The 575,122-nt window shown below is 44.9% G+C and overlaps 19 protein-coding genes across 23 annotated transcripts; 8 read left to right on the top strand and 11 right to left on the bottom strand.

The window, feature by feature from the left end:
• Nucleotides 1–14,399: 14,399 nt before the first annotated feature.
• LOC129330265 (vomeronasal type-2 receptor 26-like) lies at nucleotides 14,400–22,351 on the bottom strand. The gene is made up of 4 exons (XM_054980304.1): nucleotides 21,551–22,351; nucleotides 20,488–20,712; nucleotides 16,853–16,979; nucleotides 14,400–15,301 (listed from the first exon to the last, which is right to left on the bottom strand). Exons 1-4 carry the CDS (start codon nucleotides 22,349–22,351, stop codon nucleotides 14,400–14,402), a joined length of 2,055 nt encoding a protein of 684 aa, XP_054836279.1.
• Nucleotides 22,352–34,083: 11,732 nt separating this feature from the next.
• On the bottom strand, nucleotides 34,084–39,493 carry LOC129330264 (vomeronasal type-2 receptor 26-like). Its single transcript, XM_054980303.1, has 5 exons — nucleotides 39,353–39,493; nucleotides 39,119–39,184; nucleotides 37,622–37,840; nucleotides 36,856–36,982; nucleotides 34,084–34,991 (listed from the first exon to the last, which is right to left on the bottom strand). The coding sequence occupies exons 1-5, from the start codon at nucleotides 39,491–39,493 to the stop codon at nucleotides 34,084–34,086; spliced, it is 1,461 nt and encodes a 486-aa protein (XP_054836278.1).
• A 19,031-nt stretch (nucleotides 39,494–58,524) lies between these two features.
• LOC129330263 (vomeronasal type-2 receptor 26-like) lies at nucleotides 58,525–73,485 on the bottom strand. The gene is made up of 7 exons (XM_054980301.1): nucleotides 73,377–73,485; nucleotides 71,928–72,235; nucleotides 69,973–70,311; nucleotides 68,634–68,903; nucleotides 66,723–66,773; nucleotides 65,788–65,914; nucleotides 58,525–59,432 (listed from the first exon to the last, which is right to left on the bottom strand). The coding sequence occupies exons 1-7, from the start codon at nucleotides 73,483–73,485 to the stop codon at nucleotides 58,525–58,527; spliced, it is 2,112 nt and encodes a 703-aa protein (XP_054836276.1).
• A 3,417-nt stretch (nucleotides 73,486–76,902) lies between these two features.
• On the bottom strand, nucleotides 76,903–88,799 carry LOC129330262 (vomeronasal type-2 receptor 26-like). Its single transcript, XM_054980300.1, has 6 exons — nucleotides 88,691–88,799; nucleotides 87,490–87,797; nucleotides 85,193–86,044; nucleotides 84,180–84,398; nucleotides 82,931–83,057; nucleotides 76,903–77,810 (listed from the first exon to the last, which is right to left on the bottom strand). Exons 1-6 carry the CDS (start codon nucleotides 88,797–88,799, stop codon nucleotides 76,903–76,905), a joined length of 2,523 nt encoding a protein of 840 aa, XP_054836275.1.
• An 11,029-nt stretch (nucleotides 88,800–99,828) lies between these two features.
• On the bottom strand, nucleotides 99,829–110,607 carry LOC129330261 (vomeronasal type-2 receptor 26-like). The gene is made up of 7 exons (XM_054980299.1): nucleotides 110,522–110,607; nucleotides 109,630–109,799; nucleotides 108,455–108,762; nucleotides 105,974–106,822; nucleotides 104,806–105,051; nucleotides 102,300–102,426; nucleotides 99,829–100,736 (listed from the first exon to the last, which is right to left on the bottom strand). The coding sequence occupies exons 1-7, from the start codon at nucleotides 110,605–110,607 to the stop codon at nucleotides 99,829–99,831; spliced, it is 2,694 nt and encodes an 897-aa protein (XP_054836274.1).
• Nucleotides 110,608–135,774: 25,167 nt separating this feature from the next.
• On the top strand, nucleotides 135,775–376,209 carry KANK3 (KN motif and ankyrin repeat domains 3). 4 transcript variants are annotated; one of them, XR_008597025.1, is made up of 12 exons: nucleotides 135,775–135,880; nucleotides 160,785–160,887; nucleotides 161,075–162,880; nucleotides 164,942–165,041; nucleotides 166,516–166,758; nucleotides 170,321–170,411; nucleotides 173,272–173,491; nucleotides 174,275–174,417; nucleotides 175,618–175,818; nucleotides 176,067–176,165; nucleotides 177,444–177,561; nucleotides 376,200–376,209. XR_008597025.1 is itself a non-coding variant. In XM_054979457.1 (11 exons), the coding sequence occupies exons 2-11, from the start codon at nucleotides 160,833–160,835 to the stop codon at nucleotides 177,477–177,479; spliced, it is 2,976 nt and encodes a 991-aa protein (XP_054835432.1). In that variant the 5' UTR covers nucleotides 135,775–135,880; nucleotides 160,785–160,832; the 3' UTR covers nucleotides 177,480–178,362. The 4 variants fall into 4 exon arrangements, 3 of the variants coding, with proteins under 3 accessions (XP_054835432.1, XP_054835430.1, XP_054835431.1); XM_054979457.1 differs by lacking the exon at nucleotides 376,200–376,209 and having other exon boundaries at nucleotides 160,785–160,869; nucleotides 177,444–178,362; XM_054979455.1 differs by lacking the exon at nucleotides 376,200–376,209 and having other exon boundaries at nucleotides 177,444–178,362.
• RPS28 (ribosomal protein S28) lies at nucleotides 179,783–183,452 on the bottom strand. Its single transcript, XM_054979465.1, has 2 exons — nucleotides 183,333–183,452; nucleotides 179,783–179,937 (listed from the first exon to the last, which is right to left on the bottom strand). Exons 1-2 carry the CDS (start codon nucleotides 183,417–183,419, stop codon nucleotides 179,815–179,817), a joined length of 210 nt encoding a protein of 69 aa, XP_054835440.1. The 5' UTR covers nucleotides 183,420–183,452; the 3' UTR covers nucleotides 179,783–179,814.
• NDUFA7 (NADH:ubiquinone oxidoreductase subunit A7) lies at nucleotides 183,962–187,312 on the top strand. Its single transcript, XM_054979464.1, has 4 exons — nucleotides 183,962–184,068; nucleotides 185,285–185,334; nucleotides 186,325–186,474; nucleotides 187,072–187,312. Exons 1-4 carry the CDS (start codon nucleotides 184,018–184,020, stop codon nucleotides 187,166–187,168), a joined length of 348 nt encoding a protein of 115 aa, XP_054835439.1. The 5' UTR covers nucleotides 183,962–184,017; the 3' UTR covers nucleotides 187,169–187,312.
• On the top strand, nucleotides 195,212–204,782 carry LOC129329808 (very low-density lipoprotein receptor-like). Its single transcript, XM_054979462.1, has 5 exons — nucleotides 195,212–195,343; nucleotides 198,440–198,877; nucleotides 201,954–202,031; nucleotides 202,940–203,075; nucleotides 203,905–204,782. Exons 1-4 carry the CDS (start codon nucleotides 195,271–195,273, stop codon nucleotides 203,044–203,046), a joined length of 696 nt encoding a protein of 231 aa, XP_054835437.1. The 5' UTR covers nucleotides 195,212–195,270; the 3' UTR covers nucleotides 203,047–203,075; nucleotides 203,905–204,782.
• LOC129330260 (potassium voltage-gated channel subfamily V member 2-like) lies at nucleotides 208,159–213,286 on the top strand. The gene is made up of 2 exons (XM_054980298.1): nucleotides 208,159–209,409; nucleotides 212,726–213,286. Exons 1-2 carry the CDS (start codon nucleotides 208,159–208,161, stop codon nucleotides 213,284–213,286), a joined length of 1,812 nt encoding a protein of 603 aa, XP_054836273.1.
• Nucleotides 232,940–239,214, bottom strand: LOC129330259 (bone morphogenetic protein 2-like). Its single transcript, XM_054980297.1, has 5 exons — nucleotides 238,923–239,214; nucleotides 236,557–236,696; nucleotides 235,388–235,510; nucleotides 234,546–234,744; nucleotides 232,940–233,349 (listed from the first exon to the last, which is right to left on the bottom strand). Exons 1-5 carry the CDS (start codon nucleotides 239,212–239,214, stop codon nucleotides 232,940–232,942), a joined length of 1,164 nt encoding a protein of 387 aa, XP_054836272.1.
• On the bottom strand, nucleotides 243,114–261,982 carry LOC129330258 (uncharacterized). Its single transcript, XM_054980296.1, has 8 exons — nucleotides 261,928–261,982; nucleotides 260,304–260,333; nucleotides 254,549–254,644; nucleotides 251,421–251,563; nucleotides 250,199–250,466; nucleotides 249,417–249,598; nucleotides 246,732–246,790; nucleotides 243,114–243,264 (listed from the first exon to the last, which is right to left on the bottom strand). The coding sequence occupies exons 1-8, from the start codon at nucleotides 261,980–261,982 to the stop codon at nucleotides 243,114–243,116; spliced, it is 984 nt and encodes a 327-aa protein (XP_054836271.1).
• Nucleotides 261,843–265,786, bottom strand: POLE4 (DNA polymerase epsilon 4, accessory subunit). The gene is made up of 4 exons (XM_054979463.1): nucleotides 265,556–265,786; nucleotides 264,890–264,974; nucleotides 263,361–263,402; nucleotides 261,843–262,076 (listed from the first exon to the last, which is right to left on the bottom strand). Exons 1-4 carry the CDS (start codon nucleotides 265,784–265,786, stop codon nucleotides 262,063–262,065), a joined length of 372 nt encoding a protein of 123 aa, XP_054835438.1. The 3' UTR covers nucleotides 261,843–262,062.
• Nucleotides 276,983–327,935, top strand: LOC129329806 (excitatory amino acid transporter 5-like). The gene is made up of 11 exons (XM_054979458.1): nucleotides 276,983–277,159; nucleotides 278,315–278,394; nucleotides 291,797–292,009; nucleotides 293,097–293,139; nucleotides 296,432–296,654; nucleotides 319,119–319,218; nucleotides 322,181–322,414; nucleotides 324,327–324,521; nucleotides 325,030–325,164; nucleotides 327,592–327,691; nucleotides 327,798–327,935. Exons 1-11 carry the CDS (start codon nucleotides 276,983–276,985, stop codon nucleotides 327,933–327,935), a joined length of 1,638 nt encoding a protein of 545 aa, XP_054835433.1.
• LOC129329807 (transmembrane protein 68-like) lies at nucleotides 353,764–387,644 on the top strand. 2 transcript variants are annotated; one of them, XM_054979459.1, is made up of 7 exons: nucleotides 353,764–353,930; nucleotides 354,873–355,203; nucleotides 369,830–369,994; nucleotides 370,761–370,954; nucleotides 377,943–378,003; nucleotides 379,342–379,481; nucleotides 384,477–387,644. In XM_054979459.1, exons 2-7 carry the CDS (start codon nucleotides 354,876–354,878, stop codon nucleotides 384,579–384,581), a joined length of 993 nt encoding a protein of 330 aa, XP_054835434.1. In that variant the 5' UTR covers nucleotides 353,764–353,930; nucleotides 354,873–354,875; the 3' UTR covers nucleotides 384,582–387,644. The 2 variants fall into 2 exon arrangements, with proteins under 2 accessions (XP_054835434.1, XP_054835436.1); XM_054979461.1 differs by lacking the exon at nucleotides 353,764–353,930 and adding an exon at nucleotides 354,641–354,700.
• A 29,201-nt stretch (nucleotides 387,645–416,845) lies between these two features.
• Nucleotides 416,846–430,978, top strand: LOC129330257 (vomeronasal type-2 receptor 26-like). The gene is made up of 4 exons (XM_054980294.1): nucleotides 416,846–416,856; nucleotides 417,017–417,308; nucleotides 426,900–426,954; nucleotides 430,065–430,978. Exons 1-4 carry the CDS (start codon nucleotides 416,846–416,848, stop codon nucleotides 430,976–430,978), a joined length of 1,272 nt encoding a protein of 423 aa, XP_054836269.1.
• Nucleotides 430,979–465,995: 35,017 nt separating this feature from the next.
• On the bottom strand, nucleotides 465,996–481,261 carry NMRK2 (nicotinamide riboside kinase 2). Its single transcript, XM_054980527.1, has 8 exons — nucleotides 481,141–481,261; nucleotides 477,501–477,591; nucleotides 472,842–472,890; nucleotides 472,454–472,625; nucleotides 467,783–467,854; nucleotides 466,977–467,083; nucleotides 466,460–466,545; nucleotides 465,996–466,355 (listed from the first exon to the last, which is right to left on the bottom strand). The coding sequence occupies exons 1-7, from the start codon at nucleotides 481,164–481,166 to the stop codon at nucleotides 466,460–466,462; spliced, it is 603 nt and encodes a 200-aa protein (XP_054836502.1). The 5' UTR covers nucleotides 481,167–481,261; the 3' UTR covers nucleotides 465,996–466,355.
• A 16,238-nt stretch (nucleotides 481,262–497,499) lies between these two features.
• ATCAY (ATCAY kinesin light chain interacting caytaxin) lies at nucleotides 497,500–541,220 on the bottom strand. Its single transcript, XM_054980780.1, has 13 exons — nucleotides 540,968–541,220; nucleotides 534,833–534,968; nucleotides 525,124–525,182; nucleotides 523,615–523,839; nucleotides 515,550–515,735; nucleotides 514,706–514,808; nucleotides 513,884–514,015; nucleotides 510,597–510,683; nucleotides 508,681–508,779; nucleotides 500,055–500,090; nucleotides 499,897–499,932; nucleotides 499,091–499,123; nucleotides 497,500–497,814 (listed from the first exon to the last, which is right to left on the bottom strand). Exons 2-13 carry the CDS (start codon nucleotides 534,907–534,909, stop codon nucleotides 497,805–497,807), a joined length of 1,083 nt encoding a protein of 360 aa, XP_054836755.1. The 5' UTR covers nucleotides 534,910–534,968; nucleotides 540,968–541,220; the 3' UTR covers nucleotides 497,500–497,804.
• Nucleotides 541,221–548,186: 6,966 nt separating this feature from the next.
• On the top strand, nucleotides 548,187–567,301 carry LOC129330828 (radial spoke head protein 3 homolog B-like). The gene is made up of 9 exons (XM_054981038.1): nucleotides 548,187–548,317; nucleotides 550,200–550,287; nucleotides 551,261–551,402; nucleotides 552,950–553,095; nucleotides 555,108–555,311; nucleotides 557,496–557,658; nucleotides 559,998–560,084; nucleotides 562,686–563,090; nucleotides 565,906–567,301. Exons 1-8 carry the CDS (start codon nucleotides 548,187–548,189, stop codon nucleotides 563,072–563,074), a joined length of 1,350 nt encoding a protein of 449 aa, XP_054837013.1. The 3' UTR covers nucleotides 563,075–563,090; nucleotides 565,906–567,301.
• Nucleotides 567,302–575,122: the final 7,821 nt, after the last annotated feature.

Here is a 575,122-nt window from a genome sequence, read left to right as displayed (position 1 = left end):
ATACAACATCAAAACTGACAAGTATGTCTTGTGGATTGAGTTTCAGAGAACTGATTTTGTTGATGAAATCTGCTGAATCTTTGATGTAAGATGAGGTTTTCCCGATGTGGTCCTGCAGGAGATCTGCCAGATGTCTAGCTAATTCATATGTCGGTGAACCAATGGCACTCACGATGGGTCGGAGTGGGACTGAATCCTTATGTATTTTAGGGAGTCCATATAGTCTGGGTGGCTGTGCTTCAGTCTTGCATAGTTTTCTGTGCGTATCGGGATGTAGTGAGGAATTCTTGATCAGCGCGTTTGTTAGCCTGGTGATTTTGCAAGTAGGATCTCGTTTTAGTTTTTTGTAGGTGGAGGGGTCCAGGAGGGGTCATCTCAACAACATTTAAAAAAAGAGAGAGAGAGAGAACAGGGGGCTGCGGGAGATCTGGCACCCCACTAGCCCTCACAAACAGCGGCTCGGACAGCTCAGCTCCCTGAGCTGCGTCAGACCACCATGATCCCAAACCGGAAGTCCATAATTACAGACTCTTTCTGACAGTTTCTTACATGACCTGAAAAGAAACATAATCTCAGCTATACATGGGCACGAACAGCATTACGAACGGAAAAAAACAACAAACAGCCCATTCGTCTGTTCGTGAACAAGCCGTACGTGAAGCTCCATTCTAAACGAACAAGTGGTCGTTGCAAGCCTCATTCATTGCCTTTGTCAACCGTTCGTCAAGCCAGACAATCTGGGGCCTTTCAGTCAATTCCTCTGGCAACGGCAGGGGCTGAACTCTCTCTAAACTCCTTCTGGCTTTCCTTCTGGCTTTCACCCTTCAAAGTACTTCCAGCAGATTCCTTTTTTGCCACCGTGAAGAGAAAATGACAACAAAGGTATCATGCCTTTCCCGGGGTGCAATCTCTCTGAAACTTGGGGGGGGGGAAATCTTCAGAGGACAGTGAGGACCATGTTCCCTGCAAATTTGGTGGGTATTGGACATTGGGAAAGTCAGTTTGTGGGGTGTTTAAAGGGCCCTATCCCTTGCACGTGGCAGGAAAGGGCCCTTTAAACTATCAGCTGGCAGGCGACAGGGGGGAATTCCCCCTACCACCTGCCAGCTGATAGTTTAAAGGGATCTTTAAGGGGCCATGAACAACGAACATGTTTGTGAACAGGGTTATATTCTTACTGTTTGTTGTTCGTTGTTTGTGGATGGCAACGTACAACAAACAGCTTGTTCGGCTTTTTTCCATTCATGCCCATGTCTAATCTCAACTTGTCAATCTATCTGAACATCATGAGACATCCATTTGTTTTTTTTATATATTCTTGTAATACTCCTCGGTACTGCAAGCATCTGTTGTTTACTTGCATCATGCCTGTGTGACGGTATAAATGTAAGTGCTGCTTGTTTTTTGACATGCACCCTGCTGTGATAGTGTGTGCATCAGGCGTATCTGAGAACTTCTCATAATAAACCTTTTATGCTTCTAAGATCACCAAGTTTAAAGCCCTGATGTATTATTCAGACAAGGAGAGAAGGGGGACCTCGTAATTGGCAAACGGAGGTAATTAAAGTTTCCCTAAACAATAATCTTATCCTGATTCTGGATTTTTAGAGTCATTGTTCTTGTTTTACATATGGAATCAATAAACAGAAGCTGCTTTTCACCCCTTTCAGTTTCTTAACAACAGACAGAAGCATGTGTTTGCCTCAATAAACTCTGCACAAACTTATAGAGGGTCAGCCATGTCCACTGGTCACAAGCTGTACTGAGAAGTGTCACACCTCACACTCCTCTCCTCATACTCCCCTCTTGTCTCCCTCTTGGGAAGGGGCTGTGGCTCAGACCTAGAGCTTCTTGGCCCCAGGCTCAATCCCTGGAATCTGCCGTTATAAAGGACCAGGCAGTAGGTGATGTGAAAGACCTCTACCTGAGATCCTGGAGAGTTGATACCATTCTGAGTAGACAATGCTGACCATGATGGACCAATGGACTGATTCAGTATAAGACAACTTTCTGTTTCCCCCAGCTTATTAAGTGTTCATTTGCTACCTCAAAGGAATCCTCATCCATCCCATTCCTGCACAAGCCAATAGCAAATTGCCTTGGAAAGCGTCCCATAATCATCTTCTGCCTCAGAGCGTTTTCCAGGTATCCTTACCGATGCACACAGCCCACACTGTACTTGCTATACGAAGATATGATCTAACAAGTCCCATTGGACCAGGCCTGTTAATGCTAGAGCCCAACCTGAAGAACAACTTGAAGCAGGTGGAAAAGTCCCTTTTCAGATCCAAAATGAGTAAGTTTTTGAAAATTTCTGCTTGGTTGTAAAAGGCGTCCAGTTATTTTCACACTGGTGTGTCCTTTTTAAAAAAGAGTGGATGGGCAGCTGCCAAAAGAAAAGTCAATGGCTGAGAGTCAAAGCCAGCTTTTATAATCACTGCTGTGCCTCTCTCGATTGGCTGGGACTGGTAATGGCCCAGGCCTGCCCCTTTACAACCTCAAGTCTCATGCCCTAAAGTAGGTAGAGACAAAGGCTCAGCTGGGTATGTTTAGCCTGGAGAGGAGATGACTGAGAGGTGATATGATAACCATCTTCCAGTACCTCAAGGGCCAACATATATAGGATAGCACGGAGTTGTTTTCCGCTGCCCTAGAAGATTGGACCAGACCCAATGGGTTGAAATTAAATCAAAAGAGTTTTCAACTAAACATTAGGAAGAACTTCCTTTAAAATATATATATATATATATATTGGGTGAGTATAAATAGCAATTACAAATTTTCCATTAATACTCTTATTTCTAACACCCCCACCCTTTCCCTCCCCCTTTTTATCTAAGACTTCCAACAGTTTTCCAACCCTCTGTCTAATTCTATTACTTACATCTCTATTCTTTTACTACATATCCTAATACATTGTTATATCAGATAATATCTATTTCAGCATTCCTTAACCTCAATCTAAAAATAACAGTTGTAACTTATCTTTCTTCTTCTCTAGTAAAGATCTATATCTCTTCCAGTCTACAAAATTAATAATTTTCTAACAACCATAATTTCCCCTTTACTTCCCACTTTTTCTCTAAATATTGTTTTAGTCTCTCCCAATCTTTAAAAAATTCTTCTGGATTCTGGTCTCTCAACCGTCTCGTCATTTTATCCATTTCTGCCATGTACAGCAATTTTTGTATCCAGTTTTCAATCGATGGTACTTCTTGCGTCTTCCACTTCTGTGCATATAAAATTCTTGCCACTGTTGTCATATAAAATAATAGTGTTCTGTGTTGCATCGGGATTTCTTCCATGTTCAAGTTCAGCAGCAGCAGTTCTGGGTTCTTTTTTATTGAAAATTGTAAAATTTCATTTATAGCTTCTAAAATATCTCCCCAGAACTGTTTGACCACCTCACAAGTCCACCACATATGATACAATGATCCTTCGTGATTCTTGCACTTCCAGCATTTATCTGACATTTTAGAATTCCCATATGCTATTTTCTTCGGCGTTAAGTACCACCTATATATCATCTTATATACATTCTCTTTAATATTAGTACAAGTTGAAATCTTCAATGTATTTTCCCACAAGTATTCCCATGATTCCATTGTTATATCTCTATTGCAATTAATGGCACACTTCACCATCTGGACTTTAACAGTTTCATCTTCTATATACCACTTTAACAATATCTTGTAAACTTTGGATATCATTTTCTTGCCTTCTTGAAGTATGTTTTCTTCCAATTCTGAATTTTTCCATTTAATCCCCCATTTTAGACGGTCCGAGTCATATAAGTCTTTAATCTGTCTATATTGGAACCATCCATAATGAGAAGATAATTCTTCTTCTGTTTTAATCTTTATCATATTTTGCTCCATTTTCAGTATTTCCTTATATGGCAAACACTGTTCTTTATTATATATGGTTCTCGGATCGATAACTTCAGATGGTACCACCCACATGGGGATACCTTCACCCAAATACTTTTTATATTTTTTCCAGATCGTGAAGAGACTTCGTCTAATGTAATGATGCAAAAACATAGAAACTGGTTTTAATTTGTCCTGCCATAAATACGCATGCCAACCAAATAGTTTCTTGTAACCTTCAAGAGTTAAGAGCTTGCGATTTTCCAACAGCATCCAGTCTCTTAACCACACCAAACATACTGCTTCATGGTATAATCTGATATTTGGTAATTGCAGTCCTCCTCTATCTTTAGCGTCGCATAAAACTTTCATCTTCACTCGAGGTTTCTTGCCTGCCCATACAAAGTCTGAAATTTTCCTTTGCCATTTTTCAAATTGTTTATTATCTCTTATTATCGGTATTGTTTGCAACAAAAACATGATCCGTGGTAACACATTCATCTTGATTGCTGCTATTCTTCCCAGCCATGACAAATTTAACTTATTCCATTTAATCAAATCTCTGTCTATTCGCTGCCATAGCTTTTCATAGTTGTTCCTAAATAGATCAATATTTTTTGCAGTAATTTCTATTCCTAGATACTTTACTTTATGTGCTACTTCACAGTTAGTAATTTCCATTAATAATTTCCATTAATTCTTGTTGTCTTTGTTTCACCATGTTCTTACATAGTATCTTTGATTTCCTTTTGTTAACAAAGAATCCGGCTAAATCACCGAATTCTTTTATCTTGTCCACCAATCTCGGCATATTTTGAATTGGGTCTTCTACAATAACCATTACATCATCTGCGAAAGCTCTAACTTTATAAGTAAATTCCTTGATTTTTATACCTTTTATGGCATCGTCTTCTCGTATCTGCATCAATAAAATTTCTAGAATCATAATAAACAACAGTGGAGACAGTGGGCAACCTTGTCTTGTACCTTTCCTTATTTCTAATTTTTTAGTTAATTCATCATTTACTACAATTGCTGCACACTGGTCTTTATATATAGCTCTCACCGCTTGGATGAACTCTTTTCCCATTTGTAGCTTTTCCATTGTGGCAAACATAAAATTCCAATTTAAATTATCAAAGGCCTTCTCTGCGTCAACAAAAAAGAAACCAACTTTCTTCTCACAATGTCTATCGTAATACTCTATTGCATTTATTACAGTTCTTAAATTGTCTTTAATCTGTCTGTTTGGCAAAAATCCTGCTTGCTCTTCTGCAATGAATTCAACCAGCCATTCTTTCAGCCTCTCCGCCAGTACTTTCGCGAATATCTTATAATCATTATTTAGCAACGAAATAGGTCGATAATTTTTAACACTACATAAGTCCTGATCTTCTTTTGGAATCAATGATATATTAGCCTCATTTCAAGTTTCAGGAATCTTCTGCCCTTTTAAGATCTCATTCATCACTATTTTCAGGAAAGGCACCACTTCCTTTGCCATTATTTTATAAAATTTTGCCATTATTCCATCCGGACCTGGTGCCTTCCCTAATTTAGTCGACTGTATTGCCTCCTTTATTTCCGTCTCTGTTACTTCAGCATTCAATCTTTCCTTCCATTTCTCTGATACTTCGGGTAAATTAATTTTGCTCAAATATTGGTCAATGATGTCCAAATTTACCTCTTTACTTTGATACAATTTGGCATAAAATTTATAAAATGCTCTACTTATGGCTGGTTGGTCCATTAACATTTTTTCTTCTTCTTGGATTTTAGTTATCACCCTTTTTTCCCTTTTCTTTTTCAGTTGCCATGCTAACTACTTCCCGGGTTTGTTAGCACCTTCAAATACTTTTTGATTTAGTTTCTTCAATTCCCATTCCAGTTCTTTATTCTCCATTGCTTTTAGTTGCTCTTGCAAGATCTTTATCTCTTGGTACAATTTCTTTTTCCCTGGTCTTTTTTTCAGTTGTGTCTCTTTAACTTTTATTTTTTCCTGAATTTCTTTTCTCTTTTCTTCTTTTTTTTCTTGTCTCTTGCATTTAAATCCATTAGAACTCCTCTAATAACTGCTTTATATGTATCCCACACTTTGTATGTTGGAACAGTTTTGTTTAAATTATACTGTATAAAGAATCTGGTCTCTTTCTGTAACAACTCTATATTACCCTCTTGTTGCAGGAGATCTTCATTTATTCTCCATCTTTGTTTTTTAATACGCTTTCCATATCTCCACATAACTGGATTATGATCTGAGCCTATTTTAGGCATTATTTCCACATCCTTAGACCATATTGCCAAGTCCTTAGAGGCCCAGATCATATCAATTCTTGACAACGATGAATGTCTCGCCGAGTAATAGGTATATTGCTTTACTTTGGGATTACTTCTTCTCCAAACATCTTCCAAATTTTCCTGGTTTTGTATTTCAAAATAAGATTTTGGCAATAGTCCTCTTTTTTGGGGGGTACCCTTCGTTTCTTTATCATCCTGTATATTCACAATTCCATTAAAATCACCTGCCAAAATTATTTGCGAATAAATTACTCCATCTAATTGTTTCTGTAACGCTTTGAAAAAATTGTCTTTAGCTCCATTTGGTGCATAGATTCCTACCATTAGTATTTTTTGGGAATTCCAAATAATTTCCACCACAACATATCTAGCTTCTGAGTCACTAAATATCATTTTAGGTTGCAGCTCCTCCTTGATATACAGCACAACTCCCCTTTTTTTCTGTTTCGATGCAGCAACAAATTCTTTTCCTGATGTAATATTTTTTAAATATTTTGCATCTTGTTTCTTAACATGGGTCTCTTGTAAGCAAATTATATTGCAATGCTGCTTGGATAGCCAATGAAAAATAGTTTTACGTTTAGAGGGTGAATTTAGTCCATTTACATTCCAAGATATCACTTTGCACTCCATGATCAAATTCTGGGTCTTTTAGGTAAGTCTTTTTCATTGTCCAACAGAAACATCTCCATCTCATGTTGTGATCTAATAGTTTTCTTGACTGTTTGAAATTCAAAACTCAGGCCCTCTGGAATCTCCCATCTGTATCTTATATTTAACTCCTTCAAAATTTGCACCAATTCTCTATATTTCTTTCTCTCCAACAAAATTCTTCTGGGTAGCTCTTTCATTATTCTCACCCTTTTTCTGTCAATTACCAGTGGATTTTGGAATTGCTTGCTGACAATGTCTTCTTTCATTCTTCTTGTAATGAACTGCACAATCATATCTCTTGGTAGATTCTTTTGGGCTGCATACCTTGAATTTATTCTGTACGCCACGTCTAGATAACATGTAATCTCTTCCACCGTTTTATTCAAGAATCCTGCAAGTATTTCCGATATCTGTTCTTGGGCTGACTTCCCCTCCTCCTCCGGGATGCCTCGAAATCTAAGTTGTCTCTCCATATATTTACATTCCATCACCGCCACTCTTTCCTTTAAACCTGTGGTTTCTGTCTTAAATGAAGTAGTTAATTTGTCTGTCTTGTCTTCCACTTCATTAACTTTCTGCTGTGTCGTCTGTAACTCCTTCTTGACCTCATCAATACTTTTGGTTAGCTCCACCACTTCTGATTTAATTGTCTCTTTAAGATCCTTCACCATCTCTTGTATAATGTCCTTAATTTCCTTATTACCTTCCACCACTTTTTTATCAAGGCTGTCAAATGCCGACTGCTAGTCCTTTTTTGACATCGTGGGGCTTGATTTACCTTGCTCCCACGAGTCCGCTCTCTTCCGCAGCTCCGTGGCTTAGGTACTTTATTTCTAAGATTTAAACACTTATTTTCCAAAATTTCTTCACAGTTTAACACTTTTGCTGTTCAAAATGGTGGGCGTCTTTTCTCTATGGTTTTTAGTCCAAAATTTTGCCCTTACCCTTTTTGAAGATGGCACACTTCCACTTGCGATGAGGCCATGCCCTTATCCTCTTCCAAGATGGCACACTTCCTTTTCCGCCTCGTCTTTCAGGGCTGTTTCAGGCCCACAACTCTATCATTTTTGATGCACTTCCTGCTTCCCCTTCGCGACACAGCTGTTCTCTTGCGATGTTTCTAGTTTCCCACAGTTCACTATCTCTTTAGACCACAGGTATGTAAACAATAATCTTTTTTCCGATCTAATTCTTTTATAAAAGCTTCTTTTCTGGCACTTCTTTTGCCGGAGTACAGTTAATTAGTCTTTAAAAACTTTCCGCTTTTGTTTTCCACTTGAATTTAGCTCTTCTGATCAGTTTTTAATTTCATAAGAGAGATATCAATCTTTACCTTGCCGGGTCTTTTTATGGGTTGTAATCAGTGTTTCGGTTGCTCAAATTAGTCCAAATTAGTTACCGAGGCTTGGGTACGGTGATCCTATGCCAAATCAATGACTCCAAAGCCGCTGCAGAGATTTCTGCTACCCTTCTTAGAGCAGGACCTCAAGGCTGGGAGGGAGTTCATTGCGCAGAACCCCCCTCAGCCGAGATCTACACACTCTCGGGGTCTCGAGTGTTCTAGCCTGCTCTCCGCCTGAGAGCAGGGGGCCGCGGGTGATCTTGCACCCCACCAGCCCAGACAAACAGCAGCTTGGACAGCTCAGCTCCCTGAGCTGCGTCAGACTACCATGATCCCAAACCAGAAGTCTAGGAAGCACTTCCTGACAGAGGAGTCCCTATGTGGAACAGACTTCCTTAGGAGATAGTGAGCTCTCCTTTGGAGGTTTTTAAACAGAGGCTAGACGGCCATCTGACAGCAATGCTGATTCTGTGTACCTAGGCAGATAATGAGAGGGAAACCAGGAAGGGTTACATCAGTGTTTAGTTCTCATGGTCCCTTCTTAAATATCCAGGGTAAGGCCGCTTGCCACTTTGGGGTCCAAGTAGCAATTTTCCCCAGGTCAGTTCAGCTCGGGAACCTGACAGTGTTTTGCCCTCTTCTGGGCATGGAGCAGGGGTCACTGGGGTGTGTGTGGGGGGGTAGTTGTGAATGTCCTGCATTGTGCAGGGGGTTGGACTAGATGACCCTAGAGATCCCTTCCAACCCTATGATTCTATGGTTCTATGGGAAGAGAACAAACCTCTCAGAAGAACATAAGATGAAATAAGAGGAAAATGAAAGGGAGAGTAAAACTCCTTCTTAGAGCTTGGTAGAAATGTTCAGTAAAAGTAATTGATCAAAAGGCCAATCTTTTATTCCACAAATTTTAATGAAAATAACATCTCCTTTACATCTAACTACATGGACTATGTACTGGTTATAACATTTGGTCAAGAAAGCAACAGCAGAACTCTGTTTTGTCTTCATTTCTATTCTGTGCAAAAAAACTGCAAATCTTTTGAAGAAATCATAGATGACTCTAGCATGAAGACAAATTCTGTTCATTCCATTTTACCCAGTTTCTCCCTGAAATCCAACAATCAGTCTCATTTCCTCTGTTTAGGAATTTGGAGTCTGTTTCTAATCAATTCTATTATGAATAAATAGGAAATTTGAAGAGAGGAAGGGCAGGGAAAGAAGTTCAACCAAATTTCGGATTTTTATTAGCTGCTCAGAGGCAGGCAATGTCTTCCCAAACCTTCCTGTCCTCCTGCTAGAGCACCACCTTGTGGTGCGTAACATAAAATAACTGAAAGCACTGAGGTTAGAAAAGAGCACGACTGATTTCCCTACAAAGAGGAATTAAAGAGATACCTTGCTTTTAAAGCAGAAAAAAAGAATAAAAGGAATCAATGGATCTATCTAGAAAAGCAAATTTTGGAAAAAGAAATTCCCCTTCTCATGACAACTCTGGTTGACTCCACATAGCAATTCAATGCAAAGTTTGAACATTTCCTAGAACAAATCTGATTTGGGGTCAAAATGGTGCTGGCTTGCCTCTCTCTGAAGTCACACAAGCATGTCTTCAAACAGCTCCATGAACAAATTTTTCCTCCCGCTGAACGGCCTGACAGCAGTTAGTTCTGTGCCTGCGACTCAACACGCCACAAGATGGAGATATGTACACAAAAAGGATCCAGCCTAGGCTCTTAAGTGAGTTAGCAAGAGGGAAGCACAACGTCCTTCAAGAGGCCTCTTTTGCTGCCTGAAAAACTGTTGCTGTGCTTGTAGTGAAATTCACTTTTCAATTCAGTTCAATCCATACACACCCATATACACATTTGATGGTGCATGTGGACATCCAATATATACAGATTAGTTACCTAATTAGTTAGCCTCCAGCCATTTCATCATAACCCTAAGCATAGGGTTCGATGGGGAGATTTTCACCTGTATACAAACTCAAATTTACATTTTTATTATATTGTATTTACTTCATTTATAGCCCAACTTTCACACAAATACTCAAGATAGATTATCAAACGTAGAAAACAATTTAGCAGCTATTTATTCTCACAGTTCATCTTTATGTTGGAAAGGATGTGGGGATACAGGATCATATATACATTGCTGGTGGAAATGTCATTACATAGAAGAATTCTGGAATACAATCTTGCACCAAATCTTTTTGTTAGCTGGCTACAAAATACCAAAGAAACCTGAGCTGATATTTCTGAATCAATGGGATGATATAGAGATCCCACCAATTCGACGAGACCTCATCAATATCTTCTTAATGGCAGCAAAAAAATTAATTGCTTTAAAATGGAAATCACATACTGTACCAACAATTACCAGTTGGTATTCTAAAATATGGGACCATTTTTTATTTGAAAAAATCAATGATGGAATCTATCAAGCTGAAAATTTCCCCCAAACAAGAAATTTTATGGAAAAATGGTTCCTTTTTTTGAATACATTTCTAAAGAAAATCTATATCCTCCCAATAAAATATACCAAACAATCCTGAATCTATAATCCAAAATATATCAGATCATTCAACTTGAATTTGTCTTTCCATGTTTTACCTTTCTCTGTTATGTAGTTTTTAACAATTTACCCATGTTGTATTTCATATTGTAAACAGTTTTGTTAATAATTGAAATAAAAATATTTTTTTAAAAAACGTAGAAAACAATTCAATCAGACAGCATAAAATATCCAATAAACAAGTCAACAGGACGAGGAATACAGAATTGGAAAACGATGCAAACAAAAAACCCTCTAAGTCATGATGACATGCTGTTATGCCAATATAGATTAAAATCATATGCCAATAATCAATACTGAACAATACTAGGCCTAGCTTCTATACTCTCTAGATGAACTTTTAAACTTTACATGAACTTTCAGTGTATTTTTTCTATGTATAAGGTAATTCAGCAGGTGTGCTTTCATCCTTTGACAATTAATTAAAATAGTGGACTCTACTGAGATTGATGTTCCTCTATCAGAGATTCAACCAATGGTGATCGTCCAACTTAACTTTTCTTGACACTTGTCAGAGATTTATAGTATTTTCCTGCAGTACAGATTATGACATAATTTTTTAACTAATTGGAAGGCTGTACTATGAAATTATGAATATTCAGTGAAGTGTCAAACCAATCAATATTTGTTTGTGCTATCATGTGAATAGACCCTAAATATTTGCATATGATTAGGTATATCATTGCAAACACAGAAAGAATAAGCAGGGTACTGATGGAAGAGACCTCTTGAGAGAATCTAGGTGAGAAACTATTTCTACCTATGTATTTCATAGAAACTTTGAGCAATGCTAAACTTAGGATTTATTGAGAAATGTTAGTGAACTTATTTCTTATTGCCTTTCTATGTTCTGTTGTTATAGGATTTATATTAATAGCCATTTATATTTTGATTGCTTGCTTCATTAAAAAACTAGGGTATATTTTCAATAAAGTGAAATAAACTCTAGATTGGTGTCTGTGTGTTTGATAAGGAGTTGCAAAGCAATATTGAACCCTATATAAATAAATGTACTGATAAACAGCTGGTTCAAAGAACTTATCTGTTTGACAGGTCTAAAGACTAACTGCTTTCGGCTTCCCCGGAGAGAGATCCATCTTTCTCTTGGCAAGTTGAAACTTGGTTTTAGACACAGGCAACTGTCCCGTTACAATGCCGTGATGCAGAAAGTGAGTTACAAGGTGATGCATACAATAAACAATGAAAAAACTACAATCCTGTTCTCATATAAAAGCACTTTTGTGCCTGCCATTCGATTACAGTTCTAATCCCTTTATAAAATGCCCTCCTAAAGATTTTGTTCTGCACATTTTGTGGAATGATAAAATGTGGGGGCCTTCCTGACCTCCTCCAACAGACCATTCTGCAAGGTTGAATGGCTGGTTGACGATCGTGCCCAATCACTGGGTGTCACTTTTGGATGGCTTTGTTCAGATGAGCAAAGTCGTCACGGCAGAGCAGAACAGGAAAGGAGATGCTGCAGTTATGAGGGTCCAAGGCCATTAAGAGCCTTATAGATAATAAACAGAACCTTGAATTGAATCAAGTAACTGATCAGTAACCAATGGAGTGATTGCAGAATCGGTGTGGCATGTTCTACCGAGTCCTCAGTATTAACCTAGTTGCAGCATTCTCTACCAGCTTGAGTTTCTGAGGGCCAAGCTACAAGTGACGAATGGCACTTGAACGGCAAGTGGTTGAGTGGAGCACAAGTGAACAGGGAGAAATAAACTTGCCGTTCAAGTGTCATTCGTCACTTGTAGCTTTGCCCCAAGTTGATCTTAAGCATAGACCTATGTGGAATGTATGACAATACTCTAGTCTCAAGGTAACCATAGTGTAGATCCATGTGGCCAGACCAGCTGAGACAGGGTCGGGGGCCATCTTTCAGGCTAAACAGAGCAGGAAGAATCTGTTTTTGCAGCAATAATGCAGGATCCAGAATAACCCTGGGCCCTTAAGTGAGTCAGCAAGAGGGAAGCACAATGTGCTTCAAGACCTCTTTCTCTCTCTGAAAAACTGTTGCTTGGGTGTAGTGAAATTCACTTATTCAATGCATTTCAAGTTAAAATATCTTGGGTTAGTCTTTTGAGACTTTTTTCCCTTTTAGGAGATTGGGGCTGGTAGGTACTGTCTATTCTGGTCAGATAGGAGGCCTTGAGCCACAGGTGCAAACCTGAATCAGCTCTCAAGGGCAAAGCTTGATGGAGCCTGGTACCAGCCTTCTGGCTTGTTAGCACATAGCCTTATGGGGGTGGGGTGATGAGTTCTTCACCCCTCCTTTACCTGTGAGGACAGGCCATGACCACGTCTGCCCTCAGAGGTTTTGGACCCTTCTGGTCAGCTAAGAAATTAGGCCAGATGCAAGCTGGTAGTCTTGAAAACAGTTGTTTCTTCAGCTTCTTAGAGTCTCTCTACACAAGACATCTTACACAAGGATGCTGAAGTGTAGGGAGACACAATGGTTGCTTCCACATGTTCCTTGGGGGGGGGGGCTTTCTCTGTCCCAAAGCCAAGTCTTCCCAACCCACCTTCCATACACAGCGTCCTCATGCATTTCTTGAGTGTGTTCGTAGTGGAAGGAAAAAAGGTCCCAAAACAGAAAGCGCATTCTTTCTGCACCTCGTCACAAATGATGTTGGTGCAGTCCCGCCCAACTTTCCTTTTTTTTGTTTTTGTTTTGAGCGCATGCGGGATTGCACTATATCTGTTCAGTTTATTGTTATTACGATCTAGGATCAGAATTTGCATCAGCATATACAATAATATATAACAAATACATTGATTACATGTCTAAGCATATCTAGGAAACTGAGCAATACATTTAAATACATAAAATTGTTACATATTGGTTAAAATTTCTTAAGAGAGTTGTGATAGTCTATCTAATTAAACTAATCAGGGTGCAGAATCTTGCCACCTCAGCAGTGATTTCATTACAGCAAACTGCTAAAAGGATAACAGAATAAGATTAGCTGTAGGAGTAAATTGATTTTAAGTTTACACATGTCTAAAAAATCAGTACATCAGTGTGCTAAAATGAGTAAAATAATTAAAATCTTAATTAAAATTTCTAGAGGAAGTAATAATGTTCTGTCTGATTACACTAGCCAAGGCACAGAACCTTGCGGCCTTAGCAGTAAGATTGCACTATATCATTGTCCTGTCTTTCAGTTTCTGTAGAAACTGGGCATGCGTAGTACTCCATTCTCTGCCGTTGAGTTCCCAAAGTTTTAAATGCAAAAGTGTTTAATAAATATGCGAACAGTAGAGTAGTGCAATCGCACGATTTCATATCCTACTATATAAAAGGCAAACCATGTTTCTTAGCACTCACTCCTTATCCCTGTGGAGATGCAGTATACAGGGATAAGAAGCGAGTGAGGGGCAAAATGGTTTGCCTCTCCGCTGCCTCCTTGGGGCCCCCAGAGGCCTGGAAGAGCTCAGTACAGTCTGCAGAAAGGCTCAGTTCCATGGCGAGAAAAATTACCAGACATTTTACAATCACATATTTTATTCTATATACTTCCATCAAATTTGGGGGGGGGGGTTGTTTGGAACTTATGAACAGACATAGCTAAGTAAGCTGATTTCTAGAGTTGTCTATTGTCTCAGTTCCAGAGACACCACAAGAGAACTGTATCTGAAAGGAACAGTTGCATTCTTTAATTCTTTCTCTTTATGAGCAGGTCCCTCTTGTTCAGTTCAGGCCTCAGCACAATAATGTAACATTTAGGTGAAAAGATACAAGCCAATAACCCAACACTGGAAGACAAGATAGAGAAGATCTCCACAGCCACCATGTATTTCCCTTTGGTGCTCTGGTAGGTTGGAATAAAGGATACCCAAACACTGCAAAAGATCAACATGCTGAAGGTGATAAATTTGGCTTCATTAAAACTATTTGGCAACTTCCTGGCTAGGAAAGCCACAGTCAAGCTGATGAGGGACAGAAGTCCCATGTAGCCTATCACAATATAAAACATGAGGATAGATCCTACATTACATCCTGCTACAATCTCTTCAGTAAATGATTGTGTGTCCAAATCTGGAAATGGAGGAGATGTTCCTAGCCACACAGTACAGATGCTCACCTGAATAAGAGAGCAGGAAAGAATGATGGTATGGGCAACTCGTTTTCCTATCCACTTCTTCACACTGGATCCTGGTTTGGTGGCCATGAAAGCTACAACCACAGTGATGGTTTTGGCCAAAACACAAGAAACAGCCACTGAGAAGACAATCCCAAAAGTGGATTGTTGGAGTAAACAGGTCACCTTCCTAGGACGTCCAATAAACAGCAAAGAACAGAGGAAGCAGAGGAGAAGGGAGATGAGGAGAACATAGCTTACATCCCGGTTGTTGGCTTTGACTACAGGAGTATCTTTGTACTTAATGAAAGTTCCCTGAACCAAAGCTGTAATCACAGCAAAAGAAACTGCAGCTGAGGCTAAACTCATTCCCAATGGTTCTCCATAAGATAGAAAGCTTATCATCTTGGGAACACATTGATCTTGGTCTTTGACCGGATACTGATCTTCTGGGCACATGATGCAGTCATCCATGTCTAAGAAGAAAGGAAAGGGAACACTGGTTATCAATCCATTACTTTTACCCGATCTCTTTTATACTCTCAGTGTGGGAACAAAGTTGCAGATTCGCAATAACGAATTCCAGCAGCTGGTTACACATGCTGAGGTGAAAACCTTCTTTAATCAATATATTCAATTCTCAACATGGCCCCATCTGTGGATAATTAAATCCAGAAAGCCGAGCTATGACGAGACAAGACAGATGTTTCTACAAATATGAGAAAAGCCCCAGTTTTGCAGGAAAATTTGAAATCTAAATAAAGACACACACACACCCATGATAGAAGCAGTGCATGTACCTTTAAGGAACAAGTGTCCTTTACTGCTAGGCTACCATGCAATATTGTCAACCTTCAGGCCTTGTTTTCTGTCAGTAAAAAGCTGGGGCATAGATCTTTACACGGTTGTTGTGGGCACTGTGGAAGGACTCATCAGGGCATGACCCACCAGCAACCACTGTGCTACTTTCTACCACATGCATCTTTTGCCTGAAAGCCCTGCGCTCTCACCACTGGCTAGGCAGGTTCCCTATCTTCTCCTTCCTGCTGCCACAGTTCACTGTTCAACCACTGGTCGAGACCACTTGTGGTAAGATGGAGAGATGAGAGGCTTGGCTTGTGAGTGGTCATGGTGGTTGAACACCTATCAGCTTCTCCAACAGCAAAATAGGGAGAAGAGATTCCATATAACAACCAGAAAGGCTTTGCCAGGGATTCTGGGGGCCTGTGTACTGCAGTGCAGAAGGGAATGGAGGTGACAGCAAGCAGAAAACCTGGGAGGATCCAGCTATCTTTGAATGATTTTGCATGAATCAGAAAGCATATTTATCCTCATTTTCTTCTCTGCTTGCTGTCTTAAATAAAATATTGAAAGGGCTGGTCTACGTGCATTGATTTCAGCAGACAGTTCCAAGATGGGCTTTTTGAGTAGACGCAAAATCCACAGGGCTGTACTTAACTTCTTCCATAAATAATATCAGCACTTACAATGTAATGATCATTGTTAGCCCTTTCTGATGTGTCTCCTAGTTCTGCATGTCTTACAATGGAATTAGCTAAATAGCTATAATGTGATCCAGAATCACTGACCAGCCAAGCAAATTGTGGCCCATTTCACATGTTTCTCTTTCCCAAAAGGCCAGCAGATCACATATAATCCACAGCTAATAGCACTGAAGAACATTGGGTTTGGGGGTGATATCTTTTCCCCAGTTTTAGAACCTGTGCAGAGATTACCCTAACCTTGTTACAGGATTGCCAAGACTTCTGCCTTAAGCATTGGTTAGAAGCAAATTGCAGTCATTTAAAGTTGGGAAATGGTCATCAGGCCTGCATCTACACATTACTGTATCTTGTGCTATCATTGCACAGTAGCCGTTCTCTGGGAATGGATTCACTTGTCTACACAGGATAATCCAGTTGCAAATTATGGGTATTGTACAGCAATAGTGAAATATCCAATAGTGTGTGGATGAAGCCCTGGATACAAACTGATTGCTGGGAAATTGAATGCATTGGATCACCTACCTTTCTGGTTTGAAATCTTCCCTTCTGGGCACGGAGCACAATCATAGCAGCAAAATTTCACCCCTTCCTTCTTCTTCTTGTGAAAACCTGGGGGACAGTAGTCATTGCACACAGAAAGGGGTAATGCCTGTTAATGGAGTTCAGGAAAGAAATTATTTAATTTATGGCTTATGGGCTAATTCATAACAGAGTATTATGCATGCAACCATTTGCTCATATCTTCAATCTCATAGTAGCTACTGGGTTACAGGCAAATAGATTTTCTGCTGGTAGAAAAGAGGAGGGGTCCCCTTGACCATCCAAAAGCCTATGCTGGGGGAACTCCATGGACATGTAAACCATGTAAGAACCACATTAAGGAGTCACTGATGCATGTCTGTCATAAATCAGTCACTGACTCGCAGCATCTTCCTTTGGCCATTTGAAAAGGTAGTCAATATATCCACTACTTAATAATCCATCCCTCCAGAAAAATTATGTCTAATTATTGTCCAGTCTCTAATCTGCCCCTTCTGAGCAAGTGGTGGACCAACTCCAGGCCATCTTGCATAACTCCTCTGCTCTGGACCTTTTCCAGTCTGGTTTCACAGTGGACTACAGGACAGAGATGGTGCCAGTGGGTGTAGCTGATGATCTCTGTCTGAATAGAGACAAAAGTCATGCCTCTTGGTTGCTCCTATTGGATTTGTCTAAAGCCTTTGATATAGTGGCCCATGCCATCTTCTTGAGAGGTTTGGAGACCAAAATGGGAATCAGAGGCCATGCTTGGGATTAGTTTAAAATGTTCCTTACAGAAGGGACTCAAAGGGTTGCTATGGGACAATAGTTAACATCAGTGTGGGATTTGTCCTTTTCGGTTCCACAAGGTGCATTCCTTTCCCCTAAGTTATTCAACCCCAATGTAAAGACCTTATGAGAAATCATTCATAGTTTCAGAACTGGATGCCATTGATATGTTGATGGCACGCAGCTCTATGGCCGTTTTCACACTGCTTACTGTCCACGGAACATTGTGCCGAGCTCCCAGAACGAAAGTCTTCCTGGTGAGATTTCATGCAAGAACAGCTGTTCTCGCGAGAAATCGCGCCAGGAAGACGCTGCCGTTCCGGGAGCTTGGCGCGATGTTCCGTGGCTGGTAAGCAGTATGAAAAAGGCCTATATCTCCCTATCCCAATCTCCTGGAAGCAATAGATGTCTTGAGATGCTGCCTGACTGCTGTGGTTAAATGGCTAAGAGTAAACAAATTAAGTCAGAATCCTGACAAAACCCAGGTAATGCTGTCTGGGAAGTCTGAGGTCTTAAAGGACATTGTGCTTCCCACTTTCAGTGGACTTCAGCTGACCCTCTCTGACTAGGTTAAGAGCCTCAGAGTTATGCTGGACCCAGCATTACTGTTGGAGAAGCAATTTCACGAGGTTGCAAAAAGCACTTTCTTCCATCTTCCTTTAGCCCCCCAAATGACTCAGCTGACCTGGTAAACTGTATCCATGCCACAGTAATGTTGAGACTAGGCTATTCTAATGCACTCTGCATGACCCTGCTCTTGAAGGTAACTTGGAGACTCCATTTGGTAGAGAATGCCACAGCCTGATTATTATCAGGAGCATGCATGGAGCATGCACATTACACTCATTCTGCAGTCATTCCTTTGGCTGCCCATCCATTATGGGGTCCAGTTCCAGGTACTGACTATTGGACATCACAGAGCTTTTTTAAGTAAAGGACTAAGTACGATATCTAATTACTGGCACTGTAGCTTACAGGATGCATCTCTTAAACATATGCTTTGGGCACATACAATTATCTAGGGAGGAAGTTTTTACTTATATTAATTTTGTATTAGAAGGCCCACTGATTTTTGAGGATGCTTATGTATCTTTAAACTACCTGCTTATAATGGTTGTTGTGGATTTTCCGGGCTGTATCACCGTGATCTTGGCAGTGTAGTTCCTGATGTTTTGCCAGCAGCTGTGACTGGCATCTTCAGAGGTGTAGCACCGAAAGACAGAGATCTCTCAGTGTATTGTTGAAGGCTTTCACGGCTGGAGAACGATGGTTGTTGTGGATTTTCTGGGCTGTATAGCCATGGTCTTGGCATGTCCTGCCAACATCTTTTCCATACTGTGACACTGAGAGATCACTGTCTTTTGGTGCTACACCTTTGAAGATCCCACTCACAGCTGCTGGCGAAACGTCAGGAACTACAATGCCAAGACCACGGCTATACAGCCCAGAAAATCCACAACAACCATCATTCTCTGGCTGTGAAAGCCTTCAACAATATACCTGCCTATAACTTGGAACTGAATAGACATTCAGCTAAAATGGACCCTCCGTGCCCTTACTGTAGCTAAAAGACTTATATTATAACATTGGAGAACAAATGCCCACCACCCCTAATTCAATGGATGGAGGACCTTACGACTTTATCTATACTTGAACATATGGCATATAGACAATTGAGAATGGACTTATTTTTTAGATATATAGAAACCTTTTATGGATGCCTATGTTTAGAATTCTCATCATGGTTGTCGAATTTTTTATTTCTATTGTGTGTGAGGCTCATTTTAATTCTTTCTCTTCTTTTCTTTTCAAATAAAATAAAAATGTAATATTGAAAAAGTACTGACTATCATATACAAAGCCCTTCATGGCTGTGGACCTTCATAGCTGCAGGACCACATTTCTGCACATGCTCTGTTGTGTCTGCTTTGCTTATCTGAGCATGGCTTTCTGGGGGTGCCATCCTACAAATGGGCAAGAACAACAATTGCCTGGTATGCATTCTCTGTTGTGGCCACCACTGTGTGGAACAGGCTGCCTGAGGAGGTCAAGAAACCCCCACATTTCTGTCATTCCTCAAACTATGTAAAACAGAATTCGTCAGGAACAATTTTTATAAAGATAATAAGCCTATATTTTAGTGGAATGTTTCAGGAAAGTGCTTTAATAAAGGGAAAGGAACTGTAAACTATACTACTGTGTATAGCATGTTTGCTGTATGTTTTATATTGCTTTCACTGCTTTGTTTCAAATTTCTATAATCCTAGTTCTATTACATTGCTTCTTAGATGACTCATTCAGTTGATTGCATTAATGTACACTGTATAGTCTGACTTGAACCTCAGTGAGAAAGGTGGATTACTAACAAGAACAACAACAACAACAATAATAGCAGCCATATAGTATGGAGACTGCAATAAGGAGAATTAGAGCAAAAAACCTGGCTAACCCCCGCCCCCCATCGTTTTTCAATCACTTCCTTGCCAAGAAAATAGGCAGATGGTACTAAAATTTACTTAACCTGTAGCTGTCTAAAATAGCAGGAATGCAAAGTTATGGCACCAGAAATTGTACCTGGTCCCTAACATCTTGAACAAATAAAAATGAAGTTTCATAAACAGAGTGATTCTATTTTTTTTTAATCTGATTAAAGCTATTGATTTCAGTTTAAAGTTATGACCACCAATAACAAGGTCAACTTATTCAGCAAATAAAATGTTTGGATGCTAACAGTGCAAACCGAAGCAGACTTATACTTTTCTAAGCCCATTGCCTTCAATGGATATAGGATAGGATTGTAGATTGCCTGTCTGGAGAAAGAGAGAATCTCCTGAGAATAGAGGCCACACCTGGTTGAAAGTTCTGTGCCATAAAATCATATCCTCACGAATGATGAATTGTCCATCAACTGCATTGAGATTCATACTTCCAACTTTCACCCTATTGAAAGACTTGTTTGGAAATGTCACCATGTTCGTTATATCAAATCCCGTTCTCATTTCCTTATCGTCATTAAAGGACAGAGTTTGTCCAGCTGAGTTATTAAAATAAATGCCTTGAAGAAATATGTGGAGCTAGTTGAAAGAAAAAAAACAATTTATTTTATTTTTTATTTTACTTCATTATACATGCCTTTATCTCTGGTGGGGACCCAAAGAGACCCAAAGAGAGCTCTCCTCTATTTTTTCCTCACAATGAATTCTGTGAGGTAGGGAAAGCTGAGAGAATATGACTGGCCCAAGGTAATCTACCATGCTTCCATGGCAGAGCACAGAATCGAACCTGGGTCACCCAGATCTTTGTCCCACACTCTAGCCACTACACTACATTGGCTCTCTCAATTCACTGCAAAGGACTAGCAGCAGAATGGACTTTGCACGATGATATTTTCTTTAGCAAAAGGCGAAAGATTTATGCAATCTGAAGAGAAACCAGAGTATAACGATGATATTTTCTAACATCTTTCCATGCTTTTGTCTGGTAAATGCCAGAAAATGAAGCCACGGCCGTTTCCACATTACTCGCCTTCAATCGGAACGCCGTGGAACATTGTGAACAAAACCAAGAAGACAGTGTTTTCTCACATGAGTTTTGCGTGATGTCGCACAAAACTCGCGTGAGAAAATGCTATCTTCCTCATTTTTTTTCGCAACGTTCCACGGCGTTCCGATTAAAGTTGAGTAGTGTGGAAATGGCCCATTTTCCTTTGAGAGAATACTGGCAAATGCACAGCTTATCGTTTCTCCTGGTCTCTAAGCAGAGGAGGAACCTTGAACCCACAACTCCTTTTTTCCAAGTAATAATGCACAATGCCACTGCAAATGTTCTTAATTGTGTGAGAAGATTGGATGTTCTTTCACTTGGTACTAATCTGTTCATGCTAATAAAGCCATTTCGTTGTCAAGATATTACCTGCCAAGGCTGGAGATCTTGAAGCTCAGCTCTTTTGCCCCCTCCCCTTCCTCTCTGGTTGAATGTAGATGAATACATAGCATGCAAAGCATGTGCCACAGCATAGACAGCGTTATAGATACTGTAGCTGTGGCCGGTCATGCGAATTTCAAAAAAGGGCCAAGGAAGGCTCTCCAGCTTTTCCTCCCCAGTGCATATTCCATCAGCTTTTAAGGGCATACTGCAATTTGGATAAAAACAGTTGAATGCTTGCACCCAGAAATCTTCGAGAAAACCATCTTCTTGTTTCCAGCAAGGTTTCACAGTCTGAAGGAATTTCGGGAACCCAAGTATCTCATCTGAATGAACAGTGAAGGAAATGGCACCTTCGAACAACTGGAAGTCCGCTCCCATTTGAGTGCCTGTTAATATGAAATCAATCTGGGTTGTCATAATCCACACCTTTCCAAAGGATGTATTGTCATTACTCTGAATGCCCCCTCGAAGCAGGTAACTGTTCAACAGTACAATGGTCATAGGCTCTCCATGGAGGATAAATGTAGTGGCTGTGCTGCTTGTAAAAAAATGGTATATTCTTGAAATGAAATAATCAATTTTAACCTGACTATGCCAGTCGGGTTGGTTTATGATTCTTTCTGTGAAGTCTAAACAGAGTCCATTCTGAGACAGCAGGGGCTCCAGGGCCTGCACAAAATGTTCTCCATTGTCATCATCTGCCGCAAACAGACCAACCCACGTCCATCCGAAATGGAGAAGCAACCGGATAATCCCCATATGCTGATGGGTTGTATTTGGGACCATGCGGTAGAAGGAAGGGGACAGTCCCATGTCACTGTCCTCCGGTGCAAATGAGCCATATGTGAGCTAAAAGGAAATGTTTAGACATTTTAGGAATGATTCAGGGAAATATCTGAGCTGATACGCCAGTTTATGCTACACATTTCCAGATGGAATCTGCAGCTTTAAAACTGTCTACTGGGTTGAAATCCCCCCTTGATCCCCCCCACTCCCCACCCACAGCTGCTTTTTGGGGGCAGAATGCCTACAGAAGTGGATCTACAAACTTTTCACCTTAGAACATTCTCATCTGCATATTAATAATCATTTCCCCCAAAGTATAGCCACTCACCACACTCAGTTTTCTTTCTGTTGGAAGATAGAACAACTTGGGCATAATCAAACTCCCACCCTCAAGTACTGATTTTGCAACTGAGGTATCTTTTTGTTCCAGACAGGGTAATTTATGAGGGGACATTGAGATAAAAATGTCTCATGTTTTTTCCTCCAGTTATCCACAGAAGCACTGTTGTATTTCTGGAGAGATATAGCTTCTCCATCATTCCACAAAAGGATGACCAGATTACATTCCCAAGAACTGGTGTGAGTTATTATATAGGCAAAAAAGTAGAGGGGGATATAAACAAAATCAACATTCCACCTCATGGGAAAGTATGAATCAAGGCTTTGGGTGTTTGAAACAGGGTCGTGGTGCAGTGAAACGCGTTGAGTTGGATCCTAGACCAGTTTCTTTCGGTGGAAAGGCAATTCATTCTCCAGCCCTGTCCCCCAACATTAGTGGCCTGAGAGAGTTGGAAGAAATTTTCTGTTCCCTGAACAGAATTGCCTTCCATTAACAGAACCTTGGACCTAACTCATTGACTATTGACTTCTGTGAACAGAAACATGTTGTTTGCTGGGACAGAGACATTTTATTACCATTTGATACACTGGAATTTGACTTGAGGTGTCGAATACACCCCAAATATAAATTTGTGTAAGTTTTTCCACAAAGATGTCAGACGCTTATCAATGACACTTCTGGCTGAATTTTCTTGGCATGAAACTATTATGCAGTTTCCGGGGAAAACTAAAAATACCTTATTCTTCCTATTTTTTCTTTGCCTGTATTAACCAACTAATTCCCTTTGTTCATTCAAAGCCAAAGGAAGTCTTGGGGTGTGGATACAGAGTAACACTATTTTCTCTTTCTGAATCCCAAATAACTCCCAGAACAAGAGAATCATGCGCAGATCCTACCTGAGGAATCTTGTAGGCACTTAAGATGTCCGCCACATGGAAGGAGATCTCAGAGTCAAGTCCTGCAATGACAGCTATCAATTTTTTTTTAGTGTCACATTTGTAATTTGGAGCAAATCTAAGAGATTTGAAGAGGAGGCCCAGGTTGTTATGATAGGTCATCCGTGCATTATTGTAGCTGTCATAGATGTGGAAGCCAAGGGTGACATTGGGCAAAATCTTGGGATTCTCGTTGATCTCATGGACTGCAAACACCAAGGCCAGGACATGCTGATAAAACTTAGTCACCAGTCTGTAAATAGAGGAAAATGGGGTCTATAGAAGAATTCTACAGCACACTAAGCTATGGGCCAAGCTACAAGTGATGAATGACACTTGAACGGCAAGTGGATTGAGTGGAGGGCAAGTGAACAGGGAGAAATACACTTGCCATTCAAGTGTCATTCGTCACTTGTAGCTTGGCCCTACGTTACCACAGTGCTGTTTCATTCTAGCTCTGATTTCATTGGGTAAATATATATATTCTGTACATTACGATGTTTCTGAGCTAATATCGTCTGCAGTTCAAATAACATTTAGGCTGATTCAAAACACCAAAATCTATGACCTGTATAGGACTGTGATGTACCTGCAAATGTTTCTTGCATTGCTTAATCTTTGGGCCTCTAAATAATAATAATAACAACAGCAACATTTAATTTATATACCACCCTTCAGGACAACTTAATGCCACACTCAGAGCAGTTTACAAAGTATGTTATTATTATCCTCACGACTATCACCCTGTAAGATGGGGCTGAGAGAGCTCTGGAAGAGCTGTGACTGACCCAAGGTCACCCAGCAGAGAAGTGGGGTATCAAACCTGGTTCTCCAGATTAGAGTCTTAACCACTACACCAAACTGGCTCTAAGTTAACCAAAAAACCCCTCTTTATTTAGGGTCACTAGTATCCGACCGCCTTACATGTCTAACAAAGGGAGATATAGCACATAAAAACGTATGCCACAATTTATCTGTTAGTGTATCTTGGAACAGCAGCTGCACAAACTGGAGGACAAAAACAAAATTCAGACTCCTGTTGTTTCATCTTCATTTATTTCTCCCCATATTTTCATTTCTAATGTTTAAAACTTCTTAGTAGAATGAAGAAAGCCCCACACGCAGACCTGTCACTTATTATTCATCACTATGCCATAGTCAACAACTAGAGAAGTAAAGGTGGGGTTTTTTTGCCCATAGGTTTTCCTCATACTGTGATGGATCCCAATGGATTCTTTTAAGATGTGTTTGAATTGCAAATGAACTAACAAGTGGACCTCAGTGAGGATGTGTGTTGCCCTGGGTTTGGGGGTTAAGATTGTTTCTGCTGTGGAACATTCCCTGTTTCCTTCTGATTCCTGCTGTAAATACCTTTGCTGTGTCAATACCATCGGCATACATAACTTTTGCAGAACAGAGTTCCCATGAATGGCTGAGCAACTTAAGTTTTGAGGAACCAAAAGATCTTGTGGAATCTCTGTCTTAATCCAGCAAATGAAATACATGTGTAATATCAAAATTGGTTGCATGCTTGACTGCCAATGCCTGACTCTACAAATCTTTTTTCAACCTATCCTTTTTTCCACAAGGGTTTTCCCCATTGCATATTTTGCAATTTCTCATACAGTTGAATTTACCTCGAGTTTTTTACACCCTCAGAAATGTGCACATATCTAAATGAATGCAAAGCTGATGCATTCAACGAAGACCCCTTCCAAAATAAAATGAGTTCTTGTTGTGAGAGAAGAAAGTGCCTGCATGTTCCAAACACAGCAGGGTGCATAAGAATCAGAAAGCAGTTGGAAAGGAGTTTTGCAAGGTGCAAGTCTCTGTGTTCTTGTTTGGACCGCCCTGTCATAAACAATGGTTCTCGTTTGTGATCTGCCCATGCTCTAGATTCAGGAAAGAAAAATATCCTTACTCTGATAACATAAATAAATCCTGCGAAGGATGTGTCTCGAAGCGAAAGGTTTCAAAAGAGTGCAAGATCTGAGAAGTAATCTCACCAATAAGGAGGTCCCCTGTTTGATACCATTCATGTGGAACGGACAGAGGGAAATGTCCAGAACAGTTGGTGGCATGGACTTTGCCTGTGGTATGAGGCAAGAGAAGCAGCAACCAAACTACCCTCACCATCCTAGCAGGAAATCTTCTCTCTAGCCTCAGATCCATCCATGCCCATTTACAGCTTAGCAGGCTACTTTGACTGGTGGCTGTTTGTGCCACTCGACTTCTTAACAGTCTTGTATGTCTCTGCCATCACCACGGTTACAAATGCTCGCCGAGGTTCGGCACACTGCAATCTCAAACCTGGTTTATCTGGGCAAACAAACAGAGACTGAACTCATAAAGCCCTGCCTGCCTCTGCCCCCCCCCCTCCTAGAACTCAGTGGCAGGGGGAACCTTTTATAATCCTGTGCCAACTTGTTAATTGATTGTTTTTCAACCCTTGCGGGAAACCACTGAAACTTGGCCAAGGAAATAAAATTACAGTAATCTGGACAGTTCCAGGGGGTGGGGGTGGAGGGGAGAGATAATTATCTCTGCCAAGTTTAACAGCACTGGTAGCATGTTTTTATTCCACTTTGGACCACAAATCTCCTCTATTTTTTTTGTGGGACAAGCAGCTGGATGTGAGCCTCCCAGAAATTATCTTGAATAGTTCGCAAGAATACACCTGTATCATCGGGCCAAGGTTTATGCCCCTTCTGTATCCCCATTTTTAGCATTTCCATGCAATAATGTTTCCCTCTGCTGAATTCAATGTCAGCTGTCTACTCTACTCTGTACCACTGTGCCAAAGGGCTCTTGGCCTGAGGAAGTTAGCTTGGAGATGGGAGGAAGATCTGCTGGCAGAGAGATGGGTGGGGATCTTCCTCGCATTCATGGGTGGTCTTAGTGATTGTGGTGGCCACCCCCTGCCAAGCCCTTCTGCCAGTCCCCCTTACCTGGGACAATCAAGAGGCAGCCATTGCCCCATGCAAGACAGGTGGGAGATGACACTGAATGCTGGCTACCCAAGCCCCAAATGGAGCAGGCAAAAGAAGCCACTACCAACCAACTGCAGAAGCCCCAAGCAGAGCAGGCATGAGTGGCTGTCCCCATGAGTGGCCAGCCCAGCCCTGAACAAGCCAGATGCAAGTGAGGGTGGCAGGAGACTGCTTCTTTTGTCCTTCCTGCTCCCCCTCCCAAGATGGGGGCCCGTGCATTTGCCCCTGTAGCCCATTAGCTAAGACCCTCTGTGCTTGCACTTGGTGTCAGAACAAAGCCTGTTACTGCTCTTATTAAATCAAGATGGGTAGCCATGTTTGTCTGTAGCAATAGAAAAGAGCAAGAGTCCAGTAGCACCCATAAGACTAACAAAATTTGTGGTAGGGTATGAGCTTTTGTGAGTCACAGCTCACTTCTTTAGGTACAGATTCTAGCCAGGGCCGTATTAACCCATGATCAGGCCCCTAGGCTTTCAGGTATTTCGGGCCCCCACCAGCACTTCAGTCTTTCACCCTGCTACAGCTGACAGCCTGACCCTGGTACGGTAGGTATTAGACCGCAGTACATAGGCCTATATCCATTTTGAGGGTCTCCTGAAGAATCCTATTCACAATTTTTTAAATATTTTTATTGCACAAGTTGAACTCTCAGTGGGAATCAGAAATGCATTCAGTCGGCACTGGCTTGCTATGAACATTGTTATTGTGCACAACAAAGATTTCCCATTTTGAAGAAGTACATTTTGGCACACATTCCTCTATGAAATGCCTTCCATGGGCTGCCTCACTTCTGAAGCATTATCCATATGCAGAAGCTCCATACCCCTCCCCCAATTAAAAGATCCATACAGTAAAGTCCATTATTTTCATACATAACAGTACGTACCGGGTAGTATCCAGCCTTTTCATTCAATCTCACCCATTTCCCCTCTTTGAGTGGACAAGCAAGGTGCCCCGAGTCAATGGCCATTTCCACACAACCTGTTGTTCCCCCCTTATCCTGACATGCAGTACTCACACAAGCAGTTACTTTTGGTTGTGAGGTTGTAGGAAAACCTCCAAACAGTCCCCCCCAAAAAAGTGGTTTTGGAGGGGAGGTTGGGCACTTTTATCACCATAGACTAAAAGTGCCTGTCTCACCGCCCCCCCCCCTTTTTTTTTTTTACTTTGCACATGCGCGATTGCATGCAGCTACTGAACGGAAATGTGAAGAAGGAAGGGTAAAATCTTTGGAGGAAGAACTGGTTGGAGATTGAGAGGAGTAAGAGGTTTCTTTAGAAATTCTTCAAATTCAATCAAGAGAGGATTTAGCAGCTGAAGGGCATGCTTGCCAGTGGTTTCCCTATATGCAAATTTCGGAGAGATTTAAACTAGACAAGAGTCAATATGACTTTGAGTAATCTAAAACTGAATTTGAAATTGCACTCTACAAACGATGAACATTTGCATTGTTTGTTATTAACTGTATTGCCACCATCAGGAAAAAGAGTGCTGCTATTTTTTATATTTTTGTATGATGCTTTTAAATGTTTTATATGGGATGTTTTAAATGTTCTTAATGCTGTTATCCGCCCTGAGCCTGCTCGCGAGGAGGGCAGAATACAAATACGATAAAATAAAATAAATAAAAATAAAACATGTTATTTTTAAAATGTATAAACTTTTGTTGAGGTTTGCGACAGAAGAAGAGCAAATAAAAGAATGTATGATTAAATGGGCAAATAATTGTGGACATGACATATTAATGGAGCAATGGGAAAATATGTGGACAAGGAGGCTGAAATGTACATTAAGCTCTAGTATCAAAGAAAATGTCTACAAGATGATGTATCATTGGTATACAACTCCTGAAAAACTGGATAGAACGTATAAGGATGCTTCAAATGTATGTTGGAAATGTGCTAAACAAGAAGGGACATTTTATCATATGTGGTGCACATGTAAGAAAGCAAAGAGTTTCTGGTTGCAGATACAATCATCAATTCAGAAGATTTTGAAGATTAAAATCCAGTTGAAAGTAGAGACTTATTTGTTGGGAATAATGGACAGCCAGTTGGAAAGAAGCTTTGGAACTTTGTTTCTATATTTGATTACGGCAGCAAGAGTATGCACAAAAGTGGAAAACTCCAACATTGCCTGCAGTGGAGGAATGGTGGATAAAAGTCTTGGAGTTTGTGTCAATGGCAAAACTTACCTCACTGATTAGGAAAAAGACATTAGTTACATTTTTGACTGAATGGAAACCGTTTATAGACTTGTTACATGAAATGGTTAACAAGGACTTGATGACATCTGGATTTATGGATTAAGAATTATGAACAATAGACAAAAGAGTGCTCTTATGTTTAATTTAGAATAAGTGAGACTCTGAAAATGATCCATATTTGTGGCAGAGAAAATCAGAACTCAATCTGTAGTTTAGTTTAAGGGTTTTTCTTCTTTTTCTTTTCTTCACTTGTTTATGTATTGTTAGTGTGTCTTCTTTTAGAATGTGTTTTTATCTTCTATGTTTGTTGTCTATAGCTTTTATGTTATTGTTTATAGTTTCCATGGGGGGAGGGGGAAAGAAATTTTTCAAATTCATTTGCCAGAAAATGAAAAAGAAAAAAAAAACAGAAGCCTGCAACAAAAGAAAATATCAAAGCAAGTGTGGTCTTGGTAAATATACAGAAAACTCAGCAAAAAAAAATACACACATGTGCATGCTCAGGGAAAAGCCACCACAGTTCTGAGGGTGATGCACAGCTCTAAGGACATGTGGAAACAGCTGTCACTGATGTATGATAAACATCAATGACTTATTTATGTGATCCTTATATGAGTTCAGCAATCGGGATGGACAAGTATCCATAGCACAACTGGTAGCCTTCAGAGATCTCAAGATCTTGTTAACATCCATAAATGAATCAAAGTGATCCATAAAAAGATCAGACAATGTGTTAGATATTTCTTCAGTCTGATCCATGTCACAACCAGAATCCAATCCAATAAATTCAAGCCTTAAAGAAATGAGTATAGCTGATCGTAAGGAAAAAATAAAAGGATAACAGTATTTTGTTACGAATAATGCTATTTTGAACTAGTAGAAGACTGAAAATTAATACTTGAAAATATAGACTATTATAGGAACTGTGAATGCAGAAAACTTTGTCAATGAGCAACTCGTACAACATCATTGCAGCAGTTGATCCTGGAGGATAATATTTACTTTGTGGTAATACGTTATTGGCAATAAAGGCACTAAAGATGATATCTGCCACAGCTGAGGAACGTAACAGCTTTGTGGTCTCTGGCTCTGTGGTTGAATCAAGATAAGTACATGGCATGCAAAGTATGTACCATAGCACAGACAGCGTTATAGATGTCATAGCTGTGACCACTAATGCACATTTCAAAATCAGACTCAGGAAGTCTCTGCAGCCTCTGTTGCCCAATACACATTCCACCAACTTCCATCAGCTTTTAGGGATTTGGAAATGAAGTGAATTGTTGCTTCCAGAAGTCCTTGAGAAAGCCATCTACTTGTATCCAATATAGTTTCACAATCTGAAGAAAATTCTGGAACATATTCTGGAGCCCTTTAGAATGCTCTAGATTGGATCGTTTAATAAACCAGGTTTGAGCTGTATTGTGCAAAGCCCTTTTGTGAATTTATGTTTAGATTTCCCCGTGGTGCAGACTGGTAAGCTGCAGTACTGCAGCCCAAGCTCTTCTCATGACCTAAGTTCAATCCTGGCGGAAGCCGGGTTCAGATAGCTAGCTCAAGGTTGACTTAGCCTTCCATCCTTCTTAGGTCGGTAAAATGAGTACCAAGTTTCCTTGGGGTAAAGTGTAGATGACTGGGGAAGGCAATGGCAAACTGCCCCATAACAGAAGTCTGCCGAGAAAATGTTGTGATGTGACATCCCCCCATGAGTCAGTAATGACTCTGTGCTTGCACAGGGGACTTCCTTTACCTTTCCCCAAAGAAAACAAGCATGTGAAGATCTGTTGCTAGAAGTAGCTGAAGTTGTTTGGGATCATTCACCAAATGATGAGGTGTGTTTGTACCTTTCAGATAGACAAATACAATCTCAGGGTACTATCAGGTTTCTCACTTGGAACATTGCAAGCTGGGCATCCAAGAAGCCTGATGCCTCCTTTAAAGAAGACATAGTCTCCTTTGATATCATACTGTTTCAAGAAACTTGGGCTAGGGTCTTGGTGATGCTTAATGGATATACTATATGTTAACTCCATGCATCTGATGGAGGAGAAGGGGTAGAATTAGTGCGGGCTTGCTAGTCTTATTTCTGTAAAATTTCAGGCCACAGTCATCAAATTGGAGTCATGCAGCCAGTGGGCCAAGGGTACAGTTATTACGTCTAGTCATCATCACAGGGTGGAAATATACATTAAGTTCCTAGGGGCGCTCAAATGAACCTCATTTCATGTGTTCCCCCTCCAACTTTCCATACACTCACTCGCACAGTTACATTTCAATTTTCTCCGCATGAATACATTCATGTGTTCCATATCAGTTCCTCCTCAACTGCTATCCCAGTTTCTCCCACCTCCCCCTTCAATTCATTGAAATGCTCATCTTGACACTTTCTCACATCTTAAAGAAATGCAAATTGTCAAGTCAAAGAAGCCTACAGTACTTGTTCTCACAGTGAAAACAGAGCTGAGATGCAATCACACAAAAGGAGCTCCCATGAAAGCGGCATTTACGTGTGCAGAGCAAAAAACAGCCTCCCCGTGAATTGAGGACAACACATAAAATCCTGCACTTGAGCATCCCTATGTACTTAATAATGTGTATTTCCACCCACAGTATCTGGGTTATCACTGTTTACATCCCTCCCCATTGCATTAAATCTAGGTTACAAGAGAATTGGTTCAGCTTTAAGAGTATATAGCCCATTTATTACTGTTGTATCCTAATGCCTTTGTTGTAGAGGCAGGTGATTTTAATGCTAGAATCGGTCCTTCCATTGATATGTTCTACTCACATTTCAACCACATCTCCTGAATACATGAGACAGTATATCCTCTATTCTTCATAGAGTTCGAAGACACAAAATCAAGCTGGTAAGGGTTCTACATAGCTCAACTAACAAGGAGACAAGATCTTTTTATTTTGAATGGTGCAGTCCTGGGAGATATCCCTGGAGAGTTCACATTTTGGTCGGGCTGTAGAGCTAGCACTATGGATTGTCAATATCCATCATGGAAATCGGCTCAAAATGGTCCATAAACAATCAGTTGGCAAGAATCAGGCACTTTCACTGGTGGACCTATGTTACAACCAACATCTAGAGCAGAGTGTATTCTTGATATTTTATCAGTAAAAAACTTTGCAAACGTATCACAGCTAATTATCTGTTCCTGAGTTAATAAAGGCTCACATTTAGGAGTCACAGATGCTGAGACACCTTAAACAATTAGGATGGTCATGAACTAGCTGAGGAAAAGGTAGCAAAGTGACATTTCTTTGCCACGGCCACGGCTACTTTATAGGTCTTCTAAAGGGCTCCATAGCATGTTTTAGCAGATTCAGTGCAAGTTTTAAGCCAGCATCTTTCTAGAACACTCCTTGCTCTCTTCAGGTCACCCAGCTCTCTGGCACCTCTGTTTTTAACCATGGGAGGGTATTCTGTGATGATGAGCAGCCTTACACAGTCATGTGATACCTATATAACTTCCCATACTCAAGGACCTCCATCGTCATTAACCCTTAAAGAACTTCTGGCTAGATAGGCAGAGGCTGGGATAAAATATCTCCTTCACACCCTGGCTATGAGCAATTAACTCAACCTTGCTGGACAATAATCAAGCCTCCACTTCCCAACGTAACTCCATCAAAGTCCAAGCCATCGTTAAATCATCCCAAGCTGATATTCTGGGCAGGAAATTCAATCACCCCACCTTAGTCATCCCACAGCCGACAGTATATAGCATACCATGCCCATATGAGGAGTTCTTTCACCCCTAAAACTTCTACTCCCTTATATTCAAAGTCTGCCAGTTGATTTTATTTATTTATGTCATTTATAGTCTGCCTTTCCCACTGAGACTCATGGTGGATTACACAGTATGAGATTAGTACAATCTGCATCAAGTACATTTCAATACAATATCAAGAACATTTCCATAAACAATGCTATAGAGTACATAGACAGAGATGGCACACCCATTGAAGCAGGTCCGGCCACCACCTCGAGTGCTGAGGCACCAAAGGGGGTGCCGGAGGGGGCGTCGGGTCGGGGGCATGCGCCACAGATCTGCCAGCCCCGCGCTGCTGCCACTGCTGGACCTACCAGCCCCATGCCGCTGCCAACACGCACCCCCGGCCGGGTGTGGCAGGTGTCCAGAGCAGCATGCAGCACCTCCCCAGCCACCCGCCATGCCCGACTGGGAGTGCGGGCAGCCTCCGCCCACCATCCCAGCCACCCGGCCAGCTTTGCTGCATGATGATGTCACACGCAGTGATGTTATCACGCAGGCCGGGAGTCGCGCGCGTACAGTCTGTGTGTGCGCACGCAGGGGCAGCCATGGGCACCAGAAACCCTAGCACCGCCCCTGGACATAGATACAAGTTTAAAAACATAGAATTAGCAAGAATCCAATACAGAGTAGAAAAAATATGAAACAGAACATAATCAATTCTCGGACTAACATTAGACAACATGGAGCACAGGTTGTACATAGGAGGACATATTGAAAGCAACAGGTAATATGTAAGGCAGTATAGTGATGAAGTCTATGGTCCCTAACTCATTAGCAAAGCATCTGAGACCCCATTTGTACAATACAGCCCTCCCATTTGAGCAAAAATCCTTTTAGAATACTTTGGTTTTGCATCAGTGGGGGCTCTCCTGACCTCCTCTGGCAGGTCATTCCACAGGATAGGGGCCACCACAGACCCCTCACACTGAAACTTGTAAAAGGGGCACTCCAGCTGGTTTTGTGGCTGGTATGAATTCAATCTGCTGCTGCAACTACATGTTAGAATCTGCTTTGAACTTTCACCCCCTGACCTGCTTTTCATCACTCACTCCTGGACTGGATTTTGCCCATTTTATCTCTTCAGGATCAGCCTCATATGTTTTCTTTCTCTCCTTTATTCCCTCAAAGCACTACGGGCTTGCTCATCAGCTAGCCAGCCCTTCTTTGACAGTATTTCCCCAACAAACAACACTTCATGGGCAGGTAGGCTTGTTTAAGGTTTAGCTTTTATTTATGGTGCTGCCTCATTTTGCTATTCTTGCTTTTCCATTTTTCCATTCTGTATCTTGTTAGAGGAATAAAAATCTTTCTTAGTTAGTTCCCCTCTCAAACTATTTTCCAAAACAACAGGTAAATACCCTCCCCCACCCATGTTATTTTGACAAAGGAACCTAAACCCAACTGTTTTAAAAAAACCTGCATGTCTAGTTTGACCCATAGTTAACAAGAAATCAAACGAGCAGAGAATATTCAGATTTAGGTCCCTTTTTTGTTCCTTATAAGATGATCTCTGTTATTGAGATCAGGTCTCAGAACAATAATATAGTACTTGGGGAGAAAGATGCAACCCAGGAGACCAGCTCCAGAGGCCAGGATGGAGAAGACCTCCACGGCCACCATGGACTTCCCTTTAGTGCTCAGATAGGTGGGCACAAATGAGACCCACACGCTGCAGAACACCAGCATGCTGAAGGTGATTAATTTGGCTTCATTGAAGCTATCGGGCAGCTTCCTAGCTAGAAAAGCTACAATGAAGCTAATAATGGCCAGAAAACCCATATAACCCAGGACAATGTAAAACATAGTGACTGACCCTTCATTACATTCCACTATGATCTCTTTCACCAACGAATGGAAATCGAAGCTGGGGAATGGGGGAGAGGTTCCCAACCAAATTGAACAGATGGCAACTTGTATGAGGGGACAGGCCAGTGCAATGGAATTTACCCATTGACCCCTCAACAGTTCCCTTGTCGTGTTTCCTGGCTTAGTGGCCATAAATGCCAGAACAACTGTGACAGTTTTTGCCAAGATGGAAGAAACGGCAACTGAAAAAATTATGCTGAAGGCAGTTTGTCGGAGAAGGCAGGTGACCTTCTTGGGTTGACCAATGAATAGGAAGGAGCAGAGGAAACCAAACAGGAGGGAGATGAGGAGGACATATGTTAGCTTTCGGTTGTTGGCTTTGACAATCGGCGTGTCTTGATGTTTAATGACCATTGCCAGGACTACTGATGTGATGAGAAACAGCAAAAGAGCAAGAGAAGCCAAAACAACCCCCCAAATCTCTTGATAGGAAAGGAAATGTATGGCCTTGGAGATACATCCATCTTGGTTCTTGTTTGGGTATTGATCTTCTGGGCATGGGACACAGCGATCAGCATCTGAAACAAACAACCATCAGTGAAGTTGTCTACAGTACATGTTCACAGTGTAGTCTCGAGTAGGGATAGGGTGGTGATACTTAATGAGACCGTGTCCTCTATGTTTCTACAAACTATTAACTTTAAATATTTAAATTGCTGTGTGGTCCACATGAAGGGCAAGTGGGTTGATAGGAACATTTCTAATGGTCATTGCTGTTGATTTCTCCCAGTTAATTTTATATTCTACAGGTTTCCAAAAGTAGTAATGAGTAGACATGGGCACGAACAGAAAAAAAATGAACATGGTGTTCATTGTTCATTGCCATCCATGAACAACGAACATTGATGAACATGACCTGTTCACAAGCATGTTCATTGTTTGTTGTTCGTGGGGGCCAGCAGGCTCTCCTCCAGCCATCAAGATCCCTACCACACCACTACCAGAAACCCTACCTGAGCAGGCAGCAGGAAATGTTCCAATAATAAATAATAGCTTGGCCCCAGAGCCTGGCAGCAGCCCTGGAACCTGAAGGGATAGATCCCACCCCACACAAAGAAAATTCAAGCTCCAATGCACTCTCCCTGTCTCTCTCTCAAAATGCAAACAGCAACTGTCTCTTCATCACTGTCTGCAAAACCAGTGCTGGGAGCCCCCTCCCCCCAGCTCTTTGCTTCCTTGTAACAAATTTGGAGCTCCACACTTGAAAGGAAGACCTGCCTATCAAGCTAAATTGGGCTTAGATTGGGGTTTCCAGGGCAACAGCAGGAGTTCAGACAGAGTTCAGGCAGTCCCTGCCTCCAGTTGCCAAGGGAATTGATTGCAGGTGCCAGACTGTCTGGCTTGACAAACAGCAATGAACGAGGCTTGCAACAAACACCTGTTCGTTTAGAGTTCATTTAGAATGGGGCCTCACGAGCAGCTTGTTCGCGAACAGCTGATTGGGCAGTAAATGGCTTTTTTTAGTTCGTATTGCTGTTCATGCCCATCTCTAGTAATGACATCCATTCATTTAGGAGCTGTGTGATCTGGGTCTTCCATCATCTGAATACAAAGCTACTTTGACTTATGTTTTTCCTATCTTTATTCGCTTAAAGGTTTTGTCAATACGTATTGCATTGGCACATGGCTCGAGAACAAGGTTAAGCAGTAAGGGGGACAAGGAGTAACCAGCTTTCCTTCGCAGAGCTATAAGGAGAAATGTGAACAATAGTATAGACTTTTGAAAGAGCAGTTACCAATCAAAGAGCCATCTGGTGCAACACAAGGAAATGCTAGCTACAGCTGTAGGAAATTCAGTGCAGTACGTTTCCTACAGCTGTAGGAAACGTACTGCATTGATAGAAGTAGGGCTTTTTTTCAGGGGGAATGCGGGGGAATGGAGTTCCGGAACCTCTTGAAAATGGTCACATGACTGGTGGCCCTGCCTCCTGATCTCCAGACAGAGGGGAGTTTAGATTGCCCTCCATGCCACTCAGCGGTGCGGAGGACAATCTCAACTCCTCTCTGTCTGGAGATCAGGGGGTGGAGCCACTGGCCATGTGACCATTTTCTCCGAGGGCAACCCACTGAGTTCCACCACCTCTTTTCCCAGAAAAAAAAGCCCTGGATAGAAGGAATACAGTAAAGCAACCTGCTGAACAGACATGAACAGGTTGACAAAGATTCACCAAAAAATCAGGTCTCTGTTCACAGATGGTGAAGGGGATGTGAGCAGAACTAGCAGGTATTCGAGTGTCCTAGCTGAAGTGCATTGCCATGCTATGGGGAGAAGACTATTAAGTGCCAAGTCTTAACCTAACCAATGTTCATGCCACTTGCAAATCCGCTCAAGTTAAAACACCTTCTCCACTTTAACATGGGTTTCAAGACAAGCTAATCTACCTGCGTAGTTAGAAATGGCCCCTTCCGCACAACGGAAACATTCATAACAGCAAACCGGCGCCCCTTCTTGAACTGTCCTGCTGTAACCCGGCAAGCAGCTCTCCACACACCTGGAAGAGGGCAACTTCTAAACAGAAATAGAAGAACTGGTGAGGTGTTCTACATGGCTGCAATACCTTCCTTGCACCCAGGAGGACTCAGAGTTACTGGGAAGAGTTTTCTTCTGCACATTGGGAAGAATTGTCAGCTTAGGAGAGCAAATATTCTCCATAAAATTGCCTTTGTTTTATTAAAAAAATGAAGGCTCAGGAGGACACATCCTCCTGACACAATAGCAGCTGCAAGCAATGCAGAGATTTTAAAAAGGGCATTCCTATGCCGTCCAATGCTGCCACCATCATCCCCTGCTCCTCCCACTTTTTCCCACTGCACCACAACAGCAAGTTCAACAGTATGCTGCATCGTTGAGGGCCCCCCTCCTCCAACTTTGCTTTCCCTCCCAAGCTGTGCAGTAATGCCACTATTTGGTTTAAAAGGGAAATGGAAAAAAAAGCCCTTTAAAGGGCAAACAAAGAGGAAGAATTTTCAAACCAGGGCTTAGCGGCAGCACCGCCCCCCCTTCCCAATCACTGGTTTCTCTTTACAACCAGATTAAAACAGGTTTGTTTTTAATCTGTTTTAAAGGGGGAAGTCCTGGGGACACCACAAGCTGTACTGAGAATTCTCTAATTCTCCCATGACTTCAAAATATTCACTTCTTCCACACCTGGGTAGCCCAAACAATCACATCTGTGTTAATGATGAAATCTTGGCCTGGGAGAGCTCTAGGATCCATCCTTCCAACTTTCACTTGAGCTGAAGACTGATTTGGGAAGAAGATCAAGTTCAGAATATCGTAGCCAGCGGATCTCTTGCCACTTTCAGCAAAAACGACTTCCTCTCCTGCACTGTTGTTGAACTGGATGTTCCTCAAAGAGGCATGAATCTGAAATAAAAGAGATGCTTTTAGAGAGAGAAGACTTGTCATGAGCTCAGATCGGAGACTATGGACTGGATAGCATGAAGAAAGCTGGGGAGGGGGAGGAGGCATGCTCTTTCTTTTGGGGGGCAAAGGTGGCTTTACGGATTATCTGGTGAGGCACCCTCCGTATTGCGTACATCTACTAATGGGGTGGAATTCTGCCATAAACAAGATAGTCCAAGGGATCAGAGGCCAGCCCAATCAGGACAACTTTTAAACTTCTTTAGACCCACACCAAAGCAATGAAAGTCCAGCAGAATTCATGAAAAGCCAGCAGTTCTGCACACTGGGCAATTGGGTCAGTTTCAAAAAACTACACTACCCATGCAAATGACCAAGCCAGGTTGGCTGGGCATGCAGATCCCATTATGTTTAAACTCCAGTAGGAGGTTAAGAAAGATTTCATTTGCAGCAGCAGCAGCTGTGATCGGGGTGAGGCGGGGACAGAGGGAAGCAGAGGGAGAAGAGGGGTTATCAATGGTGAAGTCCCTTCCCTCTGACACCAAGGCCAGACAGGGCAGCTAGAAAGGTGGCTGAGACAGCCTCACCTAGGAGCAAGGGAACCCTGAGTGAGACGGAGTGCATTAATTAGAGTTATAGAAGAACCCAGTACTGTGGAGTACTTAGTTTCTTTTGGATGTGCCTGTAGCACTGACTAGGGATGTGCACACTGAAAATATTCGGATTTCCTGCTTTGGGTTTACCCGAGGCTGGAAAAACATTCAGAAATACCCCAAACCCAAAGCGGCAAGCTGCTTCGGATTCAGGTATTTGAATTGCTTCGGAATGCTGCGTAAAGATTCAGAGCATTCCAAAGTGATTCAGGGGGCTGGGTTTTCTCCCAGCACCCCCACCCACTCCCACCTAAAATCTTGCTCTTTCCCCCTCCCCTCCAGCACACTTACCTGGCTCTTTAAAGAGTCCTTTAAACTAGCACCTGGCAGGTGGCAGGGGTGATTCCCCCCTGCCATCTGCCAGCTGCTACTTTAAAGGGCGGGCACTGCAGGGCTGCTCCAACACCCAGCAGAAGAGGCCTGGTGGTGACTTCCCCGGTGCTGAGAGTGAGGGGAGATTCGCCCCACCCTCCCACCTGGAGAGCAAGTGGGCCAGACTGCTTCTCTCCGGAGTCAAAGAGGCAGGGAGATTTTCCCCGTCTCTTTGACATTGGGGAGAAAAAGCCTGGTGGCGCCGAATCTCACGATGCATGCGAAAGTGAAGGGAAATTTCCCCCCTCTCTCTCACCGGGAAAGCAAGCACGCTGGGCTGTTTCTCTCCGGTGTCAAAGAGACGGGGAAAATCTCCCTGTCTCTGTGACATTGGGGAGAAGAAGCCTGGTGGCGCAGACTTTCCTGGTGTAAAAGGGAGGAGAAATTTCCCCCCCTCCCACTAGGAGAGCAAGCGTGCTGGGCTGTTTCTCCCATGCCCGGCGAGGAGGGGCAGGATCATGCCTGCTTCCTCACTGCCCCTTTCACTCACCGCTGACGGGACCAGGCATTTCCGCAGCCCTGTGAGCGGCAGTTGAAGGGAGCACCTGGTGGGTAGTTGCAGGCATTTGCCTGCATCCCCGCTGCCCCATTCAGCCACCATGGGTGGGGCTGGAGAGTTCCCTGGTCCCATCCGTGAAGGATGAAGGGAGCATCCAGTGAGGATTCGCAGGCATTTGCCTGCATCCCCGCTGCCTCCTTCACCCGCAGATGTCGGGGCTGAGGAGGTCCTCAGCCCCGGCACCAGCAGGCAAATGGAGCACCGGGTGGGGAGATACAGTCTTATGCCTGCACGTCGCTGCTGCCTCCTTCACCCACCAATGTCGGGGCTGAGGAGTTCTTCAGCCCCAGCACTGGCGGGTGAACGGAGCACTGAGCGGGGAGATGCAGGCCTATGCCTGCACGTCCCCGCCACCTCCTTTGCCCACCAATGTCGGGGCTGAGGAGTTCCTCAGTCTGACACCATCAGGCAAACAGAGTGCCTGGCGGGGGGATGCAGGCTTATGCCTGCATTCCCACTGCCTCCTTTGCATGCCGCTGACAGGCTGAGGAGTTCCCTGGCCCCGACAGTGGCTCCAGCACTCAGCTGCTCATTGGGGAAGCCCCCAACAAGTAGCTGATTCAGGGGTTTAAATGCCCCATTCCCTGATGCTCACCGTGGCAGGAAAATGGGCATTTGAAGTACTTGACCCGAAGCTTCCCAAAGCATTACAAATACTTCCAGAAACTTTGCTTCGGGATATCCGAATCGGGGCCAGCATGAGAGTCCCTATTCAGAAATCTCTAAGCTTTCCGTATCAGTCTGATTCAGGCATTTTACCTGAATCGGATTCCCAAAGCATAAACCCCTAGCACTGACCCCTCACTTCACTGACCCAAGCAGCAAGGCAGTTTAGTAGGGGACAGGGCTGTCCATTCCTTTACACATGAGCCGCATGTCAGAGGAAGGATGTTACCTGCCATGGCTGGATATCCAGTAGCCTTCCCATCCTTGCATGCTTTGATCCAAATGTGTACATGGCATGTAGTGCATGAGCCACAGAATAGACGGCATTGTAGATATTGTAACTGTTGCCAGTCATGCTCATTTCAAATACAGAGGGTGTCAAGTTCTCAATATTCTCCTTCCCTGTACAGTATGGTAATCCCATACTAATTACATCTGGTTCCAGAATCAAACACCAAAAGGCAAGTTTCCACCACTTGCTGATAAAGACATCTCCTTGGGGTTTGTATGGATCTAAAGTCCGGAGAAAACTGCGAAATCCTGGCACATCTCTCGTGTGGCCTCTGAAGGACAGAGCGCCATGGAAGGCCTGAACAGCCCCCCATTCAAAGAAAAAACCCATTGCGGCAAATTCCCACTGGCTCGTCACAATCCAGACCTTTCCAAGAGAAGTTTTAGTCTCTTGTTTGTATCTAGAAAGGGGTCTGATTAAATTCCGTATGGCGTTTGTGTCACCAGAGACAACCACCACTTTGGCCTCTGTCTGCAAAACTGCTGAAACTAGATTGAAATAGTCAATGACAGGAGAATGAAACACAGAGATTTCTGACAAGGTCCTTTTTGTGAACTCGACACAGATGTCATTCTGGGCAAGCATCGGTGTCAGGGCCTGGATGAAATTTTCCCCGCTGTCATCATCAGGAGCAATGATCCCAATCCAGTTCCAGTGGAAATGAAGGAGTAATCGGATTAATCCCAAATACTGTGGGACTTCACTGGGGTCAATTTGGTAGAAGGAAGGGAATAGAGTTCTCTCCCTCAGAATGGGGTTGAATGAACTGTAACCCAGCTGGTGGAGGAGAGGAAGAGTTTTAGTTGAAAAATGAATTTTTAAGTGATATATTGTCGAAGGCTTTCACGGCCGGAGAGCGATGGTTGTTGTGGATTTTCCGGGCTGTTTAGCCATAGTCTTGGCATTGTAGTTCCTGACGTTTCGCCAGCAGCTGTGGCTGGCATCTTCAGAGGTGTAGCACCAAAAGACAGAGATCTCTCAGTGTCACAGTGTGGAAAAGATGTTGGCAGGTCATTTATTTCTACTCAGGAGGGGTGGGGTTCGGCTGAGTCATCCTGTAAGAGTTTCCCAGGGTGTGGAATGCTAATGGAGGGAGGCTTCACTGTATCCTGAGGAGGTTCTTTTGCATATTTTGCATGGAAACCATGCAGTCAGACTGCATAGGGAAGCCATTGAAATTCATAAGCATAAACAAAATTTCAACAGGAAAGAAGAGACTAAGAATGAATCGAGCATGGTTTCCAGTCCTAAAAAACACCAGGCTAACAAAACACTCTATACTCGACAATAGCCCTGCAAAGAAGATTAGCACATCAAGCACCAATCCATATGCAAAAGAATTTCCTCAGTATACAGTGAAGCCTCCCTCCATTAGCATTCCACACCCTGAGAAACTCTTACAGGATGACTCAGCCCAACCTCACCCCTCCTGAGTAGATATAAATGATCTGCCAACATCTTTTCCACACTGTGACACTTAAGATCCAAAACACACGTTAAGAAATACCTAGGTTCAGCACGTGTTCTCTTACCTCAAGGTTTGCCGGGATCTGTAGGCGTCCTGGAAGCTTAAAGTTTAGCATTTATAGAGCAGCAGGGAGGGAAATACAGGCGCCTGTATTTCCCTTCCCCTTCCTGCTGCTCTGTAAATGCTAAAGTTTAAGCTTCCAGGATGCCTACAGATCCAAGCAAACTTTGAGGTAAGAGAACAAGTTTAGCATTTACAGAGCAGCAGAAAGGGGAAGGGAAATGCAGGTGTCTGTATTTCCCTCCCTGCTGCTCTGTAAATGCTAAACTTTAAGCTTCCAGGACGCCTACAGATCCCGGCAAACCTTGAGGTAAGAGAACACGTGCTGAACCTAGGTATTTCTTAACGTGTGTTTTGGCTCTGAGAGATCTCTGTCTTTTGGTGCTACACCTCTGAAGCTGCCAGCCACAGCTGCTGGCGAAACGTCAGGAACTACAACCGGACTACAGCCCATAAAATCCACAACAATCATTTTAAGTGATATGTGATGTGTTCAGGAGTCCACAGAAACCAGGGCTGTGGAGGTAAAATCCCAGACCCCGATGGCTGGATTTTCCTCACTCCTTATCAAAAATTCCCCTCAGATGTCAAATCTTGGCACAGGCCAGCCTACCAACCTAGCAGGACTGGAACAATGTTGAGTCAAGGAAGGAACTGGGCTGCAGTCAATTAACCACCTTTGCAGTGGGGAGGTAATAAGAAAGCGAAAAGGGGGGGGATCCTTTGAGGACACTTTGGGAGGTGACAAAAGCCCTGTGACTTGGAATGGGAAAATTAAGGATGAGTTTGGTGGAGAGAAGATCATGTGGGAGACATGGACACTTGAGATCAATACAGGGTTTGAGGTTCTAACAAGGAGGCACACTATCCCATCCAGTTTTCCTCAAGTAGGTTTACTGCCTAAACAAATATATTTAATTAATGAAATTTGTTCTGCTTCCTGTGGCCCCATTTACCTTTAGCCTATAACCATGGTGTTATTTGGGCACTGGTTCGCCAACCAGTGAGAAATTCCATGTATTATGTCCTTCCTGGGATTTGTTCCTAGATCCTTGGCATAGATGTAAGCTACGGGGGAGGGGGGCTGAGGGGCTCGAGCCCCCCCAGATTTGGCCAGAGGGGGCTGAGCCCCCCCCCCCAGGCAGCCAGTGAACTACATGGGGGCTAAGGGGCTCAAGCCCCCCCCCCAGAGCTCACATGAGGGTCTCAGTTACAATAGCCGATGAAGCACAGGATTGTCCACTGTTCCTGTTATATCATATTATAATTTCTATGATTCTTTGGGGCTTTGTTCCTGTTTTTTGCTTGTATGTATTAGTGTGTTTATTAAGAATTTGTCATTTTTAAAGGTATTGCAGTTTGAATAGACAATTTACAAATAATTGTTACAGAAGAATTAAGAGACTCTGATAGAAGATATTTGATTTTGAAAATCAGGCTCCTGGAAGGCAAGATTTACACACTAGCAACAATATATGCACCAAAAAATGCAAGAGAAAGTTTTTATGAAAATGTTTTCCAATCCATTTTCAATTTTCAAGAAGATAATGATCTTCAGAGACATGAATGGGGTAATGGATCTAAGAAAAAGATAGGTGTGTGTGGGGGGGGGGAACAAAGAAGGCAAACTTCCCCAAAATGTGCTCTCTCCCCTCCTATCAAGAAACTATTTTTTGAAGTAATATCTTAAATAGTATATGATGGCTTCAGTGGATTAAATGTCTAAAAGATTTTTGATCCTACAAAGGGAACACAAAGCTTACAAACTATCAACCAAGCTTGTGTCTCTTTTACATTGTGGGCAACAGAAGCGGTTTACATAAATAAAAGAAAGGACCAGAGAGCATGTGAGATTTTGACAGCCATAAATCCAGAGAGCATTTACCTCAGAAGTCTCTCCCCTCTCTTCACTTCCCCCTATCTTCTCCAAAATGTGTTTAATTATACGGAAATGTTACAACTGGAAGATGCTTGTAGGATCAAAAATCTGAATATACTATACTTTCTTTTCTGACAGACACCAAACACATTCAAGGATTGATATGTGCTGGATATAAAAACATGAGTTATTTATATTGTTTGTTATATTATGTTTACTCTTTTTCTTTTGACATTATAATTGTGCTATTGTTTTTATTTTCTTTTTTCTGTTCTGCTTATATTTATAAAAATAAATTTTATATAAAAAAGAATTTATACACTGCCTTAAAATACCTTTGACTACGACACACTAATTAGCTTAGTCCTTAACCCTGGCTGGCTCCACCCATTTTCAATGTAGCAACAGTCAGATTGCAAGACCTCTGTTGGATATAAGTGCAATATAAGTGCATGGCTACAATTTACATTCAGGGTACGTGTCAGGTCCAGAGGCGCCCCCTGGTGGCGGCGACGGCGGGTCGGAGTGGGGCGGCCTCGGCGGGTCCGTCCTGGGGCGACGGGTAGGCTTGACGGGGGGGGCGAGCGAGCTCCCCTCCCCTGGCGGCCTCAGATAGGGCGGCCCCTGTCTGTACCGGGGTGAGCCGGACAGCACGTAGCTCCACCCAGCCGGCTGCACCTTAGCTTCAGGGCAGCCTGGCTTCTCTCTCCTCCCAGGCCTTCCAGGGGAGTGCCCTTATATACCCTCTGGCTCCCTTCATCCCCACCCCCTTTCCCATGCTCCCCCACCCAAGGCCATCCCCAACACCTGGGCCAGGTGCGGCCATGCCTGCCAGCCCTGCCCGGTCCTAGCCCATTGGTGGGTGTCGGGGGTTCCTCCCGCCTCCCAGGCACTGTCGCCCTCCTCCTCTGTGACGGGCAGCGGGTCGAGCCTCTCCCGCTCGTGCGCTGCCCGGTCTGCTCTTGCCCGAGGGCTGGGCTGAGCCTGGTTGGCTCCTTCCCCCTCTCCCAGTTTCAGCCGCTGGGCACGGCCCCGGTGGGCGGAGGGCGCCTGCGCCAGCGTCTGCCCGCCCGGCGCAGCCCGGCTCCACCTGCTCCCGGCCTTTCCCCTGCCCGGGCTGCGCCGCCGCCGCCGCCGCGGCAGCTGTTGGGGCCGCCGGAATGCCGCGCCGGCGAACAGCCGCCCGCCCGGGCTCTCGGCCGGCGGCGGGGTGGCGGGCGCAGCGGCAGGCGCTCCGGGAAGCGGCAGGCTGTCGCGGGGGCTGCTCCGTCTGGCCGGCTCCGCGTCCTCCTCGCCCGGCCTTGCGCCGCGTCCCAGGTGAGCGGCGGGGTGCGTGCGGGGGCTGCGGTGGGGGCCGGGGGGGTGCGGCGGCGGCGAGTCTGAGGCCCCCGGGCCGGGCCTCGGACACACACCCCCTCTTCGCGTTGCGTTGGGGTGTTCTTCGCCGGCGAACATCCGCGACAGGAAGTCGGCGTTGGCATGCAACCTCCCGGGTCGGTGTCGGATGGAGAAGCTGAAAGGGAGAAGGGACAGGTACCACCTGAGTACTCTGGCGTTGTGGTCCTTCAGCCGGGACATCCAGACAAGGGGGGCATGGTCCGTCACGAGGGTGAAGGGATTGTTAGTGAGGTAATACTGTAGGGTCCCGACGGCCCACTTCACAGCCAGGGCCTCTTTCTCGACAACAGCATACTTCCGTTCGGCCGGTTGGAGCTTCCGGCTGATAAAAAGGATCGGGCGCTCCTGCCCTTCGTGCTCCTGGGCAAGGACTGCGCCCAGGCCGGTGTCCGAGGCGTCCGTCTGGAGTATGAACGGACGCTCAAAGTCCGGGTTGTGCAACACGGGGGACCCCGATAGGGCGGCCTTGAGGTCCGCAAAGGCCTCCTGCCGCTCCGGGGTCCACTGTATCTGGTTGGGCTGGGTCTTTTGGAGGCAGTCGGTCAGGGGGCTGGCTCGGCTGGCATAGCGGGCAATAAATTTGCTATAGTAGCCCACCAACCCGAGGAACCCTCGCAGCTGCTTCTTAGTCCTCGGTTGGGGGCACGCCTCGACCGTGGCCACTTTGTCCGGGAGGGGCCGTAGCTGTCCCCGCCCGACCAGGAAGCCGAGGTACTTCAACTCCTGGAAGCCGAGGCGGCTCTTGGTGGGGTTGGCCTTCAGCCCGGCATCCCGGAGGGCTTGTAGCACCTGTCTGAGGTGGCGGAGGTGGGACGGCCAGTCGGGACTGTAGACGAGGATGTCGTCTATGTAGGCCGTGGCGAACCCTTGGCACTGGACGAGGGCCCGGTCGACCAGCCGCTGGAATGTAGCTGCTGCCCCGTGCAGGCCAAAAGGCATGACCCGGAACTCGAAGAGGCCTTGCGGGGGTGGCGAACGCCGTCTTTTCCTGGTCCCCGGGGGCCATCGGGACCTGCCAATAGCCCTTGGTTAGGTCGAGGGCCGAGAGGTAGCGCGCCGCTCCAAGTTGGTCGATGAGGACGTCTGCCCGGGGCATGGGGTACGCGTCGAACTTCGCGACCTTGTTCACTTCCCGGTAGTCGACGCAAAAGCGCACAGCGCCGTCTGGCTTCGGGACCAGCACGATCGGGCTCCGCCACTCGCTGCGGGATGGCTGGATCACGCCTAGCCTCAGCATCTCCTCCACCTCCCGGGCTACCGCGTCCCATTGCTTCCGGGGGAGGGGCCTCCAAGTCGCTCGGGCCACCTGGCCCGGGGCCGTGGGGATGGCGTGCTCCGCTAGGTTCGTGCGCCCTGGTCGGGAAGAAAAACAGCCCGGCAGACTGGCCAGCAGGTCTTGCAATTGCTGCCGTTGCCAGGGCTGCAGGGCCTCGTCGAGCCCGGGGGCGGTTTCCTCGGGTTGGCGGTCCGTCCATGGGAGGTCCCCGGCCGGGGGATCGGAGGGGTCGTCGGCCAGCTGACACTCCCCCAGCGGGCGGGTCTGCCAACCCTTCAGGTCATTCACATGCAGGCGTTTGACTTGGCGGGGGGAAGGGCCGCACTGAACCTCGTAGGACTGGGGCCCGAGCACCCGCTTGATGGGGAAGGGCCCCCGCCAGGGGTCACCCTGAGGGTGCGGCCCGAACACCCTCCGGCTGACCAGGACCCGGTCCCCCTCGCGGAAAGTCCTCAGCCGGGTCCCGCGGTCATAACGGGCCTTCTGTGCCATGCGAGCCTTCTCCAGGTTCTGGCCAGCCAGCGTCCGAGCTGTCTCGAGCCGTTCCCGAAGATCCCGGACATGCTCTGGCGCAGGCTGCCCCGGCTGGGGTTGCGCGGAGGCCTGCTGTCCTTCCATCACCCCCAGGATCCCCCGGGGGTTGCGCCCATAAAGCAACTCAAAGGGGGTGAAGCCGGTCGATGCCTGGGGGGATTCACGGACCGCAAACAGCAGAGGGTCAACATAAAGGTCCCACTGGGATGGGCGGTCATGGGCCAGCCGCCGCAACATCTGCTTGAGCGTTTGGTTGAAGCGTTCGACCAAACCGTCGGTCTGCGGGTGGTATATCGTCGTAAAGATCTGCCGCACCCCCATAGTGCGACACAGCTGCCGGGTGACGGTGGCGGTGAACGGGGTGCCGCAATCGGAGATCACCTCCCGCGGGATGCCCACCTGGGCGAAGAACCGGACTAGGGCTCTGGTCACCCCGGGGGCTTGCATGGTGCGCAGGGGCACCGCCTCCGGGTACCGGGTGGCATAGTCCACCAAGACGAGCAGGAATCGGTGCCCTCGGGCAGTCCGTGGCAAGGGCCCAATAAAGTCCATGGCCACCCTCTCGAAAGGAGTGTGGATCACCGGCAGGGGGGCCAAAGGGGCCCGGGGTGGAGGCCGATTGGAGGTCCGTTGACACACGTCGCAGGTCCGGCAGTAGTCTTTCACGTCTTGGGACACAGACGGCCAGAAGAAGCGCGCCAGGACCCGGGCCAAGGTGTTGTTGTGGCCCTGGTGACCGGCCCAGCTGTGGTCATGTGCGTGGGCTAAGACGATCTGCCGGTAGCTCCGTGGGACCAGGAGCTGTCGGGCCTCGTTCCCCCTCGTCATCGTGATGCGGAACCACACGCCCCCTTCTTGGATGACCCGGGGTGTTCGGCCCACCCGCCTTGCGTCCCTCACCACCCCGTCACTCACCGCCACAGTGTCCCAGAGGCCCTCGAGCGACGGGTCGTCTGCCTGGCGGGCGACGAATTCCGGGTCCGTGGTCCAGTCTTGGGGTGCAGGGCTGGGCCTAGGCTGGGGAGGGCCAGCACCGGTGGAGGCCTCAGCCGGCAGCGCCTCATCCGCACCCCGGGCGTCCCGCAGGTGTTGGTGGAAGTTCGGGGTGTCGCGGCCCAGCAAGATCGGGTACGGTAGGGCCGGGACGCGGGCGAGTTCCACCTCCCAGGTTCGGCCACGGCACGTCAGGGGGACCCTTACCACCGGGTAGGTCTCTGAGTGCCCGTGGAGGCAGGCCACGGATGTCGATCGGAGGACGGGGAGGCCTGGGGGGAGCAGTCGGGTGCGGACCATGGAGACCGAGCTGCCGCTGTCCAGAAAGGCGGAGAGGCGGCGGCCGGCCACTTCGACCATTATCAACAGCGGGGGCGGCCGCGGAGGTCGGGACGTCGCCGGGTATGACTCCTCCCACCCGGCGTCGCATTCCATAAGGGGGCAGTCCCGGATGAAGTGCCCCTGTTGGCCACACTTAAAGCAGGGGCCGCGGTCCTCTAGGTCTCGAGCCCCCCTTGGGACGGCCTCCGGAGCCGCGGCTGGTGGCGGGCGGCTCCAGGCCCCCTCCCTGCGGGGCCCTGGGGGAGGTAACAGGGCCGGCCCCGGCCGCGCGCCCGATCCGTCGCGGTTCCCTGCTCTGGCACGCCCTGGGCGCGGGGCCTCCTGGGGCTTGGGCGGGGGTCCGGCGGCCCGTAGGTTTGCCCTGGGGTCCCGGGGGGCCTCCCGCGGGTCGGCTGCGGCTGCAAAGTTCTCCAGGAGGGCGGTGGCCTCTTTAAGGCTCTCCGGGCGGCTGCATGCGACCCAATGTCGGGCCTTCGGGGGAAGGATAGTGAGTAGCTGCTCAAGGATCACCTGATCCACGATTTTCTTCTCCCCGTCCATCGCGGGCCGCAGCCAGCGGTAGGCAGAGTCCCGGAGGGCGTTGACCAGGGTCCGGGGCCGCTCGATCTTTTTGTACGTGATAGCCCGGAACCGCTGCCGGTAAGAGTCCGGGGTCACCTCGTAGCGATCGAGGATGGCCGCCTTCAGGGTCTGGTAGTTGGCGCTCTCCTCCTTCGGTAGAGCCTTCAGGGCCGCCTGAGCCTCCCCTGATAGGTAGGGCCCCAGGATGAACGCCCATTGATCCCTCGGCCACTGAGCTGCCTCAGCGGTGCGCTCGAATGCCTCCAAGTAGGCATCGATCTCATCACTATCTCCCAATTTCGTCAGCTGGAAGGGTGCGCCCCGTCCGGGCCCTGAGGGGGTCCCGGCATGCCCCGCCCCCAGGGCCTGGGCCAGGCCACGGAGAAGAGCCGCCTGGGTCTCTTGCTGCTGCGTGGCCATGTCCCGCAAGAGCCGCACCTGCTGCTCAGCCATCCACTGGCCCAATTGGCCGAGGTCCGAGGTGGGCGGAGTCGTGGGTTGCCCGGCGCCGCCGGCGGCTCCTGCGGCAGCCTGATCCATTGTTGGGGTGACCTCCGTTGTATAAACGGGACTCTGTGGCCGAGGCGGCGAGTGGAAGGTCGCGGGGCGCAAATAGGCGCGGGCTCTCGTCCAGCCGGGCGGGGTCGGAAGGTGCAGTCGTGGGCGCCTCACAGCGGGATCCGTGCCTGCATTCTCCACCACAATGTCAGGTCCAGAGGCGCCCCCTGGTGGCGGCGACGGCGGGTCGGAGCGGGGCGGCCTCGGCGGGTCCGTCCTGGGGCGACGGGTAGGCTTGACGGGGGGGGCGAGCGAGCTCCCCTCCCCTGGCGGCCTCAGATAGGGTGGCCCCTGTCTGTACCGGGGTGAGCCGGACAGCACGTAGCTCCACCCAGCCGGCTGCACCTTAGCTTCAGGGCAGCCTGGCTTCTCTCTCCTCCCAGGCCTGCCAGGGGAGTGCCCTTATATACCCTCTGGCTCCCTTCATCCCCACCCCCTTTCCCATGCTCCCCCACCCAAGGCCATCCCCAACACCTGGGCCAGGTGCGGCCATGCCTGCCAGCCCTGCCCGGTCCTAGCCCATTGGTGGGTGTCGGGGGTTCCTCCCGCCTCCCAGGCACTGTCGCCCTCCTCCTCTGTGACGGGCAGCGGGTCGAGCCTCTCCCGCTCGTGCGCTGCCCGGTCTGCTCTTGCCCGAGGGCTGGGCTGAGCCTGGTTGGCTCCTTCCCCCTCTCCCAGTTTCAGCCTCTGGGCACGGCCCCGGTGGGCGGAGGGCACCTGCGCCGGCGTCTGCCCGCCCGGCGCAGCCCGGCTCCACCTGCTCCCGGCCTTTCCCCTGCCCGGGCTGCGCCGCCGCCGCCGCCACCGCGGCAGCTGTTGGGGCCGCCGGAATGCCGCGCCGGCGAACAGCCGCCCGCCCGGGCTCTCGGCCGGCGGCGGGGTGGCGGGCGCAGCGGCGGGCGCTCCGGGAAGCGGCAGGCTGTCGCGGGGGCTGCTCCGTCTGGCCGGCTCCGCGTCCTCCTCGCCCGGCCTTGCGCCGCGTCCCAGGTGAGCGGCGGGGTGCGTGCGGGGGCTGCGGTGGGAGCCGGGGGGGTGCGGCGGCGGCGAGTCTGAGGCCCCCGGGCCGGGCCTCGGACAGTACGTTAGAAGATTCCACTTCTAACGCTGTCCCATTCCTCAGGTTTCAGAGTGGGAGAAACCAGAGAGTTAGAAAGATAGACAGGTCAGCGCATCTGTTTACTGTTTATTTCTTTACTGCCCTTTGATGTGTAGATTACTACTCAGGAGTAGAGATGGGCACGAACTGAAATACGACCCAAAAAACCCCACGAACCAAGCTGGTTTGGGGTTCGCGAACCAGGGTTCATGGAAGCTCCTTTCCATGGAACTTCCACAAACTATGCTGGTTCGTTGGGTCGTATTTACAGGGGCAGTTTAAACGACCATTTCCCCAGTTAAATGACCATTTAAACTGCTCCTTTAAGGGCCCTGCTGCACCAGGTCCCCCCCCCCCACCTGCCAGCTGATAGTTTAAAGGGACCTGCCTGGGAGGGCCCTTTAAATTGCCCAAACCCCAGTGGCCTTCCTGCCCTTCAGGAGGCTGAAAACGGCCTCCCTGCCCCTCAAATGGCTGCCACAGCATTTGACGGCCATTTGAGGGGCAGGAAGGCCATTTTCAGCCTCCTCAGTCACCCTGCAGGCCCCCAGAGAGGTGGAAGAGGCTGAAAACGGCCTTCCTGCCCCTCCTGGGAGGAGAGGAAGAATGCCACACTGCAGGATAAAGTAAGTGTGGGGCTGGGATGGGGCTGGGGGGGTAGGGGGGCTGGGGTTTGGGGAGTTTAAAGTGCAGGTCCCTTTAAACTATCAGCTGGCAGGCTGCGGAGGGGGGATCCCCCCTGCCAGCTGATAGTTTAAAGGGACCTGCCACTTGCAAGGCAGGAAAGGGCTCTTTAAACTGTTAAATGCCCCTTCCCCTGCCGCTGTTAAGGCCAGAAAGGGGCATTTAAACCCCACAAACCATGAACTGGTTCGTAACTGGTCCAGTTCCATGGTTCGTGGTTCATGAAACCCACGAAGCACGAACTTGCTGGTTCATTGGGTTTTTTTGTTCCAAGGCTACTCATGAGGACTTCCTCCTCAGAACAGATCTGTAGGTAGGAAGCTCTCTTCATTTTCCTATCAAAGTATGGAGTTTCTAAGAACTCTGACTTCTTTTTTAAAACTAATTTTTTTCTAAAACTGCTTCCCTTTTAAAACTTATACACTCCCACCAGCCAGCACGCGCCAGCCACCCATCATCACGTTTCCTCTGCAGTCAATGCTACTCTGTTAAGGACCAGTTTCGATTCCTTTTAACGGGGGGAAAAGTGAGCATCTATTTTACTTTCCAGTAACCTTACCATTACATTGTATTTTGGAAATGGAACACTGGGAAAGGGTAGGCCTTATGTTTCCTTGTTGAAATAGCTTTGTTTGCTTGTTTGTGGCTTTTTTTTTGCTGGGTGTGGGAGAACAGTTAGGTTTTTTTTATGGTAATGTATGGGGGGGGGGCTGCATCAGCCACTCCTAAACTCCTCTTTCAATTTCTGTTCCATGTTTAAATGGAGAGGTGGTATCTATTGCAGAAAAGGACAATTCCTAAAAATGAGTGCTGTCTCTCTGAAGCAATGAGAAGCCCTATCTGCATGAACAAGATTGGAAGGGGGGTGCAGATCAGAGGCCTTTTAAAAATTTCCTTTTGCCCTGTGTCCAGGCTGTGATTTGGTTAATAATGTCTTTTAAGGTGGAGTTTAAGCAGTGTGCTAAGAAAGCAAGGTCTATAAAATCCTAGGTAGTATAACTGCGAGTTTTCTTTGGGGTCATCATGACTAGTACTGTTCTGAATTGCCTCAAAATGTGCTTTTACTCACTTATAGGATATGAGTTTGAAGTGAGAAGATGGGAGTTTGCCACTACTTTGCACTCTGTACGCTGCTCAGAAATCGAGTGCACGGCAACAGTTTTGTATTCTGCCCTGGTTCAGACTTCAACCATGCATTTACCAAACGAAGGCATGTGCGATGCCATAATTTAGTAAATTTCAGTACTAAGTCACCCTTATGAGTAAGGCAAAATCAAGACTCCTGTAAATAAACGTCCAGGAAAACTTTAAAAATGTTCCCTTACAGGCTTTTCTGTGTTGCCTTACTTAGTGTCAAATGTATGACCATTAGTTTGTCCTATACACATGGTATGTATAATTATAGATCATCAAGTGACTATCCTAAAAGTGAATTTCAAAAACAGGACACAGCAAGAGATTGCTGAGATAGCACTATAACCACTGACCAACTCCCACATTTTCCTAGGTTTGGCCCAGCTCAGGGGCAGTGTTAGGGGGGTCCCCATGGGTGCCTGGGTCCCCCTAAATTTGTGCGGAGCCCCTCCATAAATCTCCTATGGCCCTGCCTCCATAGGTAGTGGCAATGGAAGCCCCTCCCTGTGATGTCATTGGCTCCTCCCTGTGATGTCACTGGCATCACAATACCTCTGGCCCGGCCCCAGTCCCCCTGGGAAATTGGAAAGTCTACGCCCCTGATCCTTGGGTATCTTTATATTTGATTATTTTACATTTACAGGCAAAGCACAGGTGGAGGCAAAGAAATGCTCCTACCGGGCAACAGACCTGCTACCCCATAATATATCCCCAGAGAAAGAGACAGAGAGAGACAGAGTTTCCACACTACTCACCTTCATCCAGAACACTGTGGAACGTCATGAAAAAAACGCGGAAGATAGCGTCTTCTCGCACGAGTTTTGCATGACATCGCGCAAAACTCGCACGAGAAGACGCTATCTTCCGCAGTTTTTTCATGACGTTCCGCAGCTTTCTGGATGAAGGTGAGTACTGTGGAAATGGCCAGAGAGAGAGAGAGAGAGAGAGAGAGAGAGAGAGATTCTGCATCCTCAAGTGGTTTAGCCAGTTCCCCACCAATGGCTGCCTCCTCTCTTGCAATTCACAAATCTGAACCCAAACCTGTCAGCTCTTTGTCTTGGGGCCAAGCTACACATGACGAATGACACTTGAACGGCAAGTGGATTGAGTGGAGGGCAAGTGAACAGGGAGAAATACACTTGCTGTTCAAGTGTCATTCGTCATGTGTAGCTTGGCCCTTGGTCTTTAACCTGCCCTCATCTTAATGCTGCGCTTGTTTTCTTTACAGTCACCAGTTAGCTGGCTGAAGGGGGCAGCTTTATAATGTCGCTTCTTCTTAGCCCTGATGAGCATTTTGCAATCCATTTCTTGAGTATTGGAGGACTTCTACTGCAGAGAGAAAACCTTAGAACCCCCCCCCTTTTCACGCTCAATAAATTGTGCCTCAGTGATCAGGCATCACACAGATCCAAAGGAGATACACCCGCCCCACCCACCCCCACCCCACACACACACCTTATCATACTTGGTATTTATGCATGTGATGGTGGACTTTGAATCACAGACGTTTTGCTGTCAGGAATTTTTTATTCTTTGAGGTCCCACTAAACCCTTTGGGGTTTTTTGTTTGGGTACAAACCACAGCTGCTTCATACTGAATCAAGCTGACAAGAGGTGACACCCTCCCAGACTGACTAGAGGTGTTCTCAGGCCTACGTCCTTTGAATGTGGGCTTCAGAGAATTGAGCATATCATTCCAATTCTCTGCAAGCATTTCATCAGTTTTGGGTGGAGATTCTCAGATCCTAGTCTGACATTCTAAACACGACACATACAGACTATAAATTCTGATTATTGTCAGAAATATATTACTGAAGAGCCTGGTTCTCTACTCTCACATGTCCTTTCAGCACCCTAAAGATAGACAGGCCCTATTGCCTCCCCTAACTGCATCCCTCATCAAACCTTCTTGCTCTAGAAAAATCCCCTTACCTGTGGGATCTTGAAGAGGCCCAAGATATTGGCCATCTGGATTGAGATTCTGGAGTAGAGACTTCCAATGATGGAGAGCAGCTCTTCCTGTCTGCTGCATCTGTAGTTAGGAACCATTTGATCCCGTGCGGAGAGGAATGACAAGCTGACTTGGTAGATCATACTGGCGAAGTAGGTGTCCTCGAAGATGCGGAAACCCAGCGTGACGTTGGGGAGAAGTGCCGGATCCTTGTTGATCTCACTGATGGCAAATACCAGGGCCAGGATGTGCTGATAGTTTTTGGGCACTGGGCTGCAATGACAGTTACCTAGTAAAGGGGAATGGCAGAACTAAGGGTACAAAGGAAGGCCAACTGGCTCTATACCCACTGCCTAAGATCAAACCCCCAGCGACCTAAAGACTACTTTGAAGTCCATTCTCCATAGATTTGCAGTAACATTTAAGGTTGTCAAAAACCTAGTCCACCATCTACATCCAGCTGCTCAGAGACACTCAAGGGGTCTTTGAGACAATCCCTTCTCCCATCAGCTTTCTGTTTATCTCGCAACAAACCTCCCCAGTTCCCTAGCTTTTTTTACCCTGGCTCCTCACTTGCAGGGAGGGTGAGATATAAATCCAACAAGATAGATAGATAGATAGATAGATAGATAGATAGATAGATAGATAGATAGATAGATAGATAGATAGATAGATAGATAGATAGATAGATAGATAGATAGATAGATAGATAGATAGATAGATAGATAGATAGATAGATAGATATCAATACTAATTAGATAAATTAAGATAATTATGTTACAAAGATAAAGCACAGGAGAAATAACTCATTAAAAATTATTGACATTAAAGTCTGGGTATAAGCAACTAAGGAGGGGGGATGAGAGCTATCATATAATTTAGTTGTGCTGTTATATATTCAGAATATATCTATTAGCTAAAATTAAATTCAAATGTAGTGCTTGTATAAGTTTCTATGCACTTTCTGTATCTTTTCTTTTTAAATAAAATCTTCACCTAAAAAAAAATATTCATAAAATTTATATAGTTTTTTTTAAAAAAAGTTATACCACATGCTCATAAGAAATGATTTAAAGAACTGTGTTGCTCCTAGACACACACACAGCAGAGAACAGATCAACCTAGACTCCTTCTGAGAACAGTTACCGTGCAGGGAATAAAAATCTGGGTGGTTTTTGAAAGGTTCCATCTGCAACTGCAGTACTGAGGAAGGGCAAAACTCCACCAACAAGGAGGTCTCCTGGCCTGTAATAGTCTTCTTGAAGCTTGGAGGGTCTGGTGAAGAGGCCCCTGGGCCCCCGTGTCCTGTGCATGGCTTGAGGCACAAGCCAGGAGAAGAGCAACACACAAATTAGCAGCACAGCCATAGAAATCTTCATTCCTAAAATTGCAGGAGGGACCCTGAGAGGTCTGTGTCGGGACTTTACATTGGAGGCAGAAAGCATCCAACGTCAAAGTGGTCACTGCCCATCCCAGACCCACCTGAAAGGGATCATTTATAATGTTCTCAGTACACACATATTTTGTCCTGATTTCTTTGTTATCTGCCTGGAGGGTGGAGAACAACAGGTGCTCAGTAGAAATTACTGTGATTTTTTATAATTTCAAGGGAGAAAAATAATTACATCTCAGTAGTGCTGGACTGTATGTGCACTTTGGCCAAAGAACACTTGATGGCGTAACTCTCTACTTTTCCTTTGGGCCAGATGCATGTATTCAGGAAGTTGTCTTTAGCCACCAAGTTCTGGACTTGGGCCTGTGTGGAGTTGCCAACTTTCCTGCTATGGCTGCTGATCTCCTGTCACTGCATCTCATCCCCCACTGCTGCTCAAATGAATGGGGGCGAAGAGGGAAGAAATGTTGTTAGGTCAGCAACACTTCCAGGTAAAACCCAGAGAAATGACCCATGACCAAACTTGGGTGATGGCTGGAGGAGAGCCTGCTGCACTTTCCCTGTGAATATGGGTTCTCTAAGTGCTAAGGAGGCCGGTACAAGGACATGTTTGGTTACGTTCAGCTGTTTGTGTTCGGTGTTGGCAACGAATACTGAATAGCTTGTTCGGGGTTTTTTTTTTTCATTCGTGCCCAAGTCTACTCAAAACCTGAGTTCGATCCTGGTGGAAGCCGGGTTCACATAGTCGGCTCAAAGTTGACTCAGCCTTCCATCCTTCCGAGGTCAGTAAAATGAGTACCCAGTTTCCTGGGGGTAAAGTGTCGATGACTGGGGAAGGCAATGTCAAACTGCCCCATAACAGAAGTCTGCCGAGAAAATGTCGTGATGCAACATCCCCCCATGAGTCAGTAATGACTCGGTGCTTGCACAGGGGACTTCCTTCACATTTACCTTTCCCCAAAGGAAACAAACATGTGAAGATCTGTTGCTAGAAGTAGCTGAAGTTGTTTGGGATCGTTCACCAAATGATGAGGTGTGTTTGTACCTTTCAGATAGACAAATACAATCTCAGGGTACTATCAGGTTTCTCACTTGGAACATTGCAAGCTGGGCATACAAGAAGCCGGATGCCTCCTTTAAAGAAGAAATAGTCTCCTTTGATATCATACTGTTTCAAGAAACTTGAGCTAGGGTCTTGGTGACGCTTAATGGATATACTATATGTTAACTCCATGCATCTGATGGAGGAGAAGGGGTAGAATTAGTGGGGGCTTGCTAGTCTTATTTCTGCGAAATTTCAGGCCACAGTCACCAAATTGGATCCATTCATCCAGTGAGCCAAGGCTACAGTTATTACGTCTAGTCATCATCACAGGGTGGAAATATACATTAAGTCCCTAGAGGTGCTCAAGTGAACCTCATTTCATGTGTTCCCCCTCCAACTTTCCATACACTCGTTCGCACAGTCACATTTCAATTTTCTCCGCATGAACTCATTCACGTGTTCCATATCAGTTCCTCCTCAACTGCTAAAAGTATCCCAATTTCCCCCACCTCCCCCTTCAATTCATTGAAATGCTCATCTTGACACTCATCACCCAGCTCTCTGGCACCTCTGTTTTTAACCATGTGAGCATATTCTGTGATGATGAGTGGACTTACACAGTTATGTGATACCTATATAACTTCTCATACACAAGGACCTCCATCGTCGTTAACCCTTAAAGAACTTCTGGGCTAGACAGGCAGAGGCTGGGATAGTATAACTATTTATGTCGTAGTATATTAATTTATGTCATTCATAGTCTGCCTTTCTCATTGAGATGCAAGGTAGATTACACCGTGTGAGATTAGTACAATCAGTATCAAGCACATTTCAATACAGTATCAAGGACATTTCCATAAACAATGCTATAGGGTACATCGATACAAGCTTTAAAAACATAGTATTAGCAAGAATCCAATACCAAGTAGAAAAAATACTGAAACAGAACACAATCAATTCTAACATTAGACAACATGGAGCACAGGTTGTACATAGGAGTACATATTAAAAGCAAGAGATAATATGTAAGGCAATATAGTGATGAAGTCTCTGGTCCCTAACTCATTAGCAAAGCATCTGAGACCCCATCCCTACAATACAGCCCTCCCATTTGAGCAAAAATCCTTTTAGAATACTTTGGTTTTGCATCAGTGGGGGCTCTCCTGACCTCCTCTGGCAGGTCATTCCACAGGATAGGGGCCACCACAGACCCCTCACACTGAAACTTGTAAAAGGGGCACTCCCGCTGGTTTTGTGGCTGGTATGAATTCAATCTGCTGCTTCAACTACATGTTAGAATCTGCTTTGAACTTTCACCCCCTGACCTACTTTTCATCACTCACTCCTGGACTGGATTTTGCCCATTTTATCTCTTCAGGATCAGCCTCATATGTTTTCTTTCTCTCCTTTATTCCCTCAAAGCACTACGGGCTTGCTCATCAGCTAGCCAGCCCTTCTTTGACAGTATTTCCCCAACAAACAACACTTCATGGGCAGGTAGGCTTGTTTAAGGTTTAGCTTTTATTTATGGTGCTGCCTCATTTTGCTATTCTTGCTTTTCCATTTTTCCATTCTGTATCTTGTTAGGGAAATAAAGATCTTTCTTAGTTAGTTCCCCTCTCAAACTATTTTCCAAAACAATACGGAAATACCATCCCCGCCCCACATGCTATTTTGACACAGGAACCTAAACCCAACTGTTTAAAAACAAACCTGCACATCTAGTTTGACCCATAGTTAACAAGAAATCAAACAAGTAGAGAATATTCAGATTTAGGTCCCTTTTTTGTTCCTTATAAGATGATCTCTGTTATTGAGATCAGGTCTCAGAACAATAATATAGCACTTGGGGAGAAAGATGCAACCCAGGAGACCAGCTCCAGAGACCAGGATGGAGAAGACCTCCACAGCCACCATAGACTTCCCTTTAGTGCTCAGATAGGTGGGCACAAATGAGACCCACACGCTGCAGAACACCAGCATGCTGAAGGTGATTAATTTGGCTTCATTGAAGCTATCGGGCAGCTTCCTAGCTAGAAAAGCTACGATGAAGCTCATAACGGCCAGAAAACCCATATAACCCAGGACAATGTAAAACATAGTAACTGACCCTTCATTACATTCCACTATGATCTCTTTCACCAACGAATGGAAATCCAAGCTGGGGAATGGGGGAGAGGTTCCCAACCAAATTGAACAGATGACAACTTGTATGAGGGGACAGGCCAGCGCAATGGAATTTACCCATTGACCCCTCAACAGTTCCCTTGTCGTGTTTCCTGGCTTAGTGGCCATAAATGCCAAAACAACTGTGACAGTTTTTGCCAAGATGGAAGAAACGGCAACAGAAAAGATTATGCTGAATGTAGTTTGTTGGAGAAGGCAGGTGGCCTTCTTGGGTTGACCAATGAATAGGAAGGAGCAGAGAAAACCAAACAGGAGAGAGTTGAGGAGGACATATGTTAGCTTTCGGTTGTTGGCTTTGACAATCGGCGTGTCCCGATGTTTAATGACCGTTGCCAGGACTACTGATGTGATGAGAAACAGCAAAAGAGCAAGAGAAGCCAAAAGAGCCCCCCAAATCTCTAGATAGGAAAGGAAATGTATGGCCTTGGAGATACATCCATCTTGGTTCTTGTTTGGGTATTGATCTTCTGGGCATGGGACACAGCGATCAGCATCTGAAACAAACAACCATCAATGAAGTTATCTACAGGACATGTTCACAGTGTAGTCTCGAGTAGAGATGGGCACGAACAGAAAAAAACCCGAACATGATGTTTGTTGTTTGTTGCCATCCACGAACAGGGACTCACGAACAACCATGAACATGGCCCTGTTCACGAACTGATCATGGGGGCCAGCAGGCTCTCCTCCAGCCATCATCCAAGTCAAGATTCCTACTGCACCACTCCCAGAAACCTGACCTGAGCAGGCAGCAGGAAAGGTACCAATAATAAATAATAGCTTGGCCCAGAACCTGGCAGCAGCCCTGGAACTTGAAGGGGTAGATCCCTATCCCACCACACGCAAAGAAAATTCAAGCTTCAATGCACTCTATCAAAATGCCAGAAACAGCTGTCTCTCTACTGGCTGCAAAGACAGAGCTGGGAACATCCCTCCCCCCTGCTCTTTGTTCCCTTGTAACAAATTTGGAGCTCCACACTTGAAAGGAAGACCTGCCTATCAAGCTAAATTGGGCTTAGTTTGGGGTTTCCAGGGCAACAGCAGGAGTTCAGCTAGAGTTCAGGCAGTCCCTGCCTCTGGTTGCCAAGGGAATTGATTGCAGGTGCCGGACTGTCTGGCTTGACAAACAGCAATGAACGAGGCTTGCAACAACCACCTGTTCGTTTAGAATGGGGCCTCATGAACAGCTTGTTCGTGAACAGCAGATTGGGCTGTTCATGGCTTTTTTTTGTTCGTATTGCTGTTCATGCCCATCTCTAGTCTCGAGTTGACCCTCACCCAATGAGATGGAACGATACACTGGCCAGACGAGTGTAAGCCAGTGGTTCTCAAACTGTGGACTCAGGGCATATGCATGGATCAAAATTCTCTTTCACAGGTGGATTGAGAGTCCAGGGGGAAGAAGAAGGAATAGTGTTAGAATGCTCTGCAATGCTTTGTGGAAAATTTAGGTTTGCCGCTGAATAAAGTGAGAAGTGAACATGAAATACAGCCAATTACTCCAGCAATGCTACATATTTATAAATACTAAATTTGAAAAATAGAATAGAAACAGATTTGGTGTTAATTGATGGGAGATTCCTGTGTTTTATGTCAGGTAAGGAGAAAGTAGCATGAAGTTACTTTGCAAGTGTCTCCCAAAAAGTTCAGGAAGTTTGAGTATCACTAGTATTAACCTAAGGGTGAAATTCCCCTTCGATGAATCTTTGTTTCTGATCCTGAAACTTAGAAGAATGGGGTCTAAAAGGATTCTGCACAACTTGTTGAGAAAGATGAGCACACTTCCAGACTCACATCTAGAGGGGACAAAGTTCTGCAAGAAAAAGTCACCTGTGGCTGAACAAACAGACAAAACCTCAGAAATTGATTTGTGATTTATTGTCAAAGGCTTTCACGGCCGGAGAACGATGGTTGTTGTGGATTTTCCGAACTGTATAGCTGTGGTCTTGGCATTGTAGTTCTTGATGTTTCGCCAGCAGTTGTGACTGGCATCTACAGAGGTGTAGCACCAAAAGACAGAGATCTCTCAGTGTCACAGTGTGGAGAAGATGTGCAGAAGATCTTCTTCACACTGTGACACTGAGAGATCTCTGTCTTTTGGTTCTACACCTCTGTAGATGTCAGTCACAACTGCTGGCGAAATGTCAGAAACTACAATGCCAAGACCATGGCTATACAGCCCGGAAAATCCACAACAACCATTGATTTGTGATTGTTCTTGAAATTATGACCTGTTGAAAGGAAGAGGAACAAAGGCAAAAATTGTACGGAGCATAATCTGAGCAAGACAAGCTCTGATTCTGGATTAAGGCTGTCATACCCAGATTTCTGCAAGAAGCACTGAACTACCTACCCAGATCAGCTGTTGGAACCATTGGCCATAGCTGCCAAACTGGTTCAGATGTCGACTACTAAAACTGGAAATATGCCCCATAAAAAATTAGATGTAAAAAGCAGACCTTGCTGACTATAGCAGGAAAGTCCTCAAATTTTGTACTGAAGAATCAGTTTTATACTATACAGACTGCCGGTGGATTTGGTGGTATAGGGAGAGAATGTAGAATTTAGAGATATTCCTTTATATTTAACTGTTTTAAGGAATTACTTTGCGGACTTGCCCTAAGACCACACGACAGTAGGGTGTTTAAGAACAAGGCTTTGAGACTACCTTATAAGATGTTTCCGCTGCTATTTTAACTCATTCCTCATTCTGTCATTCCATCGGTGGAACCAGAAGTATTGCAGGTGGTGTCCATAAGGACTAGACCTGAGGGCAGAAGTCTGGGACCAGAGTTCATGGCTTCTTCAGGGGGATGAAAAAACAGGCTTTAGCTAGAGATGCCACAACATTCAAATCAAATGTGTTCAGACAGTGGCCATTTCCACACATCTTACCTGCCTGTGGAACATCGCTCAAAAGACCCGGAAGACAGCATCTTCTCGCACGAAAACGCACCAGGAAGACGCTGTTATCTGGGAGTTTTGCACGAAATCGTGCAATACTCCTGGATAACAGCGTCTTCCTGGCATGATTTCACACAAGGCGATGCTGTCTTCAGGGTCTTTCACGCGATGTTCCGCAGGCAGGTAAGATGTGTGGCAACGGCTAATGTTCAGACGTGAGAATCAGATGTCAACTGATCACTCATATGTTCGGTTAACACCGAACAACTCAAAATCTGCTGAACAATGTACTTCAATTCTTTTAAAACAGAGCGCATGCCGAAACACTGCTTATCCAAAAATATTGGCACCTAAAGACTACTGATAATAACACCAAATAGTATGTTTTTAAAAAACATAGCATTTATTTATGCCTGATTAACATGATTTTCACTTATCTGACTGCCTTTGTCTGCATGCAAGACAGCAAGCCACCATTTCCCCAGCATTTCCCCTTGTTGTGTGACTGGAGGGCTTTTCTAAAACATCGGTAATTGCTGTAGTGAAAGAGCGCGTTAACATACAAACAATCTTTTGTCACATCTAGGAATCCTGTTTGCTTTTTTGAATCCTATTTTTCTCATGTGAGACATGTTATTTTGTTTGTTTCCTGCACAGAACTGTGCCAAGGAGACCTGATCCCCACAAAAACCGGCCCACCCCAATGCCATAGAGAGGCATGCCGTAGAGAGGCATGCCATAGAGAAGCATACACCTGAATGCTTCCCAGAACCAAGGGTGTGCCCTCCTTGTGCCCCATTGGCTGCACAGCCAATAAGTGGTTGGTTTTGGCAAACTCCTTTTATCAACAGATGCCTTGAGGGACTCTCCAAACTTTCCTGCCCATCTTATTTTTTAAAAAAAATTCTATTTATTTATTTTAAAACTTTAAACTAAAGGAATTAGGTAAAGGCATGAGTTTTTGTTTAGTTATTTATTTTCAGATCAACAACTCGAACTCTGCTTGCGGCCAGCAAGGTATCTTATCAAAAGTTCCAGCTTCGTATCTTTCCACTCAATTAGTACTTTATTATTCTACCCTATCCATATTTATTAAAAGAAACTTAAGCTTCCTGATACAGTATGAAACAGGCAAAAATAGGATGGCCAATTAGAGACAGTCTCAAAAAATTCCAGCTCACCCCCAAAGCAACCAGGTAGATTGATAATGTATACAACTCAGTTAACACACATTAATAGAGAAACCCCCCAAACCTATACCAAATATTGTGATAGTTCACATATGTGTCTTTCCCATTGAAATGAAATCCTGCCCTCTCATACTCAGCCTTAAGGCAACCCCTGGTGGGGTTTTCATGGCAAGAGACTAATAGAGGTGGTTTGCCATTGCCTGCCTCTGCAGCTCTGGTCTTCATTGGAGGTCTCCCATCCAATTACTAACCAAGGCTGACCCTGCTTAGCTTCTGAGATCTGATGAGATCAGGCTCTCCTGAGCTATCCAGGTCAGGTCTTGCCCATTAAAGACAACTTTTTCTTTGACAGAGAGCTCTAACATTGCTCTGGTCCATATTTCAATCTGTGGCATAGCTATTGCTTTTGAAGAATTATTTGCTTAGCTATTACCAAGGCTCATAAGATTTAGAGCATTTTAAAAAATGGGATGTGAAAGGAGGACTGTGGCAGTTTGAGAACTATTAATGTGTGATTATATAAAGGGGAGAGAGAAGTAACTTTACCACTAATGGGGAAACTTAGTTATTAATTAATCTAAGCTAATATTATTATTATGAAGAATGTATTAAAAATAGATAGGTTAAATAGTGAGGTATAGATTGGATATATTAGAGAATTTAAGATATAGAAGAATTTGAATATGCTTAGAATAAAGGATATAATATATTTAAGATTTAGAAGAATATAGTTAAAAGCAATTTAAATAATAAGATGGGTTAAGGGTTGGAAAGCTGTTGGAAGTCTATAAGGAGGGGGGAAAGGGTGGGGGTGGATATAATTTAGGAAATATGCGGAATTTGTGTAAAATTTATATACTCACCAATAAAAATTTTTCAAAAAAAAAGATTTAGAGCATTTTGAGAGGTTCCAGGAAGAAAGAATGTACTCGAATACTGCAGTAAGTAAATTAAGATTCAGTGAACATTCTAGTGTAGTAGTAGTAGTTTATTTTCCACGGTCAGGGCCCAGCAATTTACAAAAACACCAATAAAGGGTACCACAGAAGAAAATAAAACATCAATAAAACCATTCACAATACCTGGGTAAAATCATTCATGATACAATAGTATAAACTTTAAAATTCTCAGTAAAATCAGACACTAAGGATTTCCTGATCCTTCAAGCAATCCAGCCAAATCTGGCTACCTGAAGCATGTTCTTCGGATGTCCGTCTGAAAAGAAACCCCTCAGAGTGCATATCCTTTGGCTACGGGTAAGGGGCAAAGTTGAAAAGAGAGGAAGAGATTTGCAAAGATTGCAGTCAAACATAATGTGTTCTAATGATTCTATCCCTTCCTCACACATATCCTTTCCTCATAAGGGATTTTTTAAAACTTTCCTTCGAGGACAGTGTAAAACTGACATGTCTATTAATTTGTACTCAACATAACATGATAATTAGACATAACCGTGACTTATGTAACCAGTATGCTCTTGGCAATTTATATTGACATCATTTCCAACACGACGTGGAAGTAACACGTCACCTTGGAAGCCAATCGATTAAAAATTGGCTCCCAATTTAGTGTTTGGGCTTGATTGTTACCCAATTGACCCCTGGCATGACCCATTACTTCTGCTTTGAGCCTGGAATGACGTTATTCCAGGAGCAACACAGGGCGTTCTGGAGTGTGCTCATGAGAGATGACTGCCCTCTGCCACAACTCCCCCCCATAAACCCCTCCATCCCTTGCTTTCATCCTCATGGGACTTGACAACCCTACCAAAGCTGCAAGGCCTCTGGTAGGAAAGCAATGGATTAATTGCAGATCCTGTCAATGAAGGCTCAAAAAATGGAGTTAATTTTAAGAAATAATGTTCTGAGAATATACATAGCTAGGTCTTTAATCAGATAGATTAGCTTGGGGACAGAGTTCCTTTTTAGGATGTTACTTTTTCCCCACCATGTTAAAGTTAAAGGTTAAATACTTTTTAAAAATATGGTTGTGATACTTAATGAGACCGTGTCCTCTATGTTTCTGCAAACTATTAAATTTAAATATTTCAGTTGCTGTGTGGTCCAGAGGAAGGGCAAGTGGGTTGATAGGAACAGTTCTAATTGTCATTGCTGTTGATTTCTCCCAGTATATTTTATATCTTAAAGGTTTCCAAAAGTAGTAATGAGATCCATTCATTTAGGAGCTGTGTGTTCTAGGTCTTTCATCATCATGCAAAGCTACTTTGACTTATGTTTTATCTATCGTTATTCGCTTAAAGGTTTTATCAATATGTATTGCACTGGCACACGGCTCAAGAACAAAGTTAAACACTAAGAGGGACAAGGAGCAACCAGCTTTCCTTTGCAGAGTTATAAGGAGAAATGTGAATATTAGTATAGACTTTTGAAAGAGCAGTTAGCGATCAAAGAGCCATATGATGCAACACAGGGAAATGCTAGCTACCGCTGTAGGAAATTCAGTTACATTGTACTGCACTGATAGAAGGAATACAGTAAAGCAACCTGCCGAACAGGCATCAACAGGTTGACAAAGAGTCACCCAAAAATCAGGTCCCTGTTCACAGATGGTGAAGGAGATGTGAGCAGAACTAGCAGGTATTTGAGTGTCCTAGCTGAAGTGCATTACCGTGCTATGGGGAGAAGACTATTAAGTGCCAAGTCTTAACCTAACCGATGTTCATGCCACTTGCAAATCTGCTCAAGTTAAAACACCTTCTCCACTTTAACATGGGTTTCAAGACAAGCTAATCTACCTGCGTAGTTAGAAATGGCCCCTTCCGCACAACGGAAACATTCATAACAGCAAACCGGCGCCCCTTCTTGAACTGTCCTGCTGTAACCCGGCAAGCAGCTCTCCACACACCTAGAAGAGGGCAACTTCTAAACAGAAAAAGAAGAACTGGTGAGGTGTTCTACATGGCTGCAATACCTTCCTTGCACCCAGGAGGACTCAGAGTTACTGGGAAGAATTTTCTTCTGCATGTTGGGAAGAATTGTCAGCTTAGGAGAGCAAATATTCTCCATAAAATTGCCTTTGTATTGTTAAAAAAATGAAGGCTCAGGAGGCCACATCCTCCTGACACAATAGCAGCTGCAAGCAATGCAGAGATTTTAAAAAGGGCATTCCTATGCCGTCCAATGCTGCCACCATCATCCCCTGCTCCTCCCACTTTTTCCCACTGCACCACAACAGCAAGTTCAACAGTATGCTGCATCGTTGAGGGCCCCCCTCCTCCAACTTTGCTTTCCCTCCCAAGCTGTGCAGTAATGCCACTATTTGGTTTAAAAGGGAAATGGAAAAAAGCCCTTTAAAGGGCAAACAAGGAGGAAGAACTTTCAAACCAGAGCTTAGCTGCAGCACCGCCCCCCCCCAATCCCAATCACTGGTTTCCCTTTATGACCAGATTAAAGCAGGTTTGTTTTTAATCTGTTTTAAAGGGGGATGTCCTGGGGACACCACAAGCTGTACTGAGAATTCTCTAATTCTCCCATGACTCGAGAATATTCACTTCTTCCACACCTGGGTAGCCCAAACAATCGCATCCGTGTTAATGATGAAACCTTGGCTTGGGAGAGCTCTAGGATCCATCCTTCCAACTTTCACTTGAGCTGAAGATTGATTTGGGAAGAAGATCAAGTTCAGAATATCATAGCCAGTGGATCTCTTGCCACTTTCAGCAAAAATTACTTCCTCTCCTGCACTGTTGTTGAACTGGATGTTCCTCAAAGAGGCATGAATCTGAAATAAAAGAGATGCTTTTAGAGAGAGAAGACTTGTCATGAGTTCAGATCGGAGACTATGGACTGGATAGCATGAAGAAAGCTGGGGAGGGGGAGGAGGAATGCTCTTTCTTTTGGGGGGCAAAGGTGGCTTTACGGATTATCTTGTGAGGAACCCTCTGTATTGCGTACATCTACTAATGGGGTGGAATTCTGCCGTAAATGCAAGATAGTCACAGGGATCAGAGGCCAGCCCAATCAGGATAACTTTTAAACTTCTTTGGACACACACGAAAGCAATGGAAGTCCAGCAGAATTCATAAAAAGCCAGCAGTTCTGCATACTGGGCAATTGGGTCAACTTCAAAAAACTACACTACACATGCAAATGGCCAAGCCAGGTTGGCTGGAAGTGCAGATCCCATTATGTTTAAACTCCAGTAGGAGGTTAAGAAAGATTTCACTTGCAGCAGCAGCAGCTGTGATCGGGGTGAGGTGGGGACAGAGGGAAGCAGAGGGAGAAGAGGGGTTATCAATGGTGAAGTCCTTTCCCTCTGACACCAAGGCCAGACAGGGCAGCTAGAAAGGTGGCTGAGACAGCCTCACCTAGGAGCAAGGGAACCCTGAATGAGATTGCGTACATTAATTAGAGTTATAGAAGAACCCAGAACTGTGGAGTACTTAGTTTCTTTTGGATGTACCAGTAGCACTGACTAGGGGTGTGCACGCTGAAAATATTCGGATTTCCTGCTTTGGGTTTACCCGAGGCTGGAAAAACATTCAGAAATACCCCAAACCTCCCTGTAAATTAACCTACTTTTATGAGAAATGGCACCCTTTCCTGGATTTTCTCACAAAAAATGATCTTTTAACCACAAAACTACCTTACTATGTGATCATTAATCCAGAGAATTAAATGTATGTATTTAAGTATTTAGTAAATGAAAAGCCACTAATGGATATACTTATTGTTTAAACTAGAAATTTATAACAATGCATGTTTGTATTATTTAGTCAATTGTGGAATTTTATGGCAATATTACGAACAGTTAAAAATTGAAGATGGTTGTATTTTGTTGTATTTTGTGATATTTTTATTTTTGAAAAAATTAATAAAAAAAAAGAAAAGAAAAAAGAAATACCCCAAACCCAAAGCGGCAAGCTGCTTCGTATTCGGGTATTTGAATTGCTTCGGAATGCTGCGTTAAGATTCAGAGCATTCCAAAGTGATTCAGGGGGCTGGGTTTTCTCCCAGCACCCCCACCCACTCCCACCTAAAATCTTGCTCTTTCCCCCTCCCCTCCAGCACACATACCTGGCCCTTTAAAGAGTCCTTTAAACTAGCACCTGGCAGGTGGCAGGGGTGATTCCCCCCTGCCACCTGCCAGCTGCTACTTTAAAGGGCGGGCACTGCAGGGCTGCTCCAACACCCGGCAGAAGAAGCCTGGTGGTGACTTCCCCGGTGCTGAGAGTGAGGGGAGATTCCCCCCACCCACCCACCTGGAGAGCAAGTGGGCCAGACTGCTTCTCTCCGAAGTCAAAAAGACAGGGAGATTTTCCCCGTCTCTTTGACATTGGGGAGAAAAAGCCTGGCGGCGCCGAATCTCATGATGCAAAAGGGAGGGGAAATTCCCCCCCCCTCTCTCTCCGGGAAAGCAAGCACGCTGGGCTGTTTCTCTCCGGTGTCAAAGAGACAGGGAAAATCTCCCTGTCTCTGTGACATTGGGGAGAAGAAGCCTGGTGGCGCAGACTTTCCCAATGTAAAAGGGAGGAGAAATTCCCCCCCCCCACTAGGAGAGCAAGCGTGCTGGGCTGTTTCTCCCATGCCCGGCGAGGAGGTACAGGATTATGCCTGCTTCCTCACTGCCCCTTTCACTCACCGCTGACGGGACCAGGCATTTCCGCAGCCCTGTGAGCGGCAGTTGAAGGGAGCACCTGGTGGGTACTCGCAGGCATTTGTCTGCATCCCCGCTGCCCCATTCAGCCACCATGGGCGGGGCCGGAGAGTTCCCTGGTCCCATCCGTGGAGGATGAAGGGAGCATCCAGTGAGGATTCGCAGGCATTTGCCTGCATCCCCACTGCCTCCTTCGCCTGCAGATGTCGGGGCTGAAGAGTTCCTCAACCCCAGCACCGGCGGGCGAACGGGGCACTGAGTGGGGAGATGCAGGCCTATGCCTGCACGTCCCCGCCACCTCCTTTGCCCATGGATGTTGGGGCTGAACAGTTCCTCAGCCCCAGCACCAGTGGGTGAACTGAGCACTGAGCAGGGAAGTTCAGGCTTAGGCCTGCATCCCCACCGCCTTCTTTACCCGCCGCTGTCGGAGCTGAGGAGTTCCCTGATCCCGACAGCGGCTCCAGCACTCAGCTGCTCATTGGAGAAGGCCCTGACAAGCAGGTGATTCAGGGGTTTAACTGTCACTATGGCAGGAAAATGGGCATTTAAAGTACTTGAGCCGAAGCATTACGAATACTTCCGGAAACTTCGTTCAGCATTTCCGAATCGGGGCCAGCATGAGAGCTCCTATTCAGAAATCCCGAAGATTTCCAGATCGGTCCAATTCGGGAATTTTACCTGAATCACATTCCCAAAGTGCCAACCCCTAGCACTGACCCCTCACTTCACTGACCCAAGCAGCAAGGCAGTTTAGTAGGGGAGAGGACTGCCCATTCCTTTACACAAGAGCCGCATGTCAGAGGAAGGACGTTACCTGCCATGGCTGGATATCCAGAAGCCTCTTGCCGTTTCCCATCCTTGCATGCTTTGATCCAAATGGGTACATGGCATGTAGTGCATGAGCCACAGAATAGACGGCATTGTAGATATTGTAACTGTTGCCAGTCATGCTCATTTCGAATACAGCGGGTGTCAAGTTCTCAATATTCTCCTTCCCTGTACAGTATGGTAATCCCATACTAATTACATGTGGTTCCAGAATCAAACAACAAAATGCAAGTTTCCACCACTTGCTGATAAAGACATCTCCTTGGGGTTTGTATGGATCTAAAGTCTGGAGAAAACTGCGAAATCCAGGCACATCTCTCGCGTGTCCTCTGAAGGACAGAGCACCGTGGAAGGGCTGAACAGCCCCCCAGTCAAAGAAAAACCCCACTGCAGCAAATTCCCACTGGCTCGTCACAATCCAGACCTTCTCAAAAGAAGTTTTAGTCTCTTGTTTGTATCTAAAAAGAGGTCTGATTAAATTCCGTATGGCGTTTACGTCACCAGAGACAACCACCACTTTGGCTTCTGTCTGCAAAACCGCTGAAACTAGATTGAAATAGTCAGTAATAGGAGCATGAACCATAGAGAGTTCTGACAAGGTCCTTTTTGTGAACTCGACACAGATGTCGTTCTGGGCAAGCATTGGTGTCAGGGCCTGGATGAAATTTTCCCCGCTGTCATCATCAGGAGCAATGATCCCAATCCAGTTCCAATGGAAATGAAGGAGTAAGCGGATTAATCCCAAATACTGGTGGACTTCACTGGGGTCAATTTGGTAGAAGGAAGGGAATAGAGTTCTCTCCCTCAGAATGGGGTTGAATGAACTGTAACCCAGCTGGTGGAGGAGAGGAAGAGTTTTAGTTGAAAAATTAATTTTTAAGTGATATGTGATGTGTTCAGGAGTCCACAGAAACCAGGGCTGTGGAGGTAAAATCCCAGACCCCGATGGCTGGATTTCCCTCACTCCTTATCAAAAATTCCCCTCAGATGTCAAATCTTGGCACAGGCCAGCCTACCGACCTAGCAGGATTAGAACAATGTTGAGTCAAGGAAGGAACTGGGCTGCAATAAATAATAATAAGAAAGTGAAAAGGGGGGGAAATCCTTCGAGGACACTTTGGGAGGTGACAAAAGCCCTGTGACTTGGAATGGGAAAATTAAGGATGAGTTGGGTGGAGAGAAGACCATGTGGGAGACATGGACACTTGAGATCAATACAGGGTTTGAGGTTCTAACAAGGAGGCACATTATCCCATCCACTTTTCCTCAAGTAGGTTTACTGCCTAAACGAGTATATTTAATTAATGAAATTTGTTCTGCTTCCTGTGACCCCATTTACCTTTAGCCTATAACCATGGTGTTATTTGGGCACTGGTTCGCCAACCAGTGAGAAATTCCATGTATTATGTCCTTCCTGGGATTTGTTCCTAATGGAAGGGAAGAAAACTAGATCCTTGTGTATCTTTATATTTGATTGTTTTACATTTACAGGCAAAGCACAGGTGGAGGCAAAGAAATGCTCCTACCGGGCAACAGATCTGCTACCCCATAATATATTCCCAGAGAGAGAGAGAGAGAGAGAGAGAGAGAGAGAGAGAGAGAGAGAGAGATTCTGCATCCTCAAGTGGTTTAGCCAGATCCCCACCAATGGCTGCCTCCTCTCTTGCCACTTCACAACTCTGAACCCAAACCTGTCAGCTCTTTGTCTTGGTGTTTAACCTGCCCACATCTAAATGCTGTGCTTGTTTTCTTTACAGTCGCCAGTTAGCTGGCTGAAGGGGGCAGCTTTATAATGTCGCTTCTTCTTAGCCCTGATTAGCGTTTTGCAATCCATTTCTTGAGTATTGGAGGACTTCTACTGCAGAGAGAAAACCTTAGAACCCCTCCCCTTTTCACGCTCAATAAATTGTGCCTCAGTGATCAGGCATCACACAGATCCAAAGGAGATACACCCGCCCCACCCCCCCACCCCACACACTCACCTTATCATACTTGGTGTTTATGCATGTGATGGTGGACATTGAATCACAGAACTTTTGCTGTCAAGAATTTTTTATTCTTCGAGGTCCCACTAAACCCTTTAGGGTTTTTTGTTTGGGTACAAACCACAGCTGCTTCATACCGAATCAAGCTGGCAAGAGGTGACACCCTTTCAGACTGACTAGAGGTATTCTCAGGCCTTGAATGAGGGCTTCAGAAAATTGAGCATATCATTCCAATTCTCTGCAAGCATTTCCTCAGTTTTGGGTGGAGATTCTCAGATCCTAGTCTGACATTCTAAACACTACACATACAGGCTATACATTCTGATTATTGTCAGAAATATATTACTGAAGAGCCTGGTTCTCTACTCTCACATGTCCTTTCAGCACCCTAAAGATAGGCAGGCCCTATTGCCTCCCCTAACTGCATCCCTCAGCAAACCTTCTTGCTCTAGAAAAATCCCCTTACCTGTGGGATCTTGAAGAGGTCCAAGATATTGGCCATCTGGATTGAGATTCTGGAGTAGAGACTTCCAATGATGGAGAGCAGCTCTTCCTGTCTGCTGCATCTGTAGTTAGGAACCACTTGATCCCGTGCGGAGAGGAATGACAAGCTGACTTGGTAGGTCATACTGGCGAAGTAGGTGTCCTCGAAGATGCGGAAACCCAGCGTGACATTGGGGAGAAGTGCTGGATCCTTGTTGATCTCACTGATGGCAAATACCAGGGCCAGGATGTGCTGATAGTTTTTGGGCACTGGGCTGCAATGACAGTTAACTAGTAAAGGGGAATGGCAGAACTAAGGGTACAAAGGAAGGCCAACTGGCTCTGTACCCACTGCCTAAGATCAAACCCCCATTGGCCTAAAGACTACTTTAAAGTCCAATCTCCATAGATTTGCAGTAACATTTAAGGTTGTCAAAAACCTAGTCCACCATCTACATCCAGCTGCAATCCCTTCTCCCATCAGCTTTCTGTTTATCTCGCAACAAACCTCCCCAGTTCCCTAACTTTCCTAACCCTGGCTCCTCGCTTGCAGGTAGGGTGAGATATAAATCCAGATAGATAGATAGATAGATAGATAGATAGATAGATAGATAGATAGATAGATAGATAGATAGATAGATAGATAGATAGATAGATAGATAGATAGATAGATAGATAGATAGATAGATAGATAGATAGATAGATAGATAGATAGATATCAATACTAATTTATTAAACAAAATTCATTAGATAAAATAAGATAATTATGTTACAAAGATAAAGCACAGGAGAAATGACTCCTTAAAAATTATTGACATTAAAGTCTGGGTATAAGCAACTAAGGAGAGGGGATGAGAGCTAGTATATAATTTAGCTGTGCTGTTATATATTCTGAATATATCTATTAGCTAAAATGAAATTCCAATGTAGTGCCTGTATAAGTTTCTATGCACTTTCTGTATCTTTTCTTTTTAAATAAAATCTTCACTTTAAAAAAATATTAATACAATATATATAGTTCTTTTTTAAAAAAAAGTTATACCACATGCTCATAAGAAAAGATTTAAAGAACTGTGTTGCTCCTAGACACACACAACAGAGAACAGATCAACCTAGAGCAGAACCACAAGTGACAAAAGGCACAGATTGGACACTTGTCAGCTTCCCTCAAGTTTTGATGGGAAATGTAGGCAGCTTGGCGGAATGTTGGACAAGCGACAGTTGAAAAGTCCATTGGACAGCAGTCAGAGAGCGAAGCTGCGAGACCAGGATGCCTACATTTCCCATCAAAACTTGAGGGAAGCTGACAAGTGTCCAATCTGTGCCTTTTGTCACTTGTGGTTCTGCTCCTAGACTCCTTCTGAGAACAGTTACCGTGCAGGGAATAAAATTCTGGGTGGTTCTTTAAAAGTTACATCTGCAGCTGCAGTACTGAGGTAGGGCAAAACTCCGCCAACAAGGAGGTCTCCTGGCCTGTAATAGTCTTCTTGGAGCTTGGAGGGTCTGGTGAAGAGGCCCCTGGGCCCCTGTGTCCTGTGCATGGCTTGAGGCACAAACCAGGAGAAGAGCAGGGTACAAATTAGCAGCACAGCCATAGAAATCTTCATTCCTAAAATTGCAGGAGGGACCCTGAGAGGTCTGCGTTGGGGCTTTACATGGGAGGCAGAAAGCATCCAACATCAAAGTGGTCACTGCCCATCCCAGACTCACCTGAAAGGGATCATTTATAATGTTCTTGGTACACAAATATTTTGTCCTGATTTCTTTGTTATCTGCCTGGAGGGTGGAGAACAACAGGTGCTCAGTAGAAATTACTGTGATTTTTTATAATTTCAAGGGAGAAAAATAATTACATCTCAGTAGTGCTGGACTGTATTTGCACTTTGGCCAAAGAACACTTGATGGCGTAACTCTCTACTTTTCCTTTGGGCAGATGCATGTATTCAGGAAGTTGTCTTTAGCCACCAAGTTCTGGACTTAGGCCTGTGTGGAGTTGCCAACTTTCCTGCTATGGCTGCTGATCTCCTGTCACTGCATCTCATCCCCCACTGCTGCTCAAATGAATGGGGGCGAGGAGGGAAGAAATGTTGTTAGGTCAGCATCACTTCCAGGTAAAACCCAGAGAAATGACCCAGAGGGAAAAAACAGGGGTAGAAAAGATGACACAAGACGTAATATCAGGTCTGGCCCCAAACCCAGATGTGATATAAGTGTCTCGGATGATGTTCTGGCCATCCCCAAAAACTTTATGGTAAGTACCCAATTACTTACCATGGAGTTTTGAGGAATGGCCTTGACAAGCTTACATCAAATCAAGATTTTGACCAGACCTGACATTCTACAACAGGCAGCTCTGACTGCCAACCACAGACCTCCTGTGTTGTTCTATGGGACCTCCGGTTACCTGTGGGCAACGAATTTGGGAATGTATAACTCCAAGATCCATACTGCAATCCTGACTAAACTTCGATGATGGCTGGAGGAGAGCCTGCTGCACTTTCCCTGTGAATATGGGCTCTCTAAGTGCTAAGGGGGCCGGTAACGGGACATGTTTGGTTATGTTCAGATGTTTGTGTTCAGGGTCGGCAATGAACACCGAATAGCTTGTTTGGGTCTTTTTTTTTTTCATTCGTGCCCATGTCTACTCAAAACCTGAGTTCGATCCTGGCGGAAGCCTTCCATCCTTTCAAGGTCACTAAAATGAGTACCCAGTTTCCTGGGGGTAAAGTGTAGATGACTGGGGAAGGCAATCTCAAACTGCCCCATAACAGAAGTCTGCCGAGAAAATGTCATGATGCAACATCCCCCCATGAGTCAGTAATGACTCAGTGCTTGCACAGGGGACTTCCTTTACATTTACCTTTCCCCAAAGAAAACAAGCATGTGAAGATCTGTTGCTAGAAGAAGCTGAAGTTGTTTGGGATCGTTCACCAAATGATGAGGTGTGTTTGTACCTTTCAGATAGACAAATACAATCTCAGGGTACTATCAGGTTTCTCACTTGGAACATTGCAAGCTGGGCATAAAAGAAGCCGGATGCCTCCTTTAAAGAAGACATAGTCTTCTTTGATATCATACTGTTTCAAGAAACTTGAGCTAGGGTCTGGGTGATGCTTAATGGATATACTATATGTTAACTCCATGCATCTGATGGAGGAAAAGGGGTGGACTTAGTGAGGGCTTGCTAATCTTATTTCTGCGAAATTTCAGGCCACAGTCACCAAATTGGAGTCATGCAGCCAGTGGGCCAAGGCTACAGTTATTACGTCTAGTCATCAACACAGGGTGGAAATATACATTAAGTCCCTAGGGGTGCTCAAGTGAACCTCATTTCATGTGTTTCCCCTCCAACTTTCCATACACTCGCTCGCACAGTCACATTTCAATTTTCTCCGCATGAACACATTCACGTGTTCCATATCAGTTCCTCCTCAACTGCTAAAAGTATCCCAATTTCCCCCACCTCCCCCTTCAATTCATTGAAATGCTCATCTTGACACTCATCACCCAGCTCTCTGGCACCTCTGTTTTTAACCATGTGAGCGTATTCTGTGATGATGAGTGGACTTACACAGTTATGTGATACCTATATAACTTCCCATACACAAGGACCTCCATCGTTGTTAACCCTTAAAGAACTTCTGGGCTAGACAGGCAGAGGCTGGGATAGTATATCTAGCTCCTTCACACCCTGGCTACGAGTAATTGATTCATCCTTGCTGGACAATAAGCAAGCCTCCACTTCCCAACATAACGCCATCAAAGTCCAAGCCATTGTTAAATCATCCCAAGCTGATACTCTGGGCAAGAAATCCAATCACCCGCAGCCGATAGTATATGGCATACCATGCCCATATGTGGAGTTCTTTCTCCCCCTAAAACTTCCACTCCCTTATATTCAAAGTCTGACAGTTGATTTAATTTATGTCATCCATAGTCTGCCTTTCTCATTGAGATGCAAGGTAGATTACACCATATGAGATTAGTACAATCAGTATAAAGCACATTTCAATACAGTATCAAGGACATTTCCATAAACAATGCTATAGGGTACATAGATACAAGTTTTAAAAACATAGTATTAGCAAGAATCCAATACCAAGTAGAAAAAATACTGAAACAGAACACAATCAATTCTAGGACTAACATTAAAAAACATGGAGCACAGGTTGTACACAGGAGTACATATTGAAAGCAACAGATAATATGTAAGGCAATATGGTGGTGAAGTCTATGGTCCCTAACTCATTAGCAATGCATCTGAGACCCCATCCCTACAATACAGACCTCCCATTCGAGCAAAAATCCTTTTTGAATAGTTTGGTTTTGCATTGTTTGCAGGAAGCCAGGAGAGTGGCTTTGGCAGGTCATTCTACAGAATAGGGGGGCCACCACAGACCCCTCACACTGAAACCTTTAAAAGGGGCACTCCAGGTGGTTTTGTGGCTGGTATGAATTCAACCTGCTGCCTCAACTACATGTTAGAATCTGCTTTGAACTTTCACCCCCTGACCTGCTTTTCATCACCCACTCCTGGACTGGATTTCACCCATTTTATCTCTTCAGGATCAGCCTCATATGTTTTCTTTCTCTCCTTTATTCCCTCAAAGCACCACTGGCTTGCTCATCAGCTAGCCAGCCCTTCTTTGACAGTATTTCCCCAACAAACAACAGTTCACGGGCAAGTAGGCTTGTTTAAGGTTTAGCTTTTATTTATGGTGCTGCCTCATTTTGCTATTCTTGCTTTTCCATTCTTCCATTCTTTATTTTGTTAGGGGAATAAAAATCTTTCTTAGTTCATTCCCCTCTCAAACTATTTTCCAAAACAATAGGGAAATACCCTCCCCCCCCATGCTATTTTGACAAAAGAACCTAAACCCAACTGTTTTTTAAAAAAACTGCTTGTCTAGTTTGACCCATAGTTAACAAGAAATCAAACAAGCAGAGAATATTCAGATTTAGGTCCTTTTTTTGTTCCTTATAAGATGGTCTCTACTATTGAGATCAGGTCTCAGAACAATAATATAGCACTTGGGGAGAAAGATGCAACCCAGGAGACCAGCTCCAGAGGCCAGGATGGAGAAGACCTCCACAGCCACCATGGACTTCCCTTTAGTGCTCAGATAGGTGGGCACAAAAGAGACCCACACGCTGCAGAACATCAGCATGCTGAAGGTGATTAATTTGGCTTCATTGAAGCTATCAGGCAGCTTCCTAGCTAGAAAAGCTACAATGAAGCTGATAACAGCCAGAAAACCCATATAACCCAGGACAATGTAAAACATAGTAACTGACCCTTCATTACATTCCACTATGATCTCTTTCACCAATGAATGGAAATCCAAGCTGGGGAATGGGGGATAGGTTCCCAACCAAATTGAACAGATGGTGACTTGTATGAGGGGACAAACCAGCGCAATGGAATTTACCCATTGACTCCTCAACATTTCCCTCATTGCGTTTCCTGGCTTAGTGGCCATGAAGGCCAGAACAACTGTGACAGTTTTTGCCAAGATGGAAGAAACGGCAACAGAAAAAATTATGCTGAAGGCAGTTTGTCGGAGAAGGCAGGTGGCCTTCTTGGGTTGACCGATGAATAGGAAGGAGCAGAGGAAACCAAACAGGAGAGAGTTGAGGAGGACATATGTTAGCTTTCGGTTGTTGGCTTTGACAATCGGCGTGTCCCGATGTTTAATGATCGTTGCCAGAACTACTGATGTGATGAGAAACAGCAAAAGAGCAAGAGAAGCCAAAACAACCCCCCAAATCTCTTGATAGGAAAGGAAATGTATGGCCTTGGAGATACATCCATCTTGGTTCTTGTTTGGGTATTGATCTTCTGGGCATGGGACACAGCGATCAGCATCTGAAACAAACAACCATCAATGAAGTTGTCTACAGGACATGTTCACAGTGTAGTCTCGAGTAGAGATGAGCACGAACAGAAAAAAACCCGAACATGATGTTTGTTGTTTGTTGCCATCCACGAACAGGGACTCACGAACAACCATGAACATGGCCCTGTTCACGAACATGTTCGTGGTTGGCTGTTCATGGGGCCAGCAGGCTCTCCTCCAGCCATCATCCAAGTCAAGATTCCTACTGCACCACTCCCAGAGACCTGACCTGAGCAGGCAGCAGGAAAGGTACCAATAATAAATAATAGCTTGGCCCAGAATCTGGCAGCAGCCCTGGAACTTGAAGGGGTAGATCCCTATCCCACCACACGCAAAGAAAATTCAAGCTCCAATGCACTCTATCAAAATGCCAGAAGCAGCTGTCTCTCTACTGGCTGCAAAGCCAGAGCTGGGAACACCGCTCCCCCCTGCTATTTGTTCCCTTGTAACAAATTTGGAGCTCCACACTTGAAAGGAAGACCTGCCTATCAAGCTAAATTGGGCTTAGATTGGGGTTTCCAGGGCAACAGCAGAAGTTCAGACAGAGTTCAGGCAGTCCCTGCCTCTGGTTGCCAAGGGAATTGATTGCAGGTGCCAGACTGTCTGGCTTGACAAACAGCAATGAACGAGCCTTGCAATGACCACCTGTTTGTTTAGAATGGGGCCTCACTAACAGCTTGTTCGCGAACAGCAGATTGGGCTGTCAGTGGCTTTTTTTTGTTCGTATTGCTGTTCATGCCCATCTCTAGTCTCGAGTTGACTCTCACCCAATGAGATGGAATGATACACTGGCCAGACGAGTGTAAGCCAGTGGTTCTCAAACTGTGGACTCAGGGCATATGCATGGATCAAAATTCTCTTTCACAGGTGGATTGAGAGTCCAGGGGGAAGAAGAAGGAATAGTGTTAGAATGCTCTGCAATGCTTTGTGGAAAATTTAGGTTTGCCGCTGAATAAAGTGAGAAGTGACCATGAAATACAGCCAATTACTCCAGCAATGCTATATATTTATAAATACTAAATTTGAAAAATAGAATAGAAACAGGTGTGATGTTAATTGATGGGAGATTCCTGTGTTTTATGTCAGATAAGGAGAAAGTAGCATGAAGTGACTTTGCAAGTGTCTCCCAAAAAGTTCAGGAAGTTTGAGTATCACTAGTATTAACCTAAGGGTGAAATTCCCCTTCGATGAATCTTTGTTTCTGATCCTGAAACTTAGAAGAATGGGGTCTAAAAGGATTCTGCACAACTTGTTGAGAAAGATGAGCACACTTCCAGACTCACATCTAGAGGGGACAAAGTTCTGCAAGAAAAAGTCACCTGTGGCTGAACAAACAGACAAAACCTCAGAAATTGATTTGTGATTTATTGTCGAAGGCTTTCACGGCCGGAGAACGATGGTTGTTGTGGATTTTCCGAACTGTATAGCTGTGGTCTTGGCATTGTAGTTCTTGATGTTTCGCCAGCAGTTGTGACTGGCATCTACAGAGGTGTAGCACCAAAAGACAGAGATCTCTCAGTGTCATAGTGTGGAGAAGATGTGCAGAAGATCTTCTTCACACTATGACACTGAGAGATCTCTGTCTTTTGGTTCTAAACCTCTGTAGATGTCAGTCACAACTGCTGGCGAAACGTCAGAAACTACAATGCCAAGACCATGGCTATACAGCCTGGAAAATCCACAACAACCATTGATTTGTGATTGTTCTTGAAATTATGACCTGTTGAAAGGAAGAGGAACAAAGGCAAAAATTGTATGGAGCATAATCTGAGCAAGACAAGCTCTGATTCTGGATTAAGGCTGTCATACCCAGATTTCTGCAAGAAGCACTGAACTACCTACCCAGATCAGCTGTTGGAACCATTTGCCATAGCTGCCAAACTGGTTCAGATGTCGACTACTAAAACTGGAAATATGCCCCATAAAAAATTAGATGTAAAAAGCAGACCTTGCTGACTATAGCAGGAAAGTCCTCAAATTTTGTACTGAAGAATCAGATTTATTCTATACAGACTGCCGGTGGATTTGGTGGTATAGGGAGAGAATGTAGAATTTAGAGATATTCCTTTATATTTAACTGTTTTAAGGAATTACTTTGTGGACTTGCCCTAAGACCACACGACAGTAGGGTGTTTAAGAACAAGGCTTTGAGACTACCTTATAAGATGTTTCAGCTGCTATCTTAACTCATTCCTCATTCTGTCATTCCATCGGTGGAATCAGAAGTATTGCAGGTGGTGTCCATAAGGACTAGACCTGAGGGCAGAAGTCTGGGACCGGAGTTCATGGCTTCTTCAGGGGGATGAAAAAAACAGGCCTTAGCTAGAGATGCCACAACTTTCAAATCAAATGTGTTCAGACAGTGGCCATTTCCACTCGTCTTACCTGCCTGTGGAACATCTCTCTTTTTTTTTTGAATTTTTTTTTTATTTTTTTATTACCTACATTAACTAACAATACAAAGGGAAAGAAGGGGGCAGGGGAAGGAAAGAAAAAAACAGCAACATATAACAACACTACACTACAAATAATGCTTTCCCTTCATACTGCCATTATTAAGAAATTAAAACTTTGTAAGATATTGATGGAGTGGTTGACCTTGCAAAATACAGATTATAATCCAAATTAAGTCTTCCTCCCCCCCTGCGTCTCGGACGCAGTTCTCTCTGACCACTGCAACCGCAGTGCTCGTTCCCTCCCCCCCCCCCTTCGGATTTCAAATCCTTTTCTTCTTGCTTGGTGTCTTGCTGAAATTCTTGGTTTTTGTCCTCAAAATCCCTTAGTTGATCTTCTGATGTTATCTTGTAAGCTTGATTTTTGTAACTGAACCAGATACCTTCTGGAAATAGCCATTTATACTTTATTCCACGTTCCCTCAGAAGAGCTGCGATCCTTTTATACTTAAATCTCCTTTTCCAAACTAAGAATGGAACGTCCTTCAGTATCTTAACTTTATTACCCAGAAAGTCCAGATCCGCATTGTATGAGTTGTATAGGATAGTGTCTCGGATCCTCTTAGATGAAAAACTGATGATGATCTCGCGAGGCAGCTGACGCTTCGTTGCATATTTTGAAGAAGCCCGACGGACTTCCAAAATGGCACCTTTTACCTCTTCTTTAGTTGCCCTCGTGGGTGTCGCCAACAGTTCCGAGACCAGATCCCTTAAAACCTCATTCTCCTCCTCTTTCACGTTCTGGAGGCTCAAAATTGTCTGTGTTCGTTCCACTTGTAGCCCGATCAGCTGGTTCTCCACCAGCTTTAACTCTTTGTTCGTTGCCCTCACGAGTGACGCATTTTCCCAAGCAGACTTCTCTGCCCCCCCCCCGCTGCTTCCTTAATGGTTTTCACTTCGCTCTCAATTAAGCCCACCCTTTGATCTGTTTCATTCAGCTTGTCAACAAAGGGCTTTATGGCTTCGATAACTGACCTCTTCACCAAGTCTTCGAGCGACTCTCCTTTCCCCTGCAGGGCAGCCGAAATTGACTTGCCCAAAGCAGGACTCTGCTTTTTCGCTGCCATTTTAGGGGGGGGGCGCCAAACAAATTCTGAAACTCAGCGAGGGGGAAGAACGAGCCTTCTTAGCTTCAGATCCCACCACTCCTTCGCATGCGCTTGTAATAACAGAAGGGATTCGCTTACTTACAGGCTTCCGCCTAGTTCTGCTCTTTGCCATTTTCCATGGCCCGGCAGCACACGAGGTGCTGCGCACATCTGCCGGCCTCCATAGGAACAAACGGGCAATTTACCCCCTGCATCAATTTCAGGGGGCTCTTCCCGCCACGTTCCGGACCCTGCCTCCCTCACTGGGAGTCCTGGGGGCTAATCTTCACAGATCAGCCGCCCGGTCAGGCTGCTCGGGCGCTTCCTCCCGGACCTGCAGAGAGGAGCGTCCAACATGGCCGAGAAAACGAAACCGAATGGCTGTGGAACATCTCTCAAAAGACCCGGAAGACAGCATCGTCTTGTGTGAAATCACACCAGGAAGACGCTGTTATCTGGGAGTTTTGCACGAAATCGTGCAATACTCCTGGATAACAGCGTCTTCCTGGCATGATTTCACACAAGACGATGCTGTCTTCAGGGTCTTTCACGCGATGTTCCGCAGGCAGGTAAGATGTGTGGCAACGGCTAATGTTCAGACGTGAGAATCAGATGTCAACTGATCACTCATATGTTCGGTTGACACCGAACAACTCAAAATCTGCTGAACAATGTACTTCGATTCTTTTAAAACAGAGCGCATGCTGAAACACTGCCTATCCAAATATATTGGCAGCTAAAGACTACTGATAATAACACCAAATAGTATGTTTTTAAAAACACAGCATTTCTTTATGCCTGATTAACATGATTTTCACTTATCTGACTGCCTTTGTCTGCATCCAAGACAGCAAGCCACCATTTCCCCAGCATTTCCCCCTGCTGTGTGACTGGAGGGCTTTTCTAAAACATCGGTAATTGCTGTAGTGAAAGAGCACGTTAACATTCAAACAATCTTTTGTCACATCTAGGAATCCTGTTTGCTTTTTTGAATCCTATTTTTCTCATGTGAGACATGTTATTTTGTTTGTTTCCAGTTTGTTTCAAAAATTCCAGCTTCGTATCTTTCCACTCAATTAGTACTTTATCATTCTACCCTATCCATATTTATTAAAAGAAACATAAGCTTCCTGATAGAGTATGAAACAGGCAAAAATAGGATGGCCAATTAGAGACAGTCTCAAAAAATTCCAGTTCACCCCCAAAGCACACGGGGGGGGGAGGGAAATGCTAGCTACCGCTGTAGGAAATTCAGTTACATTGTACTGCACTGATAGAAGGAATACAGTAAAGCAACCTGCCGAACAGGCATGAACAGGTTGACAAAGAGTCACCCAAAAATCAGGTCCCTGCTCACAGATGGTGAAGGAGATGTGAGCAGAAATAGCAGGTATTTGAGTGTCCTAGCTGAAGTGCATTACCATGCTATGGGGAGAAGACTATTAAGTGCCAAGTCTTAACCTAACCGATGTTCATGCCACTTGCAAATCTGCTCAAGTTAAAACACCTTCTCCACTTTAACATGGGTTTCAAGACAAGCTGATCTACCTGTGTAGTTAGAAATGGCCCCTTCCGCACAACGGAAACATTCATAACAGCAAACGGGCACCCCTTCTTGAACTGTCCTGCTGTAACCCGGCAAGCAGCTCTCCACACACCTGGAAGAGGGCAGCTTCTAAACAGAAAAAGAGGAACTGGTGAGGTTTTCTACATGGCTGCAATACCTTCCTTGCACCCAGGAGGACTCAGAGTTACTGTGAAGAATTTTCTTCTGCATGTTGGGAAGAATTGTCAGCTTAGGAGGGCAAATATTCTCCATAAAATTGCCTTTGTATTGTCGAAGGCTTTCACGGCCGGAGAACGATGGTTGTTGTGGGTTTTCCGGGCTGTATTGCCGTGGTCTTGGCATTGTAGTTCCTGACGTTTCGCCAGCAGCTGTGGCTGGCATCTTCAGAGGTGTAGCACCAAAAGATAGAGATCTCTCAGTGATGGTGACACTGAGAGATCTCTATCTTTTGGTGCTACACCTCTGAAGATGCCAGCCACAGCTGCTGGCAAAACGTCAGGAACTACAATGCCAAGACCACGGCAATACAGCCCAGAAAACCCACAACAACCAAAATTGCCTTTGTTTTATTTAAAAAATGAAGGCTCAGGAAACATCCTCCTGACACAATAGCAGCTGCAAGCAATGCAGAGATTTTAAAAAGGGCTGACTTGAGACTTGAGAATATTCACTTCTTCCACACCTGGGTAGTCCAAACAATCGCATCTGTGTTAATGTTGAAATCTTGGCTTGGGAGAGCTCTAGGATCCATCCTTCCAACTTTCACTTGAGCTGAAGATTGATTTGGGAAGAAGATCAAGTTCAGAATATCGTAGCCAGTGGATCTCTTGCAACTATGCAGTCCAATAATGCTACCATCATCCCCTGCTCCTCCCACTTTTTTCCCACTGCACTGAAACAGCAAATTCAACAGTATGCTGCATCGTTGGGCCCTCCCCTCCTCCAACTTTGCTTTCCCTCCCAACCTGTGCAGTAATGCCACTATTTGGTTTAAAAGGGAAATGGGGAAAAGCCCTTTAAAGGGCAAACAAGGAGGAAGAACTTTCAAACCAGAGCTTAGCTGCAGCTCCACCTACCCGCTCCATCCCAATCACTGGTTTCCCTTTACTAACAGATTAAAGCAGGTTTGTTTTTAATCTGTTTTAAAGGGGGAAGTCCTGGGGACACCACAAGCTGTACTGAGAATTCTCTAATTCTCCCATGACTTGAGAATATTCACTTCTTCCACACCTGGGTAGTCCAAACAATCGCATCTGTGTTAATGATGAAATCTTGGCTTGGGAGAGCTCTAGGATCCATCCTTCCAACTTTCACTTGAGCTGAAGATTGATTTGGGAAGAAGATCAAGTTCAGAATATCGTAGCCAGTGGATCTCTTGCAACTTTCAGCAAAAACAACTTCCTCTCCTGCACTGTTGTTGAATCGGATGTTCCTCAAAGAGGCATGAATCTGAAATAAAAGAGATGCTTTGAGAAAGAGAAGACTTGCCCATGAGCTCAGACCAGAGACTATGGACTGGATAGCATGAAGAAAGCTGGGGAGGGGGAGGAGGAATGCTCTTTCTTTTGGGGGGCGGTGGTGGCTTTGCGGATTATCTGGTGATGCTCCCTCCATATTGCGTACATCTACTAATGGGGTGGAATTCTGCTGTAAATGCAAGATAGTCAAAGGGATCAGAGGCCAGCCCAATCAGGATAACTTTTAAACTTCTTTGGACACACACCAAAGCAATGGAAGTCCGGCGGAATTCATGAAAAGCCAGCAGTTCTGCATACTGGGCAATTGGGTCAGTTTCAAAAAACCAACTCAACCCATGCAAATGGCCAGGCCAGGTTGGCTGGACATGCAGATCCCATTATGTTTAAACTCCAGTAGGAGGTTAAGAAAGATTTCACTTGCAGCAGCAGCAGCTGTGATCGGGGTGAGATGGGGACAGAAGGAAGCAGAGGGAGAAGAGGGGTTATCAATGGTGAAGTCCCTTCCCTCTGACACCAAGGCCCAGATAGGGCAGCTAGAGAGGTGGCTGGACAGCCTCACCTAGGAGCAAGGAACCCTGAGTGAGATTGCGTACATTAATTAGAGTTATAGAAGAACCCCCAGTGCCATGGAGAGCTTAGTTTCTTTTGGATGTGCCAGTAGCACTGACCCCTCACTTCACTGACCCAAGCAGCAAGGCAGTTTAGTAGGGGAGAGGACTGCCCATTCCTTTACACACGAGCCGCATGTCAGAGAAAGGATGTTACCTGCCATGGCTGGATATCCAGAAGCCTCTTGGCGTTTCCCATCCTTGCATGCTTTGATCCAAATGGGTACATGGCATGGAGTGCATGAGCTACAGAATAGACGGCATTGTAGATATTGTAACTGTTGCCAGTCAGGCTCATTTCGAATACAGCGGGTGTCAAGTTCTCAATATTCTCCTTCCCTGTACAGTATGGTATAGTCAATGGAAGGGTTAAATTTGGTTTCAGAATCAAACACCAAAATGCAAGTTTCCACCACTTGCTGATAAAGACATCTCCTTGGGGGTTGTATGGATCTAAAGTCCGGAGAAAACTGCGAAATCCTGGCACATCACTTGTGTGGCCTCTGAAGGACAGAGCACCGTGGAAGGCCTGAACAGCCCCCCACTCAAAGAAAAACCCCATTGCGGCAAATTCCCACTGGCTCGTCACAATCCAGACCTTCTCAAGAGACGTTTTAGTCTCTTGTTTGTATCTAGAAAGGGGTCTGATTAAATTCCGTATGGAGTTTGAGTCACCAGAGACAACCACCACTTTGGCCTCTGTCTGCAAAAGTGCTGAAACTAGATGGAAATAGTCAGTGATAGGAGCATGAAACACAGAGATTTCTGACAAGGTCCTTTTTGTGAACTCGACACAGATGTCGTTCTGGGCAAGCATCGGTGTCAGGGCCTGGATGAAATTTTCCCCGCTGTCATCATCAGGAGCAATGATCCCAATCCAGTTCCAGTGGAAATGAAGGAGTAAGCGGATTAATCCCAAATACTGTGGGACTTCACTGGGGTCAATTTGGTAGAAGGAAGGGAATAGAGTTCTCTCCCTCAGAATGGGGTTGAATGAACTGTAACCCAGCTGGTGGAGGAGAGGAAGAGTTTTAGTTGAAAAATGAATTTTTAAGTGATATGTGATGTGTTCAGGAGTCCACAAAAACCAGGGCTGTGGAGGTAAAATCCCAGACCGCGATGGCTGGATTTTCCTCACTCCTTATCAAAAATTCCCCTCAGATGTCAAATCTTGGCACAGGCCAGCCTACCGACCTAGCAGGATTAGAACAATGTTGAGTCAAGGAAGGAACTGGGCTGCAATAAATTAACCACCTTGGCAAGAGGGGTGGTAATAAGAAAGCGAAAAGGGGGGAGGAAATCCTCCAAGGACACTTTGGAAGGTGACAAAAGCCCTGTGACTTGGAATGGGAACATTAAGGATGAGTTTGGTACTGCCTAAACAAGTATATTTAATTAATGAAACTTGTTCTGCTTCCTGTGGCCCCATTTACCTTTAGCCTATAACCATGGTGTTATTTGGGCACTGGTTCACCAACCAGTGAGAAATTCCATGTATTATGTCCTTCCTGGGATTTGTTCCTAATGGAAGGGAAGAAAACTAGATCCTTGGGTATCTTTATATTAGATTATGTTACATTTACAGGCAAAGCACAGGTGGAGGCAAAGAAATGCTCCTACTGGGCAACAGATCTGCTACCCCATAATATATTTCCAGAGAGAGAGAGAGAGAGAGAGAGAGAGAGAGATTCTGCATCCTCAAGTGGTTTAGCCAGATCCCCACCAATGGCTGCCTCCTCTCTTGCCACTTTACAAATCTGAACCCAAACCTGTCAGCTCTTTGTCTTGGTCTTTAACCTGCCCACATCTAAATGCTGTGCTTGTTTTCTTTACAGTGGCCAGTCAGCTTGCTGAAGGGGGCAGCTTTGGAGTGTCACTTCTTCTTAGCCCTGATTAGCGTTTTGCAATCCATTTATTGAGTTTTGGAGGACTTCTACTGCAAGGAGAAAACCTTAGAGCCCACCCTTTTCACGCTCGATATATTGTGCCTCAGTGATCAGGCATCACACAAATCCAAGGGAGATGCACCCCCCCACACACACACACACCTTATCATACTTGGTGTTTATGCATGTGATGGTGGACTTTGAATCACAGATGTTTTGCTGTCAGGAATTTTTTATTCTTTGAGGTCCCACTAAACCCTTTAGGGTTTTTTGGGGGGGTACAAACCACAGCTGCTTCATACTGAATCAAGCTGAGAAGAGGTGACAGCCTCTCAGATTGACTAGAGGTGTTCTCAGGCCTACGTCCTTTGAATGTGGGCTTCAGAGAACTGAGCATAACACGACACATACAGGCTATAAATTCTGTTTATTGTCAGAAATATATTACTGAAGAGCCTGGTTCTCTACTCTCATGTGTCTTTTCAGCACCCTAAAGATAGACAGACCCTATTGCCTCCCCGAACTGCATCCCTCAGCAAACTTTCTTGCTCTAGAAAAATCCCCTTACCTGTGGGATCTTGAAGAGGTCCAGGATATTGGCCATCTGGATTGAGATTCTGGAGTAGAGACTTCCAATGATGGAGAGCAGCTCTTCCTGTCTGCTGCATCTGTAGTTAGGAACCACTTGACCCCGTGCGGAGAGGAATGACAAGCTGACTTGGTAGGTCATACTGGCGAAGTAGGTGTCCTCGAAGATGCGGAAACCCAGCGTGACGTTGGGGAGAAGTGCCGGATCCTTGTTGATCTCACTGATGGCAAATACCAGGGCCAGGATGTGCTGATAGTTTTTGGGCACTGGGCTGCAATGACAGTTAACTAGTAAAGGGAATGGCAGAACTAAGGGTACAAAGGAAGGCCAACTGGCTCTGTACCTACTGCCTAAGATCAAACCCACATCGACCTAAAGAATACTTTGAAGTCCAATCTCCATAGATTTGCAGTAACATTTAAGGTTGTCAAAAACCTAGTCCACCATCTACATCCAGCTGCTCAGGGACACTCAAGGGGTCTGTGAGACAATCCCTTCCCCCATCAGCTTTCTGTTTATCTCGCAACAAACCTCCCCAGTTCCCTAACTTTTCTAACCTTGGCTCCTCGCTTGCAGGTAGGGTGAGATATAAATCCAACAAGATAGATAGATAGATAGATAGATAGATAGATAGATAGATAGATAGATAGATAGATAGATAGATAGATAGATAGATAGATAGATAGATAGATAGATAGATAGATAGATAGATAGATAGAGAGATAGAGAGATAGAGAGATAGAGAGATAGATAGATAGATAGATATCAATACTAATTTATTTAATCAATATTAATTAGATAAATTAAGATAATTATGTTACAAAGATAAAGCACAGGAGAAATGACTCATTAAAAATTGACATTAAAGTCTGGGTATAAGCAACTAAGGCGAGGGGATGAGAGCTATTATATAATTTAGCTGTGCTGTTATATATTCTGTATATATCTATTAGCTAAAATTAAATCTTCACTTTAAAAAAATATTCATAACATTTATATAGTTCTTTTTTTAAAAAAAAAGTTATACCCCATGCTCATAAGAAATGATTTAAAGAACTGTGTTGCTCCTAGACACACACAACAGAGAACAGATCAACCTAGAAGCCTTCTGAAAACAGTTACCGTGCAGGGAATAAAATTCTGGGTGGTTCTTTAAAAGTTACATCTGCAGCTGCAGTACTGAGGTAGGGCAAAACTCCGCCAACAAGGAGGTCTCCTGGCCTGTAATAGTCTTCTTGGAGCTTGAAGGGTCTGGTGAAGAGGCCCCTGGGCCCCTGTGTCCTGTGCATGGCTTGAGGCACAAACCAGGAGAAGAGCAGGGTACAAATTAGCAGCACAGCCATAGAAATCTTCATTCCTAAGATTGCAGGAGAGACCCTGAGAGGTCTGCGTTGGGGCTTTACATTGGAGGCAGAAAGCATCCAACGTCGAAGTGGTCACTGCCCATCCCAGACTCACCTGAAAGGGATCATTTATAATGTTCTCAGTACACAAATATTTTGTCCTGATTTCTTTGTTATCTGCCTGGAAGGTGGAAAACAACAGGTGCTCAGTAGAAATTACTGTGATTTTTTATAATTTCAAGGGAGAAAAATAATTACATCTCAGTAGTGCTGTATTTGCACTTTGGCCAAAGAACACTTGATGGCATAACTCTCTACTTTTCCTTTGGGCGGATGCATGTATTCAGGAAGTTGTCTTTAGTCACCAAGTTCTTGACTTAGGCCTATGTGGAGTTGCCAACTTTCCTGCTATGGCTGCTGATCTCCTGTCACCGCATCTCATCCCCCACTGCCGCTCAATTTTAGCCATCGGCAAGGATGTGCCGCCAGCTTCTTCCTCAGCCCCAAATGAGGACTGGGATGTTTTGGAGCTGATGCTCACCAAAAAAGCTAGATTCTACTCACATGCTGTTTCCCTCATGGAATACAGTAAATGCAACATGATTCCTCGGGCCTGAGAATAAACAAGCCCATGGGGATGTTCCATGACAATGATGCTTTCAAGAAGCATTGGGCTTCTATATTAAACCGCTGTTCATTTGATTTAATGCTGTTATTAATTGAGACTGCCTTCACTGAAGTAGACAAGTTGCAAACGGAAGCAGCCACTTTAAGTGAGACAATCAAGGGATCACTTTCCAATGATGAGTATGACCTTAGATTAGCAAATACCAACCATCTAATCAAGGAGTGCGAACAGAAACTTAAGGACATTAAAAACAAGAAACTGAGTAGGGACCGTCATGATTATGCCAGTGGCAATATTTACTTCTGGGAAGACAGGGACGTCACACAGAAGAAGAAGAAACGAGTCAACTGGGGACCAGTCCAAGAGGCCGGATCTGACTTTGAGACTACGGACCCTTCAGACACAGACTTTTCGGGAGATGAGCAACCGGCAATGCGTAACTTGCAAAACAGAAATGTGCCCTATGGAGACCAACGGTCGAGTCGTTTTTTAGGGAGAGGCAGACCCCGGAGGGGCAGGTTCCGAGTCTAGTCTTCAATTTATCAAGTAAGGTCCTGTCCCCTCCGGAAATTTCAGTTTTGAACAAAGGGTTAGGCTTTGTCCCCACGTCTTTTTATAATGCATTTCAGACGAGGGTTGACCTATACAAACTTATTAGATTGATTAATTTATGCCGATTATTTGGTGCCCAGCGACAGACAGCCAAAAGGGGAGGGGGGCGACACAGATCTACCTTTGTTCCCCAAGTAGATGACCATACAATTGACACTTTTGAGAAATTGATTAAGAGGGAGGTTGAGGTATTAGAACAGAAACCTTGGTGCAGTTGGTTTAATTTGTCTACCTTAGAACGGCAGGCTCTCAAAGAACTGGACGAGGATAGGTCCATCACCTTGAAACCCGTTGACAAAGGAGGGGGGGTGGTTATTATGGATACCGTGGACTACCTCAGGGAGGTAGATTCACAGCTAAGTAATCGAAATAATTATTTACCACTTGATAAAGACCCCCTCCCTGACATACAGAGAATCATCAGCACAGTACTGAGTGAGGCATTAGCTATTGGAGACATCAGTCAGGATCTGTATTCAGCTCCCCGTACCCCAGTATTTTACATCCTTCCTAAGGTGCATAAAAACAGGACACCTCCTCCTGGTCACCCAATCGTGTCAGGTTCAAATTCTATCCTTGAACCTTTATCCTTTTTTGTGGATCAAATTTTGCAGCCTCTGGTTCAAACCATCAGGTCCTATATCAGGGACACCACATCCTTTATTAACCAGGTTGAGCAACTTACCATCCAACAAGAAGCCGTCCTCATGACTATGGATGTAGAATCCCTATACACATCTGTTATGATCTTCACTTTCTTTGGGGTAGGTTTTTTTTTAATCTTCCCCTTACACTCTCTGGGTAGTTTGCTGCCACCAGGAATGTATTATTCCAAAATATTTTATTCAAATTTCCCCTTTGGTAATGTGTTTAAGCATCAGGCTCCTTCTTGGTTCTATGTGGCCCTGAGGATATGCATGGGATAAAGCAATGACAGCTACACTGGGATATAATAAAACAAAATAAATGTTTATTTTTCAAGAAGCGTATTGGTTTCATAAAAGTAGTTCTTAGTTCTTAAAGTTACTTCATTTACTCTCATTCACACAGCTGGCCTCTCTTTCCCTGACTGAGTGTCCTTTCACAAACATGCTCAGTTCAGGTTCCACACAGGTTATACTTCTCTCATAAACACTCCAACATATTCAGGCAGCACACAGCTAGCCTGCTTTCTTCTGACTCCCCCCTTTCTCCCTGCACTCCCAGTCTAAACTGCATTCACTCCACCCACAATCGTTTGGGTGATCTTGCACATATGCCTTAATCATGCTTTTTAAACTGCCATTGAACTTCTCCACAAGACCATTGGTCTGAGGATGAAATGCAGTAGTCTTCAAATGCTTTATGCCACAGCATTCCCATATAGCTTGCATAATTTCAGACAGAAACACTGTACCTTGATCAGATAGTATTTCTGCAGAGAATCCTAATCTCAGAAAAATCTTTAAAAGTGCTTCTGCAACTGATTTTACATCCACAGAAGATAGTGCCTCTGCTTCTGGTTATTTAGTTGCAAAGTCTATCAAGGTTAGAATATATCTGTGTCCCTTTCTGGTGGATTTAGGGAGTGGTCCCACTATGTCAATTCCCACTCTATAGAAGGCTTCTCCAATTATGGGTAAGGGATTGAGAGGAGCTTTTGCTTTATGCCCCTGTTTCCCTACCCTTTGGCAAATCTCACAGCTTTGGCAGTACTCTTTCACATCTTGTGAAATTCTAGGCCAGTAATATTCTTTCCTTAACCTCTTCTTGGTTTTGCTAATTCCTAAATGACCTGCGCATAGAATGTCATATGCCAGTTCAATCAAGGATTGTCTGTATATTTTTGGAATAACCAGCTGTTTTTCAGGTTCCCAATTTGACTTGGTCCCCTTTGGTTTCCAGATCCTGTAAATTAGCTCATTTTCCCACACAAAAATGTCTCTTTCTGTGTTCATTTCATTCTGCCTGGCTTTCTCTCTTATGTCTTTTAACTCACAATCTGTCATAATTTCTCTTTTAAACTCCTCAGAGTTTTTATTTATGGCTCCTCCTATTTCTTGGGATATTTCAGCAGTAATACTACTGGCAAGAGTTTGTGTCTCTCTTTTTCTCTCCTGCAATGTATCAATTGTGTCTGTTGCTAAGATACCTAGGGGCTTGTCTTCTGCTCCCCTGGCTTCAACCTGTGGAAAATCATTGGAGTCAGTGCATATTTGAATTCTTGCCTTTGCTCCCATTACATCTCTTCCTAGTATTACTGGTATTTTCTGTTCTTTAATAACTGCTACAGGAAAATATTCTTCTTCCCCTCTCCAGTTAATTTTTAGCTAGGCTAGTGGCACTCTTTTAGAATTTCCCCACACACCTTGCAAGGATATTTGCGTATCTGGAATCAGGTTTTTCTTATCAACAAAATCCTCCCTGACCAGTGTTACTGAGGCTCCTGTGTCTAGAATGGCTAAAGTATCTCTCCCATTTATTTGTACCACCTCTCTCAGTTCAATATCCTGAGCAACCTTCTCTATCTTTACCCCACACAAGTAGACTGTTTCTTCAGTGTTTATGGGTAAGGTAGTGTTTTTACTGGGTGTTTCATTTGTGTTTGTTGAGCTTTTGGAGTTTCTAGCATCTTCATTACTCTGATCATCTGAGTCAGTTCTAGTGACCCTCCTTACATGCTTAAGTGTTGTTTGCTTGGGTTGGTTCTTTCGACATTTGTAAGCTAAATGTCCTTTCAGACCACATACAAAACATCTTTTATCATTCCAGTATCCATCTTGGTTTCTCTCTCTATTTTTATCCTGACCTTTTATAATCTGAGCTCTCTCATATGTTCCTTTCCTTTCTCCCTCTTGTCCTTTACTTGATTTAAACTCTGGTTTATAAGAATAGTCTTTCTTTTCACGATAACCCCATCCTCCTCTATTAAGTGTTAATCTATCTGCCCACTCTGATGCCTGGTTGATATTCTCTGGAAGTTTATCTTTAACCAGAAGTCTGATCTCTGAAGGAAGTTGAAATAAAAACTGATCCAAAATCATTAGATCCCTTATTCCCTCTTTAGAGTTAGCTTTGGCAGATGAAATCCATTTATCAAAATAGTCTTTCAGTTTGGCACTAAAATACTTAAATGATTTCTCTTTCTGAGGCACTAGGCTTCTAAACTTCTTTCTGAAGTAATCAGCACCTAGCCTAAATCTGTCATATACTGCCTCTTTGTATTCAGCATAAACAACAGGCTTATCTGAGGGAAATGTGTTGTAGATCTCAGCCAATTCTCCTCTAATTAAGCTGGGTAAATACTTCATATATTGTGTCTCTGGTATTTCCCAGTTCTGAGCAGATCGTTCAAAAGTGGACAGGAAAATTTGTGATCTTCTCCTGACACATACACCATAAAATCTTTTGGGGTAACTCGAGGTAAATCAGCTCTGGGTCCAGAGTTTCCCTCCTTTTTGTCCCCATTAAGTCTCTCTCTTTCTAATTGTAATCTTTCTGCTTCCAAACTGGTGTGTCTTTCTATCTCTTGAACTCTAAGTTCCATTTCAGCTTTCCACTTTTCCCTCTCAAATTGTTTTTGTTCTATTTCAGCTTCCCTTTCCCTTTGTTTTTGTTCTATTTCTCGAGTTCTAAGTTCTGCTTCAACTTTCAACTTTTCCTTCTCAAGCTGTTTTTTTTCTCTTAGAAACTCTAAATATTCTGGACTAGGATTATACATTCCCTCAGGGTTTCTCTCAGATGCAGTACTCCTAGGCTTCACACTGCTTTGTATCAGTATAACTCTCAGTTCTTCTACACTTTTCCCCTCATGAGGTAAATTTAACTCCCTGCACTTCTGAATCAGAGCCTCCTTTTTCATCCCCATAAACTCTGCCATTTTTCTCTTTTACTTGTAATTCCTTCTACAATTTTACTAAACTTCACCAGATTATATTCTCTCTTATAAATCCTACTAGTTCTTCTGTGTCTTTCCTTTATAACAGTACTATATTTCTCATAGGATTTAACTGAACACTCTGTCTCCTTGGCTATCTGTCCCTTCAGAATGCCTTTCTCTCAGAATGTTCCCTCCTCCCAGGCTGTTATATCCCACTTAAAATATTTTCTTCTCCTCAGGATGTTTGAGATCCCACCGCTATGCCTCCACTTGTTATGATCTTCACTTTCTTTGGGGTAGATTTTTCTTTTAATCTTCCCCTTACACTCTCTGGGTAGTTTGCTGCCACCAGGAATGTATTATTCCAAAATATTTTATTCAAATTTCCCCTTTGGTAACGTGTTTAAGCATCAGGCTCCTTCTTGGTTCTATGTGGCCCTGAGGATATGAATGGGATATAGCAATGACAGCTACACTGGGATATAATAAAACAAAATAAATGTTTATTTTTCAAGAAGCGTATTGGTTTCATAAAAGTAGTTCTTAGTTCTTAAAGTTACTTCATTTACTCTCATTCACACAGCTGGCCTCTCTTTCCCTGACTGAGTGTCCTTTCACAAACATGCTCAGTTCAGGTTCCACACAGGTTATATTTCTCTCATAAACAACATATTCAGGCAGCACACAGCTAGCCTGCTTTCTTCTGACTCCCTCCTTTCTCCCTGCACTCTCAGTCTAAACTGCATTCACTCCGCCCACAATCTCAGTCAACCAATCATATCGCTCACTCATTCCTCTCTTTCACCCCCACTCTTCACCTAGCTCAAACCAAGCATTTAAAGACACATGCACACATTTACTTGGAATCATTACAACATCCATCCCCCATGAGGGGGCTAGAGCAGTTGTTGAGAATGCACTCCAGTTTAGAGAAGTTGAAACCCACCCCCACCCCTTTTGTCCTCCAATTAGTCAATATTATTCTTGAAAAGAATTACTTTTGTTTCAGGGATTGTTTCTACTTTCAATGCAAGGGAGTCACTATGGGTTGCCCCGCGGCTCCCAGTATCGCTAACCTGTATATGGCCGAGTGGAGGAAAAGTTTTTTTTTAATCCAGCTCAAAATCCATTTTACAAAGAAATCTTATACTTTGGTCGCTACATTGATGACGTGGCTGCTATTGTGAGCAATGAGAACCTTGTTGAGAGTTTGGGCACGTGGATGAATTCCATTGATACTAATATAAGATTTTCGTGGCAGTATAGCCACGAGCAGATCAACTTTTTAGATGTATATGTGTATAAGACAGATCATGGCAAGTTAGGGGTTAAACCCTATAGAAAGCTCACAGATCGCCACGCCTACCTTCATTTCTCTTCTCACCACAGCCCGAGTTTGAAAAGGAACATCCCTTTTAGTCAGTTCTTACGACTTAAACGTAATTCTACCCATTTTGAAGACTACAACAGAGAAGCTAATAGACTGGAGAGGGCATTTGTAGACAGGGGGTATCCTATAGAGGTGGTTAGAAATGCTAAACTTAGATCCCACTTGGTTCCTAGGAACCAGTTACTGACTTCAGTTGTAAAACCACACAGTGAGAGCATCACCTGGTCTGTAGAATTTTCTCCATTGGCCCAGGACATTATCAAAATTGTCAAATGGAATTGGCATGTGTTACAATTCGTCCCGGGGTGCACTGCCCTACCGTTGATAGGTCTTAGGAAAACTAAGAGCATTAGAGATATGGTCATTCATTCTGACTTTGAATGTAGGATCCCACCCAGCAATTTGCCCATCGGGCATTTTAAATGTGGCCACTGTAACATCTGTGACCTCTCAGTCAAACTTTCATGTATTACAAATCCCGTGACTGGTAGGAACCTTTACAGTAAGTGCTTTTCTACCTGCTCTACATTATCAGTTGTGTACATAGTCCGCTGCACATGCGGCTTATTATATATTGGGAGTACCACCCGACCATTGACACTACGTATACAAGAGCATCTATCTAGAATTTGTAATAAGGTACTTGAGGCTCTTTTAAGTCAGCATTTTGTAGAGCATCACACTCACGAACGGGAATTTGTTTTCTCTGTACTTCAGGTAGTGGATCACAAACAATTGCAAGACACCAGCAGGGATTTGTTGCGTGCAGAAACACGATGGATTTTCCGCCTTTGCAGTTTGACACCTCATGGTCTCAATAACGACATAGACTTCTCTCCATTCCTGGGCCCATATATTTACTCTTTGAATGAAAGAGATCAGGGTTCCAGCATTAATCATTTGGTTTTGATCATGAATTGCTAGCGGCCCCTTTAAATCGTGCATAGGAGTGGTCACTCTCATTAACAAGATGAGTTTAAATTTTGAAGGGGTTATGCATTGCTCCACCCAGAAATAAACTACCTGGAAGATATTAGAGAGTAGCAGAGAGATCCTACAGATCCAAATTCTGGGACAGGTGAGGTATTTCTCCTTTGGTTGGGGCTAGACCATAAAAATCGGGCTTCTCAAGGGAATGTGTGCATGTATTGTAATATTGTGAAGAGAAATAAGAGATATTTACTTTGTTCATGTAAATACATCTTTTTATTTTAGTATGTTATATTTGAGCACATTCTGGTTGGATACATCACATGAATTTACTTCACACTCTTATGTTGTTTTCAGATATAACGTGGCTTTTGAGGAAGCAAATAGTGCGAAACGGGATTAAAGCCTCAGCCGGCCAGCCCATTACCAACTCCAGCCAGGAGCTTTATTTGTATTGACTCACTAGCTTTTTGTTTGTACATGGTGCCTTTAACGTGGGTTCTGAAGGTATAGAACCAATAAAGTCGTATCATTGTGTTTGTGGCTTCTCGGACTTCCTTATTTGTGAACTTTCCTGCTATGGCTGCTGATCTCCTGTCACCGCATCTCATCCCCCACTGCTGCTCAAATGAATGGGGGCGAGGTGGGAAGAAATGTTGTTAGGCCAGCATCACTTCCAGGTAAAACCCAGAGAAATGACCCAGAGGGAAAAAACAGGGGTAGAAAAGATGACACAAGATGTATTATCAGGTCTGACCCCAAACCCAGATGTGATATAAGTGTATCGGATGATGTTCTGGCCATCCTCAAAAACTTTATGGTAAGTACCCAATTACTTACCATGGAGTTTTGAGGAATGGCCTTGACAAGCTTACATCAAATCAAGATTTTAGCCAGACCTGACATTCCACAACAGGCAGCTTTGACTGCCAACCACAGACCTCCTGTGTTGCTCTATGGGACCTCCGGTTTTCTAGGGGCGACGAATTTGGGAATGTATAACTCCAAGATCCATACTGCAATCCTGACCAAACTTGGGTGATGGCTGGAGGAGAGCCTGCTGCACTTTCCCTATGAATATGGGCTCTCTAAGTGCTAAGGGGGCCAGTAATGGGACATGTTTCGTTACAATCCGCTGTTTGTGTTCGGTGTCGGCAACGAACACTGAATAGCTTGTTCGACTTTTTTTTTCTTCCTTTTGTGCCCATGTCTACTCAAAACCTGAGTTCGATCCTGGCGGAAGCCGGGTTCACATAGTCGGCTCAAGGTTGACTCAGCCTTCCATCCTTTCGAGGTCAGTAAAATGAGTACCCAGTTTCCTGGGAGTAAAGTGTGGATGACTGGGTAAGGCAATGGCAAACCACCCCTTAACAGAAGTCTGCCAAGAAAACGTGATGCAACATCCCCCCATGGGTCAGTAATGACTCGGTGCTTGCACAAGGGACTTCCTTTACCTTTACCTTTACCCAGAGAAACCAAACATGTGAAGATCTGTTGCTAGAAGTAGCTGAAGTTGTTTGGGATCGTTCACCAAATGATGAGGTGGGTTTTGTACCTTTCAGATAGACAGATACAATCTCAGGGTAATATCAGGTTTCTCACTTGGAACATTGCAAGCTGGGCATACAAGGAGCCGGATGCCTCCTTTAAAGAAGACACAGTCTCCATTGATATCATACTGTTTCAAGAAACTTGGGCTGGGGTCTTAGTGATGCTTAATGGATATACTATATGTTAACTCCATGCATCTGATGGAGGAGAAGGGGTAGAATTAGTGAGGGCTTGCTAGTCTTATTTCTGCGAAATTTCAGGCCACGGTCATCAAATTGGAGTCATGCAGCCAGTGGGCCAAGGCTACAGTTATTACGTCTAGTCATCACAAGGTGGAAATATACATTACTAAGTCCCTAGGGACGCTCAATTGAATCTCATTTCATGTGTCCCACCTCCAACTTTCCATACACTCGCTCGCACAATCACATTTCAATTTTCTCCACATGAACACATTCACGTGTTCCATATCAGTTCCTCCTCAACTGCTAAAAGTATCCCAATTTCCCCCCACCTCCCCCTTCAATTCATTGAAATGCTCATCTTGACACTCATCACCCAGCTCTCTGGCACCTCTGTTTTTAACCATGTGAGGGTATTCTGTGATGATGAGCGGCCTTACACAGTCATGTGATACCTATATAACTTCCCATACACAAGGACCTCCATCGTTGTTAACCCTTAAAGAACTTCTGGGCTAGACAGGCAGAGGCTGGGATAGTATATCTAGCTCCTTCACACCCTGGCTATGAGCAATTGATTCAACCTCGCTGGACAATAAGCAAGCCTCCACTTCCCAACATAACTCCATCAAAGTCCAAGCCATTGTTAAATCATCCCAAGCTGATACTCTGGGCAGGAAATCCAATCACCCACAGCCGATAGTATATGGCATACCGTGCCCATATGTGGAGTTCTTTCTCCTCCTAAAACTTCCACTCCCTTATATTCAAAGTCTGCCAGTTGATTTAATTTATGTCGTTCATAGTCTGCCTTTCTCATTGAGATGCAAGGTAGATTACACAGTATGAGATTAGTACAATCAGTATCAAGTACATTTCAATACAGTATCAGGGACATTTCTATAAACAATGCTATAGGGTACATAGATACAAGTTTTAAAAACATAGAATTAGCAAGAATCCAGTACCAAGTAGAAAAAATACTGAAACAGAACACAATCAATTCTAGGACTAACATTAGACAACATGGAGCACAGGTTGTACATAGGAGGACATATTGAAAGCAACAGGTAATATGTAAGGCAGTATAGTGATGAAGTCTCTGGTCCCTAACTCATTAGCAAAGCATCTGAGACCCCATCCCTACAATACAGCCCTCCCATTTGAGCAAAAATCCTTTTAGAATACTTTGGTTTTGCATCAGTGGGGGCTCTCCTGACCTCCTCTGGCAGGTCATTCCACAGGATAGGGGCCACCACAGACCCCTCACACTGAAACTTGTAAAAGGGGCACTCCAGCTGGTTTGTGGCTGGTATGAATTCAATCTGCTGCTGCAACTACATGTTAGAATCTGCTTTGAACTTTCACCCTCTGACCTACTTTTCATCACTCACTCCTGGACTGGATTTTGCCCATTTTATCTCTTCAGGATCAGCCTCATATGTTTTCTTTCTCTCCTTTATTCCCTCAAAGCACTACTGGCTTGCTCATCAGCTAGCCAGCCCTTCTTTGACAGTATTTCCCCAACAAACAACAGTTCATGGGCAGGTAGGCTTGTTTAAGGTTTAGCTTTTATTTATGGTGCTGCCTCATTTTGCTATTCTTGCTTTTCCATTTTTCCATTCTGTATCTTGTTAGGGAAATAAAGATCTTTCTTAGTTATTTCCCCTCTCAAACTATTTTCCAAAACAATAGGGAAATACCCTCCCCCCGCACCATGTTATTTTGACAAAGGAACCTAACCCCAACTGTTTTAAAAAAACCTGCATGTCTAGTTTGACCCATAGTTAACAAGAAATCAAACAAGCAGAGAATATTCAGATTTAGGTCCCTTTTTTGTTCCTTATAAGATGAACTCTGTTATTGAGATCAGATCTCAGAACAATAATATAGCACTTGGGGAGAAAGATGCAACCCAGGAGACCAGCTCCAGAGGCCAGGATGGAGAAGACCTCCACAGCCACCATGGACTTCCCTTTAGTGCTCAGATAGGTGGGCACAAATGAGACCCACACGCTGCAGAACACAAGCATGCTGAAGGTGATTAATTTGGCTTCATTGAAGCTATCGGGCAGCTTCCTAGCTAGAAAAGCTACAATGAAGCTGATAATGGCCAGAAAACCCATATAACCCAGGACAATGTAAAACATAGTGACTGACCCTTCATTACATTCCACTATGATCTCTTTCACCAACGAATGGAAATCCAAGCTGGGGAATGGGGGAGAGGTTCCCAACCAAATTGAACAGATGGCAACTTGTATGAGGGGACAGGCCAGCACAACGGAATTTACCCATTGACCCCTCAACAGTTCCCTCATTGTGTTTCCTGGCTTAGTGGCCATGAAGGCCAGAACAACTGTGACAGTTTTTGCCAAGATTGAAGAAACGGCAACAGAAAAAATTATACTGAAGGCAGTTTGTCGGAGAAGGCAGGTGACCTTCTTGGGTTGACCAAGGAATAGGAAGGAGCAGAGGAAACCAAACAGGAGGGAGATGAGGAGGACATATGTTAGCTTTCGGTTGTTGGCTTTGACAATCGGCGTGTCTTGATGTTTAATGACCGTTGCCAGGACTACTGATGTGATGAGAAACAGCAAAAGAGCAAGAGAAGCCAAAACAACCCCCCAAATCTCTTGATAGGAAAGGAAATGTATGACCTTAGAGATACATCCATCTTGGTTCTTGTTTGGGTATTGATCTTCTGGGCATGAGACACAGCGATCAGCATCTGAAACAAACAACCATCAATGAAGTTGTCTACAGTACATGTTCACAGTGTAGTCTCGAGTAGGGATAGAGTGGTGATACTTAATGAGATCGTATCCTCTATGTTTCTACAAACTATTAACTTTAAATATTTAAATTGCTGTGTGGTCCACATGAAGGGCAAGTGGGTTGATAGGAACATTTCTAATGGTCATTGCTGTTGATTTCTCCCAGTTAATTTTATATCCTAAAGATTTCCAAAAGTAGTAATGAGTAGACATGGGCACGAACAGAAAAAAAATGAACATGGTGTTCGTTGTTCGTTGCCATCCATGAACAACGAACATTGATGAACATGACCTGTTCACAAGCATGTTCATTGTTTGTTGTTCGTGGGGGCCAGCAGGCTCTCCTCCAGCCATCAAGATCCCTACCACACCACTACCAGAAACCCTACTTGAGCAAGCAGCAGGAAATAAATAATAGCTTGGCCCCAGAGCCTGGCAGCAGCCCTGGAACCTGAAGGGATAGATCCCACCCCACACAAAGAAAATTCAAGCTCCAATGCACTCTCCCTGTCTCTCTCTCAAAATGCAAACAGCAACTGCAAAACCAGAGCTGGGAGCCCCCCTCCCCCCTGCTCTTTGCTTCCATGTAACAATTTGGAGCTCCACACTTGAAAGGAAGACCTGCCTATCAAGCTAAATTGGGCTTAGATTGGGGTTTCCAGAGCAACAGCAGGAGTTCAGACAGTGTTCAGGCAGTCCCTGCCTCCAGTTGCCAAGGGAATTGATTGCAGGTGCCAGACTGTCTGGCTTGACAAACAGCAATGAACGAGGCTTGCAACAAACACCTGTTCGTTTAGAGTTCATTTAGAATGGGGCCTCACGAGCAGCTTGTTCGCGAACAGCTGATTGGGCAGTTCATGGCTTTTTTTAGTTCGTATTGCTGTTCATGCCCATCTCTAGTAATGACATCCATTCATTTAGGAGCTGTGTGATCTGGGTCTTCCATCATCTGAATACAAAGCTACTTTGACTTATGTTTTTCCTATCTTTATTCGCTTAAAGGTTTTGTCAATATGTATTGCTTTGGCACATGGCTCAAGAACAAGGTTAAGCAGTAAGGGGGACAAGGAGTAACCAGCTTTCCTTCGCAGAGCTATAAGGAGAAATGTGAACAATAGTATAGACTTTTGAAAGAGCAGTTACCAATCAAAGAGCCATCTGGTGCAACACAAGGAAATGCTAGCTACAGCTGTAGGAAATTCAGTGCAGTACGTTTCCTACAGCTGTGGGAAATGTACTGCACTGATAGGAATACAGTAAAGCAAACTGCTGAACAGACATGAACAGGTTGACAAAGAGTCACCAAAAAATCAGGTCCCTGTTCACATATGGTGAAGGGGATGTGAGCAGAACTAGCAGGTATTCGAGTGTCCTAGCTGAAGTGCATTGCCATGCTATGGGGCGAAGACTATTAAGTGCCAAGTCTAAACCTAACCGATGTTCATGCCACTTGCAAATCTGCTCAAGTTAAAACATCTTCTCCACTTTAACATGGGTTTTCAGACAAGCTCATCTACCTGTGTAGTTAGAAATGGCCCCTTCCGCACAACGGAAACATTCATAACAACAAACCGGCGCCCCTTCTTGAACTGTCCTGCTGTAACCCGGCAAGCAGCTCTCCACACACCTGGAAGAGGGCAGCTTCTAAACAGAAAAAGAGGAACTGGTGAGGTTTTCTACATGGCTTGAATATCTTCCTTGCACCCAGGAGGACTCAGAGTTACTGGGAAGAGTTTTCTTCTGCATGTTGGGAAGAATTGTCAGCTTAGGAGAGCAAATATTCTCCATAAAATTGCCTTTGTTTTATTAAAAAAATGAAGGCTCAGGAGGCCATATCCTCCTGACACAATAGCAGCTGCAAGCAATGCAGAGATTTTTTAAAAGGGCATTCCTATGCTGTCCAATGCTGCCACCATCATCCCCTGCTCCTCGCACTTTTTTCCTACTGCACCACAACAGCAAGTTCAACAGTATGCTGCATCGTTGAGGGCCCCCCCTCCAACTTTGCTTTCCCTCTCAAGCTGTGCAGTAATGGCACTATTTGGTTTAAAAGGGAAATGGAAAAAAGCCCTTTAAAGGGCAAACAAGGAGGAAGAATTTTCAAACCAGGGCTTAGCTGCAGCACCGCCCCCCCCCCCCAATCCCAATCACTGGTTTCCCTTTATTACCAGATTAAAGCAGGTTTGTTTTTAATCTGTTTTAAAGGGGGAAGTCCTGGAGACACCACAAGCTGTACTGAGAATTCTCTAATTCTCCTATGACTTGAGAATATTCACTTCTTCCCCACCTGGGTAGCCCAAACAATCGCATCTGTGTTAATGATGAAATCTTGGCTTGGGAGAGCTCTTGGATCCATCCTTCCAACTTTCACTTGAGCTGAAGATTGATTTGGGAAGGAGATCAAGTTCAGAATATCGTAGCCAGCGGATCTCTTGCCACTTTCAGCCAAAACAACTTCCTCCCCTGCACTGTTGTTGAATCGGGTGTTCCTCAAAGTGGCATGAATCTGAAATAAAAGAGATGCTTTGAGAAAGAGAAGACTTGCCCATGAGCTCAGACCGGAGACTATGGACTGGATAGCATGAAGAAAGCTGGGGAGGGGGAGGAGGCATGCTCTTTCTTTTGGGGGGCAAAGGTGGCTTTGCGGATTATCTGGTGAGGCTCCCTCCGTATTGCGTACATCTACTAATGGGGTGGAATTCTGCCATAAACACAAGATAGACCAAGGGATCAGAAGCCAGCCCAATCAGGACAACTGTTAAACTTCTTCGGACACACACCAAAGCAATGGAAGTCCGGCGGAATTCATGAAAAACCAGCAGTTCTGCACACTGGGCAATTGGGTCAGTTTCAAAAAACTACACTACCCATGCAAATGGCCAGGCCAGGTTGGCTGGGCATGCAGATCCCATTATGTTTAAACTCCAGTAGGAGGTTAAGAAAGATTTGACTTGTAGCAGCACCTATGATCGGGGTGAGGTGGGGACAGAGGGAAGCAGAGGGAGAAGAGGGGTTATCAGTGGTGAAGTCCCTTCCCTCTGACACCAAGGCCAGACAGGGCAGCTAGAAAGGTGGCTGAGACAGCCTTACCTAGGAGCAAGGGAACCCTGAATGAGATGGAGTGCATTAATTAGAGTTATAGAAGAACCCAGTACAGTGGTGTACTTAGTTTCTTTTGGATGTGCCTGTAGCACTGACTAGGGATGTGCACACTGAAAATATTCGGATTTCCTGCTTTGGGTTTACCCGAGGCTGGAAAAACATTCAGAAATACCCCAAACCCAAAGCGGCAAGCTGCTTCGGATTCAGGTATTTGAACTGCTTCAGAATGCTGCATAAAGATTCAGAGCATTCCAAAGTGATTCAGGGGGCTGGGTTTTCTCCCAGCACCCCCACCCACTCCCACCTAAAATCCTGCGATTACCCCCCCCTCCCCTCCAGCACACTTACCTGGCTCTTTAAAGATCCCTTTAAACTAGCACCTGGCAGGTGGCAGGGGTGATTCCCCCCTGCCACCTGCCAGCTGCTACTTTAAAGGGCGGGCACGGCAGGGCTGCTCCAACACCTGGCAGAAGAAGCCTGGTGGTGACTTTCCCAGTGCTGAGAGTGAGGGGAGATTTTCCCCCCCCCTCTCCCACCAGGAGAGCAAGCGGGCCAGACTGCTTCTCTCCGGAGTCAAAGAGGCAGGGAGATTTTCCCCGTCTCTTTGACATTGGGGAGAAAAAGCCTGGCGGCGCCGAATCTCACGATGCATGCGAAAGTGAAGGGAAATTTCCCCCCTCTCTCTCTCCGGGAAAGCAAGCACGCTGGGCTGTTTCTCTCCGGTGTCAAAGAGACGGGGAAAATCTCCCTGTCTCTGTGACATTGGGGAGAAGAAGCCTGGTGGCGCAGACTTTCCTGGTGCAAAAGGGAGGAGAAATTTCCCCCCTCCCACTGGGAGAGCAAGCACGCTGGGCTGTTTCTCCCGCACCCGGCGAGGAGGGGCAGGATTATGCCTGCTTCCTCACTGCCCCTTTCACCCACTGCTGACGGGACCAGGCATTTCCGCAGCCCTGTCAGCGACAGGTGAAGGGAGCACTCGGTGGGTACTCGCAGGCATTTGTCTGCATCCCCGCTGCCCCATTCAGCCACCATGGGTGGGGCCGGAGAGTTCCCCGGTCCCATCCGCAGCGGATGAAGGGAGCATCCAGTGAGGATTCGCAGGCATTTGCCTGCATCCCCGCTGCCTCCTTCACCCGCAGATGTCGGGGCTGAGGAGTTATTCAGCCCCTGCAACGGCGAGCAAACAGAGCGCCTGGAGGGGAGTTGCAGGCTTATGCCTACATGTCCCCGCCACCTCCTTTGCCCACCGATGTTGGGGCTGAACAGTTCCTCAGCCCCGGCACCAGTGGGTGAACGGAGCACCGGATGGGGAAGTGCAGGCTTAAGCCTGCATCCCCACCGCCTCCTTCGCCCACCGCTGTCGCAGCTGAGGAGGTCCTCAGCCCCGGCACCAGCAGGCAAATGGAGCACCGGGTGGGGAGATACAGGCATATGCCTGCACGTCGCTGCTGCCTCCTTCACCCGCCAATGTTGGGGCTGAGGAGTTCCTCAGCCCCAGCACTGGCGGGTGAACGGAGCACTGAGCGGGGAGATGCAGGCCTATGCCTGCACGTCCCCACCACCTCCTTTGCCCACCAATGTCGGGGCTGAGGAGTTCCTCAGTCCGACACCAGCAGGCAAACAGAGTGCCTGGCGGGGGGATGCAGGCTTATGCCTGCATTCCCACCGCCTCCTTTGCATGCCGCTGACAGGCTGAGGAGTTCCCTGGCCCCGACAGCGGCTCCAGCACTCAGCTGCTCATTGGGGAAGCCCCCAACAAGTAGCTGATTCAGGGGTTTAAATGCCCCATTCCCTGATGCTCACCGTGGCATGAAAATGGGCATTTGAAGTACTTGACCCAAAGCTTCCCGAAGCATTACAAATACTTCCAGAAACTTTGCTTCGGGATATCCGAATCGGGGCCAGTATGTGAGTCCCTATTCAGAAATCTCTAAGCTTTCCAGGGCATTTTACCTGAATCGGATTCCCAAAGCATAAACTCCTAGCACTGACCCCTCACTTCACTGACCCAAGCAGCAAGGCAGTTTAGTAGGGGACAGGACTGCCCATTCCTTTACACAAGAGCCGCATGTCAGAGGAAGGACATTACCTGCCATGGCTGGATATCCAGAAGCCTCTTGCCGTTTCCCATCCTTGCATGCTTTGATCCAAATGAGTATGTGACATGTAGTGCATGAGCCACAGAATAGACGGCATTGTAGATATTGTAACTGTTGCCAGTCATGCTCATTTCAAATACAGCGGGTGTCAAGTTCTCAATATTCTCCTTCCCTGTACAGTATGGTAATCCCATACTAATTACATCTGGTTCCAGAATCACACACCAAAATGCAAGTTTCCACCACTTGCTGATAAAGACATCTCCTTGGGGGTTGTATGGATCTAAAGTCTGGAGAAAACGGCGGAATCCTGGCACATCTCTCGTGTGGCCTCTGAAAGACAGAGCGCCGTGGAAGGCCTGAACAGCCCCCCACTCAAAGAAAAAACCCATTGCAGCAAATTCCCACTGGCTCGTCACAATCCAGACCTTCTCAAAAGAAGTTTTAGTCTCTTGTTTGTATCTAGAAAGGGGTCTGATTAAATTCCGTATGGCATTTGCGTCACCAGAGACAACCACCACTTTGGCCTCTGTCTGCAAAACCGCTGAAACTAGATTGAAATAGTCAGTGATAGGAGTATGAAACACAGAGATTTCTGACAAGGTCCTTTTTGTGAACTCGACACAGATGTCGTTCTGGGCAAGCATTGGTGTCAGGGCCTGGATGAAATTTTCCCCGCTGTCATCATCAGGAGCAATGATCCCAATCCAGTTCCAGTGGAAATGAAGGAGTAAGCGGATTAATCCCAAATACTGTGGGACTTCACTAGGGTCAATTTGGTAGAAGGAAGGGAATAGAGTTCTCTCCCTCAGAATGGGGTTGAATGAACTGTAACCCAGCTGGTGGAGGAGAGGAAGAGTTTTAGTTGAAAAATGAATTTTTAAGTGATATGTGATGTGTTCAGGAGTCCACAAAAACCAGGGCTGTGGAGGTAAAATCCCAGACCGCGATGGCTGGATTTTCCTCACTCCTTATCAAAAATTCCCCTCAGATGTCAAATCTTGGCACAGGCCAGCCTACCGACCTAGCAGGACTGGAACAATGTTGAGTCAAGGAAGGAACTGGGCTGCAATAAATTAACCACCTTGGCAAGAGGGGTGGTAATAAGAAAGCAACAAGGGGGGAGGAAATCCTCCGAGGACACTTTGGGAGGTGACAAAAGCCCTGTGACTTGGAATGGGAACATTAAGGATGAGTTTGGTGGAGAGAAGATCATGTGGGAGACATGGACACTTGAGATCAATACAGGGTTTGAGGTTCTAACAAGGAGGCACACTATCCTACTCAGTTTTCCTCAAGTAGGTTTACTGCCTAAACGAGTATATTTAATTAATGAAACTTGTTCTGCTTCCTGTGGCCCCATTAAACCTTTAGCCTATAACCATGGTGTTATTTGGGCACTGGTTCGCCAACCAGTGAGAAATTCCATGTATTATGTCCTTCCTGGGATTTGTTCCTAATGGAAGGGAAGAAAACTAGATTCTTGGGTATCTTTATATTTGATTATTTTACATTTACAGGCAAAGCACAGGTGGAGGCAAAGAAATGCTCCTACCAGGCAGCAGATCTGCTACGCCATAATATATCCCCAGAGAGAGACAGAGATGGCGACAGAGACAGAGATGGAACCAGAGAAAGATCCTGCATCCCCAAGTGGTTTAGCCAGTTCCCCACCAATGGCTGCCTCCTCTCTTGCTACTTCATGAATCTAAACCCAAACCTATCAGCTCTTTCTCTTGGTCTTTAACCTGCCCACATCTAAATGCTGCGCTTGTTTTCTTTACAGTCGCCAGTCAGCTGGTTGAAGGGGGCAGCTTTGGAGTGTCACTTCTTCTTAGCCCTGATTAGCGTTTTGCAATCCATTTCTTGAGTATTGGAGGACTTCTACTGCAAGGAGAAAACCTTAGAGCCCACCCTTTACACGCTCGATAAATTGTGCCTCAGTCATCAGGCATCACACAGATCCAAAGGAGATACACCCCCACACACACAAACAAACACCTTATCATACTTGGTGTTTATGCATGTGATGGTGGACGTCGAATCACAGATGTTTTGCTGTCATGATTTTTTTTATTCTTCAAGGTCCCACTAAACCCTTTGGGGTTTTTTGTTTGGGTACAAACCACAGCTGCTTCATACCGAATCAAGCTGGCAAGAGGTGACACCCTCTCAGACTGACTAGAGGTGTTCTCGGGCCTCAAATGTGGGCTTCAGAGAATGGAGCATATCATTCCAATTCTCTGCAAGCATTTCATCAGTTTTGGGTGGAGATTCTCAGATCCTAGTCTGACATTCTAAACACGACACATACAGGCTATAAATTCTGATTATTGTCAGAAATATATTACTGAAGAGCCTGGTTCTCTACTCTCACATGTCCTTTCAGCACCCTAAAGATAGGCAGGCCCTATTGCCTCCCCTAACTGCATCCCTCAGCAAACCTTCTTGCTCTAGAAAAATCCCCTTACCTGTGGGATCTTGAAGAGGTCCAGGATATTGGCCATCTGGATTGAGATTCTGGAGTAGAGACTTCCAATGATGGAGAGCAGCTCTTCCTGTCTGCTGCATCTGTAGTTAGGAACCACTTGACCCCGTGCGGAGAGGAATGACAAGCTGACTTGGTAGGTCATACTGGCGAAGTAGGTGTCCTCGAAGATGCGGAAACCCAGCGTGACGTTGGGGAGAAGTGCCGGATCCTTGTTGATCTCACTGATGGCAAATACCAGGGCCAGGATGTGCTGATAGTTTTTGGGCACTGGGCTGCAATGACAGTTACCTAGTAAAGGGGAATGGCAGAACTAAGGGTACAAAGGAAGGCCAACTGGCTCTATACCCATTGCCTAAGATCAAACCCCCATCGACCTAAAGAATACTTTGAAGTCCATTCTCCATAGATTTGCAATAACATTTAAGGTTGTCAAAAACCTAGTCCACCATCTACATCCAGCTGCTCAGAGACACTCAAGGGGTCTGTGAGACAATCCCTTCCCCCATCAGCTTTCTGTTTATCTCGCAACAAACCTCCCTGCTTCCCTAACTTTCCTAACCCTGGCTCCTCGCTTGCAGGGAGTGTGGGATATAAATCCAGATAGATAGATAGATAGATAGATAGATAGATAGATAGATAGATAGATAGATAGATAGATAGATAGATAGATAGATAGATAGATAGATAGATAGATAGATAGATAGATAGATAGATAGATAGATAGATAGATATCAATACTAATTTATTTAATCAATATTCATTAGATAAAATAAGATAATTATGTTACAAAGATAAAGCACAGGAGAAATGACTCATTAAAAATTATTGACATTAAAGTCTGGGTATAAGCAACTAAGGAGAGGGGATGAGAGCTAGTATATAATTTAGCTGTGCTGTTCTATATTCTGAATATATCTATTAGCTAAAACTAAATTCCAATGTAGTGCCTGTATAAGTTTCTATGCACTTTCTGTATCTTTTCTTTTAAAATAAAATCTTCACTTTAAAAAAATATTCATAAAATTTATATAGTTTTTTTTTAAAAAAAAGTTATACCCCATGCTCATAAGAAATGATTTAAAGAACTGTGTTGCTCCTAGACACACATACACAGCAGAGAACAGATCAACCTAGACTCCTTCTGAGAACAGTTACCGTGCAGGGAATAAAATTCTGGGTGGTTTTTGAAAGGTTCCATCTGCAGCTGCAGTACTGAGGTAGGGCAAAACTCCACCAACAAGGAGGTCTCCTGGCCTGTAATAGTCTTCTTGGAGCTTGGTGGGTCTGGTGAAGAGGCCCCCGGGCCCCCGTGTCCTGTGCATGGCCTGTGGCACAAACCAGGAGAAGAGCAGGATACAAATTAGCAGCACAGCCATAGAAATCTTTCTTCCTATGATTGCAGAAGGGACCCTGAGAGGTCTGCGTTGGGGCTTTACATTGGAGGCAGAAAGTATCCAACATCAAAGTGGTCACTGCCCATCCCAGACCCACCTGAAAGGGATCATTTATAATGTTCTCAGTACACACATATTTTGTCCTGATTTCTTTGTTATCTGCCTGGAAGGTGGAAAACAACAGGTGCTCAGTAGAAATTACTGTGATATTTTATAATTTCAAGGGAGAAAAATAATTACATCTCAGTAGTGCTGGATTATATTTGCACTTCGGCTAAAGAACACTTGATGGCATAACTCTCTACTTTTCCTTTCGGCGGATGCATGTATTCAGGAAGTTGTCTTTAGTCACCAAGTTCTGGACTTGGGCCTGTGTGGAGTTGCCAACTTTCCTGCTATGGCCGCTGATCTCCTGTCACCGCATCTCATCCCCCACTGCTGCTCAAATGAATGGGGGCGAGGAGGGAAGAAATGTTGTTGGGTCAGCATCACTTCCAGGTAAAACCCAGAGAAATGACCCAGAGGAAAAAAACAGGGGTAGAAAAGATGACACAAGATGTAATATCAGGTCTGGCCTCAAACCCAGATGTGATATATTCGGATGGTGTTCTGGCCATCCCCAAAAACTTTATGGTACGTACCCAATTACTTACCATGGAGTTTTGAGGAATGGCCTTGACAAGCTTACATCAATTCGAGGTTTTGGCCAGACGTGACATTCCACAACAGGCACTATCATTACTGCCTATGGCTGCACCTAAAGATCCTAGGATACTGGCCACCGGCCTGCCCCCCCTGTGGTGATGTCATGTCTGGGTTTTTGTCAGAAGTGACATCAGTGTCTTTTTCTCCCACTCCCCCCCCCCCGCCCAAGTCTTCCAGGGGTTTCAAGCATGTACCTGGCGTTAGGCCTGCCTGTGTGAAGTTGAATCCCATACAATGGAGTCCAGGATTGGGCCTAAGTTACTTAGTACAGTTTGATGGCTGAGCCAAAGGTGGTGCTATATATCTGAATTAAACCCCCAGATTAGCTGCTTGTCCGGGATCTCCCCAACAAGCAGCTGATCCAAGCCAGCAAGGGTGGAACACCCCTTTCCCTGGTGCTTTACAGCAGCAGGGCATTTAAACCCTACGAACCACGAACCGCTTCATGAACTGGGGCAAGTTTGTGAAAGGTCGTGGTTTGTGGATTGGGCCAAAACACAAAACTCTTGTTTCGGTTTTTTCCCAATTTGTGTCCATGGCCGTTTCCAGACGGCTTACCTGCCTCCGGAACGTTGCGCCATCTTGCGGGGAAAACGCGAAATATCGCGTTTTCCCCGCAAGATGGCACAACGTTCCGGAGGCAGGTAAGCCGTCTGGAAACGGCCCATGTCTAATCTGAATATGTCTAAGTGAAGCTGTTTCACTTAGATGGTTATGCTTAATCTGCTGTATACTATCTACTCATTTTACTTCATGTGTTTGCTGCTCAGCAGAGTATACTTATGAACCAGAGGTGTGTGAGAGTTTTACTGGGTTAGTTATAAGATTAACAGCAAATATCTTTTACGTAAATCATATTGTGCAGAAGACTATTAATTTTTTCCCATATTACTCAGTATTTTTTCTCAGGAAATCTCATTGACTTCAAGGCATAATTGTATCCTTTCTGCATATGTAGACCATTCATCCACGGCCCTATCAAAGGCCTCTGTTTGTCCAATATAGCCTGCCATGTCACTTACAGCGAAAATCTAAGCAGAGTTACTCCAGTCTAAGCCCATTGATACTGGAGTAACTCTTCTTAGGATTTCACAGTTAGTTTCATAGTACTTACTGGCAATGCCTGCCCCCCTTCAACTGATCTCAATCAGGAGCGGAGCGAGGCAATGCCCATTCCCCACCTTCATGTGACAGAGATCAGGAGCGGAGCAGGATGCAATGCCCACCCCCCATCTTCACCCAGTCAGGATCAGGAGTGGAAAAGGTGGCAATGTCCACCTCCTGCCTTCACCCAGCAGGGATCAGGCATGGAGCAGGTGGCAATGCCCACCCCCCATCTTCATCCAGTCAGGAGCAGGAGCAGAGAAAGTGGCAATGCCCACCCCAGGATCAGGAGCAGAGAAGGTGGCAATACCCACCCCACGCTTTCAATTGGCTGAGATCAGGAGCACAGCAGGTGGCAATGAAAGCCCCCGCCTTCACCTGGCCAGGATCAGGTGTAGAGCAGGTGGTAATGCCTGTCCCTGCCTTCACCCAGCTAGGACCAGGAGCAGAGCAGGTGGCAATGTCCGCCCTTCACCATCACCTGGCCATGATCAATAGCAGAAAAGGTGGCAATGCCCGCCCTTTGCCTTCACCCGGCCAGGATCAGGAGCTGAGCAGGTGGTAATGCCCACCGACCACCTTCACCCAGCAGGGATCAGGAGTGGAGCATGAGGCAATGCCTGCTCCCCGCCTTCACTTGACCAGGATCGAGCATGGAGCAGGTGGATATGCCTGCCCCACCTTTACCCAGCCAGAATCAGAAGCTGAGCAGGTGGCAATATCTGCCCCCTGCCTTCACCTAACCGGGATCAGGAGCAGAGCAGGTGGCAATACCCCCCCGCCTTCACCTGGATGGGATTAGGAGCAGAGGAGGTGGCAAAGCCCCCCCACACCTTCACACAGCTGGCATCGGGCACAGAGGAGGAGGCAATAGCCACCTGCTCCTCCCCTTTCTAGACGCATTGTATTTTTCCCACAACGGGCTTTGTTGCTACTTGGTCAGTGGCAAACACTTTAAGTAAACCTAGCTGATACAAAATTTGTACCTCAAATTATATATGTTATGCATGCAAACATGCTCAAATTATATATGTTTTGCATGCAATCCCTTTCCACATATCTTTAGATATATTCATAAAATTAACTGTTTCAGGAATTAATGTGGGGTTCATCACCACTTTGGATTTCTTTAAAAAAGATTCAACTTTCAATTAATGAAGGAGGATTTGGTTTTCTTGATCTGAGTTTTTATCATCAGGCATACTTGCTAAATTGTACACATTATCGGGATCACTCCTCTCAGTTGAATTATCCATCTTGGGCTATCCTGGAGGCGTCTTCTTTGGAGTCACTTTTTCAATTGAATGCATTAGGGTCTACTTATGTTAAAATAGATTCTGTTCCGCCTGCAATTTCTGCAGTTAGGGAAATGTGGTGTATAATATCATAAGAATGTCAAATTTGACACATTCTCAGTATCAATTTAACCCAGCAAGCAGGGTCAGAGGCAAGAGGAGCAGGAGTGGGCGACTGCGGCTTGCCTTGCCAGCAGCAGGAGCTGACTGCCAGGCAAACAGGCCCTGGCAATCCGGGCCACACTGCAGAAGCCTCTAAGGCTGCCCCATCCTGCTCCACCAATGACTGACATGTTCTGGCCTGTGGGATGCACCTGAGCCAGTTTGGTGTAGTGGTTAAGAGCGCGGGACTCTAATCTGGAGTACCGGGTTTGATTCCCCACTCTGCCACTTGAAGCCAGCTGGGTGTCCTTGGGTGAGTCACGGCTCTCTCAGAGCTCTCTCAGCCCCACACACCTCACAGAGTGATTATTGTTGTGAGGATAATAATAACATACTTTGTAGACAGCTCTGAATGGGTATTCAGTTATCCTGAAGGGTGGTATATAAGTCGAATGTTATTACATTGTTATTATTATGAGCAAGCAACCAGCAGTGGCTGTCAGGGAGGGGCCATTGAGAAGGATCCCAATGCAGCTGCAGGACCAGCACCGTGCCTGGCAGGGCCCAGTCAGCCCCACCCTGTGCAGCCGTGGGGATCGGGCAGCCACTGATGCCTACATGCCTCAGAGGTAGAGCATTTCTAAATTCTCCCATAGGGAGAGGAAGGGCCCAGTACTCATCAGGAGAATGATCCCTGTGCTCACACAAAGCGCACACACACTCCTGGTGCTGACACGATGATATCATTTCTTGTGGAAGTGATGTCATCAAGCCAGCAGCAGGAGTGCTTCAGCCAGAATCAGCCCCAAGCGAAGTGCAGGACCACTCCTGCAGCCGCCATGATGACTTCACTTCTGGAAGTGACATAGCCATGTCTGCTAGGAGCTCACACACTGTGCTTGTGCCTGGGGTACCTGCCAGTGGGAGGCAATCGCAGAGGTGGCTTGGAACCTCCTGTCAGTCACCGGCGACTGGCAGGCAAGCGGGCAAACCACCGGAAGGTTGCCTGCCACTGATGGGCACCTGGAATCCCTACTCAGAGTGGTGCCTGTGGGTCAGAAATTTTCATTCTGGCACAGTTTCCCCACAATGCTCTCTGATGACTGCACTCATGGCTAGCTTCAAGATGAACTCCTCTTGCATTTCCCAACTGAAATTTGGGACTCTCTTGTTTGCATGTGCCCCAGTTCTTACAACGAGGACCACAGCCTGAGATCCTGCATCCCCATAAAATTAGAGGATGCTGTTCATGGCCTGCAGTGTGCCCTGTTCTTTTTCTCTGTGCACAAACCCTTCCCTGCTCTGGCTCCTGAAACATGCTCTGTGTGTGTGTGTGTGTGTTAGTAAACTAACCATTTCCTGCTTTTAAAACAGAAGAATATTTAATCTCACAGTGGGTCTGGTTGTGCTCCTGATAAGAGCAGCAATCACTCACAGTCAGCATCATTTCCTATCTTGAAAGATGGTTCTGGGAAGGAGGTGGAAGTGGACCAAAGACTGGCGCAAATGGCTGCTTTCCAAAAGGCATCACCAAAGCCTTCCCACGGGGCAAAAGAGGAAGAGACGGAGGACCAGGAAATAAAGGAAGGGGCAACTGTCTTAGGATCTTTCCTCAGGATTGTTTTTGTATGAATTAACAAAGGAAGCACATCTTTGTCATAACAATAGCACACAGTTGTTACATTTTCATTGCAGGGATCCAGATGTTTTTCTGCAGGACAAATCTTTTGTATACAAAGCCGTCTTTGGAAGCAAAATGTTTTCTTACTGTGAAAAGGATCTGTCACTCTTTCCCCAGCCAGCACCAAGGCAGCCCCATCCTAAATTTCCAATGGCAGCAGCGCGCTGACACTGCACGTCAGCATCCTTTGGCCATTCGGCAGAGGGGGAACAAATGATGCACACCCCTATGAAAGGCCACGACGACATATTGTGTGCCATATTGTGCGCATGGCATAGTGTGTGCCAAGATCCGCAGCACTATATGCAGCTAAAAGGAAAACAGATTTGTGTCCAGACATGCCTGAGTGGACAGACAAGATGTATGAATAGCTCAAAAAAGGAGCAACCCTCAATGAATGACAACCAAAAAGCAATATAGCAAAGGGAAACAACAATGAAAAGACTTATAACAATATAAAGGTATATTCAAAAAGTGTATTCCAATTAGATTATAAGGTGCAAAGTGCTATACAAATACTTATAAGAACAACCTCATACAAAATATTTCATGTCTTTCCAAATTCTAATACAAAAAGATAGCAAGTACAGTCAAAACAGCAGCGGCTATACTAATAACTGTTCACAGTCTCCTTAATACTCCCTCTACCTGGGACAGTCGTCCTACTCCACCGAGCGCACAGCCCCGGGAGGGACACACACGGAGTGGTGAGGGAGGAAGGGGACACCCGCCCAGCCAGCCAGATCAGCCGAATCAACCCTGGCGATCGATGGGGTGACAGATGTCGCAGCCAGATCGCCCCCACATCCAGTCTCCTTAATATTTCCATAGCAGATGTAGATGTGCATCAGAAGAAAATGAAGAGGCATCAGCACTTCAGCAACAAAGGTAAGTATCCAAAAATAAGAAAAATATACTGAATGTTTTCTTTTTCTTTTCACAGGTGCTGTTGTTGGGGTACAAGAACCCTGCGACTCAACAAGGAGCTACCTAAGACTAGTTTCATAGCTCCTTCCTCAGAGTCACCCGATAATTACCCCTATCAAGAAATAAACCACCATGAGAGTCTCTGGTGGTACATCTCGCACTACAAAATGTCAGCCACTAAGAACAGTTTTCATTATAGCTGCTGCACCTTATAATCTAATGGGAATACACTTTTTGTATATACCTTTATATTGTTATAAGTCTTTTTATTGTTGTTTCTCTCTGCTATATTGCCTTTTAGTTGTCAAGATGTATGAATATTCTTCAATGGCTAAATTAACTTCCTATGTGCACAATAGACCAACATCGGAATTCTGGAAAAATGGAAAGATTTCTTCAATTATTTAGGTTAAAACTAAGATAAATTAAGGTAATTATATTATAGAGATAAAATACAGAAGAGATGACTGATTTAAAATCATTAATATTAAAGTCTAGGTATAAGCAACTAAGGAGAGGGGAAGAGAGTTGTTATATAAATTAGCTGTGTTGTTATATACTTTGAATATATTTCTCTATTAGTCTAAATCTAATTCAGATATGGTGCTTGTATAAGTTTCTATGCACTTTCTATTGTTATTCATATCTTTTCTTTAAAATAAAATCTTTACTTTAAAACATCTACAGCAACTTCAGTTCCACCAGCCAAAGGGCGCCATGATACCGACTCCCCTGTGAATGGCACACATTGGCACAGCCAACTACCAACCACTAATGCAGCCAACGCCCCCTGATGTCACACTGCCTCTGCCCACAAGCTCAGTGCCAGAAGGCAGGGAGAGAAGAGTGGATGGTCCAATAACTCCCAAGGAGGCCAGTGGTACCAAGTGGGAGGAACTCTGGAGTTAACATGCCCTGAGCTTTTTTTCAGTGGGAACACAGTGGAATGGAGTTCCGGCACCTCTCGTGACCAGTCCCGCCCCCCTGATCTCCAGACAGAGAGATTTGTAAGGGGGCCGTTTTGTAAGGGGGCCTGTGTGTTTCTCCCTCATTTTCCTCTTGAGAGTTCCACCACCTCTTTTCCCAGAAAAAAAAACCCTGCCTGGGATGCTCTGCAGATATGTGTTTGAGTCCTGTCTGAAGCTGTTTTCCCAGGCAGGGAGAAAACAGAAATTGGAGTAGCACCGAAAGACCACACAACAGCACAGTCAACAAAGCACTATCCCATCTTCCTATCCCCGCAATTAACTCAATGAGGAAGGAACTATAGATACAATTATCATTTGGGGGAATGTTGGATAGAAAGCCAAGCTTATCTTATGCCCAGTAAGAGCTGAGAAGTAGCAAAACATGAGGCTCAAAACGACACCTCCGGGTGTGGCACCAGCTCCGAAGGAGAAGGTTGCTTGAGAGCTCCATCCCTCCCCGCCCTAATTCCTCATTGTACATCGTCATAACAAAACTAAAAATCAAAATAAGAGAAGAATATGGGCAAACAAGGCATGGGGAAGAAAAAAGGAAAGTTAAATGTCTCAAAAAGACTGCAAGACTTCTTCCAAAACTTGCAGCAGGCAGCAGAGGAAAACTGTGCTGCATTCAAAATGGCGGACGAAGGCAGCAGAGGTTGGAGCAATTTAACGACCCTTGCCGATCCCATGCTTATTGAATTTCTGGCCCATATGGAACAAAAAATAGTGAACAAAATGTCAACTTTTCTTCAACCATTGATAGATCAGCTAACAGAAATAAAATCGGCTTTAGATAAAACAGCACAGATTGCTGGACAATCACTAGCATTAAGCACGCCATTACAGTCTGAACTACCTGGGTTACAACAAGAGAACAAGCAACTACAAGAAAAAAATGTACATATGGAGATAACAGCAAAAAAGTCAAATCTGAAATTTAGAAATTTTGAAGAGCAAGCAACTTTAAATGTTGATCTGCCTTCTTTTCTAGCATCATGGCTAGCACAACACAACTCAAAAAAGGTGCAACCCCTTTGATTACCAAAGCTTACCGAGTGGGAACCCCGAAAAATCCAGACTCTAAGAAGCCTAGAGATATCTTAGCTACAATTCCAGATGGGGAAATACAGAGAAAAATCCTGGAAATAGCAAGGAAGAAAGGCTCAATCCCTTATAAAGGAACACCTATCTCAATACTTACAGACTTTCCATCTTCAGTTTTAAACAAAAGAAGAGAACTTAGATCAATAACTGAAGCATTGAGGAAAGCTCAGATAAAATATAAATGGACCAACTATACGAAACTTCATGTTAAAACACAGGACTTTACTTATCAAGTTACAGACCAGGAATCTGGAAGATTACTTTTGCAAAACCTCAGTATTGAGTTTCCTAAGAACTGCAACAGTACCATACAGAAAAGAAAAGAACCCAATATCTTGCCAACATACAGGGGAAGCAGGATTTCAGTGAGATGCAGCCAGCAAGTCAAGAGCAAATAAAATTTGATGTAACAAAATGTGATGTAACAATGCAAGTTAAATGCAAAATTTAATATCATGTAAATATGTTATGACTGTATAATTTTTAAAAATCATATAGGAGTAGAGGTATTGGGGGGGGAGCAGAGCTCATATAGGGCTCCCATTTATTTTTTTAACAGTTCTTTAAGTTTGGTATATATTTAGATACCAATAGTCTATAGGGTCTATCTCTTAGGCTACAGGGAACTGTTTAGCATAATTTAGACCATAGTTTATTTATCAGTATGTAAAATATTCATTATTTAACCGATCTAGGTATTAATATCATTGGGAAAAGAGGGGGATTAGGGTTAAGGGTAGGAGGGGGGAATGAAGGAAGGGATTATCTTAGTTAATAAGAGTTCTAATAAAAGCTACAAAACAATATTTTTCTTTTAAGAAGGAATAGAGTTAAGAGAGGGAGGGGGAAAGGGAAGGAGGGATTAATTAAGCAGATTAATAAGTGTTTGAATAATGGTTACAAATCATTGTTTTCTTTTCTTTTTTATATATCATTTTTGGTAACCAGTCTACTGAAGATCTGGCACTATGACAATCCTTATTTAATCACCTTTATAAAAGAATCTATTTTTAGATATTATCTTTACCAATATACTGAGTATCATCAATATAGAAATAGAGCCTTATATCAAGTATAATATTATAAAGATTTTTCAATAATAATGTGAGGCCTTTGGATAATGCTTAAGAATAAATTTACTCATTTATTTAACTATTTTTATAGGTAACAAACATTGGAAAGAATAATAATATCATTGTATGCTAACTATCTTTAACATCTGTAATAGAAGACTTATTTGATATCATTGTATAATATCTACCTTTATTATATTTGTAACTGTTTATTAAGCATAATTTAAATAAAAAGTTGTTAAAAAAACAAAACTACACCTCCGCTTTCAGAAGCAGTTCCCTAGCCATTCTCCCAACCAAGTGTGCCCAAGTAAGATACTACATAGGACACATCAGGTTCTCCCCAGCAGCTCCTGTCACGTGGTGCTGAATTGCAAAGACTGCCGTGATGCATAGCAGAAAGGCACAGGGATAGCACACCCAAGGCCCCTAGTTTGATTCCCAAATGAGGCATGCTTTGAGGCAATCCACCTGGGAACACCTGAAATTTTGCTCCTGCAAACATCATCATGAGGGACAAGGATATGCTCATTGGCTGCCCCACCTGTTCATTATTTTGGCTCGCCCACAGGCGGATCATTTCCATGGCTTGTATTCTGCTGCTCCAGTCTGTGATCTGTCCATTCCCACCTGCTCCCCCATAATTTGAGCAGCAATGATAGCATTGACGTGGCAGACTTCATGACCTGGAGTTCCTTTCCCTTCCCCCTTGCAATAGCATACCTGTGTCTCACAATGAGCATTGGGGAGATCCTAGCCTAATATGTCAAAGCCCAATCAAACAGAGACAAAGCTGTAGAGCAATCCACACATTTATTTAACAGCCTCGGAGAAATCGGAACCAGATCAAATAAATGGGGTTGCTGAATTCCTCACTCTAGAGTGTCTCTTGTACCTTCGTAAGGGATGGGTGGACTGTGCTGACCAAAGAGCTCTCTGAATAGCTTATGATGGTGATGGACCTGGGCCGGAATGAGAGCACTGGCAACCCCCACTGCACAGCTGCGAGATCCACACTGTGGTCATGCAGTAGACCTGACAGGTGCTGGGAACGAAGCCCTTCCTGAACTTTTCTCTTGGTTGGATACCTGCCGGCACAGAGATCATAAAGAGAAGCTAGGGCAGTCATGAATAATGTTCTGGGCCGGCAACACTGAGGAAGTGACAGCCAGAAGCCTGCATATGCTCAGGCTGCTATTCTCCAAGTGAGATGCAAACAAAAACAAAAATCCCCCGCAGCGACACAATCATCAACACTGTGACCACACTACACATACCAATTGTGATTCAAAAACAATCTTGATACAAATGGATAATTAAATTCAACCCACAGTTTCCAAAAGTAAAGGTATTTATATCATCATTCTCATGACCTACTGTAAAGTGATGTGCAACAAACTGGAATAATGATAAATACATAATCAAAGTCATACGTATTCAAAAGTTCTAGTCAAAATTGATCAGGGTGATGTACACTCAAAGAATCCATCCTTCACACAAAAGTCCAAAACCAGAAAGTTGAAATAGCCAACAATCAAAAGTTCATTGTATACAGGTAAGTCATAGCCCATAAAGTGTTTGCAGTGCAGAAGAAAACTTCTTTAAAATTTTTCTCTTTAATTTTTCTTTTTACAGAAAACCTTCCAGTACTGCAGATGGCGTTTCCTCAGTTTGCCCAACAGGGGGCTGGCTTGTTTGAAACCTCATTTCAACCTCATGAATGTCCCACACCAGTACAAGGGCAGTCATGAATAATATTCAAAGAATGTATGGTTCCATTCTAAAGTTCAGTATTTTCTGCAAAGTGTATATCTCAAGGACCACCTGGAGGCCTGGAGGCGTCCTGGAATTACCACCAGTCTTCAGACAACAGAGAACAGTTCCCCTGGAGGAAATGGCTGTTTTGGCATAATAATGGTATAATAAGCATCTGAAGGCCCTCCCCTTCTCAAACCACATCCTCCCCAGGCTCCACCCCCAAATTTCCAGGAATTTCCCAAACCGGAGCTGGCCATCCTAGCACGTGGTGCTCTGGCAGAGTCTAAGGTTCTTTGCTCTACCCCAGACATGGTGGGGTGCTCCTGTCAGACGACATCGTAACTGCTGAATCAATATTTACCAATTCAGTGTGAGAAGCAGCCATATAACTAAACCTGCACTGTCTGCCGTCTGCTGGCCTCTGGTCTTGCCTGGCAATGGGCTCTGTGGATGTCTGGCCAAGAGCAATATTGATCGGAGTGAGGCTGCCAATAGTCAGCCCAGATTATTTTAGTTGTTTTTCCTGTGTTCCTTGCCTGAAGGGGAAGTGGTGGGCCTGGCAAAGTATTGCACTGACAACATGGTACTGGAGTGCCAAAATAGCTGCCACCACCCCTTTCAAAACTGTACACAGCAAGCAACAATTGTGGGAGTTGGGATTATTGGGTCAAAAGATAGAATAGTTATAGAGTGGGAGATTTTGTTTGTTTTATTTAAAACATGTTTGTCTTAAAGATGTTTGTTGGAGTTGCAGTTCAAGGCTAGGACACCAGCGACTTTCCCTTGCCTGTGTAGGGTGTATTGTCTTTGCACACCCAGATGGGGCAATTGGGGACTTCCCTTTGGGGGTCTGTGTCCAGGAACTGAGTACTTGGAAGAGTTCTGAGCAGAGCAGCATTAATCAGATGCAACCACAATGTTTGTTCTCCCCCTTGTCTATTTGTGCTTAGTGCCCCTTTGTTACCTGGAATAGTCTCCTTGCAAGTAAATAGAGTGGGGGAATTAGTAAGCAAGGAAGACAGCTATGCGAGAGGCCAGTAACTACGGGATCTTTCTCACCAATAATTTACAGAGTCCTTTCTCAAGGATACACACACACAAATTATTTATTTATTTATTTTATCATATTTATATTCTACCCTCCCTGCAAGCAGGCTCAGGGAGGATAAGAGCATTAAAAACATTTAAAACATTTCATTAAACATCATAAAACATTAAAAGCATTGTATAAAGATATTAAAAATAGCAGCACATTTTTTTTTAGTGGTGATTACAGAAAGTGCAGCAGTGCAATTGAAACATGGCAGCAGCTTCAGAACAGTGGTGGGCAGCTCTCATAGGGAGGGGAGTAGATGTTATATCCTCCAGCCAGTGGAGGCCCAGCCTCAGCCATAAGCCTGGCGGAACAACTCTGTCTTACAGGCCCGGCGGAAAGATAGTAGATCCTGCCGGGCCCTGGTCTCGGTAGACAGAGTGTTCCACCAGGTAGGAGCCAAGACTGAGAAAGCTCTTGCTCTAGTCGAGGCCAGGCGGGCCTCCTTGGAGCCAGGGACTGATAGTAATTTCTTTTCTCCTGATCGGAGGGTCCTCTGGGGAATATCCGGGGAGAGACGGTCCCTCAGATACACTGGCCCCAGTCCACACAGGGCCTTATAGGTCAATACCAAAACCTTGAACCTGATCCAATACTCCACTGGCAACCAATGCAGCTTGCACAATATTGGTGTAATATGCACCCTATTTGGTGCTTTCATAATGATGTGCGCCGTTGCATTTTGCACCAGCTGTAATCTTCAGGTCAGGCACAAGGGTAGGCCCGCGTAGAGCGCATTACAGTAATCCAACCTAGAGATGACCGTTGCCTGGATCACTGTAGTTAAGTCACAGGTAGACAGGTAAGGGACAAGTTGTCTGGTCTGCCACAGATGGAAAAAAGAAGACCTGACAACCGCTGTGACCTGTGCCTCCATTTTCAAGGAGGCATCTAGGATCACCCCCAGGCTCCTAACCCTTGGAACAGGCACAAGCTGTGCCCCATCGAGGGTCGGGAGCTGGAGTCCCGAATCCAGTCCCCCATGGCTCAAGTATAGGACCTCCGTCTTTGTTGGGTTCAGTTTCAGTCGACTCTGTTTCAACCAATCAGTCACGGCTGCAAATGCATGTTCCAGGACATCTGGGGCTGAGCCGGGCCGGCTCAGATACAGCCAGTGTTCTTAATTAAAGGATAATTGTTTTATTCGAGGGGCAAATACATACACACAAGATTGCAAGCAAACACACAAGAGGCCTAGGAAAAGCAGTGGTGAAGGTGGAATAGATTTGAGGGATTGCAAGTTGATAATTATCTATCTGGAGAGCAGAGAAGTCTGTGGAGGGAGAGCTTCAAACGCCAGTGTTCTCAGCCAAAAGAGCAAGAGGCTAGGAGTAAACCTCAGGGGAGCAGCACTTCGGATCCAATAAGTGTGCACAATTTGTTTTTTTTTTTTTGAAAAATTTTTATTGGGTTAGAATCCATTATTTCCACATTTACATTCAATTTTCCCCAATTTTTTCATCTCTAACCCCCTCCCTTTCCCCCCCCTTTTTGTTGACTTCCAACAGCTTTCCAACCCTTTGTCCCCTTTCCCTTACTTTTATTAGCTTCCTCTATCTAAAACAAATATATATTCTCCATTATTCTAAGCAGTACATCCTTAACTATTTTTAACATTATATGCCCAAACTGTAAGCCTTTGTTTCCATCTTAGATAAACAATTTATCCCAATTTTTCAATTTCAGGTATTTCTATATATCATAAACCATATAGATCATACATTCGTTTATATCAAACAATTTGACTTATTCTCTATATATATTACTCATTCTATCTTTTTATAATAGTTCTATATATCTCTCCTCACGTAGTCAATCAATTTGACCCATCTATATCTTCAGACATTCAGTTTGGTACAAAACTTGTCAGAAAAAAAAAGAAAATATTGTTAGTTAATCGCTCCTTATATTTAGTCCTTATAATTAATTATTTTCTCTATGTTCTGTTTGTTAACCTATATATATCTATATATATGTCAATCTATTAATCTGACTGCTTATTAATTCACATTTATCTCTTCTCCCCCCGGTAAAGTCTCCCCCCTCTACTTCAATACTTCAGTAGTTCTCAAACTGCCACAGTTTTCCTCCCACCTCCCATTTCTTCTCCAGGTATTGTTTCAGCTTCTCCCAGTCTGTGTTGAACTGCCCTGAGTCCAGATCTCTCAATTTTCTTGTCATCTTGTCCATTTCAGCCATATACAGCAATTTGTAAGTCCAATCTTCAATAGTTGGCACTTCTTGTACTTTCCATTTTTGCGCATACAAAAGTCTAGCTGCTGCTGTCATATAAAATATCAACGTCCTGTGTTGGGCTGGAATTCCCTCCATTCCCAAGTTCAGTAGCAGGAGTTCTGGGTTCTTATTAATTTGAAATTGTAAAATTTCACTCATTTCTCTTATTATTTCCCCCCAGTACTGCCTGGCTACCTCACACGACCACCACATATGATAGAGGGAGCCCTCATGCTTCTTACATTTCCAGCATTTATTAGAAGTATTCGAATTCCCTAGCGCAATCTTCTTTGGTGTCATGTACCAACGATAGATCATTTTATAAATGTTCTCTTTGATATTAATACATGTCGTTGTCTTCATTGTAGTTTTCCACAAGTATTCCCATGCCTCCATTGTTATTTCTTTATTAAAGTTTATAGCCCATTTCACCATTTGTGTTTTAACTATCTCATCCTCGGTATACCACTTCAACAGTACTTGGTATACCTTGGATATTCTTTTCTTATCTTCTTTAAGAAGGGTCTGCTCTAGTTCCGAATTCTCTATTCGTATACCTCCCTTTACAGAGTCCGAATTATATAAGTCTCTGATCTGTCTATACTGGAACCAATCGTAGTTAGGTGATAGTTCCTCTTGTGTCTTTATTCTAAGTTTGGATGCTTCAGTTTTAGTTATTTCTTTATACGTTAAACATTGTTGTTCATTATCAACAGCTCTCGGGTCTATCACCTCATATGGAACCACCCACAAAGGGGTTCCTTCTTGTAGATAAATTCTGTACTTCTTCCAGATTATGTATAGACTTCTCCGAACAAAGTGATGCAGGAACATCGAGTTGACCTTTACTTTGTCATGCCATAAATATGCGTGCCATCCAAATATTTTTTTATATCCCTCTAGGGCTAATAGTTTCTTGTTCTTTAATGTCATCCATTCTTTCAACCAAACTAGGCAGATTGCATCATGATAAAGTCTCAGATTGGGCAGTTGCATTCCGCCTCTTTCCTTTGCATCTTGTAAAACTTTCACTTTCACTCGAGGCTTCTTGCCTGCCCAAACAAAATCTGATATTTTCCTCTGCCATTTTTCAAATTGTTTGGAGTCTCTGATGATTGGTATTGTCTGTAGCAAAAACATTACTCTTGGTAACACATTCATCTTAACTGCTGCAATCCTGCCCAACCATGACAAATTCAATCTATTCCATTTAATCAAGTCTCTCTCTATCTGAGTCCATAGTTTTTCATAATTGTTTTTGAATAGATCTATGTTCTTTGCAGTTAATTCGACTCCCAAATATTTCACTTTACTTGTTACTTCACAATCCGTTGTTTCCATTAACAATTGTTGTTTCTGCTTAGTCATATTTTTGCATAATATCTTTGACTTCTTTTTGTTAATGAAGAAACCTGCCAAGTCTCCAAACTCCTTGATCTTATCTATCACTCTTGGCATGTTCTCCAATGGGTCCTCTACAATTAACATTATGTCATCCGCAAATGCTCTGACCTTGTATGAATAGTCCTTTATTTTTATTCCACGAATTTCATCATCTTGACGTATTTGTATCATCAGAATCTCCAATACTAAAATGAACAACAATGGAGATAACGGGCAACCTTGTCTTGTTCCTTTACTTATCGTCAATTTCTTGGTCAATTCATCATTCACCACAATTGCTGCAGTCTGGTCTCTATAAATTTCCTTAATTGCTCTGATGAATCTTTCTCCCAATTGTAGCTTTTCCATAGTGGCAAACATAAAGTCCCAGTTTAAATTGTCAAACGCTTTTTCAGCGTCAACAAAGAAGAAACCAACCTCTTTGTCACAACGCTTGTCATAATATTCAATAGCATTGATCACTGTCCTTAAGTTGTCTCTTATTTGTCTGTCTGGCAAAAAGCCTGCTTGTTCCTCCTCTATGACTTCCGAGAGCCACCCCTTCAATCTCTCCGCCAATATCTTCGCAAAAATTTTGTAGTCATTGTTGAGTAGCGATATAGGTCTATAATTTTTCACATTAGTCAGGTCTTGGCCCTCTTTTGGGATCAATGATATATTCGCTTCACTCCAAGTTTCTGGAATCCTTTGATCCCTTAAAACCCCATTCATCACCTCTTTTAGGAATGGTGCCAGTTCATTAGCCATTGTCTTATAGAATTTAGCCGTAAGTCCATCTGGCCCTGGCGCCTTTCCTAGATTTGCAGATTGTATTGCCTTACTTATTTCCTCGTCAGTTACTTCACTATTCAACTTATTTCTCCAAGCTTCCGAGATTTCTGGAAGTTTGGTTTTCTCCAAATATGACGCTATTGATTCTTTGTTTACTTCTTTTTTATTATACAGCTTAGCGTAAAATTTATAAAAGGCTCTACTAATGGTAGCCTGCTCCAAATACGTTTTGTTATCTTCGCAAATTTTATTTATTATCTTCTTTTCCCTTTTCTTCTTCAATTGCCATGCCAGGTACTTCCCAGGTTTATTAGCACCCTCAAACGCTTTTTGATTCAGTCTTTTGAGATTCCACTCCAATTCTTTATTGCTCATTGCTGTTAGCTGTTCTTGAAGTATTTTAATTTCCTGGTATACCTTCTTTTTCCCTGGTCTCTTTTTTAGCTGTATTTCTTTGGCTTTTATTTTCTCCTCAATCTCTTGTCTTTTCTCCTCTTTCTTCTTTCTTGCTCTACCATTTAAGTCCATTAATATGCCCCTTACAACCGCCTTATAAGCATCCCAAACTTTATTGGTTGGTACTTCTTTATTCACGTTGTATTGTATAAAAAACTTTGTCTCTCTTCTCAGTATTTCCATATTCTCTCTTTCCTGTAACAAGTCCTCATTTATTCTCCATGCTTTCCTTTTTCTCTTTTTTCCAAATTTCCACATAATTGGGTTGTGATCTGAGCCTACCATAGGCATTATTTCTACCTCCTTAGTCCATAATGCTAAGTCTTTTGAGGCCCAGATCATATCAATTCTTGATAATGTAGAATGCCTTGCAGAATAAAAGGTAAACTGTCTGCTTTTAGGATATTCTCTCCTCCATACATCTTCAAGAGTCTCTTGTTGAATCAACTCAAAAAAAAGCTTTGGTAATAGTCCTCTTTTCTTTTGTGCCGTTGTAGTCTTTTTGTCTAGTTCCAAGTCTGTCACTCCATTGAAGTCTCCAGCAAGAATTATCTGGTCGTATGCAAGATCGTCTAAATGCTTCCTTAAATCCTCAAAGAAGCTTTCTTTTGCACCGTTAGGTGCATAAAGTCCGACTACCAACACTCTCTTTAAATTCCAAATACATTCCACTGCTACAAATCTAGCTTCCACATCTCTCATAACAAATTTTGGCTGTAGCTCCTCTTTTATGTACAACACCACTCCTCTTTTTTTCTTGTTGGAGGCCGCTACATATTCTTTGCCCAATTTTCCAGATTTTAAATATTTTACATCCTGCTTTCTGATATGGGTCTCTTGCAAACAAACAATATCACATTTTTGTTTTAGTAGCCAGTGAAAAGTATTTTTCCTCTTATTCGGTGAGTTTAGTCCATTTACATTCCAAGATAATACTTTACACTCCATACTCATGATCTTGTTGGTAAGTCTTTTTCATTGTCCTTAATAAATCGCTCCATCTCTCGCTCAGATCTGATGCATTTTTTGGCCCCTCCAAACTCAAAGGACACTCCTTCCGGTAACTCCCATCTGTACCTGATTTTCATGTCCTTCAAAATCTGAATTAGCACTTTATATTTTTTCCGGTCCAGTAACACTGATCTGGGCAGTTCCTTCATTATAATAATCGTCTTGCCATCAATCTCCAATGGATCTTGAAACTGTTTTGTCACAATCCTCTCTTTCATATTTCGTGTTGTAAACTGCACAATCACATCTCTTGGTAGTTTCCTCTGGGTTGCTATTCTCGAATTCACACGGTATGCCACATCTAGGATAGCCACAACTTCCTCCTCCTCCTTCCCCAGGTACTCAGCCAACACCTCAGTCATCTGTTCTTGCGCTGACTTTCCTTCCACTTCTGGCAAGCCACGAAAACGTAGCTGCTTCTCCATATGTTTAGTTTCTGCAACTGACATTCTCCCCTTCACCAATCTCATCTCTGTTTGTTGCGTGTCTGCTAAATTCTCCATCGCGTCTTCTACTGTTTTAACTCTCTGCTGCGTTCCTTGTAATTCATTTCGTATTGTTTCCATACCTTTTTTCACTTCTGACAGCTCCGATTTTACTGTCTGTGTAACCTCTTTAACCTCTTTTATCAGCTCCAATTTCGTGTCCTTAAGTTCTTTAATCATATCTAAAAGTTTTTTGTCCAGGTTTTTATCCAGGTTTTCTATTGCCGATTGCCACTCTTTTTTTGACATCGTGGGGCTTGCTTTAGCTCGCTCCCACGAATCCGCTCTCTTCCTTAACTCCGTGGCGTAAAATTTAACGTTTTTCTATTTTAAATGTCCCGGTCTTCTTATAGAAATTAAGTTTTAAAGAGTCCAAAATGTCGGGCGTCTTTTCTCTATGGTTTCTCTATGATTTTGTAATCCAAGATGGCCTACTTCCTCTTCCGCTGAAGCCGCGACCCTTCCCCTTTCAAAAATGGCGATTCCCTACTTCCTGCCCTCCAGCAAGGGCCGCTTCTCTCCAGCCACTCTATTGTTATTACGCACTTCCTGTCTCCCGTCTTCCCACAGCAGATCTCGCGATGGTGTCTTTTTCTCACAGCTCCAAAGCCACAGGTATTCAAAACAATAGTCCCATTTCTTTAATAACTTCTTTAAACTTAGTCTCTTTTTAAATTCGATTCCTGCCGAGTCTTCCCCTCCTTTTCACTAGTCTGTTGCAGTTTAAAAATCTACTTTTTTTCCTCTCTGTTTTTATCAATCTGTCCCGTCTCAGAAGATAATGATCTTTACCTTCTCTTCACTTTTCTCGGGTTGTAATCGCTGTTTCGATTTTAAGTTCTCCTCTCAGCTTCTTCCCCCAATCGATGCTTGGGTATGTAGGTCTTATGCCAGCCGAATTGGCCCCAAAACTGCCGCAGAGATTATAGCCGACCCGTCGCAAGGTGGGACCTCAAGGATCGGGGGGAGACTCGTTGTGTAAAGCCCCCCCTCGTCCGAGATCTAGCTCACCCTAGGGTCTTGAGCGTTCTTTGCCTGCTCCCCGCCTGAGAGCAGTCGGCCGTGGGCTATTTTCACCCCGCCGGCCGGTTAAAACGGCAGTCCGGTCAGCTCCGCAAGTGGAGCTGCGTTAGACCTCCATGGATCCCAAACAGGAAGTCAAGTGTGCACAATTTGAATGGGGCCAGGGCCCTAACTTGCTGTTGGAACAAAGGCTCCAACGGTCAGTTCCTGGGAGTAACAAAGGGTTTTATTACCTTGACTGGTAGCTGCTGGGGTGTGTGAAAGAGAATGAAAAATTTGTTCCAGTGCTGCACAAAAGGGTAGTTTGTTGATGAAGTCCACCGGAGTTAAGTTGATGAATTTAGTTGGGGAATGTACCTTCCCAGGAACGAATTGTAAATACTTATGAATGCCATTTGATTAGCTTCTCAATCAAGGACAGGAGAGCTCATCACGGAAGGATGGAAAGGAATGTGTTAAGTGGGGATGACTCTGTGAGACCTTTGTTGCACTGGATTCCTTAGGGGCTGGGGAGACTGCAAATCCAATCACCACTGATCACCCCACATTCCTATGTGGCATTCCATTCATGCCTGTTAGTGCCAGGTCTTGCCAGGTAAATCCCCAAGCACTTCACTGCTTCATTTCAGTGTATGAGTGAAAGATACTTTATTGATGAGATATACCAATATAAGATATTCAGACAGTAGCATTGGCAGAAGTGATGCAGGGTGGCAAAGCAAGGTTAATTATCGAGGAACGTTCCTGCCCCTGGGAGAGAAAATCTGTTAGGGTTTTGGCGCGAAGTGTCCAAGATCTTAGAGAGGAGTGGGGAAGGGAAAGGTTGAGCTCATCCCCGTCCTTTAGGGAGAGTGATACGGCCCCGCCTGGAACTTTAAGGCCACGCTATCAAGCCAGCCGGGAAAGAGCAACCAGACACCTGCACAATAAGGAACTAGTAGCCAAGCAAGCAAACATGTTCCCCTTGCATATTCTCAGAGGCAAACATGACAGATCTACAACAAGACCAACATGTCAGATATACTGGGGCGCATCTGACAGTTAGCTGGCAGTCCTCTGGCTGGAATACAAGCTGCCATTTTAAATCCAGAGGCCTGGTGCCATTTAATATCACACACTACCATGTTGTAATGGCTATTAAAGATGGCAGAGGCCGGGCCGACTGCTTACACCTTCTGGAGTTCTACGTGAGCTTCCTGTGCAGATCCCATCACCAAACTGTGAGGCTGATTTAAATGATAGTAGTTTAGTCAATGCGGGTTTCTTTGTACGATTTAGGTGATTGTGTTTAGGTTTTATGCATGATTTAGAAGATTGCAGGTCATTATAGTCGTGGATGATTGAAGAGGTATGATTTATTTATTTATGTCATTAATAGTCTGCCTTTCTCACTGAGACTCAAGGCAGGTTACACAGTGTGAGATCAGTACAGTCAATATCAAGAAAATTTCCACCAACCATGCCATAGGGTAAATAGATACAAGCTCACAAAGACATAGCATTAGCAGGAACTCAATACAACATAATGGTGAAGTCTATGGTTCCTAACGCATTAGCAGAGCATCTGAGACCTCCTCCCTACAATACAGCCATCCCATCTGAGTAAAAAGCCTTTTTGAATAATTCAGTTTTGCATTATTTGCGGAAAGCCAGGAGAGTCGGGGCTTTCCTGACCTCCTCTGATGGGTCATTCCACAGAACAGGGGCCACCACAGAGAAAGCCCACGTACAGGCTGCTGTTGATTTCACCCTAAAGGAGACCCTGTTTGGAAGAGCGAAGCTGCCATGTACAAGTGTAATTCATGTTTTGTGTTGTGTGGTTTTTATTGACTGAAATGGAAATTTGGGGGGAGGGGGGTTGTGAGGCTGTGTCATCTCAATATGTATTGCATGGGCCAGAATAATATAATCCCATGTTGTTTGCCCAATCATCTGAGTGATGGGTGTCCAGGCTGAAGTTTATTTGGTGCTGGGTTGGGGGCTGTTCTTGGATGTGGACATAGCATCCTAAACTGCCCTGGTTTGGAGGAGGCACGGAGGGAAGCGTGGGGAGACACCTCTTTTCTCCCCTTGTGTGGTCTTCTACATGCATAGCTCTAGTCATTCTCATGAATCCTCTGGTGTTAAGGCTTAGGGTGGGGCTGCTATTGTAGCAGTGTGTGAAATGTATCCACAACGGCTCTGGCAGGTACCAGTTGGACAGCGCCTGTGAAGTCAAGAGTCTCCTCTCTCTTTTTTAAAAAAAGAATAAATCTAGGAACTGTCTACAAGAGGGAGGGGGGAAGGAGGCAGAGTATTCAGAACACAGCATCTAGCTATGTAATGGGAAGGAGTGGAGGTGGTCCCCCCTCCGTTAGGGCTGGTTTGGAGTAAACGGGTAAAGTCAGGTTTGGAAAGAAAAGGCCTTGAGATGGCCTCAGAGATGGATGAATGCATGAAGGCTGGAGGGGACTGAGTAATCATTGTGTGGGGACATGATGGACGAAATTATCTGCAGGTCCAACCACATCTGTTACTAAATCCATTTTACAGGTCAATTAGAAAACACAGTCAAACACTAAATCCATTTGCGTGTCAAGCATCAAACACCGTCAAACAACAAATGTCGTTGCACATCCGCAATCAAACACAGTCAAATACTGAAATATCAGAACTAAACATCAAATACTGACGCTCCACGTCAAACGCCGATCTCACATATCCAGGAAGCATTTGGCAAATGTCACAGTACGCACCAAACATCCAGTGAACACATATTTAAAAAATCACCACAGAGACATTTTTGGAAGCACATTGCTTAGAGCGGATGAAAGTTCCACAGGAACTTGTCCAGATGTTCCATGCAAGGCAGCCCAGCTGTGCTACGGAACAAAGAGGGAGTCAAATGGAGGGCTTGGGGACAGGAAGGTGAACGGTGACGGCCCTGCGGATCTTGGGTAGCACAAACAGGGCTGAATAGTGGGATTGTCTGCCACAAATTGTACCCCTTTCTGCAGCCATATGTGCAAGAATGGGCCTTTGATAATGTGTGGGGCACTGGACTTTAGAGGTCTCAAAAAGGAACGCTCCCTGTTCTGCCATTCCCAGATGCGGTGGACTCTTCTGGCACAGTTCCCTGGCTGCGGAAGAGAAAGGCTGTTCTTTGTTGCAAACCACAGAACTGTTTCCCTCTCCGTCTGAAATGTCAAAGGGACTTTCTGGTGGGAAAAATGAGATAATCACCCCCACACACACACACAAACCTCCAAGAGGCTAAGAGCCTTTCCTAGCATCTGACGAAGAGAACTGTGATTCTCGAAAGCTTATGCTACAGTAAAGTTGGTTAGTCATAAAGGTGCTACTGGACTCTTCTGTTTTGCTACTACAGACTAACACGGCTAACTCCTCTGGATCTATTTCCTAGCATTGGAGCAACTGCAGTTGATTTGCAGGAGGGGGCAGAGGTGTGCTGTTGGATCTGAAATGGAACTGATGAAGCAGCTGGAATACAAGCGCTGACACACTGCCTACTGAAAGGGCCTGTTGGACCAGCATAGGTCGGATATCCTATGGAAGGTCGCTAGCAGGGCATGATCTTGCTAAACCCCGATCATTTTTTAAAAGTTAAAATATTTCACCCCACCCACATCCCCAAGGGCTCCAAACAGCACTGCCTGCTAGTAAAAGGTAGATTTTCTCTGCACATGGAGGTTCCATTTATCCAGCATGGCTAAGAGCTGCTAACTGAGACCCTTTCTTCATGCCTTCACAATCCATTTATGCCACTGATGTGCAGGCTGTCTTTTCCCATCATGGAGCTCTATAACATACATGAAGTGTGTGTGTTGGGGGTTGGAATTCCTGGGCAGCCTCCCCTCAAGGCACTGGTCAGAATCAGAGACTCTAGTCTCTTCATGAGACGCCTTGGCGCATGTTTGTCAAGTGTTGGGAGATGCAATGTTAGCTGAGAAGGGTAGTTTTAAAAGACAGATCTGGCAGAGATCGCTCCTCAGAGAGCTTGTTAATTTCATCTTCGCCTCCCAGAAGGCTTTGTCAGTTTCACGTCTCCAGTCTAAAACTGTGTGGGATCGCAACCAGAGGGCAGCAAGGAATGGAAATAGGCTGGAGCTGCCTTCCAGAGCCAGGCTTGGACCTGGGGAGGTTATAATGGGCTGAAGTTTCCCATCTGGCATTTCACAGCCCCTTCACAGCTGCGATGTATAGCAAAGCCTTTGCCCTGCCGCTGGCTCTGTCTTTTTAAACCACCCTTCCAGCCTGCCATTGCATCTTCCAACACGTGTTCTTCACGTGTCAGATGTCTCAGAGCCAAGCTACAAGTGACGCCTGACACAGGTTGGACACTTGTCAGCTTCCCTCAAGTTTGATGGCAAATGTAGACATCCTGGTCTTGCAGCTGTAATGGAGAGCCAAGCTATAAAACCAGGACGCCCACATATCCCATCAAAACTTGAGGTAAGCTGACAAGTGTCCAACCTGTGTAAAGTGTCACTTGTAGCTTGGCTCTCATTTAGAGAGAAACTCAGCCCTGCTTTTCTCCAGCAAGACGGCCATATCTTGTACCTTCACACCAGATCCCGCCCCCCTCTCCTCCTCTATATCTGACCAGTTTCTTCTTGCCCTCCATGCATCTGACGAAGAGAACTGTGATTCTCAAAAGCTTATGCTACAATAAAATTGGTTAGTCTTAAAGGTGCTACTGGACTCTTTTTGATTTTCCCAGATACTAGGACTCCTACAATGCAATCCTAAAAAGAGTTACTCCATTCTAAACCCATTGATTAGGATCACACTGTTTGTGTTGGAATTGCTTTAAACTCTTTTAAATCGACCATTTTAGGGATACTTCCCCACCACCACCTGATTTTTTTAAAAAAAAACTTTTATAGAAACATCAGTCAATCTATTTTTAATACATAGCAAAACGAGGAGATGTCTTTACAATCTGCCATGGTTACCAGAAGAAAATGAAAAAAATACAATCCAGAGACACATCACTATCAAATATAAAACCAATATGAGTTTTGTAAAAGTCGACATCCAGTGGAAAGTAGTTCAAGTTTGTTCGGCGGCCTGTGTGAAGGAGTAGCTCTTCTTTGGCTTGCCAGAAACTTCTGGCATCTAACTCCATAATTGGCTGCTTGAAGCTCCAATATTTTGAAAGAGTGTGAATAATTTAATCTTCTCATGATATTATGAGCTTCCAGTGTGCCCCCACCTATGTCTGAAACTCCTCAGCTGCTGAGCTTCTGTTTATAAACATGTCCCTTTGGTTGTCTTTATTATGGAAGCTCTTTCAGATGGAGAGCTGAAATTTTAAAACTTCATTTATACCCCGCCTTTCTTGCCAGTGAAAACTCAAGGCATCTTATATATCACTTTCTTCTCCTCCATTTCATATTTACCACAACCCTGTGAGGTAGGTTAGGCTGAGAGTGTGTGACTGGCCCAAGGTCACCCAGTGAGCTTCCATGGCAGAACAGGGATTCACACCTGGGTCTCCCAGAGAGTAGTCCATCACTCTAACCACTAGACTCTACTGCACAGAATGTTTCAATGCTGGACTACTCAAAGCACTCAGATGCTCCCTTTACTCACAACTATAATCATTCTAAATATTTTGAGAAAGGGAATTCCATTCTTCTTTCAGGTGGGTAATTGGGTCAGACTGTAGTAGAAGAGCAAGATTTGAGCCTGGTAGCACTTTATAATCCACATCATGGTATTCCCTGTTACTGTGTATGGAAGTGAGAGTTGGACACTGAAGAAAGCTGACAGGAAGAAAATGGATTCATTTGAAATGTGGTGCTGGAGGAGAGTTTTGTGGATACCATGGATGGCCAAAAAGACAAATAAGTGGGTTCTACATCAAATCAAGCCTGAATTCCCCCTAGAAGCTAAAATGACAAAACTTAAGGCTATCGTACTTTGGTTACATCATGAGAAGACAAGATTCTCTGGAAAAGTCAATAATGCTAGGAAAAGTGGAAGGCAGCAGGAAAAGAGGATGACCTATAACGAGAGGGCTTGACTCCATGAAAGAAGCCACATCCTCCAGTTTGCAGGATCTGAGCAAGGCTGTTAATAGGACATTTTGGAGTTCATTCATTCATAGGGTCGCCTTAAGTAGGAAGCATCTTGATGGCACAGAACACACACAGCACTTTAAAGACCAGCCAAGGGAGATTGACTATCTGAAGCTCAGACCCCGGAAATCTTGTTGGTCTTTAAGGTAATAATGGACCCAAATCTTGTTCTTCCCTTCTTGTGTCGCTGTACAGGCGGGGTAGGGTGGCCAGCTCCGGGTTGGGAAAATCCTGAAGATTTGGAGCCTAGCGAGGGCGGGGGTTGAGGAGGGGAGAGACTTCAACAGCGAATAATGCCACAAAGTCCCCCCTCCAAAGCAGCCATTTTCTCCAGGAGAACTGATCTCTGCAGTCTGAAGATGAGTTGTAATCCCAGGAGATCTCCAGGCCACGCCAGCAATCCTAAAGCACTCTGCATATGCTCAGATGCTTTCCAGAGATGGGAAAGAAAAACTCTTTGCAGGAGCTCAGGAGCTCTGTTTTTTTTCTTCTTCTTCTTCTAGGTGTGGGACACCCCCAAGCCGGAGGAGGACTCCTTGAAAGCGGATTCGGGCCGGGAGAGAGGGGGGAGGAGTCAAACACCCCCCTTCTGCGGAGCTCCTCCCTGCCATTGTTAATTGGCCAGATGTTCGCAGAGCGCGCTCGCTTCGGTGTTTGCAAGGGGCGCGGCGGAGTGAATCCGGAGCCAAGCGGAGGCGGCGATGCGGTGGTCCAAGGGGAGTTTGGAGCCGAAGGTAGGTTGCGGGGACTGGGAGGAAGAAGGACTTAAGACGCGCCTTTCGAGCCGCATTTTTGCAATTCCAAGGGAGGGGGGACGAACCTCACATATGGTCCCGGGGCTCCAGGTTCGCTTTAAGGTTCCCAACCGCTGCACGAGTAACTTGAGTGCAACCCCCCCCCCCCCCGTTGAACTCAGGGGCTTACTTCGGCGTAAACGCCGCATGGATCACGCTCCGCAACTCCGAGTCTCTGCTTACTCAGCGGGAGTGACCTGTGAGTAAGCAAGCATAGCACCCAGATGGAAGCCTCGGCGCCTTTCTGTGGGGGGAAGCCCGCCCTGAATTTGCTCGGGGACATTGAGTCGTTGTGGAGGATTGGGTCCCCAGCACTGCCAGTGCAATCTTCAACGAGTCTGCTGGAAATGCTACTCAACGGGGCTTGCTTCCAGGAAAGTGTCTTTGGATGGCACCGCGAGTTGCTTCACTTCTTTTCGGGGAACTTCCACCCCACCAAACACAGCTTCAGGACTAGGGTGTTGTCTCCCCTATCCCCTCCGCCTTTTACTTTTCCCCTTGCGGTTGCCAGCTTTTTGAGTCGCAGTGCCTTTGAGCACAGGCGCGAGTAGGCAATGGTGTTGAGTGCCATTCCACCCAAAGATCCAGAGGAGTTAGCCACGTTAGACTGTAGTTGCAAAATAGTAAAGAGTCCAATAGCATCTTTAAGACTAACTTCATCGTAGCGCAAGCTTTCGAGAACCATAGCACTCTTCGTCAAATGCATGGAGGGTATGAAGAAACTGGCCAGATATATATATCCACCCCTCTTCGCCCGTCCCCTCACCAACTCTATATATCTCTGGCCAGTTTCTTCATACCCTCCATGCATCTGATGAAGAGAGCTGTGGTTCTCGAAAGCTTATGCTACCATAAAGTTGGTTAGTCTTAAAGGTGCTACTGGGCTCTTTACTGTTCCACCAAAAAGCTTCCATAGCTAACTCAGGGTAAAGGCACCAGAGCCAACCAGGCGGAATGTCCCTCCCACTCCCTGGGCTGTTGGCAATCCAACTTTGCAGTTGATGCTTCTGAGTGAAGGGGTGGGGGGTCCAAAGCATGGGAACGAACCCAGAGCGGGTCCAGCAGCACCTTAAAGACCAACTAGATTTCCAAAGTATGAGCTTTTGAGAGTTGGTCTTTAAAGCGCTGCAGCTCGACCGCTGTCAGGAGCAAGCAGGAGCATGAACATCACTCCCATCCTGCAGTCACTCCCTTGGCTGCCTATCAGTTACCATGCTCAGTTCAAGGTATTGGCTATCACATACAAAGTTCTTGATGGCCTTACCTACAGGATCTCCTCCCTCCCTATATTCCTCCACGGCAGCTTCGCTCATCTGAATAGGGGCTCCTGCAGGTACCAGCCTGCACATGGGCAAAATCAACAGTGGCCCATACACGTGGGTCCCTGCCCTGTGGAACGGCCTGCCTGAGGAGGTCAGGAAAGCCCCCACTCTCCTAGCTTTCCACAAACGATGCAAAACTGAATTATTCAAAAAGGCTTTTTTGCTCAGATAGGAGGGCTGTATTGTGGGGAGGGGGTCTCAGATGCTTTGCTAATGAGTTAAGGACCATAGGCGTCACCACTATGTTGCCTTACCTCTATTGCTTTAAGTATGTGCCCCTTTGTGCTACCTGTGCTTCAAGTATGACCCTATTGGGTAGCTTTATGTTGTCTAACATCAGTCCCAGAATTGCTTATGTTCTGTTTCAGCATTTCTTCAACTCTATTGGATTCTTACTAATGCTAATTTCCTTTGAAACTTGTATTTATTTACCCCTTGTATTTATTCACCCCTATGGTATTGTTTATGGAAATGTCCTTGATACTGACTGTACTAATCTTGTACTATGTAATCCGCCTTGAGTCTCAGTGAGAAAGGTGGGCTATAAATTGCATAAATAAGTATTGGACCCAGATCTTACTCTTCCACTGCAGACCAACACGGCTACCCACCTGAAACGGTTATTCCAAAATAAGGGATATGGATCATTAGGATGCAAGCTTACCGCTGGATGTGGGGGTCGGTCTATAGTGAAATTAACACTTTTGGGGCATGGATTTGCTCAAAGCAGGAAGATCGGGGTTCAGGCACCTTTTTTCAAAATGCAAAGCAGAGGGCGATAAGAGGCTAACAGTGTGCTTAGGAGCAGGTTTGCTCTTGAGTTTTAGGCAACCACCTAAAATGCAGAAAGTTAGCAAGTAAGTTTTTTTAGCTCAGAGATAAAAGGATGGGAGGGGGGAGCTTTGCCTGCCTAAATATTTTGCAGAGTGCTGTTAAGAGAACCAGTGGTCGGTCTGGAAGACAGTAGGTTCCCCTAGAAAAGAGTGCATTGACACTAATGAGAATGCCTCTGAGCATGCGCAGAGGGCATGTGCCTTGCCACAGAGTGTATGCCGACCAACCCTTTGCATCTGGGGCTAAGAGGCAGGGTTGCCATCCCAGAGGCAGACAGGACCACCCAGCATTTTTTTCTTTCCCTGCTGTCATGGAGATAAGAGGATCACACCAAGAAGTCTTGTCTAGTCTCTTCTGTTTCCTGCAGTAACTAGCCTTTGGGGCTCTCACAAGCAGGGTGTGACATCCCGTGTTGTTCCCCTCTGCTATTCTTTTACATTCAGAGGTAGATTCCCTCGGAATATGGATGGTCCGCTTAGCCACGTTGGCTGATAGCTGTTGATAGACTTCCCCCTGGAATGCATTTGTCTAAACTTCTTTTAGAACCATCTAAGCCCGTGGCCATCACAATATCATGTGGCAGGGAGTTCCATAAGTTGGCCAAAGTCCTAATTCTCTTGCTCATCAGTTTTGTTGGGTGATCTGGTTTTAGCTTTATGAGAAAAGGGGGAAATTCTCATTCCTTGTACTCTGTATCATTTTATAAATCTCTCTCAGGTCTCCTTTCCCTTCATTGTTTCCTTTTTCCTAAATTGAGATGCCCCAAATGCCTAAGGCTTTCCTTGGATGGGAGGTGCTCCAATCTCTGGGCAGTTAGGTTTCTGATAGACATCTCCTTATCCATAAACTTGTCTAACGGTGCAGTCCTAAGCAGAGTTACTGCAGTCTAAGCCCATTGAAATCAGTGAGTTTAGAGTGGAGTAACTCAGCTTACGATTGCACTGTATATCATCTAATGCTGTGGCCATCACATTTTGCGGCTGTGAATTCCACAGGGCAACTGGATGAAAATCAGTTGGGGACAGGATTGTTGTAGAAGTAAATGATCTTGTTGAGTGAATCTTCTATAACAATATCCTGTGTTTTCTTCCTCCTGGACCATTTTGCCTTCAATAGCCATTGAAAGGCTGAGAGAGAGGAAAAAGTAATATTGTGTTTGGGGGACCATGGCTTCCTCCCTGCAAGTGCCACATAGAATCTGCATAGGTGTGTGACAGTGTTTTCCCTTTGCTTCCTTGGTGTCTTTGACATCAGCTATCATTACTCAGAAGTCAGAACCCAATCCTTGCATGCCTAGAAACCAACACGCTTTTCATAACAGGCATTTTGCTGACAGACCGCAGGAATTCTCTACAGGTGATAGAACAAAGAGAGAAGGTAAGGAGAGGCCAGCCAGATATCCTGAAGGGATGAGTCCAAGGTGCCAAAGAAAAATTGGAAGCAAAGCTCTTAAGATAGGGTTAGAATGTTGTCACACAGAAAAGATTGTGGTGGCAAAACCAACCCATCTTTACTATGATTTCTTTTTTTTAAAGAAAATCTTGCATTTGTATTGCTTGTGATTGTGTATGTAGGCTTCCTCCCACGTTGATCTTACAACAACCCTGCTAGGTAGGGTATGTCAATACAGAATGACTGTGTTTCTGCCAGGTGACGGGTGTCTCACTAGTGGTGGAAAGTGCACAGTCAAACTTTAGCCAACTTATGGCAACCCCTGCAGGGATTTTCAAGGACAGAGATCATCAGAGATGGTTTGCCATTGCCTGCCTCTGCATAGCTACCCTGGTCTTCCTTGGAGGTTCCTGTCCAATTACTAACCCAGGCTGACCCTGCTGTATTTCCAAAGGATATCTTGTGAGTTTCATTCTGATCAGCATCTTCTTCAGCATCTTGTTCCACACAAAGGTTCTCCTCTGATACTTGGTTGTCACCTCCCACCAATGGAATCACCACCCTAGAATTAGGAAAATATATATATATATTTTTTTTAGGAATTAGGCATCTCAGTGCCCCCATTTTCAAGAAAGCACCTTTTTTCCCCAGGCCACAAGCAAAGAGAAGGAGATTGCAAAACAGATGGCCTCCATTGTAAACAACTGACCCATACCATATGTTACTGGGGAAAGTTGTGTTTTTTGAAATAGTCTTTTCCTCCCCGTGTGCTTGTTCCTTTGGAATACCAGTGGCTATCCAATGAACTGGACAGAATCGCCTTGGCAAATCTCTGCAATCATTTCTGAACTCTTGGTACAAAAGGAAACAGAGATTTCCCCTCAACCTTGGAAAAGCCCCAGTTCTAGTGGCTGATAAATCGGGATTTATTATCCTTCTCTCCCAGCATCGTGGCAAGCAAAGGAAAGGGGGATGGAACAAGTTAGTGTAAGATAAATCTATCTCTGTCAGTGCTTTTTCCATCTCTCTGGGCCTTGGCTTCTCACGCTTTCCGTGACACCAACAGATTGGCATCAAAACGTTGGTTAGTCACAATATCAAGCATAGATTGTCCAATAATATTTGCATAGTAATTAAAAAATGGTTTAAAAGAAAAAGATTCAAATTCGGTGAAGAATCTTGTTCAGTTCAAGCTAGAGCTGAAGGAGAGCTTCTAAATTGACTTTTAGCAGCTTCTGGTTTACAAAATGCTTCACAGAACGAGGGAAGCTTCTAAAATTCTCCTCAGTTGAATTTCCCTCAAGATTTTGGAGGCCCAAATTACATAGTCTGATTTTCAAAGCAGAACCAGCACTCTGAGTCCTCTGGGTTTAAAATTCTAGATAACAGGTTGGATCCCACAGATATGTTCCTCTAGTAGTAATGCTTATTAATTGACAGGGAAATTTACATGCCATCTCTCTCCAGAGAACCTGCTTGAAGCCGCTTGCAAAGTAAAGCACAATGTTGTGCAAAGTAAAGCACAAAATAGTGGAATGTTAACAAAGTCTTTAAAAGCAAGCATCACAAACCCAGCATTACAGCACAAAACATTCGACCAGTCTCACACAACAATCCTAATGCTAGAAGCCGCTTGTAAAGATCCTAATGCTAGACGCCGCTTGTAAAGAATAATTTTAAAAGAACATTTTAATTAAAAGCCTGGTTAAAAAGAAACGTTTTGGCCTGGTGCCTAAAAGAAGGTAGGGCAGACACTTGGCGTACTTCAAGGGGAAGGCCATTCCATAGGCAAGGTGTCTCTGCTGAAAAAGCCCTGTCTCTTGTTGCCACCCATGTCACTCCAACAGGGGCCCAGAGAGTTTTGAGGAAGATCTTAGCTGCGGGATAGGTACATGAGGAAATGGTCTTTCCCAGTGCTTTTTTTCTGGGAAAAGAGGTGGTGGAACTCAGTAGTAGAACTCAGGACCGCACAATGACGTCACTTTGGGTCAGCTGGAACAAGGGGGGAGTTTTTTAAAGTTTAAATCGCCCTCGGCGAAAATGGTCACATGGCCCGTGGCCCCACCCCTTGATCTCCAGACAGATGGGAGTTTAGATTGCTCTCCGCGCCACAGCAATCTAAACTCCTCTCTGTCTGGAGATCAGGGGGTGGGGCCACCGGCCATGTGACCCTTTTCAAGAGGTGCCGGAACTCCGTTCCACCACGTTCCTGCTAAGAAAAAACCCTGGTCCTTCCACAATCCTTAGCCCCAAGCAGCATCAGGCCTTCAAAGCAGGAACCAGCGTTTTGAATTGTGCCTGGATGGGCAGCGAGGGACTATCTTTCTGTATCCGAGTGATACCCTGTATCACATCCCTGGCTGTAACCAGGCTGCTGTATTTTGGACCAGCGTTGAAGTTTCCTGACAGTTTTCAAGAGCAGGCCCAATAGGTGCCTTACAGTAATCTTACCTGGATGAGATCAGAGCTTAGACTACCGTAGCCACATTCATCTGATGCGTGGAACCTTCCCCTGTCACTCCTTGCTCTGTAGGAAAGCCCCACTGCTAGCAGAACAGATCCAGCCCTTTGTACAGAAGATTGTGCAGGCTCGGTTTGCCTCTGGTGTTCAGTTCTTTTAAGTCATTTATGTGTGTCCCCCCCCTCTATGTATTGATTTTTAAAAATTGGGTCAAGATTGGGTCCAATTGGGTCAAGAAGACTGTTTTTGTTTGTTTGTTTAGAGTTTGACCCATGTGCAAGAACATATCTATGTATCAGTGAAACAGCACTCCAAAAGAATCACACAGAGGTTGCTTCAAGGCTGCGTTTTCCTTGTTAATGTTTTGGGGAGCAGTGTTTTATTGGTGCGCATGTTTTATCGGTGCACATCTACACATGAATTGCTGCCCATCCAGGCGCAATTCATGTGTAGATGGAGAAAAGATGTGCAGGGACAGATAGTCATGGCAAAGGACACCAGCTCTGACTCCAGAATTAATTTTTGAAATTCTCCTAGTTAAAACTAGAAATTAAGGAGAGGTGAAACACATCTCACAGCAACCTAGAAAAAATAACAGAGCAGGGTCTCTCAAATTAAAGGCCAACTTTCTAGCCAGCTTTCCCAAGAGTGTTTTCGAAAGAAAGCCGGCAGCCCAACATAATCTTGTTCACATTTCAGCCTTCCTCTGCGGAATGTATATTGGTATATATGGAGATTATCACCAATAGATCCAATTCTAAACATGGCCCCATTTGTGGAAACTTAAGTCTGTGGGTCAGGGCCATGGAGACAGAAAACAGATTTTCCTGAAAACTCGGGAGACCTTTTCAGATTTGCAGAAAAAAACCAAAAACATTAAAAAAGGAGAGGGGTTAAATCCCCTCCCCCCCAAAAAACAAGAGCGTTGTGTGCACACACAGGCATAGTAGAGGTAGGATTTGAATCCAGGTCTCTGTGCTCCAAATTGCATAGTGCATTTTGAAACTGGATACAGGAAACCAACATTCAAAGCATTGCTCTATTGGGTTACTTCAGACAAGTCTCTCACCCAAACCAATCTCACGGGAATAAAAGTTTTGGGGAGGGGGTGGTATTTCACTGGTAATGCTAAAAAAGCCTCAGTGGTCCACTAGATAAGTATATTCATGTATAAATCATCGCCCGGAAGGGATATGTTTTTAAAGTATTTGGGTTGGCTGCTTTTATGCCATGTTTGTGCCAGGGAGAGATGTACTCTTGAGGACTAGCAACATTCAGTGTCTGAAACATGGGACGGAAGTGAGGCAGTGCCCTCTTTAAGGGGCAGCCCTGAATATAAGAACTTGGTGTACCCTGGTCTGAGCTCCTTTCAGGAAAGGCTGGATTCAGACACGTCCCATGAATGAGAGAAAATAAACATCTGTCACTTCATCACGACTGGAGACGTCACCCGTCTCTGAAATGACCGACTTGAGAAAAGTGGCCAAGCCTTGAATTCTTGGCAGTGCCAAGGTTGTTGCTTGCCAAAACAGGGGTGACCATTTTTCTACACTTGTAAGAACTCGTTGGACTTTTCAGCTCTGGGCGTTGCCACTCAAGAAGGTTCTTGGCATGCCGAGAAAGGAGTCTGAGGAGAACCACAAGGATGAGAGGCTTTCGAAAGCAAATCCGCAGGGAGGGGGAAGTTATGCATGTATGTCTCTGCCTGCTCTCTGTTTGCGGCCTGGTGTCTTCATGTGTAACCCGAAGGAAGCAGAAAGTGAGGAAGGGAAGTCCTGGTTTGAGTAAAGTGTTGTGGGCCTTTCCTCCTTGGCAGTCCTGTTGCTACCTGTGCAGCACCCCCCCCCCCCAATTCCTTAGTCTGCTGTGTAAACAACTAGAGGAAGCACCTGGGAGGTTGCATAGGTACCCTTGTAGCTTTAGCTATCAGACGCATGGCATGAACACACCCAAGACGAATGTAAGTTTATTCTTTTCTGCATCGCGTTGCCCTGGAATTTAATCCACACACTTTTTTCCATACCTTTTGTTACTTTCTCCAAATTGTTGTTTTTAGTTGGCTAGCAATAATGCGTTATCGGTACAATCACACCCATGTGTCTTTGTGGGTGCTTGCAAAACCTCCATGGTGCATCAGACCCTAAAGAAGGTGCTAAGGGACTCTGAGGGAGGCATGGAGGTCAAGTCATGAGGGAAAGTTTGCCTGCCTAATCTCTGCATGTTGGGCCATGGATAAAATCACAGGGAAAGGGCCAGTTAAAAAAAAAAAATAGCAGGCTTCTGAAATTCAACCAAAGCAGGAAAGGGGACCAGAAGGAAGAACAGCAAAAAACCAGAACCCTATTTTTTTAAAAGCGCGTTGCTAGTCCTTATGGTTGAGGAGATAGACTTGAAAGCAATCCAGGCAGTGTCCGTTAAAACCTCTGGGTGACCAAATAACCTGTGCAAGGGGCTTGTGCACTCTGCAGTGCGTACCCCTTCCCCAGGAATAGCAGGATGGAGACTAAACTTTTTGCAAATTCGGGAAAAGTATGAAAAAATGGTTTAAATCTGGCATAAAATGGCAGGTGATGGGAAGGGGGTGTGGGTTGCATCAGGTGGAATTATGCATCAACGGCATGTGCAGGCCCAGAGTTGCTCTCCCACCCTCCGATTTTGTGCCTGTTGTTTTTCTTATCTCTGGGTATCAAGACCTGAAAAAGCTTTGCCTACCCTGTGTCCGTGAGCATGTGAACTCATGAAGCTGCTTGATAACGAGTCAGTCCATCAATGTCATTCTTGGCTGCTCGGAGTGGAAGCAGCTTTGCAGGGTCTTGGGTGGAGGTCTTTCCCATCTAGGGCTCTAAGGTCCCCCAGGGGGGCGGGGGATCCCCCCACTCCCACCCCTCTGCCCCGTCCCACCACGCTCTTGGCCAGCTGGGGGGAATAGCCCTCCCAGGCAAGCTCCTGGGGTGGTGTAACGATGTCACTTCTGGGAATGACAACATTGCGCCACCCTGGGAGCACTCCCACGCTTCACAGTGGGTCAGGAAAAGTGGGGGAACAGGCCTCCTGAGCATGCTCCTGGTCCCTGAGCAATGACATCACTTCCCAGAAGTGATGTCATCAGGCCACCCTGGGAGCGTGCCTGGTAGGCCTAGTCCTTCGTGTGTGAAGATGTCAAAAAGAAAAGTGAGTGCAAGGTCTCCCGTCCCACCAGGAGGTTAAGAAGACTTTAACCTCCTGGCAAACCTATTCCCATCACCTACTACCTTATCCTATTAACTGGACATGCTGGGAATTGAACTTGGGGCTTTCCACATGCCAAGCAGGTGCTCTTCTCCTGAGCTAATCTGAGTGTCAAACTGCTCTTGAAATCCCAAGGGCAGGGTCTGTTAATAAAGGGCAACCAGCCTGTGTGTACCTACACGTGGCTGACTGCAGAGATGCAGGCCCCCAGATTTAGCTTCCCTCTCCGGGCCGGTGGTTTGTTTTGTCCTCTGATGCTCTTCAGGAAGTCTGTGATGGAACCCAGGCGGCTGTTCTTGGCAGGCTGGCCGGAGTAGGACAATGGTCCTCTCTCCCAGCGGATGGGAGCTTCTCTGTAATTTCCCTTCCCTCAAGGAAGCTGGATAATTGATTCCAGCAAAGCTGTTTTTCCCACTCCGGCCCCTCTTCCTTTGGCCCGGGTTTATTTTCTCTGTACTCCTGTTAGGAAGCCCATCCTGTCAGGAAGGGGAAAACTGGTGTGCAGGTTTGACAAAAACGTGCTTTTGACTGGTTTCTTGGGGGCCCACACTTCAAGGGGCAATAGCTGTCTCACAGCAGGTGCAGAGACTGGGTGGCAAAGGGTGAGCGGATGGGCACACAGGAGACCAGAGATGGAAAGGCAAGGTAGGACAAGATTGCCCTCAGCATATCCTGTGTAAGCCAAGCAACACAAATTGGAGTCTATGGTACTTTTAATAGTTGGGGGAAAGAGGAAATTTTGGCAGTCACTGCTTCTTTCACCCTGCCCAATGACCAGAGAAACTGCACCTTCCAAAATCCCTCTAATTCATTCTAAATAATCCAGACGTTTATCCCAAATGGCCGCAGTCCTTGTGTGTTCCCTTTTTGCCATCTTGGTGGAGTCTGTGGAGAAACACCATTCTGTTGGTGGAGTTAACTTTCTATGGGCTGCAGAGAGGAGGGGCGAGTTCTGGAATGGAATTTGATTGGAGGGAGAGCAAGTCAGTTGGTGGAGGGGAGTTGGAAGTTGACAGTTGGTGGCTGGAGAGTTGAGGGAGAGATGTAGATCTAATGTAAAAACAGGGTTTCTCACCTGTAACTGTTGATCGTCGAGTCTCTTCTGTGCAGACACACATTGGGACTGCGCAGGCGCAGGCCAGCCGCGGAAAAGATTTTTCTAGCTCTAAGAGATGTGAGGGGGACGTTCGGATCCACCGCGCATGCGCGCCGGTGTTCCCGCCAATTTTGAATGCATATATATCCGAACGTCCCCGGCATTCCCTCAGTTCACCTGAGCCGCCGGAGAAACAATGGAAGAAACCAAGCACTCACAGCGGGGCAGGCGGGAGGGAATGTGTGTCTGCACAGAAGAGACTCGACGATCAACAGTTACAGGTGAGAAACCCTGTTTATCGTCTTCGTCCTTCTGTGCAGCCCCACATTGGGAGAGTAACTAGCATCTCACCAATGGGGGCGGGTGTGAGTGTCTACTTGAACAAGGACTGCAGGACAGCTGTGCCCACAGCCGAGTCACGTCGTGCATGCACATCCACAGAATAGTGCTTGATGAAAGTGTCTGCAGTGGACCATGTCGCAGCTTGGCAGACGTCCCGGAGCGGCACTCCTCGTAGGAAGGCAGCAGAAGCAGCTTGCGCTCGAGTGGAATGAGCGGTAACCAACAAGGGACACTGGACTCCAGCATGCCGATAGCAAAGTTTAATCGTAGACACAATCCAGCGAGAGATGGACTGGGCAGAAGCAGGTGAGCCCTTGCGAGGGCCAGAGTAACACACAAACAGGGCAGGAGACTTCCTGAAACATTTGGTGCGGTGCAAATAAAACAATAAAGCACGCTTTACATCCAACGTGTGTAGTGCTCGTTCCCCTGGGGATGAAGGTGTTGGAAAAAAGGAAGGGAGGAACACCTTTTGCTGTAGGTGAAACCTTGAGACTACCTTGGGCAGAAACTCCATGCTAGTGTGGAGCATGACAGTACCAGGGAAAAACTGCAGGAAGGGAGGGTCACACCGCAGGGCAGACAGCTCCCCAACACGCCTAGAGGACGTGATTGCTACCAGGAAAGCCACCTTCTGAGTGAGCAAAGGTAGGGGACAAGAAGATAGAGGCTCAAAGGGCTGGAGCATCAGCCGGGAGAGAACCAGGGAGAGACTCCATTGCGGAATGGGATGGGCCCTAGGAGGGAAGGTCTTGAACAGGCCCTTCAGGAACTGCTTGGAAAGCCAGTGAGTAAAAACTGTCTTCCCATCAATCTGCTCATGGAAGGCAGAGATTGCAGCCATGTGGACCTTAACACTGGAAAACGCAAGGCCCTGGGAGCAGAGTTCCAGGAGGTAGTCCAGGATGACAGGAAGCGGGCAACTAAAGGGAGAAACCCCCTTCAGGGCCAACCACCGGGAAAAACGTGACCACTTCCTCTGATAGGACAACCTGGTGGACGGTTTCCGGGCATTCAAGATCACCCCAAGCACTCCAGAAGAGAGGCTCACTCCCGGGTGCCCAGAAGCCAGGCAGTCAGATTCAGTACAGCCACATCGTGATGCCACACCCCGTCCCTGGTTAAGAGGTCCGGGGCGTGAGGCAGGGAGAGGCATCGCCCCTGGGACAGGGAAAGTAAAAGGGGGAACCAATCCTGGCGAGGCCACCGAGGGGCAACGAGGATACAGTGGGTTCGGAAGGCCCTGACCCTGGAAAGAACCTTGTACAGGAGCGGGAAGGGCGGGAAGGCATAAAAGAGCCCTGGGGACCAAGGTATTTGGAAGGCATCCCCTAGGGAGTGGCGGCCAATGCCGGCCCGGGAGCAGAACAGCGGGGCCTGTTTGTTGCGGGCAGTGGCGAAGAGGTCGACCAACGGCGTGCCCCATGTGCGGAAAACCTGGTCGAGGTAAACCCTGTTTAGGGACCACTCGTGCTGAGGCAAAAACACCCTGCTCAGCGCATCCGCCGAGGTGTTGAGATCCCCGGCAATGTGCACGGCTCTGGGAAGGACGTTGTTGACCATGGCCCAATTCCATAGAGTCGTTGCCTCCTTGCAGAGCTTGAGCGAGACCGTCCCTCCCTGCTTGTTGAGGTAGTAGCAGGCCGTGGTGTTGTCCGACAGGACCTGAACCCTCCTGTTCCGAATGGCATCTGCAAAAGAAGCGAGGGAGTAACGGATCGCCCTAAGCTCAAGAAGGTTGATATGCATGGATGCCTCAGATGGGGACCAGATGCCCTGAGCCGAAAGCTGTCCACAGCGCCCCCCCCATCCCAAGTTGGAGGCATCGGTATAAACCGTGACCTCAGGTAGGAAGGGGCCGAAAGGACAACCTTCAGACAGGTTCCCAGGGACAGTCCACCAGGCCAGAGAGCGCAGCACCACCCTGGGGATGGAAAACCTCTGGTGCTGACCCACGGCGAGGGGGTTGTACCTCCGGACAAACCAGTTTTGCAGAGGCCTCATACGCAGGCGCGCAAAGAAAACCACCCCTGTGGTGGAGGCCATAAGGCCCAACAGAGTCTGAACCAAAAGGGCAGTCTGATACCGGCAATGCATAAAATGCCGGGCCAAAGCGGAAAGCCTGGCCAACCGGTCTGGGGGCAGGTAGGCTCTACCCAGCAGGGAATTGAAATGGACCCCAATAAACCTAATGGCCATGCCTGGGGTCAGGATAGACTTATCCCCATTAACCACCAAGCCCAGCCTAGCCAGCACGGACAAAGTGAGGGCAATATGGGCCTGGAGAGAGTCAGGTGAGGGTCCCACCAGGAGCCAGTCATCCAGGTACGGGTAGATAAAGCAACCCTGGGACCGCAGGTATGCCACTACGGTGGCCATGCACTTTGTGAACACTCTGGGTGCAGAGGCTAGCCCGAAGGGCAACACTGTATATTCATACACAGAATCCCCATACACAAACCGCAGGTATTTCCTGTGGCCCTCAAATATAGAAATGTGGAAGTAGGCATCCTTCAGGTCTAGAATGGCCAGCCAGACGCCCACTTCCAGGAGTTCCATGACTCGCGCCAGGGTCAGCATGCGAAACTTCTCAGCCTTCAAATAACCATTGAGGCCTCGAAGGTCTAAGATAGGCCGGGAACCTCCACCCTTCTTATCCACAAGGAAGTATCTGGAATAAAATCCCCAGGGGGAAGTAGAGACATTGACCACCCGGACAGCACCTTTGGTAACCAACTCCATAACATTATTGTGTAACACAACATCACAACATGGAGAACAACGGGGAGGGAGAGAGAGAGGGGGTGCATCCGTAAACATTAACTTGTAACCATGGGCCACAATGGACAGGACCCAAGCGTCAGAAGTAACACGTTGCCAACAGGGCAAAAAAGGTCGAAGCCTGTCCAGAAACTGGGCAGCAGAGGAAGCACCCTCGGAGGCCAACGGGGGAGCGTCCAGGCGTAGTCAGAAGACCGAGGGCTTCTGCGCCGAGGTTGAAGGCTTGGGCGAAGAGGGCTGTTGCCTGCCCTTGGACCGGCCGGAGCGCCTGGAAGGGTGACGCTGCTGGGCAGAGTAGGATCGGTGACCGTAGGACTGGCCCGAGAAGAAGCGCCCTTGACGCTGCTGGTAAGGCTGGTAAGGGGTCTGGTAGGATCGGAACCGACCGTAGCGATACCTCGGACCCGACGACTGGGCTGAAGGGGCGACCCCGAGGGACTTGGCCGTCTGCTGATTCTTCTTCATCAGGGAGAGGGACTCATCCGTCTTCTCCGAGAAGAGCTGGGGCCCCTCGAACGGGAAGTCCTCCACCTTCGCCTTCTTCTCTGGAGGCAGGGCCGTGGACCGGAGCCAGGCGTGCCGACGCAAGACCACCGAAGTTGCCATCGCTCGCGCTGCAGAGTCGGCGGCGTCCTTGCCAGCTGTCATTTGCTGTTTTGACAGCTTCACGGCCTCGGCTTGGAGGGCCTTAACCAGGTGGCGGCGATCCTCCGGGAGGTCGGAGAGGTAAGAGGACAGCCTCTTCCACAGGAATAGATTATAGGATCCCATTATGGCCTGGAAGTTGGCAATACGGAATCCCAGAGACGCGGATGAGTAGAGTTTCCTGCCCACGCCATCCAGCTTTCTGCCTTCTCGGTCCGCCGGGGCCGACGAGGAACCGGAACGGAACCGAGCCTGACCCTCCTCAGCCACGATCGACGAGGGTTTCGGGTGATTGAAGAGGTACGGGCAATCATCTTGCTTTAAACGGTAGTACCGTTCCACCTTCTTTGCCGTCGCGGACAGGGACGCCGGCGTCTGCCAGAGCGCGAGAGCGTTATCAACAAAATCCTCCACAGGGGGAAACGCCACCGACGCGGGGGACCCGGAATACAGCGCCTCCAGCAGCTTACTCTTGGGCTTGGAGGTCGTGGAGGAGACGTCTATCTCCAGCGCGGCGGCCATCCGCACCATTTGTTCGGAGAATAGCCTGTAATCGTCATTCGGGGACGATGAGCGGGGCCCACCCACGGTGTCATCCGGGGAAGGATCCGAGGCCGCGTCTGAAGAGCACTCCGACGGTGACGCCAGACCTTCATCATCCTCGGAATCCGAAAACTCCGGCGAGGTTTGCGTCGGAACCGAAGACCGGTGAGCGGTCGGGGCCGGCGGATAAGTTGCAGGAACCGGCGGTCGCAGAGGCAAGCCCGGAGGTGGAGGAGCGGGTGCTGGGAGCCCGACTGGCTGAGCCGGAACGGAGACCATCGGAACCGACGGATGTTGCAGGAAGGGCAGCGACTGCTGGAACCACGCCACAAAATCCTGCCAGGAGGTCATGTTCCCAACCCCCGCGACCGGTTGGCAAGGGGGCAGAGGAGCAGGCACCGGGGCAGGCCAGCGAAGAGGCATCGGAACCGACGAGGTAGACGGCAGTGGAACGGAGGCCTCTGAAGGCGCCGGGGCGGACGGCAGGGAGCGCTCAAAAGATTGGAACGGTTCCGGGAAAGGCGGAAACGGCATAAATTCCTCGGGAACCGACGGAGGAGGCGTGCAAGGAGGCGACGGGGTGTGGAGACTCACCACATCGTCGGGTATCAGGACTGGTTCGGCCGGAGAACCAGGCAGCACAGTCGGAGCTGGGGACAATGCACGGCCCTTGGCCCTCGACTTCGCCTTGGCCTTCTTGGACGGGGGCTCCGAAACAGCCTCCGGAACCGAAGGCTTGGAGGAGGACTTCGGCTTGGGAGCGGAACGCTTCTTGGCCTTCCGGCTCGAAGGACGATCCCCGGAACCGGAATCAGGTCGGGCCTCCGGAACGGGTTGCCCCGTCGGTTCCGAGGGGAGCGGCTCTGGCGACTTACGAGACGGCGCCGGTGACGGAGCGGCGGAGCGCGGCCTATCTCCCGAAGAGCCCGATGGCTTGGGGGGGAGAAGGTTGGCATCCCACAAGAAGGCACGGAGCCTGGCCTTCCGATCACTCCTTGCCTTCGGAGTGAAGGACATACAAATGGAGCAGCGCTCGACAACATGCCCCTCGCCCAGGCAGATGAGGCAGAGCTCATGGCCGTCCGAATGGGTCATCTTAGTGCCGCATTTATGACACTTTTTAAACAAAGATGTCTGCGACATAATGAACGGTATCTCCCGACTGACAAGGGGAAAATACCGACCAGCAGAAGAAACGATCCAAAACTCCGAAGAGACGCTGGAAACGAACGCTAGACAATAAGAACCTTTTCGACGGCGGCGAAAAAGGAACTGAGGGAATGCCGGGGACGTTCGGATATATATGCATTCAAAATTGGCGGGAACACCGGCGCGCATGCGCGGTGGATCCGAACGTCCCCCTCACATCTCTTAGAGCTAGAAAAATCTTTTCCGCGGCTGGCCTGCGCCTGCGCAGTCCCAATGTGGGGCTGCACAGAAGGACGAAGACGATCCCCAGGTATCAAAGGATCGTGCCTGCCCTACACAACATCTAATTAGGGCGTGAGTATAGAGAAGCAGAGGGAGAGAGAGTAGGGGTTTCTTTTTATGTTGTGTTATTCCTTCAGTTCACTGTATATTTGCCTGTGTATAGTTAGAAGTTAAATAAATGATTTTCGGAATTTAGTCCCCCAGCTGCTTGGGCCCACAAGCGGAGGAGGGAGGTTAGGATGCTGTCACGCCTAACCGGGACTCAGTACAGGGACAGTGGTGGCAGCAACTACCCGGAGACAGGAAAGGGAGACAGCCCCTTCAGGTGCCTGGCCAGAGGCGAAAAGGGAGGGGTAGGCCACAGAGTCAATTAATTTCTCCCAATTGCTGATTTATATCCATTTTTTACAAATATCAACTTCAATTGCGGCACTTTTCCTTTCAAGGATGAGCTGATTGTAATGTTTGTTGATGAATGGAAACCCTTCATAGATTATTTACATGAAATAGATAATAACAACTTGATGATTTGTGGATTTATGGACTATGGGATTTTACATTAGGAAAAGGAGAGCTTCTAGTTATTATCTAGAGAAAGTGTAAATTTGACATGATACAAATATTTATTTTGGAGAAAATCAGAAACTTTTTTAGATTGTTTTTTTTTCTTTTTTGTTGTGTTTCTTTTTTCTTGTCGTATGTTTTGTTATTCTTGTTTGTGGATTAGTTGTTTTTGTTTTTATTAGTATGTGTATAATTGTAGTCTTCTTAGGTTTGTTCTTTAATGATATAAAACTCAATAGGAAAAAAAAACCTATGAGCTGATTGTGAGGTAGGCCTGTTGTGTCCCCTGGGACAGAAGCGTGGTTGGGATATTGATGACTCTGTATAATTCTACAGCTCCTGCCTATCTTTTGCCACAATGAAGAAATTGGCAAGTCTTTCCCCCATCTCAGTGCGGAATTCTGAGAAACTTGCATGCAGAAAGTCCCACGCCTGGCCGAAAATGGTGCCAGTACTGCATGCTCATGCATACTGCCAGGAAAAAAGCCCTGATTATTTCCCTCTCCTTCTGCCACATGCATGCTGCTATCACGAGGGAAAGAGTAAGGGAATGTTTTAAATGACCCCTTGAACTACGAGTGAGAACTTTGGCGTTCGATCCCATGCATCTGTTCTGGTAGCTTTCCTCCAGTGCAAGCAGCCTTAAGCTGGAGGATGGTGCTAGCAGAATGGATCTATGAGATCCAACCATTTCTTTTAAATTGCATGTTTCTCCTCTTTTTCTTCATTATCCTTCCCTTTAGCTGAAGCTCCCACATTACCTAAGTTAGCCTACATGTACTCAGTTGCGTGAATCATCTCTCACACCTGGTTAAATACCAGAACTGTATTTCATATGTTTATGTATCTTTCCACTATGTGTGATGCTCTGAGTCTCTGCCCTGAGGATCTTTTAATCCTAATTTAAAGAAATAAAAGAGTGGGACCTTGGGCACCTCATTTTCCCCTTTCCCCACTATTTTCTCTTTCCCTTCCCTGAAAGACCCCATAGCCTCTCCCCGTTTCCTGCTTCATTCTCTATTCCCACCCATTAGCCAACCTTTATCTGCCCCCTTAGGTTGCCAACATCCTGATAGGGCCAGGAATTCTCCCAGAATCAGAACTGATCACCAGGCTACAGAACCTTGAAGAAAATGGCTTCTAAGGTTAGACTGCATCACATCCCAACTGAGTTTCTTCTCAAAACTGCTGTTTCTAGATTGTACCCTCAAATCTCCAGGAATTTCCCACCCTGAAGTTGGCAACCATGCCATGACCTCCTGTCTTCAGCTTTCCCTCCTTCTCTATGGCTGGCAACCTCGACCTGGAAAAACTATGGCCCAGTAGCCTCGTGCCAGTCACTGGGCCCAGCTGCGCTGTGGGAAGCCTGAAAGGACTTGCAGAAGGCACCTGGTTTTCCCTGTATCCCCCTCCACACACTATTTCCTCTTTCCCTCCCCCTGGAAACCACCATATCCTTGTTTCCCTGCTTCCTTTTCTTCTTCCCATCCACCAACCAAACTACCTTTTTTCTGCCCCCATTTTCATATTTATTATTTAATTTCTTCATTAATACCCCACTTTTCTAAACAGTGGGGAGCCAAAGCAGCCTACATCATTCTCCTGTCCTCCATTTTATCCTCACAACACTGTATTGAGGCTGAGAATGAGTAACTGACCCAAGGTCACTTGATCAGCTTCCATAGCAGAGGGGGGATTCGAACCTGAGTCTTCCAGATTGTAGGCTGAAATTCTAATCACTACACCACACTGGGTTTCATGGTGTGGCTGCTGCTGAACAGTGGCAAACAGCCAGTCCTGTGTGAGTCACAGAAGTCGTGTGGTAGCAAATTGCCTGGTGGTTGCTGACAGGCTGGGCAGCAATGAATCCTCCCTTAAAAAGCCCAAATAGCCCTGAAATGAACACTACCCCTTCCTCCTGTCTTTTTCTGACAGAAGTCAAGGCTTGAAAGCTGGCAGTGCTGTTGTGGTTGCTTAGCAACAGCCACTGAGGGCATTCATTTTTTTAAAGCTACAAGTGCTGCTCTGAGCCTGCATGAAGGGAGAGCGGGGTACAAATGCAATAAATAAATAAATATTATTTGGGTGGAGGGTAATCCCCGCATTTAATTTTTTTAAGATTTCTGATTTTTCTGCAGACCTGGGGCATTTTTCAGGTTTGTAGAAAGGTCCATCGTCTCTTCATTTTTCCAGTCTCTGGATTTCAGTATCTACAGATTTAGCCATGTTGAGAATTAGATATAGTGATAAGAGGCAGGCAGTTAGGAAATGGGTTGTGTGATCAGTGGTAACTGAGGTACCAAAATACCACAAAGGCCTGTTGTGTCTATACTACAGGACTTAGTTTCTAGAGAATTGCAATGGGGGGAGGGGAGGGGTTGCCACCAAAAAATATGTCCCCAAAAATATGTCCCCCCTTTGAGAGGGGGGAGTTGTGACAGTTAAACCAAGTTAGGTTTGTGATGTAGATGTGCCTCTAGTGTGTGCTCCAGCCCGCAGATAATGGGGGTCCCAAGACCACTAGCTAATCTGACCTGGGAGAGAATTCTTCATTGCCCCTTCCCAGGAGTCCCTAATCTCACAGGCTCCAAAGGATTGTGGAAGGAAGGGCTGGCAGGATCAAGATAACGGCTCTGCTTCTCCGTATACGGCTGGCTTACTTGGTGGCGCAGGACCCAGCCTTGTATTGTGTTATGATTGGCCGGGAGGCTGCTGAGAGGAATCCATTCAATCTGATAAGGCGAGAATGCTTGACAGCTGGTTTGTGTCAGCCCCCCACCCTCTTCCCCTTGGCTTTCCAGCAACCAGGGATGAGTCGGTTTCCCACCAGTTTTTCCCATGGAAAGAACCCTCGGCTGTTTTTCTGTGGGTCTGGGGCAGAGGTCTGGCAGGTGTTCGAGCTGGGCCAGGCCTGAAACAATTGCACTCAGATCCCACACGTCCCCTTGCCACTCCATCAGTTAATGAAGTCATTTCCTGGAGAAATTCCAGTGCTGGGATCCTACTCCCTTTGGTTGCAGTTACCAGAAATCTCCTCAGTTCTCAGAGACAGGGACATAGCACCTCTTACTTCGAGTGAGATTATTACCCAGGGGCTATTTTCTCTCTTTGCCTCCTCCTTTTGGGCCCCCCTTTTTAAACTGCTCTCCTCTGGAGTCCTGCCTGTTAACAAATCTTTTCTCCATCCCTTCAGCCAGGCTTTCTCCCTGGAACTGCTCTCCCCATTATGTTTGGTCTAAGGACCGTAATAATAATAAACAAACGAGATCTCCCCATTCTCTCCCTGTTTGTCAGCTTTCTTCCACTGACACTTCACCCCGGAGCAGTTTGAATGTAAATATTTATATGTCGTTGATGGTAGAGTACACAGGTGATGGTGAAGGCAGTGACAGCTTCTTTAAAAAACTGTTTCATACCGGTGGAAGTAATGTGAGATATGCACTTTCTCTCATAATGGAAATCTTGAAAAGTTTTTTTTCCATAGGCAGCTTTTGAAAGGTGTGCCTTCGCTAGGATTCTTAACCCCAGGTTGGGAATTTCCTGGAGATTTGGGGGCTGGAGGTTGGCAACCCTAGTTATACCTCATTCATTGTGGTCTGGTAATGCAGCTTTGTTGCGGGTTCCACTCCCAATGGCGAAGCAGTCAAAAGGTCTCTCTTGGTTACAGCCTGTGCTTGTGGAACTCCCTGCCACTGGAGATACACTAGATCCTGAGAAGTATTTTGGATTTGGACTCAGATTTTGGAGGGCTCATTTTTGGCTGCGTGTAAGGAAGAGCCATGTACTCCACTGTGAATGGCTCACTGGAAGCAAAAGAGCAGGGTTTTTTTTTCCTGAGATGCTTTACCATATGAATTGGAAGGCTAGTTGTGGCCTCATTTTCTGGCCCCTAGTCATCTTGGTTTGCCGCCTTCCTCTTCTTGGCAGGGATTTTAAATACTTCTCAACACTTCATCTGTACTTCAGTCCAAGAGGGGAGAGCGTGTGTTCTTTCTTTCTCTCGTTTCTTCAGGGCCTAGTATGGCTTTTCTCCATGCACGAGCCAAGCTAATTTTAGAACGTGTGATTGATTGATCTTGCCTCCTGCCGAGACAAGGCAGCAAACTGCGGGGAAGCAGTCCCACACCCGCCCGGGGACCCATCTCCACTTTGCGCTGGCGTCTCAAACACGTCCGCTCCTGATTCATGCCAGGAGCATGTTTGAAAAATCCCCGTCTGCCTTCTGCTCACCAACACACCCCGCCCTTTGGCCACAGCTGAGCTCTGATTGTTCTCGGCCAGAAAAGAGAAGGCTTGGGAATCTGTACCCTTAACAAGATGAATTGTGGTCCAGCGAAATCCAGTGGGTGGAATCAGGGACTGTTAAGAACCCAGGGCCACCGGGAGATTGTCCAGGGGCAGAAATAAAGCCGAAAGGCAGCCGTCTGGGATCTGAGCCAGTTTCCTGGCTGCCTTGGGAAGAGAAAAGGAATGCAGCATTATCCCGAGCAGGCAAGTGTTGAAGGAAGGAACGTTCAGCGGTCAGTTTTCCATAGGAGGGGCTTGGAGTCTACCTTCCTGGAAGTGTCACACGTCTCCACTCTCGGCTCTCAGAATCCCAGGTGGTTGTGATTCCTCTGCATGAAGGGAGGGGCAGTCAACGTGCTCAGAGGCATTCTCATTCTTATGGGAGGAAAGCTGTCAGGTGCTGATCCTGATCGTGACAGAAGCCCTGAGTTCAGACAAGCCTTTGGGGAGGAGGGCAGCTGCCAGAGGTTGCGGGCTGCCAACTGCAGGAATTGGATGGGGTTGGAGGAAATGAGGTCTGGGGGGGGGGTGTCTGCTCTGATTCCATGCAAATTCAAAGAAGGGGGAATGGGCTGAGAATTTAGGTTCTTGTTCCTCTCAGCTGTCTCTTTAAAAGCAAAGCTACATGTTCCTAGTCCATATTGCTGCACAGATGGATGTGGGAAAGGTAAGTCAAGCTGATGAACCTCCATGTTCAGGTTAAGTTTACCTCTGAGTACCAGTTGTTTGGCAGGGACGTCAGCCGGAGAGGGCTGTTGCTTTCTTTCTCCCTGGAGATCTCTGGCTGCTCACTGCTGGAAACAGCACGCTGGGCTAAGCAGGCCCTGCCTTGGTCTGATCCAGCGGGGCTGCCCTCATGTGTTAAAAATATAACAGGCCTTTTTTTATCTGATTACATGCTGAATGGCCAAATCTTTGTTTCAACAAGTGCTGATAACACTGATGTGCTTATTGTGAAGTATAGCAAAGTAGCCACCAAAAATGCTCTTAAAGTGTCCTTTCCCCTGTTTAATTTGGAATATATCCAAGAGTATGCCTTTTCAGTCTTGACTTACCCGTTGAAATTATCTTTCCTCCCCTGCCCCTCAGAACTGTAAATGGATTCCATGTGAATAATCTGTTATTTTGGAGTGAGGAAAGAACGGTTGTGGGACAGTATGGTGTAGTGGTTAGACAGTACTGGGTTAGAATCCCTGATCAGCTGCCCAAGCTCAATGAATGACTGTCCCATGGTAGCCATCTTTCCACTTAACCTTCCTCACAGGGTTGTTGCAAGAATAATGAGTGCTGGAAAATGAAGTTTGCCACACTGTGCTCCTTGGAAGAAAAATAATGCAAAATGAAATACAGCCACTAGGAATATTAGCAGTCTTAAACAAAGCATTGCAACATACAGAATAATCACAGCCTTCAGTAGGGCTTGGCCAGTCTCCATTCTATCACCTTTGATTCCCCTAGCTGTGTTCTCCCTTCCTGGCTGTTAACAGTGAGACCTCTAAGCATAGCCAACTCTGTGCTCCGTATCTGGAATTGCCCCTTTCTTCTAGGATGTTGTAAAACTTAACAAGGTACCGGGACTCGCAACAACGTGGAACATCATGTTTTCTCGCGCAAATCTCATGCGATGTCATGCAAATCTCGCGCGAGAAAACGCGATTTTCCGTGTCTGTAGCGCGATGTTCCGCATCGTTGCGAGTCCCGGTAAGCAGTGTGAAAAGGGCCAAGGAAAGTTTTTTCTCTCAACATAGAGATAGGGGAAAGCTTTACCTGTTCAATTTCCATCCACAGCGGGAGGCGCAGGTGCATTGCTAGGGAAAAGAAGTAGCTATGAACCACACATCCTGAATTAAGAAGAGACCCTTCTAAGTCAGGGTATGTGATGGAGGCAAAATGGGGGGGGGGGGTGTCTTTTTTTTCATTAAAATACAATAATATATCATCAGAACCAGTTATCTAGAGCAAAACATGTCACGTTCACAAATTAAGAATGAATGAAGAGAATGCACACAGTTATAGTTGTTCTTGCTTATCCATTCTTTTCTAACAGCTTATGGGTTTGTTTTAATGCAGCCAGTTATTGCCAGTTTTTGTCATCTAGAATATTCTTAGGCAGGGCTTTTTTTCTGGGAAAAGAGGTGGTGGAACTCAGTGAGTTGTCCTTGGATAAAATGATTACATGGCTGGTGGCCCCGCCCCCTGATCTCCAGACAGTGAGGAGTTTAGATTGCGGCACAGAGGGCAATCTCAACTCCCCTCTGTCTGGAGATCAGGGGGTAGAGCCACCAGCCGTTTTCAAGAGGTTCTGGAACGCCGTTCCACCGCGTTCCTGCTGAAAAAAAGCCCTGTTCTTAGTATTTTGAATTGCTTTTAGTTTCATTATTGATAACAATTCCCACATCTTCAACAACCATTCTAATTTGCCGGACAGCATCAGTTCTGTCTAATAATGTGCAAGTACCATCCTTGCAGAGGTCAGAGCATAAAGCCATGCTTTCTCTGGAATGGGTAGTTATGGTATCAACTCCATTTAAGAGAAGAATTTCAGTTTCAAATTAAGGACCAATCCCCATGTCTCAAAAATTCTATTTTGTATTGTTTCCCAATAAACTTGAGCCCTGAGACCACATATTTTATTTATTTATGTCATTTATAGTCTGCTTTTCTCACTGAGACTCAAGGCAGATTAGTGCAAGATTAGTACAGTCAGTATCGAGGACATTTCCATAAACAATGTCATAGGGTAAATAAATACAAGAATCCAATACAGAGCTGAAGAAATGCTGAAACAGAATATAAGCAATTCTAGGACTGACATTAGACAACATGAAGCACACGTAGCTCATAGGAGCACATATTTAAAGCAACATATAGTACGTAAGGCAATATAGTGGTGTGGTCTAGTGCTGAGGACTATGGTTCCTAACTCATTAGCAAAGCATCTGAGACCCCCTGCCCTACAATATAGCTCTGCTATCTGTGTAAAAAGCCTTTTTGAATAATTTGGTTTTGCATCGTTTGTGGAAAGCCAGGAGGGTGGGGGCTTTCCTGACCTCAGGCAGGCCGTTCCACACGGTAGGGGCCACCACAGAGAAAGCCCGTGTATGGGCTGCTGTTGATTTTGACCATGTGCAGGGTGGCACCTGCAGGAGACCCTGTTCAGATGAGTGAAGCTGCCATGGGGGAACATAGGGAGAGAAGCAGTCCCATAGGTATACTGGATCAAGGCCATGAAGAGCTTTGTATATTAATGTAATCCAGGGCTTTTTTTATGGGAAAAGAGGTGGTGAAACTCAGTGGGTTACCCTAGGAGAAAATGGTCATATGGCTGATCGCCAGACAGAGGGGAGTTTAGATTGCCCTCTGCGCCGCTCCAGCGGTGCACAGGGCAATCTAAACTCCCTTCTGTCTGGAGATCAGGGGGCGGGGCCCCCAGCCAATATGACCATTTTCAAGAGGTTCCGGAACTCCGTTCCCCTGCATTCCAGCTGAAAAAAAGCCCTGTTCTTTTGGAAAGGTACAAAACCAGTCCTTATTCCTAACAGAGAGGAAGTTTAGATAATCTATTTGGTGTTATTTATATGCGGGAAGAATCTTCCATTCAAGAAGGGGGGAATCTTTCATTGCATGAATGGTGGTGTTGGGGAGTGCCCTCAAGTCATAGCTGACTTATGGCAACCCCTGGTGGGGTTTTCATGGCAAGAGACATAACAGTGGTGGTTCACTGTTGCTTGCCTCTGCAACCCTGGTCTTCGTTGGAGGTCTCCTATCCAATTACTAACCAAGGCCAAGCTTGCTTAGCTTTTGAGATCTGACGAGATCAGGCTCATGAATAAAGCCTTTTCAATGGGAGTGAGCAAATATCATTACCCTTGTGGGTACTTTCCCTTGCATGATGTATTTTTTTTCTTTTCCTTCCAGATACATGCTGTCTTTGTTGGTGACTTTAGGATGCTCTAGCAAAAGAAAATGGCCCAGCCCACTCACCTGAACCGGAATCTTCCAGGTGATGAGAAATATGCAGGTGACCTTTTGCAAGATCGATCTCTGAATATAAAAGATTATGCGTGCACTGGAGGTGTGGGGCAGGTGGGAAGATGACTACTGTCATTTCTTAGCCTCAGAACATATTCTGAATACTGAAGCTCATATTCTGTGATGTATTCCTCTTTCATGTGTTTTTTTGTGTGTGTGTGTGGCTTGAATTCCAGATTTGGGTGGCCCGTTCTTGTACCGCAACCAGGATCAGGATGGAGAGAAGGCCTCCTACTCCTTGGAGACCCCCTATGGCTTCCTTTTGGATTTGGATTTCTTGAAGTATGTAGATGATATTGAGAGTGGCCAAACCCTCCGGAAGCTTCCACTGAATCGGAAAGCCAAGGGGCCAAAGCAGGCCCTGGGCTCTTCCCGTAGCCAAACTGGTGGCTGGACATCCACTGAGTCTCTGTCCTCTACAACCAGCGAGGATGGGAAGCCCACATTCTCCCCACGGCCCAGGATATGGGGCAGTTCATCAGAGGCTGCAAGCAAACAGGCCTCTGTCCCCATGTCCCCACCACCAGTCATCCATCTTCTCCCGCCTCCATCTCCCAAAGCCCTCATGAGAAACACACGGGTGGAGAAAACTTTGCTGGAGACAAGCAAGCGTTTGGAACGGGAGCAGCTTGGTTTGTTTGATGGGGGAGCTGTCGTGACCACCAAGGCCCCTGAGAGCCCATTGTCCCCGTTGTTTCCTCAAAACTCTCCCTCCTCCGTCCCGCTGACAGGGGAGAGCCAAACTGACCTCAGCCTGCCTCTAACAGGACCTGTAAAAATGAGTCCCTCCAATTCAGGAAGGAGCACTCCAGCCACAGCGGTCACCCCTGCACATCTCTATCATGTCCGTGATCAGATGGCGGCTGCCCTCAAGCACCTGAAGGAGCTAGAAGAGCAAGTGAAGACTATCCCAGTTCTGGAAATGAAGATCTGCCGGTTGAAGAAGGAGAAAGAGCAGCTAGTGGCTGGCTTGTTGGAAAAATCTCAGGCAGGTGAAGCTTTTACCTTTGATTTTCCTCCAAAATCTCCCAGCATGGAGGCCACCAATGAGACCCTGAAGGATAGCCCCGAAGCCACAGATAACGAGCCTTCAAAAGTGAGACCGAGTAAAATTGCTGAGTTGAAGAAACTGACAGAAAAATTGTCCGCTTCGGAGAAGACTACAAAAATGAACAAAGGAGCCGGACATTTTTCAAGAGCCGAAGAGCACACTCACAAATCTGTTGGTGTCGGTGAGGAGATCGACATGGATGAGGCAGTTTTCTACTACCGGTGCCACAGACCATGCCGGGAGGTGGCTGTTGGGTGGGAGACAGAGATGAAAGATGCTGCGGTGTGGGTCATGGAGTCCTTGCTTGGGGTGTCGGCCGAGGCAGAGCAGGAAATTGGGCTCCTTCAACAGACGGTTCAGCATCAGCGTGAGGTCATCTCTATGCTAGAGGGACACCTGAAAGAGGCTACGGAGGAGCTGGAGGAGTTGAGAGTTGAGGTTTGTTTAAGGATGCCCAAAAGCCAGATCTGCAAAGAAACCATGGCCCAACCAGAGACTGTGGAAGCATCTACGGAGGCAGTTCCCACCACCCGATGCCAGGCAGTGGGTGGCCACGTAGAAATGGTGGACAAGGGCATTCTCTGCTCTCCTCAGGTGGCTTGTGTTGGCGTTGGCTGTGATTTACAGCAACGAGACATTGTGTCTGTCAAAAGTGGGAGTAAAGCCACACGGATGGATCTGGAGGGTGAAAGCAAAGTCCAGGAGCAGAACGATAACTCCGCTGTGGCGGAACCGGATGGAAAGGGAGATGAACCTATACCAGAAGAGACAGAAGTCAGCAATCGAGCAGTCACTGAGGGGTGTGAACTGCCTTCCCTGGAGACAAAGATTGTGGGTGCGGATCTGGAATTACATTTTCAGTTCTCTGCGATGGAAGAGGAGAACGTGCAGAGGGAGTCTGACAAGAGTTCCTTAGGAAGAGCAGAAACGGGTGAGCTACTCTTGCCGCAAACACAACTTAAATGCTGTGACAAGCCCAGATTAGGGTACACTGCATGATGTAATTTGAGCTAAGGCTTTCCAAGGTTTACTTCTAGCATCTATGAGATTGTGCAGACAGCCTCGTCACTGAGAAGCAACCAACACAGCTCTGGGAATTACGGGAAGCGCTTCAGGGAGGCATATTGCGTCTTGGTGGCTGATAGTTTTGTGGGGGGGGGGGGTCCCCTCACATTTTCACCTACACCCACATTCATGTTAACGAAAGCATGTGTGTGAAATCAACTGTTCTAACAGCCAACGACTGAAAACAAGCCCCGCGCTTCAATGCAGCATAGTGCTGTTCAGTTAATTCTAATGCATTTTGAATGGCTCTGGAGGAGGCATTTAGCATGTTTAGGCATTTAGCATGTTTAGCATGTTTAGTATGTTTAGCGGCTGAGGGGCCTTTATAGGACAGTGCTCGGAACAATTCTTGTTCCAGACTTGATCGCAAATGTTAAATATAGGCCTGCCCAGAGCGAAAAATCATCACATACCGTTACAGCTAAGGCTGTAGGGAGCTGAGTGTGAATCTTAACAGGAGTGGGGCCCACCTTCAATAGAGCTCCGGGTGCAGATCCTGGAGGGAAACTGGAAGGGAGAGTTGAGGCAAATACCCAGGAAAGGTAGCTGGCGGGGAAGGGAGTGTGTAGGAGGGAGATGAGGAAGCAGCTTTGGGAGCTACACAAAGATTGTGGCCCTGCCAATACAAAGATCCAGGCATGACTTTATGGCTATGCTGGACCAAGAGGAATGATAGAGTCTGGCTGAGATCTGGGAGAGCTACGAGTAGCACAAAATTAGGAACAGCCCTAAAGGATGCTGGTTTTAATCCTAGCTTCTCCGGAGCACCTTTGATCCCCATGTCTGGCCTGCCTACAATGAGACCGGTCCTGTTCCTACCTGTATCTTCTTTTACTTGCCTTCCTCTGGTGCCTTACCTCCCTTCCCCTGCTTCCAAGCCCTATATTACAGCTACTTCAAGGACAGCTCTGCCTTGAACTGCACAATACACAAGTCAACAACTTCCTCCCCCGGCCTTTAGCTATACTCCCTTACGGGACAGGCGCTGACCCTCATGCCATAGCAATAGCACAAGTGACCGCATTCTTCTGTTGTGCAGCTGATAGTGTGCCTTGCAAATAGCCCCTGGTTAGCAATAGCATGTGGCAATGATGTTCTTGCATGTTGCCTTTTTTCAGTAGCATTAGAGGAGACTTGGTGGATCAGGCCCAGGAGCCATTTAGTCCAGCCTCCTGTTTTACACAGTGGCCAAACAGATGCTTTCAGGAAAGCCCACGAGCACACTCACAAAAGCTCCCCCTGTTGTTGTCACCCTGACTCCTGGGTTTACAGGTATATTGCCTCTGAACTATTTAGTCATCATGGCTCATTGGTAGACTGTCCTCCATACAAAGAGCCGTGCTGGATCAGCCTGGAAGTCTGTGTCGTCCAACATCCTGTTTCCAGAAACCTGTGATGGTTCTGAAAAGCCCACAAGCAGGTTGTGGAGGGCACCTCTCTTCCCTTCTGTTTGCCTCTCTGCACCTTCAGAGTAGGGATGCCAACTCCAGGTTGGGGGAAATGCCTGAAGATTCGGAGGTGGAGCCTGGGAAAGGCTGTGTTCGGGGAGGGGAGATAACCTTTGTTGGGTATAATGCCATAGAGTCCCTCCTCCTCCAGAGCTGCCGTTTTCTCCAAGGGATCTGATCTCTGTAGTCTGGAAGACCTAAAACAAGATGACTTGACTCAATCAAAGAAGCCACGTCCTCCAGTTTGCAGAGTCTGAGCAAGTCTGTTAATGATAGAACGTTTTGGAGGTCTTTCATTCATAGGGTCGCCACAGGTTGGAGGCAACTTGACGGCACATAACACAACAGTCTGGATATCAGCTGTAATTCTGGGAGGCTGGCAACCTTAGCAGAGACAGACACAGGATCCCCTCTTCACCTCCCTGGAAGCAGGCCTTTTTTAGCACCTGACAGCGGTCCTTGTTTTGTGTCCTTTCCAGGAGCCCTCAAATCGATCATGAAGAAGCGAGATGGTGTCTCCAAGGTGGAAGCAGGAAGTGGCAGGAAGAGTCTGCAGTTTGTGGGGGTACTGAATGGCGAGTACGAATCTTTCCACTTCCTTTCTTGGTGGGGGCGGTGGGGCGGTGAGGCATAGGTGTCCATTTGCAAGCTAGAACTTCATTGTCCCATGGCAGACTTCAGGGTATCTTGGGGATGTTTTAGCCAGATTATTTGAATGGTGTGTATCCAGCAGGTGCTCTATGCTGGGTTAGAAGGATGGAATGCATTTATAGATTGTACATGATTTATATCCCACCCTTCTCCTTGACAGCACCTACAGCAGCATACACAAGAGCCTCTTGCATCTAGTGAAGGCTCCTCTTGTGAAAGAGAAGTGCCCCCAATGCCAGAATGATTCATGTGTTCCATTCCAATGAATGAAATATCTGCCACGTATGGCAATACAATTATAAATCTGCAGTTCACTTTTGGCCATTCAAGAGCCAGCTTGCATGAGAAATGGAAGGATGCTTCAAGATAAAATGCTCAGAAGGGACTTTTAACCAATCGCTAGAAGGCAGAAGTCCTGCAACTGAGCCCCAGTCTTCCAATCATGCCATGTACAAATGGAATTATTATGGAGGTCTTCTCCGTAGATCTAAGCAATGCAGACAGGGGTTCTAAAAGAGGAGAGGTTGGTCTTTAAAGCAGGGTTGGCAGTTGGGGGCTTCCAAGCTCAATCCAGGCTCTCCCCCAGGCCCATTATCAATCCCCTTCTTAAGATGGGATGGGGAGGGACTGTATGATAAAGATGTTTTTTTGTCTTATTGCTGTTTAGCCTTACAGAATCATTTCTGGCTGGGAAAAATGGCTAGAGTTGGGCACACAGGTGTCTGGAACTCAAAAATATTTTTCACAGCTTTATTTGCAAGCACAAATGGAGTAAGTGGCGGGGGGGCGGGCGGGGAGGAGTGTTCAGGGAAGATAATTTTCTTTGTTTGCCATTAGCTTTTCACCACTCCTGCTGGGGAAAGGGGAAAACAGTGACTGAACTTGCTCACCGTTTTGAGGATAGTTTGGTTATCTTTCTGTTGCCCAGAGGAGTCCAAATTTAAGCCTAGATTCCTGACCATGGGTTTTTGGCAGTTGTGCCACAACCAACCTGCCTTAAGAGTGAGGCAATTTCCAGGGTATAAGGGGCGGGGGAGTGAGAGAGAGAGAGAGAGAGAGAGAGTGAATTCTGGTATGTGTGTCTCAGGTGTGTCATTGTTCTTGGTAAGAAGGGGGCTGCCTGTAAGCAAAGAGGTTCAATCTGTAAGGGCTTTTCTGTGGTTCTTTAATATTACAGTTCTTGAGCAATAAGTGTACCAGCTCCAAGTCTCAAAGGACTACAGCCATTCTGGATTTATCCCTAGATTTTAAGAATCCCAGGAAAAAGTCATTCCCACATGCCCCACAGAGACTTCGTAGCCTGCAGGAAATGCTTGTTGCCAAAATCTGGGGCTGTGGATCCCGGAGTTAGACACTGCAGTGTCCCATCGGAGTCTGACCCTCCCCCAATCTGTCACAACAGGTATGAGAGCACATCTAGTGAGGAAGAGGAGGAGGACCAGTCCCCCGATAAGAGCTCCCCCCTCAGTTCCGACAGTGATGCAGCCGGCAGCACTGACACTTCCGACGAGGAGGTCCTAGGAAACCTTGAGGACAGCGACCCAGAGAGTCCACTTCCGGTGGTGGACGCACGGGACAAGATCCAGCAATGTTGTGATCAGGAGAAAGCAGAAGAGGAGAATGCCGCCTTGGAAGTGAAAGAGAAGTAAGCCGGGATGAAACTGTGGCGGGAGTATTTGGTGTGTCCTCTTTGCTATTCTGGCCCCCGAGAGCAGCTAGTGAGAAGAGTGCGAGGTCAAAGTATAACTTTTCTTGCTCAGAGTTGTTGGGTTTGGTCCTGGGAGACCTGCATTTCTTTCCCTTGCTGTATGGCCTTGGTCAATTCACTGTGTGCGCCTCAGTTCCAGTCTGGTTGGAGAATGGACAGTACAGGGATAGCAAAGCAAATTTAAATGGGTAAAATGTTCTTGTTCTTGCTCTCTCACCAAGATAGTCAATCAGCATTTGGGCTGTGCAGAGTGCTACTAACATAATGGGATATGCAAAATAAATAATAATAATCCCCATTTAGAAAGCTAGCATAACAGGATGAAGGCTATGCTTGAACTTTTCTTCTTGATTTCCTAGTTTTCTATGTGCAGAAATTGGGTGTGTTGGGATTTGTTTTATAGCAGCATCCCCCACACATAGAAATCTATCAAGTCAGGAGTGATGCCAGCATAGCCCTTCCTTCTTTTAAGTGCTATTTTTTTAATATGTGGGGGATATTGTGTGTTTGGAAAAGCATTCCATCAGTTGTTTTCCACATCTGCAGTCTGACATACAGCCCATTGCTGTCGCCATGAAAACCAGACCTAATTTTGAGCATGCAGACACAGCTGTGCCTCTCCCCCATGCTCTTGGGTCCTTTCCAAGGGGAATTCCAGGACATCTAGTTCAGCAGTGGAATCGGCTGCCTAGGGATGTGGTGGGTTCCTCCTCATTGGTAGTCTTCAAGGAGCGGCTGGATGAGTACTTGTCACAGGGATGCATTGGGTTGGGCAGAAGGTTGGACTAGATGGTCTGTAAGACCCCTTCCAACTCTAGGATTCTATTATCTTGATTTGAGGCTAGAGGTGGGTATATGTTTCTTTGTCAGGATGCCCCCCTCCCCAGTCATTCCAGGAGACTAACTGGATACCCTTTGCCACTCATACTAGCCCTTAAAAGCTACGTGGACCAAACACACCCTTAAGATAGTGCAGATCCAAAGTGTTTGAAACACAGCACGACCCATCTCCAAAATCAGAGCCACTCACTGCACAAGCTACGACTTGGCAGCTCTACCAGGGTGACTCAGCAAAAAGGGCAAATTCCTTGGGCGGGATTATTAAGAAAGGGACTGAAAATAAAAGTGGCAGTTTAGTAACAAATCCCTGATGTGACCTCAATTTGGAGAACTGCATAGAGTTCCGGTTGCTGCATCACGAAAAGGATATTGACAAGCCAGAAAAAGGCGAGGGTGACAAAATTATCACAGGGCTGGAATGCCTTCCTGCGAGACGAGGCTAAATCATTTGTGGCTTTTTTAATTCACAGAAAAAGGAGACTGAGAAAGGGACCTGAATGAGATTTGTTAAATTATGTAAGTGGCCGTGAAAGTGGACAGGACGCTTGTTCTTCCTCTTCCTTAAGACAAGAATTCGGGGGCAATGAATGAAGCTGATCAGGAGTTGATTCAGGATAGACAAAAGAAAGTCTTCCTTCACGTAACACTTAATGAACCTATAGAACTCTGTCATACAATATAGTGAGGGCAGGGGCAGTGGCTCTGTGGGAGAGCATCTGTTTCGCACACAGAAAGTCCCAGGTTCAAACCCCAGCATCTCCAGCTAAAAGGATCAGGTTGTAAAAGACCTTCACCTTGTAGGCTCTGCTATGTCTTAGGTATATTTTGAGTCTGATTAGGTATATCTTAGGTATATCTTGAGTCTGATTAAGGAGTGAATGAAGAGAGTCTATTCAGGAACTACAACTTTGACAGAAAGGAGAAAAACAGAATAGATACTATCTACCTCAGAAAACAGGGAGGGACTTCCGTGGAGAGGCAGGAAGTAGCCTAAGAATACCAATTTGGAGGAAGGACAGAAGAGAGGAGGAAAGAAGGATGCCACTCTGCCATCTGTGGCTGTTTCCACATGTCTTACCGGCCGTGCAAAATCACACAAAAATCCCAGAATGACAGCATCTTCCTGGTGCGATTTCCTGTCACGAACCCGGTTTGTGGCATGAATTGCGCCACAAACTGGAGTCATGACAGGAAATCGCACCAGGAAGACGCCATCGTTCTGGGAGTTTTGTGCGATTTTGTGTAGCTGGTAAGACGTGTGAAAACGGCCTGTCAGACCCGCTGCCCCTTTCAGGTATTGTGTCTTCTGCCTACTCTGTACACAAGATATTGCATTCCCAACACACCTGAGACCTGCTGCCATTCTAATATCTGATATCAGAGGTCTGTATAATGCAGCTTCTTGAGGAGTCCATCAAGGGCTATTAGTTATGATGGCTAAATGGAAACTTCAGGTTTTGAGGCAGCCTGTCTCTGAATGGCAGAGGGGTGTATCATGGCAGGTGGTCCATGATCTCTTGTATTCATTTGTTCATTTATTCAGATCATGTTTATGCTGCCTTTCTATCCAATTTAGAGTTCCTAAGGTGGTGAACAATCAGAACCATTCAAAGAGCTTTTAAAAAGACATATTATAAAGCTAATTAATAAAAGTTTATAATAAAAGAGAGAACAAAAAACAAATAATAAGAATGACAAAACACAGAAAAGAGAGAGAAACTATATAAACGCAAAGGAGGCTTCCAATTTTTCTCTTCGACAAATGTTAAGTATAATTAGGAAATATTCTTATTCTATATTTACAAAGAAAAGCTCCCTTTTTTCCATTGTCCAAGTTCCTTATTCATCAAACTCACAAATCATCAAATTCATTATTATCTGTTTCCTGCAAAAAGTCTATAAGGGGTTTCCAATCAGCAATAAACGAACTTATTGTCGTTTCTCTCATCAGTGAAGTAAGTTTAGCCATCTCTGTAAGTTCCAGAACATTCACCAACCATTCCTCTGTTGTAGGCAATATCAGACTCTTCCACCTTTGGACATATAATAATCTCGCTGCCATTGTCATATATAAAAACAGAGTTCCATGAATTCTTTGCAGCTGAGTGTCCATTAATCCCAAAAGAAAAAAAACTCTGTTGTAATTGTATATTAATCTTTAAAATCTTCTGAATTAATAACTGTATTTGTGTTCATTTTTTTTGCTTTCTTACATGTCCACCACATACGGTAAAATGTTCCTTCATGTTGTTCACATTTCCAACATAAACTTAACGACAATTAAATTACATAAACAAAACAGGAAGGAGGGTCAGGGAGGGGAGGCCAAACAAAACAAAAAGTTTTCACCAGTTGGAGGGAAACAGTGATCGACAGGGATAAATGAATCTCCCTGGAGAGGGAATTCCATAATTTTGGTGCCACGACTCAGATGACCCTGTCTCAGGCTGACACAACTAGCCTCAGATGGCAGGGGCATCCAAAGAAGAGCCCCTAAAGATGACCACAGTGGTTGGGTAGGTTCATATGGGAGTAGAGGGAGGGGGCTAAAGGTGTTCTAATGGTTTGTGTTTTTTTAATTTATGCCCTGCTTCTGAGAAGCATCAGACTGGGCACCCTGATATTGATCAGACATGGCTCTTCTTATGTCTCTATCTAGATTTGAGCTGAGTCCCCGGATGAGAGAGGCCTGCCTGGTGGTAAGGAGCAGTCTTGGCCACAAGGGAGGTGGAGCAAAGACCAGAGAGGTGGTGAGTAGAGATGTGGGGGGCATGGGGAAGTTGACTTTTTGGAGAGTTTGGAATGTATTCCAGAATTCTTTGCAGGCAGAGAGGCAGCATAAGGTAGCGGATATACTGTTGGGAGAAAACCTAGATTCGAATGATGGCTCAGAGTGGAACCACAAGTGACAAAAGGCACAGGTTGGACACTTGTCAGCTTCCCTCAAGTTTTGATGGGAAATGTAGGCATGCTAGTCTTGCACCTTGGCTCTCTGACTGCTGTCCAATGGACTTTTCAACTGTCACTTGTCCAACATTCCGCCAAGCTGCCTACATTTCCCATCAAAACTTGAGGGAAGCTGACAAGTGTCCAACCTGTGCCTTTTGTCACTTGTGGTTCCACTCTAAGTCACAAAAATGCACAGGTGCCCATGATCTGGGTTGCAGCATGACATGGCAGGGCTTGATTTGAGCCCAGCTGAACGTGCTGTTGGAAGTCACCTTCAGCAGAATGTCTATGAACATGTACCTTCTTCCTTATCAACTGGATGTGTTTGTGTGTGTTTTACATGCTGTCAAGTCGCTTGTGACTTACGGCGACCCTATGAATTAACTACCTCCAAAACATCCTATCATTAACAGCCTTGCTCAGATCTTGGAAATTGAAGACCGTGGCTTCCTTGATTGAGACAACCCATTTCATTTTGGGCCTTCCTCTTTTCCTACTATCTTCACTTTTCCTAGCATTATTGCCTTTTTCAGTGAGTCTTCTGACCAAATTACAATAGCTTTAGTTTAGTTATTTTAGCTTCTAGAAAGAAATCCAGCTTGATTTAATCTAGAACCCATTAATTTGTCCTGTTGGCTATCCATAGTATCCGCAAAACTCTCTTCCAACACCACATCTCAAAGGAAACAATTCTTGTCAGCTTTCTTTATTCAAGTATTCAGAGCAGTTAGCCATGTTGGTCTGTAATCGCAAAATAGTAAAGAGTCCATTAGCACCTTTAAGACTAACCAACTTTATTGTAGAATAAACTTTCAAGAGCCACAGCTCTCTTTGTCAGTTCTGATGAAGAGATCTGTGGTTCTCGAAAGCTTATGCTGCAATAAAGTTGGTTAGTCTTAAAGGTGCTAATGGACTCTTTACTACTTTATTGTTCAAGTTTCACAGCCATACATAGTAATATAGAACACCATAGTATGAATTATCTGGATCTTGGTCTCCAGTAACACTTCTGTACACTTAAGGATCTTTTATAGTTCCTTCATGACTGCCCTTCCAATTCTCAGTCTCCTTCTGATTTCTTGGTCACAGCCTCCCTTCTGGTTAATAACTGAGCCAAGGAATATAAATTCCTGAACAATTTCCATTTCTTAATTGCCAACCTTAAAATAGTTTAATTCCTTAGTAGTCACTACTTTTATCTTCTTGATGCTCAGCTGTAATCTTTCTTTCGCACTTTCTTCTTTAACCATCAGTTGTTTCAGATCTTCATTATTTTCTGCCAGTAATGTGGTGTCATCTGCAAATCTCCAGCTGTTAATGTTCCTTCCACAAGTTTTCACTCCACCTTCATCTAAATTTAATCCATCTTTCCTTATGATAGTTCTTTTGAACAGATAGGGAGATGATATACATCCTTGTCTGACACCTTTGCCAGTTGGAAAGCATTCTGTTCCCCCATATTCTGTCCTAACAGTAGCCTTCTGTTCAGAGTACAGGTTGTGCATCAAAGCAATCAGATGTTGGGGCACACCCATTTCTTTTGACACCATTCATGGCTCTTTGTTATCTACACAGATGAAAGTTTTGCTGTAATCTATAATATAATAAAACTGATTTTCTTCTGAAATTCACCGGTATGCTCCACTAACCAACATAAATTTGCAATATGATCTCTAGTGCCTCTTCTTTTTCTGAATCCAGCGTGAACATCTGGCATTGCTTATTCCGTATATGGTAAGAGTCTTTGTTGTAGAATTTTGAGCCTCACTTTGTTTGCATAGGATATCTTTGGCATCTTTTTTTCAGAATCGGAATGTAGATTGAGCATTTCCAGTCTGTGGGCCATTGGTGGGGGGGGGGGGGTGCCATATTTGTTGACATATTCTTTAAGAAGTTGATAGATTCGGTTTCAGTAGCATGGGATTGATATCTCATCTCCTGGTGATTTGTTTTCTCCCAATTGCTTTGAGTGCACTTTCTAAAATCACAGGCACTTCATCAAAAGATTCTTCTTTGAAAGAACCTGTCATCCTTCCATCTCTTCTATATAGTTCTACAGTGTGTTGTTTCCATCTTTGTTTTGTCCTGATCAGATACTGTATTCCCATATTGATTTTCAGCATCCCTTTACCATGGTTTGAATTTCCTGGATCCTGTGGAACAGTTCTCCTTCCTTTTGTTGTTGTTGTTGTTCTCTTCTGTTTCTTTGCACTGGTTATTATAATAGTCCTCTTTGTCTCTACGTGCAAGTTACCAGTTTACTGTTTCATAAAAGTCAAAGATTGCATTCTGGTCTAGAGATGAGTTCCTGGTGGGATTGCTGGATTTAAAAAATGAGAGTCGTCTGGGGCTGCTGATTGGCAACAGTGCTGGAGAGAGGATGGGAACCATGGAATGGGTAGAACGTGGAGAGAATCGTCAGGATCAACTACAGCAGGCCCATATGATAGACAGTGAATGCACCAGATCAGCCAGGGATGTGGCAAACTTCCTCTGCTCCTTTCCGCCATTCAAGGCAGCAGAGTCCAGAATATGCATTTGGGTAGGTTGCCAATTGTGCTGGCCAACCTTCATATCCGTGTCCTCAGACATCTTTCCCAGGGCGGTACAACCTGAGAACTGCTGTGCTCCCCTGCTGACGACTTCTGTTTTGGCTTCTAGGTGACCAGCACCAGCCTCATCCTGCAGGAGTGGTTTCGTGTGTCCAGCCAAAAATCCTCTCTGGCCAGCCAGGTGGCTGAGCACCTGCTGGCCTTTGCCGAAATCTCACCAGCAATTCTGGCCCACATCGTCAACCTGTCGGACGGGAACGGGAACACTGCTCTGCACTACAGTGTTTCCCATTCCAACTTCGACATTGTCCAACTTCTGCTCAACACAGGTGAATGGGAGAGCCCCACCAAGCTTCTGGGGGGACTTCGCATCTATAACCAGGAGGAGCAGGGGCTAGGATGAACTATACAGTGCTTGGTCACTGGCAGCTGAAGATCCAGTTCTGGACCAAGGAAGGCTGACCATCGGTTCCCTTCCCTTATCCCTTCTTAAAATGGAACTCGGTTGTAAGGCAACAGCATGCATGAAATGAATGACAAGTGGCTGTCCCCCCCTCCCCCGCTTTCAGATCAAAGGGTTGCCCATTTAAATCTGTCATCTCCTTTCCACAATGCCACAAGTGGGGCATTGCCTTCCCCTAATGTTTGCAGCTCACAGCAACTGGCAGAGAACCTGCTTCCAACCACGGAAGCGCCGCTTAGGTCCATCAGTTGCTATAAGCCAGTTCATGGAAGATATGACTCAATTCTCTTTCAGAAGCCATCTAACCCATGGGAGGAAATTTTGTATTTCACTGGTCACCACTTTCCTTGGATGGCTCTGAATTCTAATTTTACAGGAGAGGAAGACTCTCGTCATCATGTTCTCCATCAAATTTTTCAACTGGTCCTTTTAGAGAAATTGCTGCACCCCCTTTTAATGGCACAGGATGGAGACAGGAGGTTATAAGAAGGAGGAGTTGTATCATCCCATTGGGAATGGAATGATTAGGACTGATTCCAACACAACCAAAACTTGTTGCCATCCAGGATTGCGGCACGCAGTCCTCCTTGATCTGAAGACCAGCTGACAGAACTGGTGTCAATGTCTTCCTTTCTCTTTCTCCTTGCAGGCGTCTGCAACGTCAACTATCAGAACAAAGCTGGCTACACAGCCCTGATGTTGGCTGCCTTGGCAGCTGTGGAGCAGGAAGAAGACATGGCCGTTGTCCGGCAACTGTTTGCTATGGGCAACGTTAATGCCAAAGCGAGCCAAGTACGTTTGTGGGGATGGCGGATGCTCTTAAGCAGGGTCGCCTGTCTTAGCCGTGCCACATAGGTCCCATGGCACCCACCAAGTGTTACTAGAACCTTGGCAGGGCTTTTGCCCAGTAATTGGCCGTTGAAGATCCGATGGGCTGGGCAGATTTTTAAAAAGCTGTTTCAACAGCTCCTGCCCCCACAGCACAAGGATCTTTAGTGAGAAACGGTTAAAGGTAGGAATTTGAAGGGCATATGCTGATTCTGGGGCAGTTGATGGGGAAAAGTCTTTAATCTTTGTTTGTTTAGGTTTAGGAGGTGTGAATTCCTCTGCCTCCCGACTACGTTTATGAGATCTCATTTCGTCTGTTTCTTTTCATTAATTTCTTTGTTCAGAGTCGCTGAAAAGCCTTGCAACCTCTCAACAGCTATTAAAGTTCTCAAGTTAAGAGAGCCGAATAGTTCACAGTTCAGATTTATTGGTTCATTTATTTATTGGTACACTCTCCACTATCACCACTTAAGCATTCTAAAGGAAAGAAATGTAGAAGACCCAGACTGATAATCTAATTAACCAGCCAAGGCTTAAATAAAGCAAAAGCAACAGCCCCAAGGTTAAAGGGGAAAGTAAAAGTAATAAAACTAAGTTGGAGAAACAAATTCCCGCTGTCAAAATATGTTAAAAGGAATAAAAACTACTTCGCATCTTGGAGTGAGGAAACGAACGTCTGCCCTTCCCCGTCAAGCACCGGAAGTTAATATCGGATCTTTAGTGCATGACTGAAGCTTTATGCAAGAAAATACTTTTTAAAACAATATGTTCATTTTTAAAAGTTAAGCACAGCTTCTGCCGGAAATGTTGAAGAGTTACTCCTCGAGTTATGTATGATCTCATTCCCTGAGACTTTGTGGTTGGTTCTGCCTCTTGCGGCAGCTGTTTTGTGGCTGCACTTACCATCCTGAGTCAGAATTCCAAAGATGCCTGCTAGGTGAAAAAGGTTGGATCTCGTTCTTAAGCAGTTGTTTTTGGGCTTCAAGGCTGTGCTTACTCCATGGGGAAGCAAGGATGTAGAGACTTGTGTATGGCCAGAGGCACTCCTGACTTTGCAGGAGTGAACTGTCTTTTAAGCTTCACCTTGCCCTTTTAATATAGGGTGTGGCCCAAAATCTAAAATGGATAAACTCTAATATATTTTCTGTTCTCCTTGCATCCTAGGCAGGCCAGACTGCTCTTATGCTCGCGGTGAGCCATGGCAGGCAGGAGATGGTGGAAGCCCTGCTGGCTTGTGGAGCAGACATCAACCTCCAAGATGAGGAAGGCTCCACAGCCCTCATGTGTGCTTGTGAACATGGGCGGGCAGGCACAGTGCGGCTTCTCTTGTCTCAGGCAACCTGTGATGTGTCCATTGTTGATAATGTAAGCTCTGCTTCCATAGACTTGATCTCACCCTCTCTGTCTCTCTCTCGGCAGGACTGTCTGAGCTTACAGGGTAGCCTTCAGTGCCCTACAGCTTCCAAGTTTCTATTCTTCACTACCTTTAGAATGTTGATATTTGGCTTGCTTAGCAGTGGGATGTCTACCGCATCCCCAAATTGCCGCACACACCCCGATGTAACAATGGCAAGGGTAATAGATGTGGCCTACTTGTTTTACCTTTTCCACAGGATGGCAACGACGCAGTTTCCATTGCGCTGGAGGCCGGACATCGCGACATAGCAGCACTGATATCCACTCACCTCACACAGTCAGCAGTCCTGTCACCGGTGAGTAAATCTCATTGTGAAAGTCCTGATTTATTTTACCAAAGTCCAGTGGCAAGGAACAAGATGCAGATCTGTTCCTCGCAGGTTCCTGCCTGGTGCCTAGACATATTACAGTCATCATTTGTTAGCTTTCCACAGTTCACGTGCATTTTAAAAAAATTATCTGATTTTAAATCACTTTGAAGACACACACTGTACTACACATGGTCTATGCCTAAAAATCCCCAGCTGTGACTTTTTGATTAATATAAGAATTGCAATAGAATCCTGTTGTGCTTAAAATGGGGAAGGTTTCTATACCTCATAGTTGCAGATATGTCCTGGAAAGATGGAGACATATCTTAGAAAGCAGTCAGTCTTCCAGGTGCCAGCACCCGGCACTTTATCAAATTATCTGTGCACAAAAATGTGTCCATTTGTACAAAGTCAGGTTTTCCTTCTTTAACCACCATCTACCACCTGATTGCATAGAACACTTTTTGGGAGTACTGGATTCAGAGCCAAGCTACACGTGACGCCTTACACAGGTTGGACACTTGTCAGCTTCCCTCAAGTTTTGATGGGAAATGTAGGTGTCCTGGTTTTACAGCTTAGCTCTCCATTACAGCTGCAAGACCAGGATGCCTACATTTCCCATCAAAACTTGGGGGGAGCTGACAAGTGTCCAACCTGTGTCAGACATCACTTGTAGCTTGGCTCCGACTCTCCCTACTGCATGCTTGCAAAGATACAGCTGCAGGTCAGAATTAGATGCATGTGGCTGTGTTTATAGGACCTGTACTGAATGTGATGCTTGCATGTATTCCCTCTCCTGCAACAGTGATTTTAACCATGTTGATTCCTAAAAACAGTATTGTGTTGGAACCACCTTCAGAGCCACTGGTATAGGGTAAATAAGAGACCTCCCTCTTGCGTGCTTTACCTTGAATCACTCATTGATTTGGGCCATGGGAAAGTGGGAGCTTGAGAACTGCTGTAGCATAGCGTTTTAAGTGGTTGGGTTGAGAGTCAGCACTCTGCTGGTTCAAATCCCTCTATTACCCTCTGCAGGTGGCCTTAGGTGAGCTATTCTTCCCAGCCTCTGCTCCATTGTGAGGATAACATTGACTTTGTTCACCGCTCTAAGTACCCCACTAATCTGTCCAGAAGGGCAGTATATAAGCACGCTATTATTATTATTATCCTCCAATGCCTTATTTCTGTTCAAGTGAACTTCTGGTAGACAAAAGCTTCAGCCTTTTAATATGCACCTTCAGCAGCTGTTTTCTCTGTCTGCAGGATCAGAATGGAAAGAGCCCGAGGAGACAAGTCTAGAACCTGAATTGCACTGGGGGGCCCAATCCACTGCCCAGCAAGTAGTTTTACAGAACAGCCCCTCCTCTCATCCTGCACAAGGGTGGGGGTGGTTTGCAGCAGGCTCTCTCTTACTACTCAAGGGACCAGGTTTAATGCTGGCATCTCAAGTTTGTTCCTTCCATGGGAGGTGGACACAAGTATGGTAATTAGAATCCATGACCAAATGTGTTCCTGATTTCCAAAGAGCGTTAAAATTTAAGATTGTTTCTTCCACCAGCAACTTAGTTTTCACTAAGGAGTGGTGATGTCAGTCTTGCAACTGGACTTTGCCAACTTGTTGCATACAGAAGATTCCAGAGGGAGTGCCATGTTAGTCTGTTGCAGAAAAAATAAGCAGGTGCCTCAACTTTTATTCAAGCGTCCACTGAAGTGGGCTCTAGTCCACAAAAGCTTACTTTGAAATAAGATTTTATTACCTTTCAAGGTGTCTCAGAATTTTTTTCCCCACACAAGTAAGTGCGATTTCTTAAAGTTAACATGTTGAGCTTCTCCCAGACAGCAGTGAATTCATTCGCCACCTCAATGAGAACTAGATACATGTCCCTACTACTATGAAAACAGGGCTCTGTCATTCAGATAGCTTTCAGCTCTTTCTCACATGGGGAGTGGGGTCACTCATTCCCTTCCCTTTTTGCTTCTACCACTAGCAGCATTCTTGCCTCAGGGAAGGGAACTCCCCTCAGAAGTGAAGGACTCGCCCACAGCTAGTTTACTGCAACGTGTGGTTTTTTAATAAAACACCCTGGAGGAATCCCGCTTGGGATTTTTGTGCACAACACTTGTTTTGTTTTAATGTAGGTATTAAAATGTTATCTTGCCAAAATAAAGCCAATAAATAAGACTTGTCTGTCTGTTGAGAAGCTGCAGGCTGCAGATGAAGGAAGATATCGGCATTCAGGGTTTCTGAGAACTTCTAACATGTAGCTATTTTATAAGGCGGAAAGTGTCACTTAACCTATACATGCAATTTTGGCGTATCTAAGATCACGGTTTTTTTCCTCCCTTAATTGTCCCCTGCTGCTCCAGGAGGATCTGCTTGCCTCTGCATTTTATTAAAATATTCATCTGTCATTCAGAGCTGGCTGAACAGGCAAGGGTTGACAGAACCACGCAAGATGATAGTTAAATATACAAAAAGAATTTCTAGCCATGGTTCAGATTAACTTTTCTGTGTAAAATAAACTACTGGTAAAATTACAGGATTTTTTTAAGCTATAGAAATAGTTCTATTTTCCTAAGAATACAGCAGCTTCTCCCCATGATTTTCTTCCTCCCCTCAAAAAGGTATCTTTCCCAAGGCTGGAGTTACAGCCAGGCAGTAGTTCAACTGGTTTGTGATACCTGATCCTCCCCATAACCATCACACTACTTATACATATTCCAACTGTGTGCAGAAGATGCAAGGTGGTCTGTTCCGAACACCTGTTAAGGACCCACTAAAGCATTTGCAATGGCGTAAGTTATGCTTCAAGCACTGTGAGAAGGGGGGTTGATAACAGCTTACAGGGAGGAAGGGAGGGGAACTTATGCAGGCACAAGATCATGGACTAGATACCAGTTAAGCTGGACCCATTAAGATATCACATCAATTTAAGACTAGACAGGAACTTAAATCTGATCTGAGGAAGGAGAGGAGAAAGGCCTTGCAAGCTGCATGTTTGCAGGGAGCTGGGAAAGCAGAACTTGGGGGATCCTACAGAATAAAGGGCAACGGCAAGGAAGCTGCAGGGATAAGCACATCATGCTGTTGAGTGGCAAAAACTCGTGGCAACCCCATCCACAGAGTGTTCCAGGCAACAGACAAGCGAAGAAGAAAGCCAGTTTTCCTAAGTGGCTTCCTATCCAAGTACTGACCATGGCCAACCCTGTTTATTTTCCAACCTCTGACAAGATCAGAATCTCTTTCGCTCTCTCACACACTACATTTTGCATAAGCTGACTTCACTTCTTGCCAAATGTTTCTCCATAGCCATCCACCATTTTTACAATCACCAATTACGACACAAGCAATGGAAGGGACATAGACACTTTATTCAATTGCATCCAAAGTCTCAGCCATCCTCGGCTGGAAGGCAGCGACAGGTCACGCTCAAGGATTCAGAGGCCACCTGAAGAAGAAAAAAATTGAACACATGAACTGGGAAGTTTAGCTGCTGTTCTCAAGGTTGCAGAGAAAAGGGGCTTGCAAAGAAACAGAACTGAACTTCTAATGGAAAATGAATTCAGAGATGGTTTTCAGCGGAGGAAAGAAAGCCACACTTACAAGGGTGGGGGTATGGCAGGAAGGGACGGATCAGCGCAAGCGGCGAGCCTCCCGCTCGGATTCCAGAAGCGTCAGCACATCTCCTTCCCGGACGGGGCCTTTCACATTGCGGATGATGGAGCGACTAGTGTCATCCATGAATTCCACTCGGACCTGCAGAGGAAGGAGAAGAAAAAAAGGGTAGCAAAAATCCCAGTCCCCCCCCCCATTTGGGATGTTTGTGCTGGAGCTGGGTTCGAAGACCCAGGTTTTTGGGGGGGGGGCACACAGGAACTAAACCAGCTTCTTAATGCTTGAATAGAGCTTCCCTTAAGCACATGCAGAGTGATATTCTTCTTAGCTCTCTTTAGGGGGCAGTTAGATTTACCCACTGCCCTGGCAACTGAAAATCCAAGTGGAAGGTTTTTGCTAATGCGATATTCTTCTTGCCAATTGTTCCTTGAAGCATAAGTCACAACAAGAAGACAGGGTAAGCCCCTGCCACACTGTTTGTAAAAACAGGGACCAAAGGCTGTAGTGACGGCATCCTGACAAGGTTGATTGTGCTAGTTAAGAAGGATAAGGACCCCGTGCCAACAGACTTTTCAAGCAGCCTGCAAATTTAAAATAAACACAACTAAAAGGACTGCAATAGCCTTTGTGTTTCTATGTGGGACCTTTGCACAGTTCCCTTGTCAAAACACGAAGTGCAGTTTGAGCTACAGAGAGGGCATACATACAGTAAATTCAGGAAACATCAAGTCAGCCACTGTTGGCAAATACATAACATACGGCATTGCTACACTGCAACTAATAACAGACTCGAGTATCTGCTTGATTTGTCTAGGATTCTTCTTATTGATCAGGCAGCACTTTTAAAGGAAGAATATTTTCAGCACAGAAAATCACACACACAGAGAATTACTTGCCAAAGAAAAAGTCTCCTTTCCCAAACATGGATACAATCAAATGTAATCGAAGAGAACAAACTATTGAGAATACTATTGTGAATGTAATGCAGACAGTGTATTTTTAGAGGATTCCTAAAACACGATTGTCACATACTCTTATTGTGTACACATCCTTAACCTTGGTAGGTGTTTGTTTAATAAGATTCTAATTTCAGAACAAATGCTGAGGAAGATTTTAACAGAAATAAACTGTGTTTAACTACACTTTATTTGGTCCATTTCAATTACATTAAGCCAATTTACCATGCAGTATAGTTTAGCAGTGGGAATGGTTTGTCAATTTCACTAAACGCATCACATGTACGTGAGATATAGAAATTAAATAGCCTTGACTGCATCAAGGGAATTTTGATAACTTTTCTGTAAACCTGTATTCTATGGGGGGTGGAATCAACGAACAAGGGTGTTTATCTAGTTGGAGAATTGATCCCTACTAGCAGGACTAGTTACATGAAAAAATGCTAGATGGGAGTATCAAAATCTGGATGGTTACATGGAGCTTCAGAGGCATCACAGAAGAATACCAGACATTGCTAACAAGCACCGTTGGAACCAGGACATTGATCTACACAGATATTTGGTCTGATCCACCAGAGTTCTTGGCTCATTTTTAATCCTGTGTAGACACAGTCAATGGATGACATAACCTGCGTTCCTTTTAGAGAAGAATTCCTCGCCCCCTGTACTTTTCATGTATGAAATTATCTTCCTTGTACACAGTATGAGTCATGGCACATCCAAGCCCAAAAGACGCCCAGTCAGTTTATGCCTAAAGGGAGACTTTGCAAAGTTCCCATTGTAAGGTCTTAACCAGGTACTACCCCAAACACTTCACTGCATCACTCCAGTGTGTGAGTTAAAGATGTTTTATTAAGGTAAATACCAGTATCCAGATGCTGTAGCAAGGGACTGACTGGAATGCCTAAAGGTGGGAAAGTCAGATGAGTTATAGGTCAATATCTCCTCCCCCTCATAGTAGGAAGAAGAGTCAGGAGTTTTGGTGCGCATCGCCTGGGAAGAAGCGGGGGGGGGGGAGGATGAGCTCAGTTCAGTCTCCGAAGTATGGTAGATAAGCTGAAAGCCTATCTGACACCCAGCTCTAATAATACATGACTCTGCAAAGGAGGCTGGACTAGGTAAGCATTAGGCCCAATGAATAATATAGGATGCAGGGAGGTTGGAGGATGCTGAGCTCAGGGCCTCCCTCCAGCACTCTCCCCACCAAGTCTAATTGGTCTATCTAAGCAAGCGTCCCGTTTCCAACAGAAGGGAGCAGAAACTCAAAAAGAATTGCCACAAGTAGGAGATGAAGCAGCTATGTTCTCCTCCCTACAATGACTTACAGTTCAAATATATTTTAAAAACTGCACTTATATATCGTTCTTCTAGACAAATTAATGCCACACTCAAGAGCAGGGACCACAGTCAGTGTTGTTATAATTCCCACAACCCAGTTCGGGAGCTGGGCCTGAGAGGAATGGCTTATCCAAGGCCATGTGCAAAGCTCATGGTAGTAATGGGATTTGAACCAGCAGAGTGCTGATTTAACCACTATGCTACAGCAGCTCCCATTTGAATAGCACACTTTGCAGTTTGTTGTCGCTTGCTGAGATAATCAATTAGTGTAGAGGGTAGAGCTTCAGGCAGAGTGGAGAGTGTATAAGTCATAGTGGACTTAGGGAGACTCCTGCTGGGGTTTTCAAGACTAGCAAAGATGGTTTGCCACTGCCTGCCTCTACAGTCCTGATCTTCGTTGGCAGTCTCCCATTCAATTACCAACCAAGACCAACCCTGCTTAGCTTCTGAGATCTGACGAGAGCAGACTCACTTGGGTTATCCGGATCAGGCAGAGTACAACCAAGGACAATAAAAATTAATAAAATAAAGCTGGAGCTGGGAGATCCCAGTTCAAATTTCCTCCCCAGCTAGGAAGCTCACTGGGCAACTCTGGGCCAGCCACTGTGCCTAGCCTGTTCCACGTGTGAGCAAGATTCAAGTTCGTCAGATCTTGTTTCGCAGGGTTGAGTTAGGGTTAGGCTTTTAGCTTTGAGAATAAAAGCTAGCAGAGAACGATGCAGAGTTTAGGTCTTCGTTATGGACGAAGGCACGTTATATGTAACCGTACACATAAAACAGCTCTACCAAATTAAATGAATGCAAATCAGCTCAGCACAGCATCCTGATATCAAACCAGACGCCTCCATGAAGCTCAGAAGGAAGCGAGGAAGGCAGCAGTGCTACGCTGTCAGCTCTTGGGTTGGGAAATTCCTGGAGATCTGGGGTTAGAGCCTAGAGAGGGTAGGGGTTTGAACATGGGAGGTATCTTATTAAGATGCAATGTCATAGAGTCCACCCTCCAAAGCAGCCATTTTCTCCAGGGGAACAGATCCCTGTGCCCTAGAGATCAGCTGTAATTCCGGTAGATCTCCAGCTCTCACCTGGAGATTGGCAACCCTATGCTGCACACACAGTCCTGACCCTACGGCAACGAGATGCTAAGGGAGGAGACCGCCTCCTGAAGAGGGTCGGAAGGAGGAGAGCGGCGCCCCTTCGGTCCCCACGGAACAGAGCCCCACACCTCCCGCCCCCGAGGCTCACCTGCGTGCACTGGCCTTGGGAGCCGGTCCGGCCGAGCACTTTGGTGACCCGGGCCAGCTTGATGGGCTGCACGCGGCTGGTGTCCATGGCGGAGGAGGAGGCGACTGAAGGGGTCACGTGGCTCCGCTCTGCCCCTTATATAGGCGCGCCGGCCGAGGCTCTCGCGAGACCTCACCTCAGCGGTTACCTTCTTCCCAGCATCCTTTTCCGGTTTGTTCTCTTCCCCCCCCCCCCGACAAATATTATTCGCGCTTTTATTCACACGTTGCTGTATCCTTGTTTACATATTTTGATGTTGTGTTGTCTTTCTAAATCGACAATTTATTAAAACATTTTTAATATAATCGTTTTGACTCCGTGTTATTTTTAGACGATTTACTTCAGAGAATAGCGTCGCATATGCCTCCCTCCTCACAATGATGAAACTTTCCGCCTGCCTTTTCACCTTCCCATCGTACCCCACGCGAGCCTATAGAATTTAACTCCCATTCTCCCCGACCGTAAAGTTCACGTTCTACGACCTTCCTCCCAGAATTCCCTGCGCGCAACTCTCCCTTCTTCTTCCGGCGTTGCGCCCATAAGGCTTCTACTTCCTTCTTCCCAGAGTCCCTCGCGAGTAATCGTGTTCGCCCCCGTCTTCCCATCATACCCCGCGGCCTCTGCGCCCTTGACAACAGAGGCCAAGATGGCTTCTGCCACCCGTATCATCCAGCGAATTCGCAACTGGGCAGCAGGGGTAAGAAATGAGAGCGGCGGGCTAGACCAGGTCCCCTGAGAGCTCCTCTAGGTCCAGCGCGAGAATTTACTTGAAAATATATTCCATGCCAATTGATCCGCAAACTACTGCGCGGGGCTACTTTTGATTAGTTTACAGTGAAATCCTAAGAAGAGTTATGCCAATCTAAACCTGTTGATTTCAGTAGGCTTAGACTGGCATAACTCTACTTAGGATTTCACTGTCGGCCTTTTCACCAGCCTCGCAAAGTCTTCTGGACATTGTAGTTTTGTGAACGTTTATTGGGTGCAGGGTAGGATTCTCTTAAAGGTGTGCTTTGCTTTCCTTTATAATTTCTATTTGTTTTTATTTATTTTTATGTATTTTTTGTTTACTTTTATTGCTTTTAGGGTTCTTTTGTTTAAAATCTTTTGTTATGCTTTTTATGGAATTCTCATTGCTGTGTGATAGCTTTGAAAAGCGGGGTATAACTTTTTAACAAATACTTATTTTTGTTCTTTTAAAACTAAAAAAATAGTGCAGTAGAAGTCTTGCAAGATTTTAAAAAATTAAATCTATGTAAAGGAAATATTTCTTTGTGGAAGATGCAGAGCCAGCTCTCAAAGTCTCCAGAATCCAACCAGAGACAACATACCACACAGTGTAATCCTAAAAAGAGTTATTCCAGTCTAAGCCCATTGATTGGAGTAACTCTGTTTAGGATTGCACTGACAGTTGATTAAATTAGGGAGCAATCTTAAGAAGTTATGCTTGGGAGCATGTCCCATTTTATTCAAAGGCTCTCAGGAAAGCATTCCCAGGATTGCACTATAACAGTACAATCCTAAGAAAAGGTACACCAGTCTAAACCCATTGCAATCAATGGGCTTAGACTGGAGTAACTCTCCTTAGGATTGTACTGTAAGTCACATTAGTTCCCTGAAAGTACAGAGCAAGGCAGTTTCCTAGCTTCCCCTGGAGAAGACTGTTCCCTAATGGTGTGGTAATAACAGTGGAAACCGAAGCCCCACGTATTACAAACTTGTCCCCGAAAGGCCTTGCAAGTTTATTGGAAGATACTAAATGCAGTCGTCTGAACAATTGTAGATGCCATCTGTATTACCTGATAAGTGTTCTTTGGTTTTTAAATTTGTAAATGTGGACTAACATGCCTAAAGGTGGCAGGCTTGGCAGAAGCCCTCCTTGTCTGTCTTTTTGTTCTTATTTTTCTTAACAGCGTGACTTGCAAGCCAAACTGTGGCTGCGCTACACAGAAATATCAAAGCGGTAAGTGCCCTGAGCTGAAAGTCAGTATCAGCTGTTGATTTTTGAAGTCTGTCACCCAGATCTTTTGTGTGAGAGGATTGGCTTGGATGCATTTCAGTGACAATTAAAGCAGCTCGTGGAAGAGAAGAGATGTATTAATGGCTGATAACCCTAATAACTAAAGTAGAATCTCCATTTTCAGGGCAATGTACCTTTGAATGCTAATTGCCTTTGTACCCTGATTCTGGGCTTCCCAGAGCATCCTTGCCCATCAGGGGAGAGGAGGTGATGCTGTAGAATAGGGACAAACCTGAATCTGATCCAGCAAAGTAATTCATATGGATGCGAGGCCTATCAGTAGACTCATCCAGCACCATATCCAAAACTTTCATTGGGTAGTTCTGAGGATGTTAAGCTCCTAGTTTTCTGTCTCTGGAGAAAGACTAACTTTGCCTGCCTGCAGATGAACAGCTGAGGTAGTGAATTCATTCTCAGCTGACTCACATACTCTGGTCCTTCCCTCAATTGTTTAGAGCTGGCTACGTGACCACAAGCGCTGGATTTAAAGGAGTGTAAGGCAACAGGAAGTGCTATGGTGTTTGATCGGCAACTGGGTGACATAATACAGTTATTAGCTTGCTTGTAGCAAAGATAACAGCCAAAACAGCTACCTCTGAAGGCCACCGTTGAATGAGGAGGCTCCATTTGGCTAACCTGGTTCCTAACCATTGATGAAACTCTTATGAATGTCCCAAATTCACTAGCCATTGCCACGTTTTGAGGATGCCAGTTTACTCAGTCAACAGCTATTGACCATAACAACACCTTGAGTGAAGTATTTTCTCTAAAAATACTACAGTGATGACATTCTGTGTGACTGCTGTCATATCAAGATGCCGGATGGGCATCCTACCATTCAGCAGTGTCAACACACATGCTCCTTGCTTGGCAGATTTTCCCCTCCCCTTCTAGTGTCCTTGTTGTGACCTTCTTAAACTTTCCATCGTCTAGGACTCAGCCGCCTCCAGTCCTTCCTGTTGGTCCCAGCCACAAGCTTGCAAACAATTATTACTGTACCCGTGACGGGCGCCGGGAGACTTCCCCTCCAGTTGTCATCATCTCATCGCAGAAAACGTTGGCCCCGGGTGAACAAGCTGCCAGGTAGCTTCCCGTTGCCTGCAGCCACGCAGCTCCTGTAACCTTGGAGATAAACAGAATCTGCCCTCCTTGTTTGATGTGAAAAACTCAGGAAGCATCCCCTGTTGTGCAGACTGCATTAGGACAGAGTCTGGTCCATTTCCTGAACTGTTTTCTTACAACAGCTGGTTTGATTATATTGGGAGTGGCCAGTGAACTAAAAAAAAATCTGGCTTTTAAACATCTCTGGTTTGTAAACACTTGCTTGGCTGGTTAACGTTGACCTCTAAGTGGATTTTTCGGAAGGTGCCAAAACAAGTAACATGTTTTGGGTTGCCCCCACAAATTTGAAAACAGCAGCTTACAGGGTGCAAGTTATATCACAGCCGGAGAGGGCTAGGGATGCTAAACCCTTTCCCTCCGCACCACTTGCCTTCCTCAGTGTCACAACTCCAGTCTAACTTGCAGCCTCCTAAAGTTGCTTTAAGTAAAGGGGGGGGACCTAAACCCAGCTCAATCTTGTGTCCCTCAAAACTTGTTTTGAAAGATTTAATTCATCATGGGGGGTGGGGTGCGTAATATACTGCTGCAGAATTCTTCATTTCCAAATCTTTTGCCCAGGCCGGAATCTGGTGTGGCAGCAACTGAGAAACGACCGGTGACGCCTGGCTCCGTTCCTCGAAAATGGGAGCTGTCCAAAGACGAACCGTATTTGTGAGTGAATTGGGATCACTCGAGGCTGGTACTGATGCCGCTCGCAGGGCCACAGCCGCAGGTGTGACCCTATATGGAAATATTTCAGGCTGCAAGACTTCTGATTTGTTTGGTGTATAACTGATTAAACTGACTTGTATTTAATGTATCCTGAGTTTTTGTGATGATGCCTTTAGTGGTTTATTGGATTTGCGGGAATAGATTTGGATAAACTTCGGCCATTAATATTGTATAATACCACTGCAGCACAGGGTACTTTTAAGAACATAGGAAGAGCCCTGCAGGCCAAAGGCCTATCTGGTCCAGCATCCTATATCCCAAAGCAGCCAATCAACTGCATCTGGGAAGCCTGAAAGCAAAGCATTAAAAAACAGCTCTCTACATCCCTAGTAACAAATATTCAGAGGTAGAATGCCTCTGAATGTGGAAGTTCCATTTAGCTATTGAGGTTGTTGATGTTTCCTTCTTCAGGAATTTATGTAATTGCTTTTTAAAGCTAAGTGAATTAATAGCCCTTTTTTTTTTATTACTACAAAACACTACACCAGACTATCACAAGGAAAGGGGAGAGGGGAGGGACAAAGGGAGGTGGAAAAAGAAAAGGGGGGGGAATGAACTACAAACACTAAACACTACACTTCAATGTTTCCCTTCATACTGTCATAATACAAAAATAGCTCCATAGAATAATGATGGAGTGGTTAATCATACAGAGAATAAACATTTCAAATTCTGATTAAACTTTCCTCCCCCTTCTAGGTCCCGGACGCAATTCTCTCTGTGCAACTGCTGTTGCGATGCTCTCCTCCTCCTCCCCCCCCCCTCCGGCTCCTCCTTTTCTTCGTTCTTGGTGCAGCAGAGTTCTGGGTTTTTATTCTCAAAATCCTTTAGTTGATCTTCTGATAATATCTTATAGGCCTGATCTTTATATCTGAACCATATTCCTTCCGGGAATAACCATTTGTACTTTATTCCATGGTCCCTCAGAAGAGCTGCAAACTTTTTATATTTAAAACGCCGTTTCCGGACTAGAAATGGAACGTCCTTCAAAATCTTGACTTTCAAACCCATAAAGTCCAAATCCGCATTGTATGAGTTATATAGGATGGTGTCCCGAATCTTTTTAGATGAAAAGTCAATAATGATCTCACGAGGCAACTGTCGCTTTGTTGCATATTTTGAAGAAGCCCGACGGACCTCCAAAATGGCGCTTTTAACCTCTTCTTTAGTCATCCTCGCGGGTGTCGCCAGTAGTTCCGAGACCAAATCCCACAGATCCTCATTTTCCTCCTCTTTCACGTTTTGGAGACGCAAAATTGTCTGCGTTCGTTCCACCTGTAGCCCGATCAGCTGGTTCTCCACCAACTTCAGCTCCTTTTTTGTAGCCTTCACAAGTGACGCACTTTCCAGAGCAGACTTTTCTGCCCCCCCCCCGCTGCTGCCTTAATGGTTTTCACCTCGCTTTCAATTAAGCCCACCCTTTGATCAGTTTCGTTCAGCTTGTCAACAAAGGGTTTTATAGCTTCCACCACCGCCCTGCGCACCAACTCTTCGAGCGACTCCCCCTTCTGCAAGGTAGCCGAGATTGACTTACCGAGAGCGGGACTTTGCTTCTTTGCTGCCATTTGGGGGGGGGGGGGGCGCTAACAAAATTCTGGAACTCAACGAAGGGGAAGAGCGAGTCTTCTTCAGATCAACCTCTCCTTCACAAACGCTTGTAGAACAGAAGGGATTCGCTTGTTTACAGGCTTCCGCCTGTTTCTTTTACTTGCCGTTTCTCGTTGCCCGGCGGCACTCGAGGCGCCGCGCACATCTGCCGGCCTCCATAGGGACAAACGGGCAATTCCCCCCCCCCCCGCATTGATTTCGGGGAGTTCTTCCCGCCGCGTCCCGGACCCTGGCTCCCTCCCTGGGAGTCCTGGGGGCTAATCCTTGCGGATCAGCCGCCCGGTCAGGGTGCCCGGTCGTTTCCTCCCGGACCAGCCAAGAGGAGCGTCCGGCATGGCTGAGAAAATGAAACCGAATCCTAATAGCCCTTTTATTACATCATGTGTGCGATCCACAGTTTAATATTAGATAGCGTGAAGGAAGTTTTTTGTCTGTCCTGAATCAATCACCCACCAACTTTAGCGTTCTGGGATTTTGGAAGAGCAAGAAAAAGTCCTTTCCTTTTCCTTTGTTCTGTGCATAATGTTGTAAATCTCTGTTCATGTCTTCTTCCTCATCCCTAAATTGAAAAGCCCTAAATGCTTCAACCTTTCCTCGGAGGGAAGGCGTTCTAAGCTCTAGATCATATGGTTTGCCTGTTTCAAGCTCTACAATATCTTTTCCTTGAAACAGATTGATCAGAATTGCAGTAATACACTGTGATGTAAGCAAATCCAAACAGATCTGTGCCCCGAGTTGCAAACCACTTCAAATGAGGAATGGAGGGGAGGGGGGAGCAAAGGAATCAGGTGCAGATGTGAGCAAATGTGCATGTATTTCAGTTGTGAACGAGAACTAAGGGGCCGTGCCAGAGGTGGGTTTTAGAAGGCGGGTGTGGTGAAAAAGGAGTTGACCTAGGTGGTGTCGAACCCCATTTTTCAGCCAAGGTTGCCCCCCAAAGTAGCTACCAACAATTAGGAGGGGAAAAAATTACACGCTTTAATCCTGACTTCATTCCTTCTGCCTTCTACATGCTTATTAGTTCTATTCATTCTTTCCCTTCTTAATAAAAGTGAGCAGCCAAATTCCAAAGCAGTTTTTGGTACCCTACTATTTACAGGGAGATATACAGTTAGGGAAGGGAGTGCTTCTGTATGATGTCTCATGCTGCAGCATCCATTTGGGTGTTGCATATCGCTGGGCTCTCCAGAGGGGTGACCATGTCAGTCTATTGTAGCAAAAGAAACTAGACGTCCAGTGCCACCTTAAAGACTGACAACCCTTATTCCAGTATGAGTTTTTGTGCGTCAGAACTCACTTCTACAGCTGCTAAGATGCTGTGGTAAGCTTGCTGGAGATTAAAGCTGCTAATGGCCAGGTCCTTTGGCCTCCCTGAACAATCAGAAGGGCTTATTTTCTTAAGGGAGGTGGAGAAGACGCTCTGACAGATTGAACTCTCCACGTTTTTCCCGGTGGCTAAGAAGATTCATATGGAGTGTGAATGCAACAGCATACTCTTTAAGTGCTGGCTGCCTCTGAACATTGATCCAGAGGAGTTAGCCGTGTTAGTCTGTAGTAGCAAAATAGTAAAGAGTCCAGTAGTACCTTTAAGGCTAACCAACTTTACTGTAGCATAAACTTTCTGAACATTGAGGTTCCATTTAACCACCATCACATAGATTTGAGTGTTATACATCTATTGCCCCCCTATGATTCTTCAATGGAGTTCAAGGTGCACATGGTTCTCTCTTCCTCATTTTATCATCACACCAGACCTGTCAGGTTGACAGTGACTGGCCTGGGGTTGTCCATCAAGCTTCATGGCACAAGAAGGGTTTGAACCCATGTCTTCAACACCATAGTTTGACACTCTAATCTGGAGATCTTTAAAGCGGTGTCCATTAACACCATGGTGCCTGCTTCCCTGAATAAGAATGCACGAGAGATTGTTTGTAGTGATTATTTGTCAATATCTTCAGCGTTTAAGTGAAATTAATACGGAAATTAGAGACTACCTTTAACAACGCTGTGGACTGAGCTGTTTGTTTCTTCTATTATGTGTAATGAGCACTAATCTCAATGTTTTTTCATCTTTAATTATGTGAAAATATAAAAGAATTGCATTTGTACATACTAATTTTTCAGGTGACTGTTATATTTTTCCCTGTGTATAGTTTGTGTATTGGCACGGTTATTACTGGGGAAAGCCTTTTGTGTTTTGTTTCTTTGTATTTACCACCTGGAGGTTGGCAACCCTAGTTAGAAATCCCAAAGACATAATCAGGGAAATCAGAGCAGAGGAGTGGAACGAGGCAAGGTTTTGGAAGGCTTAGAATGGAATTTAAAGAGAACTTTGTACTGTATGCAACAACGAAGCCAGTGAAAGACTGGAAAAACAATGTCACTTCTTACCCAGAGCCCCAGGTGGGTTTAGCCTAGCAAAGCCCAGTTGACTGCAACACTCATATAAGCAACGGTTGTGTCCTTGTTTTATGGTGTCAATAAAGAAAGTAGTAAAAATCATCCTTTATTCTGCATGAAAGAAGTTAACAGTTAACAAACCTGAGGTGAAAGATCTTGAAGTATGTGAGCTTTTCAGACATTTCTGAGTTTGGAAATGTTCTGGAAAGTTTTGCTATGCAAAGCAAAACAAACTCAAAGCATGCTTGCTTGACTTGTGTTTAGGAATCAAAACTCACAAAAAGGTATGCCGGTTAATTTTGCCTTATAATTATCTTTAAAAGTTTTTTTCCTTCCAACAGGAGAAGATGGCTGAACCAAAAGATTTGATCAAGAGTAAAATTCAGAATGATGCACTTTGTTTTAAATGTTGTAGATCCATCTATTTTTACTAGGAGTAGTCACTTGAAAAAAGTTTCAGATGGGTAGCCTTGTTTGTCCGTAGCAAAAGAGCAAGATTTGGGTCCAGTAGCTCTGAAGATGTCCAGATTGGTCCTGTATCCATTTGTTATGCAACTATTTCAGGTTAAGCCATAGGGGCTACGCCTTTCATTGGCCATCCTACTGAAAACCAAAGGAAATTGCTTCCAAAACAGGCTGCAGGCTTTAGCAATCATCAGCGAGATTCAAGACTCTTTTTTGTATTGGGGAAGAGGCAACCCCCTCTTCAGATACGATTCTATTGGTTATGTTTGCCTCATTCCCAGAAGCCCCTGACTTCTCGCTTAACAGTCCCTCCATCTTATCCAGTTTGCTACTTATTTTATTGAGCTCCTTGAATATGGCTATAACCGTCTCTGCAGTCAGAAGGCATTGATCTCCTATCATTTTATACAGTTCAGATTTAGAGATTATTCCCTTACTCTCCATCATTAGGGGTTCAGGGGAGTTGGTGTTCAAATTAAGCTCCCGGCTGATAGGAGACTCCTCCTCTCCACTGCATTCAACCCGCTTTCCTTGCTCATCTAAGGGTTGCACAGTCGTGAGACTGGGGGAGATAGAATCTGTCAGTTGCTCCAGCAGACTAAACCTATTTTCAGTAAGAGGGAAGGAGTCGCTTACAGTTCCAATATTCAGCAGGTCATCTATACATAACTGTTTGGAGGCTTTATGATGCGTAATTGGTGAGGAGTCGGCACTGGAATTATTCCTAGTCCTCTTTTTGCTTTTATTGCTTTTCATTATCTGCAGCGTCCCCAGGAAGCAGACTCCGCTGCTGTTTACTTCTTACTGTGTTGATCTCTCTGGAAGATTTATAGCTTCGACTCCCTTCAACCTCCTTGTTCTTACCATAAACTAAATAGCCAGCTTGTAGCTAGCAGTAGGCAGCTGGTCTGTAAGCCAAAGTAAATGGAGTTGTTATGACCAAGCTTTCCAGGGCTAAATAAAGAGCAAAAGGAAAAATAAATCACGAAGCTCAGCATTGGGCATTAGATTTCTGCCTCCACCTCCATCTTCCAGCCTGTGAATGAAACTGTGAGCCTGAAAGACAATCAGCCATTCTTGAGGTCGGATTATATCTGAATTTGCTCCTGGCAGCACCAAGGACATTAAATAAGCATTTAATGATAACACAAGCCTATGTGTTTGTGCCAAATTTACCTTGGGAAAGAACTCGGAGGAACTGAAGGTGTGGATAGGGAAATTCAGAACTGACACCAATCTTAGGTTATATTCCTCATGAGACTGAATGTTTTCTGATCTGATGTTCACAAAAGCTGGTTTCTGCCTTGGTGGTGGAGAGTGCTATCAAGTCATAGCTGGCCTATGGCGACCCCTGGTGGGGTTTTCATGGCTATAGGCTAACAAAAGTGGTTTGCCATTGCCTGCCTCTGGAAACCTGATCTTTGTTGAAGATCTCTTATCCAATTGCTAACCAAGGCTGACCCTGCTTAGCTTCCGAGATCTGACGAGATCAGGCTTGCCTGGGCTATCCAGGTCAGAGTAGTTTCTCCCTTGCTATAAGCTTATTACCTTGCTAGCCTGTAGGCCTGAGCATTTTTATGGGACCATGTAGGATATTAAAGTTTAGAACTGGTATCTGGGTCCAGTTCCGGTTCTCAAAAACCTGCAAGTTGCTTTTTAAAAAATGGCACACGCTCCTTCATAATCCCTCTTGTGTTGGAAGAAAAGGCAAGGTTTAGTATGAAACCCTCCAAATCCTTTTGCCGGTCTGATTTCACAATAAGGGTTAGGTAGGGTGGAAATACATGTTGATTCAAAAGTACGGCCCGCTCTAGGAATATAAAGCCCTGCCCCGGATAACCCAGGCAAGCCCAATATCAGATCTTGGAAGCTAAGCAGGTTACTAATTGGATGGGAGTCTTCTAATAAATCTGCTAGAAGCAGGCAATGTGGCAAGCCACCTCTGTTAGTCTCTTGCCTTGAAAACCCCAGCAGGGGTCATCATAAGTTGGCTATGACTTGACAGCACTTTCCACCACCAAGAACATAAGAGCCTTGTTAGATAAGAATTAAGGTTCACTGAGTCCAACAACTTTTTCTCCGGATGATTCCAAGGTCGATGAGCAAAGTATGATCTAGTCCCATAGCTGCTGCTCAGAATCATCATTCAGAGATAGACTACCACTGAACATGGAAGTTCATCCAGCAAGCTTGATGGCCCCACCTGCCATGAATGTGTCCCATTCCCTGTTAAAGCTATCTAAATGAGTAGCCATCACCTCATCTGGTGGCAATGAGTTCTGCTGTTGAATAGAGTTCATTTAGGTAAGCATGTCTAGGATTGTTCATGCACACAACAGATTGTGAGCTGGAGAAGATACAGAGAGGGCTATGCAATCCTCAGTGAAAGTAAGCTCGCCTAATGCCTGGCAATTCACATTTATTTAATCATGGTGTCAAGGACACGGCAAGATGCCATGTAGTTTCCTTTGGTGGCTCAGTTGCTGGCATGACATATTTTCTTATGCCTGATCCAGGCCTCGAGGAGACCATATGAGAGAAGAGAAAATCTTCACATCCTACTTAGACGTGGGGAAGCTCAAAATTTCTGGATAGCAGCTAGAGATACTGCTTAGGTCACCTTAAAAATATGATCAATAACTCACTCTGCAAGGAATCAGACTACAAAATGATCAAGTGATCCTAATTTTTAAAAAGTACCGAATGGCTGCTGCTTTGGGGATTGTTCTACAGACCAACAATGGCTACCTCCATTCTTTGTCTGATGACAAGTTATAAAAAATATATATATAGTAGGATTGCTCCATTGTATGTCAATTACTTTTTCTGTTATGTGAATTACCTTGCAGATTTTTAATTGCAAAGTGCCTCAGCTGCAGTAACCAAAAGGCAATATGCCAAAAGGCAACTAGATCAAGGCATACTTAACCAACATGCAAAATATTTACATATATATTAATAATTCTAATGTAATCATTCTTTATATAGAATATGTATGACATGGAGAAACACGACACGCATTTGACAAAAGGAAAGGGATTGCAGACTATCACTGCATTTTAGGATGTATTATTTATTCTCTGCACGTGTCAGGCTGTTGTCGCTGCGTTGATGCCATACTATTTTTCTGCTTTATATTTGCACTCTGTATCATGCCTAATACTATGCATTCAAAAATGCTATAATCCTAGCCCTAGTACATCGCTTATTAGAAGTCTCTTCATATGGACTGTAGCTATTGACGATTTGAGTCTCAGTGAGAACAGTAAGTAAATAAAATAAATGCACGTTTAAAACAATATGATTCCTTGAATTCAGACCCACGTACTGCAGAAGGGAAGCGTTCGTCCCTCTTTGCATCGGCCACCATTCGTCCTCTAAATTCGAACCCAGAAAAGTCATTTCTGGGAACGGATCTGCGCACGCTCCATTCCCTTAGTCTAAAGGACGGGCAAGGGGGCGGGGCCATTTCTGTGACATCACGCGCCGCCGTGCGCGCATGCGCGGTCTTACACACGCACGGTGCAGCCAGATAAATTCCATGCATGCGGCGCAGTTATTCGAATCAACAGTATGGAGCGGTTCGTTTCGTTCGGTGTTTTCCTGACAGTCGTGGCGTGGCTCTGCGCTTGGGCCGTTGAGACCGGTGAGTGCTTTGGAAAGGCAGCCTTCTTCAAACCACGCGCTTTAAGCGAGAGACCGCGAAGACTCTCAGGCCTCTCCCCTCAGCTTCACCAATTGGTCGCTGCTCTTGAAGGCTCCGTCGTGGAGAGATACCGATTGGTTCTTTGCCTGCTCCTCATGGTTTGACCCCTCCCTGTGCACGTGGTCCTGCGGCTCTTTGGTATCTGTACACCCTTATTGGCCGCGAGCGGGCCAGCGCCTCCTCTTGGCTCCGCCCACTCTGGAAAGGAGTGGGTCTGTCCCTCACCTTGGTTACCATGGAGATGGCAGCTGGCCTCCATTAGAAAGAGGAATATCTAAGTTAACTGTTAAGATCAATGTATTTTATGGAACTGTAATGTTTTATTTTAAATGTTTTAAAATAATATCTTAATATTTTTAAATATAATAATTTTACTATATAATTTCAAAATGGGTTCCTTAGGGATGTAATTAATCTATGATATTATTAGCTGTGATATTTCCATACAATATGCTTTATAACTTTTTAAAAAGTGGAAATGACAAGTCTGTGGACAGTTTAATTCTATGCAGTTAGTTATCATGCTGAACCCCCCCCCCCCATTCATGTGCTCAGTCATAGGAGCAACCCTGGTGAATTAGACTTAAGGCCTGTGCCCTGTTTTCCACAATGGCTAGCTGGAGGCTCCTGGAAGGCCAACCTGTAGGGCATGGAAGACAAAGCCACACCCTGTTCTTGCCCCCAGGCAGTGGTATGCAGAGATATACTTCTTCTGAAAATAGAGGTTCCATTCGGTTGTTGTGGCTAATGGCCATTGATGGACCTCTCCTCTGTGAATTTGTCCAGTCCCCTTTTAAAGCCAACTAAATGAGCAACCATATTTATCTATATTTTATTTTATTATTTATAACCTGCGTTTCTCCCGAATGAAGACCAAAGGCAACTTATGTCCTTTTCTTCCATTTTTATCCTTGCCACAACCCTGTGAGGTAGGTTAGGCTGAGATGGTGTGACTGGCCCAAGGTCACCTGGCATGCTTCCATGGCAGATTGGAGATTTGAATTTGGGTCTCCCAGATCCTAATCTGACAATGTCCACTACACCATGCTGGCTCTCTGCAGTATCCTGAATTCCACATCTCTTTGTTGAGTAACAGAGTATCTTGAATCTGCTGTCCATCGGCTTCATTGTGTGCCTGTGAAAAGTAGCAGAGCATGGCTGTATTCTCGGGAACAAGTGAAGTTGCCTTTGAGAGACTTGGATCATTGGTCTGTCTAGCTTGGAACTGTACATTAACTGACAGTGGCTCTCCAGGTTCTTAGGCAAAGACAGGCCTTTCCCAACACCAGGAAGCTATTGGGGATTGAACCTGGGACCTTTTGCACAGATTCCATATGCTCTATCACTGATCTATGACCCCTCTGATCCAACCACAATCTGGCACTTCTAAATCCTATTGACTTCAAGAATCTTTAACTTTCTTTTAATATCAAGTTAAACATGTAATGAGTGAACATCTCTGGCGGCTAGCAGTGACAAGGTTGTAGATTTTATTTGCTGTATTCATGTTTTTAATTATGTTTATATTTATGCGTTTGTATATTCTGTAAACTGTCTCGAAAGGTAGGATATAAATATTTTACATAAAATAAATTTAAAAGTTCTAAACTTAAATAGGCACCCTATCAATTTGTCGTCCCTACTATACCTACTGTTGTACATAAATGTGAAGGAGTCCTTTTATCTTGATTTCCTTTCCAGCCTTTGTCTTACAACAATCCACCGACACCTTTGTCTCCTGCCAAGAAGACTTGGCCTTTGCACGTAATCGGCTATTCTGGCTTTTCCTGACATATTCTGAGTTTATTTGGTTTTTTGTACAGTTACATGCCTGGTGGAAATCAGGATCTGAGTCTGACAGCAACGCCCAAGGACAACGTGTCAGCCTATTAGAAATACTCCAAACAGGAACAGTAAAACAATATATTTTTATTGGGACTGCTTCTTTGGAGTTTTGAGCTGGTCAAAATATAGATTGCTTTATTGTCCCTCTAAGGATTTGAAATGTGGCTGTTCGGCAGGATGTGGCTTGCTTGCCAGGTTTTCTTGTGCTCCCTTGGGACTTGCTTTGTTAACAACCCAATCCCCTGCACTAAGTTCCATTGGGTCCACTGAGGCTTACTCCAAAGTAAATAGCTTAGGACTGCAACCACAGATAAACCATGGGTTGGAACGTTATCAATCTGGTAAGGGTTTGTGGAAAGGACACTGCCGTTCCAGTCATGTATCTAGTGGCAAACGTTAAAAATCCCAGTGGTGATATGTATGTGTTGGGTACACCAGAGGTTGTGTATGTGTTGGGTCTAACCTGCAGAAAACCTCGCTCGGTACTTGTATTGGCCTAGCCTAAGAAATAAATGCTTAAGAAATTCAGTGTTAATCGTTTTCTGCTTAGAACCAGTGAACAAACCAACATTGATCAGTCTTCACTAATGATATGGTTGGGCAAACTTCTGAAATTTTGAGGGTAGGTGGCAGCTGGGTTGAATGGTGTGCGTGCAAAGGGCTCAGAATCTTGAGTAGGGTACCCCACAGCACAGCAGCTATTGGGTTGGAAGCACGGTGAAAGGAAAATTCCATTCTTCTGGTACTGTCACACTTCGGGATCCTGAAGTGGGAGGTGCCACTTTTTTTTAATCAATGTTCTCTACAGGCTTACTTTCACCCCTGGTTTGGCTATGGAGTCTTGTGATGGAGGAGAGATGGTTCAAGAGGCAAGCAATATCCATTTTTGCAGAGGGCAACTTTGGGGATGCCTGGCACTGTTATACTGAAGCAGAAAAAGTGAACCTCTTGAGGGAACCCATCAATAATGAGTCGAGCCAGGACAAATCTCAGCCAGTCCTGAAATCCAGAAGGCGTTTTCAGCCCACAGAGATGTAAAACCAATGCCTGTTTAGTGTCTGTGCCTCTGTAGATATGGCCTGCCATGATGCAACTTGGAGATCCCCTCTGCTTCTTCTCACTGTGCTGCTTTGATAATGCTTCTCAACTGACCCAGCTGTTTCCTCACCATTTCTCTCTCTCTTTCCACAGATGTTTCAAACTGTACCGTTCATAGCTTCCCATGTGAAGATGGGAACCAGGTGTCACTGTGCCTGAAGTGCAATGGGAAGCCAGACTGTGCAGAGGGCAATGAGAGCAGCTGCAACACTGGGAATGTCACTTGTGAGCCTGGCGAATGGCAATGTGGAGGTGGAGGCCCTTGCCTGCCCTTGGAACAGTTCTGCGATGACTATCAGGACTGCCTGGACAAGTCTAACAATTCTGCCAAGTCTTGTGGGCCCCACGTGACCCAACCCCAGACGCCCCTCCCTTCCCTGGCCTGCTCCAGGAAAGAATTCCAATGTGCACCAGGTGGTCTCTGTTTCCCACTGGATTGGTGGTGTGATGGCCATGCAGATTGTCTTGATGAGCGGGATGAAAAGAGCTGCAGCTTGAATTTGCCAGCACCTTCAGGAGCAACTAAAACAGGTGGGGCAGATGGCTGTCTGTTTGGGGAGGGGGCAAGCAGCTGTTCAGTGTGAGGGTATTGGCTTGCCCTGCTGCCTGTTTCGCCCGTTCAGAATGCCTTTGCCTTCTGTCTGCTTTGTGCGATTGCATTAGCCCATCTCTTAAGTTACATTTACATCTTTGCATTTCTAGCTCTTGGCCCTCTCTACCTTCCCAGCTCCAGCTCCTTCTCTCTTCACACATGCTAGAGGAATGGGGCAATAGAACTGGCTGTGCTGCTTCAGACCGCCAGAAGAAGATAACCTTTTGGAATGCTCCTGTATGTTTAAAAAATGTCAGTTAGAAAACCAGGAGAACAAGCAAAGAGATCTGGTAGAATCTTTCTTCTTGCTGTGCTAGTCTTCTGCCTACCGGGAGGTTTTTATGCAAGGGAACACTCAAAACTAGAATCTACCACCTGCATTCTGAAACTGGGTGCAGTTCTGGTCACCGTATCTCGAAAACGATGTTGCAGAGCTGAAAAAAATACAGAAGAAGGCAACCAAGATGAAGTGGTTGAAGCACCTGTCCTATGAGGAAAGGCTGGGACTTTTCAGTTTAGAAAGGGACATGATAGAAATTTATAAGAGTAAGCATAGGGTAGAATGAGCAGGCAGAGAGAACTTTTTCTCCCTCTTTCAAAATACTAGAACTCAAGGGTACCCAGTGAAGCTGATGGGTAGTAGATTTGGGACGGACAAAAGGAAATACTTTTTTTTCCCCACAACAAGCGATTAAAATATGGAATTCACAGCTAGAGGGTGTCGTGATGGCCATAGGCACAGATAGCTTTAAAAGTAGATTGGACAGATTCTTTGAGGATAGGTCTACCAGTGGCTACCAGCTAAAGTGAACCTCCTCATTCAGAGGCAGTATCTGAACACCAATGCTAGAAGGCAACATCAGGGGAAGGCCTTGGCTTGTATGCCCTGTCGTTGACCCTCCAGAGTAACTGGCGGCTGTGTGAAACAGGATGCTGGACTAGATGGAACACTGGTATAAATAAATAAATAAATAATCCAGCCAGGCTCTTTTATTCCAAAACGATGCAGTCCATTCCATCGTGCAGCCCCATGATCATCACCTCGCACTCCTGTATGTTTGAACCTGGCCTGGCACCCTTCTGGGTCCCTCAGGGTTTGTACAAGTTTGTACTCTTGAGTCCCGTCGCCTCTTTCACTCTGTCCTCCCTCTCCCTGGCCACAGGTACTAGAAACCAAGGACAGAAGGAACATCTCAACACTGCAGTAAACAAGATAATCGGGTGCCAGAAACAGAAAGACGACTACCCAAGCTTTTATAAAGCTGAAGCTTTTAGTTGTAAATCACTTCCATTGAGTGTTGTAATTTTGATTTTGTACAACGTGGGTACGGTTGCTGCCCATGCCATCTCTGAGAAGCCGCTTTTATTGGCAGCAATGTCATTGCTTTGCTCCAAGGCCATAGTTATCCTTCCATGCCCCAACTTTGCACTTCCCTGCCCGCAGCAGGCAGAATTTTGTCTTGCTCTTACAGATAGTATCTGTTTTTGCACACAGATAATGTTCTCTGGATGTCTTTGGCAGGGCCTCAGGGAATGTCAAGCTGGCTGGCACAGCATCAGTCAAGATTTCTCCCAAAGTGCAATGAGTCACAGGATGGGTCTTTGGTTGAGCTTTTATAATGAAACCCATGGATCTTCCTATGGTTATAAAACGAAGAGGGCAAACTGACACAAAAATTACAGAACCACAGAGTTGGAAGGGGCCATACAGACCATCTAGTCCAACCCCCTGCCCAGTGCAGGATCAGCCTAAAGCATCTCTGACAAATATTCATCCAGCCTCTTCTTGAAAACTGTCAGTGAAGGGGAGCTCACCGCCTCCCTAGACAGGACTTTTGAACTACTCTGACCAAAAAAAAGTTCTTCCTAATATCCAGCCAGTACCTTTGTGCATGTAATTTAAGCCCATTGTTTCGGGTCCTACCCTCTGCTGCCAATTGGAACAGCTCCCTGCCTTCCTCCAAATGACAGCCTTTCAAATACTTAAAGAGAGCAATCATGTCCACCCTCAATCTCCTTTTCTCCAAACTAAACATTCCCAAGGCCCTCAGCCTTTCCTCGTAGGGCTCAGTCTCCAGACCCCTGATCATCCTCGTCTCTCTCCTCTGCACCCTCTCGATTTTGTCCACCTCCTTTTTGAAGTGAGGCCTTCAGAACTGCACACAATACTCCAGGTGGGGCCTGACCAAGGCAGTATAGAGAGGGGCTATAACCTCCTGCGATTTCGACGCTATAGCCTCTTTGATACAACCCAGGATTGAATTGGCCTTTTTTGCCACCGCATCACACTGACTGCTCATATTTAGTTTACAGTCCACTCTTACCCCAAGATCACTTTCACATATACTACTGCCCAGAAGTGTATCCCCCATCCAGTATTTGTGCTTCCCATTTTTGTGGCCCAGATGTAATACTGTACACTTGTCTTTGTTGAATCGCATCCTATTCACAGCTGCCCACTTCTCCAGAGTATTCAGGTCTTGCTGAATTTTAATTCTATCTTCTTGGGTGTTTGCTACTCCTCCCAATTTGGTATAATCAGCAGATTTAATGAGCAGCCCTTCCACTCCTTCATCCAGATCATTGATAATAATAATAATAATAATAGGAACGGTTTTAAAGCTCCTATCTGTTTTTCAAGGCCATTGCGCTAAGCCAGCAGTAGCTACTTCTTTCTGAAGTTACAGGTCTTTGGTCTGCCCCTGCCCGCTGCAAGCACCCCCTTTCTGGCCCTTATTAGGAATGGAATTAGGAAGGAATGCAGCTGCCAACTTAACACAATGACATTCTGGACTTCAAGGGATATTTGATGTTTAATTGACCATTGGTTTTTAATGTTGCTAATTGACCGACTTGTGTTCTTAGGCTTCTTGAGTCACAATGATTATCCTGAAGCCACCAAAATATGATTGTGTCGAGCTTTTGGTTTTGCAAAGGGCTGTATATGTGGGTGAAATGAGAAGAAGCTTTCCCTGTGCAGTGCTGTCTTTGTCTACCTTTCTTTTCTCCTTTCAGAGGGCAAGACGTTTCCTGCAAAGGGCCCTCCAAGTATTCTCAAGGAACCAGTCTATTTGACAGCGATTGCCATTGTGGGTGAGTAAAAGCCTTGATGCTCTTAGTCTTCAATCCAGCTGAACTTGTGTCCTGTTGGAATCAATAGAATCAGTTATTCGGGGCTGAATCTGAAGTTGTGTTTCTTCCACTAAGTTCTGAGGACCCCTTCAATTTGACTTGTGCCAGAAGAGGCACAGACTACAATTTTTAATCTCTTAGAAACCATGTGCAGGCATGCCAGTTTTATTAAAGATTGTGGCATGCGAGGGAGAAAATGGGTATAGAAGGGTGGCAGCGGATTGGATGTGTCTCCTGCCATTTCTCCCCCCTCCCCCATATACCACTTTCTCAAACCTGAAACTGACAAAGAGGTTGATGTCCAGTGCCATGAAGGGCATTCTCACATAATTTGCAATTGGCCAGTGGAACTCCTTGCCCCACAGGATGTTGCAGTGGCAAATATCATGTCTCTTTTAAAGAGAAGTGTTCTGATGAATATGTCGGTAAGTTGCAACCCAGTGCGACAGAGCTGAACAGGGAGTGCATATTCCTGTCACACCCCTTTGCCAGTTTCCTGCCTTTCTGTCACAAGACAGGAAGTTGAGTGGCACAGACAGCTTTGCTGGGCACTGTCACCTTTTGTATACTTGGGTTTTCATCATGCGCCTTTTAGCAGCCAATGAAAATAGTGCATGAGAGGTTTTGGAGGGGATGAGAATGCTTCACCTGCTTAACATCTGCATATTCAGCTAACGTTAATGATGCAGGAGCTGAGCTAAGAATAGAAGCTGGCATCCCTAGGACAAAGAAGCCCCCCTGTCTACCTGTTGCCAGCTCATCTTCAAGTGTCTCTATGGAAGAGGACCTGGCTGGTTCCCTGGCTGGAATGTGCTTTCTCTGCAGTGCCAAAGCTAAGAGGCTTCTTCTCTGTCTTTCTACCCTCTTAGCACTGCTGATTGCAGTGGTGGCTGCAGTCAGTGTTTCCCTGTGGGAGCGCCGGAGAACAAAGCGTAACTCCTTCAGCTACAGACTAGCAGGCCAGTCCGTAGCATGAACAGACAGCAAGATTCTCTGCCATAAGCGGTATGTCTAAGCTTGGATTTGGGGGCTATTTGGGGGGTACTCCTTTTCTCGTGGTAGTTCAAGCGGGCTTCCAAGTCCTGCTGTTCTCATTGCATCACTCACGCACCCCTCCCCAACTGTACTGCAAGCTGTAAATTCCTTGGAGCAGAAACTGGTCTTCTCAGTTCCTGCTAATCTTCAAGACACAAACCAACAAAAAAAGAGAGCCACGGAAAGAAATCACAAAGATTCCGCTTTGTGAATCTTCAAGGCACATCTATTAATCTCTCTGTCTAAACACAGTTTAGACTATGAGGTTGTGAGTCCACATGCCACCACATTTTTTTTCCTTAAGGAGGGGGGGAAACTCTAAAAGCTGATTTTGTGTTTGGATTTAAAAAAAAAGTCCTCCAAACACTGTATGAATAAAATCAAATGCAGCAGTCTAATGAAAGCAAAGGATTTAAGTCTTTGGAATTTCTCTCCAACCAGAATAACCAAACCAATCTTTAGTTCACTTGAATTCTATGAGTTAAATCTTCCAAGCTGCTCCTCTTCCACAAGAATATTTTTTCCTTCCTGTGGCCACAAGGGTAGTGTGGTGGAGTGGTTCGAATGTTGGATCATGACCTAGGAAACCTAGGTTCAAATCCCCAGCCTGCCATGGAAGCTTGCCGGGTGACCTTGATCCACTCACACCTTGGCTTACCCCACAAAGTTTGTTTGGGGTGGAGTGGGGGGTGAGCCATGTATGCTACCTTGGCCTTCCTGGAGGAAGGATGGGATTAGACATATGCAGACAGAGAAGGTTGTCTGACAGGGTGCCATCTGTTCTTTCTCTTCCTGACAGTATGTTGCCATTCCCTCAGAAGAAATGTCCTCCGCTTGCACTAGGCGGCATCTCTAGTCCTGGCTACTTGCTCCTGCTTCCACCTACAACAATCTCCACTGAACAACATGTTTTCACACGCGGCAAACTGCCCTCTTGCCAGCCAGCCATACAAGAAGCTGGGACATGATCTTTCAAGGGAGTATGAAACTGGAGAGCGGAGGGGCTTTTATGGACCTACCTCTCCCACACACTACAAGCGGACCTTCCCTTTTCGTCCACAAACATCACTCCTAAATATTGATGCCTCTTTTTCATTTCAGTTTTTGGTTCCAAGGAATCTCCTGTGGAGGGGGGGGGGGCATTGTGTTCTTTTTAAAATTCTCAGTAGGAGCCACAATTCTGGCCGGATAAAAGGAAAATCATGGCCTGTCTACGGTTTGACGTTCCACTCCACCCCGCTCCATGTCACACTTTATTTTTATTTCTGAACTAGTCCAGTGCCTTTAGCATCTGACTACTGTGCCGATGATGAACAGGAAGATATCGCCATGAGGTGACCATAAGCTGTGTTAATTTCCCGTGTTAGCATAGCTCCTCCGAGTTTTGATCAGAGCCAGGATGAAACTCTCGAGTCTTAAACGGCTGCCTGGCTGCAAGATCAGGTCGAAGGTGCTGCATTAACCTCTCTTTGGGGCCAGTTGTCCATGGGGGAGCGATTTTTCTTTTCTACTGGGGCAATGGCAGTAGGTCATTTTTATTTGTGAGAAATAAATCTCCGTTTGTTTTCTCTTGCCTTGAAGATCACTGAATATAACTATAGATGTTTTAATATATTTTTCTCCTCTGTATGCAATCCTTTGTCAGTAGGAGGAATTATGATGCAATAAAAGTACATAACTGGCTGCTTTCCTCTGACCTGTGTCTCGGGGTTGGGGAAGGGTCTGTAATTCTCAGGTAGAACACTGACAGGATCTTGTGTATTATTATTATTATTATATTATTAACTTCATTTGTAGCCTGCCTTTCTCACTGAGACTCAAGGAAAATGACAAAATATGAAAAGCAATTCAATCGAACAGCAAAGATCTATAATAAAACAGTGCAATAGGGCAAAGATTGAAGATTTGGAAAATAGTGCAAACAGCAAACCAGTTGATGTTCCCCAAAACTATCTACAGCTAGAAAGGGCTGTTCTTTGCCTAAGACCCTGGAGAGCTGCTGCCCGTCTGATTAAGCAACATTCAGTGTTTTTCACATTAGGGCAGCATGTATAGTTTCTCTGTTGCTGCAGCTGCTACAGCTCAGCAGCAACAGGGCTTCCACAGTTCCCTGCCTCAATCCCCTCCCCTGCCATTTACCATTCCCTATCTTGTTTAAAATGTTTAAAATATTGACTATAAAATATAGTTATAACAGTTGAAATATTGTTCTATCATGCTATCTGAATACCCAGCTTTTTAACAAAGTAAGTCGTTCCTGTCATCATAGAGCCTTTCCCCTTATATCTCCACAGCAAAAAGGAGCTAGAGACTTTTTAAAATGAAAGCATGGAACTTGGAGACACAAATTACTTTGTTATAATGATATTCAGTTACCAATTTTAAAAAAAGACACAGGATGGTGGACCAGTAACGGTCGTCATGGGCAGGAGAAATGGCTGCCAGGTACACAGGACTGAGGAAATCTGTCGTTTCCCATCCCACACGGTAGCCTGCTAGGCTTGGCTGCAACTCTTCCCAAAATAAAAGCAGGTGTGGGGAAAAATTGGAGTGGTACATGAACATACCACAATGCTGTGAGGAAGCAGGAAAAACCCCTCACTTCCCAACTACATCAAACTTGGAATTAATAATCTGTGTGGAAAGGCCCTGTCCACTAAAGGAAGTGAGGGCCTCTGGGAGGACTTACTTTGATGCAGTTCCCCATTGAATTCTGAATGAGGACTTTTGTCAGGTTGTGTTAAAGATCCATCCTTACCAAGGGAGGCATATTAATTGGCTCCCAAAATGGCGTGCTAAGCAACATCTAGCCTTCTTACTGAATGTACCACATACAGACTTAAGAACAGTAGAAAGAATCCAGAGTCCAATATACTATGATCGTATTCTACTTACATTCTTTCCCCCAAGGTTACCAAGACTTACTTTGGCTAAAAGCAATTTTCTACAAATATATGGAATAACTCCCTTAAAGTACCTCCGTGACCCAATAGTTAAACCACTGGTTCCATTAAAACGTTTCATCTCTGAAAGAAGGAGTTGTGATAGCAAGGTGAATAGGTCTAGTGACAACATCGACCTATGTAAAGATTTACCACCAATCTGTGTGGAAACAGCTGTTGTCTATAGGGATCAATAGTCTTGCTCAATAGAAGTTCATCTCCAGGTGTTGCTTTCTCCTAGCAGCAGTTAGTTCCCTGGCCATTAGTTCCCTGGTAAAGTACCTACTTTGTATGCAGAAGATACCAAATTGAGTGTGTAAGGGTTAGAGAGTTGGACTAGGATCTGAGGCACCCATGTTCAAAACCTTGCTTTGCCATGAAAGCTTGCTGAGCGACCTTGGGCCAGTCACGCGCACTCTGTCGAATGCACCTCACAGGGTTGTTGTGAGGTGAAATGGAGCGGAGAATTATGTAAGCAACTTTGGGTCCCCATAATAAATAAATAATAGAATACAAATCAATATAGTTGCTGGTTTAGTTGGCTTTAAAAAGGGACTGAGTACAAATGAAGAAAAAATAAAATAAATTCAGTCCTTGGCATCTGTTAAATGGCTTCAGATGCCAGGCATTGGGAAGAACCTTTTTTTGTGCCTGAGACCTTTGAGAAGGTCTTTTCGGAAGACTAGGCCAGATAGACCAGTGGCTTGACTCTATATGTTCATTCCAGTCTGTTTTGTAGTCCCATAGAAGTTGATGCCAACATGGGAGACAAAAATTGCACCCTGTTTGGAATGCTGACTGGAGTTGACATGCAATGGAGGGCTAATGCCCTTTCAGGAACAGCAATTTCCCTCCTACCCTGGAAATGCTTCCCTTATGTCAGTGGGCCACGTACATTTTCTCAATAAGTCTGGACTACAGTGGCCATGAAGAAAGTTTAGATTACAGATAGAGATAACTTCTAGTCTTTTGTGATTCCCCCCCCACACACACACACAAGCTACTGTTGCTAGAAAGCTATTGGGGGGGGGGAATTGGTGAGGCTCAGATTTTTTTTTAAAAAAAACTATTTGAAAAAAAACACAAAATAAGCCTCATATTCAGTAGAAATAGAAACATTACACCTATAATGAGACATCTGCATACAAGCATCCACAAAAGGTTTCCAAATATCTAAAAATAAGTCCATTTGCAGTTGTCATCTATATGCTGTACATTCAAATACTGATAAAGTTGTAAGTTCCTCCATCCATTGAATTATGGGAGGTGAGCATTTAATTCTCCAGTGCTGTAATATAAATCTTTTAATGGCAGTAAAGGCAGAAGGGGGGTCCATTTTTGTTGACAAATAGTTTGGTTCCAGGCAGGTATATAAACATCCTCAAAAATCAACAGGTGTTCTAAATCAAAATTAATATGAGTAGTAACTTCCTCCCAAAAAAAGAGAACTGCACGTGCCCAAAGCATATGCTTCAGTGATGTGCCCCGTAAGTCACAGAGCCAGCAATTAGACATTTACTAAAAAGGTGCTGTGTTTTACAATATACCCTAAATATAATTTTTTGCTGAATAAGTTGCAGCTTAAGATTCATAGAAGTAACAGGTACAGCATTCAAGGCCTTATCTCATTGCTTTGGCAAAACTGAGCAATCTAACTCCTTATTCCATTTGTTCCTGAGACTCTGCATATCGTATTAACCAACGTATAATATTTATAAACAATCACTTGAGATTCTCTTCCTGTACAAAATGCTTGTTTCTTAGTTCTCTCCTTCCCCAGTTTGTATGTTGCCAGTGAAATATGGCAGGTGGATGTCAGAATCGTAAGGACTTACAGAAATAACTCCTTGTCCAGGGGTTAATGCCATAATCTTATTAACATTTTAAGAAGCTGCAGCCTTTCCAGCTTAAGTTCAGTGGCTCAGTTAGAGATGTAGTTGACTGTTAGGCATTTGGCAGGTGATCTGGTACGCACCTGCTGGCCTTCAGGGAGCTTCTGAGATTCTTCTCCATGAATGCACACCTAGTGAGAACAGAATAGCGATTCTCCCAAACTCACCACCTGACCAGGAGCAGCAGGGGGACCATTGGGCAAGCCAGGACCAGGTGCAATGAGACAAGCCACAAAGAGGCGCTTGAGTCTCTCGGCCAACTTGAAAATCGGAGACTGCCCCAAGTGCTGCCAGACCCCAGAAAAGGAGGAAGCGTACATCCCCTTTGCACAGGAAAATCTGGTGAAGCAATGGGGCTCAATGACCAACATAGCGGACAGTAATCAGGAGAGCAACAAGATTCCATCCCGGCGGAATCGATTTGTCCTCAACCTCAATGTTGGGGGGAGATGTTTCCAGATTGCCTGTAAGGTAGCTGCTAAGTACCCCACCACTAGGATTGGCCAGCTGGCTATCTCCAAGAGCCCCACAAAGAAACTGAAACTTTGTGATGACTATTCAGTGCTGAAGAATGAATACTTCTTCGACCGTGACCCGCTCATGTTCCACTATGTCTTCCATTTCTACCGCAGCGGAGTTTTGTGGATCATGGATGAGCTCTGCCCGGCCAACTTCGTAGAAGAGATTGAGTACTGGGGCATCCACATTAAATACACGCAGAGGTGTTGCCGCATCCTCTTTGAAGAGAAACAGGACGAGCTGGCCGACTACCTCAAAGTCCAACGGGAGCTGGAAGCAGAGTTGGAGCCAACCAAAAAGGGGGAACACTTTGATGGCAAGTGTATGGGCAAGTTCCGCAAGGCTGTCTGGAACCTGATCGAGAACCCGTACTCCTCCATCCCTGCCAAGATCATTGCCGTCATGTCCAGCTTTTTTGTCCTCCTCTCCATCGTAGGCATGACGCTGAGCACTGTCGAGGAGATGCAGCATACGACCAGCAAGAAGTGCATGGAGCAACTGGAGGCCATCTGCGCCATCTTCTTCACTGTAGAGTATCTCATGCGCATCATCTCCACCTCCACTCTCCAGCAGTTCCTGCAGGCAGTATTCAGCGCCATTGACCTGGTGGCCATCCTGCCTTTCTACATCCAGGTCCTCTTTGAGAACCTGAGTGAGGGGGACACCGACTACCACGAGGAGCTGCACAAGATGCGCAGCGTGGGCAAGCTGGGGAAGGTCCTCAAGCTCATCAAGCTGATGCGCATCTTCCGCATCCTGAAGCTGGCCCGCCACTCCACGGGTCTGAGGGCCTTCGGCTTCACCATCCGGCAGTGCTACCAGCAAGTCTGTTGCCTCTTCCTTTTCATCGCCATGGGCGTCTTCACCTTCTCTGCCCTGATGCATTCAGTGGAACATGACGTCCCTGGCACTAACTTCACTAGCATCCCTGATGCCTGGTGGTGGGCAGCAGTAAGTCATTATCTCTGTTTCAGAGCATTGGCTGATCTATCCCCTTATTGTGTCCTCTGGCTGACAGCAGTTCTCCAGGGTCTTGGGCAGAGAAGGGCATGTTGCAGTACTTGCTCCCCAAGATCTGTGAACTGGAGAGACTGCCAGGGGCCAGTTGTGTTCAGTGGCTTCACTGGCGTGTTCTGGATGATTCTGGTTAGAGCGAATTCAGATATAGGCATGCAGTTAAGAAGCCCCAAGCATCTAATTAGCTTTCCTATAGCAAATCATTTAACTCCTGGCCAGATAACATTTTGGTTCATTACTAGGTATAGTAATACAATTATGGAGTCTCCTCTTCCTTTTAAAACCTTTATAATTATAGCGTACCTACTTAGTATTCTTAATAACAAATCAACAGAAAATTGTACCATCCAGTATAACAAATACAAAGACCATTAAGGAGAGCAGTTACGAGAGTCCACCAAGTATCTTACCCAAAGATCAGAAGATCACAGGCAAGGAGCCTTTTCAAAGAAGAAGCTCGCTATCAGTGTAACTTGTCATATTTATTGGGCTTCAGAACTTTTTCTTAACAATAGCTGCTTCAGAGACTCAAATTCTTGGCTAACTATTACCCTATGATTTCATACACCAAACAAGACTATCCGTATTTGAAACATCTTGTTGAAACATATAACAATACCTAGTTCAGTCTTGCTCCTTTTTGTGTTAACAAGGTCTATGTAGAATTAGTAATTACAAGTTTCTCGTGCATCTGAATATCTTTTGGTCCTCCACCAGTACATCTATAATATTGCCAGCTTCAATTAAGTTAGATATTCCTGTCGTCCTCAGATACTCCCTGCATCTGGGCCTTGGTACATTGTGTGCATTAGTATAAATTAGATGGCTTCTAATCAACACATGGCAATACGACTGTGTAACTATTGTTTTATGCCCTTCTCCAAGGTTGTTTTATTCTAGGCCTCTAGACTCCCTTTGTGGCCTGTCTAGTTATGGGGCTGGGCTAGCCCTGTTTCTGTGTGCATAGGTGTCTTGAATAGCTTTCTTGGTCATATTCAGCAATTGTTCCCCTATAGTTCTAGCCATATCCATGACATGTTGCTCTGTCACTGAGGCACTTCCCTCAAAGTGGATCATATGTGAAACTCCCATATACCAAGTTAGACCATCGGTCTATCTAGCCCAAACCTAAAGCCTCCATTCCAAAGACTGAGGAAGGTCTTTCTTAACATTTGCAGCCATGGTGCTTTTTGTCTAGAAGTTGCTGGGGATTGAACCTGGGGCATTCTGTGTGCCAGCTGTGCGCTATAGACCTACTCAATGAGAAGATCTTCTGCACGATTGTGCTTGTCATATGATAAATAAGGGAATGCATATCTGGGGAAAAGGCAGTGAGTTTTCTCCCACATTTCAGATTCCCCAGTGCTAAAAGTTGGAAGCTGAACTCAGTAATGTCGAAGGCTTTCCCGGCCGGAGAACGATGGTTGTTGTGGGTTTTCCGGGCTGTATTGCCGTGGTCTTGGCATTGTAGTTCCTAACTACAGGAAGTTCCTAACTACAGGAACTACAATGCCAAGACCACGGCAATACAGCCCGGAAAACCCACAACAACCATTGAACTCAGTAAATTAACTCGTTAAAGTCTTTCCTGCAACTGTCCCCATGTGCACCATGTGGTTTGGGAGGGGGTACAAACTGGGCAGGAATCCCTCTGTCTGGATATTTATTTATTTAATTACATTTTTAGACCGCCCTCCCCGTCAGATGGGCTCAGGGCGGTTTGACAACAAATTAAAAACTTGGACTTGGAGGAGAGAGCTAGCACTTTTGGAGTTTCAGGTGGGTAGCCATGTTGGACTGTCATAGAAGAGCAAGATTCGGATTCTAGCAGAACCTTAAAGTGTCGGGCTATGGGTGACAGGATATGGTAGACAGATCCCTGTACCATTGCAACAAGAAGTCCAGGCTCTTGGTTAGATGGTTTTATTCAGAAATCAAATCATTTCCATATATATGGCCATAGGATTACTCAGAAGCAAGAAAGCATCTAAGCAGTACACGCTCCTTGACAGGAATAGAAACGTGAAGAAAGTACATCTCTAAATACCCAATCATTCCCCCCTCCCAACTAAACTACAGGTTTGCGCAGGAAACATCCTGGGAATTTCTTCCAGGGTTTACACATCAGCCTAGACAGAACAAAAGGCGTAAGACTAAACTGTAACATTTCAGACAGTGCAAGGTCGCTTCTGGGAGCTTCAAAGGAAGGAGATAAGCCAGCTGTGTTCTCAGGATGCCTGGGAAACTAAAGTGATGGTTAAGGCATTTGCAAAATGACATTAAGGTACAGCATTAGCAATGGCTCAGTATTAGCATTGGCATGGATGGGGCTCAGACATGACATAAAGACTAACTAGATTTCCAAGGTTAGAGTTTTCAAGAGGCAGGTCCCTTGTTCAGATCTTCCACTTTCACTCTCGAAAGCCCGTACCCTGGAAATCTAGTTGGTCTTTAAGGTGCTGCTGGAGCTGAATCTTGCACTGCTGGAGTGTATCTGATGTTTTACGTGTAAGAGAAGGGGCATGAGTAGACTGTCACATAGCAAGGAGGAACTGACCTAAGATGGGGGACCCCAAGGTAGGCAGGGGTGGTGGTGGTGGTGTCCTTGTGGGATTTCTAGAGGTTCCTGGTTGGTCATTAAAGTATTAGGATGCTTGACTAGATGGACCTGATCCAACAGACTTCTGTTAAGACACTTATTAAAAGAGGATTAGTAACATTCATGGAAGAAGTGGAGAAGCCTATCAATGGTTGTTAGCCCTTGTGGTTAAATGGGATCTGCGTGTTCAGAGGCTATCTACCTTTGCTGCCAATTGCTGAGGTACAAATGATAGAGGATGGCTTGTTGCCTTCACGCCCTGTGTGTGGTCTTCATGGGAACATCGAGTGGGTAACTGTTGGAAAGAGGATGCTAGATAACAACAAAATTTGATTTATATGCTACCCTTCAGGACAACTTATGCCCACTCAGAGTGGTTTACAATCACCCTGTGAGGTGGATGGGGCTGAGAGAGCTCTGAGAGAGCTGGGACTGACCTAAGGTCACCCAGCTGGCTTCAAGTGGAGGAATGGGGAATCAAACCTGGCTCTCCAGATTAAAGTCCTGCCGCTCTTAACTGACTAGATAAGATAAGCCCACTTTGGTGTGATCCAGTAGAGTTCTTATGCTCCTGCAGAAGAGTTTGTTCTCTAGGTATGAACCAGAAAGTAGATGGGTTCTCATTCTGCTCTTCTCCCTCTCCCCTCTCAGGTCAGCCTCTCCACCGTGGGCTATGGGGACACGGTGCCGGACACGGTGCTGGGCAGGATGGTGGCCTTTGCCTGCATCTCCTTTGGCATCATCCTCAACGGGATGCCCATCTCCATCCTCTACAACAAGTTCTCCGACTATTACGCCAAACTCAAGTCCCACGAGTACGAGGCCACCATATCGCTCAAACTCTCCCGGAAGCTCCACCTGAGGTCAAGAGCTTGGCGGAAGTTCCTGGAGTGCTGCTGTCCAGAGGACTATCTCTCCTGCCCACCAGCCCCTCATCCTGGGGCAGCCCACCCCAGTGGCCAGCATTACTTGCCCCAGTCTGGCCATCCAGGACACCCTATTATCCACCAACCGCGGCACAGTCACCAGTCACTACGTTCTGCTCCTCACTCCCCCTGCCATGGCTACCACCAGACTGACCACTACCCTTCCCACTACTGCAGTCATCCTGCACACCTGGAACTTCCTACCCCACTCCTATCACAATCCGGCCGTTCCACTCCTCAACCATCATCCCACCTGTGGTCACCAGCCAGAAAATCTGGCCAGTAGCCTTATAACTGTAAGCTTCTGAGTGGCAATAGCTCTCCAGGGCCTCAGGCAGAGAAAGGCTTTCTCTGCCTCTGCGAGCTGAGAACCTTTAACGGGTATATGAAGCAGCTGGCTTTCAGCATGCAAAGCAGGTGCTCTGTCACTGACTCCAAGGAGAGACGCCGAGCTGTAGATTTTTACTCGGGCCTTGAATGGTGTCAGGCTGTTGTTCTGTCTAGTTCAGTGTGTGACTGGCAGAAGCTCTCTAGGCTTTCAGGCAGGGGAAAATCCCATCTCCTGAAACCCAAGATCCTTTTAAGCTGAAGGGGTCAGGTGCCGGGGAAGCCTGCAAGCCGTGTACAGTATATGCTCCTCAGCTGAACCGCAGCCAACCCCAGTAGTTCTGGTCACTTACGGAAAATGTTGTATGAAATAATAATTATAGCCTACAGCGGAATGCAGCTGATTTGTGTCTCTGATTACCAATATTTATTTATTTACTTCATTTCTACTCCACCCAGTGTTGCCAATCTGCATATGGGGGCCTGGAGATCTCCCCGAATTACATCCGATCTCCAGACAACAGAGGTCAGTTCACTTGGAGATAATGGCTCATTTGGAGGGTCAGTATACCCTGCTGAGGTCCCTCCCCAAATCCCAGCCACTCCAGGTTCTACCTCTAAATCACCAGAAAATTCCAGACCCAGAGTTGGCAACCTTAATCCCACCTTTCTCCCCAATGGGGATCCAAAACAGCTTACGTTGTTCTCCCCTCCGTTTTTCCTCACAACAGCCCTGTGAGGCAGGAGGGGCTTAGAGTGCGAGGCTGGCCCAGGGTCATTAAGCCATGGCACGGCAGAGTGGGAATTAGAACCTGGAAATCCCAGATCCTAGTCCAATAATAGAACTACTACACCATGTAGGCTCTCATGGATCATTAGCCACAGTTCTTAATGTCTAATTATGGTAGAAAAATGCATCAAAACAGCAAAACAAGTAACTGAGATTCTCCCTCGAATGGGTTGGGGTGCTGAACAGGATGATGTGGACCTCAGAAGGGTTTCCCCCTCCCTCTCGGCCTGCCCCAAGAGTACCTGAAAACTTCACATCACTCACAATGAATGTATCCCCTGTGAAGCCTCTGGCCAACCACTTGGCATCGCCTTAGCATGGCTTTCTTCATTTGTCCAGGGACACAATCAGACAGTTGCCATTGGCAACTAAAGGTCCTCCAAGCCGTTACTGGTGTGTGGTGCGTGTCCCGCAGGATGTGAGCTTGTCCCCAGTGGTGTTTAATATCTATAGGTGCCCTCTGGCGGAACTCGTCAGGAGGTATGGCGTTGGGTGCCATCAATATGCTGATGACACCCAGTTCTTTCTCCTGATGAATAAATGGCATGAGGCAGCTTTCTCAGATGTGGTCCAGTGCCTGAATGCTGTGGTCAGATGGTTAAGACAGAGCTGGCTGAAATTGAATCTATCTAAGACGAAAGTCATGTGGTTGGGGAGGACCGGGCCTCTGGAGAGGGTGCAACTACTGCCTCTTGACAAGGTCCAGTTATTTTTGGTGGATTCCATGAAGAGCCTGGGGGTTGGGTTGGATACCTTGCTTTCCTTGGATAAACAGGTGTCCACAGAGTTAAGGACAGTATTCTGTCATCTTTACCAGGCTCACCAGCTGGCTCTCTACCTGTCTTGGTAAGACTCATCCACAGCAATTCACGTCACAGTCACTGCCAGGTTAGGCTACTGTAATTTACTCTATACAGGGCTGCCCTTGAAGATGCTCCGGAAACTGCAGGCCATTCAGAATGCAGCTGCTAGGCTCTTGACCGATTCAACATGATCTGCCTATGCAGCCTATTTTATGGCAGCTGCACTGGCTTCCAGTTGGCGTCTAGATCAAATTCAAGGTGCTAGTTTTAACCTTTAAAGCTCTACACAGTCTGGGATCTCATACCTGAAGGACCAGCTCTCCTGATATAATCCCCCATGAAGTCTGCGTTGTTCATCTTACAGCTTACTGGTGGAGCCCGAGCCCTGAGTGTTTCATGTCTCCTCCACCAGGTCAAGGGCTTTCTTTGTGGTGGCCCCATCCTGGTGGAACGCTTTGTCCGACAGTACGCGTACCCTGCTGGACCTATCTAGGTTCTGCAGGTGCTACAAGGTAGAACTATTTCAGCAGGCCTTTAACCAACCATGATTAATATGGAAACTTTGCCATCTGTTTGTTGTTTTGACCACTGGTTGTATTTCTAGGACCATTTAATTGCAGTGCTATGTTTTCAGTTTTAACATATAATATTGTTTTACTTATGTTTAATTGTTTGACTATTTTAAATTGTTTTTAATTGTTATAAACCACTTTGGGCCGTGTTCAAGGGAGAAGCGGTATAAAATTCTAAGAAATAAATACATTATTGTAGGGTGACCATTTCAAGTTTCTAGTCCAGAAGTGTGTTCCTGAGGACAGCCAATTGATGGGGCATCAGCACTTCACTCACTCTCCCTTTTCTTAGATACAGACCTATTTACAACCAGGTAAGAAATCTCTCTGCCGTGTGCTATGGATTCAGGATGGTTTCATGGATATAAACAAGATAGCCATTAAAAAGATAAAAAGTAGAGCAGATCTATGCAGGACATTGGTGGGGCAGGGTGGGTTGAGGCTAATGCTATATTAACAGAATCATCCTAAAAGACAGTCACAAGACAATTGAGATACAAATAATGTGTTCTTTTATACCTCCCTTCTGGACAGATTTAGTGCCATGCTCAGAGTGGTGAATGAAGTCAGCGTTGTTGTTGTTATCCCCACAATACAGATGGGGAGCTGGGGCTGAGAGGAGTGGCTGAACCAAGGCTATTTGCAGAGTTCATGACAGTAGTGAGAGTCGAACTAGCAAGAGTGCTGATTCGCAGCCCAGTCACTTAACCACTGTGCTACAGCAGTTCTCTTCATCTATATTTTTGAAAGGTGCCTAAAAGCTTCCTGGTAAGTTTTAGTTAGTTACCGTGTAGCACAAGCTTTAATTAATTAATCATTTCGTCAATTCAATAGTTCTGAATTTGCAATAGTTCTGAAGCGCCAAAAGCTTGCTTTCTTTGGGCTGAGAATGCGATGAAGGCAGCATCTCGTGTGTGTCATCAAAGGGTTCAGAGATGCCTCTTTTAAGATGGCAATGAATGACCATTTACAGTTTTCATCAGCATTGGCATTAATACTGATTCTTTTTTAATCAAACAAATGAATTGGGAGAAAACTGCAGCCGTTTGGAGAAAAAGATGCTTGAGTTCATTGCAGGGGCAACCCCCCCCCCCCATGTGCCTTTCTCCAAGAGTTTAAACCAACCAAGCAGAAAGGAGACGTGTCAGCAAAACTGGAAGCCAGCTGGAGCCGAGATCCTTGAGAACTTGGCTGTCAATGGCTCTGTGACCTGAGCTCGGGAAGAGGATTGGGGTCATGATTAATTTTCTTGGCAGTGTCAAAAGTGGTGCTGTGGGAATGCTTGCAAGCAGAGCTCCAGCTGATACACCAGGCAGGTGTCTCCCCTACCCTGGTTTTTAATGCAATTTGGGCAGCCACTGCAGACTTTTTGAACTTGGCATCTGCAGTACAGTAAATCATGCCCCTGGTGCTACAAGAGGCTGTATCTGAATTGGATGATCAGGTAACAAGATGAGGTACAGTGTAAGTTGAGTATAACATGATACACATTTGAAAGGGGGGTTGGGATTCCTGACCTTCACATAAACTTGTTGTGGGGTTGAGCTGATGGCAGCCAAGAAGTCTTGGACTTGGAAGGGATAGTTCCATGAAAACATTGAATTAGCACATGGGAGCGATGGAAAAAGGCAGAATTTGTCTATGAAACCTTAGGAAAGGGACTGAACATAAAGCCGCCGCTATTATAATGCCCTTGTTTAGATCTATAGCATGGCATAATTTCAAATTTGCAACAGTGCTGCTTGGACCATTGGGGCTCAGGAAGAGAACACAGTGGGAAGGCTAAAACCCCTTTTGCCACCACTGTAAGATCGCTCCCCAGAGGGTTTATTTCCTCTCTGCCCCCCCCCCCCCCCAGTCTCTGTCAATTTCAAGAGTAACATTTGGCTGTAAACTGATATGAGTTGGTTTGGGGGGGGCAGACATCATCTCCAGTTCGGATGAGATTGCACAGCTAAACAAATTAACTCCATCACCGCCATAAAGTGAGTTAGCTTTTTTAAAAAGAGTAAGTTGAAAACCCGGTCAAAGAAGAGATGAAGAAATATTTCTCCTTACAGAATTGTATGCAAGGCATCTGAGCCATGGAATCCAGGGCATCAGTACGTGAAAACTCTCCTGAATATAGAGAGCTGATTTACAGTGCAACCTTAAGAAGAGTTACCCCCTTTTAAGTTCCTTGACTTCAATGGATTAGAAGGATATAAATTTGCTTTGGATTAGGCCGTGTAAATAACCCCACTGAGTGTTTTATGTACATGAGGAGGATATTTCCCAGGCGACATGACAGATTGCTTCCCTTTCTAGTCTAAAATGCCACTGAGGAGTCAGAGCAGCGGATTCACAACAAGAAGTTTTAAATTGACATCCTCTTAAGATAAACAGGAACACTAGGCTGCCTGCTAATCCTGGATTAAATGCCTGGAAGGGTCACAGTTTATAAACTTCACAGAATGACCCTGAGGCATTCGGTGTTGGGCTGACCCAAAAGACAAAAGACCAGTGGCACCTTTAACACTATTTATACTCTACAAGTTTACATCTTCAGGTATGTAGAGCTCAAACAGAATCTTAAATCGATTCCTTTAAGGCCATTTCCACACGGTCTAAAAAATAGCACAATAGTCACCGATCACTGCCAGCTTCTTCGCATGATTTCTGACGTTTTGTAATGGGTGGCGTCAGAAATCGTGTTTTGTAAATGGGCGGCCTCAAATCGTGCAAGGAAGCCAGCAGTGATCCATGAGTATTGCACGATTTTTAGACCGTGTGGAAACAGCCTAAGTAAGATTTCCAGTTGGATCTCTACATATCTGAGATAGTGTGCTGTGACTCACAAAAGCTTGTATAGAAATTAGGGTTCCCAAGTTCCCTTACCCTCCCGACAGGAAGAGGGGAACCCCCGGCACTCACCTTTGGTGTCTTCTCGCATGCGCAAAGTGCATGTGTGCTCCAGGCACAGAGCAATGACATCACTTCCAGGAGTGACATCATCATGCAGGAGCACTCCAGGGACCTGCACGATGATGTCACTCCTGGGAGTGATGTCATTGCGCCATGCTGGGCGTGCACATACACTTTTTGTGCGCCTAGGAAACCTGTTCCCCCATCTTTCTGTTCTGCCTTGCCAGGTGAGTGGGGGGGGTGGAGGCTGGGAAGGAGGATCCCCCCGCCCCCACCAGAGGACCGGCACCCCTAATAAAAATCAATATTATTATTCTTTAAGGTGCCACTGGATTTTATTTTGCTACACTACACTATGCATGGCGGGCTACCCCTTTGCAATCATAACCATTCTTAGGCCCGGTCATGAGCCGGACCCATTGAATATAATGCAAAATGAGATAATTCTGTGGCACTTTGAAAACAAACATTTAATTTGGCATAAACTTTCATAGACTATAGACTCCCCATTAGCTTTTGAAGGATGAGAGGGAGATGCCCTAACCTTTTCCATTTCCTGTAGAAAAAAATCAAATCCCATTAGGATGTATTCAGCCTGATGGAAAGATGTTTTTAAAAAACACTCTTCCTTTTAAAGTGTGTACTTTTGATTGAGTTACCTGATTAGGGAAAGAAGGGAGTTGGAAACGGCCCCTTTGGTCCATGCAGGGCCGGATCTAGGGTTGCCGGCACCCAGGGCAACCCTAGTCTGACCCCTCGCGCACGCGCACGCGTTCCCAGCACTGACGTGATGATGTCACTTCTGTGACGTCATCACGCTGGGCGGAGCATGCCACCCGTGTGGTGCGCCGGCGGAGGCAGCATGTGGGGCTGGGAAGCCACCCGTGTCATTCGCCTCCCCGCAGGACAGGGGGCGGCCAGCTACCCCCTGTCCTGTGGGGCAGGCGAATGGCATGGGCGGCCTTGCAGCCCCCGCACTGCCTTTTGCCTGCCCCACAGGACGGGGCATGTGCCAAGCCGGCCACCCCCTTTCTTGCAGGGCAGGTGAAAAGCAGCGTGGGGGGCTGGGAGGCTGCCCGCGCTGCTGCCTGAGCACTCCCGGCAGCTGGCAGCTGCTCCCGGTGCCCCCTCCCTGGTGGCACCGGGGGCAGACTACCCCCCCGCCCCCCCCTCGATCCAGCCCTGGGTCCACAAGGTGGGGAAAAACTCCAGCTGCATCAGTAGCATGATCAGACTGGCTTGGAAGTCACAAAGTCACAAAGCGAGCGAGCTTTCGAGAAGTATAAAAACTGATCTTCAAGTTGGGTGCTAAGCAGAAAAGGAAGAGGGAAGAACAGGGCTAAGGAGAAGAAAAGCCATTTCAGGGCACAATGGCAAAGGTCCAATCTACAGTTTGTAATAGCAGTAAAATGGAAAAGGCCTTAGGTGGATTTAATTAGGCCAGGCTGTGATTGATGCAAAACTGCCCCCAGGGTAGCCGGCCTTTCAGGTGGTGGCTGGAGATCTCCCGGAATTATAACTGATCTCCAGTTATAACCCTGCTTGGGTTATAACCCTGCTGACACACACACACACACACAGAGGGAGAGAGAGAGGGGAATTAGTCACCATGGCCTGGAGATCAACTGTAGTTGTGGGAGCTCACCACACATCACCTGAAGGTTGGCAACTGTTTCAGTTCCAGAACAGCACTGATGTATCTGACAGTCCATTGTTCTCTGGAGCAATTGAGATGATTGCCAAGACAAGACTCTGTGGCATAAAGGTGAGCATCTCTCCTGGTTGGATAGCTATACTTAATTATAATAACTTTGTTTATATACCACTCTCCTAGACAGATTAGTGCCTCACCCAGAGCGGTGAACAAGTTAGTGTTATTATTATCCCCACAATACAGCTGGGAAGCCAGGGCTGAGAGAAGTGGCTGGCCCAAGGCCACCTACTCAGCTCATGGCAGTAGTGGGATTCGAACCAGCAGAGTGCTGATTCTCAGCCGAACCACTTAACCAGTGTGCTACACTGTTGGGGGGAAAGAGCCCACAGGCCAACATAGCTTTGCTATGAAGGACATCCAAGCCCTGGAGTATGAAGGAACAACCCTTGCACTTTCTTCTTGCGCTGGAAAACAAAGGATTCTGATTCTTGTCCTCAATATTTCAGTCAGCCACTGGTTCATACTGAGAATTTTTCTCCTTTCATAGGGAAGCAAGGTGGCGAAGAAGGAGCCTGGTTCTACTGGCCCAATTGGGATTGACTTTGTCTTTGTTGGCAGACTGCTTCTACACTTTCTTTGCCTTCTTTCCTTCCAGAATTGTTCCAAGAGCTCTCAGCAGCTGTTCCTTTCCTTTAAGTATCAGCTGTTGGGCATTTTCCTCTCTGCTTTTCACTCCCGCTGCTTTTTCTCCTTCTTCCAACTGCTTAGGAATCCTTGCAGAGTGTGTCTGTTTGAATCCCAGCTCCCTCATTGGCTTATCAGGGAATTCTGACCAATGAGTTGTAGTTCTTTTGTTTTTATAGGACTCCTCTCAAGTAAGATCAAGAAAGTCTGTTAGTATGTCTGTAGCAGTAGAAAAGAGCAAGGGTCCAGTAGCACCTATAAGACTAACAACATTTGTGGTGGGGTATGAGCTTTCGTTAATCACAGCTCATGTGAGTCCATCTGTCCTTATATCTTGGAGAGTCGAGTGATTACAGAATGACTGGTGAATGACAATAGCAGGCATGATTAAATAGGGCAGGGTATGCAGAGAGGTAGTGGGCGTGGAGAAATCAGCATCGGTAATGAGACAGGAAGCCTATGTCTCGATTCTGTCCAGGCGGAGGCATTGTCTTGAGCTTCATTATCAGTTGCAATGCAGCAGTCTCTCTTTCTAATCTCCCTTTGAAATTCCTCTGTAGGACAACTGCGCCTTCTACATTGGACAAACTGACCAGTCCCTTCGACAAAGAATTCATGAACAAAAGTCTGACATCAAAAACCAAAACATTCAAAAACCAGTGGGTGAACATTTTAACCTTCCAGGACGTTCAGTTGCTGACCTAAAAGTAGCAGTTATCCTGGGCCCCAGGGGGAATCATTTACCCCATTTTGGATCTATTCATGCATGGACTCAACTCTTTACGAACCATAACATGTAGTTTGGCCTATCAATTAGATAAAGCCCCCCCTCCCCCATTTTTTGTCTTTCCCTTGGATTTTCCTTCTTCCCTTGGCTTACGGGACCATGGGTCATTAATAGTGTTTGCACGCTGCTGTTTAAAAATTTCTAACAAAGATTTGTTTGAAAAGCCTTAAGACATCCAGGTCGAATCCACATTACTCAATCTAAGTCGCATGTTCCCCACATTCTCCACACGATCCCGAGTGCCGGTCACATTACTTCATTAAACAGATGCATTTCACATTTCTCCCGAATATGTGGTAACAGGTTTTCATCAGGAGTTTCACGGTGGACGTGAATGGGCAAATGCGCAATTTACGCGGTTTTTTTAAAAACTTCCCCCCTTCCTGTCTCTCCGGCCGTTCCGAGAGTTCCTATTGGCTGGTTCAACTTTCAAGTGCTCCATAGTCTGCAAAAGACTGTTTTTGACTTCATAGCGTTGGATTTATTGATCATGTTGTTTCTAAATCAAATCTGGTCATTTGAAAAATCATTTGGGGGCGAATCCCTCCTCAGAATGGACTCGCGAAACATCCTTTTTAACTGTTTTTTATTTTTCTCTGGATTACTGTGATATCGAAATTACGGTGAATCAATCATTCGAATTTAAGAAAACACAGAGCAGGACCTCCATCACGCCTCCAACACCAACTAAACCCACCATCCACTAACACCCACAAAGAAATCTCCACAAAATGCTTGCCTTTTTATAGTTATTTCAAATCCTCCACCAGAAAACGTGAACCATTTGCTTTCACGGTCACGTGTTATATCGCTTCATTGAAGTTTCCTTATAAGGCGAGATCGAAATAACGGAAAAGTCAGTTTAAAAAAAATTTAAAAAAATTTTAAAATCCACAAAAGCGGATATTCCAGTCGCTGTGTGACCGTAGGAGCACACGAGAACAACACATTTGAGGATGGAATGTGAATGGAGGGGAGAAATTTGCGGCTTGAAGACAAACGCAAAAATACCGGGGAAAATGCGGGTGAGAGGTGAATGTGGATTCAGCCCCAGTTAGGGCTGCCAGCCTCCAGGTAGTGGCTGGAGATCTCCTGGAATTACAACTAGTCTCCAGGCCACAGAGATCAGTTCACCTTGAGAAAATGGCGACTTTGGGGGGTGGACTCAATGGAATTATGCCATGCCAAGGTCCTTTCCCTCCCTAAACCCCACTTTCTCCAGGTTTCACCCCCCAGATCTCCAGGAATTTCCCAACTTGGAGCTGGCAACCCTACATCCAGTGTAACCTGAGGACTCAAGAGGAGCAAGCCTATTGTTGAGCCAGCTTGTGAAAGCCATTGTGACACATTCTTCCATTGTAAAAATCTGCCCCTGCTAGCTCATCTGTCAGATGGCCAGGCGGGCTAGCTGGGGGAGTCGGCATCTTTGCCTGTTTTGCCTGTGTTTCACTTCATTGTGATTTTTCTGTGACATGAGAGAAAGTTTGTGTGTTTGCGCACACGCGCCCATTCCCACGTGTGTGATGAAACAGACATATATGTGAAGATGTAAGTAAGCTTTCTTATTGCATTTTGGTTCTATCACTGACCATAATTTCAAGGGGGTTTCCTTCCCTAGCTAGGGCACTGTGACTGGAAGGGATTCCTGGAGATTTGAGGATTTGGGGAGACTTTGGGGAGGGGAGGGAGGTCCTTGGGGATGTGATTCCATAGTCTTCCCTCCCCTTTTCTCCAGGAGAACTAATCTCTGCTCTTTGGAGACCAGTTTAATTGCAGGGGAACTCCAGACCCCACCTGGAAATTAGCAACCCTAGCTGAGGTGTTAACTTTCAGTAAGGAGTTCCCGGCCATTTCCACACACGTTGAATAATGCACTTTCAATGCACTTTTGCAATCCTTTTGAAGTGGATTTTTTGTTCCACACATGGAAAATCAGTTTCAAATGTTCACTAAAGAGTACTGAAAGTGGATTATCCAACGTGTGTGGAAGCAGCCTCCCTCTACGTACTTCTACACCCCAAGAAAAAATCTAGGCCACCCCCAAATAATACACTTCCTTGACTATGTGGGTAATGTATGAAGAGGAGGGCTTCCAAAAGGACCTTCAAGGAACGCCAATTCGGAAGGAATGGCCGCTGGGTGCTTTCTTTTCCATCTCCCTCCCTCCCTGGCTGCTTGCTTCTTCGTTCCCCCCTTCCCGGCTTTCCTGCTTTCTCCTCTTGTCAGTCAAGAAAGTGCCCTGCACTGCACCCGAGTCTGTCTTGGGCAAATGGCCTGCAGGTCTTTTGTTCCAAAAATGGAGGAAGAATTGCCAAGTACTTACAATTGCAGCGAGGTTTGCTTGAAGGTATATATCTCTGTGCACCGTTAGAGATAATAAATGGGCAGTAATCGAGATGTTCAAACGGCATCTCCGTGTGATCCCCGATATTCTTTTTTTCCAGGATAGTAGAGTATGAGTGCAGCCCAAGTTCAAGCACATAAGTTAGCACAGGGTACCCCATCTCTCATCTACCCACCCCTCACCTCTGTTCTAGGCTTCGACGTCTAAGAAAACTCTGGAGCAGCTTCAGGAAGTACCGAGTGCGCCCCCTAGAGGAGCCTGCTGGTGAGGAGATGGGGACCGCAGGGAGAAGGGATGGGAAAATCTGTTGGAGGTACAGTGGGTACTCTGGTACTTACGTCTTCTCCTCATTAAAAGGGTGCCTTTGCGAGGTAGCATGGGACGGTGATGAGTGTTGGATCTGGGAGACCCAGGTTTGAATCCCCATGGAAGCTCTCTGGGTGCGGTTGGGCCAGTCACACACTCTCAGCCCAGCCTACCTCACAGGGTGGTTGTGAGGATAAGATGGTGGAGAGGAGAATGATCTGAGCCCCATTGGTTCCCCATTGGGGAGGAAGGCAGGATAGAAATGAAGTTAAATAAATAAATAAAAAGAAGAGCCTGATCCCTTCTCACAAGGGAGAGAGAGTGTGTGTGTGGTGGGGAAGTCACTGTACCCTACCCTGAGGGTTGTTGTAGAGATAAAACAGAGGAGGAGAAAACCATGTACAATGCCGTAATCTCCTTGGAGGAAGGGGAGCCTATAAATATAATAAACAGGCAGGTCTCTCTCTCGCCACATTCTCCATGACCTTTCCCTTCTTTTCAGCTTCAAACCTTGAAGAAGAAGCCCCCGCTGCCAAGGACGTGGTACCTAGAGTGCAGGTAAACATACCCCTGCTGAGGTGCTTCTCCTTTCCTTTGGAGGGGTTTGCCCAACGAGATTCTGGAGCTCACCTTTGGCTCCCATCACCACTGTGGTGTAGTGGTTGTCAGACTCGAATCTGAGAGACCCAGGTTCGAATCCCCACTCTTCTATGGAAGTTCACTGGGTGACCTTGGGCCAGTCATGCATTCTCAGCCCAACTTACCTCACAGGGTGGTTGTGAGGATAAAATAGAGGAAAGGAGGACAGTATAAAAAGCAGGGTATAAATGAAGTTAAATCACCTACTTCCTTCTGCAGGCTTTCTGAGAAGTAGTGGGATATGACCGTTGATGTGTTGGATGAATTAGGGGAGGCGGGCAGGCTCATAGTGGACCATCTGGGGACCAGGCACAGAACTGTGCCTCCCCAATGAAGCTTGACTGTTTCCACTTCCAGATCAAAGTGGACAGCATACCATTCCTACGTGCTATCTGCAGCTATTGCGAGGCTTTGGAGCGGAGATGCATGGAGAATCTAGATCAGCCCGGTCGCAAAGACGAGCTGGCCAAGGCAGTGGTGGTGAGCTGGCAGCAGGAAGAGGACTGGATTTGAGAGGAGTTCTGCAGAACTCTTTGGAGCTGGGATTCCTCTTCTAAGGGATTTGGTGACGGGAGGTGCTCAGAGATGGGATAAGAGACCACTCAGAGGGTGGGAACCTGGGGGAAATTGTCATAGTGGGGTTGGAGGGGCCCTCCTCGACTTCACGGGGCATTGACTCCCCTTTTGACTTTTTGGTCTCTACCAGGCAGTGATGCAAACATTGTATACCCCGTCGCCCCAGCCGCTCATGGTCTACTTGGCCTGCATGGATGCCGTATACCATCTAAGGTATAGTATTTGAGTGTGCATGTTAGGGTTGCCAACCTCGAGGTGGGGCCTGGAGTTGTCCTGGAATTTTAACTGGTCTCCAGACTACAGAGATCAGTTCTCTCAGAGGAAATGGCAGTTGGAGGGAGTACTCTATGGGCCTCATACCCCCACTGAGCTCTCATTAATAGCAGCTGTTGGGAATTGGTTGCGGGGAGGGGAGTTCTGTCAAGAATGTGCCCTTTGGGTTTACAAAGATTGTTTTGTTGTTTATTTATACTCCTATGGATAATGATTATGTGATGGTCCAACGCATATTTGGGGATGCAGAGGGCCCGCAGCTGTTCCAGTTCCTTATTCAAATATTCTTCATATAAGCTTCTTGGGGCAAATAGAAGGTATTGGTGTCAGAGCCAGTGTTTGTACCAGCCACGAGTGCATGTCCTGGTGCAGGAGGCAGTCTCTGAAATCTGGAAGGGTGTAATTCATAGGGTTGTCAACCCCCAAGTGGCACATGGAGACCTCCCAAAACGACAAATAATCTCCTCACTACAGAGCTCTTGGGAAAAAATGACAGCTCTGGAGGGCTTTATACCCCATCAAGTTCCCTTCCCTCCTCCAAACCTGCCTTCTGGGCTCAACCTCAAATCTCCAAGAATTTCCCAACCTGGAGTTGGCAACTCTAATCATTCAGGTTGAGCCAAATATTACTTTGGGCTACAGCTTACCTCAGTTTTCTGCATTTGCTCTATGGGTATCCCCCTTTAGAGCAACTAGACCAAGAATTGGGCTTTGGACCAGTTTAGGGGATGGAGCCTGGAGAGACTACAATTTGGAGAGGGGAGGGTCCTCCATAGGGTATAATGCCATAGAGTCAACCCTCCAAAGCAGCCATTTTCTCCAGGGGAACTGATCTCTGTGGCCTGAAGATCAGTTGTAATTTCTGGAGATCTCCGTCCACCATCTGGAGGCTGGCAACCTTATTTCTGAGGTTAGATTTGCAAACAAGGAACTGGGAACCTTGTACTTTGGTGCATCCATTGCCTTAACCAGGGCTTGGCTTGGATGACTCCTGAAACTGCCCTGTCTAATGCTTTCCTCTTCCTCCGGCCAGCAAATTCTCACCTCCTTTCCATCCTGAGATAGAGAGTCATATCCTGACCTGGACTCTTTTTTTTAACCAAAACGCCGGGAAGAGGTATTATTACAGTCAGGTAAGTTCTTACAGAAAGTGATGCTTTGACTAATGTATTGCCTGGCTTTCCAGACTAAATTCCTCCTGGAGCTTTATTTAAACTATTGAGACTTTTCCAGGCTTGCTTGGGATGCCCCAAGCAAGGCAGGAAGAGGAGAAAGGAGATCCGGTGTTACCATTTCCTCCCACATCTGATGAAGAGAACTGTGATTCTCGAAAGCTTATGCTACAGTAAAGTTGGTTAGTCTTAAAGGTGCTACTGGACTCTTTTTTATTTTGCTACTACAGACTAACGGCTAACTCCTCTGGACAATTTCCTCTAGCTCACAGTTTTTACTACCTTGTCACCCTAAATCTTGCAAAAAGGATTTTTCCTTGGCCAGATTGGACTACATTATATTCCTTGAACACATAAGCTCATTTCTCTTTAACAGAGTTTTCGATGCAATTCCCGGTAATCAAATCCAATAGATACAGCATCATCTAAAAGGGCTGGATTGTGTGTGTGTGTGTTAGAATAGAAACGAGCAGATTGTGGTAATAGATTGCTATGGTGCTAAGACATCTAGCAATTCCTGATTTCTAAAAAGCTCCCCCAAACCCTCTGGGGTGTGGGCTGAGGGGGAAATGGGTGGCCATCAGGGTTGAGGCAAGGAAGATAGAGCCAACTGGATTGTGGTCTTCAAAAATGCACATTCTTCCCATCCACACGGTGTCTAAAGGCGCTTTGATTGTCATCTTCCAAAAAGAGTGTACCAACCCTGCAGGCATAGCAAAGTGAGTTGGGACACATACAGTTGCCAGCCTCTAGGTGAGGTCTGGAGATCTCCCAGAATTACAACTGGTCTCCAGATGACAGATATCAGTTGGTTCCTCTGGAGAAAATGGCTTCTTTGGAGCATGGACTTTATGGCATTATTCCCCACTGAGGCCTTTCCTCTCCTCAAAACCTGCCCTCCCCAAGCTCCACCCCAAAATCTCCAGGAATTACTCAACCCAAAACTGGCAACCCGCAGGAAAAGGATGAATATTGAATGACAACATTTGGATGTGCCTAAAAACAACAAGGTGGAACGAAACATCTGTGTGGAAACACCCATCGAGTGTTGCCTGGGGGAGAGAATGCTTCAGCCACATACGCTTTTCTGTTTCCTTTCAGACTTTTCATACACTGGCCTCCAAATCCTTACAAAAAATGTTGAAGGCTCTTCTAATAAGAACCTCCACTCTACATCAGCTGTGAGTAACTGCAGGTAAATATCTTGAACACATACATAAATACTAATAACCCCCCAGGTTTGGCACCCTGAACTCCCCACCCAATGGTGGCTACAAAGTATGTTGGCATTACAACTTGCCCCTTTGTTTGTTCTCGAGGATACCAACAGCAACCCAGAATGAGCAGGTGATTGTTCGGGGCAGCAACCAGAGCCTCTCTGTCTCAGCAAACTGCTTTGTGGATCCAGATGCCAATTGCATCGGAGGTGGGGGGGGACTGTGTGGTTTTTAGACAAGCACAGTAATATACTAATAGGGCTGACAACTTCCAGGTGGTGGATGGAGATCTCCCAGAATTACAGCTTATCTAATCAGTTCCCCTGGAGAAAATGGCTCCTTTGGAGGGTGGACTCTATGGCATGCTTGGGTCTTTGCCTCTCGTGTCTCCGGTTGAGGTCTTGCACATCACAGTAGGTGGATTTCACTGGAGATGCCAGAATTGAACCTGGAACCTTCTGAAGGCCAAACAGAAGTTCTTTCACTCAGCTACAGCCCTTCCCTGTGTAGCAATGTCAGACTAAGATCTGGGAGGCTCGCATTTGAATCCCCTCTCTGCCATGGAAGTTCACTGGGTGACCCTGGGCCAGTCACACACTCTTAGCCTAACCCATCCTCGCAGGGCTGTTGTGAGGATAAAAACGGAGAACAATGAAAGCCGCTTTGAGTCCCCATTGGAGAGAAAAGCAGGGGCATAAATGGAAGTAAGTAGATATAAACGCTTATTTAAGATGGATCACCCCACTGAAACATGCAAGAATTAAGTTTTCCTTTTCCATGCAGATGAGCTGGTGCTTGAAGATGCCGAAAACAGGGATGCTAGCCTGCAACTTTATTCCCCCAGCTGCCATCCGCTCCTTCCTTCCTTTCCCTGAAGCATAAAACCCGCCACCCACTCACTACATCCAATTTCTTCTTATTATTATCATTGATATTCATTATTATTGTTACCATTCTTAATGTGCATTTTAAAACATCTCCCTGTTGTTTCCTAAGAATCCCACAAACTATGTTGTCCTGTTGTTGTTTGTATTTTGTTGTTCCTGCTCGGTTCCCGGAATCGTTAGCTGTGTTTGGAATTTCTGAAATTGGAGAATGTATACATTACAATATTAAAAAATAATTAAATGAAACGTGTGTGTTTAACTTAAAACATACAGTTTAATTCTCTGTATGGATGTTAGTTGTCCTCTGGAGAAGACAAGTGCCGTACTTGGGCCTTACGGGGGGGAAAGGAAAGGAGTTCCCACCCTGGCTCCAATCAGATCTGGACCTGCTTCACTTCTGCAAGATTGTGGCACGCTGCTTCAGTTCAGATGATGCTCTGAGATCTCAAACCCTCTCTGAAGCTGATTCAAAAGATTTGGTACCCAGAGATTTGGCCAAAGAGATGGTTCTTTTCTGGCCCTTTGAAGATAGACTCTCCCAGATTAGTTGCTTCAGATCAACCACAGTACTGTGTTATCCCGCATGATTTTCCCTCTCATCCATCTCAGCACCAGGAATACAGAAGCATATTAACTCTGCAGACAGAGGCTCCATTAAGTTGTCACGGCAAATAGCTGTTGAGAGATCTGTGCTCCTCCACAAGTTTCTCTATTCCCCCTTTCAATAAGAACATTGGGAGGCCGCGCTGGAGCAGGCCAACGCTCCATCCAGTTGAGCATCCTGTGTCCAAAAAGGGCCAGCAGGATACCTCCAGAAAGCCCACCAGCCAGGCAGGAAAGCAAAAGCCCTGCCTCTTTTGCTTGCCGCTCAGCAACAGCCGTTCAGAGGTACACTGCCACTGTGCCTGGAGGCTTTGTTGAATGGTCATCACCGAAAACCATGCATACTCATTGGGGTAGAAAGCTCACTGAGTGCAGGGAATTAGCAGCTATCTACACTCCAAGCACCATCTCTAGCAAGAGAGAAGGGAGAGGGAACTAAATTCCCATGTCTTACAAGCTGACTTGTCAACAAGGAAGGTTGCCATTCTCCAGGTGGAGCCTGGAGATTTCCCAGAATTACAGATCATTTCTAGGCTACTGAGATCAGTTTCTTTGGAGAAAATTGATGTTCTGGAGGGGGGACTCTATGGCATTATACCTTGCTGAAGTCCCTCAACAAACCCGACCCTCCCCAGGCTCCACCCCCAGATCTCTAGGAATTCCCCAACCCAGAGTTGGCAACCTACTCACAAGAGAAACTTGGAAGGCATTTTTAAAAGACAGACACTAAGAGGACCACCCACCCAATTTGAACGGAAGGAGCAGGGCCCCAAATGAATCAGATTTCTATAACTCCTGTGGCACCAGATACCTACCCTTCTCCCTCTTCTCTCCTCAAAGATCAGTTTTAAGGATGGGGGAAGAAACTCCAACACATTACATGGCAAAACATTGTCTTCGTTTATTTAATACTGACAGATCATACACAGCAAAATAACATTAATATACAGATATTTACAAGGAGTACACTGTACAGGGAATGTCCAGAAAAATAAATATTTAGCATTTGGAATATATACAGTATGGTACATTCTGAAGTACAAGGGCTCTTTGTTAGGGATCACGAGAGATCTAAAGCTCAGTCGGTAATGACTGTCCACTTACCCACTAAAGGTAGAACAAGATTCTTTTTTTAAAAGGTAATGTCACTCACCAGCAGCTTTAGAACTCATAAGAATCAAGGAAGAGAGATCCGCTGCCCACACTCAAGAGATCTGATTTCTAGAGACCTGGGTTTGAAATCAGAATACTCATACACATGTGTACCTGCTGACATTTAAAAAAATAAGTTATTTCCAACTTCTCCCCAAAAGGCAAAATATGGGCCATTTCCACACTACTTACCTTCATCTGGAACGCCGCAGAACGTCGCGAAAAAAATGTGGACGATAACGTTTTCTCACGTGAGTTTTGTGTGACATTGTGCAAAACCCGCGTGAGAAGACGCTATCTTCCGTGTTTTTTCCGTGGCGTTCCGGATGAAGGTAAGTAGTGTGGAAACAGCCATGGACAAGGTATGGGTAGTGATATTCAATGACTGGCTCCTCATAAAACAAGGACCCAACAGGATAAGGGAGACTGGAAACGTCCCAGGCAGGGGGCAAATTTTGTGGCTATAGGATATTCTCGTCAAAACTTTCCTCAAGCAAAGTAGTAAAAACTTTAATCAAGAATAGAATTATTACGAACACAGAGGAACAAAGCCTGCAGAGGGAAAATCAGTGTGGCTTCTGCAAAGAGAAGGCCTGTCTCACCAACTTTCTGGAATTCTTTGAGAAAGAGAACAAACATGTAAATAATGGTGACTAGGGAAATGTTATATACTTGGACTTTCAAAAGGCTTTTGACCTAAGACTCCTAACTAAGCTTAGCAGTCATGGGATAACAGGACAGATCCTTTTATGGATTGCAAAAGCAAGCAGAGAGTAGGAATAAATGGACCGTTCTCACAATGCAGGGAAGCAATAAGTGGGGTCTCACTATGATTGGTACTGAGGCTGATACTATTTAGTTTGTTCATAAATAAACTGGAACTGCAGGTGAACAGTGTAGTGTGTAGACTATAGGATGTGAAAACCAAGACTATGAAGAGTTCCGGGAGAATCTCCACCATTTGGATGAGTGGGCAATGATGTGGCAAGTGAAACTTGAATGCACACAGGTGTAAGGTGGTGCACACTGGACCAAAAAAATCCAGACTTTAAGTACATGCGAATAGGATCTGAACTTGCCGAGGCTAAGAGGGAAAGGGACTTTGGGGGTCGTAGCAGATAGCGCAATGAAACTGTCAACCCAGTGCGCCACAGCAGTGAAAAAGATCTATGGTGCAGCTTCATTTGGAATACTGAGTGCAGTTATTTCCACAGAGATAAATCAAGATGGGTAGCCATATTAGTCTGTCTGTAGCACTACTATGTGCTGTTCTGCTCACCATGGCTGATTCCGCACACGTTGGATAATGCACTTTCAATGCACTTTATCAATCGTTTGAGGTGGATTTTTTGTTCCGCACACAAAAAAATCCGTTCCAAATGATCTATAAAGAGGATTGAAAGTGCATTATCCAATGTGTGCAGAATCACTCCTAATCTCAAGAAGGACATTTCAGAGCTGGGAAAAGTACAGAAGAGGATAACTAAGAAGATTAAGGGGTTGGAGCACATTTTCTGTAAGGAAATGCTAATGAATCTGGGACTTTTCACTTTAGAAAGATGACTAAGGGGAAAAATGATAGAAGTTTATAAAATTATGCACAGGGTACAGAGAGTGGACTCTGAGAACTTTTCCTTCCTCTCCCAAAATACTAGAACTAAAGGACGTCCAATTAAGTTGACAGGCAGTAGATTCCGGACAGACAAAAGGAAAAACATCTTTACTCAACGAGTGATTAAAATGTGGAATTCACTGCCAGAAGATGTAGTGACGGCCGCCGGCATAGACAGATTTAAAGGCGGATTAGACAGATTCATGGAGGATAGGTCTATCAGTGGCTACCAGCCATGGTGACTGAAGGAACCTCCATGTTCAGGGGCAGTAAATCTCTGAATACCAGTGTCAGGAGGCAACAGTGGGAAGACCTCAGCCTCTACACCCTGTTGTTGGATCTCCAGAGCGACTGGTTGGCAATGAGGGAGGGATGCCCAACAGGGCTTGTTTTATGTAAAAATAGATAGTCTGTTTAACCATCTGGTGGGAGTAGCAATGCAGAATTTTAGCTGTGCTGGATGCTTCTCAGGCACGCTGGTAGAGAAATTCAGAGACAGATCGACTCTGAATATGGAGCGTCCGATGGTCATAAACTATTGATAGGCTCCAAGGAGACTTGCCATTCAGCCTCTTTCCTGAGGCTTAGGAATTTGGGCACTGGAGGAGATTAGGAAAGACCCCCCCCCTCCAGGGGTTCAATGACACCCACAACTCCCAGCCACCATGTCATCATATTGCTTCAAGACCACATTTTCATCATCATCGAAATAGAGCAGATTGATGGAGAAGAGCTTATCCGGCACACAGCAGGGTCCACTGACGTCTTGGCTCAGCTTCAGCGCGTTAATGATGGACTGCACAGTGGCGTGGTTGGTGGGCCGCATGTTCTCCCCCAGCGGGAAGGGGCAGGAACCTCTGCAGTGGAAGGCATTGTAACCGCGGGGAGAGATGATCCAGCCGGACCACCCGATTTCCTCGAAGTCTACTGAAAGGGGGTGTATCTGGCAAGGTAGCTGTTGCTCGCCTGCTGAGCGAGGGGGCCGAGTTCTGTTGATCTGGGGGATTCTGATCTCCTCTGGAAGATATGGATTCTCCAGGGCCATATCTAAAGGAGGGAACGATCAGATATACATTAAAAGGCTGTGAACCAGCAAAAGAGTTTTTAACCTGGTTTAATAACTGTTAAACACTCTGTGCATGCTCATAGGCAGACACTGGAATTGAAAAATGAGCAAAAAGAGTACAGATCGTAGATGTAGTTAAGCCCTTTCCCCCAAATAACTGATACCGTGTGCTCACAGAATGGATTTCACACACTCTTTCATTTGCTTTCCCATTTCTAAAAATCAGGGCTTTTTTCCAGCTGGAATGCGGTGGAACGGCGTTCCAGAACCTCTTGAAAATGGTCACACGGCTGGTGGCCCCGCCCCCTGATCTCCAGACAGGGGAGTTTAGATTGCCCTCCGTGCCGCCGAGCGCCGCGGAGGGCAATCTAATCTCCCCTCTGTCTGGAGATCAGGGGGCGGGGCCACCAGCCCTGTGACCATTTTCTCAGAGGGCAACCCACTGAGTTCCACCACCCTCTTTCCCCAGAAAAAAAGCCCTGCTAAAAATATTTAACTACTCTTCTAAATTTGTTAAGGCTGCAATCCCCCCAAAAAACCACTTTCCTAGGAATAAGCCCATTGAATAAAATCAGAATTACTTCTGAGTAAACATGCGTAGGATTGCTCCGTAAACTAGTCCAGAAAGCAGGGTTGCCAACTTCCAGGTGGAGGCTGGAGTTCTCTCAGAATTACAATTCATCTCCAGACTACAGACCTTATTTCCCCAGGAGAAAATAGCTGCTTTGGACTGTTGACTCTATGGCATTACGTCCTGCTGGCAGGATCCTCCCCAAACCCTGCCTTCTCAAAGCTCCACCCAACCATCTCCAGGAATTTTCCAGTCTGGAGTTGGCAACCCTACGAGAAAACTAACAGGGAAGCCCATGTCTTCTGTTTTGTCATTAAACTTTGACAAATCTCAAACTATGCACAGGCAAAGAGCTGCTGACGTTTCCTCTCTGACCCCAATAGTAGGAAGATACATTAAACCCACATAATTTCTTATTTTTTCCCACACACCTCCTCAATATCTTAATTTGCTGTAACCTATTAGAGCAAAGCTGCAATTCTGTATTCACTCTAGTGCTGAAAACAATAGACCTCTCGTTTTACTGTTACTGAACAGTATCCTCAGCTGTCCCCCCCCCATCTCTGAAGTATGCCTGGTGATGGCCAAAAGTCCCCTTCCCCTTACCTGAGAAGGTGTTGGTGGGTAGTGCTGCTCCTCGCCTCCCGTCATCAGTAAACAAAACCAGCATTGGTTTCTTGCTCTCATGGTGATCTCGTCCAGAAGCAAATTGCACAGCACTGGGGTCCAGCACTGCCCCGCCAAGGCCCCGCACCGTCACCAGCAAGCCCTGGTTACTACTTTCCTCTTCTGTCCAATCGCGAACCTGCAATGCCATACAAAGCTAGTGATGTTTGCATAAAAATGGCGACCGGCTTGATCACATTCTTGCAATCCTTACAACAGCCCTTCAAGGTCGGTTGGCATTATTATCCCTATGCGCTAGACTTGGAGGGGAAGAGATGAGTCGAAGAAAGAATGACTTGTGTAAAGCCACTCAGATCACAACAGAGGCAGGCTTTGAATGTCTGATCTGCTCAACTTTGCACAGCAAAGTATGGGTTTTCAATGTCACCATTGAAATGTTAATTTATTATGGGTTAAGAGATCCTACAACCCATTTTTAAAAATTAAAAAAAATCCTACTTTAGCTATTATGAGACCGAGCAGATTGATTAAAGAAGGGGATACACGATTGTTTATTTAAGGAGGGTGTTAAGAAATGGATGCAAAGCTTCTGAACTGAAAAATGACTAATCTTGTCCAATGTCAACATTTCAGATGAAAACGACCCACTTGGACTTGACCAAAGGGTTACAGAAGCTTCTGTTAGTTATGAGGAAATTGCCAATTTTAATTTCCTGGAACACGTCCCCCCCCCCCCCACACACACACACACAACCCCGTCACGGTGATAGCTATACCCTGCAAAGAAGGCTGGCTGCAGAGCAGTAAACAAATCAACTCACCGCTTGCGTGATGCTGAAGACCTCCCAACCGGATCCCTGCACTGCGAGTAATCTGGCAGAGAGCAGTTTCTTTCCGTCTGGGGAATCCAGGTTGTGCTGGTCCAGGATTTGGTACACACTAACCTGAAGGGAAATCAGTCCCGGGTTAAGGAAGCAGACTCCCACAAAGGCCAATATTGCAATATTTTGAACATAAGAGGTTTGGGAGCTCACATCTGTTTAGAAGGACTGTCAAAGTCCATTCCTGACTCCTTAGCGGTGTGGGGAAGGCACTCTGCACATGCTCACCTGCTCCTGTTTCCTTGGTTATTATTTTCTAAGGTCCATAGTTCTAATCAAACTCTTAAAATAGGTTTGAGGGGACAGTTGTTTTGTCCTGAAAATGTGCCTCTCAGCTACATTTAAGGGACTGGGGTTGGGATTAATGCAGCTCGCCCAATTGTGGATTCCTCATTCCGTCCACTAAAACACTCTCTGTAAATCAATTGTATTTTAACCAATTATATTTGCATACAGATAAAAGTAACAGTTTGGAAGCAAAAGCACACCTTCTTAGTTGTTAGACTGCACATGTCTTGTATTTAGGGTTGCCATTTCTCATTTGGGTTCTGGAGTTCTCCCAGAATTACAACCGATCTCCAAACTACAGAAATCAGTTCACCTGGAGAAAATGGCTGCTTTGGTATCATACCCCGCTGAGCTCCTTCCCCAAGCTTCTCTGCCAAATCTCCAGGAATTTCCTGTCCTGGAGCTGGCAACACACACACACAGACACACACACTCCCTTTGCTGAATTAATTAACGGTGACTTACTGAAAAAATCAGTTACATTAATCTAACCAGCAATCAAGAAGATTGACTTAATAACTTCAGATATCTACACGCCACTTTTCCAAGAAGCCTCAAATAATATCCTTCAAGATATGAAATAGAAAGATGTCTAACTAGAAGGGATGGTGATTCTTTCCCTGTTTGGCCCTGCCTCTACCCGTCTCTCTCCTCCCTTTGTTGTCTCAAATTAAGATTGTGAGCTCCTTAAAACAGAGATCTGCCAAAAATCTGGTACAGGGTAAACAGGCATCTTTTGAAGTTGGGCTCAGTCACGGAAGCTTTTTACTGGGACGAACGTCCTAGACCTTATGAAGGAAGGGTAGAGGTGAGTGTTTTACCTGGCAGAAGTGATGCCTCCTGAGGGGCCCGTCACCCATCCTGGCCCGCAACTTGAACAGGTGTAGTTCGGCTGTCAGCACACGCTCATTCTTGGCTACGCTGGACAGGATAAACAGGAAGTGCATCTGGCCGCTGTGAACTGTAACACACAAAGGGAGGGAGTATTGATGTGAACTGTTAATTTTCATGATGCTTTTTGGCACACAAACTCTTGTAGCCTCATGACAGCCCTGTGAGGTAGACTAGATTGAGGGAGTGAGTTGTTCAGGATCACCTCATGTGCTTTGTAGCTGTGTGATGTGGAGAGATTTGATTACGTGACACCCCCCTGTGCATCAAGTAGTAATAGTTTACCACAATTGCTTACTACATTAAATACAGTTGCCAGCTTCCAGTTGGAGGGCTGGAGATCTCCTGGAATTACAATTGCTCTCCAGATGATGTAGATCAATTCCCCTGGGGAAAAAAATGGCTGCTTTGGAGAGTAGACTGTGGCATTATACTCTGCTGAGGTCCCTCCCCTCCCAAACCTTGCCCTCCCTAGGCTCCATCCTCAAATGTCCAGGAATTTCCCAACCCAAAGTTGGCAACCATACATTTAAATGCACATTGACTACTGAGACTGTGGAACTCTCTCCCACAAGAATATTACAGGATCTTTGACTTTTGAAACGAACCTTGAAACCTGCTTTGATTCAGATTAGTTTTTGCCTAACATCACCCTTGACTCCCTGAAAATCCTCAGGACAAAGATTCACGCATAAATGTATTGACTGAAATTTCATGGAAAGCATTTTTACCCAGCTTCCTAACCCACTTGGTTCTTGTGGTGGTTGCCAATAAAAGAGGATGTTAAAAATAAAACAGACCAATGTGCAATTAAAACAACACCAACAATTAAAATAAACTTAAAGGATGTAGACATTAAAATAGTCAATAACACAAATCTAAAAAGTGAGCAAAAGCAAAGAAAGATTTTTTAAAAACTGCAATAGAATTATTATGATATAAATCTGGGGGTGCTCATCTGGGTTACAGTTTAGAAGGGGCAAGATTAAAACTCAGCTCTCTTACATCCAAACACGCTCACTGTTCTGAAATGACTCATAAATAGACAAATTTCCCAATGTTTTATAAAGACTTTGTTAAAAAAAACAATGCAGAGCGGTTAATATTTCAGCCTCTGCAGAGGAGCTGATTTTTCTCACCACTTTTCTAGAAATCCTAAACAGTATCAGCAATGTTGTGTGTGGAATGAAGGGGGGGCAGTTATTCTGGCTTAACAGACCCCAATTTCAAAAGGGCAATCTTGAGCAGTGCTTGAGAAGGATATATAACGTTGCCAACTCTGGGTTGGGAAATTCCTGGAGATTTGGGGGTACAGCCTGGGGGAGGGCAGGGTTTGGAAAGAAGAGAAATCTTGTTGGGGTATAATGCCATAAGTCCACTCTCCAATTTCTCCACGGGAAGGGATATCTGTTGTTTGAAGGTCAGTTGTAATTCTGGGAGATCTCCAGACCCCACCTGGAGATTGGCATGCCTAGGGGTACAGCTATCTGTTGTGGTCTTGGTCCAGTTTGGAAGCTTATGCCTCAAGAGAAAACTTAATTTCCTGATTACATCTCCATCCACTTTGAGGTATACAGCCTGTGCCACGACAGATAAAACCAGAGGCCATTCAGTCCCAGCCTTAACTCGCTATTCTCAATTCTCAGCCATTTTCACTGCCTGTAGTTTCTGAAACAAAAGTCTTTTTGCTTCAAAGTCAGCCTGGGAGGGATGTTAATGCGGAGGGGTGGGGGGGGGGCAGCCTTCTCAGTCCACATCCCTCAGGGACTTTCTAGACAGGGCTGAGTGTGAACCGTGAGCTGAGAATTCTCAGATCCAAAGCCATCCATTTATAATGTAATGTATACATAAATGAACATAGGGATACATGCCTACACACACTTTGGCTAAATCAGACAGGACAGGAGGTCTTGCACAAAAAAACTGAAAACAGGATTCTAATTGGTTGCTTGCTTATGCCATTCAGAATCTCAGCCTGAAATCAAATCTGAATTCCCCGAGTCTACTGAAGAGCATTGTTGGGTCGGAACGGACCCAAGTTCAAATCTCCACTCTGCCATGGAAGCTCACAGACTGACCTTGGGCCAGTTACACACTCTCAGCCTAACCAACCTGACAGGGCTGTTGTGAGGATAAAATGGAGGGAAAAATGATATAAGCACTTTGCGCCCCTGGGGTGTAAATATATAAAAGAATCTCTTTTCTGCTAGGCTCCTTCTCTCCTTCCTCTGGGCTGGGCAAGAAAGCAGAAGTCACCACCACTCTATGCTGTCCCCACAAGTGGCAATATACTTACATTTATCCAAAAAGCTGCGCACTGTGTTTCCTTCCAAGATGTCAGGGTCTTTAGTGACCCCGTCGGCCCCGGCCACCGTGTTATAGAGATCCACCATGTACTGTGGGGGCTGCTTGATGCCGTGAAGAGACTGGGGAGGGTCCGTGATGCCAAAGACTTGCAAGAGTCTCTTGAGGGCCTCCGCTCTCTGGTCTTCAGAGTTGCCCAGTGCCAGGTGGGCATGAGAGGGTCTGGCGGCACAGGCTGGCATCCATGAAAGGAGGAGGCTCAGCAGAAGCAGGGTGCGGACCATGGCTCTGTTCCCTTTGGATTCCTCCAAAAGACTCAACTCTCCCCACCTGGCAGTCAAATTTATAACCAAGACAGCTCTGAAATCACGGGGAACCAAGTAAGCATCAAGACCTCCCCCCTGCTAATGAGCAATCAGGAAAGGTAAAGAGAGCGAATTGCAGCACTAACAAGGTGCAAAATGGTTCCCATTAGTCCCAGTCCACAAGTTGGTGGGCTCTTGTGTATTTACGGCCCCCCTGGTTTGCAGGGGAGGACCTGGGGTTGGCAGGAAGGAAAGGGGGACTTGGCAGGTGTGTGTCCCCCCCCTCCCCAGTTTATTCTGCAGCAACGAATTGCAAAGAGTACTGTTTGCCCTCCTCAGGAGGCTAACGGGCCTCTAATGCCAGGGCTAATGGGACAAACAAGAGATTTGTAAGCAGGTGGAAATGAAGCAGTTTGAGAGGAATGGCAGGCAGGAGGTAGAGCAGCCCCCTATGCCGGGAAGAAATCAACATCTGAGAAACCCATTGGAGCATCAAGTAAGCTGGAGAAATATACAATGACCTTTCTGCAGACAAGTGTGCATATATGTGTGTGTCTGTGTGTGTGGTGGAGAGTGCCCTCAAGTCATAGCTGACTTATGGCGACCCCTGGCGGGGCTTTCCTGGCAAGAGACTAACAGAAGTGGTTTGCCATTGCCTGCCTCCACAGCCCTGGTCTTCGTTGGAGGTCTCCCATTCAATTTCTAACCAAGGCCAACCCTGCTTAGCTTCTGAGATCTGGCGAGATATGTATTTATACAATTTGTATTTATATTTTATTTATTTTACTCTGCCCTTCCCCTCAACGGGGACCCAAAGTGGCTTACGTTATTCTCCTCACCTCCATTTTTTCCCTCACAACAAATCCTGTTAGGCTGAGAGTGTGTGACGTGTGTGTGGATAGAGACAGACAGACATAGATATAAAGTTATAGAATCTTTTCCTTTGTAGTATATAGGTAATACTGATGTTTAAATGCAAACTGGTGTCTTAAAAGAGGGATCCACAGACATGAACAACATATTCATGTTCAAAGACAAAGGGTTTCGCCTCTAATATATGAAGTTTCATGACATCTTATTATGAACAGAAATCTATTTCTGCATGAGAGCGAAGAGCATTTTTGTGCATTTTTGAGATGCATTTTTGACAAGGGCTGATCATGACATTGTCGTAGCATTATGATTTCACAGAGTGTGTGGGTTGCTGCCTTGCTGGTCACACCAACCAACATTTCATAAAGGAAAACAGTCAGCTTGCTTCTCTTGTCCGGGGCTGATACCCAAGAGCCCCCTTGCCCCTATTTCTCTTGGCACCACTCTCTCCACTGCATATGGTATGAATTGAATCTGCAATCAGAATAAGTTTTGATCATTTTTCAAAGTCAAGAAGGTGTGTCTTCTACAAGTGCACCAGAAAAATATATATTGGGTTATGATCCATGATTCTGGATCAAAATGAACCTTTCCAGCATCTAAAATGCTTGGAGGTTCAATGTGCTGGGCCGTTATGTGCATGTGTGAGCATGAGAGATGATCAACTCCACCTCCACCCCTCAAAGTTCTGATTTCCAGGAAAGGAGGGTGTCAGCTCCATCCCTGACAGTTCTAGCATCAAGTACTAACAAAATGTTATTGGGGCATCTCCAAAAGGAAAAAAAAATCAGGACTGATTTTCTAGGGACTGGTAACAGAATGTAGGGAATCTAGAGGGGTAGCCATGTTAGTCCGCGGCAGCAAAGATACAGGAGTTTTGTGACGCCTTAAAGACTGTTCCTGCTAAACAGGAACACTTGGCATGTGATTTGGTGCAAAAATACAGCTGTCTTGTCACTTCTGTAATGTACAGGAAAAATGGGGTGGGGAGAATGGGGCCCCTTTACTACGGTAGCCCCCCCACTCCAATGCCTGTTCCAGGATGCAAACCCAATACTCGGATAATAATAATAACTGCACTTATATACCACTTTTCTAGACAGATTAGTGCCCTACTCAGAGCAATGAACAAAGTCAGCGTAACTTATTATTATCCCCAAAATACAGCCCGGGAGCTGGGGCTAAGAGGAGTAGCTTACCCAAGGCCACCTACTGAGTTCATGGTAGTGGGATTTGAACCAGCAGAGTGCTGAGTTACATCCCAACCACTTAACTAGTATGCTTATAGCGGCTATCATCTGTGGTATTTCAGAAATAAAATCAGATTTTTTTTTCTTTCATAAACTCATGAGATTGTATGTTTGGGATGGGAGTATACATATCTATACGAGGTAAGAAGAGCATGTTACAAGTTTATGGTCCAAAGAAACTGATACAAAAATTCTGCTGAGAGTTCCCTTGGTGTGACTTTAACCCAATTGATCTCTCAAGGCCAAGACCGAGGACAGTACACAGCTTATTTCAATGAAACAGAGGTGCAGAATTCAATCATCTGAGAAACTTCTGAACCCATCTGAAGGGAGGTTCCCACATACTGTTGAGTAAACAATATTTCTGCACATGTCTATTAAGCATCCTTTCTGCTTAATATTCAGTTTCCTTTCTGCTAATAATTCTAAGGCTCTCTGCACATGCTCTTGCAGTGAGCTCTTGTGGCGAGCCGAGTTCTCGGAATATTTAAACTTATGCTTTGCCCTTTTTCAGGTTTTATTTGAAAAGAAAAATAGAAATATAGAAATTCTATTTTTCTTCTGCTTTACCCTTTTGATAAAATCTTCACATCTGTGTCCTGTCGTCAAACTGTGAAGACATCTTAACTCCTCTAAATTCAAAACAGGAAATCTCCCAACCAGCTTGGAATTACTTTTGTAATGAAAAGACAGTTTATAGGATTAGAACAATATACAATAGAACCCCTAAAAGTTTTCCTGATTTTCCCATCAAAATTATGTTTAGTTTCAGGCTGCAGCCAGTTTTCTATGGGGGGTGGTTGAGGGGTGGAGGAAGCATGGCCACAATTGAGAGTCAAAGAAAAGAACTGGGGGAAAAAATCTCTTTTGTCATAACCAGCAGAAATTTTTGAACCCTCCAGCCAAGATTAGTGTTTGCAAATATTTTGGCATCAGAAACTTATTAAGAACACTTTTTCTTTTTGTTTCTGATTTATACGGAACATTTTTTCAAATATTTGCTTCCAAAATAACTTTGGCACGGGATCCATCACAGTCCACCATAGCAAGTGTGTAGTGGTTAGAGGGTCAGACAATTATCTGGGAAACCTAGGTTCAAATCCCCATTCTGCCATGGAAGCTTGCTGGGTGACCTTGGGCCAGTCAAGCCTTGCAGCTTAACCCTACCTTGCAAGGTTGTTGTGAGGATAAAATGGAGGCGAGAACAACGTAAGCCACTTTGGGTCCCCGTTGGGGAGAAAGGTGAGGTATAAATGAAGTAAATAAATAAGTAAACAAAAATATTTTAACTGGACATTGTCCTGGACTGGTTCGAAAAACACGCTCTTGTTCTTTTAAGTCAAACACATTGAAAAGTAGTTTTTCAAAAACTGGGTGCTGCAAGTGGGGTGTCAGGTACATCCTGGCTTCACCCAGCCCTGCCCAAACTACATTTGCTCAGAGGTAAGGCCTGCTGTGTCCTAAAGTCCTAATATGATAACAAATAGGATTGCTTTGGCCTCCACTTACGCAATTCATCTCCCAACTGGTGCTTTGCAAAGCTGGAGAATGATCCTGTTGAAGAGATACCTCTGAGTCATGTGGTTCTTTCTTTCAAAATACATTTTTATTTACACAAGACCCATGGCCTCTCATTTACATATTGTACACTCCACTTTAGGCGGAGGGAAACACCAAAATGTTAACCCCCTTACTTGTGGTATACACCTCATTTTAATTGCAAGATTCCAGTTTCTGGGAAGTTAAAATCCAACTTCAGGCTTCACATCTGCAGGCCTGGATTGAGAAGACGGTGCGCAGCTGGCCAGTCCGGCTTCGGAAAGTATGTGTCTCATATTGGTGTGGGGTGCAATGGCTGGAGACCCCCTCTGCCAAAACAAGGCACTTATCTGGAACTTGGGGATCCCTGAATTGAAAAAGAGGAGAACGTAGTGTTAACTTGCAAACTGTTTCCAATCTTACCTCAATTATGAACCCACTATGCTGCCTGGGCAAGCTGCCTTTTCTCATCAAAACTACAGGGATAGTATTGCTGTCCTACCTTACAGGGTAGTTGTAAGAACTCTAGAACTAATTAAAAGTTTGGTGCTATGTAAAAATACTTATTTTCTCACAGGCATTTATTTGATTCCTTGGACTCTATTTGAAAGAGGTGTGTGTCTTTTTTAATGGCCTTTATATTTTTGACACCCTCAGAAATCCCTAGATTTAGAATGTGTTGCTTGATATTTTAACGATTTATGGATTATATGCTTCTGTTCTAAGGATACTGTAGCTTTTCTGGTCGCTCCCGCTGTCTTTTATTAGATTTTAAGAAACTATTATGTTTTTATAAATTTTCTTTAAAAAAATTTTTTTAATTATTTTATTTAAAAGGAGCAATAGAGAATGGACAGTATGACAGTAACAATAAGGATAGTAAACGTGCACAATTTAACATTGTTATAAATAGTAAGCGATAAGCAGTGTATAGAATAATGCAAACAAAATAAAGATCAATTATATGAAAATAAAAAGCAAAAGGTATAACACATGACTGCAGACTATTTCTACTCTCCGTCTCATTACTTGCATACACTCAGCATTTTCTATTCAACATTCTAAAATTTTAACTTTACAATTGTTCCACTTCAACATGAGCCATTCTTAGTTTTTCTTAAGTTTCTGCTACTCTGCATCTTCTATAAATTTATCAGTTCTCACAGGCGATAGACTTGTAAATTGCTTGAGGACCAACGCTGGGAAGGAGTGGAGTAGGACAGAATCCGATTATAAATGCAGTCAGTCACCAAAACCTTTTTTGGGAGACACTATGGCGCAGAACATCTTTGCACACAGAAGGGCTGTTTCCACACTACTCACCTTCAATCGGAACACCACAGAATGTTGCGAACAAAACCCAGAAGATAGCATTTTCTCGCGCGAGTTTTCCGTGACTATCTTCCTTGTTTTGTTCGCAATGTTCCGAGGCGTTCCGATTGAAGGTGAGTAGTGTGGAAACGGGTGTGGTTTCAAGCTCAACCCCTGGCATCTCCAGTTGAAAGGTCCAGATGGTAAGTGATGGAAAAGACCCCGAGATCCTGGAGAGCCGTTGGCAGTCTGAGTTAGACAACAGTGACCTTGACGGATCAACGGCCTGATTCAGTATAAGGCAGCTTAAACTGTCCATGTGACGTCATAGTTGCTACATGAGATGCTGAGTTTTATTTGCTAGCTTTCTTTTCTGCTCAACTCGTGCATCCACATGAACATTTCTGGCCAACCTATCCCCCAATGCTAGATTGTCAGACTCTCCTGGGCAGAGAAGAGGACAAAATCCTGAACCTTTTCTCTCAGCTGCAGAAGCTGGAAGAATGCAGCAACAATATGATTTCCCAAGTCAGATATTGAAGCCTGGTATGGTTTTTGTACAGAATTCCACAAAGCAAGCTTCGGCGGGTTTTCTGCTATTATAAAATCCTCTTGGAAGCCCTGACCCTGGCTATAGCACTAGCTATAGTCCATCTTCATAGGTTATAGACAAGGAAAAGAGAACGACTTAGTGCAGAAATGACCGATTTCTTGGACGCAAGGGGATAGCCATGTTGCTCTTTCTCCATACCCAAGTTGCGATGGTTCCCTCTATACGTTGCGATGTTCCCCAGGAGCCATATTTATTTGTTTATGTTATTTATAGCCCGCCTTTTCACTGAAACTGGAGGCATATTACACAGTGCAGGACAATACGATCCGACAGCTAGGACATTCAACGAACATTACAATAGAAAGAACCTGGTCAAGTTCATGGTAGGATATGGAAAATGAGTATTGTGGATGTCACTCCTGTTTTCCCACCATGTAAAACGCAGAATATCCCAAACCAAAGGGGGATGAAATAGACCTCTGTTTCCTGCTCCAGCGTACACAGTCTGTGTACAAAGTCCACTGTTCAGGAGGTATGCTGCCTATGGACATGGCGGTCTGATCCTGCAGGGCAGTTCTTATGAACAAGCCCATCTACGGCCCATAACAGCTAAACAGAACCTCCATGCTCCGGGGCAGTCTACCTCATCTACAGCCCATAACAGCTAAACAGAACCTCCATGCTCAGAAGCAGTCTACCTCTGAACACTGATGGCTGGGAGGGCATAGAACTAGAAGGGTCCTTTGTGCCTGCCAATACTGGGGAAAGGACAAATCCAGCATTGGATATCTACCCTATGGCATTGAGTGGGGTGGCTGGCAGTGGGCTTAACTTCTCACATTCTCTCTCAAGGTGCATTTTTGAATATCACAGATACTTGAGAACTTTATATGCCAGTCTGTCGCTTGGGGTGGAGGAATTTTGTAGAGTGACACCAAGAAAAAGATCAACACTTAATATACATCTGGTCACAATCAACAGGGAAATGAAAAGGCAACGCCTCTGTGGGAGGCAGCTTCACATGGGGAGGTGGGAGATTCTCCTGTGTGTACCCTTTCTCCTAAAACATATTGTTCTGGCATACACATTAGAAATGCATTTGCCCTACCAGGTGGTGGCTCTTTATTTCCTGCATTTAGCCTCCCATTAACGGCATCTAATCAAGTGTTCCCTTTTGTATTCTCAAAAGGGAGAAGGGCCACTTTTATTTCCTTCATTTATCCCCATCTTTCTCCTTAATGGGAACGCAAAGAAACTTATATCCATTTTAGCCTTACAACAACCTTGTGAGACATGCTAGGTATAAACTGTGTGGATATCCCAAGGTCACCCACTGAGCTTCCATAGCAGAGTGAGAAATGGAATTTGTGTGTTCCAGGCCCTAGTCTAACCAACTTTATTGTAGCTTAAGCTTTCGAGAGCCACAGCTCTCTTTGTCAGGTCTGCTGTGGTTCTCGAAAGCTTATGCTACAATAAAGTTGTTTAGTCTTAAAGGTGCTACTGGACTCTTTACTACTTTGCTACTACAGACTAACGCGGCGAACTCCTCTGGATCTAGGCCCTAGTCTGACTTTCTAACCACTACACAACACTTTCCCTCCTTTCCCATCTCAACTGTCTTCTGTGGCATTCTCAAATCTGTTTTGCCTTCACCTAATCCAACTCACAGCGCAATCCTAAACAGTTACACCCTTCTAAGGCCAGTGACTAACATGGCCTTAAGAAGAAGGGCACAATTCTGCTTAGGATTGCACTATCCATTGGCAAGACATCCTCCTGTATTCCATTTTAAGGCTCTTCAAACTGTAGACTAGAGATTTCTCCATTACATCCTGCAACACCTTTTATTCCCCCTTCACCTTTTTGTTGGGAGTAATAAAAAGTATCAGTTATTCTTGGAATGTAGGTAGGGTCCACTTTCCCCCCAGCATACCCGCTCTGCATCATCTAGTCAGACCAGCTGTACCTACCTGAGCAGGCAATGATTCCCGGAGGTGCATCCCCCTAGGCACCGTCCCACATCGATTTCCTGGAAGATTTGCAAGACAAAGAGCAGGAAAGGAATTACGCGCAGTTCCCCGCTGACTGGGTAGAACAGTTGGAAATCAGAGGGAACATCCTGGCCACCAACTGTGGTGGTCTGTGTAATCTTCATCCGCCTCAGACACCTTCTACACCCAAAGCATAAGGGGTGTAAACAGCTGGAAGATGTCCACAACATAAAGGCTCAATTTTGAAAGGTATTATTTTTGCAGGATTCCAGAAGACAGCGAGAGTCCAGTAGCACCTATAAGACTATGCGGTAGGGTATGAGCTTTCGTGAGTCACAGCTCACTTCTTCAGATACAGAGATGTGACTCGTGAAAGCTTGTACCCTACCACAAATTTTGTTAGTCTTATAGGTGCTACTGGACTCTTGTTCTTTTCTAAAGCAGCTACCCATCTTGTTGCAGGTAAGACAGCAAAGGATCTTGTGGCACCTTAAGGACAATAGATTTGTTATGGAACAAAATTCAAGTCCAGCAGTACCTTAGAGACCAACAAAATTTCTCAAGACATAAATCTTTGTGAGTCAAAGCCCACTTCATCAGATACAAGTAAGAATGAAGATCCATCTACCCAGGCTAGAAAGTGGGAGGGGATTACAAAGAAGGGCCAGTTGGAGTCAGGATGCAGATGTTCAATAAAGGTGTGATTTATTGTGTTTCATTAGATACTTTTCTGCATTCTGGACACATACACTCCTACCCTCTGAGGTGAATTTATTTATTTATTTTTATTTATTTCAAATTTGTATTCTGCCCTCCCCGCGAGCGGGCTCAGGGCGGATAACAACATATTAGAAATACAATTAAAATACAATTAAAAATTCATGTTCATTAAAAACAACACATTTAAAACAGGATGGTGGGCAGCCTTCACAGGGAGGGTTTTATACACCCCTTTTTTCCAGGCTGGCGGAGGCCCTGGCTCTAGTCGAGGCTAGATGGGCCTCCTTGGGGCCAGGGACCACCAACAGCTGTTTGTCCCCTGATCGGAGTGTCCTCTGGGGAATATATGGGAGGAGACGATCCCCATAAATGCTATATAAATCTGTCAAAGTGGGTCCCCTCAAAATTTTGTCCCGGACAAAGTTGCTAGGCTTGATGGTGCCACAGGGCGTAATATTTTCCCATACAGTCACTGGCTTTAAATGGCTTTAAAAGAGGATCACACTTTGGTAAAGAAAGAAAGTCCTACTGATAATTATTAGCCATGACATTGAAATGGAGCCCCCACGTTCAGAGGTAGTCTACCACACACAGGGATGCCGATGTTGCTTTCGGGCCCAGTATATGAGCTTCCCATGGGGCATCTGGTTGGCCACTGTTCAAACTAGCATGCTGGACCAGAAAGACCCGGGGTATCTGATCTAGTAGAGCCTCTTCTTGTGTTCAGCACCAATCTCTGCAACCGTGGAAAATCAATTGCATCTTTTCGATTTGACTGCAGGTTCAGGCTGTGCTATCACAGACACCTTTTCTATCTCTTTGGTGTGGATGAGAACACTATGTGCTAGAGATCTCTAGCAACCCTTACCCAGAACTACCATTCCCAGGATCCCTGGGCAGAGGGGAAAACAAGTGTTCAAGCAGATTAAGTCAGTGGATGCCAGCCTCTGCAAAGATTTACCTCTCGTTACGGTTAACAGTCTCTATTCCACACAAAAACTAGGGGGAAAGCTCTTGGGGAGTTTTTAAAGACCTCCCTGAGTGTGGGCATCAGGAAAATGTATTATTACTGGCATTTGACTCTCATTAAGTTAGATAAAATCTCTGTGAATCTGATGTGTGTAGGAAATGTGGTAAAGAGAAGGGGACATTGCTTCAGTTACTTCTTCTCTGGGTATAGAAATTCTGGAATATGGTTCATTCTGGGACATTCTTTGAATTTATCCCCAATCATGTATTTACTGAGTAGGCTACCACATGGAACACGGCATGGCGTTTTGCTCAAGCATTTGATTATTTCAGCGAAAGGACTTTGACTCAAATGTAGAAGCAGCAAACAATTTCAATATCAAGGCAATGGTTGAGTAAGATGTTTATGAATAAGATTACAACATATAAATATGCAGACATGGAATTATAGTCAATGCAGAAACTTGGTTACCTTTTAATTACTGGAATCGGGAAAATCCATTTTGTACCATATGGTAGCAGATGTGAGCATATGTATAAGGAACTCTTTGTATACTTGTTTGCTTGTCTTGTTTTTCTTTCTTGAAATTTTCAAGTATCTATGAGCCTGATCTTGTCAGATCTGAGAAGCTAAGCAGGGTTGACTTTGGTTACTAATTGGATGGGAGACCTCCAAAGAAGAGCAGGGTTGCAAAGGCGAGCAATGGCAAACTGCCTCTGTTCAGTCTCTTGCCATGAAAACCCTGCCAGGGGTCGCCCTAAGCCAGCTATGACTTGAGGGCACTCTCTACCATACTGTGTTATGTTTTTGTTGCTTTGGTGGCAGTGAGTAACGGTTATGTTAACAGAATATTATGGTGGTTGTTAAACTAAGATGTGTTTGTTCTTTAAAGTGAACATTAATTTGAGAGAGAGAGAGAGAGAGAGAGAGAGAGAGAGAGAGAGAGAGAGGACAACCAGAAAAGGCCAACCGACCTTCAAGCGTTCCATCCTCTCTCCAGCCGAGTTGAGCAGAACTTCGAAGTAATACTCCCGATGGGAGACACGGTAACAAGACTGTCTCAGCTCGCAGCTCTCCAGAGTTCGGACCACATCATTCCCATTGGGACTCTTCAACAGAACCGGGTCAAAACGTGTGGGCACACAGAAGAGCCCATCTGAAAAGACATTGGAGGAGTTTTTTTTCCCACCATCCTGAGCATTGCGGGATTCTTGCACATTCTAGTTTCCTAGTGGGTAGATACACTTCTTGGTTGCCCCTTATGCTGGAAATGCCCTTGCTCCTTTAAATGTTTCATCCCTTTCTCTTTCGTTGTATTCCAGGCATAAGAGGCAGCAAGGGGAAAAGGGAGAGTCACTTAAGGGAGTGGAGACCTATGGGGCATAGAGTGGAGGCTGTAGGGATAGGAGTCAGCCAGTGGGTGTCATGACAAAAAGGGCCAAAAGATAGCATACTGGAAGACCATGGAAGGCCACCCCCAACCCCCCTATGGATCAATTCAGTTGTGGAACTGATCTCAGCGCCCTCCCCACATTTTAGTTCGTGAACATGTCCCTGTGTTTGACAAAGAGTGATTCCGCACACGTTGGATAATGCACTTCCAATCCTCTTTTTAGATCATTTGGAACCGATTTTTTTGTGCGCGGAACAAAAAATCCACCTCAAACGATTGATAAAGTGCATTGGAAGTGCATTATCCAAGGTGTGCGGAATCAGCCAAAATGTCACCTAGTCAGGTCTCCTCCAGTTCGGGTACCTTCGGAATGTGGTGGACTGGAGCACTTGCCGACATCCACAGTCTGCTCGAGAGGGGAGTCTGGGAAGAAGGTTTTCAGGGATGGCAACCGGAGGCATTCAGCAGGGCTTGGACTGCAGTGGCAGCCCTCTATCACCTCCACTTGCCGAATGCCCGCGAGAAGCAGCACATTCTCCACCCGGACGCTGCTGGGTTCGCAGTGATAATCCAGCGGGCAGGAACGGTCGGCTCCGTTAGACGGCTGCGATTCTGTGAACCTATCCTGAAGCTGCATGTGGTTCCAGGGGAAGGAACAAGGTAGGAACATGACTTTAAAAGGGGACAGGACAGATTCATAAGTTTAGGTAAGGCAGCGGCTACTTCCCATGAACTTCCATGCTCAGAGGCAGCAGACCTCTGAAACCCAGTGCTATGAGGAGGGGGTTGGCCTTTCTGCTCTGTTTGTTGGCCCTCCAAGGCAACTGACTGGCTACTCTGAGAAACAGGATAATGGACTAGATGGACCACTAGTCTGATCCAGCAGCGTTCTTCTTAAGAGACATTCTGCAAACTCAGATTAGCATCTGTGACACCCGATATTTAATGAACAGCCTCTCTGGATCAGACCAAAGCATCCAGTACTCAGGGCGAGACTGCTTCTAAGAAGGGAGTTTCTATTTAGCTTTGTCGCTGATGGAGCTCACCTCCATGAATGTGTCTAATTTTTAAATAAGAAGCTAGGTCCTAAAGGATCAGGATAAGGCTGGCTAGATGTTTGTAGGGATCCAACAACAAGCAAGCCATGAAAGCCAAAGCCTCCTCTGTCATTTATCCCCCAGCACCTGCTGTTCAGAGGTAGATTACCTCTGAACATGGAAGTTCTGCGTCTAATAGCCACTACCACAGCTCTCTTCCTCCTTCATACGTTTATTTCCCCTTTTCAATCCATTCATACTGATGATCATCACTGTTCCCGGTAGATGAGAGTTCCACAATGACAGCCCGAAATCCACTGTCAGATAATTTTAGTAGATGATCAATAGTGATTTCAGGGTTCCATCCCATGCCTGAAAAAAGAGCCAAGTGGAGATCTGGACTTTTCTCTTTTAAAAAAGTTCTGCAAAGCAGAAATTTCAAAATCTGAGTCTCCTGTATCCACTGTAAATCTTTCCCCACTGTACCTCCCAAATGAATAATATTTGAGCAGTGGGCTAGGTCTGCTAACAGAACGGGTTGTCCTTACCTTCTTGGTTTTAAGGAATTCCAGCATAGAGGATTGTCTGGAGAAGCCAAGGACCCCTGAAATGTAGGACTTCATCCTTTGGGGACCCCCACAATAGGTCCTGCACATGCCAATGTCGATGCTTGCTGGACTACCAGAGATGTCTGGAGGAGTGGAACATACCCAGAAAGCAAGTTTATAATTTTGGTAAAGCTCAGAGACGCTGTCATAAAATGACATACTCGACCTGCTTCTTCTGGGGCCAAGGAGACAGGTTTCACTTTGAGGCGTAAGATAAGCTTTGCTAGAGATCAGTTGTCAGCATTAAAGTTTTAGAATTCATAACCAGTCGACCCACACACTGTGCGTAAATTGAACCTCCAGATATGAAGGCAGTCTATCATTGAATGCAAGATGCCATGAACAAACTGGCAAAGGCTGTTGCCTTCATGACTTGTGGAGTGGGGGGGGGGCTTCCTGGAAAGAGGACGATGATATTGAAGAACGTTCTCTCAACATACTGCATCCCCCCCAACCCCCCAAATTCATAGTCATTATTCTTAACTATTGCCCCACAAAAGATTGGGAAGTGGCTGATCTTTCAGTGGGATAGCTGAGGAAATTAACACGGAAGGGCCTCTTAATGGGGAGATTCATTGTGGCAAGGGAAGGTGTGAGACCACCCACAACTCTGCAGAAACCAGAGGTGGGGTTTTTAAGATTAGTAAGGGAAGAGGAAATAGAAGGGGATTATCCGTTGAGAGTCATGTAAGCATACATTCCAATTTGGAGAGGATATGCACAAAGTCCTCGATACTATATGGAAATGTCCTTGATACTGATTGTAGTAATCTCAAACTATGTAATCCTCCTTGAGTCTCAGTGAGAAAGGTGGACTATAAATGACACAAACAAACAAACACACACACAAATAAATAAAGCATGAGTGTGGGCTTCACACTCTGCCAGATGGAGTCATGAGTACAGACACTTGTGCAAGGCTATGACACTCCCAAGAGATCTCTGGGAAGAACGGATGCTAAGCATAAAAAGCTCATGCTTATTGACAGCTGAAAAGATTACCCTCTTCTCTCTGCCAGGATCAAATCTGACTTTTTCCTAGTGTTTGCAAGCACAACTTTTACAAGGCAGAGATTTCTGCTTCAAAGGTTACTTGATCTCCATCATTTAATACCAATTTATTTTTACCCCAGAATGCTTCTTTTGAGGCACACAAGACAGCTAAAATTGGATTCCTCCCCCCTCTCCTCTCCACCAATTCAACACTATCTTATTGACTTGGGGCTGAGAACGATTGTTCCAATGGAAGTTGGAGACGGTCTTCAAACGGTTTCACACGCATTGTTTTGCTATAATCCTTCTAAGCCTCTCCCTCGATCCAATTGTCGCTCTACTTCCTTTTGTGCTTACACATTTTAAATTGTAAGCTTCCTCTGGCAGGGCCCTGTCTTCTTGTATGATGCAAGGCACCAGACACACTACAGAAATAATAAAGACACCTTGTGGCAGTGAGTTCCACATGCACTAGAAATGCTTCAGTTTTGATCATCAGCTTCATTGGGTCCCTTTCAAGTTCTAATATAATGGGAGAGTTAACAGGAAAAAAACTTCTATTTCATACCTCCATCTTATGCATTATTTTATAAGCTTCTCTCCTCTTCCTCATATTTTCTTGAAATGATTGGTTCTCAAACTGTGGGTTGGGACCCAAAAGTGGGTGGACCAGAGTGAACTCTGTGTGTGTAGGGAAGGGGTGAGGCTAAATAGTGAATTTGGTTTTGACTCTGTGGAATTTGTGAAATGGCCATGTAGCACAGCCTGTTGCTCTTATGTACTACAGATTTATGAACACTAAACATGGAAATTGCCCCGACCTAGATAGCCCAGGTGAGCCTGATCTCATCAGATCTCAGAAGCTAAGCAGGGTCAACCTTGGTTAGTAATTGAATGGGAGACCTCCAATGAAGAACAGGGTTGCAGAAGCAGGCAATGGCAAACCACCTCTAGTCTTTTGCCATGAAAACCCCACCAGGGGTCGCCAAAAGTCAGCTATGACTTTGAAGGCACTCTTCGCCACTAAACATGGAAGTTAAATGATAAAACGAGTTCATTGTAATCAACGTGAAATTTCTGTGTTTGAACGTTGGGGAGGAAGAAGAGCGGAGGTACTTAGCAAGCTGTTCCCCACAATTACAGTCAGTTTAGTACAGTGGATCCCAGTTCAATAAGTTTGAGAACTGCTGCTCTAAACGAAATAAAATAAAAATCCTTAGTTGTCCCACAGAAGGAACATGCCCCAGTCCCCGACTGATTTTACTTGCCCTTTTTGGCCCTTTCCCCAACTCTGTGATACCCTTTTAGAAACACAGTGACCGCAAAAGAACACAGTACTCCAAACGTAACTTCACCAGAGACACGAGTACATTAAATAAGCATCAGTGTGTTAGTTCCAGTTTCACCTTCCATCCCCATTAAGGGGCTGCTAATTCTAAGATTCCAAGCTAAGATGTTTTTTTGTTACGAGGTGGATCTGCTCATGATTCATGTTACGATCAACCCTTTCTAGAATTGTGAACATTGATCTGAAACTGTTGAGATGCGGACATTCTAGTGCATATCCATTTAGACCTGGCCTTGGATCCTGAGATTCTTGGGAGAAATACTTAAAAATATTTTAGACAAATAAATATTAAATAAAAAGAACGGGAGGATCTTTATTTTAATAAATAACTGTAAATGATTAAAAAACCTAAAACGGAGCAACTTTAATAATGTAATAGGGTCGCAGTGACCCACTCCAGCCTAAACGCTGACCAATGAATTCTGAAGCTTGTCCATCTGCCAGCAAATGGCAGGAAAGTAACATGAGCATCTAAAAAGAGATGCTGGGAATCATTCTTGAGCAAGGTAGGAATTTCCCCCCTAATTTTGATAGGAAGCTACAAATATCTGGGCTGTACAAACAACAAGACTGACTTCACACACAGATTCTCCTTCCGCAGATGTTATGCAAATGTCATTTGATGGGTGTTGGCGGGGGGGGGGGCTGTTCATCCTTTCTCTCCTGCATTCACACATGGGCAGGTTTTTGTGATCCTTGTGTGAATCTGGTCTCCCGCTTGACTCACCGTGTCCAATGTAGACATACTTCCCTTGGCGCTTGCAGCATCCTCGTTGGGCAAAGAGATTCTGCTCTTCTTGCGATCGGCTGGCAGAACCCACACCTGAGGGAGGGGGACAGATCTCAGAGCTCACAGCGTTGGTTGCGTTTCAGAGAATATCAAACACAAAGGGATACATACAGTAAGAGGTATATAAAACTACGCATGGTAATGGAATAGGGATCCCCAACGTGATGCCTGTGGGCACCATAGTGCCTGCCAACACCTTCCCTGACACCTCCATGTTTTTTTTTTCAAAAGTGGGCATGGCCAGGTCAGGCTTTTGCCCAGCAAGGCTTCTGATTAACCACTGGAGATTTTTAAAAATGTTGCTTTGACAGTTGACTGGCAGATTCAAGAGAGATAAAAAAGCAAGTTCTTCTTTACACAATGCACCATTCCCTTACGGAACTCTCTGCCACAAGATGCAGTAATGGCTGTTAGTACAGATGGCTTTAGAATTTGAAACTAATGCATGGAGGAGGTCTATCAGTGCCCATGCTGGCCAAATGGAACCTCCATGTTCAGAGGCAGCATACCTCCGAATAGCAGTTTATTCCCAAAGGGCGCTCAAGCGTGTTCCTGGCTGGCCACTTACAAACAGGACTCGAAACCAGATGGATTTTTGGTCTGATTGCATAGGTCTCTTTTTGACTTAAGAATTGATACTAGCTGCACAAATGTTCTACTTCTCTTACAAATCTGAAAGAATCTTTCAGCTCTACTTTTGAAGTGAGCATGGAGTAATAATACTCTTGTATGGAATCTGGCATGACATGTGCTAGCAAATGTGCTAGGTCAGTCCAGTGTAGAATTGCTACCTTGTTTTGGGGCAGGCACTTGAAAGACGCAGGGCCAGTGAAAACCTGTTGAATCTCTACCTTTGTTGCAGCTCTTAAAAGCACAGAACCCTCTGGCGGCAATGCAAAGATCAGCAATGTGAATCATTGGGGCAAGCAATTCCTTTGCAACGCTCAGTGATTCTGGGAACTGTGGAAAGTTCTGTTCATTGCCTGGGGTCTAAGATGGACCCACCAGTGAAGAATAGAGGAAGGAGCTGCTGAATTTCTAAGAAAGCTTACATCTTGGCAGCCGCTCTGAGTCTGCAATTCAATTACCTGTGGGTAGGGAAGCATGGCTGGTTCTGGGACAGAAACATCCAAGACTCTGTGGCCTCTTGATGACCAGCAGCTCAATGGCAGTATCAACATTTGTGGACAAAGCAGTGCTGTGGATAGAGTGTCCGAGCAGACAGTCTGTAATCCTCAATCAGCTGTAAAGCTCACCAGGTGACTTAGGGCCTCTGTAGCCTAGTGGTTAAGTGTTTGGGCTTCAAATCAGCATTTTGCTGGTTCTAATCCCACCACTGCTATGAGCTCAGCAGATGGCCTCAGATCAGCCATTCCTCTCAGCCCCAGCTGTATTGTGGGGATAATAACAACACTGACTTTGTTCACCTGTCTGAGTGAGGCACTAATCTGTCTAGAAGAGCGGTATATAAGTGCAATCAGTTCTTCTTCCTTCAGCTCCACCTACCTCACAAGGTTGTTGTGAGGACAAGAGGGCCTTGTACTCTTCCTTGAAGGAAGGCGAGAATAAACATTTGAGTGAGATATGGTTAGATCACGGGACTGGGAAGACTTGGCTTCAGATCTCTGTTGTGCCATGAGCTGCTGTAGCACAGTGGTTAAGTGGTTCTGCTGCGGGTTTGAATCCCACTACTGCCATGAGCTGAGTAGGTGGCCTCGGGTCAGCCACTCCTCTCAGCTCCAGCTCCCCAGCTGTATTGTGGGAATAATAACAACACTAACTTGTTCACTGCTCTGGGTGAGGCACTGATCTGTCTAGAAGAGCGGTATATAAGCACAGATTACGATGAGTGGTTTTAAACCAGGCACACTGTCTCACCCTGACCTCTCTCATAGGACTGTCGTGTGAATGGAGAGGGAAAACAGTGCAGGCCACCCCGAGTCCTGCAAAAGTTGGGTGAGATGAGAATGTAAACTCATCACACGCATCTCAGGAGCCTTTTAGCTTTTGCTGCAATCAAAGTGGCCAGTCCTTAAGGTGCCAGGAGGCGGCAAAAGATGCACTCAGCTACCTTTAAGAAAAAGAGAAGAGCATTCACAACTGGGAAATGGGGAAGGGAGATGGGGATCCATGGGAGACTTCCATCTCAAGTCATCGTTTTACACAGGTCCTCTTCCTCTCCTTTCCACTGTAAAGAAGATGCCTCAATTCTCTATCTCCAGTCCCTTGCTCCCCCCATTTTTTTTTTTGCAAATCCCATCTCATTCCAAGCCTACACTGAGCAGAAAGAACTTCTCTTTTAAATTTACTTTCACCACCTTTTCTGTCCCGTATCAAATGAAGCCACCTCTGTGACGTCCCGGCATCACTTGCAAAGCCCTTAACTATCCATAGATTGAAAAGGTAAGAAATCTTACCGAGAAAAGCGAAGATCCAGAAAAGACAGAGGAGCAACATCCTACCTGGGACCTCTTTACTGCAAATAAGAGCCCCAGCCTGGCTATTTATACCTCAAGCTGCTTGCCAGGTAGCCAAACAGCCTTTGCATATTACTGCCAAATTGTCTGCTCCACGGCACCTTGTCTGGATGGAGGGGCCATTCCAAACATCAAAGCCTTCCTTAGAAGACTGGAGTGCCTGTGTTCCTTCGCGGGGGTATTACTCTCTGCTTTGTAACCAACGTGTGAAGCTTAATTAAGTTCTCAATCCCTGTGAGCTGCTTTCAAGTGGGTCGTTTGAAAAAGGATTAAAGCTTTAGCCCCTCATCCATCCCGTTCTTTAAGGAGAAAGAAATACCCGGAAAGATAAGGGCTTTTGGCTCCTGAAGTCCTATCAGCCTGAAACCATCTTTTTGATAGGCAAAAAGAAGAGAAGGAAAGCTGATGGGTCAGGAAAGATGGACAAAAACAAGAGGGAGGAAAAACCCAACCTGATAAACAAGTCAGGAGCCAACAAGGTTGAGTAGCCAAGAAAATATAAGATATAAAAGAAATATAATTATTTATTGCACAGTGCAAAAACAATTAAAAACCATGGAACAAAGTTAAAAACCTAGAGACCTAGTAACACTAGTTACACAAAATAGTTGGCACATATAGAGCGTTTTCACACGTCTTTACCCTTGCACAAAATTGTGCAAAACTCACAGAACAAGGACGTCTTCAGGGCACGATTTCTGACGTCATCGCGCCGTGAAACGGAATCATTCATGACAGGGTGACGTCAGAAATCGCACCGTGAAGACACCCGCATTCCGTGTGTTTTGCGTGATTTTGCATGAGGGTAAAGACACGTGAAAACGCCCATAAAAGAACCAAGTCACAAAATCGATTGAAAACCGTTGCTGGTTCAGTCAATGTGCTCGTTGACTAGCACAGGAACACACATTTGCAATGCAACTCTGGCTCAGGACAGAATGGTGGTTGAGAACCACTTCTGTGGGGTGAGGCCACCCAAGCAGATCTTGACAAGAGACTTATATTGGTGGCTATGACTGTTCCAAATTAATACTACCTGGCCTGAACCAGCAACGTTTTATATTTATCAGTTACAATTTTTTAAAAAAATAATATTTTATTAAAAAAAGGGACTATAGAAAAAGGTAAAGAAAGGGGACAAGCAAAGCAAATATAAAGCTGTGTGCTACAAGGATTATTAAAATAGAGAGTACAAAAATCACAACCTTTATAGATATTAGAATAATAATTAGAATGATCATTAAACCTATTTAATGTGTATTTTTTTTCTAATAAACAACATATGCAGAATTCAAACCTGTTTCTACTACTTATTTAAAATAAAATAAAAATCTCATTATTTCATTACCCCAGCATTACCTTTTCTTAACAATAACAATAGTTAACAATAACAATGCTTATTGATATAATTAATTGTCATAACCTTTAAGAGTGTAAAAATAATATTGGGAATTACAACCTGTTTTTACTCATCTTAAAAAATGAAAAAATCCTTATTTGCCCTATTTTTACCAGTTATAATTTGTGTGTGTGTGTAATAACAAATTAGACCACAGAGGAAGGCCCAGAGGGCCAAAACACATTTGGTCTCTGTATAGGTGCAATTTTGTGACTTGGTTTTTTATATGTGCCAACCGTTTTGTGACTCTGTATAACTAATGACTGTGTAACTGAAGTTACTGGGTCAGGAAAGATGTCATCAGGAAACACTTACTTGGGAGTAAGCCTCACTTGAACTCGGACTGACTTGCTCCCAAGAAAACAGGAACAAGAGCATGCCACATGAATATTTCAGCAATCGCAAGTGCAAAGAGATCAACAGTTTTAAGAAATAAGCTTACTGCAAGCTGGAACATCGGTACAATTGAAAAATGGGCTTTTTCTGTCTTAAACTAACGACATTTACAAGCTAAGCAATTCGTATGCAAGTGTGCCCCAAGTTTATTCTAACATGCAAAGCTGGACGTATTTTGCACTGTGTGAAACAAGTTGTTATTAAACCTTTTAACAACTTGTTTCCCACAGCACAAAACATTCAGGACTGCCTCTAAAAAAGGAACAGTTACGAAAAATACTTTTGTCATTTACTTTTCTTTTGTTTCTGGCCTTTTTTCTCCATCTTCTTCATTTACATATTTCCTGCCAACCATTAGAGTTTCCTACTCTCTCCTACCTGCTTCCTTACACTTAGAAAAGTTTTAGTAAATGTGCTGGGGGAGACAATGTTGTACCAGCTGCCTTGTGCAATGGTTAAAAAAAAAAAGGTTAGAAAAAATCCTGAGAAATGCACATCTGAGCCTCAAACCTTTTTCATGCAATTAGATCTCAAAATACTATTTATTTAACTTCAGTCATACACCACTTTTCTCCACAATGGGGACCCAAAGTGGCTTCCATTATCTTCTCCTCCATTGTACCTTCACAACAATCCTGTAAGGCAGGGCTTTTTTTCTGGGAAAAGAGGTGGTGGAACTCAGTGGGTTGCCCTCGGAGAAAATGGTCACATGGCTGGTGGCCCCGCCCCCTGATCTCCAGACAGAGGGGAGTTGAGATTGCCCTCTGTGCCGCTCCACTTGGGCAATCTAAACTCCCCTCTCTCTGGAGATCAGGGGGCGGGGCCACCAGCCATGTGACCATTTTCAAGAGGTTCCAGAACTCCGTTCCCCCGCGTTCCTGCTGAAAAAAAGCCCCGCTGTAAGGTTAGCTAGGCTGATACTGACTGACCCAAGGTCACCCAGCAAGTTTCCACGGCAGAGTGGAGATTCAAACCTGGCTCTCCCAGATCCTAGTCCAACACTCTAACCACTACCCCACACTCTCCTTCAAAGATCACATCTGCAAGCTGCGACTGACCAGCAACGCTGCAAAACACTGTGAAGAAGTCGGAAAAGGGTAGCCCTGATTCCAGCCAAGAGATGCTAGGAGGTGGGAGCAGTTGGGCTGACATTTTAAAAAATTGGCGTGTGAGCATAAGGAGTGATCCAACACTGGTTTTACACATCAAGGAGAAGTATGTGGCCAGGGAGGATTTTCAAACCTAATTTAATACAAAGGTGTAGATTCCGTGGATCTGTTCCACTAGTAAAGTTTTTCTGCAGCGCAAGGAGCTTTCTCCTGTCAGATCATTCCTTGTGTCAGAGGGAAGTGCTCTCGTTAGCAGAACAGTTCAGCAGGATCCACCCTAAACAGCAGGACTGTGAAGAGTTGTTCCTTACCAAGCAGCAACTGGTAAGAAGCACCGATCACTGCAAGGGAGAGACAAGAAGGCAAAAGGACCAAGAGAACAGCCATACTTAGCTCCCCTGCCTCAATCACAGAAAATGGAGCCTTGAGACACCTAAAAGACAAACAGATTGATTGATTGCAGCACGGGCCGTCGGGGCCCAAAGCCTGCTGTGTCCAACATTCAATTCCCATGCTCCGGGCCGTGTCTCTTGGCCACACTCTGGTATGACCAAGACTTGATGGGACTGTAAACACAGGGAAAGGGTTGGCCTGGCCTTCCAGGCCTGCCCACTCCAAGATTGCTCCCGGGGGGATCCCACGACGTTCTTTCTCAAAAAGCAGAGACTCTTCAAATAAGAAAAGCACCCTCCTCCCTGGAATGGATGTGCCTTTGAAAGGTAGCCGTGTTTTTTTCAACAGGGTTTCAAGTGGTTTTTGACAACAGAAAGCAGCATTCAGCACAGGGTGAAAGTTTTCCAGGTCAGTCATGGTGGAACAATCTCCTTGTACCATGTTTGGGCCATGTACAGAAGGGGAGGTCTGAGTATGGTTGGCAGGAGGGGAGGACGAGACCAGAGAAGGGTCAGTGCAGCAACAGCCTCCAAGCTAACACTTGCCTCCAGTGGATTCACTCCCCATATTCAACCTCAGCAATGAATGGGGCCTGCTCGTGGAGGCAAGATGAAATGTGCCAGAAATGCAAACTGTTCACTCTCCCAGCTCATGGTATAATGGGAAGGGGGGAAGCAACCCAAGAAAGGACACACAAGAATGCTAAGGAAACATGTCAGGGAAGTGAAGGAACCAATGTCACACCAAGCCATCTGCACAAGGCTTGTGAGTTTTAGCCACAAGTCAAGTAAACTGCGCCACAGCTGTGCCCAGTCAAGTCTATTACAATAGGCTCTACTTGGAGCTGCCTTAGCAGATCACTTGGAAACAACCGGTGATCTGGAGTGGGGCTGTCTGGCATGATGGGGCAAGATGTTCTGATCACATTCGTGTTGTTCCAAGCTTGGCTTGGCTCCAGTTTGTTTCTGGGCCCAATTCAAAGTGCTAGTGTGGAACTGCAATAAAGCCTCACACATGGCTGGGATTTCTCTGCCTTGACCCAAATGAACCTACTCGTAAGGGACCTTCGGGAAAGAGCCTGCTCTGCCCATCAGAAGGGTGACAGGCTGTACTCTGCTCAGGGTCTTCTCTGTTGTTTTTAAAAACCAATTAAGCTGCAGCCCTTATTCTAACATAATGAAATGTCCAGCAGCTTAGGACTTGGGGGTGGCCTAAAAGGTATAGATCAAGTGGGATCTGAAATTGGCAGCCTTGCCCTCCCTCCGCCCGAGTTTCTCCCAAGCTCTGATGCAGAGGCAAATTTGGGTGGGCAGGGAAAGGGTGATGGTGGGGACAATCCTACTTCCTGATCAGGAAACACTGCAGGCAAGAAAGACCACAATGCACTCGTGGGGTCCCACTGAAAGGTTTTATGGTAACCTCAGGCTCCGAAGCAAAATCAGCATACAACACAAACATGAGAAAAAAATGTGTATATTGAAAGTGCATAACCTTTATACAAACCACTATAGTATACAAAACAACCTGGGAAGAGCCCCCCACATTTCAGGTCCACTTTGGACACGGTGGGCCTTGCAGGCATAAGCGGGTCCTCCATCTTCTGGGAGGGTATCAGTCCTGCCATTTCTTGTGCTTGGCTAGACACTTTTTCCTTCCAGGGATTCCTCTTTGTTCTCGTCAGTCCAGAGTGCCTGGCTCCCAGGAAAAAAACACAATCCTGAGATGTATTTTACCATCAAACCTGGGGATCAACACAGCCCCTGATCTTTATGGTGCACGAGACTTGAGACCTCATCCACAGCAAGAAGAGAGGGTAGGATTTGGAAATGGCTGGACAGATTCTGCCACTTCAGATTGCAGGCAGGAGGGGACTTTAGTGAACACACTAGTACATTTGAAAATTCAGACAAGCAGAAAACAACTTTTTGAGTAGATGAGTTCCGCCCAAACTCTACTTAGACTCTGGTCCTTGTGTGGACAGACCAGGTCTTAAGCACATTATCTCCAGTGTGGAAGGAGGGGGCAGAGTTTGAATATGTGCACAATTCTGTCTTTGGGAAAGAGGCTGAATTAGAGCTCTTAGCCCCCTGCCTTCCCTCCCCTTCGGGAAACTACTTCAGAATGGGAAAATTATGAGCAGGGAACTAGGAGGAGAGACAAACTTTAGTGAAATAAATATGCCTTTTGGATGTCTCTTCTTACATCAACCCCCAACCTAACACCACTTCCCCAAACAAGCGTACACCTCTGCACACATGAAGCTGTCTGATACTGAATCAGCCCACTGGTCCGCCAAGGTCAATATTGCCCTGCTTAGACGGGCAGTGGATCTCCAGGATCTCACAGAGAGATTTTTCACATCACCGCCTACCTGATCCTTTTCACTGAAGATTCCAGAGATCGAATCTGGAACCTTTTGCATGCCCTGCAGATGCTTTACCACGGAGCCATACCCCCCACCCTTCCGTTTTCCTCAACAGACCTCCTGGTTTTTCAAATACTATTTCAGATGGTCAAAAAAATTTACGGGAACAATCACCAGAGGCCCCCTAAGATCACAGTCTACCCCCTTCCCCCTCCCTACATCAGGTCTCAGTTGACCTGCCCATGCTGTTAATTGCTTTTTAAAATGAATCTGGCTGCCCAATAAGAGCAATTTTCCAATGCTTCTAAATGATATATGAGAATACGGAAATATTTTAACTAAATTAAATTCTAAGTGAACTCTGTCCTGTGTATTTGAACCACCCGACTGCTTTTTGGGGGGAGGCTGCCCTCTGTTTTTTATTCTTTCAAATGGGCACATCCACTGAGGCAGATATCTTGTGCCTTTGAAGTCTCTCTCAATCAGGTCTTGCTAGTTCAAGCAAAGTCTCCACCATAAGGGCAGCTTCAGTTTCCCAAATCTGAAGTCCAACGCAATGCTGTTCCAGTTTGTTATTCCAGCACCCAGCACAGATTAGACTGAATCTTACCTTCCAGAAAGGCAAATTCATCTATTGCTTCAATGGCATTGTCTGCAATGGAATAAATCAGCAAAGAGGAGAAGGGAAAGAAAAGAATTAAGAGTGGTATTGAGGCAGTAGGAACCAGAACACAAAAGTCTATTTTTGCCCGATGGACTGTGAAGGCATTGCTAAGTAGTGTTGCCAGTTACAGGTTGGGAAATTCCTGGAGATTTGGGGGGTAGAGTCTGGAGAAGGTGGGGGTTTGGGAAGGGACCTCAGCTGGGGTATCACACCCTAGAGTCAACCCTCCAAAGCAGCCATTTTCTCCAAAGAAACTGATCTCTGTGGCCAGGAGATCAGTTGTATTTCCAGATGTCCAGCCTCCACCTGGAGGCTGGCTATTCTAACACTCAGCACTTGCTTGAGATTCAGACTGCAGTCAGAGATGTCTTAATCACTCCATTCAAATCAATATGAGATCTGAATCCCTTTTCTCCCTGCCCAACTGTTTTGCCAAATCCCTTATCTACCACTCCCCTCCTGCCAACTGCGCACCAACTAGTATTGCGTTTTTTCCCATACACTCTCTTCTCTGTGCCTCTCCACCACCACCACCCTGCCTTGCAGACATGGAATCATAGAGTTGGAAGGGGCCATACAGACCATCTAGTCCAACCCCCTGCCCAGTGCAGGATCAGCCTAAAGCATCTCTGACAAGTATTCATCCAGCCTCTTCTTGAAAACTGCCAGTGAGGGGGAGCTCACCACCTTCCTAGGCAGCTGATTCCACTTTTGAACTACTCTGACTGTGAAAAAAGGTACAAGTCTCTTTAGTACAAATCCTCACTCCCCTAAATGCAACACCTCCTTCAGTTATTCTGCATCCCAGTGCTCAGGTGTCAGCCTGACTGCCCTACCACCACCACTGCCTTGCATTCCCACAATCAGCACAGAGCTGCTCCCATCCCACCCCACTGAGGTTTCCCTCCCACCTACAATGACCTTCCAGAGAAATGGCATGGCACATCAACATTCTAATGGCGACACATTCCATCTGAGCAGCCCTGTGGATTATGAACAACAGCTCATAGGTTAAGGTAATCCTGCCCCCCCTCCACTAGCTGTGGGGAAACAAGAGAGTGGTCATCTACTAGAACTTATTTGTTAAACCAGTGTTTCCCAACCAAGGTTCTACAGAACCCTCTGGTTCCACAGGACATTGTCAGGGGTTCCATGAGAAATCAAGGAATAATTAAAATTTTGAAGTAACATGAAACATTCCAAATATTCCTCAAAATATTCCAGGTTTTAAGGCCATATTTAGTTGTATTGTGTGAGTGTTCGTTTTGTATTGTTAGAGTGCTGATAATATAAATAGCAATAATTTAACAGCAACTGAATTATGCTCCCCGCCATCAACGTTTTCTGGCCTGTAGATGTTTTCATAGGGGTTCCTTGGGATTTGAAAAATTAATTTAAGGTTGGGAAACATTGTGCTAAACATTCCACACAGAGAGCTGTAACAGCATCACAGATGAGAGGGATTCACTTCCTACCTAGGTCTTTCCTCTGAAGGGTTTTCCTTTTTCCTTGCTGGGCATAGATGTAGGCATCCTTTGCAATGGTTTCTACAAACAACTCCTGGAAGGGAGATTAGGGAGCAGCGAGAAAGGCACTTTGTCAGAAACCTAACTTCCAGGCCCATTTAATGCCTTGGAAGATGCACACACAGCCTCCAAGATGGGCAGCCAAAAAGTTCAGAGAAGGAACTTAAGTCCACAAGAACTCAGTGCGACTGCAAATTAGCATTACTGGACCACTGCTCATAGGACAGTGGGTAAATCACATTTATGTCCGAGAGGCGTTAATAATTATTAGTAATCATGGACACTAACTATTCCTTAAATAATTACTAATTATTATTAAGTACTAATTAATGACTGATTATTGTTAATGACCAGTAATGCATATTTATTAATGCCAGTATACACTACGGCTAACCCGAAACCTCTCCCCGCTTCCTTCCCAGCAGCAGAGAGAAACCACCTCCCTCCACCACTCGCGCTGCAAAGCACACAGCGCGTTTGGTTCCGCGGCTCAGCCCGCAGGTTCTGTGGCCCCGCCCACTGCCATTGACACACCCCGGAGCGCGCGCAGGAACGCGAAAAACATCGCAGCCGCGCCCCCCTTCCTCAAGCCCCGCCCATCTCCCCTCCCCTCACCGTGGCGCGCGCCAAGATAAAAACAGCTTCTTGACTAGCTAGCGTGACGTCAGGGTCGGCCTTCACCAGCGCCTTCACCCGCGCCAAAGGCAGCCGAGCCGGGCGGGTTGCGCTCGAGGGAGCCGGAGCCAAGGTGGCGGAAGCGAGAGCTGAGGGTTCGGAGTCTTCCGCGGGCGCCGCCGTTGATGAGGCGGCCGGCGTTGCGCCCTCGACTCCCGCCACTGCCGCCATCTTGGGCCGGCGTTGTTAGTGCGCTTGCGCTACACCTCAGCTGTCAATCAAACGCGCAGTTCTCGCCCGCCTGTCCGTGGCCCCGCCTCGTTCTGCACGTGGTTCTGAATGAGTTGCGACTCCGGAGAGCTGGGATTATTTGCAGCGTGAATAGCACTGGACGTTTGATTAGTATTAATCAGATAACTTTAAAGATCCTAAATTGGTACTATCAGACAATGTTAGTGACCCATTATGAAGGGAGCTCTGGGTTTTGAAAGCTTATACCCTGGAAATGTTATTGGTCTCTAAGGCGCCGCTGGACTCAAATCCCACTGTTCTGCAGACTAACATGGCCACCCCCCCTAAAACTATTCAGGGCCGGATTGACTGGGGGGGAGGGGGTAGTCTGCCTCCAGCACCACCAAAGAGAGGGCGCTGGGCGCAGTTGCCAGCCCCAGGAACGCGCCCAGGGAAAGGCGAACGGTGCGGGCAGCCTCCCAGCCACCCGCACTGCCATTCGCCTTTCCCCAGGACAAGGGGCGCGCGTGTGCTCTGAGCGCGTGTAGAGCCTAACTACGGTTGCCCTGGGCGCTAGCAACCGTAGATCCGGCCCTGACACTATTAGTGAACTGATGACACTAAATATGACTTTTAAGAAGAAAATCCAGTTGCTCCTGATGCTGCGTTGGCCCAAAACAAATTCCACAAGCATTAAGCCTGGTCAAATAAGACAATGTGCAAGTTCTGCAGAACTTTTCACCAGGCTCGATGAAGTAAAAAAGGAAGTGAATAAAAAAGATTCTTTAAACCCTGCTCCTGAGGCTTTTTTCAGCATCATGTGTGGGAACATCTTGTAAGACTGGGTGCAGGAATTGGTATGATTGCTCTTTAGCCCTTGTGGGTACAAGGAATCATGAAAGTATAACTGAAAATACGAAAACCAGTAATTGAGCAAATATCTCCATTAGTGCTTTTATGACTACCTCTAGAAAAGCTCATGGTGGTCTTTCCAATTATTTTATCTTCTCAACAAGGGAGGAAAGGAAGGCTGAGAGGGAGTGGTCCATGATCAGCGAGCTTCAGGGCTGAGCAAGGGTTTGAATTCCCATCTCACTGGATCTTAGTTGAGCATATTAACCACTGCTGGAGGGCCAAAATCAGCTGAGAAGTTATAGCAAAGGGGCCATGTATATAAATGGAATGTTGTTGTTATTATTCAGTGGTAGAGTATCTGCTTTGCATGCAGAAGGTGCCAAGTTCAATCCCTGGCAACTTTAACTGAAAGGCTGAAATGGCAGATGATGTGCAAGACTTCAACCTGAGACCCTGGAAAGCTGCTGCCAAACCGAGTAGTCAATTCCAACCCTGATGGGCTAATGGTCTGAGTCGGTGTAAGTCAGCTTCATGAGTCCAATACTGTGAGGCGAGAGATTGTATTTGGGGCACCAGCTTACAAGGGCTCAGCCCTGGAACTTTTTTATAGGACCAGCATGGGACAACATGAAACACAGAGGCTACTTCTGAGAATGTAGTGCTCAAATGGGATAGATGAGAGTTGCTAATGTAGCAGGCCGGTATGATGTAGTGGCTAGTGAGCTGGAGTTAAGACTAGGTATAACCAGAGTTCATATATCCCCATTAAGGTGAAACCAGAGGTGTGCTAGGAAGTCTGTGTTAAAACCCTGGCAGTATCCTTGGGGTCAATCTGCTACCCTGTAGCACCTTTAAGACTAACCAACTTTACTGTAGTATAAGCTTTCGAGAACCACAGTTCTCGTCAGATGCATCTGACAAACAGTACAAATAGTAACCAACAGTAACGTTGGTTACTCTTAAAGGTGATACTGGACTCTTTTCTATTTTGCTACTGCAGACTAACACAGCTAACTCCTCTGGATCTGCTACCCTGGTTATACTATTTTTTTGGCAATGTGGAGAAAAGTTCTGTAGCTGATACCCCACTAGGCAATCTCATGATTATATAAACAACTCTTAGCCCTTTTACATTAAAAAACCCTTTATTAAATAATAAACAGTAACATTATTAAGAGTTGCCACGCCCCTGCTCAGGCCAGGGAAACTCCCACTTTCTAGCCCCAGCCTTTTCTCACCCAACATCACACCTTTTTCCGTTTTTTGCCCCTTTGTGGACAGGCTCACTATGAAAAGGAAACAGAAGCACTCATTAAGAATCCCTCCCCCAGTTCATGCATTCCACTGACCACAGATGCTGGAGATTTGCAACTCAAAGACGCTCCACCAGGCAGACAAGACTACAAACCAGTCCAGGTCATTTTACCTGAAAATGTTTTAACCAATAAGTGGGGACCTGCAAACCTCGAGGAGGGGGGAGGGAATCTCATTCTCACCCCTCTTGCCTGCCAGGAAACCCACTCAGCAGCAGCACCAGTGTTCCCTCTCCCCTTGGCTTGGCCGGCTGGCCATTTATCAACCAGCCTGGCTGAAGTGCTGCCATCTGCCAGGTCCAGCAACTCCCCTCTTCTAGCACTGGGGAGTGGTAGTGGCAACTCGAAGCCACCTTGTTCACATATTGGGGGTCAGAGGGGGCTTCACTCCCAGCTACCCATCTCCTTCCCCAGCCACCCAGCTCATGTTTGCAGTGTGATAGCAAGTGGCAACTCCTCATCCCTTCTCGCTTTCTGCCGTTCTGCCCACTGGCCCATCACCGTGCCCACCGTCTGCATGCCACCTCTGCCATCAGTTACACTCCTCCATTTTGGGGGGTGTTATTTTTCTGCAGACTTGGGGGGTACCCTGGGTTTGTAAAAGACTCCTCGCTATCTGAACTTGGCTCCCTTTTCTGGCTTTATCAGTCTGCATGGGGGATAGGTTCAGAGTAAGACTGGTAGTAATAATAGCAGTTAACAGTAAACAGAAATTGCAAATTAACAGAACTTGCAAAAACAGCAATTAATAAAAATAGAAATAATAACAACAGTAATAATTAACAGAAGTTTCGGGCCTCTTTGCAGTCAATCAACTTTTTGAAGAACACTCTGCCTGCTTGCAGGTGTTTGCCTTCAGAGCAACTGAGTGTGAACAGGCAGTTTGGCAATCCACCCTCCCAGCTGCCTGCCTCTCAGCCTGCAGCCACTTTTCTCCCCTAGCTGGTGCTGGGAAGATTCAATCAATCAAGTTTATTCAGTCAATGATCAGCACAAGTCTCAGATTTACAAATCACAAGAGAGGTCAGCCATAAAAACCAAAAACAAATGAAAATAGTAAATAAAACGGGCCCTGCCCTGGCAGCCCCCAAACAACTAAGACCAGCCCAGTGCTGGAGGCTACCATACAATCTGGACCCGGTCATGCACTGGTTCCTAGGTTGCAGCTCGGAGCAGGTGGCAGGTTTTTGCAGTGTTCCTGTTCTCCTTTATTAGCTGCACCAACAGTGAAAAGAAAGGCCGCCAAATGAAGCTGATCTAACAGTTATGGCTCCTGACCAAGGAACTCTGGGAACTGTACTTCTATGAAGGAAATATGGAATCTTCCTCAAAGCTGCTTTATACTCCAGCCAGCCAGATGGGGAAGGGGCTTGGTGGCCCTTGCAAGGGCCAGCTAATCTACACTCTACACAGGTGAGGAGGAGAAAGGAAGGAGGGCTTTGGGATTGCGGTAAGTGCCAGCCAATGGCCATGTTGCGCTCAGGGACTAGGCGGGCTGGAAGCACCTGGTGGGCGCAATGGCTTACATGTAGTTAAGTAGTCCAAAATCAAGCCCAAAATGGCCAGGATCGGGCCGCTGCTGGGTGGGGGAGTGCACAGGAGCGCTCCTGGGACAACCATGGCCTGCGTGATGAGGTCACTTTCCAGAAGTGATGTCATCACACAGTCCTGGGAGTGCACAAGCACTACACGCACGCGCATATGTAGTGACAGGGGTGCCACCTCCTCCCAGGAGTTGCCCTGGGTGAGAGTTCCCCCACCTCTTTCTCCAGGAAAAAAGCCCTAGGGGGTCAGGTGTTTCCTCTCCCCCTGACTGCCGCACCTTGCTCTTGGAGGGCAGCCCTGTCCGGTGCTGTGCTTGAAGGCAAGCACTTCTGCATCTTTCCCAGATGACTGCCCTTGCTGGATTCCTCCGCTTTGAGGTGGGCTCATCAGGCGTTGCCTTCCCGGGTCTTGCTTTCCCCCTTGTTCTGCTAGAGTCATCACCCCTGATAGCCCCCCTGGAGGTCCTTGGCTGTGCTTCAAGTTGCTCCTCTGGAGGCTCGTCGGGTACTGCAACCGGCTTTGGTGCAGCTTCCTTTGGTTTAGGGACCGGTGCTGCTGACCCTTCCAGTTCTTCATCCTCCAATGAGGATTCATCGCCAGGAAGTAAGGCGGTGGTCCGAGGCTGACTCATGACAGGCCACTTTGTATAGTGGGGGGTTGGGGTGGCAGCTTGAGGTTTGCTGCACAGATCAGCCAATCAGTTCTACACAGTAAGATTGCTAGCCTCTAGGTGGGGCCTGGAGTTCTCCCAGCTGTGGTGGGCAAGATGTTCAGAATATTTGCTGCACCGAAGAAGTGATGGATTGGATGCAGGAATGGGAGGGGCAACACTCTGAGAGATGGTGGTTTTTGAGGCTGAGGGGCAACTCCATGCAGGTGGCATGCTTTGGTGGCTCTCTCGTCCTCTCACTATCTCCAGCTGGAGCTGTAGTAAAAAGAGAAGCTATTGACTGAACCTGGAATTAGGGACATCAAAAGAGCCCTCCAGGGTCATACTATCTAGTCCAACGTCCTGTTTCCAAAGTAACCTTCCAGAGTTCCTGCACAAGGTCTACAAAGGCTTTGGTTGCCCCTCACCAATTGGCATTCAGAGGTACACTACCACTGAACATGGAGGTTCCATTTAGCTATCCTAGCGAACAGTACTTGATGGACCTTCCTCCAAAATCTGTCTGATCCCTTTTTAAAGCCATATAAGCCAGCGACCCTCACGCCTTGTGGCAGTGAGTTCCAGGAGTACATTACTATGCTGTATGAAGCAGGATTCTTTTTGCCTTTCCCTATCTGCTGCCTATCAATTTCATTGGGTTTCCCACAATTGTTCTATTCTAAGTTCTATTATTGTTCTATTATAAGAGAAGGAAAGTTTTATGTACTTTTCTCACCACATATATAATTTTATCAGGCCTCTATAATATCGAAGTATATGAAGAATACAACCTGAAGAAGGTTCAGCGCTACCATCTATGTATCTAAAATAAAGGAGATGCTTCGACTGTGGCGTTTTGGCAATGTTGATTTCCTTGGTCTCCTTTGTTTGGAAAGCTACAGGATGCCTCTTCCTCCTTGCTGCCATAAAAATCGCCCTTAGTATCATTTTCAAAAGCCATCTGCAAGAAAGACAGAACACAGACACCGTTTTAGTACAAAACTGACACTCAATTTCCCTGTTCAGTCAGTCTGGTGGGGTTTCACTGGACAAAGCAGTGTATCACTGTATTTGAGATGGCACAGTAAGCCTACTGAGGTTGGTGCCCTCTGGGGAAGAGGACGTTGGAATATTCAGGGTGCCTTTCTCCTATTTCAGGTCAGTAACCATGTTAGCCATCTTGAGAGACAGAATTGATTGAGCACAATAACTTGAATACCTGGCAGAATCTTTCCCGTAAAGAGAGGCGGGTGTTACAAAATTTAGCTGATGATCCTAAAATTATCAAACCCGCTAATAAGGGGGGAGGTATTGTAATACTTAATACTGAGGACTATAAAATGGAAGTACGAAGGCAACTGGGAGATCGAGAGAGCTATAATAAATTAAGAGAGGACCCCAACCATCATATAGCAAATTAATTAAGATAGTATTAGATGAGGCCATGCTTGCTGGTGAGATTTCACCTTCACTCCATAAAGCATTATGGAACAAGAGTTATAAAGTTCCCACATTTTGTCTTCCCCAAGATCCACAAGGGAGGTTTTCCTCCCAAGGGGAGGCCCATTGTTTCGGGCAGCAACTCCTTGTTGGAGCCATTAGCCCAATATTTAGACGGTCTGTTCCAACTGGTAGTCCTCACCACCTCTGCATATTTAAAAGCCACCATGCACTTTATTAACATTCTAGAACAACAAAAGTTCCTGCCAAGTCCTGCTCTAATGACATTAAACAACACATCATTGTATACTTCAATTCCTCATGAGGAAACCAGAGCAGTAGTAGAAGAGGCATTGTTGGGCTGTGTTAACCAACAGCCACCGACTCATTTCTTAGGTCTCCTGTTGATTTATTAGAAAGGAATTATTTTCATTACAGACAGGATTACTATTACCAAACTAAGGGAGTGGCGATGGGGTGCTTGGCAGTGCCGCGCATCGCCCATCTTTTCATGAATAAAATGGAGTCAACCAGCATACTAAATAGAGATGCCAACCCACATTATGAGCAGGTGGTCTTGTATAGGTGCTTCATAAATGATCTGTCTGTAATTATTACAGATTTGGCAACAGCCTCTAACTTTGGCAATTGGCTCAACACTTTGAACCCTCATATAAAATGTACTTGGGACATGGACATCAAACAAATCAAATTATTTAGACATGGACTCTCTGGCAGTGAGACCTTGTAAGAAAAGTACTGACAGGAACTCCTATTTATTGCACACCTCCCACCATCCGTTCCATCTTAGAAATAACATTCCTTTGGGACAATTTTTATGTATTAAAAGGAATTCAACCTCTGGGCTTGACTATCAGGGAGAGCCATATTTCTTGCTGAAAACTTCAAACACAGAGGATACCCCAAGAGAATAGTGGATAGGGCTCGTCTTAAAGCAGCCCAGGTGGGCAGGGCAAGGTTGTTACAGGTGAGACCCAAACAGTATGACTAGCGTATACATCCAGTGAGAAACTGATTGTACATTTGTAAGTAAACTGTCAGAAAAGTTTCAGTTTAGCGATATTTTACTGGCACTGTCATTTCTGTACGCACATTCTGTTCAGGTTTAGCAGAGATTGCCCGAGAAAGAGTGTGGGTGCGAAACAGATCAGGATAGCAGTCTGTCAGGCAGAGCCCTTTACAGCAGCGTTCCACGGGATGAATGCTGAAAAACAAGAGAACACCAATTAATGAAATTTACAAATGGTATTTGCCAACATCCTGTTGGCACCTTGAGTTGGATTTGCTACCTGGACTCGCAGAACATTTAATTACTATATAGACTGTACCTTTCACAATCATTATTGATGTATCTTTGAGAACGTTGTGTGATTTTATATTATTTATTGGGTATTTATGGATATTTATGCAATTGATTGATTGATTGATATTTATGTATGACACTAGTATGCACTAATACACTTTAAAATATTGAAAAATCACTTTAAAATCCTGGATATTGAAGCAGTGGTGTGAATCTGTGTGGGAGTACTTAGGGTTGTTCAGTAGCCATGTTAGTCTGTTGTAGAACAAAATTTGATTCCTGGAACACCATCACCTACAAAATTTCCCCCCACTGGTCCTTCTTTTTCACACCCCACCCTCCTTCTAGCCTGGACATGAGGGCCAGCTGCTGGATCTTCACTGTCATTTGTATCTCACGAAGTGAGCTCTGACTCACGAAAGCTTATACCCTGGAAAATGTTGTTGGTCTTTAAGATGCTACTGGACTTGAATTTTGTTTTCTCATTTTTACCTTCCATGATCCTAGGGGTGTTTCAAAAGCACCATCTGTCGGGGTTGTGCTTTGGACCAATAGAGGGGGGAGGGCTATTCTAGTGACAGGGCCATCAGGAGACTAACCCCTAACAATTTATCTCTGTACTTTTGCCAAAATGGTTCCCAAGTGTCCAAATCTAGTAGAAATAGGGATGCCAAAGACAGCTTTGGGGCATGCAAGGCCTAAAGCTCTTGGGGTTTGAAACTGCAGCAAATTCCTTTGCCTCAAAAAGACAACTGCCAGGAGAGAAAACTTCCTCACCCATGGCAAGTGACTATGGAAAGAGGTAAGGCCAGAATGTGGCTTGCTGTGGGCAGGAAATCATCCAGACCCCTCCCCCCCCAACCCTCCGAGAGTTCTGGACCAGTCAAGGGCCTTAACTGGCTATCCCAATTCAGGTGGTAGGCTTGACGAGGGAGGGTCCAAAGCATCATCCCTGACCACCCCCCAGCCCCGCCCTGCTGTGGTGCCAGTAAGAGGTGTGACAGAATCAGGTAGAATAACCAAAAAGATCAGTCCATGGAACAAATACCGTAACAATTGATTAAGTAAGAGAATGGTTATAAAAAGAGAAGGGAATCAACACAGGTTGAACTACCAAAGCTCAGGGCAAAACTTCCCAGGAAAGAAGCTGGACAAAAGAACAAGAGCCCTAATGCAACTATCTGGATTCCTGCTATTTCCGTACACGACCTTTCAAGGATTCAGTTCCCAGGGTTGCCAACTTCCAGGTGGTAGCTGGAGATCTATCAGAATTACAACTGATCTCTTGGCGGTAGATATCAGTTCCCTTGAAGAAAATGGCTACTTTGGAGGGTGGACTCTATAGCTGAGGTCCCTCCCCTCCCCAAACTCATCGTCTCCAGAGATCACCCTCAAATCTCCAGGAATTTCCCAACCTGGAGCTGGCAACCCTTTCATCCCCCCCCCCTTTCAGGCAAGAAGAAATCTACCCATCACACTAGGGTTACCAAGTATCTTATCCTCTAGGTGGAAGACCTGGCACTCAGCTTTCCTTAAGTATTGCACACATGCATTTCCGGGCTGCACGATGACGTGGTGACATCATCACATAGGCCACGTGCTGCCCATGGAAGCACTCCCATGCTCTGCAGGCCAATTTGGGCCCGTTTGGGGGCCAAATCAGCCTGCTGCAGAGCGCAGGAACGCTGCCGCGGAAGTGCAACGGGCCCTGAAGTGCTCAAGCGTTCTGCAGTGAGCCGATTTCAGCTAGTTTGGGGAACAGTAGGAGTGCTGCTGGAAGGGCCCAGGCGAGCTCCTGAGCTTCACAGCGGGCCAGTTTAGGCTCCAAACGATCCCAATTCAGCCCTTTTGGGGCCCAAATTAGCCCACTATGGCATGCGGGAGCACTCCATGCCACCTGGGAGTATGTTCCAAGAGGTGCGTTATCTTGCCTTTTCCCCTGCTGGCCAGGTAAGAAGGGGAAAGGGGGCTGGAAGATGGGAGCGGGAGATCCCCAGTAGGAGGGTCTAGCAAACCTACCTCACACCCAAGTCCAGGGGCTGAACTCCTTCCTTCCCGTCCCGTGCGAGGCCTTATATACACTCACTCTGAGCCCCACCTCCTCATTGCAATTGGCTGCTGCTTTTCCCTCCAATTCCACCAGGGCCAATCCTGCGGCTCGGAGGTTACCTGGGGAATGTAGGCCCAGAAGGAAAATTTACGGCATGGCCTAAGGCCTGTGTCACATGGGAAAGAAAGGCCTACGGGCTGCTCCTCGCCTCAGCTTCCAGCGAGGATCCTGACCCAAGTGCCTCTGTGGAACATGGACTAAGCATCTGTGTACTCTGTTGCAGGCCTTTTCACGCACTCATTTTTTGAGAGGCAATCCTCACAAAACAATAGTAGCTCTGTAAGCACTGCTGCCATAAGTGGAACCCCCCATATACAGGGCAGTCTTTCTCCTAAACTGGAGACAAACAGAGAGGAATGGGGCAATGTCAATAAACAATGGGACTTAGCCTGAAAAGTCTCTGCTCCAAACTCATTTGGCAACCTTAAGCAAAATAACCCAAAGTCAGCATGCCTTGCCTGCTCCAGGCTGCATAATAATAAGACTGATCTACCTTACAGGGATGTTGTAAGAAGTAATTTGAATATTCCCAAGTGGTAGCTGCATGCCATTTATTATAATTAGGGGTCAGATGAAAGTCCATCTAGGGCAAGCCAATGGTTGGGGTTTCCACCCTCCAGTGGGGGCTTAGACAACAGGGCTGTTATCAAACATTGAGAATCTTAAGCACCTTGAACAAGCTACATAAATGCTAAGTATTACTGTTACCACACTAAAATGGTCACAAGCAGGGCTCATTTCGAAAGGGAATGCACAGGAATGCAGTTCTGGCAGTTCCCCAAAGAGGTCACATGTCAGGTGGTCCCGCCCACCTGACTCTTGGCCATTTTGGGCCCGTTTCGGCCTGAATTGGGGCTGAAACGGCCTGGATCGGGCCTCTGACGGGTGGTGGATTACTCTGCCGCTCATCAGCGGTCCAATCCTGACCATTTTGGGCCCCTTTTCAGCCATTTTCAGCCCTTTTTGCCATTTTGGGCCCAATTTCAGCCCTTAATGGCCAGGATTGGGTCCAAAACAGCCAGGATAGGTGATGTCAGGGGGTGTGGCATATGCAAATCAGCTATACCAATGACACACTTCCGGTCATGGCATGGCATGGCATATGCTAATGAGTTATGCTAATGACTCAAGCTCTTTTTCTATGAAATGACCCCTGGTCACAAGCATGTTCATTTATTAAGCAAGGAGCTACATGAAAGATTTTTCTCCTCCCATCAGCCTTGCAAGGTAGATTGGGATGAGATCTGATGACTGGTCCTAGAGCATTCAATAAGCTTTATGGCTGAGTGCCAAACCATGTGTATGCTAGGAGCGCTTTGCCTTTCCCCTGGCTAGCCAGGTGAGAGGTGGCAGGAGGCAGAAGCTGAGAGCGGGAAATCTCCCGCCCCCCACTAGGGGAATGGTAACCCAAGCCAGCATTACTGTCCCCATACTGCAGGTGATGAACTACTCCAGAGGCCACTGGGTAAATCTGTGGCTGAAAAGAGATTTGAACTGGGGTCTTGACAGACCACAGCTCATTTTCCGAGCCACTAGACTGTAGCAGCTCTGACCAGCTTTCGCAATAAATCTGTTAGCCTTTAATGTTACACAAGAAGACTCTTGATTGGTTTCATGGCAACGGACTTTGGGTTTCTATTAGTGAAATCAATGGGCTTAGGCTGGTGTAACTCCGCTTAGGATTGCACTGTATGACGTCATCCAAGATGTCACTTCCCATTAAGCTTAAAGTGGCTCAGACAGCTTCTGGCTTGCCACTCAGTAGGAGATTATTAAGGAGGGAAGGGAAGTGTCTCTCCTCTGTTCCTTCCATCTTCAGACAGGCTCTGATCCCGCAGCAGGACATGATCTAACCAGGCCAGAACTTTCTGCAATGAAGCCCAACAGCCTCCAGGACCTCAGCCTTGTCACTGTGCCTTCGTGTTCAGGACCGATTGTCATGGGACACTAAAGGACAGCCATGTGGGGCTGCGTGAAGGAATCCTTCTTGAGCCCTTTGTCTGCGGCCCTTTTGAAAGTCCGGAAGGCAATCCAGGTATTCTGGAGTAAGAATGGCCTCTTGACGCTCTCCTTGCTTTCAGTAGTCACTGGCTGCCTCTTAGGCTTCCTGCTGAGGACACTGGAGTTGACGGATCTGGTAAGTTGGCCCATAACACGTGGCTCACACGGGATGGTGAAGAGGTTTCTGTACAGCAAGGGTCATCCACAGTAGAAACTAGAGCTGGATATCTAAAATGAGGTGCTGGACTGGAGATCAAGGTGGCTTCCAATTGGGGAAAAGTTGTCCATAATCCATGGAACGTTAGGAATCTGGGTGTGCTTCATCTGGGGTGAAGAAGGAATGGAATTCTGTCTGTCTTCAGAGGCACTTGATGTCTGCCAGGGTCTAAAGTGCTAACACAAAAGCTGTAGAAAAGAAGAAACAACTGTATAATTATTTATTTGAAAAGATTTCAACACCATTTACAAAATCAAATAGGGGGTGTTTTCCCTGCCGCTTAAGTTTCATCCTGAACTTCAATGTTCACCAGTTTAGAAGAAGATCTAAAAGGGGATCAGGAAAATACTATGAAGGGCTGAGTAGATGACACAACTAATGTTTGGGGGCCATTAATAAATAGAGTTCCAGATGGCTTGAGTGCCCTCCCTACCATCTACTTGGCCCACCTTCCCTCACATATTCGTCCCCATCCTATGAGGTCAGCACTTTTCTTTTCAGAGGGGTGATTGGTGGGAATTTGAAGCAGGGGCTTCTCGGTTGCTGCACCACCTCTTTGCAAATCCTACTCAGGGAAACCTCCCATTCACCGTTCTTATCCTCTTTTCTCCATTTAATTAAAACTTGGTGGTTGGGTAGGAGCTTTTCCCTTCTGTTTTTGAGTTATGAGGTACCAGTTATTTCCTTCGTTGTGTTATTTTTCAGTTCACGTGGGATACTTTTATCCTGCCTTAACAAAATCCCACAAGCCAAAGGATAAAATAACATAAAACGTGTTTTCAGCACAAAACAATGCAGTAAATCAACAAAGCCAAACAAATTAGCGGGACTTTAAAAAAAATAAGGGAAAATAACCAGTCACAACTCAGCAATAACAGGCATAAATTAGTTGATAACCCCCCCCCCCCAAAAAAAACTTGATCTGCATTGTAGGAAAACCTGGTGCCATTTTTCATGGCTCCTGTGCTTGCTTTCAGTCCACACTTGAGCTGTGTTTGTGTAGTGTAGTTTTTTGCTGTCCTTTACCAAGCTCCTTCCCCATGACCTGACTTGTTTGCTTTCTGTCCCCTACAGGAGAAGCAGTACTTCTCTTTCCCTGGAGAGCTCCTGATGAGGATGTTAAAGATGCTAATTTTGCCACTGATCACCTCCAGGTAAGAGCAGGGAGTCTGGGGAGGAGGCAGGCAGCCACTGGGGCGGAGAGAGATGTTTTGCCCAGATGGGTTCACTCTCAGCTGTGGGTGGGTGGGTGGGAGGGAGTCTGTCCTCCAGGGACACAGATCAGCCGGACCCCTGCTCACTTGCAGAAGACTCATCTGTGCTTGCCTGGTAACAATTAAGCAGTTTTGTTTTTCGGAGTTCTGCACTACAATAAAGGGCACGTTACCTTGAGGGAAGAAAACTTTGAATTCTCGTGTGACTCGTTACGCGTGTGCTATTTTTTTCCTGTAGAAAAACAATCATGCTGTGTTAAGAAAAGTTATCAGAGAGAGAAGAGTAGGCAGGTTTCTCGGAGGCAATTAGCCACAAGAGCTAAGTGAAGCTGCCCTCTGCCTCTTGTGAAATAGTCCTGCCAGCTTAAAGGAAACTATTATACACTGACATATTGATATACAGCTCATTAGGGTTGCCAGCCTCCAGGTAGTGGCTGGAGATCTCCCGGAATTACAACTGGTCTCCAGGCCACAGAGATCAGTTCACCTGGAGAAAATGGCTACTTTTTGGGGTGGACTCTATGGAATTATGCCATGCCAAGGTCCTTTCCCTCCCCAAACCCCACTTTCTCCAGGTTTCTCCAGGTTTCACCCCCCAGATCTCCAGGAATTTCCCAACTTGAAGCTGGCAACCCTACAGCTCATGGATGTAAGAAGCTGCTTTCTATGCATCCAGGCCACCGGTCACACCAATTCCAGCTAGGATTGCCAACTCCAGATTGGGAAATTCCTGGAGATTTGGGGGTGGAGCCTGGGGAGGGCGGGGTTTCGGGAGGGACTCCAGCAGGGGTGTGCTGCCATAGAGTCTAGCTTCTTAATGCAGCCACTGTCTTTAGGAGAACTGATCTCTGTAGCTTGGAGATCAATTGTAATTCCAGGAGATCGCCAGGCCAACTTGCAGATTGGCAATCCTAACTCCAACACGGTCTTGGGCGGCAGGGGGTGGGGACTAACTGCACACTCTTCCCAGGCAAGCCCCTGGGTATGGTCGACAGATGTGGTCTGAGAGTCCTGTACTTGACAAGTGCAACTCAGGGCCCAGTTCAGGTCAGGACCATGGCACACATGACAATGAGAATTATGCCTTCTCACCTGCACTGTTGTACTGTTTTGCCCAACCTAAAATAGTCCCGAGTCACAATTTGCAATAAGTGGGTCCAGCAAAGCCCCTCCCCCAGCTTAAGCCCCCTCTCCCTGTGTGTACTATTGTCCCAACCTCAATTAAGCCTGTGCATGCCTGGGAATAGGTCTGCCGGTGGGGGCGGGGGATGCCCTGCTCCCAGCCTTCGCTCTCCCCACCAGTCACCTGGCCAGCAGAGGGAAATGGCACAGAGAATGGACCCAGGAGGCAAAATCCTCCCAGGCACTCCCGCAACAGGTGCGCTCTAGTCGAGGCGCAATTACATCACTTCCAGGCCAGTGCACTGACATCACTCCTGGAAGTTCTCCTAAATGGTGAATACCAGGTCCCCCCCTCCAGGAGTGTATGGACACCTGGCATCCCTACTTCAGAGTGGTTCCAAGCACAAAATGCTCAGACCTTATCTGGTTAACAGGACGTGGGGCAGACACGTGGGGAACACAAGGACTTTGTAATATTGTTAGGTACTTAGTGGCAAAGGGTTTGAGCTTTCTCTCCAAAACTTTTTGGTCGAAGAGGGGTGTTTGTTTTTCTTCTGGCAGAGTTTACTTCCATTTCAGAACCGAGCTTTTTAAAAAGGTTGATTTGGTATGTGCATGTATGTGAGTTCAGTTCCCCATTCCTGCTCTGTTTGTAGCTTCCCAGTTTGGCTGTGGGTCTGCTGCCATCGTGTTTGTAGCTTGGCCTCAGTTTTGCTCCAACTGAGCAAAGGGGCTGTGTAAGGGGGCCAGGCCATAAGGAAGAGCATCTGCCTTGCATGGCAGGTTCAGTCCCCAGCTCCCCTGAGAAAGGATCTCAGCAGCAGGTGTCCGGCTTCACTCTCCTGAGACTTTGGCAAGCAACTGCCAGTCAAAGTAGACAGTGCAGAGCTAGGTACACTATTGACATGACTTGCTATAATGTGTGGGTGTGTTTGTGCGTACGTTTCCTTGTGCCAATGGGTTGTAGTGGTTAGAATGTCACACTAGGATCTGGGAAACCCAGGTTCGAATCCTTATTGTGCTATAGAAGCTTTCTCAGTGATCTTGGGCCAGTCACACACACACTGCCCAACCTACCGCACAGGTTGGTTGCGAGGATAAAATGGAGGAGAGGAGAATGATGTAATCCAGTTTGGGTCCCCATTGTGAAAAAAGTGGGGTATCAATGAAGTTAGATAAATAAATAAATACACAAATAAATATATGAAGTTTCACAGCCTACAGGAAATCCACAGTTTCTTTCATGGGGATCTGAATTTGGGACGTTATCTTGTCATGCCCTGCCTATGAAACAGCCAATACCATAACAGGCCTTTGTTTGGAAGAAATGCTCCCTTCTTCTAGGCATTATACACCTCCCTCATGTTTCCTTTTCATTAGCCACTCCGTCAGTTCTCTTTTAAGGAGATTAATCACGTGGCACAGAATGTGCAGCTGGAGATTAGAACTTGCTAAAGGGCTAAGGATTTCCTGACTTGGCAGGGGGCACGCCTCACTGATCTGAGCTTCCGAAGCTGCCTTAGAGCCAAGCTATAAGTGATGCCTTACACAGGTTGGACACTTGTCAGCTTCCCTCAAGTTTTGATGGGAAATGTAGGCATCCTGGTCTTGCAGCTGTAATGGAGAGCCAGGATGCCTACATTTCCCATCAAAACTTGAGGGAAGCTGACAAGTGTCCAACCTGTGTAAGTCGTCACTTGTAGCTTGGCTCTTAGGCATTGTGCTCTCTGCAGAGCAGCAGTCAGTGCTGGGCTTCAAAAGGATAGGTTGCTGAAGAGGGCCACTCAAAAAAAGAGCCTTCTCGCTTCCATTTCCTGTTCCAGTTTCTCTCTTACACACTTGGAGTGTTAGTTTTTGCATTGGCTTTGCAAAATTCTAAACACAAATTTTAAGAGTGAGCATCCAAGATTACAAAATCGAATTAAAAGTGAGCAGCTGTTTTCAGCCCCTCCAGCAGCCCAGGCGACTACTTGACATTTTTACAAGGGAGATGACCAGATGCCCCTCCCCAGGGAAGAAGCTCCAGGATTGCAAGTAGCCCCAGGATCTGGCCTGGTCAGGGTTTTTTAAAGCAGGCCCTCCTCAGTTGCACTCAAATGCATGTGGGGGGACATGGGGGTAAAGTCACTCCTTCAGATTATTTTCAGGGAGGGCCTGTAGCTCCAAGGTAGAGCCCCTTCTTTTCATGTAGGAAGTCTCAGGTCCATTCTCTGGTTATCTTCTGATAAAGGATAGCAGGTGTTGGGGATAGGCTTGCCATTTGCCTGACCTCAGGCCCAATCCCCCATCCTCACAAAGTTGAAAAAATGACTGGAAAATGGCCTCCATAGTGTCTTAGCAGGAATTTCCCCATCTGTTGATGGTCTTTACCACAGAGATTAGGGTTAGGGTTGCCAGCTTTGGGTTGGGAAATTCCTGGAGATTTTGAGGGTGGAGCCTGGGGAGGGAGGGTTAGTGGCAGGAAGAGACCTCAGCAGGGTATAATGCCACCCTCCAAAGCAACCATTTTATCCAGGGAGCTGATCTCTTAGCCTGGAGATCAGTTGTAATTCCAGGAGCTCTCCAACCAACCCTAATGTTGGCAACCTTAATTAGGAAAAATTCTTGGAGTGTCACCGAGAAGTGATGTCACATCCCTACCCAAACTCCATCCTCCGCAGGCACCACTCTCAAAATGGATTTGCCAGCCAGGGCATTACAGGTAACCCTCTCTCTCTGTGTGAGGCTCTGGACAGCTGCTGCCGGTCAAGGAAGACAGCAATGGGCTTAACAAGCTCCTGAGTTTTGCAGGTCCAAAATGCCTCTCCAATGTTGCTGTTAACTTTTTAAAGAAAAATAAACATGCTTTTATAGAAAACATTGAAGTCCCCTCTCCTCTTTCCTGCACAGCCACAATATTAAAATAGATATAAAAATAGACTGATCCTCCATAAACTAGGAAGAGGGTAGCAGAGTAGCAACAATCGCAGGGAAGAATGTGATGGGTGTTGGAGCTTGCTGGTTGGTGTGTGTGTGTGAGAGAGAAAATACGTTTAGAAAAGAAATGAGAGTTCTTTATTATAGGAACTCCTTACTCTGATACAAAAGAGGAGAGATAGATTCGTATCTATCTAATCTAAGGTTGGAACAAGTCTTGCATTCGTGGTGGAAGATGGAGAGGAGAGATAGATGTGTGACAAAGGGAGGAAGAGAGGATATCATGAGGAGGCTTCTGAAGCTGGACTGACCAAGATTTGAGATCCCATTGGCTGCCTCTGAGAGGGACAGAACCTCCCCTGTCCGTCACAGAAACTTCATATGTTCCTGAGCAAAAGCCTGCAATTCTGCTAATTTTTTTTTTTTTTGCCCAAGTGTGTGTTGGGGGTGAGGGGTGGACAGTAGAGTGGTTGAGTACCTGTTCGGCAAGCAGAAAGTCCCAGTTCAGTCTCCAGTTAAAACATAGCTAGTCAGAAGTGTTAGGAACAACCTCCCTTGGAATGAGGCCCAAGAGAACTTCTGGCAATCAGATGGCTGTATGTGCAGGGCTTTTTTTCAGCCGGAACGCGGTGGAACAGAGTTCCGGCACCTCTTGAAAATGGTCACATGTCTGGTGGCCCCACCCCCTGATCTCCAGACAGAGGAGAGTTTAGATCACCCTCCGCGTACAGCATGGAGGGCGATCTAAACTCCCCTCTGTCTGGAGATCAGGGGGCGGGGCCACCAACCATGTGACCATTTTTGCTGAGGGTGATTTAAACTTTTTAAAAACTTCCCCCTTGTTCCAGCTGACCCAAAGTGACGTCATTGCATGGTCCCGGAAGTGTGCGCGCACTTTGCGCATACCCATGTGGTACTGTTGCACAAAAAGTGCTCTTTCCCTTTGCCCCTTCCAATCTTCTGAGCAAAAGAGAGATGAGACAGACAAGGGCTGTTGTAACAGAGTATATTTGCAAATATAGGGTACCAGCTTACAAAATGAGCTTAGAATGTACCACAGAACAAAGGAGCACATGCTTCTTTTAAGGGCTTGTGACATCATTTTGGAGAAACGAAAGTCACATTCAGAATAAGGCACCTGATCACTTTTATACCTTTACATTGGACTATTGTCCACCGTTCAGTCTCGCGACAACATCATGTACCATCCTTTCTTGGTCTCCATAGCAGCATCTTCCTTCATTCCACAACTGGTTACTTTTCTACACACTCTCTTCTCCAAAAAGGGGGAAGGGGTGGAACTTATAATTCTCCCTTTGTTTCTAGCTTTGCCCTGTTCACATACTGGCAGGAAGGTCCAGTTATCTATCTTCAAGGATAGACATTCTTTCTTTCCATGTACAGCTAGGGAGAAGAAGGGGGGGTGGCTAAAGACAGAGACCAGTTACTTTAAAACATAAAGAATCCATCTTATGCTTCTTGCTAGCTTACTATTATTGCTATGATTAATCCATAGTCTTTACTAATATTTGCTAATCCCACAAATCCCCCCTTTGTTTCTCTTGAGATTCCTTATCACAAGTGAAACATTCTATATTATTAAGACACTTATACATAGACACATGTGTTCTATATACTGGTGAACAAATTCTGTATCGGGTACCAATATTTTACAAGACAGTATAAATTATATACAAGAGAATATAATTACAATATGTAAGCATTGCCCAAAAATTCAATATCCATCCCTAATAGACATACAAGACAATATATATAGATAAAAGGCAACATCATAAATAGACATTGACAATTAGCCACAAAGGTGGTGCTAATCTGAAGGGCTAATAGTTCAAATAGTTCATCTGAGATGACTTCGCTTATGGTTAGGATTTTAATCAGGTACTGCTGTTCCTCCAGGAGCCAGGTATTGTTCTTTCCAACATGGAAAACATTTATATCTTGTAGTATCATACTATTCTTTGGCTATAGGGAAAGAAGCCCAACATAAAATGAAGACGTATCTCAACTTGTACATTCCTAAGCATAGATACTAAGGAGTGTAGGTAGGCAGGCAGGATAATACATAGTGCCATCTATTTGAACTCTTCAGAGCTTTCAATAGACTTTCCAGTCATGGATTCCATCTAGCAAAAGAAACAGGTCACCTTTTTTTTTTTCCTCAATCTGATGAGCTGTATCTGTAAAACCAATCACACAGTAAAACATTTTTCTAAAGTTATCAATGCAGCTCCAAGTCCATTTGGCCTGAGGATAGGGAGTACCTCTTAAATAAAGTTCTTCTGAGTGCTGGCCTCATGTAGATCTTCTAAATAGATAATAACACATACACAACTTACTCTTTGGCCTGAAAGGGGAGTGGAAATACCAGTAGATTGCCTTAGCATATGGCTCTTGTGAATCTGACATCAGAGCATCCATGACATTCATGAAACTAAACACTGGAAAATGGGCAGCTCAGGTTTTCATCTTTAAAGCAGAGGAAATACAGCTGGAACTGGATTAAGCACAGGATCAAGTTAGCTTAACTCCAACAATAACAATGTAAGGTAAGCACAAAAAAACAACAACAGTTACTTAAAATAAATACAAGAAAGTAACTGGAGGACCACAGAAAATACAATTTCCAAGTAAGGCATTTTAAGATATGAGGAGAGAGCAGACCGCTGTGCAAGCTATAATTAATAACAATAATAATTCTTAGAAATTTAAAACTAACTGAATACCTTTTGAGGCTAGGAGGGCATGTGTTGGCAGGAACAAACAAGTGAGTTACCTGTTAGGCCCTTCCTGCTCGTCAGGATAAACAAAACCTTTAGAGATTACAAGGACTCCAATAAAAATAAACAGGACAGTTGGGAGCGGGGGACTGGAATACAAGCACCCTAAGAGGGTCTCTCTCTCTCTCTCAGGACCTGTTTTTCCAGAAGTCAACATCCAAAGCCAAGAGGGGGTTTGTAGTGCAATAAGCCACATTCTCCTTTTATTCCTTTTACTGAGCATTGACATGAAAACACATCGGATTGAGAGGCCCATGTCTTATCACATCTTTACCATGCAGTCTTTCTGGTTAGGAGTGAGCTTACCACTTCAATTCCCCCACATTAGTGCACCACGTTAATCACATTCTGATGCTGGTTTCAGGACCTGGTTCATGAACATGGATGAAGTTATGTACCAAGGATGGCTTAAGAATGGAGTCACTTGCTGTCTCTCTATAAAAAAACCAATGATTTTGAAAGATCAGATCCAAAAAACAAAATAAAAAATTTGGTAGCCAGATGACTACATGCCTTTTCTGCTTACTAGTGGTCTCTTCACTCCTGAAACATCTTTAAACACAAAAATCATGATTAATTGTTTAGGAAAACAATACCAAGAATCTTTGAAAATATACTTTAAATTTCAGTTTCAGGTCAGATTACAGATGAGAGAAGGTAATACAATACATAACACCTTTAATTCTATAGCCTTGCTTTCTTGGATACTTATACTAGGTTGAATTTGCTTTTTCTTGAGCAGATTTACTCCTATCAAATTTGTTTACATTTATCTGGACCCATATAATTCTAAACCATAACCCAACATGACAGCACGTTGTTGCTTCTTAACAAAGGCAAAACATTATAACTTTTAAGCTTACATACATATGTTGGGACAATTTGAGATTTCAGTCATAATCTCTTTTAACTATTAGGCACTAGGAAGGAGATGTTAGACTGTGGTGTGCCAAAAGCTGCAGTCTATCTGATCTGCAAGAAGACAATAGTCCTTTGATTTCAAAAGGGCTTTTATGATGATAGTTAAACATACAGATGGAATCCACATTGCACCATTTGATCTTGGCTGAGCTGTGGAATTATCAAAAATGACTAACACAAAAATAGTTACAAGGTAAGCCCTTCCACTGGGCCCCAGCCTTCCCTCCATTCCTAAAACAAAAGGCCGGAGTGTGAGAAGTAAAAGTTTTCCAAGGACGCACAAGAAGGCATGAAGGCGATAACATTCTTGTCTCTCTCCTCCTGGCACTGATTCAGGCACCTGCAAGAAGCACATAACTAAACACAACTAAAACAAAGATTAATATGGAGTCTCTCTGGTTACAACCATAAATAAAATATAGAACCTGAGCTTGACAGGAGAAAACTAAGTTTATAGAATCATAGAGTTGGAAGGGGCCATACAGACCATCTAGTCCAACTCCCTGCCCAGTGCAGGATCAGCCTAAAGCATCTCTGACAAGTATTCATCCAGTCTCTTCTTGAAGATTGCCAGTGAAGGGGAGCTCACCACCTCCCTAGGCAGCTGATTCCACTTTTGAACTACTTTAACCGTGAAAAAAGTTTCTCCTAATATCCAGCCGGTACCTTTGTGCATGTAGTTTAAGCCCATTGCTTCGCGTCCTACCCTCTGCTGCCAACTGGAACAGCTCCTTGTCCTTCTCCAAATGACAGCCTTTCAAATATTTAGAGCAATCATGTCCCCTCTCAACCTCCTCTTCTCCAAACTAAACATTCCCAAGGCCCTCAGCCTTTCCTCGTAGGGCTCAGTCTCCAGACCCCTGATCATTCTTGTCACTCTCCTCTGCACCCTCTGCACCCTCTCGATTTTGTCCAACACTGGAGGGCACTTTACAAGAAAAGAACAGATCAGCCCTTCTTAAACAATGCAGAAGGGAATATCAAAGCGTCAGTAAACAAAGCTGGAATAATTGTATTCACTTATTAATTTCACAATGATAGTCCCAAGGAAAGAAAAAGAAAATAAGCTCACATCATAGGAAGAAATAAATTCCCGGTTTTTTTTTTCTCTCTCCTAGACACTCATATGGCCCAAAACTAGTGGACCGAGACCACTGGATAAGAAATGGCAAATGAACAAAGACTACAAAAAAATCTCTCTCTCTTTTTCTTTTTCTTTTTTAAAAAATCTTATCCCACACAACTTTAAGAAACCCTCTTAAAATTCCTTTCCATACTTTCCCTAAATACTTAATACATACCACTTAAAACACATACAAAAATCCTTCTTAAAATATTTTAGCTTTTCCTTCTCCTCTTTTTGTTATCTATCTAAATTCCTTACCTACATTCCAACACCTTAACTTTCTGACTTTTCCTTCTCTAATTCTTTGACTCTAACTCATATATGAATATGTTCTTCTCTCTTCCTCCCTTTATCTTATACAAAATTTAACATACCATTTCTCCTTTAGTGTTCCTATTTCAACTCTCTTAAGATAATTGGATTCAAAAATCACATGGATCTTTACTTAAGAAACATGTACTAAAATTCTCTGAGTATCGCTAAACAGAGAAAGAGGCATCTAGCCATCACATAGGACCACAGAAACCATAAGATAGAAACCCCGATTTTGAGAACCACAACACAGAAACTAGCACAAAACCGGATTCCATGGCCCAAAAGACAAAGGAAAAAAATCTACCCTCCTTCTTCATTGGATTGTGATAGGGCACAGGAGCATTCTGCATTTTGCTGCCCTTGCTTTATTCTAAAGGAGAGTTGTACATGCTTGGCTCTCTTAATCGTAATATCTCGCCAATGTTGAGTTACTGCTGCTAAAATTTATTCTTTCAGTGTTTCAGCCTGATAACCTATAATCACTAACTTAACCCCTTTTTAAAATTTATTCTACCATTCTGATTATTTTCTGCTTGCTACCTTGTTCAATTGCAGGTGGTTTCAGGCAGAAAGAAACAGCCTGTTCCACTCAGCAAGTAAAATAAAACTACAGAGTGCTTGGATGTGCAAAGGAGTTAATTTTTTTTTTTTGCACTGAAATTTAATTCACACTTGTTAAGCATAGACGCACACAAAGTTATCTAAATCAAAAGAGTCCAGTAGCACCTTTAAGACTACTACAGACTAACACGGCTAACTCCTCTGGATCTATGACAAAGTTATCTAGCACCCCTCTTCCCTCCTCCTCCCTCTGCCATGGAGGAAGCTCCAAAAAGCAAGGAGAGCAACTGGCAGCTGCCTTCCCTTTCAATAGGCTATCAGATTTTCAACAGTCGGGGGGGGGGGGCACTGAACTTTTTCCTTACTGATTCCCAATTTTCTACTATGCATTCTAAAGGAATCTGGTTCCTCTCAATTCCTTTTCCAATTTTTTTTCTTTCTCATTGTTTGTTTTCAAACAATTCAATTCAAATACAAGCAATACAAACCAACCCAAATGTACTCAAATTCAGTATCTCAAAACCAAAGATAAAAGGTAAAAGTGCCTTCACAGCATGCAGGTGCCATGGAGAAAAAATATCTCTACGTAGACACCCAACCATTTGCCAAACAGCTAACTTTATCAGAAAACTTTGGCACATTAACAAAGACAGTCCTTTAGGCTGCAAAAGCTTCTTCTTCTTCTTCTTTTTTTTTTTAACACTTTTTCAAATTAGCTTTCTCTTTCTCAACATTATCAGTGGACAGAGACAAACACACTCGCTTCTCACTCATTCACAAAACGAGTAACAATAAACATTCAACACTTAACATGTAACAATTACCAAGAAAACCAACTAACCCACAATTCTTGAGACCAACTCATTAATGTCTCTAAAGCTGCCAAAACCGTTAACAGATGAAAACAGACAGTATTTTCCAAACTCAAACAGCTTCAGACTTTTCTCTCTCTCTCCTTTTTTTTTTAATTTATTTTTTTACTTCTAACCACACCTATCAGGGGCGTCCCCCTGAAAATCCGGAGTCTTTTACAAAGACCCAAGGGGGAATACCACAGCTTCACTCTAGGAAGCTAACCATTTTACATCCCCCACTTACTCAACAGAATTCTGTCCCAGACAGATTTATTACCTGACTAAGCCAGCTTGCTGGCCAATGTATCCCATGATACATATCATACACTGGCCACTGTCAGGTAGACCAAAAGAACAACTACTCCTGTGGCTCTTCTACTGGACTCTTCAGGTTCTCCCGCAACCATTTCCCAGTTTTTAGCCACACAGTCTAGGGGCTTTCCCCCTAGAAATCTTACTTTCACTAGTTTCCGTTGCTCGAACCTCCCACACGCAGCTCCTTCAGGAGGCTAACTATCGGATTTACAGAGGCGGCATTTTTCTGAAGCGCTTTTGTTTTCTCCAGCCCCGGGGCACTCACCTTCGCTCTGAGAGCGGTGTTTAGTCGTTGACTGTCTCTAGAGGGCTCTCACAGCACCCCAGCCTGTTGCTTTATGGGCCAGCTGAAAAAGCCAGAGAAATCCCCCAAAATGGGAAAGTGCGCGCTTAATCCCAGGTCTTCAGCTGAGTCCATACTCTGCAACCAAAGATAGAATGCGCTGGAGAGTCCCATCTGGGGTGCCAGAGTTCCAGGGGCACCACCTCCCGCCAGGAGTTGCCTCCTGTGCTGGCAACCCACTGAGTTCCACCACCTCTTTTCCCAGGAAAAAAAAGCCTTGTGTATGTGTGTATTATGTAGTTGTGTAGGAAGGAGGCCTTTGTTGCAAGAAAAAGCTCCCCTGACCCCCTCTTGGGCACTACAGAGCTCTCGCTCTTCCTTTAATTAGCCCCTCTTTCAATTTTCCTTTAATGAGATCAATCACTCGGGATTAGATGGGCCAGTGGTTGGATTTGGGGTCAGGCTGCTTCATCTGGTTGGAGCGTTAAAGGTGAATATTAACACCTTGAATTGGCCTGGAGGTGTCAATGCTCTGAGCTGACCTCAATCAGCTCTCCTCCTGACGTCTTGGTGTGGAAATTTCTGCATTTTGGGTGGTCCTAGAGATTGTGGGAACATGGCAGAGTGATTATGCGATGTTATCACAGTCTACCAGATGTTTGGGCTGGAATATTTTGGTCCTTCACCGACTTGGATTTTATCCAAGAATCTAGGAGTCAGTGAAGTCTCGCATGAGTATGTGGCATGTTCCAAGTAGCGTGGCTGTTTGCAACTGTCCGATTGTTATCCTGTCTATGCCAATAGTGCCTAGATGTTTAGTTAGTCCTTTTGGAATCGCACCTACCGCTCCTATCACTACTACTGGAATAACCAGCCCACATTTCTCCCAGAGACACTGAGCTTCAAATCTTAGATCTTGATCTTTTCAATCTTTTTTCTTCAATTTGACTGTCCCCTGGGATTGGCACATCCAATATCCAAAATATTATGTTATAACTTCTTTTGAAATCCCACAAGAATTTAACGTCCTCGTTTTCAACAACTTTCTGGGGCTTATGTTCCCGCCAATATTTTGCACATGGTAGCTCGTACTTTTTACATAAATTTCCAGTGCTGCATTGCAGCTACTGTATGATGGCAGTTTATTATTATTGTGTCAGAAATCTGATACAGAGCTGGTATAATGCTGAAATAAAACAGGCAATACGACATGACACATTCAACAACAGAGTTTGGCCATGCTGTCGGTGGTTCACCTTAGATCTCCCTCCTCCACAGCATCACCTTTTGCCCTTCCTGTCTAGAAGGGACACACCAGAAGGACTGGCAAGTTATTGCAGTGAAGCAGAGAATAAGGATGTAAAGGAGGAGCTGTGTTTGGCACTAGAACTCCTCACTGGGTACACCAAAAATGCCACCCGAGGTTCTTTCCCCCTTGTCTGTAAACCTTCCTCAGATGGTGCTTGCTCCCTCTCAAAAATGCACATGCATTTTGAAACTGACCTCTGAATTTTGCTTGGTAGTGAGCTTCCCTTTGGCTCATCCCTCTGGCCCCTGCTGGGCTGGATAGACCCACCTAGGTCTGGTCCAGAAGGGCTTTCCTTACATCAGTGGTGGTTGGGAAACTACTAGAAAATCCTGACCTTTCCCACCCCTGCAAAAAACTGGTAGTGATTTCCAAACTCTCAGCCCCAGTGGCCTGTGATGTTAAATTTTGGTAGCGGCTACACATAACTGGCTGGCTGTGGAAAGGATCTTCCAGCAGTGGCTACCACAAGCCCAGCAGTTGTGTGAAGAGAGTCAGCATCCTTGCCCGTGGCTTTTGTCTTCTCTCCAAGGATGAGCAATCAAAGTTTGTTCTTTGGGGTGAACTGACATGTTCCTAGAAAATCTGGATGACACCAAACGGTGCAGAGAGGGTTTAGCCTGAAGTGTGGAGATGTGGTGGTTCTATCTTGACTGGTTGATCAAACCAGTATCCAGAAAGGATTGTGCCTGAGGTTCTCATGGCAAGAGGAGGTAACCTGCCTTTGCCAGTGGTCAGAGGAGGCAAACTCCATGGAACTAGCAGGTTTGGCTTCTTCCAGAGGGATCGATGGCTGTAGTGACCAAGCCCTCTCTCTCCCATCAGCTTGATGTCTGGCCTGGCCACCATGGACTCCAGAGTCTGCGGGAAGATGGGGATCATCACCCTCACATACTACCTCTGGACGACCTTCCTGGCCGTCACCACTGGGATTATCTTGGTGACCAGCATCCACCCGGGGGCTGCTGCCCAGAAGGAAGAGTACACGGTCAGCAAGGTGGTGCTAAGCTCAGCAGATGCTTTGCTGGACCTTATCAGGTGCTGGTGTTCTCCTTCTCTCTTGCTTTCCTATGCCTGATGCTGTCTGTGTGCCCCAGAGTCCATTTCATGCATGTTAAATATCTAAGGAACAAGACAGGATTTCATGCCCAAGCCAGAATCTGTCCCAGTTTTTCTGGATAAACATCTGGGAATTCCTAGAAAGCACTGAGCTATTTACTTCTTTAACAAACTACCTCTTTCTCAAAGCAAAGAGCCAGTCCTGGCTTTCCAGCACCTCATTGGAGCAGGAAGTGTTTCAGAAGAAGCCAGGAGGCATCACTTTTATACTCATATGAGAGCTTATTCAGAAATAAGTGCCTCTGTTCTGTGCTTTGTGGGACAAGAGATTGGGGGTGGGGAGAGGAACATTTTTTATATTGAAAGCATAGCTTTAGCTTTCGTTCCTAGAAGAACTGGAGACTGAAAAGTGGTTGAACCTCCATCTTCAATGGATGCATACCAGCTAACTAGGGATAAACAACATCAGGCTCTATTTACAGGCATCGTAGAGGTATCTGGTGGCCCCTGTTTAAAAGAAGGACACCAAATGATATGAACCCAATTGAGTCGGATCCAACTGGGCTGTTCACATGTTCTTATAATTAATATTTTATGGACATTATCAGGTAGAGGAGGGAGCCGGCTCTGGAGCTTACGCTATTCTTGCCCTTAATTTGCTAATGGACTAAATGATACCTGCAGGATAATCTACCTTGGTGTGTCTACACACTTGCTTTCTCTATAAGTATTCAGAGGGCTGTTTAAGCATTTCTCCTCCCTTTTATGGGCTATTAAAAGGAAAAGACAGGAGTCAAAGAGCAATTAAGGAAAGCACAGTTGAGCAGGGGAAGAGGAATAGTGCCTCAAATAGTTGCCTTCTGAATCCAGGAATCCTTCCTAAGATGGCCTCTGGCTTCCTAGGAGCAATTGCCCTACTGTTCCTTTCTAGACGTGGAATTTTTTAAAAAAAGATGCATGCCAGATTGCTTTAGCAAGAATCCGTTCTGCACTTGGCAGAGCCACCGTTCCAATTTGCATCCCCCAAACCCTTCATTCATGTTCTGTTTAATTTTGTCGCCTGCAGAAATATGTTTCCTTCCAACCTCATTGAGGCTTCATTCCAGCAGGTAAGTCCCTGATTCAAAACTCTTCTTAGCATGGTTTGGGCAGGTAAAGTTACTGCTCCTTTCACAATGTAAGCCTGTCTCTGTTCTTAGCAGATATCTGTATTGTTTCCTCATTGGAGCAAACAGTAGGCAGCGTGAAGCATGATTTGAATTGGGAAAATAATACAGGGAGGGGGAGGGAGAAAGAGAGACTCCCTCAAATTGTCAGTGCCCCTCTCCCCATGATTGTGTTTCATTAAAAAACCCCGAGCATTGAGAGATCCGGTTATGGATGTCCTGTGAAAAGTAACTTGGCCATCAACTGGTACCGAATTAAAGAGTTGACAGTGTTCAGCCCTGAGTTGCCCCCTACCAGGACACAGGAACATTCAGAAACAATTCTCAGAGCCAAGCTACAAGTGACGCCTTACACAGGTTGGACACTTGTCAGCTTCCCTCAAGTTTTGATGGGAAATGTAGGCCTCCTGGTTTTACAGCTTGGCTCTCCATTACAGCTGCAAGACCAGGATGCCTACATTTCCCATCAAAACTTGAGGGAAGCTGACAAGTGTCCAACCTGTGTAAGGCGTCACTTGTAGCTTGGCTCTCACAAGCACCTCAAATAACTGCAGTTTAACTCCCCCAGTCTCTTAAACTGGCTAAAAGATTTGGAGTAGCCTGGGGGTTTATGAGCTCCACCCCTGTTTCCTTCACAGATTCCCCTCGTTAGCTTTAGTCATGGCATAGTATTAGATCTGCAATAATACTAGTACTGATCTTGTTTAGGTTTGGTGGCGGGGGTTGTAAATAGCCATATTGGTGGTGGTGGAGAGTGCCATCTAGTCATAGCTGATTTATGGCGACCCCTGCTGGGGTTTTCAAGGCAATAAACTTACAGACAGAGTTTGCCATTGCCTGCCTCTGCATGATGACCTTTGTCTTCCTTGGAGGTCTCCCATCCAATTACTAACCAAGGCTGGCCCTGCTTAGCTTCTGAGATCTGACGAGATTGGGCCAGTCTGGGCTATCAAGGTCAGGGCAAACCGCCATATTGGTCCATACAAAATCCAGAACCAGAAGAAAAAAACATGTAATACCTTTGTATTAAGGCCAATCAAAATGGTTTTTTAAACCAGGGGTGTGGGTAGCAGTTTGAATCTGATTTTCAAACCTTGGTTAAACCTGACCATAGGTTTTTTTATTTGTATTATTCATTCATACCCTGCCATTCTCCCTAGTGGGGGCCGCCCCAAAGCAGCTTGCATCATTTTCCTCTCCTCCAGTTTATCCTCACATCAGCCATGTGAGGTAGGTTAGGCTGAGAGTGTATGACTGGCCCAGGGTCACCCAAGAAGATTCCACGGCAGAGGAGGGATTCCCACCTTGGTCTCCCAGGGTTTGACACTCTAACCACTACATCCTATGAGCTAATGTTAGGTAGCATTATTTTCAGTGCAGACATACATCTCACTTTACATTAACTTTTGGCCCTGCTATTTATAATATGTTTGTGCCTGCCAACAAATGTTACTCAGCACATCTGACAAAGTGGCCTCTAGTACACGAAAGCTTGCGCTGTGATAAATCTGATAGTCCATATGGTGCCACAAGGCTCTTTTTTATTTGTGCCATACCATGACTAACACAGCTAAGAGGAGGGGAGAGATGGGCAAGGAAGGATCCTCCTCTCAATTACATATCCATGGTTAAGAAATCAGGAATATGACATCGGTTGAGATGAGGATGATACCTGCCACCCTTTTGTTGGTGAGTGAAAGCGATAGTTGCTGAGTCCAGAGAGAGGTTGTTATTGTTGTTGTTTATTTCTAGTCCACCTTTCTCACTGAAGTCCAAGGTAGATTACATGGTGGAAGTGAATACAATATAATCAATAGCTAGAACATTAATAACATAATAATAACATTTGATTTATATACCACTCTTCAGGACAACTTAATGCCCACTCAGAGCAGTTTTCAAAGTGTGTTATTATTATCCCCACAACAATCACCCTGTGAGGTGGGTGGGGCTGAGAGAGCTCTAGAAGAGCCCCACCCACCTCACAGGGTCACCCCAAGGTCACCCAGCTGGCTTTGAGCAGAGGAGTAGAGAATCAAACCCGACTCTCCAGATTAGAGTCCTGCTGCTCTTAACCACAGAGCAAAAACACAATATGATCAACAGGTAGAGATTCCGTTTACTCCTCTGCCCCAGTGTGCCTTCTGAGATCTTCTGCAAGTAGCGGTTGCACACATATAGGAAAGCTGAAGCTAAGAGATGGTATACGAACATGATGTCAGGAACCCAAAGGTTCAGCAAGAGGAAAATAAAGTACAACTATTTATTACACAATGCACAGAATCTTACGATTAAAACCAACATATATAAGGTACTATGAAAAACTGAGATAGTAACATACAGTCATAGATCCAAAGGAGTTAGCCGTGTTAATCTGTAGTAGCAAAATAGTAAAGAGTCCAGTAGCACCTTTAAGACTAACCAACTTTATTGTAGCATAAGCTTTCAAGAGCCGCAGCATCTGATGAAGAGAGCTGTGGCGCTCGAAAGCTTACGTTACGATAAAGGTTAGTCTTAAAGGTGCTACTGGACTCTACTATACTATACAGTAATGATGAAGTTAGACATCCAATAACAAAGAATCACAATAATTGGCTACACATGTATTAACAAAAAGACTTGATGCATTTCGGCCCTGAGGACCTATATCAGTATAAAAATATTTCTTTCTTCAGACTAGGCAGGTTATATATGAGTCACTAAAAAAATGAAGCTCCAAATAATAGTTATAAATCAGTTCTACATAGATTGAAGAGCCCTCACTCATCACAGATGGTAAGAAAGGACTACCATTCTGTCCTGGGCCATAGCTGAATTCCCAAAGTGCATTCATGTGCAAACCAGAGACCAACATGATGAACCCTAACATATTATAAACCTGATGGTCCATTTCAACACAAGGTGTTGTTCTCATGGTCCTGTGGGTTTTGTTCTGTCATCCCAGTGAGTGCTGCCTGGTTTTGGTTGACTTCAGCCTTGCTTGTCTGTTGATGCAAAAAATAAAAATAAAACCAGGGGCTGTTTTTAACTCCTGGCCCAGTGTGAACTGTAGTTAGATGAGGGTTTCTGGGGACAGATTAGCTCTTTGCTTTGCAGCTCATTCCTCCCAAGGTGATGGCCATCTACATAAAATGGCAAGGCTAAGTTTAGCCAACAATCAAACTAGGAATGAAAAGAGCTGCCCAGCCTGCTGGGACCCTTACCTCCTGACCGCTGTACTCTTCTTTGGTTCTAGTACCGAACAGTCCTCGTCCCAGTAGCGAAAGCCTCTGGATTCCCAAAGATCCCACTGAAGTCTCTGAATTATGTTTATTTTGCACCGGATGCTGAAAACCCCAAGGTCCATCAGCCTGTGCTCCTTGAAATCACACCATCTCCGGAAATGACCTACCGGACCCTCCCTGGCACCAACAGTGAGATGAACGTATTGGGTATTGTTATCTTCTCAGCCACGATCGGTATGTGGCAAATCCATATATGACTAGTCCCTCTATGGGTAGACTTTTGTGGAATCAGGATTGAGGGAGGGGCTATATCACCCCCTCCCACACACACACACACACAAGAGTGTGTGGGCCAGAGTTTGCTGTTTGCATTTTGTCTTGCCAACAGTGGTCAAGGTGTCTTGCACAGCGTCCAGTTCCTCGCGGAGGAGGAGACCTAAAAGCGGCTCCACAAGGCAGCACAGGTTGCCAAAACCTCTGTCCCCATCTCACAGCCGTTTCTGGTGATATGACCAAACACTCGCCTTGTGAGCCATCCAAAATGCACATGTACCGCAGATAGCTGAGAATCTCTCTCCAGCCTTTGAAATGAAACACCCTTTGGAATTTGGGGAATTTAACATATTTCCATCTAGTGGGAGGGTGAGTGAAACAGTTTTTGGAACTGGTTTGTGCTCTTCAGGCATCGCATCCATGCTACTCACCTTGTAGTGCAGATTGCATAGACAAATTAAGAGGAGGTGATGGTCTCTTTTTTTGAGGGGAGGCAATCTAGATGACCAATGTGCCTCCTGATTTGATGGAGTTTATCAAACTCCTGCTGTCTCGTGGTTTGAATTGTGATTTTTATTTCAATCTCAGTTTATAAACTGCTTTGAATAGTTTTAGATAGAAGACCAATCCCGGATTCAAATTCTGGTTGGAAAAAAAAATCAAACCTTTAACTGCAGCTGATGCTCAGGCCCTCCTGAGCAAAAGCGAATCAACACCAGGGACCAGATTGAAACTGGGAGGCACTGGGTTGCCCTTAAGCTGGATTCTTAACAGGTTGCAACCAGGGAGCTTGTAGCATGATCCAAAAGAACCAGAGCCAAGTGGCATCACCTCTGTGTGATCTGCTTACACTAAAGAACGTGCCTATCATTCTTCAGGGCTGCATTTTGTAAGTTACGGATTTAATTGGTGCAAATTTCTCTGCCACCCATGGAATTGAACAGCAGTTGATGCTCTAGAGTCTAGGAGCCGAAACAGACGTGACGCATTTCACGTGCCGTCCACGCGATTGCACTTACACGTGTCTCCAGCGGGTTTTGCTGTTCACGTGCTGCCCGTGTGTTTCGGCACCCCCCCTACACGCGTTCGCGGTCGACCGTCCACGGGTTCTCGGCTGTACTTCTGTGACGCGCTTCCCTTGGCGCATGCTCACAGGAAAATGGCCGAGAAATAGGCCATCAGTTGCTGCACCTGAAGTGGCCGGCAGGTGGCGTCATGCATTGATCGTCACTATAAGTTGGCATCGCGTCATAGCACTCTATGCGCGCTGTCCGGGTTTGCCGACGCTTGTTGGGGTTTGCTGAAAGGGCTGTTCGAAGTGACGCGGGGTGCCAGCCCCAAGAGCAGCGGGCAGGTCCTGCACCCGGCATGACCAGAGCCCGCCACACGCTGACTGGCCGCATGTGTGCAGGACCCACGGCTGTGCAGACACCTGTTGGCGTCTCTGGCCTGAAGGACTGGGCTCCCCGGTCCTGTGCCCGCCGATTCTGTTACGTCTTGAGGGCCGGCTCCCCGCCTGCATGTCCGCCCAATGAACATTTTGCTGACATTCAATTCCCTGGATGGTCCAATCCACCTTTCTTTGTGGTGGGGGCGGATCTTGGGGTTGCCGAATCGGGGCGCCTCGTGATGATTGATGTGTTCCGCATCCCCTCGGGGTGCGTGGAGTGTGGCTGTGGACCGTTCGCCGAGGGGATATAACAGTCCTTCCAGACGCGAGCGCGCCGCACAGCGTGGAGCGATGCCGCCTCGTGTCCGAGCGCGCAGCCCCTGGCGTCGGTTCGAGGTCCACATGCTGCTCACAGCGATCCTGCGCATGGGCTACGCGGGGGAGCTCATGCGCGGGGCGCGGGCACGTGCACCGCACGCCTGGGAGGCGCTCTCCCGCGGCCTGGCGGTGTCGGGCGTCGCGCGCTCGCCACAGGAATGCCGTGGGAAGTTCCGCCAGCTCCGGGACCGCTTCCTGCGCTGGCGCCAGGGGGGTCAGCTCCGACCACCGCCACACCACCGCGCAATGGAGCGCCTTCAGGAGGAGTCTGAACGGTTGGCGGCGGCGGGACAGCAGCCGAGAGGTGAGCAGCTTTTCCGCTTTGCGCGCTTTGCGCCGGCCCTGACTTTCTTCGCACGCCCCCTTTGCCGGTGGGGGACAAAAAAGTGCGCGGTGCGCCGGCTTGGCGGGCCAGGGGAGCGCGGCGCTGGAGCTCTGTGTCTTGACTGTTTGCTCTTCTGCAGGGGAGGAGCACGGGGCAGAGATCATATCCGTGACCAGTGGAGAGGAGGCGGAGGAGGTGCCGGGCGCGGTTGTCCTCCGTGCGCCGCCATCATCGCCCACCGGAGTGGTGGCGGATAGCCCGATCCGCCCTGAGTCCGCCACAACCATGGAGCAAGGTGGGTCTGCAGGTGTGACACGGATGTGCGGATGAGGGCGGGGGAGGGCTCCCCCCCTGCCGCGGCCAGGGCGCTTGATGGGCCTGGCGTTGGCAGAAGTGAATCTTTTGCCCGCCCTTGAAATCCCTGAACACATAACGTTTTGTACCGGCACAGACTCATCCGGTTCCAGCGCGGGGACTTCGCGGGAGGAGGGGCGCAGGGCAGAGCTGGAGCGGGAGGCTGTGCCCATAGCAGTGCGTGGGCAGGTCGCGGTGGAGGCCTGCCTCAGAGTGTGTAAGCGGGGTGCCATTTCTGCTTCGAGAGGCGGGTGGGCCATCAGGGTTTTGGGCCACTGGCGACGGCGAAGATCTGTGGCTATGTGGTGGCCGCGGTATTGATCACCGTGCCGGCAAGATCCATTGTCCTATGTTTCCCCAATGGAGACAGGTGGGGGGGGGAGGGAACCCATTACTGGAGATGGGGTGAGCTGCCGGGATGGCGGGTGCGTGGCTCTCATTGTGCTCTCTCCTGCAGTGAACCGAACCGAGGCGGCGGTGACCAGGATGGCGGAGGAGATCACGGCTATTGGTCAAGCGGTCCAGGACATGCGCCGGGACATGGCCACACTGCTGGGGAGGGGGGGGGGGCGGGTGACGGTGCACACTCATAAAGAGAGCCTGCTGTGATTGGGGTTTGTTCAAGCACGGTTGCGTTGTAAATAAATGTTTCTTGTATCCCTGTTTACAGTCGTTTCATGAGGAGACCCCCCCCCACCCCCCACCTCCAGGGGCCACACTACCCTGCGCGTGCCTGGACATGTCCCGAGCTGAGAGGGACAAGGGGCTGGGGAAGCCTTCAGGTGGCTCTTGCCAGGCAGAGGGGGCACACATAGCACCCATCTTTGGCATGCAGGCTTGCTCCCTTCTCCTTTGAGGCCTACTGGCTCTTGCCAGGCAGAGAGGGCACACATGGCACCCATCTTTGGCATGCAGGCTTGCTCCCTTCTCCTTTGAGGCCTACTGGGTGGGTGCCTGGCGTGGGACGGGCGAGAAGCGTGCCTGGACATGTCCCAAGCTGAGAGGGACAAGGGGCTGGGGAAGCCTTCAGGTGGCTCTTGCCAGGCAGAGGGGGCACACATAGCACCCATCTTTGGCATGCAGGCTTGCTCCCTTCTCCTTTGAGGCCTACTGGCTCTTGCCAGGCAGAGAGGGCACACATAGCACCCATCTTTGGCATGCAGGCTTGCTCCCTTCTCCTTTGAGGCCTACTGGGTGGGTGCCTGGCGTGGGACGGGCGAGAAGCGTGCCTGGACATGTCCCAAGCTGAGAGGGACAAGGGGCTGGGGAAGCCTTCAGGTGGCTCTTGCCAGGCAGAGGGGGCACACATAGCACCCATCTTTGGCATGCAGGCTTGCTCCCTTCTCCTTTGAGGCCTACTGGCTCTTGCCAGGCAGAGAGGGCACACATGGCACCCATCTTTGGCATGCAGGCTTGCTCCCTTCTCCTTTGAGGCCTACTGGCTCTTGCCAGGCAGAGAGGGCACACATAGCACCCATCTTTGGCATGCAGGCTTGCTCCCTTCTCCTTTGAGGCCTACTGGGTGGGTGCCTGGCGTGGGACGGGCGAGAAGCGTGCCTGGACATGTCCCAAGCTGAGAGGGACAAGGGGCTGGGGAAGCCTTCAGGTGGCTCTTGCCAGGCAGAGGGGGCACACATAGCACCCATCTTTGGCATGCAGGCTTGCTCCCTTCTCCTTTGAGGCCTACTGGCTCTTGCCAGGCAGAGAGGGCACACATGGCACCCATCTTTGGCATGCAGGCTTGCTCCCTTCTCCTTTGAGGCCTACTGGCTCTTGCCAGGCAGAGAGGGCACACATAGCACCCATCTTTGGCATGCAGGCTTGCTCCCTTCTCCTTTGAGGCCTACTGGGTGGGTGCCTGGCGTGGGACGGGCGAGAAGCGTGCCTGGACATGTCCCGAGCTGAGAGGGACAAGGGGCTGGGGAAGCCTTCAGGTGGCTCTTGCCAGGCAGAGGGGGCACACATAGCACCCATCTTTGGCATGCAGGCTTGCTCCCTTCTCCTTTGAGGCCTACTGGGTGGGTGCCTGGCGTGGGACGGGCGAGAAGCGTGCCTGGACATGTCCCAAGCTGAGAGGGACAAGGGGCTGGGGAAGCCTTCAGGTGGCTCTTGCCAGGCAGAGGGGGCACACATAGCACCCATCTTTGGCATGCAGGCTTGCTCCCTTCTCCTTTGAGGCCTACTGGCTCTTGCCAGGCAGAGAGGGCACACATAGCACCCATCTTTGGCATGCAGGCTTGCTCCCTTCTCCTTTGAGGCCTACTGGGTGGGTGCCTGGCGTGGGACGGGCGAGAAGCGTGCCTGGACATGTCCCGAGCTGAGAGGGACAAGGGGCTGGGGAAGCCTTCAGGTGGCTCTTGCCAGGCAGAGAGGGCACACATAGCACCCATCTTTGGCATGCAGGCTTGCTCCCTTCTCCTTTGAGGCCTACTGGGTGGGTGCCTGGCGTGGGACGGGCGAGAAGCGTGCCTGGACATGTCCCGAGCTGAGAGGGACAAGGGGCTGGGGAAGCCTTCAGGTGGCTCTTGCCAGGCAGAGGGGGCACACATAGCACCCATCTTTGGCATGCAGGCTTGCTCCCTTCTCCTTTGAGGCCTACTGGGTGGGTGCCTGGCGTGGGACGGGCGAGAAGCGTGCCTGGACATGTCCCAAGCTGAGAGGGACAAGGGGCTGGGGAAGCCTTCAGGTGGCTCTTGCCAGGCAGAGGGGGCACACATAGCACCCATCTTTGGCATGCAGGCTTGCTCCCTTCTCCTTTGAGGCCTACTGGCTCTTGCCAGGCAGAGAGGGCACACATAGCACCCATCTTTGGCATGCAGGCTTGCTCCCTTCTCCTTTGAGGCCTACTGGCTCTTGCCAGGCAGAGGGGGCACACATAGCACCCATCTTTGGCATGCAGGCTTGCTCCCTTCTCCTTTGAGGCCTACTGGCTCTTGCCAGGCAGAGAGGGCACACATGGCACCCATCTTTGGCATGCAGGCTTGCTCCCTTCTCCTTTGAGGCCTACTGGCTCTTGCCAGGCAGAGAGGGCACACATAGCACCCATCTTTGGCATGCAGGCTTGCTCCCTTCTCCTTTGAGGCCTACTGGGTGGGTGCCTTGGGACGGGCAAGAAGCGTGCCTGGACATGTCCCGAGCTGAGAGGGACAAGGGGCTGGGGAAGCCTTCAGGTGGCTCTTGCCAGGCAGAGGGGGCACACATAGCACCCATCTTTGGCATGCAGGCTTGCTCCCTTCTCCTTTGAGGCCTACTGGGTGGGTGCCTGGCGTGGGACGGGCGAGAAGCGTGCCTGGACATGTCCCAAGCTGAGAGGGACAAGGGGCTGGGGAAGCCTTCAGGTGGCTCTTGCCAGGCAGAGGGGGCACACATAGCACCCATAGCGAGGGGTGCGGCAATGCAGCCTGCATGTTTGTGGAACGGGACACGCGGCTTGCAAGCTTGCTCTTTTCTCCTCTAGGGCCAAGCTGGGCACCAGGGGGGGGCATGGGTGGACCTCCTTCAGGAAAGGGGGGTTCGTGGGACTGGGTGGGTGCCTGGGTGGGGAAAAGGACAAAATGCGCATGCGCGGTCGGTTGATCAGTACTCCAATCGCCCACATATGCGCACACCGGGTTCGAACGCGGGGCGCCATAGGCAGTGGGCGAGCGCCGTGCGCACTGCCCGTGGGGCCCCGCTAAGGGTAGCTGGTGCTATTCGGGCTTATCTCTCGCCCTGTAAGGGGGGGGGCGGCCTCGGCCAACAGAGACCCCGGGGAATGGGGGGCGTGGCCTCGGGGGGAAAGGTCCAATCGGTTTGGGGGGGTGGGAGGGTCTGCAAAACATTTGTTTGGATTGCCGGGAATTTGGGGGCGGGAATGAAGTGAACCAAAAATGTTTCCTGCAGCTTAAAAGTGGCAACCATTGGGCAAATAAACGGGAAAGGAGCCAATGGGCAATGAGCCCGAGGAAGCCATCACATCACCCCGTGATGGGGCTTTTGGGGGTCGGTGTGTGTGCTTGCTCTTTATTCTCCCAACCGCGTTCCCTCACTGGCCCGGGGGGGGGGCCGTCACGGTGCAGGGTGGCGACTGATAAAAGTGCACACGCGTGGATGACTGCTTGAATGTTGCGATCATCCACGTGTGTGCACTGCGGATTCGAACGCGGAGCACCGATGACAGTGAGCGGGCGACTTGTTCACTGGCCGCGGTGCCCCGCCAAGGGCAACGGGTCTATTCGGGCTTATGTCATGGCCGGGAAGGGGGCCGTTCCCTCGGCGAAGTAGGAAACATAACTTTACATGTATTGTTTTCTGATAAAATGGGCAGGGAATGGGGGGGGGAGGGCGCGCTTCCTTGCAGAAGGAGGTGAGGCAGCGTAGTTTGGGGTGGGGCGAAGTGAATGTAAAAGGGAGGAAAAACTTGTTCCCCTTTACCAATCCCCAGTGTTTGCTAAAAAGACAAGCAAAGCGGTCGTGAAAGTGTCTTTATTCAGGAAAAAAAACATGGTGCACTCAATTCAAGCGAACATTAGAAGTGCTGGAGCACAAGTCAACGAGGGTGGTGCTGGATAACAAGCAACCGCCCCCCAACCAACCCCCGTGGACCGTGACCGGCACAACTGGCCGCCACCCCTCCCCGGCCGGATCTCTCGAAAGGCCGGCGTCTCCCACCGCCCAAGCTCCCACCCTTATGCGTCCGAAATCCGCCCCACAGCCGACACCGGTTAGAAACAAAAAGTAACCCCCCCAACATTGGGAAAACACATTAATAGGAATGCCCGATCAGACGATTAGACCCCGGTGCAGAGGGGCCTCATACACCCTACAGCCGGTAGCGTCGTGGTGGGCAGCGCTGCCTTTTTGCAAACAGGTAGCCCCTAGGAAGGGGTTCGGGGTCGGCCCGGACACGGAACCTCTTTGGGCGTGGAGCGGGCGGCTCCGGCGGCCGGTTCTCATCTGCGGCGGGATCCGCCGTGGGAGCGTGGTCGGGAGCGTCGGCTGTGGGGGCCTCACCGTCTGCGGAGTCCCTGGGGCCGGCAGTGCTTGATGGTGGGGCAGCGGGGGCCTCAACCGCGGAGACCATCCTCTCCAGGAGGCGCACCATGTCGCGCATGCAGCTTTCTGCCGTGGCTGCTTGGCGCTCTGCCGCTTCAACCGCCCGGCTAAACAGTTCTTTTTGCTCGCCTCGGTCAGCAGCCTCACTCTGCCGCGCCTCCTTCTCCACTGCGCAGGAGTCGGTCAGCTCCGACGATATTTTCTCCACCGCACGCCGAGTCGCCTCCATGCACACGATCGCCTCGTTGCGCGGGCGCTCCCGGCGCCGAAGTCGGAGGTTCGACATTCGCTCCGCCGGAGACAGACGGCGTGTCCCGGCGGCCGTGGTGTCGGCTGGGTAGCGTGTGAAGAACGAGGGAGACGGTGTTAGATGGGGGCCTCCCTCCCGCAGGCACCCCGCATTCCCGACCGCACAACTGCCCACGGGACATTACTCACCGACGGTCTCTGCCGCGGAGTGGTCGCCGGCCGCTGCTGCCACAGATCGTTCTGGGAGGCAATCGCCGGCGGGCTCCTCGAAGGTGTCCTCGGTGTCCTCCGTTCCAACGCCGGCCACATTGTCGGTATCCCCCTCCGGTTCCCCCTCAGTGGCTCTGGCCGAACGTCGACGCCGGTCAACGACGGTTGGGGGGACGCCAGTGCCCATCACCCGTGGCACCACCAGATCCTGCTCCAGCCGCAGGAACCGGTTCAGTTCCTCAAAGAAGGGCCAAACCCTCCGCCCGTGTCCCGAACGACTGTTCCCGTCCACACACTCCTTGTAGCCCCTTCTCAGAGTCTTCGCCCGCTCACGACACTGCTCCCAGTCCCTGGGGAAACCCCTGGCCGCCATCTCGTTCGCGATCCACTGGAACTGGCTCACATTCCTGTAGCTTGCGGAAAGCCTGCTCTGCACAGCGTCGTCCCCCCAAATCTGGATGAGGGCTCTCGTTTCCTCGTCAGACCAGGGGGCGGCCTTTGCCTTCTTGCCTCGGGCCGCCGGGACCACCGAGAGTCCGGCACCGGTGCAGGACGTGGGGCTGGTGCTGAGGGTGATCAAGAGAGGCAGACTGCTTGCGGGTTCGGGAGGCGCGGTGGAGTCCATGTTGCGGTTGGCCGTTCTGGGTGTCCTTTGCTGGGCTCGGGAGCAACAAACGATCGTCAACGGCTGTCTTCGCGGTCAGTTTCGGGCTGCCTTTACAGTAAGTTGGAGGGGGGCGCGACGCTGACGTGGCCGGCAGGGGACCAATCGCCTGTCGACTCGCTGCAAGAGACGGCTGCTCGAGAGCGTCTGGGCGTCACACTCGCGCGGCATTGGACAGTGTCGGCCACGTCACGAGGGGGCGGGGGGGCGGACGTCTAAGGAGAAGGGGCCGTTGTGGGGCGGGAACCGTTGCGGTCGCCGTCACGCCATGGCGCCCGCTCACGGGAAGAGGAGCAGCAGGGGCCAGCCGCCGAGAGAAACACTCCGTGCCTTTGCGGTCGCGCTCTCCTTGTTCGCGCGGTCGGTCATCCGCTCTACGGCTGCCACAGCTGACACTGTGGCCCTGCTCGGGAGGCGGCTGGGAGAGGAAGTTAACGGCCGCCGCGCGCGACAAAGAAGAAGACTGCGGCAGTTGGTGGCAACACTTGCGTCCGTGGAGGAGATGGCGCAGTGCTTCATTGTTGCTTTCCCGCCGAGGAAGGCATGGGTGCTTCCCCGGGCATGCCCTCACTGGTGGCCGTGGTGGGAGCGCTACGAGTTCAGTGACGGGCAGTGGCTGCAGCAGTTCAGAATGCGACGTGCCACGTTCGAGTACATTGTTGGGGAGCTTCGCGAAGATCTCGTCCGCGAGACGACCCACATGCGCGACCCAGTCCCTCCCGAGGAGATGATCGCCATCACCATCTGGAAGCTTGCCACGGGAACCACAAACTCCGCGACACTGCCCGCATTTGGCCGTGGCGTCTCTACCGTCTGCGGGATATTCGACGAGGTCTGCGAGCTCATCGCTGCAAAGCTGACCGAGAAGTGGATCTGCATCGATTACCTCGAGGACATTATCTCCGGGTTCGAGGAGAGGGGATTCCCCAATGCCTGGGGCGCCGTGGACGGGACACACATCGAGATCCGTTCTCCGCCTTTCTCTGGGGACAAGTACATCAACCGCAAGGGATACTGCTCCATGATTCTCCAGGCGGTGGTGGACAGCGATGCACGATTCCTGGACATTTTTGTGGGCTTCCCGGGAAGGGCGCACGACGCGCGTGTGCTCCGTAACTCGCCCCTTTTCAAGAGACTCGAGGATGGCGCCCGTCGCCCGAAGCGGCCGGTCACTCTGGAGGGGGTCACATTCGACCCGGTAATCATCGGGGACCCCGCCTATCCTCTTCGGCCCTGGCTCATGAAGCCCTATCCGGCGCCATCAACGCGCGCCCAGGAGCGCTTTAACTACAGACTGAGCCGGGCGCGCATGAGTGTGGAACGCTCGTTCGGAATTCTGAAAAATCGCTGGCTTTATTTACAGCGGCCCCTACTTGTCAGCGAGCGCCTCATGGTCGCGGTAATCACCACCTGCTGCATCCTTCACAACATTTGCCTCTCGCGCGGGGACATCGTTTACGGGCCGTTCCCGCGCGAGCCGCTGATGGAGCCCGCGGATGAGCGGCCGCAGATTCCCTGGTCCGAGGCCGCTCTTACCGCGCGGGCAGTATCGATTCGTGCCGCCATAAGTGCGCACTTCCAGCATGGCCGATAATCCAATAAAGCTGTGACCGGTACAGCCGGTTTCAGACTGTGTGTCTCTATCCAGGGCGGGGGGGTGGGATGGTGGTGAGGCGGGCGGAGGGACAGCATCTGTGTGTTTGGGCGAGCACGGGGGAGGGGGGCCGCGTCGAAGGTGGTGGTGGGCGGGGGGCGGGCGGGCGGAGGAACAGCATCTGTGTGTTTGGGCGAGCACGGGGGAGGGTGGCCGGGTCGAAGGACTGCTCTTTGGTGCCGTTCGGTGCCGTTTTAGGCAGAGGACCCCATGGGCACGAGGATAGAACGACGGTTTTGTGCTCATGGGGATCCTCGCTCGATCCTGGGCGACCCATCACGTTCGCGGTTTTTTTGTTTATTGCCGGGGAGGGGCCTCTAGAGGCTTGGCTGGTGCTTGGACCGCCCGCCTGACCGGAGTTAGGGCAACCCTCTACATGCTCTGACTTTTATTTTTCAAGAGATCGTGCTGTTGCAGCCTGGCGGTTGCTCTGGCCTGGGGGCGGGAACCGCTTCGAGTTGGGGCTCACACGGCATACCCCGGGTTTGGTTTGCTGTGTGTTCCCTATCCCCAGGTCCCATTCCGACCGGTGCATACAAATGGAAAGAGGCACACAAAAAAAAAAACCATCATGGAAGACTTCACCCCAAAATGTGTCTCAACCTATAATGATGTTTAAAATCGTCTCTTGCTAAGCAAAGTCCAGCTCCTGGGTAGCCGTTCTTAAAATTACCCCACCCCAAAATTGCTTCTAGTCTGGCTTTCACTAGATTCCAACAATTTCCTGAAACTTTATATACCATTGATAAATATCTAGCAGTCACTCTTTATAACACCTAATGAGTTCATTGCGCTGTTTGGTCACCTGAATTAAACATGACCCCCTCATAGGGTTGCGGCAAACTGTTGTGTGTGTGTGTGTGTGTGTGTGTGTGTGTGTGCGCGTGCATGTGACATTTTGGTTTAATAAAACAACTATAAAGAATTGGCTCAACTGCATGAGGAAATCATATTTTCTTTGGGCAGAATCTCCCACATTTGGTGACATGGAAAACCAGCAGACTCCTCACTAAAGGCAAATCTGGAAGCTGCTTGCAGGGAGAGTTTTCACAGGAAGGGCCCGGGGGGAGCCTTGACTGTGCTCTGGGCCGGGAGCGGGAGCACACGCCTGGGATATTTTCCGGGGAATAATACAGAGGGGACCCTGGTTGGCAGGCCTGGGAGCAGGGACACAGAGCTGGGATTACTGGGGGTGGCACATACAGCCTACTGGGCTTCGCTTTGTGTGCGCCTTTCAGGATGCCTGGTGCTCTGCTAATGTCCTTTACCAAGAGATCGGGAGGGTTGCGTGAGGGCCCTCCCTTATTCAGAGCCAAATTCGAAGGCCAGGCTATTGGATCTTTAGTCTAATCCGGCCTGGTCCGGGCATTGCCGCACAAAATTTAACCACAAAGGAGTGCAATGGTGAGAGTCCCGGTTCCACGTGGAATCGGGGCCCTCCACCACCCTGCCAGCCACAGTGTGGCAGCAGGGCCATGTGGGATTTCGGCGGCGCCCATGGAGATGTGGCGACTACGCCGCCAGCACACCACGCAGCGATCGTGACGTTTCAGTCATGGTGGGCGCCAAGGCAAACCGCAATCCAGCCTCTCCGCAGCCTTGCGAAAGCCCAGGTGTGCTTGCAGCGGGGAAAGAATGTGCTGACTGTGCCTGCTCCTGCCCGGCGCCCGCCCAACCATTGCAGCTACTCTGCTCCCATGCTCTCTGCTCTCAATTTACATACGAATAAGCGGGTTGGCCAGCCAGTCATCCAGGCTCCGCTCCACCCACAGGACTTCCCCACCCAGGCCTACTCATGGTGATGGCTTGCCCATTGTCTGCGCCCTTCCTTTTGTCACTGTTTTGTCGGGCCCCCGCGGGGGCCCTAAGTGTTGTATCGTCTCAGCAGAAGCTGAGTTCATGGGTGGGCATATGACCGCAAGCATTTTTCGAGCTCGCGAGAAACCCTGCTCCACGTGGAAACGGGGCTCTCACCAAACCGCCACATTGCGCGGCGGTCGAACTTGGCTCTGAATAAAGAAGTCGCCCTCATATTCCCGGTTTTATCGCCCACAGGCTCCATCCCAGCCCTCTTGCGGTCAGGTCACGGGTGCTCGACGCTGCGTGGCGGATGCCAAGTTTCAGCATCGGGCGAAGACGAGGGGATGGTGCTTGGTCGGTTATGGGCTGAAAAGCCTTACTTTTCGGGGCGCACACCGGTTAAATACCGGCAGTACCGGGCGGATAGGCGTGCACAATAGGAAAAATCTGCATATTCCTTCCCAGCCTGCCGTTTCTCGGGGCAGGGGGAGGACTTTCCCCACCACTGTTCCAACGGAGCAGGTTTCGTTCGGGGGATCAAATGGGCGCGCGGCAAGAGGGATGGCTTTGAGTCCATTGTGATCCCCGTTCGATCCTTGCCTGGCCCGCGTTGCCTACTTCTTTTTTTCTGGGGCCCAAGTTGCTGTGCAGGCAGTGTGATTTGCACATGTTTCCGCGACAGGCATGCCCTGGCCGCGCCCCGGGGACCTCTCTTTTGTCCTTCAGATCACTCCTGCGAGAAAACACTAGCCTCTCATTGAATTTGAACGACTGGCCAGCCGCGGCCTCTGTTCTCCAAATCTTCCTTGTGTCCTGTCCTGCTTCTCCCTCCCTGCCCCCCCCCCCCCCGATCTCAACATGGAGGACACAGGCCACTTCGGGGAGACTTGGCGAAGGACTCCCCAAACCCCCCTGCCGTTTCTGTTCTCCTGACTTTGTGTTTGAGGCACAATTATAGGACTTGCAGGAGAGATTTGCCTTGTGCCAAGAGTGGCGGAGGGTTTCCGGTGAGGCCTGCCGCGGGGCTCCACCATGAATAAGCGACCTGGCACCTGGTTCCAACAGAGCAGGTTTCGTTTGTGGGATTCAATGGGCGCGCGGCAGGCCCCGTGGGGGCAGGTTTTGCATGTTCTCCTCTCAGGGCCCCAAGTTGGTTTGCGGGCCGTTTCATTTGCACATGTTTGCGCGACAGGCATGTATTCGACGCGCCCCAAGCGCCACTCCTTTGTCCTTCATATTTCCCTTTTGTGCGATGCAAGGGTGAAGTCATCCGATGTTAAGATGCGCTCTGCCTCCCCCCCCCTGAATTCCCTCCCCGAAGGTCGCAGCCGAAATATGCATGCTATCAGAGGGGGCTGCCGCACAGGAGTCCCGTAGAGCAACAAGCAGGAAGGCCTGCTTAGTGCCCTGGGACTCCTTGTTCGAGCCCCGCATCGCCGCCCGCCCGGCCCGCCTCCCTTTTTCGCGTCTGCTGAGACCGACGGGTGGGAACCGCGCTGGCGGCCGCCGGTGTCCCCATGAATTTTTCACCGACCGGGGGGGGGCGCGACCTGCGAGATCACTCCTGCGAGAAAACACTAGCCTCTCATTGAATTTGTACGACTGGCCAGCCGCGGCCTCTGTTCTCCAAATCTTCCTTGTGTCCTGTCCTGCTTCTCCCTCCCTGCCCCCCCCCGATCTCAACATGGAGGACACAGGCCACTTCGGGGAGACTTGGCTAAGGAGTCCCCAAACCCCCCTGCCCCCCCTCATGTGTCAATATTGAGCCAGAAAAGGGTTTGCTCCAGGCCTCCCCTGCCTGTGGAGACACGGCAGGGCCGTGCATGGCTCTTCCCAGCCATGGCCCAGCGGAGAAAGGAGCAGCCCTGCCAGATCTGTGTTCCTTCCCCCCCCCCCGCCCAAATCCAGGGTGCTGGTTCCAGGCCCTTTGGCCAGATCACCCCCCAGGTGTGCCCTGGACCTCATGTGTCAATATTGAGCCAGAAAGGGGTTTGCTCCAGGCCTCCCCTGCCTGGGGAGACACGGCAGGGCCTTGCATGGCTCTTCCCAGCCATGGGCCGGAGGAGAAAGGAGCAACCCTGCCAGATCTGTGTTCCTTCCCACCCCCCGCCCAAATCCAGGGTGCTGGTTCCAGGCCCTTTGGCCAGATTTGCACGTTTCCGCGACAGGCATGCCCTGGCCGCGCCCTGGGGACCTCTCTTTTGTCCTTCAGATCACTCCTGCGAGAAAACACTAGCCTCTCATTGAATTTGTACGACTGGCCAGCCGCGGCCTCTGTTCTCCAAATCTTCCTTGTGTCCTGTCCTGCTTCTCCCTCCCTGCCCCCCCCCGATCTCAACATGGAGGACACAGGCCACTTCGGGGAGACTTGGCTAAGGAGTCCCCAAACCCCCCTGCCCCCCCTCATGTGTCAATATTGAGCCAGAAAAGGGTTTGCTCCAGGCCTCCCCTGCCTGTGGAGACACGGCAGGGCCGTGCATGGCTCTTCCCAGCCATGGCCCAGCGGAGAAAGGAGCAGCCCTGCCAGATCTGTGTTCCTTCCCCCCCCCCCCCGCCCAAATCCAGGGTGCTGGTTCCAGGCCCTTTGGCCAGATCACCCCCCAGGTGTGCCCTGGACCTCATGTGTCAATATTGAGCCAGAAAGGGGTTTGCTCCAGGCCTCCCCTGCCTGTGGAGACACGGCAGGGCCGTGCATGGCTCTTCCCAGCCATGGCCCAGCGGAGAAAGGAGCAGCCCTGCCAGATCTGTGTTCCTTCCCCCCCCCCGCCCAAATCCAGGGTGCTGGTTCCAGGCCCTTTGGCCAGATCACCCCCCAGGTGTGCCCTGGACCTCATGTGTCAATATTGAGCCAGAAAGGGGTTTGCTCCAGGCCTCCCCTGCCTGGGGAGACACGGCAGGGCCTTGCATGGCTCTTCCCAGCCATGGGCCGGAGGAGAAAGGAGCAACCCTGCCAGATCTGTGTTCCTTCCCACCCCCCGCCCAAATCCAGGGTGCTGGTTCCAGGCCCTTTGGCCAGATTTGCACATGTTTCCGCGACAGGCATGCCCTGGCCGCGCCCTGGGGACCTCTCTTTTGTCCTTCAGATCACTCCTGCGAGAAAACACTAGCCTCTCATTGAATTTGTACGACTGGCCAGCCGCGGCCTCTGTTCTCCAAATCTTCCTTGTGTCCTGTCCTGCTTCTCCCTCCCTGCCCCCCCCCCCGATCTCAACATGGAGGACACAGGCCACTTCGGGGAGACTTGGCTAAGGAGTCCCCAAACCCCCCTGCCCCCCCTCATGTGTCAATATTGAGCCAGAAAAGGGTTTGCTCCAGGCCTCCCCTGCCTGTGGAGACACGGCAGGGCCGTGCATGGCTCTTCCCAGCCATGGCCCAGCGGAGAAAGGAGCAGCCCTGCCAGATCTGTGTTCCTTCCCCCCCCCCCGCCCAAATCCAGGGTGCTGGTTCCAGGCCCTTTGGCCAGATCACCCCCCAGGTGTGCCCTGGACCTCATGTGTCAATATTGAGCCAGAAAACGTTATACCTCAGCCTCCCTTCCCCCCAAATCCAAGTTGTGTGTGTGTTCCAGCCCCCCGGCAAGAGCACCCTCCAGGCTTCCCCAGCACCTTCTGTTTAAAGACTATCCCAGAAAATGGGTTCCCAAAACATGCAGACCTGCTCAAAGCGCAACCCGTTTCCGGATCCAGGACATGTGTATTCAGTGTGCGGAGCCTGTTAAGTTTAAACAAAGCTTTATTTTGCCGACAGACAGGGCTCACCATGGCAGGCGGGAACCCCAGGCCCCCTGTGTCCATTCACTCAACTGTCCATCGAGCCAGACGGCCCCCCCCTTCGACGGCCAAGCACCTGGGCAAAGCTCGGGACACGCGAGAATGCCCTCACTCTTTTTGGCGAGGGTGGACGCGGGGTCGAAGTCCCAGGCTCTTCGCGGAGTTGCTCGGGTGCGTGCGGTCTTCCACGCTGAGTTGCCGTGAGAAAGGCGGCAGGAGACATCCCACCATCCAGCAGGTCAATCTCCTCCTCCTCCTCCTCCTCTTCCTTCCCCGCAGTGGGGCCTGCTGGCGGGAAACCAATTGGAATGCAATAAGCAGTCTTTGCCCCGACCAACCATACTACTGAGCATTGTGGAAACACCGACCAAAGCCCCCATCTAGGCGCCCTCTGTCGACCCAACAGTGACCTCGCAGCGCCCAGTGGGCCGCCATTAGCCACTTACTCCAAAACTGGTCCCGGCGTGCCTGGATTCTCTCATGGGCCAACCCCACAGCCTCCATCCGTCGCTCGGTGTCACTGGCTGAAAGACAGGCGGTGTAACGATTAAGGAATTTCAATCGATTGGTGATGCCCATCCCCAAACCTGCAAGCCGTGTGTCCCTTCTCCCTGGCAATCGCCACCCCCAGCCTTCCCCAGCACCTCTTCTGTCATATTGGGGGATGACCGGGCCCGCTTCTCTACTGACCGTAAAATTGTCTGGACACGCTTCTCGCCCGACCTATGCCGAGTGCAAAAGTGGAACTTGCCCGGGCATGCTGCCGGCCAAGCCCATGCTCCGCTTTAGCCAGCTAGGCCTAGAGAGGAGAAAGGAGCAAGCCTGCAAGCTATGTGGACCCTCCCCAACCATGAGTGCTATGTGCGTCCCATCTCCCTGACAGTTCCCCGCTCCAGGCTGCACCAGGACACACAGCGTGCATATCCGCTGGACTCTTGTTGGTCATATTGGGACGTGTCCGCGCACGCTGCTGGCCCAGCCCATGCTCCCCTTTAGCCAGCTAGGCCTCAAAGGAGAAGGGAGCAAGCCCGCAAGCTGTGCGGCCCCTCCCCAAACATGCGAGCCGTGTGTCCCTTCTCCCTGGCAAGAGCCACCAGTAGCCTTCGCCAGCACCTTTTGTTGACCTATCCCCAGCACCCAGAGTATAGAAGTGGAACTTGCCCGGGCACGCTGCGAGGCCGCAGGCCAATGTCCCCCTTTGGCCAGCTAGGCCTCAGTGGAGAACAGAGCAAGCCTTCCAGCTGTGCGTACCATCCTCAAACATGAGCGCTGTGTTTCCCAGCTCTCTGGCAGCTCGGCCTGCGCCTGGCGCCACACAATCGGCTGTACAGTCGGTTTGTTGATGTAATATTGCCTCTGACAAGCAGAGCTGCAACCTTTTGTTTATGTTCACTTCTGTATCACCATCAATTGCTGACCATAATCATTATAACCATTAGATATCATTTTAATATTTCACAGTTTATTCAATCCTGTTAAGAGCAAGCACAAAAAAATCAGCTCTTTAAAAGTTCTCCTTTTGGAGGTTGGGTGTATAAAAAACATATAAAACCTGCATTGGTACTGCTGCATAGTCCTTTACCTAACCTCTTTCCAAAGTGCAGAATCTTGTGATCTCAATCACATTCTTCAGATGGTAGATGCTAAAATAGCATGCCACACTCCAGAACTTCCTATATAGCAAAATGCACACAAAAGGTTGAACACTGGAAGCTCTCTATCTTGCTTCAGGAGGTAGAACCATGCAGGCAATGTACTGTGCACTGAGCCCGGCTTCTACTGAAATCAATAGAAATGCTTTTCTAGGTTGTGGGACACTTGGGTGCAGACAGGATTTCTAGAACTCAGAGGAGAACCTAACTTTGGAGTGCTGACCAGCCAAATACCAGCTGGTAGAGCTGTGACTGACCCAAGGCCATGCAGCTGGCTTCAAGTGGAGGGGTGGGGATTCAAACCTGGTTCTCCAGATTAGAATCCCGTGGCTCCTAACCGCGCTGTGCGGCCGTAGGCCAATGTCCCCCTTTGGCCAGCTAGGCGTCAGAGGAGAACAGAGCCGGCTTGCAAGCCGCTAGGCTAGGCCTCAGAGGAGAATAGAGCAATAGAGCTTGGGCCGCCCAACAGAGAATATAGTTTGGGCTGCCCAAGCTCCTGGAGTTCAAAGGTGGAACATTCCTGGGCCCGCTGCAGAACACTGCACCCATCGAGGAACAGCTTCCGGGGGCCGCCGCCCACTCGTTTCTTGACAAGACTTACTTCGTGGTCGCTCGCCCAGAAACTCCTTCTCCACCATGTCGACCTCGATGTCCTCCACAACAGCGGTCAAGTTCCTGCGGACCGTGTGGGCGAGATCGACACGGTCAGGGAACAGCGACTCCAGGCGGAACGGCACCATGGTCTCCTCCGCCGCCTCCCGCTCGTGCTCCGTCAGCCCCTTTTCCTCCATGGCCGCGGCCGCCTGCTCCGCCCACTCCTCACGCCAGTTGCTTGGCACCCACTCCGCCATGCTTTGCGACGATGGCGGAGGCACGTCTGGTCGGCAGGGGAAGCCTCACGAGTTTGCGGGGGTTTGCGCGGGCAAACCAACTGCACAGCCAATTGCGTTGCACCACGCGGAGGCCGAAAGCTGGTTGGTCGTAGCCGAAAAAGCGGGAATCGGAGACACCGACCGGGTCAATGCGGCAGGTCAAGAGCTGATCAAGCCCCCCCTAATTCCTGGGGCCTCTGAACGGAAAACCAGACGCAGCCGTGATGGGGTCCACCCGGAGGCACCAGGGGCAGTGCGCCCCTGGATTTTTGGCAAGAAAATTTTTTTTGACAGACATGTCTTAGACCTCGCCCGTGCACTCCCCCCAAGCCCTGGGCGGGCCCTGGGATTTCGGACAGTCCCGTGTGTGTTTCTCACAAACATGTTCCCCCCTCCCCAAGTGAAGACATGTCTGTGTTTGCCTGTGTTTGTCAAAGGCATGCCCTCCCCCAGTGGACAAGCACCAACCAACGGACAGGGCCCCCCGCCCCGCTTCGAAGCCCTCAGGCAGCCGGGCAAGATCCCGGAGTGCGGGGGGGAGCCAGGGGGGCCATCTCTGACACGAAGCCAAACAGTCATCCAATCTTTTGAGGCCCGCGTTGGAGGCCCCCGGACCAGTCCATTGCGCGTCACCTGCTCGCTCGCAAGCTGCAGGCAATAGCGCCATCTAGCAGTCATTGAGAGGTCCACAGCCCCCGGGATGGTAAAAATAGCCGCTCTGTTCTGGGAACTCGCTGGTCGTCAGGAGGGGCACGTGCAGACGCGGACACACAATCACAGGTCTGGTGCGGGCAGGACACGCGCCGAAATTCTGAAACAGCCACGGGCGGGCCGAAACAGACGGGAGCGCGGACACGTGCGCAACCACGTGTAGTTCTTAACGTGTGTTTTGGCTCTAGGTGAGAGAACAAGGCAGGCAGTCTGGAAGGAAAAGAAGAGAGGTGAGAGAGACAAAGAGCAGACACAGTGATGGAGACCGGTTGGGTCAGGGACTAGAGGTAGCATTTTTGGGAGCTCAAAAATGTTTTAACAACATGCAGCTGGAAGTACGAGAGCATGTATTTGCTTTATCTATAGATATACAGTTAGTGCAGAAATGGAGTCACACTGCTGCTTGGCAACACACGCTGGATCAGATTCCCAGGCAGGAAATGGTGCCTCCCCTCACTTCAAGACAGCTCCCCAGGTCCAGCCAGGTCCAGGGAGAAACTCCCAGTTCGTGTGAAATGCAAACTGCCCCGTTGGTTTCAAACTGTCTCTGTCCCTGCCATTGTCTGCCAAAACTTGGATGGGTTTTGCATTCCCAACAAGACTGGAGAGAGATTCCCAGATATCGAGGAACGTTGACACTATTTTGTTAAACTCCAGAGTGTCCACTGAGCGAGTGACTCTTTCTGCAAGTTTCTAGCAATAGGCCCATTCAGAGATGCCAAGAAGAGGAGGGCCCAATTGGTTGTGTGTGTCCCTGCGATGGAGATTGCGTGCATGGCTTGGCTGCATTCAGAGACAACAGAGGGGCTTCAAATTTGGCCATATTGTGGTTGCCAGAGGGCCCCCTCCTACCGTTTTTCCTAGTGGCCGGTGGGTTCACCTGATTACTTTTGGGCCAGATGCTTAAACACTTCGGGCCTAGCAGCTAGCCAGCATGCTCACCGTGTTTAGTGAACTGGCAGCATGCCTTCAGAAGCAGGATGGCAGCAGCCAAAGTTGAAGAGATTGTCCAGTTGTGTTACTTTGCGGTTCTAGCTCTTAACAACATGGTGGGGAGGTTGCCTTACCCTTATGCACAGGCTTTGGGAGATGTAGGGGAACACCATTACAGAGGCAATCTTCCCCCAGCACAGGGTCTCTGAAACTTCCGGGGAGGATACAGAGTCCCGTCCTCCCCCAGTCTAGAATGTACTGTCCAGCTCTCATATTCTGGCTCAGCTTTGTACATCTCCCCCCTGCAAGAGGTCAAAGCCTTCTCAGTATACAGAGAACGATTTGAGATTGGTTCAGAAGTCTAGCTGGCCGAACATTATTCACTGGCCAGACAGGCAGCGTTCCCGCTAATGTGAGCACGTGAGCAATCGCTCACAGATTCTGACTCCTCCGCTCACAGCTTCTCAGATGTAGCTCACAGATACTAACCCTCAGGTGGCCCCACCCTCCCACTCAGCCAGCATCTGCAGGTGGGCACTATAGGGATGGAGCAGGGATGGAGCCTCATCCCACTTCTCTCCTCCCTTCCTGGCTGTGGCTGGTTTGTCCCCCAGGGTGGTGCCAGAGAGCGCCTCCAGCCACTGCTGGCTCTCTAGCTGGGGAACAGAGCAGAGCTGAGTGATCGGGTCTGGCCTGACCCATGCAGCCTGAAATCTCTAGGATCCCCTCAGCCCCAGACAGTGGAGGAGAGGAGGTAGCGCTTCAACTGCCACCATGGTGAAGGTGTCATTTAACTTGGCCTTGGTGCAGAAAGAGGGTGAAGAAGTAAGCACTGACTCACAAAAGCTCATCTTGAAATAAACGTGCTAGTCTTTAAGGTGCCATTGCGTGTCTGCTTTATTTTGCAGCAACAGCCTAATACAACTACCCCTTTGTAATCAGCATGGACATATACATTTTTATACAGAAGTATACTCTGATTTTTGTGGCCCTTTCACCTAATGACTTTTATTGTTAAATTGTTTTGGTTGTAATCAAAACAATTTGATTGTAATTTTTTTTTAAAGGAAGTGCACTCAAAACTTTAATGAAAGTTGTTGTTTTGGCTCACAAAGTAGATTTTTAGCTCACAACACTGCAAAGCTTAGAGGGAACATTGCAGACAGGTGCTTCTGTGGAAAGGTAGGCAGGCTACAGCTGTCCCATTCTGTTTGCTTATCCCCAGCATTGGGCGAACAAAGAGGTACTGCTTCCAAATTTGGAGAACCCATTTCTATGACATGCCTTTGATAGATCTCTCCTCTACCATGGATTTCTCAAGTCCCTCCTTAAAGCCATCAAAGCCAACCACCCCACATCATGGCAGTGTGTTGCATCCTTCCTCTTAAGAGCTGTGGGCCTCTGTTCCTTTTTTTTACCCATTGGAAGGGCATTTAACAAATTTGGAAATCTAAAATAGTTACCTCTCCTGTTATTAATATAAGACTTCAGACTTACAAAATTATTCAACGATGGTATTTTACCCCACAGAAATTGGCTAAAATTTATTCAAATAGATCCCCCCTTTGTTGGAAGCGTTGTGGTGAACAAGGGTCTTATGCACATTGCTGGTGGAAATGTAATTACGTTGCAGAATTTTGGCAATTGGTTTTTCACCAAATTTTTTTAATCACATCTTACTCAATTCCCTTTAAACCAGAACTAATTTTCTTGAATATCTGGGGGAACTATCCTATACCACAAATAAGGAAAGATTTGATATTAATATTGTTGTCAGCAGCTAAAACTGCGATTGCGTCACGATGGAAGTCGCATTTCCCCCCAAATCTTACTACGTGGTATATGAAGGTATGGGACCATTTGATCATGGAGAAGTTAACAGACAGGATGCAGTTACGAATGAATCCAGCCAAATCTTCAGATTTTTATGAGAAGTGGTTTCCTTTCCTAGATTTCCTCTCTAAGGAAAATCTACTCATTACAAGGCTGCCGTATTATGAGATCGTTAATCCGGAAATTTAATTCTGCGAATGAAACATAGCATTATATCGGTAGTAATTGTATCAATCTAGTTATAGTGTTGTATTGGAAATTTTATCACTACCACTACTGTTTAGTTATATAATCTTTGTTATGATAACATTGTACTGAAAAGTGGTCATTTCTTTATTTGTAATATTTTTTTCTTTAATAAAAAATATTAAAAAAAAAAAGGAAGGGCATTTCACCAAGTATAGAGTTTCCTGGTCATTTGCTTCAACATGATATGCTTTGAACACCTGAATTTTTTCAGTGCAGTCTCACTCAAAGGATAGTTATTGGGATAAGTGCATTTCAGAACTCCCCCTGAATCTGCCACAGCCCTCTGCATCTTTTTGGCCGTGACAACCTACATGGCATTTATTACCAGTGGCTGCTTCTGACTGCAGGACTCCTTTTGGGGAAGATGGGTGACCGTGGGACCCCCCTCGTCAACGTGTGCCAGTGTCTGAATGAGGCAGTGATGAAGATCGTCTCCATGGCTGTCTGGTAAGTCCAGCCCTCTCCTGCTCTGGCAACTGGGCTGAATCCACACTTCCTTCTGCTTTTCATACGCAATAATTGCGCTGGATTCTATCCTGTAATGTCCTAGTTTGTGTTCGCATCCCCTCTTTTACTGTGCCAGCATCGTGCTATATTCTGTTCACATCCCTGGGAGAATCCCGCGATATGGGGCGGGTTTAGATCCGCCGTCGCCAATGACGACATCACGTAGCCTTTTAAAAAAAATTTAATGCTAGATTTTCACTATATCGATTTTCTGCTCGATTGCAATGGTGGGGCCACATCCCCATTGATGCCTGTGATTGATTAATGTTACCACTCAACTATAATGATAGGATAGCGATTTTTCGCTATACCAATAATTTTAATATTTTTTTTAAAAAAACACACACAAAGAGTTAACCTTTGCAGGCACAGTCCGCTTATCAGAAATTACCTAGGCTCTCCTTCGGCAGTGAAACATTGTTTACTGTAACAAAATGGCACCCCCCCCTTGATGCCTCCACGAACTTTTTATGCCACTTCCCAAACCAGTTGTGGGTGATCTTCATGAATGGGATTGCGCAATAACACTAGGAATGCCCCCACCCTTTTAAAAAAAATAAACAGGACAGGGGTGCAGGCATGCCTCAGACAGAGTTGGGACCCTAAGAATTGCTTGGCAAAGAGGGACGGTGTTCCGGAAAGGCAAGAAACAAGGAAGTGGGGGTGGTTAAGAGGGGGTGGTTTCTTTGGGAACTGCTTCTATTTGTTCACATCCATGGTGAGAACTGCGCAAGAGAAGCATTTGAAAGCGTGACAACCTCGTCTGAGGTGCAGCGCAACAGATATGATAGAATGGCGGGATTGAGGTAAGAGTATGTAAACAGCCCTCTGAGAAGCGCATAAATAGCGGGGGAAATAGCGGCAAACTTGAGCCGTGTGGATTCGGCCCTGGTGGCTGCTGCTGGATTGTTAGGTGACCTGATACTGTCAGATTTAAGACCCCAGTACAAACTTCTCCAGAAGTTCAAAAATTCTGGAGGATGAGCATTTCTGAGTTGTTCCTCTTACAGCAACTTTTCAGGGAACAAGGGGTCTGGCAACCCTTCTAGCGCTGCTAGAGAGGGAGGGGAAGGATTGCAAGATGGAAGCCTTGGCCCCATTCAGCAGCCAATCAGAGAAGGCTACGTGTGAACCTACAAAGCTGCTTTTGATTGAGCCACAATCTTGGTCCATCTGTCCCTGTATTGTCTGCTCTGACAGTTAGAGAGAGGTCTTTCCTTGCCATGTTCCTTGGGTTCCTTTTAAAGGGATGGCACCACTGAGCGACTGTTTTCTTCTTCCCCATGGTGCTGAGTAAGACCATAACTCTACTTGGCAGAGCCTTCTTTCTTGCTCCAAGCCATCCAATGACCAAAAAGAATTAGACAGATGAGACCTTGGTTAGCCTGGTCCCTTTGACATCTAGCTTCACAATGACAAGGGATGGGGGGGGGGGTGGCGGCTCAAAGTCTCCACTGGTGGGAGCCTCCTAGCGGCTCTTCCATGCCCAGCATCTCCTATTTGATGGCCTTCTCCCATCTCCTCCTCTCCAGATTTCACCTTAACTCTGTCCACCAGTTGTTTTTAGGCCAGAACCCCAGAATCAGTCCGTTTCCTCTCTCATCTTTCTGTCCCAAACACTATGGGACAGGCTCTCTAAGAGTCTCTCTACACGAGACGTCTTACGCAAGGACGCTCGAGTGTAGGGAGATGCAATGTTAGCCAGGAAGCATAGTTTAAAAAGGCAGAGCCAAAGGCTATTCACCTCTCTACAGGAAGGTAGTTTAAAAAGAATCGAGGTGTATCAGCACGGCTGATATTATTGGACCTGTTTAATATCTATACGTGCCCCCTTGCCCAGCTGGTGCAAAGCTTTGGACTTGGGTGTCACCAATATGCGGATGACACCTAGTTGTATCTGTTGATGGACGGACAGCCTGGCTTGGCCCTAGATGTCCTAGAGTATGCTTTTGAAGCCGTGACTGGATGGCTGAAGCAAAGTCAGCTGAAATTAAATCCTACGAAGACGGAGGTCCTGCACTTGAGTCGCAGGTGTGTAGGTTCGAGACTCTGGCTCCCGGCCCTCAATGGGGTGTTACTTATGCCAGTTCTGAAGGTCAGGAGTCTGGGGGGTGGTCCTAGATGCCTCCCTGAAAGCGGAGGCTCAGGTTGCAGCGGTTGCCAGGTCCTCCTTTTTTCACCTTCGATATCCTGGCAGCTTGTCCCTTACCTTTCAACCAGCAATTTAACTACAGTGATCCAAGCAACAGTCACCTCTAGGCTGGATTACTGTAATGCACCCTACGCAGGGCTTCTCCTTCGGTCTGATCCAGAGATTGCAGCTGGTTCAAAATGCAGCGGCATGTGTCATCACCGGAGTGTCAACACCGGTATTGCACCATCTGCATTGGCTGTCAGTAGAGTACCGAATGAGATTCAAGGTTTTGGTATTAATCTACAAAGTTCTATGCAGACTGGGTGTAAATTATTATAAATGTTTTTATTTGACGTAATCCACCCTGGGCCTGCTTGTGTGGGGAGGGCGGAATAAAAATTGAAAATAATATATAAATAAATTTTTAAAAAGACAGAGCGGGCAGAGATCGCTCCTCAGAGGGATTATTAATTTCATCTTCACCTCCCTGAAGGCTCTGTCAATTTTACCTCCCCTTTGAGGAAGCGAAGATGAAATTGACAGACTCTCTAAGGAGCGATCTCCACAGGCTCTCTTTTTAAACTACCCTAGTGCAGAGAGGTGAACTCTCTTTTTAAACTACGCTTCCTGGCTAACATTGCGTCTCCCTACACTTGAGAATCTTTGTGTAAGAGATTTTGTGTACAGAGACTCTGCGTTGCAGGCTGCACATCTCCTGCCCTTCTCAGGATCTTGAGCATGAAGGCTGGGTCATCTTGTGCCTTGCAGGTACTTCCCTTTCGGCATTGTCTTTCTGATTGCTGGGAAGATCTTGGAGATGGAGGACCCCATCATGATTGGGAGGAAACTGGGTCTCTATGCCATGACGGTAGTGACTGGGCTGGCTATCCACGGCTTTGTCTTCTTGCCCATATTGTTTGTGGCCATCACCAAGAAAAACCCCTTCCCTTTCATCCGGGGGATGCTGCAAGCCCTGCTGATTGCTCTGGCAACCTCATCCAGGTAAGAAAGGCATGGTGAGCCAGTGTATCACCTGACTGGGGGTAAAACACCACCCTACAAATACTGTCTAAGAATATGCAGTACAGTCTACATGGCACTTGAGAACCCGCATGGTATAGCAGTTAAGAGTGTTAGACCAGAATCTGGGACCGACAGGGTTGGATCCCTACTCTGTCATGGTAGCTCGCTGGGTGACCCTGGGCCCATCATGATCTTTCAGCCTAACCTACCTCACAAGGTTGGTGTTGTGAGGATAACATAGAGGAGGGGAGAATCATGTGATAAACTACTATAGGTCCCACACAAGCGAAAAGCAGGATATACCTAAAAAATAAGCACTTGCTGTGGTTCCAGTCCTAACTTGAGGAAAGGTTTCAGAGAATGGTGCTGGAGGACTGCTGCTTTGCTCCTTGGCTTCTGGCCTATGACATGTCTCAAAGTTCCATCTTGTCCCCCATGCTTTTCAACTTCTATATGGTCATCTGGAGATTTGGGCTGAGCTGCCACCGATATGTGGATGAGACTCAGCTCTGTTTCACACTACCAGCAGACCCCAGGAGGCTCTGGAAACTGTGAGGCAGTCTTGGGGTGGATGAGGGCTAATCCTGACAAGGCAGAGGTGCTACTGGCGGGGGTAGGTCTGACCCAAGAAATGGATTATCTCCTAGCTGGTGGGTGGGCAGTTTGCAAGGTATGCCTTTCACCATCTTCAGCTCTTCCGGGACAGGAAAGATCTTGCCACTGTAGTACATGCTCTTGTAACATTTAGACTACTGCAATGTGCTGTATGTGGGGCTGCCCTTGTAGACTGTCTGGAAGCTACAGAATGCTGTAGCCAGAGTATAGACTGGGTCATAGAGACCATGCCACTCCAGTCTTGTTCTATCTGCACTGGCTCCCAGTTTAGTTCCAAGCCCAAATTCAAGGTGCTTTTATTGTCCAGGCCCAATTCAAGGTGCTTTATAGTCTTATATGGCCTGAGACCCTCATACCTTAAGAACCACCTTCTCCCATATGAACCTATGTGTTGACTCCAGTCATCTTTGGAGGCTTTGGTTTGGGTGCCCCCACCATATGAAGCTTGAAGAGGAGCAAACTGAGAAAGGGTCTTCTTAATTGTGGTACCAAATCTCCCTCCCCAGGGAGATTTGTCTATCCCCCTCTATTGCTGTCTTCCTCCAGTGATGAAGAGTTTCTTTTGTCTGGCATACGCCCAATCAGTGTTACTGCCTTTCCTCCCTAGTCTTTGTGTTGTGTATGTGTTTGTTTATTGAACTTTTATACTATGATAAATGTTTTATGTTTACATTGTTTTAAATTTTTGTTTTAAATTGTTAGTATTTTGATCTTTGCCACCTTGGGGACCCTATTTTTGGTGGAAGAACAGCATACAAATGTTTTAATTAAAAAAACAAAAACAAAACCTGGAACACTAGCTAGTAAAAAAGACCAAATTTCCCGGTGTTGAAATGTGAGATATCTTTCCCAAAAGGAATAGTATGGCAGCAGAGTGGAAGACAAGATATGAACCACGATGGAGCAGGGAAAGTTTTCCCTGCACCCCTTGTGCCCCATTTCCAGGCATAGTAGTGTCAAACTAGATAGTTCCATGTTGGATCCATCAGAGCTCTTCTTTGGGTCTGATGTCTTTAGTTACCCTAATGGATTGCACCTCATTTTATTTAGTGAATCAGTGGCCAGGGAGTAGTTGAAATTAACAGCATTAAAATATTGTGGACCATTCTTATTCTGTGTGCACCATACTTGGCCACTTAAATCTTTGGCCTTGGTATCAGAGCCACACGGCAATGGCACTTAAGACAAGAGCACACCCTGGTGGCCTTCCTTTCTCCAGCATCTTGAAAGCCTCTGCATTAGCCACCTGTTAACAGGAGCAGCTTTCCCCTTACAGCTCCGCCACACTGCCCATCACCTTGAAGTGTCTTCTTGAAAACAACAGGATTGACAGGCGTGTGGCCAGGTTTGTCCTCCCGGTTGGTGCCACCATCAATATGGACGGGACGGCCCTCTATGAGGCGGTGGCCGCCATCTTCATAGCCCAAGTCAACGAATTCGACTTGGACTTGGGACAGATCATAACCATCAGGTGAGTCCATTCCCCTCTCCTTGCCCTGTTCTGTGCACAAGGAAGCAGATAAGAAAGGAGTTTTACTTTTGCAGTGTGTGATGTGTGTGTGTGTGTGTGGACAGGGTGTTCTTAAAATACAACAGGATATTTTGTGGTGAATGAACCTCAAGGGATATTAATGGGAGTGGGGAAAACAGACAAAATTAGGGCAGAACAACCTAAGTACAGGCAATGCTATAACATGTTTTTAAGTTAATTCATTAAGTCATCAATAATATTAAATAAAGTTTTATAAACATAAAAAAATCAGGCCTAAAGCATTTGCCAGTTGTCTCAATGACATTGCTGTTATTGGCCAAAGCAATGAAAGGTGGGAGAAAGTCTTTGTTTGCTCCTGCCCTACCAAACGGCCTTTGGTGACAGTTGGATTTTGACACATTGAAATTTGAAAGATGCTGATAGTTTCGTTAGCTGAAGAACATCCCCTCCCATAGCAATGATGCTCTGTCTTCTCCTCTTCCTGCAGCATCACAGCCACGGCAGCGAGCATTGGGGCGGCCGGGATCCCACAGTCAGGGCTTGTCACGATGGTCATTGTGTTAACATCTGTCGGCCTTCCCACTGAAGACATCACCCTGATCATTGCTGTCGACTGGGCTTTGTGAGTGGATGTGTGTGTTCCTTGCTCATCCATGTGTCCTTCATCATGTGTCTTGACATGCCTTGGACACGACACGTTCCTAAGTACCTAGGGATGCTCAAGTGCAGGATTGTATGTATAGTCCTCAATTCACGTGCAGGCTGTTCTTGCTCAGCGCACGTGAATGCTGATTTCACGGGAGCTCCTTCTGTGTGGCTGCATCTGCAAATGATTCCGGAGGGCAAAGAGCCAATTCTACTCTGTTTTCGCTGTGAGAACATGTACTGTAGGCTCCTTTGAACTGCCAATTTGCATTTCTTTAAGGTGTGAGAAAGTGTCAGGATCTGAATGGGTGTGGGCAAGACTGGGATTCTTTTAGCAGTTGAGGAGCAACTGATATCTAATGTGTGAATGTATTCACACAGAGAAAATTGAAGTGTGACTGCAAGTGAGTGCATGGAAAGTTGGAGTGAGGACATGTGAAATGAGGTTCACTTGAGCCTCCGTAGGTAAGGTATCTTGTGTAGAGGGACCCGAAGACTGGGCATCAAGGATGCTCTTCCCCACTCTGCCCCGGGTTCCTCACTAGGGGCAACCTTTGGAGTATCGCTGTCTTCTTCCCATCTCTCCCGATTGTTAGAGCGAGTGTAAAACAACGCTGCGGAATAAACGCCGAGCTGGTTAGAGAGGCAAAAGCTTTATTTGAGGAAGTTACATACTTGAGGGAAAGAGGGAGAGAGAGATCCTAGCTATCTGACTACATCTTGCAGAGAGAGAGAAGAAGTGTGGCAGGAGAGAGAAGAAGCAGGATATTGCCCTGTTTAGCCCAATAGGAGACAAGACAAGGAAATGACCCCCAGGAAACAAGAGAGGTGCTACTCTCACTGTCCTAACTAAGTGATCCTTGCTGCCCCCTGCATGGTAGGCTCTTCTTACTTCTTGCTGCTGCAGTACACCAGACATTGCAAGTGAGTGCATGGAAAGTTGGAGTGAGGACATGTGAAATGAGGTTCACTTGAGCCTCCGTAGGCAAGATACCTTGTGTAGAGGGTCCCAAAGACTGGGCATGAAGGATGCTCTTCCCCACTCTGCCCCGGGTTCCTCACTAGGGGCAACCTTTGGAGTATCGCTCTCTTCTTCCCATCTCTCCCAATGCAGAGAGCAGGCCAAATCAGTACCTTCTTGCTGGGCTCTTGGATGTGAGGAGCTGAGAGAAAGGATAGCCTGATGGGACCCCTCAGGGACGAGCAGCCCAGATTGGTATTCAACAGCTCTGGGGGATTATAATGAAAAAGGATTGGCAACTTGGTGTCACCTGATTCCCAGAATCAGGAGGACTCTAATTCATGGGGCTCGTATCCAATCCACACTTCTGCCAGAAGCTGCCAGAAAGTGGCTCATAGGGCTACTGGTAAGAAAGTATTTTAATTCTGGATCGGGAAGTCAGGAAGGGCACGATTGTCATTTTAGTTAAATATCTGGGGTACTGTTGCCATTCTGGAAATATTGGAACAATATTCTCAGTATGTAATCAGAACAACAATTGTGCCCTTCCCCATCCCCATCCCCATCCGGAATTAAGAAGGGGGAGGGTGAAAAAGGCCTCTGGGTCTATCAGTTGTGTGTCAATGCCTGGTCACTTCTCAGTTTTAAAGGGCCATTTTTATCTGTGGGAAGACCTGGCTCGGGGCAGCTAAATCTTGTTAGAGTCTAGAGGCGCTCACCCAATGGCTGGCCTGCCTGCCATTCTCCCAATATCAGGGGCTGGAGTGGGGTTTGCCACCACCATTGCTGATGGCAGTGCCCGGTAGGTGCAGAGGTGCCTGAAACATGGCCCTGAGGCTTGCAATGTGAGTTTCAGGACAGTTCCTATTTTCTAGGGGGTAGACCTAGACTCCCGAGTCCAGGTCTTTCCATAGAAAATAATGGTCCTCTAAAATTTTAAGGGACTAGGAGCTCCTTTCCCACTAGCTATTCTTGCCGTCCTGACAGCAGTCTTGAATCTGATGTTATCAGGAGTGACAATGACAGAATTGGAAGTCATGTCAGGAGGACAGCAGCTATGCTGGAGAGAGCAGAGTCTTGACTCAAAACACAAAATATCAGGCATGTTATTGGGTCGGCAGCATCCAGCAGCATACCCCTGCTCCTGATTAAAGCCTGACATCCCTTCCCAGAGGTTAGCAGGTGGTCCATGAGCTTATCTCCTAATGCCTAGATACCAGTGTCCTAATTAATTTGGTCTAGGTCACCCAAGTAAAAAAAAATCCTTTAGAAAGGAGGAGAAAATTCCAGAGGATGATCCCCAGGTGTGTTGACCAAGAGCAGCTTTGGCCAGTTAGAAGGGAGATGTGAAAGTTCTTCTTTGGACATTGTGGAGGAGTACAGAAATTTCGCAGAGTATCTCCAGTGGCTTCTGACTGGTTCTCTTTGTCCTCTATGTCCCAGGGATCGATTACGCACCATGACCAATGTCCTGGGCGATGCTCTGGCAGCAGGAATCATAGCCCACATCTGCCGGGAAGATTTTACTCCGCGGTCACCCAAAGTATGAACCAGGGGGTTAAATGTGAACAGAGAAGCAAGGTGGGAGGGGCAGGGCAGCAGGATTCTGTCTCTAATCTGAATTCTCATATTTCTTCCCCACTGACCAGCAAGATTCCGGGAGCACTAAAGACAAGCCTGTTCTGGCAGAGGCTACCCTGATCTATCCCAAAGACCATGTGATGGAGATCATCGAAGAGGTTTTATCGGAACGGACAGGCAACAATTACAACATCTGCCAGGTGTGATGCAAGGAAAGGAACTGGGATTGGTGCTACAGTGCTGCTGCAGCCTCTTGAGTCTCTGAACGTCCCACTGCACAAGAGGCTTCTCTTGCACAAAGGCAGGGGAGAGATTTACTCATTCCAGGGACAGTGCAAAGTGCCACAGAAGCAAGCAACTCTGCCTTCTGCAGGGATAAAACAAAGTCCTGTTGCCAGCATCTTCTGGCTCAGCCGTGATGGAAGACCACTGTCTCTGGTCTGAACTGCAAGAAGCTTCTAAGGGCACATTCAGCTAGTTTCTCAGCAATTCAAGGAAATAGATTGTAACAAACTCCTTAGGATAAAAAAGACTGACAGCTACTAATGAGGAGTATTTGGAGGTCATGCTTACTTAAATACTGGTGAAGGTCACATGGTGGGTGAGGGAAGGAAACTCCCAAGAGGCAGCTTTGCAGGAGGCCCTCAGCCATCTTTTTCTGGCTGCATTTTCCCTTCACCGTTTTCCTTGGATCTTTAAAAGAAAAACTTTTATAACGGTATTTTTGTATTCTCTGATATTTCATAGCTCTGTTGTTCTACAGTCCAAATTTATCTTTGTCATACAGATGAGACCCCGTGGATTGTTGCTTGCTGCCCCCAAATCTGCCAGCAGTGGGTGTGCCAACGTGGTGCCACGGCAAAGTACTCCAGTGGCATAATGCAGCTTTGGGGGAGGGGGGGGTTCCAATCATGCATTGTCCAGTCAGCACAGGAGGGCAAAGATAAAGATTCCAGAGATGGTGTAGTCCAGGGAAGCAGAAGATGTAAAATGGGATTGGGAGGGCTACAGAGAAGCAAGGAGATGCATTCACTAAGAAGGGATATTGTAGGCATGAGCATTTCTGCATGCATGACACTACTTTAAATGATGGATTAGAACACTCAGTGTCATCAGCTCTCACTGGCAGGGGTTCTCCAGGGGTTTCTGGCACAGAGGGGTCTTTCCTAACTCTTTAAATCAGGGATTGGACCCAGGCTGTTCTGCATGCAAGAAAAAGAGGGAAACCCCGCAGGACACGCAACGTACTCACTCTCCCAATTTGTATATTAAAGTGCAAGTGCTCATTAATTTATCAGTACATGAAACAACAAATTTGTGAAGTTCATAATAGATATTCCATATAAACATTGCACAATATCTCCTAAACAGTGAAAGCAATTCAATAGATTGCATGGAGCAAAATACAATTAGTACACATCTTATGAACACCCGGGTATGATAAAAAGTCCTTTCTGTTCACTCTTAATGGTCAAAGTTTCTTTCTTTAAGCCGTGCTTCCTCGGACGCCTTGCGGTGTGGGTGAGCCGTAGAGACGAGGCTGGTGGAAAAACCTCCTCCCGCTCAATCTGGGGCTGGCTATAGTCCACAGATTTCGTTGTTTCTTCCTCAGGAGCGAGCTCTCTAGCATAAATACACACTCAATAACTTTTCCAGTCTTAAGAATTACTCTCCAAACTCCATAATGCAACATTCACAATATACTCACAAATCATACATGAGGAAAAATCACAAATGTAAGATCCCGGTGCAGGCGGCGGTATTTTCTAACGCGCACCTCACAATCATTAACACTTCCTTCAAATACCCAATCTCATTACTGAGTGACCTATCTCTTAAGGGAGACACCATTAAGAGTGAACAGAAAGGACTTTTTATCATACCCAGGTGTTTATAAGATGTGTACTAATTGTATTTTGCTCCATGCAATCTATTGAATTGCTTTCACTGTTTAGGAGATATTGTGCAATGTTTATATGGAATATCTATTATGAACTTTACAAATGTGTTGTTTCATGTACTGATAAATTAATGAGCACTTGCACTTTAATATACAAATTGGGAGAGTGAGTACGTTGTGTGTCCTGTGGGGTTTCCCTCTTTTTCTTGCCATTATTTGCAGGAACAGCCATTGTCTTATTGTTCTGCATGCAAAGCATGCACTCTCCCACTGAGCCGTGGCACCTCTCCTCCACAAGAGGCCAAGCGTGTAAAGAATGACCAACAATGGAAAAGGTTCTTTGAGATCTGTGGAAAGAGATGGGCTGTGGAGTTGCGGTGGCGGTGGCGGGCGGGGGGGGGAGCACATTAAAGAAGAAAGCTTAGCAAGCCAGCTCATACATTTCTGCAGCATTTTGAGGTGGGCTGTGTGAACAGCCCTGCTGAAGCAGCCCATAGGGGAAAAGTGCCATTGTACCTAAAGGATGCTGGAGCATCGTTTTTTCTTGCCGTCAAGTTTGCACAAGTCTCTTCTGGAAGCAGCGGCCAAGCAGCGTGGAGAAAGCCTTTCAGCTCAAGCCGTGCCACCCAGTGCAGATAGTTTACAAAATTCCAAAAGGGGCTCAGGAGCAAGACTGGCTTTTTGGGCAGCTCTTTTGGGCCATGGAGGTCCTGGAAACTCAAGGATTGCTTGAGCAAAAGGAACAAGCGAGAGCTCTTGACACAAGGGAAGCGCGTGTGAATCAAAAAGCGGTGATTCGGCTTCTTTGGCATCGCTTTTAACCTGATGGTTGCACACAAAGGAAAAGGATGGGGGAAATGATGATGGTCCAATTGGTGCTTTAAAAAATACATATTAAAAATTTGCATGTTTTCAAAATGTAATGGCAGACTCAGTTTCTTTTTACAGCAATAGCATCCTGTCCCCTTGAACTGAACGGCCACTTTGCTGTGGGGCTGGGCCAGGAAGAGGAGGACTCTGCAAAAGAATCCTGGCTAGAAGAAGATCCGGAGGGGTTAGCTGTGTTAGTCTGTGGTTGCAAAATAGTAGAGTCCAGTAGCACCTTTAAGAATAACTGACTTTATTGTAGCATAAGCTTTGGAGAACCACAGCTCCCTTCATCAGATGCATGCATCTGACGAAGAGAGCTGTGGTTCTCGAAAGCTTATGCTACAATAAAGTTGGTTAGTCTTAAAGGTGGCTAGAAGAAGGTGGTAACTTGCCCCTAAGTTCATAAGAAGGGCTGTTCTGAATCCATCTGGCTTAGCATCCACTTGGCAGTGGTGGAGAGGCAGGAGAAGGGATGAAAACAGAACCCTGTTAGCGTTGTAATGCCTTTCAATATGGAGATTCTGTGGCTGTATCCTGTCTCCAAAAGGATGTTTAAGAGCTGGGAAAGGTGCAGAAATGAGTGACCTCCATGATCAAGGCGTGGGAGCCCCTTCCCTGTGAAGAGCTAAGGAGTTTGGGGGCTTTTAGGTTAGAGAAAAGATGAATAACGGATGAGATAGGTTTATAATAATGACATACTTTGTAAACTGCTTTGAGTGGGTGTTAAGTCATCCTGAAGGGCAGTATATAAATCAAATGTTGTTATTATTATTCACAGGGTAGAGAAAGTGGAGAGAAGTTTTCCTTCGTCTCCCCCACAAACCTAGAACTCAGTAAAATTGATGTGTGGAAGATTCAAGACAAACAAGAACTTTTTTAATGCAACGTCACTAATTTATGAAACTCCCTGCCACAGAATGTAGCAAGGGTCCTGAAGTTAAGATGGCTTTAAAAGGGGATGAAAGAAATTCTTGGGACCAGGTGAGGTCTTATCATTGGCTATTAGCTATGATTAAATGAAGCCTCTGTGTTCAGAGGCAGTCTACCTCTGAAAGCTAGCTGTTGGAAGGCAAGAACTGAAAGGGAGGTTTTTAAGGTTTGTGCCCCTGCTCGTAGGCCTTCTGGCTGGCTACCATGACAAAATGGTGGACTAGATGGACCCACTACATAGGATTTTGTCCAGTGACACCTTAGAAACCAACAAGATTTTCAGAGTGTAAGCTAAGAGTCAGAGCTCCCTTCAGTCTGATGCTGCCTCCAGATGGGATGCTACGCAAGGAGAGAATCACAGGACAATAACTAGAGTAATACAATTGCACCCAGAAATCTAACTACCCATGGTGCATTTCTATTGTTCTAACCTCCAGGTGGAACCAGGCAATCTCCCAGAATTACAGTTGGTTTTCAGTTTGCACAGATCAATTCCTCTGGAGAAAATGGCTGCTTTGAAGGGCGGACTCTTATGGCGTTATATTCTGCTGAACTCCCTCCCCTCCTCAAATTCTGTCCTCCCTCGGTTCCACCTCAGATCTCCAGGAACTTCCTAACCCAGAGTTGACAACCTTACCACTACAGGTTGATCCTGTAGGACTGCTCTTAACCTGTTATGCAAAGGCAGCACATCTTATGATAAATAAATCCTGAACCATCTGAGAACTCTCCCAACAGTCAATTTTACTGCTGCTGCTGCTGCTGTTGTTAAATGTTTGGAAATTAGGCTCTTTTAAAATTATAAAGCGACCTGTTTAGTTGCCAATGCAACATTTTAAAATGAGTAATTTTTGTCTCCTGGAAATAACATCTGAACTTGACATTACTGGACTACTTGCTAGTTTGCTCCCTGGGAAATACTTTTTTATGGTGGAACAAAAAAGAAAGATGTTTGCAGACTGTGCAAGAGCACCACCTTGTGTATGACTAAATATAATCCACTTTTAAATCTGCAATACTACTTTCCACCATCACCATTATATGGAAAAATGCTGAAATACCAGATATATTTACAGGGTTTCTCCACCTCATTTGATGACTAAAACTATGCAGAAGAGAGGTTGCATTTATTTTGGAACTGGTAGTTTGCGAGCAAAGAGTAAAACATGTCAAGAAAATCAAGAGGGAACTTATGGTTGGAGGTTAGATTTATGAATTTAAACGTGCAGAAACAAATTACCTCTGAGAACTGAAGAACTTGAAAAGTAGAAAAATCCCTAACAGTTTTTAAAAATCCAATAAAGATGGACAAACTTTCTAGTAAAAAGGTGAAGGTAGTCCCCTGTGCAAGCTGGAGAAGAATCTCAACAAAAAAGGAGGGGCCACCCCCGTTGTAGCTAACAATATAAAGGGAAACCCACGGGGGTTGTTAAGACTACTATGCACAGAATGCAAAAGCTCACTTTATACAGTAATCGTTTACTTGTAACTCAACATGCAAAATTCATAACATGAAAATTAATTTGTACATAAGAGTATACATAGAATGAACCTGCAAAGTAAATATAAGTTAACCAGTGTCCAACTCGTGTCTTCTTAAATATCACAAACTGCACCAACATAAATGATATCTTCTCTGAACGCGAAGCAGCAAGGGGTTAAAGTGTCCATGTATATTCCACTTCACTGCAAGTCGCTCACTCGGAAGCAAGAGACAGGGATTATCCAAAAAGAACCCTCGATGCTGCACTACATCGTGTGAAGGAGATAGATCGGGCAGGGCTTTTTCAAATCAAAACCCGTGCTCCTGCGGACAGCATTAAATGGGCTCTAGATTACACACCACTAGCCAATTCCATCAAGAAGGTAGTAACCCGACATTGGAACATAATTCAGGACATCAAGGGCTGTGAATCACGGCCACTATGTGGCTTTAGAAAAACCACTAGTCTTAAAGACACTTTAGTCCACGCCCGCATGGATGAGCCTAAGGAAAGAGTACACCTGCCTCGAGGTAATTTCAGGTGTGGCAGGTAATTTCATAGTGGAGGGGAATGAGTTTGTGATCAAAGGGCAGAGAGTAAGGTTTAATCATTTTGCTTCGTGCTACACTGCAGGGGTGGTTTATTTGATTGAGTGCCCGTGCAAATTGGTGTATATAGGCTGCACTATTAGACCATTAAAAGTACGTATCTTAGAGCATCTGTCTCGAATTAGGAATAAGGTCATGGAAGCACCTTTGGTGCAGCACTATGTAGAGCACAATCATGAGAGAGACTCCCTTCGGGTGGTGATTCTGGAAGCAGTGCAAAAAGAACGCTTTAATCAGATTATTCTCCTACGCAGGGAAGCCTTTTGGATCTTACGCTTGCACACCGTGAAGCCTCAAGGGTTAAATAATGAACTGGTGTTGAATTGTTTTCTTTAATGGTTCCCTTAATTTGCCATTAGTAACTGAATTGTTTTCTTTAATGGTGCCATTTGTAACTGAGCTGTGGAAGGCATTGGTTTCTTTAAGTTAGAGGGACGGGCTGATTAAACGATCTTTAAGAAAGCTGTGCTTATCTTAGACGGGGCGCGCTAGAGAATAAACGGCCGCCGATTGTTACCAGTGGGATATTTTGACATGGTCCATTGGGATCGAGACAATAAGAACTGTATGCCCAAGTAAATGACACACTGCTTTATAGTGAGTTTGATGATTTTTAGAAGACAGTTGGGTGGTTTATGGGTATCTTTATTTTCAGACGCACACAGCTGGGAGTAAAATAATATTGAGACTGACGCCCCTGATGAGGCGTTATCGAAATCTGAGCTTCAGCCGGCCCCAGATTGGGCGTGTCTCTTGCTTCCGAGTGAGCGACTTGCAGTGAAGTGGAATATACATGGACACTTTAACCCCTTGCTGCTTCGCGTTCAGAGAAGACATCATTTATGTTGGTGCAGTTTGTGATATTTAAGAAGACACGAGTTGGACACTGGTTAACTTATATTTACTTTGCAGGTTCATTCTATGTATACTCTTATTGAATATGTACAAATTAATTTTCATGTTATGAATTTTGCATGTTGAGTTACAAGTAAATGATTACTGTATAAAGGAGAAGAATCTCAAGCAATCTCAGCCTCTTGACTAGGGGTGTGCAATTCGGTAATCTAATTCGGTTAAAGTTACCGAATCAGGGCCGTTTCGGTTTTTTTCAATATTACCAAAACTTTTTCTGAATGCCAAAAAATTTCGGTAATACCGAAACAGATTACTGAAACGATTCGGCCATTGTTTTCAATGAGAAAACCTTCTCCTGGCTTTCCGGGAGTCTGGGGGGGGCATTTTCTGTCCGAATCACACCAAACTTGGTGGACTCCGTCTACTAACTCCCCTCTAACTACCCCCCAAGTTTCAGAAAGATTGGACTTTGGGGGGCCATGTTATGCCCCCCCAAACAAGGTGCCCCATCCTCCTACTCTCCATGGTTCTCTATGGGGAAAAACAAGTCATCTTTCTAGGTGGCTTGGGGTGGCATTTTGCAAGCAAAATGCAACCAACTTTCAGGGGACCTGCTCCCACCTGTTCTCCCACATTCCACCAAGTTTCAGGCAGATTCCACTTTGGGGGGGCATTTTATGGCCTCCCAAAGAAGGTGTCCCTATCCATCTCCACTCCACTATTCCCTATGGGGGAAATAAGAGAGGCTTGTGTGGCTAGGGGTGGCATTTTGCATACAAAATGCCCCCAACCTTCAGGGGCTAATCTCCTACCTGTCCTCCCACCCTCCACCAAAGCTCAACCAGATCCCACTTTGGGGCAGGCATTTTATGCCCCCCCCAAAAAAGTGGTTCTCCTGCTTCACCACTTTGTCTTCCTACTGTGGGGAAGACTTCCACACCCCAGAAACACATAGGATCGGGGTTGCCAGTGGCCACAACCACAGTCCACCTGCACTCAAACTGCCAAATACCACACACACCCTCCCCAAAACCTAACCTCCCCTGTCCTGTGGCCAGCCACTTTCTTTTGATTCCTGTTAGGGGAAAATCTCCCACAACAGGAACTCACGGAATGTGGCATCTATGGCCACAGGCACAGTCCCCCTTTTATATCCACCTCCCCCCCACTGACCCAAAGACACCCTCCCCAACATTCCCACACTGGCCACTACCCCAGGAGCAGGCTGGCCAGCCATCCCACATTGTTCCCTGTGATGGGAACTTTTAAACTCTCTTTCCCATGGCAATTATGCACAGCCCAGGGGTGCCACAATGGTGGGCACACTCCTGAGTGCGAGCTTGTCCCTGTAAAAGAGCACCTCTGAACCACAGACACCCTCCCCCAAATTCCCCCACCACCTACAGAGATGGCTGGCCACGGCCAGCCAGCCCCATTATTCCTTATGATGCGAACCAACTGCACAACAAAGGATAAAACATAAACACACACTGAGTAAAGTTTTTTAAAAATTATTTTCTCACGTTCAAAGTACAAGTAGGCAAAGCATTATGACACATTACACCAGCAGTCCCCCCCACAGAAAAATAACACAACTCACTTAACATCAGAGAATCACAAAAACACAATTCCTGCCAAAAGCACTTTATTTCTTTAACAGCTTTAGGTTACACAGCAGGGGGGGCACACCAAAGGGCATTCCAGCATTCCCCTACACAAAAATAACACAACTCACTTCACATTAAAGAACCACAAAAGCACAATTCCTGTCAAAAGCACTTTATTTCTTGAACAGCTTTAGGTTACACAGCAGAAGGGCACACCAAAGTGCATGCTAGCAGTATCTTACACAAAAATGACACAACTCACTTCACATTAAAGAATCACAAAAACACAATTGCTGTCAAAAAACCGTTTTATTTCTTTAACTGCTTTAGGTTACACAGTAGGAGGGCACAACACGGCATAAAAACAGTCCACCACACAAAAATAACCCAACTCACTTCGCATCAGAGAATCACCCAAACACAATTGCTGTCAAAAACGGTGAAGTGAGTTGGGTTATTTTGTGTAGTAGACTGCTTTCATGCCCTGTTGTGCCCTCCTACTATGTAACCTAAAGCAGTTAAAGAAATAAAGTGTTTTTGATAGCAATTGTGTTTTGGATGATTCTTTAATGTGAAGTGAGTTGTGTTATTTTTTTTGTAAGTTACTGCTAGCATGCACTTTGGTGTGCCCTCCTGCATGCAAAATGCCACCCCTAGCCACACAAGCCTCTCTTATTTCCCCCATAGGGAATAGTGGAGTGGAGGTGGATAGGGGCACCTTCTTTGGGAGGCCATAAAATGGCCCCCCAAGTGGAATCTGCCTGAAACTTGGTGGAGGGTGGGAGGTCAGGTGGGAGCAGGTCCCCTGAAAGTTGGGTGCATTTTGCTTGCAAAATGCCACCTCAAGCCACCTAGAAAGATGACTTGTTTTCCCCCATAGAGAACCATGGAGAGTAGGAGGATGGGGCACCTTGTTTTGGGGGGGCATAACATGGCCCCCTAAAGTCCAATCTTTCTGAAACTTGGGGGGGGGGTAGTTAGAGGAGAGTTAGTAGAAGGTCTCCACCAAGTTTGGTGTGGTTCGGACAGAAAATGCCCCCCCCCAGACTCCCAGAAAGCGGGGAGTAGGTTTTCTCATTGAAAACAATGGCCGAATCAAGCCGAAACACAAATACCGAAACAGCTTGCCGATTCGGTATTCCCTGAATACCGAAACGGTTTCCTGATTCAGTTAAAACCGAATCAGGTTTAGCGAAACAGGCAGGCCTTGCACACCCCTACGTCTTGACTCAAACTTCACAATTAGGGTCGTTTCCACATGTCCCAGCATAGCGCTAAATACGAGGGAGTCTTCCTGGTGCAATTTCTGACATCATTGTGCCACGAAAATGGGATTGTGATTCGATGACGTCAGAAATGGTCCAGGATTCACCCTCGTCATGTTTGTTTCGCGCTATGCCGGGACATGTGGAAACGACCAAGGTCAGGATGCAAGCTTCATCAGGGAGCAGCTTCGGGAAGACTCCCCCTACTACCTCACAGAGAATCCAATTTGATATGTTTTTTTTTAATATGCAGGTATTTTAATTTTAAGACATTCAAACATTCAGTTCTCAGACATATTAGATGGAGGGGGCTCGTCCTATACAGTCTGGAGTCTATAAGCAATGGACTATTTGCCTGTTGTTTTCTGATGAATGAGGACTTCCAAGGGACAAAGACAGACAAATACAGTAACAACTTGCACCAGATTTGCCGCGTGAGTAGTCACTCTGGCTACTACTTGGCTTTTCCGCTGCTTTCCTTGGAAGCATTTATACTCCGACTTCTTTAGAAAATCCATTTTCTATTCTGCTGATTCCCCAGGCATACTCTTTATCCTGTCTTTTAGCGTTCCACTCTCTTCTGCCCCCCTCCCACCCTCTGCCAGTCCACTTCATTGTGATTGGCCACTGTAGTCTAGCTAGCCACTCCCCCCCTTTCCAATCCTCCCCCTCCTCTCTTTTCTCTCCATTTTCCTTTCCACTCATTGTTGCCAAGCAGGCCCCCTCCCCTGCTTTAAAGCCTGCCATGGACTGTGTTAAAGTTTCCTGCATCGCTGTTTTACTGCTACACCAAAGATTGCTCTACACGTGTGTGTGTGTTAATACACGTGTCAGTTTCCTGCCTGCGTGTCAATTACCTTGCTGCTGCAATAGACTGTGTAGTTTACTGACCCCATGTTTGGTTAACTGCACAAAGGACTCTATTCCTGGGCAGCCCTGCCCTGACCTGTATCTGGACTTCCTAGTGTGTGTTTGGACTCTGTTATAAGTATGCCCCGTGCCTGCATTGCCATCTGCCACGGACCGTGCCTGTTCCCTGCTTTGGACTGTGTTTTAAGTACTATCACCCCTGCCTCCATGGAAGCCTGCCTCATATGGGCCCAAGCCGCTGTTAGCAGCCGGGCGCCTGCCGGGGAAACCTTCAGCGAGCCTGGCTAGGCGCTCCCTGGTCAGTTCCCGCCTGGAGCCTCCCGCGGGCCGGTCCCCGAGCTTGCCCTCGCTACCGGGCAGCCTGCAAACCAGCCTCAGCTATGCCCAGCCGGCATCCATGTTCTCAGGCAGCCAGAAGACCTAAGGAAGAAGACTGCTTTGGGAAGCCATTTCGGCGAAGCGGGCACACCACGTCCGCAGCGAGAGTACCTCGCCCCGCTCTGCATATCTTAGGAGCCGCCCAGGAGAAGGAACTAAGTGCCGACCATCCCAAGCACTTGGAGAATGCATCTCAAAGAAACCTCCGCATTCCAGAGCTGATGACATCAGGACAAGCCCTGTCCGCTGGAACATCCTTTCAGCCCACTTGGATTTCCCCCTCCCTCTTTTGTCCCCTCTTCCTGAGGTGTCACTTATCACAATCTGATTACCAAAGTGGCCCATCCAAGCCATTCAGTAGCCCATTAGACCCTTTGTTTTAATCTGTGAGAACCACCAAGTACAGCACCAGCCCCAGGGTACGTTTTGGGGTATTTAAGCCGGCCTCTCAGACCGCATGGCGCGCGTGCCATCCTATCCAGAACCCCTCGCTGTCCGTCTGTGGTCCCAGTGCTGGCATTGGGCCACCCTCGCTGCTGTGTCTCTGCTTCGCTTCAGGATAAGTGAGTATTCCCCCTATCATCGTTGGGAACCAGCTAATGCGAACGTCTCTGTATTTCATACTCTGTGCTTCCTAGATCTTGTGTGTTTCTTGTATGCTTGTGCAAGTTCAGGCTTACGCCACATTGTTAGACAATACACGTGTTTGAACCTATTTGTAGTCTGCCTCTTTTTCACTAGAGTGTCTGGGATCGGGACCTCCGTATACATAGGTTATGATCCGCGCTTAATTTTAAGTTACAGACTGCTATAGCTAATTCCCCATTATAATAAAGAGCAGTTCTGGTAACAGTTTACTGGTGGAGAATGCGGGCATAACCCAGTTCGTGTGAATGCACGTGAGTCGACACGCGTGTTTTCGGCGAACTGACTTAGAGGAAAATTTTCCAGACCTCAGTGTAAAGGGCGCAATTTAGCTCAGGGAATTAAAAGTGTGAGTGTGTGTGGCTCTAGTGAGCATTTCTATCTTGTGGGTTGGCTTTTCCCCATTTCCTCCTTCAGCCAGCTTTGGACTACTTGCCTTTTGTGGTGCACCGCGAGGCCCTCCAGCCGTTATAACCGGTGTACTGTGGGTGAGGACCTCTGAACTGGTGAAGTTCCTGGCCACCTTCCGGGCCGCCTAAACGCGTCTATGTGGGTGGGATCCCAGAAGTAGGCTCTATAGATTTATATATATCCTGAAGCAGCACATATAAAATTCTTTTCCGCCCTCCCCCGTCTCTCGTAAGCCCGTCCAAACCCCCGTTCCTGCCAGCACTTAGGCTTCAATCCCCGCTCCGGAGGAAACGTGAAGGGATTGTTAGTCCGTTTGGTCAGTTAGCTTTGGGAATCTAAAGCCAGGTTCCTGAAGCCCCGCGGCAGCCGGCCGCACCGTGCTTAAGAGTTTTAAGGTAGACTCTTGGGTGCCTTTCCGCTTGCGAGTTTTAAGTCAGACTCGTGGGCGCACCCTGCTTGGGAGTTGTTTGAGCTCTTGAGCGCTTTTTCCGTTTGGGAGTACCGTAGTTTTACTCCTGGGCACTTTTGCTTGGGGACTTGCAGAGGCAGTCCTTGAGCGCTTTCAGTCTTTTGGTCTTGGCTTGGACACAGTTTAACCGTTTGTCTCTGAGCACGAGGCCTGGGGACACTTTGAGTTTAGTTCTTGGGCAGAGAGCCTGAGAGCATTGTTGGCTTCTGAGCAGAGGCTTGGGAACACTTTCTGGTTTTCTGAGCAATAGGCTTGGGAGACCCCTGAGCTTTGGTTTTCCGAGTATAGGCTTGGGAGACCCCTGAGCTTTAGCTTCTGAGCAGAGGCTTGGAAGCACTGAGAAGTTTTTGTTCTTGGGCTTAGAGAGCGTGGGAGCACCTTCTGAGCCAGTAAACTTTTCCTGGTCCCGTGGCTTGTAGGCAAGCTTGAAACGGGAATAGGAATTTTTCCTTCTCCCCCGGTGGAGAAGAACCGAGTGTGGTACCATTAAAAATACCCTTGTAAACCTAAAAGTAGGACCTTAAAACCACCCCTGGTAAAAACCTGTGTAGAACCCAGTTTAAAAATCCTTGAGAACCGGAGGGAAGGATAAACCTCCCGGAGGAACATAGAGAGGAGAAAGTTGTTAAAAACCCCTAGGAATCCAGTGTAAGAATCCCCGAGGACCCGAAGGGAAATAACCTCTGAACGGCCCCTAGACGGGAAAACTTATAGGGAGCTTTAATCGCCCCACCCTTGGTGTCGCTGATCCACTCTTTAACCTCCCCCGAGATCAGCCTTAAACGAAAGTAAAATGTACCGGGCAGCCCCCACCGTGCCCCGCCTGGAGAAGTGGCTAGTTAAGAAGGGAGATTGCCCTTGGGAAGCCGGTTCCTTCAAGGGACCTGACCCACTCCAGATAGTCAGAAGTGCCTTCCAGGATTTCTGTGAGAAGGAGAAACCTAGGTCCAGTAAGAAAGACAGATACGGAGCTTGGGCACTTTTCACCGCCCTACAGGACAGCGTGCCCCTAATTAATAAGCTACAGGTAGCTCAGGAAGAACAGGAACAGGAGATAGAAAAGCTAAGGAAAGAAAAGAAGGAACATGAGGAGAAAGCAGCCGAGTGGCGTTCAGAACGCGTTAACTTCATGCTGGAGAAGCAGGGACTAACCACTGCCCTCCAAGACGCCCAGCACAAGGCTGAAGTAGCCACCGCTCGTGCCGATATGGCTGAGCACGCAGTAATTGAAGGACAGGAGAAGATTGCAAAATTAACCCATGCTGCCCAGTTCATGGCAGAGCAGAAAGTTGCAAAGATAGCCGCAGCAGACCACTCCGCTTGTAAGAGGGAGCTAGAGGCCCTAAAGCAGCACCTGGGGATGCAGCAGGCCGTAATCTCCGCCGTGCATCCCGCAGCCCTCTTGGCCCTCCCCGAAGGTAGTACCGACAGTTGGTCACCCCCTTCGTCCCAGCCCGAGGAAGCTCCACAGCCCCTCCATCCGATAGCTACCAAAGAAATTGTCTCCACAGACGAGGATGGCAGGAAGACGGACCGGATAGTTAAAGAGACCCGCAATTGGAGGCCCGATGAGCTCCAAGCCATAGCGGACCGCATGGGACCCCTGAACCGAGACTCAGCTATACAATGGTTCACACACGTGACCATGTCCCAGCCCTCTGCTAGTGGCTCCGATGTAGCTCAGCTGGCTCGCCATTGTGCCAGCCCCGAAATAGTCACCTCTCTTAACGCATATATTTCTAACCGGAGACTAGCCACTCGCAGTCAGTATGGTGCCATGAAGGAGTTGTGCGCCTTCCTCTGGCCTACCAAGAGCTTGAAGGCCTTATATATAGCAGAATCTCAAAAACCCGGAGAGGACCCAGAGGCATATTTAGCCAGAAAGCAGCTCCTAGCCGAACTAGCAGACGAGGTAGACTTAGACTTGAGCGACATGCCTGACTTCGATGACTTAGAGTTTAGGAGAGCAGTCATAGATGGGCTCAACAGCACCACTCGCCTGGCCCTGGCAGGAGTCGAACCCGGGAGCATCTCATGGGGAGACCTGGAGGCTCGTATCAGGAGCATTGCTGGCCTGTTGCGAGAAACCGGAGCGATCCGCCATGTGAAGTCCCCGGCCTCCCGTAGGAAGGAGAGCGAGCCAATAAGTGCAGTCACTTATGCCAACCATGGCCCCCACTCTCAGTACCGACCGCAGGGACGCAACTTGTACTCGGAGGCAAGGGGAGGAATCCTGAGGGGAAGGAGCAGCAGTTTTAACCGGGGAAGAGGGCCAAGGGACTACCGCCCGGGAGTTTCCTTTGCACCCACCCCGAGTTACGGTTCCTCCTCCCAGCAGGGACCCCACGAGCCCCGATCACAGGATGCGCCCCTAGCCCCTTCTCACTCTCGAGCATCGCACCCGTACAACCATCAAGCGGACACCCCAGGGATTCCACTCCAGCCCCAGTATTTGTCATGCCCATGTAGTTCAGATGTGGGAACGCCTCCAACCCTCCTCGAGATCCCACGTACTGAGCTACGTGGATGACATTTTAGTCCACGCCCCTACGGAAGAATTAGCCCGCCAGATCACTAGGGAAGTCCTGGAACTCCTCCGCGAGACTGGGTTCAAGGCAAGCAGGGAAAAGGCCCAATTGGTTCAGACCAGCGTCAAGTACCTGGGTCTGACCCTGGGACCCGAGGGTCGCACCCCGGATGCCCAGCGAATGGAGGTCATTTCCAAGCTGCCTGCACCCACCGATGTCCCCTCCCTCAGAGCCCTTCTAGGAACTTTTAACTTTTCCCGAGACTTCATCGAGTCCTTTGCAGACAAGGCTCGCCCCCTTTATGCTCTCCTCAAGAAGAACACTCCCTGGGAGTGGGGACCGGAGCAACAGACAGCCTTAGCCGAGCTGAAGCGCAGTCTGGCCGCAGCCCCGGCCCTAGCCCATCCAGATGTTACCCAGCCATTCTTTATTCAGCTAGCCGTGTCAGACAAGAGCATAGGAGCCACGCTCACCCAGCAACAAGCGGGAGCCGCTAGAGTAGTAGCCTATGCCTCTCGCAATCTAACTTCAGTAGAAACCAAGTTCAGCCCATGCGAAAAGACTTGCCTTGCTCTAGTCTGGAGTCTGACCCATTGGGAATTTATCATAGGAGGCTCACGCACAATAGTCCAAACCACTCACACGCCCCTTAAATATATTCTGTCTGGCAAAATACAAGATGGACAAGTCTCAAACGCCCGCATAGCACAGTGGACCCTGGCCCTGGTCAATCGCGGAGTAGAATTTAAAAAGGAAACCACTGAGCCACCAGCCCCCTATGGCCTGTTAGTAACTGGGACCGAGCACGAGTGCCCCCTGGACCCGCCACCGCAGGTTGTTTGGCCAGTCACTTGGGGAGTCCCGCTAGAGGAAGCCCGACTGAACGGCTTCACATGCTGGTTCTGCGACGGCTCCTCCTTTCACGTTGGAGGCTCCCCTCGGACAGGCTACGGCGCCGTGCGAGTGAGCGACGCATGCACTCTAAAGGGTCCAGCCCGCCCCCATTCCAGCCAAGCGGCTGAGGTGCAAGCGCTTCTGGCAGTGCTTGAGTTTGAGCCCCCAGAAAGCCCGCTTGCCATTTACACAGACTCGGATTGGACGGCCAAAGCCGCCACGGTCTGGCTCCCGGTGTGGCAGAATCAGGGGTGGAGAGCTAGTGATGGGAAACCCGTAGCCCACCTACAGCTATGGCAGCAAGTAGCCGCGCTCCTTCAGTCCCGCACAGGCCCAACGCAGGTTACCCATGTCAAAGGACACCAAAAGACAAACTCAGAGACCGCTTATTGGAATGACCAGGCAGACCTTGCAGCCAAGGCAGCCGCCACTGAAAATGCTCCCTTACCGGAACCAGCCACCGATTGTCCCCTCCACCCTGTCACCACCCGGGCACAAGCCCGCAGCCAGGCTCAGGGAATCGCAGGAACACTGGACCTAGCACAACTGCAGATATCTGACCCAGAAGTAGCTGACCTCCTAGCCGCAGGAAGAGATCAGACAGGAAGACTATTGATCCGAGAAGAAGAAGGCATAGTTTGGGCAGTAGATGCAGCCGGTGAACGCCACTGGGTAGTGCCACTGGAAGTCAGGGCCGACCTGATTCAGTTTGTCCACGAGCAGGGACACCGAGGCAAGGATCTGACTCTGGAGAGGGTCAAAGAGGTTGGTTGGTGGCCTAGCATGCGTACCGAAGTAGCACAATGGGTGGACAACTGTCTGTCTTGTGCTAGGGTCAATGCAGACCCAACTGGACCTAGAGCTCCCCTCCAGCATCAGAGAATTGATGGACCCTGGGCTCGTATACAGATTGACTTTATCGGTCCCCTTCCTCCCACTCCCCTCGGCAATCGCTACTGTCTCACTGTCATAGATCCCTTTAGTAAATGGGTCGAGGCATTCCCGTGTAAGCATAACACTGCAGCCACCACGGCCAAACTACTGTTCAATAATGTGTTTTCGAGATGGGGCACTGTACGAGTCATGGATTCCGATTTGGGCTCACATTTTATTGGAGAAGTAACCCAGGAACTTTGCAAGGCGTTAGGCATCCAACAACGCTTTCACATAGCCGGCCATCCCCAGGCTTCCGGCGCCATAGAAAGAACCAACCGGACCCTCAAGGAGGCTCTCCGCAAGATGGTTCGCTCCTCCGGGAGAGACTGGGATGAAAAACTCCCCATAATTCTAATGGCCATCAGAGGCACCACCGCAGTTCACGGGCTCACGCCCCATATGGTCATGACAGGACGAAAAATGCAGCTCCCAGAAGCCTTCTGGCTAGACACGCAGCTCCCTTCTGATATGCAACCCGTAGTAATCAATGACGCCTGGGTTCAGGACCTCATCTCATCCATACACGCCGTCCACATGCAAGTGGCCCAGAAGTTAGGCACAGCTCAGAAGGATATGGACCGCAAACTAGGATGGGTCAGGAACCCCAGGCAGTGGGAGGAAGGACAGCTCGTTTTATATAGAAAGTTCTCACAGAAGGCACACTCACTAGCGGCAAAATGGCAAGGCCCCGTCCCAATCACGAAAAGAGTCTCTCCAGCCGTCTATCAGGTAGCCATCCAGAGGAAGACAGGAGGCACTTGGCTAAAATACTTCCACGCCTCTCAATTAAAGGAATGGAAAGGGAAGCCGCTCCAGACCGCCCCACCAGTGTATGACCCTGGGGGAGCCGCCGCCAGCCCAGCCCCCCTCTGCCCAGTGATTCGCCAGACATCCCTTCACCCTGGGCCAGAGATACCCTGTGTCCCCTTAGACCAGACCTTTGTAGCTCTAGTATAAAAGAAACAGCAGAATATGTAGATGTAGATGTGAATGTCAAAAGTTTTTCCAGTTCTATTCTTTAACTTCATTAGACGGGCCCCACAGTTGGGACCCTAGGGGGAAACGCGGCAGTCGGGGCCGGGTGGGACCACCACCGGGAGTGATTCTTGATTGGATTGTGGGCCGCATGTTCGGAGAAGAATTGCACGGGCAGGGGAGATTTGCTGTGTGTGAGAGTGTTTGGAGAGGCTTTTGGCCCAAAAGTGAATGCAGTCTTCCAACGTTGAAACCACCAAAAGGGGTGATTTCTTTGTTTGAAGGCATTTCACCCGCCGTGCTGGTGAAGATCCCGCATCTGCGTGGATTCGGGGTCTCGCCTGCCAGGCCCACGCTTTCGCATGGTGGTCGGCTTTGGCTTTGAGGGCCGTGCCTCCCCTGGAAAAGGACCCCCAGATAGCCCAAGATCCCTCTTTTACCAATGCTCATATTCGTCATGGTGAGTTGCTATACGGCGCCACCATCTAGTACGCTTTAGTGCAAAAGTAAAAGACCCGCCAGTATTCTGTAAATATGTGCCCTCTGGAATATGTTATTGGGGTGCGTTCGCCACGCACAAGGGGCAGCGTGCCTCATTTACATAGCCAGGATCCCCTGCGCCAAGATGACCCCCGAACAACCCAGACCCAGTGGCGCCGGCAGATCTCGGCCGCCTCCGCCGCTTTTCGATAAACGCCGCCGAGCGCCCTCGGCTCCACTTCGGCCCTTTCCGCCAGCAGCCGCCCGCCCCACGTAATCTTTTCCCTTGCCCGTACCGTATAAGGGAAAAGAAGGGGGGGAGACATATTGAAGTTTTAATAAAGCCCTGCCAGGCACCCCAAGTAAGGGCAACCTAAAAGCACCCCACACCCGTATACTTCTTGCTCCGTGTGTTTTTCTTTTTGCTCAGTGCATTTTTCTTTTGCTCAGTATATTTTTCTTTTTGCCCGGTGTACCTTTCTTTTGATGTATTGTCGAAGGCTTTCACGGCCGGAGAACGATGGTTGTTGGGGGTTTTCCGGGCTGTATTGCCGTGGTCTTGGCATTGTAGTTCCTGACGTTTCACGAGCAGCTGTGGCTGGCATCTTCAGAGGTGTAGCACCTCTGAGAGATCTCTGTCTTTTGGTGCTACACCTCTGAAGATGCCAGCCACAGCTGCTCGCGAAACGTCAGGAACTACAATGCCAAGACCACGGCAATACAGCCCGGAAAACCCCCAACAACCATACCTTTCTTTTCTTTTTTTAACCAGAAAACGAGGGCCCCCGTCTGCAGCAACCCTTATAGTTGCTGGAAACCGCTCTCTAGTTTTTTTCGTTTTGAAGCGGCAAGGCCAGGCCGAGCCGGACCGACACCTCTCAGCCCGCGAAATAAAAATAGCCCGCCGCCAAGCAAGGGGCACCTGAAGGCCACATAGCCTAGGCACCCAGGGACCCCTGGGGCGAGTTTGCATAATCCTGCCTAACGTTCAGCCGACCCTCGCCCGACGCAAAGACGTTCCCCCCTGAAATATACAAGCTTTAGGAAGAAGCCTCCGCATAGGAGTCCCCCAGAGCAACAAGCTGGAAGGCTCGCTTAATGCTCCGGGACTTCTCGTTCGAACCCCGCCTAATGAACAGTGCTGGCAGAAAAACGCCCTCCCTTTTTCCCCGCTTCGCTTCATTTATTTTGCTGCAACAAACTCAGGGAACCTGTACTTATATCCGCAGGTTTCCCCAGGATATTTTCACCACAAAAGGAAAAAGAAGGCCAGGAGATGAGGCACCTGGCTACTCTGTGTTTGCTCGTGCTGGCAGGCACCCTAATAGAGGGACGCCCGTCCAAATTAATGCCCTACCCCCACTGGAGATGTATTAATACACTAGCAGGGAATGAAATGATGGTCTGCAAAGTTGTGCAGCAGAGCAATATGACCACCCCCACGGATCGCACTAACTTCCGCAGCTGTGAAGAGCAGTGGATCCGACCCCCAGAGCTTGTTATTTTATGTGTGGGAGTCAAAACCATGTCCCAAGAATTAGTATGCTATTCACCTACTGACACAGTGTCACCTCTCGCTCCGATCCCATGTATGTCTCTCCCCCGCATCAGGCCAGCCCCCACCGCAGTCCCGGTGGTAGACAAATATACCACCCCTGCCAACTTCGAAACCTCGCCATTTGTCACTGAGGCTTTCGGACCATACTGTGAAGTTATTTTAGTGTCGGCCGCAGTATGGAAGGCAGGAGACCCCTTTAGAATGACCATCCTACTGTGGACTAGGGGGGGACGTACTCTCCCGCCTCCCAGCCCACGGCCCGCCTACGAACGACCGCCAGCGGCACTACCTCCATGAGGACTAGAACTGTGTGCCTGAAGCCCTTCTCGCCGCTCACCGACCCTGCTCTGCGGATTGACGCAGACAGCAAGGGGGGGTGGAAGTGTATTTTGGAACACAGTGGACTAAGTTTGCTTGTTTCTGTAAATATGCAACCCAGTCTAGCAGCTGTACTGCGGACTGAGCCATCTGTGATCTTTGTTGCTCTATGGTCTTATGAATTTCTTTCCATTACTTTTATGAATTTTACTCCCATGAATTTAGCCCCGAACTAGTCCCTCCCTCTATCTACTGCAAGTGCGCCTATGATCCTCCCATGAACTGGGATCCTTTTTATCACCCCCTATTAACTTTATCCCTATGAATTTGATTTTAACCTTATGAATTGCCTTTTTAACCTGACTCCCTCCGCCGAGGTAATTCTAGTCTATCTATCATTGTATGAATTGGGTTTTATCCGGGACTTCTCCTGAGCAGTCTCTTTTAAAGGTTATTTCATTCCTGATTTTAAACTCTATGAATTTGGTTTTAACTGAGACCCCTCCTGAACGGTCTCTTTTACTGGGTATTTAAACATTAGTTTTAGCCTGTATGAATTTGGTTTTAATTTGACTGTATGAATTGGTCTTTTAATTGCGGAGTTTATTTTTCTGCCCCTATGAGCCCTTCCGCCGCTTACCCCTCATGAATTGTTTCCCCGCACTTGCTTTTACTATTGCTGCTATCATCTATGACTTAGGTTTAACTTCCCAAATCATTGCTTTTTATCCTGTATATATATGTATTTATGGTTTTAACCATCTATGAATTGCTCTACCCTCTATGAATTGATCTATGCCTGACTTGCACTTTCCTATATGAATTATTCCCTCACCTATGAGCTTTGTTTTAACTTCCTATGAGGTAGCCTGCTTTTATTCTTACATTCATGAATCGTATCCATGAATTGCCTTTGCTTTTAATCCTATGCCTATGAATTAATCCATGTATATGAATTGCTCCTGGTTTTTAGTGCTTTTAATCCACCATGAATTACGTATGAATTACCTTCATCCATGAATTAATCAATGTACACAAATATGAATGATTGCTATTTATATGCATGAATTGCTCATTGCTGCCTATATCACTATGAATTGCTGTCTATGGTGACTGTAGCACTTAGCACACCCCCTGGTGTGAACCCAGAGACCTGCAGCCCATTGGCTGATCTAAATTGCACTTATTCGGTTAGGTGGTTCTCCAAACTAAATTTTTGAGTGACGCCTCCCCCCTCCTTCCCTTCCCACTCCTTCTTCGCTCGAAGCTCGACCACCGGACATTGCCGACCACCTTGCCTTTGAAGTCAAGTTCGGAGACCCGCGCGCCTGACGTCACGGGGTCTCCGAGGGGGGGAATTGTTGCCAAGCAGGCCCCCTCCCCTGCTTTAAAGCCTGCCATGGACTGTGTTAAAGTTTCCTGCATCGCTGTTTTGCTGCTACACCAAAGATTGCTCTACACGTGTGTGTGTGTGTTAATACACGTGTCAGTTTCCTGCCTGCGTGTCAATTACCTTGCTGCTGCAATAGACTGTGTAGTTTACTGACCCCATGTTTGGTTAACTGCACAAAGGACTCTATTCCTGGGCAGCCCTGCCCTGCCCTGTATCTGGACTTCCTAGTGTGTGTTTGGACTCTGTTATAAGTATGCCCCGTGCCTGCATTGCCATCTGCCACGGACCGTGCCTGTTCCCTGCTTTGGACTGTGTTTTAAGTACTATCACCCCTGCCTCCATGGAAGCCTGCCTCATATGGGCCCAAGCCGCTGTTAGCAGCCGGGCGCCTGCCGGGGAAACCTTCAGCGAGCCTGGCTAGGCGCTCCCTGGTCAGTTCCCGCCTGGAGCCTCCCGCGGGCCGGTCCCCGAGCTTGCCCTCGCTACCGGGCAGCCTGCAAACCAGCCTCAGCTATGCCCAGCCGGCATCCATGTTCTCAGGCAGCCAGAAGACCTAAGGAAGAAGACTGCTTTGGGAAGCCATTTCGGCGAAGCGGGCACACCACGTCCGCAGCGAGAGTACCTCGCCCCGCTCTGCATATCTTAGGAGCCGCCCAGGAGAAGGAACTAAGTGCCGACCATCCCAAGCACTTGGAGAATGCATCTCAAAGAAACCTCCGCATTCCAGAGCTGATGACATCAGGACAAGCCCTGTCCGCTGGAACATCCTTTCAGCCCACTTGGATTTCCCCCTCCCTCTTTTGTCCCCTCTTCCTGAGGTGTCACTTATCACAATCTGATTACCAAAGTGGCCCATCCAAGCCATTCAGTAGCCCATTAGACCCTTTGTTTTAATCTGTGAGAACCACCAAGTACAGCACCAGCCCCAGGGTACGTTTTGGGGTATTTAAGCCGGCCTCTCAGACCGCATGGCGCGCGTGCCATCCTATCCAGAACCCCTCGCTGTCCGTCTGTGGTCCCAGTGCTGGCATTGGGCCACCCTTGCTGCTGTGTCTCTGCTTCGCTTCAGGATAAGTGAGTATTCCCCCTATCATCGTTGGGAACCAGCTAATGCGAACGTCTCTGTATTTCATACTCTGTGCTTCCTAGATCTTGTGTGTTTCTTGTATGCTTGTGCAAGTTCAGGCTTACGCCACATTGTTAGACAATACACGTGTTTGAACCTATTTGTAGTCTGCCTCTTTTTCACTAGAGTGTCTGGGATCGGGACCTCCGTATACATAGGTTATGATCCGCGCTTAATTTTAAGTTACAGACTGCTATAGCTAATTCCCCATTATAATAAAGAGCAGTTCTGGTAACATCATTTAAAAAAAAATTTTAATCCAGCGTAGGGTCAATGCACTGATAGGCTGAGAGGAAGAAATCCAGGAAATAGATTGATCCAGCATTCCAGTGATGCACAGTGCAGGCTAAAAAGAATGGCACCAGACTGACCAAACATGAGAGGTGAGAAAGGGCCCAGGCAAACCGATTCCAGGCCTTTCAGCTTGACTTCTGGGATAGTGAGGAGTTATGTTCCCAGTGCAGAAGGGGCTAATATGACATAAAGCACTTAATGGGATGATGCGAAAAGCAATGCTGGAGAATATCAGGATTCACTGGTTTCTTTTGAATAAGAATAGGAATGCTCTAATTTTTCAAAGAACCATTGCAAAGTATTAAAACAACAAGTATTAAAACAAAGAGGATTGATTGGTCATTCACAAGCCAATATTGATGGCATGACTCCAAATGACTTGGGGGACAGAGTGATCTATTGGGATGCACGGAGATGCTGACAGACCATTGGAATGAATGCCATGTAATAACTTTTATTAGATCCAACTCAATGATACATAACTGTGTGCAAGCTTTTGAACTCCACAGAACTCTTTATTAGACCACCTATGAAAAAATAAAGAGGGAAAATATAGGTTTTAAGTAGATTTTTTTATCTTAATACTTTTGCATTCTAATGAAACAGAAGTTCTGTTATTCTAGCCTTTGCAGTTCACAGGAAAAAAAATTACCTTCCCTCCAAATATTCTTCTTCCATGATCAAATGTAAATCTGGTAGAGAAACCAATACTTAAAAGAATACAAATGTATACAGTCTGTGTGAACGCATGTGAACACATCTGTCTGCTGTATATTTGTTCTATATTGTCTGCCCTTTTTTGTACCATGATGTTAATTTCCCCTAAAATATTTTGCTTCTTTGACCAAATGTGAACCTTGGCTGGAAACAGAATTCAGCAAATGAGAAAGAGCCTGTGTTCAGTAACAAGTGTTGTACGTATGCGTAATCCTGCTTGATTGTCTGAAATTCTGCCATTTGGAAGCAGTCCCTGAAGATCAGTTTTTGAACAGTCAAGACAAACCATTTTAATGCCTCCCAATGGAAAAATCACTGAATTCTGACAGACATTTGGGTTCCAATAGCTGTTCTCTCTCTTTCAGTATTTGTAAATGAAACCCAGAAGACTGTGGGGAGGGGAGAGTTCTTCAATCTTTTTATCTCCCGCCATTTGTATTTAGTGTATTTCCCACCCTTCCAAGAAGCTGAAGGTAGCACAAAAGGGTTCTTTCCTCCCCTACCTTATCCTTTCAGGTAGGTGAGGCTGAACAAATATGTATTTGAACCCAGGTTTCCCCAGTCTTCACCCCACACTCTAATCACTGCACCACACTGGCTTATTCAATGCAACTTCCCAAATCATTTGCCCTGCAAGCAAGTACATTCACAGTGCAATCCTAAGCAGAGTTACTTCAGTCTAAGCCCATTGGTTTAATGGGCTTAGACCAGAGTATCTCTTCTTAGGATTGCACTGTTAGGGTGTTCCACACATTTTCATTCATGTAAAATGTCATTATTGCAAAGAAGAATGCTTTAAAAGTACCAAACTGTAAAGAGTGAGCTTTGGATTTAACAGCAGGATTTGAGTCCAGTGGCACCTTAGTGACTAATAGGATTTTAAGAGTATAATTTTTCAAGAATCAGAGCTCTCTTCTTCAGATGTGTGTGTCTGAAGAAGGGAGCTCTGACTCTTGAAAGCTTACATACTATAAAATGTGTTGGTCTCTAAGGTGCCACTGGACTCAAATCCTGCAGTTCAAATGCAAACCAACATGGCTACTTACCTGAAACTACTTGGATTTAACAGTGGAGGGGGAAAAACCCTATCTTGAGGGGGGAAAACCCTAACTGTTGTGCAACTGCAGAAAACAAAGACAACACAATAGTAAGATGATGCTCACATCTATCTCACGTTCAAGAACCATGTTGTAAACCTAATCTTAAAATAGCCTCCAGCATTTTCTCTCTCCCAGGTTGCACTAATCTTCTTATTTCCTATATTGCAAGAGTGAAGCCCAGTCTTCAGTAGCCAAACATCAGATATGGGCCAGGGAATGTTTTCAAACCTTTCCAATTTGCATTGCGGGTTTTGATTCCAGCAGCCTACCAGAAACTAGTTCTGAGCATGTACAGACTGTATTTCAGGAGCTTTGACTCTCGAAAGCTTACACCCTGAAAATCTTGTTGCTCTCCAAGGTACCACTGAACTAATATCCTGCTGTTCTACAGCAGAATAACACAGATACCTACTTGAAACTACTTCTGAGCATGTACAGAGTGCATTTTGGGAGCTCTGACTCTCAAAAGTTTTGTTCTGTATTATGCGCCGTCAAGTGGCCTCTGACCTATGGTGACCTTATGAAGGAAAGACCTCCAAAACATCCTATCATTAACAGAGTTACTCAGATCTTGCAAACTGGAGGCCATGGCTTCTTTTATTGAGTCCAGCCATCTGGTTTTCGGTTTTCATCTTTTCCTACTGCCTTCCACTTTTCCTAGCATTATTGACTTTTCTGGAGAATCTTGTATTCTCATGATGTGACCAAAGTACGATAGCCTCAGTTTTGTCATTTTAGCTTCCAGGGAGAATTCAGGCTTGATTCGATCTAGTGCCCACTTATTTGTCTTTTTAGCTGTCCATGGTATCTGCAAAACTCTCCTCCAGCACCACATTTCAAATGAATCCATTTTCTTCCTGTCAGTTTTCTTCACTGCTTTCATATCCATACATAATAATGGGGAATACCATAGTTTGGATTCTCTTGACCTTGGTCCCCAGAGAGACATCTTTATCTTTAAGGATCTTCTCTAGCTCCCTCACAGCTGCTCTTCCGAGTCTCAATCTTCTGATTTCTTACACCCTGACAATCTTGTTGGCTTCCAAGGCGCCACTGGACTCCAGTCCCGCCGTTCTACTGAAGCCGAACGCGGCTCCCCGCCTGAAATGTGCCTAGCCAGCGGTTCCATTAGAGCTCTGAAAACCTGCCTGGCCGTTCCAGACTATCGAAGACCGGGGACTGCGCCCCGTTTTGTGCCGAGGCGCCCCCAGCTGGGAAACGAGGCGCGCGGTCCCGGGCCTCCAGCGGCGTACGGCTCGGCGCCTGGCGCACCCGGCAGCAGAGTACACGAGCTCCCTGTAGGACCGGAGAGGCTGGCCGCGGCTCCGGAGCCCTGCGCGGTGCTGCACCCGCGTCCGTCGGCTCAATGGGTCCGGCCGGAGTCATACTCCGGCGTCGATTGGTTCCGCCTGCCTGCCTGCCTGCCTTCGGCAGCCTCCGGACAGGGTGGCATCAATTGGTGTCCTCCGCGCCCCTGGCCCGCCGGCGCTCGCCTCCAAGACCGCCCTTCTGGAGGCGGCAGGGCGCCCTAAAAGGCAGGGCTGCCTCTGGCGAGGAGCAGCGGCGATTCCCACCGGCTAGCAAGGCGAGGTGAGCGGAGAGGAAGGCAGGAGGGAGAGTAGGGGGAGAGCAGCGGGGAGGAAAGGGCTAGTGGGACCCCTTCCCCCGACTTTGGCTTCCACCCCCCCCCCCCTACAAAGGCACAGTACCAGCAAGACATCGAAGTTCCTTTAGGGTTGCCAACTCCAGGTTGGGAAATTCCTGGAGATTTGGAGGGTGAAGCCTGGGGTGTAATGCAATGGAGCCCACCTTCCAAAGCGGCCGTTTTCTCCAGGGCAACTGATCTATGTAGTCTGGAGATCACTACCTCCAGAAGATCGCCAGGTTCCACCTGGAGGTTGGCAACCAGTAAGAGAGAGCTCTGCCCATTCCCAAGACGAAGCCCCTTGCTCCCTGCTCTGGGGTCTCCGCTGTGCCAAGGACTTCCATTCCTTCCAGCTTTTCTCTCTGGCTTCCATCCACGTCTGGTGCAAGCAACCTATCTCTACTTTAGGGCCTGAGCAGATGGGAGCGTCATCTCTGGCCTCGGGCCTTTGGGTTTGGATTTCCATCCCTGCCAAGAAATTTTAGTGGAGTGAAGGGAAGCTGGGGGTGGTGGATGCTTGCCTTGTTTCAAGGCGAACTGTTCAAGAAACACAGGCTAGACTGGTAGGACAAGACCATGTGCACACTGTGGTGAGCTCTCCCAAGAGCTGGAGTTTCTGAATCCTGTATTTCAGAGCAGAGTATACTTACTGGCACTTTCAGCCTTCTGGATTTTTGATAAAAGATGCCTTTTTGGAAAGAGTTACAGGCGAGAGGTGATTATTTTACTTCTGATTAAATGGTTGAATTTATCCCAAAGGAGAAAGAACCTTTGTAAAAGAAGCTGAAACAAACTGACAGTCCTCAGCAGCTGTATATGGCAGACGATGCCCTCGTTAAGTTGTTACAGAAGCTGCTTGACTGCGGCTTTCTCTCTTTTTTCAACAGAGTATGATAGGTCGGAATGAATCCTGCGGCGCAGAGCAGATACCAATGTCTTACTTCACTTGCCTGCTGTACGTTTTGGAAGAGTGGACTGGTGTGCAGCGCTTGGAAGATTATCTGAATTATGCGGTATACCTTTCATGGCTGTTTGCACCTCTCCTTGTGTCTTTTATCCTTCCTGGACTTATCCTCCTTCTCCTTTACGTTAGTATTATCATCCTTCATATTTATAAGAGACGGACTGATCTAAAAGAGGCTTATTACAATGACTTCTGGGATGGTGCAAGGCAAATGCTGGCAACTTTATGGTATGGGCACGCCAGGATATGGAATGGTAAGTCCCCTCTACAACACTTCTTTTTGTACGTGTGGGTTATCCGGCTTTTTTGGTAGAAGTGCATTCAGGTTTGTAAACCCACGGAATATCATTTGCATGCTCATTTCCAGAATTCCTCCCCCTCCATTTTACCCCCAGCTGTATTGCTTTATGATATTTTGTGGCATAACGTTTTGGTCTCTATTTTCTGCTTTTAATAGCACAAGGTCTATTGAGACAGTGTAAAACAAACCTAAGGAGGACTCTGTAAAGGATTTTTTTTCAGGAGGATGCATCATGTCTGCTGTACATGCATTGGCTGTTGGCTGTCTGTGCTGCCCTGTGATATTGTTGTTGATGGAATCCTGACCAATGTCACACCCTTCTATTGACTGTGGTGGACTTAGAAGGGTATAACTCTGATTAGGATTGCGCTGTGTGCCCATGTTGCGTTTGTGTCGTATGAACTGAATTTTTTCTCAAATTCTGCCATTTGGGGGATGAATGAATGAATTTATTTGCGGTCAGAGACCATAACAATGACAATACATCCTTATCAATCAATAAAATGATTAAATCCAGTGTAAAAATGTAAAGGACATAAAAAATACATTTAGCATTTAAAACCTTATCTTAAAATGTATATAGTTCTCTGGGAACCGCAGGAATTCTAATATTTAAAACACTGACGTTAAAATAGTTAAAATCGTAAAAAGGGCCGGACAGACTATGTATGGCTATGCTTTTTATTATGGAATTTAACCAAACAGAGACAGAATTTGGCTATTTGCCCGGAGATAGTTGGATTTTCATCAGTTAGGAGTTTCTCCAGGCAGGCCTTATTGGCCTCTGCAATTGGTCTGTCTAAGAGTGGGGAAATAAACTTGTCCCTATAGACTTGATGGAAAAGACAGCGAGAGAACATATGAATAAGTGATTCCACTTCACCAATGGAGCAACGGCAGCGTCTGTCCTCGTATGGGATACCATTTGGGGGATAGCCCCTCAAGATCAGCTTACAGGCAACCCCATCCCTTTCGTTCTGATGCCTTTCCAGTGGTTCTTCAGAAAATCAGTGGCATCCCAATGACATTCGGAAGGAATCAACGTGCCTCAGTAGTCATTTCTTTTAGCATCACCAGTCAAACGTAGCTCTGTCTTCCTGCATATTGTGTGTGTGGTTGAGACAGCGAGACTCCAATGGGACATGTGTTAAAGGAGACCTTTCCAAGTTTTTGGTTTGCTAACTAGCTGCATTGTGTATTTCCGTACCTTGTGGGGTTTGTAATGTGTGGATTTCTGGAGAGTGACAGAAGAGAGGAAAAATGGAAAAGTGCCGTCCCAGGAGGCATTCCCTCTAGTTCTACTTCGTCTTTTGCCAAGGTCTGTGTAGGTGAGGGAACAAAGTGTTTTGGTCTTTTTCCTGTGGTCAACTATATAGTCCTTTTTAAAATGCCTTATCTAATTTCAGAGGGTTCCTATTGGATTTTCTCAGTCCTTGTAAGACAGGCAAGGCAGTTAGCTCTTTAGAGATTGTACTATCTTCTTCAACAAGTTTCTTGCTAGAGAAGGCACACACAATGCACAGTGATGGGTATGCATCAGTGGTTTCCTTCCTTGTTCCCAGCTGCCAGAAATCCAGGTGTTCCTGTGAAGTTTCAAGGAAAACAGTAACTTCACATAATCAACTCTGTCTACTTTTCTTCTACTTCATACTGTCCTTTTCCAGTCTGGTAGGTCATACTTCTTTCTTTACTTTCCACGAACTTACAGATATTCAGGGCCTGGCAAAGTCCTTCTGACCCCAACTGTGCCTGCTGCAGCAGCTTCTGTCGACAGAGGTGCTCTGGGAATTCTCTGCTTGGAAGTTAATTCTCAGGCACGGGGAGGGGGCGGTTATATGTAGGCAGCTGGGCGTGTGAGTTTCCCTAGTGGGGCAAAGAGTGACTTCCTGTGTCCATTTTGGGTCAAGAAAACCATGCAGGAGGCGGAAACGTAACCCTCCTCTCTCTGGGGGCCAAGCTATGAGTGACGAATGACACTTGAACAGCAAGTGGATTGAGTGGAGGGCAAGTGAACAGGGAGAAATACACTTGCCGTTCAAGTGTCATTCGTCACTTGTAGCTTGGCCCCGAGTGCCACTTTCCCAGATGAAATGGGGGTCCCCCAAACCTTGGAGTTACGTTTCAAGCCCAGAGCTCAGAGCAGATGCCTGGTTCGCGGGGCCTAAGAGGGATGTGATGACTTTGTATAACTTTAAATAAGTCAAGGCTTCGCTCTTGTCTGTATGATTGCTTATATTTATTTCTATTTTGCTTTCCAGTTGGTATGAAATTAGCTAGTTCCTCTAATGTAATAAGTAACTTAGATGTTTGCAGTCAAACATTTTCAAGATTTTGGCAAAATCAGGAATGAAACACTTTGTATGTGATAAGATTGCCTTTCTTCTCTGTGTCTCAACCATGTTTGCGAGTGCTTTGTAGGAAAAAAAGTGTGGCAGAACTGCCATCTGTTCCAAAAGTGATCTCGGTGAGGAGTCAGGGCAGTTTGATTTACTTGTGAAATAATGTTTTGGCGAGAATGTACAAATTCAATCAAATCTGTCTATTTTTTAATTAAAATGATTCAATAGAAAGGCAGCTGGATACAGAGCTTTACAAATTCATCTGTAATTCTATAAACTAGTCGTGCAGGTGTTAATAAATTCAATTCACCATCCTAGTTAAAAAAAATTCCCTTTATCAAACATATATCTAACTGTTTTACCATGCAAGTAAAAGAATGTGTACAATTGAATAAACTGGCCTATATGTTGCACAGTAAATCAAATCTTTATAAATCACATTTGCTCGTCTGGACATAGACATAAACAGCTACGCTTTTCTGCAAGCTTGCTCAGGAATATTTGTTGCTTAGATTAAAAAAAAAAGTTCCATCAATGCTCCAAGTAGTTTGGGCCATGTATGTGGCTTATTCCCCATTTTGTCCTTACAGTAACCCTGTGAGGTAAGTCAGGTTGGATGAGAGAGTGCTGATTCCGCACACGTTGGATAATGCACTTTCAATGCACTTTAACTATCGTTTGGAAGTGGATTTTTTGTTTCACACTTGAAAAATTCAGTTCCAAATGATCTCTAAAGAGGATTGGAAGTGCATTATCCAATGTGTGTGGAATCAGCCACAGACTGGTCCAAAGCCAAGCAGTGAGCTTTATAGCAGAACAATTATTTGAACCTAGGTCTTCTCAGTTGTAGTCCAGTGCTCTAAGCAGGACCACGCCAGCCCTCGATCTGTGCCGTTTTAAGCCTAGCTACACCATTCTAAGCCATGACCTTAGAAGAGTGCTCTGCTTAGGATAACACTATGTCCTATTTTAGACCAGTAAATGTAGATAGAGGCCAAACTCTCTGGGGTTTATGGAAATATCTGCAGTTTTCAGGTAACAGATTATTTGGCTCTTTCAGCCTGTTTCTCAACAGCCTGGATCATTACCTGTTTGTATTTTTCTGGAAGAAACCATCTGGTTTCACATGTGTAATGGTTTCCTCCTCCATTGATGAGGGATTATAATATACCGAGAGGTAAAATAATCAGAGGAACTCCAAGGGGTAGTAAGTTGCAAATTTTCACAAGCCTGCAGATGATTTCAGGAGTCTCCTCCGCTCACTTGCCTACCAAACCAACATCAGGTAGATGCTGTTGCTGCTTCATCCAGGCCAAGGGCCAGAGAGAAATGATGGTGCAGAGAACCGTTGTTAAATGACCACTGTACTGTAGGCTTGAACTGGTGTGGACTTCCCTCGCCACCTGGTCTTAAATGGCATCCACATGTTGTTAGCTGTTGCACTGCCATTACACAACAGCAGTTGTTAGCAACTGAAGCATCTCGTGTGGACAAGACGATCTAAGTGCAAATGGCCGCTGCAGAGCACTATCTGTGGTTGCAGCCTTAGACAAGAAGCAGGATCCTTCCCAAACTGGGAAGGTTAGGTCTGTTCTGCTTTCACATGGTAAGAATTCTCCAGGTTGTTTTCCTTGCCACCGTGACTGCAGATGCATTTCAGCAGGATTTCTGCACGGGAGTTCTCTGTACACTTCCCTCCATCAGCCCCTTATGGCCACTGTCTCTGCCTTTTCCCCCCTGCTGAACCATTGGAGGGCTTTCTGAGGCCTTTTTAAAAAGGTAGTTGCTATAGTGCTATAGCAGTTGCTATAGCTCTATAGCAATCACATTTTTTAAAAAAGCCCTCTGGGGGCTCAGAGGGGAAAACAGCAGCCCTGAGTGTTTGTCAGCAAGGAAACAGTGCCTTTGAAGGGCAGGACAATATGCGTCAGTCTACATGCCAGGTTAACGTGTTTGGACTACATTCTTTCCTTAAACTTTCAAAGTAAGGAAAGGGCATACTCAGAATGAGGAAAATCTGGAAAGAGGAGAATTAGAGCTTAATGCAATGTGGAGTCTGCTCTGCCCCCCAAAACACTCCATTTCATAAGCAAAGGAGGAAAAAAACCTCTATGGTGGAAGTTGCATAAGAGAACAGTATGGTATAAAAAGGAGCACAACATTGTTTCTGTGGAGAACAGGTAAATGTGTCCTTTAAAATATATTAAGCAAATGGATATTGGATGTTTCAGCAAATGGATATTGGATGTTTCAGAGATGTTTCAAAGAAAAACCCGCACTACAAAATTCAACGCAAGTTGCTTTCTCTGCTTAAACAGAAACAGGCATGGGGGGTGGGGGGAGGCAGGGGGGATGGTGACTGCTTTTCCAGTGTTGCCTCCAAGCTAGTTTGTACATAGTATAAAGGAATGAGTAGAATCCTCAGTGTTACAAAAGAGCAGCAAAGGTCCTCATTAGGAGAAACAGGATTTTGCTGAGTGCGTTACAGTCAGCAAAATCCGGCCTCTCTTAATAAAAGTCTTGGCTGCCCTTTGGCTCTCTCAGAGTTAGTTTCCCAACAGTGAAATAAGGTAAGCTGCAAAAACAAAACTTATCTCCACGTACCTCAATATGTTTTAGAAAGGTATGTTGATTGGTAATAAGCTTCAGTATATAAAAATGGAACCTGCAACGTGAAATCCATTTTTATCCGGTCTCCTACAGCAAGTAAGAACTGCTACTGGATGGCCAGTTGCCGAGATAGTTTTTTTTTTGGTAAACCATAAAGTCGTTCTTTCCCCCTACATTGTTGGTATCGATAACTAGCACAGGTGTGGATGGACAGGTGAGCTCCCCTTTGTGGACTTAAATGTGCAGCTGAGATATAGGCAGTTTTCCACAAAAAGATTTGCTTACATGCCTGCAGTCTGCAAATCCCCCAGGGCCAGATGACTCTCTGCAAGGGCAGGCAGAATGTGGCTCTCTATTTACCAGTTAACCCAACCGATTTCATTCCTTCTGCTGAAAAATTCTGGTTTTGCCTTTATTTTCTCTTTCCCCCTTCGTGTGTAAAGTACTGTGTCTCAGGCACTCTCCCTGGTTTACCTAAGTGTGTGGGGAGGTGGTCAGATTGCAGGAGCCCTGCAGTACCGGTTCATCCCGTTTCTCTCCTCTGTGTCTGCTTCACTCTGTGCCTGTTTCCCTCTCCTCCTGTTTCCCTTTCTCTGCCCCCAAGACATTCCTTCTTGACTCCTCCCTTGGCCTCACACAAGTCTTTATGGAAACGAGCAATCCTACTTTCATTTGGAAGGGAGTGGAGGTGATGGCTGAGCGTCTCCCGTTCCTTCCACTATCCTCCCTGCTTCTGACCTGGAAGGTCTTTGGCTCTGATCTCTGCTGTTTCCATGTCATGGCTTCAAGTCATCAACCATCACCACTGTGGTTGCCATCTTGGTTTTGTTTTAACTAGTCTGGCCAATCTTTATTACTGGCCAAGGTAGAAAGGCTTGCCGCATGCTATCAGATCTCCTACAAAATCCTAGTGACTGTCCACAGTTGTTATGTGTGACACTGGTAACCAAACCTTTGCTAGGAAGCTGGTTGATAATGGTGATGGTTTTGGGGTCACGACAAGTGTTTGCAGAAGTACCTTCAGCAGCCCCTGTTCGTGTTGTCCTTGGATTTCCTGGCATCCGTTGTTTCCTGTTTTCAGCTCGCTGTTGGGGACGCTTTGATCCCTGCTGGGTAGCCATGTTAGTCCGTAGCCACAAAATCAAACAGGAATCCAGTGGCACCCTTAGAGTTCATTCCAGCATAAGCTTTTGTGGGTCAGTGCTCTCTTCATCACATGCATGAAGTGTACACCCGCCACAGATACATGAAACAACCTCTCCAGTGATCCAGAGGGGTTAGCCGTGTTCGTCTGTAGTAGCAAAATAGAAAAGAATCCAGTAGCACCTTTAAGACTAACCAACTTTACTGTAGCATAAGCTTTCGAGAATCACAGTTCTTTGTGTCAGATGCATCTTTTCTATTTTCCTCCCCAGTGTGGTGCACCTGGCCCCATCACTTTTGGTCTTTAGGAGGCAATTGAAGACCAGTTTTATTTAGGATGGCGTTTAACTAATTTAGTTCTTCTATTTATTAGCAGTCTGAAATTATGATTTTAAATGGTGGTCTTTTATATATTTTTATGGTTGTTGTTTTATTTATATTGTAAGTTGCCTTGAATGCTGTAATGCAAATGTTTTAATAATAATAATTAATAATAATAACGGCACTTATATGCTGCTCTTCTAAACAGAGTAGTGCCCCACTCAGAGTGGTGAACAAAGTCAGTGTTATTATTATCCCCACAATACAGCTGGGGAGCTGGGGCTGTGGGGAGTGGCCTTCTGAAGCCAACCAACTGAACTCATAATAGTAGTGGGATTTGAACCGGCAGAGTGCTCATGGATCTGATGATGTGAGCTCTGATTCGTGAAAGCTTTTCTGGAATAAATTTGAAAGTATCACTGGACTCCTGTTTGATTCCTGGTTAATCATGTTGCGTGTTGTTGGGCTCCTGGACATATGGGAAACAAGGGCAAGGAAATGGCTGCCAGGATACCCATTCTGTGTTCCGTCTGACATGCAAAGCACCTTTGTATGATCTTTGCCTGACGCCCCAGTGACAAGGGCGACACGGTGACTAGAATAAATGTATCCTCAAATGCAAGCCGCTATTGTGGTTATTGCCAAATGTAGATAGGAAGATGTCCTTGCTCGGCTAAGAGCGTGTAAGTATATGGCAGTGTTCTTTAGTACTTGGCATTGTACTTAAAGTCCTTCCGTTCCAAATGGCTATAAGTAGCTGCCATTTTTATTGCTTGTTTGCTTAAAAAGTTTATAGTCCACCTTACCTCAAGGAAGCTAATAATGCAATGCCAGGGGACAGGAGCCGAAAACATAGATTAACAAGATTTTTGAAAAGGTGCAAAGTAAAAAGATGCTGAGTTTTAAAAAAGCACAGATTTTTTTTAAAAGCTCAGAATTAAAAAGAATGCAACCAAAGTTTGCCTTCCACCAAATGCTCTCTCTGGGAAACTTATCTTGCATGCCTTCCTAAATGTAGACAGTGATGGCAGTTACCACACCCACTCTGGCGGGCCATTCCAAAGGACCCACCAAAGTTGGTGACCTGGTGGCTGTTGTGCAAATGATCCTAAGGGAGAGTACCGTAAGGAGAAGACTATCTAAAGAATGCAACTGGCAAGTGGGAGTATACCAGGAGATGTGGTTGGATAAATATGAATATTTTAGCCCATGAAGATAACAAAGATGACAATCAGCCCTTTGAATTGGGCCTGGAAGCAAATAGTCAGGACAGTTGACATGGCACTAGAGTTACGTGTTCTAAGCGGCTGATCCTGGAGAGGAGCCATATTTTGTACCAATTGGAGCTTCAGAGATGTCTTCAAAGGCAGCTCCATGTAGAGCATGGAGCCAATCAGGAGGTTATGATTGCGTGGTTCGGTGTGGCTAGGTCAACAGAATCTAAATGAAGGGCCATCTTAAGAGCCAGCTAAAGAAGGCACTTCTACCAATAGTGCCAACCCATTTGTCCATCGACAATGTCTGAGTCTAAGAGTCCCCCCACCCCAGGATCTTAATCTGATCTGCTAGAGAAATGTTAACCCCATAAAAACTCCGCCTTCCCAGCCAGCATCACTTCCATCTCGTCTGGATTAAGCTTCAGTTGTTTACCGTCAGCAGCATGACCATAGCCGTGAAACACAGCTGCCCTCAGAGGCTTGGACAATGAGATATAAAGCCTTTGTGTATTGGTGACCGCCTGCTCTGAAGCTTACGACGATCTCAACCAAAGATTTCACAGAGAGGTTAAGGAATAAGATGGACCCTTGTGGGCCACCCCACACATTAGGTCCCAGTGCGTTGACTCTGCCTCTGCTGTGACAACACTGTGTCCTGTCAGCAAGGAGAGAATTAAGGCAACAGAGGGGAGGTCCCTTTTCATCTCAAGCATTTTCCCATCCGTTTTGAAAAAAGTGTAGAATTCGGGATTATGAGATGGTCACTTACAACTCCTCTGTGTGACCAGCTTCTAAAGGCAACTCTCTAGGATGGTTTTGCTTTTCTCAGGGAGGACACAGGAGTGGCAATAGTGAAGCAAATGCTGCTCTCTCTCTGCCAAGGACCTCCCTTTGGGTTCCATCTTGGACCGTCTCCTTTCAGTGTAGAAGCGAGCTAAATGTCTTAGGTTTTGCACCATTTCTGACACTGAATACATAACACAGATTAATTTACTGAACCAAGATAAGAAAAGAGTAATATTTTGCAGATCTTGAGAACCAATGGAGAGGAGAGTGGTGGCTGCAGTTCCTCAGAGAGGGACCCTCACCTGAAGGGTTTTGCTGAGGCATTCCTGGGATTAGAGCACCCATCCAATGAAGTTAAGCAGCAGACCAATAAAGCCAGACTGGTATCCAGAAAAAGTTCGGTAAAAGCCAGGCCCAAAGGAGATAAAAACAGGACAACTCTGGTTGTCATCTGCAGCTCAAACCCGCATCACCGTCAGCTTCTCCTAGATAAGGGCGTTTCTCTTTCATGGGCCTTGGATGGAACCTTGCAGACAGCTGCCTACCCGCATACAGCTTTTGCCCTACAACAATGAACAACAGAGACACAAAACACACCCTGCCCATGAATCTAGATACCAACTTTTCTCTCATACACACACAAGTGAGATGATCATAGGACCTAACAATCTCAAGCTTATCTACGTACTCATCCTGCTGAGATGTGTCACCTTGTGTCAACATTTCTGCTCTCTGTGTTGGACAAATGGACCAGTCCCGAGACAAAAGACCAAATGGATGTTAAAAAGTACGATATTCAGGAATTGATGGGGGAACATTTTAATCTTCCTGGGCGCATTCTGTTGCCAATTTAAAAGTCACAGTGCTCATAGAAAAGGGAGAAGCCAGTGCAACATTTCTTAATTAGAATTAGCAAAGAAATTTGTTTATCCCCATCCCGCACCTGAGGATGGGTTGCCCACTCACCATAGAGGCCAGTATCTTGCATATTCTACCCCTTAATTTATGTTAATGACTTCAGCTACTGCTCTATGGCTAATTACTTGAGCTATGGCTCTATTGTGTTGGTTTATCTTGTTTCTTCCTGCCCTCAGTTTTATGTTAATCCTTCACTGCTTATCTAACAACAGTTGGGAGTGGCTCCCCACCCACTCTGAGTGAAATGATTACTGGATCTTGTTTTATAACATTCCCTCCCCCGCCACTTGCCACCTGTCTGTTGCAAATATAACTGCATCTGCCTAAGGGATGTGCACTCCCAATGCTTCTGATGAAATGAGCTCTGACACATGAAAGCTTGTAATAGAAGAAATTCTATTACGCTTTAAGGTGCCACTGAACTCAATTCCGCTGCTACAGGCTAACATTCGTGTCCACCTGGAATGATCATTTCTTTTTAGGATTCAGTTTCCAGTTGGGGAAACTTCATGCCTACTTACCGGTTACACAGCCATTTCAGGCCAGGAAAATGGCACGTGGGCAGGGGGGGGGGCTTTAAGCCCTCTTCCTCCCCAATGCAAATTAGACCTATGTGCACCTGAGAATTAGCACAGAGCACAGAATATCCAGAGCACAACAGACCCCTGAGGGACCCAAAGACTTTACAACATGTGAACCCGTAATGGTAGAAATTCTCACTGAAGGAGAAAATGTTATCAAATGTAAATGTTGATGTGTTTGCTTACCCCCCACCCCTCCTGCCCACACTGCTAAATATAACTTGAGTACCTTCCCTATTGATCCGTTCCTTCTCTCAGCACCCTGGAAATCCAGCCAAGACTACACCAAATGGGACTGGAGGATGGGCACAGAAGGACAAAGCGCATGGCAGGGCTGTCCAGTTACAATGTGGAATGTACCCTGGGGCAGGATTACGCCTTCTTCCCCCCAAACAATAGCTTAATGGCTGTCTCTCGAAGTGAGACAATAAATTGAGAAAGGCTTAATTGTACCTTCCTGGGTGTAACTAAAGGTAAGAAGAGTAATTGATGACCCGCGACCGGAAGGGCTTATCAAGTCCCTGAATAGCCCAGTTTGGGAAGGTTGGTGAGAGAAGATTGGAAGGGTGTGGATGAGATTAACTCAGGAACCTTCCAGAAGACATCTTTTGTCTTTAAGACTTTGCACATCTCCAGGGTGTGGGGATGCTAGCCAGGCTTGCCTCTGAACTCACATCCCCATAATTTTCCTACTCCAGCCTGGTTGAGATCCATTCTGCCTAGCCAGGCAGCATGTCTCATGCTCAGGGCACATGAGGGGAAGCGATTTATGATATTGCCGTATTGCCATATAAGCTGCCCTTTTGGTGTGAGGGTTTGACTACTAAGGTGGCTTTCTTAAAACGTTCAACGTCTTTCCCATTGAAATTGAATTTCCCCATCTGGAATACCATTCCTGCTTTATATGAACACTTAATGCCTGAAGCAAAATTAAGGATGTTTCAAAACTGCTGACTTTTGACTGGAGGTTATTAATTCTGGATAAAAAAATTGTCCAGTTGACTAGTGAGCTTGCTAGTCCAGCGTGGTTCATAATTTCAATCAAGTTTTGTGTTTTTCAGTACACTCTTAGCTGTTGCCTAAAATTGTGGAACCCTTGAAACCTACAAAGCCTGTCTGCAGTAATAACTTTGTAAGATTTGGGAAGAGCCTGATTAAAATCTCACCTCCCCTGTGACCTCACAAGGTGGTCTTGTACAAGCCGCTGTTTCTTGCTGTCCCAATATAGGACTAAAACTCGCTTTATAGGAAGTTTGGGTTATTTTGCATGAGATTGTGTTGTGCACAGGAACTAACTGGGCAGCAACAACTTTGAACTTTGCCTGGAGTGATGAAATAATACCTCAAAATGGTCCTGCCTGGTGCTGTGAAATTCTAAAACACTTCGGCATTTTGTATGTCAGAAACCTGTTTCAAAGAGCAGTTGCTGGGTTGTAACGCTGGTACATGGAAACCAAAGGGTTTGGAGAGAGCAAGGCTCATTTTGAGGGGGAACGTGCAGGAACGCATTTCTGGTAGTTCTCCAAAGAGGTCACATGTCAGGTGGCCCTGCACACCTGATTTCTGGCCATTTTGGGCCCGTTTTGGCCTGGATTGGGCCCAGAATGGCCAGGACTGGGCCTAAAACTGCCAGGATTGGGCCCCTTATGGGTGGTGGATCACTCTTCTGCCCATCAGTGCCCTAATTCTGACCATTTGGGGCCCCTTTTCAGCCATTTTCAGCCCCTTTTTGCCATTTGGGGCCCAATTTCGGCCCTGAATGGCCAGGATTGGGTCCAAAACAGCCAGGATAGGTGAGGCCAGGGGGCGCGGCATATGCTAATGAGTTATGCTAATGAGTTCCTGCAGCTCTTTTTCTACGAAATGACCCCTCGGAGAGAGGCTGTATGAACGCCTCAGTCTGTACCTCTCACTTGTGAGACTTCTTTTGCAGAGATCTTCCTCATTATCCAACCCTTCTGGAAACAATGCAAAACTATCCCCTGGTATTCCATATCCAGAGTAAAAGCCAGTGTGAAATAGTTTTGATTTCTTTATTTTCATTGGGTTTTTTTTTAAGCTTCTTTTTTTAAAAAAATGTTAGCTCTTGTAAACACTTGAGAAGATTTGGGCTAGGTATTGTAATACGAAGATGAATAAAATAATAGGACGAAGTTGAATTAACGAAAGATGTTACGAATACCCATGTTGTTAGGTTTCCCAATGGTGGCTGCAAAGAAGGCCAGAGTCTTGCCTTTCTAGCCACCCTAGTGGCTGTGAAAACCTGGCCGCTGGGATTCTCCCAGCTTTCCAGACATTCTTGGGGCTTAGGGCCAAACTACAAGTGACGCCTGACACTAGTTGGACACTTGTCAGCTTCCCTCAAGTTTTGATGGGAAATGTAGGCAGCTTGGCGGAATGTTGGATAAGTGACAGTTGAAAAGTCTATTGGACAGCAGTCAGAGAGCCAAGCTGCAAGACCAGGACACCTACATTTCCCATCAAAACTTGAGAGAAGCTGACAAGTGTCCAAATAGTGTCAGGCGTCACTTGTAGTTTGGCCCTTAGAGTTGAGAATGGATACTGGAGCAATTCCATCAGCTGCGCTCTCTGTCCTGGGAACAACTAGTGTCAGGCGTCACTTGTAGTTTGGCCCTTAGAGTTGAGAATGGATACTGGAGCAATTCCATCAGCTGCTCTCTCTGTCCTTGGAACCCTATTCTGGCATGGTATCATTGTGTGGATTTTTTGCTCTGTACAATGGGGCTAATTTATGAATTAGATATGTCATACGAGGGAGGCAAGACATTTCTTTCACCACCACCACTTCAGCATGTTTTAAAAATAGAAGAAAAAGCAACATTTTTGTGAAATAATTTCACAATGAAAACCTGAGTGGTGATATTTCCTGTCATATGCCAACATAAATTCTCCTTCACAAACACGCTGTGCCACTTCTCTGGGCATTTCCTATGCAGGTATAAAGTGCAACTGTGTGGGTAGGACAGATTATATGGATTATATATCTTTCTCACCCAGTTGTCCTCCCTGTAAATGGAATGTTGATTGGATGGGGAGAAAAAAAACTTAAGACTTTGGGTACAGCTTGCAGGGTTGTGATATTCACTTACATCACAGTTTTGTGCAAGACTGCAATGGAAAAGGAACTCTTGTGTACTTTGGTCTATGTTTGATAGGAACCATGGGGGTAGTATGTATTCTTTTTGTATCTGCTTACATCTTATATTTTTTTGTTGTTGTTTAACTTCATTTATACCGTGCCTTTCTTCCTCAATGGGAACTCAAAGCATCTTACCTTATTCTTTTCATTTAATTATCACAACAGCCCTGTGTGGGAGGTTATGCTGAGAGCGGGTGACTGATCCAAGATAATCCAGCAAGCTTCCATGGCAGAACAGGGAATCAAACTTGAGTCTCCTAGATCTTAGTCTGTTATGAATAGCCAAATAAATGCTATAAGTAGCATAGTTTTTCCTCAAAAAGAACAAAATAAATCCTCTTTATTTATTTTTTGGCTTGGTCTCCAGAGGAAGACGTTCAGACTTTGCCAAATGTTATAAGGATCTCTTGCCACAATTTACAAGCTCAGAGGAGCTTGTAAATTGTCAACTTTAATTTCCCAACTTTAATTCATTAAAAAGCAGGCCCTTTTTGTTGCGGAGATGAGCCTTACAGAGCCTAGAGTCCTTGTAAAATGAAAGCTGGGAATTCAGGAGAGCTAGGGAGCTAATGGATGGTGCCCTCACCTGAATAGCCCAGGCAAGCCCAATCTTGTTAGATTTTGGAAGCTAAATTGGGCCGGTCTTGGTTAGTAATTAAGTGGGAGTCCTCCAATGAAGACCAAAGTTGCTATGTAGAGGCAGCAATGGCAAACCACCTCTGTTAGTCTCTTGCCTTGAAAACCCCAGCAGGGGTCGCCATAAGTTGGCTATGACTTTACCACCACAGTAGATGGCAATAATTGAGTGTTATAACATTATAGCACTATAGCAACTGCTGATTTTTTTTTAAAGCCCTCTGGTGGCAGAGAGTCGAAATGCCAGCTGCAGGGGCGGAGGCACGAAAAATGGCACCCATGTGGTGGGAGATTGGGATGCTAACCTCCGAGTGGGGCTTGGAGGTCTCCCAGAATTATAGCATCTCCAGCCTGGAGAAAATGACTGCTTTGGAGGGTAGACTTTATTTCATTAAACCCCTTTGGCTCCACCCCTAAATCTCCAGGAAATTCCCAATCCAGATTTGGTAGCCCTAGCGGGAGCTTCCAGGTATTCATCATCCCACCCACATGGAGAGCAGAACTGCTTTCCAAAAGATCGTATCACGCCCACTTTGGTCAAGTTCACATCTAAGCAGGGAAATCCTGGAAAGTTGATGGTTAGGGGGCTACATTGTGTAGATTCTTGGGGGGGAAATAACTCTCCAGTTTGGCTGCCAAACCAGAGCAAAAACCTCCACATGGAAGCAATTTTGGAAAAAGTTGTTGGGCTGGTTTTAGAGAATAAAATGTTGGGGTGATGCCCTCAGTTGGATTAGTTTCTGTTGTTGAAAGGGAAGAAAGGGGAAGGCTTCCTTCTTCCACATAATGGCCAGCCATTGCAATCGCTTTTCTTTTGTGTAAATTCCATGCCTGTACTTAACTTCCAAATACTTTCTGCTGTCAACAGGCTATGAGCTTCATGGCCTCGAAAAAATACCAGACGGACCTGCGCTTGTTGTCTTTTACCACGGAGCAACTCCTATTGACTTCTTCTATTTCATGGCCACTGTCCTGATTAAAAAGAAGAGGATCTGTCACATTGTGGCAGATCACTTTGTATTTTCAATTCCAGGTAAAATTCCTTTGCAGTGTGTTTTGATGTCTGTTGGATTGATTAAGAGAGTACTCATTTGTACATCTTGAAATCAGTGTTATGACTGGGATTTAAAGGGCAAGCGCGGTGAGTTAATCTGTCTTTCTCGCGATAGTTCTGCAACTCTACAAATAATGACAGGGGAAAAGTCCTCAAGCAGCAGTTTCAGGATTTCAAACCTGAAATTAGACCTGCTTTATTATGGACTGCTTTCTGAGATGACAGGTTTTCAGAAGCATCATTGGGAAAGGGACTTTATTGGCCTTCAGCAGAAGTAGGGGACAGGGAATTCCTGCTCCGCTGATGGAAATTCTTTCCATTCATGGAAATCAGCACCGCATCCACACCTCTATATTTGGGCTCCAAATGACTCCTCTTCTTTGTGACACTGCTATGGACTGGGTGGATTAAACTGCCAGCAGTCCACACCAACAACCTCCAGGCGATCCAACCAGGGCTGATATCTCTTGTGAGTTGGTAGCTACTGAAACCTGTCGCTAACTTTGTGGATATTTTAAGTTTTCATTAGGCCCAGATGGGCTGTGAGGGGGAGAGGAGAAGGGGATTGGGTATTAGACTGAGTAGCTACTTTTTGTCAAATTAGAACTTGTCAGTAATTTGGCTGAATAATCACATCTGCTGTTTTGTCCGCTGTTTATTCTGTACTGGCCACCAAAAATCGAAATGGATTTGATAGACTATTGCGCCTGTCCTGTATACATGATCCTGTTCTTACTGCTTGCAGGGTTTAAACTCTTACTCGACGTGTTCGGTGTTAAGCATGGATCACAAGAGGTGTGCGTAAAAGCACTAAGGAACGGTGACTTGCTGGCCATTGCTCCGGGAGGGGTCCGGGAAGCCCTCTTCAGTAACGAAAACTACTCCATTATATGGGGAAAGCGGAAAGGATTTGCTCAGGTGGCAATTGATGCCAAAGTGGTGAGTATTCTTGCAGCAGGATCAGATTCTCTACTTGGTCTTAGCGTGAGCTTTCTTCGGTTAACACGCAAGCGCTGAGGACTTCCGGGGAGTATGAAAGATGAAAAAGACAGATAGTTTGCCTGGATCTGTTCTCCATCCAGAGGGGGAATAAGAAGGCCATGGTCCGGTGCAGGTACCATTAAAGGTTCTTCCAGAGAGCCTCTAGGGAAGCAGTGCAGGGGATCTTATATCTTTTTGAGAGCTTTTACTGCTTCCATAAGGCTCCTCTTTTTTCCCCCCATATGCTTTTTATTAATTTTTAAATAAAGATATATACACACAGACATAACACCACGGGATAGTAGGGGGGTATCAAGAAAGATAGCATAAAACAAAATTGCATACTTATGTATTATATTCATTTTCCATCTCTACAATTCATTCCTCTTTGTAGCTTCTTTTCATTATTCGGAACCTAATTCTCCTGTAAGACTACTCTGCTTAGTTCTGACAGGCGTTTTCTCCTTCCGTTCTTTTTTATTTATTTTTTTCTTCCTTCCCTTTTTCTTTCCTTTCTTGTTACCTTCCTCCTTCTCTGTCCCTTTCCCCTCCTCCTCTTTCTTCCCCTCTCCTCCCTCCTTCCCTCTCTTTTCTTCTTTATTTATTTTCTCTGGTCCTATCCTCCTATCATATGTTTAGATTCTCATTCCATATTTTGATTTGACCCATCCATAGAAGGGTGTCCATCTCTCCTGCACATCATACCTACTCTGTTCTTTTATCAATTCTGTTAAAACGTCCATCTCTGCTGTTTCTAAGATTTTTTCTATCAATTCTCCCTTCGTTGGTACCTCTATCTTCTGCCAATATCTCGCATATGTTATTCTTGCTGCCATGATTATATACAGTATCAAATACCCCTTTTTCTTCTCTATCCCCTCCGGCATAATATTCAATAAGAACAGTTCAGGTTTGAAAGATATAGCCATACCTAATACTTCCTGTAGTAGCTCATGTATCATTTTCCAATATTTCGTCACCTTTTCACACGACCACCAAATGTGGTAAAACGTGCCTATTTTGTCTTTACATTTCCAGCATATATTGGACATATCCAGATACATTTTGGCCAACTTTTCCAGTGTCACATACCACCTATAGTACATTTTATACAAATTTTCTTTAAATGTGGCTTACTTTGTTATTTTAATCAAAAAGAGTCCAGTAACACCTTTAAGACTAACCAACTTTACTCTAGCATAAGCTTTCGAGAATCACAGTTCTCTTCGTCAGATGCTATTTGTTATTTTAATATTCATCTTCCATATCTGGCTCCTCTTTTTGATGGGCTCCATTTATTGATTGATTTAAACACCTCTGTCCCACTTTTCTCCCCAAAGGGATCCAAACAGCTGGCAACAACGACAACAAAAAGCAATACAAATAAACAGAATCTCTAAACGGCGATAGATCTTATGCTGGTTGGACTTCCACAGCCAGTTCTTCCAACTGCAATTTGCAGGCTAAGAGCTGGAGGGCCCATGTCTCTGGTTACACCCAGCCCTTATACCCGCAAGCAGGAGGAAGACAAAAAGCCTGAGATGGTGTGCAGCTGCCCAACAGTCGCCCTGCCCTTCTCTCTAATTAGTAGATATGTTGCGGCACCACCACAGTGCTCTTGAATGCAATGGCTATTGCTCTTCAAAACTGTCTATTCTCACGTAGAAAAGTCCTGAATTGTCCCCTCTGACCTTAACTCACTCCCTTGAGCGGCAAGTTGGACCCACTTGAGCAAGCACAACAAGGTTTACATTATACTGGCTGTTAATTGGAGGTTTTGACTAATGTATCTGTTACCCTTCAGCCTTGTCTGTGCTGAGGACAGAGCCCCAGGGCACCCCATGAGATCCGCCCAATTTCTGAAGAGCCATTTATATGCACTGTGAATCCATATGATGTTACTGGCATCGATCCCATACTTAACCAATTTGCTTACTAAGTATCATTTATTTATTTATTTGACTTCTATACCACCTCTCCACCATGTTTAGTGCTTGAGGCAGTTTACAAGATAAGATATAAAATAACCAATACTCCAAAGTAAGTAGTCTAAACTACAATCAACAATGGGATATTAAAACAGCAGGAATACAAACATTAAAACCTATAATATATAATCCCAGTACAAACATTAAAACCCATAAATCACAAAGAATAGTGGCATCCCTATGTTATAGTCAGGTCCAGTTGTCCATAATAGATCAGTCATGTGCAGTCAGGCCAACAACAACAAAAACATCGGTGGGCTTTGTCAGATATCTTGCTGAAATCAAGATACATTTCGTCCACAACATTCCCCTGAACCACTAGGCTGGTAACCCAGAGCCAAGCTACAAGTGACGCCTGACACAGGTTGGACACTTGTCAGCTTCCCTCAAGTTTTGATGGGAAATGTAGGCATCCTGGTCTTGCAGCTGTAATGGAGAGCCAAGCTGTAAAACCAGGACGCCTTCATTTCCCATCAAAACTTGAGGGAAGCTGACAAGTGTCCAACCTGTGTAAGGCGTCACTTGTAGCTTGGCTCCCAGTCGAGAAATGCAGCAAGACTTGCCCAGCAGGATTTATTCGTCCACGCTGGCTGCTGCTAATCGCTGTGTTCTTTTCAAGATGTCTACAGAGTATCTGCTTATCTTCTTGAAGAGAGGGAAAACATTTGCCTGTTTACAGCACAGTAGCATCTCACTGGTTCTCCAGGATTTCCTAAAGATGGTAGTCAGTAGTTCTGAGCAGATGACAGGAAGTTCCTTTAGGATGAAGTTCAACCACTCCAGAAGACTCGAACTCATTTACGGAAGCTTAGTATTCCCTGAGCCCCTTATCCTCAGTCCTGAGCTGCAATGCTGTTCTTTCACCGTTCGTGCTGCTTTTGCTGGGTTGCATGCCGTTCCCCTTACAGGAGAGGGAAAAGGTCAAATAGGAAATGAGCAATTCTGCCTTCTCTTTGTCGTCCATTAACATTTTACTTCCTCTCTGATAATGGGCCTACTGTTGGTAAGCCACTTTGGGTCCTTATTGGGAAGAAAAGTGGGAGTATACATGAAGTAAATAAAAAATACATTAAAATACATGGAAAAACCTCTTAGTTTTCTTAACATTGTTAAACAGCCTTGGCTTATTTTTAGCTTCAGCTTTTTTGATACTGTTCCTTCAAGTGTGGACCACTTGCCTGTAGGCATTCCTAACAACCCTTTCTTCTTACCTTTTCCTGACTGTGTCCTTTTGGGTTTTTCAGGTTACTTACCTTTTTTAAAAAAAATTTTTATTTATTTATTTTAATTACTAACACTACAAAAAGGGAAAAATGGGAACAGGGGGACAGGGAAAAAACCACATATAAAAACACACACACTACATCTACAGGTATTGCTTTCCCTTCATACTACAATTGTTTAAAGTTAGAACTTTATAATATGCTATTAGATCGGTAGATCTTATAAAATACAGACTACAATCAGGATCAGGTCTTCTCCCCCCCCCCCCCCCGCGTCTCGGTCGCAGCTCTCTCTGAACAGCTACAGTAGCTGTGCTCGCTCCCTCCTCCCCCCCCCCTTCAGCTTCTAAGTTCTCTTCTTGTTGGAACTCTTGATAGATAGACACAAAGTCCCTTAGCTGTGCTTCCAACGTTATCTTGTAGGCTTGGTCTTTATAACTAAACCAGATACCTTCCGGAAATAACCATTTGTATTTTATTTCACGCTTCCTCAGAAGAGCTGCAAACCTTTTGTATTTGAATCTTCTTTTCCGAGCTAAAAATGGAACGTCCTTCAATATCTTAACCTTGTTACCCAGAAAGTCCAAATCCAGATTGTACGAATTATATAAGATGGTGTCCTGAGTCTTCTTAGATGAAAAGTCGATAATAATCTCGCGAGGCAGCTGACGCTTCGATGCATATTTTGAAGATGTCCGACGGACTTCCAAAATGTCGCTTTTTAGCTCTTCTTTAGTTGCCTTTGCGGATGTCGCCAAAAGTTCCGACACCAAATCCTTTAAATTTTCATTTTCCTCCTCCTGCACATTCTGGAGACGCAATACCGTCTGAGCACGATCCACTTGTAGCCCTATCAGTTGATTCTCCAAAAGCTTTACTTCTTTGTTTGTAGTTTTCATGAGTGCTGCGTTTTCCCGAGTAGACTGCTCTGCCCCCGAGGCTGCTTCCTTAACGGTTTTCACTTCGCTCTCAATTGAGCCAACCCTTTGACCGATTTCATTCAGCTTATCAACAAAGGGCTTTATAGCTTCAACGACCGACCGCTTAACCAGCTCTTCAAGAGACTCTCCTTTCCCCTGCAAGGCAGCCGAAACAGATTTGCCCATAGCAGGGCTCTGCTTTTTCATCGCCATCTTAGGGGGGGGGGGGAATCCGCCAACTAAGTTCCGAGACTCAATGAAGGGGAAGATATCCGAACCTTCTTAGCTTCAACTCCCACCAATCCTTCGCATACGCTTGAAATGACAGAAGGGATTTGCTACTTACAGGTTTTCACCTTAAATCTGCTTTTTGCCGTTCTCCATGGCCCGGCAGCACGCAATGTGCTGTGCAAGTCTGCCGGCCTCCGTAGAAGCAAACGGGCAATTTACCCCCTGCATCGACTTCAGGGGGCTCTTCCCGGCGTGCTCCGGACCCTGACCCCCTCACTGGGAGTCCTGGGGGTTAACCCTCGCAGGTCAACCACCCGGTCAGGCTGCTTGGGCGCTTCCTCCCGGACCTGCGGAGAGGAGCGTCCGACATGGCCGGGAAAACGAAACTGAATCCTTAGGTTACTTACCTTTTTACATGGCCATTTTGACTTCTTCTGTCATTAGAATTGTTGATGATTTTTTCGGAAACACCTTTTTGGGGAGACCTCCCACTCATCTTGGACTTATTTGTTTAATAAGATTATCTAGTCCTCAAATCCTTTTACTGAAGTTCAGGTACTTGTTTGGCAAGTGACCCTTGACCTAAGGGTCAAGAATTTCAGCATTATGGGGTCACTTCCCTCAAGCCCATGTATCTGGCTCCTCACTTTCACTTGGATGGAAGCAGTAGCTTTGGAAGACTCACCACATACACTGGCTTGAATCTTTGTAAACTATCACACTAATTAAGTTTCATTAGTCTAATAAAGGTAAAGGTAGTCCCCTGTGCAAGCACCGAGTCATTACTAACCCATGGGGGGATGTTGCATCATGACGTTTTCTTGGCAGACTTTTGTTACAGGGTGGTTTGCCATTGCCTTCCCCAGTCATCTACACTTTACCCCCAGGAAACTGGATGCTCATTTTACCGACTTCAGAAGGATGGAAGGCTGAGTCACCCTGGAGCCAGCTGCCTGAACCCGGCTTCCGCCAGGATTGAACTCAGGTCATGAGCAGAGCTTGGGCTGCAGTACTGCAGCTTACTACTCTGTGCTACGGGGCTCCTTCTTGCGCCACGGGGCTCCCTCCTATTAGTCTAATAATATGTAATTATTAGTATAATAATATATAATTAATGTCCAAATGGGTTAATTACCACTTTCATCCACTTCATATGAAGATCTCTCCTCCTTGCAATTTTTAGCCGTGGTGAATATTAATAAATTGTCAGCTTCCAAATTATGTTCGCAGTACTTTCGCTACTGGTGCTGGCCTCTAATCTTACATTTTATCTTCTCATCAATGTATGCACTCATTAAAAAAATAAAGAGCTAGTTTTTAATTCAGTAGTTAAGGTATACGTGGGAGGGGCCATCACACAGTAGTAAAGTATATGCTTTTAGTGTAGAAGGCCCAGGTTCATTTCCCAGAATCTCCAGTTAAAAGGCTCTTAAGTTGCAGGGCTAGGAAGGAAACTTCTCTAAGATATTGGCAAGTCATTCGTCAGAGTAGATGGACCAATGGTTGTGATTTAGGGCTGCCAAATTCCTGGTAAGGAGTCTCCTACTCTCCACTCCTATTGCCATTGTGGAAAAAAACCACAGTATCATATGCAGCATCACATTACTTCCAGTAAAAAAAAAAATGGAAGTGACACAGGGTAGTTCTAAGTATCACCAAAAACTCTATGGTAAAACTATAGAGTTTCCGGCTATTCCTAGAGCTACCAAGGTAACTTCCCGTTTTTGTACTTGAAGTGATGCGACACCACATTTGGTGTTATTCCCCCAGATCCTTGCTCTAGCCCTCTCACTGGTTGTCAGGCAATTCTGTTGCAATTTAACATGTTCAGAGGTGAATGAAGCATCCGGTGATGTCTTACTTGTATGAAATGCCCATCACGGGTCAAACACCTAACCTAATTCATCAGGTTCTCTTGCAAAAAAAGACCTAAAACTGCTTTAACCTTATTAGAGAAAAAAACTATATAACTCATTGTTTTGTAAACAACGGAGTGAATCCTGCTGCCTATCTAACCATTCTGATGAGCCAAGTTTATTTATTTAAATATTCATACATGACCTTTCCTTTCGGCTCGACTTTGAAGCCTTCCTGTGATCTTAGGAGCCTTTCACCACCTTAAGTAGCTCTTGTTGTGGGAGGAAGGCTCCTTGGAGGGTGGTTGGGATCCACCCCATTATTCTGCTCCCTTTACAGTGAAGTCTTTTTTTTTCTACTAAACAAAAGTATGCAAGTTGGGATTTTATTCACCCTGTGCTGATTTGGGCAGAAAGTTGGGGTGGGGTAGGTGGTGGTGGAGATTGACCTCAAGTCATAGTTGACTTATAGTGAGTAAGAGACTAAGTCATAGTTGACTTATAGTGAGTAAGAGACTTACGGCAAGAGACTAGCAGAGGTGGTTTGCCATTGCCTGCCTCTGCAACCCTGGTCTTGTTTGGAGGTTTCCCATCCAATTACTGACCAAGGCCGAACCTGCTTAGCTTCTGAGATCTGACAAGATCAGGCTCACCTGGGCTATACAGGTCAGGGCAGAGTGGGGTAAGATGCAGGCATAAATAATCGAATGGCTATCTTTTTCTTTCAGCCCATCATTCCGATGTTCACACAAAATGTTCGAGAAGGAATTAGATCACTTGGAGGAATAAGTAAGCAATTTTGCTGTTTTCATATTAAGTGTTTCTGTTGTTGTTTTACATTAGTGTTTCTCTTGAGAGCTCTGGTGTAGCTTTCTTTGGTGCAGTATTATTTATTTAGAAATTTGTATGCTGCCTTTCCAAAAACCTGCTCAAGGTGACTTGCAAAGGAAAACATGATTTTTTAAAAAGTATAACAATCATTAACACTGACAACCCATTTTTTAAAAAACGAGCCATTAAAAAAACATCTATAGTGTGTTTTTCCCTGATGCTTGCAATTCTAGCAGTGCAGTCCTGTGCAGTTTCTTCAACTGAAGCCCATTGATTTCAACTGGAAGTAGGAAAGCTCCAGGAAGAAGCTGTTCTGCCAGTAGACTTTTTGCTTACTATATATTGCTGAGTCAGAGGGCCAAGCTGAACGTGACGTCTGGCATGTGTTCTTTAAGTGTCGTATCATGCAAGTTTACCTGGGCAGTGTAGTATTACAAAAAAATGGCCACTCACAAAAAGAGTGATTATCACAGTGCCCTCCTTCGCCAGAGAGAAGAAGGGGCCAATCTCAGGAAATCAGCAGGAGCAGCTTCCTCCATAGCGCAAAGCCGTTGCTCTCTCGATTATCTCCACACTGTGCTCTGTGCAGAGGGAGCAGCACTGACCAAACTCGACCCACAAACTTGGAGTGGTGGGACTGGTTGCTCATGGCAATCTGTCGGTCTGGAATAACCCCTCACGTCTTCACAGACTGACGGATTGCCACGAGCAACCAGCCCCACCTCTCCAAGTTTGCAGCTCTGTATTGTCGAAGGCTTTCACGGCCAGAGAACGATGGTTGTTGTGGGTTTTCCGGGCTGTATTGCCATGGTCTTGGCATTGTAGTTCCTGACGTTTCGCCAGCAGCTGTGGCTGGCATCTTCAGAGGTGTAGCACCAAAAGACAGAGTGACACAGTGACACTGAGAGATCTCTGTCTTTTGGTGCTACACCTCTGAAGATGCCAGCCACAGCTGCTGGCGAAACGTCAGGAACTTCAATGCCAAGACCACGGCAATACAGCCCGGAAAACCCACAACAACCATTTGCAGCTCTGGTTTGGTTGGCGCTGTTCCCTCGGTGCAGAGTCATTTCTGAGTCTTGCCATATCATCATCAGCTTCAAAAGTTCTTGCTTCTTAAAACTGTAATTTAGGAAGCAGTGCTGCACCTGTTTGCAAACGGCAGACCACTGCTTCCCCAAAATCTTTTCACGGCTTAAGTGCGTTGCTAAAGAAGAGAGTATTGCGCAAGTTGTTATCCTATTGTTTTCCTCTTAATGTATCCCTTTTTTGCTTTTATTTTTTTTAATGAACTAGAATTCTTTAGGTTGATGTATGAATATCTCCGTTTGCCTCTTGTCCCACTCTATGGAAACTTTCCTGTCAAACTGTGCACATTTATTGGGGATCCTATTCCATATCAGCCCAAAATAACTGCTGAAGAACTGGCAGAAAAGGTAAGCATTTATCTTCATTATCTTTAAGAAGTTCTGCTGAGATGGCAGCTGATACCTCTTTCTATTGACTTTTTGAGTGACATGGTAAGGTCTTGTTAGTGGAGTTGCAAGAATGCTTTTGTGCTTTTGTTGCACTTAAAGTTCCAAGAATCTATGTAGTTGCCCACAAGTCCTGTTGCTTTCTGCCACTCAGAGTGACGGTGGGAGAAAAATAATTAACAGTGATAATAATTACATTCGATATATATACCACCCTTCAGGGCAACTTAACACCCACTCAGAGCGGTTTACAAAGTATGTTATTATTATCCCCACAACAAACACCCTGTGAGGTGGGTGGGGCTGAGAGAGCTCCAAAAAGCTGTGACTGACCCAAGGTCACCCAGCTGGCTTCAAGTGGAGGAGTGGGGAATCAAATCCATTCTCCAGAGAGTCCCAGCATTCTTAACCACTACACCAAACTGGCTGTAATGTCACTAATGTCACTATATCACTTCCAGATAGAACCTGGAAGTGACAAAGGGTAGCTGTGAGAATCATCAGAAACTCTATGGTTTTTCCAGCAATTTCTCTTTGTCACTTCCAGTTGTACCTGGAAGTGACATACCAATATTGCTGATATCACATGTACACCTGCTTGTCCCCACCCCCAGCTCTTGGTTGCCTGGCAACCCTAGCCCCTATGTGGTATTCCTCATAACATTTGGCCAGCTCTGTGTATTGGTGGCACGATACCATGAACACGAACAAAGGGTAAATCACAGGGAGTAAACCTGAAAGCAGCTCAAAACAACTCCCTAGTAGGATGGTGTGCAGGATGTGAAAGGACCATATGAATGGCTGTATGAATTTCCAGTACTTGTGAGAACAGTAACTATATTGCCCTTGAAAAAGCACTACGTGTGTGAAACAGATGCGGCCAACTGTCTATAGGACGTGAATACTTAATGAGTGTTCATTCATTCATTCTTTGAAGAAATTATTTACGGACTGATACCGCACTTCGCAGTCTTGAAGCTTTCACACCACCTCTACTTCTTCACCTCAAGGGAAGAGGCCTGCCAAGTGCTTGTGGACTATGACTATTGGATTCCTTTTGTATTTATTGTAAAATTATTTGGACATTTATTGTAATAATTACTTGGAAATTTGTTATCCTAATATCGGCTTTTGTGCATATGTAAGACGTGTTCATTTTGAATTATTGTCAATATATAGAGCACTGTTTGCACTGTGAATTTGTTGACTGGTTTAATCCTACTAGAGAGTTGTTTTGAGTGGCACGATACCATGGACAGACAAAAACAGAAATAAATGGGTACTATAATCATAGGCAACTGGAATGCAAAAGTAGGCAATAAAGCAGAATCAAACATAGTTGAACAATTTGGACTAGGATCACAAAATGAAGCAGGAGAGCGGCTCATAGAATTTTGTGAAGCCAACAACTTGGTCATTGCTAATACATGCTTCAGGCAACCAAAAAGATGATTGTATATTTGGAAATCACCAGGTGACCAATACAGGAACCAAATAGATTACATAATTGGAAGCAGAATATGGAGAAGCTCTATTCTCTCAGCTAGAACAAGACCAGGAGCTGATTGCGATACAGATCATGAGTTGCTAATATCAAAAATTAGAATAAAGCTGAAGAGAAACACTAACAGAATCATAGTGCCAAAATACAATGTAAATAATATTCCTGAAGAATTTAAAGACCAGGTAAGGAACAGATTTGCAATACTACGTTTAATTGATCATGAGCCAAAAGAACTGTGGGCTGAAACCAGAGATATTATCAAAGAAGAATGTGCAAAGACTATCCCTGTAGCCAAAAGAAAGGAGAAGCCTAAATGGATGACTGAGGAAACACTTAAAATTGCTAAAGATAGACGAAAAGCAAAAAGCAACAGAAGTAGGGTCAAAATTCAAAATGCAGCTTTTCAGCGGCTTGCACGCAGAGACAAAGAAATCTATTATAATAAGTAACCAGTGCAAAGAGATTGAAGAGAACAACAAAAAAGGAAGAACAAGAGACTTGTTCCAAAAGATCTGAGAAATCAAAGGGAAATTCAATCCACGTCTTGGGATGCTGAAAGATCAACATGGAAATACAGTATCTGATCAGGACAAAATAAAGGAAAGATGGAAACAATACACTGAAGAACTATACAAAAGAGATGGAAGATGACAGATCCTTTTGACGAAGAATCTTTTGATGAAGAACCAGAAATCCTAGAAAGTGAAGTAAAAGCTGCACTCAACGCAATTGAGAGAAACAAAGCACCTAGAGTAGATGGCATACCAATAGAGCTATTTCAAGCTGCAGAAATGGAGTCCATTGGAATCTTAACAAGAATATGTCAACAAATATGGGAAAAAAAACAATGGCCCACAGACTGGAAATGCTTAGTCTACATTCCAATCCCCAAAAGAAGGGATGCCAAGGAGTGCAGCAGCTATTAGACAATTGTGTTAATTTCCCATGCAAGCAAAGTGATGCTCAAAATTATACAGCAAAAACTCTTACCATATATGGAATGAGAAATGCCAGATGTTCAAGCTGGATTCAGAAAAGGAAAAGGCACCAGAGATCACATTGTGAATTTACGATGGCTAATGGAATGTACCAGGGAAGTTCAGAAGAAAATCAGCCTATGTTTTATAGATTACAGAAAGCTTTTGACTGTGTGGATCATGAAAAGCTATGGAGAGTCTTAAAAGAAATGGAGGTGCCACAACTTCTGATTGTTTTGATGCGCAACCTATACTCTGGACAAGAGGCTATTGTCAGGACAGAATATAGAGAAACGGAACGGTTTCCAATTGGCAAGGGTGTTAGACAAAGATGCATATTATCTCCCTATCTGTTCAACCTCTATGCAGAGTATATCGCAAGGAAAGATGGATTAGATCTAGAAGAAGGTGGAGTGAAAATTGGTGGGAGGAACATTAACAATTTGAGATACGCAGATGACACCACATCACTGGCAGAAAATAGTGAAGACTTGAAATGACTACTGATGAAGTTTAAAGGAGAAAACACTAAATCAGGATTACAACTTAACATCAAGAAGACAAAAGTAATGACTACGGAGGAATTACACAATTTTAAAGTTGACAATGAGGAAATTGAAGTTGTTCAAGATTTTCTATTTCTTGGCTCAATCATTAACCAACCGGGAGACTGCAATGAAGAAATCAGAAGATTGAGACTTGGAAGAGCAGCTGTGAGGGAGTTAGATAAAATCATTAAAGATAAAGATGTCTCTCTGGGAACCAAGATCAAGATAATCCAAACTATGGTATTCCCCATTGCCATGTATGGATGTGAAAGTTGGACGGTAAAGAAAACTGACAGAAAGAAAATTGATTCATTTGAAATGTGGTGCTGTAGGAGAGTTTTGCGGATACCATGGACGGCCAAAAAGACAAATAAGCGGGTACTAGATCAAATCAAGCCTGAATTCTCCTCAGAAGCTAAAATGACAAGACCAAGGCTATTGTACTTTGGTCACATCATGAGAAGACAAGATTCTCTGGAAAAGTCAATAATGCTAGGAAAAGTAGAAGGCAGTAGGAAAAGAGGAAGACCTAAAATGAGATAGCTTGACTCAATAAAAGAAGCCACGTCCTCTAGTTTACAGGATCTGAGCGAGTCTGTTAAAGATAGGACGTTTTGGAGGTCTTTCATTCATAGGGTCGCCGTAGGTCAGAGACGACTTGACGGCACATAACACACACAGAGATCAAATCAAGCCTGAAATTTCCCTAGAAGCTAAAATGACAAAACTGAGGCTATCATACTTTGGTCACATTATGAGAAGACAAGATTTGCTGGAAAAGTCGATAATGCTAGGTAAAGTAGAAGGCAGTAGGAAAAGAGGAAGACCTAAAATGAGATGGTTTGACTCAATAAAAAAAGTGATGTCCTCCAGTTTGCAAGATCTGAGCAAGTCTGTTAATGATAGGATGTTATAGAGGTCTTTCATTCATAGGGTTGCCATAGGTTGGAGGCGACTTGATGGCACATTAACACACACACATCTCTGCATTACAGTATTTTCTGAGAGTCAGAGGGAGACTTTAACTTTGAGTCCTCTGGGGCAGCAGTCGGCCTCACCTCCCTTCATCCTCTTATTGTGTACATGAAAAGAACTTTCTCCCTCATAGCTTCCTATTAGAGGCCTCATAATTTGTATTGTGCGAATGAGTCACAGAGGAGGTTTGAAATCTCTTTATTCACATTGGGTGCTGGTTTTCCTTTTTTATTTGTTACAAACTTGAAAGTAAAACAAAACTTCGAGTAAACCGAAATGTAAAGATAAAACTGTATTACATTTGTAAATCAGAAACCCAAATTTTCGTTAGCATATGACAAGTAGTAAAACAATTTCCCCCAGTACATATAGAACATGTCATATAATCAGGCAAAATTCTGTGACGCGTTTGGGGTCAATATAATACTGTTTTCATTTTTCCATTCTTACCACTAGGGGACAATTGTACCCCGTTAATACTCAATTGTTATAAAAATGGCTAAAAAGGTATTTTGAGGTATTTTTTTGTACATTTCTGGTGATCCATGCAAACCCATTGACCAAATAATGCTTCAACATTATTATTTCAAAAGTAGCCTCCCATGTGGCATGGAAATTTTCTCCAAGAACTGCTGGTTTGAGGGGAAGAGCGTCTCACTGTGAGATAAAAAACGTGAACACAAACTTCTGACTCAATTGTTTTTCCACTAATTTACCATTCCTTTTGTTTTTTTAAAAAATATCTTTATTGAATCTTCACAATTAAAATAGTGTTATGTGAGGTAATGTCGCAGTGGTGAAAACAGTGAGATCCCGGCTTTAGAATTAATCTTTCGATTTCTTTGGAATTATATTGCTTTTAAGAATGACTAAAAGTGGTTATCATGTTTTAAATGAACTATTAATATTAATTTATCTCCCCTACTCTCTCTCTCTCTCTCTTGCCTTACAGGCGAAGAGTAGAGTCCAGTCTTTAATAAACAAACATCAGAAACTGCCCGGAAATGTTTTCAGAGCTCTGACGGAACGATTTACAATACGGAAAAAAGAAGACTAGTGCAATCTGGGAGTGATCAATAGTTGTAAAGTATTTTAGAATTACGTTTTTAACACGAATCTCAGATACGATATTTGAGAATGTTCTTAATGTATTCTGTTTGTTTTTGACAGTTGTACAGTTTTACAGAGAAGTTTCCCTTCCCCCCCCCCCGCCCCGATGATCACGGTTAAATCCAGATCTCAACTTTTACAGACTGGTTTTCTTAAAGTGCAGTTTTTTCTTGCAGTAAGTTATATAACACCATTTTTGGCTTCCTGAACATGTGTTATTTCCACCCTAAATTTACTCACGAGGTAGATGAGTTTTGGGATTAAACTTAATGAAAGCCATTGTGGCACAGCTGATAATGTGTTGCAGTAGGACAGGGGAGACCCAGGTTCAAATCCTTGCTTACCTTGTAACCTTGGGGCAGGTATTCTCCTCTTAGCCTAATCTACATCACAGGGTTGTTGTGAGGATAAAATGTAGATGGTGAGAACCAAGTATGCCACCTTGACCTCCTTGGAGGGATATAGAAATGGGATAGAAATATACCAAATAAATACATAACAATTTTATTAAAATAGCAACTTTCCCGTTTCTAGTATTATCTGCTATAATTGAGACGTGGCCCAGTTATTTGTTATGTGTGAAATTAAGGCAATGCTATTAAACTAAGCTTGCTTCAAAAAGGCCTTGTTTTTACTATGTCTGAATGATTGGAAGCAGGTCTACCAAGCATCTACCTTGTATCATCTGCACTGAAAATAATGTGAAAATCTATTCTACTACAGTTGTTTTCTGAGTGCTTCGAGAACATGTGATTGGAATCCAGTGAATTCCCGTCACATTCTGCATCATTTATAGCCGCTGGCTCTCTCAGTGCATGCATCCCACTTCCTCAGCTGAGCCCCGGCACTTTTTACCTCCTACCCGTACTGAACAGCTAATTCTTCCATGAAGACAGGAAAGCATTCCTTGGACTTGGGGATATTCCCTCCCCTCTAGTCTAAAGACAGAACCAGTTGATGGATCCTCAATCTCCTGGATCACCACTGCTTCACCGTTCGAAAACCGGGCTGTAACCTAGCTCCAAAAGAGCTTGCTGAATAATTGAGATGCTCACTCTGTAGGGAGAGTTCCCACGTCTGCCTGAGGGGCTTCCAGGGTTCTTTGTTACCTGTATGGAGATTCTCTGTGTTCTGTTTTCTGTAAGTATGCAGTCATGACTGTTCTGAAGCATTTTTGTGCAACCAGTATTTATAAAGCAGCCTTGAATGCCAGTTGACAGATCAATCAATACTTCCGGGATTTGTACTCAAGGCTCTTGTACAATTCATCTTTGTTTCATAGTTGTCATTTTTGAAGATTTTCTTTCGAATCTGGAGTCTTGTCTGCCAAGGGAGAAATAGGTTTTGCTGTTAACAACATTAAAAGAGCAACATTAAAACAGCAACATACAAATGCTGTGTGGAAGAAAATATGTAACAATAAGGCTGTGTAAAGTGACAATAAGCCTATTTAACACCCCTTTAAGATACAAATTGAGGCATCGTCCTTTTCATCTCCTAGTCCCGGGGTCCCCAACATGGTGCCCGCTGACACCTTTGCTGGATCTTGCCAAGTGTTTTTAGAAAGTGGGTGGGGCTTTTGCTCAGCAAGGTTTCTGATTGGCCATTGGAGATTGGATTGGCTGTGCAGATTTTTAAAAACGTTGCTTTGGCCAGGATCTTCGCTGTGCGACCGAAAGTAAGCTGCAGCAGCCATTTTGTAGCTGTTCCTGCCTCCTTGCGTCAGAATTCCAAAGGTGTCCGCAGGATCAAAACAGTTGGGGACCCCTAGTCAAATGATAAGTTGTCATATTAATGCAGGGCTGAGGGGGTTTTTTGCTACTCATTCTGATCCAGGGCATCTTGTACAGGAACTTTTCCCTTGGGCCATTCACACACTGTCAGCCTTACCTACCTCACAGGGTTGTTGTGAGGATAAAATGGAGGAGAGGAGAACGACAAGCCGCTTTGGTCGTTCCTTTGGGATGAAGGCAGGGTATAAATTAGTAAATAAATAATGTAGCTGGAGATGAGTCAACTTGGAGCACTTCCTTCTGTGTGAGCAGAACTCAGTGTCAAAGTATATGAAAACTAGGTACACATGGAGCACATTGTATTCCTTGGGCAAGCAATGCTTCTCCTTTCAATAAAGGGATGTGCAGTGATTTCCATGGACTTAAGAAGGGTGTAACTCCTCTTAGGATCTGACTCCAGGTTGGTTCTTTCCTCCATACTAATTGAGGACATTAGATTAGGCAGAGAACTGGCATGTGCTCATCACCCACACAAAACACATGGCCTTTCATGTTCACTTTACTTACCAATTGTTTTGGTACATTCTGTTCTACAGCTGTGGGATAAGTGGGTCGTTGACCATGGTATTGGAAAACATAGCAGGGCGAAATGTTCACAGATGTTATCTTTCAGAAATCTAATGCAACCTCTGATCAATAAGAGGTATGGAGAGAACTATCTTCAGAAGTTTGAAGGAGGCGCTGGAAGGCCATTTTGTTTGTGAGGGCTTTTAATGGAATTTTTAATTTTCTTGGGGAGGGGAGCGGTAAATCAGGTTTTACTGCATTTTTTCTGTTTTTAATGTTGTAAATGGTAAGCTATCTTAAGCCAACAAGGTGGTGTATAAATTACTTGAATAAGTAAATGCATGGTAGTTTGCTTTTGCATTGTTAGATGGGACCAAACTTACTCTTGCCACCACCTATTCCTTCAACTTTGAGATGAAAGTATTGAATCCAGAGTATCAAAATAGCTTGCAGTATCCTTGAGCTCAATCCAGTGACTCCCTTCTCCTAGGGTGGATCTGTGGACTCTTCCATTAGTTCTTCCATTGCTGTTTTTTTTTCTCCATCAGAGGGAGATTTGGTTGAAGGAAATAACTACCTTTAACTCATTCTTTTTGTTTCGATTATTCAATATATTTCTCAACTACATAAAATTTCCCATGTCCACTCTCTGTATGTTTGTATGGTATTCTGTTTGGATTTTTAAAATGTACAGAATAAACTTAGTTTGCAATTAACAGAAGATATTCTGTCTCTTTGTTACCATTATATCTTTTTTTAATACTTTCAATAACTGAATTCACTGAAATTTCCTGGTAGTTTTCAAACAGAACTAAGCTGTGGGTATGTGCACAAGTGTAAAGAACCAAGGTTTTCAGAAATATCTCAGGCCACTAGCCTAGTAAAATAGTTATCAGTCCTATTAAACCCCTAACTAACTAGGTATCTTCTTGAAACATTCCTTGGTTATGACTCTTGGACTCTACCGATTATTTCTTCTGTCCACTTGCCCCGGAGTCTTTTTTATATGTATAATGGGTTCATATTGGCCTCTTAAATACTTCAGGAAGAAGGCTGATTTTAGAGATTGTGCGCATTTAGTTTTATATGACAGTTCTGACTATTTAATGTCACCCTCACCCCATTTTAGCGTGTTAAGATGTTTGTATTCTTTTACTTTTATGAATAACAAATTGCACAAATCTAATATTCTTAAACAATACGAGATACATATAAAATTTCAGTCATCAGAGATGCCTTTTGTGTCAGGCCTGCTGTTTACACAATAGATGCAATGAAATGTGTGATGACACCGCTCCCAGAAGTGATGCCGCTCCTGGAAGTGACGCCAGAATGATTAAAGGGATGGAACACTTCCCCCGTGAAGAAAGGTTAACGCGCTTGGGGCTCTTTAGCTTGGAGAAACGACGACTGAGGGGTGACATGATAGAGGTTTACAAGATTATACATGGGATAGAGAAAGTAGAGAAAAGTATTTTTCTCCCTTTCTCACAATACAAGAACTTGTGGGCACTCAATGAAATTGCTGAGCAGTTGGGTTAGAATGGATAAAAGGAAGTACTTCTTCACCCAAAGGGTGATTAACACATGGAATTCACTGCCTTCGGAGGTGGTGGCAACTTCAAGCATAAACAGCTTAAAGAGGGGATTGGATAAACATATGGAGCAGAGGTCCATCAGTGGCTATTAGCCACAAGGTATAGATGGAACTCTCTGTCTAGGGCAGTGGTGCTCTGTATTCTTGGTGTTTGGGGGGGCAATCAGTGGGAGGGCTTCTAGTGTCCCTTCCCCACTGGCAGACCTCCTGAGGACACCTGGTTTTTGGCTACTGTGTGACACAGAGTGTTGGACTTGATGGGCCATTGGCCTGATCCAACATGGCTTCTCTTACGTTCTTATGCCGCTTCCTGGAAGTGATGCCGCTTCCAGGAACCCAGCACAATGCATTACGACAAGATAAATGTTAGTATGCTTGGGAAATTGCACTATTATGAGAAAGGGTTTTTTCCCTTTCTGTATCCTCTACAAAAAATGAAATCTTCCATTCCCTTTCGCAAACATTTCATTTCTTTGGAATTATATTTTAAAATATGCAAGAAGGAGGGGGCCTCTAAAAATCTAAAACCCATCTCACAAATCTAAATTCTAACAGATTCCCTCTGCCAGCGTAGAAAAAAAAATCCAAAATTCTTTCTCAAAATTCCATAGAGTCTGAAAGTCCTAATCTAATGAATATTGAATTTCCAAATTTTCAGGGAGGGTTTTGCTTTACTGGAACAATTCAAAAGAAGATACGCAACTTTAGCTGCATTAGATTTATACTTAGTTTAAAATGGCTTTTTTTTGTTGCCTGCCAACTCTACCTTACCAATGGCTAAGCTGTTGTGACATTGTAAAATGTTCATAAATATTCCAATGTCCCAGTCAAATAATATTCATAAAAACTTGCTTAACACCCATATGTCCACTGCAATTTCAGTGATGTTAGTCAGCTGAGGGTGGGGAGAACCATTTGAGTTACAGCTATTAATACATAAGAACACCTATATGCTGATGAACATATTGATGAAAGCCTTCTGTGACTTGGACACAGATATCCATTCAAGCATGTACAGCCCCACCCACCCCCATGAAAAGAAAGAATGAACTCAAAGCAACATGCACACACATACACAGCCCCACCCCCATGGAAAAGAAAGCAGAATGAACTCAAAGCAGAACACACACATACACAGCTCCACCCACTCACCCACACCTGAATGAAAATAAAACCAAATGAACTCAAAGCAGCGCACACATACACAGAACCCCCTGAATGAAATGAAAGCAGAATTAACTCAAAGCAGCACACGCACATGCACACAGCCCCACCCCCTGAAAAAGAGCAGAATGAACTCAAAGCAGCACACATACACAGGCCCACCCACCCACCCCTGAATGAAATTAAAGCAGAATGAACTCAAAGCAGCTTAACCTCCTCTGCAGAGCCCACGCCAGGCCCCAGCTCTCTCTCTCTCTCGCTGTCTCTCAGAGGAATGAAAAGAAAGCAGAATGAACTCAAAACAGCTTAGCCTCCTCTGCAAAGCCCGTGCCGGACCCCAGCTCTCTCTCTCTCTCTCTCTCTCTCTCTCTCTCTCTCTCTCTCTCTCTCTCTCTCTCTCTCATAGAGGAATGAGTAAGCGTTCCCCCTCAAAACAAGCCCTGATAATAACACACTGTGTAAACCTCTCTGAGCAGGTGTTAAGTTGGCCTGAAGGGCGGTATATAAATTGAATGTTGTTGTTGTTATAACCACCACCACCTTGAATAATACAGTTTTTTAAAAGAAAGAGCAGAAAACAAATGTATACAGCTCAGCTGTGTCTCCTAGGCTAGTCTGGAATATAGGGGACGGGCTTACTCAGAGCCTCAGGCAGTTAGCTGTGGGGCAATAGCCCTTTGGCTTGCACCAAAGGCCTCACACTCCTTCACCATGTCCAGGTTAAATGCCCAGGAGGGACTGAAACTCAGCCCAGATCTCATCCAGCTGGCACAAAGATATCCTCAAACTTCCTCCCCTGCCAGAAAAGCATCTGGCCTCACCCAGGCTTAAATCTTTGCAATAACAGAGGATTAAAAGCTTGGTGACTGGGACCAAATTATAATCCTCTCCTTTGCTTTCTGAATCTGGTATGAGTTAGAAAGCTGTGGATCAAATGTTCTATTGTTTGGCTGGTAAGCCTGGCTCTTGTTCACATGGCTACTTAGTTGTGAAACATGCAAGCTGATAGGGAATTTTTTAAATATACTCTGCTGCCAATTATAAATTTCTCTTCTACCACTTACCCAAATATAATCCAAGACACCAACCACAGTGATACAGAGAAATAGGAAATTTATTGTTACACAAAACTCAGACGCGTGAGGTTCCCGGGGCCTGATGCATACTGAGCTTCTTTATCCTTATGCCTAAATACTTTAATGCTAAATTGTTTACAGAACAAAATGAATCAAAAGATCAAAAAGGTTATTACAAACAAATCACTTAGTCTTCATCTTATAGAGAATGATGGCACCATTACTTTGATTGGCAAGATGTAATCAAAATACTTAATACAAATAAGAATCCTTTCTGGCTCCTTGTGGTAAGGCAGGAAGATAAACCATCTGCAATATCAAGTGTCCAAGGCTGAATGCAGAACCGTTATCCTAGATAAAAATTGCTTATAGTTCTGTATTTACAAAGTGGTGTAGTGTCATAATGACCTGCAACATAGCAACAATCACAAGAGACATGGAATGTGCTGTTTAGGTGTTTTCCATAACTTTCACATGCCGGGCAAAGTTTCTTGCTCACAAAACTAAAATGGCAGGGGTCTTTATTAAGAGAGGTCTTTCTTATTCCCTAACACATGTCTGCCGATCTTTCCAATTCAGAGTATTTTCAAATTAAGCCTGCCATTTTAAATGTTTGACGAAAGTTAAATGCTGTCTCGCTTGGAAAAAAAGACCCATGGCTTCTTCATTGTAGTTTTCTAACAGGTTGCTGTCCTTTACTGGCTATACCTTCAACTTTCCCAAAAGTTGAAGTCTAGAAGACTTTGAGAAATATTTGTCCTGTCAATTAAGTAAGAGGATTTACTTCCACCAAAAAGATGCCCTCACTCAAGAACCCACTACAGAGATACCATGTGTGTACAAGAGCAGCCCTGTGCATGGAGCTGAGTGAGCTACAATGTCCTGCAGACAGTTTATCTTAAAGGAAAGGTGGGATAAAAAGATACCGCTAGATGTAGACGGATGCATTTGGCCAGAGTGATATGGTTTGGAACTGGCCATTTCCAACCCCCATGAAGGCCTACCTAACTTGGTCTTGATGGTATGGTACTACTGGACCTGAATCTTGGTCTTTCAATTGCGTCACTTATTTTTGTTTTACCTTGATGGCAATGATATGTATGGGAGAACTGACTTGGTCAATGGACTTGTAACCTCAGGGAGCCATACAGTTGATTAGAACTCGGTTGCTGCCATTTGCTCAGAAAAAAGTGTACACATTTTCATTGCTGAAAAGATGAAATGAATTTAGATATGCGCCTACTTGTTAAGTTCCTCATCGTTTAATATGTCATGTCAAATTACTTATCTTTTGGTTCAACAATGTTTCATCTCTGCATTTGGAATTATGCTCGTTTTCAAACTTCTGCAAACCGTAGCCTATCATGTTGTTTATTGATTGTCCCAGCCGTTAATCATATTGACTTAAACTGTGTGATCCTCCTTGAGTCTCACTGAAAAAGACATACTATAAATAACTCATATAAAAAAGTTAATCCACAGTAACCTCCAAAGAGATAAGGGATGCTTACGGCAGGTGTGTATCACACATCCGGTTGGGAAATTCCCAGAGATTTGGGAGTGTAGCCTGGAGAGGATGAGGTTTGGGCAGGGGAGAGACCTCAGTGAAGTATAATGCTACAGAGTCTACCCTCCAAAGCTGCCATTTTCCCGGGAAACTATTTGTTGTAATCTGGAGATCAGTTGTAATTCTGGGAGATCTCCAAGCTCTGCCCAGAGTTGACAACCCTAACACACACCTATTTGCTGAGGTAATATCCCCTTCAAAACTGGTAAACTGTTGCCTGAATGAACAAATGAAAAAATAAAATCATTCTGTGCCCCCCAACCCCTATCTTGAGCAGCATTATTGGGGGTGGGCTGCAGCAAGGCATTTCACTCCCATCTGAAGCTAGCCCTGATAAGGTAGCAGATTGGTTTGAGGACAGTACAGATAGCTATACTCTGCAATTGCTGCTGCTGCAGCTACTGACATAATGACAAACCTCTCTTTGTTACCGCCATCTTAGGGTCAAGCAAAAACTGATGCTAGACACATGAGGTTTAACATGTTGGGTGATGCAACTTTGCCTGGGAACTGTAGTTGTAAAAGACAGAGCTGCTCAGGACTGCTGGGGAGAGGAAGGATTCTCTCACTGCCCTCTGCTGGCTGCTCAGACTCCACCCTACCACCTCGCTTTGGCTGGTATTACTGCTGGGATAATAACAAAACTTTGCAATTGTTTTCTTTAGCAATCTCAATGGGGGGAGTAATGACCAGCTCCCCCACCCACCCACCCACCCACACACTCTGGGTGGAATCTGCTGTTTAAATGTCTTATGAAGCCATTGGTCTTAAAATAAAAGCATAATCTCTAGCACAAAGAACAAAATGAGACTAGGAGCCCTATGATCACAGTTTACTTTTGTTGTTACTTTAAAGAAATGGGAGGGTCCTGTCCTCGTGCATGTGTACTCTTGAACTTTCCCTTATAGAACTAACATCAGTCCCTGGGGCAGGAAATTTAAGCTCCTTCTGTACCAAAGATATAACTCCTCACTTTCCCTGAAGTCAAGCCCAAAGGCATGGAATTGGCTTGTATGTGGCCATTCACACCTCTCATCAAGCAGCGATGAATCACTGGCCAAGCTCCATTTCTGCCTCCTTCTCTGTTGCCTCCAAGCATCTGTTTCTCCACCATGAGATAAAAAGAGAATCTAAAACTAAATTATTTCTGATACCCAGTAATTTAGCCCCCTATACAATATTCCCACCAGTGCCAAAGCAAAAAGAATAAAAAGGGAACTTCCCCCCGCCTGTTTTCAAACCAGCAATTCATCGATCCTGCACTGGACATAAAAAAAAGAGGAAAGAGAGGAAGGGGGAAGAATGGAAAAGAGGGGAGAGGGAGTGGCTGGCTAGACAAGAGTTGCCAATCACAATGCAGTGGGCTGGCAGGGATCAGGAGAAGGTGGAAGAGGGTGGAACACCAAAAACAATAAAGAGCAGGGCTTTTTTTTCAGCTGGAATATAGTGGAACGGAGTTCTGGCACCTCTTGAAAATGGTCACATGGCCGGTGGCCCCACCCCCTGATCTCCAGACAGAGGGGAGTTTAGATCGCCCTCCGTGCTGTGCGTGGAGGGAGATCTAAACTCCCCTGTCTGGAGATTAGGGGGCGGGGCCACCAGCCATGTGACCATTTTTGCTGAGGGCGATTTAAACTTTAAAAAACTCCCCCCTTGTTCCAGCTGACCCAAAGTGACATCATTGCGTGGTCCTGGGAACATGCGCACACTTTGTGCGTGTGCATGTGGTACCAGGGGCACCACCTCCCGCCAGGAGTTGCCCCCTGTGCTGGCAATCCGCTGAGTTCCACCACCTCTTTTCCCAGAAAAAAAGCTCTGATAAAGAGTATGCACGGGGAACAGCCTACTGCAAGCAGATTTTTTTTAAAAAACTTGTGGAATAAGTGCTCACAGGAAAGTTGGGGGAAAGCTGGATAGTGGCCGGAGTGACTACTCATGGCAGCAAATCTGGTGCAGATGGTCATGAAAACAAAAGCTGCAGTTGTGGGAACTGAACCAGTGAAACAGACCCATGCAAACTCTGCTTTAGTTTGTGAAAATAGTACAGGAGGGAAAGGTTAAAGCTTCTCTAGCACTATTTCTGCAATCGAATTAGGAGCCCCATGAGGTTGCTTTAAAGGTTTTTTTAAAATGAAGATCTCTCCAAGCTCCTGCATTATTGTTCTGTTTGAGCCCAAGCAAATTTTCAGCGTCTCTAACGTGAGGAGACAGAGGAGGGGAGGAGCTGGTAGTCCCTCTCTCTATTGAGATTGCTAAGGAAAACAATGGCAAAGTTCCTCTCCCCCAGAGATCCGTGCAGGTCTGTCTTCGAAAACTGTCTTTGAAAACTACACTTCCCTTTATATTAATTATTGTTATTACTAATATTATTGTTATTGCTATCTATTGCTATTTATTGCTATCTCACTGGGATGTGAGGGCGATCTGGCTGCGACATCTGTCACCCCATTGATCGCCAGGGTTGATTCGGCTGATCTGGCTGGCTAGGCAGGTGTCCCCTTTCTCCCTCACCGCTCCATGTGCGTCCCTCCCGAAGCTGCGCGCTCGGTGGAAGAGGACGACCATCCCAGATAGAAGGAGTGTACCGTTCTTCGGTCAAGGGTATACGATAGCTATCTCACTGTTATTATAGATTTTACAATTTCAATAAAATTATTTTTTTTAAAAAAACTATAGTTCCCGGGTCAAATTGCACCACCTGGCATGTTAAAGAACACGTGCCTGGCATCACATTTAGCTTGGCCTTGAATCAAGCAGCGTTTCTCTAGGTTGTGTACTTAAACCAGGTAAACAAGTCAATGGTTATCCCAGAACAAAGAGCAGACACTGAGGGAGGAAACTGGACCACACCTGATACAATAATCCTAGCTGAGTGCATAGGAGACTTCTGGGCAGATCCTGAGAAGTTACAGCCTCTCCCAGAAACCAATATTCAAATCCAGGGCTTCTAATCTCATCAAGAGGCTGTCACAACACCCTGTGCTGCTATCAGCATGTCCATTGCCTAACACAGGTATTATACCCATATTTGGATCAGCTACCGTCCGTTCTGCTTCCCATCTTACAGTTTCCATTTGCCCTGGCCCTCTGCCCTTCTAATACCAATCATTGGGCACAATCAGTTTTCTGCACCTGGCCTTCACCTTTGTTCTCATGCCCAGAAAGGAAAAAAAGAGATTCTTTTTGAGTTTACTTGCATTATGAGTGTGCTCTTAAAAGCTCTCTTCAGGCCCTGTGAGAACACAGAGTCAAAAGATCTGGGCCGATTCCAGATGACTAACCTGAAGGCGCTTCATGCCGCCATGTTCCGGATCGCGATGGGGAAAACGCGAAATATCCCGTTTTCTTGCCATGTTTGGACCTGGAAAGGTTATAATGCCTTTGCCCTGCCACCATCTGTCTTTTTAAACTACCCTTCTCAGCTACCATTGCATCACCCAGCACGTGTTCTTCACGTATCAGATGTCTCGTGTAGAGAGACTCTGAGGGCCAAGCTACACATGACGAATGACACTTGAACGGCAAGTGTATTTCTCCCTGTTCACTTGCCCTCCACTCAATCCACTTGCCATTCAAGTGTCATTCGTCATGTGTAGCTTGGCCCTGAGATTGCTCAACTAGGGTTGCTAGAGTTGCCAGGTCTGCCTGGCAACTGTCAGGAGGGCAGAGCGAAGAGGGGGCATGGGTATTTACCATGATGAGTCTTTGCTTACATGTTATGTGCCAAGGCTGATTCTTTAAGAACTGGCCCAAAACATAGATGTGTGCATGTGGCCATTTGCCTGAGATGCCTGCTGGTTATGGGCAGTCGCTGGATGGCCTTCCTCCTCTCACCGATTACCAGTAATCTATGGGCAGAGTGGGTAATCTCTGAGAGTTTGCCTGCCCCCAGCCTAGTTGCCAGGTCCTCCTGGCAATCAATGGGGGGCAATGCTGGTACTTGCCCCATACAAAAATGCAAAGCAAGTGGGTAGCCGCTACAAATGATGTCATTTCCAGCACGACACCATCACACCAGGGCCCATTCTTCAGGCCAGACCAAATTGTGAGCCAATTTTTAAAGAATCGGCCCTAGTGCGATGCTGCCATTTTGGGGGTGATGCCAGAAATGGTCTCCTTAGTAGGAGATGTGGATGTGTGCATTCCCAGTTTGCTGCTTGCCTCCTCCCGTGAAAGTAATTAACAATAACAGAGCAACACGGACCAAGCTGTAACCAGACAAAATATCCGTGTATAATTAAAGTCTTATCCTCACTCATGCAGTTAACAATACATTTATTGAATTATCTTTTCTTGTATAGCCAGGACTCATACCACATTGTACAATACAACTATAACTTCAACTTGTCTACATTTGTTCTGTGACCCACACAGTGTCTGGGATCAGCCTTGGACTGTCCACGTATTGAACTGAAATAGAAGGCGAAATTGACTCCATATATGATAAATTGTGTCAGGTGACATGAAATAGCAATTGCACTTTAATAGTATGGATAATAGGATTTTGAGCACGAGACACTTTAATTGATGGGTTGGAGTATGTATGACTACTCCCGTGAAGGGACATCTGCAAAGCCTGCCTCCTCCCACTGTCACTTGGAATTTCAGACAATCTCCAGGCCACATGTGGAGGTTGGCAAACCTAGGCCTTACCTAGCATCTTTGAGGGTCCTCATCACAATACGCAGGAATTTAAAAACTCTGCAATCCAAATAGATGAGTGATTGCACATCTGTTTTTTGTTCCATATATTTGTAGCTCAAGAGATTAGAACTCTAATATACTATCCTGCCGTAATTAAACAATTTTGCTTGCCGTGGACCTATTGGGTGGCTTACTGTGCCACCCTAGGGAGAATTACACCCTTCTAAGCCTAAGATTTCAGTGGTTTCAGAGAGGTATAACTGTATTTTGGATATAATTAAATTCCTAGTTTGTCATCTGGTGATTAATTTTTATTTCCATGCTGGAGGGGCAATCTCAGAGTCTCTCTACACGAGACATCTGACACATGAAGAACACATGTCGGGCAATGAAATGGTAGCCAGGAAGGGTAGTTTAAAAAGACAGATGGTGGCAGGGCAAAGGCTTTGCTATACACTGGAGCTGCGTGAAGGGGATTTGAAATGCCAGAAGGGAAACTTCAGCCCATTATAACTTCTTCAGGTCCAAGCCTAGTTGAGCAATTTTCTAGGAATTCCCCCAATCTCTACAGACTTTAGCACAAAGATTGGGGAATTAACTGGAGCATAGCTTGATGCTCCACCTCCCCATGTCCCAACCTCAAATCTCCTGGGATCACCAGGTGCAGGCCTGGTGATAATAAATAATAAATGTTTTTCTTGGGGAAAGTGGGCTCTTTGTTTCCATTGTGGTGGGACCCAGGTTCTTTGATAGAGTGCTTGGTGGGACGTCAGATACAGAAGGCTGAGAACCACTGCTCTCAACCACCACTAGTCCTTTCTTTCTGTCCTTTCAGTTTGCTTTGCCAGATTCATGCTGAAAGAGTGTGAAAGATGCATTTGAACATTTGTGAATTATCCTGAGACTGCTCGCTGCGATGCTGTCCAGAATTTGTTCTCTCCCTCCCCATACCAGAAACATTGCCTACAACTTGCACCGTGGGCCCTTTTCACACTGCTTACCTGCTCCCAGAACGTCGCGAAATATCGCGCAAAAACCGTGGAAGATAGCATCTTCTCACGAGAGTTTTGTGCGACATCGAGCAAACCTCTTGCGAGAAGATGCTATCTTCCACGGTTTTTGCACGATATTTCGCGACGTTCCGGGAGCAGGTAAGCAGTGTGAAATGGGCCGTGGATGAAGTCAATAAATATAATCAATTCTAGCTCACTTGTGCCTTATCACACCCTGGATTGTGGCCATTATAATGGCAGACCCAATCTTCATAAGGAACAGAATGCACTGGTGAGAATGAAGAGAAGCTGAAAGAATGGCATTAAGTGCCAGTCTGCCAAGTATTTCGAAGTCACCGCATTACATCCATGCCCGTTAAGCTCATTAGACCAATGTGCTGATCAGGTAAACAAGTTACAGAGCAATAAGCAAAGAAGAGTCATCTGATGAGCACATCGTTGCTTCAGGACACGGTCATGGCCAGATAGCAATAGCAGAATGTTGATCGACTCGTCCCCTGTAATCATCTACACAGCACGATATGGCCAGTGTGGGAGGTTCTTTGTTTTTTAAAAGAAGAACTGCAATGGATTTCAAGGTTGGTTAATGTCTGGTTTTTCTTTTTAGCATGATTGGCATTTTAGGGCTAATTCTTTCCTACGGCTCCACACATGCGCGTCTCCACTTGCACGTGGGCATGTCTATTTCATAGCATGCCTTCTTAACCATTAAAAGTTTGGGAAAGCAGCCCCGTCCATTCATTGCTGGGGAGCAAGTCAGGCAGATGGGGTCGCCACCTTTCTTGGTTTGAAAGCTGCAGTGTCTGGTCAAGCTGCCCCTGTTGTTACTTATCCACGAGTGGGACAACTGTGCTGGGAAAACAACAGACTGTGAAACAGTGGTGCAGGGTCCAGGCTCAAACAAGAGAGTTGGTAACGCAACAGCAGCGCAAGTAGATGCACACTGCTCCCATGAACACACATAAAGCTACCTGGTATTGAATCAGACCAGCCGTCCATCAAGGTCAGTATTGTCAACTGGAGCAGCTCTCCAGGATTTCAGGTCAAGATCCTTCTCATCACCTACTGCCTGGTCTTTTTTAATAGAAGATGCTGGGGGTTGAACCTGGGGCCTTCTGCATGCCAAAAAGATGCTCTTACACTGAGCCGAAGCCCTTCCTCTGCTCACAGTAGATGGCTGGCATCCTACTGTGAACAGGGGTCCATCCTGACCTCCCTCGCCCTGTTGAAGGGCTGTCTTCAAGGAGTCCAAGCAAATGTGAGAAAAGAGCTTTCCGCACATGTTTTTTCTCTTGCCGAGCTCTGCACATGGTGCGCTTGCAGTTTCCCTATCACTTTGAGGGCTGCCACATAGTGGGAAGCACATGGTGGGTGACATAGAGACGATAATTACCCATCTCCTATAGGGGACTGCGCTGCAGTTGTCTGCTGGGACTGTCTCATGGGCCCTGATCCTGCAAGGTAACAGGCACCATGATTAGATCTCCCCCTTCCCCCTCTTCTTTTTCCACAAACCATTGTTGTAACTCAGGGGATGAAGCCATTGTGATTTCCTTAGCTGGCAAGGAGTGAGAAAACTCTAGCTTGCTTGATCTCTTTTTATTTTGTGGCTTGGAAGATATTTGGTTCATTTATTTATTTCCCAATCACTGAGATACCTACTTGTCTTTTATCTGCTATAGCACAGATCCTGACCCCTCTGGCACGCACCCTGTAACATGGTAAGCTGTCATCAACTCATAGTTAGGAGCATTATCAGACAAGATTAACCATTATGTGAACATTATATCAAACGTAATTCAGGAAGCCAATTTATAATCACACTTCAGTATCTGCATCATCAAATCAAAAGTGCAGGGGAGTTCCCTCCTGTTATGGAATAACCGGAGGGAATACAATTAGTAAGCAGTACTATGTTTATTTAAAAATGTGTGTCAGGAAGTTGAATATTGTTAGTACGTCTGTTAGGGTGTGGAGGGTATGTTCGACTCTTTACTTGGGCATTGCACTCCTGATGCAACTGCCGAAGTTTTTTTTATAGTTTGGCAGTACCAAAGCTCAGAAGAGCTTTCCCACAGCAGTTTTGAAGGGTAGATATAAGAAAGTATCACATGCTAACAGAGCATGCAGATGCCCATATGATAAATTTTAAACCATTCAAGTTTAAAGTTGTATTTGCAACTTCTCCCAATTTAGTATCATCTGCAAATTTAATGAGCATCCCCTCTGTTCCTTCATCCAAGTAATTTATAAATATGTTGAACAACACAGGGCACAGGACAGATCCCTGAGGCGCTCCATTTGTCACTCCTCTCCAAGAGGATGAGGAACCATTTACAAGCACTCTTTGGGTATGACCTGTCAACCAGTTACAAATCAATCTAACAGTAACAGAATCCAAACCACATGTTACCAACTTGTCAACAAGGATATTAAGTGGAACCTTATCAAAAGCCTTGCTGAGATCAAGATAAACTATGTCCACAGCATTCCTCTGATCCACCAAAGTAGTAATTCTCTCAAAAAAGGAGATAAGGTTAATCTGACATGACTGGTTCTTTAGGAACCCATGTTGGCTCTTAGTAACCACAGCTGTCTTTTCTAAATGCTCAAGGACTGACTGATGATTTATTCCAGGACCTTTGCAGGTATGGATGTCAAACTGGCAGATCTAAAGTTACCAGTCTCCTCCTTTTCCCCCTTCTTTAACATGAGGACAACATTTGCCTGCCTCCAATCTTCTGGCACCTCACCTGTACTCCAAGAATCCTCACAGATGATAGACAGAGGCTCTGCAACTACACCAGCAAGTTCCTTTAGTACCTGTCAGTCCTTGGCAGGTAGACTCCCAAGTCCCTCACAGCAAGCATTCAGGTGTATTGGTTGAAGTAACTTTTATCAGAGATCTGTACAGTCCAAGTGATCAATACGAATGCATTGGCAGAAGGGGTAGTGTTAATTATAGGGAAAGTTCCCACTCTTTGGGTCCGTTAACATTCTGGCGGGAAAACCCCAAAGAGTTACATGGGAACTGATTAGTTTAGGCTAGACATAGTACAGAATGAAATCAACTCAGTCTCTGAGAAAAGATACATCCCTTGCTGCCGGCAGCTTGCATCCAAGGACACTTACTATAAAAGTGAAAGTAAATACCGTCAACAGATAACAGAGAACCCCCATTGGCTTTCCTGTACATATCATGTTAGCAGTTTACACACTCTCAGATGATTAGTACAGTGCACAGAAAATAACCTCAGCAAACATTTATGATCAGCACAAAATGCAAAACACATTACAGGCATGTATGCAGGCAGGCATACATGACAGTACCCTAGGGTGCAATTCATCTGGTCCTGAGGACTTGATTTCATTTAAAGAAGCTAGGTGTTTACCTACCACCCCAGTGTTTATCCTAGGCTGTAATTCCACTTTTTCCTTTTTGCCAGGGTGAGCAGAGTTCCCTTTGCAAGTGAAGACCAAGGCAAAGTAGGAATTGAGCCATTCTGCCCTCTCTTTATCACCTGTTAAAATCCCACTTTCCTCTCCCCACAGTGGGCCTAACACTTCCTTATCCCTTTTCCTGCTCCAAACTTAACCCTTTTTGTTGAGTTTAGCATCTCTCACTAGCCTAAGCTCATATAGCTCCTTTCCAACCATCTTTCAAGAAAAGGATGACTAATGCTGACCTTAGGGTTGTCAGTCCCCTGTTGGAGGTGGGGGATACCCAGGTCCCACCCTCCACCCCCACCCCTGCTTACCTGGCCAGCAAGAAAAAGCCTGGGGAACGTGCCTCCTGGGGTGAGCTCCTAGTGGTATGGCGCACACCCATGTGCCACAGCAGGCCCATTTCTGCTCCAAGTGGGCCTGATTTGGCCCATTGTGGAGCGCAGGAGCACTGCCGAGAGGGCCCTGGAGCACTCCTGTGCTTCACCGGGCCAATTTAGGCCCCAAATGGGCCAATTCAGCACCGAATGGGCCGAAATCAGCCGCTGCAGAGCGCAGGAGCACTGACAGGGGTGGCACAAGGCCCTACATGATGACATCACTCCTGGAAGTGACATCATCGCGTGGCCCCTGAAGCATGCACGCGAGTTGTGCACTATCGAAGTTCTCCCCAAAGGTGAGTGCCAGTCCTCCAGCCTCCCGCACAGAGGGTGAGGGGACCTGGCAACCCTAGCTGTCCCTCACTCAGATTTCAGAGTTGGGGGGGAGGGACAAACCAACAAGAAAGAAAGAGAGGTCATGGGTCTGTTTACACTTTGCTCTTTACTGCCCTGGCTCTATACTTTGATATGTAGAGAGCCATTCTCAGGGACTTCCTCCTTGTGACATCTTTTTGTCATACTCCCCTCCCCCCCTCTCCATCTTGTGCCATGGATGCAGGACTTCGTGTCTTGCCATACATTGCCATCCTTAAACCAGATAGCTAGATAGGGATCAGTCTGTCATCTTTCCTACCATGTATGGAATTTACACAATAAAGAACTCTTCTTTTCTAAAACTTAATCAAGGATCTAAGTGTAAGTTTGTTTCTCTCACGCACATTCACAACACAAGCTCCTACACCCCATGTTTCTCTGCTTACTATGCATTCTGCTGACAACTAGGTCTGCAGCTAGGGGCACTTGCTAAGGCCTGGAAGTGGGGGGCAGGGCTTGGGAAGAGATGCAGTGAAGTTGCTTCTATATGGACATGGAAGTGATGTCACAACATTGAGTGATGCTCTAGGAGTTTCTCCAATCTCTATGGTAAACACCATAAGGATCGGGGAGGGATTCCTAGAGAATTGCTTGATATGGTGGCGACATCACTTCTGGGTCTTCACCTGGAAGTGAAGTGGCTGCATTGCATGATATTGTTCACACCCATTTTCCCACCACCACTCCACTGAGTGCTGGTGGAGGATTGCTTACCATTAGCGGGCAAATGGTAACTTAGCCACAGCAACATTGTAAAGGGTGGGGGCAAAGAGGATGAAAGGGAGGCAGAGGAAGCAGAAAGGGAGGAACGATCCATTTCAACTTAGAATGGGGCTCAGAAAAAGCTGGCAGAGTTTTTTTGAGAAATAGCTTGGCTTTCTTGAACCTCATTCAATCCAACCTGATGTTGGATCTCTAATTCAAACCATCTTTGATTCAAACCTCTTATTTAATTGACCAAATACTAGACAGGAAAGCTTGAAATTTAGATATTTCTTATGTTGCAAGAACCTTAAACTATGGCCTTATTGCTGTTATTGCAAGGGAGATAATCCCTAGGAAAAAATAAAGCTGCACCAAATATTTGGTTTCTTTTGCCCCATGATATAAAGATCAGGAAGCCTGCTGAATACAACCAAGAAGTGCCCCTCACTAGGTCAGCACAATAGTGACCCGCACTATCACATGAATGAAATGAATACCTCATTGAATTGTGAAATAATAAAAGAGAAATCAATAATTACAGAAGATTAGTAATAACAATACCTTCCTACTTAACCACAAAGGACTCTAAACATTCTGAGAAACACCTCAATGGAGATCAAGGTTTTAATCTCATTTTAAAAATAAAGAAACAGCCTAAATAGGATTAATACTAAAATACAAATTGCCACTTGCAAAGCAACATGAGTGAGCATGCTTTTCAGCAAGTTCTGGGACCCAATGATCCCCTTCTACAAGTCCTGGAAGCAGGGGAAACCCTCAGAGTCAGCTTCAAGTTTCCTTGTCTTGTATACAATGGGTCATCATCACCTTCTTTACATTGTTAAGTTTTAATTATAGTAAGCTAATAAAGCTCTGACCTAGATAGCCTAGGTAAACCCATTCTAGTCAGATCTTGGAAGCTAAGCAGGGTCTGCCTTGGTTAGTAATTAAATGAGAGGCAGACCTCCAAAGAAGACCAGGGTTGCTATGCAGAGGCAGGCAATGGAAAACAACCTTTTTTACAGTGCAATTCTAGGAAGAGTTATTCCAGTCTAAAACCATCCATTTCTTAGCAATCCTAAGAAGTGACTTGACGGCAGGACTTTTTTTTGAGGGGGAACGCTCCAGAATGGTGTTCCGGCAGCTCTAGAATCTGCCCACGTGATTCCTTCATCCTTCAGCCCTGCGGGCTCTGCAGAGGACGCTAAGCTGCTTTGAGTTCATTCTGCTTTCTTGAGTCAATGAGAGAGAGAGAGAGAGAGGGAGAGGGAGAGGGAGAGAGCAGATGCTGCTTGGGCCTGTTGCGAGCTCTGCAGAGGAGGTTTAGCTGCTTTGACTTCATTCTGCTTTTTTTCATTCCTCTGTGTCATGTCTGAGCTCCATCCATGCTAATGCTAATGCTAAGGCTGACCTGTTGTTCTGAATCAATGTTTCATGCTATAACTTGATGTCATATTGCCAGTGCCGTAACTGTTTCATTCACAGGCTTATTGCAGGTGCTTTATCTAAAGTACTGTAGAAACTTTCAGTGCTTCTGACCTTGTAGACTGCTTACTTCCATGCACTGCTATGTCTCAACTTTGATCTCTTGCTTTCTCAGTGTCTCGAATTGATAGTACAAATATGCAAGACGTTCTCAGGACAAATTTGCGCCAAAAGTCTTGTTTACTGTTGGGAGGGGGAAGGAGCAAACGTGTATGTAAAGAGGAAGGATTTCCCCACATGTTACTATTCTTGTCAATCTTGCTCTTACTACTTAGGTGCTTACCTTACTTCTGAGTAATCCTGTGGACATATCTGTGGAAATGATTTGATTTCTGAATAAAGCCATTTAACCAAGAGCCTGGATTTCTTGTTGCAATGGTACAGGGATCTATCTACCATAGCCTGTCATCCATAGCCTGACACACTGTGTGTGTGTGTGTGAGGGAGAGAGTGAGAGAGAGAGAGAGAGCAAGCTGGGGCCTGGTGTGGGCTCTGCAGAGGAGGTTAGGCTGCTTTGACTTCATTCTGCTTTTTTAATTCCTTTGTGTGTCTGCGTCTGTGTGTGTGAGAGAGAGCAAACTGGGGCCTGGCAAGGGCTCTGCAGAGGATGTTTAGCTGCTTTGAGTTCATTCTGCTTTTTTCATTCCTCTGTGTGTGTGTGTGTGTGTGTGTGTGTGTGTGTGTGAGAGAGAGAGAGAGAGAGAGAGAGAGAGCAAGCTGGAGCCCAGTGCAGGCTCTGCAGAGGACGGGTAAACTGCTTTGAGTTCATTCTGCTTTCATTCAGAGGTTTCTATGTATGTGTGTGCTGCTTTGAGTTCATTCTGTTTTATTTTCATTGGGAGAGTGGGTGGGTGGGGCTGTGTGTATATGTGTGCTGCTTTGAGTTTATTCTGCTTTCTTTTCATGAGGGGTGAGAGCTGGGTGTGCGCAATGCTTTGAGTTCATTCTGCTTTCTTTTCATTCCTCTATGAGTGAGAGAAAGAGAAAGAGCTGGAACCCGGCTCAGGCCCCAGCTGAGGAGGTTAAGCTGCTTTGAGTTAATTCTACTTTCTTTTCATGAGGGGGTCGGAGCTGTGTGTGTATGCTGCTTTGAGTTAATTCTGCTTTCTTTTCATGAGGGGGTGGGAGCTGGGTGGGTGTGCTGCTTTGAGTTCATTCTGCTTTCTTTTCATTCCTCTATGAGTGAGAGAGAGCTGGGGCCTGGCTCGGGCCCCAGCTGAGGAGGTTAAGCTGCTTTGAGTTCATTCTGCTTTCTTTTCATGGAGGTGTAGGGGCTGTGTGTGTGTGTGCTGCTTCGAGTTCATTCTACTTTCTTTTCATGGGGGTAGGTGGGACTGTGCATGTTTATGTGTGTTGCTTTCATTCTTTTGTTGTCTGAAGTTGACATTGTTAATGCAGATTGGTTCTGTGTTAGTTAAATATATCAGTTATGGTTATTAGTTAAAATATCAGTTATGGTTATTCCAGTTTTATCCTAGGAATGGATATCTGTGTCCAAGTCACAGAAGGCTTTCATCAATATATTCATCAGCATATAGGTGTTCTTATGTATTAATAGCTGTAACTCAAATAGTTCTCCCCACCCTCAGCTGATTAACATCTCTGAAATTGCTGTGGACATATGGGTGTTACGTTTTTATGAATATTGTTTGTCTGGGACATTGGAATATTTATGAGCATTTCACAATGTTACAACAGCTTAGCCATTGGTAAGGCAGAGCTGGCAGGCAACAAAAAAAGCCACTTTAAACTAAGTATAAATCTAATGCAGCTAAAGTTGAGTATCTTCTTTTGAATTGCTCCAGTAAAGCAAAACCCTCCCTGAAAATTTGAAAATTCAATATTCATTAGATTAGGAATTTCAGACTCTATGGAATTTTGAGAAAGAATTTTGGATTTTTTTTTCTATGCTGGCAGAGGGAATCTGTTAGAATTTAGATTTGTGAGACGGGTTTTAGATTTTTAGAGTCCCCCTCCTTGCATATTTTAAAATATGATTCCAAAGAAATGAAATGTTTGGAAAAGGATGTCAGGTCTTGCCATGTATTTTTTTCAAGCACTTCACTGCATCACTCAGGTGTATGAGTTAAAGTTACTTTATTAAAGATGAATTCCAGTATCAAGATGGTCAGACAGGATCATTGGCTGAAGTGATGCAAGGTAGCAAAGCAAGGTTAATTATAGGGCAAGGTCCCCGCCCTAAATGGGAAAAAAGACTGTTAGGATTTTGGTGCGTGGAGCCAGGAGAGAGGGGAGGAGGGAAAGGATGAGCTCTGCTCAGTCTCTTAGGAGGTTGATGCAGTCTCGGCTGGAACTCCAAGGCCACGTTCTCAGGCCAGCCAGGAAATGGTACCCAAAACATCTGCAAGATAAGCAGCTAGCAACCAGTCACCAAACAGGTTCCCTCTGCATGTTCTCAGAGGTACACTACACACTGTAGCAAGAAATACAGAACACATGGCAGATATGCTGGAGGTGTGTCTGACAAAGGGAATGGAAGATTTCACTTTTTGGAGAGGATACAGAAAGGAAAAAAAACCCTTTCTCATAATAGTGTAATTTCCCAAGCTTACTAACATTTATCTCATCATAATGCATTGTGCTGGGTTCCGGGAAGCAGAGTCACTTCCGGAAGTGATGTTATAACGCATTTCTGGGAGCACGCACGCACTTCATGTGTACACGTGATAATAGAGAGTTCCACCACCTCTTTTCCCAGAAAAAAGCCCTGCTTGACGGCACTTTCCACCACCACCACCACCACCACCGTCATTCTACACGTTACTTCTGTTACAAGTTCTCCATGGAGCCAACCCATGCTCCTCGCAGACACACATCACCTCATGGATTGGCTTCAATTTAAAAAAAGAGCGTGCAAATGGACTCAGAAAGCTGCCACCGAGGGAGGGAGATCTCCAGCCTTTCTCCCAAGTTCTTTTCCCCCATGCAAAAACATTGCAGAGGGGAGACATTTCTCCGTTTCTGCTGCTCCAAGTGGAGGTATTTTGTGTATGTGCAGCAGCAGAATGGAGGAAACTCTCCTTCCCTGCACTTTTTTTGCATGGGGAAAATTCTTGGGAGAAAGGCAGGAGCTCTCCCTCTCCCAGGGGCAGCTCTCTGAGTCCATTTGCACTTTCTTTTTAAAATAGAAGCCGAACCCCAAGCTGATGTGTGTCTGTGCGGAGCACAGGTTGGGTCTGTGAAGAACTCATAAAAGAAGTAACATGCAGAGTGACTGCAAGCTGACTAAAACAGAGAACTGGGTTTCTTTCTACATGAGCATCATGAAAGAAATCAGGCTCGTTATCCATAAGGAACTGGAGGAAATAGATGGGGAAAGAATGTGTAGTTACTGGCCCATCTTTAAACCAGTAGGATAACCTCTGAATAAGCCAAAACAAAGGAGGGTCTTGTGGCACCTGAATGCCTGGAAGCATCTGAGAAAGGTCTGTGGCCCACCAGAACTTATGCTGCAATCAGACTAGGTCTACTGTAGTCAAGTTTTCCCCAAACTGGGCAGCCTAATTTACTTATTATGTCCTAATGAAGCAAATAGAGTACAGTAATTGTTGAGCTGTCTACTTTTAGTGTCTTCCTGTTAACTACCACCCAAAAAGGAAGAGGGATCATAGAAAACCTCTCCTTGTTTAGACCAGGGTTTGCCCAGCATCCGTTGCGAGACAACAGCACCATTTGTCTGGGGGAGAGAAAGAGGGGATGAGACCTTGTGCCCTGAGATTTCTGATCTTGTTGCTCCAGCAGCACCAGGTCCTCCATCTGTTCAATTAAAGTGCAAGCAGAAGTTCCTGTTTAGGAGATCCTTCTCTGTTTTTCTCTCAAGTCTGGACAGGTAACATACTAAACATGCAACTGAGATGATTTGCCCAATCCTCACAGGCTGCTTCCATATGTAGGTGGAAAAAGATGGCTTCACTGTTGAAGCAGGAGTGGGGTGCAAGTAGGGTTGCCAGGTACCCCTCACCTCCTGACTAGAGGGTGGAGTTCCTGGCACTTACTGTGTCCCAGGCACAAGATCTTCACGCACCCAACAGTGATGTCACCACACCGGCTGCACAGGTGCTCCTGTGCTCTGCATGGGGCCAATTTGGCCCAAATCAGCCCCAAATGAAGTGCAGGAACATTCCCGCAACTCGCGTGATGATGTCACTACTGAAGTAGTGCTGGATAGAGAGGTTGCTAGATTGAGATGTTATCTGTTTCCCTCTACAACCTCGGATCCAGTCAGTGGTTTTTCCATTATGCGAAGTCTCATGGATGTTACATCTGACTCATCTAACTTAAATATGCATCTGACTGACTTAAACATGCATCTGACTTAAACATCTAATCTGACTTAAACATGCATCTATTCCATCTACGATCCCTGATATTGAAACCATCTTAAGAACCAAGCAGCGTGGCTGCTTTTTATTTTTCCACCCTCCTAATGCTATAGTTATAGAGGCAGCATAGTATAGCCCAATCTTGTTTCTTGGAAGGAAAGCAAGGTTTGCTCTGGTTAGTACTTGGATGGAAGACCCCAAAGGATGATGGGGAGTTGCTCCGCAATGATAAAGCACCTCTGCTTTTCACTTCCCATGGGAATCTCTTGACTGGGTGGCCATAAGTCAGTCACATACATAGAGGCACTACAGGGCACAGGTTGATATAGAGGTGCATATCAGTCAGCCCAGTGGGCAAAGGAGGAAGAAAATCAGATCTGACACAGAGAACGATTTACCCTTTTTCTACCCTTTTCTTTAAAATCATTCATAATCAGGCTATCACTTCTTCCTCTGTGAGCATATTTTTTTCCTTATATAGACTTGATACTGGATAATATGAAACAGTTAAGCAAGGTTCCTCAAAGAGAGATGACAAAAGCCTCTAAACAGCAGTTCAATTATGATAGGAATGTGGCTGATGACAGGAACCATAACTTCTTCCTTAGCCCGGAGGAGGCATGATTGGTTCCACTCCACTGCATTATCCAATAAAATTAAGGCAAGGATTAAGGGAAGGTTCAGTCCTTGGAAGGCTCTGAACTCTTTAAAACTGGTAATGCTCTTTAAAACGGAGGAAGTGTTACATCACAAATCCTTTGGGTGTGACTACATCCCAACTGACTAGTTATAAACCTGTTTCTAAACCCTATAACCCCCACTTTAGGAATATAAACTATAAACTACACACTTCAGGCCTTCGTATAGTGATGTAGCATGAGGGGGCAAAAGGGGCAGTCACCCCGGGCGCATAATTTGGGGGGGCACTGCAGGGTGCCATGGAGAGAACAGCCTGTGCTCTGTGGGAGGCCACCCACAGTGCCCTGGCCACCTGCCACGACGATGGGGCGGCCATCCTGTAGCTGAAGAGCATGCCAAGCCAGCGGCAGCACAGGCAGCTCACTCGGAGGGCTCCCTGATGGGCGCGGGGAAGCAAGCGGCCAGAATCGTGGGAGCGCTCCTGTGCCCTGCATGATGACATCACTTCCAGTGACATCATTGCACAGTCCTGGGAGGGGCCTCAGTGGGGCATAATGCCATAGAGTTCACCCTTCAAAACAGCCATTTTCTCCAGGGGAACTTGTCTCTGTTGCCTGGAGGCCAGTTGTAATTCGTGGAGATCTCCAGCTACCATCTGGAGGCTGGGAACCTTACCTCAGGGGCAAATGGGCAGAAATAAATCAAGACTGATCAGGACTGGACCCCCATGGCATTTTTAAATGACTTCAAAATGGCGGCAGTATCCTTGAGGCAGCCACGAGGGTGTCGTCACAACTAGTTTGGCCCTCAGCCATCCAACTGAACCAGACAGTGGCCTGTTTTGAACTTCAGCTTCACACTTTCCCAAGAAACCATCAACTAAGGTCAACTCCCTTAGCACATCTCCCCCACAGAGGAGCAAAGAGACACGCAAACATGTTTTCCTTCTACTGAGGCATACAGATTTGCCCAGCACCATTGAGAGGTGATTGTGGGTCTCCCTTGAAATGATCAAAATCATAGTAATCATAGTGATCTTACTGAACACTTGAGTTTTTCTTCCCACCAAGTCAATAACAAAGTAATTCAGGATAAAACGTGTGTATCAAGAATGTTATAAGTGCACCTTCCAAGACTCGGGCACCTTGATACCTGACGATTTCTTCCTATAATCGAAAGCCCTGCCTGAGACCAGTTTTGAAGACTGCATTTACAGCCTCGTGCCCCAAATTCTGTGGCTCATCTAGCAGGAGATTTCTTGGTGAAGATGCTTCTTTGGCTCCTGCTGGTGTTTTGGCTCCTGCCAGAGGCCACCCACCGGGTAGTGAGACCTGAGTGCCGCTTGAACACGCCTTCTGAACTCCTGCAAAAACACTACAGAGCAGGAGATTTCATTTTTGGTGGGGTTTTGCCTCTCTCTGTCATCATACCGGGGGAAAAGCCTCTCAGGCAATCTCCCTTTGCTTCAGATAATGTTTTTTATTTGTAAGTATTTGGAATAGAGCGTTGGGGTGGAAGCTGAACGATCTCATTTCATAATGGAGTGCAAATTCCTGGGAGCTGTATCATTGTTAGTGGGGGAAAGATTTGATCTCACTGCCAGACTAGATGAAAATGGTTTTTAAGGAGAAAATCTGGGTTCTTTAAACCTGACTCGCTTTCCCTGTAGGAGAAGGGGGGGAAAGTGCAGTGAGAGAAAAGTATTCAATTTATCATTGTAGATACCTGTGTGTTTTGCACATTGTTCCATCTGGGCATCTGACTAAAAACAAAACACAAAGATGGGATATCAAGAATTTTAAGACAATACAAATTTTTATAAAATAAATTTTAAGACTGAGCATGCAACAATGCCTTTTGTTTTTCTTTATACATACAAAAGAGCAAGAGTCCAGTAGCACCTATAAGGCTGACAAAATTTGTGGTAGTGTATTTATTTATTTTTTATTTATGTCATTTATAGTCCACCTTTCTCACTGAGACTCAAGGCAGATTACACAGTGCGAGATTAGTACAATGAGTATCAAGTAAGTACATTTCAATACAATAAAGGTCAACATATACAAGTTTAAAGACATAGCATTAGCAAGGATCCAAGTCATAGTAGAGATACTGAAGCAAAACATAATCAATTCTAGGGCTAACATTAGACAGCATGGAGCGATGGTTGTACATAGGAGTACATATTTAAAGCAGCAGATAATATATGAAGCAAAAGTGGTGATGAAATCTATGATCCCCAACTTGTTAGTGAAGCACCTGAGACCCCATCCCTACAATGCAGCCTTCCCATTTGAGTAAAAAGCCTTTTTGAATAGTTCAGTTTTGCATCGTTTACGGAAAGCCAGGAGAGAGGGGCTCTTAGTAACCATGCAAGTTTAACTAGTAGACAGCTGATCTGTGGGTCATTTTTTTATGTGGAAACAGTACTGAAAGCTTACATGTCATTTGTAAGTCCAGTTGATGGTAAACCATATATACTAAGAAACTTTACCACTTGGATTGTATACGCCATCAAATGCTCATGTGATAAACTATATATAGGAAAACCCTCAAGAAGTCTCAAAAGGTGTACTGCCAAACATTAATGCAATCTCTCTCTCTCTTAAAAAAGCAAGCACTCTCTTGGTTTCACACTTTCTTGAACTTAACGATAACCCCATTGATATCACCTTCTGGGCTTTTCAAAAAGTGGTGAGTCACAATGAAAGAGTTCAACAAAGGAGGTGGAAGGGGTACTTGCGTGCGTATGTGCTGCTAAGTCGCAACCAACTTATGGGGAACCCCAGCAAGGGGCTTTCAAGGCAAGTGAGAAGCAGAGGTGGGTTGCTATTGCTTTCCTCTGCAGAGTCTTCCTTGGTGGTCATCCATCCAAGTTCTGACCCTGTTTAGCTTTCGAGATCTGATGAGATCGGGTTATACCACACTACCTTCCTTCCCATAGTTAAGACTCCAAAATACAGCTCCACAAGGATTAAATGAGAATCTAGGTTTTTCGTATCTGGTCTGACTATAAATGTAATTGCCTGCTGGCCTTCTCTCTAATTATCTTACCATGGTGAGAACACAAGAAAGACTGCTACCCTATAGGTTTGTTACTATGTTAATCTGTCTTACATAGGGAATCTTTACCTGGTCACTTTTTGTATTTTTTTACATTCTGTGACTCTAAACATGCATATAAATAGTTTTATTTCAGTTATTGCCGGCCTGTCTTATGAAGAAAACCTTAAATTTGTTGTAACTTCATAAAATAAAATAAAAACTATATGGCTCCTAAAATGAAAAAGAAAATTTTTGCATGCTCAGATTGGTTTTATAAAACAGGTTTTTTATTTTCTGAAGTCCTTGATAACATATTTTTGTGTATTGTTTTTAATCAGATCCCCTGACAAGGCAATCATTAATTAAATATCCCACTGCACCTTTGTTTTTTCCTCTCTTCTTGAACTTTGTGTTGGTACATCTCCTGTCTTCTGTCACTTTCCCCATAGCCACAGAGCCATTACAGGGAACATCATTTTAAAAATGGACAGCAGTTCAATTCAGCTTGGAAGTGCAGTGTGGGGCCAGGAGGGGCTCTTTCCTCTCTTTGCTGTTCTCCTGAGCTGAAACGCCTTGAGGGGTGGGGAGCTATTTTCTCCTTTGTGCAGCTGTGAGCGGTATTCTGTGCACATTCAACTGCAAAAGGGGGGAAACAACTCTTGCCCGGGGCCATTTTGTCTCAGGCAAATGGCATGGAAGGAAAGATGAGAGCCCCTCCTCTCCACCCATCACAGTTCTGAGCCCAACTGGGCTTCTGCTGATTTTTAAAATGGCATTCTCTACAGCTGCTGTGGGACTGTGAAGAAAGTGAGTCTGGACTCGACTCTTTAAAAAGAGTCACTGCCTTCATTCTGAAGGCTGTCAAGAGTAGGGGAGGCAGAACTGAGGGATAGATTAGGTTCTATATCTGAGGACTAGGAAATGCCAGATTCCAAGAGTTTAAAATTCTGTGCCATGAACAACTCCGAACAGGAGCAGACTGGCTGAGCATGCGGAGAGATTCCCAAAGAGAAGCATCTTTTGATTTGCAGGGAATATATTGTGCTGGGCATGTATTGTTCCCATATCTTAGTGTGTCTTGCTCTCATCTCCTGTGTGGTGTGGTGCCTTTTGAGCCCCACAAAAAGACCCTTTGTTGACTAAGTTTAATTGCTGACCTTGGAAAGGTGTCCTTGTGTTTGTGATGGTTTGGCTGATGCTAGATCAAGATCCTTTACCTGGATCCCACTGGGACGCTCTACAGCCCATGGCCACAACCTGACTAGAGGGTCCATAGGTTCGATGCTGACCCTTTCATTCTCCGTTATACTCAATACCTCTCATATGTAAGCTTAAACTAATTTTGTGGGAGTTTGTGTGTGTATGTATATGCAAAGTACTGCCAATTTTCTAATCCTTTATCTGAAAGCAAGAAAGGGAGTGACTATTTTTACAGAGCAATTCGGGGCTGGAAAGAAAGCTCGTACTCTAAAACTTTTGGGCTTCCTTGCAAGACCAATTTGGGCTGGGATCTTTATGACATTGTTCTCCTCATACTTCCCTACAGCCAAAGCAGAGGCTTTCCTCCCCTCTGGTGCGTGCTTCTGCTGCTACTAGCATCCCCGTGTCACAGTGGAGGGAAACTTGTGCAGCAGTTGGAGAGAAACGTGAGTGGAGCAAGGTCATAGGATCTAAGGACCTGTAGTATGGTAATGAAACCATAATTAATTTAGGGAATTTCCTTCCACAAGATATAATGATGAGAGATAGGCATAGTACCATATGGTTCTCTATGTTTACTCTCAAACTGCAAAAGCTTGGCATTGCATTGGACTCCCTACTCCTATGTGATGAATTACATATCTTAAGAACAATTAAACTAAGACTTATGGAACATGAACTCCAAGGGATGTTCCCCCTGCATCCCCCTGTCTGTTCTGCAGCCAACTTAGGCATATACCAAAGGCAAGGAATGATGCCACACTATCTCTCAGCTCTGGACATCCCATCTCAGCGCCAGATATTTACCTTATCATGTTTAAATGACTTTCCATCAATGGTGCTCTCTGGCAGGTTTAGGCAAGTACCCCTTCAAAACAGGTTATGTCCTTGCGAATTAGGAGTCCTCGACTCATTGTCCCACATTATTCTAGAATGCCCTCTTTTTGGTCTGTCACGCAAACAATTTTTAACTGAACACCTTCAGTATAATAATTTTATTAAAGGAGGGATTTTAGTTTACCTTTTAGAAGATCGTAACCATTGTGTTACTTTAAGTGTTGCAAAATTTCTAGCAGAAGTTTATAAAGTTAAATCCAAGCATATAGCTGCACCTGATTGCTGAATGTTTATTAATTTTATTATTAACAGCTACTAATTGCTTGTTTATGCTTATGCTTCTGCCTATCCCTGTCTCTGATTGTAGACTATTATTATTTCTAATGCCAATAAAGGTAATTGATTGATTGATTGATTGATTGATTGATTGATTGATTGATTGATTGATTGATTGATTGATTGATTGATTGATTGATTGATATAATGATGGTAACTGGCAGGGCTGGCATCAGCACATAGTGAGGAGGGGCAGTGCCAGAGCCCATGGCTGCTGGCAGGACCCAGTGCTGCTGATTCCCTACTCCCATACCTCCACTGATGCCTGCTCTCAAACCCTTCCACTGCCTGCTTGTGAGGGCTTTTCTGTCCTGGCTTCAACCTGGTGGAACTCTCTGTCTAATGAGACCAGGGCCTGGCAGGATTTATTATCCTTTCGCCGGGCCCGTAAGACAGAGATGTTCTGCCAGGCGTATGGTTGAGGCCAGGCTAGACCCCCCTCCGGTCTAAAGAGAGGAGGAGGAAAGAAGATTAGAGCCCTCCCAATGGAAGGTAGCCACCATCCAGATTGCTTTTCCAGTGGCTTTTCTAGTTTTTAAATGACAGTTCTGAACGGCAGATTGATTGCCTCCTATTAGTCAGTCGCTGCCATTTTGTGAATTTTTAAAATATTTATATTATACTGTTTTTATTGCCCAGTTTTAAACTGCCATAAAGCATATGTGCCCTGAGCCTGCCTGTGCAGGGAAGGCAGAATAAAAATAGAAAACAAACAAGCAAACAAATACATTTGTCATCTCTGCTCTGCTGGAGAAGGGCATGTGGGTGGTGCACAAAGGATTGGCATTCCCCATGGCCATGGCAGCGGCACTCCTAGCTGCACCCGCCACCTAGCACCATTGAGGAAAGGGTGTGCAGGCAGTGTGGGCAGCTGGGACTGCAGGTATTGGGAGAGCTTGCGAGTGGGCAAAGGAAAAATGCACAGGCAGGTGGAGCAGCTGGATAGGAGGGCAAGAAGGGGCATGAGGGACTGAGCATCTCTCCCCAGGGTTCCTCAGTACCTGGAACTGGCCCTAATCCCTGGCTTCAGGATTTCTTACAAAATCACGGAGAACAGGCATGCCTTTCCTATTCCTTTTATTCCGTCAGAAGCTCATCGATTAATAAATCTTGAGCAGCAAAAAGCTCGTATTCATAGTTTTTTGGACACAAGGGTTAAGCAGACTGAGACAAATTTTGCTACTGCCAAAGTAATCGTAGGACCATAATGGCTGCTTCCACACACGTTGGATAATCCACTTTCAATACTCTTTAGTGCACATTTGGAACTGCTTTTCCATGTGTGGAACAAAAAATCCACTTCCAAAGGATTGCTAAAGTGCATTGAAAGTGCATTATTCAACGTGTGTGGAAATGGCCTATTTCTAAGCAAATAAAACAGTGTTTCCAAGGTGATTGACTGAGCGGGTGATTGAGCAGTAGTAATAAGTGGCTTAATATAGTAGTCTCTGATATTCTTGTACAAACTGCATTCAAACAAGACATGTAACGATGTATCAATGGACAGGCATACCATATTCACTATGACAGCTAAATACAGCATCCTTATTTAGGGGCCGTCTACTTTTGAATACCAGCTGCTGGTGAGCCGAGTACAGGGGTTGGCCATCGCCTTTGTGCCCTGCTTATGGATGATCTGGACAATGTCAAATGAGAGAATCACAAAATGTAAGCCACTAACTACAAAAAATGCCACTGTGAAAACTTACTAAATGAACATCAATAGACTCACAGACTATGCAAATACGTTTTATGTGTATTAAGTGCAAATAAAGACGGAATGGCTAATAAAATACTATGCATCTCCTAAACACTTTCATCACAAAAATACATAAGCACTAGAACACTAATACTATATACTGAGTATCCCATGGAACTAACAAAAACTCTTAACCTTAATTCTTTAGAAGATATATTGAAAAAAGTGGCCCATGTTCTTCACTGTATGAGCAAGAAATGTCCTATGATCTTCTCCTTATGTAAACATGGATGAAAATTGCTCATTACCCTGAAGGAAAAACGTCCTTCCTGCAGAGACCACAGTCGTTTATATCTTTCGAAATGCACCAAGGGTGAATTTAGTTCATTTAGTAAGATTTCATGGTGCCATTTTTTGTAGTTATGGATTATCTGGGGCATCTTCCTAGCAATGGGAAGAAGCTTCATTGACTTCTACTGTTCTGCCACCCTGCCATGTCCCTGACCTCCACAACCGTGTAACTTTCAATGCAGACCTGTACCCAAGTACTACCAGCACATCCTGGCCTTTATGTTTGCCATCGATGAGATCAACAAGGATCCGGCTCTCCTACCGAACATCACACTGGGGTTCTGCATCTATGATGATGGCTACTTTGCAAGAATGACTTACAAGGCCACCCTGACTCTCCTCTCCATGAAGAGGCAAATGGTTCCTAATTATAAATGCAACCGGCAGGCAAAGCTGCTCTCTGTCATTGGGATTCAAGATGCCAAATTGGCCGACCTCATGGCATCCATCTGGGGCATCTTTAAGATTCCAAAGGTAAAGGGATTTGTCTGGGGATGGATCAGAGGGAAGGATTGGTGTAGTGGTTAAGAGCGTGGGACTCTAATCTGAAGAACTGAGTTTGATTCCCCCCTCCTCCACTCGAAGCCAGCTGGGTGACCTTGGGTCAGTCACAGCTCTCTCAGAGCTCTTTCAGCCCAACCCACCTCACAGGGTATTTTGTTGTGGGGATAATAATAACATACTTTGTAAACCCCTCTGAGTGGGTGTTAAGTTGTCCTGAAGGGTGGTATATAAATTGAACCTAGCTCCATAGTAAACAAAGGTGCCGAATTCTGCCTTAAAGGTGGGAGAGGACAATGGAGGGCAACCATGTTGATAGCTGAACTGCATTCAAAACTCCCCCAGTTCGCTTAACTTCACTTACCCTGGCATTCTGGAAACCAGTTGGATCCATTTGTCTCTGTGGGTGGACCGTTTTAACTGACCTCTGACTCTTGCAGATTGTTGTTGCCACATTAATATGTGCTTGAGGAGGCACTGGTTAGACCATAGCACAGGCCAGCCCTTCTCCCAAATATTCAGTGCAAAAGATTGAGTCTAAGGTATGCCCTGGCCTTTGCTATGTGTATGGCATGTCACAATCTGAGAGGCTAAGAAATTCTGTGCTGTCCCAGACAAGGAACCATCCGAATGAATGTTGAAATCACCCAGAACTGTCATTTTGGGTGTCTCCGGCACCAAGCCTGAGGTTACCTGTGCCAGGTCACACAAGGTGCCCAGCAGGGAAAGTAGATCAGTAGGGTCTATCTCTGGGGGAACCTAACATAAGGAACAAACAATGGCAACAATTAATGCCACTTCACGCCTCCCACTCTCCAGGGCAGGTTTGATGAAGCACCACATTTTTCAACTGTCACTTGTCCAACATTCCGCCAAGCTGCCTACATTTCCCATCAAAACTTGAGGGAAGATGACAAGTGTCCAACATGTGTCATTTGTCACTTGTCGTTTGACCCTATGTTATCACATAGCACTGCATTTTACCTCAAAAATCCACTTTTCAAATACCACTTTTCTTTCCTTCCATCAGTTTGGATATGGGTCCTTACAATCTTTTTTGGGAGAGAAAACCACATTTCCTTCCTACTACCGCATTGATCCCAATGAAACTTCGCAGTATTGTGGGTTAGTCCAGCTTCTGCTGTATTTCCATTGGAACTGGATTGGGCTGATTGTTCCAGAGGATGAAAGTGGGGAAAATTTAATCTGGGGCCTGTCACCGATGCTTGCCAAGAACGACATCTGTGTGGCCTTCACTCTGAGGACTGGAGAAAAGATCTTCAAACATCAGATTACATTGTATCAGCTGAGTGCAATTCTACATGGTGTGAAGGAAAAAGCCCAAGCGGTCATTGCCTCTGGGGCCTCCATTGTTTTAAATAGATTAGCCCATTCCTTTATTTTATATGAGAAAATGACAAAGAGCACTTTGAGGAAGGTTTGGATCCTGACAACTCAGTGTGAATTTGTTACGGTGGGAATGACTGGTGCTTGGGAGAGTCTAAAATTCTTGCATGGTGCTCTGTCATTCAGAGTCCACACAAGCCACGTACCAAGATTCCACAGTTTTCTTCAGACTTTAGATCCATTGCAACCTCGGGGAGATAATTTTCTCCTTGACTGGTGGGAAATTGTGTTTGACTGTACATTTCTGGAATTAGACCCAGCCTCTCCGAACGCTGAGAGAAACTGCACAGGACACGAGAAGCTAGACAACCTGCCGCCTGCCATGTTTGAAATGAGCATGAGTAGCCACAGCTATAATGTCTACAATGCTGTCTATTTGCTGGCACATGCGCTCCATGCGGTGTACTCAACAAGATCAAAATGTGGAATGCTTGATAATGGGGAGCGTATTCCGGATGTAGAGCCATGGCAGGTAACGCTCTCTTGCACGTATTCTCTTCTCATGTAAAGGATTGACCAGGCCAGTGTCCTGCAGATTTGTCACAGATGTGGCTCTAGTTAAGACAAGGCTCAGTGTTTTGGGGGGTGGGACATCTCAAAACTCGCGCGAGAAAACGCGATATTTTGCGTTTTCCCCGCAACATGGCGCAACGTTCCAGGGGCAGGTAAGCTGTCTGGAAACGGCCCATGACCAACAGGTGTCAATAATGAAGTTGATTTTACTATTGTTCATCTTTTCATTAAAAGTCGGGGGGCGTGGCATCTGTGCAAGATGGATGCATATTGAAGGAGCTCCAGCTCTCCCCCGCCTGGAAGCATGTAAATAAAGCTTTTTAAAGCTTAAAGTTTGAGGAGGCTATGAAAAAGCAGGGGCTGATGAAGAAAAAATCACCAACAAAAGCAGTTAAGTGCTTGCAAAACCTCTTTGAAGGAGCTGACTTTGAAGTGCAGAAAAGCCAAGGCCTGGAAAGCAAAACAAACATGGCCGAGGGAATACTGGAAGCTAGTGCAGAGGTAAATAAACAGCTTTTACTCTTACCTAAACAAATAGCACAGCTTGAACAGTCACTCTTAAAACAAATGTCGGCTTTAATACAGCCCCTTTCAATGCAGTTGGCAGACATTAAACTAGAGCTCAGTAAAACAAATGCAAAAGTTGAAAATGCCCTGGATTTGGCTCTTATGTCGCAGAGGGATATTCGTGAGCTCCAAGATACCTCTGACTCTCATGAAATGAGGCTAATTAACCTTGAAGTGGCTGCACGAAGAAACAATTTGAAGATAAGAAACATAGAAGAGTTGCAATCTATTAATGATAACTTAATCACAATGCTAACTAAATGGTTCTCCGAACTGCTCAATTTACCTAACGATGCAGAGCTAACCATCACTAAGGCTTTTCGACTGGGATCTGAGCAGGCTGCCAAAAAGAGAAATCTTCCAAGAGATATCATTGTGGAAATTGCAGACCACAAAATACGCAAGCAACTAATGGATGTGACCAGAGTCAAAAGCCCACTTCTTTTCAACGAAAAGCCAGCTTACATCTTTCCTGATTTACCGGGTGAAGTGTTGTCCAAAAGGAAGGACTTAAAATCAGTCACTTTAGCCTTGCAAAGAGCTAACATTCGTTACAGATGGAGCAACTTTATTAAACTCTCTGTCATGCATAATGGAAAACAACTGATTGCTTCAAATTTAGATGAGGCTGAACAATTGCTGCAGAACTTGCATGTGGAGACTCCGATGGATGTCAGCAAGTATAGTCAAAAAAGAAAATTTCCAACACCTTCTCCTCAAAAAGGGAGTAAAATCCCTATTCTGGACAACTAATTAAGAACAACAAAAAAGAATTAAGCTTAATGTGGGAATGAGTTTTTGAGTTTAGTCAACAGTTGAGGTGGAAATCCTCTGCACGTTAATGTTCATCTTATTTTTCCAGGTGGGGGGAGCCTAGGGTGGTTTCTTCAGTGTGGCTCCTGTTGGGTTGATAGTTCCAAAGGGTTGGTTTTTTACCAAATAGCTAGTGTGTGCAGTAACACACTAGTCCAAGTGAACTATAACTGTTTTTTTTTCCTTATAAAAATTTCTACAGTTTTATAGCTTTGAGCTGTTACTAATAAGATTTGGGGGAGGGAAGAGGGGTATACTGTTATAGGGTTAAGGGGAATTGTATTGTGGAGGGTCTTGTTACTATAAAAGTTAATTAGTTTAAGTAGTGATTTTTAATTTTTTTTTTTTACATTTGCTAGAACTCAGCCTCTAAAGTGCACCAGTGTAAAAATATTTTATTTTATAGCTGCAAATTAAAATATTGCTTATTGTATATCTAAGCTGCTAGCTTAGTGTTCTTTGGCTTCTGTTGAGTTAGTTTTTAAGGGTTGGGTTTTTTTTTTCCTCTCAACAAATAGCTAGTGCGTGAAGTAACACACTAGTCCACGTGATTTATAATTGTCTTTTTATTTTTTCTTACTCAAGTTTTTATAGCTTCATATTTTTATATTTTTTAATGCTCTGTTACTAATAAGAACTGGGGGAGGGAAAGGGAAATAGTATTAACGGATTATATAAAAGTGATTTTTGTTTTTTATAAAAGTTAATTAGTTTAAATAGTGTTTTTATAGATTCCTTTCTACAACGCTTGATAGAGCTTAGTTGTTTGTTTTTTGAGATAAAATGTATTAGAGCAAAAATACTTAATTCTACTGTCACAAATTAAAATATTGCTTACTGCAATCTTTGTATCTAAGCTTACTAGCCTAGTATTTTTAGTACTGCTTTAATTTTAATTTTGGCAAAGAAACATAAAAAAGAGGGGGGGAAGAAAAGAGGAGGAAAAAAGAGAAGATTAGCTATTTCTAAGTTGAAGAAGTGTTTAACTTTTGGTCGTTAATAAGTATCTGATAAGTTATTTGAGAACTATTTTTTCTTATAACAAACAAAAATAGATATGGCAGACCATCTCAAAGTTATTTCCTTTAATGTACGTGGCCTTGGAAATCCGATTAAGAGAAAACGAATTATTTCTGAATTATCTAAAACAGGTTCAGACATTATTTTACTACAAGAAACTCATTTTGATTCTAAACATAAAAAAACTTGAAGTCTAATCGTTATCATTTACAATACCATGCAGTTGGGACTTCCAAAGCAAGAGGGGTGTCCATCCTTATTTCAAAAACTTTACCATTTCAACTTAATGACTTAATTAGAGACTCTAAGGGCAGGTTTCTATTCATTAAGGGTACAATTGAAAACCAGCTATACACCTTTGGTTCTATATATGCACCTAACCAGGACCAACTAACATTTATAAAAAATTCTTTAGACAAATTTACACAATTTAGTGAAGGCATTCAGATTTTAGGGGGAGATTTAAATTATATAATAAATTATAAACTAGATAGATCTAGACCCAAACAGAAGACATCTAAATATAAGAATGACTACTCCGGTCTAGCACGCCTTTTAGAGAACAATAACCTGGTTGATATTTGGAGGTATCAACACAAAAATGAAAAAGATTTTACCTATTTTTCTTCAAAATACAACATTTACACTAGAATTGATTATTTATTAGTTTCTGATTCAATTACAGACAATATAGTCAGCTCTGAATTAGGTAATATTACCTTGTCAGATCATGCATGGGTCAAATGTTCATTACAAATCAATCCAAATTTTTTCAAACCAAAATTTTGGTCATTCAATAAGTCCTTAATTACCAATCAAACAACAGTCACAGAAATTAACAAGATTATAGAATTAGCTATCATTGATAATAAAACAGAAAACATTTCACCAAGCATACTTTGGGATACAGTGAAAGTTGTTACAAGGGGACATTTAATATCTCTTTCAGCACATATTAATAAACAAAGAAATATCCTTAAACAGGAACTCCAAGAGAATATAAAAATGTTAGAAGCTACCCATAAAAGAACATGCAGTAAAAAAATTTATAAAAAATTACTATCTCAACGTAAATTACTTGAATCATTAGATATCAATAAAATCCAAAAAAAGCTACAATACGTTAAAATAAATTACTGGTTCAATTCACCCAAATTTTCTAGACTTTTGTCCCACAAGATCAAAGACAAAGAGACACAAAGGTGCATTAAGAAAATAATCGACACTAAGGGAGTAGCTCACACCACAACAAAAGAGATTTTGAATGTTTTTGAGGATTACTATACTCAGTTATATACATCCAAAAAACCAAATCAGAAGTCTATTTTGCAATTTTTACAGTCACTAGCAAATTTAAAAAAACTGGACACTAAGCATCAATCTCTTTTAGATAGCCCAATTACTCAACAGGAAATATCAGAAGCAATAAAATCATTGCCAAATAATAAATCGCCAGGTCCTGATGGATTTCCATCAGAATATTACAAAAAATTTATCATGCTTATAAGCAAACCTTTAACTGAAGTTTGTAATGAAGTTTTAGAATGTGGTAAGATGCCTCCTTCTTGGACAAATGCTTCAATTACTGTAATACCAAAACAGGGCAGAGATGTTACCAACCCGGGGTCTTATAGACCCATATCCCTTTTAAACCAAGATTATAAAATCTTCACTATGGTTCTAACTAAAAGGATAAATTCATTCATTTCCCACTATATTCACCAGGACCAATCTGGTTTTATTCCATCTAGAGACCTGACTAACAATATTTACAAAACTCTAAACTTAATCTCATACTGCCAAACAAATAATATAGAGTCTGCTTTTATTTCTCTCGACATTGAAAAAGCTTTTGATTCCATTGAGATCCAATATCTTAAATCAGTGTTAAAACATATGTGTTTTGGTGATAAATTTCTAAGAATGATAGACACGATTTACTCACAAAATACAGCTCAAATTAAAATCAATGGTTTTTTTTCAAATAAAATTGCCATTCAGAGAGGTACGAGACAAGGTTGCCCACTTTCCCCCATTTTATTTATTTTGGCTATGGAACCCTTAGCAGAGACTGTTAGGAATGACACCCAAATACAAGGGATTACCACCAAAATTTACAACTTTAAATTAAGCCTTTTTGCTGATGACCTATTGCTCTATTTGGTAAATCCAATTAAATCGATTATTCCCCTACAGGAGACACTAACAAAATTCAGTAATATTTCAGGGTTAACAATTAACCAAATGAAATCTCAATTGCTCCCAGTCTATATTCAAAAAGATTCAATTACCCATCTAAAAAAAATCTGTAATTATCATTGGGTCTCTAAATACATAAAATATTTGGGCATTAATATCTCTACAGATTTGAAGCAACTGTTTAAACTAAATCATAATGCAGTTATAGAACAAATAAATTTGAACTTAGGCAAATGGAACAAATTAAATCTCTCTTGGTTTGAAAGGTATCATATAATTAAAACATTTATTCTGCCAAAACTTTTATTTCTTATGAGAGCAATTCCACTCAAGATCCCGCAGAAAACGATGAAAAATTGGCAAAGTTTGTTAAATAAATTTTTATGGAACTATAAAAAACAGAGAATTGCTTTTACCACACTCCGACTGAAATATGGGAAAGGGGGTTTTAATTACCCAGACCTTAACACATACCAAGTAGCTACCAGGTTATTGAATGTAGTCCAGATTTTACGAACCCCAACTTCTTTGAATTGGGTTACAACGATACATCCTAATTATGCACCTCTTGTAATACAGAATTTAATATGGAATGTTAAAAATGATCATTTATGCAAATTGATAAATAATCCTTTTTTAGTGGATATACTGAGCATATGGTCTCAATACAAAAAAAAGATTTTGCCAAAATTATCCCGGTTTTCATCCTTTTTAGGACAAACATGGTTTCCCCCAGGCCAATCTAATTCTTTTATGTCTTTCTGGCAACAACAGAATTTAACTCGTTTAATTGATATATCCACAAGTACAGGTTTTTTAGGTAAACAAGACTTAGAACATAAATTACAACAAAAAATGCAATGGTTTACTTATCTTCAACTTTCTCACATGATGTATCAAATTGGAATTAAACAAATCCTTAGTAACCCTATGACAGAATTTGAACAGCTCTTAAATCAAACAGATTGGACACAAAAAGGTTTGATATCCAAACTTTATAATTTGCTTCTTAATACCTTTGAATTAAAACCTCAGAAATATCAGCTAGACTGGCAAACCGATTGTGGATCTGTAATTCCCCCAGACCAATGGGAAAAAATTTGGTCTTCTAATATAAGAGATTCTCGCATAATAAACAACAGAATTCAAGCTTATAAAATTATCCACAGATGTTATTTAACACCAAAGAGACTCTCATTATTTTCACAAACTCAGTCACCTTATTGTTGGAAAAGATGTAATTTGATAGGTTCTTTCGATCATTGCTGGTGGAATTGTCCCCTAGTTAAAAACTATTGGATAGAGATTTTAAAGAATATAAAAGAAATAACAGGTTATGAAATACCCTTTGATATTAAGCTAATTTTTCTAAATCAATGGGACAACATAGATATCCCAAGCATTAGGAAAGAATTAATTAATGACCTCCTAATGGTCGGAAAATCCCTTTTGGCAGCTAACTGGAAGTCCCCCAAGATCCCATCTATCGACATTTGGTTTTCCAGAGTCTGGGATTATTATATCCAGGAGAAAGTTTATGATTCTATTTATATATCTCAGCATTTTCCAAAAGAAACTGATTTTATGACAAAATGGCTCCCTTTCTTTGACTACTTATTAACCAATGATATACACCCTCCAAAGCACTTATTGTTTGTCTCATGGTGTTTCTGAGCAATATGTTTGGTTTCATACAAACTGTAAAGAACCTCCCTCTCTGCTTAGGTATATTGCAATTCTCTAAGCAAATTTTCTTTTTCCTTTGTTAATATTATATTTGAAAACTGGTAGTATATTATAAGCTATCTGTTTTTTCTTGTATTATAGTTGACTTTAATATTGTGTAATTTGTTTTCCTGTTTACGCATTGTATGTTGTTTTTTTAAAGTTAATAAAAAGTTTATTAAAAAAAAAAAAAAGTCAATTGCAATCTGAGCCCGCAAGATAAAAGAACTCATACGATCAATGTTGGAATCATAGTGAACCAAAGAAATCTTTAAAACTGGCCGCATCCTTAATCTTGTCTGATTTGATACTTACATGTCTCATTTCAGATTCATGCATCTTTGAGGAATATACAGTTTAACAACAGCGCAGGAGACGAAATATCTTTTCCAGAAAATACAGAGAGATCAGCAGATTATGATATTGTGAACTGGGTCTTCTTCCCAAATCAGTCTTCTGTTGCTGTTAAGGTTGGATGGATGGATTCCAGAGCTCCCCCAGGCCAAGATTTCATCATTAACTCAGATGCAATCACTTGGGCTACTCAGGTGACGATGCTGTGAATGTTCTTGGGACATCGAAGATTTAGAGAAAGCTGCTATTCAATAACTTGGGAACAGAAGTCCATAATGTTGTATATAAAATGTTGTGTATTGCCTCAGAAAGTTTTAAACCTGTAACTTTTGAAATCTTTTAAAATAAATAAATAAATTATTTTGTTAGCACAAAAAAACCAAACCCACCAGCAAATGGGGGGCGGGGGGAAGAAAAGAAAACAGTGCCGGCTACAAAAACACTACTGGCAAATTTATACATAGGTATCTATAAAAGGTTTCCAAATATCTAAAAATAAGTCTATATACAATTGCTGTCGATATGTGATACATTCAAAATGTTGATCAGTTTATAAGATCTTCAGTCTGGTTAATTATAGGAAGTGGGCTTTTGTCTTTCCAGTATAGTCGTATGTCTTTTACCAACTGTAGGGGCAGGGAAGGTCTATTTCCATTGACCATCAATTAGACTCTAAGAGGCAGGCAAATAGTTAAACAGTACATTAACATTTGTCTTTAAGTACTGGGAGAATGTGTTTTTGGAAAAAATGCAGTTAATTCTGAAAGGGTTTATTTAATCTATTTTTTTAGCATGTAACTTCAGCAAACACAATTCAGGAAGAACCCGAGATTCCACTCTTATGAGTTCCGCTCTAGATGTGTTTCCAGAAATGCAGAAGAAAATTGGTAGAGCTGGATTTTGCAAGCATCTCTACAAAAACCTCACTGTTACCTCTTTTCCCCTTTAGAGTCTTCCCTGTTCCAGGTGCACAGCAAGCTGCTCTCCGGGATACTGCAGAACCATTTCCAAAGGGCAGCCGGTTTGCTGTTATGAATGTAAACGTTGCCCAGAAGGGACGATTTCAAACCAGACAGGTAGTGTGAATCTTGAAACCCAGTCACTGAATGCTGGCGGCTTTTCTCCTTCACATGTCTCTGATTTCAAAACAGTAGCAGGCCGATTGGCTTTCATTTTTTCGGCACCTTTTCTGAGAACACAATTTCCTGTACTTTGCTGCGTCCCCAAAAGGACGCTGAAAAAATGGAAGCCAAATGGCCTGCTACCATTTTGAAATTGGAAACGTGGAGTGAAGAAGAAAAGCCACCAGCATTCAGCGAGTAGGTTGTCCCTTTAAGGACGTGTGGAAACGGCCTATATTTTAGCATAAATACCTTTTTGATTTCACTGACTAGCAAAGGATGTGTTGTGGTTTTGGTACAAATGTGTTTCATTGCAATAATAGTTTCTGGTGGGTAGCCCTGTTGGTCTGTAGTAGAAGAGCAAGATTTGGGTCTAGATCTCTAGTGTATGAGCTTTCAACCGTCAGAACTCCTTTTGTTAGATACTGATGAAGGGAGCTCTGAGTCTCAAAATTGCAATAATAGGTGTTCAATAATTCATCTTAACAACAATAATAACAACATTCCATTTATATACTGCCCTTCAGGGCAGCTTAACACCCACTCAGAGCGGAACCACAAGTGACAAAAGGCACAGGTTGGACACTTGTCAGCTTCCCTCAAGTTTTGATAGGAAATGTAGGCAGCTTGGTGGAATGTTGGACAAGTGACAGTTGAAAAGTCCATTGGACAGCAGACAGAGAGCCAAGCTGCAAGACCAGGATGCCTACATTTCCCATCAAAACTTGAGGGAAGCTGACAAGTGTCCAATCTGTGCCTTTTGTCACTTGTAGTTCCGCTCTCAGAGTGGTTTACAAAGTATGTCATTATTATCCCCACAACAATAATCCCCCTGTGAGGTGGGTGGGGCTGAGAGATCTCATAGAAGCTGCGACTGTCCCAGCTAACTTCAAGTGGAGGAGTGGGGAATCAAACTCGGTTCTCCAGATTAGAGTCCTGGTATTCTTTTTTTATTATTATTTTCTAAACAACAAAGGAGACAGAAAAAAAGATCAGGAAAACAAGAAATACTCATTACACTGGGAGAGATTAAGATACCCTTTACACAGATTATCTAGAGCACAATCCCTACACATCATTTGAATATTATGTTCAAGTCCACAACAATCATTCTCAGAGACATTTCCCTGCTCTTCCACTGTCTTGCTATTAAACCAAAAATATTATTATAAAATATTTAACAGTATTTACCGCTATACCCCTTCCATCTCCAAATCAATAGCTCAGAACACACCATGTAAATAAAGTAAATTTGAATAGGAGCTCAGATTGACAGAAATTATTATTGAAATATTGTTTATTATAAGCCTCAAATTTTCCAATATGGAAACATATATGATTTGATTAGTTTAGTACAGTTAGTATAGTTTGGTGCATTGTAGCATAGTAATGAAATGTATAGATCACGGTGTGTTCTGAGTCCCCGCATTCTTAACCACTACACCAAACTGGCTCTGAGTTTTGCCATGAGTTCTTTTATACTATCATTGATCAGTTTCACCCAATATATAATACATTCTATTTTAGGAGAATGTTTTTAGCTTCAACAGTTCTTTTTAATTTTTGTATTAGCAAAAATGTCAACAAATACTATAAATAACATAGCATACAAACTTTGTAAATGAAATAGAACATGTGTTCTATCCTGCTGGACAAGAGGGCTCCCAATGATTGTTTGGGGGCGGGCAGCTGCTACTTTCTCCCTGGGCGTCCTGCTCCCCGGGAGCTGCTCTGGAGAAAGCTGCCGTGTTGGTGAAGCTCCAGCCGCAGCGACAGCGGAAGAATTTGATGCTGCTCTAATATGCCCTTCCCCTGCTCCTGAGCTCCTGGAGAAAAACTGGAATGAGGGCATGTTAGAGCAGCAGCAGATTCTTCCGCTGTTGCTGCAGCTGGAGCTTCACCGATGCAGCAGTTTTCTCCAGAGCAGCTCCCCGGGAGCAGGACTCCCAGGGAGAAAGTAGCAGCTGCTTGCCCCCAAACAATCATTGGGAGCCCTCTTGTCCAGCAGGATTATGACTGGAGGAACGATTTGCAAATGCTGCTGCTGCCGCCGGTTTTCTCTGGCTCTTCAGGCAGCAATTCTAACAGAGAGGGGAAGGACACTCGGACTTCACTTCCCAGGAAAACTTGTGAGAACAATCTAGTGTTCTCCACATGAAAAAAGTACCTAGGGATGCTCAAGTGAACCTCATTTCACTTGTCCCCCCTCCAACTTTCCATGCACACGTTCACATAGTCACATTTCAATTCATGCATTCTATATTAGTTCCTCCTCAACTGCTAAAAGTATCCCAGTTTCCCCAACATCCACTCATTGAAATGCAGATCTTGACACTTTCTAACACCTTAAAAATGCAAATTGGCAAGTCAAAGGAGCCTAAAGCACTTATTCTCACAGTGAAAACAGAGCTGAATTGACACTTTGCCCTCCAGAATCACTTGCAGATGCAGCCACACATAGAGAGCTCCCATAAAAGTGACATACATGTGCACAGAGCAAGAACAGCCTGCATGGGAACTGAGGACCACACATACAATCCAGCACTTGAACATCCCTAGTAACATGTAGAGAGAGGCTCAGCCTCTTGAAATCTGTCGCTTGTTTCTGGCACCACCCCATTTTGTGACACTATAGTTTGTAATCGGAAGAAAAACAACGCTCACTTTCTGATCATTAGCAGAACTCCGCAAGTGTTTGCCTGTAGTGCTTTCTGGTCCCGATTTAAAAGTGGGGGATCAGTCACAGAACTGGGGAGATTTCATTGAAAAGTTATTAGTCTCCTGGATCATGGACCCTTTTTTTTAAAAAAAAAGCATTTCAGGCTTTACTCGTACAAAATAAATCACAGAAGCTAAAATAGAGCACCATCAAAGGGAATTGGTATTGCTGTATTTAGGTGAAAGTGCTCTGTTATTCATTCTATCTCCTCTTATGTGGGTTGGATTCCCCACTACAAAAAGAATATTTGCGTCAAGTGTGAGGTGTTGTGATGCTCATTTCTCATTCCAGATGCAGTTCACTGTATCCAGTGCCCGGATGATCAATATCCAAACAAGAACCAAGACGAGTGTATCCCCAAAGACATAAACTTCCTTTCCTATCAAGAGAGTTGGGGGATTGTTTTTGTTTTGCTTACCCTTCTTCTCACTTTGATTACATCTCTTGTGCTGGCAACCTTCCTTAAACACCGGGACACACCAATAGTCAAAGCCAACAACCGGAGCCTCACCTATGTCCTCCTCATCTCCCTCCTGCTTTGTTTCCTCTGCTCCTTCCTATTCATTGGACAGCCCAAGAAAATCACCTGCCTTCTCCGGCAAACGGCTTTTGGCATAATCTTCTCTCTGGCTGTGTCTTCTGTGTTGGCCAAAACTGCCATGGTAGTTCTGGCCTTTATGGCCACCAAACCAGGAAACATGGCAAAAAAACTGTTGAAAGGACAATGGGTAAATTCCATTGTCCTGACCTGTCCTCTCATCCAAGCTGTTATCTGTGCCATCTGGCTGTTAACCTTTCCCCCCTTCCCAAACTTGGACTTCCACTCTTTGAGGGGAAAGATCATAGTAGAATGTAATGAAGGGTCGGCCACCATGTTCTACACAGTTCTGGGCTACATGGGTTTCTTGGCCCTGGTTGGGTTCATGATGGCTTACCTAGCAAGGAAATTACCGGATAGCTTTAATGAAGCCAAATGTATCACCTTCAGCATGCTGGTGTTTTGCAGTATTTGGATTTCCTTTGTGCCAATATACCTGAGCACCAAGGGGAAGTCCATGGAGGTTGCGGAAGTCTTCTCCATCTTGATTTCTAGTGCTGGTCTCCTAGGCTGCATCTTTCTCCCCAAATGCTATATTATAATCCTGAAACCCCATCTCAATGCCAGAGATCAACTAATAAGGAAAATAAACATGTGTCAAGGTTGAGCCTAAATAATTGGAATTTTCTTTACTAGTCCAATTTATTATTGAGTTTATATATTTAGGAACACTTTAGAGACCAACAAGATTTTCAAGATATACATTTTCAAGAACCAAAGCTCCTTTTTCCAGATAGCTTTTACTCTCAAAAGCTTATACTCTGAAAATCTTGTTGGTCTCTAAGGTGCCACTGGACTCAAATCCTGCTGCTCTACTGGAGACCAATACAGCAACCTACCTGAAACTATATTTAGAGAAGCAAGTAGAATTACCAAGGAATTAACATGATCCATATTTGTCCCCCCTGTCTTGATTGTTTTCAAGCAATCCCCCCTTGGCTATCCCACAAAAGAATAATTTATCCGGAAAAAAAAAGTTTTGCACTGTCGTAATTTCTATAGGCTCTGAATGAGAATTTGTAAAATATTATGAAGGTACTTCAGGATCTTTTTCACTTTTTAATCCTACTATATAAAAGGCTAAGCGTATTCAAGACAACTCACTTGCTACCCTGGTGTGCCTCCAGAGGGCGCTTCTGTGGAAAGAAGCCCAGATGAGGCAGCCAGACCTCCAGCCACGGTGGGAAGCCCAGGCCAGGAACATGCCCGGAGCAGGCAGCAATGCCTGCCCCCTGCCTTCACCCCGCTCGGATCAGCAGCAGGAGCAAAGACCCACAATCCAGGGGGGAAATAAAGTTAAAAAAAATGTTTTTGTTTATATAAAAGTGTAAAGTGTACAAATGCTCAATAAATATAATGACAATAAATAGTACATTCCACAATAGAGGTAATATACCAATACAAAAATGCATCTACATACACAAGTCTTCTATGAGACAGGCAACAGCCGGAAAATCCAAATAAATAAGTCCAACAACACCTATTAATATATGTTTTTTTGTTTTCTTGTACGTGTGTGGATATGAGGTGCTCCTAGCAAGGTGGAACACTTCGCATCCACGCACCTACAAGAAAACAAAAAACATATATTAATAGATCAGGAGCAGTGCAGGTGGCAATGCTCACCCTCCGACTTAACCCAGCTGGGATCAGGAGCGAAGCAAGTGGCAATACCCATCCCCTGCTTTCACCCAGCTGGGATCAGGAGTGAAGCAGGTGGCAATGCCCACCCTCTGCCTTCACCCAGCTGGATTCAGGAGTGGAGTAGGTGGCAATGCATGCCCTCTGCCTTCAACCAGCTGGGATCAGGAGTGAAGCAGGTGGCAATACCCACTCCCCATCTTCACTCAGCTGGGATCAGGAGCAGAGAGGGGGCAATGCCTGCTCCCCGTCTTCACCCACCTGGGATCAGGAGCAGAGAGGGGGCAATGCCCGCCCCCACCTTCACACAGCTGGAATCAGGAGTGAAGTGAGTGGCAATGCTCACTCCCTGCCTTCACCCATCTGGGATCAGGAGCAGTCAGGAGCAAAGCAGGTGGCAATGCCCACCCCCAGTCTTCACTCAGCTGGGATCAGGCACGGAGCAAGGGGCAATACCCACCCTTCACCTTCACCCAGCTGGGATCAGGAGTGGAGTAGGTTGCAATGCCTGCTCCCCGTCTTCACCCAGCTGGGATAAGGAGCAAAGAGGGGACAATGCCCGCCCCTCGCCTTCACACAGCTGGAATCAGGAGCGAAGCAGGTGGCAATGCCCACTCCTTGTCTTCACTCAACTGGGATCAGGAGTAATCAGGAGCAAAGCAGGTGGCAATGCCCGCCCTCCTGCCTTCACCCAGCTGGGATCAGGCGTGGAGCAGGGGGCAATACCCACCCTCTGCCTTCACCCAGCTAGAATCAGTTGCAGAGCAGGAGGCAATGCCCACCCTGTCTAGAACAGTGGATAAGTGGCTAATTAAGTGCACCTGGTGGTTGTCCTTGAGTAGGCGGCTCCTCCCCCAGGCTTAAAAAAAGGCTGGGTGGATCGAAAAGAAAAGAAGAAGAGGCTGAATCACAGGAGCATGGAGGTTGGGTACCTATTTGTCTAGTGGGCTTTGTTTTAGCTAAGATTAGGTCAAGCTCTTTTTTATTGCCATTGCTTTGCCTCAAGAGTGAGTATTGTTAATTTGACTGTTCTCTTGAGCTAATAAATAATTATCCTTCCTGTGTCTTGAGTGTCTGCCTGCTGTGCACAAGGGCTTCCAGCTAAGAACCCTGAAACCGGTGAGTCTGGTATAAACAGGCGGGGCATACTACTCTGGGAGAGCTTCTGGGGTACTGTGTGGCTGTTATCAGCACCAGAACCAGGCCCAGAGGGTTTGCCCACTCTTTACACACACCCCTTCAATCGGCCGGGATCAGGTACAGAGCAGGCTTTGGCCATGCGCATAAGTTGTGCCTTACACTGTCACACGAGAGGGTGCATGTGTGCCAGTGGTTCTATGGTGGATTATTTGTATTTCCTGATGAAGTTTGATAGATGAAACAAGAGACCGATTAGCCGGCTTCTTGTTGGAATGTGACATCTCCTTTCTGATACCCCGGCTCCACCTGCAATGAAAAAAGAAATATAATCAAGATATATATGTTTATTGATACCTTGAGAGATGTTTACCTGCTGGAGACTCTTTGGAACTTTCTTCTGTTGTTCTGTCTCCACCTATAGAGAGAATACAGAGATATCAGCTTGGACTTTATTGCTTTTTGTCATACATTTGGATACTCACCGCTTTGAAGATTGTTCAAACATTTTTTGCTCTAACTTGTTGAATTTCAGGGTGATTGAATTGAATGTATTACTCTTTATTGTGTTTTTGGCTGCCTTAACCAATTTTGGGACTATTATAGTTTTGTATATGTCTTAGATATTTATTTTTCTTAGAATTTGATATATTACTAGTAGCACTTTGCACTTTTTCACTGATTAAATTATTACATTATATTACTATATCTCCCAGTTGTGAGATACCATTCTTGCTTTAGGAATCAGGTGCGGAGCAAGCGGCAATGCCCCCTCTTCACCTGGCTGGAATCAGTTGCAGAACAGGAGGCAATGCCTACCCCCACTTCACCTGGCTGGGATCAGGTGCGGAGCAGGCAGCAATGCCCGCCCCTTCACTCAGCTAGGATCAGGAGTGGAGCAGGTGGCAATGCCCACCCCCCTTCACTTGGCCAAGATCAGGTGCAGAGCAGGCATGAACGCCCGCCCCTTCATCCTGCCGGGATCAGGCACGGAGCAGGTGGCAGTGCCCCCCCTTCATTAGGCTGGGATCAGGTGCAGAGCAGGTGGCAATGCCCGCCCCCCTTTCACTCAGCTGGGATCAGGCACAGAGGAAGTGGCCATGCCCACCCACCCCCAGCCCTAAACTGGCTGTTATCAGTGATGGAGGAGGAGGGAATGCCCACCTGCCAACCCTCCCCTTTCTAGAGCCCGTTGTATTTTTTCCCACAACAGGCTTTGTTGCTAGTTTAATTATAATATTTACACATTATGTATTTCTTTTGGAAGATCTGATGCTGTTAGGTTGTCAATATGCTGCTTTGAATGTATTGACCTCATATGCTCTTCTTACATATTTGCAAATAAAATACATATTGAAAAGACATGACATGTCTCCAGAGGTCAGACGAGATGTATGCTCAGAGTTCCAAGTTAAGAGCTCACCATCGTATTTGAAATTTAATTCTTAGGTATGTGATACAAACTGGGACTATGGCACATGGTGAAAGTTGTTTCCTGGGGTCACAGGATTTGGGTGGCCTATTACTCCATGAGGGTTTTGTGACCTTGAGAATCAACTTCCCTGGTGTCAGAAGGAACTGCTTGGCCGAAGGGAAAATGGGGAAGCTCCTTTTGTGAGTGGATTTCTGGATCAACCGCCCTCCTCCCTCCCCAAAAACTCCACTATATAAAAACCTTTTTATTCAGACCAACCACAATATCACACAGTAACAAACTATTGACTTATCCAGAACTTTTGATAGGGCTGTTTTATGATTGGCACAGTGGAGGGATCTGGTCAATTTCTAACTTTTATGTACTCAGCAGAGTAGCTTTTTTCCCTGTTTCTCTGTCCCCGAAATGTCTGCTGCTGCTGCATCTTGAAGAAATAGGGTTTCCAACCTCTAGGTGGGGCCTGGAGATCTCCTGGAATTATAACTGATCTCCAGAAAATGGCTGCTTTAGAGAGTGGACTTTATGGCATTATTCCCTGCTGAAGTCTCTCCTCTCCCCAAACCCCATCCTCTCCAGGCTCCACCCCCATAAAATTCAGGAATTTATTAACCCAGAATTGGCAATCCTATTAAGAAACCATCTTGCTGTCAACACCACCTGTTTCAGTAAAGCCGGCAACACATTTTGTATGACTACACATTCCAGGCTACCAGGAGCTTCTTTGTAACATCCCTCTGTTAGAAGAAGGGACTGGCGATGCCGTTTGCTCAGGCCTTCAGGACTGCCAGCAGAGAAGAAGGAAGGCAACAACCATAGAGTCAGTTAGATAGATAGGCTGATATCAGTCTCCTTCCTGCCAGAGGAACTTCCTTTCTTCCCTTCTCTCCCCCTCCTCTGTTTCTTCTTCCCTGCATGCACCAGGAGAGGCAACATGGTGTCTCCTCCTGAGAGAGATGGCCTACTTTCAATCTAAAGCCATCCTAGCTAATTAGATCAGTTACTGTCAGTTCTAGGGACAGCAGTCCATGGCAGATAGCTCCCCAAACCCCTCACAGCAAACACTCAAGTGCATTGGTTGAAAAAGTCTTTATTCAGACTTCCGGGATGAGGCAGTGAAATTACGACAGGGGATTTTTATGAGCTCCCTGCCATGACCTTCCTGGTTCCTTGGGACCCAAGAGATCAGGCCCCCAAGCCCTCCTCCCGGAGAGGGGAGGCAGGCTGGAACAAGGTGGAAGAGCTTAGGGGGTCTGGCAAACCCCCAGAAGCCCCGATACCGGTTCTGAAAGCAAGGACCAACGAAGGAGCCAATATGGCTACAAAGCTGCAAAACCGAGAGTCCGGCAAGCCAAAATGAACCACAGAGAATAAAGCAGATTCGTAACAAGAAAGATAAAAAACAACTTTAAGACAGCTCAAGTGATCCCACAGCTTTCCATCAAGTAAGCAGATTGTTTTATGGTTTTATGAGGGCAATCCAGCTTGATTGCGAGACGGCTGCTCGACTGAGCTGGGAGGGGCAGAGACAGGAAAGGAATTCTAAAGAGACTCAGCAGATTGTTGGAAAGCTACAAATCTTTGAACATAGTTAACCAAAACAAAGCTTTTTACCACTTTTTGAAATGGCTTCTTGGGAAGAAGTACTCTCTAATTTGCAAGAAATATCTAAATTAATGACTGAATTACTAATTAAAGCAGACGAGATATTTGGAGTGGAAAAGGATAAAAGGATGACAAGAAATGACAATGCAGAAAAAATTTCTAAAGGGACAGATTTAACTGAAAGAAAAATAGAGCCAAATGAGGGGAAAAACAGTCTGAGACACAGTTTACAAAATGGACGATTCTACCAGGACGTCTCCTTGAAGACACAAAGCATTAGCAAGAAAAAGGTGGAGCCACGAAGCAGACCTGCACGGAGAGAATCCAGCATGCCACTACTGAAAGGGGGAAAAGAGTGCACCAGATCTTAAAGCAGAAAAACAAGCAGAGGAGTAACAACATTCATATTGAACCCCTTCAGAAATGGCTGGAAGACAAGGGAATCTACCTTTGGTGGCCCAGATGGATTAAGGATTGGATGTACTACTTTACAGGAAGAAAGAAGAAAAAACAAGAATCAGAATCAGATTAGGATCCAATAATCCAGACCTAACCTCTTACTTTTATAGCTCTTCCCTTCTTTCCTTATTTTTTTTTATATAACACTATATATTCTGTATATGTTTTGAAGAGCTGAGAGAGGGAGATTGATGAAATTATAGAGCTCTCTGGTTTTACTACTGTTCTCTCTTTTCCTTTTTTATTTTGAAAGTAAGAAAGAAGGAGAAATACGGATTATGATTTAGACTTCCTCTATATGTTTAATGATATGCAATATAGATTTACTGAAAATTTTGGAGGCTCTATATTATAACAGACTTTGTATATCTACTGTTAAAGTGATAGTGATAATGTGATAAATGGGCCTTTGGAGTTTATTAATTGTTCTTAGACTGTACTCCTCAGAATAGAAACTAGTGGTTAAGCTAAATGACCATCTGGTCTTCTCAACCTTACAAGTATGAGAATCCAAGTAAACAAGTGCAGATGGTCAAAATAAAACAGATGAAGGAGCTACTATTTTTAAAATGCAAAACTGTGTTTTAGCTATATAGTTATGTGGTCACCTTAGCCTTATGAATATGAAAACCCAAGCAAATAAGTTTGGCTGGAACAAAATAGATGAAAGAGATATTTTTTATAGAATATAAAATTGTCTTTAAACTAAATATGATTTGGCCTCTCCACCCTTACTATTATGAAAATTCAAGTAGACAAGTTTGGAAGGCATGGCCAGAACAGATATAAGAAAGAGGGGAAATTACCATAAAAATTACTCTTTCTTTATGTTGATGTATACTACTGTCCTGCTGATATTTTATGTTTTGCTATTTCCATCTCCCATTCCTGGAATGATTAAGGATTTAAGATCCCTCATTAAAAGGTAAAAGAGGTGAAATGTGATCTATCTATAATATGCACAAAAGAAAAAAAATTATTAGAAATGATATAAGGAGCAGAGTAAGTGGATTAAAAAGTATAGAAATTAAATAAAGACTATAGAAAATAAAAGGGAATTTTGAAGGTATATGGGGCGCTAATTACATATATAGTGGCTTTTTGTATCTGGACGGATGGATATGTGTCTTGTGTATGAATCTGCTAAATGTTTATGTCTTGTTGTATCCCCTCCCTGTTTACTATAAAAACCCAATAAAAATTTAGTATAATAAAAAGAAAAAGAAAAAGTCTTTATTCAGAAATTCATTAAGTTCATGGGTACATCCATAGATGGGATAGGTTGGCAGGAATGCGTATACAAGCATAGGCACTATTGATATAAAGAGCATTTCCCCCCCTCCCTTTGAGCAGTTAGCATTTAGGCGTGAAAATCCTAAAAAGTTCCACGAGAACACAATAGCTTTGTCTGGACAGAGAAAGGCAGAAGATTACAAGGAATCAAAACTCCCTCTTTCCCCTGTGAAGAGTTACAGTACAGTTGCAAGGTCACTAAGCATACTTTCAGAGATAACAGTCTGGCTACTTTCTTTGAGAAATTCGCATTAGTACTTTCGTTTTCAGGCAGGCCAAGGATGGCATGATTACAATGGCTACATTATATGAGCATGGCATGAAAGCACACAGGATACCAATACAGGGGGACAGATCAGGGCAATACATGAATGGCATGGATGAATGGCATGCAGACGTGACAGTTACTAGTTCTTTCCCTCCACTAAACTTAAGTAAATATATTTCTTTAGATAAATAAACAGTTATGGGTTCTCTAACTTGGATGAGAGCTTTCTGCGTGCAGCTTGTTTAGTTAACATGCCTTAACTAAAACCCAATACCCTCTGCCCCCTTTTTTATTGTTTGTAATGATAGTCCAGCCTGAGGAAGAGTTCTGAATAACAGCCCCTCTGTTTCAGAAATCAGACTAAGAGGAAAGGTCATCCATGCTTTTGAGAAATGATTCCAAAGCTAAAACATCGCAATTAAATTGATATGTAAATATGATCAAGTAAAGGACATATAAATACATCTTCAGTATTGTTCTGGTGTGCGGAGGGAGGGGCAAACGAAACATGCCTTCTTGTATTCTCATGGCTATTTTTCAGAAGCCAAAGAAGGCTTTATTATGAGGGTAGTGTTAGAACCACCCACTGCCCCTTTGTTTCTTTCCTGGTCCTCCGAGCCCCTTCTGGCTGAGAACATCTTGCTGTGGAGGTGGTGGCCTATTCTAATCCAAATTAGGACACCCTCCTCCCCTTGGGTCTGCTGTTTGGCTGGGGGGACTGCAAAGCGCATCTCCTCTGACAATTGTGGCCAATAAGGACTTGGTTGGGGCACAATACTGGCTTGGGAAGTGTAGCAAAGCCACTGAACATCCGTTTGTTTTTCAGTATTGGCCACTAGATGGCAGGGGAGAAACAGAACCTGGTAATTGCATGATTTGTGTCCAGTGGCACCTCAAGAGACCAAACAAAAATGGTCAGGGACAGGGTATAAGCTTTTGTGAGTCAAAGCTCCCTTCTTCAGATTCGTATCTGAAGAAGGGAGCTTTGAATCTCAAACACTTACATCCTGAAAATCTTGTTGGTCTCTAAAGTGCCACTGGACTCCAATCACGTGCTTATATTACAGACCAACACACCTGAATCTGATAATTCTAACTTTTAAGATTAATACTTAAAAACAATTTTTTTTTGCAGAGAGATGTTAGCAAAACTTCACACAGAGAGAAAGAGAAAGACTGACACATACGAAATATTTCAGTCACCACTGAAATAATTGGTATTCTTCTATATACATTAACAAGCAGACAGAAACCTTCAAACGGGATGCTTATTCCACCACGTCTGCTTGCTCAAGAAAAACTATCTATTGAATCACCAACAATTAACTGGTTACTCTACTTTCGGCCATAAAACTCTTTTCAGACCCCAATGAATGTCACTCACGAGAGATTTGCATGACCACCTTTTTTCTGGCAGGGCTCTTGTGTTTCCAAAGTAACATGACAGGTAGAAGTTCAACAGGTGCAGATTTCCCTGGTGTGGAGATGAGAGACTTCACCTGTTGGGTCCCTGGCTGTCCTTTGGACAGAGACATCTTGGAGAACAACAACCTTGTTCTTTTAACAACGATGGCAGGCAGAAATTCAAGAGAGTAAATCGAGGTTTCTAACAGCATTTGTCAAAACAATTTGACAACGGAATTCTAATCTTGTTTACTCAGAAGCCTGTCAGTTCGACAAAGGTGCACCAGATAGCGTTTACCTGAGGACAGACAACAGTAAGTGTCCTCAGGAAACTACAGTGTGGCACAGTGTGATTTCCAAAGCAAACTGTGTAGAAAATTAAGGAAATGGCGGAGTGCAGTGTTATTCCTCTCTCACTTCTATTGCCAAGTGGCTGATAGGGCGATTGGCCTGCTCACTACAGCGCTGATTGTGGGATCGTAAGACAGCTGCCCAAAGTTCTGACCCTCTTGTACAGTAGCACGAGGGGCTGAGTCATGCAGCTGTGTGAGGATGTGCGGAGAGTGAGTGTGGGGAATCTGATCCAGCTCGAATTCTCCACAGAGGGACTGACCTTTTCTGCTCAAGGGTTTGGAAGTGAGCTCTCTAGAAATGTCATCAAAAATTTCGGCAATGCACTCAAGGGAAGTCGCCCAGCCACTCAGGGTCAGCCGTATAAAGGCACAGGAAAGTGGTTTCCTCTAATCAGAATTCCTCAGATGCATTTGCTTCAGTAGAAACCCTGGGCAAGCCTTCTTGGCTAGGGTTAAGGGGGGGAGGAAGGCCTGTACCTTAAAAATAACATGCCTATACACAGGGCTTTTTTTCTGGGAAAAGAGGTGGTGGAACTCAGTGGTGGAACTCAGGACTGCACAATTATGGGACTTCCTGTTTGGGATCCATGGAGGTCTAACGCAGCTCCACTTGCGGAGCTGACCGGACTGCCGTTTTAACCGGCCGGCGGGGTGAAAATAGCCCGCGGCCGACTGCTCTCAGGCGGGGAGCAGGCAAAGAACGCTCAAGACCCTAGGGTGAGCTAGATCTCGGACGAGGGGGGGCTCTACACAGCGAGTCTCCCCCCGATCCTTGAGGTCCCACCTTGCGACGGGTCGGCTATAATCTCTGCGGCAGTTTTGGGGCCAATTCGGCTGGCATAAGACCTACATACCCAAGCATCGATTGGGGGAAGAAGCTGAGAGGAGAACTTAAAATCGAAACAGCGATTACAACCCGAGAAAAGTGAAGAGAAGGTAAAGATCATTATCTTCTGAGACGGGACAGATTGATAAAAACAGAGAGGAAAAAAAGTAGATTTTTAAACTGCAACAGACTAGTGAAAAGGAGGGGAAGACTCGGCAGGAATCGAATTTAAAAAGAGACTAAGTTTAAAGAAGTTATTAAAGAAATGGGACTATTGTTTTGAATACCTGTGGCTTTGGAGCTGTGAGAAAAAGACACCATCGCGAGATCTGCTGTGGGAAGACGGGAGACAGGAAGTGCGTAATAACAATAGAGTGGCTGGAGAGAAGCGGCCCTTGCTGGAGGGCAGGAAGTAGGGAATCGCCATTTTTGAAAGGGGAAGGGTCGCGGCTTCAGCGGAAGAGGAAGTAGGCCATCTTGGATTACAAAATCATAGAGAAACCATAGAGAAAAGACGCCCGACATTTTGGACTCTTTAAAACTTAATTTCTATAAGAAGACCGGGACATTTAAAATAGAAAAACGTTAAATTTTACGCCACGGAGTTAAGGAAGAGAGCGGATTCGTGGGAGCGAGCTAAAGCAAGCCCCACGATGTCAAAAAAAGAGTGGCAATCGGCAATAGAAAACCTGGATAAAAACCTGGACAAAAAACTTTTAGATATGATTAAAGAACTTAAGGACACGAAATTGGAGCTGATAAAAGAGGTTAAAGAGGTTACACAGACAGTAAAATCGGAGCTGTCAGAAGTGAAAAAAGGTATGGAAACAATACGAAGTGAATTACAAGGAACGCAGCAGAGAGTTAAAACAGTAGAAGACGCGATGGAGAATTTAGCAGACACGCAACAAACAGAGATGAGATTGGTGAAGAGGAGAATGTCAGTTGCAGAAACTAAACATATGGAGAAGCAGCTACGTTTTCGTGGCTTGCCAGAAGTGGAAGGAAAGTCAGCGCAAGAACAGATGACTGAGGTGTTGGCTGAGTACCTGGGGAAGGAGGAGGAGGAAGTTGTGGCTATCCTAGATGTGGCATACCGTGTGAATTCGAGAATAGCAACCCAGAGGAAACTACCAAGAGATGTGATTGTGCAGTTTACAACACGAAATATGAAAGAGAGGATTGTGACAAAACAGTTTCAAGATCCATTGGAGATTGATGGCAAGACGATTATTATAATGAAGGAACTGCCCAGATCAGTGTTACTGGACCGGAAAAAATATAAAGTGCTAATTCAGATTTTGAAGGACATGAAAATCAGGTACAGATGGGAGTTACCGGAAGGAGTGTCCTTTGAGTTTGGAGGGGCCAAAAAACGCATCAGATCTGAGCGAGAGATGGAGCGATTTATTAAGGACAATGAAAAAGACTTACCAACAAGATCATGAGTATGGAGTGTAAAGTATTATCTTGGAATGTAAATGGACTAAACTCACCGAATAAGAAGAAAAATACTTTTCACTGGCTACTAAAACAAAAATGTGACATTGTTTGTTTGCAAGAGACCCATATCAGAAAGCAGGATGTAAAATATTTAAAATCTGGAAAATTGGGCAAAGAATATGTAGCGGCCTCCAACAAGAAAAAAAGAGGAGTGGTGTTGTACATAAAAGAGGAGCTACAGCCAAAATTTGTTATGAGAGATGTGGAAGCTAGATTTGTAGCAGTGGAATGTATTTGGAATTTAAAGAGAGTGTTGGTAATCGGACTTTATGCACCTAACGGTGCAAAAGAAAGCTTCTTTGAGGATTTAAGGAAGCATTTAGACGATCTTGCATACGACCAGATAATTCTTGCTGGAGACTTCAATGGAGTGACAGACTTGGAACTAGACAAAAAGACTACAACGGCACAAAAGAAAAGAGGACTATTACCAAAGCTTTTTTTTGAGTTGATTCAACAAGAGACTCTTGAAGATGTATGGAGGAGAGAATATCCTAAAAGCAGACAGTTTACTTTTTATTCTGCAAGGCATTCTACATTATCAAGAATTGATATGATCTGGGCCTCAAAAGACTTAGCATTATGGACTAAGGAGGTAGAAATAATGCCTATGGTAGGCTCAGATCACAACCCAATTATGTGGAAATTTGGAAAAAAGAGAAAAAGGAAAGCATGGAGAATAAATGAGGACTTGTTACAGGAAAGAGAGAATATGGAAATACTGAGAAGAGAGACAAAGTTTTTTATACAATACAACGTGAATAAAGAAGTACCAACCAATAAAGTTTGGGATGCTTACAAGGCGGTTGTAAGGGGCATACTAATGGACTTAAATGGTAGAGCAAGAAAGAAGAAAGAGGAGAAAAGACAAGAGATTGAGGAGAAAATAAAAGCCAAAGAAACACAGCTAAAAAAGAGACCAGGGAAAAAGAAGGTATACCAGGAAATTAAAATACTTCAAGAACAGCTAACAGCAATGAGCAATAAAGAATTGGAGTGGAATCTCAAAAGACTGAATCAAAAAGCGTTTGAGGGTGCTAATAAACCTGGGAAGTACCTGGCATGGCAATTGAAGAAGAAAAGGGAAAAGAAGATAATAAATAAAATTTGCGAAGATAACAAAACGTATTTGGAGCAGGCTACCATTAGTAGAGCCTTTTATAAATTTTACGCTAAGCTGTATAATAAAAAAGAAGTAAACAAAGAATCAATAGCGTCATATTTGGAGAAAACCAAACTTCCAGAAATCTCGGAAGCTTGGAGAAATAAGTTGAATAGTGAAGTAACTGACGAGGAAATAAGTAAGGCAATACAATCTGCAAATCTAGGAAAGGCGCCAGGGCCAGATGGACTTACGGCTAAATTCTATAAGACAATGGCTAATGAACTGGCACCATTCCTAAAAGAGGTGATGAATGGGGTTTTAAGGGATCAAAGGATTCCAGAAACTTGGAGTGAAGCGAATATATCATTGATCCCAAAAGAGGGCCAAGACCTGACTAATGTGAAAAATTATAGACCTATATCGCTACTCAACAATGACTACAAAATTTTTGCGAAGATATTGGCGGAGAGATTGAAGGGGTGGCTCTCGGAAGTCATAGAGGAGGAACAAGCAGGCTTTTTGCCAGACAGACAAATAAGAGACAACTTAAGGACAGTGATCAATGCTATTGAATATTATGACAAGCGTTGTGACAAAGAGGTTGGTTTCTTCTTTGTTGACGCTGAAAAAGCGTTTGACAATTTAAACTGGGACTTTATGTTTGCCACTATGGAAAAGCTACAATTGGGAGAAAGATTCATCAGAGCAATTAAGGAAATTTATAGAGACCAGACTGCAGCAATTGTGGTGAATGATGAATTGACCAAGAAATTGACGATAAGTAAAGGAACAAGACAAGGTTGCCCATTATCTCCATTGTTGTTCATTTTAGTATTGGAGATTCTGATGATACAAATACGTCAAGATGATGAAATTCGTGGAATAAAAATAAAGGACTATTCATACAAGGTCAGAGCATTTGCGGATGACATAATGTTAATTGTAGAGGACCCATTGGAGAACATGCCAAGAGTGATAGATAAGATCAAGGAGTTTGGAGACTTGGCAGGTTTCTTCATTAACAAAAAGAAGTCAAAGATATTATGCAAAAATATGACTAAGCAGAAACAACAATTGTTAATGGAAACAACGGATTGTGAAGTAACAAGTAAAGTGAAATATTTGGGAGTCGAATTAACTGCAAAGAACATAGATCTATTCAAAAACAATTATGAAAAACTATGGACTCAGATAGAGAGAGACTTGATTAAATGGAATAGATTGAATTTGTCATGGTTGGGTAGGATTGCAGCAGTTAAGATGAATGTGTTACCAAGAGTAATGTTTTTGCTACAGACAATACCAATCATCAGAGACTCCAAACAATTTGAAAAATGGCAGAGGAAAATATCAGATTTTGTTTGGGCAGGCAAGAAGCCTCGAGTGAAAGTGAAAGTTTTACAAGATGCAAAGGAAAGAGGCGGAATGCAACTGCCCAATCTGAGACTTTATCATGATGCAATCTGCCTAGTTTGGTTGAAAGAATGGATGACATTAAAGAACAAGAAACTATTAGCCCTAGAGGGATATAAAAAAATATTTGGATGGCACGCATATTTATGGCATGACAAAGTAAAGGTCAACTCGATGTTCCTGCATCACTTTGTTCGGAGAAGTCTATACATAATCTGGAAGAAGTACAGAATTTATCTACAAGAAGGAACCCCTTTGTGGGTGGTTCCATATGAGGTGATAGACCCGAGAGCTGTTGATAATGAACAACAATGTTTAACGTATAAAGAAATAACTAAAACTGAAGCATCCAAACTTAGAATAAAGACACAAGAGGAACTATCACCTAACTACGATTAGTTCCAGTATAGACAGATCAGAGACTTATATAATTCGGACTCTGTAAAGGGAGGTATACGAATAGAGAATTCGGAACTAGAGCAGACCCTTCTTAAAGAAGATAAGAAAAGAATATCCAAGGTATACCAAGTACTGTTGAAGTGGTATACCGAGGATGAGATAGTTAAAACACAAATGGTGAAATGGGCTATAAACTTTAATAAAGAAATAACAATGGAGGCATGGGAATACTTGTGGAAAACTACAATGAAGACAACGACATGTATTAATATCAAAGAGAACATTCATAAAATGATCTATCGTTGGTACATGACACCAAAGAAGATTGCGCTAGGGAATTTGAATACTTCTAATAAATGCTGGAAATGTAAGAAGCATGAGGGCTCCCTCTATCATATGTGGTGGTCGTGTGAGGTAGCCAGGCAGTACTGGGGGGAAATAATAAGAGAAATGAGTGAAATTTTACAATTTCAAATTAATAAGAACCCAGAACTCCTGCTACTGAACTTGGGAATGGAGGGAATTCCAGCCCAACACAGGACGTTGATATTTTATATGACAGCAGCAGCTAGACTTTTGTATGCGCAAAAATGGAAAGTACAAGAAGTGCCAACTATTGAAGATTGGACTTACAAATTGCTGTATATGGCTGAAATGGACAAGATGACAAGAAAATTGAGAGATCTGGACTCAGGGCAGTTCAACACAGACTGGGAGAAGCTGAAACAATACCTGGAGAAGAAATGGGAGGTGGGAGGAAAACTGTGGCAGTTTGAGAACTACTGAAGTATTGAAGTAGAGGGGGGAGACTTTACCGGGGGGAGAAGAGATAAATGTGAATTAATAAGCAGTCAGATTAATAGATTGACATATATATAGATATATATAGGTTAACAAACAGAACATAGAGAAAATAATTAATTATAAGGACTAAATATAAGGAGCGATTAACTAACAATATTTTCTTTTTTTTCTGACAAGTTTTGTACCAAACTGAATGTCTGAAGATATAGATGGGTCAAATTGATTGACTACGTGAGGAGAGATATATAGAACTATTATAAAAAGATAGAATGAGTAATATATATAGAGAATAAGTCAAATTGTTTGATATAAACGAATGTATGATCTATATGGTTTATGATATATAGAAATACCTGAAATTGAAAAATTGGGATAAATTGTTTATCTAAGATAGAAACAAAGGCTTACAGTTTGGGCATATAATGTTAAAAATAGTTAAGGATGTACTGCTTAGAATAATGGAGAATATATATTTGTTTTAGATAGAGGAAGCTAATAAAAGTAAGGGAAAGGGGACAAAGGGTTGGAAAGCTGTTGGAAGTCAACAAAAAGGGGGGGGAAAGGGAGGGGGTTAGAGATGAAAAAATTGGGGAAAATTGAATGTAAATGTGGAAATAATGGATTCTAACCCAATAAAAATTTTTCAAAAAAAAAAAAAAAAAAGGACTGCACAATTATGTCACTTTGGGTCAGCTGGAACAAGGGGGGAGTTTTTTAAAGTTTAAATCGCCCTTGGCGAAAATGGCCACATGGCCAGTGGCCCCACCCCTGATCTCCAGACAGAGGGGAGTTTAGATTGCCCTCCGCGCCGCTGCACAGAGGGCAATCTAAACTCCCGTCTGTCTGGAGATCAGGGGCGGGACCACCGGCCACGTGACCATTTTCAAGAGGTGTCGGAACTCCGTTCCATCGCGTTCCTGCTGAAAAAAAGCCCTGCCAATACATTAAAAATAACATGCCAGATAGTATGGGAGGAGATGGCCTATCACATACCATGGTCCCAAACCATCTAGGGCTTTAAAGGAAAGAACCAGCATTTTGAATTGTGCTTGGAAACAGATGGGTAAACAGTACAGATCTTTTGGCACAGGCCAATACAAACCCTGTAACCAGCCTCTGATAGCAAGTTTCCAAACTGTTTTCAAAGGCAGCCCCACATAGAGCATATTATAGTAATCTAACTTGGGTATGTGGCCAGTTCGTGCTTTTTAAGGAATGGCCATAGCTGGCGAACCAGCCGGAGCTGATTAAAATATTAATAATAACATTTGATTTATATATCACCCTTCAGGACAACTTAACACTCACTCAGAGCAGTTTACAAAGTATGTTATTATTATCCCCACAACAACAATCATCCTGTGAGGTGGGTGGGGCTGAGAGAGCTCCGAGAAGCTGTGAATCAAACTCAGCTCTCTAGATTAGAATCCTGCCGCTCTTAACCACTATGCCAAACTGGCTCTACGTGTCACAGAGGAGATTTGAACTTCCAGCCGTGGGCCAGGATCCAATAGCACCCTCAATAGCACCGTGGACCTGATCCTTCAGCTTCTCAATTGAACAACAGCACCTCAGTCTTGTCTGGACTGAGCTTCTGTTTATAGGCTCTCATCTACTCTGTTACCTTCTCCAAGTAATCCAGGACTTCCACAGACCCACCTGACTTAGCTGTTAAAAAGAAATAGAAATAAATGCCTCAGGGCTGAGCAGCAATCCCCAAGCACCACCTTCTGGGATCAGTTGATCAAGTAGGAGCTGAACCACTGAAGCACAGCTCCCCCTACTTTCAGCTCAGCCAGCCTTTCCTGAAGGTTATCATGGTTGATACCATATCGGGATTGCAGTAGAGGATTTATTCCTGTCAGGTGAATTATATAATTTCAGATTTATCAAGCAGAGACTTTTAGATCTGGAACTTTCTAAACTCTGCCCTGTACAGCTTTATATATGTTCTCCCGCTTCATTGCGTATAGATCCTTCGCCTGGGAAGAGGTCTCACTATTAACACGATCTTGAGATTCCCCTTCAATGTAGGGCTTTTTTGTTGGCCAGATTGAATGCATTCCCTTCTAACGTTCTCTGGGCCAAGCTACAAGGGACGAATGACACTTGAACGGCAAATGAACAAACTTAGGACCAAACTACAAGTGACACCTGACACTAGCTGGACACTTGTCAGCTTCCCTCAAGTTTTGATGGGAAATGTAGGCAGCTTGGTGGAATTTTGGACAAGTGACAGTTGAAAAGTTCATTGGACAGCAGTCGGAGAGCCAAGCTGCAAACCAGGATGCCTACATTTCCCATCAAAACTTGAGGGAAGCTGACAAGTGTCCAACTAGTGTCAGGCGTCACTTGTAGTTTGGCTCTATTCCTCCCTGTTCACTTGCGCTCCACTTGATCACTAGGGAACAGGGAGGAATACATGTGAGTCTGTTCACTTGCCATTCAATTGTCATTCGTCACTTGTAGCTTGGCCCTCTGTGGAAGATACCAGCAGGTCCCTTTCCATGAGCGGCTCTGCCCCTGTGGAGTGAATCTTCCCGAATCAATTCAGCATATAATGCTCGACTGGGCCAGTTTTATGCAAACCTACGTAGGAATTTCTTTGCTAGTCTTTCCCAGGTAACAACCTTTCAGAATAGTGTGATCAACTGTCGGTTCTTATTGAGTGATTCGGTAACGGAAATTACCAGAGCAGTTGCAAAATTTTTGGAGGAAATACTTAAGATCAAATCCAAATATGCTGTAAAATTAAGCCTTATGTTAATTTTATGTTTTTATGTTATGTATATGATTACAACTCCTTATTGATTGTGAATGCTATTTTATGTTTCTACTTTGCCAGTAAAGGTATGATGGTGATTATGATCATGGCTGATGGCATTGAAAGATGCTGAGAGGTCCAGGAGACAAGGGCCGATTCCAGACGGCCCTCTGCAATCCGAAATGGTGCGCGTTGTTGCACGTCGTCGTGCGGAAAATGCAAAATATTGCGTTTTCTCGCACGAGTTTTGCGCGACCTTGCACAAAACTCGCACGAGAAAACGCGATATTTCGCGTTTTCCGCGCAACGACGCGCGACAACGCGCGCCGTTTCGGATTGCAGAGGGCCGTCTGGAATCGGCCAGGGACTCCCTTATCACTCTCTGGTGAAGGTCACCAGTCAGGCTTACCATTCCCCCCCAGTCAGGGCTGGGGCACCTCCACCTCCAGCAGGCACTTCCTGTGCTGCTCAACTGGCCAATGGAGGGAAGATGACTGAAAACAGAGAGAAACACCAGCAGCATCTGAAATCACTTCTCTGTGCCCAGAAGTGACATCAGCACATCGCCCAGGGAAGCCAGGGATGCTCTGGCATTTGGCCAAAACTCTATGGTTAAACCATAGAATTTTAAAATATTAGATCATCCCTGGCAACCTCTGGAGAGACACTGATGTCACTTCCAGGTGCATGGATGTGATATCAGTGCATTGCCGGCAATGTGATGAGGTTGCTGGTGAGCCCTGTGACCTGGTAAGTCCCCCTGCCAATTGCTGGGAGAACCTGGCAAACCTAGCCATTTCTATCCCCGAACCAGGCCTGAATGCAGATTAAATGGGTCTAGATAATCCATCTCCTCCAAGACCACTGAAAGCCGAACGGCTACCACCTGCTCGAGCACAGGGCCGGCTCCAGCGTTTCCGGCACCTGAAGCAGCTTAAGGGCTGCCTCTGTGCGTGCGCGCACACCGGACTGCGTGATGACGTCACTGCGTGTGACATCATCATTCAGGGCTGGGTGCGCACCTGCACCGCAGAGCAACTGAATGGGAGGCTGCCTGCTCAACTGCCCCACGCTGCCACTTCCAGCAAGTGCTCCTGGCCGGCAGCAGCGGTGGCAGCTCCGTGGAGCGCACCCCTGCCCCCGGGCCGGCACCCCTCTGGTGCCTTATTGCCCCGAGGCGGCTGCCGGGCCAGCCTCAATGGGTGGGCCGGCCCTGCTCGAGCAGCTTGCCCAAGAATCTCGCACAGCAGGGAAAAATAATCCCTCTATTTTTGCTTGTTCTCCTGGCTTTCAGTTTGCAGGAAGATTTTAGGCTAAGCATAGGGAAGCATTTTGAAATGTGATCCTTTAGCTGCTGTCTGAAGTGGTGCAGTCTACTCTACCAGGGCTTGGCCACCTAATTCTCCTACATGAACAAAGCAGCCTAATATTCTAGTCCGAACTGACACACAGCCCTGTGGCACCTTAAAGACTATGTAGATGCCAAGGGACTCTCGTCATTTGTGAACACGAAAGCAGATCACGTTCATTGCATGCAGAGGGATAGACAAATTAGCCACTGCTGCCTCAATGGATTTCTGTAGGGTACTTTTCATTGGAAAGACTGGCCTTCTCTTTCACGGCCAGGTTATCTGAGGTCTTCTTGAGACCTTCTGAATATCTCCTGTGTGAGTGTCTCGAGGGGTGGGCATGTTACACTCTCTTCGCTGACTCCTTCAGCAATTTGGCTGAGCCTAGTTGAGCCGGCTGAGACTAGAAAACCTCTGGCCAGCTGCCAGCTTTCCTGAGTCTTTAACCAAAGTTGGGAAGGAGGTAAATGAGACCGTTTCCTACTATTAATAGCACTGGCAGTTCTCTCTCCCTTTCACATGCTCTACTGCAGAGCTGAAAGGAAAGCTGCTCCATAAAAGAGAGACTTCAGGATTGCTCCACTTCCACAAAAAAGCCCCATTTCTGTTTCTCCTTCCTGTTCTGCTGCAGAAAAAATTAACATTGTAGTTTAATCATTGCGTAGATGCTTTTAACACAACCATGCTATTTTCCTGTTAAAAAAGAGCAACAGAAAAAACAACAACTAGGATGACGATCTAATAATAGAAAATGATTGATTGATTGATTTGTTTTTCCCTGAGACTAAAGGTGGGTTACACAATTAAAAACAGACAAACAGTGCAATAAAAATAAAGCATAAAACTAACGGTAAATAGAACTGGATTCAACATTAGATATGCACTAAAAAGAGTATGATAATAAAATATAACTGTATATTAAACAAAGTGTGTGGCGGGGAAGAGGAGAAAATAAACTGAGCCAACAGTCCTTAGGAAGAGAGGTGATATTCAACATTTTTGAAACAAATAGACAAACAAGAATTCAACTAGGAAGTGCATTTAAAATGCTTGAGATGAAATGGATGCTCCACATATTTGGTTGACACTGGCTGTGGGTATGGAAACACATTTCATTTGTAATGTGTCATTTTTCCCTTACTGTGCCATAACGTAGAGGGGTAAGTATTTATTTACAAATTTAAATTTTATTTATTTGTTTGTTTATAGACCACTTTTCTCACTAATACTCAAGGTAAATTATCATGCTTTCCTTCATGCAATAGAACTCTTGGCAAGTCACAGTTTAAAAAAAAAATAGCATATAACGAGCATCAAAAATTAAAATCAAAGTAGTCTATTGTAAGTCCAAAGGGACATGATTCTTTCATTTTCTTGTTGAATATCTGCCAGATTTCTTTTAAAAAAACCAGAAACCAGTTAGCTTGGTGTGTATCATGTGAGAGGGAATGCCAGAAAAGTGGAGGGACCGACAGGAAATATTTTCAATATGGATCCATATACTGTATTTACTCTCACTCTATTTTCCCAGGTATGCCGCAAAAAACAAGGAGTCATCTTACATTTGCATACTAGTTACTCTTATGTCCAGTAGTAATTTATTTGTGTGTGTGTGTGTGTGTGTATATATATAACATTTTAAAGGCAGAGTTGGCTACTTTTCAAATAAATATGGTAAATATTTTGCAGGGAGAATAGGGTGGAGAAAGGCAGGGTACAAATGGAATGAGTAAACAAATAAAAAGGGGCAAATTGCTGACACTGTTTTAGATCTTGTTGCCAGACGGCTGTACGGAACTTAAAACTTTTATCCCAGCTTGCAAAATGGGAAGTGTTACATTGAAAGGGCAATGAGGTTAAAGAAGATCAAATTCTGAAGGGTTGCAGTGGATCCCGTACTGGGACAAAAGACATTCATTCCTCCTCTGAACCAGATCAGTTGTCAACACTGCATCTTCTTTCCAAATCTTCTAGATCTTGGGGTGCTCTGCTGCTTAGTATCCCCCCGTGCACAACTGCACAATGCTCAGCTCTGTGTTTTAAAGCACGTACTATTCCTCTATCAACCCCTCAACAAGTGATTCTGTCGGATGTCAAGTTTGAAACAACAGTGAGGACAGAAAGAAATAAACCTGGAATGTCAAGGGACCTGAGAAGTTGTTCCAGCTGGCAGAGAAGTTGGTCACACTCATACCACTCAAGTGCTTTTCTAATTGCCTGCTCCCCCTCTCCTTCTTGCACTGAAACAGAGGAATAGGCTGAAGATAGTATTTGATGGGTTGTTTCCAAATGGGGAAAGAGCATCCAAGATGGTGGCAGCATCAGCTTCTTCCACAGATTTCTGAGGATTCTTCATTTCACATACAGTCAGTGAGGTGTGATGGTTAGGCATATTGTACTAGGGCTGCTTGGTGACTATGGGTTAGTCATTCTCTTAGCTAGGCCTACCTCACAGGGCTGCTGTGAGAATAGGATTGACAGGTCCCTTTAACCTCCCGGTAGGAAGTGGGGGACCTGGCATGTACCTCTGTGATCTTGCACACGCAATTCTGGCAGGAGCAATGATGTCACTTCTGGAAGTGACGTCATTGCGCCTGGTGGCGGGCATTCTCCTGCCCTTCACATGGGCCAATTTTGGCCCCTGTGAAGAACGGGAGCATGCCCCCACCAGGCATGATGATGTCATTTCCAGAAACGACATCATTGCACCCAGTGGAAGCATGCTCGCTACATGATGGCCCAGGGGGCTTCTTGCTTCCTGGGATTGTTCCCCAGGGCCTTTCCCCCGCACTGGCCAGGTGAGGGCTGCAGGGGGCAGAGACTGGGAGTGGGGGATCCCCTGCCCCCGCTAGGGAACTGGCAGCCCTAGGATAGAATGAATTAGTTTTTGTGGAGTATGGTAGCTCCCCCCCACCCCCGCATGCACTTTTAGCACATGCTCCAGCTAATCTATCCTTTATTATGAAAGAAGACTAGCTGTACTTCAAAGTTACAGTGAGTCAGTGAGTCAGTGAGTCACAGTGGCTGACCTTATAGCATTGATTCAACGATTGCTCAGATAAGATCTGAAGAAAGGTTCTACTGGATCAGACCGATGGTCCCTCTAGACCAGCATCCTGGTCCCCTCAGTGGCTGCCCCACAGAAATCACATAGCACAGCAAGGCCTTGAAAGCAACAGCCTTAATTGTCCACCTCCCCACCCCCCCCACCCCCAAACACACACACAAAACCAAGTGATATTTGGAGATGATGGAAATCTGCGTTGGCCAGAATGCTCATTTGCATTACAAATGCCCAGCCACGCTTCCTGTTTTCTCTTCCACATGAACAAACTCCAGATGTTTGTTCAAGCAACGTGCATACAGCCCACATGCAAAAATGCAGACCAGTTTTATTGAGCCTAAAATATTGCCTTTTCTCACTTAGCAATTAGTTTTCACCGAGGAAGGGAAAGAAGATGCTTCACAGGTGGTTTCCTCTTCACCCAAACCATATTTCCTTCCTCATCTCTTCCGTCTTGCTGAGCTCATTCAATTCTGCACAATTTTATCTGCTAGTAGCCCACATAATTTGCTCCCATTCTTCTCTTGATAAGGTGATATATATCCCTTTTAAAATGTCTTTTAGGACTGCCAGCTACTTTAGTTCAGGTTTTTTTAAAAAAAAATGATTAAATTTAAATAAATATACATAGGCTCCTAAAAAATACCGATTCACTAACAATCTATAATTCCAATTATTTTTTAACTGTTCACAACAATTTTTAGAAAGTCGGTCATTTAACAAGCATGCATCCTGTCACAAGTCAATAGGGGACGGCGTTTTGCAGAGTAGAAGAGTGCCGATGTGCCTTCCAAGTGTCCCTACTGACACTCTGAAATATTGGGGATGGAGGGTAACGTGGATCTCTTCCCCCCTCCCTGTACAGAGACCAGCATCTGTTCCGTCTGTGCATGAAACACCAACCATGCTGAGTATGCAAATATTAAAACTGGAGCTGCAAACACACATCACAAGGTTTCTGGAATAGAATCCAGAGACAGATGCTTGCCCTCCCCGGGGATCCCCCCGCCCCAGTATTTCTGATCCCAGTGAAAAAGGAAGTAGACAGACAGGGCGTTGCATTGGCCATAAGTCTGACTCCAGTTCAGATTAATTCTCAGGGTGAGGTAAATCAGCTTTCTTTTGGGCCTCAGCTCTCCCAGCCCCGCCCTCCTCGCAGGGTGATTGTCGTGAGGATAATAATAACATACTTTGTAAACCGCTCTGAGTGGGTGCTAAGTTGTCCTGAAGGGCGATTATAAACTGAATGTTATTAATCTGCAAATCTGAGTATGGTGATTAATAATGACCTTCCTCATAGGTAAGGATTTCATGCATGTGAAATGCTGTGGAAGAAATAAGCCTTTTAATATATATATAATTTATTATTTATTTTATTCATGTTACTTATAGTCCGCCTTTCTCACTGAGACTCAAGGCGGATTACATAGTGTGAGATTAATATCAAGGACAATTTCATAAACAATGCCATAGGTTGAATAAACACAAGTTTACAAAGACATAACATTAGCAAGAATCCAATACAGAGTAGAAGAAATGCTGAAACAGACCATAAAGCAATTCTAACAAGACAGAGTTGAAGAGATGCGGAAACAGAACACAAGCAATTCTAGGAGCACATATTTTGAGCAACAGATAGTACATAAGGCAACACAGCGGTGAAGTCTATGGGTAAAGTCTACAGTCCTTAACTCATTAGCAGAACATCTGAGACCTCCCTCCCTACAATAACTATTGGGGCAGGGACTATACAGATTTTATACTAAGAAAAGTCCTGTCAGGAGTCTTTCCCTTCTGCATTGACCTCCCCAGCTCTCATTAATCACTGAAACAGATCAAAAGTCTCTGCCAGGTCAATACTTTGATCCCAAGAACTCAACTGAGAGCAACTGAGAGCCAAGCATCTTTTATTTGCTTTGCCCCTACCTGGTCTAGATTTCAGAACCCAGCTGGAAAGGATTTTGCATCATGGTTAAAGGACAGCCCAAATCCAGTTAGCATCCTTGTGTCATTTGAGCCTTCAATTACTTGAGAATGGAATATTAACAACTACCTTTCCCTACAAGAGCCCGCCCAGCTGAGATCTTCATTGGAAGCCATGTTGCAGACTCCTCCAACCTTTAGAAATCAAGTGAGGTACTACTAGATGTAGGGTCTTTTCTGAGGCCCTGGCTTCATGGTGAAACTCTGTCATCAGAAGAATTTGCCTGGTGCTGACATTGCTATCGTTTTGGCACCAAGCAAAGACTGCCAAGCAAAGACTGTTACTTGCTTTCAACGGCAAATAAAATGGACTTGTGTATTATTCTAGTTGGTTTTTACTCCTTTTCTTCTTTCTATTTAGGATTTTAGGTTGGGTCGTTTGAAGCGTTTTTAACATGCTCCTCTGTATGGTTGAAAATGAATCGTAATGTACTTTGCATACAGGACAGACATTTTTGAACACAGGGTTAGGGTAAATGAGGGGGGGGGGGTGCATCATCGAATACATTTCTGCATCCAGACAGAATGGACTCTCTGTTCATTACGCACGGGCCAGGAATGAGGACACAGCTGTTCCTCAACATGACTCGTCTTGGACTCGCTAGAAATAATCAAGAGAGATAATCCAAAGGGCTGGCAGTGGAAAGGATAACGTGATTCATAAAGTCCAGGTAAGTCATTTCCGTCCCCGACCCCTCCTGCTTATCCCCCCCTCTCATGATGACAGATGGGAAAGGATGCTTGCTGATCACACCACACTCTTCGACCCATCGCCTCTCCTGGCCAATACATTGCTTGCATGTGTAAAGGGTCAGGTTAAATTTCATTCCAATGCGCAGGCCCGAGAGGATAATTTTAGCCGTCCTCGGCTTTCTCTGCCTCCCACCCGCCCTCTGCTCTCAGCTGATTCTCAAGATCCTTTACAGATGACCTAGAAAACTTGTGGACTCACCCTCCGCTGGCCTGGCACTGAGTCGGAGAGATGAACCTGGCAACCGTGGCTTAGGAGACAGCCCATGATTGCGATGCTACCATTGGTGAAACTTTTCCATTCAACGTTTAATGCTATGGGCAATTGGAAAATGCATCAACCCGTTCTCTCCTGCTGCTTAGGAAACCAACATTTGACAGGGGTGCTCTCTGCTACAGTATCTAATTTACCCTCATCTGATTTGTCTGAGCAAAGGTGATTGCTTTGGATCATACGAAATTAGCATGCACAGAATAAGCATATGCCTCTCCAACATTTTCCATATGACCCTCACTTGCTTGTTGCTCTTTGTTTTCATAAAAAGGTCACTGCAGGAAAAAAACTCCACTGTCCAATATTAGACATCACTGAAGGTGCTAATCGGTCTGTATTCATATTTACTGTGTTTTAATCCCGCCCTTCCTCCAAGAAGCTCAGGGTAGCATACATGGTTCTCCCCACTCCATTTTATCCTCACAACAACCCTGTGAGGTTGGCCGGAGTAGAACTGGCCCATGATCGCCCAGTGAGCTTCAAGGTTGAGTGAGGATTTGAACCTCCCTTAGTCTGTCATGATATGAACCACCACACCACAATGGAAATAATCTGTCCCGTGCTGAATTGCAAACCAAGATGGCTTTTTTAAAAGTTAAAGATACCCTAGAAAGTAGCTCAGAGAATATTCTGAGACCACCAGACAACGGTAGTTTTGCTCACATCCAGTTAATGCTAGAGGGCATTTTTTCGAGAGCCAAAACCAAAATCTGATCCATCAGCTTGTCAGCAATCCCAATGAAAGATCTCTGGGAAGTACAAATACACATAATAATTATAATTTTTAATAAATAGATGGCCTAGATGAAAATTGTTGCCTTACAATGTCTTTTTGATATTCAACATACCCTTCACCAGCTACAGCGCATGAAAATACAGAATGTGCACGACATGTTTTCATGCATGCACATTTACATGGACATGTGCTAGAGACACCCCATCTCTGCCTTCCATCCAAAGCTTTAACTTCTCAAAATCTAGGGGTTAAAACCTGAGTAATGGCATTTCTACCAGTTCTTACTAATGAGTGTTGAATAAGGTATCCTCAAAAGGCAAAGTGGGGGGGGGAGTGATATTATTATATAGCAGGGGTGGCCAAATCTGCTTAATATAAGAGCCACATAGAATAAATGTCAGATGTTTGAGAGCCACAAGACATGATGCATTGAAGACTTCAGATGAAGAGGTGGGTTTGGGGGAGTGTCCTGAAGTGACATCACAGGAAGGGGTGGGGTTTGGTGCAGTATGCTGGAAGTGATATCGGAAGTGGTGGAGCTTGGGAAGAGCCATCACCTGGCCTTTCACTTGGAAGTGACATCATGAAAATAATGTCACATCCTTGCTAGGCTTCACCCCGAAGTCCCCAGGTATTATCTGAGTCAGACCTGGCAACCCCCAAATGTTTATTAAAAATATGAAAGACAAGGAAGGAAGGAAGGAAGGAAGGAAGGAAGGAAGGAAGGAAGGAAGGAAGGAAGGAAGGAAGGAAGGAACAGGGAGGGAAAGACATGGATGGATGGATGGATGGATGGATGGATGGATGGATGGATGGATGGATGGATGGATGGATGGATGGAAGGAAGGAACGAACGAACGAAAGAAAGAAAGAAAGGGACCAAATATAGGGACCATTATCTATGTATTATGTAGATATTATGATTATGTAGGAGCCATTGGGATTTGTATTAATAGTCAATTCCACAAAAGGATCCACCTAGATGTTAGCAGTAAGGTTGATTTTGATCATGGTGACTCAATCTTCCATCCCAATCAAGATGACATATATATTATAAAAAATCCAGATTCCTATTGTTCTCAAAAAAAAAAATAAACTTTGTTTCACAAAGTTTCCCTTTTATTAACGCAGTTAGAATATGGTCCAGCTAGTCTAAAAATTAATGTTACATGTGGTGGGATTGGAGTTTGCAGCTGGCTACAGTAGAGGAATAATGGTCGACGGCTAAGTCCAGCCACAAATGGACGATTCCTGGTAATGGAGACAAAATGAAAGATGATGATCCTAAAAGGAGAAACCGTGGCGGGTAATTTCATCCTTCCTGTTCCCACTATATGTACACACCTTCTCCCACTGCTTGGTACATTGAGATCTGGCCAGGGGAGCTGGCAGGCTCTACCATTGCAAATCGTATTGCCAAGGTTGATATTTATGATCAAATGTTGTTCTCCAGGGAGATGGCCATCTGGCCTTGGCACATGTTCTGGTGTGACTCCTGCTGATTCCACAGGTCTGCTTTTTTCAGAAGCGGCTCCTGCAGGTTCCCTTCATCCCTTCCATTTTCCTTGGACCTGTAGCCCAATTTTTGTGGTGCACAAGCAGGAATAAATGTGCTCCTGTGGTTCTCTTTAAGTCATCACATTATCTGGGCTGCATAAGTACCAGGCAAAGTCTCTCTATGTCCCACTCCAAACCGTTGGAGTATAGCAACCATCTTGTGTACAAAGAAGAAGAGAAGATGATCCTGGAGGGGACAGCAAGGTCAAGGAGGTTTTTCTCCTTGTCTGTCTGCAGAATGCTGCAGAATGCTACTCTGCAGGTAAATAGTAAAAAGCACCTTTAAAAAGCACCAGGGGCGCTCTCAATCCAAAGGCTCTCCAGCTCCAGATTGGGAAATTGCTGGAGATTTGGGACAGGGTGGAGCCTGGAGAGGACACCGTTAGGAGGGAAGAAACCCCACTTGCCCAGCAGTGATGCGCAATCTCCCAGGGGTTTACCCCACTGCTCGTCAATCACTGGCAATTGGTTGGAGATGACAAACCCCCTGGCAATTGCCTGCTACAGGCAGGCAACCCAGGAAAGCGCACACCAGGTGTGCTTCCTGGGGGCAGGGGCACGTGATGATGTAATTTCCTGAAGTGATGTCATTGCACTGGCCGCAGGCTTGCTCATGAGGTTTGCTGGGGCAAATTTTGGCCCCAAACGGGCCAGAATTAGCTCTGCACAAAGCATGGAAGTATGCCTGTGGTCTGCATGATGGTGTCACTTCCTGGAACTGACATCATTATGCCTCTCCGAGAGCATGCATATGAGTTGCATGTGCGCAAGGAGATTAAAAAAGGTAAGTCCCAGGTCGCCTCCTCCCACTGGGAGGGTATAGGAACCTGGGAACTAGCCATAATCCTCCAGAGCAGCCATATTCTCCACGGGAACTGATCTCTGTCATCTGGAGATTGGTTGTAATTCCAGGAGATACCCAGCCACCATGTGGAGGTTGGTAATCCTGTCTCAAGGTAATCAATCCCTTCTGAGAACTGTCAAGAACCCTTTCAACTAAAAAGCAGCTGGGTTTATTTCTTCTCTTTCCTATCTATAAGCTTTTGTTACTCTTAATCAATTCAGAGTCCTGAATACTGCACAGGCACTCTGCCAACATGAACACTCTTACAATTCCACATTCAAGTTCTCAGTGACTTTGCATCACATGTGCAATGGGTGTTTTGTGCCTCCCAGAGGCACATTGGCACTTTTCCCTTTACAACTAAAGCATGCTGTAGCTGTGCCCCCCTCTACTTTTGTATACTCAAAACTGCCCTATTGAGCTGCTATTTCCTATCTCGTAAAAATTATGTTGCTTATGTGGCTACATATATGTTTCACATTGGAGCCAATAACAACAACAACATTAGATTTATATACCGCTGTTTAGGACAACTTAACGGCCACTCAGAGTGGTTTACAAAGTATGTTATTATTATCCCTACAACAATCAATCACCCTGTGAGGTGGGTGGGGCTGAGAGAGCTCTGGAAGAGCTGTGACTGACCCAAGGTCGCCCAGCTGGCTTCAAGCACAGGAGTGGGGAATCAAACCCAGTTCTCCAGATTACAGTCCCACCACTCTTAACCACCACACTAAACTGGCTCTCCTCATGGGGCAGTTTGAGGATATGAGGGCACAAAACTCCTGTCACATGTGGATGGAAAGTCCTTGATTTGTTCCTTCCAAAAAACAAGGACTTGGTAATGTGTAATTGGAGCAGAAACATTGGATTTGATGTGGATTGAGAATACTTGCTTGGTAACTTATCTTGCTTCATCCACAATGCAAGGTATACAAATTTACACAGTCTGGGAGGGGGGGGGGAAGAGAAGTAAGGTAGCTCTAATCACTGAGAATATTTAGGAGCACCTCTTGTTCTTGAAAGAGCCCTGTGGTGCAGAGTGGTAAGCTGAAGTACTGCAGTCCAAGCTCTGCTCACGACCTGAGTTTGATCCTGGCGGAAGCCGGGTTCAGATAGCTGGCTCAAAGTTGACTCAGCCTTCCATCCTTCTGAGGTCGGTAAAATGAGTACCCGGTTTCCTGGGGGTAAAGTGTAGGTGACTGGGGAAGGCAATGGCAAACTGCCCCATAAAAAGTCTGCCAAGAAAATGTCATCATGATGCGACGTCCCCCCATGGGTCAGTAATGACTCGGTGCTTGCACAGGGGACTACCTTTACCTTACCTTGTTCTTGAAATTTCAAAAGGCATGATTCACATAGTGGCAAGCATATCTTTTAAAAATAAAGAAAATGGAGTTTCGCAGTGAAGGTGGGCAGAGTGGCTGTTTGGCAAAACAAATATTTTATATTCCAGGTTCCCTCCCTAATTTCTCTACTTAAAGGATCTTCTCAGGACAAAAGTGCTAGGAAACACCTTCCTCTGTGTGAGATGGCCTGTCTGAGGAACCAATACCAGGCTAGACAGACCAATAGTTTGACTTGGTAGAAGGCAGCTTTCTGGCTTCAGTCATGTTCGTCTGTTTAGCCCTTGCAGCTGGCGCTTCCACACCTCAGAGCTGTTGGGTGTCAGAATGTATGGAAAACTGATAGCCACAGCTGGCCACCCTTGCCCAATACTAACTGCAGCACTTAAAAGTCAAGGGGTATTTCAAAAGGCTCTGACATTTCTGGCCAAAGGGGGATAAAAAAGCTTTCTTAGAAGTTCACAGCTTTGAATTACTGGTTGCTTTCAGAGCATGTGCTCACTTTCTAGTGAGAGATATTTTTAGTTTTTAAAAACCCGCATAGTAGCGCGTATGAAATATTTTGTAAGAAATCCTTTTAAGCTAGACTCGTATTTCACTCACTTTGTACCTCAGCTCTGTCTTACAGTTTAAAGGCAGAGGAAATATTGTGTGGGGTATGATCAAGGGAAGAGGTGATTATCACACCAAGCTTTTGCATAGCTTGCCTAATGACCTTTGCTGGCTGGTGACTACTAGCTCGTGGAAGCCAGGAGAAAAAAAGGGGGTGAGTGGATGTAGGAAACACCAAAAAAGGAGGTAACCTTCAAAGGTATCAAAAATTGAAAAAAAGTGTAATGTGTTTTGATATTTGTTTCTTTGTTGAGGATAATGTTTAGCATAAAGGCAATGCTAGGAAATTTGCAAACTTCTTAAAGCCAAGCTTTTGGGTACTCAAAACACTTTGGAATATATTCAAATTCATTTCTGGGTTCCTTTTGCTATGTTACTGGTCATAACCCCACCTGCTTTGGTGGAGCTGGAAGAAGCTAATTAGGCCGTTTTTGTTGCAGAGAGGAAAGAAGAACTGTGTTTGAGTTTTGTCCATGGCAGATCATATGGAGCCTAACAGGATTCCAAGGGAATGGAGTTGCTCTGGGAGTTCTGATGGGAAAGCCTCTACCCCGCGTCTCTATTTGTTTTGTTAAGTATTTTATTTATTGATATCATTTATAGTCCACCTTTCTTGTCAACATTCAAAGGAGTATTACACAATTTAAAACTATGCAACAAGAACAGAAAGCATACAACCAACAGTGAACAAAATTAGAGAGTAAGTCACTAAAAGCAGTATAATACATAGAAATAACGTAACAGCTGGAAGTAAAAAAAAATAAAAATTAAAGCTGTGTACGTTTGCATATGAATACAAGTTATTCTGAAGTGAAATCACACCACAGGCTTCATTTCAAAAGAGGCATTCTCTTTGAGGCGGGTGAGATGCCGGATGCCTCTTTTAAGACATCACCTGCCATTCATAGGTTTTGCAAGTCTTTGTATTTAAAAATATGCAGTCTTTTAAACTGATTAATCTACTTAATTGGATACCCTGGAAAGCCCACAACGAAGAGCACAGACACCAAAAAAACCCTTTGTTGCCCCTGAGCAACTGGTATTGAGAGGGGTATACTGCCTCTAAACATGGAGGATCCATTTAGTCATTATGGCTAAAAGCCACTGGTGGATTTATTGGATCCTTTGTTAAAGCCATCTAAGCTAGGCCCCATCAATACAACCTGTAGCAGTGAGTTCCACAAGATATTTAGGCCCTGACTGGTTAACTATATTCATCTGTATCCATCTAAATGCCTGCATTTCCTTTATTTTAAGCAATATGTGCCTGCCCATGACCTCACCTACTTTACAGGGTTGTTGTGAGAATACAATGGAATGAGGGAACTGTGTATACCACCATGTGGGGTTTTTTTGTCATTTTAAGTTATATATATTTTTAAATGAACTATGTTGCTTTGTTTTTATTCTTTGTAAATCCTCCTGGGCATTATTTGTTTGGTAGAAAGGGTCCTAAACTAAATGAATAAATGAATATATGCAATGATTTTCCTGTGCCTGTGGGGGGAAAAATAGATATTTTAATCGAAGGGCCTCAGGCATTTTCCATTGCATGACTGAATTGTCATTTTTGGAGGCACCCAATTTGAGGACTGACCTATATTAGGAGTGAGGCCTCGTGCTGACATCCCCCAAATCACTCTGGCTTTAATTGCCTGTCAGCAACTAATTGGTGGGACATGCCTTGTCACGTACATCAAGATACAAATGAAAGAGCACTAATGACTCATCCCAGCTCTGGCTGCTGCTGGACGTTTAACTCCTGACAGAAACACATGATGGGATGAAGGCCATAAAAGATATCTGTTATGGACTGATTAGTAGGCCTTAACAATGCACAGAAAAACGTTGCTCACACAAGCCTTGAATGCCAGCCTTGTGCCGGTTTTCAGTCCTGACCCACTCTTGGCAAAAAGAAAAATACCCCCTCCTCCTATGATCACAACACGAAAACCAAAGATCAGGAGAAAAAGTATAGAGTCCAGTAGTACCCAGCCTGGATTGTGCACTCCGCCTCTTTCATGATTTTTTCAACTGATTTGCATCTACTCCCCCTTCCCCTCACGACCTATATAACTCTGGTCAGTTTCTTCATACCCTTCATGCATCTGACGAAGAGAACTGTGGTTCTCGAAAGCTTATGCAACAATAAAGTCGGTTAGTCTTAAAGGTGCTACTGGACTCTACTATTTTGCAACTACAGACTAACACAGCTAACTCCTCTGGATTGAGAAGAAGTATATTGCATTTTAATACAGCTGTTTTTCTCCACTATGGACCATCTGCATTTATCTTTATCTTGCAATGTGAAATCAGACTGCTTCCATGCTTCTTTTGCAACACATTTTATAAAGCTAACTAGCGATCAAACTGAATCGACCATTTTTGTCTTACTTTATTCCAAGTTTTCCTCTCTCCCTCAATGCTATACCTATCCTGTTTTCCCCTTTTATTTATAAAATTGTATGCTATGAAATGTTCAAGCAAAATGTGTTTTAAACAAGGAAGACTTTATATTCATGCATTTGATGAAGCCAGCTCTCATAAAAGTTTATGCCGTAATAAATTTGTTAGTCTTTAAGCTGCTTTTGTATTCAAATGCTATTTTTAAAGCACTTAAAGTGAGAGGACTCGTTTTACACAAACAGCTCAAGAGCCAAGAAAGATGGCAACGTTTGTTTTGAAAAAAGTATGATCTTGTTTTTGTGGGCGTAGCTGTTTGTTACTTGTTATCCTGCCTTCTGACTTAGTGATAAGGGCTCAGGGATCTCCTACTTATATCTGACAAGGGGAGCTTGACTCTCAAAAACTCATTCCCTGGAAAATCTCGTTGGTCGTTAATGTGCTGCTGGACTTGAATCTTGCTCTCCTACTGTAGACTAACACAGCTACCCACTTGAAACCATTTTGGAACTTGTTGCTTACAAAACATTTCTGTAGATTAGTGTTATGGCTCCAGTAACCAATGGAAACAAAATTATAAAGAGAGAGACAAACAGGAGGTCTTTGAAGAAGCTTACTTACGAAAACTTGCAGAATCTGAAAGCAAGTGGCTAAGGTACACACATTTAGAAAATTTGCCTGTATTGTATATGTTTGGCCTGGTGAGCAATCAGGTTTATTAGCAGATCACTTTGAGAACAGAGTAATAGCAGAATGTCCAAGGTCTCTAGTGAGTTCTCTTGCCAGAGATGCGACTGTGTTTTGATTAGGATCAAGGAATTTTGACTCAAGAAAGAGATGGATTTAAATGAGCAAAAAAATTTAGACAGCTGGTCAAATTTTGTTTTGGTGACTTGATTCATTCAGGTCTTTGAGGCGTACTGTCTCTTTGAGCAGAGACAGGACTTTACCTAAAATGTTTTGATGAAAACCAGTTTTGTGAGTGTTTCACACTGGCACAGGCCTTCACACATCTCCCGCAAAATAGCTCAAAACTTACAGAACGATGCGCCTTCATGGCACAATTTCCTGTCATGACTGTTTCATGGTGTGAATATGTCAGAAATCGCGCCTTGAAACAGAGTCATGATGGAAAATCACACCATGAAGGTATGTTGTTCCATGAGTTTTGCACTATTTTGCGGGAGAGGAAGATGTGTGAAAATGGCCACAAGCTACTTAACACTTTCAGCTATGTCAGTATGTATGTGAGAATCAAACTAATGTCAGACTATGAGGGGAAACACTCAATATTAAATCCTGTCTCTACCACAACATTTACTGGGTGAACTTAAGATAGTCCCTCTTTCACAGGGCCAAGCTACAAGTGACACAGGTTGGACACTTGTCAGCTTCCCTAAGTTTTGATGGGAAATGTAAGCATCCTGCTCTTGCAGCTTGGCTCTCCGACTGCTGTCCAATGGACTTTTCAACTGTCACTTGTCCAACATTCTGCCAAGCTGCCTACATTTCCTATCAAAACTTGAGGGAAGCTGGTAAGTGTCCAACCTGTGTCATTCATCACTTGTAGTTTGGCCCTCATCCTAACCTACTTCAGGGGGTTATTGTGAGCATATATACACAACCAGTTGTATGCTGTAAGTTCCTTGGAAGAGAGGAGGAATTTTAAAAAATCAGACTGATAAAATAGCATTCTGTGTTCACTTTATTTCCTTCTTCAGTTAACTTTATGTCCTGTTCCTCACCCCCAATATATACTATTTTTGTTTAGTGGGTTATTTATAAGCTTTGCTAATCAGAAATGCCTCCTGCTACTTGAAAACTTGTTTTTCTTGATACAGTACAAGAAAGACATGAACAATAGTTTGGAAGACCATTTGAATTAAGTGTATATCAGACACAGAACCAATGTGGTGTAGTGGTTAGTGTCACAGAAGGCTCTAGAAGACCCAGGTTCAAATGCACACACTGCCATGGAAGCTCACTGGGTGACTCTGGGCCAGTCTAACCACCTCACAGGGTTGTCGTAAGGATAAAATAGAGGAGAGGAGGATAATGTAAACCACTGTGGGTCCCCATTCAGGAGAAAGATGGGGTATAAGTGAAGTAAATAAATAAATAAATAATACAAAGGAGGAACCTTTGTCTATCTGAGCGGAAAGAAAGGGGTAAGGTAGAATCCAAGTCTTGTACCAGCTTATAACTGTCATTCATGAGTGTTACGTTTGTAATGGTTCTGAGAATTACCAGTCTATGAGTCACTGAAACAATATTGATTGGTAAGACAGCATGAGAGACCATACATTTACATGTTTCTTTACTCAGTGTAAAATACAGAGTTATACAAGCAATTCAACAGAGGCTTACAACTGACACAAAGATACTGACATAAACAATAGTATTTCACAAACTGAATCTAAGTGCTCCATTATATAAAAAAAATGCACAGTTAGAATACATATGAACCAATGAAATATAAAAGTTTTTTAAAAAAACTGTCCAGGGCCAAATTGTAAATAAGTTACATTAACTTTCAATTATATACATAATCTTGTTTTCCAAAGGACAGTATCAGAAAGTCCAAACCCTACATATTTCTATTAATAACCAATACAGTATTTACATCATTTGTACAAGGATCTTCCAGTTTTCCACAGACCCTGAAAAACAAGAAGAAAAATAAAATTAATGTCCAAATTTTGCAAAAAACAGCTGTTTATCTACAGAAAAGGAGAGAAACACACCACAATGAAGATATATTCACCTATGAAGCATTTAGAAGCTTGTTTTGTATGTCTTCAAACACTTGCATGTAAAGTTCATCTCTGGACTTCAATCCATCCAGATAAACTGTAGAAAGAGAAAATAATTGCTCAGTTTCGCTTGCAGCCATTTTGATAGAAGAGTTAAATTAAAATTTAGGATGGACTTAGAGATTAGATTTAAAATTGTGTCCTTTTAGTGCTTAGGATGGGTAGACCCACAATGCAGTGCTATGGAACATGATAGCAAGCAGTCATGTGGCAGTTGAGATTCACAATGTAATCCTAAATAGAATTATACCACTTCCAGTTCACTGAAGCCAATGGGCTGAGAATGCTGTGACTCTGCTTAGGATTCCTAAAGGTTTACTTTAGGAAACCTTTCTCAAAATGTAAACTTTGTCATTTTGTGATTTACTGCTCTCAATATCTGCCCCCTAGTCATAATCTTTGCAAATAAGTCAGTCTTGAAGGATGCTTTGAAATAAATGCACACAATTTGGGTCCCAAATGACTTACCAACATCAACTTCACTGGCTTCCATTTCCTTCCTGTGTTTAAGATACATGGGCCAGACATGGCCATCAAAGAGACCAGGGGGGTCAGGAACTGTATATTTACGTGTACTGCAAAAAATTGAAAAGGAGTATGTTGGGATACAAGCTCAACATTGTCTCAAAGAGTGCAACTGGACATACAGCTTCTGTGCAAATGCTGTTCCCCATACTGTACTCAACAAATTGCAGGTCATAATAAACTCCACATACCCTTTAGAAGGTTATTTGAAACTTATGTACCCCCACCCACCCCCAAAACAACAACCCTGCAAGGATATTCATTACGTCAAGGTTAATTCTTCCATGTTATCGGAATTTAGATTTTAGTCTGAGATTACGAGTAGATGAAATTACCAAATCAATGCAATGCATTTATCCAGTGTAATGACTGTCATGCCAACATGGTGTCATGGGTTTTGGCATCCCAGTCTGACCTGGGATATGAGATGAGTACAGCAAGGTAGACCAGCACAAACAGGCACTACTAGCCACCGCAGAGCACACAGGTAAATACTGAAAAGCTGTTGTATAGTACAGAGCTAAGTAGATGGAAATGATAGGAATCCTTGGTTATTATAGAGGCAGTTACAGACATGCCTGAGAGATGTTATTAATTTCCTAGAAAAAATATGTGCTTACAAATAGAGGATCAATCAGAAGGAAAACAATCTAAATTGTACAACGTGCAATTATTCTGTAGGAACTAAGTGAAAGTCACATGAAATTTCAACCTCGTCAAAGCGAGGACAATAAAGCAACTGTCCTCACCTCCGTCTTTGCTTGCATTCATCATACGGGACTGCCAAATAGTACCGTTTGTCAAATAACTCAATCAGCGATCTGAGGGAAAAGAAAAGTGATATTAGAATACTAGTGATTTATTAATTCTAAGTCACATAGGAAGGTCTTCCATAAGATCACTTATGGTTTAGAGCCTCCTGTTAAAAGAAACTCATTCGCTGTATGATTGACCTGCACAAAATAACATTTTGGTCACCTTTGGAAACAAATGCGGCACAGGATCTGGTTAATCAGTTTTTCTTCAGGAAAAACAAACAAGGTACTTGATTGACTCATATCCAACCAAAGGATATACGCAATCTACATTTGTTTCCACAGAAGAGTGGGAGAAAGTTTGGCTCACAGAATTATAGTTTGCTGATTACGGTGAGTTTGGTTTCACTAGTGAGGGCTGGACAGATTGTTTGGCATGATTTCTAAATTGACCCAAGTAGAAACAGACGTAGCTCAAAAACAAAACCTTCATTGGATAAAATCTATCAAAGTAACTGGAGTTCCAGAGAACTCCCCACTGAGAGCTTAGTTTAGGAGAAGCCTTCTTGTTCAGGAACAAATCTTATGTTTCAGTTCCTTCAAAACAGCTACAGGCTAAAGGCAAATTGCCAAACAGTTCTGAGAGTAATTTCTGATAACATATGTAGTTGGCAAAGATAAATGATTTACAGCTTTAACGTTCTGTCAAAAAGGACAAGTGCTGGAGCTCAACCTTTGCCTAGATTTTACTTATCTCCCCTCCGAAAAATTGGCAAGCTTGCACAAACCTTCCCCTTGCTGTGACCTTCAGATATTAGACTAATAATTGGAAGCCAAGGATTTGATAAGACATTTTAGTGGGTTATTTTGACTGGAAAAAATAGTGTTATTGTAATGTCCTCCCTCAGTTCTACTGCTTTTGATGTGCTCTACAAGAGATTGTCCCTGAAACATTTTGAAAGCTCCAGAAAATAGAAATTCACATCCTGACTGGGTTGGGCTACTTGACACATATTGTATCAGTAAATCAAGTTTTTTTTTAAAGTCTTCTTGGCACAATTGGACAAAGTGGCTGTTAATGTATAAACACCTTGCCTGAGATGAAAAACAGTATTGACCTCTTCCCTTGAACACTGTTGTTCTCCTTAAGCTTGAATCACCCCACAACAAAACCATCTGTGAACCATATTCAATAATAACATTAACATTTGATTTATATACCGCCCTTTAGGACAACTTAACACCCACTCAGAGCAGAGTACAAAGTATGTTGTTATTATCCCCACAACAATCACGCTGTGAGGTGGGTGGGGCTGAGAGAGTTCTGAGGGAGCTATGACTGACCCAAAGTCACCCAACAGGCTTCAAGCAGAAGAGTGGGGAATCAAACCTGGCTCTCCAGATTAGAGTCCTGCCACTCTTAACAACTACACCAAACTGGCTCTCGAATGTCAAGGGCATACAGGGATGCCTTCTGTGAGCCAAACTTTACCCCAGCTTTGTATTTATTCTTAGGTATTGTATATGTTAACAATATCTGATTTTGTTTTCCTTTTTTTTTGGTGATTGCCTGGAATATAAACCTTCATGCATCTGATGAAGTAGTTTCTGGATCAGGAAAGATTATGCCACAATAAAGTTGCTAGTGTTTCAAAGTGCCATAAGACTTGTTTGTTATTTTGGAACATCAAAGATAACTAGACAGAACAAAATGCCAATAAAACCACTCATGACAGCAGAAGCAGAGCAGGAAAAGTATCCATACACCTTGTTCCTGAGCCATGTGGTCTGCTGCAACACACATTCCTCTCTATTGCATTTGTATACTGCACAACCCCCTCTTAAAAGGCCTCCCCCCCTTTTCTTTTTCCAAGCCTTGCCATAAGAAGAAACACAGAGCTTAGTTCCGCCTCCATTCCTATGGTTGAAACAGGAGAGTGTCTGAATAAGGGGTCCTCAACCTTTTTGAGCCTGTGGGCACATTTGGAATTCTGACACAGTGTGATGAGTGCAACTACAAAATGGCTGCTGCAGGAGGTGGAGCCAGCCACAAAATGGCAGCTGCAACTTACTTGCAGTCACACAGTGAAGATTCCTGTGATGTGGAAGCAGCCTTTGCTAAAGCAAAGTTCTAGAAATCTGCACAGCCAATTAAATTTCCAATAGCCAACCAGAAACCATGGTTGGCAAAAGCCCCACCCACTTTCTAAAAAACACTTGGCAGGCACCAGAGAAGATGTCAGCAGGCGCAAGGGTGCCCACAGGCACCATATCTCCCTATCGGCAGCCATGCTACAGTTTCTCCTTTATATTCAGAGAAAATGAAGTTTACCTTTTCTCTGGAGAAACAGGGAGCCATCTGGGTATTCTTCCTTACTGCCAGGGGCTTCCTGTTTTCCATGCAGGGCAAAAAGGCCCATGTGGATGCAGCTCTAATATTAGGGTTGGAGCCAACTGAATATTTCCATCACAGCATTCTATTCACAGAGTGGGATTTTCCTGCCTTTCCTATGGCAGCTGAAAATATGAAGGTCCGTTTCTTGGAGCCCCCGTTCCTTCAGGAACAGGCTTTCGGAGGCATTTCAGGCTACCAAAGGAGTAGGAATTTGGAAAAAGCACTCTCAGTGGGCAAAAATCCTAACATCTGCAGAAACGTCCAGTCTGGCTTGCCGCCTTAATTTACAAAATGGACATCTTCTATGGAGTTCTTAAAATACAGCTAAACCAATTGTGTTCCACACAATCTGAAGTAGAGGAAAGACTTGATGGATGCAGATTGTTTTGAATAATTAAACATTTAGATAAACTTTTGGATTGTTACTTCTGGCAGAGGGCTGTGGAGGGGGAAAACAGTATACATGGAGGCCTGAGGGCGACACAGAAAATATGATTTCAAATTGTGTTCATGCTAAGGCTTCAAATGAAAGCAGAGGGTTCAAACATATCATGAGGGTAGATCAAGATAGGTAGCCGTGAGCTGTGGCTCATATGCTACCACTAAATTTGTTAGACTAATAGGTGCTACTGAACTCTTGCTCTTTTCCACATATCATGAGGATATTTGTTTAATTACCACAGTTTAAATCACAGTAAGAACAAGGAAGTGGAGAAAAAGTCTCACCCTCCTTGTGTCTATACTTCTGAGGAAAGACAGATATAACCAGGTATCATTTCATAGAAAAAGAGCTGGAGGAACTCATTAGCATATGCCACACCCCTTGACATCACTGGAAGTGTGTCATTAGCATAGCTGATTTGCATATACCACACCCCCTGACATCACCTATCCTGGCTGTTTTGGACACAGTCCTGGCCATTCAAGGCCAAAATTAGGCCCCAAATGGCAAAAAGGGGCTGAAAATGGCTGAAAAGGGGGCTAAAATGGTCAGGATCAGGCCACTGCTAAGCAGGAGAGTGATCCACCACCTGTCAGAGATCCAATCCGGACCATTTCGGCCCCAATCCAGGCCGAAACAGGACCCAAATGGCCAAGAGTCAGGTGGGCAGAGCCACCTGATATGTGACCTCTTTGGGGAATGGCTGGAACTGTGTTCCTGTGCGTTCCCCCTCAAAATGAGCCCTGGATGTAACATGCAAAACAGCCTGTATTTCCCAATTCCAACTTGGAGCAAAAATGTATGGAAGTCATACAGAATATACCCATTTCAGAAGACACACGATGCAAAGTTTGCTTTACTTTAAGATGCAAGTTCTCTGAATTCCCAGCTTTCATTTTTTTTATAAAGTACATCCGTACCTTGTTTCCTTGCCAAGATATAAAGGAAAGGTGCATCTTTGTAACAGAAGGGGCTAGAGACTTAAAAAAAATGGAATATGGGAATTCAGAGAACTAGATAGACAGAGCTGTAGCATTATGACACTGTAACAATTTGTCAATTACTGATTTTTAAAACAAACACAAAAAACATGCTGGTGCTGAGGAAATGACTGTTAAGGAGGGCCTGGAAAAGGAAACTGTGAGGGAATCTGCCATGTGGAAACTCTGTTGCTAGTTCACTGTATCAACAGCAATGTGGAAACTACAAAATCTCATCCTGTGTGGAAAATGCCAAAGCACAGCAGGTAAACCTAATCCAAGTGTGTTAGGTTAAAAAAAACCCTGTTAAATACCTGCATGGTTGATAGTTCTTAAAAGAGCCCCTGGTGGGGAGGGAGGAAGCTGTAACCTTAGCTATTGCTTACGCTGATAGTCAGTAATGGGAGACATTGGGATCAATTTTCACATTTTACAAGCATGTTTCATTTCTGAGGGCAAAACTATACGCTATAGTTAATGCGTGGCTGAAAATGGCAATTTCATGTTTAAGTTCATTCATCTTGTCTTGATGTCATGGAAGTATATTCTGCCCCCTCCTTCCCGATGCCAATGATGTGCACAGCGGATGGAGAGTGAACGTTTCATCAGAACCAGTAAATCATCTTGGACATTGTGGAGAAGTTAAAGATACAGTTAACATTTTCAGCAGCTGATATTTGTTTAATGGTAAAGTATGGTGCCACCACATGATCTTGGAACACAGTTTTGCCTTCAGTTTATGAAGCAAGTAGATACAACTGTGTACTAGAGAGCCAGGCCTTTTTTGCATGGGTGATTTTTGCTGCTTGTGGTCTCCACTACAAGGCACCCAAAATATCAATATTTACCTGTAGTTGTAAAGCAGAAAGCCCTCAACAATCAGTATGTGGGTATCATCAGAGCTGGGCTCCTTTGTGCTGGATGAAACTGTCACTCCATGCGATCGGGCAAACTTCACGGGATTCTCTATCCATGCGTGAACAGTGCTCACCATAGCATCCATATCCAAGGACTCCAGGACTAGTTAGAAGAAAGGAAAATATACATACAGACTCAAGTCAGTCAAAAAAAAGATAAACCACACAGAGAGTGTGAAAGTGTATAAATTATACTTGTAATTATAGAATTATTAATTTTTATTATTAAGTCTTTATTTAATAATGTTATAGTGATAAATAAAAAAAAATACTTAGGAAAATATACATTACTGCATCCTATAGCGAACACCGCTCTTACCATCCCATTGCTTAAAGCCGTCTTCCCCGACTTCTATTTGATCTTGTGGCTGAAATATAGTGAGCAATAAAACATTGCTGCAAACGCAGGGTGATCAGTTTACCTACGACCCGATCACAACCTGGACACTATGGTACAATATACATACAACGGAGGCAATACGCTTCTCTTAGCAAAAAACAGCTACTGAGCACCACATCAGTAAACCTAGGCTCATAACCCAACCCTCATTTTGTCCTCCCTGTCCCAAGGCCAGCATAGCTTTGCTCTCTGCCCTCCACTGAGCCACAATTTCCCAATTTCAAAAAAGCATCTATAGTGATGAATGGATACATGTTTCTGGCTGTGTTGAGTGACAGCCACTATATGACCACAGAATGATTTGGAAGCCACATAACCCCATTCTTTTAGCAGACCAAGTCCAATAAAATAGTGGGATATAGAGACTGAGATATTTTGACCTTTATATACTGGATATATGAAACTCAAGATGGCAAGTATGGGGTTCCCAAGAGGTCCTCAGTGACCAGGCCAAACTACTTAGTTTTGCATCATGTGTCTTTAAACATACCTTGGGACCAGAGATCACATACAGGTTTGCCAACTGGCCAGGAAAACAAACTAACCTGGCTTGCTCTTGTGCCTGTAATGAGCAGGTGTGAAACTTCTCAGGGCACAAAGCTGATCGTGAATTCAAGTTCAAGAAACAGCTTTAAAGAGCTAATTCAAGAGCTGGCAAGCCTGAATGAGAACCATATGAGCCATCACTGAATAAAAAGCATAAAATAGAAATGGCAAAAGCCATGTTATCTCAATATCTTCCAGTGTGGCTGGTCCCAAGCTATGATCACAACCTAGTCACTTTTTAGATAGGTACAAAAAGAGGGCCTGTGAGGACTTGGAAGGGAAGGTAAATCTACCCATCGCTGCCCATTTTTCCTTCTTTCTTGTTCTGCCTCTTTACCCTCTTTTTCCAATCCACCCAATTGCCCAGTTTTCCACCCCTCTCCCCACCCTCCCTGATCATCTATTTTTCCTCCCTCCCCCCCCACTCACTCAATCCTATGTGCCTCTTCCTAGCCTCCCCAATTGACTCCTTCCCACTTCCCACTTCCACCCATCTATCCTTACTTTAAAAAAAACCCCTTTTGACTGCATAAGGTGTCAGCCACTCCCCCCCCCAATCTATTGATATTTTTAGGCAAACCTGGCCTACTCCTGGGTGGTTCCCACTTGTGAATATTTTAATTTACACAGTGGGGCTATCTAAGGTTGCCGAGCGTCTGGAGAAAAAGCATGTTCTGTCCCTTTAACTGAGGCATAATAGAAAGTTATTTAGCATCATGCCATACGAAGATTCAGCTGTCCATTTCCACAAAAGCTGATTCTGCACACTTTGGATAATGCACTTTCAATGCTCTTTAGCAATTGTTTAGAAGTGGATTTTTTGTTTCCCACACAAAAAAATCAGTTCCAAATGGTCTCTAAAGAGGATTGGAAGTGCATTATCCAACGTGTGCGGAATCAGCAAGTAAGCCTCTATTAAAGGGACAGGCTATTTTTCCCCAGGCCTGCTGGCAACCCTAGAGCTACCCATCACTATTAGATATATGATTATGATGATTCTGGGAAAGGAAATATCTTGCTAAACTTTTACAGCTGTCTTTACTCATTATGTTTGTATCTTATGTTACAAATGGCTGTACTGCATCAGCAAATATTATCTGTATAGTATATACAGAATATACTATTCTTCCCAATTTTGTACTAGTCCATAATTTTCTCGATAGCAAACACCTGTAATGTAATTCAGGAACAGTAGGCGACACGCAATGGGCTTTGGCGCCTTTAAGAGTGGTGCAGATAAAGGAAGCTCCGCCCCATCACTTGTTATGGCACAGTGCTGTAGCCTTTCTTCTACACAGCTCTTAAAGGAACAAGTTACCCTGCTCTTTGTCTATTATATCTGGTTTACTATAGAATGGATTCCTGAGGCCATGCAGATAAATGTTAATTTGGGGCTGTGATCCTAAGCACATTTACTCGGAAAGATTTTCTCCTGAAAATGAAGGGTATTTCCTACTTACATGGTGTAAGAACAACATGTATGTTCTTTTCGCAATGATATATGCAGTTTTATTTAGAACTGTATTTGACTGATAATTTTAATTGTGGTTTTAAATTGAGTTTTTAAAATGCATTCTTATGTGAGTTGTAAGCTGCCTTGAGTGCCAAAGGGTAGAATAGTGGCTAACGTTTTTAAATAAATAAATAAAAGGAGGCAACTGAAAGTGGCACAAACTTCTCTGATTCATGCCCCATCTAACAACGTGCCTACATGCTGGGTACACACGCATATTCATGTGAGTGCATAAATCTTGCACAAATATTACATAATATGCATAGTCGGTGGACACAAAAGTGAGCCACTGCTCACTGCGTATGGGATTGCTGCTTTTTAAATGTACCTAACAGCTTAACGAATGAGACTCTCTAAATAAGAGGATGTAATTTTAGAGGTTGTAGATGTGTATGTGGTGGGGGGGGCGGTAAACTGCATCTGGTAGGCGGTAGAAGTGGAAAAACAGTATTTCTATATATGCTTGAATCAACTTTATTTCATTATGTTAAACTGTGAGGGAAACTACATGAGATGCCCAGACACGTGTTGGATCCCTTAAGGTTCCCTGGGTAGTGTAGTCTTACAAAGAACAGCTACTCAATGTGATTCTCCACCAGGGGAAGAACGATGGGAAGAATTCTCTCTTTCAAAAAGCCTCAGCCGGGGTTTTCCTCTGGGAGCTGGGGGGCAGGTTACAGGAGGCAGGAAATCCAGGGTGGCTTTTTGTGAGAGAATCCATGATGCGATTCTCTGCCAAGGAAAAGAGTAGTGTGTGTGGGGGGGGGATTCTCTCTCTTTTGCAAAAAATCAGCCCCAAGCTCCCAGAGGAAAACCCGAGCCGAGGTTTTTTTGCAAGAGACAAAGAGTGAATTCCTCCCATCACTCCCCCCCCCCAGCGAAGAATCGCATCAAGAGACTGTTCTTTGTAAGACTATACTACACAGGGACCCTTGTCAGCCCCACCACATGAAGAATGTGTGTCTGGCCTCTCATGTAGTTTGGCTCTATATCGATCACATACTCTCAACCAAACGTACTTCACAGGGTTGTTGTGAGGATAAAATGAAGGGAAGGAGAACAATGTAAGCAACTTTGAGTCTACATTGGGCAGAAAAACAGAATATAAATGAAGTAAATAAATCAAGTAAATAAATAAACAGCCAGAACACTGGCTATACATGTCAGTATCTATCTGTGCAGAAATAACATATTTTGAGAAGTTTCTTCTTTTGACTATGAAGTCATACTGGTATAAATGAATATATTTGGAAACATTTTTTAAAAGTTTATGAGATTACAAATCAAAGGCAAAAAAGGAGGAGAGCTTTAAAAATATCTTTTATAATAGGGGTACTTGAAGTAGAGGAAGGGTAATAATATGGGGGGGGGGCTATAGGATCTATAGACTTTAAAACAAGATCCATTAGTTCTTGTTTACATTTATTTATTTACATTATTAATAGTCTGCCTTTCTTACTGAGACTCAAGGTGGATTACACAGTGTAAAGTCAGTATGATCAACAGGAGGGGCATTCAATAAACAAGGCAGTAGGGTATGAAAATACAAATTTGCAGATTCATCCAAATAATAGATTACGCATACTAGGGCCCTGTTGTGGGACATATTTAACAGCAATTTAAAGTCCATTGATTAAATATGTATATATGAATAAAGGATACTCCACTTAAACCGTGTATAGTTAGTACAGGAGGCATTGTTTATATGCTGTAGTTTTCAAACTGTTTAGCAGGGATTTCTAGTGGGAAGTTTCCTACCAAAGGAAAATGTTCCTGAAAATTTGTTTACTGGGTTTATCCCATAATACTGGTTTTACCTTGCAATGTGAGGTACACTCTGAATGCAAGTGAGATCCAAATATAGCCACATATGATCAAAGTATGTGTCTTAGAACATGACTCAGAAGCCTATGAAACATGTAGCAGTTTCTTGGCAGCCATGGAAAGAGTTAAGGGGGATGGAAGTTTGCAAACCATTCATTGATACATCACTGGTGACCACTAGCCAATGGCAGCAACTGTAGGAGCACAATGAAAATCAATTTAAAGCAGATTAACTGCCCTTTGATGCCCAATTTATTATATGCACATCAGGGTGGTTAAAGAATGTTAAAAGCATTTCCCCTATCCCTACATTTTTAAGATATGCTGATGAACTGAAAGGGATTTTAATCCGTTAGGGCTTTTTGTAATCACAAAATCAGGGAATATTTATTCCAGGTTAGCTAATCTGGAGCAAAACCATAGGCGTGTGATGGTGTATGGGTTATAGCCATATATCTACACACACATGCACCCTGAACAATTCCTTATATCAATAGCTTTTTGTACTTGACAAAATGAATTTATGCCAAAACGCAGATCCATGCACACAAGTGTGTCATATACATGCATACCTGGTTTGTGCTACCAAAGCAAAGCTCTTGGGACTCTTTAGGATGCATACTGCACATTAGATCACTGCAAGAACAAATGCTTTTTTTTTTAAAGTAACACTAAACGGGAAAAGTTATGCTTACCTTGAAAAAGTCATCTTGATGGACAACGCAACAGTTTGGAAGTGCTTTGATAAGTCTATTGGTCAGAGTGGTTTTCCCACCATTGGTCACACTACATAAGAAAAGAATTTGGAGCAGAATTGTAGAAGATAACATTAGAACAGTAACGGGTCAGAGAAGAGCTCAATGAATTGCATGTCACCTTTGTGCACAGATCACTTCAAAATTTAATAACTGAAAAGAAGGTGAACTTTCTTCAGTATTTAATGTATCTTTTGTGGAAAGATCAGCAGGAGAGTTATAGGGTAGAGTCCATTTTTAAACAATCTCATAGATACTAATGGAAATACCAATATTCCACCCCACTTGAACTAGCTTAAAAGGGTCCATTTGGGGGATTGTACATTAACCTATTGGAATTGTACAGATTTGTTATTTGTGATGAAATACAGGAAACTAATGCCATTTGGTTTTCACTATCTTATCTGACAGAGCATTGAAAAGCTACATGGCAAGCAGCAGCCCAACAGAAATTGAGAGAAAAGCTCTCCCATTTGAATTTCTGCCTGCTATGTAGCTGCTGAAGATGCATCTAGTTAAATCAAAAGGTGGTAACCCTAACCAAGTCCCACAGTTATGAGTTTATTATGAGTTTCCTAGTTTGTACATTTATCAAAATTACACCAGTCTACTCTGACAGGGGCTGAATCCACGCTCACTGGCGCAGCGCTAAGCAGGTGGAGTGAGAGAGTCTTTCTGGCACGATTTATGTCATCGCGCCATGATGCCACTCTCGTGGCGCGATGATGTCATAAAACACGCCAGAAAGATGCTCTCACTCCGCCTGCTTAGCACTGCGCCAGTGAGCGTGGATTCAGCCCCTGTCAGAGTAGACTGGTGTAATTTTGATAAATGTACAAACTAGGAAACTCATAATAAACTCATAACTGTGGGACTGTGGGACTCAGGGTCTGAGCCTGAGGCAAAGATGTTTCATATTACTTATTACCTGAGCTTTTTTGAAACTAGAGATGCTGAGATTTGAACAAAAAAAGGGAGATGCTCTATCAGAGTCCTAGCTTCTTTTAAAGAAAGGAAATGTCTCAATAGTGCACGACCAGATTGCTTAAGACCACTATTTTCCCCTCTGCTGGTGAGGCGATTTTAACATTTGCAGATAGATCAAGTTGGGTAGCTGTGTTAGTCTGTCTGTAGCAGTAGAAAAGAGCACCTATAGGACTAACAAAATTTGTGGTAGGGTATGAACTTTTGTGAATCACGGCTCATTTCTTCAGATATCAATATTTGCAGTTTGGGCCAAAAAAAAAATCAACCAGTGTTGCTTTTGCTCAGCATGGAAAGACTGTTGAAAGCTGCAGTTGTTGAATTTCTGCCAATCATATGGTAGATGCATTTTCAGCAACTACATGGCAGGCAGAAATTCTGCAGCGCCTATGAAGTAAAAAGGAAATTAAGACTCATTGGAATTCAGCGGCGCTTCCTTCCGAGTAAACATGGGCAGGCTTATTTTGCACACCTGCTTAGTTACCCGGGAGTAAAGGTACAAAGGCGCTTTCTGCAGAACTGCATGCAACTTGAGAGCAGAAATCAGCAGAGCTTGCAAACAATGCTGGCAATACTTCTGCGGGGACGGGAAGCTTGAGATGACCATATAAGGAAGGGCCAGAGCTGCAGAGGCTTTTGAAATTGCCCGCCTCCACCATACACTGGCCTATGATTGGATGGTGGCGGCAAGGAGTGGGCGGGAATTTCGTGACCATAACTGAATGCTTGGTTTAATTCACGCGCGCGCGGGCTATAAATTCATCCCGTGTTGTCCGTTATTTTTTTTTTTTAATGGCGCGCGTGTGGGGGGAGGCGGGGAAGGCGGGAGTTTTTCTGAGAGGAATTTTGTGTCCTCTGCGAGGAAGGCGGGAAACGTTGGAGACTTTATGGCTTTTCAGCAATGAGGGACATTCCCCCCCCGCCCCTTTTAACCGCACGCAGTAATCATAAAAACTCATTTATCCTGCTTTTCGGACAAAAGCGCCTAGCTCCTTCTTTAGAGAGATTCTTTCCTTCGCTCTTAAACATACCCTAGCAAATCTTAAAACAAAAGAACATGGTGGGTTGTTATAACTCTATGGTTATATGAACGAAACAAAAGGGTTTCTCCCCCATCCCTTTAGAGACGAAGAGGGAGAGTGACTTCCCCTTCAGCAGCCTCCTTTGCTCTGAGGAGAGTCATTTCTGCATGAGCTGAAAGACAAAATTTTTATCCTGGAGTTCCCCTAGGTTGGGTAATGAGAGACAAGAGGCATAAGAAACCTGAGCTTCCCTGAAAGCTATATTGGAAAGGAGATGAAGTAAAGTCTAGAGTATTTTAGTTCCCTTAATTTTTTAAAAATAAATTGGCATAATATTTGATTCCTAAAGTGCCATTTCATGTAGGTGGCTTAGATTAGGTGCTGCAAAGCTCTGGAGCAGAAAACTGTCTTTCAATTACAAAAATCTGTTCTGATTTTACAGAATAGAGGGAGGGAAGAGCCTTAGACCAGATACCATCATTTTCAATGCAATGCCCAGCTATGGTCAGTGCAAAATGACGTGCGAAACTGCAGTACTGCTTCAAACTGCAGTCTTGGATTCTGGTTTGGTCAAACCTTACTTTTTGAGCTTGGATGTACCCTTCCTCCCAGTCTTTGGAAAGCGGGGTATAGCATCACTTTTTAACCATGTCATTTGAGTTGCAGGCTAGAATGAAGTATAGCTCAGCTGCCCATTTACTGTCTACTTTTGCTCTTTACAAATGACATATCTAGTTGGATTCTTACTCTCTTTAGATAACCATGTCTTATTTTAAGAGAAGCAGTACCTTTTAAAATAGCATAGCACTATTAGGTCATCCGTGTCTGTAAATGTCCTCTTAAAAATTAGATTTTACAATGACAATCCTGTCTTTTCCCCTAGTTTAATGGCAAATTAAGAATTTAAACAATGATTTCAGATTTTAACTTTAAAACAAGTAAATGAGTAAGTCATATAATATCCTGAGGTTATGGTTATCTTCCATGTTTAGAAGTACATACATAAAGCCATATGCTATTATTCTCTCCCTTGCTCTCATTCAATGGTGGCAGTCATTAATTTAGAATTTCATTCCCTTTATAACAAAACATTTTTGAAGGTACATTTTTAAATTTTTGAATTATTGGCATGCAAGGTCAGATTGATACCACTCCTGTCCATATCAAAAACTACCTAAAATATTTCTTTCAAATGATTAAACCACCCTTAATTTGATCAATTCATTTGTCATATTAAGCTCCAGATTTAGGGGGTGATTTGTTTAAAAATAACCCAAACTGTTTATCATCTATCTTTCTTAGTCACTGTTTAGCTACTGAGTAAATTTATATTTCACCTTTTTGTTACAAAGAAACATTCAAGGTGGCTAACAGTATCAAAAAGATCCAAACATTTGTCTTGTAGAGCCTGAAATGCTATGTAAAAAACAAAACAAAACTGGATGCCCTTATGAATGCTAATTTCTGTTTGAAGTTCACCTTTTTCAGTTAATGCCCAAATGTGTTTCAAAACCTGGGAACATGCAAGTGTAAAAATCGAAACAGAACAGCAAGAAAGAAATTTAGCTACTTACCCTCCTATTCCAATGATGTATTTCATCTTCCTGTTTTTTGTTTGGGCGGGAATGCAAAAATAAAAATGGAAAGAGAACAATGCAAGAGAGCAAAGATCTTCTAATCTGCCTCTCGCTTTGCTTGAACTATTTCATTCAGGAAAAAGGCGTGTGTGCCTGTTATTTATACACCAGAGCAGCCATGGCCTCTCCCCTTTCTCTCTTCTTTTCCCCGCCCCATGGAGGAGATGGAAAAGCACTACCAGTGATCATGAGCCTTGGAGGCCCTCTGTGAGCCAATCCTTAGCACAGTGTGACTGGCATGCGCAGTGTGTCTGCACCTGTTAAGCACTTTTCACACAGCCTCTCTTGCTTTTGGCTGGCCTTGGTTTATAAATAGATTTTTTTGGCTGCCGTTCCCTCTTGCCTAAATTAGTAATGAGAAAAGTGGAAATGTCACCCCCTTTTAATATATTTTCAGAGTACCATGTTAGACAGCAAGAAACTTTCTTACATAGCCTTAATATATTCTAGTAGTATCTTTTTAATTACTGTTCTATTCTGCCCTTCTTTTACCATTGAACTCAAGTTGGCTTCTGCTAGGTTCCCAGAAGCCCCAAGTGCTGATCCAGATCTGCTTAGCTTCAGCAAGATTACTTTATCATAAGCCCTCCAACAAGACTTTGAAAAATATTTTTTTAATTTCTGCAAATTCCTTAGAAAATATTCTATCCCTGCAAATTGCATGTCCATAGTAGTTTACAACTCTTCTCCAAGTGCACACTTGATTTATTTTGTAATGTGCTAAATAGTATGGGCTGACAAGGTATGTGTATGTTCTAAATATCTAAATATTCTACTTATCAGCTCTTAAAGTAATTTAAAAGTAGCTTCAGGTTTTTTTCTGGGTTTAACGTATACATTCAGCCTAACCTACCTCGCAGGGTTATTGTGAGAATAAAAATGGAGGAGAGAAGAATGATATAAGACAGTTTGGGTTCCCTTTGGTTGAAAGGCAGGGTGTTAATGAAATAAATAATATCTAAGTTCCATGCAGATGATGATATCTGTACAGTGGGACCAGAAAATTCTAAGAAATTAAAAATATTTATAGGGGTTAAATAAATAATGTTTGACATCTGCATATATATAGATATTACACAAACGCACATGTACATATTCACAAGTATGCATTTTTTTTAAGGTTATGGATCAGCTGGAGGAAGAATGCACGACAGAAAATGTTGGGGAGGAAAGTAGGGAAATGAATGGAGCCAATGATAATGGGATTTTCCATCTACCTCTTGTAGAATCATGAAATCGTCATAAAATCATTAATTTTTTAGCACTGCATGATGCAACACAGTGTGTGAAAGCTATATAATCCTTATTGAGGATAAACAAGGTCTGGAAGAATTATATTATTTCTACATACCATGAAATTGTAGCTGCTGTCAAGCTGACCAACAGTGACTAGAAAATATTGAGCTGTATTGTGTAATATAAATGACTGTCATTCTAGGGTTCCATTTGCCAGGTTTAAACATATGGTGTGTGATTAATTTTTGCTTTGATGATTCAATATCTTTCCTATTCATTTTTGCTATATATTGGGACTATGATGATTCTTGCTTACTTGTAATCACTACTGCTGTCTTCAAGTGTCTATAATCTACTTTGTGAGCCAAAACTTGCCAAGCAGTTGCCCCAGTTTTTGTTTTCTGTTCCTTATCCAGGCCTAGTTACACCTTTCTTTTCCTCTTGCTTAATTAATTACTGTTCTGTGAACTTCAATATGTCTGTATACTTTGAAAGGAACTAGTCAGGAAATTTGCCTTTGGAAGGTATAACTTAGAAATGGAAGTCTTATTTATTTATGTTATTTATACTCCACCTTTCTCACTGAGACTCAAGGTGGATTGCACAGTGTGAGTTAGTACAGTCAATTTCAAAGACATTTCAATAAACAATGTAATAAGGTATATAAATGTAAATTTACAAAAATTTATAACCAGCAGAAATCCAATACAGAGTTCAAGGACTGCTGAAATGGAACAAAAGCAATTTTGACTGACATATTAAACAACATAGAACTGCAGTAGGATCATACTTAAAGCAACAGTACATGGAAGCACAGAGTAGTAAAGTCTATGGTCCTTATCTATATATTTATGGATCTTTTTGAGATAACTTCCTTACAGTAAAGCTCATCTATCTGAGTAAATAATTCAGTTTTGCATCGTTTGTGGAAAGCCAGGAGAATGGGAGCATTCCTGACCTCCTCAGGTAGGCTGTATCATAAGGTGGGTGCCACCACAGAGCATACATGTATATGGGCAGCTGTTGATTTTGCCCATATGGAGGGTGTTGCCTGCAGAAGTTCCTGTTTAGATGAGTGAAATTGCTATGTCAGGGCATAGGGAGAAAGGTGGTCCTGTCGGTATGAAGGACCAAGGCCATGAAGGCCTTTATATGTGATAGTTAAGAACTTGCTGAGCCCAGTAACTGACAGGAAGGCAGTGGAGCGACTGCAGAATGGGAGTAATATTTATGGTCCTCCTAGCTCCTGATAATAACCATCTGCACCAAGTGGAGTCTTAGAGTTAACTTTGCGGGGAAACCTATTTACAGAGCATTACAGGAGTCAATTCTCGATATTACCATAGCATAGATCCAGGTGGCCTGATCAGTCATGTCAAGGTAGGGGGCCATCTTCCAGGATAGACTGATGTTGTAGAAAGCATCTTTTGCTGCTGCCTTAACTTGCTTTTCTAGCAGTAACGCTGGTTCCAGTATAACCCCTAGCCTCTGAACTGAGTCTGCAAGGAACAGAAAACCCCTGTCAGAAGTGCGGAGTACAATGTCTTTCAAGATTTCTGCCTTCCCAGCAAGTATCACTTCTGTCTTGGGTTCTGGGTTCAATTTCAGTTTGTTATCCTTCAGCCATTTGACCACAGCTGTCAGGCAGCAACCCAAGATTTCTACTGCATCCTGCAGTGATTTGGATAGTGAGATATAGAGTGAGATAGTGAGATATAGAGTTGAGTGTCATCCACACATTGATGGCATCCAATGCCAGAGCTGTGAATAAATTCTCCTAAAGGTTGAATAACATGGGGGATAAGATTGTGTCTGGAGGAACCCCGCAAGATAATTCCCACTCTGGAGATTGCTGGTTGCCTATAAAGATCCTGTGAGTCTGTTCCATGAGAAAAAATTTGAACCAGTCCAAGGCACATCCTTTGATACCCGCTTCTTTCTTCAAATGCCTCAATAAGATGTCATGGTCTACCATATCAAAGGCTGCAGGTAAATCCAAGAGGAGCAATAACAAAGCATGGCCTCTGTCTACATTCAGATGGAGATCATCCACTATAGCTACTTAGAGCCATCTCCATCCCATAGCCTGGCCTGAATCCATACTGGAGAGGACTTGTGGACTTGTAGACAAAGCACTAGAGTTATTCAAGAAGACCTGGAGTTGGTCTCAATCCATTTACCCAGAAAGGGCAAATTTGAGATTGGGTGATAACTGGCCACCTCTTTTTTGTCTAGGGATGTTTTTTTAACTGCCTGTTTGAGTGGCCGAGGGAAGGAGCCCTGAGTTAAGGGTCATTTATATGTTCCTTATTTGATTTTAACAGCCAAGATGGGCAAGGATCCAGTGCACAAGTAATGGCTTTCACAGATGCCAAGATCCTTTCAAGAGCTCTCATTGTAACTGGTTCAGAGTGATCCATACTGAGTTAACAAGCCCTATCCATAAGTTTATAGTCTAAAAGTTTACCACTTAAGAGGGCTTAATTAAAATCAGACCATCAGCATGAGGTGTAGACAATTCAGAATAATCTAATCTCTGATTTGTGAGGTGCAGATTCATTCACATCACAAAAAGCAAGCGGGTGCTTTTGCTCCAATCTTGTGTCCTCACTCACTTTTGGACATGATTGGAGTTCACTGGGACACTCAATTATTATTTTCCTATCTGAAGTCTTCCTTGGTGGCTGCAACTTTGCCAAACCGGACAAGGCCAGGAGTCTTATAGTCAGAACGATTTTGAATTTGGTGAAACAGTCTGAAACAAAAACATTTGTGGGGGGGGGGGATCAGCGGCTGTACCTCTTCCAGTACGCTGACCAAGCAGAGCAATTTTCTGAATAATATATGATAATATATAATATTAATGTGTAGGTCCCACCTTGTGGATCAAAAAATCCAAAAGGAGGGGCCACCCAGGTTGGAGTACGTATTTCTATTAACCTGAAAGTAGTCCTTAGATTTATAGGAAATATATATATTTAAAATAGTGATTAATCCCACCACCCAAAGTAAAGAATAATTTTGAATGATATGCACATATGTAGATCTTTCCGCACATATTAGGACTGCCGGATCCCCCAGTGAGGGTGGGGAATCCCCCGCTCCCATTCTCCGCCACTCACCTGGCCAGTGATAGGGGGAAGGCCCAAGAGGTAAAAAAACCTCCCTGGCCAGTGTGCAGTGGGCACACTCCCATGGGGCGTGATAACATCACTTCCTCAAGTGATGTCATTGCGCTCAGTGGCAGGCATGTTCCCAGGCTTCACAGGGGAGCCCAGAGTGGCCCCTGTGAAGCCTGAGAGCATGCTCGCTGCTGGATGTAATAACATCACTCTGGAGGTGGTGCCATCATGCCCCTTGGTGGTGCACATGCACTTTGGTTGCACACAGTAAAGACCCCCCCCCAGGTACGTGCCAGGTTCCCCCACATCTCCCTCTGGGAAGGTAAGGGGACCTGGCAACCTTAGCACATATGAAGATGTCATGGAAAACATGCTGACATCTTGGACTGCCAACCCAAGATGCCATGTGAAAATGAGAAGGTAATCGTGAGGAAATGGAAGCAATCATCAGAAGCAGGGTTTTTTCACGTGAAAATCGTCACGTGGCCAGTGGCCCTGCCCCCCGATCTCCAGACAGAGATCAGCTCCCTGAAAAAAAGCCCACTTCGCCTGATGCCAAAGGGATGAGGAAATCCTCTTGCTCCTTTCACACTGTGTGAAGGAAGCACCTTGCTCCTTGCACCATCGGCGGTGGGAGGGGGGACGGACAGCGCAGAAGGTGATTTAAACTTTAAACTCCTCTTGCTCCAGATGACTGGTGCTAGTCAGCTGGAGCATGAGGGGAGTTTAAAGTGCCCTCTACACCGCTCACATGTGGTGCAGAGGGCGACTTAAGCTTTACCCTCCTTGCTCCAGCTGATTGGTGCCAGTCAGCTGGAGCAAGGGAGGGAGTTTAGATCACGAGCGGCACGGAGGGTGATTTAAACTCCCCCCTGTGGGAGCGCTCTCAGGGGTGGCTTCACCCTGCGCAATGATATCACTTCTCGGAAGTGACATCATTGCACAGTCCCAGGAGCATGCACGTGTCCATGTGGTACCAGGGGCACCTGCCAGGAGTTGCCTGTGTGCTGGCAACCCACTGAGTTCCACCACCTGTTTTCACAGAAAAAAAGCCCTGATCAGAAGAAAGGGAACACTACACAGGTTGTAGAATGGGCAATCATGGGGAGCTGAAGGACACTGGTGGTTGCATAAATGGGGAAGGAAAATGGGAGAAGGAAAACTGAGCAAGGAATAGATAATTTAGAGGGTAGATGGAGGGGAAATGAGAGCTACTGCAAGATGGGAGGAAGCAAGGGGCGGCAAGTGAAGAATGGATTTTATCCTCTACCACAAATCCTTGCAGGGCTCCTGCTTATGGTTTCTAATATTGTGCAAAACAACATCCTATTGTGAGTTCTGTACTATGTAAAAAATGCAATCTATGTCAGAATTCTCTTTGGACAAAGCAGCAAGTAGTCCTTTGAAATAAAAAGGGGAATAGAATAATAAATGTTAGGTAAATGTTATTGATTTGTTTATTTTGAGTATTTATTTTGAGAGGCAAATCTTAACTGGTAGGCTGGATAGCATATGAGGAGATGTTGCACCATGTACTCTGGCCTAGGGTTGCCAGGTTCCTAGGGGGGCAAATTGGGGGATGGGAGTCACATAGGGGCACTTACTTCACACATACTCTGGAGTGCCCCGCATCGCGCCAGGAACACATGCAGGGCACTCCAAAGCACATGGGAGCACACTTTGCCATACATGGCATTCTTACACTGTTCTTTCTCCCTGCCAGCCAGGTAAAAGGCAGCGGGGGGCGGGGGGGATGAAGCTAGAGGTGGCCAATTCCTCACCCCCGCCTGGGGAATGGCAAGCCTACCCTGGCCCTAAGCCATTTAGGGTTGTAAAAGAAAGAACCAACACTTTGCATTGTGCCTGGAAACAGATGGGTAATCAGTGCAGATCTTTCATCACAGGTAATACAATCTCTACAACCAGCACCTGACAGTAACCTGGCTGCCATATTTTGAACCAATTGAAGTTTCCAACTGTTTTCAGTGGCAGCCCCACAATGTCTCGTTCAGCCCAGAAAAAATTATTTTTACCTTTAATGAAAAATACAAATACACCAAAAGAAAAACCTGTAGGCCAAGTATCAGTGGAAAAACACAGCAAAACAGTTACAGGAGCAAGTGTTCTTCTCAAATGACCCATCGTTGTGCATGTGTTGCTAACTGCACATTTTGCATCTCTTGCAAAGCAACAGTTAATCTTCTTTTAAGTTGCTCCCTACGCCAGTAAGTCATAGTTATAATGTGGTATGTATCAAAGTTTATCCAGTACATGCATTGGTCACGTTCTTCAAAGTCAGGAGGTATGTACAAGCAAACAGTTGCCAAGAACTCAGCAGTGACGTTTTCTCCTCCTGCAAGTTGATCCAATTTTCTAGGCTGACTGCTGATGATAAAGTGAATTGAAAGTCATGTTAAAGTATTTCTGAAAGCTGAACTTTGTAAAAATTTTCAAAAGGTATGATTTTGCTAATGTGCATAATAGTTTCTGCCCAGGGTTTACATAGCATGTTTACTCTTAATAAAGTGGTTGGATTTTCAGTGAAAAATTAAAATGGAAAGCTGGTAGTGTACCTCTCCCCACAACCCCTCAAAGGACACAATAAAAATGCCATTGTACAAACCTTAACCAATTGATATTGCACAACAAAGCTGTTGCTGGTTTAAACTGTCCTTGTGAATTAAAATAGTATTTTGATGTGTTTGATTGGCAGCTATTGGAGAACGTTCTGTTGTGTTTTGGTATCTTTTTGGAAGGCAGCAGCGGCAGGCAGGTGGGTTTTCCTGGCCCACCCTAGCTTTCTCACAACCTGAAGTCTTATTTTATGATTGAAAGATTTTTCTTTTTAACTCTAGCTTTTTTTAGGTCTGAAGGGGTACTTATCCTCCCATGTCGAGGTTCACTTGCTGCTAGCTAGTGGCCTGACCAATAGAGTCCATTGTCAAATAATCCCATTGACATGGTGGCAGCTGTGCCATGTGCCAAATATATACAGAGGCGAGCTCTTAGCTAATTGGATAATTATATCTTCTGATCCAATCAGAGTGTTTGCAAAGTTCACTGCCAGGAAAGAGCAAAGAGTGTTTTTCGATGGGGACAGTGATAGATTTTGAGGATGCAAACTGATGGATGTGTCCTGATGTCAGATTCTTGTATGCCATTAAAGGTATTTGATTGATTGATTGATGTCTGATTCTTTGTCTGTTTACGATGTAAAGCCATCGATTGATCAAAGACATTTGAATTTCATAGACTGAGGAGTTCCAAGTAATTAATGGAAAATGAAAAATTAACTCCTTATTAAACCTCTCATGTATATTTCAATGTGAATGTGTAATTTATACGTATCCTTGGTCATTGTTAATGGTTTCTTAACGCTAGTAGCTGTTACCATTTTCTTGGATTTTTCAGGTAACAATATTAATTAAAAAATGTTCTACATTTAGTTAATTCCCTTATATAAACTGAGTTAAATGGTCTCAATTAATGATTCATCAATATTAACATATAAAAACCCCTAATTGAAAGATAACTATACAAGTCTTACACAAGCAAAAGGACATTAAATAAGAATTCATATTTTTAATTTTTTTAAAAAAATCAGTAATGGGGTTCCTTATAGTCAAATATACTGAAGTTGCCTGTTATTACAATGTTTTGTAATTTGCTGTCTTTATCCAATGAGAGAAATCTCAAGCTGGGAGGAGGGGAGGTCTTCAGAACATGATAATTAAAGGATTCACTAATCTTAGCAGTTTCTTGGTACTGTAGAAAATGGGGGTTCTTCAAAGCTCTCTCCGGAGAAGAAGCTTCGAACTGCATTTGTGTCCCTCTGTTCAACTGAAGATGAAACAAATCAGATTCATTTGTTCACAACATTCTTGTAGTCTCCCCAAACAGTTCTTAAGTTTTTTCAAAAAATTGGGTGGGGGATACACAGGTGAGTATCAGCCAGACTAGCCCAAGTTCACCAGAGTTTGGAAGATAAGCAGGGTCGGCCATGATTAGTACTTGAATGGCAGGCCACCAAGGAAATGTATGAGGAAAGCATTAGTAAACCACCTCTGCCCATCTCTTGCCTTGAAACTCCTTGAGGGGGTTATTATTAGACTGGTGTGTAATGCTCAGTTGTACTGATAACACTGTGAACACCTGAAGTTGCCTTAGACTGAACCAGATCACTGGGCCACCAAGGTCAGTATTGTCTGCTCAGACTTGGCAGCAGCTCTCCCGGATCCAGGGTAGAGAAGTCTTTCGTATCAACTACTGCCTTGTAACCTTTTTAACTGGAGATGCTGGGGGATTGAACCTGGGGCTTCTGCATGGAAAGCCGATGCTCGGCCTCTGAGCAATGGCCCCTCCAGATAAGATTATGTGTTTTTTAAGCATCGAGTTCAAACATCAGAGGAGCTCCTTCTGTAAGGGTGTACCAAGCCTGGTCTTTATGAGTGGTCATCTGAGGATGAAGGAAGGGATGAGGAAAAGCCACACCACCATACTGATCTTAATTATTCTCATTACCTTTTCATGATTCTTTTTTCCTCCTCTCTTTCTTACCCTCTTTTTTTTCTTCTGCTGCCTAATCATTTAACTTTTGTTCATCACTTTTGTCCACTTATATATAGGCAGAATTTTCTGGGCAGACCAGAGATTATAGTTTGCCTGGAAGCTCTCACCAGGCAGCAAACATGAGCCAAGCTACAAGTGACGCCTTACACAGGTTGGACACTTGTCAGCTTCCCTCAAGTTTTGATGGGAAATGTAGGCATCCTGGTTTTACAGCTTGGCTCTCCATTACAGCTGCAAGACCAGGATGCCTACATTTCCCATCAAAACTTGAGGGAAGCTGACAAGTGTCCAGCCTGTGTCAGGCGTCACTTGTAGCTTGGCTCTCTTTGTGTTGTTCCTCTTATTTCTCTCTCACTTCCTCTCCCCCCTTTTCTCTTTCTGTTCATTCCTTGTCTTCCTTTTTAATTGATTAGATGAATGAACATATACATGAGATACACTCATACACACAGGTAGGCAAAGGATTATTTTGTTCTGACCTGAGGGGGATGAAACTGAACTTCCTTTTCACATATCTATGTTTGTAAAAGGAAACACTGAATAAATAACATAAAACATTTAAGAACAAAAAAGTACCACAAGCACATTGTCCTTGGAGGAAGCATTTGTCTCTTGTTTAATAAATCACTTTGGTTTTAATGAGTTTGGTTTAAATAGTATCTTATTTTGCACCCATGTTTATAGACTAGCCTATCTGGATTACACAAGAAGAACACTTTTATTGTAGCGTAAGCTTATGTGAACGTGTGAGCCTACTTCCTTAAAGGCACGCTAGACACAATGTAGATGAGACGTATTTTTTGTTGAATGTTCAGTATTTTTAATTAAATATCCATAGATTTTCTTGGTTTCAAACAAAGCAAGAAAAAATGATAATCATACATAGTTAACGACAACTGGTATTTCCTAGTAGTTAACCAGCTAAATACAAACACATGGTAGGGGTAAGAATTACATTTCCCCCCAATTTACAAGTACGTTTTGGGCAAACGGGCTCCACTTCAACACAGGAAAACTGCATTAGGTGTGTGTATTCTTTGCTCCTGTGTTGGAAATGACGTGAAACTTCACGAGGACAGTGGCATGCTGTGTTAATAATTACAGGAAATATACAAAAGATCACATGTATTTACACTTGTTTGCTTGGAACATTTTTTTTCCTCCTTCAGCTATCTACATGATAAGCAAATGTCTCTGAGGAATAAGGAGGGAACATGACAGGAAAATGGAACAAGGTGTACTTGAAAAGGGTACACATTCATAACATTGAATAAAAGTGGGCAACTGTTTTTTATATATGTTAAGACTTTCAGACTTGGGTCTAGGAGACCCAGTTTCGAATCCCTACTCTGCCATTAAAGTTTGCTGGGTCAGTCATATACACTCACAACCTAACCTACTTCACAGAGTTTGTTGTGAGGATAAAGCATAAGAGAAGGGAATCATATAAGCTGCTTGGATCCCCATTGGGGGAGAAAGGCTGAGTATAAAGGAAGTTAATAAAGTAAGTTACAATTTTTACCACAATCTAATGCAGCAACATTTGTTGTTCAAAAAATAGGCCATCGAAAAGCATTTTACCCTTCCTGTTAGGCCCCTTTGCGTCACTGCACAATTCAAAATAGATCAATCTTTTCTCTCTCTCTGTCATGGCAGATGTTAGACAATCTATTTCAGTGAAACGTATCAGAGGAACAGGAAAGGCAAGGCAACAGCTTCCTGTTCCCTTTGTGTTGGTATAGGTCAGAAACCACTCAGATTAGGAGGTTTATGTTTTAATCTCATGATTTGTCATTTTAAGTGTTCCACTTCCAGTTTACTTTTGTGAAAATTAGTTTACTACATTAAAGGGTTATTGGCTGTATTGTGATTGTTCTTAAGCCTTCTGTTGTTTTGTTTCTGGCTATGACATCTCTCTGTACATATTTTTTCCCCTTTATTGTACCTGTTCCATCTCAGCTGTCTGTTAATTTCATCTGCTGTTTTTTCTTAGCTCAAAGACACTCATGGCTCATAATCCCTCATCAGTCATCCTTGTATAGCATCTTAATGTGTTTTAGTGTGTACAACTTCAGCATTTTATACAGGCTATAAAATCTGAGCCAACTCTTTCAAGGGGAAAGAAGTACACATGTACCGGGAGCATGATAATTATGGGATAGCACAGAATAAAAGAAATGTAAGAAGAAGAATGAGCTTGGGCGACAGTGAGGCAGGACCGGACTACGTTAGGGGAGGATGCATAAGTATGTATTAACATACGTGCCCTTATGGATCAGACCAAAGATGCATCAATTAGCTTTCTGTTTCTAACAGTGACTGGTTAGATGCTTCTACAAAGACCACTAGCAGATCTGGAAGGCAACAGCCTTTCTCCTACCACTTGCCTCAGGCACTGAAATTCTGAGGTAGCCTGCCTCTGAATATGGAGGATTCCTTCAGCTCTCAAGGTTGATAGCTGGTGATAGACATCTCTCTCCTCTGCCATGAATGTTAGTCCTCTTTTTAAAGCCACTGAAACTAGAGACCATGACTTTCCCATTCGAAATGTGAAATGTGGAAGTACATTCAATAGCAGTTACATCCCTTCATCCCTTTCTACCCTCCCCTAGTAAACATTTAGATTTTTCAACTCTTCGGGAGAGAGAGTCTCTCTTTTCTAGGGGTAGTCAAGGGGTGCTTTGCTGATGCTATGATAATACTTTAGAACAAGATTTCCAAATCCAAACCCATTCCCTACTTCTTGCCAACCACTCCAGGATTTCCTACTGCTTTATTACAATCATTACATAATATATTCCGACACTTTTCTTAGACCAGATTCTCAGATCAGACAACTCATTTTCTTAAACTATGTTCAAGAGGTTTGTGTGTTTTAACCGTGTTTGTGTGTTTTAACTGTGTGTTACAAAATAAATTCTGCACTAAAGGCAATCGAAATATAAATCAATATAAATCATATATATTAAAATAAACATTTAAAATAAAATTTGCATATCTTGTGCAATTGCATTCTAGATTTTAAAAAGTAGTTTGCATCATTTATTTTGATGTGGAAACAAGCAGCTATACAGGGTACTAGTCCTTCCTCCTAATTTTTCTCAAAATTCTGCTGACTTCCTGCCTTTTGGCTTTTAAAATATCTGCAGGCACAGGCATTTCCAGCATGCCTTCACAGCCCAAGACTAGAAACTTACATGTTTAAAAGAAAAGCTGAGATTCCAAGGAAGCTGAAGGTTACAATAGCATAGCCTTGTGTGCCCTCAGGATCCTCCATCTTTGCTAGGATAGGTTTGATATATTCTGTAGGAAAGTCTGTATTTGAGCAAAAAGAGAGGGTTTCAAACTGGGTTTTATTCAAAACTGCATAATATACCACCTCCATATTTATCTTACTTTTCTGCTTATTAAAGAAAGGCTGCTATAAACAAAGCTGGAGAACAATGTTTCTCTATTTTTTAAAAGACTAATTTTGCATGATGCTGAATTGTGTGTGGCTTCCCTCCTGGCCTTCTTACTCCTTTTACAAAATGCAGGGGAGGAGGCTGCAATCTTTTGTGGTGGTGGGAGTGGTTTCTCTTCCAGCAGCTTTTCTGTTAAATTTGTCTCCCCTCCAAGTTATTTCCTCCCCACGGGGGTGGGGTGGGGGAGCAGAGCTCACCTGTCTTTTGTAAAAGAAGGAAGTATTGTTGAAAAACTACATGCAATTCAACTTTGAGTTCATTTTGGACCTTAATGTAAAATGCCAGAACCTGGGCCAGCTTCTTTAAAAGTGCTGCACTGAAAACAACATACACTTTTACTGGACAATTGCTTCCAATGCATTTAAATGAATACAATGGTTGTTGGGGGTTTTCCGGGCTGTATTGCCGTGGTCTTGGCATTGTAGTTCCTGACGTTTCGCCAGCAGCTGTGGCTGGCATCTTCAGAGGTGTAGCACCAAAAGATAGAGATCTCTCAGTGTCACAGTGTGAAAAAGATGTAGGTCATTTGTATCTACTCAGGAGGGGTGGGGTTGAGCTGAGTCATTCTGTAAGAGTTTCCCAGGGTGTGGAATGCTAATGGCGGGAGGCTTCACTGAATCCTGGGGAGGTTCTCAGTGAAGCCTCCCGCCATTAGCATTCCACACCCTGGGAAACTCTTACAGAATGACTCAGCTCAACCCCACCCCTCCTGAGTAGATACAAATGACCTACATCTTTTTCACACTGTGACACTGAGAGATCTCTATCTTTTGGTGCTACACCTCTGAAGATGCCAGCCACAGCTGCTGGCGAAACGTCAGGAACTACAATGCCAAGACCACGGCAATACAGCCCGGAAAACCCCCAACAACCATCGTTCTCCGGCCGTGAAAGCCTTCGACAATACATTAAATGAATACAGTTAACCCTAATCCATTTCTAGGCAGTGACTGCTGCAGTCCACCCAAAGACATTCCGGCCTAAACCATGTTCAAAAGCTTCCTGCAGCCCCGTCTTCATTTCAGTGTGGTGTGCGCAGAAGACTGTCCTCATGGGATTGGTCCCCTTGTCCGTTTTGAGATATCCTTTTTTATTAAAGAGCAAAACAAAACCCAGAGCTCTCTGATGGCCAAAGATGTGGGTTTGTATCTTGCCCCTCCGCTCAGCTAACCATGGAGCCACCCTTTGATGCAAGAAACTTTTCTACTAACATGAGAACCTTCTGCTTAGGGCTGCCAACTCTGATTTAGGAAATCCCTATAGATTTTGGAGCAGTGCATTCAGAGGATGGAGTTTAGGGACGGGAAGGCGATCAGTGAGGAGACAATGCCACAGAGTGCACCTCTGTAGTCTGGAGATCAATTGAAATTCTAGGAGAACTCCAGCCCCCTCCTGGAGGTTGGCAACTATGGAGGATGGCACCACTGTTAGCTGAGTGGAAAGGAAGGATACAACCTGTGATAATTATATTTTCATTGTTTAAACGACTATAATTTTACTGTATGAAATGCTTCTGTACTCCCAATGATGTTGAAATGAAAGCTGTTCATTTATGCCCATCAGCTGACATCCTTGTATTTTTTACAGATATGTTGGCTTAAACGTGTTCATCCGTTACAGACTGTGGCAGCTGAGGACATTGGGCCCCATATTTCCAAAACCTCTCTCATTTCATATTTCTTACTCTTTAACCAAACTTTCCAAGATGTCTCTCTCCAGTCCCCAAATGACCCAGCTATTTCATTCAGTTAAAGCAAACTGCTTCGCAAATTAACTTCCACTGAGAAGCAAGCAAAAATAAAATGGAGAAACTTGACGATTATGACTGTATGAATTTGTGGAGGAAAGGGATGCAAACCCTCTTGTCCAGTATGGATCTGCCCAGTGTCCGTTTTGAGAACATGCTGGTGGTACTCCACGTTGTTGTTTTTCCAGTTTCTTCCTTCCCCACAGCTCTGTCAAAGAGCACACACTCTTTGCATGGATAAGTTCTCCTTTCAGAGCCCCTGACATCTCTAGGTAAAGGACCTCAGGTAGCAGGGCTGGAAACAGCTTCTCCTTTCCCAAGAACGTGAAGTCAGAGTTAGACAGCTCTGGGCTTTATTGGCCAGCAGTCCCACACTCAATAGAAGGCAGCTTCATACATTTCTAAAAATATGTTTTAAAATTGTCCAACCGCTCTTGTTGAGATTCTGGATGTCTCTACAACCATTTTGATTTCGTGCATGATCTTTTTTAAAACAACTTGATTGTGTGTAACATACATTCCCCAGAACTTGCTTCTATTACGTAAAGCAGACGATCCTAAAACCTTTGGGTGGTTTTTTTTTTTAATTTATTTTTTGCTACTGCAGTGTGGCTTGCTTTTTGCATTTAAATTCAAGCTATAGTAGAAGACATGTCTCCGTTGTGTCAAGTTGCCCTGTCCCCTACTGCTCCATGAGTTTGTGCTGCCCACCAAAAGATGAGATAAACAAGCCACCCAAGCTGTGTGTTTTCTGCCCTACAGCAATTGAAAGAAAATTTAGCACTCTCTTGTTAGCTTGTAGTCATCTGAAGGACTCAAAAAGCATCCCCAGCCTCCTTGCAGTTCAGAAAAGCAGCAAATGTTGTCTTGTTAGGACTGCCCCCTTGTGGAACTCTGTATGTGTAAAGTGCCATTGAATCACAGCCAGGGGGTTTCAAGGCAAGAGGTGAACAGAGGTGGTTTGTCATTGTCCGCTTCTGCATAGCGACTTCCTTGATAGTATCCCATCCAATCCTGCTTAGCTTCCAAGATCTGACGAGATCAGGCTAGCCTGGGCTACCCAGGTATGGACACTGCGGAACTTTACACATGCCAAAAATAAATTGCCAACGTTGAATTTAACCGAGTCTTGATCATCCTGAACTCATCTGCCTGGTGATTTTTTTTTTAATGGCACAGGTTGTTGTAAAGGGGGTGAAAATTGATTTTTGTTTTGCATGTGTGTGAATGACTTTCATGCCTGCAAAGCTGCCTTCAAATTGTCACTTGACCATGAAGCAACCTGAATAATCTTGGGCTAGTACCTCTCTCTCTCTCTCTCTCAGTTGAACCTATATTCCAGAGTAACTGTGAGGGCAAAAAAGGATAATCCCCACAGCGGTGTCCAGAGTTCTTTGCAAGAAGAATAGAATACAGGACTGTACAGGATTTTCTTTTAATAAATTTAAGTCCCGTGACTGTAGTTGGCTTACCTTGTTGTAAAGAATACGTTCTGCCCTTTTAAGCTTGTGTCGCTTCCTCCTTTTTTCTTGCATTCCAAAGGAGAATGAGGGGATGTCTTTTCAATCCCTGGCGTTTACAGCTTTGGGGATGGGGGTGGTGGTGGTATAAATAAAAATAATTGTCCGGTGCAATGGTAACAATAGAAGCCATGTGAATTTTCTCTCTTCAATACCTTCACATCCTTACGCTTACCGTTGTCTGAAAGCTGATGGAACATTTCTGAGATCTGACGCCCAGGATTCTTTCTCTTTCTTCTAGAGTAAAAAACTGCTGGAGATACTTTTCTTGAAGGGAGTGGCCATGGCAAATTTGTTTTCACCAATGAGGTTGCAACATGAGCTCAGTTGATAAGATGGCCGGAGGTTGGTTTAGGAAATAACAAGAGAAAAGTGAACACATGCTCCTGATATGTCGAAGAGGCAGCACAAACTTCATCTGAAACAGGCAGAGTGTGCGTGTGTTGTACATTTCCCATTCCCATCAATGGATAGGGCGACAGTCTCTTTCATGTAAAAACTCGTGTCTGTTTGCCAACCCGGTATCGTTGTGCTGGCCTGCAGCAAACAAAGGAAGAGCCTTGCGCTGTTTTAAAAGAAAAAGAGCTCCCTCTCTTTCTCGTAGTTTAGGGCCGGGTGCCGTAATATCCTGAAGTTTGTTTTAAAAATATGTAGCCGTGCCACAGAACCTCTCTGCAATAGATGTGAAACCTTCAGAGCTCAGAAGCCTTTCTTGGAAAGTGCTATTTGTTTGCGGACTGTATTGTGCAACAGGATGTCTTCTGGCTTTCTCTCCCTTTCTTCCTTTAAGCTGACTTGGTGCCTTGGAGGTGGGAGAGACAGGCTTTTCTGGATCTTAACGAGATTGAGAATGAGATGGTCACGAAGTCTTAACACCGAGAAGGTCATTTTACAGTGGAGAATAAACCAAGCTGAGCCGGCCTTTAAACTCTGTCCCCTTTATTCATGACATGCTGGAACAGAGAGAGGGAGAGGGGAAAAAATACTATTTGCTGACTGTAATTTCATAGAGAGATTAATAGAGATTAAAGTCATAAAAGGAACTCGCGGAACAGCAGCTGGAGTACTAAGCATATATAGGTGGCCCTTGAAAATTTGATTTTATTTGTTTTAGATTTTTATTCCACCCTCCCCGCGAGCAGGCTCAGGGCGGATTACAATGATTTTAAAACAGATCGAAATAACTTATACGGTATAAAAGTATAAAAAATAAAATATTCAAAATTCCACCTGTGCATCATTGTAAGTAATTATTACATCAATCCTGGGAGGGAGGCCGAAGTATTTATGATTGGCATCCTGCAGGCGGGGAGTGGGGAAGATCATAGCTCAACAGCACAATCCATGATTTGCATACAGAAGGCACTGGGATCTATTCCTAGTTAGAAGAATCTTGGCTAACATGAGCTAAGGAAAGACCTTCCTCCAGTAAGACATCTTTCCTCTGAAAGATGAGAGATCTCTGTCTTTTGGTGCTACACCTCTGAAGATGCCAGCCACAGCTGCTGGCGAAACGTCAGGAACTACAATGCCAAGACCACGGCAATACAGCCCGGAAAACCCCCAACAACCATCGTTCTCCGGCCGTGAAAGCCTTCGACAATACATCATCTTTCCTCTGTTTGCTTGTTGCCAGCATCTGATTAATGCAAGACAGGTGTCACCCCTTGTTTGCCTCAAACTGTGAGTCTCTCTACATGAGACACCTTGGTCATGTTTGTCAAGTGTAGGGAGATGCAATGTTAGCTAGGAAGCATAGTTTTAAAAGACAGAGCCCATGGAGAGTTCATAGAGTTTGTTAATTTCACCTCTCTGAAGGCTCTTATCAATTTCACCTCTCCGGTCTAAAACGGGGTAGGATCGCAACCAGAGGGCAGAGCAGAATGGAAATGGGCTGGAGCTGCCTTCCAGAGCCAGGCTTGGACCTGGAGAGGTTAAAATGGGCTGAAGTTTCCCCCCCTTCACAGCTCCAGTGTATAGCAAAGCTTTTGCCCCACCAGCTCTGTCTTTTTAAACTACCCTTCCCAGCTAACATTGCATCTCCTGACACGTGTTCTTCACGTGTCTCTAACTCTAGCCACTAACCCTGGTTTAGTCTAAGGTGTATGAGAGGAACTGGTTACCTACAGATGTGAAAAGGAACAAGGGCTCTGTTTCCCTTCCCCGCCAAACTAGAAATAATAATCATTTAAAAATGCTAAATCGGTTAAAAGAGAGACTGATCCAGACCTTGTTTCCTGATCCTCTGCTGGCAGCATAGGCCTGTTTGGGAATATAGATACAGCAGTAAATAATTTCATAAATCACATGTGCTTTTTAATGCTATACTACCCATCTCTCAGATGGATTTGCACCACAGGAAAATTTGCTTCTGAGTGGGGAAAAAGCTTTCAGTAGCTTGTACAGATCTAAACTAAATAATGGGCCATTCCGCACACATTGGATAATGCACTTCCAATCCTCTTTATAGATCATTTGGAACGGATTTTTTGTGTGCGGAACAAAAAATCCACCTCAAACAATTGATAAAGTGCATTGAAAGTGCAACATGTGCAGAATCAGCAAAAATCCACTACATCATACACACATGTATGAATTGTTAGGAGAGGAACCCCAAGGTGTTAGGAAGAGAATCAGACCTGTCCTGTTGTTTGAGTTTGCAGTAAGACATCACTCCATTTAATGAAATAGACATAAGCTCATCAACAACCCCGAATTTGGATGGGGGGAGTAGAGAAGAGAGAATCAGCATACAGATGACTCATCTTGGCCATTTGTCATAAATCTCTTGTCAAACTCCAGTGTGACACCCCTGTAAATTCCCCTCTGCATTTTTTTTTTTTGCAACTGGCACCAAAGATTGCTGCATGCAGAGTGGCTTAATGGCCTCTGGTGATCCTCTCCGTCATGACACGGTGCTCTCCCTTGACTACTTATCCCAAAATATTATTGTTGGCAAGGATTTAGGTTAGGAAAGCTGCCCAAGGTGGACTCTGTTGGACTGGTATTCTCAGACATCAAAAGCAGGTAGCTACCTCTCTCTCTCAGCCATGTCCTGTTTCTCTTCTGCCCTGAAAAGATAAATTGCAATTTCAAATATACTGCTTACCCAAACAGGTACAGGGTGAAGAACAATATTATCCTCCCAAATTTGTGGGAAGGATGAAGGATTACTTCTGAAGTTGTTTCTTACCTTTCTTTTCTGGCTCTGTTCCTCTCTTCTTCAAACCTAAAAAGCAAGAGAATTTCTTCAGCTGTTCAATCCCACAACATCAAATTGTTTTTTAACATTAAAACATTTCTTCTTTGGAAGGGAGAGAACCAAGTTCCTCTGCTTTCTTCATATTGTTTTTTTTTAGATTCCTTATCAGCTAATAGATCAAGAGCACCTGCTGTTGACCAAATTACACATGGACTCCATATCTGGGTTCTCTTGTGAAGTGAAAGAAGCTTAAAGATAAACTGTTGTTCTTATTTGATTGTCCAGGATCACTCCTTGCAGTATTTGGTCTACATTTGGTAAATATATTGAGTTAACAACAGTGAATCTCATAGTTTGCTTTTATTTGCCTGCTAAGAAACATGGGGGGGAAACATGGGGGCACTGGAAACAGAGCTCTGCATACTTCCAGTGGAACAAGGATGCCACGAGTCTATCCCCACCTCTCAATCAAGAAAGATCCTCAGAGGAGCTTACACAAAACAATACAATCAAAATGGAGAGTTCTTCCAAATTTACTGTCACATGGCATCATACTCACTCACTCACTCACTCACTCACTCACTCACTCACTCACTCACTCACTCACTCACTCACTCACTCACTCACTCCTTCCTTCCTTCCTTCCTTCCTTCCTTCCTCTTCCTTCCTTCCTTCCAGGACTGCAGACCTACTTATTGGTGTAGGACCAAGCTGGAGGATCATATGATCATGGAGTGGGAAGGGCACCTAATTCAGCTCTCAATGCATGAAATCCAAACCCTAGAACAAGGGTCCCTAAAGTGGTGCCCATAGGCTCCATGGTGCCTGCCATCACTTTTCCTGGCACTTGCCAAGAGGCAGGTGGGGCTTTTGCCCAGTAGAGCTTCTGATTGTCCATTGAAGAATTGATTGGCTGTTCAGACTTTTAAAGAACGTTGCACAAGGACCCTCACCATGTGACTTGGAGGTAAACTAAGCCAGCCATTTTTAGCTGACTCTGCCCCCTACAGCAGCCATTTTGTGCTCGCCACCTAGTTTTAGAATTCCAAAGGTACACACGGGTCAAAAAGGTTGGAGACCATTGGCCTAGAACATTATTGATGGACGGTTTCTTCTTGAAAACCTCCAGTGAGGGAGAGCCCAGTCTACCTACTCCTAAGCAATTGTCGGATTATGGTTGTTGTGGGTTTTCCGGGCTGTATTGCCGTGGTCTTGGCATTGTAGTTCCTGACGTTTCGCCAGCAGCTGTGGCTGGCATCTTCAGAGGTGTAGCACCAAAAGACAGAGATCTCTCTGTGACACTGAGAGATCTCTGTCTTTTGGTGCTACACCTCTGAAGATGCCAGCCACAGCTGCTGGCGAAACGTCAGGAACTACAATGCCAAGACCACGGCAATACAGCCCGGAAAACCCACAACAACCATCGTTCTCCGGCCGTGAAAGCCTTCGACAATTGTCGGATTACTCTTCCTATATGCCCACCTATAACTTAAGCCCATTAGCTCTAGTCTTGCCCTATGGAATAGCAAAGAATAAGCCTTTGCCCTCTCCTATGGATTGGAACAGCTCTTCAGATATGCGAAAAGTCTGATCATGTATTCCCTCAGTCGTTTCCTCTCTAGGCTAAATGCAACCAGTTCCTTCAACACCAGGCACATATATATTTGCAGATAAGTGTCCCAAACATGCAACAGGTTTAAGAACATTATTGTTGTGTTATAAAGGGGTGGGGGAGGAATAAATGAATGGGATTCACAAGCCAGTTTCAAATGTGCTGCTTTGAGCGGTTCAGGCGTCCCTTCTTGAAATGGCTTATGTGCTTTTTGCAGATAACTGTCCTTTTTTTTTTTTTGAAAAATTTTTTATTGGGTTAGAACATTGTTATTTTTACATTACAATCAATTTTCCCCTAATTTTTCGTTTCTAACCCCCTCCCTTTCCCCCCCTTTTGTTGACTTCCAACAGCTTTCCCACCCTCTGTCCCTTTTCCCTTACTTCTATTAAATTCCTCTATCTAAAACAGATATACATTCTCCATTATATTAAGCAGTACATCTTTAACTCCCTTACTTATTATACACCCAAACTATACGTCTTTAGATAAACAATTTATCCCATTTTCCAGTTTTGAATATTTCTATATAAACCTATATATCATAAACCATAAAAATTTCCCACATTTAAATCAAACAATTTGATTTGTTCTCTATGTATTACTCATTTCATCTTTTTATGGTAATTCTATATAACTCCTCAGATAGTCAATCAATTTAACTCTTCTATACATTCAGTTTGGTGCATATAAATCTTGTCAAAGAAAGAAAATATTGTTAGTTAGTCAATCCTCATGTTTAAACCTTATCATTAATTATTCTCTATCAGTTAACCTATACATATCTATATATATCTCAATCAATTAATCTAACTGCTTATAAATTCACATTTCTCTTCCTCCCCCGGTAAAGTCACCCCTCTCTTTTATACTTTTATTATACTTCAGTAGTTCTCAAACTGCCACAGTTTTCCTCCCACCTCCCATTTCTTCTCCAGATATTGTTTCAGCTTCTCCCAGTCTGTGTTAAACTGCCCTGAGTCCAGATCTCTCAGTTTTCTTGTCATCTTGTCCATTTCAGCCATATACAGCAATTTGTAGATCCAATCTTCAATAGTTGGCACTTCTTGTACTTTCCATTTCTGCGCATACAAAAGTCTAGCTGCTGCAGTCATATAAAAAATCAACGTCCTATGATGGGCTGGAATTCCCTCCATTCCCAAGTTTAGCAGCAGGAGTTCTGGGTTCTTATTTATTTGAAACTGTAAAATTTCACTCATTTCTCTTATTATTTCCCCCCAGAACTGCCTAGCTACCTCACACGACCACCACATATGGTAGAGGGAGCCCTCATGTTTCTTACATTTCCAGCATTTATTAGAAGTATTCAAGTTCCCTAGCGCAATCTTCTTTGGTGTCATGTACCAACGATAGATCATTTTGAAAATGTTCTCTTTAATATTGATACATGTCGTTGTCTTCATTGTAGTTTTCCACAAGTATTCCCATGCCTCCATTGTTATTTCTTTATTGAAATTTATAGCCCATTTCACCATCTGTGTTTTAACTATCTCATCCTCAGTATACCATTTCAACAGTACTTGGTATACCTTGGATATTCTTTTCTTGTCTTCTTTAAGAAGGGTCTGCTCTAGTTCCGAGTTCTCTGTTCGTATGCCCCCTTTTGCAGAGTCCGAATTGTATAAATCTCTAATCTGTCTGTACTGGAACCAATCGTAATTAGGTGATAGTTCCTCTTGCGTCTTTATTCTAAGTTTAGATACTTCAATTTTAGTTATTTCTTTGTATGTTAAACATTGTTGTTCATTATCAACAGCTCTCGGATCTATCACCTCGTATGGAACCACCCACAAGGGGGTTCCTTCTTGTAAGTAAATTCTGTACTTCTTCCAGATTGTATATAAACTTCTCCTTACAAAATGATGTAGGAACATCGAGTTGACCTTTACTTTGTCGTGCCATAGGTATGCGTGCCATCCATAAATTTTTTTATATCCCTCTAGGGCTAATAGTTTCTTATTCTTTAACGTCATCCACTCTTTTAACCAAACTAGGCAGATTGCATCATGATAAAGTCTCAAGTTGGGCAGTTGCATTCCGCCTCTTTCCTTTGCATCTTGTAGAACTTTAACTTTCACTCGAGGCTTCTTGCCTGCCCAAACAAAATCTGATATTTTCCTCTGCCATTTTTCAAATTGTTTAGAGTCTCTGATGATTGGTATTGTCTGTAGCAAAAACATTACTCTTGGTAACACATTCATCTTAACTGCTGCAATCCTGCCCAACCATGACAGATTCAGTCTATTCCATTTGATCAAGTCTCTCTCTATCTGAGTCCATAATTTTTCATAATTATTCTTGAACAAATCTATATTTTTTGCAGTCAGCTCAACTCCCAAATATTTCACCTTACTAGTTACTTCACAGTCCGTTGTTTCCATTAACAATTGTTGTTTCTGCTTAGTCATGTTTTTACATAATATCTTTGACTTCTTTTTGTTAATGAAGAAACCTGCCAAATCACCAAACTCCTTGATCTTATCTATCACTTTTGGCATGTTCTCCAATGGATCTTCTACAATTAACATTATGTCATCAGCAAATGCTCTAACCTTGTATGAATAGTCCTTTATTTTCATTCCTCGTATTTCCTCATCTTGTCGTATTTGTATCATCAGAATCTCCAATACTAAAATGAACAACAATGGAGATAACGGGCAACCTTGTCTTGTTCCTTTACTAATCGTCAATTTCTTGGTCAATTCATCATTCACTACAATTGCTGCAGTCTGGTCTCTATAGATTTCTTTAATTGCTCTGATGAATCTTTCTCCCAATTGTAGCTTTTCCATAGTGGCAAACAAAAAGTCCCAGTTTAAATTGTCAAACGCTTTTTCAGCGTCTACAAAGAAGAAACCAACCTCTTTATCACAATGCTTATCATAGTATTCAATAGCATTGATCACTGTCCTTAAATTGTCTCTTATTTGTCTCTCTGGCAAAAAGCCTGCTTGTTCTTCCTCTATGACTTCCGAGAGCCACCCCTTCAGTCTCTCCGCCAATATCTTCGCAAAAATTTTATAATCATTATTAAGTAGTGATATAGGTCTGTAATTTTTCACGTTAGTCAAATCTTGGCCCTCTTTAGGGATCAATGATATATTCGCTTCGCTCCAAGTGTCTGGAATTCTTTGATCCCTAAAAACTCCATTCATCACCTCTTTTAGGAATGGTGCCAGTTCATTGGCCATTGTCTTATAAAATTTAGCCGTAAGTCCATCTGGCCCTGGCGCCTTTCCTAGATTTGCAGATTGTATTGCCTTGCTTATTTCCTCATCGGTTACTTCACTGTTCAACTTGTTTCTCCAAGCTTCCGAGATCTCTGGAAGTTTAGTTTTCTCCAAATATGATGCTATTGATTCTTTGGTTACTTCTTTTTTGTTATACAGCTTAGCATAAAATTTATAAAAGGCTCTACTAATGGTAGTCTGTTCCAGATGCGTTTTGTTTTCTTCACAGATTTTATTTATTATTTTCTTTTCCCTTTTCTTCTTCAATTGCCATGCCAAATATTTCCCAGGTTTATTAGCACCCTCAAAAGCTTTTTGATTCAGTCTTTTAAGGTTCCACTCCAATTCTTTATTACTCATTGCTGTTAACTGTTCTTGAAGAATTTTGATTTCCTGATATATTTTCTTTTTCCCTGGTCTCTTTTTTAACTGTGCTTCTTTGGCCTTTATTTTCTCCTCAATCTCTTGTCTTTTCTCCTCTTTCTTTTTCCTTGCTCTGCCATTTAAGTCCATTAGTATGCCCCTTACAACCGCCTTGTAAGCATCCCAAACTTTATTGGTTGGTACTTCTTTATTCACGTTGTATTGTATAAAAAACTTTGTCTCTCTTCTCAATATTTCCATATTCTCACTTTCCTGTAACAAGTCCTCATTTATTCTCCAGGCTTTCCTTTTCCTCCTTTTTCCAAATTTCCACATAATTGGATTGTGATCTGAGCCTACCATCGGCATTATTTCTACCTCCTTAGTCCATAACGCTAAGTCCTTTGAGGCCCAGATCATATCAATTCTTGATAATGTAAGATGCCTTGCAGAATAAAAAGTAAACTGTTTGGTTTTAGGATATTCTCTCCTCCATACGTCTTCGAGAATCTCTTGTTGAATCAACTCAAAAAAAAGCTTTGGCAATAGTCCTCTTTTCTTTTGTGCTGTTGTAGTCTTTTTGTCTAGTTCCAACTCTGTCACTCCATTGAAATCTCCAGCAAGAATTATCTGGTCATATACAAGATCATCTAAATGCTTCCTTAAATCCTCAAAGAAGCTTTCCTTTGCACCGTTAGGTGCATAAAGTCCGACTACCAACACTCTCTTTAAATTCCAATTACATTCCACTGCTACAAATCTAGCTTCCACATCTCTCATAACAAATTTTGGCTGCAGCTCCTCTTTTATGTACAACACCACTCCTCTTTTTTTCTTGTTAGAGGCCGCTACAAATTCTTTGCCCAATTTTCCAGATTTTAAATATTTTACATCCTGTTTTCTAATATGGGTCTCCTGTAAACAAACAATATCACATTTTTGTTTTAGTAGCCAATGAAAAATATTTTTCCTCTTATTCGGTGAGTTTAGTCCATTTACATTCCAAGATAATACTTTACACTCCATATTCATGGTTTTGTTGGTAAGTCTTTTTCATTGTCCTTGATAAATCTCTCCATCTCCCGCTCAGATCTGATGCGTTTTTTTGCCCCTCCAAACTCAAAGGACACTCCTTCCGGTAACTCCCATCTGTACCTGATATTCATGTCCTTCAAAGTCTGAATTAGCACTCTATATTTTTTCCTGTCCAGTAACACTGATCTGGGCAGTTCCTTCATTATGATAATCGTCTTGCCATCAATCTCCAATGGATCTTGAAATTGTTTTGTCACAATCCTCTCTTTCATGTTTCTAGTTGTAAACTGCACAATCACATCCCTTGGTAGTTTCCTCTGGGTTGCAATTCTCGAGTTCACACGGTACGCCACATCTAGGATAGCCACAATTTCCTCCTCTTCCTTCCCCAGGTAATCAGCCAACACCTCAGTCATCTGTTCTTGCGCTGACTTCCCTTCCACTTCCGGCAGACCACGAAAACGAAGCTGCTTCTCCATGTGTTTAGTTTCTGCAACTGACATCCTCCCCTTCACCAGTCTCATCTCTGTTTGTTGCGTGTCTATTAAATTCTCCATCGCGTCTTCTACTGTTTTAACTCTCTGCTGCGTTCCTTGTAATTCACTACTAATCGTTTCCACGCCTTTTTTCACTTCTGACAGCTCCGACTTTACTGTCTGTGTAACTTCTTTGACCTCTTTAATAAGCTCCAGTTTCGTGTCCTTAAGTTCTTTCATCATGTCTATAAGTTTTTTGTCCAAATTTTCTATCGCCGATTGCCACTCTTTTTTCGACATCGTGGGGCTTGCTTTAGCTCGCTCCCACGAATCTGCTCTCTTCCTTAGCTCCGTGGCGTATATTTAAACGTTTTCCTTTTTTTCAAATGTCCCAATCTTTGCCGAAATTAATTTTTTTGTATCCAAAATGTCGGGCGTCTTTTCTCTATGGTTTCTCTATGTTATTGTAATCCAAGATGGCCTACTTCCTCTTCCGCTGAAGCCGCGACCCTTCCCCTTTCAAAAATGGCGATTCCCTGCTTCCTGTCCGTCGGCAAGGGCCGCTTCCCTCCAGCCACTCTATTGTTGTTACGCACTTCCTGTCTCCCGTCTTCCCACAGCAGGTCTCGCGATGGTGTCTTTTTCCCACAGCTCCGAAACCACAGGTATTCAAAACAATAGTCCAATTTTTGCAATAACTTCTTTAAATTTAGTCTCTTTTAAAATACAACTCCTGCCGAGTCTTCACCTCCTTTTCACTAGTCTGTTGCAGTTTAAAAATCTACTTTCTTTCTTCTCTGTTTTTATCAATCTGTCCCGTTTCAAGAGATAGCGATCTTTACCTTCTCTTCAGCTCTCTCGGGTTGTAATCGCTGTTTCGATCTTAAATTCTCCTCTCGACTTCCCTCCCCGATCGAAGCTTGGGTATGTAGGTCTTATGCCAGCCGAATTGGCCCCAAAACTGCCGCAGAGATTATAGCCGACCCGTCGCAAGGTGGGACCTCAAGGATCAGGGGGGAGACTCCTTGTGTAGAGCCCCCCCTCGTCCGAGATCTAACTCACCCTAGGGTCTTGAGCGTTCTTTGCCTGCTCCCCGCCTGAGAGCAGTCGGCCGCGGGTTATTTTCACCCCTCCGGCCGGTTGAAACGGCAGTCCGGTCAGCTCCGCAAATGGAGCTGCGTTAGACCTCCATGAATCCCAAACCGGAAGTCTTGCAGATAACTGTCCTGAACATGAGTTAGGGAAAAGCAGAAATAAGACAAAATTTCTGCTGTGGCTCATTGTTATGAGCAAAAGCAATAAACCTTAAAGTGATGGATTGATGGCAGCTTCTATTAGTTAATAGAGGGGTCGCTGGCCCAGTGGAAACATGACTGTGCTACTGAATGAGCCCTGCAAAAGGATATTATTGTCAACAAGTGGTATGGAAAGCGTCTTTCAAACAGCTATGAATTCTACTAGCATTGAATTGGGGAGGCCATATAGTCAATACTTGTTTTGTTTGGTCACAGAGGTCCGAAATGAATGGATCAAAGAATTTTATATATTTCTCACCATGGCATAGCAAATACCCCACCTGGCACCAGACTCCCTGGTGGCACTTTGTCTCTCTTTGCATTTAAGCAGCCTCTTGGCTGGACTGAGCAATTGTTTAATTATTGTGGTTTCTTCTGTCTTTTTTACCTATGATCTCTTTTCCTACACTGTAGCTAACCAGAGGCTTTCCTTTACTGCTTTGGCAAAAGGCCTAAGAGGAGAGTTGAAGAAAGCGAGTGATTAAGCAATCTATGGAGAGATAATGGGGGGGGGGATGAGGAGGAGAGATGAATGGGCTGCAGATGACCACAAAATGTTAAGAACCCTGAATGTGCAATGCTTACTGTAGGACACAAACTGGAATCTGGACATGTTCCATGGGGATAATGTGTTCTAGTTCCTCCAGCGTGTGAACGTACTGGATCTTGCTGATAAACTTCACGCTAGGGAGCCAGAAGGAGAGAGAATTCACACAGTTAAACATACGTAACGAACATGGGTGACTGTTGCTAGGGTTGTTAGCCTGACCTTTAAAGGATAGTGTAATTAATCCTGACCCATTTGAAACCAGTGTGCTCTTGGAGATTAAACTTTTTGTAGAGACTGAAATTGGGGTTAACTGGGCAGGAGGGTGGGGAGCGGGGGCAATTCCTTGCTGTATAATTCCTAGTACGAAAAGATCAAGATTTCAATAGTTATCAATGTTTTCTTTTTTCTTGCCCTTCTTCCCTCTCATCACAGTGATGTGTAGAGTTCTTTCCTCCACCCACTTTATGTTCACATAAATGACTCTGAAGTAGGATAGGCTGCAGTTAATGTCCAGCCCAAGATACCCTAGTGATTTTTTTCATTGAAGGGGAGACTCAAATATAGGGTTTTTTTCCCCAGATCTGTGTCTGATACTCTGGCCATGATATTACACTGGCTTTTAAGATTTATAAATGTCATGTTGGGGTAGAGGAGAAGGGAAGGGCATTTACTTAAAGGTCCTGCTGAATTAAACAGCTTGATCAACCTGATTGCATCAGTCAAGCATCCTGTTTCCCACAGCCAGTGGCCTTTAGGATAGGGTGTCAAGGCAATAGCCCTTTCATTGTGGCCCCCTCCCAACAGCAGCTGGTATCCGAAGTAGACTGCCTGTGAACAAGGAGTTTCCACTTAGCTATTGTGTCACATAGCAGTAGAAAAGAGCAAGAGTCCAGTAGCACCTATAAGATTAACAAAATTTCTGGTAGGGTATGAGCTTTTGTGAGTCACAGCTCACTTCTTTAGGTATACCTTCAGATATCTGTGTTTCTTCTTCAATAGTTGAAGAAGTAAGATGTGACTCACGAAAGCTCATACCTTACCACAAATTCTGTTAGTCTTATAGGTGCTACTGGACTCTTTTTCCTTCTGTGACAGACAGACTAATATGGCTTCCCATCTTGATTGTGTCACATAGCCATTCATCATGTCACATAGCCATTCATAGGCTTTTCATTTGTAAATTTGTTTAAGCACCGTTCAAAACTAAGCCCATTTTCATCACCACATCTTGTGTTAGCAAATTCTGTAAGTTTTTAACCACGGTATGAAGACAGGCCTTCATTTGTCTGTCCAGAATCTACGATGGATCAGTTTAATTTGGGTGACTTTAAATGTTTTAGTTTTAGGCAGGGGTCATTTCATAGAAAAAGAGCTTGAGGAACTCATTCACATAACTCATTAGCATATGGCACGCCTCTTGCCATCACTGGAAGAATGTCATTAGTACAACTGATCTGCATATGCCACACCCCCTGACATCACCTATTCTGGAGGTTTTGCACCCAATCCTGGCCATTCAGGGCCAAACTTAGGCCCAAAATGGCAAAAGGGGGCTCAAAATGGCTGAAAAGGGGTCCCAAATGGTCAGGATTGGGCTGCTGATGAGTGGGAGAGTGATCCACCACCCGTCAGAGTCCCGATCCGGGCCATTTTGGCCCCAATCCAGGCCGAAACGGGCCCAAAATGGCCGAGAGTCAGGTGGGTGGGGCCACCTGACATGTGACCTCTTGGGGACCTGCTGGAACTGCATTCCTGTGCATTCCCCCTCGAAATGAGCCCTGGTTTTAGGAGACACAGAGACTAGGTTCTCCCTGTTCTCCTCCCCCGTCACCGTATATAATTGTGTATATCAATGGTACATCCTTCCCTTTCCTTCCCCTAATCTACAAAGCTTCAAACCAGAAGCAGTGACAGGAGGGAAGCAAACCCTCCCTGCCGGTTTTTTCTTTACCTGATAAACGGCCTTGAAATAGCCAGCACTGTCCGAATGAACCAAGAAGGGTGAACGATTATCAATGCTTTCAGGTTCTTCCGTAATCTGCACACAAAAAGGAACGCAAGGCAATGTAAGAATGAGCAGGTTGGTGAGGTAAAACTGATAGTAATTTTGTACCAGATTTTGTACCAGAGGGTGGTGATTTTGTACCAACACTACTTAAAACCTATATTCAGTTACTAATAATACTATTAGGGCACAATCCAGCCACTGTTTCAGATTTTTGAAGCTCTGTTGACTTCAGTCATCCAAAAAACAACCCTATAAGAGAGCCCGTATTAATCATTGTATTACAGATGGACAAGCTGGGGCTGAAAGAGAGAGAAGGAAAGAATTTCTTTCTGAGCCTATGAATCATTATTAATATTGTAGTTCTATGATATAAAATCTATAGAGACAAGCCTAATTTAGTTTTTGTTTGGTCTGATCCATAATGAAAATGAAGAGTCAATTTCAAACAGAGCAGACGTGTTCACACACAGGTCTGCGCCTGCTTACCTAACCAAATCAATCCAAATTAGGCAAGCTTGAAAGCCCTGCTGGGTCAGACCAGTGATCCATCTAGTCCAACATCTTGTTTCACGTAACTGCTACGGCAGAAAGAGTTTAAGCTGAATCCTGACAAGACAGAGGTAATGCTTGTTGGGAAGGCTGATATTCTAGAGAGATTGAATCTGCTTGTCCTAGGTGGAGTGAAATTGGCTTTTTCATATTAGATTAAGAGCTTGGGGATGCTCATGGACCCTGCCTTCCTCTTTGAAAACCAGGTTGGCACGGTGGCCAGGAGTGCCTTCTAATAGCTGCAGATGGTTTGCCAACTCTCGTTACCTAGACTCAGCCAATCTGGCCACACTGATCCATGCTTTTGAAATCTCTTGGTTGGATTACTGCAATGCACTGTATGTGGGGCTGCCCTTGAAACTATAACTGATTCAGAATGAGGCAGCCTGGCTACTATCAGGGGCCGGCTGCTGGGAACGTATGTTGCCTGTTTTGAAACAACTACCTGAGTTGCCAACCTGTTTCTGAGCTCGATTCAAGGTGCTAATTTTAAAGCCCTTCATGTCCTGAGACCCACACATTTGAAGAACTGTCTCCTTCCATATGTCCTGGTGCACCAACAACAATCCTCAGATAACCATTGGCTGGCTATCTCACTACTTAAGATGGCCCATCTGTCCTTAACCACACCTCAAGCCTTTTCCATCATGGCTTCTGCTCTGTAGAATGGGCTCCCTGAGGAGAAGAGGGGAGCCATCTCCTTGGAGTTACTCAGGAGGCTTTTAAGGGGATTTGAAAGGCAGATATCTTTTAAGGGGGGATTTGGGAGTTGTTATTGTATTTTGATTTTAACTGTAAATGTTTTTAATCTATTATTGAGAAATGGCTTGAAGCATGAGGTAAAGTGGGGTAAAAATGTTTACATAAATAAATAGTGGCCAGGATCCAGTAGTATCTCCCCAACTATGAACCTGCTTCTTCAGGGGGAGTGCAACCCTTCCAGGACAGCTTAGTTCCACAGTCCCTGAGAAGCTTCTTCATTGACCCGTAGCGCTTCAGTCTTCTTGCGTTTGAGCTTCAATTTATTGGCTCTCATCCATTCCATTACCTTCTCCAGGCACCTGTTTAGAACTTCCACAGACCCACCTGGCTTAGCTGTTAAGGAGAAATAAACTGCCATTCACATAGTGGTGACACCTCACTCCAAATCCCCAGACAACCTCTTCCAGCTGTTTAATGTAGGTGTTAAATAGCATGGGGAATACGGTACTTCATGGCATCAATGCCACAGGGCCGAGCAGCAGTCCCCGAGCACTACCTTCTAGCACTGGTTGGTCAAGTAAGAGCAGAATGATCAAAGCACACTACCTCTCTGCCGCAACCCAGCAAGTCTCTTCAGAAGAATACCATGGTTAATGATATTGAAAGCTGCAGAGAGGTCCAGGAGAGTCAAAAGGGATGTACTTTCTTCCCAATGAAGATCATCAGTCAGGGCAACCAAAACTATTTCCATCCCAAACCCAGGCCTGAATCCAGACAGAATTGGTCTAGATCAGTGATGGCGAACCTTTTTGAGCCCGAGTGCCCAAACTGCAACACAAAACCAACTTATTTATTTCAAAGTGCCAGCACTGCAATTAAACCTGAATACTGAGGTTTTAGTTAAGAAAAAACAACTCATACAGTTGTCCCTCCCAACTAATTAACATCTCTCTCTCTCTCTCTCTCTCTCTCTCTCTCACTCACTCACTCACTCACTCAGGAGCCACGAATGAAAATAAAGCAAGTTAAATCAAAGCAGTTTGCCCTTCTTTAGACCAGTAGCCCTGCTTGCAAGCACTCTCTCTCTCTCTCTCTCTCTCTCTCTCTCTCTCACTCGCCCAAGAGCCACGACTGAAAGTAAAGCAAGTTAAATCAAAGCAGTTTGCCCTTCTTTAGACCAGTAGCCCTGCTTGCAAGCACTCTCTCTCTCTCTCTCTCTCTCTCTCTCTCTCTCTCTCACTCGCCCAAGAGCCACGACTGAAAGTAAAGCAAGTTAAATCAAAGCAGCTTACTCTTCTTTCGAAAGCCAGCCCCAGCAGCCTGACTGCTGCCTCCGCTTCCTGTTGCTAAAGAAACTGGCAGCAGGGAGGCAGCCTTGAGGAAAAGGAATCACGTGGGCAGGGCCAAAACCCATGTGATCTCTGCTCAGAGCTACTGGAACGCCGTTCCAGGCGTTCCCCCTTCAAATGAGCCCTGGACCAAGCGATCAGTGACTTGGCTCGTGTGCCCACAGAGAGGGCTCTGCGTGCCAGCTGTGGCACGCATGCCATAGGTTCGCCATCACTGGTCTAGATGATCCATTTCCTCTAATACCACCTGAAGCTGTGTAACACCCGCTCAAGCATCTTGCCCAAAGATGAAATGTTAGCCACTGGGATGCCTTCTTCAGGAAAGGTCTCATGATGGCCATCTCTTTCAAAGTGGTCAAAACTACATCCCCCTGCAGACAGGCATTTATTACCTTCTGGACCCAGACAACTCACCCAGCCCAACATGATATCATTAGCCATGAGGGGCAAGTGTCAAAACTGGATGGATAAACCAAACAACAGCCAAGGAATTTAAAGGAATTTTTTCCAAATTTTCACGTTTTGCCCATTTATGATTGGGAAATATGAGTTGTTTGAAGACAAGCTGGCTCTTATGGTGGAAACCAACAGCTGCGGCTCAGGTGCTAGAAAATTAAACTGAACTCTCACCTTCTGTCAATCATCTGATAGCATTTTTTCAGCCAGCCAATCCCAGGCATTCTTCGGCGTGGTGTCGCACCATTCAAATACACGATCATATAGTCCTCAGCTACCAGGAGTTCCAGACTACTGATCACATATCTTTTGGGTGAAAATCAGAAAGTTGATATTAGGATGCTGAATTTTACTGCCAGTACGGAAAGGGAAACACCCTACAGTTTAAAACATGCTTGTGTGGAATTCTGGAATATGCAGCTTTCTAAGAAGAGTACGCTAACATTTCCAAAGAAGCAAGACAGTCTAAGGAACAATCACTGCATTCAATGTCCAAACACTGTTTGGAAATTCTCTTTGTGACTTTAGCATGCTTCGTTTTGCTAACCAAAAGATGAATTATTTCTACAAGGAGGCTTTGCTGTGGTTTAACTTCCAAACTGGAGCAGGGTTTTTTTTGGAGCATCCACATGTCATCTTCACTCTCTAACAGTTTAATTGGCCAATTTCCAGATTTGCTTTGCTCCCACCTTTCCCAAACCTGGCTTGATATGATCGTTCTAGTCCTTGCCGTCCAAGTCCATTTGCTTGCTGTGTGGACAGGAAAGTCCCATCCACATCAGTATCATTTCCCTTGCCTTTCTCTTCCCTTGGCAGCTATTCCCACTCAGCCCTGCACCACCGGAGGGCTTTTTAAAAAATCATTTATTGCTATTTCACTATCAATAGCCACCCAACTAATACTTGGATTTTGGTGTGCAGATAAAGCAATATAATGGAGCTGAAAGCAAGACTTCCTCCCTTTGTGGGAAAATGGCAGTGTAGACTATCACTCACAAGAAGAGATTCTCCATAATGTAATGATAATCGGGCAGGCTGCTGTCGGGCAGATAACAGGCGGCAAAGACAATGATTGCATTAAGGCCTTCTCCATAATAGCCTGAGAAAAAGAGAGAGAGATCGTTGATGAACTGTGTGCCATGACTAAACAAACCTGCCATTAAATTGCACCTGTAGCTAGTTCGGTCATTCTAAGAAGTAAAACCAAATCGGCTTCTCCCTACATTGTTCTTCCTGGGATTATACTAATATGCACACTGCAGAGGTGGGGCTATGTTTTGCTTTTTATTTCCCCCCAAGCAAGGATCAGGCAGGTGAGAGATGTTTGGCATGGACCCAAGAGATTCCCAGTACTGGAGAAGCACAGAAAGAAGGTGGATCTTGCAGCAAGCGTTCCACAAAGACTGCAATGTACATAGACCGGGAACGTCTTAAAACGATGTGAGAAAATTGCTACTTGGAAGGCAGGCCTTTCTATGTATTATGAATTCCACATTTTTATAATAGTCACAGGTTTGACTTTTCATCTGAGTCTTGAAAATTTAACTCAAGGGGTGCATGCCAGAAGAGAGTGCTTGCTTGTGTCTGTTACAAATATCCAGTTATTGAAAGCATTCCTAGAATATGCCGGTCTCAGCTGACAATTTACTTTATAATAGTAAAAGCAAATGCCAAATGAGTTGCTGGGATCATTGAGTTTTGGCCAGAAGAGTACTTATTTAATTCCCACCCACCCCCACCTTGGAGCTAAGGGGATCATTCCAACTCTCTACAAAATACAGAAGGAACGCTTTGGAAAATTTGTCTTTTCAGCATGCCCGGACACCCTTGTGTCCCTCACCTCCGTGTGTCACGACTCTCATGTATGGTTTGATCATCTGCAGATCTATTCGATGCTCCTGTTCGCCAATGATGACTGTCCTCCACATGCGGCCGTTGGTGGCACTGCCGTCTTCAGTGGCTCCATCCCCAAACAAGTCCGCACTGTCTCCGGGCATGTTTTTGGCGGTGGCCACAGGAGTGTCATCTAAGAGATATCGAGAACATGACATAAAGAACACCCTGAGTCATTTGCAAATGACACTGCTAAGTTTAGAGGCTGTATTCCGGACTTCCGGTTTGGGATTCATGGAGGTCTAACGCAGCTCCATTTGTGGAGCTGACCGGATTGCCGTTTTAACCGGCCGGAGGGGTGAAAATAACCCGCGGCCGACTGCTCTCAGGCGGGGAGCAGGCAAAGAACGCTCAAGACCCTAGGGTGAGTTAGATCTCGGACGAGGGGGGGCTCTACACAAGGAGTCTCCCCCCCGATCCTTGAGGTCCCACCTTGCGACGGGTCGGCTATAATCTCTGCGGCAATTTTGGGGCCAATTCGGCTGGCATAAGACCTACATACCCAAGCTTCGATCGGGGAGGGAAGTCGAGAGGAGAATTTAAGATCGAAACAGCGATTACAACCCGAGAAAGCTGGAGAGAAGGTAAAGATCGCTATCTCTTGAAACGGGACAGATTGACAAAAACAGAGAGGAAAGAAAGTAGACTTTTAAACTGCAACAGACTAGCGAAAAGGAGGTGAAGACTCGGCAGGAGTTGTATTTTAAAAGAGACTAAGTTTAAAGAAGTTATTACAAAAATCGGACTATTGTTTTGAATACCTGTGGTTTTGGAGCTGTGGGAAAAAGACACCATCGCGAGACCTGCTGTGGGAAGACGGGAGACAGGAAGTGCGTAACAACAATAGAGTGGCTGGAGGGAAGCGGCCCTTGCCAAAGGACAGGAAGTGGGGAATCGCCATCTTTGAAAGTGGAAGGGTCGTGGCTTCAGCGGAAGAGGAAGTAGGCCATCTTGGATTATAATAACATAGAGAAACCATAGAGAAAAGACGCCCGACATTTTGGGTATAAAAAATTAATTTTGGTAAAGATTGGGACATTTAAAAAAAAAAGGAAAACGTTTAATTATACGCCACGGAGCTGAGGAAGAGAGCAGATTCGTGGGAGCGAGCTAAAGCAAGCCCCACGATGTCGAAAAAAGAGTGGCAATCGGCAATAGAAAACTTGGACAAAAAACTTATAGACATGATGAAAGAACTTAAGGACACGAAATTGGAGCTTATTAAAGAGGTCAAGGAAGTTACACAGACAGTAAAGTCGGAGCTGTCAGAAGTGAAAAAAGGTGTGGAAACGATTAGCAGTGAATTACAAGGAACGCAGCAGAGAGTTAAAACAGTAGAAGACGCGATGGAGAATTTAATAGACACGCAACAAACAGAGATGAGGCTGGTGAAGGGGAGGATGTCAGTTGCAGAAACTAAACACATGGAGAAGCAGCTTCGTTTTCGCGGTCTGCCAGAAGTGGAAGGGAAGTCAGCGCAAGAACAGATGACTGAGGTGTTGGCTGATTACCTGGGGAAGGAGGAGGAGGAAATTGTGGCTATCCTAGATGTGGCGTATCGTGTGAACTCGAGAATTGCAACCCAGAGGAAACTACCAAGGGATGTGATTGTGCAGTTTACAACTAGAAATATGAAAGAGAGGATTGTGACCAAACAATTTCAAGATCCATTGGAGATTGATGGCAAGACGATTATTATAATGAAGGAACTGCCCAGATCAGTGTTATTGGACAGGAAAAAATATAGAGTGCTAATTCAGACTTTGAAGGACATGAATATCAGATACAGATGGGAGTTACCGGAAGGAGTGTCCTTTGAGTTTGGAGGGGCAAAAAAACGCATCAGATCTGAGCGGGAGATGGAGAGATTTATCAAGGACAATGAAAAAGACTTACCAACAAAACCATGAATATGGAGTGTAAAGTATTATCTTGGAATGTAAATGGACTAAACTCACCGAATAAGAGAAAAAATATTTTTCATTGGCTACTAAAACAAAAATGTGATATTGTTTGTTTGCAGGAGACCCACATTAGAAAACAGGATGTAAAATATTTAAAATCTGGAAAATTGGGCAAAGAATTTGTAGCGGCTTCCAACAAGAAAAAAAGAGGAGTGGTGTTGTATATAAAAGAGGAGCTGCAGCCAAAATTTGTTATGAGAGATGTGGAAGCTAGATTTGTAGCAGTGGAATGTAATTGGAACTTAAAGAGAGTGTTGGTAGTCGGACTTTATGCACCTAACGGTGCAAAGGAAAGCTTCTTTGAGGACTTAAGGAAGCACCTAGACGATCTTGTATATGACCAGATAATTCTTGCTGGAGATTTCAATGGAGTGACAGATTTGGAATTAGACAAAAAGACTACAAAAGCACAAAAGAAAAGAGGACTATTGCCAAAGCTTTTTTTTGAGTTGATTCAACAAGAGACTCTCGAAGACGTATGGAGGAGAGAATATCCTAAAACCAAACAGTTTACTTTTTATTCTGCAAGGCATCTTACATTATCAAGAATTGATATGATCTGGGCCTCAAAGGACTTAGCGCTATGGACTAAGGAGGTAGAAATAATGCCGATGGTAGGCTCAGATCACAACCCAATTATGTGGAAATTTGGAAAAAGGAGAAAAAGGAAAGCCTGGAGAATAAATGAGGACCTGTTACAGGAAAGTGAGAATATGGAAACACTGAGAAGAGAGACTAAGTTTTTTATACAATACAACGTGAATAAAGAAGTACCAACCAGTAAAGTTTGGGACGCGTACAAGGCGGTTGTAAGGGGCATACTAATGGACTTAAATGGTAGAGCAAGGAAAAAGAAAGAGGAGAAAAGACAAGAGATTGAGGAGAAAATAAAGGCCAAAGAAGTACAGTTAAAAAAGAGACCAGGGAAAAAGAAAATACATCAGGAAATCAAAATTCTTCAAGAACAGTTAACAGCAATGAGTAACAAAGAATTGGAGTGGAACCTTAAAAGACTGAATCAAAAAGCTTTTGAGGGTGCTAATAAACCTGGGAAATATTTGGCATGGCAATTAAAGAAGAAAAGGGAAAAGAAAATAATAAATAAAATTTGTGAAGAAAACAAAACGTATTTGGAGCAGACTACCATTAGCAGAGCCTTTTATAAATTTTACGCTAAGCTGTATAATAAAAAAGAAGTAAACAAAGAATCAATAGCATCATATTTGGAGAAAACTAAACTTCCAGAGATCTCGGAAGCTTGGAGAAATAAGCTGAACAGTGAAGTAACTGATGAGGAAATAAATATGGCAATACAATCCGCAAATCTAGGAAAGGCGCCAGGGCCAGATGGACTTACGGCTAAATTTTATAAGACAATGGCCAATGAACTGGCACCATTCCTAAAAGAGGTGATGAACGGAGTTTTTAGGGATCAAAGAATTCCAGACACTTGGAGCGAAGCGAATATATCATTGATCCCAAAAGAGGGCCAAGATCTGACTAGCGTGAAAAATTATAGGCCTATATCACTACTCAATAATGACTATAAAATTTTTGCGAAGATATTGGCGGAGAGATTGAAGGGGTGGCTCTCGGAAGTCATAGAGGAGGAACAAGCAGGCTTTTTGCCAGACAGACAAATAAGAGACAACTTAAGGACAGTGATCAATGCTATTGAATACTACGACAAGCGTTGTGACAAAGAGGTTGGTTTCTTCTTTGTAGACGCTGAAAAAGCGTTTGACAATTTAAACTGGGACTTTATGTTTGCCACTATGGAAAAGCTACAATTGGGAGAAAGATTCGTCAGAGCAATCAAGGAAATCTATAGAGACCAGACTGCAGCAATTGTAGTGAATGATGAATTGACCAAAAAATTGACGATTAGTAAAGGAACAAGACAAGGTTGCCCGTTATCTCCATTGTTGTTCATTTTAGTATTGGAGATTCTGATGATACAAATTCGACAAGATGAGGAAATACGAGGAATAAAAATAAAGGACTATTCATATAAGGTCAGAGCATTTGCAGACGACATAATGTTAATTGTAGAAGACCCACTGGAGAACATGCCAAAAGTGATAGACAAGATCAAGGAGTTTGGAGATTTGGCAGGTTTCTTCATTAACAAAAAGAAGTCAAAGATATTATGCAAAAACATGACTAAGCAGAAACAACAATTGTTAATGGAAACAACGGATTGTGAAGTAACTAGTAAGGTGAAATATTTGGGAGTTGAGCTGACTGCAAAAAATATAGATTTGTTCAAGAATAATTATGAAAAATTATGGACTCAGATAGAGAGAGACTTGATCAAATGGAATAGATTGAACCTGTCATGGTTGGGCAGGATTGCAGCAGTTAAGATGAATGTGTTACCAAGAGTAATGTTTTTGTTACAGACAATACCAATCATCAGAGACTCTAAACAATTTGAAAAATGGCAGAGGAAAATATCAGATTTTGTTTGGGCAGGCAAGAAGCCTCGAGTGAAAGTAAAAGTTTTACAAGATGCAAAGGAGAGAGGCGGAATGCAACTGCCCAATCTGAGACTTTACCATGATGCAATCTGCCTAGTTTGGCTAAAAGAGTGGATGACATTAAAGAATAAGAAACTATTAGCCCTAGAGGGATATAAAAAAATTTTTGGATGGCACGCATACCTATGGCATGATAAAGTAAAGGTCAACTCGATGTTCCTGCATCATTTTGTAAGGAGAAGTCTATTTACAATCTGGAAGAAGTATAGAACTTACCAACAAGAAGGAACCCCCTTGTGGGTGGTTCCATATGAGGTGATAGATCCGAGAGCTGTGGATAATGAACAACAATGTTTAACGTACAAAGAAATAACTAAGATTGAAGTATCTAAACTTAGAATAAAGACGCAAGAGGAACTATCACCTAACTATGATTGGTTTCAGTATAGACAGATTAGAGACTTATACAACTCAGACTTTGCAAAAGGGGGCATACGAACAGAGAACTCGGAACTAGAGCAGACCCTTCTTAAAGAAGACAAGAAAAGAATATCCAAGGTATACCAAGTATTGCTGAAATGGTATACTGAGGATGAGATAGTTAAAACACAGATGGTGAAATGGGCTATAAATTTCAATAAAGAAATAACAATGGAGGCATGGGAATACTTGTGGAAAACTACAATGAAGACAACGACGTGTATCAATATTAAAGAGAACATTTTCAAAATGATCTATCGTTGGTACATGACACCAAAGAAGATTGCGCTAGGGAATTTGAATACTTCTAATAAATGCTGGAAATGTAAGAAACATGAGGGCTCCCTCTATCATATGTGGTGGTCGTGTGAGGTAGCTAGGCAGTTCTGGGGGGAAATAATAAGAGAAATGAGTGAAATTTTACAGTTTCAAATAAATAAGAACCCAGAACTCCTGCTGCTAAACTTGGGAATGGAGGGAATTCCAGCCCATCATAGGACGTTGATTTTTTATATGACTGCAGCAGCTAGACTTTTGTATGCGCAGAAATGGAAAGTACAAGAAGTACCAACTATTGAAGATTGGATCTACAAATTGCTGTATATGGCTGAAATGGACAAGATGACAAGAAAACTGAGAGATCTGGACTCAGGGCAGTTCAACACAGACTGGGAGAAGCTGAAACAATACCTGGAGAAGAAATGGGAGGTGGGAGGAAAACTGTGGCAGTTTGAGAACTACTGAAATATAATAAAAGTATAAAAGAGAGGGGTGACTTTACCGGGGGAGGAAGAGAAATGTGAATTTATAAGCAGTTAGATTAATTGATTGAGATATATATAGATATGTATAGGTCAACTGATAGAGAATAATTAATGATAAGGTTTAAACATGAGGATTGACTAACTAACAATATTTTCTTTCTTTGACAAGATTTATATGCACCAAACTGAATGTATAGAAGAGTTGAATTGGTTGAGTATCTGAGGAGTTATATAGAATTACCATAAAAAGTTGAAATGAGTAATATATAGAGAATAAATCAAATTGTTTGATTTAAATGTGGGAAAATTTTATGGTTTATATATTTTTATAGGTTTATATAGAATTATTCAAAACTGGAAAATGGGATAAATTGTTTATCTAAAGACGTATAGTTTGGGTGTATAATAATTAAAGGAGTTAATGATGCACTGCTTAATATAATGGAAAATGTATATCTGTTTTAGACAGAGGAATTTAATAGAAGTAAGGGAAAAGGGACAGAGGGTGGGAAAGCTGTTGGAAGTCAACAAAAGGGGGGGAAAGGGAGGGGGTTAGAAACGAAAAATTAGGGGAAAATTGATTGTAATGTAAAAATAAAAATGTTCTAACCCAATAAAAAATTTTTCAAAAAAAAAAAAGTTTAGAGGCTGTATTCCAAGAGAGCCTTAATAAACTGCCAGCAGGTTGAGAAGCAAGAGGTGTGAGTCCTTGGTGCTAGGGAAATCCTGCAGACAGGCATGGCAGTACAGCAAATCCCTTTTGGCAGCCGGACAGGAAAGACTGGGAGTTGCCCGAGAAAAAACTAAACTGGACATGGAAACTTTTATAGCCCTAATAAGAGAAATGAGCGAAATTTTACAGTTTCAAATAAATAAGAACCCAGAACTCCTGCTGCTAAACTTGGGAATGGAGGGAATTCCAGCCCATCATAGGACGTTGATTTTTTATATGACTGCAGCAGCTAGACTTTTGTATGCGCAGAAATGGAAAGTACAAGAAGTGCCAACTATTGAAGATTGGATCTACAAATTGCTGTATATGGCTGAAATGGACAAGATGACAAGAAAACTGAGAGATCTGGACCCAGGGCAGTTTAACACAGACTGGGAGAAGCTGAAACAATATCTGGAGAAGAAATGGGAGGTGGGAGGAAAACTGTGGCAGTTTGAGAACTACTGAAGTATAATAAAAGTATAAAAGAGAGGGGTGACTTTACCGGGGGAGGAAGAGAAATGTGAATTTATAAGCAGTTAGATTAATTGATTGAGATATATATAGATATGTATAGGTTAACTGATAGAGAATAAGTAACGATAAGGTTTAAATATGCGGATTGAGTAACTAACAATATTTTCTTTCTTTGATAAGATTTATATGCACCAAACTGAATGTATAGAAGAGTTAAATTGATTGACTATCTGAGGAGTTATATAGAATTACCATAAAAAGATGAAATGAGTAATACATAGAGAACAAATCAAATTGTTTGATTTAAATGTGGGAAATTTTTATGGTTTATGATATATAGGTTTATATAGAAATATTCAAAACTGGAAAATGGGATAAATTGTTTATCTAAAGACGTATAGTTTGGGTGTATAATAAGTAAGGGAGTTAAAGATGTACTGCTTAATATAATGGAGAATGTATATTTGTTTTAGATAGAGGAATTTAATAGAAGTAAAGGAAAAGGGACAGAGGGTGGGAAAGCTGTTGGAAGTCAACAAAAGGGGGGGAAAGGGAGGGGGTTAGAAACGAAAAATTAGGGGAAAATTGATTGTAATGCAAAAATAATAATGTTCTAACCCAATAAAAAACTTTTCAAAAAAAAAAAAAAGAAACTTTTATAGCCCTGGCCAGGCAGAGGGGAAACAGTTGGCTGCCCAGAGAGGACATAGCCTTACAGTGAAATCCTAAGCAGAGTTACTCCAGTCTAAGCCTGTTGATTTCCAAGGGGTTAGACTGGAGTAACTCTGCTTAGGATTTCACTATAAGACACTTTCCAAGGGTGATCCACTTAGGACAGAAGACGACGGATGCTGACGGTTCCTAATTTTATGTCTGTCAACTCTCAGTGGCTTGTATGTGCTCCCCCAGCAATGCGTTGGCACCAACATGCCTCCGTGGCTTGTGCAGTATTCCGGCTACAAGTCGGCCTCAGAGACACAGAAGAGCTTCAAACGGCCCATTCCACCAAGCAGGAGCCGGAAGCATCTGCGTTCTCCTGCTCTGCAGCTGGAATCGGCGTGTTGCCTCAGCCCAGGCTTTTGGCGGGAAAAGACATCAGGAATCTCCTCAGCACCCATGTCCCTTTCTCTCTTACCTTCCCACTCCAGTTCATTTCCATTGCCTAGGAACTCAAGGGAGTCTGTCTCATCTGGAGTTTCGATGTCATCAACATTAATATCTAGGTCATCAGGTGTGTCCAGGAAATCATCAGACAAGAGGGACCCTTCGCTCTGATCCAGAGAAATGTTGATTTCCGGGGCAACGAGGGTCTTCCGCTTATGATGTGCCCCGTTACTAAAATTTAAGGTGTTTGGAGGTGCTGAGGGTTAAAAAAACAATACTCCAGAATCGAGATGATACTCATAGGAAAAATCATTGGTATGATCTTATTAATAATCAGACATGAGGATTTCAGTGATCCAACAGCATACTGTTATCTTTTTTTTAAAAAAAAGAGCTACATAGTTTAGTTGAAGAGCAAGATTTGAGTCCAGTAACACCTTAAAGACTACAAGATGTATAAGCTTTTGAAAGTCAAAATGGCTACATTGATAAACTCTAAAAACTCTAAAAAGAAGTCCCTGATTGGGCAACACCTTTTTAAATAGCTGTTTTCAGTACAAAGATTTATGGAGGGAGCAGCTAAATTCTTGAAGCTCTATCATAAAGAACATCAGTATTAAAACAGATATTTAAACTGCTATCATAAAATGACAAATCATTAAGCGGCTGAGTAAAAACAGAGGGAGATTAAAAACTGTTCAGCACAAGCAATCCATAAAAACTTTCTTTTAAAAGGGCACCGCATTGCAAAAATGAGATGAAAATATTCTAAAAAGAATGCAGGGCAGGGCAGACAGTAAAACTTTCTAACATAAACTAAAAGGAGGGCATGCAGTAAGAGTGCCAGGGCTTTTTATTCACTGGCCCTTGTAGCTTGGCACGGTATCATCCCCCATTTGAGGCATAGCTATAGAAGAGGCCCTGCCTCTGATCTCTCCACCTTGCTTCCAAGGTTGGGCATACACTGAGAGCTAAGCTACATGAGATGCCCGACATGTGTTGAGTTCCCACAAGTTTACCTGGAAAGTGTAGTTGGGCCCCGCCCCTGAGCTCCCGGAGGAAAACGTGAGTAGAGTGGATTTTTGCAAGAATGGGGGTCAGAGCAGCAGTGAGTCTAGCAGCTGCAGTGGCGGTGGCTCCCTCAGCAGCTCTTTCTGCCACTGCTAGCCGCTTGCCAGCTTCGGGCTTGGTTCTCTTCGGGCTTCCCATCCTTCTGTCCCTGCTGCTGCTTCTATGACATGCCCCTTCCCTGCCCCTGAGCTCGCGGAGGAAAACCCAAGTGGAGCAGATTTTTGCAAGAGACACTCTTGCAAAAATCTGCTCCTCTCGGGTTTTCCTCCGTGAGCTCGGAGGTGGAGCCCGACTACACTTCCCAGGTAAACTTGCAGGAACCCAACATGAGTGTCTCGTGTAGTTTAGCTCTGAGCCCAGCCCTCTGAGAATGATCGTTCCTCATGCACAGCTTCATGCAGTTGTGACATATGGAAGGTGCAAAGCAATCCGCATTGCTAGCAAAGCACCCTTCCGACACCATACTTACACAATGTGTTCTCATTTGGGCCGCCCAAAGACTCCATTCCTGCCACTTCAGGGAGAGGCCTGTAAAAAAGGAAGGAATAAAAGTCTGAGAGAGAGAGAGAGCTCTTTCCGAGTCACTCTCAGGTCTGTGAGTCTGCCATCAACTTGCAACCAAATTATGGTGACCCCAGCAAGAGACTTTCAAGGCAGGTAAGGAGCAGAGGTGGCTGCCATTGCCTTCCTCTGCAGAGCAACCTCGGTCTTCTTTGGTGATTGCCCATTCAGGATAGCCTCAGGTGGTGCTTCCTTAAATCTGGAGGCAGTGTGTGTGTGTGTACATAATGCATTTTTTAAAAAAAATTCGATCAAATTAAAATCCTTCTTGAACCTGTTCTTATGTACTTCAAATGCCAGCCCTCCAGTCACAGTCCAGAAAATAAACAGATCAGAGTAATGTAAATCTGCTGTGTTCCATTTGCAGGTCAGACCAATGATATTTTTTAACCATGAGCATTTTGACTCAAAGCAGAAGAGCAGAGCTCTGCACTGTACTGCACACACAACATATAGTTTGGAATGAAGTGGAAAGCAGTACAAGATCAATTCCCCATGCTGTGTAAATTTTAAAGGATTCCCATCTATCTATGTCCTGGTCTTTCTCCAAGGGCATCAGGCAGTATACATAGTTATCTTCTCTATTTTCACCCCACAACAACCCTGCAAGGTTGGTCAGGCTGAGAGACTGGGAGCTGGCCTAAAGGATATCTCGCAAGCTTCAAGGCTGGGTGGGATTGGAACCTGCCTTTTGGCACTCCAGATGCCACACCAGACTGTTCTGAAGATAGTTTCCAGCTGCGTTCGTCTAGAGTAGCAGAACGAAATTGGAGTCCAGTAGCACCTTAAATGCTGACAGAATTTTTCAGGGCACATGCTTTTGTGAGTCCAAGTTCATTTCATCAGAACCCAGCTAGTTCTGTCCATCTTGCCAGCCTTTTGCAAGTCCTTGACATCAGATACATTGGAAACAAATTCAGCTGCGTAATGGTTTGGATTATGGGATAATCTCCCTCCCCTCCCCCAAGCCTGCGGTTGTATATTATGAAATTACAAGTGATGTGATCTGAAGCACGTCTATTTCAAGACCAGAAATTTTATTCACCCAAAAGAAATTCCTGCAACAGAAAAAGAGAGGAAATGCAGGCAACGTACAAAAACACACAAACCAAGTTCTCCTTCCCCCTGCAAGGAAGTTAAATGCTCTCACATCTAATCGGCAGCATCAAGAGCTCAACTAGACATTCATTTTTTTAAAAAAAAAATTGCATGGTTCCGTGGTGTTATTTTGTACAAGGGGAGATTGGAAGTGGCAAAATCTGGCTGCATAAACCCCCAATAAAGCCGTCTTTCCTTACCTTCTGGAAACGATATTTAGCTTGTGCCAGTTCCTAATTCCTGATTTCAGATTTTCAGTATTCACCCTTATTTTTCATTTGATGTATGTGCTTCCAAGAGCATAGGATACCCTTTTGGGTTTTTTCCCCTAGAGTTTCCTAATCAACACAGCTGATCCAGAGGGTCATGTGTCACCATTTTGGACTGCCCTGAACATGTGATGCTTTAGCTTTGCCATATAAGGTACCTACCTCCCCTCTTGCTGGTGATAAGCTAGCGGCTCACTGAGCATGCTCCCTGCATCCCGAACCACGAGCATCACTCAAGCAGAAATCCTGCAAGCAGCGGACAGGCCAGACCTTTCCCTGGGAGGGAAATCTTTTCTCATCTGCTGTCTCAGCTCATTTTCATCTTTTCACAGGAGACCCCACACTATGCAGATTCCTAAGCCAGTTTCATGCGTCTTCATCTAGGGAACTGGAAATCTCTCTCTGACCCACCCTGTGCCTGATGGTAATAATTCCCCCCTTCCCTTTTTCAGACAGCTCAGTTCTCCCATACCCAGCTGGGCTTTGTCTCTGCATAGGGAATAAAGCCTTTCATGGTCAGATGGATTAATCTGCGGTAGGCAAATGCAGACACTCAAGATATCGCCTCTTCGGCACACATCAGCATACATGCAAGCCTTCTTCGGCTTGTGAATTGAATTGAACTCTCCCTTTCACTCATATAAGCTTCCAGCTCCAAACATATTCTTGCCACTTTGTGCATAAGGCACCTAACGGCAGTGTTTATTTTACCTCGAGCTTTTAAAATGCAAAATGCAGCTGGAAAAGATTTTATATAAACTTTAAATAACTAGGCTGATCTGCTTTCTGGGGGAAAGCTGGTTGGATTTTGTAGGTTCTTCTTCCCCTTGGGCACTGGTCTTCACCGGGTAAAGTGCTATTCACACCCAGAGGTGTTTTTTAGTCAACCTTCTTTGCTTGATTGTCCACTGATCCAGAAACCGGATACATCTTTATTGACTTCATTTATACCCTGCGTTTCTCACCACTGAGAGTTTGTGTAGCATAGTAGTTACGTAGCTGGGATGGGATGCAGCACTCTGCTGGTTCCAATCCTATTGCTGCCATGAGCTCAGTAGTTGGCCTTGGATAAGCCACTCCCCCTTAGTCCCGGCTCCCCTGCTATATTGTGGGGATAATAATTACACTGACTTTGTTCACCTCTCTGAGTGGGGCACTAATCTGTCCAGAAGAGTGGTATGCCAATGAACTGTTGTTATTGATATTTATCATCATCATCATTAATTGAGACCTAAAATGGGTGTTATTTGACCCGGATCTTGCTCTTGGACTGCAGACCAACACGGTTACACACCTGAAACTTTCTTTATTCTCCTCTCCTCCATTTTATCTGTACAATAACCTTGTGAGGTAGGTTAGGCTGAGAGTGTGTGACTGGCCCAAGGTCCCCTCAGCGAGCTTTCATGGCAGAGTGGGGATTCGAACTCTGCACATCACTACACCATGCATCATGTCCATTCAAAGCTGCTGTTGAACACATGAAACTGTCTTATACTGAGTCAGACCTTTGGTCTATCAAGGACACCATTGTCTACTCCAACTGCCAGCAGCTCTCCAGATCTCCAGCAGAGGTCTTTCACATCACCTGCCGCCTGGTTCTTTTTAACTGGAGATGCTGAGGACTGAACTCCCTGCATACCATGCAGATGCTCTACCACTAAGCCATAGTCTCTCCCCTGTTGGGTTTTTTCACACATACTACAAACCCAAACAATGAAGGACGGGCTGAGAAGGGTTTTCAGCATAGGGTTGCCAACTCCAGGTTAGAAAATTCCTGGAGATTTGGGGGGGGGAGCCTAGGGATGGCAGAATTTAGGGAACGGAGGAACCTCTACAGGGTACAATGCTATAGATTACATCTTCCAAAGCAGACATTTTCTCCAGGGGAACTGTTCTCTGCAGTCTGGAGATCAGTTGTAATTTCAGGAGATCAGCATACCCCCCACCCCGGAGGTTGGCAACCCTACCTCAGCAGCATATGTAACTTCAGCAACAGCTGGTTGGGCCACTGAGAATATCAATGCCATGGAGTCTGAACTGTTAGATCCCTCAAAATTTTACAGATAAAAAACAGGGACATTTCTAGGCACTCCCAGGGGGCCAAAGCCCCACAGATTACAGGTAAAGAGTCCAGTAGCACCTTTAAGACTAACCAACTTTATTGTAGCATAAGCTTTCGAGAACCACAGTTCTCTTCGTCAGATGCATCTGAGAACCACAGTTCTTTTCATCAGACGCTTGGCTAACTCCTCTGGACAGATTATAGGTGTTTCCCAAGCAGAAGGGAGTGTGCAAAAGTAATTCCAGATGACAAATAGGAAGTGACAAACCAGACACACATAATACATAGTATATGATATGTTCTGGAAAGACTAAGCATGTATACCATTGAAAATATACATCTGGGTAACACAGGCTCAAATGCAGCAGACCAGCCCACAAAGGGCATCAAACAAAAGCATAAATGATGTCTGACACAAAATCCAAGACCGTAATTGACCCCCCTAATCCTCCATCCAAGAACAAAGATTGTGAAGAGAATGGCTAGAGGCATTATCCCAGCCTTCATAAACATGCTTACTTAACTGTCTGTCTGTCACATTTCTATGCCACTTTTCCACCCAAATATGGTTCTCATTAAGGCAACAAACATCAGAATGTTAAAACAATCAACATTTAAAAAAAATCATTTAAAATAAAATATATCTAAAATAAACAATGGATGAAAAACATGTAAACGCAAACACATAACACAATCAGGAAGGAGGGCCAATAACAGTTATGGGGGATATACCAAACAAAGCTGGTGGAAGACAACAATCGAGGGAGACAGAGAAATCTCCCTGCGGAGGGAGTTCCAAAGTTTTGGCCCCATGACCAAGAAGGCTTTTTCTCAGGTTGCCGCCTGTCTAGCCTCAGATGGGGAAGCTTGAAGCAAGGCCTCTGAAGATGACCAGAGTGGAAGAGTAGGTTCATACAGGAGAAGGTGGCCTTCAGGTATCCTAGCTCCAAGCCATATAGGGCTTTAAAGGTCAATACTAGTGCCTTGAATTGTCCCTGGAAGTAGACTGTGAACTAGTGTAAGTGTAGATGGAACAAGATTGGAGTGATGTGGTCCCAATGACCCACTCCATTTGACATCCTGGCTGAAGCATTCTGTAGCAACTGTAACTTTTGGGCAGTCTTCAAGGGCAGCCCCATGTAGATTGCATTGCAGTAATCTAGATGTTACCAAGGCATGCGGCAAGGTCTTTCCTACCTAGCAAGGGCTGCAGCTGGCTCACCAACCAAAGCTGGTGAAAGGTACCCCTGGCCACAGCTGCCAGCTGTTTATCTAACAGGAGGCCTAGATCTGGTGGCACCTCCAAGCTATGAAATTGCTCTTTTAGGAGGAGTGCAACCCTCTCCACATAGCATTGCCGGCCTCCAGGTGAGGCCTGGAGATCTCCTGGAATTAAAACTGAACTCCAGAGATCAGCTCCCCTGGGAACAATGGCTGCTTTGGTGGGCGGACTCTCTGGCATTGTACCCTAAACCCTGCCCTCTCCAGGCTCCACTCCCAAATCCCCAGTAATTTTCCCATCTGAAGTTGGCACAACCCTACCTCCACAGCAAAAGATATCCTGCTTCCTGGGTCAAACCTTCCCCCCATTAGTACCACATCTGTTTTGTTCAGATTAAGTTTCAGTTTGTTAGCCCTCCAAATCTGTCTCCAGGCACCTGTTTTTAGTTTCCACAACCTGCTTGGGATCTGCTGGAAGTGTGAGATAGAGCTGCATGTCATCTGCATATTGTGGGCTTATCAAGTTTGCCATTTTATACTAAACTATTACCAGGCCATAATCCACAAATCAAGAAGCTGCCCCACCCCATCCTATGATGATTTCCTCAGTAGTGTTGCCAGATGAGGTCTGGAGAAATACTGTGCCCCAAGGATGAGGGGGCAGCACTCACCTCTGAAAAAGTAGTAGCACGCTCATGCAAAGTGACATGTTCCTGCCCCCCCCCCCGTGTGATAATGTCGCTACCAAAGTGATGTCATCACACTGCACCACTTCTGGGGTGGGTAAGCGGCCTGGCCAGCCACTCCTGGGCAGCGCTGTGCAGGCACCAGGTGAATGGGACAGACCATCAGCTGCTTCCCCAGTTCTTAGGTGCCCTGGTAAGAGGGCTGGAAGCAGGGAGGAGGTGGCACAGGCGGCGCAGGTTGAGTGGGTGGGCCCACAAACCTACTCTCTCCAGAGTGCTTCCAGCAGGGGGGAGATGGTGCAGGAAGGCCTGCAGGTGCTGCCACCAGCTCCTGGAAGCCTGTGGCCAGCCGCGCCTCTCCCAGGCAAAAAATACCAAACATTTATATGTCCAGTATTTTAACCACTTTCCCCTCAGATGGTTGATAAAAAAAATGGGCTGTCTGGTAGAAAACTGGAGACCTGCCAAGCCTATTCCTTTCATTTCATGGAGCTTTTTCCTTCGAACCTAGAGATTGCTCACTTTTTATGAAAAGAGATTATGAAAGCAACCCACTGAAAAACTAACTCTTCGCACTTTTTCTTCTCACCTTTAAATTATTGAAACAAGGTACCTGGGTGCAAAACTCGCCCAGCTATTTGTCTGGGCCTTTAACTCCCTCTCCCTCATTCACACTTAACACCAAGTGCCTACTTGTGAAAGAAAGGGTGGGGCGGGGGAGGGAAGTTGTCAGCTAAGAAAAGATCAGTTTTGGGAGAATAACAGAAAGAGACTCTGGTAAGTGACAAGAAGGCCTGTATTGCAACTGGGAAGAAAAACTGTCCAGGGAAAAAGAATGAGGCCCCCTCGGAAAGGTTTTAAATAGCCTGGCCAAGTTTCTACTGACGGCAGACGATCTACCACTTATTGCAGCCTCTGCCCTAGGGCTGCCAGCTCGAGGTTGGGAAATTCCTGGAGATTTTTTGGATGGGGCCTGGAGAGGGCAAGGTTTGGGGAGGGGAGGGGCCTCAGTAGGGTATAATGCCATAGAGTCCACCCTCCAAAGCAGACATTTTCACAGGAGAACTGATCTCTGTCGGATGGAGATAAGTTGTAATTTTGGGAGATCTCCAGCCACCACCTGGAGGCTAGCAACCATACTCTGCCCCCCCCCACCGTCACAAGTGATCTGCAGGAGAAGGCAAGCTGACCACACATTGCCTGCCATTGGTGGAGGCCAGGAGGCAGGTTGGGGAAATGAGCGTGAATGCACCTTTGCCCCCAGCCAGTGACTGGACTGAACTCGACCCAGGTGCAATGCAATCACTTCCAGGTCACACCAGAAGTGACACTATCAGCAGGTGCCATAGAGCACACATGTGTGAGGTAAGAAAACCAGGGGCCCCCTTCCCACCAGTTGCCTGGCAACCCTAGTTTTAAAACAGTTGCTAACTCTGAGTTGGGAAATTCCTGGAGATTTGGGGATGTGGTGCCTGAGAAGGGTAGGGTTTGGGGAGGGAAGGGAACTCAGCAGGATATAATGCCAAAGACTCCACCCTCTAAAGCAGCCATTTTCTCCAGGGGAGCTGATCTTTGTTGTCCAGAGATTGTCATTCTGGGAGATCTCCAGGTTCTACCTGGAGATTGGCAACCTAAGTTGGAGTAGCTCCCTCTTTTAGAATACAGCTAAAGCTCCCCCATTAAAAAATTTTTTTACACATTTACCTGCTTTATTTAGATGATTGATGGAAAGAAATCATCAGGCAGTTTTTTGAGTGGGATGCTAAGAGTGGAATGCCTGTCTAGCCTACTATGGGGGTCTCCTCAGACTGACAGACTTTAATAAAAGCTGCACTTACATACCACTCTTCTAGACAGATTAGTGCCTCTCTCAGAAGGATGAACAACGCCAGTGCTATTATTATCCCCACAATACAGCTGGGGTGCTGGAGCTGAGGGGACTGGCTTACCCAAGGCCACCTGCTGAGCTCATGGTAGTACTGAGATCCGAACCACTTAACAACTATGCTACGGCAGCTTTTTTACTTGAAATCCTTTTGCTGTTTCTAGCAGGAGATGCAAAGTATTGAAACCAGAGGCCTTTGCCCCCTTGGTATTGACCATTATATAATGGATTGCTGGCTCCCTATACTCTACCGGCAAGATGGGGGAAGAGCTAGCACTTAACTCATGTCTTCGGCTTTTCACACACGCGCCAACACTCCTGGCGCTTGCATGATGATGTCTTTTCTGGAAGTGATGCCATCACACTGGCTGCAGGAATGCCGAAATCGGCCCCAAATGAAGCACGGAAGCACTCTCACAGCAGGCACGACATCACTTCTAGAAGTGACGTTTTTGCGTCTGCTGGGAGCGCACGGGCTGTGTGTATTCCCAGGGTGTCTGCCAGTGGCGGGCGATCTCGGGGGGGGGGCAGACTCCTGGTAGATTGCCCTCCACTGGCGGGCAACTGGGAACCCTAATATCAAATCGGACCACCTAGCCAAGAACTAGCAGCCGCTCTTGGGCAGAGAGAGGCCCTTCCCAACCACACACATGTGGGTATTTTTACTGGGTAGAGAAGCTGGGACCTTGTGCATGCGAAGCATGTGCTGTCTGACACAGGGCAAGGGGCTACCCCCCTTCCCTGGAGCTGGAAACAGAGGCCCATAGATCCCTAGTGCAGCTGGAGCTTTCATAGACAATGTTCAGCTAATGATGCAGGGGAAAGGAAGACTGGAAGCTGCCTTTGCTCAGTGGCTCCATCTGCTCCAGAGACTTGCACTGTGCCAGCTGGGGTGAGACAAGGGGGTCGACTGTCTGCAGAACACAGGATTCCTGTGGCCCTCAACAGAGGCTTGCTACAACTGAGAAGGGCCTCCTTTTCACCCGCGGGACACATTTGACCCAGCTGGGGATGGCCGGCGCCGGAGTATAACGGCATTATTGTGCACTGTGTGCCCTGGGGCGGGGCAATCTGTTCAGTTTTATTTATGGCATCTCTGGATCACCTTTCCATAACACACTTCAGGCAAGGAACAACCCCACCCCACCCCACCCAAAAATAGCTATACAAACACGAGAAAGCAATTGGGAACAACAAAAAGAACAACTAGTGGCAACAATCATTTTTCAGTAGCCACAACAGAGAACACTGAATTATTAAAGAGATACGTAAACATGTTGAACGCTTGAGGAACTTGGTAGAACAACTTAACAAAATGATGTAATTTACCCCCCACCCATGTCTGTTTTTAGCCCCTTCTATATACAGATATTTGTTAGTTTTGGTATCAACTTCTACATACTAGGTTGGACAGCACCTTTGTTATGTTGAAACGTAGGTCTTGGAGTTTTGCAACGTTTTGGGCTTTGATTATGAAATTCCTTTTTGTAGCCTTTCCGAGCAGCCCCCTAAATATCAGCAGAAGATTTATGAAAGTCAAGGAATAATAATAATTTTTAAAAAGCTGCCAAGACATTGCTGGAATGTAGGCCGATAGCAAGACAGCCAAACAACGTTTTGTAATACGGGCAATTTCTGTGTGGAGATTTCTGAGCATGGAATTATTTTATACTTCCTTTAAAAAACCAAACATTTAGGAATAATTAATAGTGGTGCCAACCAGGTTCCATTGCAAGTTCCTTGCAAAAGTTTCGGGTGATTCTTGGCCATAAAAGTCAAAATACTTCCTCTGCTAGGGAAAAAAATCCCAGAGACCTGGTTACTCTGACACGTTGAGCAAGCTGCCTTTGGTATATGGTTATAAACTCAGCATCTGCTTTCTTGAGAGAAAGGGATCTTGGATTAGTCAGACACACACACACACACACTCTCTCTCTCTAGCCTATATCACAGGGTTTTGTGAGGGTAAATTAAGAAAAGGGCTTGTATTACTGTCCCAAGCCCTTTGGAAGAAATCTGGAATAGAAATAGGAGGAATGGAATGTGCCAAGGGGAATGTATGGTGTACAGAGAGAATTGATTGGTCTATTCTTGCTATGATTCATTGTCGTATGTTGAGTCAGGATGTGGGTGGTGTGAAGAGGGTACCAGAGGGCATCTTTGAAGGCTGGTAGTGGCTGTCAACAGCTCTTCATCTCCCTTCCTTCTCATAAGTTCTCTAACTGGAGTGGAAGAGCAAGATTGAGGTCCAGTAGCACCTTAAAGACCAACTAGAGTCAAATCTTATCATGCTACAGACCAAGAGGGCTACCCATGTGAAACTATTTGGAGTGGGTTTTTTTAACCTATTAGAAGGAAGTGCCATCTTTTTAATACTCTCCTTTGGGAGAACAAACCTTGGGAAGTCTTCATCTTGCCATTCTTCCTTTACGTCCACGTTTTCCATACGGAGTGTGGCTTCGGTGGTACCCATCGTGCTCCGTGGAGGGGACTGGGGTGTCACAGAAAGGTTAACGGGTTCTTAAGTACGGTCTGGAACAGAAGGCAAAACACAGGCTCAACATTTTTAGGAAAAGTGCAGTCAAGATGAAGGGTTGGTTCAACTGATGGCCACTACAAGTGCTCAATGTTCTTGAGTCGGGGGAGTTGCAGGTGGTATTGGCTTAGAAGGTACTGAGTACAAAACAGATTTCAAGATGCATCAAATTTACTAGACTAGAAGTAGGAAAATGGTCACATTCCCTTTGCAAATAGCGACACCTGTAGTAATTTGAATCTCTAAACAGCACCAACCGCTGATTCACAAGTGGCAGACTCTGTCATACATGTGCCAGGAGTTTTGTGCCCTTTGGGTGCCCTGGAACCATATTTTGATAGTGACTGGGGTGCACTTGGGGCACTTCTCCTATGCCGATGTTTCCCAACTTGTGGGTCGGTGGGTCACGAAGTCTCTGAAAGTGGGTTACAGGCCAGCCGTTCCTAATGGCAGCTCCTGCCCTTTGAGCCCTTCTCTTTCTCTCCTCTTCTTCCTTGCCAGCTTCTTCCATTCTTGCCTCCCCCTCCCTGTTTGCAACAGTAATGCTGTCTGACAACTAGTAATTTTATGATAGTAGGTGGAAGGAGGGGAAGACTGGAGAGTAGGTAGGAGCTGTTCAGCACATGGAAAACTAAGCCTTTTGAGAACTGAAATGGCTCCTTGGAGCTACTCTTCGATCTGGTGGGAAACTTACATCTAACCCTTGTTAGATATGTTTTCCACAAAGCAAATGCCAGCTCTTCAGAGGCATTACAGTTAGTAAAAATGGTGCAGAGGGTAAGGTTGCCAACCTCCATGTAAGGCCTGGAGTACTCCCAGAATTACAGCTGGTCTCCAGAGATCGGTTCCCTTAGAGAAAATGGCAGCTTCGGAGGGTAGTCTCTATGGTATTACATTCCTGCTGAACTCCCACCCACCCCCCAATTCCACCCTCCTACAGCCATCACCCAAGTTTGGACAAGATTGCAAAAGGGATCTTGGAGTTATACCCTCTCCAATCCAAGGCCCCCAGGAAACTCCGACAAAAAGCCAAGCTCAATTATACTCTCAGTCTCTCCCCCCAAAGGCTACCAAGTGGCAAGCAAGAGCTCTGTCCCACTCCACTGCTCGCTGAAAGTGAAACCCAGCCTGGGAGCCCATGGCTATTTATAAGCACAAGTCCCATTGAGAAACGCAGGAGGTCTGTGTTTGGCCGTCAGAGCTGCCTATCAGGGTTTGCAGGGATGAGATTGGAGTGCCCATGGCTACACAACACCCCCTTCCCCCTCCCTCCCCTGGGTGTCTTCTCCCAACTTGTAACCGCTTTGCAGCTCCGTGGTTGGAAGGGAGACCTGCCGATCAAGGTAAGCTGGGCTTCCATTCGGGTTTCCAGGGCAACCGAAGGAGCGCACAGAGTTCAGGAATTCCCCTGGCTCTGTTGCCAGGGGAATTGATTGCTGGCGCCTGAGTGTCTGGCTTCCCGAACCGTGGCCGAACGCACCGAACCAGACATCCCCCGAACGCTGGTTCGTTCGCCATGGACAATCACGAACTGCCGGATCGTGATCACGCGATCCCCAATTTCGTGGGTTTTTGAAGTTCGCAATGCGGTTCGTGCCCATCTCTAATCACGACTGTTCTACACAAAATGATTTCACAGGTCACTTGTGCACAGGTTGTTTGCCCTGTCTTGGATGCTACTGGGAAGTGGATATTTTCCTTCTTCCCCACAGCATTGTGGTACTCCTGCTTAACTCCCAGGGTTTCCCTATTTTTACCACACTCTTCCCTGAATCTACTTTGTGCCGCAAAGACTGCAGTAAAGCTGCAGTCTTGGGTTCTCTAAATTCCCAGGTTTCGTTTCTAAAAAAGGAGGCTCTAGCCACTTTAATTGCAGAGACATGCCTTTCCCCTTATACCACTGCAATGAAAAAGGTTAGAGACGCTTTATTTTTTAAAATGAAAGCTGGGAATTCAGAGGACCCAATACACAGATTGCTATAACATTATAACAATATGCAATTTTGGCATCAGCAGGGTGAGGTGGGAATTCCTATCTGCAGGGGACTGAGGCAAGGAAAACTCAGAGGACTTACCCATGTGGAAATCCCATTGCTACTGCACTGTATTAGCACAGCAACAGCAACAGGAAAACCACACAAGCCTTTGCCTATATGGAAAACAGAATAGCTTAGACTATAAAGCCAAGTGAAGCTCTGGGCCTAACCTGCATTAATATTAGCTTTCTAGTCACCAAGATTAAGATTTGAAAAACAAAGCAGGCCACCTATATGCTGTGTAAAAATATCCTTATTTCTATAGTTCTACAGGTATATGTAGAACCCGTGGTGCAGAGTGGTAAGCTGCAGCCCAAGCTCTGCTCACGACCTGAGTTCGATCCCAGTGGAAGCTGGGTTTAGGTAGCCAGCTCAAGGTTGACTCAGCCTTCCTTCCATCCTTCCAAGGTCGGTAAAATGAGTACCCAGTTTCCTGGGGGTAAAGTGTAGATGACTGGGGAAGGCAATGGCAAACCACCCCGTAAAAAGTCTGCCAAGAAAACATCGTGGTGCGATGTCCCCCCATGAGTCAGTAATGACTCGGTGCTTTACCTTTACCTACAAGTATATGCAAACCATCAGAACCCAGATTCCTGCCCCAAAATGTTTACAATTTAAACTGAGAAGCCCTTCCCTTGTTTTTCCATACCAGCATCCAGTCCTTGGGGGTGGACTCCTGGAAATAGGGGTTCCGTTTAGCCATAATAGCTATTGATAGATCTCTCCTCCATGATGGGATGGGGGATCAGAAGAAGAAACCAGAGCAAGGAATGCATAAGAGAAAACTCAGGTTGCTCCCTTTAGCCTTTGTTTATAATAATAAACACGAGCCTGCTTGATGTTCTTGTAAAGGTAAAGAGAATGTACGTGGGGTGGTTCTGATTGCTGGAAATAGCCCCTAGCAATGCAAAGTGGTTTTTAAAAAAAGTGAATCTATCTTTTAACCCCTTTTAAATGTGAAACACCAAGATTCTATCTTATTTTCCCTTGCACGACTCATTAGCTATTGTGGCAAACGTTTTGGAAAGCCATGGAGAAGGCGGCATTTTCTCAGTGGTTAGTTCATTCTTAGGCCTAATGAGCTCTTAATTCCATCAGCAATACTGTGGAATCAAATTAGCGATTGATGTCTCATTGTAGCAAAGCTGTTTCTAACTATGAAAGTGCTACCCAGAACACGATGGCTCAGGCTTGACTTTTGTTGACTTAAAACTGCTGAAGCCGGATGATAACTTGAATTCTGGCCAGTTTAAAGGGGGGAAAGATGGTGCAGTGTTGTTGACTTAATTTCTCTCCATGGTAGTTTAACAGACATACTATACACTAGAAGCGGCAGGCAGCCATGTTGGTCCAAAGCACAATCCAAAACCAAAAGGTACCTTTTGTTAGGACCAACCAAAATAAAAGAAGAAAATGTGTAAGCTTTCAAGTTCTGTAGAACGCTGTGTCAGATTGGATGTTAGGTGCAACTCGATACCAAGGGCCCTGAGCACCAATTTTTCTGTTCAGGCATGCTTTTGCATCTTATCTCAGCAGTCAAGAGCCCAAAAGATCAGGCAGAAAACATCTCCCCACTTCACCTCTTTTTTGAACATCTGGCCTGAAGAGTTTAGGAGAACTCTGCATCTCCAGGAATGCAGTTACTTACTTTCACCTGTGAGGGGAAGGGGGGTGCAAAGGTGTGCAAAGATCTCAAATTTGCACCCCCTCCCCTTTGTACCTCTTGGTGATAAACCTGACTGAGTGACCCTAGGCCAGCCTCTCTTTCTTAACCAACCTACCCCACAGGGATGTTGTGAGAATAAAATGGGAAAGGGTGAATCATGTATAATGCCACCATGCGCTCCTTTGAGGAAGGGTTGGATAGATATGAGATAGAGGTGTAAGATGCAGATAGATGGGCCATTCATGGGCTAAAGAGCTGGGGAACCAAATCAAAGCAATTTTGCATTGCCAGTAGAAAAACTGAGTTTTCAGGGTAAACATTCTATGACCTCAGCTGAGTTTTCAAGGTAAACGTTCTATGACCTCAGCAAGTGGACAACAGCCAGTAGTCCTGCACATGTTTAAAGCCATGCCTTTTTTGCTCTTACACCAAACAACAGTCTATTAATACACCATTCCTGGGCGGCCAGTCCAACGTCCACCTTTTGCCATGTTTCCTATCATTTTGTCTTGTGATCGTGGCGCTTACAAAGTGTGGCTCGGATCGCAAGCTTCCTTTAACAAGGCACAGGCACAGAAAGGCGGCATTTAGCAGTAGGGCCAAGCAAGCGGTGCCTACACCAACCCTGTTCTCCAACGAAGAAAGAAGAGAAAGGGGAGAGAAGTCCCAGCGCTTGCAGAGAGGAAGAGGAACTGCCTGTCTCAGCACATAATGGCCGTATTAGAACCGCAGTCAGAGAAAAATGTGTTGCAGGGTTTAGTCCCTCCTTTGGAGAATTTCACCTTGTTTTGTACATTTGTGAGATCAGCTGTGCTGGGCCAGAGAGCTCAGCATCCTGCTTCATCCGGTAGCCTCCCAGAGGCCCCTGAAAGGCCTACAGGAAGGGCCACAGAGGCTAAAACTCCCCTCATATTCCCCCCACCCACACTGGCATTTCTAGGGTTTCTGCCATGGTGTTGGGATCATGACTTGGGACTTCTGGGAGCAACTTCTTCAGATGTCATATCTTCTCTACGCTCTTCGTCAAATTGGGAAGAGCCAAAGTCAGCTACCCTGAGATCTCCCAAAGATGACGCGCTGCTTAGCAGAACGTACCAAAACAAAGCGAATCACAGAGTAAGAAATAAAACCCCTTCCGGGATCTGCTTGCTGAGACACGCGACTTCTTTCTCTGCCCTTGGAGGGATCTTCTGTTTCAGCCCATTCTCGTATGTCACTCTTATGAACTACCTCTGTCCCGCAATCTTGGCCTTTTAATGCACATTCTTTCCCCCTTTTCTCTGACTTTTATTCTCACCCTGTTGCCATCAGGGGGAACCCTGCAGATCTTCTGGCCTCTGGCTCCTCTTGCAGTCAAGGATCCTTGACTGTTCACAATCCCCCCCCCCCCCCACAATCACTGCTATGCTGTCTCTGAACAGTGTTGTGGCCTACTGACCTGCCTACTAAGTGTTATCTAAATGCCTCTGTCTGACCTTTGTGTGTGATTTGGCACAACACCTGTTCATTTTGAGCATTTCCATCCTGCCTTCTCCGCTGTTTACGAGGTCGGGATGCCTCAATGTGGCCTAGATACTTCAGTGCCAACAGGCCTGCCTACCACCCACCCTTCTTCCCATCCTACCTGACTCCCTGCCTGGAAATAGAGATGCTGACTTAATTTGTGATCAGCCTTTATCAGCAGGCTCCTGATGGAGGAGAGAGAGAGAGAGACAGACAGAAGGCTCAGTCTGAAACCGCTGGTGCCTCATATAGCGCAGGAAGGTTGACGTGTGACTGTAAATCCACTTTCCTGCTTGGCCATTGATTCATTCAGAAACCCAGCGTAAGCATATTCAGGCCTGCCCTTTTCTCTTTTCATGCGTCAGAAATCTGATATATGGTGCCTTTTAAAACCACCTTAGATGCACACACCAACAGCGGAGCCCGGAAAGGCTTTCCATGGGATTGAACTGTGCAAGCTGGTTGCTGTATTAATATCTCCAGTCTTTGCCCCTCCTTAAGGATGGCCTTGTCTGGATTTAGAGGATCTGTGTGCGTGTGTGCGCATGAGTGTGTCCGCATGTATGTGCGCGTGTGGTGTTCCCCCCCCCCCCCAGAATGTGTGACCATGGAAAGGGACGTCCTTCTTTCCAAGACCTTCACACCCACCCAGCCCCCAGAGCACAGGGGTGTATTCCTGCAGATCATGCAAGGAAGAGATGCACGCTGAGCCACAGACGTCGCCACAGGCCACTTCCCTCCAAGAGGCTGGGAGCCCACCAGAAAAAAATAAAATCAAATCTTGACTCACTGCATCCGTGTTGCCGGCGGTGTCAAAGGGATCTGCTCAGCTTCCCTGCCGCATTCTTCCTTTCTCTACGAGGCGCTCCTTGCGGTGCCAAATGCTTTCATTGGGCAGGCTGAGAGGCAGAATGGGGCAACCTGATCTTCATCAGATCCGTCTGTCTGGATCACTCTGTATTAAATTTATGCCTGGTTCCGGGCATCCATTTAGGCTTCTCGGTCTGGCATCCTTTTGCTTCTGTGCGGCGTTGCCCGCAAGGTATTTTTCCGTCGCCTTCTTTTTCTTTCTCTTTTTACAGCTGCAAACTGTCTAAAGCTTAAACCCACTTAAGACCCCTTAATTGCATTGCTTTTGTGTGCTAGGAATGGGGAGGGAGCGACGGTGATGTGTGGGTGGGAAGTGGAGAGGGCTGGAGAAATACAGCCCCCCCTCCTTTCAGGCCTCGTCTCCTCTGATTGGACAGGGAACTGAGATGTTCTTCAGTCCGGCCTCATCCTGCAGAAGGTGTTCAGGGCCCTTCGCTCCAGTGACGCTCTGTGTTGTGTTGGGGAAGCATCTGGAGAAAAGACAGCGCATTCATTTAAAAACAATATGGATCTCGTTGCATCATTTGCTAAAAGCGGAAAGGATAGCCTCATCCATTTTTCATGTTTCTCTTTCACACCGGAACATGCCCAGACACCTATGCACATACACACATTTTCCTCATGACAGACATTTGTATCCGGCCCCTGCTTTGGGAATATTAAGAGAACATCTGGAAAAACCAGTGCAAAAAAAAAAAAAAGATCAACAGATGCTGAGGAAACGGGGTGTGCGTGTGTCAGTCTGCACTGTAATGAGAGAGATTCTGAATGTAAAGGAAGGAAGGGCAAGCCAAGAATTTAGAGGCTGTTGAAAACCTAACTTTCTCATTAAAAAAATGTGCAGAGCAATGCAACAGTTCATGCTGTATTGTCACGCATTGGGTAGTGAGAGTAGGTTGATTCCCCCCCCCCACTTCATAACAATTTCATTCTTTCATTGTCCCATCATCAGCTGATAGATGAAAGACCTTGATATGACACAATTTTACGGAACTCCCTGCCACAAGTTATGGAGATGGCACGATCTTAGATGGCTTTAAAGACCGAGAAGGAGGACAGATCGGCCAGCAGCTGTTTTCCATGATGATAGCTTCCATGTTCAGAGGCAGTCTACCTCTGAGTATCAGTTTTATATCTTTAATTTATTTATTTACTCTATCGTCTGCTTTTTTGACTGACAATCAAGGCTTATTACCTGGAGTAAAACAATGCAATCAAATAGCATGAAATGTCTAATAAGTAATGAGTAATGATAAAAAAAAATTACATTATTAAATGATAACCAGTTGCAGCGGGGAGACAACAGAGGGCTCCTGTTCACCATCAGGTTCATCTTCAGGTTGGCTTCTGATGGCAACATGATACCGGTTGAGGTGGACCTTCCATCTTACCCAACAAAGCTCTTCTTATGTTCTGTGCTTGGAAATTAAACCAAGATCTCTCTCTCCGATGTCTTCTGTTCTACTGCTTCAAGAGAGAGGTGGCTGTGTTTTAATCCAGCAGGGCTAAATGCTGAAGTGAAGCTCCCAAGCTCGGATGCTGTGAACCAATACCAGTTGCCGGGGCCGGAGAATTTGGGGGTCTTCGTTGCATTCCTCGTTTACGGGCTTCTCAGAACCATCTGGAAGCTGGTCTGGACATTTGGTCTGGTCAGCGGATAGAGTTGCCAGCTTCATTCCTGAAGATTTGGGGGTGGTGCCTGGGGTGGACAGAATTTGGAAAGGGGAGGGAGCTCAGAAGGGATCGAGTCCACTTTTTTGAATGTGCCATTTCATCTGGGGGTACTGACCTCTCTAGTGTTCAGTTGCGATTCCAGAGAAACTTCCGGCCCTACCTGGCAGTTGGCAATCCTACCAACAGGGCGGTTCTTACAGCCAGGCAAACGGCTTGGCAACTTTCTCCTGAAGGTGCTTTGGTTTTAGGGTGTCTCCTGTCATGCCATCTGAACTGGAGCCCCTTGCCCTGTTTGGCATGACAGTCCTGCCTAGAAGAACAGATTCAGAAGCCCCCGAACTCTGGAAAGCAGCTAAGGAAAATGAGGTTTGTGGAATCGCGTTGCCTTCATGTACTTGGCCTTGGGGTCTGGATTTGGCTTGTGCAAAATGGCCAGGAGGAAAGCTGGAGACTGCGCCCTGCTTTGCGGATGCCCTGAAAGCAATCAAGAAGCTTCCCCTCCCCAACCCAGTTTTATTTTGTAACCTCGTAGAAGGTGCTGGGGGTGAAATTGCATGTAACATGAGAGGGAGATAACACCCTCACCTGTGGGAATGACTGAAGAAGCAAGTAGGAAGGGAACTGAAACAGAGTCAAGGGTAGGGTTGCCAGCTCCAGGTTGGAAAATTCCTGGAGATGTGGGAATGGAGCCTGGAGAGGGCAGGGTTTGGGGAGGGGAGGGACCTCAGTTGGATCCACCCTCCAAAGCGGCCGTTTTCCCCATGGGAGCTGATCTCTGGGTCCTGGAGATCAGCTGTAATTCTGAGAGTCCTCCAGCCACCAAGATTGGCAACCCTATGGTCCTATCTTTACTGCAAGTGTACTGAGTTTTATACCTCTTTTAACTCTCTGAGATGAAGCCATGAATCCTGGGAGATGGCATATACTGAGAGTGCTGAGAATTGGAGGTCCATGGTGAGAATGGCATATACTGAGAGTGCTGAGAATTGGAGCACTGAGAGTGCTGAGAATTGGAGCACATGGAGGTCCATGGTGAGAATGGCATATACTGAGAGTGCTGAGAACTGGAGCACTGAGGGTGCTGAGAATTGGAGCACATGGAGGTCCATGGTGAGAATGGCATATACTGAGAGTGCTGAGAATTGGAGGTCCATTGGAGGTCCATGGTTCTCCCCACCTCCCCAAAAAGCTACGGTTCCTGGATAAAAGGGCGTAATTTTTATATTGACATAAAGAGTAGAAACCTTTAGATCTCATCTTAAATCCATTCTAATGGATTTCAGTCAGTAAATACCATCATTGTGCCTGGTTGCCTGTCAATGAATTTCTGGCACTCACGTCCTGCTTCTCCAGAGCAAAAAGCCGATCCTGGTTTTCTTCTCCCTGTTTGGTGCAGGTGATATTTCAGAAGAGCACAGTAAGGGGCATCCCCCTTGTGCCTGCAGAGCACCCATTCAGAAACTCCGTCAAGGGAAAATGCCTATTATCAATATAAGCACTGTTCACATGTTAACACTAATTCCTATTTTTAAAGATCACCACTGTCCCTCTCTCACCAGGGGTGCGAGAAGATACACCATGACTTGGCATCATAGATGCTGGCCAATGCTTCTCACAATTGTGTAATCACTTCACGACATGGTTGGTGGAAATATGATAGTGTGCAGTTCTCCCCCCTTTCTTTATTCCCCACTGCCCAGGATTTTTCCCTTCCTTTCTTCCCTCCCTCCCTCCATCTCTTCTCTGGTGAAACTGGCTGATTCCGCACACGTTGGATAATGCACTTTCAATACACTTTATCAATAATTTGAGGTGGATTTTTTGTTCCGCACACGAAAAAATCCGCTCCAAATGATCTATAAAATGGATTGGAAGTGCATTATCCAGCATGTGTGGAATCACGTGTACGGTCAGTTTCACAGGCTCCTTTTGGATTATTTGCACTGGTGGCTAGGTGCACTTTTGAATGGATGGAGATGATGAAACAAACAAGGTTTTCTCCGGAATTCAGTTTCTTGGAGATGAAAAGGGGGAGGCGAAAGAACTAGTTACAGAAATGAAACACTAAAAATCTGCTTTGGATAGAAGAAGTAGCACAGGAAAGTTTGCTTGCATGTCAGCTGCTCCTACATCCACACCAACAGCAGGAGAAGAGGCACTGAAGTGCCTGGAGAGGAACTTATGTGTGAAATCGCTCTTGGATTTTACACCTTGGTTGCTGGGGGTGGGGAAGTAAAACAAAAATACTGCATCTAGTTTAAAATTGGGTCTGCTTTGGATTGACAGTCCAGAAGTGATGCAACACACATTGTGGGTTCAGGGAAATGAAAGGAACAAAAAGTAAATCATATGTTTTGACGGCTCACTTTCCCTATAGTCCGACTTGGCTCCATTTAACTCATACCCACTCCCTCCTTTGTCATAAATTTGCTACCCCCTCTTGCCTTCCTGCATGGATGGGTCCTCCAAGACTAACGGGTATATAATGCAGTCTCAATGCAACAGGCATAGAAAGAGAGTCCTGATAAATCAGATACAGGGTCCATCTAGTCCAGCATTCTGTTCCTTCTAGTGGGTTACCCTAATGGGGGATCTCTTTGTGAATTAGGGGAATTAGCTTTAAAAGAGATGCAGCAAGAGGGGTTAACTAGGAATCTCCATCTATGTATACCGGGATTGTTCTCTTAGAGAACACTCACGTAAACTGGCAGATGTTCTGCCAGAAAAGTTCCTTTATTAACAGAGGAATAAAAAGGCTAACACAGAGAAAACACACACAGCATACGCACTGAGCTAACTTAAGAAAACAGTGAGGAAATGGGAAAGCAGTTTTGGGGGAAGGGCAATAATTACCAGTTTCAAAGAAGAAGAGGTTCGTGGAGGAGGCTTTCTCAGAGAGAAGCCCAACAGAGTAGGGGTGCGTGAGTAGGTACCAAGACACACACACACTGAGCACATGGCTGGACAGCCATTTATAGAGCAAAATGTGTCCAGGGGCGGGGCTGACATCTTGCTCCCCAAAACAATACCTTAGTGACTTGTTTGGAGGTAGGACAATAACTTTGGAAGGGTCTGATGGAACTATCTGGGATGGTCTATAGGTAAAAATATTGCTTGATGACTTGGTAAGTACTGGACAGGAAGGCTATCAGATGTGTGGAATAGCCTGACAAGGTAAATGGGAAAGGAGGAGGAAGGCATTGATGAGATTAGGTGAAGAGGTGCCACTCAGGAAACCTTGTTATCTCTGCTGCTCTCTGGGGTGTTGGGGCAGTCAGTCAGTCATTTCCTTTGTGACTCATGGCTTGATAACTTTCTAGTCTCCAGGCTGGCTGGCATCCTCCCTTCCTGGGACCAGGCAGTGTCAAGGACTTATGGCAAGGGGTTTAATGATATTTCATATCCACAAACTGCCTTTGCAGTGTGGGGAAGCGATCTGACTGCTAACAAGGGGGCAAGCCGCATCCATCTCAGGAAACTCTTTAAGCATGACAGGGGGCTTCCAGGGAAAGAACAAGGCAATGAACCCACTCTTCAGTCTGTGAAGATCAGAAACAGGTCAGCAGCATCTGGTGCCTATGGAGACAGCAATTGTACATGGAAGCTCATTGAGTTCTCATTGCTTTGGAGAATGCCCATCAATCTTTTATATTCCCAGTGGCTGCCCAAGCCCCAGACAAGGTGGGCGTGAGTGGCTGTTGCTGTGGCCAGCTGCTGAAGCCTCAGGCAATGCAGACGTGAGTGGCTGTCACTGTGAATCCAGTTGCCTGAGCCCCCACTGAGGTGAGTGGAAGCAGCTTTGGCTGCGAGCAAGAGACCCAAGCCCCAAATAGCAATGGTGGGAGCTGTGGAAGGTGGGGCCATGGGCAGTCAGCCAGTTCAAATAGGTCCTGGGGCAGCTTTTCTAGTTGCCCATTGGCTAAGACAACTGCTGCCTAAAGGTCCATCTAATCTAGCATTCTGTTTCCATCAGTGGTCAGCCACAGTTCCAAGGTCGGAGAGAGAGTTTGTAAGCAAGGCATGCAAGCAAAGTCTTCCCAGTTGGTTCTTCTTGTGAGAGAAAGACTGATGGATATTTGGAGCCCTGGTAAAAGTTATCACATATAGTCCAATCTCTGTGCCTTGTAGCAGTGAATCCCGTAATTGTCTAGTGTGTGAAAAAGTAGTTGTTCTTGTCTGCCTGAATTTACTGTCCATCAATTTCTCTGGGTGAGCATCACCCAGTTCTAGTGTTACATAAGAGGGAGAAAAGAAATTCTCCCCACAACAAGCATTTTTTTATAAACCTCTGCTAATCTTTTTGGATCAATGGGACGACCTACTCATTCTCAAAATAAGAAAGGACCTTATAACAAGCCTGCTAACAGCTGCAAAGAGCATTATTGCAACTTATTGGAAATGTAACAGTGTTCCAACATTATCTGTCTGGCATAACAAGATCTGGGATCATTTCATTACGGTAAAATTGAGTGACAAAATTTATCAAGCCGAGCACTTTCCCAAAAGCACTAATTTTCAGGAGAAATTGTCTCCATGCTTTGAATATCTGGAAAAACAATAATATCTGGGCTATATCAAAGTTTCACAAATCTGTTTTTGAATTGCTATAATTTAATTCTTAGAATTTAAGCCTTATCACTGTTACTTTACATTGTATATAGCATTGTTATTTGGTTATTGGTTGTGATTTAGTTACCAATTGTTACTTGTTAATCTATGCTTTTTTGTAATTTATTGTATGCTTTTTATTAATAAAATTTTGTTTAATTAAAAAAAAAAACCTCTGCTAATTCTTAAAGCCCCCAAAGCTGATATTAATACTACAGCAGGGATAACATCAGATTGAATGTTTACAAATTAATAATAATTAAGAATTAACAGCAGACTCCTGAGTCAATGTTCTTCCAAGGAACATTAAAAAAACACATATTGGACAGCGGATCAGTATGAAATATAAAGTTAACTGTTACAAAAAATAAGAAGAGATATTAACAATCCTGTCTTGTGTATTCATTTTACCAAACGTGTTGACTCCAATCATAATGAAAGCTTTTCATTTGGACAGGAATAACAGGCGGTTTCATTGCCCTCCCCTCAAAAATGGTATACAATTGTTCGTGATTTGTGAACAAAAAATGATATCCTTACAGATTTGCACTGTATAAATTAGGCTTATCAGTGTGAATCGGAAACCACAAATGGCTTAAAATAATTATCACGATTCTCTCATATGGTGTGACCTCTTTGTCTTGCCTTATTATTGTGTTCTAAACTAAAAAAGAGCCCCAATGGATTTTTTTCCTTGGATAAACACCAGGCAGCGTGTAGGCCCAGCTGGTATACCCCGGATCAGTTTACCTTGGCAACAACTGCTAGGGAACAGACTCTGTCTCCCTTGGCAACTGTTGCCAAGGAGGATCGTTCCACAGGCCTGTGAGTATAGGCCTGTGCGTCCTGGAGGCAGCATGGCCTCCACTTCGGTGATCCTCAGCCGTGAAGAAACGGCAGCACCTGCCACGACATATTCCTACTGCAGCCGCCCCCGGGCTGTGCCCTCCAGGCGGCGATACCGGAGTACCCTGGAAGCCACAGAGCTGTGAGTACCAGAGGACAAGCGTAACAGTCCAAAGGAGAAGGGATCAAAAAATACAAATCCACATTTTTGTTTTTTGCTACGTACACAGATAAAGAAAGGGGAGGGGGTCCCCAATACATTTGGGGGAAGGGTCATTTTGTTCTAAGCAAAGAACAGCAGCCTGTTTTAAAATAGTTTCTAGACGGGGAGCAATGCAGGTGTCTTTTTAGAGCAAACATGCAAGAAAATAAGGTGTGAGCTGTGAAAAGTGAACTGATTTATCATGGCAGATACATTCATGCGTGTCTCTGTGTGTGAATATTGTAATTTAAATAGACCTTGTCTACAAAGGCTTCTATCTGCTTAACCCTGTCATTCTCGGTCCAAAGCATGCATAGTTGCATTTATACTGTGCTCAACTTTTCTTCTTTTTTTCTTCTCCCTTCCTCCTCTCATTGGTGCCTCTTCCCCTCCAGTTGAAATGTAGCTGATAAGCATCTTGGGGACAGGGGATTTGTCCGATGAACACATGAAGCTTCTTTATACTGGGTCAGACTGTTCGTCCATCAAGGTCAGTGTTGTCTACTCTGACTGGCAGTGGCTCTCCAGAGTCTCAGACAGAGGTCTTCCACATCACTTGCTACCTGTCATTTTCAACTAGAGATATGCTCTACCACTGAGGCAGGGCCCCATCTCCGTGTCACTTTTGAAAAAGTATGTTATAAAGTATGGCTTCAGGGTTCTATTAAAAAACCATGCTTGGCTTAAAATAAAGAATCTCAAGTGTTGGGAAAGCTGCTGTGGAGAGCCGCTGCCAGTCAGAGCAGACAATACTGGGCTGGATGGGTCCAATAATAGCAATAACATTCGATTCTAATAACATTTGATTTATATACTGCCCTTCAGGACAACCTAATGTCCACTCAGAGCAGTTTACAAAGTATGTTGTTGTTATCCCCACAACAATCACCCTGTGAGGAGGGTGAGACTGAGAGAGCTCTGAGAGAGCTGTGACTGGCTCAAGATCACCCAACTGGCTTCAAGTAGAGGAGTGGGGAATCAAACCAGGTTTTCCAGATTAAAGTCCTATCACTCTTTACCACTGCGCCAAACTGGCTTTCTAGTAGTTCAACTCTGTTGAAGACAGTTTTCAGTGTTCACTCTGGACAATCTACAACTCCTTTTATAGAGAGACTATACCTCCATGGCTGAGCAAAAGCTTTGCCTGCAGAGGGCCTCTGGTTACTATATCCAGTTAAAAAAAGTCTCAGATAAGATCTTTCTGCACCTGAGACTTGGGCAAGCAGCGGCCTGTCTGAGTCAAGAGGCTGCGTTCAGCAAAAGCTGTTGTTTTCCTCTAAGGCCTTCCTCAAAAGGAAGGTGTTTTACTTGTCCTTTGGAAGGAGGGAAGAGAAGAGGCCACACAAACTGTTCCACTGCACCAAAGCCCCCAGTGCTTAGCTGCAACCTGCTTACACCAAACTGAGCTTCCAGCGATTCATTTGTTTAATTTGTCTCCCAGACTCGTAGCCCAACTGCTTCTGAGTCTGAAGCACACTTCAGTTAGAACAATCAATTAGCAGCATAAAATCAACTAAAACATCCTGATGATGGATAAAAATCTGTTTGTGTATGTGTGTGTGTAGGCATATATTGAATCTAATTATTAAAAATGAACCAGCAGAGCAGAATACAACCAAACACAGCCAACCAACCAAATCAACCAACCCTCCCCTCAAAAAACTTTGAGTGAACAGAAAACCTGAGGGATAATGGCTGGAGGCAAATCAGGGTGACGGGCAAGGCGAGACCATCTCGGTGTGATTAAGTGGGTCTCTTAAGTTCTAGTTTCTCAGAATCTTCTTTTTGACTGTCCACCTATCTTTCATTTTGGGCATTACAGCGATGAGGAACCAATCCGCTATGCCAATCTTATGTACGAGAGGAGAGTGGTCCGAGGCAATACTTACGCCCTTCACATGCTACCTTGGGTAGGTTCTGCTGTCATTAATCCTTACATTTCCTTTTGAATATGAGTAGTCAGAGACATTATTACTCAAAAACCTTTAATCTAGAGACAAAGAAAGGACTTATATAATAACATTCGATTTATATACCGCCCTTCAGGACAACTTAATGTCCACTCAGAGCAGTTTACAAAGTATGTCATATTATCCCTACAACAAAACACCCTGTGAGGTGGGTGGGGCTGAGAGAGCTCCAGAGAGCCATGACTAGCCCACGGTCACCCAGCTGGCTACAAGTGGAGGAGTGGGGAATCAAACCCGGTTCTCCACATCAGAGTCCCGCGCTCTTAACACTACACCAAACACACAATTAACTTACGGAACTCACCACTATGAGATGTAAGTGATGAAACCCAATTGGGAAAGGAGGTTAGAGAAATTTGTGAAGAAGTATCCCAAAAGCTAGCCATGATGACTAAATGGAACCTCCATAGCCAGACTGCCAGAGCAGTCTACCTCCAAACATCAGTTATAGCAACAGTGGGTGGATTTGGTCTCCATGCCTCTCCTTGTAGGCCTTGGTGGAAGGGCAAGACAAAAAATGTGGCAGATCTGATTAGCCAGCTTGGGAGATAGCTTACTGGACTACATCAGTTTCTTGTCTGATGCAGCAGGGACCTTCCTGTATATTCTTAACTGAGAGCTGGATAAATGAGAGCTATTAGCCATGATAACTTCATATTCAGAGGCAATCTACTTCTAAGTATCATTTGCAAACTACTTGGTTTTTAAGCATGAAAAGGGGTGGGGGAAGCAGACTTTTACCCTAAGTGAGAGAGTTATGTTAAAGGGGTAGATTTGTCCATTTGTCCAAAGAGGCTTATGATGCAAGCTCACATCTAAGCAGGTGTTGCAATGTTGGCTGTTGAGAGTTCCTTGGAATCTGAAATGGCAAACTAGGAATGAATGAAATTCCTCACCACGCATCTCTTTCCAGAGTGGCGAACCTGACCCTGTTGAGCTCCAGAAGCAGAGGGAAGCCCACCGCAAAGCGCTGGCTAGGAAACGTGCCAGAGAACAGCTGCAGACAAGGACCCCAGACCCTTTGGAGGGCAGGCGGCATATCAGTGTGCAGACAGGTAGGGCACCATACAGGTAACGTGGTGGATCCTACCACTATACCACCACTCCACTGAGCAAACTCTGTTTCTTAAAATATTTGTTCCCCATCTTCCCTTTTGGCTCAAGTTTGAAGCCTTCCACCTTCCAGTCCTTAGCCTGGAGAAAGGCAACTTGGGGGATGAATGGATCTACTCCATCGGAGAGCCTATCTATGTCTTCTGGACTGAACTGGATTGGAGCCAGATTCCCCCCCCCCCCAACTCTCTCTGCCTCAGTCACTCCATGTGCAAAATGCTTTGCAAAGCTGGCACAAAGATCACTTCCCTATTCTTCTGGAAGCATGTCCAACACTCAGAAATGCCTTTCTGGCTGAATCAGACTGAGCCCAAACTTGGTCCAACACACTTTGCAAGGGTCCCAGCAAATAGAAGGTACCAGGTAGTCCAGTGGAAATTGGCCAGTGGTTCACTGGTTGGCAGTGGCAAGCCTTCTGTTGGTGCAAGCCAGAATGTCTTTAAGGTTTCCTGATGGTGCTTCCATCTCTTCTATGTATGGAAAGGGGAAAACACAAATATAAATATGTAAAATTGTAAGTCAGCCCTGGGAGGAAAGGCGGCATGGTATAGGCTGATTTCGTTAGATTTCGGAAACTTAGCAGGGTTGGTACTTGGATGGGTGACCACCAAGGAGGACTCTGCAGAAGAAGGTGCCGGCCAACCACCTTTGCTTCTCACTTGCCTTGAAAACCCCTTGCTGGGGTTACCATAAGTGAATTGTGACTTGCTGACACAAACACATGCACTTCAGCTCTTCCATCCTAAATTCTCATCCCTGCAATTTTGACCCGGGAGTCCCTTTTCTCATTTGGATTCCTCTCTTTTGCAAATTGTACCTGCATCTCCTTTGATTGCCTTCCCCCTTCCAAAACATGAGTTGTTCCACATTATTGGAATAAAGCAGCCTTAGAGAGTATTCATATATATGAAATATATATGTTCTGTTTAATACTGGGTTGTATCCTGTCACTCCAGACAGCTAACAACAGCACCTTCCTCCAGTGCGAGAGGCTGTTCTGTTAACAGAGCAAAGTGATAGGATAACAATACACCATCCAAACTGTGTATTTTTTTAAAAAGACTGTGAAACTGATAGAGAAAGGAGAATTAGGTCATTCACAAAAATAGAAACAAATCCAAAAACAGATGTCAGCACCCCGACAAATGCTCAGTTTTTACCCCTTTCTGGAGCTCTCTCTGTCTTCCCATCCCTTTGCGTGGCAAGTGCTTGCATACCGTGAATATTTGGAGTGAGTGGATATCGGGCCGTATCATATGACTCTGATCCGCTACATCTTCCTTCAGCAGAAAAAGACTTCCCACAATGGAGAATGACTTTTTCTGATGGATCAAATCTTCCTCTGATGAAGAAAAATGTTTTTTGGGGTGAAGGAAGGGATGAAGGCTTGGTGGAAGGGGGACATCTGTTTATGGTGGAACATGAGCAGCCAACCGAGGCAATCAAAATATGTAAAATATGCAAAATAATGGTTGTGTCACCTTTTCAGAATTATACCTGGAAGAGCTTGCTGACCGCATTGTAGAAGTTGATGTGGAATGTCAAACGGATGCATTTTTGGACCGACCAGCAACACCCCTTTTCATTCCTGCAAAGTCTGGTCGAGATGTGGCCACTCAGATATTGGAAGGAGAGGTATTGCAGACTTGAGGGAAGGATTTCAAAATGGCAAAATCTTGAGAGAGGTTCCTTTGGACTGATCCAGACAGGAAATTCTGATTGTGTACAATACAACAGATTGCACAGCAACCCCTCCAGAGACAACCATAGCAGGAAGAAGATTGGGTTGGAGGGATAGTTTTTAGCCAGTTCTTCCAGACATGCTAGTCTCCTATATTCAAAGAATTCTATACATTCTGAATTTTCTTCATTCAAGAAATCTGAATGCTGTTCCGTATTTTTTTTTAAATCCCCGTACATAGAAAATAGATAATATTATAGCCTCTCTAGGGACTGGGGGGGGGGGTGCTGTATGGAGGAGCATTCAATGATACGATTGCCCCAACTGCAGGCCATGCTAATTCTCAGGTGTTATGGTACACACCCACAGGGCATTTTTCTGCTTTAAAAGGAAACTGGCTGGCTTTCCAGCACTTCTGTCATTTTTAATGTCCAAATAAACCCCTACCTAGGTTCCTAAATTACTCACAAATTATCTTTTGTGTCTTTGAAAAACTGGCAGGAAAAAAAATTGGTTAAGAACATAAGAGCCCTGTTGGATCAGACCAGCAGTCCATCCAGTCGGTCATCCCATCTCACACAGTGGCCACCAAGTTGCTACGGAGGGCCAACAACAGGGCATAGAGGCCAAGGCCTTCCCCCGAAGTTGCCTCTTGGCGCTGCTATTCAGAGGTTGACTGCCTCTGAATGTGGAAGTTCTCTTTAGTCAACATGGCTCGTAGCCACTGATAGACCTGTCCTCCATGACTCTGGGCCAAGCTGTAAGTGACGAATGACACTTGAACGGCAAGTGTATTTCTCCCTGTTCACTTACCCTCCACTTGCGCTCCACTCGATCCACTTGCCATTCGAGTGTCATTCGTCACTTGTAGCTTGGCCCTCTGTCTGAGCCCCTTTTAAAGCTGTCTATCAGTTTGTGTTAGCAGTCAGACGCCCCCACAATATTAGAAGGCTTATGATTATGGTTATGCCGTAAGCCCCTTCTCTAAATGTGCTTTAAGCACTAAAAGTACTGCTCAAGAAGGCAGAAAAATGGAAGCCAGATCCTGGCTGGGAGATGGAATGACAGGTGAGGAATAACATGGGGAATGACAGGTGAGGCCAGCTCACCCTCTCCCATGCCTTGGAGGCACACTAAGGATCCTGAGCCTTCCCAGAGTTCCTAAATTAATCAGTGCAACACACTCTACTGATCTCCCCATAACCACTTTCCTATTCATAGGCAATTCAGGAAGCTGATAGCCTCACCCATCCCCTTTGCAGATCGTCATTCATTAATAACTTTAGTTCCACTTGGGAAGACCTAATCAAACTTCCTTATTTCATTGTCACACCCCAGAGAGGGTTTGCTGGTTCATTGTCCCACTTTGAAGACAATTCGCCAGCTCTTTGTCTTGCCCTGGGGTGAACTTCTCAGTCCTTTGTCCCATCCCAGGAACTACCTTTAGGTCTTTGTTTTGGGGGCAGAAGATGCCATCTTGCCGCTCGGTAGGATCCACAATATAATTGGACCACCCCTCTGCCATAGCTGTGCGCATGCTCCTGGATCCAGCATCCACCCTCGAACCTCTATTTGAGCTCTTCTGCCTTGATGCACAGGTTGCTCAAATGCCCTCTCTCCTGAACACCCTCATCTGGATGGTAAATATCATCCAATCCCTTAAATCCTATCCAACTTTCACCACTGCTTTCCAGTTAGCTTTGAGTGTGTGCTGTGTGTGTTTTGTGTGCTGATGATCTTTGTTATTGTTAATACAAAAAATACTTTTTGGTTGAAACCTCTGTCTGGTCATTGAAAGAGTTCTCTAGCTGGGACAATCCCTGTACACATTGGGGGAGATCCCAAAGTTACGCCCTCTCGCCGCCCTCCTTGCACTCTAATTACCCCAACTTGCAAGGAGATCTTTCCTTTGGGTAACATTTGGGAGATATCAACTGATGCCCTCCCCCTTTTCATTCTTTCTCAGCTGTTTGATTTCGATATTGAAGTCAAGCCAATGCTCGAGGTTTTAGTCGGGAAAACCATCGAACAGGCTCTGCTGGAAGTCATGGAGGAGGAAGAGCTGGCCCGTCTGCAGGCGCTCCAGTACGCCTTTCATGAACTGCGCCGGGCAGAGCTTGCAGAGCTGCAGCGCCTGGAGGAGCAGGAGAGACGCCACCGAGACGAGAAGGTGAGGGTGGTAGTAACTTGGTGGAGAGCTAGGAGAGGCATCTCTAGCCGAGTAGCAGGTGAATCAGATTAATCCATTTTCTTTAAAATGTTTTAATTGACTTTCATGTTACCCCATTTAAAATAGAGGCCAGGTACTGAGCAGCGCCTCATGCAAGATCCAGTCAAGGCATGGAGTGCCCTTACCTTCTGAATGCTAGAGGCAAAAGAGAGTAAATGAGCAGTAGAGTCCAGGGAGACTTCTTAACAAGTGGGAGGTGGCATTGCATTGTGGGTAAGACACCAGGGGGGGATCCAGGTGGGTTGAATTTTCGATCAAACTTCTCCTGTGTGCTTGGCCTGTCAAGGAGTTCAAGGCGGTGTACATCATCTGCACTTCCTCCATTTTATCCTCACAACAGCCCTATGAAGTAGGTTAGGCTGAGAGAGAGTGACTGGCCCAAAGCCCCTCAGCAAGCTTCCATGGCAGAGCGGAGATTCAAACCTGGCTGCCCAGATCCTAGTCTGACAATCTGACTACCATATTATGCTCGTTCTCTTAATTTGAGGAAAATGCTTTGAACACAGAAATTGCAATATAAATGTGAAGTATATGAATAAACAACCTTCAACATAGATGCAGATTTTGGGGGGGGGGTATTTTTAATAGAAGCAAAAAAAAGTAAACTGTTAATATTGCTTGCGGGGCAAGGTGGGGTCAGCAGAGAAGTTAATCTGTTCTGAAATGATAACAGAGCAGTTCCGCTGTTTGGAGGGCGCAATTTGATCTGAGGCTTGAGGGACACTCCAGTCTCTTGTTCTTTCTTTCTTTCTTTCTTTCTTTCTTTCTTTCTTTCTTTCTTTCTTTCTTTCTTTCTTTCTTTCTTTCTTTCTTTCTTTCTTTCTTTCTTTCTTTCTTTCTTTCTTTCTTTCTTTCTTTCTTTCTTTCTTTCTTTCTTTCTTTCTTTCTTTTGGACTAAATTTTTCTTTATATAAACTATAAACTACACACCATAGACAATAAACAACAAACATAGAGAACAAGAAAAAACACACAATTCTAAACATAACACACTTAACAATACATATATCTATAAAATTAAGAGAAAAAGAAAATTAAAAAACACATAGATTACACTACAAGTTGAGTTCCGATTTTCTCTGCCACCAGTATATATCATTTCTAGAGTCCCACTTATTCTAAGTTAGTCACAAACTCCCTCTTTTTTCTATTGTTCCTGTTTCTCAATCCATAAATCCAGATGTCATCAAATCCTTTTGCATTTCATGCAAAAAGTCTATTAGCAGTTTCCATTTTGTCAAGAAGTAAACTAATGTCCTTTCTCTAATTAATGCAGTAAATTTTGCCATTAACGCAAACTCCAAAACTTTTGTCAACCATTCCTCCACTGTAGGCAATGTTGTAGTTTTCCACTTTTGTCCATAAAGTACTCTTGCTGCAGTAATAAAGTATAAAAACAGTGTTCTAAAACTTTTTTCCAACTGGCTGTCCATTGTTCCCAACAGAAAAGTCTCTGGTTTCAGCTGAAGTTTAATCTTCAAAATCTTCTGAATCAATGATTGTATCTGTAACCAAAAACTCTTTGCTTTCTTACATGTCCACCACATATGAAGAAATGTACCTTCTGGTTTAGCACATTTCCAACATACATTTGATGTCCCCTTATACATTCTAGCCAATTTTTCAGGAGTCATATTCCAACAATACAGCATTTTGTAAAATTTTTATTTAATACTCGAGCTTAGTGTAAATTTCAGCCCCCTTATCCACATATTTTCCCATTGCTCCATTAATATATCATGTCCACAATTTTTTGCCCTCTTAATCATGCATTCTTTTACTTGCTCTTCCTTGTGCTTTGAACCAGTTTTGGAATTCTACCTGCAGCCTCACTTTGTATATATGAAGGTGATGGGTTTTAATTCACCGGGGTCAGGAAAGGTGTCCATCCTATGGATCCATTCTGCTAGCAGCAGCAGATTTCTCCAGTACAAGTAGCCTTCCTCTGACACATGAGAATCTTCAAGCTGCCGTAAGCAGAACAGATCTCTGCGATCCAAGCCAGGATCTTCAGATTGGACTTCCATAGACTTCCCCCATTTTGCAGGGCGGGAGGGGGGAGGTAGAAATGTTGACACCAATCATTTTTTGAAAGCAAGAGGCATCCTTTGTTCTCCTTTACAGTTCCGCCGTAGGAAACAGCAACTGGAAGTCCTGCAGAAACAGAAGGAGACCTCTGAAAAAATTGCAGCTCGGGCATTTGCTCAGCGGTACCTGTCCGACCTCATTCCTTCCGTCTTCGGTAGCCTTCGAGATAGTGGATACTTCTTTGATCCGGTGGAAAGAGGTACGTGACCATAAAAGCAACAGCCTGGTTAGATCTAAAAATCTCTGCATGGAAGACTGCTTAGGAAAGTCCATGGGTCCTGTCTTGAGTTCAGAAATAGAAAGCCTCTAAAAGGCCTACACTGGCTGCCTGTTTGCATCTGGGAGTCTCTCTACACGAGACATCTTATATGAGGATGCTCAAGTATAGGGAGACGCAATGTTAGCTGGGAAGCGTAGTTTAAAAGGAAGCATAGCTGGGAAGCGTAGTTGAAAAGGTTTGTTAATTTTATCTTCGCCTCCCCCCTTCAGGGAGGTGAAGATGAAATTAACAAACCCTCTGAGGAGTGATCTCTGATGGCTCTGTGTAGAGAGGTGAAATTTAAACTATGCTTCTCAGCTAACATTGCGCTTTCCTACACTTGAGCATCCTTGTGTAAGATGTCCCATGTAGAGAGACTCTGGGTGGAGTGCTGGTCGTGATCTTTAAAGATCGAAACAGTAAACGACCCAGGATATGTCAAGGACTGCTTGCTCCCATACAAGGCTGCCCATCTATTTCATTAGGCTTCCTCTGCATGGCCTCTCTTTGGAGATAAAATGGGTAGTCATTGAAGACCGGTTTTGCTGTAATGGCGCCGCAACTCGGGGATTTCCTTCCCTTGGTTTTCTTCCCAGACTTTTGGTATCCTTTTATCTGTTTCTTTCTTTCTTCTCCCTTCTCTCAGCTGAAATGACCTTTTTAAAAAAAGTATCAGTTGTTGCTGAGTTTTTAAAAAAATTGTGTTGGGTCAGAAGCAAAAAACCCAGTTTTAAATCCAACTGCTTGTCTCGACCCAGTTATGTTCTTATTTTTGCCTGGTCACGAACCCAAAAATAAAGCTAAGGATTTGCATATCCAATGGCATTGGATCCTACAGATATTCTGCTCGTAGATGAGAGATGGGGAGGGGGCAGGCTTGTCTAGCTGGCCCCTTTGAAGGGTCCATCTTTTTCTTCTAGCTGGTCGCTGGGAGGTAGGAAAACCCTGCGGCCATCCCACATCTCTGCTCAGCAACTCCAACCCTTTCCCTTGCTCCCTGGGGTTACCCAAAAATAAACCAGGCATCACCCCCCTGCTGTTTAAAGAATCCACTCAGTTGCCGCGCCTTCTGCTTCACTCCTACAAGTGAGCATGGGGATGACCTATCACAACTTGGCACTTTTGAGCTTCAGCATTCAAAGGTTGGTGAGCCTTGCCCCATTACCGCAAGACTGAATAGGTGCAGTGTGTTTGCAGAGAACAGGCTTACAAACAGAGAACAGGCTGACAGTGTTCAAAATTTAAGGACGTTTCATAAACGAATAAAGATATTACACATGGTAGAGTTCATAGATGCAGAGGAGTTAGCCGTGTTAGTCTGTGGTAGTAAAATCAAAAAGAGTCCAGTAGCACCTTTAAGACTAACCAATATAATTGTAGCATAAGCTTTCGAGAATCAAGTTCTCTTCGTCAGATGCCCGACCCTCGTGATCGCTGGAGCTTCTCATGCTCCGCAGAACGAGCCGGGCCACCCCACAAGACCCTTTCTGGCTCACAGACACAGCAAAGGACGTCCACTGACGTTACACAACTGCGGTTACGAACTCCCGACCTCAAGCAATCCGCCGGCCTCAGCCTCCCGTGTTCAGGCTGGGATTACAGGCTGGGATTACATGGTAGAGTGTGTCTTTTTGTGTGCCTGAAGTCCCAAGTTCAGTCCTTGGCATCTCCCGTTGAAAAATGGGTTTCAGGTTGCAGATCTCCCTGCTTTAGACTTTGGAGAGCTGCTCCCAGTCAGCAGAAACAGCAATTGAGTTAGACAGCCCAGCAATCCAACTCACTGGATGGCAGCTTTAGCTGAGCAACCATCCCCCACATGGTCTTCATCAGAGGCAGCGCTGACTCAATGGCAGAGCACCGTCGTTGCATGCAGAAGGTCCCAGGTTCAGCCTCAACTACTCTCAAAGAAAGCCACCTGTTGGGTTCCCTAAAACCAGGCACAGAGCCATACAGACAGGGTCAAATATAGTCCACATCACCATTTATTTAAATGAATTGAAAATGTTTGGGTCCGATTCCATTGATCTATTCTGGGGTGCTGTCCTTCAATGCAAAGAACCTTTTTCTGATGAGACAGCCTCTCACATCAGGGGATGGCTTCTTGTACAGATCTGAGGGATTCAGTCCTCCATGACAACAGCCAGTCCTCTTGGGCTTGACAATGGTGTGTAGTTCTGGAGGAAATGAATTCCACAGCGCTCCTTATTTCCTTGTAGCACTGTCAGGAGTGTTGATTTGAAAAGAATTACATTTACATTTCTCTTTCTTGTATTGTACAGATATTGAAATTGGATACTTGCCGTGGTTGATGGACAAAGTAGAAGAGACCATAGAGAAGAGGATTCTGGGAGGAATCATGATTGACAGTAAGTTAAATTGCATTTTATACTCATGCTGAGAGATTTTCTGCTTTGGCTTTTTCTTTAAAAAAGAATCAAAAAGGAGATTATAAATTGGTTAATGTTTCAGGATGACCAGATTTCCCATCATCCCCAGAATTCTAATTTTTGCACCATTCTCTTAATTTCTGTATCATTAGGATCCAGAGGAGTTAGCCGTGTTAGTCTGTAGTAGCAAAATAGTAAAGAGTCCAGTAGCACCTTTAAGACTAACCAGCTTTATTGTAGCATAAGCTTTCGAGAGCCACAGCTCTCAGCATGCATCTGACAAAGAGAGCTGTGGCTCTTGAAAGCTTATGCTACAATAAAGTTGGTTAGTCTTAAAGGTGCTACTGGACTCTTTACTATTTTGTATCATTATGAGAACTTCTCAAATTAATTCTGTTATTCACTCATGCCCAGTTTGATGCACAACCGCTTAATACAACTGCACATACGGTCAAAATTGAGCTCACTTTTGTGTGGCGTGTTTATCCATGCAGAGAGCTGGAAAACAATCTTCCCAGAAAGGAATCTTAATCCATCCGTATACACATTTGTACCCAGATTCGTTCCTTCACAACTTTTATTCCAATGAACAATAATGCTTCGGGAGAAAGGGTGTGAAACGAACAGACAGATCTGAGATGCGTGGCCAACCATGCATGTGCAGCGGTCAGTACAAAATCCTGAAAGTAAAGAAAGGAACAGTGGAGAAATCTTAATGACTGTTCCCCTTCTGGAAGCAAGGAGTTAGATGCCATGGATCTGTCCCCTAAGGAGCCTTGTGTGCTCCATACATTGAGGAGTGCTCCTTGAGCTGGAGGAGAAGGCCAGAAGAAATCCATGTGATCCATCATATCACCCGGCTATATGGAATCTCTACGGAGAAACTGGGGTGTGGAAGATTTCAAAAAAACCACTTCCCTAATTTTTTTAAAAAAATGATATTCAAAACGAGTAGGTGGAAGAATTAACTTGCTACAATTTAAAATGTAACTGCCAGTAATGGTTTTAACAAGAGTTGTGCGTTGGAGTAACTATAGATTTCCACAAATATTTTACCCCTCCTTCTGAATCCAATTGTGCAGAGATGGACATGTTGCACAGAGCTTGGGGTGAGTCTGCGAATCTTGTGCCTTTAGCAAAACGTATGATTGGCATTTTGTCCCTCGTGGCAATTGTGTGGGTTCATCCTTCCTTTGCCTTCAGGCTTCCCGCTCTTTGCTGATGTTGATGGCTGAGATTCAGGGATGCACCTCTCCGCCAAAGTTTTTGGCATTAGCAAAGTTTGCAGCACTGACCTATGTGTCAGTAGAGCGGGAGATCCATCTGGTTTCTCATCCTTCTATCCAGTCAGATGCCTCTGGAAAGCCCACAAAGTAGGGCATGAAGGCCCTCTTTGATAGACTGCCTCTGTACACAGAAGTTCCATTTAGTGGTTGTAGTTTCGTTGCTAAAAACCACCATAAATCCAAGGAGTTAGGTTGGTGTAGCACAGTTTCTCTGCAGCCAGGCCTGAATATCACTCATAGCCTTGAATGTGTTTCTCTCTGTTAATACTCATCCATCTTATCACTTACGACCTTGTTATCACCCCAAAAGAGGATTGTTTATATCTTAAACTAGTGAACCTGGTACGGGAGTAGAGGGAGTATAACATCATTATCAGTTTGCCTAGGAATGTGTCACTCCCCCCAAAGTCAGTTATGTATAAACACGAGCACCGGAGAAATTCATGTATCCTAAACTGTAAATAAGACCCGGGGGACTATCCCAATGATGGCTGGAACCATGGAGCAGTGCTGTGCGGTTGGCCAGTTCCAGGGGTCCGTCTGTTGTCGTTCTGGGGTTCCCAGTAACTGAAGTGGTGTAAGCGTGTATCTTTTGTTAATTACCATCTGACTTCCCTTCTGCAAATTACAGCAGAGTAATAAAACCTGTCTCTTTTCCTTCACTCTCTATGGCTTTATCGAGAGCTGCTGTAGCATAGTGGTTAAGTGGTTGGGCTGTGAATCAGCACTCTGCTGGTTTGAACCCCATTACTGCCATGAGCTCACCAGGTGGCCTTGGATAGGCTACTCTTCTCAGCCCCAGCTCACCAGCTGCATTGTGCGGATAATAAAGACTCTGACTTTGTTCTGAGCAGGACACCAATCTGTCTAGAAGAAGGGTATATACGCAACGTGTTGTTGTTGGTTACCTCTGTATTCCTTAGGGGATGAGGATCATTTCTCCTTGGCAAAACAGTGGATGTGGTCAGTAGCCATTGATAGGCCTTCCCTCCTCCTTGAGTCTGTTTATCCCTTTTTTAAAAAGCCAACAGTATAAAGGCAGGGTAGCATCCAGGGAGGCCAAGTTAACTAGGCCTTGCCGCAATTTTAAGGAGGATGCTGGGCCCCGTGTTGTGGTTGCAGAATAAAGAAAGAAGTGGTGTCTTTTGAATGTAGAGAAATTTAAAAATTCAGAGGTATGTATGGAGCATGTTCCTTCCAGAAGCAGACATTTTAAAAGCTGCTATGTTATGGGATTTTGTTGATGATTCATTTTGGATTGATTTTAATGCAACATAACAAATTCACTTTGCAGGCTTAATTCGTGACACGATGGGAATGCGGTTAGGCGCTTATGAAATGGGAATAATGCTGCCAACGATTGGCCAACCACAAGAAGTTATCCAACATTCTGATGAGGAAGCCGATCGCAAACCCTCTGTTGAAGTTGTTATAGGAACAGAGCTCTCGGATCAGCTGGAAGGCTCAGCCCAGCCCGAAACCTCAGAGCAACCAATATATTCAGGTCAGCTGGAAGCCTCGGATCAAGCAGAAGGCTCAGCTCAGCTGGAAGCCTCAGATCAGGCAGAAGGCTCAGCTCAGCTGGAAGCCCCAGATCAGGCAGAAGGCTCAGCTCAGCTGGAAGCCTCAGATCAGGCCAAAGCAGCAGAAGAACTAGAAACCAAGGATGATGAACCACAGTGAAGACCAAACAAACCAGGTAATGGGAAACATACAGAATCAGCCAAGAAGGGGAACACATTGTTACTTAAGTTGAAGGGTATCAAAAAGATCATAATGAAATATGTTGCTTCTTAAAGCAGAGACTAGTGGGTAGCAGTTACCAGATAACCACAGATGTTATAGTTGCTATTTTATCTACCTGCTTTGCATGCAGAAGGTCCCAGGATTAGTTCCCAGCATCTGCAGATACAAGATCTTGGGGAGCAGGTCCAGGGAAAGGCCTTTCTGTGCCTGAGATCCCGGAGAGCTGCTGCTGCTGCTAAGAAGAGACTCTACTGAGCTAGATGGACCAATGGCTATATTAGTCTCTTGGACCTTGCTTTTTCCCCTCATGTCATAACCATATTTGTTTGTAAAAATTGATAAATATATATTTAAAACAGGAACATTAGGTTGGATCTGGGAGAGAAGGCAGCATGGTATAGCCTGATCTTGTCAGATCTCGGAAGCTAAGCAGGGTCGGTACTTGGATGAGAGACCACCAAGGAAGACTCTTCGGGGGATAGGCAATGGCAAACTGCCTCTGCTTCTCATTTGCCTTGACAGCCCCTTGCTGGAGTCGCCGTAAGTCAATTGTGACTTGACAGTACTTTGTGTTATGTGCTGTCAAGTTGCCCCCAACCTGTGGCGACCCTATGAATGAAAGACTTCCAAAACATCCTATCATTAACAGACTTGCTCAGATCCTGCAAACTCGAGGACGTGGCTTCTTTTATTGAGTCAAGCCATCTCGTTTTAGGCCTTCCTCTTTTCCTGCTGCCTTCCATTTTCCCTAGCTTTATTGACTTGACGGTACTTCACACACACAGAGGTTGGATCCTGTGAAATTATTTCACTCATGGTGGCACTTTTCTCTGAGGAACTTTCGCCTACTCCAAGAGCAGAGCTACCAATAGCAAGAAAGACCTGCGGACAGCAACCTGCGTATCTCTTTGCTGATATTCCCCACACCTTGCCACTAGGTGTCAGTGGCGCCATTGGGAAGTCCAAAGCAACGCTGAGTTGCTCCCTCCTGAAATAGGCAAAGGTTCTTTACAGCCTGACGGATTTAAAATAAAAAAAATCACAATCCATTTTACTAGGACTAGCTACAAGGACGCAAAACCAGCACGCAAGCCTTTGAGTTCACCAGAACTCTTCCTCGGGCTGGATGCTACAATATGAAAAAAAAGAGTTAGGGGGAAAAGAAGAGACCTTTCATCTCTGTGCTGAAAGCTGGCAGGCAAGTAGATAGACACTGGTGCCTTTGAGGTCAGGTTGCACCCTAGGTCTTTGGAATGAGAAACAAACAAAGGAGGGGTCTCCATTGGAATTAAAAAGGCTAGAGCAGCCTTCTATATATCACTCTGACACCACGTGAGAGTCACAGGACCCTTATAAGGCACAGAGAAAAGGAATTACTTGATAGTTATTCCTAGCAAAGACGGGTCTTGTAATGTTTTATGACCAGTATAAATTTTACAAATGATACCAAAATAGGCATACCTGACTTCTACTTGTGTGATGCAAACAGCTTGGACTAGGGAGACAAACATACTGAGGTCCAGGGGCTTTAATATCCATTGATTGATGATCCAGTGTCTATTTCTAAGATACTTTTAAATGACTGCATCCGGGACAAAAGGATGGGGAGGAGTGTGGTAGTTCCCCCCTTGTTTAGATGGTTTTACTTCTCAAGTTCATGGGTTTGTAGGGGAAAAGGGGGGGAATGCAGTGTGGTCTAGTGGTTAGAGAATAGTGGTTAGGGTTGTCTAGTGGTTAGAATTAGTGGTTCGTATGGTCTAGTGGTCAGAGATTAGAACCGGGGCAACCCAGATTCAAATCCTCACTCCATCATGAAGCTTGCTTGATGACCTTAAGCCAGGCACACACTCAGCTTAATTTACCTTGTTGCGAAGCTCAGCTGGAGGACGGGAGAATCTTGTGTGCCTCCCTGAGCTTTTTTGTAGGAAGGGCAGGATAAAAATGTGATCGATTGATGCTGCCTGTCAGGAACCTGAGCAGAGCCAGGATCTCTTTCTTGCTACTGCTGGCTGGGAGGTTAGCTCCATTGCTTTGTGCTCCAGCCAAGTCATTAGTCTGCCCGAGGGTGGAGAGCAGAAGGAGAAGAAAGGCGTTAACGAGCTCTGTGTTGATTTAGTTTGCAAGCTAAGAGAGAAGATCCCTGCACTGTATTTGGTGAACTTGTCACTGTGGCTGATTCCGCACACGTTGGATAATGCTCTTTCAATGCACTTTAGCTATCGTTTGGAAGTGGATTTTTTGTTTCACACTCGAAAAATTCAGTTCCAAATGATCTCTAAAGAGAATTGGAAGTGCATTATCCAACGTGTGCGGAATCAGCCACTGGTGAGTTGAGCAAGTCTTAGCTATTGAAACATATGGATGGGGGAAGGCTTCCAAAACTTTCTCCTCCCAATTTATTTCTGGTTTTTGAATTATCGAGTCCTCTACCTCAAAACCAATGCGCATTACGAATCCTCCATCACTCCATTTCTAATTTCCAAATGTTGATAAAATAGCGCTGAAAGAAACTCCTGCCTTGATGCAATCCGATGTATGGACTGTGTGGAAATTCATTTTGTGGATTGTTCTGATCCTCTCACAAAGAGAATTTTAGCACAACCATACATACAAAAGATTACTTTTTTGTAATGTTTACACCGGGGAGAGATGGAAATGGACTGAAGGAATCGGAAGCTGTTGCAGAGGGGTGCACATAATTGTTTATTAGCTTTTCTAGAAGTGAATCATGCCAACGCTCACAACTTAATTTTGCCTTGCCTTTACAGGGAACTCAGCAGATACAACATGACTTTGCTCCAGCACAGTTGTGAAAAACCATCGACAAATGATCACATTTCATTAGTTCTGGTGGGCAGGGAATGAAACCGCAAGAGATGAGTTCTAGAAACGTTTGCAAGAGCCCTCCCTGTCAGCCCTATGTAAAGACATCGATTTCTATATTTTTTCAATAAATAGGCTTTAGTTTTTGCATTCTTGTTTGAGAAGTTTCAATGCACTAACTTGCTAAATGCAATCCAGCAAAAGTTAGTTGGGATTAAGTCCAACTGAGAAATCCACGGACTTGCAGTTTAATTGGACACAATAACAACAAGCTTCTGCCGGGTTGTGTGAGTTGGTTAGTTTTTCCAAACATTCTTTTGGCTTTTATAAAATGTTTCCAGTAAATAGGTTATAAGAGCTTTCTCTTCTGATTGTTAAAGATGTTGTGTTTGTATTTTGCCTTCTGTTGAATGCTGCCGCTTAGTTTTTCTGCTAATGTGCATCTATATCTATAGATAATAGAAAATTTAGGAACATTTTGTTGTTGTTTTTTCCTTGATTGCATTTTAAGTCTGATTTATTCATGACTTCAGCACAAAAAAGAAATGCTTTAAAATGTTCATTTGCCAGTGTAAAACGAATCACCGAGGAAGTAAATGGAGTGTCTGATGTAGTGTCTCTGCTGGCCTGTTATTTAAATAACCGTGTGAGTTTCACATTAGAAACTTCAGCTGATTATTTTTTGCATGCTGCCACTCTGCTTGGCTAACTGCGGCGTCTTCTTCTCTTGTTGGAGGAAGGCTTCTTATGTCAGAGGAAGGCACTGCCATTACCTGAGCCAGGAAGCCACCTACAGTTTTTTTGGCCCAGTTGATTTCCCCCCTAATTTGAAAATTTAACACAAACTAGTAATCATATATTTTTTTTAACCCCCAGAAATGTACAAGAAACATACTAAATTGCAACCCTGATTCTAAAAACTTTGATTTATTAAAATGGGCATGGTAAATGTTATTTCCTGATCCACTTATATTTCTGTTTGGGAACCAAGCTGCACGTTCAGGAAATATCTGCGATAAACAGTTCTTGACTATACCACTTCAGGATATGTGTGCAGAAGCAATATATGTATTTACATGATGGAATTCTCCTTTGTGTTGAAGATCCCCTGCCTAAAGACATGTAGCACATGATAAAGAACCATTCTGGCCTTCTCCATGATGTGCTAGTTTTCTGTATGTGGGGGTTCAGTTAGAGAATGGTGCATTCCAAATGCATTGCTTGGGAGGACTCTACGTGTGCTGTTTCTTAATGTGTATGTTGGCTTTGGTAAGGAATCTATTGTTAAATGTGTTTCTCTCTACCGAAATATATTTTGTGTGTACCGATAATAAAGAGGATACCACAAAAAGATCCGCAGCGGCCTTGTAAAAGTACTTCTTCAGCTTTTTGGAGCAGGAAGGTCTGGTAATGGGTTTAGGGTGAACAACCTCAGGATGGGACTGGGATTCTACCATTATTACATCTGATCTGCAGCCTAAAGAGAACAGTTTTACTGGAGGAAATGGTAGCCTTGGCATGCAGACTCTGTGGTATGCCATAGAGTCTAAAGAAACTGAAGTTCTAGAATGACATTGTGTCTCCTCTGAGTTCCCTCCTCTCTCTAAACTCCATTTTTCTTAGGCACCGTCCCCAAATCTCCAGGAATTTCCCAGGCCAGGCTTGGAAACCCTGAACAGATGGTTTGTGGATTTCTAGTCTGGAAATGACTTGAGGAGTTTAAGAGAGATGGGGTCCCACCTCCTTGGCTTTGTCTTCTCTGACCCACAATTTGGTACGCCAACAGGGGCACAGCTCAGAGAGCACAAGAACATATGCTCTTCATGCAGAGGATCCCAGGATTATCCCTCTCTTTAAGGGAAACTTGGTCTGAGAAAGACATTTAGCTGAAAAACACAGTCAGAGAAGACAGCGCCGTGTCCAGGATGGAACAGTGGTCTGACTTTGTAGAAGGCACATAAACACAAGGAAAAATCCTCGGCATTTTGGTGTAGTGGTCAAGAGTGCGGGACTCTAATCTGGAGAACCGGGTTTGATTCCCCACTCTTCCACTTGAAGCCAGCTGGGTGACCTTGGGTCAGTCACAGCTTCTTGGAGCTCTCTCAGCCCCACCCACCTCACAGGGTAATTATTGTCATGAGGATAATGATAACATACTTTGTAAACCGCTCTGAGTGGGCATTAAATTGTCCTGAAGGGCGGTATATAAATCAAATGTTGTTGTTGTTGTTGTTACACTTTTGAGGGCCGTAGCTCAGTGTCAGAGCACACGCTTTCCACGCAGAATATTCCAGATGATTGTGGGGCATAGGCAGGGCTGTATTATTCATAAGGCTGACTAGGCTTTGGCCTAGGGGCGCCGCAGGGACTAGGGGCCTGTCAATTTTTTTTTGCTGAGGCACTGTTACTTGCGTCCTAGGGCTCCAATGATTAAAGGAACTTTGCACTCTGCACTGTAGCTATACATGTACATATATATTTACCTTTACCTAACTGCATGTACCTTTATATCCTGACTCTCTTCTTTGCTTCATCCCTCCCACCTCCCACCTCTTGACTAGGATATAAAAGTTCAGGGATCTCCACTCCTACTTGGATCTTGGACCCTCAAAAGCTTATACCTTGAAAATCTTGTTGGTCTCTAAGGTGCCACTGGACTCAAATGCTGCTGTCTTACTTGTGAACATCTGAAGGCATCAGGCCTGTTGTTGAAGGGTGTCAGGGCAAATAGACTTATTGTTTATTAGACTATGCCCTGCTGTTCCTGGCAGTGGATCAAGGCAGGTTTGATCCTGTAGAGAAGAACAAATGGAGGAGAAACTCACTGTATGATGAAATGTATTATGTAAGCTGTTTTGGGCTCCCATTGGGGAGAAATGAATAAATAATAAATAAAAATTCTTTTTTTCCCCTTCCTTGACATTAGCCATGAACAGTGCCCCCATGGTAGGAGACAGTCTATCTCTGTGGATCAGACACTAACAAGTTTGAGCTACTGCGTTCCTACCTTTTTCTGTGAACTTCAATTGGGACATTTGCTCAGTCACTGGAAAAGAAGGTGATAGTTTGGAAGAACTTTTGATTTGATTCAAAAAGAAGGCCACAATAGCGACCTTTTAAATTTCTCTTAGAACAATGTTCTAAGTTATCCCTCGAGCAAACTGAGCCACTGAGTATTTGTGTGCCTGTGAATGCCATTTTCATGTTTAAATGGAGAGAGGAGAACAGTGTAGACCTCTTTGAGTCTCCGCTAGGGAGAAATATGAAATATAAACAAAGAAAAGAAATATTTTTCACCCATTGTCTCTTATAAAAGAAAAACTAGGAACACCAGCTATGAAAATGGGTGAAATGAAAAGGCTTACAATGAAAATATATGGGGGAGGGGGGAGGATGGGACAGAAAAGGTATAATTTGTCCAACCTCATAAAATCAAAAAGAGTCCATTAGCACCTTTAAGACTAACCAATTTTATTGTAGCATAAGCTTTCAAGAATCAAGTTCTCTTCGTCAGATGCATGGTACAGAAACTGGTCAAATATAGAAGAGGAGGGGGGAGAAGGGGAGGAGAGAGAAGATGCAGTTGGGGGGGAGAGAGAGGGATGGAACCAAAACATTCCTTTGCTAGTAAATGTAAACATCTCCTCTTGGTATGGAGATTAATTGGCTTGTGTGAGGCTTCAAAGGAGTTTGCCGTGTTGGTTTGTGGCAGCAAAACAACCAGACCATCCAATTCCAATGCAGCATAAGCCTTCGACAACCACAGCTCTCCCCGCCAGATGCATCTGACAAAGAGAACTGTGGTCCCCAGAAGCCCACGCCAGGTGCCACTGGGCTCCCCCAGACCCTGCCTCTGTAAAGGAAATCTGTTACCTGTGATAATGTGATAACCATTCATAGTCCCTATTCAGTCCCAGCTTGACAGAGTCAAATTTGCATATGAATTCCAATTCAGCGGCCTCCTGTTGGATTCTGTTTTTGAAAGGTTTCTGTTGAACTACAGCAACCTTTAAGTCTTCCATGGAATGTCCTGGTAGATTGAAGTGTTCTCCCACTGGTTTCTGGATGTTTCCATTTCTAATGTCAGATTTGTGTCCATTTATTCTTTTGCGTAGAGGTTGGCTGGTTTGTCCAATGTACAGAGCAGAAGGACATTGTTGGCACATGAGGGCATATATCAGATTGGAGGATGAGCAGCTGTAAGAGCCAGAGACACTGTAGTTGGTGCCATTGGGTCCTGTAATTGTATTCCTTGGGTAGATATAGGGGCAGAGCTGGCATCTGGGTCTGTTGCAGGGCCTGGTACCTGTGCTGGTGACTCTGCTGGCCGATTCATGATTGTAAGTGAGAAGTCGTTTAAGATTGGGGGGCTGTCTGTAAGCAAGGAAAGGTCTTCCACCCAGGACTTCTGAGAGAGAGGTATCATTTTCCAGGATGGGTTGTAGCTCACTGATGATACGTTGGATGGGTTTGAGCTGGGAGCTATAGGTGACAACCAGTGGTGTTCTGTTGTTAGTTCCTTTAGGTTTGTCCTGGAGCAGACTGTTTCTGGGTACTAGTCTGGCCCTGTTGATTTGTTTCTTCACTTCATTTGGTGGGTACTGTAGTCCCAAAAATGCTTGTTGTAAATCTCTTAACTGTGAGTCTCGGTCGAGAGCATTGGAGCAGATACGGTTGTAACGTAAGGCTTGGCTGTAGACAATAGACCGAGTGGTATGTTTAGGGTGGTAGCTGGAGGCATGTAGATATGAGTATCGGTCTGTTGGTTTCCGGTATAAGGTGGTATTTATTCATCCATTATGTAGTTGTACAGTGGTGGAAGACCTTTCCTTGCCTACAGACAGCCCCCCCAACCTTAAACGACTTCTCACTCACAATCATGAATCGGCCAGCAGAGTCACCAGCACAGGTACCAGGCCCTGCAACAGACCCAGATGCCAGCTCTGCCCCTATATCTACCCAGGGAATACAATTACAGGACCCAATGGCATCAACTACAGCATCTCTGGCTCTTACAGCTGCTCATCCTCCAATCTGATATATGCCCTCATGTGCCAACAATGTCCTTCTGCTCTGTACATTGGACAAACCAGCCAACCTCTACGCAAAAGAATAAATGAACACAAATCTGACATTAGAAATGGAAACATCCAGAAACCAGTGGGAGAACACTTCAATCTACCAGGACATTCCATGGAAGACTTAAAGGTTGCTGTAGTTCAACAGAAACCTTTCAAAAACAGAATCCAACGGGAGGCTGCTGAATTGGAATTCATATGAAAATTTGACTCTGTCAAGCTGGGACTGAATAGGGACTATGAATGGTTATCACATTATCACAGGTAACAGATTTCCTTTACAGAGGCGGGGTCTGGGGGAGCCCAGTGGCACCTGGCGTGGGCTTCTGGGGACCACAGTTCTCTTTGTCAGATGCATCTGGCGGGGAGAGCTGTGGTTGTCGAAGGCTTATGCTGCATTGGAATTGGATGGTCTGGTTGTTTTGCTGCCACAAACCAACACGGCAAACTCCTTTGAAGCCTCATACAAGCCAATTAATCTCCATTCCAAGAGGAGATGTTTACATTTACTAGCAAAGGAATGTTTTGGTTCCATCCCTCTCCCCCCCTAACTGCATCTTCTCTCTCCTCCCCTTCTCCCTCCTCCTCTTCTATATTTGACCAGTTTCTGTACCATGCATCTGACGAAGAGAACTTGATTCTCGAAAGCTTATGCTACAATAAAATTGGTTAGTGTTAAAGGTGCTACTGGACTCTTTTTGATTTTGCTACCACAGACTAACACGGCTAACTCCTCTGCATCTACAACCTCATAAAGATTCCTTATTCAGTGGTAGTCTATCTCAGATTATCAGGTAACAGGGACAGGGGATGGACATGGACTTTCTGCAATCTTTCCAATCTTTGCCAAAAACCTACTGTGATGCTCGCAGCAACCTTTTCCGAACCTTACTGAAGTCCTGAAGAAAACCTGAGACAAACTCTTACTTCTCCATTTGCAAACGGAATTCTTCCTGGCCAGTGCTCGAGAAAATAAAAAATCCTCTCCTCCTGGAACAGCCAACACTCCTCTCTGTATATTTTTATAACTCTGAGCAAATAAACGGACACTTGAGGGACGTGGAGGGTGACTAATAAAACACGGGTGGCTGGTGAAAGAATGACTGGAGAACGATAAACACCCCTATGACTGAGAGTAGAATCGGTACGAGCTTTTTTGTTTCAAGAAGAAAAGTTTTTAGCATAAACAACAAGAGAGATTATGCTTTTACCCCTACTTTTTTTCTGTGAAATGTTGCCAGATGAAGAAAATGAAAGCATTGGACTTAGATACGTAGAACTTCGGTGCAGCTGCATTTTCAAAACTGTCCCGTCTCCAAAATGGAACTCACACAATCAAGAGTTTCAGTCACCTTCCTTATAAGGAAAAGCTGAAGAGTTGCCAAAGCATTTTTATCTTGCCTCTCCCCACCCCTGCTCCCCCTGCCCTGGATCTCCAGGTGGCATACATGGCTCTTTCTGTTACCTTCTATTTTTCCTCAGTTTGAGGGTGAGCTGTCCAAGGTCATGGGTGATGGGAGACTCAAACCCAGCTTTCCCTGGTCCTAGGTCAGCACCCTAACTAAAGCGTGACGCTGGCTCAGCCACAACTGACCCAAATTAAGAACCAGCCATACTCTGAATACACGGGGCAGAGTGCCCTCAAGTCATAGCTGGCTTATGGTGACCCCTGGTGGGGTTTTCATGGCAAGATACTAACAGAGGTGGTTTGCCATTTCCTGCCTCTGCAACCCTGGTCTTTATTGGAGGTCTCCCATCCAACTACTAAGCCAGACCAGCCCTGCTTATCTTCTGAGAGTCTCTCTACACGAGACCCCTTACATGAGAATGCTCAAGTGTAGAGAGACGCAATGCTAGCCAAGAAGCATACTTTAAAAAGATAGAGCCAAAGGTTCTGTCAATTTCTCCTCTGTACTTAGCTGCAAAGATCGCTCCTCCGAGGGTTTGTTAATTTCCTCTTTGCTCTGTTAATTTCACCTCCCAGTCGGGGAGGCAAACCTTTTTAAACTACACTTCCCGGCTAACATTGTGTGTTACACTTGAGCATCCTTGTGTAAGAGGTCTCGTGTAGGGAGAATCTGAGATGTGATGAGATCAGGCTTATCTGGGCTATCCGGGTCAGGGCACTTTGAATACTTGCACCTGTCTTATTCTGAGTAAGATCTTTGATCCATTAAGGTCATTATTGCTGCTGACTCTGACAGGCAGTGGCTCTCCAGAATCTCATATAAAACTCTTTCACATCACCTGACCCTTTTCACTGAAAAGGTTGGGAATTGAACTGGGGACCTTCTACTAGTCAAGCAGATGTTCTACCACTGAGCCGTGGCTCCTGACCCTCTGATTGGTGCCATTCTCCATCATACCGTTTCTAGATTTTCTCAATTAAATCAGTTCTTGGACAAATTGGATCCCATTAGATCCAGGCCAACACACATCACAGATTAGTCCTTCTATCCAGAATATTGTTCTATGGTCTCCTCCACTGTCGTCTTCATAACAACTAAACTTTTTCCTATGGAACGCTAGAGAGTATAATGGGCCATGTTGTTCTTTTCCATGTTCAAATGGTTCTAGTTTTATGGGTGATTCAGTAGGGAACACTTCCTGCAGTAGATAAAAGTTTTTACAGAATGTTGCACTCCTGACTTTTATTTTACTTCTGGTGCATGGCTTCTAAAAAACGAAGCAGCTAATAGTAAGCTTATCGTAATGTCTGAAAAGAATAAAGATATGGATGGTGTGTTAGGGCCAGGGCAGTGGCTGGGAGTGGTGATTAGAGATGGACATTCTCAGCTGAAGTCATCTAAGCATGGCTAGCGTTCCAGTCAACCATGTCTATTTCCTTCTGTGGCACCTCCTCCTCACCTTTGGAAGCACCATAAAAAGGAATTGAATTTCCAGCAGAACCACCAAACAGGGTTATCTTCAGAAGAAACCAAGGCTCAAAACAATCTGGGTTCTGCTCACCACGTTGAATTAGTAATCATCTGGGGTGGGAAAAGAGAGATGAGCAGGTGTCCTCAATGTCTTTAATTGTTCCAAGGTTTCGCAGTGGACCACCTTTATCTCTTCCTTAATGCTTAATTGACTAGAAGAATTTCTAAAATGAATTCTGAGATTGGAATGTGTGCAGTTTGATTCCTTCCACTTATTTGCTGTGTGCGTATGTGAGTGCGCACGTGCGCACGTGGACTTCTATGACCTGCTTGTGGGCCTTCTGAGGGGTGGTGTCTTTGGTTGGACAGTGTGTGAATCAGGATGCTGGACTAGATGGACTATTGCTTTGATACTGCATTGCTGTTCTTAAAGTTCATATGAGATTAGCCAAATTCATGGAGAAGAATGCGTGCACATACCAAAGAATGTGTTCGTGCACTGAGCATCTTATTGCTATCTTTAATTCTCCACAGAAGGTATCTAAGACCCTGTTTTCTCTCTAGGTAGATGACTCACATGCTTCCAAGCAATGTTCTGGGCTTCCTTTTTTTATGGCTGATGTGCTCAGTTCTACCATGGGAAGCAGTACAGGGATAAGTAGGGGAGGCAATTGTTTGTTTGTGATACCTGAGAGGGGAAAGTTGCAGGAACAGGGGGAGGTATATCAATATAGATATAGATTCTAAACTGCAACCTGAGTGTGTGGAGTATTAAGTCTGTACGCAGGTTAGGTACAGAGTGTGTTGGAAATCAGCCAGTGTTTACATTCAGTCTTGCAAGAGTTAACCTGTTGTTTATGTTACTTAGTTAGAAAACGTATTTGCATGTAACCACTTAACTGTCAAGTAAGGTTTCCCTGCATAGGAATGGGAGTCTTTACGCTTAATGAAGTAGAAGTGGGATTCTCTATTGGGGGGCAGTTTATTGGGGGGCAATTAACTAGAAAGATATACTGAAGTTTTATTGCTCTTTGTTCAGTTCTGTTCCAGTCTCTGTTTAATCAAAAAGAGTCCAGTAGCACCTTTAAGACTAACCATCTTTATTGTAGCATAGGCTTTTGAGAATCACAGTTCTCTTCGTCAGATGCATGGAGGGCAAGAAGACACTGGTCAGATATATGTGATTTTGCTACTACAGACTAACA

Source organism: Eublepharis macularius, chromosome 5 (genome assembly GCF_028583425.1).
Source record: "Eublepharis macularius isolate TG4126 chromosome 5, MPM_Emac_v1.0, whole genome shotgun sequence".
NCBI lineage: Eukaryota > Metazoa > Chordata > Lepidosauria > Squamata > Eublepharidae > Eublepharis > Eublepharis macularius.
Note: the sequence above shows the minus strand (reverse complement) of the source record. Positions and strands in the feature narration are given on the sequence as shown.

Bases quoted from the DNA above. Each gene is read 5' to 3' on its own strand.
- LOC129330265 (XM_054980304.1), bottom strand. From the start codon at position 22,351: ATGGTCCCAAATACAACCCATCAGCATATGGGGATTATCCGGTTGCTT. The intron at 16,980-20,487 runs GTGTGGCCTCTA...CTCCATTAACAG, and splicing joins GGCACAGAACTTTCAACCAG to GCATTACCCCTTTCTGTGTG. The intron at 15,302-16,852 runs GTAGGTGATCCA...CTTTCTTCTTAG, and splicing joins GAAGATTTCAAACCAGAAAG to ACATGGATGACTGCATCATG.
- LOC129330264 (XM_054980303.1), bottom strand. From the start codon at position 39,493: ATGGGACCAGGGAACTCTCCAGCCCCACCCATGGTGGCTGAATGGGGC. The intron at 36,983-37,621 runs GTGTGGAAGAAG...ATTTCTGTTTAG, and splicing joins TGATTGTTTGGGCTACCCAG to AAGTTGCCCTCTTCCAGGTG. The intron at 34,992-36,855 runs GTAGATTAGCTT...TGTTTGTTTCAG, and splicing joins GGCCATTTCTAACTACGCAG to ATGCTGATCGCTGTGTCCCA.
- LOC129330263 (XM_054980301.1), bottom strand. From the start codon at position 73,485: ATGCACAGGACACAGGGGCCCAGGGGCCTCTTCACCAGACCCTCCAAG. The intron at 72,236-73,376 runs GTACTGCAGCTG...CCCCTTTACTAG, and splicing joins CGGAGTTTTGCCCTACCTCA to TTAACTGTCATTGCAGCCCA. The intron at 66,774-68,633 runs GTGAGTGAAAGG...CTTTTATTTCAG, and splicing joins AATGCCTGGTCCCGTCAGCG to ATTCATGCCTCTTTGAGGAA.
- LOC129330262 (XM_054980300.1), bottom strand. From the start codon at position 88,799: ATGCACAGGACACAGGGGCCCAGGGGCCTCTTCACCAGACCCTTCAAG. The intron at 86,045-87,489 runs GTAAGGGGATTT...CTCCTCCACCAG, and splicing joins ACCTCTTCAAGATCCCACAG to CTGGGTTACAGTTCATTCAA. The intron at 77,811-82,930 runs GTAGATCAGCTT...TGTTTGTTTCAG, and splicing joins GGCCATTTCTAACTACACAG to ATGCTGATCGCTGTGTCCCA.
- LOC129330261 (XM_054980299.1), bottom strand. From the start codon at position 110,607: ATGATAGTGCCTGTTGTGGAATGTCACGTCTGGCCAAAACCTCGAATT. The intron at 106,823-108,454 runs GTAAGGGGATTT...CTCCTCCACCAG, and splicing joins ACCTCTTCAAGATCCCACAG to CTGGGTTACAGTTCATTCAA. The intron at 105,052-105,973 runs GTAATGTCCTTC...TCGCCGTTGCAG, and splicing joins TGGATATCCAGCCATGGCAG to GGGCTGAATAACTCCTCAGC.
- KANK3 (XM_054979455.1), top strand. From the start codon at position 160,833: ATGGCCCAGCCCACTCACCTGAACCGGAATCTTCCAGGTGATGAGAAA. The intron at 173,492-174,274 runs GTGAATGGGAGA...TTCTCCTTGCAG, and splicing joins CCAACTTCTGCTCAACACAG to GCGTCTGCAACGTCAACTAT. The intron at 174,418-175,617 runs GTACGTTTGTGG...CTTGCATCCTAG, and splicing joins TTAATGCCAAAGCGAGCCAA to GCAGGCCAGACTGCTCTTAT.
- RPS28 (XM_054979465.1), bottom strand. From the start codon at position 183,419: ATGGACACCAGCCGCGTGCAGCCCATCAAGCTGGCCCGGGTCACCAAA. The intron at 179,938-183,332 runs GTGAGCCTCGGG...CTTCCTCTGCAG, and splicing joins CCCAAGGCCAGTGCACGCAG to GTCCGAGTGGAATTCATGGA.
- NDUFA7 (XM_054979464.1), top strand. From the start codon at position 184,018: ATGGCTTCTGCCACCCGTATCATCCAGCGAATTCGCAACTGGGCAGCA. The intron at 184,069-185,284 runs GTAAGAAATGAG...TTTTCTTAACAG, and splicing joins TTCGCAACTGGGCAGCAGGG to CGTGACTTGCAAGCCAAACT. The intron at 186,475-187,071 runs GTAGCTTCCCGT...TCTTTTGCCCAG, and splicing joins CCGGGTGAACAAGCTGCCAG to GCCGGAATCTGGTGTGGCAG.
- LOC129329808 (XM_054979462.1), top strand. From the start codon at position 195,271: ATGGAGCGGTTCGTTTCGTTCGGTGTTTTCCTGACAGTCGTGGCGTGG. The intron at 195,344-198,439 runs GTGAGTGCTTTG...CTCTTTCCACAG, and splicing joins CGCTTGGGCCGTTGAGACCG to ATGTTTCAAACTGTACCGTT. The intron at 202,032-202,939 runs GTGAGTAAAAGC...CTACCCTCTTAG, and splicing joins GACAGCGATTGCCATTGTGG to CACTGCTGATTGCAGTGGTG.
- LOC129330260 (XM_054980298.1), top strand. From the start codon at position 208,159: ATGAGACAAGCCACAAAGAGGCGCTTGAGTCTCTCGGCCAACTTGAAA. The intron at 209,410-212,725 runs GTAAGTCATTAT...CTCCCCTCTCAG, and splicing joins ATGCCTGGTGGTGGGCAGCA to GTCAGCCTCTCCACCGTGGG.
- LOC129330259 (XM_054980297.1), bottom strand. From the start codon at position 239,214: ATGGTCCGCACCCTGCTTCTGCTGAGCCTCCTCCTTTCATGGATGCCA. The intron at 234,745-235,387 runs GTGAGTTGATTT...ATGGCATTGCAG, and splicing joins TCTTCAGCATCACGCAAGCG to GTTCGCGATTGGACAGAAGA. The intron at 233,350-234,545 runs GTAAGGGGAAGG...TCCCTCCTTTAG, and splicing joins ACCCACCAACACCTTCTCAG to ATATGGCCCTGGAGAATCCA.
- LOC129330258 (XM_054980296.1), bottom strand. From the start codon at position 261,982: ATGGAGGACCCGCTTATGCCTGCAAGGCCCACCGTGTCCAAAGTGGAC. The intron at 254,645-260,303 runs GTAAGGAACAAC...CCCCTCCCTCAG, and splicing joins TTCTTACCAGTTGCTGCTTG to GTGTGGGTTCTGCCAGCCGA. The intron at 250,467-251,420 runs GTAAGGACAACC...AACCACATGCAG, and splicing joins AATTCCTTAAAACCAAGAAG to CTTCAGGATAGGTTCACAGA.
- POLE4 (XM_054979463.1), bottom strand. From the start codon at position 265,786: ATGGCGGCAGTGGCGGGAGTCGAGGGCGCAACGCCGGCCGCCTCATCA. The intron at 264,975-265,555 runs GTGAGGGGAGGG...TCTCCCTTCCAG, and splicing joins TTATCTTGGCGCGCGCCACG to GAGTTGTTTGTAGAAACCAT. The intron at 263,403-264,889 runs GTAGGAAGTGAA...ATTCCATTGCAG, and splicing joins CCTTCAGAGGAAAGACCTAG to ACAATGCCATTGAAGCAATA.
- LOC129329806 (XM_054979458.1), top strand. From the start codon at position 276,983: ATGTGGGGCTGCGTGAAGGAATCCTTCTTGAGCCCTTTGTCTGCGGCC. The intron at 293,140-296,431 runs GTAAGTCCCTGA...CTTTGGTTCTAG, and splicing joins TTGAGGCTTCATTCCAGCAG to TACCGAACAGTCCTCGTCCC. The intron at 325,165-327,591 runs GTGAGTGGATGT...TCTATGTCCCAG, and splicing joins ATTGCTGTCGACTGGGCTTT to GGATCGATTACGCACCATGA.
- LOC129329807 (XM_054979459.1), top strand. From the start codon at position 354,876: ATGATAGGTCGGAATGAATCCTGCGGCGCAGAGCAGATACCAATGTCT. The intron at 369,995-370,760 runs GTAAAATTCCTT...TACTGCTTGCAG, and splicing joins CTTTGTATTTTCAATTCCAG to GGTTTAAACTCTTACTCGAC. The intron at 378,004-379,341 runs GTAAGCAATTTT...TTAATGAACTAG, and splicing joins TAGATCACTTGGAGGAATAA to AATTCTTTAGGTTGATGTAT.
- LOC129330257 (XM_054980294.1), top strand. The intron at 417,309-426,899 runs GTAAAGGGATTT...TCCCTGTTCCAG, and splicing joins GCATCTTTAAGATTCCAAAG to GTGCACAGCAAGCTGCTCTC. The intron at 426,955-430,064 runs GTTTGCTGTTAT...TTCTCATTCCAG, and splicing joins CCATTTCCAAAGGGCAGCCG to ATGCAGTTCACTGTATCCAG.
- NMRK2 (XM_054980527.1), bottom strand. From the start codon at position 481,166: ATGAAATACATCATTGGAATAGGAGG. The intron at 472,891-477,500 runs GTAAGCATAACT...ACTATATTTCAG, and splicing joins ATCAAGATGACTTTTTCAAG to CCACAAGATCAAATAGAAGT. The intron at 467,084-467,782 runs GTGAGGACAGTT...AATTTTTTGCAG, and splicing joins GAATGCAAGCAAAGACGGAG to TACACGTAAATATACAGTTC.
- ATCAY (XM_054980780.1), bottom strand. From the start codon at position 534,909: ATGGGTACCACCGAAGCCACACTCCGTATGGAAAACGTGGACGTAAAG. The intron at 523,840-525,123 runs GTAAGTATGGTG...TTTAACCCTCAG, and splicing joins CCCAAATGAGAACACATTGT to CACCTCCAAACACCTTAAAT. The intron at 510,684-513,883 runs GTGAGAGTTCAG...TTTTGTGTGCAG, and splicing joins TATCAGATGATTGACAGAAG to ATTACGGAAGAACCTGAAAG.
- LOC129330828 (XM_054981038.1), top strand. From the start codon at position 548,187: ATGGCCTCCACTTCGGTGATCCTCAGCCGTGAAGAAACGGCAGCACCT. The intron at 548,318-550,199 runs GTGAGTACCAGA...TGGGCATTACAG, and splicing joins ACCCTGGAAGCCACAGAGCT to CGATGAGGAACCAATCCGCT. The intron at 551,403-552,949 runs GTAGGGCACCAT...TCACCTTTTCAG, and splicing joins GCATATCAGTGTGCAGACAG to AATTATACCTGGAAGAGCTT.